Source organism: Carcharodon carcharias, chromosome 1, assembly GCF_017639515.1.
Source record: "Carcharodon carcharias isolate sCarCar2 chromosome 1, sCarCar2.pri, whole genome shotgun sequence".
NCBI lineage: Eukaryota > Metazoa > Chordata > Chondrichthyes > Lamniformes > Lamnidae > Carcharodon > Carcharodon carcharias.
This window is the reverse complement of record NC_054467.1, coordinates 101,483,554-102,060,269: the sequence shown is the minus strand read 5'-3', so window position 1 is coordinate 102,060,269 and position 576,716 is coordinate 101,483,554. Positions and strand designations below refer to the sequence as shown.

General features: G+C 42.3%; 1 protein-coding gene across 3 annotated transcripts; it reads left to right on the top strand.

Annotated features, from left to right (window-relative positions):
* The first annotated feature begins 152,988 nt into the window (after positions 1 to 152,988).
* wdfy3 (WD repeat and FYVE domain containing 3) lies at positions 152,989 to 560,856 on the top strand. 3 transcript variants are annotated; one of them, XM_041187492.1, is made up of 66 exons: positions 152,989 to 153,229; positions 211,944 to 212,153; positions 234,120 to 234,243; positions 258,401 to 258,510; positions 270,471 to 270,632; positions 274,572 to 274,764; positions 278,499 to 278,685; positions 284,572 to 284,738; positions 285,784 to 286,251; positions 291,826 to 291,927; positions 295,974 to 296,167; positions 296,558 to 297,012; positions 311,433 to 311,516; positions 318,291 to 318,468; positions 321,373 to 321,587; positions 326,744 to 326,856; positions 331,136 to 331,370; positions 333,390 to 333,493; positions 337,229 to 337,447; positions 344,373 to 344,554; positions 346,982 to 347,213; positions 352,075 to 352,238; positions 358,898 to 359,009; positions 360,745 to 360,935; positions 362,109 to 362,261; positions 362,871 to 362,944; positions 363,043 to 363,204; positions 364,723 to 364,814; positions 368,097 to 368,217; positions 368,992 to 369,209; positions 372,308 to 372,498; positions 379,065 to 379,199; positions 381,562 to 381,741; positions 385,837 to 386,070; positions 389,611 to 389,710; positions 390,906 to 391,066; positions 412,442 to 412,671; positions 429,021 to 429,130; positions 434,499 to 434,681; positions 448,585 to 448,745; positions 449,577 to 449,654; positions 453,360 to 453,590; positions 457,016 to 457,081; positions 457,826 to 457,994; positions 460,355 to 460,518; positions 468,482 to 468,630; positions 474,055 to 474,175; positions 474,263 to 474,348; positions 485,840 to 485,920; positions 488,123 to 488,177; positions 503,464 to 503,583; positions 504,697 to 504,814; positions 505,119 to 505,225; positions 505,363 to 505,516; positions 507,764 to 507,855; positions 508,629 to 508,841; positions 514,765 to 514,912; positions 518,882 to 519,036; positions 525,769 to 525,927; positions 528,435 to 528,614; positions 529,155 to 529,337; positions 537,223 to 537,325; positions 540,420 to 540,773; positions 553,932 to 554,043; positions 557,451 to 557,648; positions 559,797 to 560,856. In XM_041187492.1, exons 2-66 carry the CDS (start codon positions 211,974 to 211,976, stop codon positions 559,915 to 559,917), a joined length of 10,593 nt encoding a protein of 3,530 aa, XP_041043426.1. In that variant the 5' UTR covers positions 152,989 to 153,229; positions 211,944 to 211,973; the 3' UTR covers positions 559,918 to 560,856. The 3 variants fall into 3 exon arrangements, with proteins under 3 accessions (XP_041043426.1, XP_041043440.1, XP_041043433.1); XM_041187506.1 differs by lacking the exon at positions 457,016 to 457,081 and having other exon boundaries at positions 453,360 to 453,518; XM_041187499.1 differs by lacking the exon at positions 457,016 to 457,081.
* Positions 560,857 to 576,716: the final 15,860 nt, after the last annotated feature.

Below are 576,716 nucleotides of genomic sequence, written 5' to 3'. Positions count from 1 at the left end.
TACATTATGATCAGTACTTTTCAAGGTAACTACATGCAGCATTTCCCTAGTCAGGACATAGCTTCACAATTACTGTTACGTATAAAAATGTTTGAAAAGTAATACATATTGGCCAAATCTCAAAACATAACCTTTCCGGGGAAGTGTAGTTGAAACATCAATAATAAACACAGTATGGAAAAGGTCACTGGCTAATATTGTGACTTTATTATCTACTGTGTTCTTGAAACAAAAAATGCATATAGATTTCCTGAAAATTATAAGTTTTGAGTGATTCTCTGTGAAAGACATTTCAAAGGTATTGGAATTTGTGAAACTTCTGTGCGGTTTGGCAAGTGTAATAGTATTCTCTTTCTTTAAAGATGGGGTGACCTTTTCAGAATTCTCTGTACGAGTGGAGACTGTTTCAGGATTACTGGGCCACATGCTTACTGTGATAAGCTGATTGTGTGCTTTTCAGTCAGCTTGTGACAACTATTCTGATCATTCTTCTTATGCACTAACGTGGCAAACTTGTTGAGCATGAAAGGATCCATGAGCCTGAATTTTACCTTTGTTAGGCCCCCTCCGATCAACAGGCCAGGGAGGGGTAGGGAAACTGCAATCAGCCCTCGACCGCGATTTCACGCTGGCTGGCCAATTAACGGCCAGCCAGCGAGAAACACGTGCTGAAATGCTCAAAGCTGCCAGGGTGGGGGCAGGAAGAGGGCGGGCGTTAACGTTTCTGCGGGCATGGGTGAGCACTGTGAGAAAGCTCCCTGGAGGCAGACAGCTGCCTCAGGGAGCTGCAGAACTGAAAAAGCTGAAATAAAGGCTTTAAAAGCTGAAAAAAGTGGCCATGCGTCATAATCAATCGCCTGAAAATATAGCTGATAAAGCTGCTGTCCACAGAAATTTCATTCCACCCTTGGATGAGGTTTAATAAAAAATGTAAAGGCTGCCTGGCTGATTCACCCGTCTGCCAACCATAAGGTTGGATGGGCAATGAAAAATCAGAGTCAATTGCACCATTAATGGTGAGCACAATGACACTGATCAGGTTGGGTACTTAAAATTCTGCCCATGCAATTTTTGATTCAGTCTGTTCTGATAAAGCATTAATATCAGTTTTCTAATGATTTTTCTAAGGATAGCCTTGATTAGCTTCCACTGCTTCAAAAATCTATTGTCTAACTTCAGCTTTGTCCAGGAGGTCAAGATATAAAAGGCCAAAGAGGATTGACAGTCTGTGTGAAGTTCTTGGGAAGAAACAGAGAGATTCAGCAAGGAGGATTCAGAATCAGAACTACACATTCTGTTAAAACTTGGATTTATTCATTCTCCTTTTAGACTCCTTCTGCTGGTATATGGGTATATCTATGTGTATTGCCTGAAGTGCACAAAATACACAATGCAATTTTCAATACACTGCATCCCTCCCCTTCTTAGTAAATAAGGAACATAGCATGTTTTATTGCATTGTTTCTAAAAACGTGAGCAATAAACTTAAGCATAACTTAACCATACTATTTCACAAATAACATACTGTAGCTGGCACAGACACAATGGACTGAATGACGTCTTTCTGCACTGTAACTTGTCTATGGATCTGTGGTTCTATATTCTAACCTTTGTATTAATTTAACAATGCACTCAGTCATATGCAATAAGTAAAAGATTAGTTCAACAACTAAAAATAGTTCACTTCGTAATCCAATCATTTAAGTATGGTGGACATCTCTAATGAGTAGGATATTGTCTGACATCACGTGTGATCTCATTTAACTTATGTTCTTCATCTGAAATGCTGCTGTCAGAATTGGATTCAATGTTTACAAATTATGTTTTCAGTGCTTTCAAGAATTACATGTTTTGTGTGATGCTTTGTGAACCGTGCTTAGAAGTGATCATTGATCCTTTTGTGATGCTCACAACAAATGGTTGGATGTCACAGGAGTTGTTTGCTTTTCAACATGACCATCACATTTCACAAGCACTTGATCTCCTGGCTTTAGCAGTGTAGCTCTAAATTTCATGTTTTGCTCTGCATTTACTTGCTTTCATTTGAACCTTCTGTTCTCGATTAGATTCACATGCATGTTGCTCATTAGCTCCATGGGGTAGAGTCATAGAGTCATAGAGGTCTACAGCACAGTAAAAGACCCTTCAGCCCATCGAAGAAGCATCTGTCAAACAAGTACCTAACGATTCTAATCCCATTTTCCAGCACTAGGCCTATGGCATGGCATTGTATGCCATGGCATCGCAAGTGCACATCCAAATACTTCTTAAATGTTATCAGAGTTTCTGCCTCTACCACCCTTTCAGGCAGTGAGTTCTAGATTCCCACCACCATCTGGGTGAAAAAAATTCTTCCTCACATTCCCTCTAAACCTCCTGCCCCTTACCTTAAATTTATGCCCCCGGTTATTAATCCTTCCACCAAGGGGAAAAGTTCCTTTCTGTCTACCCTATCTATGCCCTTCACAATTTTATACACCTCAAGCATGTGCCCCCTCAATCTCCTCTGCTCCAAGGAAAATAACCCCAGCCTATCCAGTTTCGCCTCATAACTAAAACTGTCCCGCCCCGGCAACACCCTGGTAAATCTCCTCGCACTCTCTCTAGTGCAATCACATCCTTCCTATAATGCAGATTCCAGAACTGCATGCAATACTCTAGCTGTGGCCTAACCAGTGTTTTAAACAGTTCCAGCATAACATCCCTGCTGTTAGATTCTATGCCTCAGCTAATAAAGGGAAGTATCCCATATGCCTTCTTAACCATCTTATCTACCTGTCCCACTACCTTAAGGGACCGGTGGACATGCACACCAAGGTCCCTCTGATCCTTGGTACTTCCCACAGTCCTACCATTCATCGTCTATTCCCATGCCTTGTTGTCTTGCCCAAGTGCATCAGCTCACACTTATCCGGGTTAAATTCCATTTGCCACTGATCAGCCTGCCTGACCAGCCCATCTATATCCTCCTGTAATCTAAGGCTATCCTCCTCACTATTTACCACCCAGCCAATTTTCATGTCATCCGCGAACTTACTGATCAACCCTCCTAGGTTCAAGTCTAAATTGTTTATATATACCACAAACAGCAAGGGACCCAACACTGATCCCTATGGAACCCCACTGGGCACATGCATCCAGTCACAAAAACACCCCTCGACCATCACCCTCTGCTTCTTGCCACACAGCCAATTCTGGATCCAATTTGCCAAATTGCCTTGGGTCCCATGAGCTCCTATCTTCATTATCAGTCTCCCATGCGGGACCTTATCAAAAGCCTTGCTGAAGTCCAAGTAGACTACGCAAAATGCATTGCCCTCATCTACACAGCTGGTCACTTCTTCAAAAAATTCAATCAAATTGGTCAGGCATGACCTCCCCTTAACAAAACCATGCTGAATGTCCTTGATCAATCCCTGCCTCTCCAAGTGTAGATTAATTCTCTCCCTCAGAATTACTTCCGATAGTTTCCCCACCACTGAGGTTAGACTGACTGGTCTGTAGTTCCCTGGTTTATCCCTTCCTCCCTTCTTGAATAACAGTACCACATTGGCCGTCCTCCAGTCCTCTGACACCTCTCCTGTGGCCAGAGAGGTATTGAAAATTATGTCCAGCGCCCCCATCTCCTCCCTTGCCTCAATCAACAGCCTGGGATACATTTCATCCAGGCCTGGAAATTTATCTACTTTTAAGGCTGCTGGACCACTTAGAACCTCCTCCCTTTCTATACTAATTTCATTAATTATATCACAGTCCTTCTGCCTGATTTCCAAACCCATGTTGTCCCTCTCACTTGTGCACACCGACACAAAGTATTCATTTTGAACCCTACCTATGTCTTCCGGCTCCACACACAAATTACTACTATGGTCCTTAATGGTCCCTACTCTTTCCATGGCTTTTCTCTTACTCTTAAAGTACTTATAAAATAACTTTGGATTTTCCTTTATTTTACCTGCCAATGATTTTTCATGCCCCCTTTTTGCTCTCCTAATTTCCTTTTTAAGTTCCCCCCTACACAATCTATACTCCTCTAGGGCTTCCGCTGTTTTGAGCCCTCGGTATCTGCCATAAGCCTCTCTTCTTCTCTTTATCCAATCCTGTATAACCTTCGATATAACCATCCATGGTTCCCCAGATTTGTTGGTCCCACTCTTTGTCTTTACTGGAATATGTTGCCCTGTCCTCTCCCTATTTCCTTCTTGAATGAGTCCCACTGCTCTGATGTGGATTTACCTAAAAGTAGCTGCTCCCAGTCTACTCTAGCCAAATCATATCTGATCCTATTAAAATCGGCCTTCCCCCAATTTAGAACTCTGATTTCTGGCCCATGCTTGTCCTTTTCCATAACAACCTTGAATCTAACAGATTTATGATCACTATCTGCAAAATGCTCCCCCACTGATACCTTTACCTTCATCCTAGAGTCTAAAAAGAACCATGGAACCATAGAACCATTGAAAAGTTGCAGCCCAGACGGAGGCCATTCAGCCCATCTTATCCATGCCAGCCCGAGGACACCCAGGAGCCCTTACTAATCCCACCTTCCTGCACCCAGCCCAGAGCCCTGCAGCTTATAGCACTTAAGGTGCAGATCCAGGTACTTTTTAAAAGAGTTTAGAGTTTCTGCCTCTACCACCACCTTGGACAGTGAATTCCAGATATCCACTACCCTCTGCATAAAAAAGTTCTTCCTCATGTCCCCCCTACACCTTCTGCCACTTATCTTGAATCTATGCCCCCTGGTTCTAGAATTCTCCATCAAGGGAAACAATTTTATCCTGTCCACTCTATCTATTCCCCCCTAGCTTTTTTACACCTCAATCAAGTCACCTCTCAGCCTTCTTTGTTCTAAGGAAAATAACCCCAACCTATCCAATCTCTCCCCATAGCTACACTTTTCTAACCCTGGCAACATTCTTGTAAACCTCCTCTGTACTTTCTCCAGATCTATTACATCCTTCCCGTAATGTGGTGACCAGAGCTGCACACAATACTCCAGTTGTGGCCTCACCAGTGTTTTATACAATTCCAACATTATATCCTTACTTTTATATTCTACACCTCTGCCAGTGAAGGAGAGTATTGCATATGCCTTCTTTACAACCTTGTCTACTTGAACTGCTGCCTTCAGGGACCTGTTTACTTGTACACCAAGATCTCTCACTTCATCTACCCCTCTTAGTATATTCCCATTTATTGTGTAATCCTTGTAACTGTTTGACCTCCCTAAATATATGACCTCACACCTCTCTATGTTAAAATCCATCTGCCACTTTACCGCCCACTCCACCAACCCGTCTATATTGTTTTGGAGATTATGGCTATCCTCTACACTATCCACTACTTGACCAATCTTTGTGTCATCTGCAAATTTCCCAATCATGCCACCCACGTTCACATCCAAATCGTTAATATATAACACAAACAGCAAGGGTCCCAACACCGAGTCCCGTGGAACACCACTTGAGACAACTTTCCATTCGCAAGGGCATTCATCGACCATTACCCCTTGTTTCCTGTTACAAAGCCAACCTTTTATCCAGTTTGCCACAATACCCTAGAAGTGGCTAGTGAGATAGTTGATGCATTGGTTTTAATTTTTCAAAACTCCATAGATTCGGGAAAGATTGCATTAGATTAGAAGTTAGCAAATATAATTCCATTATTCAAAAGGGAGGGAGACAGAAAGCATGAAACCACAGGCCAGTTAGCTTAACATCCATCATAGGGAAAACGTTAGAAACTATCATTAAAGAAGCTATAGCAAGGTACTTTGATCAGTTCATGATAATCAGGCAGAGTCAACATTGGTTTTGTGAAAGGGAAATCATGTTTAACCAACTTGTTGGAGTTCTTTGAGAAAGTAACATGTGCTGTGGATAAAAGGTAGGATAAAGGGGATAAAGGAAATTAAAGGGGAGCTGGTGGATGTACTGTACTTGAATTTCCAGAAGGCATATATAAAGTGCCACATCAAAGGTTATTGCAGAAAATAAAAGCTCATGTAGTATGCAGGTAGACCAAGTAATTAGGAAAGCTAATAAAATGTTATTATTTATTGTAAGGGTAAGTGAATACAAAAATAGAGAGGTTCTGCTTCAGTTATACAGAGGACTAATGAGAACACATCTAAAGATGTGTACAGTATTGGTCACCTTATTTAAGGAAAGATATTAATGCATTGGAAGCAGTTCAGAGAAGGTTTACCAGACCTTACCTGGAATGGGCGGGTTGTCTTATAAGGAAATATTGGACCAGCTAGGCTTGTATCTGCTGGAATTTAGAAGAGTAAGAGACAACGAGATTGAAGCATACGAGAACCTGAGGGGTCTTGATAGGGAGGATGTGGAGAGGATGTTTCCTCTTGTGGGAGAATCTAGAACTAGGGTTCATGGCTTAAAAATAACTGCTGGCCCATTTAAAACAGAGAGAGTCATGAGCCTTTGGAACTTTCTTCCTGATAAGGTGGTGGAAGCAGAGTCTTTGAATATTTTTAAGGCAGAGGTAGATAGGCTTTTGGTAAGTAAGGGAGTTATAGGTTATCGGGGGTAGGCGGTATGCTGATTTGAGGTTACTCTCAGATCAGCCATGATCTTATTAAGTTGAGGAGCAGGCTCCAATGGCTGAATGGCCTACTCCTGCTCCTTGTTCGTATGTTCATACTATTTACCAAGGTCTCATGGAGAGTACATTGTTCTCTGGACACAGACTGTTCTGTTCACAGAATTGCCCTCTTGGAGCATCTTGACCATCTGACACTTGATATCATGCTTACATCATCATTAACATCATTGTATAATTAACATCACCATTAACTCTTTACTCTACACATGTAAATTCAGGAGGGAGAACACCTGTCCTTTTACCTCGTCTCTCCTCACTGTCCAATGCCCTAAAAGCTCCTTCCCGGTGAAGCAACAATTTACGTGTACTTCTTTCAATCTAGTCTACTATATTTGCTGCTCACAATTTAGTCTCCTCTACACTGGGGACATAAAACTGAGACTGGGTGCCCATTTGTGGAACACTTTCATTCTGTCTGATTTTGTTTCCTTTACTTTGTTTGCTTCGGGTTTTTTCTTTTAGTTAGCTGCACCCCTTGCTCTAGGCACATCTTTTGTTTCTTTATTTATTTTCTTGCCCCATCACCATTTCCTTTGGCCCTGTAAGACCAACTCTTCTGTCATTTAGTCCCTCCTGCCTACCACCCTATCATAGGCCTACCTTTTGCCCTTGTTGCTGAAAACCTATTACACCTCTAACTTCTCCCAGTTCTGATGAAACGTTACAGATCTGAAACACTGGCTGGGGTTTTCTGGTCCCACCATGGCAGGACCCGTCACAGGAGATTCGGCGGTCCAGCCAAAAGCTTGACTTTTGGTGGGACCAGACGGCCCTGGTAGCGGGTGGGGTCAGAAAATCACACCCACTAATTTGGTTTCTCTCCCTACATAGATGCTGTCTAACTTGCAGAGTTTTTTTTCAGCATTTTCTGTTTTAATTTCAGGTTTCTAGTATCTGCAGTATTCTACTTTTTGATTATAACCTCAAAGTGTTCCCTAAATCAGCAACTTAAAATGTTGTCTGCAGAAAGTGGACAAAAACCTTCCAAAGGTTTTATAGCTGAAAACAATGTTTCATATTTTCACCCTCTTTGTCACTGTTGTGAACATCTTGAGAATAAACAGTAAGGTTCAGCAAGGAGCATTCAGAATTAGAATGACATATGCTGTTAAAAAATTGTTTCCTTTATTCTCCTGCTAGACTACTCCTGCTGGTATATGTGTATGATGGCCTTAAGTGGACAAAATGCACAATGCAATTTTCAATACACTACAGCCAGAATGAACAATTGGGAGTGATGAATTCTTTGGATAGGTCTTCCTGCAGCTCTAAAGGTCCCAAGGCCATACCACCTTCCAGCAGGTATAATGGGAGGGCACCACTGAAGCACACTTAAAGGCGCTATGCATCCAACTAGCCATGCAAATGATTGCATTCAAAGATTTGGGATGAAGCCTGTGGTTTCAGGTGAAGTTGAACAGTGTTTTACTTTACTGCTTCTGAACAGACCCCCACAAATTTCAGGCATAACTGGGTCAACAGGCAAATTATATATGGCCAATAACCTAAGCAACAATTGCACTTTTTTAATGGATTCACATAATAACTATCAATGAAGTCAAACAGGCTGACCCATTAAAATGTAAGCATGTAGGGAAAGTCACCAATCATAAATCAACAACTCACATAAACAAGCTAATGACAATACTCACTTTTTTTTGACAATCAAATGCTTTCTCATATTTAGCTAAATAAAACACTTAAAACATACCAAGTAGGTAAAACGTGAAAGCATTCACAAGATAATCTTCAAATTTATAGGTGTTCTCTTTAAAATTCATCCAATAGACTTCGCCAAAAGGTTTCTCGAGAGGCTTCAGTTTTGCCCTTTCCTGGAGCTTGCTTTTTCCCACTGGATCTTCCATGCCCTATAAGACCATAAGACTATAAGACATAGGAGCAGAAATTAGGCCATTTGGCCCATCGAGTCTGATCCGCCATTCAATCGTGGCTGATAAGTTTTTCAACCCCATTCTCCCGCCTTCTCCCCGTAACCTTTGATCCCCTTACTAATCAAGAACCTATCTATCTCGGTCTTAAATACATTCAATGACCTGGCCTCCACAGCCTTCTGTGGCAATGAATTCCATAGATTCACCACTCTCTGGCTAAAGAAGTTTTTCCTCATCTCTGTTCTAAAAGGTCTTCCCTTTATCTGAGACTGTGCCCTCGGATCCTAGTCTCTCCTACTAATGGAAACATCTTCCCCACATCCACTCTATCCAGGCCTTTCAGTGTTCTGTAAGTTTCAATCAGATCCCCCCTCATCCTTCTAAACTCCATCGAATATGGACCCAGAGTCCTCAAACGTTCCTCATATGTTAAGCCTTTCATTCCTGGGATCGTTCTCATGAACTTCCTCTGGACCCTCTCCAGGGCCAGAACATCCTTCCTGAGATACAGGGCCCAAAATTGCTCACAATATTCTAAAAGTGGTCTGACCAGAGCCTTATAAAGCCTCAGCAGCACATCCCTGCTTTTATATTCTAGTCCTCTCGCAAGAAATGCCAACATTGCATTTGCCTTCCTAACTACCGACTCAGCCTGCAAGTTAACCTTAAGAGAATCCTGGACTAGGACTCTCAAGTCCCTTTGCACTCCAGATTTCTGAATTCTCTCCCCCATTTAGAAAACAGTCTATGCCTCTATTCTTCCTACCAAAGTGCATGACCTCACACTTCCCCACGTTGTATTCCATCTGCAACTTCTTTGCCCATTCTCCTAACCTGTCCAAATCCTTCTGCAGCCTCCCCGCCTCCTCAATACTACCTGTCCCTCCACCTATCTTTGTATCATCTGCAAACTTAGCCAGGATGCTCTCAGTTCCTTCATCTAGATCATTAATGTATAAAGTGAAAAGTTGTGGTGTCAACACTGAGCCCTGCAGAACTCCACTAGTCACCGGCCACCATCCTGAGAAGGACCCCCTTATCCCCACTCTCCGCCTCCTGTCAGACAGCCAATCTTCTATCCATGCTAGTACCTTGCCTCTAACAGCATGGGCTCTTATCTTACTGAGCAGCCTCCTGTGCTGCACCTTGTCAAAGGCTTTCTGGAAGTCCAAGTGGATAACATCCATTGGTTCTCCTTTGTCTAACCTACTCCTTACCTCCTCAAAGAATTCTAACAGATTTGTCAGGCATGACCTCCCCTTGATGAAACCATGCTGATTTTGCCCTATTTTATCATGCACTTCCAAGTATTCTGAAATCTCATCCTTAATAATGGACTCTAAAATCTTACCAACGACCAAGGTCAGGCCAATCGGCTTGTCATTTCCTGTCTTTTGCCTCACTCCCTTCTTAAACGGGGGGTTACATTAGCGATTTTCCAGTCCTCTGGGACCCTCACTGACTCCAGTGATTCCTGAAAGATCACCACTAATGCCTCCACTATCTCTTCAGCTATATCCTTCAGAACTCATGGGTGTAATCCATCTGGCCGGGGTGATTTATCCACCTTCAGACCTTTCAGTTTTCCTAGCACCTTCTCCTTGGTAATGGTCAACATACTCACCTCTGCCCCCCGACTCTCTTGAACTTTGGGGACGTCACTCGTGTCTTCCACCGTGAAGACTGATGCAAAGTACCTATTCAGTTCCTCCGCCATTTCTTTGTTCCCCACTACTACTTCTCCAGCGTCATTTTCCAGCGGCCCAATGTCCACTTTTGCCTCTATCTTACCCTTTATATATCTAAAAAAACTCTTGCAATCTTCTTTTATATTACTGGCTAGTTTACCCTCATATTTAATCTTCTCCCTCCTTATTTCTTTTTTAGTTGTCCTCTGTTGGTCTTTGTAGGCTTCCCAATCCCCTGGTTTCCCACTGCTCTTCACGGCATTATATGCTTTCTCTTTAGCTTGTATGTTGTCCCTGACTTCCCTTGTGAGCTATGGTTGCCTCGTCCTCCCTTTAGTATGCTTCTTCTTCCTAGGGATGAATTTTTGCTGTGTCTCCAAAATTACTCCCAGAAACTCCTGCCATTGCTGTTCCACTGTCTTTCTTGATAGGCTCATCTCCCAGTCAACTCTGGCCAGCTCCTTCCTCATGCCTCTGTAGTTGCTGTTATTCAACCGTAATACCATTACATCTGATTCCAGCTTTTTCCTCTCAAATTGCAGGCTAAATTCTATCATATTATGGTCATTTCCTCCTAAGGGTTCCTTCACCTTAAGCTCCCTTATCAAATCTGCCTCATTACACATCACTAAATCTAAAATTGCCTGTTCCCTAGTGGGCTCCACCACAAACTGCTCCAAAAAGCCATCTCGTAGACATTCCACAAATTCCTTTTCTTGCAATCCACTACCAACCTGATTTTCCCAGTCTACCTGCATATTGAAATCCCCCATGATCACTGTAACCTTGCCTTTCTTACACGCCTTTTCTATCTCCTGGTGTATTGTGTGCCCCACATCCTGACTACTATTCGGAGGCCTGTACATAACTCCCATTATGGTTTGTTTACCTTTGCAGTTCCTCAACTCTACCCACACCGATTCTACATCATCTGACCCTATGTCGTTTCTTGCTATCGATTCAATTTCATTTCTTACTAACAAAGCAACCCCACCCCCTCCTCCGACCTGCCTATCTTTTTGATAGGATGTACATCCTTGGATATTTAGCTCCCAGTCCTGATTCCCTTGCAGCCATGTCTCAGTGATGCCCACCACATCATACCTGCCAATTTCAATCTGCGCCACAAGCTCATTTACCTTATTTCGTATACTGCGTGCATTCAGATACAACACCTTCAGTCCTGTATTTCCTGTCCCCTTTCTCATTGTTGTCCCTTTATCTGATGTGCTTGAAATTAGATTCCTAGCCCTTTCCAAACACTCTGTCCTATTTTGTATTCTGGGGACTTTAATAGCCTCTCCTGGGCTCTCCTTTCTTTTCAGTTTTTTCATAATTTTCCATGAAGTTGAATCCACCGCCCCCCCCCCCGCCCCCACCTCACCCAACATGCTAACCTGCTGGTTTGTTTCCCATTAGTCATACTTCTTGGAGTTTTACCCTTCCCTCCCTCCCCACTTTCTAGTTTAAAGTCCTGTTGACCACCCTATTTACCCTTTTCGCTAGAACATTGGTCCCAGATCCCAGATGTCCTTTTGGGGGCTCTCCATGTGTGCATGACCTTAGTGCACAGCTACACCTGGCTAATATGACTTTGAATTGATTGAGACATCAATGTCGCACAAAACTATGGTCCAGCTGTTAACTCCAGGCATGTTTTGGGAAGATGGGCAACAAGTTAAAAACTCACCCACTGCCCCAGAGAAAGGCCTGGCCAATTTTACTTCAAGGTTTCATTAAGATGCTAGTGGCCCACTTCCTGTCCGGAATGATTGACAGCCCCTGGAAAATCAGGTGACCACTGGCTATCACTGTATACGATTAATGTGAGGAATGGGGTTTCAAGAGTTTTAAAGTAGGAATAAGGGACAGAGTAAAAGCTAGGGGAGGCCTAAACTATTCTTACAAGGATGGGAGGAGCACTACAGTTCCTCCTGGTTTTATAAATAAAGAGCAAAATATACCTTTTGTGATCTTTTCTTCTTTCAGGCAAGTGTTGACTGAGGTAATTGGACACAATCTGCACATTTAATGAAGAAGCTCCGTGCCCTGAACACACAGTTTAGCCACCATCCAGAAGCCTGAATGAAAGCCATGATTGACGGGATCTGGGAGCATTTCCACCAGGTGTATGTAACCCGGACTATTTCAATTGCCAAGCTGCCTTGCTACTTCACTCCATATATCCCTGACATTTTGTGAATTGCACGTCCAATTTTCCCATTCTTTTGATCTGTTAACCCTGTGGGTGTTTTTTCAACTCTATGCATGTGTTAATAAACTTCAATTTTGTCCTTGTTCTTCATGTTCAGCAGAAGAATAAAGAAATGTCATCAACAGTAATGTACACAAAATGACAAAGGTGCTAATATTACATTCCTCCAGTGCTCGAAGACTATTATCCAATTTCATAGGCTGAAGTCATAACGGCAGCAAAACTAAATGAAAGTGAGTGTGTGTTTCGGATTTAATGGCAGCAATTAAGACCTGATTATAACCAGGGCTGAGAGGTGAGATCTTAGGACTGTCTTTTCATACGGGAGGAATCTATTGTATTACATAGTTACTGCAGTCTCCAGATCCTGTAGTCACAACCTGTCAGAATTCATGGAATAAATGCTGATAATAGTAGACGTAAGGCAACAGAGTCCTATGCATTGCTAGCACATCAAAGACTTGACCTGACTGATGGGAAGTTACAGTTCTTCATTTATTTATTTATTTCCATCTCATCAACAACTCCACCCCTCATTTATCTGATTTCTAAGAGCAAAACAGCAGCCTCAAAAAAATGCACTGCTTTCTTTTTTTTATTGCATCTTTTTTTAATTTGCTTGAGAGATGTGGGCATCACTTGCTTGGCCAGCATTTATTACCCATCCCTAATTGCCCAGAGGGCATTTTTAAGAGTCAACCATATTTCTGTGGATCTGGAGTCACACATAGGCCAGACCATGTGAGGACAGCAGATTTCTTTCCCTACCAGATCAGTTTTTATGACAACCAACAATAGTTTCATGGTCATCATTAGATTTTTAATTCGAGGTATTTATTGAATTCAAATTCTACCATCTGCTGTGGTGGGATTTGAACCCAGGTACCCAGAGATTTACCTTGGGTCTCTAGATTACCAGGCCAGTGACAATACCACTACACCACCACCTTATTTTATGAGAACTTTCTCACCCCCTTAAAATGATTGTACCCTTTAAATGATGAATTTGTACCCTTGCTCTGTCTCCTTTCCAAGTTGATCTGTTGCTCTGTGCCCCCATCCTCAGCATATCAGACCAGAATTATACTCACTTCCCATCTAGCATTATGTAAATCATTTGATCAGCAGTCTGGAATTTTAGGACCTTTGACCAATTTTGCACTTTAAAAAAATATACAAGTCCTTGTTCCTTGTTCTCAATTTTCAAAACAAAAACTTGAAGCCCAAGGTAAAGTTCTGGACATTTTGCCAAATATCAGTGCAGAAACTGCAAGCAGGGGTGCAAATTGATTCTATCCCATCTACACCCGCACTTTTGTCCACCAGGTTTTCTATCCACTAATTGCAGGATGTGCTGCTGAGGCTTGCCACAAACTTGGTGCTGGTTCAATAATGAGTGGGATGACAGGTTTCTTATTATCTGGCCCTGCCATACACTGTTGATAAGGTCTGGCAGTATAGAATATGTGGGCCCAGCTGTCAAGTTATAGATTTTAGTGAAGATTGTTGAAGATTGGAAAATGCTAAAATTAAACTTTTGTTTCAGCTCAGTGATATTTTGATTCCTTGTTGGAAGAGCATTTGTATCAGGGGAGCATTTATTGTCACTGTCAGTTCAGGTTTTGAATTTATGAGCACTTAATAAGGTCTGTGATGCTGACCTTGCCGCAACATTTGTGTGTGTGGCCTTCCTTAATGAGATGAAAGAGAAGGAGCAAATGAACTGAGAAAGGTGTGACTGATTTAAAGGAGGATGTGGAGGATCAGGAGTTATGTAATTACTACAGTATGTGCTCTTGCATACCCAAAATAATGCCTTTAAGTTACTAGTCTCCTGAGACATCTTACTATTTTCTTCCTGTTCACTATCCACATCCCGCAGTTGTACACACTGGTGTTGAAAATCAACTGCCTGTACTTCTAGGTAGCTGCAGCTTGCTGCCATCTTTTTTTTCTTGTTTCTTTTCTCTTCTGATAGTCCTTTCATCAATCTCGCTATTACTGCATCTTTTTCCTGCAGTCTTTCATCCTTCTCCTGCAATCTTTCTTCATATCGCCAGTCTCCTGAGCTAACTGTTGTGTTTTTCACCTATATGCCAACAGCCACATACAGTGCACCCATTTTGTCTTTCTCTTGGCTATGTGAGTTTCCTTCCACCCCTCAGCTTCTTTCGGAGGGTCTGGCACAGCCACGATAACTTGTATCCATCCCTCTTTCAAAAGGTAATTTCTTACCCATATATTGCTCTACCCTCTCTTCCATTTTTCCCCTATCAGGTCCCACGTTGGGTACCACTAAATTTGTAGGCAGGTGAATCCACACCTTCCTTCTTACACTCTATTTCCAGAGTCCAACCTGAACCTGAATGGGTGGAGGCAAAATGGTCACTGCTCACAACTCAGTACAACTCAGTATTCTTTTAACTGTTTATTGTACCACTGATAACATACAAACATTAGTACCCCGTTCTCTTCATTTTCAATCAATACCCACGAATGCTGTTCCCCTTCATTCTCCTTAATGTTCGAACTATACTCACCCTGACAATTACTCAAGGAAGTATGTGGCCATCTGCACAAATGATCAATCCCACCTGAAGGTATCCTTGCAAGTCGCATCCTTGTCCCTGATAATGAATATTAGTTGATTAGGTCCATCTCCGACTCTTCCCTTCCCCTCCTTGACTTCTCAGTCTCCATTGTTGATGTTAGATTATCAACTAATATTCATTATAGTCCCACTGATACCCATGGCTACCTGCACTAGACTTCCTTGCACCCTACAACATGTAAGAATTCCAGTCCATTCTCCCAGTTCCCCCATCTCCTCGCATCTGTTCTAATGATGCAACCTTCCACAAGGGCACTTCTGAAATATCTACTTTTATCCTCAGCTGACAATTCCCCCAAACATGGTTGACAGGGCCCTTGACCATGTCTTCCACATTTCCCGCACTTCTGCTCCCACCCCTTTCCCTCGCTCCCAGAACCAAGGTAAGGTTCCCCTTGCCCTCCGTTCCACTCCACCACTTTCTGTCATTTCTGTGATCTCCAGCATGATTCCACCACCAAACACATCTTCCCCTCCAACATTCCAAAGGGACTATTCCCTCCACGACACCCTGGTTCACTCCTCAATCACCCCAGCATCTGTCCCTTCCCACAACCCCTTTTCATGCTCATGCAGGAAATAGAACACCCACCTTCCTTTTTACCTCCTCTCTTCCCACCGCCAAAGGCCCCAAACACTCCCTCCTAGTGCAACAGTGATTTGCAAGTACTTCTCTCAATTTAGCCTACTCACAAGTCGCTACTCACAATGTAGTCTTCTCTACATTGGGCAGACCAAACACAGATTGGGTTACCGCTTTGCAGAATATTTCCATTCAGTACCCAAGCATGATACCAAACTTAGAACAATAGAACCATAGAAAAGTTACAGCACATTTGGCCCATTTTGTCCATGCCAGCCCAAGGATACCCAGTTGGCCTTTCTAATCCCACCTTCCTGCACCGGTCCATAGCCCTGCAGCTTACAGCACTTAAGGTGCAGATCCAGGTACTTTTTAAAAGAGTTCCGGTGGCCTGTTATTTTATAGCTCTCACATTGACATCTCTGTCCTTGGCCTACTGCACTGTTCCAGTGAAGCCCAATGTAAGCTCAAGGAATAGCCCCTCATCTTTTGGTTAGGCACTTTACAGCCTTCTGGATTTAACTTGGGCCTTAATTTTACACCAGCGGGATTTTACAGTCCCGCCAAAGTCAATGGAGCTTAGAATGGCTCTGCACATTTTAGGCCCTGCCCCCGCTGAGATGGGGCCATAGAAATTTGGAGTTCAACGATTTCAGACTGTAAACTCTGTTCCCCCTTTTGTTTCCTTTCCTATGCATGTTTTAAATTTTCTCTTATATTATCTTTCAGATAATAGACACCTGCTCTGGGCACACCTTTTGTTTTTTTGTCCCTTTTCCTGCCCAGTCTCCATTCCCATTGGCCCAGGAGGACTCACTCTTCTGTCATTCAACCTCTCCTGTCTTCTACCCTATCACAGAGCTTCCTTCTGAATTCGGCCCACCCAACCCTTGCTCAAAATCTGTTATGTTTCTAACTTTTCCTGATTCTGATAAAAGTCATTGATCTGAAACATCAGCTCGATTTCTCTCTCCATACATGCTGCCTGACCTGTCGTGTATTTCCTGCAATTTTCATTTTTATTTATCATTTTACAGGCGTCTGATTTTAAAATGCAATTCTAAAGTGGACTGTTGCTTTAAATCTTCTGCTATTATCACATTCTGCTTTCTCACCTTTATGCCACTATCAGCACCTGTTTTAGCACTAACCATTACCATTAATAGTCCCTTTGTCCTTTAGTTCATGATATCTTTGTCAATCCCTCCTTTGTCCCCACCTATCGCTGGCCTTCTATCCAGCTTTACCTGCTCCACCCCCCCTTAAACAGTAGAAATTTAATCACATTTCCACTTCTCTTCAGCTCTGAAGAAGGGTCATATGGACTCGAAACGTTAATTGTCTTTCTCTCTCCACAGATGCTGCTAGACCTGCTGAAGTTTTTCCAGTATTTTCTGTTTTTGTTTTTTTCAGGACTCTTTGGTGTCTCCAAGGTGTCTCCAAGGAGGATTCAGGCCGTGTGGATCCTTCCAGGTATCAGATAGCCTTCAGTTATCCTGGTAATGGAGATTGTGGTCTCTGCTGGTGGCACCTTCTCTGAGGAGGAAGAGAGGGGCAGAAGGGGGAAGAGGCCAGATGTCCCAGTGCAGATTCCAGGGGAGCGCCCTGTGGGAGGAAAGGTGCAGGCACAGGGAGAGCAGAGCCAGCAGGAAGTCCAAGGTGGAAGGGGCTGCAGAAGATGCCACTATCCTGCTGCCAGAGTTTACAGGCGGCGATGCAGCTACCTCAATATGTCTGAGGTACAATGCTGAAGGAGGCTCCGCCTCTCAAGGGAGACCATGACGTCTATTTGTCAGATAACTGGGCCTGAGATCAGCTCTGATTGTATGAGAGGACACCCCATGCCAGTGGCTCTGAAGTCACAATGGTCCTCAACCTCTGTGCCTCCAGCTCTTTCCAGGGGTCAGTGGGTGATCTGTGTGGAGTCTTGCAGTTGTGCCAAGCTGGTGACGGAAGCTCTGTTCAGGCAGGTCCTGACCTTTATTCTTTACCGTATGGATGAGGCCAACCAGGCTGAGCAAGCCAGAGGCTTTGCAGTGATTGCTGGGTTCCCCCACGCCCAAGTAGCCATCGACTGCGCACATGTGGCCATCAAGGAGACAGCAGGTCAGCCGGGTGCCTTCGTCAACAGGAAATGATTCCACTCCATGAATGTGCAGATAGGTACACTTGCAGTTCCCATGACGCTTACATCCTGAGACACTCCTGGGTACCGAGGTTCTTCAGCGCTCCAGCCCAACTGGATCTGCACATTCTGGATGACATGGGCTTTCCATTGAAAAGGTGGCTTATGTTAACTCTCCACCACCCAAGAACAGAGGCAGAGCAGCATTACAATAGGAGTAATGCCTCAACAAGGGCAGTGGTAGAGAGGACAATTGGTCTTCTCAAGATGCGCTTCCAATGCCTGGACCATTCAAGGGATGCATTACAATATGCCCCAGAGCCAGAGCAGGTGTCACTGATAGTGGTTGCATGCTGCGCTCTCCACAATCTGGCACTGGCAAGGGGGGACCCAGTGGAAGAAGAGGATCTTGATACAGCTGCACAGACCACAGGTGATGAATCCAGTAGTGAGTCAGAAGAGGAGCACGGTCAGGAGAAAGCCGAGGGCGTGGGGGCAGACCTGGGTAACCTCCATTAAGGCAGGGACACCAGGGAGGCCTTGATCCAATGGTCCTTCAGCTAGGCTGCTAAAGGTCTGCTTTCACCTCATGCCAGGGCTGCCGTCTCCACCCTGGATGTTTGAAATGACCCTTTCATTTGCACCCAAAGTCCATTCAATGCCTGTGCAATAAAGTATCCGGCCACTTGTGTCCAGCATTACGTCTGGCATACCCTGAAAGGAAAAAGATGAAGCATACTCAGGCCATCAGAACCAAAGCAAATTTAATGTTATTATCAAATTGAATATATAATGACACTGCCATTACTGGTGTTGATGTCCAAACCAGCAGACATTTAAACCAAACATAAAGGAACAGAAAAACACCTGTGAACCCTCCCTCTTGTGCTCATGATACCTTTAACTTCCATTTCCAAGTGCTATGTCTTGGTGCCACCCCAACAACATCCCCCCCCCCCCCCCCCCACCCCCACCCCTCCCCCCACCCTCACCCCCTCACCCCTCACTGGCACTGGCATTGGAGGCAGCCTGTTGACTCTGGTGTCTTGTTGGTGTTGATGACCTTGCCCGATGTCCTCCAGCTAGTGGAGCCTGCGCTGGCCCCGCCTGGGACGGAGCGGCCAGTGCCACGGCTGGCATCTCCCCAGTCACCAAAGCCTCCGGATGCCATAGTCACTGACAGAGGGGTGGAGGAGCTGCTGCCATCATCCAGAGCACCCTGACAGGAGCCCACAGAGACGCCAAGCAACTCATGCACCAATGTGAGTACACGCAGACCTCCCTGCTAATCATTGATGGACGGGCACCTAGCTGGGATATTGGGTGCCTCATCCATCTCCCACACTGGCACTGACCACCTGAGGTCTTTTCCTGTGTGAGAGTCCAAGCACAACCCCAGGAATCCCTCATTCTGTCCCTGGAACTGCCTCTTCATGAGAGTCACCACTCTCTCCATGGAGGAGGCAGTGTGCTTGGCCACGAGGGTCAACGTGGACTCCTCCACAATGGACACCATGGCACACAGACCCTCATGGGTTTCTGCCATCCTCCCGCACATCCCACTGGACTTCAAGCATCTGCTGCCTAATGGACGACTCCAGAGGTTCAGCATCAGCCTTCGACTAAGCATCGTCCTGGTCCCCAGCAGTCTTCTGACTGCTGACACACTGGGCACTCTCTGCTTCTGCATGCACCTCAAGCGAGTATGAAGTGCCCTCACCAATGCGCACTGACAGTCTGGTCGCTGATGTAATGCCCACTGAGGTGTTAGCATCTGCTCTGGTGCCTGGTTCACAGAGCAGGTGTGACACAGGTGCAAATGAAGCCTGATGGTCCTCTGGCATCAGGGGTGGCCCTTCATGGTCCACAGAGTGAGTGCGTGCTGGCAAATCTATGGGTGAATGAGGACATGTCATTAGTTAAAGTCATCACAATGTCACTGTACATGCCAGGCACCCTGGTGAGAAAATGGAGATCAGCAGCATGGTGCCATTGTCTTTCAGTGACCAATGGAGACTCCAGGTTTGAGGCTCCATTCAATGAAGAGACTACACCAGAATGGTTGAGCAATCTGAAACTCTCACCTCTGTGCACTGCACTCTTACTGGCACTGCACCCATGCGCGCCGCACCACGTCATGGCTGCTAACCAGTGCTGCAACATCCTCCCACAAGGCACTCATCCTAAAAATGGGGGGTCAAGTGCCCACCCGACCTGTCCTCCCGCCTGCCATGTCCAGCCGCACTCAACTCCATAACTTGAATATTGAAAACTCAGAAGAGACGTTCTTCTCTGGCAGCCTTCAAGATGCTGTTTTTAAACCAGGTCACCATTGCACCCAGCGGCCAACAAGCACCTGCCTCCGCCCGCCCCTTCCCGACCATTGGGGAGCCACGTTCCACACTGGTCAGGCCTTAATTGGCCCACCAGCATGAAATCAGAGTAGTGGGCCGATTGCAGGCATTGGCTTGTTTCCCAGGCCTGACAATCACACCCGCCCGCCGACCTGAAAATTCTGCCCAATGTATGAAATATTACAACAGATGAACACCTAGGCCTGGGCTTGCTGTAGTTCTGTCACATTGGCAGAAGTTCAGAAGGCATGCACTTCCACCTGCTCCTTGACTATGCTGCTGATCCTGGACAATTTCCCAGCATCAGCGTATGCATATTTGTTGGCAGGTTCCCTAAGCTCCCACCGGGGATTGGCAGCATTCACATGTGTGGGACTGAAACTGCTAGAGAATGTAAAATCCTGCAGCAACTATAAAAGGAAGTACCTGTACCTGGAACAGGGTTGAAACTATGGTTAGAATTTTCTGTGCCTACTAGCATTGGAAATGTTCGGCGGCGTGAGTGGACAATATGGTGAGGAGGCCAAAAATCGGCTTCATGATGTCATGAGACCAGTTTGCAATTGTTCACTCTGACTATCAATGGCATTTCCTGCCGTCAGACATCAGGAACCCTATTGTAATACATTTGCATATTATTATAAGGCCAGGATGCCGGACTCACCCCTCCACACTGGACCGTCTAAGCATGTCGGTGCGATTGCACGCTGACGTGTTTCACAACCGCGTATATAAGGTGTGTACTTGGCGAGCTGCACTTTGAGGGAAATCCGGTGGTGAGTGCACAGTAACATTTGACTTCAAGGTTGAGGCGAGTTCGGGAGTGGCAAGAACTGCCGTGCAGTTGGTGGTAGTGCACAAGCACGTGCAGGATGGGGGGAGGGAAGCAGCCATGCACCAGGGAAACCTTGTATAAAGTGACCATTCCTCCACAGCTGAGACAGTTCAGACGCAGACACATTGGTATGATTGGATAAAAGCAAAAAACTGCGGATACTGGAAATCCAAAACAAAAACAAAAATACCTGGAAAAACTCGGCAGGTCTGGCAGCATCTGCGGAGAGGAACATAGTTAACGTTTCGAGTCCATATGACTCTTCAACAGAACTAAGGAAAAATAGAAAAGAGGTGAAATATAAGCTGTTTTAAAGGGGGGGTGGGACAGGTATAGCTGGATAGAGGGCCAGTGATAGGTGGAGATAACCAAAAGATGTCATAGACAAAAGGACAAAGAGGTGTTGAAGGAGGTGATATTATCTAAGGAATGTGATAATAAAGGTACAGATAGCCCTAGTGGGGGTGGGGTGGGGGGAAGGGATCGAAATAGGCTAAAAGGCAAAGATAAAACAATAATTTAAAAATAATGGAAATAGGTGGGAAAAGAAAAATCTATATAAATTATTGGAAAAAAGGGGAATCGGAAAGGGGGTGGGGATGGAGGAAAGAGTTCATGATCTAAAATTGTTGAACTCAATATTCAGTCCGGAAGGCTGTAAAGTGCCTTGTTGGAAGATGAGGTGCTGTTCCTCCAGTTTGCGTTGAGCTTCACTGGAACAATATAGCAGGCCAAGGACGGACATGTGAGCGTGAGAGCAGGGTGGAGTGTTGAAATGGCAAGCGACAGGGAGACCGAAGGTGTTCCGCAAAGCAGTCACCCAGTCTGCGTTTGGTCTCTCCAATGTAGAGGAAACCGCATCGGGAACAGCGAATGCAGTAGACTAAATTGAGGGAAATGCAAGTAAAATGCTGCTTCACTTGAAAGGAGTGTTTGGGCCCTTGGACAGTGAGGAGAGAGGAAGTGAAGGGCCAGGTGGTGCACCTTCTGCGGTTGCATGGGAAGGTGCCGTGGGAGGGGTTTGAAGTGTAGGGGGTGATGGAGGAGTGGACCAGGGTGTCCCGGAGGGAACGATCCCTGTGGAATGCCACCAGGGGTGTGAAGGGAACTTGTGTTTGGTGGTGACATCATGCTGGAGTTGGCGGAAATGGCAGAGGATGATCCTTTGAATGCGAAGGCTGGTGGGGTGATAAGTGAGGACAAGGGTGACCCTAACATGGTTCTGGGAGGAAGAGGAAGACGTGAGGGCATATGCGTGGGAGATGGGCCGGACAAAGTGGAGGGCCCTGTCACCACCGTGGGTGGAAAACTACCCCACCTCCACTAGGGCTATCGGTACCTTGATTATCACATTTCTTGGATAATATCACCAGCTTCAACACCTCTTTGTCTTTTTGTTTATGACATCTTTTGGTTATCTCCACCTATCACTGGCCCTCTATCCACCTCTACCTGTCCCACCGCACCACCCCCCCCACCCTTAAACCAGTTTATATTTCACCTCTTTTCTATTTTTCCTTAGTTCTGTTGAAGAGTCATATGGACTCGAAACGTTAACTGTATTCCTCTCCGCAGATGCTGTCAGACCTGCTGAGTTTTTCCAGGTCTTTTTGTTTTTGTTTTGATATGATTGGAGTCGGGTCTCTAACTTATCTGCCAACTCAAGCAATGCAGAGGCATGAAAGTTCCATCAAGTGCTCCAGAGCTTTTCTTTCCTTTTCTTTTTTTCTTTTTTTCCTTTTTTTTATTAAAGGCGGCTGGGCCACTGATGGTCCAGAGCTTTTCACCCCTTGGGCACAGGCTGCAAACTAATGAGCATTTTGGTGACCTGCAGAACAGTTGTACAATCTCCTTGCTAAAACTAGCCATGGAGCAGTCACTGGTGCAGGTGCTCACAGACCCTTGCAATGTCATCCCGGTTTGGACCAGTCTCCCCCCCACATGGTTCAAGCTAACAGTGCAGCTTGCAGTGCTGGTTAGGAGAATGCCTGCGCCTGAGCTGAGAGCACAGCATGCAGTCCAGTGGGCAAAGCTGCTGCCAATTGATCAGGTGGAGTGCAGTGGAGGAGGATGGGGTTTCAGGCAGCCACGCAGCACACTCAATTCTGACCGTCCAAGTTGTGGCCTCTGTGGGATATGGCAAGCCTCCAACCACAACTGCATCCGTGAGGTCATGGACACAATATTCGCGAAGGCATACAACTTTGTGCAGTTCGCCCTTCACCAGGAAAGCCAGGATGTAAGAGCGATTTCATTTGGTGCAAGTGCAGGGTGCCATCGACTACACTCATGTGGCACTCAGATATCTATTGCAACAAGCCATCAACTCAGTCAACCGCAAGGGCTTCCATTCGCTGAATGCTCAGCTGGTGTGCAACCACTACAAGCACATCCTGTAGGTCGGGGCATGGTTTCCAGGAAGTGTCCACAACTCCTACATCCTCAGTCAGTCACAGATCCCTTAAGCCTTCCAGGGTCCACAGGAGCTGCAGGGTTGACTCCTTGGGGACAAGGGTTACCCACAGAGGATGTGGCTGATAACACCATGCGGTGGCCTCAGACTGCACCAGATATAATGAGACTCATGCTGCAGTTCACACCTTGGTGAAGCAAACAGTCGGGATGCTGAAAATGAGGTTCCAGTGCCTGGACTGGTCTGGTGGAGCCCTGCAATACTGTCAGCAGAGGGTGTCACGCATCATCGTCGTCTGCTGCGCCCTTTACAACCTGGTGCTGCAACGGGGAGAGGAGCTGGAGGTCACTTCCAATGAGGAGAACATCGACAGGGATGAGGGTGAGGAGGTCTTCGAAGGCGACGATGATGGCGATAAGGCCATCGCACTGCCAAATGAGGCAGGAGTGCTCAGGAGGCCCCCAGAGAGAGCTTCTAGTTTTGTGGAGGATGACGATGACATAAGGTGAGGAGACGCCATAAATCCTCATATCGCATCTGTGAATGTTTGACTCCAGTCCGGCTTATGAAAGTGCACATACCCTGTGTGATAATTCTCCTGTCATGGAGATGCACCAGAGGCCCTAATATTTGCTCAATTCCAGGAGGATGATGACGACATGCAATGAAGACACTCCATAAATCTTCACACTGCCTCTGTGAATGTCTGACCCTTGTTTGGCCGAGGGCACCTCACTTGTGCTCTGTGATCAGGGTCATATCATGGAGACTCAGCCGTGACATAGTAAATCCTTTGTCAGCCTTCAGCACCTGACCCCTTCAGGAGCACAGCATCACTGGTCACAGATGCTGAAGCAATGGAGTCCAGCCCCAGCTTAAAGGTGCTGAGAGCACACAGAGAGAATGACGGAACCCTGTGATGCCTGCCCACGACATTCTGGCAGCAACAACAAGCACATCGATGTGCAGGCATCAGTAATGTGCCCAGGGAGTGTGGGGCCGGACCATCACTTTGCTCTGAGGGCTTCACAAAGCACAGAGAAGAGGACCTGGAGTGAGACAGCTGCCTTTATCTTGTGCAGAGAGGTTTCACATCTGACATAAACACTGCTCATCGGAACAAGGAGCCACAGGCAGGGAGACATTCTTGGGAGTTTATTTACAATAGCAAACAGTATGGAGAATTAATTTGCACCCCTACCCAGGCTGTGCAACTTGTCAGCTGTGGCTGAATGGGCAACATGCTTGAGCCTGAGTTATAAGGTTTGGGATTCAAATCCAACTCCAGGATTTACGAAAAAATTTCTGCACTAATGCTCCAGTGTAGGACAGAGAGTGTTTTGCACTGTCAGAGTTGTTACTCGAGAGTTACATCCTCTTGATTAGAAACAAGTGTGTGTTGTTGCTAAAAGAATCAAGAATGCCTTGTCTTCAAGGAGAAAAAGAAGAAGAAAGAAAAAAAAGACCTGGTAGAGAAGACTTTCAGAACCTTGTCTGCTACAGCTGAGCTCACCTACCCCATGATTACAATTGAGGCCTGCACCAAGGTCATGGCCGGGGTTGTCGGTCGCTTGGCCATCAGTTTGCAGCCTCAAAAATATTTGACAGTGCCATATTTTTTTCTGAAGGCTGAGTGGGCAATACAGCTTGCCCTCGAAAAGGGGCTCACGGTGGGCGGGATGTTTCTGGCAGTGGACCCCCTGGAGGTCACTGCCCAGATATTTACACTATCAAACGTCCTGCCATTCATCCCCAGTGGGCACCTCCTCCCCCACCTCTGTCACCTTGGGGAAGAGAGGTCAGGGGTGACCTGAGGGAGAATAGCCTTCACCATGTGTACTCCTTCCAGCACCAGGTTTTCATTCGCCTGGCCTGGGAGGTGTGAACAGTGGGGGGCTGCGACGTTGACTATGAGGGACCACTCATTTTTTCTGGGTGGATGGCAGAAAATGGTATGTCCAGGGGGACATGGATAAGGCACCAGAGGCCTCACAGCTGGAGATCTTTCCAGCTCCCAGCCTGCCCCGGAAGAGGCACCTTTCCCCCTGGCCGATCAGGTCAGGGGTGTCTCCCCTCCTGTTGGTGTGGGGGAGCTGGCATCTCCACCAGAAAAGACCTCATTTTGGCCACAGGGAGGAAAACAATGATAGCGAAATACGACTACAGTCCCCTGAACAGGGCCACTCAGGGGTAGATGAGGATGATACCCCACCCCAATCCACCTAAAAACTCCAGAATACCATCTGGCCTGTCAGGGGACTGCGAAAGCCCACTGACTACCCCAGATGCTGGGTCATCGGGCAGCAGCGGCGAGGGAGGCCATCCCGTTCCCTCTCAGCCTTTGGCACTGGGTGCCACTGTTCTGGGTCTAGAGATCTTTCCGGACTTGCCAGGGGGCTGTGGGGTTCTGAGCCACCACATCCCTGTGACCCAGCACCACAACAGGAGACCAGAGAGGACCCTCTGGCCTCAGTCTGGGGGGTAAGATTGAGGAAGAGGTACAGCTGGCTGATGGCTCTAAATCAGCTCCCCCGCTCAATGTGGAGGGAGGGGTCGCATGCCGGAGATGACATCCCGGAAGAGGATGTGCAGTCAACGATGAGCACCACCAACGGCCTTGAGTCGTTGAAGCCGGGTGAGGTGATTTGGGCTCTGGTGCCCGCTGTCGACCTCCCCCTCATCCACGTCAGGGAACTCCGTGATTTTCTTGCAAGCAATCGTGGTCACTGAGACAGGGTCCAGTCGGCCTTGGACCGGCGGCATTCTTTTCCACTAGCATTCTAGTCCACCCGCAAGGCCCTCAAGGCCCCTGGGCTGGACTGGAACACCAAGCGGAGGGTCCACACGTTTCTCGCTCAGCTGCTGGAAGACAGGAAGGTTTAATACTCCTCCCCTTCCTGTACTTCCTAGGGTGTTGGTGATGAGTACAATGCTCTTGAGAATGTAAACTACCATATCTAGCCACAACATTAATGGCAGCAGAGAAGCACAGCACAGATTCCAGAACTTCTCGGTCCTCTGGGATGGGAAGTATGCAGTGTGCTTCCTGCAGGAAACCCACACCGTTCCGGGAGACAAAGCTACGTGGCTCCTGGAGTGGAAAGGGGGGGTCTACATGAGTCACCTTGCCTCCAATTCTGGCAGGATGGCTATCTTATTGGCCCCACATTTTCAGCCAGAGATCATGGGGGTCAAGGAGCCGGTGCCAGACCGGTTGATGCACCTCACTGTGTGCCTAGGGGGCGCGGTGCTTCACTTTGTGAATATGTACGTCCTCATGTCCAAACAGCAGCAAGCGAACTTCTTTGAGGAAGTGTCCACTTGTCCTGCCTCTATCAACGTGGGCGAGTTCATTGTCCTTGGGGGGAGTGGTTTTTAACTGTACCCTCAGGTCAGGGGCCATCTTCGTACCCAACACCACTCGCTAGGTGTGAGTAAGTTGCGGGACCTGGTCAGGCCCTTTGACTTGGTGGACGCCTGGCGACATCTCCATCCCAACTCCAACATTTTCGTGTCACCTGGAGTCAAAGTGTCCAGACTTGACCACATAAATGTGTTCAAGGTATTTGTGTCCCGCGTTCCGTCAGCTTCTGTGCAGCAGGTGCTGTGCACGGAACACCGTCTGGTGTGGGCGGAGCTCACTTCGTTCTGCGCTCGGATGGGATCCATGTACTGGCACTTTAACAACCTGCTGCTGGAGGACGAGCAGTTCCTGGACTCATTTCGTCGTTTCTGGGCCGGCTGGAGAAGGAAGCGGAGAGGCTTCCCCTCCTTGAGGCTATGGTGGGACACAGGCAAGAATCACATCCACGTCTTCTGTCAGGAATACGCGAGGGGGTTGACAATGAGGCGGAAATCCAGGGTCAAGGAGTTGGAAAAGGAGGTCCTCGACCTGGAGAGGCGTCTCACTCAGCCCGACAAGGACCTGGCAGTCGGTGTACGAAGGGAAGAGGGGTGCGCTGCAGGACCAGCAACTCATCGGGTTCCATGGCATGTATGTGAGGTCGCAAGTCTAGTTCCTCAAGGCACAGGGTCCATCAGCAGCTCGCTATGCTGCTGGCCAACAAAGAGTCCCTTTTCTTGGATCCGGAGATTATCAGGGACATTGCCAGAGCATACTACACTGCTCTGTTCTCTCCAGATCCCTCCAGCAAGGATGTTCACAGGGTTCTGTGGGAGGACCTACCATAGGTCAGCCCAGAAAGCGCAGGAAAGCTTGACTTCCTTATAAGTCTGGGGAAGCTGACTGGTGCACTTGACAGCCTCTTCAAAGGCAAGTCCCCAGGGCTGGACGGGCTGACCATGAAGTTCTTCAGGGCATTCTGGGACATCCTGGGGAATCACTATGCAGGATCTTGGGGGTGAGTATCGCAACCTGGGAGATGCCCCTCTCGTGGTGCAAAGCCGTCATTGTTGTGTTGCCTAAGAGGAGTAATCTCTGCCATCTTAAGAACTGGTGCCCAGTCTCCCGCTTCAGCACGGATTACAAGATATTTGCCAGGGCAATATCTTTTTCCCTTGGCACCCTGATGAACCACATGATCCACCCTGACTAGACCTATATGGTCCTGGGCCAGACAATTTTTGACAACATTCAGCTGGCCCAGGATATAATCATCTGTCCCAGAGGACTGCTGTGTCGAGTGCCTTCCTGTCGCTTCACCAGTAGAAGGCGATCAACAGGGTGGATCACAAATATTTATTCGGGACTCTGCGAGCATTTGGGTTCGGGATACATTTTGTTGCCCAGTTCCAACTTCTGTACACTGCCACAGAGTGTCTAGTTAAGGTTAACGGGTCCCTGATGGCACCTCTTTGCTTTGGGAGAGGGGTATGTCAGGACTGCCCTCTGTCTGGCCAATTGAATTCTATCTGCATGGAGCCTTTCCTGTGCCTCTTGCGGAGGAGGTTGTCAGGATTGGTTCTGCATGGGCTGGGAATCAGGGTGGTCCTTTCGGCTTACATTGATGATGTGCTCCTCATGTTCACAGAACCAGCTGACCTGTGGAGGATGCGCAAGCACCAGGAGGTCTACTCTGCTGCATCCTCTGCCAAAATCAACTGGGACAAGTGTTCTGGGTTCCTGGTCGGCCAGGTAGATTCCCTACCCAAGGAACTCAGGCCTTTCACCTGGAGCAGGACAAGTCTCCTCTACCTGGGGGTCCATCTCTGCCCTACTGAGGAATCCTGGCAGGCGAACTGGCAGGAGCTGGAGCCCAAAGTCACCATTCGCCTGCAGCGCTGGACAGGAATGCTCCGAGTGCTGTCTTACCAGGGTCGACTGCTGGTCATAAACCAACTGATTGTTGCCATGTTGTGGTATTGTCTGGTCACTTTGACCCCTCCCCCAGAATTTGTCACAAAAATCCAGAGAATGCTAGTCAACTTCTTCTGGGATAAAAGGCTGCACTGGGTCGCTGCTGAGGTTCTGAGTCTCCCGCTTAGGGAGGGCGGTCAGGCACTAGTGTGCCTACACGCCCAGGTGGTGACTTTCTGCCTTCAGACCCTGCAGCGATACCTTTACAGCGAGCCCCCTCCGAGATGGTGTGCCTTGGTGACGTATTTCTTCCGCCAGGTGCACGGCCTGAATTATGATGTGCAGCTCCTGTTTATAGAGCAGAGGGGCCTCGGTGTCTCCTTGCAGGTGTTGCCTGTCTTTTACCAGGACCTGATCAAAGTCTGAAACATGGTTGTCTCACGCCGCAGCTCTCCATTGTCAGGAGTAGAGGCTATCATCAGAGAGCCGCTGCTCAGGAACCCACAACTCCGTCCTTTTCAGTGGTTGGAGGAGAGGAGGGCTGTGGCTACTGGATGACCAGGATCGGGGACGCACTGGGTGGTGGAGGGATGGGCTGGATGTTTCCATAAGATTGGCACAGCGTGCATTGGTGGACACAGCACAATTGCTCAATCCTACAATTACTTTGTTTGTCAGACTTTGAAAAGTTGCAGGTTCATTTATCATAGCAAACAGTATGACTTTAAACTGATATAGCTCATCTGGCATCACAGAAGTCGATATCTCCTTTTTTCTCTCCAAATACGATAATTGCCAATATCGCCTTAGCAAGTCAATCTCTGTGATAAATTTTGATTGTCCCACTTTCTCAATATATTCTTCTAATCGTGGTATAGGATATGAATCCACTTTTGTCACTGTATTCACTTTTCGATAGTCCACACACAGAATTTGTGTTCCATCCAGTTTTGATACCAGCACAATAGGTGAACTCTATTTATTGCAACCAGACTAAACAATATCATTTTGAAGCATGAAGTCAATTTCTTTCTATACTTGTGATAACTTTGCCGGATTTACTCTATAAGGATGTTGCCTTGTCGAAGATGAAACCTCTATGTATACATACATCATGTATATAAATTTGCCCTTCCCAGCTTATTCCCACAAACATCTTTGTGTGACCACAATAACTTCTCCAAATCACTTTGATTCTTATCTGTAACTTGCGCATTTGCAAATTCACTTTTACCAAGTTCATCACCAAATTGGCTTCTTGTAATTGACAAAATCATTATTCCGGATGTTATAAATGTTCCTCCCACATTTGACTAAAAGTAATCAAGTTATCAATATAAGCAGCACAAATGTTCAGTCCTGTAATTACTTTAGATAAAAACAAAAAAACTGCGGATGCTGGAAATCCAAAACAAAAACAGAATTACCTGGAAAAACTCAGCAGGTCTGGCAGCATCGGCGGAGAAGAAAAGAGTTGACGTTTCGAGTCCTTTTCGAAGCGTCATGAGGACTCGAAACGTCAACTCTTTTCTTCTCCGCCGATGCTGCCAGACCTGCTGAGTTTTTCCAGGTAATTCTGTTTTTGTCCTGCAATTACTTTGTTTGTCAGTCTTTGAAATGTTGGAGGTGCATTTTTCATACCAAACGATATGACTTTAAACTGATATTGTCCATCTAGCGTCACAAAAACCAATATCTCCTTTGCCCTTTCCAATAATGGTACTTGCAAATATCCTCTTAGTAAGTCAATTTTTGTAATAAATTTTGATTGTCCCACTTTCTCAATACGATTTTCCAACCATTGTATAGGATATGAATCCGCTTTTGTCACCACATTCACCTTCCAATAGTCCATACACAGTCCTTGTGTTCCATCCAATGGACACATATTTTTCAATACCAGCACAATTTGCGAACTCCAGTTACTGCAACTAGACTCAATGATATAATTCTGAAGCATGACTTTAATTTCTTCCTGTACTTGTGATAAATTTGCTGAATTAAATCTATACGGATGTTGCTTTATTGAAGATGAAACTTCTACAAACACATCATGTATAACTAAATTTGTCTTCCCCAGCTTATTCCCACAAATAGTTTTGTATGACTGCAATAGCTTCTCCAAATCACTTTGACACTTGTCTGGAAGGTAACTCAATATCACTTCTAAATTTTCAAGTACCCCCTTATTATCCAATTTGATTAGAGGAAAATCAATTTCAGAATCCTTAATTTCTACCTCTTTCTCTTTATTTACCACCACTAATACCTCCTTCCCTGTCAAAGTACTTTTTAAGCATATTTACATGACACACACTCTGCTTCTTTCTTCTATCTGGAATATTCATTAAATAATTTATTTCACTCAGTTTCTTTTCAATCCTATTAGGCCCACTAAACCTTGCCTTTAATGAGTCGCCCAGTACTGGTAACAGAACTAGCACTTTCTCCCCAGCAACAAAATGTTGAGCTATAGCTTTCCTGCCTGCCTTAACTTTTATCACTTGCTGTGATATCTTTAAATGTTCCCTAGCCAACTCACATGCTCTATCCAATCTTTCTCTGAAGCTTAATACATAATCCAGGAGAGTAATTTCCAAATTTTGACCCTCCAATTTCTTATGAATCAATTTCAGTCCTCTTACCTCATGACCATAGATTAGTTCGAAAGGACTAAAACCAGTTGATGCATTAGGAGCATCACTAATAGTAAACAACAAGAAAGTAATTCCCCTGCCCCTATCCTGTGGATAATCCTGACTATGCACCCTCATTATAGATCTTAAAGTTTGATGTCATCTTTTCAAAGCCCCTTGTGACTCAGGATGATAAGCTGTTGACTTAAACTGTTTTATCCCCAAACTATTCATTACTTAATTAAACAGCTGTGACATGAAATTTGAACCCTGATCTGATTGTATTTCTTTAGGTAGACATATCTTGTAAAAAATTCAGTCAGTTCTTCCACAATCTTCTTTGTTGTAATATTTCTCAAAAGTATTGCTTCAGGAAACCTGGGAGGCACATCCATTATTGTCAGTATGTACTGATTTCCACTTTCAGTCCTAGGAAGGGGTCCTACACAATCAGTAAGTAAAAGGTTCTTCAAATACTGGAATAGGAATTAAGGGGAGGCAATGGTGTAATGGTATTGTCACTGGGCAAGTACTAATGGGTACCTGGGTTCAAATCCCATCATGGCAGATGGTGGAATTTGAATTCAATAAATATCTGGACTTAAAAGTCTAATGATGGCCATGAAACCATTGTCAATTGTTGTAAAAACCCAGTTTGTTCACTAATACCTTTAGGGAAGGAAATCTGCCACCCTTACCTGGTCTGGCCTACATGTGACTCCAGACCCACAGCCATGTGGTTGACTCTTAAATGCAAGGGCAATTTGGCATGCCCACATCCTGTGAATAAATGAAATTAAAGGTACTGGCTTATTCACTGCTTGTGGTTTCCCTATCCCATGACATGTTCTACAGAATTTGACTACATCTGGTTTACATACTATGCAATCAAGGCCAATAAAAATTTTGAAAAAGCAATATTATCTTTACCTGTGCTTTTCTAATTCCTAAATGTCTCCCCATTGCAGTTGCATGAGCTATCCTCAGTATCTAATTTCTATACCCAAATTGCTTTATAATCTGATGCACCTCCTCCAGTTTTCATTTGCTGAAGCATGGGCTCATTTTTTTCATTAAAACAAGTAATAACATTCTGGAATACATTTTGCCTCTGTTTCTGAGTAAGTTGTCTGATAAAACTGTTTTATTTGCAAATCCTTTTTTTGTAACTCCACTTACTGCCTTGAGTTAAACAGTTCAGCTGCATTGTTTTCCAGTCTTTCTTCCTGAATTACCTTATCAAATACAGTGTCAACTAATTGGATTTCCACCCCTTCTCTCTGCCTTTGAAATTCCTATTCTTCTTGTTTCAACCTATGACCCTATGATCTTGTTATCACAGAATCTGGAAACAATCCAGATGCTCTCTCTGTAAAACTTCTGTTGAAAACACTTCTACAGGCTGCTCAACTACCACAGGCATAACCTACATCTGTGATCTAGCTATATCCTTACCCAAAATAAATTAAACCCCTGCAATGGGTTTCTCCAACAATCACCTCACCTTTTTTCTACTGACTCTTTAAATTTATCTTCCACAAGGGAATGGGTTTAGCATCTCTATGAACTCCATTTATTATTAACTGTTCCTGCAACTCTCCCTCTAAACAACATTAAGGATTGACTAGCCACGAATCTTAAAATTTTAACATCTTTACCTACTCCACCCTGTACACATGGAAAGGCTTTCCCTTCACACATGAGGGGCTGAATTTTCCCCCAGTCAGGGGGGGAGTTGATAGGTGGGCGCGTACAAGTGCACTTCTGATCGGCGCCCCCGATCAGAGGCACGCACCATTTTACATGGGCGGGCCAATTTAGGCCCACCCAGCATGACATCCGCACAGAAATGCTATGGGCTCCTTGTGCGGGTCGAGGGGGATTCCTAAACCCAAGAGTGCACTCTTTCACGCATGCGCACAAAAGAGCCTCAGGGAGATCGCCTCTACTTTCAAAAATATTAAAAATAGAAATAAAAAAATTCCCTTACACGTCCCCTTATGAGACAATGTCACATGAGTTGGGACCTGTCCATAATTTTTACAAAATCTTTATAAAACTTTTTTAAACCCTACATGAAACCTCATCCCGCTGGTGGATGAGGTTTCATGTTTCTTCTACTTCCCGCCAGGGCTCCTGGCCTCTCGCCAACCTTAAGGTTGGATGGGCAGGTCCTTTAATTGCTTATAAAAACCAAAAACTGCGGATGCTGGAAATCCAAAACAAAAACAGAAATACCTGGAAAAACTCAGCAGGTCTGGCAGCATCGGCGGAGAAGAGTACAATTGATGTTTCGAGTCCTCATGACCCTTCAGCAGAGCTGTTGATGGGTCATGAGGACTCGAAACATCAACTGTACTCTTCTCTGCCGATGCTGCCAGACCTGCTGAGTTTTTCCAGGTATTTCTGCTTTTGTTTTCCTTTAATTGCTTATTTGACCCTATCAATGGCCTCGATTGGCCAGTGACAGGTCGGCGGCTGCGCACCTGATTTTGCTAAGCTCTCGCCTTCCTGAAAATTTAAATTGGGCGAAGTAACGTCGGGAGTTGCCCCCGACATCACTGCACATCATTTTACGCATCGGCGAGCGGGCCCCATCCCCTGCTCACCGACTCATAAAATTCTGCCCAAGATCTTTAAACATTTCTGCAACCTGCTCTTCAGAATTCTCTTGAGTAAATTGTGAACACATTCTAGCTTCTTTCCCTATCACTGATTCTTCCTGTTCTACCTGTACACAAATCACGGTTTTATCCTGTGCCTGAACCTCAGAACCCACAGTACTTTTACTTCCCATACTTTTCTCCACCCCTATAATTCCAACATATTTTCCCTGCGATTTCCAACATACTGGCCTTGAGTGTCCCACTTTATTACAATGAAAACACCTCAATTTTCAAATGTCACTTCTACCCTCAGCACCTTCCTTTTTATTCTGAAAAAAAAACTTCCACCTACTACTTCTCTTTGCTGACTACCCACCTCCCTTTCACGTTCCCATTTTTCTATCCTTCTCTGATCAAAAATAGGTTTAGCGCTATGAACTAACTCATAATCATCAGCTATTTCTGCTGCTTGTCTTGCTATTTCAATCCTTTGTTCCTCCACATGAGTTCTCACTACCGAAGAAATTGAATCTTTAAATTATTCCAGAATAATTACCTCTCTAAGAGCTACATATGTTGTCTCTATCTTTAATGCCCATATCCACCGGTCAAAATAACTTTATTTGTCCAGGCTGTTTTCTCATATTCCTAAATTTCTGCCCATATGCCTCAGGAACCAACTCGTATGCACTCAGAATAGCCCCTTTTTACCACATCATAGTGCACTGACATTTCTTCTGACGGTGAAGCGTAAATCTCACGTGCTCTACCCACCAACCTGGATTGTAACAACAATGTCCAGTTCTCCTGTGGCCTCATCATCTCTTTAGCTATCTTCTCAAATGAAATAAAGAATACTTCAACATCTCTTTCCTTGAACTTTGGAAAAGCTTGTACAAATTTAAATATCTCCCCATTGGGTTCAGGTTAAAGGTTTTTCATCATCAAAACTTTCCTCAGAACCTGAGATCTCTTTTTTAACTTCCAGCCTTTTAAGCTGGTATTTCCTTTCTCATTCCTTTCCTCTTTCCCTTGCTTCTCTTTCGTTATCCTTCTCTCTTGTCTGGAATTTTAGTTCCAACCTCCTTTCTTTCTCCTGCCTCTCTGTTTGCTCCCTTTGAAATGCCTTTTCTTTTTCTGCCCTTTCTTTTTCTGCTGCCTCTAGTTTCAATTGTTTCATTTTTTTTGCTTGTTCAAGTTCAAGCTTCTTCATTTCTAACTGAAGTCTCAATACCTCCAGCTGTGACTCACTAGTGCCATGTATCACTTCCAACTTTAAATGCTGTGCTATACTTTCAATTGTCTGCTTTCTTTGCCCCTGCAGGTAATTGTAAATTATCTGCTAATTCCATTAACTTAACTTTATTTATCTTTTGTAAACCAGCCAAAGTTATAACTTCACCTTCCAGACAAGTATTAGCAGCTGCCAAAGCCATACTGCAGACTCACCACTTACAATCCTTCACACCAACTTCTGAATTCAAAGTGCTCCTCGTACTCATAACCTTGAGATTGAACAACTCCAAACCAATCCAGGAATCTCTAATATATCCCACAAAGTGCCCCCAATTTCTGTCATGGCAGGCAGATGGTAAATGCCAAGCTGCCCAAATCCCAGAGGCAAACTTGAAGCAGCTGCCACAACTATTTTTGCAATTTGTATTTATTTTGAGACACAGGCTTTGAATTCAGCAAAAGAAGACCACCAAGTCTTATAGGTTTCTTACAAAGCCAAATTAAACCTTTATTAATAGAATAAATGATTTTAAGCACATACATAGGTCTACAAATTACCACTATGATAACCTCTAAATGGCCTAATTAATCTAAACCCCAGCCACACCTCCGTTAAGGTAACAGTGAAATATATAGATTTTGAAAGAACCAGGCAAAGTAACACACAATAGCCTGTACAGTCAAATTCAAAATTAGTTTTCTTACCTTTAGTTTCTTTAGACAGTAGCTTGAGGCTTAGATGCTGGAGGCTTTTCACACTTGTTAGATCTTAGAATTCCTGCCCTTACACAGAACCTTCATTCCTTTATACATATTTTCCACTTCAAATCCAAATTCCCATTGTTTCACTATGTCTTTGGACTTTTAACTCTCTAATAATAAAATGTATCACAGTACCAACTTTACCAGTAATCTTTGGGAAAAATAAACACACTGTTTCTTAACTTCACCTGGCTAGGTGTAATATTTCACTCTCTCTCTTGAATTCATTCTAGTCTGGTTTATTTAAAATGCAAATGTTCCCTTTACACCTTACATCCTAAAACGTCCCCCATGTTTACCTACTTAACATTTCAAACCTAGTTTATCTTCTGTTACATTAAAGCCTTCAGACCAGTTGCCTTTAATTCAATTAAGTCCCACGTACAGAGACACAGACCCAGACCCATAGACACAGACTTCACTTTTATTCTAATTTACAATAAATTTCAATAACATTATGAAAATTATTATATTTTCCTGACAAGGAGATTGTCGGGATTGGTTCTGCATAGGCCGGGCATTGGGGAGGTCCTCTTGGCTTACGCTGATGATGTCTCCTCTTGTTCAGTGACCCAGCTGACCTGCAGAGGAAGCGCGAGTGCCTGTAGGTACACTATGCTGCGTCCTCTGCCAGGATCAACTGGGGCAAGTGCTGGTCAGTGGCAGATGGATCCCCTACCCGAGGACCTCAGGCTTTTCACAAGTCTCCTCCAGCTGGGGGTCCACCTCTGCTCTGCTGAGGAGTCCTGGCCAGCGAATTGGCAGGAGCTGGAGACAAAAGTCACCATTCGCCTGCAGCACTGGACAGGACTGCTCCGAGTGCTGTCTTACCGGGGTCGAGTTCTGGTCATAAACCAGCTGATTGCCGCCATGTTGTGGTACCAGCTGGTCACTTTGACTCCATCCCCAGAGTTTGTCACAAAAATCCAGAGAATGCTCATAGGTTTCTTCTACAACAAAAGGCAGCACTGGGTCAGTGCTGAGGCTCTGAGTCTTCCGCTTAGGGAGGGCAGTCAGGCTCTGGTGTGCCTATGCACCCAGGTGGCGACTTTCCACCTTCAGGCCCTGCAACGATACCTTTACATCAAGCCTCCTCTGAGATGGTGTGTCCTGGTGATATATTTCATCCACCAGGTTCATGGCTTGAATTATGACATACAGTTCCTGTTTGTCAGCCTGAGGGGCCTTTGTGGCTCCTTGCAGGCATTGCCTGTCTTTTACCAGGACCTGTTCAAATTCTGGAACATGGTCACCTTGCACCAAAGCTCTCTGCCTTCTGCGGTAGTGACTATCATCAGAGAGCCGCTACTCAGGAATCTGCACCTCCACCACTTTTGAGGGCTGGCGGAGAGGAGGGCTTGGCTACCAGGGTGACCATGATTGGGGACGCACTGGGTAGCAGAGGAGTGGGCTGGATGATTCCGCTAGAGTTGGCACATTGTGCGTTGGTGGACGTCTGACTCGCGGCCAATGCCATCTAGAACTTTAGGGAAGTCATGCTCGGGCCCAACTTCATACTGAGTCTCAAGGTGACGCAGGTGCGTGATAGTCTTCTGACCCAGCGTATCCCTGTTCGGACAGAATTCCACATTGTCCCCAAGCTTCAAACCCTCCCTCAGGAGCTGGAGTCCCGCAACCTGAGTTGCCTCCTGGAAATGCCCTCTGTGCCCTTCAGCACGGCGCGGAGGAGTTTCCCGTATGGGCATCAGCTGATCACACTTCACCTCCTTGCCCTCCTCCATTGCCGGACATGCCCTGGTGTGCCAAGCTGCTGTCCGGCGGCGGAGGTCCTCAGTGGGGGGGCCTCTATGGATGTGTCCTCCCTCTTACCATTGGAGACCTGGGGTGGAGGGTGCTGCACGTGGCAGTCCCACATAATCGTAGGATGTGTCAGTTCACGGACTCCCAAGATGCCTGCATTTTCTGCGGCCTTATGGAGTCCATGGATCATGTATAAATAGGATGTTACAGGCTGCACTTTTTTTTCAGTTTTTTGAAAAACCATTTGCTTTCATTTTGTTTGCACTGCATCCCCAGGGTCTTGATCTGCGGGCACCTGGTGCAGAGGGGAGCGGGGAAGGACGACCTACTCATGAACCTACTCCTGGGCCTGGCCAAGTTGGTCCAGGCAGCGGGCAAACGAGGGGGTTGTCCAGCCCAACTGTCTGTCACCCTTCCCCAGCTATGTTTGTGGCCGGTATTCCTGGAGAGGGAGCATGCGGTGTCCGCTGGCACCATCAAGGCCTTCTGTGCACGGTGGGCACTCCTGGGCTGGGGTGCTTTATTGACCCCTTTAATCCCACTTTGATTTAATGTTTGCAAGTTCTCTTTAAGGTTTTTGTTTTCTTTTTGCAGCATCCCTTTAAGGGGCTGCCTTTTTAATTTGTCCCCTACTTTGTTAATTTAGTTTATTTGGTTTGTAACAAAAAGAATTACATCTTCTTAACCTTCCTAACTCTGCTGCTATATCTTGGTGCCCCCCCCCGCCCCGGCCATCCACAGCAGAGGTGGAGGCAGCCTGCTGACTGTGACGCCCTGTCTGTGATGACTTTGGCAGATGACCTCTGGAGAGCCGAGACCTGGAGGGCTCCGGCCTGCTTTTGGGGTCCTGTTGTGTGTCAGTGGCACCCTCCTTGGCCTGTGGAGCTGGAGCTGCTGAGGTCACAGGAAGAGGGGATTCGGATGAACCGGACACTCCCGGGGTTATCTGTGTGATTGGCCCCAGGGTGTGCAGCTGCTGATCCTTATCCCTATGGGTACCCGAGGGCCCCTGGCTGACTCCTTGAGGAGAAAGGGAAGCTGGAGTGAGTTCGATTTGACTTGCACCCCCCTCAGGTACACACTGTTGGAAGCCAACTATGACATCAGCAATGGAGTTCAGCCCGCGCAGCAGTGTAGGAGCGATGTCTTGGACCAAGGTCTCCATGATGGCCGCCATTCAACCAGCGTTCGGTTTGATGTGTTGGCATGCTGGTGCTATAACCTCAGCTTGAAGGCAGGTGGACTCCTTCATCGTGCCTTGCAATCTGAGGAGTTCAGCAGACATCCCTTCCTGATGTTCCCGAGCTTGCCTTTACAGCTCCAGCAACTGTGACATGACCAACTCCAGAGGCTCGTCAGCTGACTCAGATTCAGCAGATTTCTGGCCCCCAGCAGTCCTCTGAGTGCCGGGCACCTGGGAAGTCCCTGCCTCCGCCTGCTGTGGATCAGACAGTGCGATGTGCTCACCAGATGGTGAGCCCAAGGCTATTCTAAAACTAGGTCCCATCAAGGTGTGTGTCTCTGCGCTGGTGGAGGGTGTGGGTGAGCGCTGTGATGGGTCTTCAATGAAAGTGCCTCCAGATTTGTCTTCAGAGGTTTCTTCAGCACTTGATTGGAGGCCCTGGGTCATGGACTCCATCAGCTGTTTCCCAAATGTGCCTGCGAAAGCAAGGGAAGATAGCTGGTGCGTGGCAGTGACCTGTGAAACATGACACACCATTCGCAGCATGATTTTCTGATGGATGTTGCACTGCCGGATCCTCACTTGGTACATCAGTGCCGACACACCAAGTTCAGTAGGTAATAGGGAAGGCAAATGGAATGTTGGCCTTTATTTCAAAGGAAATGGAGTTCAAAAATAGGGAAGTCTTGCTAAAACTATACAAGGCACTAGTTAGACAACCTAGAATACTCTGAACAATTTCGGCTCCCTTATCTAAGGAAAGATATATTGACATTGGAGGCAGTCCAGAGAAGGTTCACTAGGTTGATCCCAGGTATGGAGGGATTTTCTTCTGAGGAGAGATTGAGTAGGTTGGGCCTGTACTCATTGGAGTTTCGAAGAATGAGACCTTATTGAAACATATAAGATTCTTAGGGGGCTTGACAGGCTGAAAGGTTGTTTCCCCTTGTGGGAGAGTCTAGGACCATAGGGCATAATCTCAGAGTAAGGGGGCGCCCATTTAAAACAGAGATGAGGAGGAATTTGTTCTCTGTGTCAATCTGTGGAATTCTTTACCGCAGAGGGCTGTAGCAGTTGGGTCATTAAGTATATTCAAGGCTGAGATAGACATTTTTAATCAGTAAGGGAATCAAAGGTTATGGGGACAAGGTAGGAAAATTGAGTTGAGGATTATCAGATCAGATCTCATTGAATGTTAGAGCATTGTTGATGGGCCGAATGGCCTACTTCTGCTCCTACATCTTATGGTCTTATGGCCTTATCAAAAATATGATGCAAGAAAATGTTTAATGATTTGACCAGAATAGGAAAGGTGAATGCACTCTTCGCTGCACCAATGTTCTCACTGACATCACCTTACCTGTCACCCTTCTGGCAAAATCAATGAGCATAATCACCCAGTCTGTGCCAAAGTTCCGTGGTGGGGCTGGGAAGCAAGAGTGTTCTTCACCACGGAGCCCTGCAGGAAATTATGCTGAACCACATGACACTCATTGGTTATGCAGCCGGGCATTTCCCGACATTTCTTATGGCAGGCAGGATGTCACATGACCTACTGTCATATCCGGGCGCCATATTTAAAAGGCATCAGACAGCTATTGTCATGTTGCTCTTTACAACAGGCCAGGGCATGGCACACAGAGGCCAAAGAGCACAGGCCCCCAGATGCAGCAACGCATCGCTGGAAGTACTGCTGAATGCAGTGGAGGAAAGGAAGGGTGTCCTTTACCCGCGGGATGGGAGGAGGAGGCCCACCTGGCTCACCACTCCTGCATGGAGGCAGCCGCCAGGTTAGAGAGTGCCAATGCCACTCACAGGAGGATCGCCCTGCAGTGAAGGAAAAGGATGAATGACCTCATCCACACTGCCAGGTAAGTGAACTCTCTACTGCCCATACTCACATCACTGAATGGGAACTGACATGGGCCTCAGTGGCAAGGCCACCATCTGCGCTGCCCATGCATAAAAGTGAGTCTCAGCATGCTGCGGTGATGCCTCATCGCCCCACTGTGGTCCATGTAGTCTTCAGGTAGGGAGGCAACTGCAGGTCTCTGCCCCTGCCACACCAAAAGCTCAGATTTTGGGGGAGACAGTGTTGGCGTAGGGGGCAACAGCGTTCGCTGCTGATGCTATGCCTCTATTGGCCTTGTCTTCGAGCTGCAGAAGCTCACCACTCTGGAGGGTGATGCCAAAGAACCCTTGTGGATTAGCTGCAGTGCATTTTTCACATGGCACATAGTTGCCAGTGGGTTGGTGATGGAGATTGGCAGCATGCGAATGCTACCAGCTACCCAATTGCTCTCGAAGAATTTTTTCTTCTTGCACAGGACAGGTTAACGCACAACAGGCGAGAGAGAAGACAGGAGGGGGCATGCCCAATCTCCACCCCCTCACACCATTCAAGGAGCGGGCTTCTGAGCTGGCGGAGGCTCGAGATGTGGAGATGGCAAGGCCGGCCTCCCCCAGCCATCCAGTGAGGAACCATGCTTAATGTCTTCACATAGAAACCTAAGGGTAATGCTCAGTGCGATGTTGGAGGCAGGCCATGCAGTCACTCATTTTCTCCTCTTTCCATTGCAAGTGCCAGCAAGAAGAGGGTTAGGCCAAAGCCCAAACCCCAGTCTAACTCCAGCTCCAGCCCACAGAGGAGCAAAGAGGATGACGACAATAATGACATTGCACCTGTTGAACCATCACAGAAGCCACCTGCACCCTCCACCAGCCCAAAGATAAATACACCTCAGCGAGGACAAGAACTAGTTCAGGCAGGATCTTGCATTCTGGTGTCACCACACAAACAGCGTCTGCAGTAGGAGGAGGCAGTGACAGCCAAGGCCATTGGCACTCGGAGGTTTGCTGGGAAAGAGGCCTTTGCGAGGTCCAAGTTAAATGACAAGCCTCAGGAAGTGGTCCTAGAAAAGATGCTGGGGATGTAGCGAAAGGTGGACGATCATCAAGCAAAGGTGCCTGAGGCCCTCAACAGAGTGGCACATGAGGAGGAATTTATCCGCCTGCTGGCTGATGAAGTGGCACCAACATGTGCGTGCATCAAGGTCTCCATGGGGAGGGTGGCAGATGCCATGGAATTCCTGGTCCAGCAGGATGCCCAGATTCTGCCGGAGATGTGTGCGGACCTGCACTCCATCGCTGTCACCATGGGAGAGCTTTTTGCAATGGCTATGCAAGAGGTAGACAGGGCACCTCGACTTCCCTCCAGGTGTCCCTTCCCCTCAAGGAGTCAGGGAGGGGCCCTCAGGCACCCAAACGGAGGACCATCAGGCAGATACCCCTGGGACCTCCACTCAGGACACCTTGAGAGTGACCGACCTTTCTGAATTCCCTTTCTCTGTGATCCCACCAGCTCCAGCCTCTGAGACCGCAGAGGGTGTAGCTGCCCCAGAGCAAGAGACCCAAAGTAACTGGGGGCCTTCCAGGCCTCAAAGATCCAGAGGACACCCAACAAAGTCATCAAAGACAACAGGCACAATGGTCAGCAATTGTGCCTCACCCCTGCTGTGGATGCCAGAGAAAAACCTAGATGCGGTGGCAGGCAACAAAAAGTTAAGAAGTTCTGATTTCATAATGGTAGCACGGGTGCACTCTCATTATTCATTGCCGATTCACAGTTGTTAATATATGTACACTTGCACTTTAAGGAGGTCTGATGTGCTTTTATTGCATCTGTTAGTTTTAAACCCTGCGTGCACCCACTTTATTTAAGGGGATAACCCAGGCAGGGTCTATGTTTAAATGAACTTCTTGCAGGGAGGCATCGATCTTTGCCAGTGCCTTTGCAAGCCATGTGTGAGAAGCCTCCCACGCATGCTGGACCTTAGCCTTTCACACCCTCTTAGAATCAAAGAACTTAGCACAGTCAGAACTATATGCTGGGGTTCTATTCATTGTACACTTGAGCTGACCTGCAGCTGTGCCCACCTGATGATCCAACTCCCATCTAGAATTTTGATATCTGGACTTCAAGTTTGCAGCAGCCATGGTGCATGTGTCTTTTGAAACTTGCTCCAAAGCCTTATACCCTCCACTGGTTACCCTCATCACAATTAACTACCACTACCCTCCAGTGTCACAGTCAACCTCCCCATGGTCACCCTTGAAATTCAGCACCATTAACCTTCGGCCCATCACAGTCACTGTTCACATACCCTACCTCCCCAAAGAGCCCACCACTGTCACCGTGGAAATACCCACCCTCGCCCTTCCCACCCCGAAGATCCACGTTTCATTTTGTGACCCCTCCAACAATCCTAGCCGTCCCTTCATCCATTATCACAAGACATTCACCCTCCCACCCTCCCACATACCTTTGGCCCCTTTAACAGTCACAATTCTATCCTACAACCAATTCCCTCTCTTTGCCCTCCAGGATTCATCAATCAAGTCCACAGACACCTCCCTCTGAACCCTACCCTCCACAATGATCCCTCTCTCCACCTGCACCCCCCACTCATGCTCCTCTTCTCCACCTGCACCCCGATACTCACAGTCCCCACCCCCAGCTGCACATCCCGCCATCCCTGTCGCGATCTCCTTCTCCAACTGCACCCCCACACTCATGGTCCATTCTTCACCTACACCCCCACACTTACGATCCCCTTCTATACCTACACCCCGTACTCACGATCTCCTTCTCCACCTGCACCCCCACACTTACAGTCCCATTCTCCACCTGCACCCCCACACTCACAGACCCCTTCTTCCACCATTCTCTCTACTGCTCCATTCCCCCAGTGCACCCATCCAAGGCCCCCGCAAGACTTCAATCTCTCCCTCCCTCACTTTGAGCCTCCACACACTCCCCACCTCTTTGAACCTCTCCTCCCCACCTTCTTTCACCCACCCACCACAAAGACCATCGACACGCTCCATTAACTGCTGCAGCTGTACACCTGCTGCTCGATGGTCCAGCTGCTCGATGGTCCAGCTGCTCGATGGTCCAGTTGCTCGATGGTCCAGTTGCTCGATGGTCCAGTTGCTCAATGGTCCACTTGCTCAATGGTCCAGCTGCTCAATGGTCCAGCTGCTCAATGGTCCAGCTGCTCAATGGTCCAGCTGCTCAATGGTCCAGCTGCTCGATGGTTGACTTTCTCAATGGTCCACCTGCTCAATGGTCCACTTGCTCAATGGTCCAGCTGCTCAATGGTCCACTTGCTCAATGGTCCAGCTGCTCAATGGTCCAGCTGCTCAATGGTCCAGCTGCTCAATGGTCCAGCTGCTCGATGGTCCAGCTGCTCAATGGTCCAGCTGCTCGATGGTTGACTTTCTCAATGGTCCACCTGCTCAATGGTCCACCTGCTCGATGGTCCACCTGCTCGATGGTCCACCTGCTCGATGGTCCGCCATCAGTTCCAGGGTCCACAAGCTGCTTCAGGCCTCCATCAAGATAAGCCCGGCACATAATTGCCACGTTGTTGTAGACATGTTCTGGACCGTGTGAAATCCCGCTGGCAGAGCGGGGTGGGGAGGGGAAACAATTCCGGTCAGATGCTCATTTGAATCCTGACAATGAGATTCTAAACGGCACCTGGAGATCTCTGGAGGGAATGGCAACCCACCATGACGGCCAAGACTGCAAGTTCTCACCATCATTTCCCGCCATATTGTCCACCACCCTCCCACCACAAACGCTTCTGCTGATGGGAGGGGTTGATTCCACTCAATGTCTCAGGGCTTGTAAGCTGTATAATGGAAAGCATCAATATTCAGGCACAGAGTTGTCAATCAAACAATACCTGGCAAGGGATTTTATCACCATCAACCCTTTGGTCTCTGCTGAAACTTTTGCTATCAGCCCTTAGTGTCATAGTGCCAGTTTGCATGAAGCCACTCAATCCTCTACCAAATTCTCACTGAAGCAGAAAGAATCAGACAGCTAACTTCAACAATATCCGCTATGACGTGACAAGTATAATGCTTTGAAGCTAATTTGTTATGATCCCTGTAGAGACCGATAACTTTTAAAAGAAATAAATCCCCACAATGCCAACTGAAGAAAACTGTGGACAATTTTTTAAAACTTATACCATGACAAACCAACTAACTCAACATAATTCAAGCATTAATTAACAAGCAATGGATATTTCAAATAAAAAAGTAAATTTCACTGTAAATAGCTGATACAACAAAGATACACTTCTCATATTTACAGTCATTTCTGGACTGCAGCTGACAAACTGAGTGAAGGCTTAGGGTTTGTTAAGAGGAGGGTTTTAAGTGTTAATTTTGTTCTTAAATTTTCTTTTTAAAATCTAATCTTGTCTGTAATTAGCAGAACTGGAAAGTACTGTGTAAGCCAGCTAAGTTCTTTCTTTCTTGCAGTTCAGGCAGGGTTAACTCACTATCAGCTGTAGGATCTGAGAGTTAAGTAGTTAACATTCGCCAAGGTGCATGAGATCAGCTAAACAGCAGAGAAGGACAAAAGCTGACCCTGGAGGAGGGATCACACAGACTGGCAGCTGGCTGCAGTCTTTCTTGTGGGACCAGAGGAGTTATAAACTTTCTGGGCCTTTTGTGGAAGAGCCACTAATGGTCCCTTTAAGGACCACTCCTCACGATTTGGTGCAAAGGTGCAGAGCATGCGCTGTGCATTTGTATCTGAAAGTTGCAAATGGAACCTGACCACCTGTCCAGGTAAGTAATTTGCATATAGGGTTTCCAACCCCTGCAGGCTTTTCCTGGAGTGCCCAGGCATTAAAGATTCATCTTCTGCATGTTGCTCTGAGCAGTACAGGGGAAAAATTAAAGTGATATTTTTTAAAATATGATCTCATTTGCTTTGAACACCTTTGTGCATTAGTTTTAGAAATGTTGGAGTTGGGAAACAGTTGTTCGAGATGGTTGGCATTCAAGATAACGTGATGAAACTTTCAGGAACACATACTGAAAAGGTTTGCAAACTTATCTGCATATGCGTCCTGTTAGGGGGAAATTAAAAATGCTAAAAGAGAAGACAGGATTGACTGAAAAACCTTTAAAATCTCCAGGCAGACATGGCTGCTAAACATATTAAGAGTTGAAGGTTACCAGATGAGCATTGCTCAGCCTTAAGAGTCAGACTGGAGACAAAAGTATGACATAAATTAGATTAAGTGCACTCCCCTCTCACATAGGGAAGGGGCTGATGGTTTTAGCGGAAGGCGAGAGAACATCACGCAGAGGTGTTGGGAGCCCTCAACAGAGCAGCACGCAAGTCAGAAGAGTGTGTCCACCTGCTCTCTGATGAAGTGGTGCCCATATGTGTGCGTATGGAGGTCTCATATGGAGGTCTTTATGGGAAGAATGGCAGACAACATGGAGATCCTTGTGCAACAGAACTTGGAGATATGTGCAGACTGCACTCCATCAAGGTAGCCATGTGTGAGTTCTTCCAGGTGCTCCTTCCCCTCAAGGAGTCAGGCCAGGGCCCTCGGATACCTGAAGGGAGGAGGAGCGGCAGCTGGACACCCCTGAGTTATCCACTCAGGAATCTCATAATTTGTCCTCTCCCGCCGAGTCCACGTTGCTTGTGACCCTCTCAATCTCGCCCCCTGTCACCACAAAGGGAGCAGCTGGCCCACAGGAGGACAGCCAAAGCAAGGCAGGGCCCCCAAGGCCTCAGATCTCCAGAGGACACACAACTCTGTCATCAGAGGCAACACAGCCAACCATTGCACAGACTGTCTCCATCCCTCCTGCAGAGTCGGGGCAGCAACAAGAAGTGATAAGCCGAGAAAAATTAAGAATTTCTGATCACAAGTGGTTGCACAGGTGAACACATTTTGTCACTGTATAATCTGAAAGAATGTTGACGTTCACTGAATGTTGTGTAATGGTTCATTTACAGGCTTCACACGTCTCCCCCTGCATACTCCCTTCCCCCTCCACTAGCAGTCCAGCTGCATGCAGCCAGCCCACGAGTGATTCTAGAGGGAGAAGTGTGTGTGTGGTAAGGCCTTTTGGACCCTCAAGCAAGCACTTTCCCATGCAAGTGGATCCTTCCTACATCTCATTCATCACAATGTCCTGAGCGTTTTCAATGCTGCCTGCGGGGGTTTCTCTTTCAGTTTTCCATCTGAGCTGACCGGTGTCTCCGCCCACACACTGATCACGCTCCCATGCAGCACCTGTTCTCGCCCAAGCCAAGGGTCCGCCCACTTGTGATTTCATATTTCAACTCTTTCTTGGACTCAAACTCAAGTTCCGTCGAAGGGTCATGAGGACTCGAAACGTCAACTCTTTTCTTCTCCGCCGATGCTGCCAGACCTGCTGAGTTTTTCCAGGTAATTCTGTTTTTGTTTTTGTTTTGTGATTTTAGAAGTATGGTACAGTTAAAGTTTGTCTTCAGCTCCCCATCCTTTCCCCTCCCCCTTACACCCATGTCCTTTCACCCATCACTGTCCACCCCCCAACACCACCTTGTACCTCCCCACCAACACCTACCAGCCAAAGCCCTTTTCTTTCCAGGATATCCCCATCCTCACTGTCGTCTCCAACCTCCCCCTTGCCACACCCAGGGTATGTGTCTGCCTCCGAGTCCCTACTGACCACCCTCACTGTCTCTTCTACTGCTACCATCCCACCCTCACCGTCCCACCCTACTGGCTCACTCTGCCCCTCTCACGCTTATCATTCCCTCCTAACACGTCCACCCTCATTTCGCTCCCCAGGAGGCAGTTATCAACTCGACAGATCCCTCCCTTGTATGTGCACGCGGATATCTCTCCCCCGGACTCCCTCCTCCACCCTTACTCCCTCTTCCCCCCTGAAATCCTTTCCCCCGCGAACTCCTTCCTCCGCCTGGACTCCTTCCACCCTCTGAACTCCTTCCCTTACGACATCCTCTCCTTGTACTGTCTCCCCTCCAAGCTCAACCCCCAACACCATAGCTGCCCCTTGTCTCAGCCTCACCTCCACCCCCTCAGTACAACTTTCTCTCCCAGTCAAACCTACTCTTCCCTCTCCAGCCCCTTGACGATCATTCATAGCCGACCACGGCCAAGATACCGATGTCTCGAAATAAATCCTCAACAGTGACTCTCCACCTTCTGTGAGCTGCTTCGCGGCCGAGCCATGTCCATGAGAATCCACCCAGCATGCAATGCACCTTCCTCCAGGATCCTGTTGCTGTTGGGCTCCAGCATCTTCTGCTCCTCGGATGTCCATGATGTGAGCAAGGCCCTGATGGTAAGTCCCGACTACTGCACGTCACAGTTGTCAAGACGTGCTCTGCACTGGTGAGTTTTTACGCCAACATGGGCGGTAATTTGACGTGAGGGGATGATTCCAGCACGCAGGGCTTATAATGATATGCAGATGTACTAAAGTGAAGTTCCTGACATGCGGTGATGGGAAATGCGGCCCGCCATTGGTGGGCGGAGTGGACGATTGCAAACTGGAGTCATGGCAGCGTGAAACCGATTTTTGGCCTTACCACTGTATTGTTTGCTCACATCCACCATGATGCCTGATGCCAATGGGCACGGAAATTCCCATGGAATCATAGAATTATCATAGCACAGAAAGAGGCCATTCGGCCTGTTGTGTCCATGCTGGCTCTGTGTAAAAGCAACTCAGCTAGTCCCACTCCCCCACATTTCCCCTGTAGCCATGCAAATTTTTTCTCTTCAGATATTTATCCATATAATTCTCTTTTGAAATTGTACCTGCATCCATCATACTCCCATGTAGTGCATTCCAGATCTCAACCACTTGCAGTCTAAATAAAGCTTTTCCTCATGTTGCCTCTGGTGTTTTTGCCAATTATCTTAAATTAGTTTCTTCTGGTTCTCTGCCAATGCGAGCAGTTTCTCCCTATCTTCTCCGTCCAAACCCTTTATGATTTTGAACAACTCTACTAAATCTCCTCTCATCCTCCTCTTCTTTAATGAGAACATTCCCAGCTTCACCAATCTATCCATGTAACTGAACTCTCTCATCCCCAGATGTGTGCATAACATAAAAGCAAAATACTGTGGATGCTGGAAATCTGAAACAAAAACAAAAATTGCTGGAAAAACTCAGCAGGTCTGACAGCATCTGTGGAGAGGAAGACAGAGTTAATGTTTCAAGTCCGTATAACTCTTCCCTGGCCCCAACCGCTTCCTCTTCACCATGGACGCCCAATCCCTCTACACCTCCACCCCCCACTGGAATGGTCTGAGGGCTCTCTGCTTCTTCCTGAAATAGAGACCCGAACAATCCCCATCCACCACCACTCTCCTCCATCTGGCTGAACTTGTTCTCTCACTGAACAATTTCTCCAAAAACTCGTCTCACTTCCTCCAAATAAAAGGTGTGGCTATGGGTACCCGCATGGGCCCCAGTTATGCCTGTCTCTTTATGGGGTATGTGGAACATTCCTTGTTCCAGTCCTACTCAGGCCCCCTCCCACAATTCTTTTTCCGGTACATCGATGACTGCTTCGGTGTTACTTCATGCTCTCGTCTGGACCTGGAAAAATTTATTAATTTTGCTTCCAATTTTCACCCCTCCATCATTTTCACATGGTCCATCAATGACACTTCCCTTCCTTTCCTTGACCTCTCTGTCTCAATTTTTGGTGATAGACTGTCCACCAATATTCATTACAAGCCCACCAACTCCCACAGCTACCTTGACTACAACTCCTCACACCCTGCTTCCTTTAAGGACTCCATCCCATTCTCTCAGTTCCTTCACCTCCGTCGCATCTGTTCCAATGATGCCATTTTCCAGAACAGTTCTTCTGACACGTCTTCCTTCTTCCTTAACTGAGGTTTTCCACCCATGGTGGTTGACAGGACCCTCAACCGTGTCCAGCCCATCTCCCACGCATCCGCCCTCACATCTTTCTCTCCCTCCCGGAACAATGTTGGGTCCCCCTTGTCCTCACTTATCACCCCACCAGCCTCCACATTCAAAGGATCATCCTCCGCCATTTCCACCAACTCCAGCATGATGCCACCACCAAACACATCCTCCCTTCACCCCCCCTGGCAGCATTCCATAGGGACCATTCCCTCCAGGACACCCTGGTCCACTCCTCCATCACCCCCTACATCTCAAGCCCCTCCCATGGCACCTTCCCATGCGACCGCAGAAAGCACAACACCTGCCCCTTTACTTCCCCACTCCTCACCTCCAAGGGCCCAAACACACCTTTCAAGTGAAGCAGCATTTCACTTGCACTTCCCTCAGCTTAGTCTACTGCATTCGCTGCTCCCAATGCGGTCCCCTCTACATTGGAGAGACAAAACGCAGACTGGGTGACTGCTTTGCGGAACACCTTCGGTCTGTCCGCAAGCATGACCCAGACCTTGCTGTCGCTTGCGATTTCAACACACCACCCTGCTCTCATGCCCATATGTTCATCCTTGGTCTGCTGCAATGTTCCAGTGAAGCTCAACACAAACGGGAGGAACAGCACCTCATCTTCTGACTAGGCACTTTACAGCCTTCCGGACTTAACATTGAGTTCAACGACTTCAGATCACGAACTCTCTCCTCCATCCTCACCACTTTTTGATCCCCTTTATTCTGATAATTATTATATATGTTTTAATATATATATTTTTCTTTTCCCACCTATTTCTACTATTATTTTAAAAATGTATTTCCATCCATTGTTTTGTCTCCACCTTTTAACCTATTTCGATCCCTTCCCCCCACCCCCACTAGGGCTATCTGTCACTTGCTCATCCTGCTTGCTACCCTTCATGTCATCATTAGCACATCCTTTAGCTAATATCACCACCGTCAACACCCCTTTGTCCTTTTGTTTATGACATCTTTGGCAATCTCTCCTTTGCCTCCACCTATCACTGGCCCTCTATCCAGCTCTATCTGTCCCATCCTCCTTAAACGCCAGGGGCAGAATTTTCTGGCTGTCATGCTGGTGGCGGAGCCCACACAACAGCACTTAGGATGTCGTGCGCTAACATCGCATGAGCGTCCCGACGTCAGCGCGCGGCATCGCAATATTTTGGTCGGCAAGCGTGCACAGCAGCAGGACGTGCACCCGCCATTAATTGAAGGCCTCATTAAGGCCCTTAACTTGCCAATTGTCGATGATTTTGAGGGGCTCGTGCAAACTTCGGCTCAGCGCACAGGCCCAACGTACAGGCGGGTAGGAGATTTTTTATTAAAATTCATGCGCTGGTGAGATATGTGGACTCAGAGGGGTTATTCATGTTTTTCATGAAGTATTTAATGTAGAAAGTGTTTTAAACTTGCCTGTGTAATTGTTAGCAGTTCATACTGATTTCCAAGAGCTTTTAGTGTACTCTGAAACCAGTCTGCAGACAGTTATCTTTATCGGGCCTGCAGTTTTCCGGAGTCCTCCATTTAGCCTGGGTATGAGTTCTGACATCTCCACTGGAGGTAGCTCCTCTGAGGAGGAAGGGAGGGATAGAATATGGAGGAGGCCAGGAGTGGACATTCAGCCTCCAGGGGAACCAACTTTGGGAGACCAGGCGCAGGCACAAGGGGCGCAGGGCTGAGAGGTTGTCCAGGGTGGAAGGGGCCACAGAAGATGCCACTATCCTGCTGCCAGGGTAAACAGGCGGCAAAGCAGCTACTTCAATATGACTGAGGTGCAGTGCCGAAGGAGGCTCTGCCTCTCAAGGGAAACAGTCAACTATATCTGTCAGATGATTGGCCCTGAATTCTCCCTTAACTGTGTTGGTGGACACTCCATGCCAGCAGCTCTGAAGGTCACAGTTGCCCTCCACTTCTACTCCTCTGGCTCCTTCCAGGGCTGTCGGGGGATCTTTGCAGTGTCTCCCAATCAGTTTGTTACACTTGTGTCAAGCAGGTTACAGACGCTCTATTCAGATGGGCATTGACCTTCATCCACTTCTGCTGCAATCAGGCAAGTCAGGCACAGCGAGCCAGAGGCTTCACGGCCATTGCTGGCTTCCCCTGCATCCAGGGTGCTTTAGTCTGTACACAGGTGGCCATCAAGGCACTAGCAGGTGAGCCCGGTGCCTTCGTCAACAGGAAGGGCTTCCACTCCATGAACGTGCAGATAGTGTGTGATCACAGGATGCTGATTCTACAAGTCTGTGCAAGGTACTCAGGCAGCTCCCACGATGCCTACATCCTCAGACACTCCCAGGCGCCAGGGCTCTTCAGTGCTCTGGCTCAGCTGGATGGTTGACTGCTGGGTGACAAGGGCTATCCCCTCAGAAGGTGGCTCATGACGCCTCTCCGCCATCCAAGAACAGAAGCTGAGCAGCATTACAATAGGAGCCACACCTCCACAAGGGCTGTGGTGGAGAGAACCATTGGTCTTCTCAAGATGTGCTTCTGTTGCCTGGACCGCTCAGGGGGCGCACTCCAGAACCGCAGATCGCGTCTCTGCGATAGTGGTAGCATGCTGCACTCTGCACAATCTTGCGCTGGAAAGGGGGGATGCAGTTGACGATGAAGATCTTGATGCAGTGGATGAGGCTGCACATGATGAATCCAGCAGTGGCTCAGAGGATGAGGAAGCACAGAGCAATGATGAGGGGCAGTACACCGACCCGCTACTACACCAAGGAGGCAGGGACATCTGGGACAGTTTAATCCAACAAACCTTCAGCTAGCTCCACACACATGGATCTACAGGACCAGCATTGCCTGGCGCTTCCACACATGGCACTTAGATGCTACATTTTCCACCTCATCAGCTGCAACTAAGAGCTTAGTACAGAAACATCAATGTCCACTCAAACACTCATAAGATGTCTGTGAAAAATACAAATGCAGCACAAAGGAAACACCCTCAGCCATGGTCAGAAAAGTGGACTTTATTCAGTCCAACATAAAATAGAAACGTCTCTATGACAAAAATAAGTATTCGTTCCCTAATCTAAGGCCAACACAAAATCACCAGTGACAAACCCGTGGATTGCCTGACGTGCCTTAAGCTTATGTTTGCGGGTGCTACGTCTAGATGCCGCCCCATCGCTCGGAGTGGCTTGTGAGACAGCCTGCTGACTCTGCTGTCCTGATGGCGTCGATGACCTTGCCGGCTGTCCTTTGGCCCATGGAGCCTGTGCTGGCCCTGCCTGGGAGGGAGTGGCCAGTTCCAGAACTGACACCTCCCCAGTTGTTGCAGCCTCAATCGATGCAACAGTCACTGGCAGAGGGGCGGAGGAGCTGCTGCCCTCATCCGGAGCATCCTGAGAGGAGCCCGCAGAGACAACAGGCAGCTGCTGTGCCAACGTGAGGTCACATTCGATCTCCCTGCTCACAGCAGATGCATGGGTACCGAGCGCCGATGCTTGGTGCCCACAATATCTCCCACATTGGGAATTACCACGGTGAGGGCTTGCAGGTCAGAGCATAACCCAATCATAAGATTTTCCATCCGATCGAACTCTCTCTCCATGAGAGTCACCAATCTCTCAGTGGAGGAAACCTGAAGCTCTGTCCTGAGGTTCATGCCTTCACTTGCACTCTACCTAGACTCCTCCATCGCAGAAACCAACTGAAGCATTCTCTCATGCAACCCTGCCAGATGCTCCCACGAATCCTGCCGCTTGTCCTGCAGCAGCTGCATTGGTGACAACTCAGACGCACATCATCAATGCCGGACTCAGCATGTGCCTGATCCCCTGCAGCCCTCCGGCTGCTGGTGCCACCGGCACTCTCTGTCCCTGCCATCTCCTCCAGCGATTGTGAAGTGCCCGCTCCACTGTGACCCGGGACACTAGCCCACGTTAAATTGCCCACCGAAGTGTTTGTATCTGCGCTGGTGCCTGGCTAGCTGAAATGATGTGCCGCAAGTTGCATGTCTTGGGCCTCATATGCGGAGGGGGGGCTGCAATGACTTTGAGTGCGGCCATGTGGTGGTGATGCTGAAATTAACAACAAGGACAGTGCATCAGTTAGCGTTCAGTCAGTTAAACCTTTCATCCCTTACCCCCCCACCCCCCACCCCCCCCAGGCTCCTTCAAGACCCGAAGGAGACGAACATTGGTGGGGTGGAAAAGAGTCAAGAGGAGGCCCAAACATTAGATGCACATACAGACAGGCTGGTCAGATGGCCTTAGGAATGCCACATGGAATGTTATGTGCCGTTAGAGTGGGGAGAGTGCAGAGGTACCTGACCTGGATGCATTGTGGCCTGGAGAATTGCGGGGCTGAGGAAACATCGCAAACACTTGCGACATTTGCCGTGGAGCACAGGAGATTGACAGGTCACATTATTGACCTTCATATCATTATGAAGGGCATAGAATGGGTGGACAGAAGGCAACATTTCCCCTTGGCGCAGGGATAAGTAACGTGGTGGCATTTATTTAAGTCGAGTGCCATGAGGTTGACAGGTGAGGTGCTGAGGACCTTTTGGACAGAGTAATGTGGGGCGCACTGGCTGAAAGGGTGGTGGAGGTTCCAACCCTCCTAAGATGCAAAACGTCTTTGGCTGTGCAGCAGCGATGCCATGGCATGTTAGGCCATGGGGATATTGGCCACAAATGGGATAAGGCAACTTTGGAAGGTGCTGGAGATGCACATCCTCAAGGGGACGAGGGACCTTTATGTATGACCCACACATCAGTGTCTCAGTCTGTGAATGAGCAGTGTTGCAGCATTAATGATTGCAGCAACCATCAGTGGTTTGAATGGTGGGGAGACAGAGTGGATGGGACTGTGGATCTTAAATACCTGGCCGCTGCACCCCAGCCTCGCTGCCACCTGCCGCCCTGGCCGCCTGCCTCCTCCCCAGCTCCATGGCCTGCTCTACGAAGGTGGTGAGGCACTGGAGCAGGGCATGCCCACCACCAGTCCTCTGGCACTCCCTTTGATTGTGCTCAGTTTTTGCCTGCAGAACAGAGAAGAAGATTTATTGGGGTTGATCGCTCATGTACTCTGCATGCGCACGCGGCACCCCAACCACAGCGGCCCACCTGAGGTCTCCAGCGGCTCCTGTCCACACTCCTGGTGATCAGTCCCCATAAGATAGTACGGCTGGTTGGGACCTCTTCCCCAAATGGCCACCTTGGACACATTTGACATCCATCACTTTGAATAGCACACGGGTCTTAGCGCCCATGGCAAGGAGGTGCAACTAGGTGCGGCACCGAGGCCAGCAGATGGCTCTTGGCCATGACACCTTGAGGCTCCCCTTCCACCATCTCATCACTATCAATATGACATGTATTGGCGTTCTGAGTATGTGTCCAGCAGCCTCCCCTGAAGGTTGAGCCCAGAGTACTCAAATGCAACAAACTCCAACATATGCTGCGGGGAGAACCCATCTTCTCCTCAACACTGAGGCTGATGTAAGCATGGTCATTATCTGTTTGCCCACCCAGCATGCGCCAAATTCCCAATGCAGTAACAACAGTAAGATGTTGGCGGGGGCGGGGGGGGCGGGGGGTCTCAAATGCTAAGGCTGCCTGCTGGGTAAAATGGCTAAGGCTGGCATGGTACTCACCCTTCCAGATCGCAGCAAATCATTGAATCGCTTGCGGCACTGGGTTCCTGTGTGCCGCACATCATCACGTTTGCTTACAGCGTCACCCACCTCCTCCCATGCCTGCCTGATGACATGGGGGACCCTCCTCCTCCCATCCTCCGGATACAAAATACCCCGACGACTGGATTCCTCTTGGAGGAGGACAGCAAGGCATGCATCAGAGAAGCGAGGAACACACTGGCACCGCCCCCCCCTCTGGCCTCTCCTGCAGCCTGCCCCCCTCCTCCTGCTCCGGCTCCTGTCCTGTGACAGCTGCCCCTCTCTCTCTTCGAGTGACCACGGAGTATTGCCTCAACGAGGCTGCCTGGCCACTCTTTATACATTGGAACTGGCGGTCTGAGCACACCTGCCATATTGACTATTTTCTCATTCTCCACGGGAGTTGCTAACCCACTGGGCTTAATTGGCCCGCCCATGCAAAAGATCTGCGCGGCCCGCTTCGGCGGCGGCAATCAGTTGCCCGCCCGCCCGTCAAGGGCAAAATCCTGCCCCTTATATTTCACCTCATTTCTATTTCTCTTTAGTTCTGATGAAGAGTCATGCGGACTCGAAATGTTAACTCTGTCTTCCTCTCCACAGATGCTGTCAGACCTGCTGAGTTTTTCCAGCAATTTTTGTGTTTGTGTGCACGGCATGATTTGCTCAAACTGAAAATGATTGACGTTAAGCAGGCCTGAATCTTTTACTGATTGTAAGAAGTTTAGTTTTAAATATTTATGTTCATATATCACATAGCTTTAAAGCTTGGTCCAAAACCATAGATATCTTACTTCTTTTCTCTGCACATGCATCTTATACTTGTGTCATTGTTTGCTGAGCTATCAGGATGCAAAGCATTTAAATGACTGCAGGCACTGTCATTCTTAAAAGGCAGAACCTCACATGACCATTTTGTCTGATTAGCTAATAGTCCTTTGGGCTTTTGATGAAAGCATGCATGTTCAGGATATTAATATTCTATTTCCACTGGTGATTCTTCATCACATTTTGAATAAATTAGTTTGCATAAATTCATAATAAATTGCCTATTTCCAAAAATAAGCCTGCCAGAAATTTAACATTCAATGTAAATGCATTGGAGTCACTGAGGTTATCTTAGGGGGTTATGTGTTTTGTCTTTCTATTCATGATATTTTGCTGTTGTTATGATTATAGGGTTTTGTGGTGGAAATGATGCAAGACTTTGCTGCACAATGAGAGATTATTGAGAAAATGGACATATATATGGGATGGAGACTTTATATGGAGCAAACATTTTCTAGGAGACTAGGGGCAGGGCTTTTCTGTCTCCGCCTGCACCAGGATCGTCCGGTCCCTCCAAAAGTCAATGGACTTTTGGCTGGGCTGTCAAATCCCCCGTGGTGGGTCCCACTTCGATGAGGCTGGAAAATCCCAGCCCAGGATGGCAAATTTGGAAGAGAAAGGGCATGATGAGCTGAGATAGAAAAAATAAATCACCAATGATGAGGAGACACCTCATCCCCTGATCAGACGGCACAGATATAAATAAATTACATTTTTAAAAAACATGTAGATAAAAATAATGAATTGGTCCAGTTCCTCAAGCCTTCTGCCTTGCTCATTCCTCGAGGCCCTTTAGCTTTTCCTTTGCGCCGCCTCCCTCATCTAAATTGATGCCTTGGATTTATACTTCACTCCTGCCCTGGAATGCAGTCTTCACTGATCTTGGTCCCTGAGTTTCACTTTTACTGCTTCTTGCTCTTCTACTGGTCCCACTGCCAACATCTGAGGCACCTCTGCTGGACCCCAAGATAGGAACATAGGAAAAGGCATAGGCCATTCAGCCCCTCCACCATTCAGTTAGATCATGGATCTAATGGGTCATGGCCAGGATTTTACAGCCCCGATGTGACACGTCTCCTCCCAGCAGATGCAGCGAGCCATTTAAATCTCCAATTCGGCGGGACTGTAAAAGCCTGCCGGGCAGGAGGGGGCCATAAAATCTTAGCCCATGATTTAATGATCATCTTTGTTGACGTTTGGTCAACTTTCTGCTCCTCCTCAACTCTCTGCATCCACTGGACTTCAATTGATACTCTGGTCCACTAATGTCTCTTGGATCATCCTCTCTCCACTGATGAACATCAACTCCTCCAAGCTAGCTTCGTGCTGTCTACAAGTGATCATCAACCCACCATAACTTCCAGGTTACTCCAGACTTTAACACTGGATTGTTTCAGATCAACTGCTCCCTATAGTCTACTTACAATCACAAATTGAGCACCTAATCTCCCCAGAATTCACTCTGTGTCTATTTGCATGTGCATTTTGGTTCAAGAACTTTCTACCTCCCTTCTTTCATTCTCCTCCCCTTCCTTCAGTCATGCCACATGTCATTTATCTCCTCTTCAGTACTTTGGCCCTCACCTCAGCTCTACAACCATCACAAATTCTCGGGCATGCTTTCTCCTGCTACCATCCCTGACCTAAATCCTGTTTGAATAATCTTCCAGTTACCATCTGTGGCTTTCTTGACATTCTTCAATGAGCCAATTGAGGCATCCTTCACTGCCTCCTTAAAAGCAGAATTCCAAGTAATCCCATTCTCACCTCTCATTGAGTTACAGGGTTTGTCTACCCATCTTGCCTTTAGGGGCGAATCTTATCAACCTATTCCCTGCACCACTCACCCTTACCCCACCATCACCCTCCTGGACCCTGACTATGGATTAATAATCAACACCCCTCTCTATATTTCTCTCCAGAATATCTTGCAAACAAGGCCCTCAGCACACCTTACTGTGGATGTTTGCATTGACATCCTAATTTTGACTAAAACTTGGCTTGAGGGTGGTAGCACCAACCCTTTACCAAAACCTCCTTCCATGGTTTTATTATTCACCACCTGTCCTCTTCAAGCTGCCAAGTTAGAGCAACCCTTGTCACCAAGTCTCATCTTGGTTTTTCTTCCTATTCCTTTGACACCTTGTCCTTGTTTTTTACCTTTGACCTCTAAATAGTTGTCTAAAGACATAAGCCCCACCCCAAGTTTTTACCTGAGCTAACCTCCCTTAGCCTCTTCACTAAGTGCCTCCTCATCATCGGTGATTTCTTTTTTCTATCTCAGCTCACCATGCCCTTTCTCATCCAAATTTGCCACTCCTGGGCTGGGATTTTCCGGCCTCACCATAGTGGGACCCGCCATGGGGGATGAGGCAGCCCAGCCAAAAGTCCATTGACTTTCAGTGGGACCGGAGAATCCTGGTGCAGGTGGAGTCAGAAAAATCCTGCCCCTGGCCTCCTAGAAAACGTTTGCTCCATATAAAGATTCCGTCCTATATCTATGGCCATTCTCTCAATCATCTCTCATTATGCTCCTTTGGTTTCAAGTAGTGACAAAGCTATCGCTGACCATTCCTTGTATCCCTCACTATCCACATCTCTCTAACCACTTTCAACCCCACTTTCTGGACATCTGCTCCAGAAAGAAATCTTTGCCCAAGTCACTTACAACAAACTCTGACTCCCAATTCCCTAGCAAGAATACCTTTAGAACTAATGATTTGCTCGCCCTTCTGCTTTACCAACAGGATCTTCACTGTCTCGCATCCCAGTATTATTTCTGATATAGCTCCACCTTTAATCCCTCAAGCCCAAATGGTGCAACCTTAGATGTATCTAATACATTTTCTATGTCTATCCATCAACAGGTCTGGCTCAGCCACATCAAGCTCAACTGCACCTTGCTGTTCGCCATAAGAACATCCTGGATGGGAAAAGTACTTACTTTTGCTTTATTTTTTGCTAATATCAACTGCTTTCTTAATTTTACTCTCCTTTAAAGGAAGCACTCAATTGTGCCCTTGTGAGGCCAGGCATTCCTGGTCCTACATTTAGACTGGTCTTATTGAAAAATAGGACAAGGGACAGAATGACTTCCATTGATAACAACAACTTTTCCCCTTCTTCGAACATGAGTTAAGAAGCTTGCCATTGTAACCTCACATGTGATGCTTCGGTGTTAAAGGGGAAGACTAGTACTTTTAGGACAGAGTGATTCCTACTTTTATCTTTTATTATCTCAGACAGTTTATTGTGCAAAAAAACAAGTCTCCCCTTTACCAACAACTTTTAAGGGCAGGTATCATCCTGACCACTCATGCCAGCAGCACTGGCTGGATTTGGAGCTTCTGTTATTTATTCCTCAAATCTATCCCAGACATGTACAGTTATGTTTGGAACCCCGTCCTGTTTGTGTCAGAAGGGTTATGAATTAAAATGAAAACAAAAGCAACAAAGAACTTGTCTGCCTGTGGTGCTCTGGCTCTGCTGTGTTTTCTCATGGATGTTTCTTGATAACCACAGAGTCCTTGAAAATAGTAGAAATACTATAATGCCTGAACTCATCTACTTCTTGGCATTGTAGGATGGAAATCCTTAATTAGCCCTAATAGGGGGAATTTAATTTGCAAACTGCAATATAGCATCAGCAACACAAATTGTAAACAAGTGGAAAAGGCTATGCTCTGGACATTAAGCCTGCTCCATAAGGAGCTAAAACATCAATTTTGAGAAAACAAAGGAACCGTCTGATGGAAACAAAAGTTGTGCATACATCAGTTGTTTCATTGTAAGGAAAACTTGCCAGGTCCACAGGTTATTCTGCTTATCAAACTAGAACGCTATGGAATAATATTTATACTGGGCTAAAAATTATTTTATCACAATGCAAGCGATCTCCATCATTCTATTCAAGTTATATTAAGGTGATATGCAATCTTCTGTAACCAAGACAGTTAGTTTTTATTTCTATCTAAATCTCCCGCTGTTCAATCCAATATTAATTTAGGAGCATGTGAGAAAGTACACGGAATGATCCGATTATGTTTTTTTTGAAATGTATAAATAATCTTAATTTTATTTTCTCCTCCTAGCCCCAAGTTAGCCTTTCATCCATCCAATCCTGAGTTTATTATCCTGTAAGGAGATCTGGAAAATCCAGGCACAGAGATATCTATATGTTTGGTGACAGCATTTCCTTGAATGAATTATTGGGAGGAATTGTTGATAGGCTTTAAGAGGAACCTTGCTCTTCTTCTCCCTTTCCCATGGTTTTCTATTGTCCTGTGAAGAGCCTAAAATAAATCAGCTAGATCTATCCAATGGGGAAAGATGAAATGCAGTTGTTAGTAGAAAAAAGTCTAAAAAAAATGAAGTCAATAAAAGTAAGTGCCTTGTTTTTATTGTGGGGGTAAAAGGCTAACCTGAACACTTGAATATGCAAATACTGGCAATACAAAGAAAAATATCAAAAGAAAGACTAGAAAATATTTTAAAGTGTGCTAATTCAGAGTTAGGTCTATTTTAATTTTGATTTTTTTCTATTGATATATCAATTCAATTCTTGTATTTTATTTATTATATGAAAATTATGCATTCTACCAGAGACACGTGGTAATTGGCGATGTATTTGGTTTAGAAATGTTGAGTTTTTGTCTTGTGGCTCTCAATAGTTTTTATTTTAGGCAATATTTTTGATAAAGGCTCTTCAGGTTAAAAAGGTTGCCTACCCCTTGCTGGTCTGGAGATTGAAGTTGTTCTCTCTAACATCTGCTAGCCTATCTCAGTCGTTAATAAACATCTCACACCCATTGTGCTGGGAGTGCCTTGGTCCCAGACTCTCAGCAGGGGTAGCTTAACAGGTCTCCCATTCTGCTTGCGAACACAGGGAGATTTAAAAAATCGACAGGGACTCAAGTATTTGGTATAATTTTTGTCATCAGAAGCCCATAAGGATAAGCTTTTTCTGGGTTCAGAAGGAAGGTGTATGAGAGCATTTAGGAGTTGCTTTAAATCAAGGATGATGACAGACTGCTGTGGGCAAGTATAGCATATTCATTACTTTTGCATTCTTACTTAAAAATAAGTTGCCCTGATTTAAATAAAATTAGTAAAATCATAGTCGTCAAATGAGAGAGAGAGAGAGACAGGGATTGGGGGCTTGGGTGGGGAAGCCTGGCTTTAGGTTAGGCTTGGCAGGCAAGAGGAATATGAGAGAGCAGCAGAGGCAATTGAATGGATGGTCTCTACCTTGATGAAAAATAAATCTATAAATGCCTCATATTAGTTGTTAAATGTGGAGGTGAAGATGGCGGAGAAGTATATGGAGGTCAGTAGGAAAAAAAAGTTGGCGTTACTTCTTTCTTCCACAATATTACCTATAACGGATGGTTTTAGCAGAGGAAAGTTATACACAACAGAGCTTAATATCAAGCAACCGGATCTGAGGATTGATTCATAAGTCAGGTTGGTATCAGATAAGCTCAAGTTTTCACTCTTTGAACTTGAAGAATTGAAGGTAGTTGACATACCAAAGGGAATTACCAGGATGGGAGACAGTGAAGATTTTGTCAGGAACAAGGGAATCAATGGTGGAAATGAGGGAGTTTAGAGCAAATTAGCAGCTTAAAAACTCTTGTGGCAAGTGGAATGTCAAAGGCTAGGTAGTTAGGAGTATGAATGCAGACTTGTAAATGACTTGAAGGAGAGCCTTTTTCCAAGGAAAGATACAGAGGAAGTGGGGCATATATGTGGTGAGGATTATAAGGAAGTGGTCAGAGACAGTCTTGTCAGTAGTCAAGATCCAGGAGCAGAGAAGCCATGAGAGATGCGAATCTGAGGAAGTGGCCATAAATATGGACAGTACAGCGAGAGGTTTAGGGAAGCAGGAAGTTAGTGAATACAGAGGAGGGGAGGCAAGGTGAGCTGAGAATGAAACTGAAATGACTGAAGCTGAGTCGCTTAGTGCAGAGGCTGAAGGACAAAACTTTGGGTGGAGCTGGGAGCTGGGGGGAGGTTGGTGTGCAACAGACACAAGGATTTTAAAGAACAGGTAGGAGGAATGGAATATGATGAGATATGGGAAGAAGGGGACAAGGGGGAGGCCAAGGTGTGACTGCTGATAAGGGCTGTACCATCATCATCATCACATTTTGGGCAGGGGATGTCATGGAAATCACAGCCAGATGGGAAGGCATCATCCATGGGCAGGATGAGGTTTCCACAATTAAATAAAAAATAAATATAAATTATTGGGCAGAATTTTTATTCTGTTGGTGTTATTGTGAGTGAGTCCCATGTTGGGAGATTTTTTTCAGGTTTTAAGAGTCTTTATTTTTTATCTTAATGTTGTTCAGCCGCCTGAGGCAGCTCCCTGACTTCTGGGTGCTTTCAGTGCGTTCTCCCCACACATGCGCAGACTTTATACTCACACTCTTCCAGCCCCCACCCCAGCAGCGCTGAGCTTCTCAGAGTGCCTTTCATGCTGGCTGGCCGTTAATTGGCCAGGCAGCGTGAAATCGCAGTCGGGGGACGATCGCGGACAGCGGGCTACTTCTCGGCTGCCCCCAGGCCTGCCTGCCGCCCCAAAAATCCTGCCCTAAGCTTCAGTCAAAGCTGGATGTTAATAAGGGATGTTCACAATAAATTATGAATGACAAGGGCCTTTTCACAAATTAATAGATATTTTGGAGAGAATCGCAGAGATGGGCTGTGATTGTTTACCCAGCAGAGACCTAGACCTAAATTTTCCAGTCCTGCCCACCATGAGAATCGTCACAGGCAGGATGGATATTGGGACAGACCAGCAAAAGGCCTGTTGGCCTTGGGCGGGAATTCCTGCCCGGTGGCAGGCAGGACTGGAAAATCCCACCCTTAGAGCATTTGGTTAATAGACTGAAGGGGCAGGAAGGCCGTCCCATGGCAGGTATGGTGTGTAAGAAGGTTGGGGAGAAGAGAGGTTGGAACAGTTGTGGTTGCTGTTCATAAGGAAACGGGAATGCATGCCTCAATGGGCCCTTCATTATTGGAAGGGGATTATGAAAAAGTTAGTGGTGATCAGAATATTTTAAGTATGACTGGCATTGCCAGAACATCAGCTCCCCTGAGATTTCATTGTAGGTTGTAGCTCTTTGAAAGCCAGCCAAATAAACCAAATTAACAAAATGAGGGACAAAATAAAACGCAGCCCTTAAGTGAGGGTCACTGCAAAACCAAAGACAAAAGTTAAAGGAAACTTACAACATCAAACCAAAATGTGATTAAATGGATCAATAAAGCACCCCAACCCCCGTGGTGCCCACCAGGCACAGAAGGCCTCGATGGTGCCGGCACACACCACGTGCTCCCTCTCCAGGGACACCCGGCCGCGAATGTAGCCGCGGAAGAGGGGCAAACAATCGGGCGGGACGACCCCCTCGATCGCCCGCTGCCTGGACCTGTTAATGGCCAACTTGGCCAGGCCCTGGAGCAGGTTCACGAGGAGGTCCTCCTCCTTCCCGACCCCCTTCCGCACCGGGTGCCCATAGATCAGGAGCGTGGGGCTAAAGTGCAAACAAAACAGTAATAAAAGGTTTTTTAAATAACTGAAAAGGGAGTGCAGCCTACAACACCCGATATAAACGTGGTCCACGGACTCCACAAGACCGCAAAAGGGGCAGGTATCTTGGGAGCCCATGAACCGACACATCCTACGAGTATAGGGGACTGCTGCGTGCAACATCCTCCACCCCAGGTCCCCGATGGAAAGCGAGAGGACACCTCCGTAGAGGGCCTCCCAACAGGGAGGCAACAAGGCACGGCAGGGTGTGTCCGGGCGGGGGCGAGGGCAAGGAAGTGAAGGGTGTGCAGCAGCAGCCCATACAGGAAACCCCTCCGCGCCGTGCTAAATGTCACGGAGGGCATTTCCCCGAGGCGGCTCATATTTGTGCAGGGCACCGGCACCCAAGGGAGGGTTCGGGGCTTGGGTCCAATGTGGAATTCCATCCGACCAGGGGAACTCATTGTAGACTGATCTTTCATTTCCTTTTTGAAATCAGTAAATTCCTTTCAATTTGTTCAAAGTGTACTCAATGACAATAAGAAAATTTAGGTTATAAAAAGTCCTTCCGAGTTTAGTTAGGTGCTGCTACCACATCAAAAACAGAAAATGCTGGAAAAATTCAGCAGGTCTAACAGCATCTGTATAGAGAAAAACAGAATCACAGAATCTCACAGTGCAGAAGAGGCCATTCAGCCCATCGAGTCTGCACCGACACGTGAGAAACACCTGACCTACCTACCTAATCCCATTTCCCAGCACTTGGCCCATAGCCTTGAATGTTATGACGTGCCAAGTGTTCATCCAGGTACTTTTTAAAGGATGTGAGGCAACCCGCTTCCACCACCCTCCCAGGCAGCACATTCCAGACCATCACCACCATCTGGATCAAAAAGTTTTTCCTCACATCCCCCCTAAATCTCCTGCCCCTCACCTTGAACTTATGTCCCCTCATAACTGACCCTTCAACCAAGGGGAACAGCTGCTCCCTATTCATCCTGTCCATGCCCCTCATAATCTTGTACACCTCAATCAGGTCGCCCTCAGTCTTCTCTGCTCCAATGAAAACAACCCAAGTCTATCCGACTTCTCTTCATAACTTAAATGTTTTATCCCAGGCAACATCCTGGTGCATCTCCTCTGCACTCCCTCCAGTGCAATCACATCCTTCCTATATTGTGGCGACCAGAACTGCACACAGTACTCCAGCTGTGGCCTCACTAAGGTTCTGTACAATTCCAGCATGACCTCCCTACTTTTGTAATCTATGCCTCGATTGGTAAAGGCAAGTGTCCCATATGCCTTTTTCACCTCCCCATTAACATGCCCCTCTGCCTTCAGAGATCAATGGACACACATGCCAAGGTCACTTTGATCCTCAGAACTTCCTAGTGTCATGTCATTCATTGAATACTTCCTTGTCAAATTACACCTTCCAAAGTATATCACCTCACACTTTTCAGGGTTAAATTCCATCTGCCACTTATCTGTCCATTTGACCATCCTGTCTATATCTTCCTGTAGCCCAAGACACTCAACCTCACTGTTAACCATCCGGCCAATCTTTGTGTCATCAGCAAACTTGCTAATCCTACCCCCACATAGTCATCTATGTCCTTTATATAAACGACAAATAATAGGGGATTGAGCACAGATCCCTGTGGTACGCCACTGGACACTGGCTTCCAGTCACTAAAGCATCCTTCTGTCATCACCCTCTGCCTCCTACAGCTAAGCCAATTTGAATCCACCTTATCAAATTACCCTGTATCCCATGTGCATTTGCCTTCTTAATAAGTCTCCCATGTGGGATCTTGTCAAAGGCTTTGCTGAAATCCATATAAACTATATCAACTGCACTACACACCTTGTCACCTCCTCAAAAAATTCAATCAAATTTGTTGGGCATGACCTCCCTCTGACAAAGCTATGCTGACTAACCCTGATCAAACCTTGCCTCTCCAAGTGGAGATAGATAATCTCCTTCAGAACTTTCCCCAATAGTTTCCCTACCACTGACGTGAGACTCACTGGCCTGTAGTTCCCTGGCTTATCTCTACAACCCTTCTTAAATAGCAGAATCACATTAGCTGTTCTCCAGTCCTCTGGCACCTCCCCCGTGGCCAGAGAGGAATTAAAAATTTGGATCAGAGCCCCTGCGATCTCCTCCCTTGCCTCCCTCAGCAGTCTGGGACACAGATCATCTGGCCCTCGAGATCTGTCCACCTTTAAGCCTTCCAACACCTCCAATACCTTGTCACTCCCTATATCAATTTGCTTAAGAATCTCGCAGTCTCTCTCCCCGAGTTCGATACCTTCATCCTCATTCTCTTGGGTGAAGACGGATATGAAGTTTTCATTCAACACTCTAGCAATGTCCTCTGGCTCCACCCATATATTGCCCCCTTGTTCCCTTATGGGCCCTATTCTTTCCCTGGTTATCCTCATCCCATTGATATACTTATAGCATATCTTGGGATTTTCCCTACCTATGTATGACCCTTCTTCAACTCTGAAGAAGAATCATACAGACTCAAAACGTTAGCCTGTCTTTCCCTCCACAGATGCTGTTAGACCTGCTGAGTTTTACCAGCATTTTCAGTTTTTGTTTCAGATTTCCAGCATCCGCAGCATTTTGCTTTCATCTAAATGCAGCTACTGTTGGCCCAATCTACAGCAGGCTCTTGAATGGTCCTCAGCAGTAAAGGCATATGTTTTGCCAAAATATAGGCATAGGTGTTGCCAAAATATAGGCATAGGTGTTGCCAAAGCAGAAACCCCCAGGAAAGAGTCACATAAATCTCCATAGTTGCTCAGGTAATTCCCAACAATGACCCCAATTGAAGTTTCACAGATAATTATATAAACAATTCTTCTCATTAATATTTAATTTAACAGTAATTATATACATAGTAAAGACAATGATATAGTCATAGAATCATAAAAGGGTAACAGCACAAAGGGACGCCGTTCGGCCTGTTGTGTCTGTGCCGGCTCTCTGAATGGGCATTTCACTGAGAGCCATTCTCCTATCTTTTCCCCATAGCCCAGTAAATCTTTCCAAATCACATATACTTATAGGATTCTTTTGCTTTTCATGTATGAGGGACAATATATCTGTCAATACAAAGATAGGAAAATCACCATTAAAGAAAATGATTTCATATATGCATTTAATGGGCAATTTTTAATTGAACTGTCACACTTGAAAGGTGATAGCTTTCAAGAAAATATAAAGCCCCTGTAATTGTTTAGACTTTATGGAGGATATTATGCAATGTATCAAAGAAGTTTGATATGGTGAATGGGTTTGATATTCTCAGAAACAATAGTACAGACTTGTTTTGACCTATCAGGGATGGATTCTGTGTATCTTCCCATATATCCTCTCCAAGTTCATCTTCTTCATGTGACCAACTACCAGTTACATCAATCTTATTCCCACTAAACTGTGATCACCTAAATTCCCTTCCTGGCCCCCATGTTAGCTGTTAACAGTTCTCTCTTCTTATCTCACCTCCTTCAAATCAGCTTTATCAATCCCCTCCTCAAAAAAAACATTTAACTTTTCTGTCCTTGCAAACTACTGCCTCATCTCAAACCTCCCTTTCCTCTCCAAAATCTTTGAATGTACTTTAAACTTCCAATTTCATGCCCAGCTGGAACTACATTTGAACCGTTTCAATTAGGTTGCACCATAGTGCTGAAGCGGCTCTTAACAAACTCACAATCGACATGACTGTGGCCATGGGAAACTGTCAGCCTGCATCCTTTTCAACTCTTCTGAGTACAAATCTGTTTCCATCTGTTTCAGATGAAGTTACATTGTTTCATAGTTTGCCATTGTGAGATTTGAACTCTTGATACTCTTTTGAGTAAACCTGTTTCCATCTGTTTCAGATGAAGTTACATTGTTTCATAGTTTGCCATTGTGAGATTTGAACTCTTGATCATGGGGTTACAAACCCAGTACCATAACCACTTGGCTATTTAGGCCAAGCCTACATCCTTTGCAACCTGTCTGCATCCTTTGACTCAGTTGATCACATCATCCTCCTGAAATGCCTTTCAGCTGGGTGGGACTGCTCTCACTTCGTTCCATTTTTATCTATCCAGAGAATCACCTGCAATGGTTTCTCTCTCTGCTCTCACGCCACTCCCTCTGGTGTCCCACAAGGATCTATCCTTGGCTCCTTCCATACTCATCTACATGCTACTCCTCGGCAACATCACCAGAAAACATATCAGATTTCATAAGTGGGCTAAAAACACTCAGTTCTGTCTCACCACCACCTTTCATGAATCCTCCACGCTCTATAAATTGTCAGACTGCTTGTCTAACATCCAGTTACATAGCAGAATGTCAAAAATGATCCACTTCCCTTTATACTTGACAGGTACCTTGACGTTAATACTTGATCACCCTCAACTTAAAATTATCAGAAAGAAAAGCATGATTTTTTTTTAAATTTTAAGTTCAGGAATAAGCAGAAAATTTCCCTAAACCCCACTATTTAAAAAGGGAAGTAGAGAGAAAACAGGTAATTATAGACCAGTCAGCCCGACATCGGTAGTGGGGAAAATTCTAGAATCCATTATAAAAGATTTAATATCTGAGCAATTGGAAAACAGTGGCAGAATCGGACAGAGCCAGCATGGATTTACGAAAGGGAAATCATGCTTGACAAATCTACTGGGATTTTTCGAGGATGTAACTAGTAGAGTTGATAAGGGGGAGCCGGTGGATGTGGTTTATTTGGACTTTCAGAAGGCTTTCGACAAAGTCCCACATAAGAGATTAGCGTGTAAAATTAAAGCGCATGGGATTCGGGGTAGTGTATTGAGATGGAAAGAAAGCTGGTTGGCAGACAGGAAACAAAGAGTAGGAATAAACAGGTCTTTTTCCGAATGGCAGGCAGTGACTAGTGGGGTACCGCAGGGATTGGTGCTGGAACCCCAATTATTTACAATATATATTAATGATTTAGATGAGGTAACTAAATGTAATATCTCCAAATTTGCAGATGACACAAAACTGGGTGGGAGGGTGAGCTGTGAGGAGGATGCAGAGATGCTTCAGTGTGATTTGGACAAGCTGAGTGAGTGGGCAAATGCATGGCAGATGCAGGATAATGTGGATAAATGTGAAGTTATCCACTTTGGTAGCAAAAACAGGAAGGCAGATTATTAACTGAATGGCTATAAATTGAGAGAGGGGAATGCGCAATGAGATCTGGGTGGGCTTGTATACCAGTCGCTGAAGGTAAGCATGCAGGTGCAGCAGGCAGTAAAGAAGGCAAATGGTATGTTGGCCTTCATAGCCAGAGGATTCGAGTATAGGAGCAGGGATGTCTTGCTGCAATTATACAGGACCTTGGTGAGGGCACACCTGGAATATTGTGTGCATTTTGGTCTACTTATCTGAGGAAGGATGTTCTTGCTATAGAGGGAGTGCAGCAAAGGTTTACCAGGCTGATTTCTGGGATGGCAGGACTGACATATGAGGAGGGATGGAGTCAGTTGGGATTATATTCACTGGAGTTCAGAAGAATGAGAGGGGATCTCATAGAAACCTATAAAATTCCAGCAGGACTAGACAGGGTAGATGCAGGAAGGATGTTCCCGATGGTGGGGGAGTCCAGAACCAGGAGTCACAGTCTGAGGATACAGGATAGACCATTTAGGGCTGAGGTGAGGAGAAATTTCTTCACCCAGAGAGTGGTGAGCCTATGGAATTCGCTGCCACAGAAAGTAGTTGAGGCTAAAACATTGTGTGTTTTCAAGAAGGAGTTAGATATAGCTTTTGGGGCAAAAGGGATCAGGGGATACGGGGAAAAAGCTGGGGCAGGCTATTGAGTTGGATGATCAGTCATGATCATAATGAATGGCGGAGCAGACTCAAAGGGCTGAATGGCCTACTCCTGCTCCTATATTCTATGTTTCTATGTTTCTAATTAGCGGAAAGACCAAAGCCATTGTCTTTAGTCTTTACCACAAACCCTGTACCATCACCATCCCTTTCCCGGGCCACTGTCTGAGGCTGAGCCTGACTTTGCAACCTTGGCATATTATTTAAAGACATAAGACATAAGAAATAAGAGCAAGATAGGCCTTTTGGCCCCTGAAGCCTACTCCGCCATTCAATAAGGTCATGGCTGATCTAATTGTGGCCACAAATCTTCTTTCCTGCCTGCTCCCCAATCTCCATAACCCTTGATCCCCTTGTAGTTCAAAAATCTGTCGAACTCAGCCTTGAATATTTTTAATGATCCAGTGTCCACTATTCTATGGGGAAGAGAATTCCAAAGATTAGTGAGCCTCTGAGAGAAGAAATTCTTCCTCATCTCCATCTTAAATGGGAGACCATTTATTTTGAAATTGTGCCCCCATGTACTAAATGAACCCCACAAGGGAAAAATCTTCTCAGCACCTATGTTGTCAAGCCTGCTCAGGATCTTATATATTTCAATAAGATCACCTCTCATTCTTCTAAACTCCAATGAGTATAGGCCTAACCTGCTCAACCTCTCCTCATAAAGCAACCACTTCAACCAGGAATTAATCTTGTGAACCTTCACTGAACTGCCTCCAACCCTTTCTTAAATAAGGAGACCAAAACTATATGCAATACTTAGGTGTGGTCCCATCAATGCACTATGCAATTGTAGCAAGACTTCCCTGCCTCTATACTCTATCCCTCTTTCGATAAGATCAACGCTTGATTTGCCTTCCTAGTTACTTGCTGTACCTGCATGCTAGCATTTTGTGATTCATGTACGAGGACACACAGATCATTCTCTACCACATCATTCTGCAGTCTCTTTCATTTAAATAATATTCTGCTTTTCTATTCTTCCTACCAAAATGGACAATCTCACAGTTCCCCACATTGTACTCCACCTGCCAAATTTTTGCCCACTCACTTAACTTATCTATATCCCTTTACACTTTTGTATCCTTCTCACAACTTGTTTTCTCACCTATTTTGTATCATCAGACCATCTGGCTACAATACATACTGTTCTTTCATCCAGGTCATTAATATAGATTGTAAATAGTTGAGACCCCAGCACTGATCCCTTGTGGCACCCATGATAAATGACCCATTTATCCCAACTCTTTGTTTTCCTGCTAGTGAGCTCATCCTCTATGAATTCTAATCCATTACCCCAAGCCAAACTTGTGACCACACATTCTTGGCAATTAAGAGCATCTATTTCCACCTCATAATATCACCCAACTCGGCCCCCGTCTCAGCTCATTTGCTGCTGAAGCCCTTGTCCATGCCTGTATTACCTCTAGACTTGACTCTTTCATTGCAGCATTGACTATAAACTCTGCTGTCCATATCATTAATTCTATCATTTCATTCCCCATCACGACTGTGTTCACTAACCTACACCGTCTGCCACTACACGATAGTAAAATTCTTATCCTTGTTTTCAAATCCCTCCATGGCCTTGCCCCTCCCTATCTCTGTTGTGTTCTCCAAACCAACAACCCTCCAAGATATCTGCACTCCCCCAATTCCAGACTCTTGAGCATCCCCAACATTAATTGCTCCACAACAAAACCAGAAACAGAAATACCTGGAAAAACTCAGCAGGTCTGGCAGCTTCGGCAGAGAAGAATACAGTTGACGTTTCGAGTCCTCATGATCCTTCAACATAACTAAGTAAAAATAGGAGAGGGGTGAAATTTAAGCTGGTTTAAGGATGGGGGGGGGGTGGTTGTTGGGACAAGCAAGCAGTGGTAGGAGCAGATAACCAAAAGATGTCACAGACAAAAGAACAAAGAGGTGTTGAATGTGGTGATATTATCTAAAAGAATGTGCTAATTAAGAGTGGAGGGCAGGACAAGCAAGGCACAGATAGTTCTAGTGGGGGGTGGGGTGAAATAAGACTGAAAGGGCATAAAAGGTATAGATTTAAAAATAATGGAAATAGTTGGGAAAAGAAAAATCTATATAAATTATTGGAAAAAACAAAAAGGAGGGGGAAGAAACGGAAAGGGGGTGGGGATGGAGGAGGGAGTTCAAGATCTAAAATTGTTGAACTCAATATTCAGTCCGGGAGGTTGTAAATTGCCTAGTCGGAAGAAGAGGTGTAGTTCCTCCAGTTTGCTGTGAGCTAATTGAGTTAATTGCTCCACCACTGGTGGCCGTGCTTTCAGTTCATGAGGCCCTAAGCTGTTGAATGCCTTCCCGAAACCTCTCTACCTCTTTTTCTCCTTTAAGATGCTCCTTAGAACCTGCCTCTTCCATCAAGCTTCTGGTTATCTGCCCTAATATTTCCTTATCCTGTTTGATAATGCTCTTGTGAATCTGCTTGGCATGTTTTATTAAGTTAAAAGCATTATTGTTGTCATTAGTCTTATTGGCTTGCAAATTGCACACACCACATTTGGGTCTGAAGTTATTGATTCTAGTTGGTTTGTTGCCAATGTATATAATATAATCCAACAGACTAGCAGAGATGGTCACTGCAGAGAATACTTTGCTGAGGATATAGGGTATTTTGGATTAAACTGTGAATAGCGTTAAATTGATGCATAATCAGAAGGGCTACTTGCAACAAACCAGCTGGATTCTACAAGCATCAGGCATTCACACTCTTCATTGATATTCAAAGGACAACTAAGAAAGCACAGTAATTCATTAACAATTAATTATCTTCAGTGTATTTATTAAGGTATTCAGCAGCATATACTTAACCCTGAAAAGTGTTTAAGCAGAAATTAAATTGAGCCAATGTGTATTTTTGGGTCACTTAAAAAAGCATTCAGAAATGGTGATCTTTGCTGCTGGCTTCTCCTAATGTTGAAGAGGAGTCAGAGGATTGCAGGCACCTGCTAATCTAAAGAGAGATTTCCTGAGGAGCCTAATTGTTGCTTGGTAATACAGAACTTGAGTATTGCTGCAAAGGAGACATGTTGTTGATGCTTTTCATCTTGCACTCATCAGGACATATTCACAAGGATACCAAATCTCAAAAGGGAACAACAGTCTTCCTCGCGCTCTTCCCCTTGCAATATCTGTCTGTGTTGCTACGCCAAGTTGTGCAGTGCATAGCAGACCACTACTATTCGTGAGACCCTCTAGGGTGCGTATTGCAGGGCCCCTCCAAACAAATCAAGGCAGTGGAAGCACATTTTAAGAAGGCCAATGGCGTGCTCTATGATAGTTCTGTGGAGGCATGAGCTTGATTGTAGTGCTAGCCTGCCTCGCTCTGGGGATGCTTCACTGGCTTCAGCAGCCATGTATGCAGGGGATAGCCCTTGTCATTGTGTATCCATCAACCAAGCTGGGGATTCAAAAAAGTTGCGCAAGACGTATGCGTCATGACAGCTCCCTGGGAAACGAGCACAGCCCACATTATTCTTTTCCTGTGGTCGCACACCAGTTACACATTCATGGAGTGAAATGCTTTATGATTTACAAATGCAGCTAGTTGTTCCCAGGGATCTTTTATAGCCACATGAGTGCAGTTGATGACATGCACTTGAGCAAGCCCAATGATGACACTGAATGTGCTTAACCTTGTCACCTGGCTGTCTTCATGGTGGTGAACTGGATAAAATCACTGGCACAAATAAATAGGGCATTAGTCATTTACTCACCTCTGTTTGGCAGACTGTGAGATGACACATATGTCCCCGGTCATGCCCTAGAAACCATTGCTGATGAGAATATTAAGTACCACTGTAACTTTGAAGGCCACCAAATTCACGTGGCTGCATGTCTTGACAAACAACCTGCCATATCTCAGTGACCATATCCCAGGACATCCTCAGGCATCTCTGGCATTGCCTTGCTGCTATCTGAAGGTAGTTAGTTCTTGTTCTCTGAGTATGTTGACATGACAGAGACAGTCTTCTCCAATGCCTTCCCTGGATGTCTGCGTCCAGATCAGCCTCCCCCTGTGGTGCCGCTTGCTGTTGGCCTTGAGGCCTCAGATGTTGCCCTCCTTCTTCACATTCTCTCCTCCTGCTCCAGAGGTTGCAGGAATATCAGGTGCTACGGCCAAGTGAGAAAGGGTAAAAATTGACTCCCCTAACTTATCACCCAGGTCTGGGTGTAAAAGTATTTTGTTGTGAATTTAGTGAGGATGTGCTTTGCTAATACTGTAGGAGTTCCACTATATATGCTTTCAAATTATGAAAAAAAAAATAATCAAACAGGTTTTCTGAGTTTAAGTCAAAGAATAGGATAAGTTGATTGACCCTGGCATCGGGTGCTGTTTGGTGATGTGACTGGACAATATGGCGAGAAGGCCAAAAATTAGTTTTGCGACGTTGTGAAATCAATTTGCAATTGTCTGTTCTGCCCATCAATAGCAGGCCGTGTTTCCCCTCGGTGGATATCGGGAACTTCATTGTAATACATCTGCATATCATTATAAACCCAGCCCACCGGAATCATCCCCTTCCACTCTGGAATGTCTGAGCACGTTGGCATGAAAACACGCTGACATCTTTCACAACAGCATATATAAGGCGTGCACTTGGTGGGCTGCACTTTGAGGGGAGCTCGGAGGTGAGTGCACAGTAACGTTGCAGAGTGCTCGTCCGTGTCGCATGTTGGACTTCAATGTTGAGGCGAGTTGTGGGATGAAAGGGGCAAGGGCTGCCCTGCAGTTGATAGTGATGCACAAGCACATGAGGAGTGAGGGGGAGGGAAGCGACTATGCATTAGGGAAATTTTGTATAAATTGACCATTCTGCCACAGCTGAGACAGTTCAGACGCAGCTACATTAATATGCTTGGAATTAGGCCTCTAGCTTATCTGCCCAATCAAGCAACACAGAGGCATGAAAGTGCCACCAAGTGTTCCAGAGCTTCTCGCCCCTTGGGCACAGACTGCAAACTAATGAGCATTTTAGTGGACTGCAGAACAGTTGAGCAACTGGGCATGTTGTACAATCTCCTTGCAAAAGCTGGCCATGGAGCAGCCACTGGTGGAGGCAGTCACAGCCCCTTGCAATGTCATCATTCTGTTTTGGACCAGTCTCCCCCGTGGTTCAAGCTAACAGCACAGCCTTGCATGCAGGTTAGGAGAATGTCTGCACTTGAGCTGAGAACACAGCATGCAGTCCAGTGGGCAAAGGTGCTGCCAATCGGTCAGGTGGAGTGGGGTGGAGGTGGGTGGAGTTTCGGGCAGTCAGTACACTAAACTCTGACCATTCAAGTGGCGGCCAGCGCTGTCCGGGATGCATTAAGGGGCCTTCAGACTTAACCAAGAGAGGTTCTTAGAACGCCCATGTTAACCCTAGTGCCCCTCTTTTTCATCCTGCAGAGGGAGTACATCAGGTTCATGGAGCCTGGTGAACTAGCTTATGCTTGTGGTGTACAGAGAGTGGAGAGACAGAGAAGAAAGTGACTGAAGCTCCTGGCTGCACAGAGGGAAGAGCAGGACCCTCAGGAAGAAAGGGCGGCTGGGGCTCCTGCACATGCCATTGAAGAGCCACAGAGAGCAGTCACTGGTTGGTCCCTATCTAGACCCAGGGTCGATTGACACTGTCTTCCATTCCTGCAGATGACCGAGAACCAGTATCGCTGAAGACTGCACATGCCCAGGGAACTAGCCGGTCACATCTGTCAGCTACTGCAGGATTTGGCACCACGTGGACATGGAGGGCATCCACTGCCAGTGGCCGTGAAAGTGACGGCAGTGCTCAATTTTTATGCCAGTGGCTCCTTTTAGGGCTCCACAGGTGACCTCTGTGAGATATCACAAGCCTTCACCCACAAATGCAACCATGAGGTCACAGAAGCCATTCTCATGAAAGCACACAATACTTTGCATTTCACCCGGGACCAGGACAGCCAGGATGCAAGAGCGATTGGATTTGCCCAGATCTCAGGGTTCCCACAGGTGCAGTGTGCCATCGACTGCACTCACATGGTGCTCAGATCACAGTCGCAATACGTGGTCAACTCTGTCAACCACAAGGGCTTCCAATCGCTGAATGTGCAGCTGGTGTGCAACCACCAGAAACACATCCTGCAGACGTGCACAAGGTTCCCAGGGAGTGTGCATGACTCCTACATTCTCAGTAGGTCTCAGATCCCTGACGTCTTCCGGGGTCTACAGAGACTGCAGGGTTGGCTCCTCGGGGATGAGTGCTACCTGCAGAGGCCATGGCTGATGATGCCCGTGTGACAGCCTCAGACTGCAGCAGAGCGACGCTATAATGAGGCTCATGCTGCAGCTCGCAACTTGGTGGAGCAAAGCATTAGGATGCTGGAAACGAGATTCCGGTGCCTGGACTGGTCTGGTGGAGCCCTGCAATATAGTCCATTGAGGGTGTCGTGCATCATCGTCACCTGCTGCGCCCTTTACAACCTGGCACTGCAATGGGGAGCTGGCTGGGGAGGCGATGGAGGAGCTGAACGCCTCCTTCGATGAGGCGTCAATGAGGATGAGGTTGAGGGGGAGCTTGGAGGCAAGGGTGACAGCGATGAGACCATTGCACTGGCCAGGCAAGGCAGGCATGCTTGGGATGCTCTCATATCTGCTAGATTTGTGGAGGATGATGACAACATGCAGTGAGGAAACACCATAGATCCTCACATTGCATCTATGAACATTTGACACCTCTCTGGCTGATGACAGTGCATATACGTTCTGTGATAATGCTCCTGTCATGGAGATGAAGTGAAGGCCCTAATAGTGACTTGATTCCAGGAGGATGATGATGACATGCAGTGAGGACACTCCATAGATCTTCACATTGTGCCTGTGAATGTCTAACTCCTGTCTGGCTGAGGGCAGCTCGCTTACACTCTGTGATCAGGGTCATATGATGGAGATGCAGCCGTGAAACTTTAAATGCACCTGATCCTTTGTCCACCTTCAGCATCTGACCCCTACAGGAGCACAGAGTCACCGGTCACAGATGCTGATGAGTTGGGATCCAGCCCCAGTTTAAAGGCGCTGTGAGCACACAGAGAGAATGACGGATCTCGATGACAACATTCTGGCAGCAATGACAAGCACCGGTGAGATGCAGGCATCACTAATGTGTCCAGTGAACGTGAGGCCAGGCCATCACTTTGCTCTGAAGTCTGCACAGAGTGTAGAAAAAAGGCTCTGGACTGAGACCCCTGCCTTTATCTTGTGCAGGAACCAATGTTACACAGCTGCATGACACAAATGCTGCTCATCAGAACAAGAATCCATAGGCTGAGAGACTTTCTTGGGAGTTTATTGACAATAGTGAACATTATGTACAAATGATAACACCCGTGTCCAGGCTGTGCTTCCTGAATGGTCTCAGCTGCAGCTTGTTACTGCTGAGCTGTGTGCAGCTACTATAGTTGAGCTCAGTGCCGACACTGGCTGTTCCTGCTCCTGTGGGACCTCCTGTGGCTGTTCCTGCTGCTGTGCGATTTCCTGTGGCTGTTCCTGCTGCTCCTATGGGACCTCCTATGGCTGTTCCTGCTGCTGTGGATTTCCTGTGGCTGTTTTTGCTGCTGCTGTTGGATTTCCTGTGGCTGTTCCTACTGCTGCTGTGGGATTTCCTGTGGCTGTTTCTGCCACTGTGGGATTTCCTCTGGCTGTTCCTATGTCTGCTGTATCCCTGTAGCTGATCCTGCTCCTGTAGGATCTCCTGTGGCTGTTCCTGCTGCTGTGGGATTTCCTGTGGCTGTTCCTGCTGCTGTGGGATCTCCTGTGGCTGTTCCTGCTGCTGTGGGATCTCCTGTGGCTGTTCCTGCTGCTGTGGGATTTCCCTTAGATTTTCCTGCTGCTGTGGGATTTCTTGTGGCTGTTCCTGCTGCTCTGGGATTTCCAGTGGATTTCCTACTCCTGTGGGATCTCCTGTAGCTGTTTCTGCCGCTGTAGGATTTCCTGTGGTTGTTCCTGCTGCTGTGGGATTTCCTGTGGCTGTTTCTGCTCCTGTAGGATTTCCTGTGGTTGTTCCTGCTGCTGTGGGATTTCCTGTGGTTGTTCCTGCTGCTATGGGATTTCATGTGGCTGTTTCTGCTCCTGTAGGATTTCCTGTGGCTGTTCCTGCTGCTCTGGGATTTCCAGTGTATTTCCTGATCCTGTGGGATCTCCTTTGGCTGTTTCTGCTGCTGTAGGATTTCCTGTAGTTGTTCCTGCTGCTGTGGGATCCTCAGTAGCTGTTCCTGATCCTGTGGGATCTCCGGAGGTTGTTCCTATTGCTGTGGGATCTCCTGTGGCTGTTCCAGCTGCAGTGGGATTTCCTGTGGCTGTTCCTGCTGCTGTGGGATTTCCTGTGGCTGTTCCAGCTGCAGTGGGGTCTCCTGTGGCTGTTCCTGCTGCTGTGGGATTTCCTGTGGCTGTTCCTGCTGCTGTGGGATTTCCTGTGGCTGTTCCAGTTGCTGTGGGGTTTCCTGTGGCTGTTCCTGCTGCTCTGGGATTTCCTGTGGCTGTTCCTACTGCTGTGGGATTTCCTGTGGCTGTCCCGGCTGCTGTGGGGTTTCCTATGGCTGTTCTTGTTGCTGTGGGTTTCCTGTGGCTGTTCCTACTGCTGTGGGATTTCCTGTAGCTGTCCCTGCTGCTGTGGGATTTTCTGTGGCTGTTCCTGCTGCTGTGGAGTTTCCTGTGGCTGTTCCTGCTGCTGTGGGATTTCCTGTGGCTGTTCCTGCTGCTGTGGGATTTCTTTCTAGTCATCAACTGGAGCAAGAAGAGTGCTGCCAACCAGGCTGCTGCCATTACAACCTGCTATTGCAGATCAGGGCCAGAAGAGCCTGGGAGTGGGAGTTTGGAGAGAGCTGGAGGGGAGAGGACCCGAATCCAGCTGGAGGGAGAGGACTTCTGCTGCAGGAGTTGGATGCCTGTGAGAGAAAATAACCGACTTTTGTTCATCTGGTTGTCTGCAGGGGGAGAAATAAAATATCCTGGCAGGGAGGACTGTAAGAGACTGAACTTTGAGAGGAAAGAGGCCTGTACCCTACTCTTCCCTCCGTTGCCTCTCCTGGGTTAGCTAGCACTGCCCAGAGCCAGCTGCATCCAAAGACATTCACCATCATTCCTGAACTGTGCATGGGCAGTGCTAGCTGCCCAGATGAAGGCTCCTCCTCCCCCTGCAGCGGAACATTGTAACCCTCCCAAACCTCAAGAAACCCCCCACACCTTTGTCCTCTCTGTCTCCCCATTGCCCCCCTTGCTCGCCCCCCCCCCTCCCCCTCTCTCTCCCCTACTCCTACTCCCCTTTGCTCTGTTTGTTGTGTAAATTTTACCTGTATCAGAGAGGGTGTAACACTCCCTGATGGTGGTGACAACATCTTCGCTGGTGGTGGTGCCCACTCAGGCCACCTACACAAGAGCAGTGGTCTCTTCAGCCCCTGCATCTCCAGCTGCCCCATCACCATTTAAATTGCTGACCCATCAGCTCGGGGTGAAGTGCTACACCCACCCCATAATGACCGTCGAGGCCTGCATAAAGGCTCTGGCCGGGTTTGTCGACCCCTCGGCCATAGTCACAGCCTCAAAAACGTACTGAAAGGCCGTATTCTTCCTGAAGGCTGAGCGGGCAGTGCACCTCACCCTCGAGCAGGGGCTCAGGGTGAGCGGGACAGTCCTGGTGGTGGACCCTCTGGAGGCCACCTCCCAGAGTCTAATATTATCAAACATCCCGCCCTTCATCCCCAGTGGGTTCCACCACCCCCCCCCCCCCGGCCGTTGTCATCTGGGGGAGGTGAGGTCGGGGGTGGCGCTGATCCCACTCAGCCTGAAGCCTCCATCACATGTACTCCTTCCGGTGCCAGGTTTTTGTTCACCTGGCCCAGGAGGAGCGCACCGAGGAGGGTTTGGATGTCGTCTATAAGGGGGTTGCTTACTGCATTTATTGGTGTGCGGTGCCCTGCCTGCAAGGGGGTGGGGCATGTAAAGAGGGACTGCCCTGCCTCCAAGGCTGCCAATAATATCCAGGCAACTGCAGCTGGCAGTGCCGCTCCTCCCCTCACCATCACTCCATCTCCCTTCCTGCAATGGGAGGAGCCGCCAGCAGCCATCGCCATCTTGGCCGCCAGCGAAGCGGGGGTACAGCCCCTGTGCTGTAAGAAGGTGCGGAGGAAGACCCACCCCCTGGAGGCAGCTCCCCAGGTTCCCCAGATCCCCAAACCCACCTGCTCCCCACACCCCTGAAAACACCGGCTCGGTGGTAAAAATATCATCCAGCCTTGGTGACATGTCTGCACGTGCTCCCAAGCCTGTGTGCGCCTCAGCGCCATGTGCTGAGCCCGGTGTCATCCCCGCGTGGGTTCCTGAGTCCAGTGGGGGTGGGGAACGTGACCCCGAGCCGGTCGTCCTATTAAAGAGGGTGGACCTGCCCAAACCCTAGAGGGCGGAGTGTCCGGAGGGGCTGGACGAGGCAGCAGGGGCCTTGCAGACGGAGGTCTTCCCTGCCCCAGTGTATCATGGAAGAGACACCGCCCCTCGGAGGGGAAGGACCTCGCAACTCTTGAGGTTAAATGTGTCCCCTCCCCCAGTGAATTGGTGGCAGCGTCTCTGCCCTGTAAGTCATTGCTCTGCCCCCTGGGAGGAGCCCAAATCCCTGTTCACCTTGCTGCGATCCCCTGTACCCACTTGTACCCCTGAAATGCCATCTGGCCCACCAGGGAACTGCGGCAGTGCCTTCATGGCCCTGACAACTGGGTCATCGGGCGGTAGTGGGGAGGAGGGCCTCCCAACTCCCTCCCAACTTTCAGCACTGGGCACCTCAGTCCTAAGTCTGGAGCATTTTCCAGACTTGCTGGGTAACCCGGTGCCTGGGGGAGAGCGGGGCTCTGAGCCGCCACCGCCCTTTGGCCCAGATCCCCAAGAGGAGCCTAGAGAGGACCCTCTGCCCTTGACCCTGGGGGTGGGATTGAGGTGGAGGTAGAGCCGACTGGCAGCTCCAAACCAGCCCCAGTACTCAATACAGGGGAGGGGTTGAAAGCTGGAGGTGATGACATGGAGGAGGACGGGTCTCGGTGGTGAGCATCGGGGACAACTTGGTGTCATTATCGAGTGAGGTGGTGGATTCCCTGGTGCCCCCTGCTGATTCTTCTCTCATCTCTTCATGGGAGCTCCAGGATTTTTTCGTGCGTAATCACAATCGCAGAGACAGGGTCCAGTCGGCCCTGGACCAGTGGCATTCTTTTCCTCTTGTAGAATCGACTGTCTTTACATTTCGAAAGCGTACGTGTCCTGTGTTCCAGCGGCTTCTATACAGCAGGTTCCGTGCATGTCTGGTGTGGGCGGAGCTCACTTCGTTCTGCGCTCGGACGTGGTCCGCGTACTGGCACTTTAACAACCTGTTGCTGGAGGACGAGCGGTTCCTGGACTCGTTCCGTCGTTTCTGGGCCGGCTGGAGAAGGAAGCAGGGAGGCTCCCCCTCCTTGAGGCTATGGTGGGACGTGGGCAAGACTCACGCACGAGTTTTCTGTCAGGAGTACGCGAAGGGGTCGACAAAGAGGCGGAAATCCAGGGTCGAGGAGTTGGAGAAGGAGGTGCTCGACCTGGAGGCACGTCTCCGTCAGCCCGACGCGGACCCAGCCCTGCGGTCGGTGTACGATGAGAAGAAGGGCGCGCTGCGGGACCTGCAACTGGTCGGGTCCTGGGGTGTGTACATGTGATCACGGATCCGGTTCCTCAAGGACCTGGAGCGTGGCTCCCCCTTCTTCTACTCGCTGGAAAAAAGGCACGGGATCTGTCAGCAGCTCTTTATGCTGCTGGCCGACGACGGATCCCTTGTCTCGGATCCGGAGGGTATCAGGGCCATTGCCCAAACTATTACACTGCCCTGTTCTCTCCGGATCCGTCCAGCGAGGATGCTCGCAGAGTTTTATGGAGGACCTGCCCGGAGGGAGCTGGGAAGCTTGACTCCCCTATAAGTCTGGGCGAGCTGACCGGCGCCCTCGACGGTCTCTCCAGGGGCAAGTCCCCGGGATCGGACGGGCTGACCGTGGAGTTCTTCAGGGTGTTCTGGGACGTCCTGGGGAATGACTACACAGGGGTCCTGGGGGAGAGTATCGCTACCGGGGAGATGCCCCTTTCATGGTGCAGGGCCGTGAATGACCTGCTGCCTCAAAAACTGGCGCCCGGTCTCCCTTCTCAGCACTGATTACAAGGTCATTACCAGGGCAATGTCTTGTCGCCTTGGCACTGTGCTGGACCGCTTGATCCACCCTGACCAGCCCTACACCATCCCGGACAGCACCATCATCGATAATATCTATCTGGCCCGGGACATCATTCATTATTCCCAGAGGGCTGCTCTGTCGAGCACCTTCCTGTCCCTTGATCAGGAGAAGGCTTTCGACAGGGTGGATCACGAATATTTACTGGGAACTCTGCGAGCATTCAGGTTCGGGACGCATTTTGTCGCCCGGATCTGACTTCTGTACACTGCCGCAGAGTGTCTAGTTAAGGTTAACAGGTCCCTGACGGCGACCCTTCGCTTTCAGAGAGGAATGCATCAAGACTGCCCCCTGTCAGGCCAATTGTATTCCATCTGTGTGGAGCCTTTCTTGTGGAGGAGGTTGTGAGGATTGGTTCTGCACAGGCCGGGCATCCGGGTGGTCTTCTTGGCTTTCGCCAATGACGTGCTCATGTTCACTGACCTGGCTGACCTGTGGAGGATGCGCAAGTGCCAGGAGGTCTACTCTGCCGCGTCCTCTGCCAGGATCAATGGGGGCAAGTATTCTGGACTCCTAATCGCTCAGTGGCAGATGGATCTCCTACCCAAGGAGCTCAGGCCTTTCACCTGGAGCAGGACAAGTCTCCTCTACCTGGGGGTCCACCTCTGCCCTACTGAGTACTCCTGCCGGCGAACTGGCAGGAGCTGGAGGCCAAAGTCACCGCTTGCCTGCGGCACTGGACAGGACTGCTCCGAGTGCTGTCTTACTGGGGTCGAGTTCTGGTCATAAACCAGCTGATTGTCGCCATGTTGTGGTATAAGCTGGTCACTTTGACCCCTACCCCGGACTTTGTCGCAAAAATCCAGAGAATGCTCGTCAACTTCTTTAGGACAAAAGGCAGCACTGGGTCGCTGCTGAGGTTCTGAGTCTCCCGCTTAGGGAGGGCGGTGAGGTGCTAGTGTGCTTACGCACACAGGTGGTGACCTTCCGCCTTCAGACCCTGCAGCGATACCTTCACGTTGAGCCTCCTCCGAGATGGTGTGCCCTGGCAACGTATTTCTTCCACCAGGTTCACGGCCTGAATTATGACGTGCAGCTCCTGTTTATAGAGCAGAGGGTCCTTCATGGCTCCTTGCAGGCGTTTTACCAGGACCTGATCAAAGTTTGGAACTTGGTCGTCTCGCAACACAGCTCTCCCCCGTCAGGAGTAGCGGCTATCATCAGAGAGCCGCTGCTCAGGAATCCGCCCCTCCGCACTTTTCAGTGACTGATTGAGTGGCTGCCGGGGTGACCAGGATCGGGGATGTGCTAGGTGGCAGAAGAGTGCATTGGATGCTACCACAGGAGTTAGCGCATTGCGTGTCCACGGACGTCCGGTGCGTGGCCAATGCCATTCAAGATTTTAGGCCAGTCGTAGCGGGCCCCAACATCATTTTGGGCCTCGAGGTGGCACAGGTGCGCAGTGGTCTTCCGTCTGAACGTACCCCTGTTTGGACAGAATTCCACATTGGCCCCAAGCCCCAAACCCTCCTTCGGGAGCCAATGCCCCACAATAAGAACTGCCTCGGGGAAATGCTCTCCATGTCCTTTAGCACGGCGCGAAGGGGCTTCCTGTATGGGCTGTTGCTGCACACCCTTCACTTCCTTGCACTTGCCTGCCACCAGGACATGCCCTGGCCTGCCTTGTTTCCGTCTGGTAGCAGAGGTCCCCAGTGAGGGATCCATAATACTCCCCCTACTGAATGTCATGAAATCGCTATATTTACATAGTATATCCAAATTAAACCTGCTGCTGATATTTAGAACCAGTAGCTAGTGTATGTCCCCTTCTAACAACATGATAATTGTTAATTATTGCCAATCAACCTGTCTGGCACTGAAAATTAGCTATTCCAATTTTGTGAAGTCTCATTCCTCAGGTATTCATTATTGTTGAAGATTTTAAAAAATGAAATATTTTATTTTAAAAAAAATTTTCCGGTTTCATTTTGCTTTCTATTAGTACAATCTTTCTTTCCCTCTGTTTTTCGCTTTGTACCTGCTTTGATCTTGAACTCACTTTCCTCCTCAGTCTTTCCTCTGTTTATTTCTCAATTCTTCAATCTGATTGGTTAAGGAGAATCACAGTCACTCAGGTCTCACATACTCTGTTTCCCCTATTGCACAATTGTCAGCTTGCATATCCAGCAACTTCTGATGCAAAATATTTTATAGCCTAAACTTGCACGGACATATCCAACTAATGGTAGTTGCCATTATATGCCCTGTTACAGGAAAATCTTGGCCTTTATATCCTCCAACTTACCTGGTGCAACAACTAAAAAGACATCTGGAAATATGATGGGAGCATCAGAGCACATATAACTTATACGTTTCAATGCACTAAAAATGTACAATTATTCTAATAAGTTTGCAGTCTTAAAAAGATTCACAGGTGGTTAAAAACTGAGTTACTATAACACCACCAACACTAAAAGCCAATAACAATTTGAGATCTCTGAAAGATTTTACACAGTGAATATGACGCTGTGCTAAAACAGCAAAAACCACATAGTTCAAAGCACTGATCAATGATTGTTACTTCAAAATGAGAGAAACATCTTCTAACCAAGATGTATAATTACAAACTGATTGTTGGATGTTGACTGATCTTTTATTGATAGTCAGCTGACATTTGAAACATTGTTTCTTTAATGGCTTACAACACTTTTTCCATTAAATCCATGAGCATTCTGCAATCAAAATGTGCCTATGATATTAAACATGCATAAAATGTGATCCTGTGAAGCCCCCTACTGTACAGAATTTGCAAGTACAGCTCTTTGCTCTTCAGTAATATAAAAACAAAAAAACTGCGGATGCTTGAAATCCAAAACAAAAACAGAATTACCTGGAAAAACTCAGCAGGTCTGGCAGCATCGGCGGAGAAGAAAAGAGTTGACGTTTCGAGTCCTCATGACCCTGAAGGGTCATGAGGACTCGAAACGTCAACTCTTTTCTTCTCCGCCGATGCTGCCAGACCTGCTGAGTTTTTCCAGGTAATTCTGTTTTTGTCTTTGCTCTTCAACTTTGGCGTAAATTTTAAAATGATTTTTAAATGAAGCTTTTTAAATGAATCATACAATTATTACCATGGAAGCTAGGGAACTTGAACTGAGTTAATTAAATAAACCTGGAATACAAAATTAGTCTCATTAATGGTGACCATGAAACTAGTGGGTTGTTGTTAAAACCCATTTGGTTCACAAATGTTCTTTTAGGAAGGAAATCTGCTGTCCTTACCTGGTCTGGTCTATGTGTGACCTCAGGCCCACAGTAATGTGATTGACTCTTAAATGCCCTATGAAATGATCTAGCAAGGAACTCAGTTATACCAGATGGCTACAAAAACTAGAATAAGAATAAAATCGGACAGACCAACCAGCAGCAACCTAGGCACGGGATCTGGACAAAATGAAGGTTCAGCTTGTTCAGTCAATCCTGAAAAGTCCTTCTCTAATATCTGAGGACTTGTATCAAAATTAGGAGAGCTGTTCCACAGACTAGACAAATAATAGTCTGACATAATCATACTCACTGAATCATACCTGGGCCATGGTCCCAGACACCTACATCACCATCCCTGAGAATGCCCTGTTCCTCTATCAGGATAGACCCACCAGAGGTTACACATACTGTTATACAGTCAAGTGAAAGTGACTCTGGGAGTCCTCACATTAACTCTGGACCCCATGAAGTCTCATGGCATCTGATCTAACATGGGCAAGGAAACTCCTCACTGATTACCATCAATCACCATCCCTCAACTGATGAATCAGTATTCCTCCATGTTGAACACCATTTGGAAGATGCACTGAGGGTAGCAAGGGAACAGGAAGCTGGGTGGGAGGGTGAGCTGTGAGGAGGATGCAGAGATGCATCAGTGTGATTTGGACAAGCTGAGTGAGTGGACAAATGCATGGCAGATGCAGGATAATGTGGATAAATGTGAGGTTATCCACTTTGGCAGAAAAAACAGGAAGGCAGATTATTATCGGAATAGCTATAAATTGAGAGAGGGGAATGTACAACGAGACCTGGGTGTCCTTGTACACCAGTCGCTGAAGGTAAGCATGCAGGTGCAACAGGCGGTAAAGAAAGCAAAAGGTATGTTGGCCTTCATGGCCAGAGGATTCAAGTACAGGAGCAGGGATGTTTTGCTGCAATTATACAGGACCTTGGTGAGACCACACCTGGAATATTGTGTGCAGTTTTGGTCTCCTTATCTGAGGAAGGATGTTTTTGCTGTAGAGGGAGTGCAGCGAAGGTTTACCCGACTGATTCTTGGGATGGCAGGACTGACAAATGAGGAGAAATTGAATCGGTTAGGATTATTTTCGCTGGAGTTCAAAAGAATTGCTGGGGGGGGGGGGGTGGAATCTCATAGAAACCTATAAAATTCTAACAGGACTAGACAGGGTAAATGCAAGAAGGATGTTCCGGATGGTAGGTGAGTCCAGAACCAGGGGTCACAGTCTGAGGATATGGGGTAGACCATTTAGGACTGAGATGAGGAGAAATTTCTTCACCCAGAGAGTGGTGAGCCTGTGGAATTCACTACCACAGAATGTAGTTGAGGCCAAAACATTGTGTGTTTTCAAGAAGGAACAGCTCTTGGGGTGAAAGGGATCAAAGGATATGGGGAAAAAGCGGGAGCAGGCTATTGAGTTGGATGATCAGCCATGATCATAATGAATGGTGGAGCAGGCTCGAAGGGCCAAATGGCCTACTCCTGCTCCTATTTTCTGTTTCTTTATTTCTATGAATGCACTCTGGGTGGTGAACTTCAATACCATCACCAAGACTATATTGGTAGCTCCACTACTGACCAAGCTGCTCGAGTCCTGAAGATCATATCTACCAGACTGGGTGTGCGGTAGGTGATGAGAGTACCAACAAGTGGGTAAAATCAACCTAAGCCCACCCTCACCAAGCTGGTTGTCGTAGATGTAATTGTCCATAACACTACTGGTAAGAGTGAACATCACACCATCCTTTTGGAGACCAAGTCCCATCTTCAACTGAGGATACCTTCCATCTTGTTGTGTGACACTACCAATGCGTTAAATGGGATGGATGCAGAAAAAATCTAGCAGTTCAAAACTGGGCATCCATGAGATTCTGTGGGCCATCAGCAGCGCAGAATTGCATTTCACCACACATTGTAATTTCATAGCTCAGGATATCCCTCACTACCATTATCACTAAGGCAGGGACCAACCCTGGTTCAATGAGGAGTATAGAAGAGCATGCCAGGAAGCAGCACCAGGCATACCTAAAAATGAAGTGCCAATCTGTGAAGCTAGAACACAGGACTACATGCCCATGCTAAACAGTGGAAGCAGCATGTTATAGACAGGGCTAAGCAATCCTACAATCAACAGATCAGATCAAAGCTCTGCAGTCCTGCCACATTCAGTTGCAAATGTAGAGGACAATTAAACAGCTAACAGGAGCAGGAACCTTCACAAATACCCCTGTCTTCAGTGATGGTGGAGCCCAGCCTGTGAGAGAAAAATACAAGGCAAAGCATTTACAATCATCTTCAGCCAGAGGTGCTGAGTGGATGATCATCTCAGTCTCCTCCTGAGGCCTAGCCCATCATAGATGCCAATCTTCAGCAAATTCAATTCATTCAATGTCTAATGGCTCAAGAAATGGCTGAGCACACTGGATACATCAAAGGTTATGGGCCTCGAAAACATACCAGCTGTAGTGCTGAAGACGTATGCTTTAGAACTAGCTGTGCTTTTAGCCAACCTCTTTCAGTACAACCCAACAAAGTGGAAAATTGACCAAGTATGTCTTATCCACAACAGCAGGAGAAAACTAACCTGGCCAATTACTATCCCATAACCCTGCTCACAATCATCAGCAAAGTGAAGGAAAGTTTTTTTCACAGCGATATAAAATGATACTTGCTTACCAATTACCTGTTCACTGATGCACAATTTGGGTTCTGCCAGGACTACTGGAGTCCAGAAATCATTACAATCTTGGTCCAAAAATGAACAAAAGAGCTGAATTCTAGAAGCGAAGTGAGAGTGACTGCCCATGACATTAAAACAGTTTTTGACTAAGAGTAGAATCAACGATACCTGATAAAATTGATCAGGGTGAAGCAACAACTTATATTTATATAGCAGCTTTTACATAACAAAACATCCCAAGTCACTTCAAAAAGCATTATAAAACAAAGCATGACACTGACCCACATAAGGAAATGTTGGCCAAACCAAAAGCAGGTGGGTTCTCAGGAGTGCCTTAAAAGAGGAAAGTGAGATAGAGAGGTGGAGAAGAGTAAGGGAGGAATTCTAGAGCTGGGGACCAAGGCAACTGAAGGCAAGGCCACCAATGATAGAGCGATTAAAAATCGGGGATACCTAAGAGGCAAGAATTAGGTGAACAAGGATATCTTGGGGTTTTGTGGGGCTGGAGTAGATTACGTAAAAAAGGAAGCATGAGAACATGCACAGATGTGAAAACAAGGATGAGAATTTTAAATTTCTCACTGCTTGGCCAGAAGTCAATGTAGGTCAGCTAGCACAAGGGTGATAGGTGAAGGGTACTTGGTTCAAGTTATGACACAGGCAGCAGAGTTTTGTATGACCTCAAGTTTAAGAGAATGTAGGACATCAGCCAGAAATACATTGGAACAATCGAGCCTAAAGTTAACAAAGGCATGAATGAAAGTTTAAAAGAGAAGAAGAGCTGAGACAGGGGTAACGTCAGATGATAGAAACATAAGTTACGGCTCAGAAAGAGGCCATTCAGTCCATTGTGTCTCCGCCAGCTGAAAAAACTAGATGCCCATTCTAATCCCACCTTCCAGCACCTGGTCCATAGCCTTTCAGGTTACAGCACTTCAGGTGCAGATCCAGGTACCTTTTAAATGAGTTGAGGGTTCCTGCCTCAACCACCAATCTGGCAGCGAATTTCAGACACCTACATCTTACCACATTCCCCTGTATCCCATGGGCTTTTACTTTTCTGCCCAATCTGCCAGATGGGACCTTGTCAAATGCCTTACTAAAATCCATGTAGACCACATCCACTGCACTACACCCATCAATCCTCCTTGTTACTTCCTCAAAAACTTCAATTAAGGTAGTAAGATATGACTTTCACTTAACAAAACCATGCTGACTATCCCAGATAAATTTGTGCCTTTCTAAGTGACAGTTTATCCTGTCTCTCAGAATTGATTCCAATCATTTTCCCACTACCAAAGTCAGACTGACCAGCCTATAATTATTTGTCCTATTCCTTGGACCCTTTTTAAAAATGTTACAACAATTGCAGACCTCCAATACACTGGTACCTTGCCAGTATCCAGTAAGCATTGGAAAATGACCCTCAGAGCATCCGTTATTTCCCCCCCCCCCCCGGCTTCATTTAACAACCTGGGATACAATTTATCTGGCCCTGGTGATTTATGCACCTTCAAGGATGTCAGTCGCTCCAGTACTTCCTCTCTCATTATACTTATTGTATCTAATGTTGCACACTCCTCCTCATTAACTAGAATGTCAGCATCATCCCTCTCCTTTGTGAAGACAGAGACAAAGTACTCATTGAGAACCCTGTCCACATTTTCTGCATTAACGTGTAAGTTACCTTGTACATCCCTGATAGACTCTACCTTTTCCTTAGTTATCCTCTTGTTCTTAACCTTTGGGTTTTGCTTGATTTTACCTGCTAATATTTTTTCATATCCTCTCTTTGTTTTCCTGATTTCCTTTCTTACTTCACCCCAGCATTTTCTATACTCCTTTCTAACGTATTAATTTTTTTGTGACTGTCATAAGCTTTCTTTTCTGCTTTATCCTTACCCTGTATGCTTCTAGATAACCAGCGGGCTCTAGGTTTGGTAGTACCATCCATTTTCTTTGTGGGGACATGTCTACACTGTGCCCATAGAGTCTCGCTTTTGAATGCCTCCCCCTGGTCTGTCACTGGTTTCCCTTCAAGTAGCTGTAACCAGTCCACTTTTGCCAGATCACCTCTCAGCTTCATAAAATTTGTCTTTCCTCAATTTAGAACTTATACTCCTGTCCTATCGGTATCCTTTTCCATAAAGATGCTACCTAATCATATTATGGTCACTATCTCCAAAACTGGTCACATACTGCTACTTCATCCACTTGCCCAGCTTCATTTCCTAAAGCTAAATTTAGAATTGTACTCCCTCTCATTGGGCTTATTACGTGCTGGCTAAAAAAGCTCTCTTGAATGCAGTTCAAAAATGTTGTGCCCTCTGTGCCCTTCACAGTGTTTGTATCCCAGTTGATATTAGGGTAGTTGAAGTCCCCAACTATTATTGCCCTATTGTTTCTGCACTCCGAAATTTGCCTACATATTTGTTTTTCTATCTCCCTCTCACTATTTGGGAGTCTGTAGTACACTTCTAGCAACGTGGCTGCCCTTTGTTTATTTCTGAGCTCAACCCAAATGGCATTAATTGATGATTTACTTAGTATGTCATCCCATCTTACTGTTATAATTGATTTTTTTTTAACCAACAATGCTACACCCCCACCTTTTCTAACCTCTTCTCTATCCTGCCCGAAAACCGTATATCCAGTGATGTTGAGCTGCCATTTTTTCCCCTTTCTATGAAAAGTTTCCACTTATGCAATGATATCATGCTGTCATGTTAACTGTGCTCTCAGCTGATCTGCTTTGCTTGCTATACTCCTTACATTTAAATATATACCTTTTAATGCTGCCAAATTCCTGTGCTGTACACATTTTAACCTTTGCTTCTTCTGTCTTTCTGAGACACTCGTTAATTTTCTGTCTCCCACACCCTGCTCTGTATTTGTCCTATCTGAATCTGCCCTCAGGTTCCAATCCCCCTGCCAAATTAGTTTAAACCCTCCCCAACAACACTAGCAAATCTTCCTGCAAGGACATATGTCCCAGTCCTGTTCTGGTGTTGACCGTCAGGCTTGTACAGATCCCACCTTCCCCAGAATCACTTCCAATGCCCCAGAAATCTGAAGCCCTCCCTCCTGCACCATCTCTCTGGCCCTATATTCATCTAGTGTCTCCTGCTATTTCCATGCTCACTAGCATGCAATCCAGAGATTACTACCCTTGAGGTCCTACTTGCTAATCTCTTTCCTAACTCCCTAAACTCAACCTGCAGGATCTCATTCCTTTTTCTACCTATATCGTTGGTGCCATTGTGGATCACGACCTCTGTCTGTGCACCCAGAATGATTTGTAGTCGCTTGGTGATATCCATGACCTTTGCATCAGGGAGGCAACATATCATCCTGTAATCACGTCGGCAACCACAGAAGCACCTGTCTGCTCCCCTAACTATAGAATCCCCTACCACTATTGCTCTCCTGTTTTTTCCTCCTCCCTTCCTGCACAGCTGAGGCACCCACTGTGCTCTGGTCATGACTCTCACTGCTGTCTCCAGAGAGAGATACTTTCTTCCATCGGTACTCACAACTGAAACATGCTATGCATGTAGCTCTCACCATTGCGAAAGCACCTCAGTGACAGCAGCTGCTCCTTGAATTCCAAGATACAGCGCTCGAGTTTTTGCAGTTGGTGGCACTTTCTACACATGCAGTTTCCAGGACATGGGTAGCATCCTGGAGTCCCCACATGGTACAGGATGTGCATTCGACAGGTATGAGCAGCCCTGCCATGTCTTGAATTATTTATTTGCAGCACTAAAATTGGAAGTTAAGTAAACACAATAATAAGTTAGTTAATAAACTACTTTTAATTAGTTAATTTATAATTGAGAACCCCTACAACTTGCAATAAGTTTTATTACTGCCAATAAACCTTACCAGTGGTAATAAACTGTGCAGTTACCAATAAATTACCTGAGTCATGAAGTTTAAAGTTTTACTTTTTCTTTCTTATCTACATATTTATAGACCTTAAATTAAAATAGTGAACTAATCGAGTTATTTATACATAGTCCCTTGCCCTAAGAACTTCCTGACCAATCAATTTATGAATTTCTTGTGACGTCACATCTTGTTGTTCTTTCACTGTTTCTTCAATCCCAGCAGCTGTGTGAAGTGAAGTGCTTCTTCGGTCCCCGACTGCAGGTAAGTATAGGCCCTGAGCATAGGCATCGATTTACAGCCCTTCTCCAATCAGCTTACATCCAGATCCACTGTCCTTGGCTTCTCCAGGCCCCAACTTAGGTAAGTGAAGGCCTGAGCATTGGCATCGATTTATAACCCTTCTCCCAGGTCCATCATCTTCCGCTTCTCCGGCCCTTGACTGCAAGTAAGTGAAGGACCTGAGCCTTGGTATCGATTTATAGCCCTCCTCTGATCAGGTTACACCCAGGTCTGCTGTTCTCTACTTCTCCGGTCCCTGACTGCAAGCAAGTCATATGTTACAGAGAGGGAAAGAGGTTGTCTTAGTGAAAGTGTGAATATATAATCAGAAGCTCATCTCAAGGTCAAATATGACACTAAGGGTGCGAACAGTCGGGTTTAGTCTCAGATTTCTGTGGCGAGTAACTCACTCCTGACTGCCCAAATCCTATCCATCATCTACAAAGCACAAGTCAGGAATGTGTTGGAATATTCTCCACTTCCCTGGATAAGTCCAGCTCCAACAACATTCAAGAAGCTCCACTCCATCAGGACAAAGCAGCCCACTTGACTGGCAACTTATCTTAAACATTCAATCCATCGACCACCAACACACAGTGAAAGCAGTGTGTAACATCTACAAGATGCACTGCAGCAACTTGTCAAGTCTCTTTCCTAACTTGAGACCTCAACCACCTGGAAGGACAAGGTCAACAGACACATGGGAACATCACCACTTGCAAGTGCCCCTTCAACTCACACAATCCTGACTTGGAACCATGGCCGGAATTTTGCTGCTCCCTGGTATAAGGATGGCAGGAAGGGCAGGCCATAAAATTGGGCACCATTGCAGTGGCACCATGCCCATTGCCTACCTGCTTTTGTTCATCCTGGCTGCAACTTTACCAGTGGCAGGGGAGGCATTGGGAATCCCGCTTATCTATACGCCAATTATGGTGCTTAACTGGCCAATTAATGGCTACTTACAGGTGTCCTCCTGCCGCTGCTGGGATTTTATCTCTGGCGGGGAAGGCCGGCGTCATATCCATCTGGTCAGGTGAAACCTGGTGGACTGGTGGCTGGGCAAGGGGTGGGTGCCCCTTTTTCAGGCCCCTTCTGCCCAAATGAGGCCCCCACAAGTTATTTATCCATCTCATTTCCTGTACACCCCTGTACTGTCCACCACGACCAGCATATCCCTGGCTAGATGCTGAACTTACCTTCATCCAGACTCCATCGGCACCTTCACTCCAGGGAACAGGCACAAAAAGAGCTGCTGGCCATTTGATTGATTGGTAGTTCTCAGAAGTGGGACTTCCTCAGAGATGGGGGTGGAAGTCCAACTTTAAGCCAATTAAAGGCCCAACTACCGTAAAAGGGCTGTGGAATGAGCTGACTAAGCAGAGCCTGACTTACTCCTGATTTTAACTCTGATGGTGACTTGGAACTCATGCCAGGTGTAAAATTTAGCCCTATATTGCTGTTCCTTCACTGTCACTGGGTGAAAGTTCTGGAACGCCCGTCCCAACAGCATTGTGGTGTATCTGCACCAGCTGGACTGCAGCGGTTCAAGGAGGGTCACCACCACCTTCTCAGGGCAGTTAGAGATAAACAATAATCCTGGCCTAGCCAGGGATGTTCATGTCCCTTGAATGAATTAAAGAAAGACCCTAACTGCTAGGCTTGTTCTGTACTTCTGGTGTGTAATGCCTCATTCTTCACAGCAACTGCAAAGAAAACATATTGGCCCATAACTTCCATCGAGTTGCAAACAGAATTGGATTGCCACTCTGCACCCGCTTACGTACTAGGAAATGAAGTCACTCATTTTTCGCCCGAACTGCCAACTCAGGCCAGCCAAGAACAGTGTAGCGCAGCAGGTTCTCAAAGCCTTGTGTCGAGGGCAGCTGGGTCGGAGGTAAGGAAGCCACGCCCCCTTTTTTACAGCACTAGCTGCCATAAAGCAGATAAGTTTAAAGGTCCAGCCACTTTGAGAAGCCAAGGAGAAGATAAGTTTGTAAGGTATGTGGGCAGAATTGGGGGCTTGGGGGGGTGGTGGGGGTTGATTGTTCAGTGGGTGGGGGACTGAGGTGGTCAGTGGAGGGTGTCGGTTAGTCAGGGTTGTAGTCAGTGGCAGGGGTGGTCAGTTGGGGGGGTAGGTGGTCAATGTGGGATCAGGTGGTGGTCAGTGAGGGTTGTAGTCAGTGGGGGAGGGTTGAGAGGGTAGTTGGGGGGAGGGGACGGCAGTTGTGGGGGTCCAATGGGGCATCGGAGGTGATATTTAGGGGTCCTGTGGGTGATCAGGGGTGTGGGAGGAGTCCCGTGCGGGATTAGTGGGATAGTTGATGGGTCCCATGGGGTGTTAGGGAGTAGTTGGGAGGTGGAGGGGTTAGTGGGTGTCCCGTGGAGGGGGGGTTGCCATGGGAGGTAGTGTGTAGGGGGTGGGGAGGCGATCAGTACTATAACTACCCAGAGGTTATAAGTGGTTTTACATCTTCTAACTTTTCCTGGGTAATTATTACTGCAAGACAGTTGGAACCATCCAAAGTTTGGGATTTAAATCATACTTTCAGATGGTTCTGATTGAGGGGCAATTGCCCAACAGAAGTTTGAACTTCCTGGGCAAATGCCATAAACTCCTTACCTGGAGATTTTAGGCAGTGTTCTGGTACTGATACTCTTTGGCATATTCTTTTCGTTGCTGCTGTTGTATGCCTTCAGGTCATCTACAAAGGGTATCCAATTACATACCAGAACTGACAGAAAGCTGCTCAGCCTTGCCCGCCAGAGAACCAACACAAAGGTGTGATAAGTCCTCACCAGAGCTCTCAATGCTGCACTAACATTCCATACTGAGGAACACCTTCAGAAAAAAATGGACAGACTCTCCCCTGCCTGTAAAGAGTTTGGTTTGACCATCAGTATCAGGAAGATAAATGTCACGCTCCAGGATGTTGTCATACTGCCGTCTATCAGCATTGACAACGGCTCAGAACTTTTGTGGAGTGGTAATGACTGTCAGATTGCCACTCCACTCCTTTCCACTTACCCAGGTCAGGAACTGCACACTTCTGACCCAATCTTCCAACCTGCGGCTGGTGAGAAATGTTCGGCACAGCAGATCCAGAGCCCTCCCCGTGCAGGGCTGCAGCGTCGGAGGAAGTGAAGCCACACCCCTTTTTATGGGACTAGCTGCTATAAAGCAGTACATTTAAAGTTCCAGCCACTTTAAGAAGCCAAGTGTGTAAGATAAGTGGGTGAGGGGTAGGGTGGTCCAGGGGGTAAGAGTGGATGGTTGATAGGGAGTCAGGTGATCGGGGGAGTTCTGTTGTTGGGATGGGGGTGGGGGTCGGGTGATGGAGGGGGTGGTCGGATGAGTGGGGTCAGGTGGTTAGAGGGGGATTGGGTGGTCAGGGTGTGGGGAGGGTAGTCGGGGAATATGGGGGGTTGTCAAGGAGTCCAGTGGGGACTTGGGGGTGTCAAAAACATAGTTACCCAGGAGTTAGAAATGTTTTTAATCTTTCTATCTGCTTAACTATTCTGCTAAAAGAGTCAGAATCATATGAAGTCTTTGATTTAAATCGGACCATTGGATGGTTCCAGTTGTAGGATAATTGCCCAATGGAGGTTTCCAGGCAATTCCTAAACAGTTGTTTCCAGGGGACTTTTGGGGGTCTCCCACCACATAGAAACATAGAAAAAAGGAACAGGAATAGGTAATTCAGCCCTTCGAGCCTTCTCTGCCATTCAATATGATCATGGCTGATCCTTTATCTCAACGCCATACTCCCACTCTCTCCCCATAACTCTTGATGCCTTTAGAGTATAGAAATCTATCTACTTCTTTCCTAAATATATTCAGTGACTTGGCCTCCACAGCTCTCTGTGGTAGAGAATTCCACAGGCTCACCACCCTCTGAGTGAAGAAGTTTCTCCTCAGCTCAGGCCAGAATGGCCTATCCCATACCCTGAGACTATGATCCTTTGTTCTCGAACCCCAGCCAGAGGAAATATCATCTCTGCATCCAGTCTGTTCATCCCTGTCAGAATTTTATACGTTTAAATGATATCCCCTCTCATTCTTCTAAACCCCACTGAATACAGGTCTAGTCCACCCAATCTCTCCTCATACGACAATCCTGCCATCCCAGGAGTCAGTCTGGTGAACCTTCGCTGCACTTTCTCCATACAAGTATATCCTGTCTTTGGTAAGGAGAGCAAAACTGCACACAATATTTCAGGTATGATCTCACCAAGGCCCTGTACAGCTGCAGTAAGACATCCTTGCTCCTGTACTCAAGTCCTCTAACAATGAAGGCCAACATACCATTTGCCTTCTTAACTGCTTGCTGCAACTGCATGCTTGCATTCAGTGATTGGTGTACAAGGATGCCCAGGTCCCTTTGTACATCAACATTTCCCAATCTATTACTATTTAAATAATACTCTGCCATTCTGTTTTTCCAACTGAAGTGGACAACTTCACACTTATCCATGTTATACTGCATCTGCCATATATTTAACCATTCACTCAACTTGCCTAAATTGACCTGAAGCCTCTTAACCTCCTTCTCACCACTCACATTCCCACCAAGTTTCGAGTCATCAGCAAACTTGAATATGTGACATTTAGTTCCAAGTTATTGACATATATTGTGAATAGCTGGGGCCCAAGCACTGATCCCTGTGGTACCACACTAGTCACCACCTACCACTCCAAAAAAGACCCATTTATTCCTACTTTCTGTTTCCTGTGTGCGAACCAATTTTCAATCCATGCTAATATATTACCCACAATCCCATGTGCTTTAATTTTGCACACTAATCTCTTATGTGGGACTTTATCAAAAGCTTTATGAAAATCCAAATACACCACATCCACTGGTTCTCCCTTATCTATTCTGGCAGTTACATCCTTAAAAAACTCCAGTAGGTTTGTCAAACGTGATTTCCTTTTCTTAAATCCATGTTGACTTTGCCTAATCCTGTTGATATTTTCTTACTATCCTGTTATCACATTCTTTGCAATAGACTGTAGTATTTTCCCTACTACTGATGTCAGGCTAACGGGTCTGTAATTCCCTGTTTTCTCCCACCCTCCTTTTTTAAATAGTGGGGTTACATTTACCACCCTCCAATCTGCCAGGAGTGTTCCAGAACCTACAGAATTTTGCAAGATCACAACCAATGCATCCATTATTTCCATGGCCACCTCCTTTAGTACCCTGGGATGTCAATTGTCAGGCCCCAGGGAATCATTGGCTTTCAGTCCCATTAATTTCACCAGCACTATTGTTTTAATAATAATAATTTCCTTCAATTCCTCCTTCTTACTAGTTCTTGGTTCCCTAGTATTTCTGGGAAGTTATTTATGTTTTCATCCATGAAGACATAACTAAAGTAGTTGTTAAATTGCTCTGCCATTTCCTTGTTCTCTATTATAAATTCTCCCATTTCAGTCTGTAAGGGACCTACATTTGTCTTCATTAATCTTTTTTTTACATACTTATAGAAGCTTTAACAGTCCACTTTTATGTTGCTTGCAAGTTTACTCTCACACGCTATTTTTCCCCTCTTAATCGTTCTTTTGGTCCTCCTCTGCTGAATTCTAAACTGCTCCCAATCCACAGGCTTGCCACTTTTTCTAGCAACTTAATATGACTCCTCTTTGGATCTAATACTATCCTTAATTTCTTTTGTTAGCCATGGTTGGGCCATTTTTCCTGTTGTGTTTTTGCACAAGAAAGGAATGTATAACTGTTGCAGTCCATACATTGGTTCCTTAAATATTAGCCATTGCCTATCCACCATCATGCCTTTTTAGAAAGTTCCCCAATCTATCTTAGCCATCTCACGCCCCATAACTTTGTATTTTTCTTTGTTAAGGCTTAGAACCCTAGTTTCAGATCGGACTGCTTCACTTTCTACCCAAATAAAGAATTCTCTAATACTATAGCCACCATTCCCTAAAGGACCCCGCACAACAAGATTATTAATTAAACCCTTCTCATTGCACAATACCAAATCTAAGATAGCCTGTTCCCTAGTTAGTTCCTTGACGTACTGGTCTAAAAAAACAATCTCGTACATACTCCACAAATTCATCCACTACAGTATTATTGCTAATTTGGTTTGCCCAGCCTATATGTTGATTAAAATCACCCATGATTACTGTAGCCTCCTTGTTATATGCATCTCCAATTCCCTGTTTAATGCCATCCACTACCTTACCACTACTGTTTGGAGGCCTATAGACAGCTCCCACTAATAGTTTCCGCCCCTAGTTGCTTCTTAGCTCCACCCAGGCTGACTCTACATCTAGATTTTCTGATCCAATATCTTCTCTCACTATTGCACTGATTTCATCCTTAACTAACAACGCCCTCCCATCTCCTTTTCCTTTTTGCCTGTCCTTCCTAAATATCAAGTACCCTTGGATATTCAGTTCCTTGGTCACCCTGCAGCCATGTCTCCATAATCACAATCATGTCATAGCCGTTTACGTCTATTTGTCCTGTTAATTCATCCACCTTATTGTGGATGCTCTGTGCATTCTGATACAGTGCCTTTAGACTTGTCTTATTAGCATTTTCATACATCCATTTTTGTACTATGGCCCTATATGCTGCTAGCCGTTGTTTCCTCTACCTTCCACTTTTACTTTCTACTTTTCTGACTTTCATTCCAATCTTTGTTTCCCCCTCTTGTGTCTCCCTGTTCAGGTTCCCATCCTGCTTCCACTCGAGTTCCTCCCCCACAATACTAGCGAATACCCCTGCAAGGATATTGGTCCCGGTTCTGCTGGGGTGCAACCCGTCCAGCTTGTACATGTCCCATCTTCCTCAGAATCGGTCCCAATGCCTCAGGAATCTAAATCCTCCATTCTACACCGTCTTTCCAGCCGCACATTCATCTGCTCTATTCTCCTGTTCCTGATCTTGCTAGCATGTGGCACTGGGGAGTAATCCTGAGATTATTACCTTTGAGGTCCTGCTTTTTAATTGATCTCCTAGCTCCCTATATTCTGCTTTCCAGACCTCATCCCTCTTTTTAACTACATTGTCGGTACCAATATAGATCACAACCTCTGGCTGTTCACCCTCCCCCTTCAGAGTGCCCTGCAGCCGCTCAGTGACATCCTTGACCCTGGCACCAGGGAGGCAACATATCATTCTGATCTCACATCTGTGGCCACAGAAACATTTATCTGTTCTCCTTATAATGGAATCCGCTATCATTATTGCTCTCCCACTCTTTTATATCACTGCAGCCACCCCCCCACCACCCCGCCAACCGTGCACCCCCCCCCAACCCACAGACTTAGCACTTGCTGCATTCCCCTGAGAAACCATCTTCCCCAGCAGTATCCAAAACAGAACATTTGTTGGAGAGGAAGATGGATCCAGGGGCATCCTGCAATATCTGCCTAGTGCTTTTACTCTGTCTGATGGTCACCCATTCCCTTTGTGCCTGTGTACTCTTTACCTGCGGTCTGACTACCTCACTGTACATGCTATCCACAAAGGTCTCATCCTTGTGGATGCTCCACAGTGACTCCAGTGACTAGCAGCAGCTCCAAAACGCAGATTTTGAGTATCTACAGTTGGAGAAACTTCCTGCACACTTAGTCGCCCTGAATGCTGGAAGTGTCCCTGACTTCCCACATCGCCCAGGAGGAACATTTCAAGTGGCTAAGCTGCCCTGCCACGACTTACCCTGAAATTATTCCCTTTACTTCTAATTCCTCTAGTTTAGAGAACATTAAGGACAATAGAAATATTCACCTAGTCCTACTTACCAAGGCTGCCACTCTTCTTTCTGAGAAAACGTAAAAAATGAATTGTTCATCTCCTTCCCTCTTCATAAAACTTCCTCACTCACCAAACTCCAACCTAAGCACTCTAATGCAGCCCAAAGCAACACTCCAGTGCAGAAAAAGCAGAAATAAAGGTGGCCTGTTTTTATGCTCTCTGAATCTAGCTTCTGAAAACCTGTTTAAGCCAGTTATGTAATTAATTAGCTGCAGCTGCAAGCAGAGGCTGTATGACCCCTGTTTTAAAGCTGGACTAAAACTCACCTTCTCCCAACCCAAAGAACAACTTTTAGTTACTTGCTTAATTAAAGAAATACTAGACTTTAGATAGAAATTAATCCTTAAATTAACCCTTATAAGTCCTCACTCACTAAACTCCAACTTAAACACTCAAATGCAGTCTAAAGAAGCACTCCAATGTAACTTCTAGGGTATCTCCAATGTATGAATCCGCCGGGAATGGAAATTCTGGGCCAATATGTTGCTGGAGGTTGTTGATAACTTCACATATCTAGCCTCCAAAATCAACAGAAATCTGTCATTTGATGCTGAAATCAACACATGCACTGCAAAAGCTGCAACTGTTATGTCCAAGCTGAGTAGGAGAGTGTGGAATAACGGCAACCTGATTGAGAACACCAAACTGCAAGTCTACAAAGCTGCATCCTCACAGCACTCCTCTACAGTAGTGAGATCTGGACAACATATGCTAGGCAGGGGAAAAGGCTGAACAGTTTCCATCTTCCGCTGTCTCAGCTGTATCCTCAGCATTTCTTGGCCAGACAAGATCACCAACTCAAAGGTCCTGGAGTGTGCTAATTCCATCAGCATTCGCCCATTGCTAAGCCAATGACATGTGCTTTGGTTCGGCCATATTCATCGGATGAGGGCCGTATACCCAAAGACATTCTGTACAGTGAATTTCCCATTGGGTCACAACTTCCTGGATGTCCATTCCTGTGTTACAAGTACACCAGCAAGTGTGATATTAAGATGGTGGATATTGACACTGAAAACTGGGAGACATTGATGGCCATGACCTCTGGAAGCTGACTGTTTGAAAGGGCCTTGAAAAGCCGGGCAGAAACAAGATGCTCAGCTGTCCAAGAAGAGGGCCCAGAGAAAACAGAGGCCGATGAATCATGAACCTTCTCAGCTCACTGCCTTCCTCTGCAGCAATTGCACAGAGACTGCCATGCCAGTGTACGGCTCCTGAGTCACACCAGGCGATGTTTAGCACAGAGTTGACCACTATAGTCAGACCATTGTCTTATGAGATGTAAGGCTTCCACACCTGTTGATATTTGGAGAACTTAAACTTTCAAATGTATGTCACAATATTTGTTGTACAAATTTTGTACAGCTTCCATACAGGTTAACATATAATGAAACATTTTCAAAATTAAATATACTTGCTATTATAATATAATCCCAAGGATTTGCTTGTTTGAGTTACCAAATGACAGTTTAATGTGATGTAGAATAGGAAAACGCTGCACACCTAAAGCTGCTATATACTTGGTGAAATTATAAGGCAACAGCATAATTTTGGTTGCTTAGAAAATTAATAATGAAAAACTGCTTTAAAAGCAAAATGACCTCAGGACTAACTTCCAAGCCTTTTCTCAATGTTGAGATGGTGTGGCATTATTCACTTGTTATAAACACTGAAGTGTCATTTAAAATGCTTTTGTAGATTTAAATCAAACAGATTTTAAAAGGTTGCAATCAAGGAAAGAAGCTTGTGGGATGGCACATCAAAGAGTGATATGCTGCTGAATTGGCAAGCATTCATGGCTTGCTCTCATGTACCTTCTAGGAACTAATTCAAGGCAATATTTACTGAAGACTTTGGAGAAGGTTGAACACCCATCTTCTGGTCCATCTGATGCACAACCTAAAGTGATCCCAACTGAGAGGAGAAAATAATCTGGAAGAGCCCCAGAGGTTTTGAACCTCACCAAAGCACAAGAAAACGTGTTGATCGTAATTCAATATGTTTATCTTCATTTGTAGTGCAATGATATTGGGCCAGGTTTTTTCTGGAATGTCCATCCTATTGCATGCCCCATTAGCCACAGTTGCTCATGCTTGCTTTAGATTTTAAGATTTCTTGCCCACAAAGTTGCTGCAAATGCAAGCTGATAACAGTACAATGAAAGCAATAGTACATCCAGGACAGGGAAAGAATGATAGGACCAAGACAGGGTTAGAAGTCAGGAAGAAAATGTAAGAAAAACAAGGGCCAGGAATTTCCCCCAGTTTGGGGGGGTGTGTGGGGGGAGGCGAGGGCGGGTGCAAACCCGATCAGCGCCCCCGATCGGGGACATGCCGCCAATTTACGTGGGCAGGCCAATTAAGGCTCGCCCAGTGTGACGCTTGCCCGGGAGCACTGAACGCTCCCTGTGTGGGTGGGGGGGTGCAGAATTCCCTGAGTGGTTCCCTGTGCTCTTTTATGCACGTGCGTGAAAGAGCACAGAGATCTGCCTGAGGCAAGGAAGTACCCAAGGGAGATTTGTTTCAGTGCTAAAGTTTTAAATAAAGGTTAACACTTTTAAAACATGTCCCCTCATGTGACACTATCATATGAGCTGTGACATGTCAAAGAATAAATGTGTAAATTTTTATCAGATTTTAAAACACTTCATGAAACCTCTTCCCGCCCGTGGATGAGGTTTCATGAAAAACGTGAAGGATGCCTGGGTCCTTCGCCTGCTCGTCAACCTTAAGGTTGGATGGGCAGATCATTAAATTGAATTAATTAGCAGGGCCCACTCGCCGATGTGTAAAATGATGCGTGATGAGGTCAGGCGGGTGCCCCGACTTCACCGCGTGTCATTTAGATTTTCAGTTCAGCGGGCACGCAGCCAAGTCAGCTGTGTGTCCGCTGAACTATCAAAGGCCTATTAAGGCCATTTAAAACTTAATTAATTCAATTTAATGAGCTGCCCGTCCAACCTGAGCGCAGGGAATCTCTCAGGGAATCGTCCCCCCCCCCCCCCCCCCCCCCCACCCCCCACCCCACCCGCACAGTGAGCACTCAGTGCTTCTGGGCGAGCGTCACACTGGGTGGGCCTTAATTGGCGTAAAATGGCGGCGTGTCCCCGATCAGGGGCGCGGTTCAGGTTTGCGCCCGCCCCTGCACAACCCTCCCAAGGGGGGGAAGTTTCTGGCCTAGGTTTAAAATGTCCTTAATAGGCCTTGGACAGTTGTAAATTGGTTGTTAGTGTAATTTTTGGCACACTGAGGCTTATTTAGCAAATATTGTTCAATCGCAAGATCACATCTAAAGTTAGGCACTGTGTTATGAGTTTTGCAAGCACAGGCTGGTTGGATATGGTCTGTACCTTGCCCAATGCAAACAGCGGGAGGGACATGCTGTTTGATATGATCCGCCATTTGTGAGATAGACAGAATGTCTTTTTGTCTTGATGGCAGCATCCTGAATTTCAGTGCCAGTGTGATGCTCAGTATGTAGGCCATATGTCCCAAAGACCAGCGGATTGTATCAAACAGCATGTCCCTTCCGCTGTTCACAATGGCAAGGTATAGACCACACCCAACCAGCCTGTGCTTGCAAAACTCAAAACACATGTCCAACATTAGCTGTGATTTTGTGATTGGGAAACATTGTCTAAATAATCTTCAGTGTGCTAAAAGTTACGTCAACAACCAATTTACAATTGTCAATCGGGCTCGCTGTATAATGCATTTGCATCTACTGGAAGCTACATATATTATACACAGGGTCCTGTTCATTGCAGAAAGCAAAAACATGTACACACATTATTCCAGTTACAGCTAAACAAAATAGGTGACAGCCATTTGCTGGTTCATTCCTTAGGGCAATGCGTTGACCAATCAGAGTCAAGCTGCCTGGTTGAAATTTCAAACAGTGCTTGGCAGTTAACTGTCAGTAACCATTAACTGATACATTCACCATGGCAATGCCTCTACCAATCAGAGTCCATTTACTAACCAATCAGCATTCTCTTCTCATACAGTATAAAGTTGTTGCTTCCCCTGACATTGGTATTCTTGTGATTGTCCTGATGAGTGCAAGATGTTTTTTTTCAGCAGTACTCAAGTTCTGTACTACCAAATGACTAATTCAGTACTGCAAAAAGCCGAGAGTATAGAAATAGGAGGGGTGAAATCAGAAAGGAACTCAGGAAAGCAAAGAGAGGGCATGAAAGAATGTTAGCAAGCAAAATCAAAGAGCACCCAAAGATGTTTTATCAATACCTACAGAGTAAGAGGATAATTAAGGGAAAAGTAGGGCCCATAAATGACCAAAAAGGTAACCTATGTGTGGAAGTGGAGGATGTGGCTATGCTTCTTAATGAACACTTTGTGTCTGTGTTCACAAAAAAAAGGACAATGCAGACTTTGTAGTTAAAGAGGAGGAATGTGAAATACTGGATGTGATAAACATAGGGAAAGAGGAAGGATTAAGGGGATTAGGATGTTAAAAGAAGCTAGGGAGGAAATTGCGGAGGGTCTGAACATCATTTTCCAATGCTTACTGGATACAGGTGATGTGCCAGAAGATTGGAGGTTTGCTAACGCTTGTACCTTTGTTTAAAAAGGGAGCGAGAGTTAGATCAAATAATTACAGGCCGGTCAGTTTGACCTTGGTAGTGGGAAAATTATTGATATCAATCCTGAGGGACAGATATATTGTCACTCAGAAAGGCATGGGTTAATCAAAGACAGTCAGCATGGATTTGTTAAGGGAAAGTCTGACTAATTTGATTGAATTTTTTGAGGAACTAACAAGGAGGTTTTATGATCCCAGCTGATGTTAATACCGGACAAGAGAGGTCCTAGAGTGATACCTGGCTTGATAGATCCTAACTTTTATTTTTTTCAGAAACCATGGCATTAAGTTAAGAAGAAATTCATAGGAATCTGTTGATGAACTTTTAATTCAAAGAATAAAATATTTATAAAAACAAGAAAACTGAACTATATTACATCAGGCAAAAAGGTTGGAAAGATCTCAAAACAAGCACAAAAAAATAATTCAAATATTCACGATTCCTTCACCCAATATATCTTTACAGACACATAAAAATTCAGAAAAATAAAACAATTTACCACATCTATCTTAAACTTTAATATTCAGAGTAAGTATGCATGAGATGTGAATTAACAGGCAAACTGTGGTCAGACATATCACATTCCAAAGTAAATGACAGATACCACCCAAGTAGATTCCATAAATTTCTCAACAACCCTCCCAGACGCTTGTCACACTGTGAGCCACCTGGTCTCACAGAAACTCTGTCTTTCTCACAAGGGTCTCCACTCTCTGCATTTGAAGAACTCACCTTGGAATTCTCTTCAAACATCGCTCCTACTTGGATGACTCCAACAAGGATCCACCTCCAGAGTTTCAATCTTGCTTCCTGAGATTCCTTTTCTCTGGATCTCTAAGTACACTCACGCTTCACCTTCCAAGCACATTTTCAGATCTTCGGCCGTGCCAAGCAGAACACCACTGCTCCAAAAGGGTACCTTTGCCCTTACAGCCTGCAGCACAGAGTCACCAACCTTTGGCTGCCCTCTCGGATCTCTGGACTTCCCTCAGGTTCACTTTGCTTCAAGTCTGCTCCCTGCAGCTTTCTTTAACTTGGAGCCTTTTTCTCTGCTCCTGCCGTTTATCTTGACTCAATGGGATCCATCTCTGATCCCTGTCTTTGTCCCTGCCTGGGACCTTCTTCTTGGTTTGGATCTTCTCCCTGTCCCCTGCTCTTGTTCAGGTCACCTGACCTCCAGTTTTGCACCATTTCACTTCCTCACTTCCTTTTCTTCAGCGTGTGTATGCAGGCCAATTCCTGGCCTAAAGAATTAAAAATGGACGAACTGTGCATTTGCGGCTCTTTCCCAGCCAACACATGCAGAAGTCCCAAGGCCCGACAGGATCTGTAGTTCCTGAGCTACAACTTCAATTTAAATTCAAGATAAGTATCAGAGTTCTTTACTGAGGATTGATGAGGGTAGTGCAGTTGTTGCAGTCTATATGAACTTTAGCAAGACTTTTGACAACGTCCCACATGGCAGACTGGTTAATGAAATAAAAGCCCAAGGGATCCAGGGAAATGTAGCAAGCTGGATACAAAATTGGCAGGAAGGAAAGGGTAATTGTTGATGGGTGTTTTTGTGACTGGAAGGCTGTTTCCAGTGGAGTTCTGCAGTGCCCCCTGCTTTTTGTGATATATATTAATGATTTGTATGTAAATGTAGGGGAATGATCAAGAAGTTTGCATATGACCAAAAAATTGGCTGCATGGTAGATAGTTAAGAGGATTGCTGTAGACCACAGAAAGATATCAATGTCAGGCGGGCAGAAAAGTGGCAAATGGAATTCAACCCAGAGAAGTGTGAGGTGATGCATTTGGGGAGGTCAAACAAGGCAAAGAATTACACAATAAATGAGAGGATACTGAGAGGTGTAAAGGAGGTGTGGGACCTTGGAGTGAATGTCCATAGATCTTTGAAGGTAGCAGGACAGGTTGATAAGGTAGTTAAGAATGCATATGGAATCCTTTTGGTTATTAGCCTAGGCATAGAATATAAAAGTAGGGAGGTTATGCTAGAACTATATAAAACTCTACTGAGGCCACAACTTGAGTACAGTGGGCAGTTCTGGTCACCCCGTTACAGGAAGGATGTAATTGTATTATGGGTACAGAGAAGATTTTGCGAGCTATGAGGAAAGATTGGATAGGCTTCAGTTGTACTCCTTGGAACAGAGGAGGCTGAGAGGAAATTTGATTGATATGTACAACATTGTAAGAGGCTTGCTTAGAGTGGATGGGAAGGGCCTACTTGCTTTAGCAGAGAGGTCAGTGACCAGGGGACATAGATTTAAAGTGATTGATAGAAAGTTTAGAGGGGTGATGGGGAATATTTTTTCCAGCGGGTTGTGGAGGTCTGGCAGTCACTGCCTGAAAGGGTAGTAGAGGCAGAAACCCTCAACTTACTTAAAAGGTGTGTGGATGTGTACCTCAAGTGCCTTAACCTGCAGGGCTACAGACCAAATGCTGGAAAGTGGGATTAGGCCGGGTGGCTCGTTTTTCAGCACAGACATGATGGGCCAAGTGGCCTCTTTCAGTGCCTTAAATTTTCTATGATTCTATCTGTTGGCCCTTCCCTTTACATCCTACCCCATAAATGTGCCTTGGCGCAATTTATGTATGAAGCCAGCATCTTTCATTCCAAATCAAAGTATACAGACAAAAGTAAATTGATCTACATATCTGAATTACTGAGTACTTATTTTGAAATAAGTACTTAAATGTTGATTAAGGTACTTCAACAGGCCATTGACTGTTGCCCAGGCTATAATAAGGTGAGTGTTTGGGAAGACAGCACATTTTTTTCAGTGACTGATGAAAAGGTGGATATAAAGTCTGGGGGTGGATCCATGCCAGACATTAACAGGAGAGGCTGCTGAGAGTTAGTTGGTTGTGAGATTTTTGCTGTTTGTTCACCCCTGATCAGATTCCGGACTATTCCTCAGGGCAGGGTCCAAAAGTTGGTGCTCCAGTCATTTTTGAGCACTGCACCATTTGTGGTGTGAAAAGGTGTTCTCTATGGGCACTGTACGTTCTGTAGTAGGCACCTCCTTCAATGAGGATGAGAGGAGGAGGAGAAGGAAGAGAAAGAAGAGGCCAGCTAGTCAGGATCAGGTGCGACATGAGTTGCAGGTAGATGGACAAGCTGCTGAGGAGCAATGGATAGCAGAGGGGAGGCAGCAGCAGGCACACAGATGTCGGCGGAGGCCGTACCCTGCCAACCAAGTTTGGAGGGTCCAAATGTCCTACCTGCAGATTCCGGAGTGACAGTGTCTCTGATGACTTCACCTTCCACGAGAGACAGTCACATTCCTATGTAACATGCCGGCGGCTGCCATTACCTTAACTCTGTGGGTGGCCACCCGATGCTTGTGGTCTTAAAAGTTACTGTCACCTTGAACTTCTTCACCTCCAGCTCATTCTAGGCCACCTGTAGAGATCAGTGAGATCTCCCAGCCTGCAGCATATCACTGCATAAAGGTCTTCACTGATAACATGTTTCTGCGTGCATGTCAATATATTTCTTTTACTACAGAAAACAACAGTCAAAAGGAAAGGGCCAGAGGCTTTGCAGACATGGTTAGTTTCCCATAGGTAGAAGGGGTCACTGATTGTACCCATATAGCATCAAAGCACCAGCAGGGCAACAAAGGGCTTTCATCAACCGCAAGGATACCACCCCATAAATGTGTGCAAGCACAATCAAAGCATCATGCAGGTTTGTGCAAGGTACTTGGGAAGCAACCATGACTCATATATCCTCAGATACTCCCAGGTACCAGGGATGTTTACAGGCCTGCATGGTTTGGATGTTTGGCTGCTTGGGGACAAATACCCTGCAGAAATGGCTGATGACTCCAGTATGAAGGACGGAGCCTGAGTATTGTTACACTGAAAGCTGCTCAACAACAAGGTCCATTATTGAGCAGACCATTGCCACCAGCCAGAGCCTCTCTCATGTGACTGATGCTATGCACAACCTGGCTGGCTATGCACATCCTGGCTGTCTGGAGAGGGGAAAGCCTGTAAGAGGAGGAATTGAAGGAGACAGCCCGGACCTCTGATGAGGAGTCAGAAGAAGAGGAGGGTGAGCCAGAGAAGGCAGTCCAAGGGAGGGTCTGGATGCTTGTAAGACACGGGAAGCTCTGAAAACAGAAGATTCCAGTAGCTGAGTTTCTCCAACTCAATATCATCATCATGGCCATTGGCACCTTCTCCGTGCAGCTTTATGACATGAACACAAGTGCCACGTATGGGCAATGTTACTCAGCAAAATAATATCAAGGCAAAGGACACACATAATCAAAGAATCGCATAAGGGCATCAAATAAATCCATATCCAGACATTCACATAGAAATAATGAATGCATGTAGCCACATTCAATTTGAGGGAGAGATGAGTGGGTCCAAGACTAGTGTCTTAAACTTAAATAAAGGCAATTATAAGGGTAATAGGATAGAGCTGGCTGAAGTGAACTGGGAAACTAGGTTAAGGGTGGGTCAGTAGAAGTATAATAATTGGCATTTAAGGAAGTATTTCATAACAGATAGCGAAGATACATTCCAGTGAGAAAGAAAGACTCTAGGAAAAGGATGCATTATTTGTGACTAACTAAAGAAGTTGAAGATAGTATCAAACTTAAAGAAAAAGTGTACAATTCTGTGAAGTTTAGTGGCAGGTCAGAAGATTAGACAGAATATAAAAACCAGCAAAGAATGACTAAAAAAAAGGAAATAAATAATAAGAAATTAGATTATGAGAGAAAGCTAGCTAGAAATATAAAAACTGACATTAAGAGTTTCTTTTTTTAATTCATTCATGGGATGTGGGCATCGCTGCCTAGGCCAGCATTTATTGCCCATCCCTAATTGTCCTAGAGAAGGTGGTGGTGAGCTGCCTTCTTGATCCAATGCAATCCATGTGATGTAGGTATATCCACAATGCGATTAGGAAGGGAGTTCCAGGATTTTGACCCAGCGACAGTGAAGGAATGGTGATATATTTCCAAGCCAGGATGATGAGTAGCTTGGAGGGGAACTTCCAGGTGGTGGTGTTCCCACGTGTCTGCTGCCCTTGTACTTCCAGATGGTAGCAGTCGTAGGTTAGAAGATATTGTCTAAGAAGTCTTGCTGATTTTCTGCAATGCATCTTGTAGATGGTACACACTGCTGCTCCTGTGCGCCAGTGGTGGAGGGAGTGAATGTTTGTGGTTGTGGTTCCAATCAAGTGGGCTGCTTTGTCCTGGATGATGTCAAGCTTCTTGAGTGTTGTAGAAGCTGCACTCATCCATGCAAGTGGAGAGTATTCCATCACACTCCTGACTTGTGCCTTGTACTTGGACAGGTTTTGGAGAGTCAGGAGGTGAGTTTTTTGCCACAGGATTCCTAACCTCTGACCTACTCTTGTAGCCACAATATTTCTATGGCTAGTCCAGTTCAGTTTCTGGTGAATGGTAACCCCCAAGATGTTGATAGTGAGGTTTCAGCAATGGTAATGCCATTTAACCTCTACAGTATTTAAAAAGGAATAGAGGAACTAGAGTGAGTATTAGTCCTCTAGAGTGTGGGACAGGGGAATTAATAATGGGAAATATGGAAATAGCAGGTGCATTCAATAGATATTTTGTATCTGTTTTCACTATAAAAGATACAAATGACATACCAGATACAATTGTAAATCAAGAGGTGAAAGGGGGAGAGGAACTTAAAATAATTACAAATACCAGAGAACCTTAGAAAGGTTACAGCGCAGGAAGTGGCCTTTCAGCCCATCGTGTCTGTGCCAGCCAAATTTAGAAAAAAAAAGAAACTAGCCGCTCATTTTTAATCCCACTTTCCAGCAACTGGTCCATAGCCTTGCTGGTTACAACACTTCAGGTGAATATCCAGGTACCTTTCAAATGAGTTGAACGTTTCAGCCTCAACCACCAGTTTAGGCTGTGAATTGCAGATGCCCACCATTCTCTGAGTGAAAAAGTTTTTCCTCATGTCCCCTCTAATCATTCCACCAATCACCTTAAATTTATGCCTCTGTACTCTCTCCAAAGCAATTATGTCCTTCCTGTAATGTGATGACCAGAACTATACACAAAATTCCAGCTGTGGCCTAACCAGCATTTTATGGGACATGTTTTTAATTCCAAAATAAAGTTTTTATTTAATGTTTATTTGCTTTAGGAAACCTCATCCCTTTCATGGATAAAAAATGTAAAGGCCGCTTGGCCTTTTCGCTTGCCTGCCAACTGCAAGGTTGGACGGGCAGCATAGATTTGACTTTAATTCGATTATTAATGGTCTTAATAGGCCTTTTAATTATCGGTGGGTGCGCAGTCAACTCCAGCTTGCATCCACTGACCGAAATATTGTGCAAGTGTGCGATGACATTGGGACGCATGCCTGCCGTCATTGCATGTCATTTAACGCCGGCACGCTGAGCGTAATATTCTGCCCAGTATCTCACAATTTTCTGGACTGAATTCCATTTGCCACTTCTCCGTCCACTCAACCAAACCACTGATATATTTCTGGAGACAACAGCCATTATCTTAACTATGAACTACAATGCCAATTTTTGTGTGACCTGCAAATTTTGCAATCATGCCTCCCACATTTAAGTCCAAATCATTAATATATAGCACAAACAGCAAGGGGCCCAACATTGAGTCCTGTGGAATGCTACTGGAACCCACTTTCCATCCACAAAAACATCTATCGACCATTACACTTTGTTTCCTGTTGCTGAGCCAATCTTGGATCCAGCTCACCACTCTCCCCTGTATTCCTTGGGACGTTACCTTTCTGACCAGTGTGCCATGTGGGAGCTTGTCAAATGCCTTAACTAAAATCCATGTGGACAACATCCATTGCAATACCCTCATCAATCCTTGTTACTTCCTCAAAAAATTCTATTAACTTAGTAAGACACAATCTTCCCCTAACAAAATCATGCTGACTATTCCTGATCAACCTGTGCCTTTCAAAGTGACAGTTTATCCTGTCTCTCAGAATTGTTTCCAATAATTTGCCCACCACCGAAGTCAGGCTGACTGGCCTATAATTTTCTAGCCTATCCCTCACACCCTTTGTAAATATTGATACAACTTTCGCAGACCTCCAATCCTCTGGTATCTCACCTGTATCAAGTGAGGATTGGAAAATGATCCTCAGGGCATCTGTTATTTCCTCCCTGGCTTCCTTTAACAACCTGGGATACATTCTGATGATTTATCCAACTTCAAGGATATCAGTCCCTCCTGTACTTTCTCTCTTATTATGCTTATTTTATCTAATATTGCCTCCTTAACTAGAATATCTGCATTGTCCTTCTCTCTAGTGAAGACAGAGACAAGGTACTCATTGAGAACACTGCCCACATCTTCAACAACAACAGATAAGTTACCATGTACATCTCTGATAAGCTGTACCCTTTCTTTAGCTATTCTCTTGCTTTTAATATACTGGTAAAACATCATTGGGTTTTCTTCACTAGAGAAACGGTCCTTATCAGAGAAAAGGTACTGAGAAAATTATTGGAACTAAAGGTTCACAAGTCCTAAGGTCCTGATGGACATCATCATAGTGTCTTAAAAGAAATGGTTGCTGAGATAGTAGATATATTGGTTTTAACTTTCCAAAATTCACTAGATTCTAGAAAGGCCCAGTCAGATTGGAATAATGAGTCGAACTCCTCTATTCAAGAAAGGAGGGAGACAGAAATCAGGAAACTACAGGTTACAGCAGGGCACTTAGAAAATATTAATGCAATCAGGCAGAGCCAATGAGATTTTGTGAAAGGGAAATCATGCCTGACTAATTTATTAGAGTTCTTTGAGTAAGCAACAAGCAGTGTGGTTAAAGGCAAACCTGTAGACGTGTGTACTTGGATTTCCCAAAGGTATTTGACAAGGTGCCACATGAAGGGTTACGACACAGGCCAAGAGCTCATGGTGTAGAGGATAACATTTTAGCATAGAAAGAGGATTGATTAGCTAACAGGAAGCAGAGAATAGGGATGAATGGGTCATTTTCAGGTTGGCAAGTTGTAACCAGTGGAGTGCCACAGGGGTCAGTGCTGGGGCCTCAACTATTTGCAATTTATATCAATGACTTGACTGAAATAACTGGAAAGACAGTGATGTAGTGGTAATGTCACTGGACTAGTAATCCAAAGGCCCAGGCTAATTCTCTGGGGACATGGGTACAAATCCCACCATGGCAGCTGGTGGAATTTAAATTCATTAATAAAAATCTGGAATTCAAAGTTAGTCTCAGTAATGGTGACCATGAAACTATCATTGATTGCTGTAAAAACCCATCTAATTTACTAATGTCCTACAGGGAAGGAAACCTGCCATCTTTACCTGGTCTGGCCTACATGTGACTCCAGACCCACAGCAATGTGGTTGATTCTTAACTACCCCTTGAAATGGCCCAGCAAGCCCCTCAGTACAAGATCAATTAGAGACGGGTAACAAATGCCGGCCTTGCCAGTGACATCTCATGAAAGAATGATAAAAAAATGTATGGTTGCTAAATTTGCTAATGACATAAAGTTAGGCACTGAACTATCATAAATATAGTGATGGAAACTCTCAATCCAGATACTAAGTGCCATGCCCAGAAGACTTGTGTGTGTGTATATATATATATATATATATATGTATATATGTATGTTTATATAATCCTGGCTACTTTATAAAATAATTATGTTTTTTAAAATGGACAAAGGCTTTACACTGACTGAAGCCTGACTAGCTATGGCTCACACAAAAGGAATTCCTAGCCTTCAAAAAGAAGTGCTAATGCACCTAGTGATTGCAGAAATCAAATTCCAAGGAAATGCACAAAGTCCCTTTACATTTCTGAGGCAGAGCTCTGGCCAATGGAGACGATACATCTGCGAGGACAAAGGGGCCCAGGAACCGCTGAAACATATTAATGGTTGCAATGCAATATTAACCATTTCAAGAATCCAGACCAGGAATATATATCCCTTGTCCAAAATAAGATGAAGAAGTGGGAGTTATGTTACATGACACCACCTCCCCATCCCCGCCCCCCACCCCCCACCCCCCCACTAAGTTGCTACAACTTGTAATATTGCCTGTGAGGCTGAATCCAGGCAATCTGCAGCAGCAGAAACAGAGTTATGTCCAGGTTTAAATTGCCTAATCCTCATCTACACTGTTTATTACTGGAACATCTGAACTTTGGTACCAGTGCCTACTGCAAGACTGATTCATCTCTACATGCTTCACCCATCACGGAGAAGCTACTGGAAAAGTGGATCACCCCGCATCAGTTTCAGCCGACTAAGGTCTCTGAAGGAATACACCATTGGACTTGTGATTCTGGACTCTGGATTCACATGAAACAATAATTCTTATTTGTCTGTGGTCTTTGCCCTGTACCCCTTTCTTTCCCTTTTCCCTCTTTTATTATGTGACTGTATCAGGGGCTATGTTGTGAACCCCCTTCCCATGTTTTTTAGTGTATGCAAAATAAACTAACCCTCTAATTTTACCCTATCTCGGGTTTGCTGTGGGGTTACTAATGGAGGATTGGATCACTCCAAAAAAACTGAAGGGTTGGGGAAAATACACCATCACTTATAAAGGGGGAAATCAAAAAATCAAAAACACCTTTCTGTTTATTGACAGGTGTTAAGAGGAGAAATCAGGGCTGTTTTAAACGAAACCTGCTCCTGTCCATAACACAAGTCTAACCGTTTCTTCAATGTGCCTCCAAGTGATCTACATTACTGATATATACAACTAACTATTCCCACCAGATTGTTGTGCTTATGATGTTTGCCAGCTGGTTGAGTTGGTTAAATTACTTGGTGGTGGATATAGGGCCAATTCCTTTTTGTGTACTCAATATCATTTCCTTCAAGGGCTGACAATCACTGAACTTTATCTCTATGCAAGGTTTACTATTGTGATCACGGGTAGTATTTTTTTCAATTTTTAACCTTCATTATACATCAGTATATCATCAGCTATGGCCTTTTCCTGACAGGTCCTCATATGCTTGATCCTGCTTGTGTGAAAATTTTTCTGGCATATTGGTCACACTGCTCAAAAAGGGCAAATACAACCATCTGTACTTGACAAAAGAAGTGTTGAATGTGGCAGAACAGAAGCTCTACAATCTGTAGTGGTTCAATTCCAATTCCTCTCTCTTCCTTGCATCTCCAGCTCTCTTCTCCTGAAAGGGACATAACATACTTATGCGTGTCTATAATGTGTGTCTGCATTTGATGGATGTAGTGCATTCAATGAGCGTGACCATCAGGCAGATGCATCATGACACAGGAATACAACTGGGGAACGTGTTTTAAGTGCCATTTGAGGATGTGTGCTGAGTATCGGGAGAGCTAACTGAGATGGGATGATATTATATAAGGATTGGGGTGAGTGGCAGTGGTGGATGCAGGGATAAAGGAACAATGGGCACTGGCAAAACGTAAGTGGGTGTGAAGAATGATGTTATGAAGCATGCTTGACAAGACAGGGTAAGGTGGGGGGAGATTGTGCCCTACAGGAAATAGGTGAATTTGCAACTTTGCTCATTTTACTGATCTGGTTAGGATACTAAAATGCTTTCTGCACTGGATCCACATCCACATCACCATCCTTCTGTTGCCCATTTTTTCACCTACTCCAACCATACCTTCGTTGTTGTGGTCTTTCCAATTCTAGAGAACAGTACTTCTTTCCTAGTATTTCCTGCATCCAGCACTATTTCAAGGAGGTTTATTGAATTGGGGCACAGCTTTTCCCCCTCCCTGATTTAATTTCTATTTCCACTTGACTTGAGAAAAGGAACCAAACTTCTCCAAATTGTTTTCGCGCAATGGTCCTGTAAATAGTGGTGGTGAAAATGTGCCGTGTGGGTTCACATCATACCGACTCACATGCATTGGAAATGCAGAAGCCAAAAGTAAAGTTATAATGAGGCATCCCCCTTAAAATTGGACATTCACACATATTCCACAACTTCCAAGTATTACAACCAGTATTGCCAGCCCCAACCCCCTGCTCAGATCCAGGCTTTGGGCTAATAACAGGGTCATTATCTCTGTAAAGGTGCAACCTTATAGGTGGATGTATGCTGAAATAGGTCTCTGCTTCAAGTATCGTTAGATACAAAAAGCACAAATTTAATTTTCTTATCTCTGACATTCATTTCAAGTTGACCTTTCCATTGTTCCAAAACAATGGCAAATTTATTTGCTTGCTTTTGAACTGTTTTGGTGATTTTAGGTGCTCCTTGACTATGGACTCCTTGTATCTCACTGTGTTTATCAAAAACTGCCCTCCTGCAACCTTTAGTGATTAGGAAATTAGTTCCAGGCACTCTTGTCTGTATTTTATGCAACTGTGAGTCATTAGGGATCACTGTCTTTAAAGTTCAAAACAAATTATTTTTTAGCTTGACTCCGCTGACAGGAAATCTGCTTCTTTCAGCCTTTCCTCAGATACCAGAGATTTCACAATCAGGATTGTGCAATTCACAATGCCAGACTTGTGACTGCATCCATGGGTTTCCTTCCCGTTCATATTTGTCTGTTTCTTCTTAGGCCTGGTCTCCTTCAACCTTAGTAAAGACTGCTCATGTGCTGAGATGCTTTTTAAACCTTTCCAAATGTTTTCAGATTTTAGATCCCCAACTTGACACGTTCTTTTAGATTGAATATTGATTTCACTGTGCCAACAATGAGTTGGAGTTGAGCCAGGCCTTATGGTTTATATTTATAGTCTCTGAGCACATGACCAAAGTTACAACAAAGTCCCCCGATCTAAATACAGAGATTGGAGGACAGTTACATAATACAAATGATGTAAAATAAATCGCTGCTTCTCGAGGGGAAGTTACCCAATCATCTCCAATTTGGCAGGAACATATGGTGTGACTATGTGTAGCCTTTGTTTAATTGTCTGCAACCCTTTAAATTTCATGTAGGAGCACTTTTCCATTGTCCCGACTATAATGCTCCCTTTACCTATTCAGATCTTCACATGAAAATATGTATAACTATAATAATGAGCTGGCCCCTGTAAATTTGCATTAGTGCAAAATCCATTTCTAACCATTTGAGTTCATTGTAAAATGGGCATCAGATTTTTTATTTTTTATTCTTTCTTGGGATATGAGCATCACTGGCTAGGCCATCATTTATCGCCCATCTTTAATTGCCCTTGAGAAGGTGAGCCCTCTTCTTGAACTGCTGCAGTCCATTGGTGTAGATACACTCCAGTGCTATTTTCTGTAGCCATTTGATGCAACTGAGTGGGCTGCCACACCATTTCAGAGGGCAGTTAAGCATCAGCCACATTGCCACATTTCTGTGGGCCTGGAGTCACAGGTGGCCAGATCTTGAAATGATGACAGATTTCCTTATATTTCACCCTTTCTTGGATTTACTCAGTTCGGTCGAAGGGTCATGAGGACTCGAAACGTCAACTCTTTTCTTCTCCACCGATCTGCCAGACCTGCTGAGTTTTTCCAGGTAATTCTGTTTTTGTTACAGATTTCCTTCCCTGAAGGACATTAGTGAACCAGATGAGTTTTTACGACAATCCACCAATTTCATAATCATTATCAATGAGATTAGCTTTTTATTCCTGATGAATTAATTGAATTTAAATTTCCCCGGTTGCCATGGTGGGATTTGAACTCATGGGCAGGATTTTTACCACATTGGGCAGTTGCGGTAGGTGGGCCCGGGAGCGGCCACAAAGCCAATTGCCGCCCACAATCGGGCCCCAACCACGATCCATACTGCCTGGCCAATTAAAAGCCAGCCAGCATGAATCGCGTGCTGAAACACTCAGCGCTACCTGGGGGGGTGGGGAGCGGGAGCAATTGTGGAACTCAGCACATGCGAGCAGGATGTGCTCAGTGAAAGCTCCCTGAAGGCACAGAGCTGCCTCAGGGAGCTGAAGATTTTTAACATGAAAAATAAAGAATGGGAAAATAAGGAAAACATGTCCCCTTATGTGACTCTGTCACATGAAAGGGACATGTTTAAAATAAGTTTGAAAAGCTTTTTTTTTTAAATCCTTGGTCAGGATGAGGTTTCGCAAAAATGCAAAGGCCACTTGTCTTATTCGCCCGCCCACCAACCAAATGATTGGATGGGCAGCAAAAAATTCAATTTCATTAATTGATTAAGTGCCTTAATAGGCCCCTTAATTGTCGGTGGGCACGCTACTATCCCTCGTGCACGCCCACCAAGCGAAATATTGCGAGAGTGCGTGATGACATCAGGGCACTTGCCCGACGTCATCGTGCAGTATTTTATTCCTGTTTGGGTAGGGCGCACGCCCGCCTGATGAGGGAAACATTCTGCCCCATGTCTCTGGAGCATTAGTCCGTGCCTATGGATTACTAGGTTAGGAACATTATCACCATGCTACTCTCCTTCTGATTCTTTATATATATCATCAAATCATCAAACAGACAATGGTGTAGATTTTCTTCTTCCAATTCTTAAAGGAACACCTGAATGCAGCACAAAGAAAAAAATCAAGCAGAAAGGATTACATGTATGAAGTGACGCCCTTAAGATTTTTTCCATTAACTCAAGTTGTCTTCTGCAGTAATTTGATAAATACTCGCAAGGTTTGGTAGCATTTGCAGAGAAGTCTGTTAGCTGCATCTGTGGAGTCATACATTTCAGTAACTTTTGCAGGAAGTTGCCATACTCAAGTGGTTGTTTGTTTAAAAAAAACATGTTGCATGGGAAAGTTTGCACCTTCCAGAATATATAAAAATTTTGAAATGCTGATATTTCAATGTGTTTAAATGGTTTGAAACAGTTGCATTTTTACTTATTGCTGAGAGAACTGAAAACGCAAAGAAAATGACAATTTGGAAGAATTGCAACGTTATTCAAGTTTGGAGGAAAGTTTGAAAATGAATCCCTTCATGTACGCATGTTTGATTATACCAGTACCAAGGCAGAGTATGTGGTAAAAAGGAGAGATGTAAAATTATCTTTTCAGTTTTCTATTTCTTCATTCTTACTACAAAAACTCACAATAAAAACACATGTCTATTTGATAATGAATCTAGAGACTGTTTCGAAACATTGCGTGGAATTTAATGCTGGCCAAGGAAGCAAGGAAAAGGGCATATGTTGAATAGGGCAGGAAGCAAAGTTTCAAGTTCCCAACTTCAGGATAGAAGTGCCAAATTCTCCCTGTGGTGGGTTGGAAGTGGGACAACAGTGCCAATGGCACGCAGCAGGAAGCTAATTGTAACAACTTTGCATGCAATGAATACTCATTAAAACACACGTTTAATACGTCCTTTGCGATTAGGTTAGAGGATCATGGGAAACACAGGCTTCCACTTTCACGAGGGGTTAAAGCTGGCATGGAACAGGTGAAGCAGTCTTCAAGGTGGAGGGTGAGCCAGTTGGAGCTGTCTGCCATTACTAGGAGAATTTTCTGGAAGACGGGAGAGGGGGCTGAGAAGCAATGCAGGATAGGATGAGGGTGATCAAAGGAAGGTCAAGGGTGGCCGAGGGAAGGTCCGAGGGTCACTGTGGAAAGGTCCGAGGGTCACTGAGGAAAGGTCAAGAGACATTGAGTGGAGGTTTAGGGTCACTTAGAGCAAGACCAGGGTGTGCTCAAAGAACATCAAGGCATGATCAAAGAAGCCATTCATCCATTGGTGCAAGGTTTTGGTTGAAGGCCAGGTCACCAATGGAGGACATAGCTTTCTCTGGCTTCTACTCAATTCAATTTCTGGAAGTAAAATGGACTCATTCACCCAGTGTTCATGAAGCCTCAGGCAAAGGAGAAACAGCACAGAGGAAACATGGCATTGGGTCCTGCACAACAGTGGTTAGTAGGCCAACAAGGGCAACACCAGGGGCTGAAGCCAGTTAGGATGGAAGCAGCCAAGGGCCACTGCGATGATGAGCAATGGCGCATTCTAGAGTCTACAGCTCCCGCCTCAACTACTTGCAAATAATTGAGAGGCAACGCCAACAGCAGCTGAAAATGTCTAGAGAGGCAGACGTTGACCTGTGTGCTCTACTCCTGGAAGACCTGTGGAACCCTTGAACAGGCAGGGAGCCCAATGCCAGTGGCTTTAAATGTCACTGCTGCATTAAATTTCTATGCCAGGGCTCCTTTCAGGATCCATGGGTGACATCCTATCAGCAGCAGAATATCACTGCGTCAAAAAGTCACAAATCTACTGTTTAAAAGGACCGGTGGCTTTGTGCACTTCAGTATGGATCCAGAGAGCCAGGCCGCAAGATCAGTGGGCTTTGGCACCATTGTGGGTTTCCTACAAGTGCAGGAGGTTATTGACTGTTTGCATGTGTTGATCAGAGCTCCCTGGGACCAGCCTGCAACCTTCATAAACAGAAAAGCATTCCACTCCATTAACGTGCAATTGGTCGGTGACTGCAAGAGATATATCTTCCAAGTGTGTGCTCAGTTCCCAAAGAACTCTCATGATTTCTATATTCTTCACAACCCCAGGTTCTACAGCTGTTAGAGGCCAGCAGTAAATAGTCATTTAATTTCTCACTTAACTGCCTCAATTAGAGAAAGGGTGGCCAGGCCAGCCGAGGCCCCACTTGTCCCACTGTAAAATTGAGGATAGGTCAGGGCAGATGGGAGGGCAGAGAGAAGGCCATCCAAGGAATTTTACAGCCAACCTCCTACCCGCAAACCTGCCAATTCTGCCTGTGGTGGGTTGGAAGCAGGACCTCAGTCTCAATGGCACACAGTGGGAAGCTAATTGTAATAGCTTTGCATGCAATGAATACTCATTAAAGTTTTTGTGATTAAATGCTACCGCTGCAATTAAGTTAGAGGCTTCCACGGCTGATTAAAGCTGTTTAATGTTTTTGGTTATCAGGTTCGCTTTGTCCGGTGAACACTAGCTGCACCCTTGATATTAACACATTAGTTGGTGCTTGAAACAATATAGGCAGAGAGACTGATAAACTGAACAAACACTGGTGGTTTATTGGAACTAAGAGCAGAGCACTAACACCATGTGTGCTCCTTCAATCACCTCCAGCTCTCGACTTACAGTTACCCAAGAAGCCTGCACTGTGTAGTGATTGGTCAATATAGTCACATGGGCCAGAATTATCCTGTTGGTGTGTGGGGGCGGGCCCCACATGCCGACACATTAAATGACACTCGGTGATGCTGAGAGAGCACCCCGATGTCACCGTGTGCCCTCACAATATTTAGCTGGGCGGGCACGTGATGTTCCCGGATGCGCGCCCGCCATTAATTAATCACCCTTGAGGCAGCAATTGAATGCAATTTTTTGGGGCCCATGCGATCTTCAGGATGTTGCACAGGCACAACGGGCAGGCAGGTAGGAGACATTTGAATAAACCTTATCCATGGGCGGGATAAGAGGGGTGAGTGGGGTTGCGAATATGATCTTTCAGTTATTTAAGTATGAAAGTAACTGATACTTGCCTGTGTGAGCAGGAATACTTCAAAACTCATACCAGCTGCTTGGACAGGAGTAAAAGCCTTAAGGTCAGGACCCTACAGTAAAGATCATTTTTGGGGCCTGCAGGTTTCAGGAAGCCTTCCCTTAGTCTGGGAATGGGAGTTGTGCTCTCCACTGGAGGCACCTGCCCTGAGGAGGAAGGGAGGGCCAGAAGGCGGAGGAGGCCAGGAGTCCACATTCAGCCTCCAGGGCAGCCACCTTTGGGAGGAGAGGCGCAGGCACAAGGGGTGCAGGGCCAACAAGAAGTCCAAAGCAGAAGAGGCCGTAGAAGATACCACTATCCTGCTGCAAGATTTTACAGGCGGCGAAGCTCAATATGTCAGTGGTGCAGTGCCAAAGGAGGCTCAGTCTCTCAAGGGAGACAGTCACCTTCAACTGTCAGATGATCAGCCCTGAGATCTCCGCAAACTGTGTTGGTGGGCACCCCATGCCAGTGGCTCTAAAGGTCACAGCTGCCTCAACTTCTATGCCTCAGGCTCTTTCCAGGGGTCGGCAGGTGATCCCTGCAGTGTCTCCCAATCAGCTGTCCACACTTATGTCAAGCAGGTGACAGACACTCTGTTCAGGCGTGCATTAACTTTCATCCATTATCGGTGGAACGAGGCCAGCCAGACACAGCGAGCCAGAGGCTTCACAGCAATTACTGGCTTCTCCCACGTCGAGGGTGCAATTAGCTGCACACATGTGGACAGTGGGTGAGCCGGGTGCCTTCATCAACAGGAAGGGATTCCACTCTTTGAACGTGCAGATAGTGTGTGATCACAGGATGCTGATTCTACAAGTCTGTGCAAGGTACCCAGGCAGCTCCCACAACGCCTACATCCTCAGACACTCCCAGGCGCTGGGACTCTTCCGTGCTCCAGCCCGGCTGGATGGATGGCTGCTGGGTGACAAGGGCTATCCCCTCAGAAGGTGGCTCATGACGCCTCTCCGCCATCCAAGAACAGAAGCTGAGCAGCGCTTCAATAGGAGCCACGCCTCCACAAGGGCTGCGGTGGAGAGAAACATCAGTCTTCTCAAGATGCACTTCAGATGCCTGGACCAGTCAGGGGGTGCACTCCAGTACCCCCCAGGTCGTGTGTCACTAATAGTGGTTGCATGCTGTGCTCTACACAATCTTGCACTGGAAAGGGGCGATGCAGTGGATGAGGAAGATGTAGACATAGTTGCTCCGGATGCACTCGATGAGTCCAGCAGTGAGTCCGAGGACGAGCACGTACAGGAGAACGCTGAGGGGGTAGACGCTAACCCGGGCATACTCCAGGGAGGCAGGGACACCCGGGAGGCTTTAATCCAAAGAACCTTCAGCAAGCACAACACAGATGGACCTTCAATGCATGCCAGGGCTGCAGGCTCCATACTCAATACCTGAGTGCTAAATCTGCCTGGATAGTAACATTAACTAAGGCCCTTGTCAATAAAGCTCAATGTTGAACAACTCACTCATAACATCATTGGTTCCTGTTCACTTGCAGAAGTAAGGAATCACCCTGAGGCATGGCAACATATCAAAATTTATTGAGAGATCAAATGTAACTCCATAAACCAAAACAAAAGATGTTGGACATCACACCCAAGTCTTCAGTAAACTACTATGGGCCAACCTCAAAGCACCAGTGTGAAACCCATGGTGTCCCTAAGGTGCCTTAAATTTACGCTTACTGGTGCTATGTCTAGGTGCTGACCCCTTGCTGGCACTGGCATCTGAGACAACCTGCTCACTGTGCTGTCCTGTTGGCCTTGATGACCTTGGCGGATGTCCTCTGCCTGTGGAGCCTTTGATGGCCCCGCCTGGGAGGGAGCAGCCAGTTCCACAGCTGGCTTCTCCCTAGTCGCCGCATCCTCATCGGATGCCACAGTCACTGGCAGAGGGACGGAGGAGTTGCTGCCCTCATCCGGAGCGCCCTGAGAGGAGCCCGCAGAGATGAGAGGCAGCTGCTGCGCTGACATGAGGTGGCTTCGGACTTCCCTGTTCACCATTGATGGATGTGCACCGAGCTGGGATACATGGTGCCCAAACCATGTCCCACACAGGCAATGACCAGCTGAGGTCAATGCCGCTGTGAGGGCTTGCAGATCCGTGCGCAACCCCAGGAGGCCCTGATTGTTTTCCTGGAGGAGTCTCTCCATGAGAGTTGCCACTCTCTCCATGAAGGAAGCATGGTACTCGTTTATGAGGCTCAATGCATCGGTAATGCTCTGCGTGGACTCCTCAGGCACGAGCACCATAGCCTTATGTATCTCTGCCAGATCGTCCCGCACAGCCTGCTGCACTTCCAGCATTTGCTGCCTCACGGATGACTCCAGAGACACATCTTCAGCCACCGAACGAGCATGTACCTGGTCCCCAGCAGTCCTCTGGCACCCTGGGCACTCTCTGTCTCTGCCTGCACCTCAGGTGAGTGTGAAATGGCTCACCGCCATGCCCTAGGACACTAGCCGAAGATCTGATTCCCACCGAGGTGTTAATATCTGCGCTGGTGCCTGCCTGGCAGAGATGGTGTGATGCTGGTGAGTGGATTTCCTCTGAGCCCTCAGGGGAGAGGGGTGGCCCTCTGCCTCCTCCTCCTGACCCTGCTCCGGTGATGCTGAAAGGAAGAAAAAGGACATTTGATTAGTTACAGTGCAGACAATGTCAATTTGCATGCCGCTCCCCCGGATCATTATGCGCTCATCCTTCCATAATCAATAGTCAACCCAGGTTGCTAACTTCAATCACGGAGCATTCAGCAGTGCCACAGCTTTTGGGACACACATGGTGACCTGAGTGCTTGCCAAACATAACTCTCCATGGCACCCCAGACTCAACGCCACTGGTGGACCTGGGGGCATGGTGCCTCTCCAAATCCATGGCCTGCTGCTCGTAAGGTGTTAGGATCACCTCCGTCAGTCCAGCTCAGCGGAATTGTGTGCATTCTTCTCCTGAAAAGGAGAGAAGAGCATTGATTAGTCCAGCCTGCACCTGAATTCCCATCGCATCCCTGCCAACCCAGCCAGAATGGGATATTGCAGGTCTCCAGTTCTTCATCACCCCGCAGCTGCCGCACAATCACGTAAAGAAGCCAGGCTGACCCCACCCTTCCCATTGCCCAAATGCTGCCTCCTTCACATGTGGCACCACAAGGTGTTACTTTGCTAAGCAAAAAGGCACAAGAATGTGGAGCGCATAAACCAGCAGATGGATTGGTGCCCCACCACCTGGAAGCACCCCTCCCAGCATGTTAGCACCCTGACTTTGACATGCTTCCCAGTTCCAGCACTGCGCCTAGGTGCAGACCCTTGACTTTCACCCCCATTCTATACTCTGGGTGTCAGTGTCACACATGCTGCGGATGCAGAACCCAACCTAGCACAATCCTCTCAGGGTGAACTAGGCATGGGCAATATCTGCTGGCACACCCAGTGAGGGAGACATGCCATGAGGGATTCAATGCCATTACTGTACTCAGAGTTGCCGGGAGCAGGGGTGGGGAGGCGGGGGAGGGTGGCTGGAAGGAAAGGGAGATGGCTTTCTTAAGTGACCTAAGTCAACATGATACTCACCCTTTCTGAGCGCAGGAGGTCGTTGAATCTTTCGCAGCACTGGACCCATGTGCGCCGCACCACATCATGGGAGCTCACACTCTCAGCCACCTACTCCCACACAGATTTGGTCAGGTGGGGAGGCCTCCGCTTCCCATCCCTCGGAGGAAGGACCTCCCACCGAGCTGCCACCTCCTCCAGGAAGGCAGCTAGGCACTGTCGGAAAAACAAGAGTCACTGCCCCACTGCCCTACCTTCCAGTCTGGCCTGCCCTGATGGCCTAACCTCCGGACTTGCATCAGACACATTGCCCTCCTGATTTGCTCCTCTCCCAGCCATTGTGAGCAGCCTTGCCGGAGCCCACCCATTCCCGCTATCCTCGGGAGTCGTGAAATACGCTAGGCAGGTCTTTATTGATCCACCTGCCTAAAATGGTGGCATGGACCCAATCGTGGGCAGCAATCGGGTCCACGCCTGCCTGCGCCTGCTCCCACACGGCTCGCCCGACATGGGAAAATTCTCCCCATGATCAACTAACTACATCGTCTTAGAGGTACATAGCACTCCACCTTACCACATACATCCCCCTTTACTTGAAAGTACAATTGACAAGCATCACAACATCCCAATTATTTACATGAATAACAATTTATAAGTCAAGTTTCTCAGGAGGCTTCCTCAGATGTGTCAAGTGTCGTAGCTCAAGGGCCTCAGCTAGTTTTTCAGAGACCCCCGTCTCAGGGGTCAACTGTCCACCAGGCTCTTTGGTGGAAGTGGGCAACTTTGTGTCTTCGACCCTCTCATGTCTAACAGGCCCCATTGCTACTTCCAAATCGTGTGACATTTCTTCCAAATGTGGTGCAGACTCAAGCGCAAATGATGATGGCATTCCTTCTTGTGGGAGTGTCTCTCTTCTCCAGAGATGATCCACGTGTCGTCTAATTATTCAGCCGTTTACAGATACATTATAGGAGAGAAGTCCTGTCACGGCACTCACTTCACCAAAAAGCCAAATTGGCCAGTCTCTAAAGTTCTTTGCGACAACTGTGTCGCCCACCGTGAAATTTCTTTCATGATTTTGGCCATCTTTTCTAGCCTTCTGGGCCTCTTGGCTTCTCTGCACCCTCCCTCTTAAATTCAGTCTGATGAGAGTTAGACAGGTGCAGAGACAGCTCTTCATTAGTAATTCAGCGGGGGCAATACCGATGGTCGTATGTGGTATCGTCCGGTATGTGAACAGGAACCATGACAATCTGGTGCCGATGGATTTCCCACCTAGTTTTTTCATACCAGACTTAAAAGTTTGCACCACCTGCTCAGCCAAACCATTAGAGGCGAGGCGGTAAGGCGAGGTTTTGATATGAGTTATTCCATTGCAGGTTGTAAACCTGTGGAACTTCCCGCTGATAAACACAGTCCCGTTGTCAGACATGAGCACCTCTGGTAACCCGTGCATTGCAAAACTCTGTCACAAATGATCTATGACGGCAGCAGACGTGGTTGACCTGACTTTGTAGACACCCATCCACTTGGAGTGGGCATCTATTAGTAAAAGGAGCATCAAGCCCAAGAAGGGCCCCATGTAGTCAACATGGAGAAGCACCCATGGCCACCCCGGCCATTCCCAGGAGTGTAATGGAGCTAAGTGGGGTAGCTTTTGTACTTGCTGGCATTGAAGACAACTTTTGACTAGGGTTTTGATGTCCGCATCCAGCCTTGGCTACTACAAGTAGCTGCGTGTGAGTATCTTCATCCTACCAATGCCGGAGTGAGCGCTGTGTAATTGGGCCAGTAATGGCCTTTTCCCTCTCAGGGGCAGATAACCCTTGCTCCCCAGAGCAATATGCCGCCCTGGCAGGTGAGCTCATTACCTGCAATTGAAATAGGGCTTCATGTTATCAGACTTTGGCTCGCCTGACCATCCATTCAAGACCTGCTCCTGGACATGGGATAAAAGTGGATCTCAGCTTGTCCACTCACAGGTTTGTTTGGCTTGGACAGGGAAGGAATCCAAAAATTTTAGTACAAGGAGAAGTTCCTGGGGAATTGGAATGTTCATTTTGTTACCTGGCAGGGGGAGATGGCTCAGCTCGTCAGCATATGCGATCTGGCTTCCTGATCTTTGAATAAAAGTGTATTCGTAAGCAGCCAATATAAGTGCCTACCTCTGAATGCGAGCGGATGCGATGGAAGGTATTGCCTTCCCCTCTCTGAATAATCCCAGCAAAGGCTTGTGGTCGGATATAGTGTGAAAATGATGCCCATGGAGGTATCGATGGAATTTCCGAACACCAAAAACAACAGACAAACCTTCCTTCTCAATTTGAGGATATCGTCGCTCTGCAGCACTGAGTGTGCGAGATGTATAACCAATGGGTTGCTCGGTGCCACCTGCCATCTGATGTGAAAGTACAGCCCCTACTCTGCCACTTAAAATCAATTCTTTCTTTGGGTCAAAGTGGACCAGTAGGGCCGATGATTTTAACAATTGCTTTACCTTCAGAAACGCATCCAGGTGCGGAGCTTGCCAAATCCATTTATGGTTTTTCTTAAGCAAAGCGTATAACGGAGCCAGTACAGTTAATAGATTTGGGAGAAATAGTCCATAGTAGTTTATCATCCCTAAGAAAACCTTTAGTTCTGTCGTGTTTCTCGGTGCAGGTGCCTCACGAATAGCCTTGACCTTTTCTCCCACGGGATGCAGGACCTGCGCGTCGACATTATGGCCCAAGTAAACTACCTCTTTGGCTTGGAAAAGACATTTTTCTCGCTTCAAGCACACCCCCGCTTGTGAGGAGCGTTTCAACACCTCCTCCAAATTAGCTAAGTGTTCTTCGTCAGTTCGTCCAGTGACTCAGGCATCATCCAGATAAACAATGACATGGGGCAATCCCTGAAGCAGATTTTCCGTGGTACGCTGGAAAATAATACACGTCGATGAGGCACCAAAGGATAGTTGAGTATATTGATACCATCCTCAATGTGTATTGATAGTCACAGATTCCCTAGAGTCTTCTTCCAACTCTACCTGCTGGTAGGCGTGGCTCAAATCAAGTTTTGAATATGTGATGCCCCCTGCCAATTTCGAATATAATTCATCAATCTTTGGTATTGGGTGTCTATCAAGTTTGGCCACGTTCTTTACAGTTAACTTGTAGTCACCGCATAAGTGAACAGTTTGGTCTGGCTTCAGTATGGTTACTATAGGTGCCATCCACTTGGAAAATTGCACCGGTTGTAAGATACCCAACTTTTTCAGCCTGTTTATCTCGGTCTCGACCTTGTCCAGTAGAGCATAAGGGACTGGTCGGGCTCTGATAAATCTGAGGTTTGCGTTAGGGTCTATGTGGATTTTGGCTTGTAGCCCACAAATCCTTCCTAGATTGTCACTGAAAATGGAAGCATACTTTTGTAACAATTCCTGTAAGATTCTCATTCTGAATTAAAAATCTCAACCCATTGCAATTTAATCTCTTTGAGCCAGTTGTGACCAATTAAACTGCGGCCTGCCCCAGCTACGACTATAAGGGATAAATTTGCAAACTGATCCCCTGACTGCACCAGGACTTGACATATTCCTTTCACTCTTATTTCTTTACCTGTATATGCTTTTAATTTAATGTCCGACTGTTCCAAACTTAAAGAATGGACTCCTTTATTCAAGTGTCTTAACGTATATTCTACTATGACAGACATTGATGCCCCAGTATTGACCTCCATCTTGATGGGTTATTCATTGACATGAATGACTACCTGGATTGGCTCAGTTCTACCCACTTTCAGGTTGTATAATGAATATGTGTCAGATTCTGCTTCCTCTGATTCTTCAATGAGTCAGATTTTGCGATTTCTACCTTTGTTTTAAAATGCAGTCTCAGCTTATCTTGTCGGTGCCACACTATGTGACCATTGCGGTGGCAGAAAAAGAATTCAATATTTCCAAACTGTTGATCGCCCGCAGGCTGCCTGGATGCATTTCTCTCATTAATGTTGTGGGTTTTAACTGTAGTAGTTGTTCTTCAATGGTCTGTACATAGTGGGCGTTTTTGCCTTTCTGTGGAGTCCGATGTTTTTGCGCCTTTTGTTAACGGCCCTTTCCACCCTACAAGATGGACGGCGCCATTTAGTGTAACTTTTATTGCCTCCGAGTCTCTAACAGCGCTTTCCATGGCTGTTGCCAATTCTAATGCCTTACTGAAGTCTGGATTAGTTTCAGGTAGCAATCGCTTTTGAATAGCATCGTCCCCGATTCTGCATATCAATCATTCTCTCAACATGTCATTAATTGACGTTCCGAACTCACAATATTCCGTTAATTCCTTTAAAGCAGCTACATACCCAGCGATTGTCTCTCCTGGAAGCCTGTTCCTCGAATTGAATTTAAAACGCTGCATAGTGACTGAGGGCTTTGGCTTCAGGTGTTTTTTTACAATGTTTACTAACTTGTTGAAAGTCTTCCTATCGGGGGTCTTAGGTGAAATGAGGCTACAGATCAGCCCATACATTTTGCTCCCACGTGAGGACAAAAGAATTGCCCTCTTCTTGTCCTCCCCCATAATGTCATTGGCGGTAAAGAAAAACGCTAGGTGTTCGACGTAATGAGACCAGTCACCAGAAACAGGATCGAATGGTTCAAGATGCCCAAATTGCGGCATACTCGATGACTAAGGCGACTGCGCTTTCAAACAGCTTTCAAGGTGGTGGTGAAGTAACATAGCTGGTTTACTGCGGCTTTCTTGATTGCTGTCAATTGATGCAGTTTATCCTCGTCGTCAGTTTTGTTTTTGGTTATCAGGTTCACTTTGTCCGGCGAACACTAACTGCGCCCTAGATATTAGGTGGTGCTTGAAACAATATAGTCAGAGAGACTGATTAACTGAACAAACGTTGGCAATTTATTAGAACTAAGAACAGAGCACTAATACCATGTGTGATTCTTCAATCACCTCCAGCTCTAGACTTACAGTTACCCAAAAAGCCTGTGCTGTGTAGCGATTGGTCAACACAGTCATATAGTCAGCTAACTACATTCTCTTAAAGGTACATAGCGCTCCACTTTACCACAAGCAGGCAAGGAGCAGGCAAGGCATGCTTCGAGCTTGACCTTTGGACCTCTTCAAGGTCCAAAATGGATGCCTCATATTTTACCACAAATCCATTGTTTTGCCCATAATTATTAAAGCCAGACATACCTGAACATCAAGAGCGAAGGTCAGGAACACCAAGTCCCAGCAGACCTTGGAATTTCTGCACATGGGCAGGGTGGGAGCAGGCTGAACATGTGCAATTCAGCATTTTAAATTTGTTGTGCCAAGGACGGGCCCAGCCCAGCTGCGCAAAAATGGAAAGATGATGCAAGAACTCGGGTCATGTGACTGGGAGTGGGGCCCTATTACAGACAAGAATCTCAGGCAGGGGTCAGGGAAAGGGGGCAGAAAGAGGTGCCAGAGGGAGAGGGGACAGGGAGAGGTCCCAAAAGAGAAGTACCAGACAGGGGACAGAGACAGGAAGAGGTCCCAGTTAAGTTGAAAATAGAGGAGCAGAGAAAGAGGCTCCTAGCAGGAAAAGGGCTGCAGTTAGCAGGCTTTAAGTGAAAAGTGCTCAGGAAAAACCCTGGCAATCAAAGAGGGCAGCAGAAGGTACGTGAATCTGTGTGGTGGGCCGTTGGGGTGAAACTACACCTTTGGAGCAGTCGTGTTCTGCTTGGTGCGGCCGAAGAATTGAAGATGTGATTATGAGTGGTGCTTGAATGTATACTCCGGAATCCAGGGGAATGGAATCTCGGGAGCAGGATTAAAACCCTGGGAGGTGGGCCATTTTTGAGGCCATCTGAGTTGGAGTGACTTTTGGAGAGAATTCTAAGGAGAGGTCTTTGAAGGTGAAAACTGGAATCCCTTGTGTGAGATACAGAGTTTCAGTGAAATTGGTTGACTCACAGTGTTACTAATGTCCGGGTGGGCTGTTCAGAAATCTATGGACTCTGTCTTGCTCTCACCCACCAGTTATTCTACAGTGTGATGTGTTCAACCACAGTTTGCCTGTTAATTCACATGTACTTCACAATTACCGTGTTTGTTAGAATATAAGATAGATACTGTAAATTGTTTTATCTTTCTGACCTTGTATAATAAAGTTTATTTATGCTTATTCAAAACCCATGGAATCTTGTGGCTTTATTCTCTTAGCAGTTGTCTTGAATCTCAAACTTTGTCTACTTTAAACAAAACGTGATTGGTCCCCAACGAATCTTACCAAAAATTTGGGGGCCTGGTCAAGGATCATAACACCATTCATTTAATCTATCAATATCTCTTTGTAATTTTATATTCCATTTGCACTGCTTATAATGCCATCCATCTTTGGCAAATTTGGATATGTGACTCATCATCCAAGAATTTAATAAATAAAAAGTGAATAGTTTATGCCCCAATGTCTCCAGTTCATGTGATGTGTCAAGTGTGTCGGAGTGGGCGGTGCATAGTGGGGGGGGGGGTAGTCTGCTTGTCAACTTTTGCTTTCAGCTCTCATCACTGCAACTATTGCAAATAAAGAGTCGATTGTGTAAGCCTTTCCCTGCTAGTACATAGCGTCTCCTTCAACAAGCCCTCTATAGTGCCGTCCCATGGTGGCATATGTAAACTGGGTACTCCACAGTCCCACTACAGGAGACTCAGAGGAGGCCTGGCCCTCAGTCTGGTGGCATGCAGGACCACCAGCATGTGGCATTTCCTGGTGCTGATGAACCAGATCCCCAGCTATGGGTGAATAGCCCCACTTTTTTGTGGGCGTCTCAGGAAAGATGAAGGCTAAGGGAGTAAATAAACCCTGACAGAATATCTGGAGTTGAATCCCATAGGTGATAATCTGTTATCTTTCAGGCAGGTTTCTGGCAACTCCTGCAGCAAAGCTGGCACCAAACAGTATTGGTCTCATCCTTTTCTTTAGACAATATTATTCAAAAGAAAAATGTCTTGTAGTCATATCAAAGTGTAAAGTATAAGATGACATGACAACGGCAGCTGGTTTCAAGAGTGTACATTAAACCACTTAGAAATGAAATGGATGTATCTGGAACTAATCTCATTGGGATGTCTGCAAAATTTCAACTGAGCAGGGCACAGGTGTTGTAGATTTGTAAAACCTTGCAGAAAAGCTGAAATAAATCTATTTTGATTTGATTTAAGGACCAGAATACCAACTGGGAGAATAAAATCTAGCTGAAATTAATATACATGTTATAAGTTTTATTAAGGCAATGTGCCAAATTTTTCATAATATCGATGGCAAATTTCACATCATAATGGCACCATTGCAGCTACAAAAATGTTTTAGTGTGTATTTTAAATGACATACGTGCCATCATTGCCCTTAAATATTTGTGTTTGAACTTGATACTAACCTATAGATCAACAGTTCCATGAGAAAACTCTACTGGAGTTACATAAATTTAATGTATAATTCAAGCTAGAGCACAAGTTTTTCTCAATATTTGGAGCATTTGTAAACATGCTGGGAAATGTGTCACAAACATTTTACAATATACATATCACAATAAGTGCAGTTACTGTTTAAAGTTAGCTTATTCTTAGTCTTTTCAATTGTGTTGTGAAAAGAAAGGACTATCTCTGAATATCTTTAATTCAGTCTATCCAAAGAGTCAAGGGGGAACATATCCCTGCTGCCTGCTGCTCCACAGCATTTTCATGTTAGATAGCTAGAGGTGAGATTTCTGCCTCTCTCTCATTGGCCCATAGCACTGTAGTCCCAGCAACACCACTGGGGAGAGGGTGTGGGTGACCTGATGGCAAGGCCAGGTGGGGAGGGGAGGGAGCACTCCAGTGGTGGGAAGCATGGGTGTGCAGACCTTGGGCACAGGTGCCCATTATGGAAAGGGGACCAGTGAGGAAGGCGCCCTCAATCCTTTGCCCGGAGGCCCAAGCAGGGTGATCTGCTAGTCTTCAGCCCATCCCTTAACTCCTCTTGCCAGCCTTGAAATTATGGCCAAGTGGGGAGAGGCCCTGAAATGGCCATTAATTGGCCACTTCTGGGCCTTAATTGGATGAGGGCAGGAGGGCTGCCCTGGACCTTGCCTGCCTTGAATAAAATTGAGGACAGATTGGGGGCAGACAGCCTGGACGTCAGCAGGAAGGCCACCTAGATGCATAGTTTTTTAAATTAAAAAAGGGCAGTAGTAATAAAATCTAAATATGAAAAAAAAAGATGTTCTGGGTAAGTCAAAATCAAATAAGTACAGATTCAGCTGTCTGCGCCAATGCAGAGAACGTATACATGATTCACTTAAATCCTTGTAAGATCTAATACCAATCCATTGGACCTGTGGCTTCTAAATTTAGTGGACATTTATTAAAGATTTCTTAAATTACAATGTAAATACAATTGAAACATTAATATCATTGCCTTCTTTGGATGTAGGCTTGTGTTTTGCTACAAGTTTAAACCATCTGTGTAACAATCTTCTGTGCTATTCTGAACATTTGAATATTTGTGTACATCATTTCATATGAATCATTATTACTTTTTGAGCTGAAGGAGTCTCCTGTTTTAACAGTACAAAGAACAAAGAAAAGTACAGCACAGGATCAGGCCCTTCGGCCCTCCAAGCCTGCGCCGATCATAATGCCCGTCAACTAAAACATTTTGCACTTCCGGGCTCCGTATCCCTCTATTCCCATTCTATTCATGTCTTTGGCAAGCTGCCTCTTAAACACCACTATCATACCTGCTTCCACCACCCCCTCTGGCAGCGAATTCCGGACACTCACTACCCTCTGCGTAAAAAACTTGCCCCGCACATCTCCTCTATAATTTTCTCCTCTCACCTTAAATCTATGTGCCCTAGTAATTGACTCTTCCACCCTGGGAAAAAGCTTCTGACTATCTACTCTGTCCATGCCACTCATAATTTTGTAAACTTCTATCAAGTCGCCCCTCAATATCCGTCGCTCTAGTGAGAACAATCCGAGTTTCTCCAACCTCTCCTCATAGCTAGTAACCTCCAGACCAGGCAGCATCCCAGTAAACCTCCTCTGCACCCTCTCCAACACCTCCATATCCTTCTGGTAATGTGGCGACCAGAATTGCACGCAATATTCCAAGTGTGGCCTAATCAAGGTTCTATACAGCTGCAGCATGACTTCCCAGCTTTTATACTCAATAGCCCTGCCAATGAAGGCAAGCATGCCATATGCCTTCCTGACTACCTTATCCACCTGCATTGCCACTTTCAATGACCTGTGGACCTGTACACCCAGATCCCTCTGCCCATCAATGCACTTAAGGGTTCTGCCATTTACTGTATAATTCCTGCCTGTATTGGACCTTCCAAAATGCATTAACCTGCATTTTTCTGGATTAAACTCCATCTGCCATTTCTCTGCCCAAGTCTCCAACTGATCTATATCCCGTTGTATCCTTTGACAATCCTCTTCACTATCTGCAACTCCTCCAACCTTAGTGTCATCTGCAAACTTACTAATTAGCCCAGTTACATTTTCCTCCAAATCATTTATGTATAATACAAACAGCAAAGGTCCCAACACTGATCCCTGCAGAACTCCACTAGTCACAGCTCTCCATTCAGAAAAGTACTCTTCCACTGCTACCCTCTGTCTTCTATAATCAAGTCAATTCTGGATCCATCTTGCCAGCTCACCTCTGATCCTGTGCGACTTTACCTTCTGTACTAGTCTGCCATGAGGGACCTTGTCAAAGGCCTTACTGAAATCCATGTATATAACATCCACTGCTCTTCCATCGTCGATCACCTTTGTCACTTCCTCAAAAAACTCGATCAAGTTAGTGAGACACGACCTCCCCTTCACAAAACCATGCTGCCTCTCACTAATACACCCATTTGCTTCCAAATGGTAGTAAATCCAATAATTTCCCTACCACTGACGTAAGGCTCACCGGTCTGTAATTTCCTGGATTATCCCTGCTACCCTTCTTAAACAATGGAACAACATTGGCCATGCTCCAGTCCTCTGGGACCTCACCCGTAGCCAGTGAGGATACAAAGATTTCTGTCAAGGCCCCAGCAATCTCCTCCCTTGCCTCCCTCAGTACTCTAGGGTAGATCCCATCTGGCCCTGGGGACTTATCCACCTTAATATTCTTCAAGATGCCTAACACCTCCTCTTTTTTGATCTCAACATGATCCAGGCTATCTACACACTCTTCCCCAGACAAATCGACTGCTAAGTCCTTTGGTGAATACTGATGAAAAGTATTCATTCAGCATCTCTCCCATTTCTTCTGGCTCCACACACAGATTCCCACCTCTGTCCCTGAGTGGGCCTACCCTTTCCCTGGCTACCCTCTTGCTTTTTACATATGTATAAAAGGCCTTGGGATTTTCCTTAATCCTGGTTGCCAGTGACTTTTTATCACAGCTTTATGCCATTGTTCTGATTTCTACATTCAAAGCTGAACTGGAATGGTTTCCATGGTAGAAGCTAGTCTGTGTTTTGTTAATTATTTTTCATACACTATTGTGCATCTCCAAATTTTCCTTCTGTGACCTCAAGTTATTAATGGCTCAGATTTTGCAGCAGTAATGATGACAAAACTGTTAGCATTCACTGTCGTCACTGCATTGAGACTGACAGCAATTTCTGGACTCCACACAGAGACAGTCAAACATGGAAATCCAGACATTTGCTGTCAGTGATTCTGCATTTCTCCACATTGTACAATGTTGATATATCGCACTAGAGATATCACAAATCTGGTGGGAACTTTCCCTTTAAAGATACAACATTGCTGTCAAAATCCCTGGCAAAGTTATGCCCAATGAGGTTTAACTAGATCTTTGAAAGCAGATTGAATCTCTGACCTGGAAAACTAATCTTATATTTGTATAACATCAATTTTTTAAATTCTGACAAAAATTCCAAGTTGTTAAAAACTGATAATTTTTTAAACTTTGTTTGTGATATTTCAGCTTCTGATGCGTATATCCCAAAGATTTATTTCACTCTCTTCAAAACATATAAAAAAAAGCAGGGTATTCACTATGTTTTACTTCCTGGTTTGTTGTTTGTGAGAACAGGGGAGGCAGTGGTATAGTGACATTGTCACTGGATTAGTATTCCAGAGGCCCAGGTTAATGCTCTGGAAAACCAGGTTTGAATCCCACCATGGCAGATGGTGAAATTTAAATTCAATAAAAATCTAGAATTAAAAATCTGATGATGACCCCAAAACCATTGCCAATTGTCAAAAAAACCCATCTGGTTCACTAATATCCTTTAGGAAAGAAAATCTACCATCCTTACCTGTTCTGGTCGACATGTGACTCCAGACCCACAGCAAAGTAATTGACTCTTACCTGCCTTCTGAACCAAGGACAATTAGGGTGATCAATAAATGCTGGCCAAGCCAGCAGTGCTCACATCACGTCACATCAACAAATAAAAAAAGAACAATTAAATGTAGTTGGCTGTTTACCTCATTTGATAAAATCAATATGACTGGATACCTGGAGATCCCATTGACTTGGTACCAGATTTAAATTAACGTAGGGAAATTCAGAATAATAGAATGGTTACAGCACAGAAGGAGGCCATTTGGCATGTGTTTGTGCTGGCTCTCCAAAGGAACAATTTATCTAGTACCACTTCCCAGTCTTCCCCCGTAACCCTGCACATTCTTCCTTTTCAAATAATAATCCAATTCACTCTTAATTGCCTCAACTGAACGTGCCTCCACCACACTCAAAAGGCAGTGCATTCCAGATCCTAACCACTTGCTGAGTGAAAAACATTTTCTTCATGTCTCCATTGCTTCTTACGCCAATTATCTTAAGTCTGTGTCCTCTTATTCTTGATCCTTCCGACAATGGGAACAACTTTTCCCTATCCAGAAACCTTGTGATTTTGAATACCTCTATCAAATCTCCTCTCAACTTTCTCTTCTCCAAGGAAAACAGTCCTAACCTCTTCAATCTATCAATGTGACTGGAGTTCTTCATCCCTGGAACTACTTTTGTGAATCTTTTCTACACCCTCTCTAATGCCTTCACTCTTCCCTAAAGTGTGGCACCCAGAACAATACAAAATACTCCAATTAAGGCCAAACCAGTGTTTTATTCAAGTTTAACATAATCTCTTTGCTTTTGTACTCCATGCCCTTATTAATAAAGCGTAGGATATTTACAGAAACCACTAGATCTTTGTGGACAGCTTTCGTCAAGGTTAAAGCACCCTGAATTTCTCACTTGGTAAAGGCAGCTTTTAATTGAACCACATGGATTAGAAGGAGCTTGTTTTGATGCCGAATTGATTGAACTCAGCTGGGGTGGTGGTTTTGTACTAAATCTGCCTCAGCTGCTGAGTTACTGAGAGAAGTTTAGCTGGAATAACAATCCTGATTGTTCTTTATTTCATTCTTTCACAGGATATGGGCATCACTGGCTAAGCCAGCATTTATTGCCCATCCCTAATTGCCCTTGAGAAGGTGGTAGTGAGCTGCCTTCTTGAACCACAGCAGTCCCTGTTGTGTAGGTACACCCACAGCACTGTTAGGGAGAGAGTTCCAGGATTTTGACACAGCGACAGTGAAGGAACGGCAATATATTTCCAAGTCAGGATGGTGAGTGGCTTGGAGGGGAACTTACAGGCGGTGTTGTCATGCCTCTGCTACTCTTGTCATTCTAGGTGGTACAGGTAGAGGTTGTGGGTTTGGAAAGTGCTGTCGAAAGAGTCATGGTGAGTTACTGCAGTGGATCTTGTAGATCAGCTTTGTCCAACATATGGCTCACGGGCCGCATGCCCCTCTATGGGGCCCTTGGAGCTAGTTTCCAAAATGCCAGTAAACAGGTAAGTTGAAATGAAAGATTCTGCAAGGAGCTGCTCCTCTAAGCACAGGCTCACTCGTGAGCCTATCAGCAGCAAATGTGGGAGAGAAACAATCTGTGATTGGATGAGTAGCGAACACCAGCGGCGGTGAATTTGGAGCCCAGGAGCAGAGGCGCTAGCGAGTGAGGCCAAGGGAGAAAAGGTGCCGGGGAGCGAGGCCCAGGGAGCGGAGATACCAGGGGATGAGGCCCAGGGAGTGGAGGCTTAGGGAGCAGAGGGCTAGGGAGTGAAGCCCAGCGAATAGAGGTGATGGGGAATGAGGCCCAGGGAGCAGACGTGCCGGGGGGCTGAGATGCCAGGCAGTGGGTCCCAGGGAGTGACGATGCTGGGGCTCTGGCGAGAAGAGGCTGGCTGCGACACCTGGGAGTGAGATGTTGCAGAGACCTAGGTTGGAGGGAGTTGGGGGAAGGGAGGCTGACTGCCGTGAGTGAGAGTGAGTGTGTGTTTGTGGGAATGAGAGAGAGTGAGTGAGTGAATGTGTGTGTGCGGGAGTGAGAGAGAGAGTGTGTGGGGATGAGAGAGAGTGAGAGCATGTGTGGGAGTGAGATAAGGTTCATGTGTGTGTGGGGGTGAGATAGAGTGACAGTGTGTTTGAGTGGGAGTGAGAGAGAGAGAAAATGTATGTATGGGAGTGAAAGAGAATGAGAGTGTGTATGTGGGAGTGAGAGAAAGTGAGAGTAAGTGTATGGGAGTGAGAGTGTGTGGGAGAGAGAGAGAGAGAGAGAGTGAGAGTTGATGGAGGGAGTGAATGTTTGTGGATAGGGTGCCAATTAAGTGCGCTGCTTTGTCCTGGATGGTGTCAAGCTTCTTGAGTGTTGCTGGAGTTGCACTCATCCAGGCAAGTGGAGAGTATTCCATCACACTCCTGACTTGTGCCTTGTAGGCAGTGGACAGGCTTTGGGGAGTCAGGAGGTCTATTACTCACCACAGGATTCTTAGCCTCTGACCTGCTCTTGTAGCCACAGTATTTATGGCTAGTCCAGTTCAGTTTCTGGTCTATGGTAACCCCCATGATGTTGATAGTGGTGGAATCAGCAATGGTAATGCCATTGAATGTCAAGGGGCAGTGGTTAGATTCTCTCTTGTTGGAGATGGTCATTGCTTGGCACTTGTGTGGAGTGAATGTTATTTGCCACTGTCAGCCTAAACCTGGATATTGTCCAGGCCTTGCTGCATTTGGATATGGACTGCTTCAATATCTGAGGAGTTACAAATGGTGCTGAACATTGTGTAATCATCAGCAAACATCCCCACTTGTCACCTAATGATGGAAGGAAAGTCATTGATGAAGTAGCTGAAGATGGTTAGGCCTAGGAGAGAGAGTAAGAGAATGTGTGTGGAAGTTAGAGAGGGTGTGAGTGTGTGTGTTGGAGCAAGAGAGAGTGAGAGTATGTTTGTGGGAGTGAGAGAGAGTGTATGTATGTGTGTGAGAGAGTGAGTGTGTGTGTGTGTGTGGGAGAGTGAGAGTATGCCCAAGCAGGAGTGAGAGAAATTGAAAGTCTGTGCGTGGGAGTGAGTGTGAGTATGTGTTTGTATATGTGTATGTGTGTGTGGAAGTGTGAGAGAGTGAGAAACATAGAAAAATAGGAGCAGGAGTAGGCCATTCGGCCCTTTGAGCCTGCTCCACCATTCATTGTGATCATGGCTGATCATCCAACTCAATAGCCTGCTCCCACTTTCTCCCCATATCCTTTTATCCCTTTCGCCCCAAGAGCTATATCTAATTCCTTCTCGAAAACATACAACGTTTTGGCCTCAACTACTTTCTGTGGTAGCGAATTCAACAGGCTCACTACTCTCTGGGTGAAGAAATTTCTCTTCATTTCAGTCCTAAATGGTCTACCCCGTATCCTCAGACTGTGACCCCTGGTTCTGGACTCCCCTACCACCGGGAACATCCTTCCTGCATCTACCCTGTCTAGTCCTGTTAGAATTTTATAGGTTTCTATGAGAACCCTCCTCATTCTTCTGATTATGTGTAGGGAGGAAGAGAGAGTGAGAGTGTGTGTGTCGGACTGTTATGGCATGACAGATGCTACATGAGGAGCTGCTCAAATCCCAGAGGGAAACTTGAAACAGCCGCCACAGCTGTTTTGCAATTTGTATTTTATTTTAAGATGCGTGCTGTGAATTCAGTAGTAGTAAGTGCACCGAGACTTAGAGGTTTTTTTTTAACAAAACTAAATTAAGCACTTACTAATAAAAGAAAAGATTTTTAGTACATAGATAGGTCTACAAATTGCTACTATAATAACTCCTAAATCCCCTAATTAATCTAGCTCCCAGTTACACCTCTGTTAAGGCAACAGTAAAACAATTAGAATTAAACAGACCCAGGCAAAGCGCACAATACCCTGGACAGTGATATTCAAAGTAAGTTTTCTTGCCTTCGGTTCCTATAGACAGCAATTTGATGCACAGAGGCTAGATCTAACTTGTGTTAGGTCTTAAAATGCCTTTCCCCCTTATGCATAAATTCATCTCCTTTATACATGTTTCTCCCTTTTTAATATAAATTGTTCCAATATATCTTTGCAACTTTATTTTTCTCATAATATAAATCTTTCATAGTACTCATATTATCAGTAACCTTTGGGAAAAATAAACACACTGTTTGGCATAGCCTCTTATGGCTAGGTATAATATCTTACCATCTCTTTGAAATTCAAACTAACCTAATTTATTTAAAAGTGCAAATTTTCCTCACACCTCACATTCTAAAGCTTCAGACATGTTTACATATTTAGAATTTCAAACTTAGCTTCCCTTTTGACAACTCAAAAGCTCCACACCAGCTGTCTCCAATTCAACTAATTCCGTCCCTGACACACACATCCAAACAGAGAAACTAATCCAAACCCCACTATTAATCTACCTTTACAATAAATCACAATAATATTATGAAAATTATTATATTTGCATGACACCCCTGTCCTTACTGGAAAATGAACCATCATAGTTTAAAAAGACAGCTTCTTTTTCTTAACCCATCTTACATTACCTCCTGCACTTATCTATATACTCACACTATTACATTACCAGATGCATGCATTAACATAATGTATATACAAATCCTTCATGTCAACAAAAATCATTCCAGTCTAATGTCCAGATTTTTAAATGTCCAATTTTCTGTTTTGAGCTTCAAACTCTTGACAATGCATCTGCAATTAGATTTTCCCGTCCTGCCACATGCATATTCTGTAGAATAAATGGTTGTAATAATAAACTCCATCTGAATAGCCTTGCACTGCTGTCTCGAAATTTGTCCAGAAACTTTAAAGGATTGTGGGCTGTATAAACTGTTTCTGATGAATTGTTTGCAACATAAATCTCAAAATGCTGCAATGCTAATACCAGACCCAGAGTCTCCTTTTCGATCATTCAATATCTTCTGTTGTACCTTTAACTTCCGTGAAAAATATCCTATTGGTTACTTAATTCCAGTGTCATCTTCTTGTAACAATAAAATCCCAATGCTTATGTCACTTGCGTCAATGGCCAACTTAAATTGCTTGGCATAATTGGGTACTGCCAAAACTGGTGTCGAAGTCAATACAGTTTTCAAGGTATCAAATGCCTTCTGACACTCCTGTGGCCATTGAAACTTCTTGTTCTTTATTAATAGTTCAGGCAATGAAGCAATCACACTGCTGCAATTTGGTACAACTTTCCGGTAAAATCCACTCATGTCCAGAAATCTCAAAACTTTTCGTTTTGTTGTAGGCACAGGGAAATCCACGATAGCCTTGACTTTCACATCTCTCGGAGCCATCTTACCATGTCCGATGGTATGGCCTAGATATGTAACTTGCGCTTTTGCAAATTCACTTTTAGCCAAGTTCATCGCCAAATTAGCTTCTTGTAATTGACAAAACAATTATTCCAGAGGTTATAAATGCTCCTCCCACATTTGACTGAAAAATACCAAATTATCAATATAAGCAACACAAATGCTCAGTCCTGCACTTACTTTGTTTGTCAGTCTTTGAAATGTTGCAGGTGCATTTTTCATACCAAATGGTATGACTTTAAACTGATATAGTCCTTCTGGTGTCACAAAAACCAATATCTCCTTTGCCCTTTCCAGTAATGGTACTTGCCAATATCCTCTTCGTAAGTCAATTTTTGTAATAAATTTTGATTGTCCCACTTTCTCAATACGATCTTCCAACCATGGTACAGGATATGAATCCACTTTTGTCACCACATTCACTTCCGATAGTCCACACACAGTTTTTGTGTTCCACCCAATGAACATATATTTTTCGATACTAGCACAATATGCGAACTCCAGTTACTGCAAGTAACCTCTATGATATAATTATGAAGCATGACTTAAACTTTTTCCTGTACTTGTGATAAATTTGTTGGATTTAATCTATAAGGATGTTTCCTTATCGAAGATGAAACTTCTACAAACACATCATGTTTAGCTAAATTTGTCCTCCCCAGCTTATTCCTACAAATAGTTTTGTGACTGCAATAGCTTCTCCAAATCACTTTGACACTTGTCTGGAAGGTAACTCAATATCACTTTTAAATTTTCAAGTACCCTCTTATTATTCAATTTGATTAGAGGAAAATCAATTTCAGAATCCTTCATTTCTACCTCTTTCTCTTTATCTACCACCATTAATACCTCCTTTTGGCTGTCTTCCCTGTCAAAGTACTTTTTAAGCATATTTACATGACATACCCTCTGCTTCTTTCTTCTATCTGGAGTATTCATTTAATAGTTTACCTCACTCAGCTTCTTTTCAATCCTGTAAGGCCCACTAAACCTTGCCTTTAACAAGTCACCCAGTACTGGTAACAGAACTAGCACTTTTTCCTCAGCAACAAAACTATGAGCTGTCGCTTTCCTGCCTGCCTTACTTTTTTCACTTACTGTGATATCTTTAAATGTTCCCTAGCATTCACATGCTCTATCCAATCTTTTTCTGAAGTTTAATGCATAATTCAGGAGAGTAGTTTCCAAATTTTGACCCACCAATTTCTCATGAATCAATTTCTGTGGTCCTCTTACCTCATGGCCATAGATTAGTTTGAAAGGACTAAAGCCAGTTGATGCATTAGAAGCATCCCTAATAGCAAATAACAAGAATGGATTTCCCCTATCAATCCTGTGGATAGTCCTGACTATACTCCCTCATCATAGTTTTTAACGTTTGACGCCATCTTTCTGAAGCCCCTTGTGACTCAGGATGATAAGCTGTTGACTTCAACTGTTTTATACCCAAACTGTTCATTACTTCCTTAACCAGCTGTGACATGAAATTTGAACCCTGATCTGATTGTATTTCTTTAGGTAAACTCTTCCACAATGGAATAGGTTTAGCATCTCCATGGACCCCATTTATTATCACCTGTTACTGCAATACTCCCTCTGAACAACAAATATCACTATCACACAACATTAAGGATTGACTAGCCCCTGTGTCTCTTAAAATTGTAACATCTTTTATTTATTCCACCCTGTACATAAAGGGCTTTCCCTTCACATGCAAAATCTTTAAACATTTCTTCAGCCTGCTCTCAGAACTCCCTTGGGTAAATTGTGAACACATTCCCACTTCTTTACCTATCACTAATTCTTCCTGTACACAAACCATTGGTTTTTTCCTCTGCATGAACCTCAGAACCCACAGTAGTTTTACTTCCAGAACTTTTCTGCACCCCAATAATCCCAACAGATTTTCCCTGTAATTTCCAACACACTGAAAATACCTCAATTTTTGAGTGTCACTTCTACTCTCAGCACCTTCCTTTTTATTCTGAGAAAAAAAACTTCCTTGGAATTTCCAGCTACTCCTCCCCTTCCCTGACTATCCAACTTCCTTTCAGCTTCCCACTTTCTATCTTTCTCAGATTTAAAAGGATGACAAAAGAAAGGTTTAGCTCTATGAACTAACTCATAATCATCAGCTATCTCTGCTGCTTGTCTTACCATTTGAACTCTCTGTTCCTCCACATGAGTTCTCACTACCAAAGGAATTGAATCTTTAAATTCTTCCAAAGAATTACCTCTCTGAGAGCTGCATATGTTGTCTCTATCTTTAATGCTCATATCCACCATTCAAAATTACTTTGTTTTACTCTCTCAAACGCAATATAAATTTGCCCAGACTGTTTTCTCACATTCCAAAATTTCTGCCTGTGTGCCTCAGGACCTAATTCACATGCATACAAAATAGTCTTTTTTAACCACATCATAATTCACCGAAACCTCTTCTGACAGCGAAGCATAAACCTCATGTGCTCTACCTACCAACCTGGATTATAGCAACAATGTCCATTTTTCCTGTGGTCATTTTACCTGTTTAGCTATCTTCTCAAATGAAATAAAGAATGTTTCAACATCTCTTTCTTCAAACCTTGGAATACCTGTACAAATTTATAAATCTCCCCAAAGCGTTCTGATCTGGAAATAAGTCCTTCCGCATCTTTTGGTGTGTCTTTTTTAACCTCCAGCATTTTAAGGTGAAATTCTCTGTCTCTCTCTTTTTATCTTTCCTGCCTTTCTAACCTCGCCATTTCTAACTCCTTTTGAAATGCGCATTCTCTTTCGTTTTCTTTTTCTGCTGCCTCAAGTTCAAGTTTTCTCATATGCAACAGAATTTGAGCCCATTCCAACGACCCACCCCTTGGAGAACTCGGTCTCTCGGGTATTCCTTCCAATTTCAAATGCTGTGCTATACCTTCAATTATGTCTGATTTCCTTACCCCTGCAGCTAATCCTAATTGTAACTTATCTGACAATTCCATTAACTAAGCTTTATTTGCCTTTTGTAAACCAACCAAAGTTATAACTTCAACTCCCAGACAAGTTTGACAACTGCCAAAGCCATATTACAATCTCACCACTTTAAAAAATAAAATACCTCACACCAACTCCTGAATTCAAAATACTCCTCTTACTCATAACCTTAAGATTCACCAACTCAAAACAATGAAGGAATTTCAAATATATCCCACAAAGAGCCCCCAATTTTGTTATGGCACAGCACATGATAAATACCGAATGTCAGGGAGATATATTAATGTCAATAATATTATTGGAATTTATTGTAAAATAGAGTCTGTTTCAATATGTGCCTGTGTGTGTGTGAGACTTAATTGAATTAGAGGCAGCTGGCCTGGGTGCTTTGATGTAAGAAGAGAAGTTAGGTTTGGAAAGTTAATTAGGTATCCTGGGGAAGTTTTAGAATCTGAAGTGTAAAGGGGGCAATTTTCATTTTTAAATGAACTAGTGTAGCTTGTATTCAAATGTGGGGATGTAATGTATACATAGCCAGCAGAAGAAGTAAGAAATAGTGTGTTTATTTATTTTTCCCAAAGATTACTGGTAAAACTTAGTGCTATGAGAGCTTTTTATTATCAGGAAGGTAAATTCCAAAGACATAGTGAAACAATGGGTATCTGCATTCATAGGGGAAAATATGTATAAAGAAGCGAAGGCTGTGTGTAAGGGAAGGCAGTCTAAGATTCAACAGGTGTGAAACGCCTTCAGCCTGTATGTACCAAGCTGCTGCCTTCAGGGACTGAAGTTAAGAGAACTCTGAATTTGACTGTTCAGGGTATGGTTTACTTTGCCTGGGTCTTTTAAAAAATATGTGTCTTAATGTTGCCTTAACGAAAGTGTAACTGGGAGTCAGATTAAGTAGGGGATTTCAAAGTTATCATAGTAATTTGTAGATCTATGTATGTATTTAAAGTCATTTCTTCTATTAATAAATCTTTAATCTAGTTTAGTAAAAACCTATTTGTCTTTGTGATCTTATTACTACTGAATTCAAGGCACACATCTCAAAATTTATACAAATTGCAAACCAAGTTGTGGTGGTTGTTTCAAGTTTCCCTTTGGGATTTGAACAACTCAACATTTATCATCTGCTGTGCCAAACATACACTGCTTAAGTCCCAGAGGGAAACTTGAAACAGCTGCCACAACTGTTTTGCAATTTGTATTTTATTTTGAGATGCGTGCCTTGAATTCAGTAGTAATAAGTCCACCAAGACTTAGAGGCTTTTTAGAAAGCTACATTAAACATTCATTAAAAAAGATTGTAAGCACATACATAGGTCTACAAATTACTACTATAATAACTCCTAAATCCCCTAATTATTCTGGCTCTCAGTTACAACTCTGTTAAGGCAACAGTAAAACAACTAGAATTAAACAGACCCGGGCAAAGCACACAATACCTTGCACAGTGATATTCAAAATAAGTTTTCTTAGCTTCAGTTCCTGTGGACAGCAACTTGATGCATAGAGGCTGGAGACTTTTCACACCTGTGTTAGTTCTTAGAATGTCTTCCCACTTACACATAGCCTCATCTCCTTTATACATGTTTCTCCCTTTTTAATGTAAATTCCATTGTTCCAATATGTCTTTACAACTTTACTTTTCTCATAACATAAATCTTTCATAGTACTCATATTATCAGTAACCTTTGGGAAAATTAAACACATTGTTTGGCTTAGCCTCTTAAGGCTAGGTGTAACATCTTACCATCTCTTTGAAATTCAAACTAACCTAATTTATTTAAAAATGTCCTCACACCTCATTCTAAAACGTCAGCCATTTACATACTTATCATTTCAAACATAGCTTCCCCTTTGATAACTCAAAAGCTCCAGGCTGGCTGTCTCCAATCTAATTGAACATCACACACACACATCCACACAGAGGAACTAATCCAAAACCCCACTATCAACCCACCTTTATAATAATTAACAATAATATTCTAAAAATTATTATATTTTCATGACAGGGAGTGAGAGAGAGAGTGAGTGTGTCTATGTGTGGGAATGAGAGAGAATGAGTGTGTGTGTGTGTGTATGTGTGGGAGTGAGAGAGAATGTGTGTGGTAGTGAGAAAGGGTGAGAGTGTGTTTGTGGAGTGAGAGATATTGAGAGTGTGACTGTGTGTCCACCTTACTCCCAGTCTCAGTTTTCTCACTCTCACCACCACACACCAACACATACACACACTCACTCACAGTGGCTGAAAGTGAGTGAAGAGACTGGGAGTGAGCCTGCTACACACTCTGACCCTCTCACATTTTGGCCATTTTTGTTAATTACTCTTTTTTAAACTTAACAACTTATTGCTATGACATTGCTTAATTTTTGTGCAGCAATTGTTTTTTTTCTTAATTCAGTTTAAAGCTGTGCCGAAACTTATCTTTCTGAAACTTGCTCATCGGCCCCTTGAGGGAGCAAAAAATGGAAATGCGCCTCCTGGCCAAGCGAAGAGGTTCGACAAGCCTGTTGTAGATGGTAAACACTGCGTCAGAGGTGAAGGGAGGGGGTGCTGAAGGTGGTTCATGTGGTGCCAATCAAGCGGGCTGCTTTGTCCTGGATGGTGTCAAGCTTCTTGAGTGTTGTTGGCACTGCACTCATCTAGGCAAGTGGAAAATATTCTATCTCATTCATGACTCGTGCCTTGTAGATGATGGACAGGATTTGGGAGTCAGGGGGTGAGTTACTTTTTGCAGAATTCCCACCCTCTGACCTGCTCTCGTAGCCACAGTATTTATGTGTCTGGTCCAGTTCAGTTTCTGGTCAATAGTAACCCAGGAAGTTACTAATGGGGGGATTCAATGATGGTAATACCATTGGATGTCAATGGGAGATGGTTGGATTCTCTCTTGCTGGCACTTGTGTGGTGCAAATGTCACTTGCCACTTATCAGTCCAAGCCTGGCTGTTGTCCAGGTCTTGCTGCATATGGGTAAAGACTGCTTCAGAGTCCATGCTTTGGACTGCTTCTTCAAAGACCTCTACAGGAAAGTGCATGTATGAAAGAATTAACAAAGAATGATCCATTGGGAAATGGTGCAATTTTCCATGGAACCACATTCCAGCTGACGTCAAAGCCTCCAGGACAGAATCAGGCAGTCAATATTTTGCTGCTATATATTTTTCTTCAGTTTAGGATTTTGTATCATCTGCTGGCCTGTACCAAGCAGAAAACAATTTCAACTTTCTTCATGCTCATATTAACAAAGGTAACAATTATGGCCTAATTTTCGCAAGGAGGTGGATATTTTGGCAAGTGGAGTTCATCTCATACATAAGCATCATTAGCAAGAGCAATAGGAAGCTATCACATGAGATCATGGTCAGAATCAGATAGGAAAGGAATCTGAACAGAATAGGTATTTAACAGGAAATATATAATGATCTTGAAGTGGGTGAAGCTCAGCTTCGCCAGAATAATAGCAGGGTTGAAAGAGCTAAACTATAAAGACAAGTTGCATAGATGTAGCTTGTCTTTCCTTGACTTTAGATGTTGAGGGGTAATCTCACTGATTCATTTAAAATGATTAAGACACTCAGTACTGTAGATACATAGAAAGTATTTCCTCTGGTTGGGTAATCCAGAACAAGATGGATTAACCTTAAAATTAGAGAATGGTCATTAAGAGTGAAATCAGGAAGCACTCTTCCACAAAGGCAGTGGAAATCTGGGACTTTTTCCCCTATGTGGCTATGGGCACTGAGGCAACTGAAAGTTTGAAGAATTAGATTATCTTTATAACTATTAATTCATAGGATGTGGGTGTCACTGAAGAGGTCAGTGCTATTGTCCGTCCCTAACTGCCCTTGCAAAAGTGATTAGCTACTCCCTTAATGACTACAGTCCATCGTGGTAGTTTGGATACAACTGAGTGTCTTGCTAGTCCATTTCAGAGGCAGTTAAGAATCATCTACAGTACTATGGGTTTGGTGTCACAGACAGGCCAGAGGGGAATAAGGATGGCAGATTTCCTTCTCCAAAGGACATTAGCAAACCAGTTAGATTTTTACAACAATCCTATAGTTTCATTATCGCCATTACTGATATTAGCTTTTTATTCCAAATTTATTTAATTAATTGAGTTTATATTTCTCAACTTCTGTGGTGGGATTTAAACTCACAGCTTCAGATTAATAGTTCAGTCCTCTAGATTATTAGTCCACGAACATAACTACTATGCTACTACACCTGAAATTGATAGATTTTTGTTAGGTGAGGGTATTGAGGTATGAAAAAAGGGGAAAAATCAGAAGTGAAGAGGGGAGAGAGAAGAACTGAAATGAAGGAAAGAGAGAGAAAAACAGACGTGAAGGAGAGAATCAGAAGTCAAAGATAGACAAGCAAATGGGTTAAGAGAATAAATGTTGCATGTTTGTGAATTTCCAATTAGCCAAACTAATAAAAACTTACATACAGTGTATGTTTTTATAGTATCACCATCACTGCTATTTTCAGCAGTCAAACACAAGATCTGCATTTTGTGTGTCTGCTGTCTGATATGACACCTGTTTTGTATTTCAAAGAAGAGAAAGCTTGCACTGCAGCTGTCCTTGTGCAAAAAATGCTTTGTGAGTCAGTGGTCTAATGAATGTCTTGTTCCCAGCTGATGTTGATTATATATTCATTCAGACCCACTCAACTACCCTAAACAAACATAAACAAACATGAACAAACTATAAACTTAAAGGGCGGAATCTTGTGCCCTTCCCCATGGCGAGTTTGGTAATGGGCTCATTTAATCATTCAAGAGGATGGCGGGTAGGGACCATGCCACCTTCCCGCCTCCACCCCAATTAAGTCTTAGGCAGGTAGGCTTATGGATGACCTTTCCACCCTGCACCAATTAAGGCCCTTAATTGGGCAATTAATGCCCACTTAAGGTCTCATCCCACTGCAGCTGGTATTAACCCAGTGGTGGGTGTGGGGCTTGCTATGCAGGGAGCACAACAAGCAAACCTTGGCGTGTTTGTTTACAGGCTCCCCAGGGGGTTCCTCGTTCAAAGACACTCAGTGGCTGATCATGGGACCTGGCATCAGGAAAGGGGTTTCCACTGAGAGCTACCCCCTCTGCCCTTGCTGCCAACACCCTTAGCCCTGTGACCCCCTTCCCGCAATCCCATTTCTGCCTTCACTCAGCTGTGCCTGGGTCTCTCCTCGATCCAAGGTCTTGGGTGGATGTTGTGCTGGCAGAAGCTATGCCTCCCTGGTGACACTGCTGAGTATAGAAGTGCTGCTGGCCTCTGATTGGCAGGCCTCTGCCCTTTTTGTCTTTGATCTCAGGGAAAGGCCCACTGGTGGCCTGTCAAGCACCTGAGTTTCACAAGATGTGGTGCGACTGCCTGTAAAAATGAGATGGAGGGAGAAAGCATTGAGAGAAAACATTGCTTGATTGACAGCTCTCGTTCTCTGATCTCTGCTGTCAATGGCCAAATGTTTATTTACACAGGGTTAAGAGGTTTTAAGTGCTTGCAGTTCTAGCTATCGAACCTTTAAATGGTCTGAATGATTGACACTGTTATTGCCCTGTGGTAAAAAGACTTTTTTAACATAGTGGACAGTTATGAAGGGTTCATTGATTTGATACAGTGTATAATGGGGCAATGGCCTTGTAAGTGCCACAGCTTGGCATAGGTTCATGGGGTGGCTGTAGGGGCATAGCTTTGCATAGCGGGAAAGGCCATGGGGTTGTGGGTGAGGGGCATACCTGGGCATTGGAGGCCATAGGAGGTGGGCAGGGGACATAGCTTGGCATAGGGGGCTATCACAGAATCACAGAGGGCAGAAGAGGCCCTTCGGCCCATTGAGTCTGCACCGACACGTGAGAAACACCTGACCTACCTACCTAATCCCATTTACCAGCACTTGGTCCATAGCCTTGAATGTTTTGACATGCCAAATGCTCATCCAGATACTTTTTAAAGGATGTGAGGCAACCCGCCTCCACCATCCTCCCAGACAGCGCATTCCAGACCATCACCACCCTCTGGGTAAAAATGTTTTTCTTCACATGCCCCCTGAACCTCCTGCCCCTTACCTTGAATTTATATCCCCTTGTGAGTGACCCTTCAACTAGGGGGAACAGCTGCTCCCTATTCACCCTGTTCATGGAGGATTGGTGGAGGGGACATGAGGTAGCATGGAAAGGGCATGGGCAGTGTGTGGGAGGTGAGGACTGGAGGGAGTTTCTGTTTTTTTTTAACCAGGATAAAGGCCCACAGCACTAAGGTGGGCCTTTTAAACGGCCTACCTCAGCACCCGGCAGCCCGTGGATGCCTCCGGACCTTTTCCCAGGTTGGCTGGCCTGACTCCAGTCTGCATCCCTGCAACAAAAATCCTGTCCTTACAGGCAGTTTCTCTCCAGGTGGGCGGGCTGAGTAGGAATTTTCCCTAACTTTCACCTGAAGAATGAAAATCCAGGCCCTGGTCTCCAAGACTGTAAAATTAAGATGGAAAGGAGGCTAAAAAAGAGGGGCAATAGAAAGTCTGTCCACCTCTGAAAGTCATGCAGGCAACAGTTTTAAATGTTGATAAAGAAGAAGGCAGCAGGTGCACGTAATCTTTCATCCAATAGGTCTGGCCGCACCAATAGATCAATCAAATTACTGCAAGGGTACTATATGAGGTTCCTACATTACAACACTTCAAAGTACTTCCATTAGCTGTAAAATGCTTTGGGCAATCTGTGATAATGAAAGGCATTCTATAAATGCAAGGCTTTTATACATAGTCACATAATTGCCACAGACCAGTCAGATTACTGAAAGATGACATAGCCTGAGTAGACCAAAGAGTTGGGCAGCAAAAGAGCCAAATTCATTTTAATAATATACATAAATACCAATAAAATTTATGACAGCAATAAATTGGGTTGGAACTGGCTGTTGGTTGTTCAGTGCCATTTCACCTCAGCAACCAAGATTCAAATCTAGCCCAGACAACTAAACAAAAGTCTCCTCATCTGTAAAGGTCCAATGAGAGATGAGTTTGGGCAGTGTCTATTCAGTTTGTCATAGGCATAAGCCTACATTACAAAACTATCTTTAGTCCAGCACTAATTAGCAATCTCAATATGAAGAGCATGGAATTTGGGGGTGTGGAGAATGGGAAGTGGTTGCAGGGATATGGGGGAGAGGATCCCTCTCTCCAGGATTTTTAGGATGATGCCACCTTCCTGCCATCTGGAGAGTAGGTGGCCAACACATTGCCACCGATACTGGCTGTCTGCTGCCATTTAACGCTCCAAGGAATGATAATTGTCTGGAAGCGGGACTTCCGCCCCTCAGTTGGGAGGAAGTCCTGCCTCAGACAGCTGCTGGACAATCTGACTGAAGCTGCAGTGGACAGGACTGGGGCTGCAGATAGTCCCAGAGTCTAAGTCCTGGTGTTCCAGGACCAGGAAAGTGTGGGGGTCTCAGGGCAGGGAGGGAAAGTGAGACCGGTGAGGAGGGGAGTGTTGTTGGTGGAAAGGCCGAGGGGAGGGATCTGCAGGGACCAGACTTTGAGGAGAGGTGCCAGAAGTTGAAAAGAGGATTTTGATGGAGGTGTCCCCAACCCTTCCAGCCCTGAGCAGGGTGACTTTCTGGGCTTCCCCATGAATTTGAACTCCTCCCCCCCCAGCCTGAAAATTGTGGCTAGGTGGGAAACAACCTTTAAGTGGTTATTAATTGACACTAAAGGGCCTCAGTTAGAGCAAGGATGGGCAGGTGGGCCTAGGCCTTGCCGGTCCCACCATAAAATTGCAGAGTGATTGGCTTAGGCAGAAACCCCGTGGGAAGGCGACCCAAGAATTTTACAGACCCATCCCGCCTGTAAACCTGCCTGTGGGGGAATGTAAAATTCTGCAGTAAGGGTAAGAGATGGAAATCCATCTAATGGATCTCCACTTGGACCCTGACCCATAAACCCCCACTGGTCAAGGAATAAAGATACTGAGACTTCCAAGAAAGACCTTCATAGATGGGAGTAGGTTTGACAGCAGGGCATACCAATTTTCCTGAGGGGTCCTCAGTCAGGTATTATGCCTATAATTTGTCTTTGCAAACAGCCAAACATCTTTCTTAGACAGCCACTCTGGATGCCTGAAAAATTGCCTGACCATCTAAGGTTGGAAATTTATCAGGTGTCCTTGGGACACAGCATATTGGTCCCTGAAAATCAGCCTCAGAACATCCAAGGTGAGATAGTAGTATTGTTTTTGTAAACATCTCTAACCCATTAGGCTAAATAAGCCTCCAATGAGATTTATGATCCAATTGTCAATTTATATTAAGTTAAAAGCAAAATTCTGCAGATGTTGGAAATCTGAAATAAAAACAAAAAAAGCTGGAAAAACTAAGCAGGTCTGACAGCATCTGTGGAGAGAGAAACAGAGTTAACTTGTCGAGTTGGTATGGCCATTCTTTAGAGCTGCGGAGCTTTTCCAATTTTCTGTCAATCTATGTTAGTTTATTTTTTAAAAAATTCATTAGTTTTGGGCCAAATTTCTTGATTTTTGAGATTGTCTTCTGATTTATGAGATGGTGGGGTTGGAAATGCTGCTGTAAAGGATTGAAGTTTCAAGCTCGAATGTAAAACGATTTTGAAGTTTAGAAAATGTCAATTGCATATGGCTTTGAAAATCATTCCCTACAATTCCGAGAAATAGATGCCATAATCATAATTATTATAGTCGCGTGCAACTTGTTGTGGTTGTCCTGCAAGAATGCTTAAAGCTGCCAGTAGATGGCGTATGCTTCTGCCGCGCCCCCCCCCCCCCGCCGCCGCCGCCGCCGCCTCCTCCTCCGATTTGAGTGCGCGCGCAGGCAGTGCCTGCCCCTGGGCCGAGGGCTTGCAGTGAGCGGTCGCTGGCGGAGAGGGCGCTGGAAGTCCCACGGCGAAGACGCAGGTGGGTGGGTACTCATGCGCAGTGGCTGCTCTTGGGCAGGGGAATTGCAGTGAGCCGTCGGTGGCTAAGGCATCCAGCGAGGACAGAGGGATGGTGCGCATGCGCACTAGCTGTTCCTGGGTTGGGGAATTGCAGTGAGCGGTCGCTGGCGGAGGGGGCGCTGTATGTGGCACCCGGTGGTGGAGCCCGGCGCTTGTGAGGAGGGAGCGGAGAGGAGCGAGGAGCGGAGCCAGCGATGTTTCCCACTGTCACTCTCAGGGTTCTTCAGTTCAGTCTCGGGTGAAAATGGCCACCAGGAGAAAGAGCAGCAGCGGCACAATCCTCCCGACTGCTCTGTCGGCCTCTTTCGCCATCGTCTTGCGGCGCTTCACAGGATAAATTTCAATAATAAAAAGAGGAGGAGGGGAGAAAAAGCACCAACCTTCATCTCTCCTTCGTCCGCTCGAGACATTTTTTTGTGGTGAGTTGATCTAAAAGGCATTTTAACTTTATATATAAATAAAACCTTGCATTGAAAATAGTGAGAAGGGATGTCCTGTAATGTTGCCCATTTGATGCTGGGCTGAGATTTACCCAGCTTTATTTATTTTCCCTTCCCCTGGTTGATTGCTGGCTCTTTCCGGCCGGGTGTGTTTCCGGTTGTGGGGTTTAAAAGGAGCCGACATTCGGGTCGCTAACGGCCCCGGGCTGCCCCTCACCCCGGGGGACGGACACCTGGTTCCCTCCCACACCACCCCCCCGCCCCCTCCCTCCCTCCCTTCCTTTTTCATTTTGCCTCTCACTTGGCTTTGGTTTCAGTCGGGTTTAGGCCGTTCTCATTCCCCACTGGAAAACAATCCCGACTCGTTGCAAAATACGTTTCAACATTAGCAGAACCGATTTCCCCAAGAGGTTCAACGATTACAAGAAAGCTGGTTTATTTTCGGGCGAGAGGCAACTGTACTAACTTCATGTAATATTGATTTCATGAAATCTCCGTCCTGCTGGATACGTTGCAATGTTAGCAGCAGGGTTGTAATCATTAAAATGTACCACCAGGTTGCTTAACAGATTATGTAATTTGTCGTTAAATTCAGTATTTTTACAACTGTTGTGAATGGAAGGGGTGGCGTATGAACTCCGATTATTCATCCGATGTGAAGTATTTGCCGTTCCATAGGTGCCAACGTATGTAGTTGCAGATGTTGGCCTTCCAAGATTTCTGAGTCAGTAAATAAAACCAAATGAAAGATGTAAATGCAAGAAAGCAGGCTGTTACATCCTAGTGTAACAAATTCTGCCGTTCTCCATAAATAAATGGCTTACTAAAGGAAGACCAATCATGCAACAAAGTGTATTTTCCACCAAGATGAAAGCAAAATACTATGGATGTTGGAAATCTGAAATAAAGCCAGAAAAGCTCGGCAGGTCTGGCAGCATCTATGGAGAGAGTTGACGTTTGGAACCCATATGACACTTCTTCAGCGCTAAAGAGTAGAAATGGAAATAGAAGTAGAGAAGTGCATTTCCTATTGTTTACACTCAATTGAAAACTGGTAATTTATAATGTATGTGTACTTTTGAAACTAGCATCAATAAATAATTCTGGCACTGCCAGTAAAACATCATTTGATTTAACCTGCACCATATTGAAATCAGATCTTGATTTGGCAGTTGTGAACCAAATGGGAACTCAATAGTTTATCAGCTACCTTAGCTATCAACCTTGTGTTCTATTTTCTATTGCTATAACTCACATTCCTGCAGCCATCTTTATTTTCTCCCTGTTTGACTTCTTATAATAAATACCCTTGTAAAAGACAGGAGCACAGACAATAACAGAAAAGAAGACGGGCTGAGATCAATGTTGGATAAAACGTGTCATTTGGAAAATGAGGAATGCCATTGTGTTGAAATTATTCTGTTCCTTTTGTTACTGGTTCTGTAATAAGATAATTTTGTGTTTGTGATGTTAAAAGAATTGGACTGCATTTGTGACATTTCCAAGCTGATGATGTGACTAGCCTAAATTAGACAAGTTTCTTTTATGTTTTGAGATCCAAACAGTAATTGTTTACAAACGCATGGATGGCTTTTTAGGTAATAATTCTTCCAATTACCTGATTGGACACTGGCTGAAGACATTCCACAATATGAACTGCTTTACTGGAATGCTTTTTTTTGTCTTTGGAATGAGGTTTACCTACTAGGGGTTTGCAATAATAATTCATTTTTTAAGCCATCTGGTAATCCCCATTACCAGTGAAATGTGTTCTTATTAGAGCTCAAGAATGTAAAAAGTCATTGCTCTGCCTTTCTTGGGCGAAGAGGATTTAGTGGCCATTTCTGTCATAAACTTAAGAAATTATAAAATGATCTTGAGTGAGAAATCTTGAATGTGGATAATTAAAGGCAACACGGCTTCCAAATGAACATCTTTAAGTGCCCATTGTAGACTGATAATAGTTGAAAATGCCAGAAATATTGCAAATTAATCTTTTGAAATTGTGCATTTCCATTTTAGAATTGTGTAATGTCTTTGTCAGTTGCATGCTTCATACTACATTTATTTCAATTGGTTCATTGTTTATTATTTGAGACTTGGGGTGATCTGCTCAGATCTGTCACACCTTCAAATAATGTCGCCTAGTGTTGATTGCAAAATTGTATCTTTGTTGTTAGATAGGCTCTTGTTTGTTTGGGGAAACATTGGACCCACTAGCATTTAAACTGACAAGTCCACCCCTTTGAAGCCCAAGATATGCAAATTCTCCTTCACAACTTGCCAATGCATACTTCTGTGGGAAGTAGACTACTGCATTTGTCTGGAAAACCATTCTTCCTTGTGGTGTGGTCTGTTGCAAGATGCTAATATTGAAGATTCCAAAGCTTCACAACCCCATAGTGGTCAAGTAATTTAAAAGCTGAATGGGCTTGGTTAAACATTAAAATAATGGTGCAAGTGCAGACTGAGAAAATTCCATACCTCTTCCTGTCCAATAATTGGAAATTCTTTTGTAGGTAAGAGAGTTTCTGCTAATCATTACTTGTAAAAGGTAGAAGATGAACATGAAATTTATTTGAATATGCATATTAAATATTAATGAAGATATATGTTTTGTGAAATAAGGGCTAAATGCACTGCTTATGAGAATCACTTTTTAAAAAGTTGGGAACCCTAATTTTTTATTCTTTAATTTTCTACCCTCTTGTGGCTGGGGTATTGTATCTCAGGTGACTATTCATATGTAAGCTTTGATGCATATCAACATGTTAGTTGACAGAGAATTAATAGAATTGACACAGCTGAACCTGTCGATATCCTGGGTGAAATCAGATAAATGACCATAGTTTGAAGTTGGGGTCTTGGTTTGTACATTGGAACCACTCACTGAACCATTGGGAGAGGGAGGGAAGAAATTGAGATTTAGATGTCATGTGTTAAAGATCTTCCAGAATTTGCCACTCAATTCTGAAGTTATTTGGTGGGATAAGTCCTGCTCAAATGAACAATATACAAAATAGATGAAGACAGCTATGTATTTCTTGTAAAATAGGTTCAGATATCCACTGAGTTGAAAAGCTTTTCGCTTTTTTGAATAATACTAGACTGAACAATTGGATCATTGCATTTTACTTTCACTTCATTCTGTTGAACCCAAAGATTGAGCTTGGAAACGTGTTATTGGAGTGATTCTGCTGGTAACCTGGAAACAGTGTGAAAGCAAAACATCTGGAGTAATTTAAGTAGTGGGATGGTGGGTTATAGATTTTTGAGGAAGAATAAACTAGATGGGCTGAATAACCTCCTTAATTTGTACTTACCTGGTTGTTACTTTTCCCCGTTGTTGCTGTCTGTGCATTCCGGTGTCTCCAGCTCCAAGTTTCCTCCTTAAATCTCTCTTGTCTTTCCATTTTCCTTTCCACCTTTCTCTCTTCCTTCAAGATCATTTTTGATAGGTCTCACCACATTTTTAGTCACCTTTCGTCATCTCTTTGCTTTTGGCTCAGTGTCCACTTTTTATATGTTGTGCTTCTCTTAAATATATTTCTGCATTAAATGTGCTTTATAAATGCAAGTTGTCTTTATGATGCCATAAATCATGAGAAGTAACACTGCAAATGGCCTTTGAACTTCTAATGCTTTTGCAGCTTTAAATGTATTTTATTTTATATTATACAGTATGCAGGTTCCCTTTAGAATAAATGTTATGGTCAACATAGTGGTATCAAGTGAAGAAGAATTAGCAGAAACCTGTCAGACATAATGAATTGACTCTACTTGTATTTGGCCTAAGTTAAATCGAGATACCACATCACTAAGATGCACATTTTTGGCAGTTTTCTGCAGAAGCGCTGAGAATCATAACATGCTTATAATTTTGAAAAGATGATCACTTCAGATAAGTTCACAAGGAGTTTTTGGAATGTCAAATTAATTAATTAGGGCTTTTCCTCCTTGTGTTGAGAGGGCAGGTGATCTGCTTCCATGCTTCCATTAATGTTGCATTGAAGTTGGCAGTTAGTTCCACGTTTAATGTTTGTTGACGACATGTATCGAAGCAAATATGGAGTTGCAGTCTCTCGAGGTTCTGAGAATAAGTAAAAGAGATGACATCCATAGATATATCTTGAGATAGCACTGCTCTCAGTGGCAACGTAAACATAATCTTGGTTTTTGGAGGTGGAACCAATCATGTTTACTGTCTGCTTGGGGGTGTATGACGACACCTGCTAAAATAAATTGGCAGATCCATTTTGTGCTCTCTAGTGTGCACGAAGCTCTCCCCAGCCAAGATTGAGCAATTGTTTTTCTTTTCCAGCTGCTGTAAAATCTGCTATGTAATATAAATATGGCAGATAGTATAGCAGTAAAGAGCTGAGGTATTGTTTCAGAACCGCCTCCTGAAGATTTTTGAAGTGCATAAAAGAGGATATGAAAGACCAGTCAGGGATGAACTGGGTAAGTATCTTTGTTCCATTTGCCATTTCTCTGGAGGTTGGACCACAGTGTGGAAAAGTGTTCCCATCAACATCATTCACATTCCCTTTTGTACTAGTTACCATTGAATAGCCCTCAGTTTTATTTTCCTCTGAAAATGGCATTTACTTAATGTAATTGGAGGCTAATTATTGATATTTATTCCAGTGAGGTCAATAATGCTGTTCAACTGGAAGGTATCTGGCCCAGTGTAACCTGATAAAAATGGATTTAAAAACTCAATTTTCACACAGTTAATCCTCTAAGAAGTTATTATAACGTGAGTATTGCTGCTTTACTCTGGTATGAATGTGCTAAATCTGTTGCAGCTGCTTTTTTGGGGAATCAAACCCAAAATACCCTAAGTTTAAGAAGAGAACTGGATTAATTTCTGGCTAAACTTGGTATGAGAATATTATCTTTTGACAAGCACAGTCTCTGAATACCATCAATAAGCTTCTGTTTGCAAGCTTCATCCAATTTGGAATTCATTTGCCTAATTGTACAAATTACCTTTAACTCCAGGTGGCTATCTAACCCATTGCGCTGATGTCCTCCGATTTAATGATCAGATTGCCTTCACAAGTCTCCAGTGTTTCTTCTCCTTTTAAATTGGACTCTTTGTCCTTGATCTACTGATGGTTTAACATGCTTAATATTTCTATGTTGGCACACTGCTGCTCTTGTACAGAATTGCTTCAAGGCCTATAACTATATAGTTGGTTTTACAAAATTAAAAGGGAAATATTAAAATTGTAATTTACAATGGTAAATATTGACAGAAGCAAAAAAGTGAACATTTTATGCACCATTCGTGCATCTTACACACTGTTTGAGGCTTTTTCATTCAACAGGAATATTAAAATATTTATCTTGCATTTGTCATAAGATCAGCCCATTTCTTTAAAGATTTCAAATTATTTTACAAAAGCATAACCTCAATCTTTTCTGTGGGCTCTCTAATATTGTACAATGATTACTTTGAATGTTACTATAATACGTTTGTTTTCTTAAATTTTGCTTGAATTTATGATCAAAATATTTTGGGGAATGGGGGACTACAAATGAACTACAAATATAAGTAGGTGACTTGTATTTTAAAAAGTGGAAACAGCTGTTTCAATGTATGGAATATATTTTATTTGAATGTGACCTCTTGTTCTTTAAACTACTAGTATTTTTTGAATTGTTACTGTATTTTACTGGTAGATGGTGGGTTTGCCCTGAACTACAGCCTAGACTGACAGTCCAGTAATAAGAGAAAGCTGTCCTGTTTGCCAACATAACAGTGGTCATTGTGCTTCAGATGTTTATGAAACATTTTGATATGATGAATGCAAGTATAAATAGTGACTTGCACTTTCTCTGAGCTGGCGAATGTATTCTTGTGTGGTTAAATGAGTATAATTACTATGCTGAATTTGCTGTGGTGTAGTAACTGCTAGTCCAACCCAGCAGATAAGTGATTACTTATTTTGTTTACAATCTAATTTCTTACAATATAAGTTGCAAGGTTGGCTCTCATAATTTTATTTGCAACTACCGTCAAATTAAGCTTTCATAGAAGTATGCTGTGATTATGGCATTATTTCTAAATATTAATTGTGGTCCTTTGCGATCTTGTCTGTAGCTTTGGATACATTTGGTGAATTAAGTGCCACGCATATTCACCTCTAGGTCATCTGGTCAACCTTTTACTGCTGTTTTTGCACGATATTAACACACATTGTAACCCTGTTGGCATCAAGGCATTACCAGTGTATTTGATGGACAGCTTTGTGTTCTAAGTAAAGAACTTAGAAAATGTAATTTCTCCTATCTTTTGTACATGGGACCAAGTTGGCAAATATTAGAAGTAAAATATGCATTAATGTATTTTTAAATAAAAGTATCTCATGTGACTTGGCTTTGGTAGTAGTTAATCAGTGTTGAGTTTACAAACTATTAGCAAGGGAAAGCCGTTGAACCACACACAGATAATAGTCATCCCTTTGAATTAAATAAGAAAGTGAGCATGACTCTCCAACATTGTGTCAACGATCATCCACTACATCTGATGAAGGTAGACATAAGAGGAAGTGCATCTGATCAAGTGTTACAATCTGTGTGAATGTTGTACAAAAACAATAGTGAAGAATGAATGACCAGACTGCCTGGAGGTGAATATGTATGGCACTTATTTGCCAAATATATCCGAATCAGAAACAAGATTGCAAAAGACCACGTTTACAATTGATACTTAGAATGTTAAAAGCATTAATCAATTATACAAAAATCTTTAGAAAGAATATTGTAAATTGAAATACCAAGAATTTCAGAGACGTTTTAAACTAAAAATCTGCATCACAATGTTTTTTCAAATATAAATGTTTTCTTCCCTATTTTACTTTTAGCCCAAAATTACAAATGGGCATTGCATGTGAAATACTGTAGTCAGGCTGTTCGATTTGATAAAGAATTTGCGTGCATTAGAAATATGAAGAACAAGCATTTTCAACAACAAAGTAAAACTGGTATGAAGAATACTTTACCACTATTCTTACAGTAATTTTAACAGGGAACTTACCTCATCATACAATACTATTCCAGTGGTCTCTTGACCAGCTTTCACACTTTGTAACCTTCAACTCATCTAATTCTCTAATGCCCGTACCCTGACTTGTAACAAGTTCTGTTCACCCATCATTCCAGTGTATTTACTGAGCTACGTTGACTACTGGTCCAACAATGTCTCAGGTTTTTGATTTTCAATTCTTGTGTTTGAATCCCTCCATTGTTTTGCCTATCCCTATTTTTGTAACCTCCTTCAGAGCTATGTGTTCCTCCAATTCTAGCCTCTTGTACATACCCAAATTCCTTCATCTCTTCCCCTTGGTGGCTTTAGCTGTCTAGGCCCTAAGCTCTGGAATTACTTCCCTAAACCTTTTGGCCTCTTTACACTTCTCTTTAAGACATCCTTAAAATAAAGATTTCAGCCTCCTGTCCTAATATTCCTACATGTTCTGTTAGTTTTTTTTCCTAATATTACTACTTTGAATCACCTTAGCTTGCTTTACTATGTTAAAGACTCTATATAAATACCAGTTGTTATTAAATGGCCTGATAGGCAAGCTTTCACACTCTATATACCACATTTACAGGTAAGCCAAGTCCCTCTACCGCCATCATAAAAATGGGCACGGTTTGGTCACAGCTGTTTGGCTAAGAATTGTGGTATGAAATTCAGTGTTAAGTTTACATGTTTTTGAAAAATGTTCTCTCCACCTCTCAAGTCCACCACTACCCCCTCCCCCACCCCATCCCCTCAGGCCGAACACAATTTCTGGGCCTTTAAGGCAAGTAAGTCACCCCTTGTCAGAGAAAAAAATAATTACCTACTGCAACACTGAAAAGTGGACAACCTTTACTCCCTCCCTATCCTTTTCTGACAATATAAGCAAGATCAGAATCTTACCAAATAGGTCAAGAATAGTAGGAATGAAATTTTGGTTAATTGCCAAAATATTTAAGTTTTCTGAAATACACAACTGTGAGACAGGCATTGGAACTGTCACTTGGATTTGGGGTTTTATAGACAATTAAGAGTTATTGAAGGGTGAAAGAAGTTTTTGTTTCCAAACTGAAGTTAGCTTTGGCAATTAGGATTACGGTAATAGAACCTCTGGAGCAATGGATCAGTATTTAGCACTGGGAAGAATAGTTTTCTCAGTTTAATAACTGCCAAACAATAATGAAACCACTGAATATCCAGTCTTAACAGGTCAGAAGGCTTGATTATTTGTTCTAGATCTGGTGTTTTGTTAAGGGAGTACACTTCAGATTGGAAGTTTCTCATCAAGCTGGATGTTGTAATGTTGAAGAACGGAACACTTTAATTTTGACCACCAAGTGTTAGCATCAATAACTGTCAGGTCACATACGGCTTAATTTGTGCTCTCACCTCTAATTTCACTGCCCTCACCTTGCCCTTTTACTTCTGATTTCATTGTACTTTTGTCCTTAAACATTTTCATCCATTGAAGTACTGCTTTTCACAGAAACTTGTTTGCCCTTGTCAGCTGCATAGCTTCTCTATTCCCATAGTCTCTATCACAGATTAGATCATCTCTGACAACTTTCTTGTCTCCTTGACCACAGATATCCCTGTGCCGTCTTTCAAAATTATTTCCTTCGGCACCCATCCCAAGGGAAAAAATGGTCTGTTCAACCAAGTCACTTACAATTGCACTTTCAAGCTGCCAACTGCATAGCTTTTGGCCTCCACGCAACAGGTTATTTTTGCAGCTGGCAATCTCAACCATTCCCTCTTCTCCATCTTTGCCTGCTCTTCAAAATATTTACTCTTTCCCAGATTGGTCATTTGCTCTGGTGTGGCCCTTATCTTCACTTCAAGTGCATGGGGTATAGACTTGAGTGAATCTAGTCCACAGCGAGTATAGCTATTCATCCCAAATTTGGCTTGATCACATCAAGCATAATTGGGTCTTGATTCCTTCTGCTAAACCTATCTACTATTGCAGGATTATCCTGGAATTCAAAGATAACCCTGTCGTCTTAATGGTGCTTGCCATTATTAACTTATTAAAAATGGAGCAAGTTGTGGCATGAAAAGATATACCATAGGTTATAATTCTCCACAAATTGCTGGGCAATTGCTAACTTTGCTGTTAGCCTTCCCAAAGCTGATGAAGGTAACTTGTTGCTGTGAGGCTCCCCATTGAAGTTAATGCCAATCATGAAGTTGTTGGATATACACATGAATACAAATTATTCCCATTGCAGCCATTTAGGGCAAGTAATTAATGTTGTGGAGAGCCTCGTTATTGACATGTGGACTCTCTGTATTTTGGTAAAAGCAAAATATTGTGGATGCTGAAAATCTGAAACAAAAATAGAAAATGCTGGAAAAACTCAGCAGATCTGACAGCATCTATGGAACTAGAAACAGAGTTTATGGGGAGAAGGCAGGAGAATGGGGTTGAGAAACTTATCAGCCATGATTGAATGGCGGAGCAGACTCGGTGGGCCGAATGGCCTAATTTCTGCTCCTATGTCTTATGGTCCTATATTCATTTAAACATGGAAATCTGGCAGTTACTGTCCCTTTGCCTTGCTCTGCACAAGCTGCACTATACTAGCATCTTGCTGAGAGACTCTGCATTAAATAAAGGGAATGAAGATAAAGGCTCTAAACTCACCAGAAAATGTTAAGCATGTTCAGGTGTATGTGAATTTTTAATGGCATGATAACCCTTAATTACAGGTAAATAACCTCTCTGGTTCTGAAAAATTACTTTTTTTTAAACTAGTGTGGTATCTTATTCCATCAGATCTTGATTATTATTTGAGATTTTAGTTATATTTTTGTATATAATTTGGCATTGACCTAAGAAGTATTCTAATTTATACTTCCTAATTTTGACTGAGTATCCATCAGAGCTCTTTAGCTTGGTTGAAAAGACATGTTGTTGCTCGCCCTGTTCCCAAGCCACAGATCCCCTGTAGATGGTGCCAAGCTTTATGAATCACCCAGTGACAACATGTTACAGATTAAAATCCTGCATAAAGTCAGTGAACTGCTTGAAAGCAATGAATGTCCAGTGTTGTTACTTGACTAACTGTAAAATCCAGGCCATTCTATCTGTTACTCTATACGAATAAAACATTTTCTGGCGTGATAGCTGGCATTGTCATATAGAGATTAGCATATGGATTCCTGAGGCTCTGGTATTTTTAGTAGATTGTAAGTCTTCAGAGATTTTGCTAAGATGTTATGCGTTGAGTCCATTCTGCAGTTCACACCACAAAAAGATATGCCTACATTGAGAGAGGCTCAGAGAATAGCAACAAAATTGATTTCAATTCTAAAGTGGGCTTGATGACATAATGGAAGATTTAAAAAGTAGGTGGTTACGGGAGGGATCTCATTAAAGTATATAAATATCAATCTCCTGCTGAATCTGTGATTTATGACTGGTTATACTGGTTTTTCTGGTTCTGTATGTTGCTGGCCAGAAAAGCACTCATCTGGACCAAAGAACAAAATCTCTGCTGCATTTTCTGATCCTGCACCTGACTCTGTGCCCCCCTGTATCTCAGTTCCCTTGAAAATATTTCCCACAGTGCACCTTCTGATACTCTACCCTCACATTTCTGAATTTGACTTGCTCTCCTTGTCTCTGAATTCAGACAATGGTTTGTTGATCCTCCATGCTGACTCCACCCAGCTACATCAATGTTACCCCACCACTGGTCTTCCAGCTTGAACTCTGGACTCCTTATTATCTCCTATCTTTTTCTTGTTTTCAGCTTGCTATCGGGTTTTTATGTATTTTTTTTTACACCTCTTTGACTGCTCTCTTCTATCATTATGCCTCCTTTAATATCATCCTTCTCAGTACTCTGAACTCTCAATTCTCTACCAAACCCCTCAGTACATCTATGCACTGCTCTCTTGCTGTTGTTTGTAGCTTGACTCCCTCTTAGATAACATGGCTTTCATCTGTGCCTCTCTTGGCATCTTCCATTGAGCTCATTGAAGCACTTGTTACTGGCTCACTATGAGCAGCAACCCTAATTGCCCAATCCCACATTTGTGTTGGCCTGTTTGCCCTATGTGCCAGCTGGGGACTAATTTTGCCAATGTCCTTCCCATCCAATTCACCCCTCCCACTATTGATCCAGTGGATCAGCTCTCACCACTCCTCTAAGCATCACCCTTCAGAGTGTCTGTTCACCTGCCAAGCATGAACTTCCTTGAACAATTGCATTGACAGCATGACCTTAAGAGAAACCTGACTGAGGAGTAATTACACCATTTCCTCTTAATGAAACCTCCCTGCCTGACCCTATCTTCCACCAAGTGCCCCACTAAGTCTGTCATGGTGGCAATTCGGTTCTTATCACCAGATCACACTTTGGCCTGTCCTCCTACTCCTCTGGCACTATCTCTGCCTTTGAGCATCTCACTTTGGTCCACCCCTCACACTTCTTATTCAAAACTCTCTTTCTCTACAGATCTCCAAAATACAACAGATATTTGATCGCTGAGACATTACCACTGCTTTTCTCTGTCAGCTTCTGCACTTGACAGTGTAAAGAACCTATTCTTTTATTTTTCTTGAACTGTAGCTTTAAAATTGTACTGTGGCTTTAAAAACATCACCATGGCTACAGTTGAAAGATATGTTCACTGGAGCAGGATAAGGAATATCTACAATGTTGCTATCCTGGAACATACGGTGCCATAAGAGAACGGGATGGTGCCGGAAAGGGGTTCCAGACAAAGGGGAACTGCCTGGCGACAGCATTTTAATTGATTCCTGACCAGGTGACCAGGGTTTTTGGTAACAGTAAGGCAGAATGGCTTCTAGCCTGCAAAGAGGGAAGACCTGAAACCTCTCCTGTGTTTGTAAGATTCCAGCAATTCTGCCATAATAACTAGCTGGCTACCCCTCACGTCTCTGTAACCTGCTTTCTCTGAAAACCACTGCCAAGAGGAAAAGGAGAAAAATCACCAGTAGAGATATTGAAAAGCAAGTCTTTCAACTAGTTAACCACAGACTGAAAGTGCTGGGAGACCACCTTGTGTCATCAACAATAAACTGCAAGGAATTTGGAAGACATCAATCAAAATCAACCCATCTAACCCTGTACTCTGGATTGGTGCTGTTGAACTGTTTTACACCCTTAACAAGGCACACAAAACGTGTATAAGTGTGTGTATGCATAGGGGTTTAAGTTATTGAGTTAGAAGGTAGCATTTCATATTTATTTCTTTTGCCATCAGTTAAAGGCAACTTGTTCAATAAACAGTTATTTACTTAAGTTTGCAATCCTGGTGCTCGTATTCTGTTAACCTAAATTAAACAGGTAGAATTGGGGCAATCTGGTGGTTTGGTCAAACTTTTCACGGCTCAGGGAACAGTGGGGCTTGATATTACAGTGCATTATCCCCACTGAGTTGTGACAACAGCCTCTCATCTTGGTAATTTCAATCTCCACCTCAACTCATCATGCCCTCTGTCCTCTGTTCACTGCCCTCTTATCCTCCATCAATCTCTCCCTCCATGTAAACTCCCCAATCCATATTCAGATCATAACACTTGACCTTGCTATCTCCCTCGCCTGATTGGATCAGTCACAGATGAGGCCATCTCTGATCACTTCCCTGGAGGACTCACTACTCGCATCCCCCTCCTACACCTCAACCGTACCTTCTCCTGTACTTGCCTCTGGAAAATAATTATACAACAGAGGGCCATTTGCCACACATCTGCATCTACTGTCTTGCTCAACTGCATCCTCACCTCCACCTTTGCCCAATAAAATCATTACTCTCATGCAAGCCATCCTTCAGGCATCACTGTCATCTCCACTCCCTAAGTCCAACTGACACAAACTTGAAAGGATATGGTAGACAACTAGTCTAACTGTTCACCGCCAGATCTGGCTGGACTCCATAAAACAAAATCTAGTTCTGCCCTCATCTGCTAAAACTGCTCACGAATCCATGATCATCTTGGAGTGCAAAGATAACCTTTCTCTACTGTGAACAGTTGTCTTAAACTTGGTACGAAGAAGTGAACTGCCTCCCCTCTATTTAACCTTCACATTTGGTCACAGCAAAAGTTTAAGTTTATTTTTCACGAGGAAATGCCTTTTCCAAATCAGAATGTATTTAATTACTTAAGCTGTGACCAATATGAAGCCAATCAAACAAGGTTTTCTTGAGTCAAAGAACAAATTTATTAACTACTAAACCCAAGGAAAATAATAAAAACACAACATCAAGAATTTGACCCTCATGCAATCATTTGGGCGTGTACACGCGCGCGCGCACACACACCTATCAAAAATAAGGGGAATTAGTCCAATTTTTAAAAAAATGCAAGAATGCATGGTTACGTGCCCTTTGATTGTCCTTGAGATGTAGATTTTAAACACTGACCGATTTAGGTTAGCTGGTTTCTTGGATGTGGTCAGATGTAGAGAATGTTGCAGTTATTACGGGATTTTAGTTCGCTGGTAGGTTTCAGGTAGAGTTGGCTTCTCAAACCAGGTGGCACACTTATTCCAAAATAGGAGGGACAGAGAGCAGTCTTCAGCCTGCTTCCTCTGCTGAAGACTTTCTTGACACTGTGTGTCACTTGCACTCTCTCTCTCTCTAGTGGCTGGGCAACCTTGCCTTGAAATACTTCACCCATTGTGTATTTCCAAGAGGTTTTGGGTGTATTGGTCTGTTACAGCCATTGTTTCAGTATCCAGTACTTTGCATTTTTAATGTCTCTTCCTTAGACAGTTATGAGTTTTGATGGGTGCCTGGGTTATAAGAAAAATCTACCTTCACACTACCCGGAGGATGATTTGTTGGTTTCTCATCTTCACCTCAGAATGTGGCCTTGCATTTTAAGCAGTTTGCTCTGTCTCAGTTCAAATTGCAAAATTTCCAGTCAATTGAAAATTGAAAACTCATATCTTCAAAAATTAAAGGGGCATAGCCTTGTGACAAACTCCTCTCCCTTGTCTTCTCGACCCTTGCTTCCAACAATGTGTGAGGAGCTCATGGATTCTTTTTGTTAACAAGGACAAGACCATCCTATCAGCTGCCTCTGCAATGTTGCTCCCTTACACTAGCCCTCCAGGTCAAACTCCCTGTAAAGTATCCCCCTTCCCTATCCCTGAACTTGCATATTTCTTTTGTTTCTCTCCTATTTTCCCTTGTGCCCTCTCTGAGCACACCTTGTCCTGAGATCCACTTCTTGCTCCAATGACCCTATTGCCACTAATCTGCTGGCCATCCAACATCACCACCTGGTCCCCATGTTAGCTGATGTTAATTGTTCTTTCTCTTCCCATGTTGTTCCTCTCTCCTTTAAATCTGTCGTCATTACCCTTTCCTCAAAGAGCAATCCTTAAACCCTTTGTCCTTACAAACTACTGCTCCATTTCCAACCTTCCTTTCCTTTCCAAAGTCCTTGTGTTTGTCTTTGCTGGAGCTCTAAGCGTGAATCCATCCGATGGCTTCTGTTCCTGCCATGGTGTCAAAGCACCTGTTAAAGTCACACATGGCATCCACATGACTGTGACAAAGACAAACTATTCCTCCTTATCTTTGATCTGTCTGCAGCCTTTGACATGGTTGACCACAATATCCTCCTCCAATACCCCTCCACTGTCGTTGAGCTGGGTGGTACTGCTCTTGCCTGGTTCCGTTCAGATCTATCTATTTAATAGTAGCCAGAGTGTTGCCTTGCAATGGTTTCTCTTTCTGCTTCTGCACTATTACCTCTGGTATCCTCCAAAGATCAATCCTTGGCCTCTCTTCTATTTCTCATCCACATGCTGCTCCTCAGTAACATCTGAAAGCACAGGGTTAGTTTTCACATGTACACTGACAACACCCAGTTCTACCTTATCCCCACCTCTCTCGCTTCCTCCATTGTTGCTAAATTATTCGACTGCTTATCTGATATTCAGTGCTGTAGATTGTACACAATCATTGTCCTTTTGCATAGGCTATTTCCCCTGTCAAAGCTGCATGGTATGCATTCCTGGAAGTTGAAAGTGACAGGTAAGGAGCAGCAAACGGACATTGAAGCTCCCAGTGTGCAATTCTTCTCTGTAATTGGGGGAGTGGGTGGCTGTTTCTGTGTTCAACAGCAAGGCAAAGAATATTATTCTCTTACTGTTCTAAAAGCCACTCACACAGTCAGAGATATAAAGAAAAAGATTTTTTTAAATGAGAAGGAGAAAAAATGAAAATGCTTGCAATATATTTTTAAGGCTTCAACAGACCAGTTCTTGTTTGCCATTAGATATCACACCCAATACTAGCTATCTTGCACTGAGCTCTGAGTTAGACTTTTACATGCTATCTGTCAATGTGGTGTTGCCTAAGAATCAAACAGAAACCCCTGGTTATTGTCATCAGCCGCTGGAGCTCCCCTCGGTCCCAGAGCTCCCAGATTTTTAATTGCAGAAGAATATATATGCTATCAGGTCATGTGATTTGGACTCCAATATAGAAAGGAAAACTGCAAATTCTAGAAATCTGAAATAAAGTGAAATACACGCAATCATCATAAATTGTCTTTCCTTTAAAGGATGCAAACTCGCCTACTGAATTTTAATACTGTGAATTTTAAGCTTTTTCTGTTTTTCTATTTTGTGATTAGATTATTAAATGTAGCCATTAAGCAGTAGGGAAAAATAATTCTGGCAGATTTCACTTGATTACAGAGCTTGTAACTTACACTTCCTCAGATATAAAGTTAATAAATACTTTATGCAACATTTTGCAATTCTATTCGTAAACCTGGAACAAAATTCTGCAGCTTTGGAATGTGACACAGTTGTATACTGCTACTATAAGTTGCCCTGGAAATTGAGGACAGGTATAGGAGAGTCAGTTGATTGATTTTGCTTTTTTGGATGTGATGGCACATTTTCTGTGTTCTTCTCTGAAAATGGCAGCCTTGCTTTACATATAATGTTTTTGACAGATTTTGTTTTATAAAAAGCTATTGCAGTAATTTTGTGATTAAATAGGCACCTTATATGTCTAGATTTGACTCCAAGCTCTGTGACTACACCCAATAGTTGGAAGACACAGAAGAAGTGGCATAATGAGACTCATTTGTTTAAAATAGAAATCAACTCGCAGCCCTGTATGAGTTTTTTTTATTCATTCACGGGATGTGGGCTTTGCTAGCTGGGCTGGCATTTATTGCCTCCCCCTAGTTGCCCTTGAGAAGGCGGTGGTGAGCTGCCTCTGGAACTGTTGCAGTCCATGTGGTGTAGGTACACCCTCAGTGCTGTTAGGAGGGGAGTGCCAGGATTTTGACACAGTGACAATGAAGGAACGGCAATATATTTCCAAGTCAGGATGGTGAGTGACTTGGAGGGGAACTTCCAGGTGGTAGTGTTCTCATCTATCTGCTGCCCTTGTACTTCTAGATGGTAGTGGTTGTGGGTTTGGAAAGTGCTGTCTAAGGAGCCTTGTTGAATTCCTGCAGTGCATCTTGCAGATGATGCACATTGCTGCTACTGTGCGTTGGTGGCGGAGGGAGTGAATGTTTGTGGATGTGGTGCCAGTCAGGCGGCTACTTTGTCCTGGATGGTGTCAAGCTTCTTGAGTGTTGCGGGAGCTGCACTCATCCAGGCAAGTGGGGAGTATTCCATCACACTCCTGACTTGTGCCTTGTAGATGGTGGTCAGGCTTTGGGGAGTCAGGAGGTGAGATACTCATTGCTGGATTCCTAGCCTCTGACCTGCTCTTGTAGCCGCAGTATTTATATGGCTAGTCCAGTTCAGTTTCTGTAAATTGGTAACCTCCAGGATGTTGATATTGGGAGATTCAGTGATGGTAATACCATTGAACAGGACGATGGTTGGATTCTCTCTTGTTGGAGATGGTCATTGCCTGGCACTTGTGTGGCGCAAATGTGATTTGCCACTTGTCAGCCCAAGCCTGGATATTGTCAAGGTCTTGTTGTGTTTGGCATGGATCCAAGTTACTCCATTTCAAATGACCAACAAAGTTGCTCTATACTTGCTACAGATAATCAGATGCAAGTCACTTTGATAATTCTTGAAAGGCAAGAGATGTACATATAGTAGTAACAAATTTAACCCCTTCATTTACTCTTCTATAGGATTTTAGTGAAGCATTTCTAAATGTATAATAACCCCGAATCACATTTTTGATGTGTTGTTTCGTGTTTGGTCATCCTGGCTGGTATTCTGCTGCACATATTTATCAGCCATTCACTGTAGAGGCCTCTTGATCGCCCCATTTTCTTTTGCAACTATGGACTTTTGACTTGGACTTCTTGCACTGTGGTAAAACTTTATTTATATCCAAGCAACTTCACCTCACGCACCCACTCCCATGATATGCCTTTGATCAAATCATTCCTGACATTTTTCAAGATCAAAATAGTGCAGGCAAGACATCTTAACATAGCTCTGTCTTAATTCTGGAAAAACATTTTTGCCTTCCTTTGCATTTCTCCCAATAAGCTTGACTTTTTAAATAAGGAGTCTAAAACTGCTTGCAGTACTCCAGATGTAGTCTCAAAAAGTCCTGATTAAATTTTATTTTCTTTCTTCAGTTGTAAGTTGTACTTCAGCTATACTTCAGAATTGTTTTCCTCTCTATGAACCTGCAACATTAATCATAGGAAAAGACCAGCTGGTCCTTCAAAACTGCCCCACTCCCCATGATGGTTGGAGCATCATCAATAGACTACACCAATGATATGTTTTCTCTCCCCCTCTCTTTGACACAAAGAGAGCACAAGGAAAGAAACACTGTTGATAAGGGAAAAAAAATTTCTGAAAAATTTGTCTCCCATCCCCTCAAGTGATTAAAGCTGATTCAGAAGATCACATAAATCAAGTGTCATTTATAAATACTTCTTTATGATGGGATCTCTGTAATAGTCAAAAACCAGTCCATTTTCCTTGTGACATGCAAAATCAAGACCCATCATACCAAGTGACAAAGTGATCCAGAAATCTAGGGAAAAGAGCAACATAACAGCCAGTATATTCCTGCTCTTGCATAATTTAAACTCATGTCCCTTGGTCCTCCCCAACCTGTTAAATTGGAATAATCTCTCAACAGGCATGTTGTCCAGACGTTATAGACCTCTTATCAGCTCAACTACCTGTATATACCTGTGCTGCTGTAAATAGACCAAAGTCCCTAAGCCTGTCAAAGTAACTTGGGTTAGCTTAGCTAGGAATTATTCTTTTTACCTCATAGATCTTTCTCAAGTCTGCTATATTACCCACCTTGTGGATGAACCAAAGTGGACATAGTACTCCACGTGCTGCTTGACCCACAATATTTCACCCTTTAATTTCTACTGAATAGTCCTATTGAATAGAACAAAATAACCTGTTAGCTTTACCTACAGCTTCTCTGCATTAATCATGAACCTTCAGTGAATTTTTATGGAACAGATCTTTTTCTCTCTCAACCTCTTTTGGTATTGTTCCCTGCAAATAATACCTATATTCTATATTGCTTGTAAATAATTTTGCATTTCATTACACTCCTTGACAGTTTTAATCCTTGCAAATAATTTGGTATCATCTGCAAACTTAGTAAACATTCGCACAACACTGCCCTCCAGGTCATCAGTAAAGGTAATATAATTAAAAGCAAAAAACTGCGGATGCTGGAAATCCGAAACAAAAATACCTGGAAAACTCAGCGGGTCTGACAGCATCTGCAGAGAGGAATACAGTTAACGTTTCGAGTCCGTATGACTCTCCGCCAGAAATATAATTATTAGGCTGAGGGCTGACCTCTGGGGAACACCACTAGTATTGTTCCTCCAGGCTGATTCACATCTGTTAACTACAACTCTTTGGCTGAGATTAGGGCCAATTGTTAATCCAGTGTATCAAATTCTTATTGATTACATAAGATTCTATCTTGTGAAGTAACCTAGTGTGACATCTTGCCAAAGGCTTTCTGAAAGTACTGTACTGTTTATGTGCACAATGCCAATGTTTTGCTGACTCGCCCATCAAAACTCAAAGCTCTTTCTTTTTGTGATGCTGCAACAGTTTCCATTTCGAAAACTATTCACTCTCCTTCCCTGTCCTGAATTTGATAGCTTTAAAATTTCTCCCTAATAAATTACACTTGTCATTTTTCCATCTATAAATTTAATTTCTCTTTCTTTTTGGAATTGTGTATAATGCTGTCATTTTTGAATTTGGAAGTTTGGACACCATGGCTACAGTTCCATCTTTCACATAATTTATTGAAAAACCTGTAAGCTGTTGTGTTCCCACCACTGCCCTGTGCCTCAGCACCAAGACATGGCTGATATCTAGATACCTCTTCATGCACCACAATGCCATCTACTAGCCAATTGCTAATCTGTCTAATCCATTGCTGTGTATCCCGTGGCCTAAATTTATATAGTAACCTGAAATTTTAAAAAAGCAAATTCTGGAAACAATCAGCAGGCCAAACAGCATCTGTGGGGAAGATTAGAGTTCATGTTTCATGTTGATGACCCTTCATCTGATGAATCTAGACTGAGTAGATAAGGAGAAAACGTACCCATTGACAGAAGGGCCAAGAACCAGAGGACACCGATTTAAGGTGATTGGCAAAGGAACCAATGGTGACATGAGAAAAACCTTACTCAGAGAGTAGTTAGGATTTGGAATGCATTACCTGTGAGTACAGTGGAGGCAAATGCAATCAGGACTTCCAAAAGGGATTTGAATAAGCACCTGAAGAGAGGAAATTTGCAGAACTATGGGAGAAAGAAATAGGGGAGTGAGACTAGCTAAGTTGGTCCTGGCACAACAGACCATTTGGTCTCCTCCTGTGCAATAATTCTATGATTTTATATTGATACCCACTTCCAACCACTAAGCAATTACCGTTAACTCCTACTCTCTGTTTATTCTGTATGCAATTCAGTTCGCTATCTGCCCTTAATTGCATATCCCTTAATTTTCTTGAGTAGTCTCCTGTATAAAACTTCTTTAAGGAAGTTATATAAGTTGACAAGTACGCCATAGCTGCCCATTTTCCCCCTTCATCTACAGTATCTGTCACTTCACAGAACTCTTTCATAAGATCATAAATAGATGTAGGAGTAGGCCAATCAGCCCCTTGAGCCTGCTCCACCGTTCAGTGCAATCATAACTGATCTGATTATGGCCTTAACTCCGCTTTTCTACCTTCCCACCCATTGATTCCCTTGTAGATCAAGAATCTGTCCAACTCAGCCTTGAATATATTCAATGACCCAGCCTCCACTGCTCTCTGTGGAAGAGAATTCCATACACTAATGACCCTCAGAGAAGAAATTACTCCTCATCTCTGTCTTAAGTGGGAGGCCCCTTATTTTGGCCCTAGTTCTAGATTCCCCACAAGGGGAAGCATCTTCCACAAAGGGAAGCATCCTCCCAGCATCTACCCTGTCTCCACCCAAACTGATTCCACCTTTTGACCCTCTGAACCAAGATCACTTCTCACTACTGTACTGATCTCATCCTTTTATTAGCAGAGCCACCCAATTTTTCCATACCTCCTGTCCTTCCAAAACATCAAATGCCCTTGAATATTCAGGTCCCTGCCATGTTCACTTTGCAGCCATGTATCTGTAACATATCAAACTCATTTTGTTTTGAGCTATCAATTCAGTCATCTTGTTATGAATGTTATTTGCATTCAGATAAAGAGCTTTTATTTCTGTCCTTTAACCATTTTTCCCTCCTCTGACATGAGTTGTTGGTGTTTGTATGCTCTGTCCCTTCCTGTCATGTGCTGGTTATCATTACCTGCATAGCTACCCTGCACTTGGCCTTTCTCTTTAAATTTCCAAATGTCCCCTCATGTGAACTCTACCCTGTCCCCCACCCCCACTGTTTAGTTTAAAGCCTTTTGTACAGCCCTAGTTATATGATTTGCTAGTAGACTGGTCCCAGCAGTTCAGCTGAAGGCTGTCCCAATGGTAAAGCTCCCTCTTTCTTAAGTACTGGTGCAAATGCCCCATGAATTGAAACCCATTTCTCCCACACTTGGCTTTGAGGCCTGTATTCAACTCTCAAATCTTATTTGCCCTATGCCAATTTGCTTATGGCTCAGGTAGTAATCCAGCCATTATTACCTTTATGGTTCTGCTTTTTAATTTAATCCCTAGGTACCTCAGCAGGGCCTCGCTCAGCAGAACCTCTTCCCTAATCCTATCTACATTGCTGGTACCTACGGGGACCATGAAAACTGGATCTTTCCAGTTCTTCTCCAGCCCTGAGCAGATGCCCTGAACCCTGGCATCAGGTAGGCAACACAGCCTTTGGGACTCATGCTCTCATCTGCAGAGAACATTATCTATCTTCCTAACTGTACTGCCTCCTACTGCAACTACATTCCTTTTTAACTCAGCCCACTTAAATACTCTCTGCACTGTGGTGCAATGGTTAGTTTGCTCATCCTTCCTGTAGTCCCTGTTCTTTCCACACACATTGCAAGAATCACAAACCTGTTGGACAAAAGCAAGGGCTGAAGCTCCTCCGTTGCTACTTTTTGGATCCCTGCCTCACTCACAGTTACACCCTCCTGTCCCTGACCACGGACCAAATGTGAAGTACCTAGCTTAAGGGGTGTGACTGCCTCCTGGAACAAATAGTCCAGGCAACTTTGCCCCTCCCTAATGCATCTCAGTGTTTGAAATTCTGACTCCAGCTCATCAACTTGGAGCTGAAGTTCCTGGAGCTGCAGACACTTAGTGCACATGTGGTTGCTGTAGATCAAACTGGTTAGGACAAGCATAGTAATGTCATAAATCAGGAGGTAAACTCAAGAATTGATTTAAAAGAAGTTGCTATCTTTTCAAAAATAAACATATAAAGAATGACAGTTGGTTTATGAATCCATTAGTGTCTTATTTAATCTCAACAGATCAAAGCTCTTTATGAAAACCATGTTACTCCTGCCCGGGTGTAACAAGGCCTAACGTCAGGGACTGACAAATAGCACCCCGAGGATGTTTGAACGTTTGACCGAAAATCAAGTCAGACCACTTTAAATGGGTCTGTAGTAGTTGCCTAAGACATGCATTGGATTCCCTGCATATGGTTTCCTGCATAGACTAATAGCAAGCATAAGACCTGATTTAGAACCCCTTGTGGTACAAATTGATCTGCCCAGATCAAAAACAGAATTACCTGGAAAAACTCAGCAGGTCTGGCAGCATCGGTGGAGAAGAAAAGAGTTGATGTTTCGAGTCCTCATGACCCTTCGACCATGAGGACTCGAAACATCAACTCTTTTCTTCTCCGCCAATGCTGCCAGACCTGCTGAGTTTTTCCAGGTAATTCTGTTTTTGTTTTGGATTTCCAGCATCTGCAGTTTTTTTTGTTTTGATCTGCCCAGATGTTAGGTTTATTCATATCAGTGTGGGTCTCTCTTGCATGGCTCAGCCTTTTCTCTTCATTAGGGTCTTCCTTCAGTGGGAGTCTATGGAAAGTTTCTCATTGAAGACTCAATAGTCTCCTTCTCTCCATCCTTCCAATGGGGTACAAGGGACTTTCCACCCCATCTCCCAGCAAAATCCCAAGATTCAAGGAGTGGCACATGGCTGCTTGGTACTTGGATTTCCTTTGTTTGAACAAGCCTGGGATTTTGAGCCCCTCCTCCACCTCGAGGACTTTTAGGAGGTTCTGTGTGGCAAAGCTGAGCGTCTTGAGGTTCACTAACAAACCCTTTCTCACTAGCTCCAAGATAAACTTTGTGGCCATGTGCAGTGTCATCTTGTAACCCTCAAAAAAAGCCTCAGCATGTAACACAAAGTACTTCATTATCATTTGCTCCAGGCTCATTGAAGCAGTGTGCTCCTGCAGGCCCACTTCTGCCTTCCTCTCCATTTAGGCACTCTGGGGTCAGGTGCATACGCAACATGATTGATTGATTGATTGTATTGCGCACTGGAGAAGGTGAGTTCGAGAACCTGAGTTTTAAGAATCCTCTCACATGATCATAAGGGGCCAAATTTGATTGAGAAATCAGGTCTTGTGTGATCGATTCACGAGAGTTGGCTTGTCTGTGAGCATGAATGCTTCCCTGGGCCCTGCCAGATTGCTTGGGCTTCCTCAGTCCTAACCTTGCTTTCCCCTTCCAGGGTTGGTATTATGTACTAATCCCCTTCCTCAGCATTAACTTTGTGATAGGGACCAAAACTTTATGTCCAAAGCATTCTTGGGCTCCTGACCCTATTTTGTTTTGCCTACATACCCGAATATCACTCCCACATGTTTTAGTTAGGAGACTGTCCTGCTTTATTGAAATGAGAACAGGAGTTAAAATGGCCTGAGCCTCATGCTGGAAACCTCAACCTCATCATTTCTCAGGCCTCTGCTAATTTTTCCCTAGTAACCTTAATGCTCTTTGATGTATCCTGTTGGATATTTTGTTGTTCTTCTTTAGCTTAACCATCTTCATTATTACTTTAATTTATTACATTATTTATCATTTCATTTCCACTAATCCATTAAGGGTTTATCCCCTACCCAATATCCTTTGCTTGTGTAAACACTGATTAAAAAGTACATCAAATATCTCTGCCAAATTCTGCATATCTGCTACATACTATCCTTTCTTTTCAGCAGTGCCATCTCACATTTGATAATTCTCATTTTACAATACTTCACTGTTTTTATAAATATTTAAGTTTCTCAGCTTCTGTTCTTTATGTGCTTTTCTTATGCTCTTTTAACCTCTTTTCTTGCTTTCATACCCTCCCTCATTTTTATCATATGTAGAGGCCTCAGTTGTCCTCTTAAATTTCAGTTTTGTTCTAACTTCTTCCTTTATGTACAGCATCTTAAAACTTGGAGCCATCTTTTTTAATGGTATTTATTTATTCTGCAAATTAGCAATTAAAAAAAAATCCTATTGTTAGCTTTTAATAATTTGTTCACTAAATGTGGGCATCATTGCCAGGTCTAGCAGTTATTGTGCACTGCTGATTGCTTTTGAGAAAGTGCTCTGCTGCAGTCCTCTGTGCTTCTAAGGAGGGAATTGCAGGATTTTGACTCAGTGACAGTGAAGGACGGCAATATATTTCCAAGTCAGGATGGTAAGTGATTTGAAGGGGAACTTGCATCTGCTTGCTGCCCTTGTGTTTCTAGGTGCTGAGGTCATTTGGAAGGTGCTGTCAAAGGACCTTGGGAAGTTGCTGCAGTGCATCTTGTTAATGATATACGTTGTTGCCACTATGCACCGTTGGTGGAGGGGGCTGGTGTTAGAATCATATCTCTCAAGACTGAAGTTTTCTTTCACAAGATGGAAGAATTTGGCATGATCTGGACATGTGGATACTAACCTGGGATTTTTTTTCCCCAAAGAAGATCATAAGTTCACCTTGGAACTGTAAACAAGCAGGCCTCTTCCAAGAAATCACCTGACCTATTTGGTACTTGAGAAGGAGTTGCTTGTTTGTGTTGAACTGCAAAGCACTTTAATTAATGAAAAGCTGGGAGGCAAAAAGGCAATCAGATGGGAGAGAAGGAAAAACTGAATTTGTGAACCTGCTTGTTTTGAAGGCAGTCTTGTTGGAGAACTGACTTTCTGCATTTGGACCTGCAAAGTTGGGACCAATGGTGAAAACTTCCAGGAATCCACTGGGACCAGCAGCCCATCTTCACACGAGAGAACTCCAGGTCGACACCATCAAGATAAAGGACTTTATCATTTTATTTTATATCGACCATCCTCCAAAGCCCGTCTCTGTAGAGAGACTCTGTTTGTCTGTGTGCGCTGGGGGAATTCTTTAGGAAGAGAGAGATAGTTATACTTCCCGATTACAATTGTGTGTTAGCCAGTATATGCAACTTGTTAAGAGGTTTTTAAAATAAATTAACCATTGTTTTTGAAAGAAGCCTGGTCAGAGTCTCTTTTCTTCTGGGTACTAGAGGTATAGGTGCACATCTGGCCATTTCGGTGAGAAAATTAAACATTTAAATTAATGGTACGACCTGTGAATTGTGGGGCTTGATAATTCGCACACTGCTCCCATCCTGGTCATAACACTGGTATATGTTTAAGGTGGTAGATAGGGTGCCAATCAATTAGGCTGCTTTGTTCTGGAAGAAGGTGTTGGAGCTATGCTCATCCAAGTAAGTGGGCAGTATACCATCACACTCCTGACTTGTGTTTTGTGGATGGTAGACAGGATTTGTGGAATCGGGAAGTGAGTTACTTACTGTAGAATTCCCAGCCTCATGCCCGGTATGTAGCCACATGTGGTATTCATGTGGCTGATCCAGTTAAGTTTCTGGTCATGATGAGTCCCAGGATGTTAATGGTGGGGGTTTCAGTGATGGTAGTGCCATTGAATTTCATGGGGAAATGGTTAGATTATCTCTTGTTGGAGATGGTCATTGCCTGGCACTTGAATGGCACAAATGTTAACAGCCACTTATCAGCTCACACCTGAATATTGTTCAGGTTTTGCTGCTTGTGGGAACAGCCCACTTCATTATCTGAGGAGATGCAAATGGTACTGAGCAGTGTGCTATCGGCAGTGAACATATCTCATTTATGGCCTTATGATGGAGGGAATGTCATTGATGAAGCAGCTGAAAATGTTGGGCCTAGGACATATTGTCCTGAGAATCCTGTGCAGTGATGTGCCTGGAGCTAAAATGGTTGGCCTTCAACAACCATAGCCATCTTCCCTTTTGCTGGGCATGACTCCAGCCAGTGAAGAGTTCCTTCCCTGATTCCCATTGACATCAATTTTACTGGAGTTTCTTGATGCAACACTAAGTCAAGAGCAGTCACTCTCACCTCACCTGCAGAATTCAGCTATTTTGCCCATGTTTGGACCAGTGCTGTAATGAGGTCTGGAATTTAGTGGTCCTGATGGAATCCAAACTGAGCATCAATGAGCAGGCTGTTACTGAGTAAGCTTTTTAAAAATTAATTTGTGCGCTGTGAGCATCGCTCGCAGCCAGGATTTAATGTCTGTTGGTAATTGTCCTTGAGAAGGTGGTGTTGAGCTCCATTCTTGAACCGTTGCGGTCATATGATGTAGGACACCTACAGTGTCAATGATACCTTCCATCATTTTTGAGAGTAGACTGATGGACTGGAAAATGGCCAGATGGATTTGTTCTGCTTTTTGTGGACAAATTGAACATTTTCCGTATTGTTCTTTTAGATGCCAGGACTGCAGCTATACAAGAACAGTTTGACCAGGGCTGCGGCTAGTTCTGAAAACAGGTCTTTAGCATACAGCCAGGATGTTTTTGGGGCCCGTAGCCTTTGTCCCATTCACCTGTTTCTTGATATCATGTGGAGTAAGTTTAATTGACTGTGATGCTGGGGACCTCAGAAGAAGGCCGAGATGGATCATCCACTCGGCACTTCTACCTGAAGGTGGTTGCAAACAATTCAGCCTTGTCTTTATGCTGACATGCTGTCGTTATCAGGATGGGGATGTTTGTGGAGCCCTTCTTCTCCCCCCCTTCCCCCATTTGTTGTCAAATTGCTTAATACTGTTCTGGGCTAGTATCTTTCTTCATCGCACCTTTGTCAGCCTGCTCTTTGTCTTTCTCAAATTTGCCCAATTCCAATCTAGGGCTTTTCTTTTTTTAAATGATTTTCATCCTTTCTATTAGGACCTCTATCATATGGTGGCTACTTGCCAGACCAAATTCATTTACCTGATCCATTTCATCACTCATAACTTGACCCCTTTATAAGCTTACAAAGCTACAGCTTGTGGAAGGAATGCTGCTCAAATTTAAGGATTTTGTTCCCTGTTTCCATTTGCTGCATTGTTATCCCAATCAAAAGATTAGGTAATTAAAATATCTGAGAGCAATAATTTTGTTATTCCCACTTATTTCCCTGATCTGTCAGCAGAGTTCCTATTCAATTTGGGGTCTGTAGTTGAAGCTCTGGCAGAATGAGCATTTTTTTTTAGCTTTGCTGTCTAACCAATTTGATTTTGTCTTATCTGGCTTTCTGGCATCTGTAGCATGTACGCCTTCCTTCACCAATATTGCCACCCCTTTCTCTTTCTTTCTTATTCACTCCACCTTAAAACTGTTATAACCTAGCAAAATGAACTACTGATGTTAGCTGTCAGGGAGATCAGGTAAACATTTCAATGTAAACATAGAAATCAGGATTGTAAAACTAACTGGGGCCCATGGGGGTTTGGATAATTAAAAGCTAATTGGAAAAACTATATTTACAGGTTTTTCCATTGTTGCTGTATAACTCGTGCATTTTAAATATAATGCTCCTTTGAGAAATGGAGGCAACAGGTTCGATTGGCTAGATTTAGTTTATTTTTAATAAACCACTAAGCTTCATACACAAAATTAAATCAAATGGCACGTGGTATAAATAAGATAATGGCAAGTGAGAGAAAATACGTGCATATATAGTTATTCATCAAGTTTCAGGCACAGTATTTTATTGGAAGAATACTGAAAATCATTCAAGTCCAGCATTACTGGTCTCTTCATAGGGCAATATTTAACTCCCTCAAAGTAAGAGAAAATCTAACTTTGGACACTTGCTTCCACATGTTCTTTTAGGGTGGAGCATAATTCTTGCTTTTGGTGTGCAGCTAAACATTGGCAAGCCATATTCTTCTCTCTCATATCCTGTTTCTTTATATGGAACAGGAAAAGGAAAACAGCTTATGTATTTAGAAAGTTTTATTTGTAAGCTATTTTGAATTCTCGTATCCTGTTGTGATGGAGTGAGCAAGTTGTAGCAACAATGTATATATTTCAGTAACCTCTCTGGCAGGATGTTGCTCAGGAGGAGCCCTGGTAAGCTATTTAAGTGACTCTGAAATCCCTTTTTATTTTTCCCTGAGCACTCCTATCAATTTGGACACTTCCCATTTTAAACCAGACATCTGAAAGGTCTACTCTTCATTGAATGACAACTCAGCAGGAGGCCCCTGACCTTGTCCCCATTTGACAGTCTGGCCTCTGCTTGGAACATCCCTATAACAGCGTAGCTGGCAATCAGTAAGAGTGGGAAAATTGAGTCTGTACCCTCTTCACCCTGAGACATTGAATTCCACTTCAGTTCCTATTGTTTCCACTTCACAATATTTGTTAAATCTTATTCATAAAATGATATATTAATTATATCTTTTTTAAACAACCACAATGAAGAGTTGTTTTCAATGCCTTTGGCTGTTATGGTCCTTTTTGTCTAATCTCCCTGACATTCATCTTTTGTTCTAACTCGATCAGATTAGCCTTTATAACAGTGTCCTATGTACAAGTAAGGTCTTTTACAATCTGCATGTATTATGTGGGGTAGCATTAATGCTGGAATTTTAAGGAATGGTTCAAGCCTTGTTACTCTGGCATTCTCAGTTGGTGAGAGCTACAATTTTTAAAAAGCAAGCACAAACCCTTCCACAATGTTGCTGTAGCATGATGAAAACTTAATGTTTCAAACCTACAACTATTGACCTGAAATGTTATTTCTGTTTCTCTCTCCAGAGATGCTGCATAACCTATTGAGTATTTGTAGCATTTTCTGTTTTTATTTCAGATTTTCAGCATCTGCAATACTTTACATTTGGTCTGTAGCATTAAGGGTTGAGATCTCATACATGTTGCACTTGCTTCAAATATCATCAGTTTCAATGATTGCTTACTTCTCCACCATAGGCATAGGATTAAATGTCTAGGACAGGACTAGATGAATGACATATTTGTGTTGTATTTTAGGATGGAAGGACATGATTTTTTATTCAATTAAAAATGGATACTAATATTGTAATTAACAAAGCAATCAGTGCAGAAGATGCTGGGCAGTTGAAGTCTGCTTTTTAAAGCTAAATTTAAATGATCTTTATAAATAACTGTATTTACATGACTTGGACCTTGCTGTTTTACTCGGCATATCAGTGGGATGTTGTCAGACTCATTTTGACATGAAGTGCAAATATTACTGGGGAGAAGAAGAGAAAACATCATACAGATTGTTTTGACAACTTTATTTCTGGAATTTCAACTCCAAAGTTCTGATCTTATTCAGAGAAGTTGCAATGTTTTGTCCCCAGAACTGTTGTGTAGAGACTTTAGCTATGTCATGATGACCGTGTGGTGCTATGAGTGTTGAGTAATTGGAAGCAAGCAGGATGCAGTTGAACCTGTTTTATGCTTTAACATTTCAGCAGTTTTTTCTCAATTGGATTATGTTTTCATGTTGTACTGTTCTGTAATCACGTTTTCTGGCTCAGTTTATTTTTTTCTTTATTCTTTCATGGGATTGCTAGGAAGACTAGCGTTTGTTGCACATCCCTAAGTATCCTTGAACTGAGTGGCTTGGTAGGCCATTTCAGAGGGCAGTTAAGAGTCAACCATATTGCTGTGGATCTGGAGTCATATGTAGGTCAGGTAAGGATGGCAGATTTTCTTCCCTAAGGGACATTAGTGGGCCAGATGGGTTTTTACAATCTTCAGTGGCCACCATTACTAACAGTGGCTTACAATTCCAGGTTAAGTTAAATTCTACCAGCTGCCATGATGAAATTTGAATCAGTATTCCAAAGCATTAGCCTGGGTTTCTGGATTAAGTGTCCAGTGACGTTACGACTATGCGACCGTCTCTATTTGGTGCGTGCATTACTTAATTTCAGATAAATTTTGTAAATCAGTGTAAGTTTGATCATCAAAATGCAAATTTGAATCTGTTCCGATGATGCAACCTTCCACACCAGCGCTCCTCATATGCAGACAGGTGAGTAGTCTGGTCGGCCGGGAGGGGGGTAATCTTGGGCAGCCAGTGGTGTAGTAGGGTCGGGAAGGATAGTTGGGTGGTTGGGGGGATAGGGATTGTTGTTTATTGGGGTGTGGTTGGGTGGTCAGGGGGAGTGATGGGGTAGGGGGGCACTCTGATTGTAGAGTTACTAGGTTTTAAACTGTCTGACATTTTCCTGGTAACTACCCAGGTAAGCACCACAGATCTCTCCCAAGTCTCCAATTCTAACTCAGAGTCTGAGATACTCATGGAGGATCCCGGGTAGCAGGGGAATTGCCAAATGGAAGTTTAAACTTCCTGGGCAATTACCACGTAGATCCACGCTTCAGACCTTGATACACGTTTTTAGTCTCATATTCGGTCTCTGACAATCCGGGGACCAGAAGATTTGGGCCATTGGTTAAACAACACTGAGGTTTCAAAGAGTTGAGGCAGATGGTAGATTTGGATGTTGCTCACATACATGTGAAAGCTAATGCTATGAACTGTCACCAAGGGGAAAAATGAATGAGGAAAAGGAGGAGCTTGTGGATGGACCATTAGGGCACACCAAAGTTGATTTTGTAGGCTGGGCAAAAGAGGCCATTGCAGAAGATGTGCTGACTTTGTAGGGACAAATTGGAGCAGAATCAAGCTAAAGCAATGCCCTGGAACTGAACCACAGAGCAAGGAAGTTTGGCAAAGGATGAATTAGCTGAGCATTGTGCAGAGTTCAAGAAGAATGAAGATGCTTAGTGTATTGTCGGCGCACTTTGAAGAGATGACTAACTGTAGTATTCTTGTTCTGTGGGAAGGTCAATAACAGATTAAAGGATTTTGAATAGGGAGTTATTGGAAAGGTGTGCATGGAATTAGATGGCAGCAATCATTAGTGGATAATCAGGCTTGTGATGTGCTCCAACCAGTGACTCTGCCCAAAAATTTTAAGATTGCACAGATATCAAGTACATAAAAAAGGCTTAGAGAAAACATTTAAGTGAATGATAAGCACATGTAAATTTGCCTTGACACTACATTGGAGTTGCTTACTATGCTTTCAAGAGTTGAGACTGCCTTCTCCAGGGACTGTCAGTTTCTTTCTCGAATCAGCTTGAATTCTGACTCTTAACCATGCTGCAATGTTATTGTTGGTGAAAATTACGAACTGCTTTGCAAAAGCATTAAATTTACAGTCATAAATCAACCTTAGGACTTGTATCCATAAGTCAGATCTGGAGCTGATTGCACAATGTGTCATTCGTCATGTTGTTAGCCAAGCTACTGTACATTGTGTCTCCATTTTTACTTTTTTTCTTCTTTTTTCACTTACTTGCTTGGCAGCCATCCTGATGCCAAAGAAGCTCACATGGGATGAGAAGAGGTGCATTTGAACTTGGTGATTGAATTGGACCAAGTCTTGTCTTAGTTGGCCAGACCAGCTCAGCTTAAGTTGTGCAGTCAAGAAGTGCATATAATGGTGATTTTTTTTTTCCATTAGCAATATCTGATGTGTTCTATGTTTTCAGCAAATGTACATTTAGAGGTACTGAAAGTTTTTGACGATGTCTTCCTGACAAAATGCTTCAACAGAAACACTTGAAAATGTATATGCCATATAAACATTTCCAACAATAAATCTGCAAATAATCCAATCAGAAAGACAGAGTGAGAGCAGCTGAGTGGAAATGCAGCGCAGAAACTAAGGACACCTGACCAGATTTTGTTATATCAAATGCTTTGCATTGCAGTGTCACTTACAAGGAAAATAAATTGAGATTGCTACTGGTATGAGTTCAAAGATGTTTACATTATATTCAGGGTGATTGGAGTTCACTAAGTTCTCTGCATTATTGTTCAGAAATTGAATTAAGAACCTTGGATGCTATGTCAATCCCAGAATGTCCAGGTACAACTACATTAATGGCTGCTAATTAGGTTGTAGTTACTCAGCACTAAATTTCATTTCCAATTTTAGTAAAAGATGAACTCTGGATGTTGATTTCGGTGTCTACCAAGCTAAATCCGGGTTTTTAAAAAACTTTGTTGTATGGAGGATGTATGATTTCAACTTAAGTTGAATATCGGAACCTCAGGCAAAGTTAAGAAGGAATACATTAAATCTACGTTAGACCTATAAATAAGATGCTTTTATTATAGATGGTTATTATTGTTTTTCCTGGAAGTACATCATGGGTTTTAAAAATTACCATTAAAAAATTAATGGGAGACTATATTTGTATTACAAATGTAATTCTGAATACCTCTGAGAGGAAATGCATTTGATCAAATTGATGCATAATATTAAATGATATAAATAGATATATCTGTAGATTTATCGGCCTGGATTTTGCAGTGGCAATGATGGCAAAACTCTCAGCATTTGCTGTCATTACCAAAACTGACGACAACATCAGGAGCCCACACATGCAGAATAATGTGGTAATCCATAAGTCACTGCCAGTAACTTGATTTAGCTACAAACAAAAACAGAAAATGCTGGAAAAATTCAGCAAGTCTAACAGCATGTGTGGAGAGAAAAACAGAAGTTAACGTTTCGAGTTCGTATGACTCTTCAGAGCTAAAGGGAAGTAAAAATGTGATGAAATTTATACTATTTGTGGGGTGGGGGGTGGTTAGAGCAGGTGAAGCTGGATAGAAGGCCAGCGTTAGGTGTGGGCAAAGGATAGATTGACAAAGATGTCATGAAGAAAAAGACAAAGGGGGTGTTAATGGCAGTGGTACGGGACAAAGGAAGTACTGATGATGGCATTAAGGTAAGAAAGCAAAATGTGATAATAGCAGGACGCGGGTAAGCATTCTGGAAAGAACAACAGGAATAAGTGACAGAGGGCCCTTGTGGGGGTGGAACGGTGGTGGGAAAAAAAGATTGAAAATAAGACAAAAGGTGGGGATAAAACAATGAATAAAAGTAATTGGAGAAAAAAATACAAATGGATATTGAAAAAAGGGATAAAAATGGGTGAGGATGGAGGAGAGAGTTCATGGTCTAAATTTGTTGAATTCAATGTTAAGTCCAGAAAGCTGAATTGTGCCTAATCAGGAAATGAGGTGCTGTTCCTACAGTTTGTGTTGAGCTTCACTGAAACATTGCAGCAGGCCAAGGATGGACATGTGGGCATGAGAACAGGATGGTGTGTTGAAATGGCAAGGGACAGGAAGGTCTAGGTTATGCATGCGGACGGACCAAAGGTGTTCCGCAAAGCGGTCACCCAGTCTGCGTTTGGGGTCTCTGCTGTAGAGGAAGACCGCATTGGGAGCAATGAATGCAGTAGACCAAATTGAAGGAGATGCAATTGAAGTGCTGCTTCACCTGAAAGGAGTGTTTGGGCCCTTGGACAGTGAGGAGATAAAGGGGAAGGTGTTGCACCTTCTGTGAATGCATGGGACGGTGCTGTGGGAAGGGGATGAGGTTTTGGGGGTAATGGAGGAGTGGACTAGGGTGCCCTGAAGGGAATGGCCCTCAGGGAATGCTGACAGGGGTGGGTGAAGGGGAGATGGAGGGAAGAAATGACAAAGAGAAGAAGAAACTGATGGGAATAGTCTATAGGCCCCCTAACAGCTATACTGCAGGACAGAGAATAAATCAGGAGATAATGAGGCAATGTGAAAAAGGCAGAACATTAATCATGGGTGACTTTAGTCTTCATGTAGATTGGGAAAATGAAATTGGCAGAGGTAGAGCAAGAATTTATAGTGTATTTGGGGCAGTTTCCTTGAACAATATGTTGTGGTTCCAACCAGGATCAGGCTATTTTGGATCTGGTAATGGGGAAGGTTTAATAAATGATCTGAGTAAATGATCCCCTAGGAAACAGTGACCATTACATGGTAGAATTTAACATTCTGTTTGCGAGTGAGAAACTTGGGCCAGAAGTAACTGTGCTAAACTTAAATAAGGGTAATTACAAAGGAATGAGGGCAGAGTTGGCTGGAGTGGACTGGGAAAGGAGTTTAGCAGAAAAGACAGTTGTTGAATAAAGGCAAATGTTAAAGAAAATAGTTCATGACTCACAGCAAAGATATATCCCAGTGTGGGGGAAGGATTCTAGAAAGGGGATAAACCAACCATGGTTAACCAACGAAGTTAAGGTTAGTATCAAATTGAAAGAAAAAAAAACATACAACGTGGCAAAGATTAGTGGTAAGCCAGAGGTTTGAGAAAGTTTAAAACCAACAAAAGATGACAAAAAAAGGGAGAAAATAAACTTTGAGGGTAAACTAGCAAATAATATAAAAGCGGACAGTAAAAGCTTCTTTAAATATTTAAAAAAGAGAGAGAGGCCAAAGTGAGCATAGGCCCCTGACAAAATGAGGGTGAGGAAATATTGGGGAACCAGGAAATGGCAGAGGAGTTGAATAAATACTTTGCATCAGTCTTCACAGTAGAAGACACTAATAGCGTTCCGAAATTACGAAATAATCAAGGGACAAAAGGGGTGGAGGAAATAAATCTAATAACTATCACTAGAGAAAAAGTGCTAGAGAAACTAATGGGGCTCAAGGCTGATAAATCTCTTAGACCTGATGGGTTGCATCCTTGGATATTAAGGGAAGCAGCTACAGAGATAGTGGATGCACTGGTAGTAATCTTCCAAGAATCCTGAGATTCTGGAAAACTCCCAGGGGATTGGAAAACTGCCAGTGTAACACCCTTATTCAAAAAGGCAGGGAGACAAAAAATAAGTAACTATAGGCCAGTTAGCTTAATATCTGTCATTGAAAAAATGTTAGTGTGTAATAAAGGATGTAATAGCAGAGCATTTAGAAATGCATAATATAATCAAGCAGAGTCAGCATGGCTTCAAAAAGAGGAAATCATGCCTGACAAATTTATTATAATTCTTTGAGGAGGTAACAAGCAGCACCGGTAGATGTAATATATTTGGATTTCCAAAAGGCTTTTGATAAGGTACCGCATGTATGGCTACTTAATCAGGTAAGAGCCCATGGTGTTGGGGGTAGTATATTAGCATGGATTGAGGATTGGCTAACTAATAGAAGACAGAGTTGGGATAAGGGGGACATTTGCAGGATGGCAACCTGTAATTCGTGGAGTGCCACAGGGATCAGAGCTGGGGCCACTATTATTTGCAATATATATTAATGACTTGGATGAGGGAAGTGAATGTACTATCGCCAAGTTTGCCAATGACACAAAAATAGCAGGGAAGGCAAGTTGTGAGGATGATACAAGGAGTCTACAGAGGTGTATAGGCAGGATAAGTGAGTGGGCAAAAACTTGGCAGATGGAATATAATGTGGGATATTGTGAAGTTATGTGCTTTGGCAGGAAGAACAGAGGAGCTGAATATTGCTTAACTGGAGAAAGACTACAGAAACCTACAAAGGGGGGTCCTCATGCATGAATCACAGAAAGCTAGCATACAAGTTCAGCAGGTATTCAGGAAGACAAATGGAACGTTGGCCTTTATTTCAAATAGAATGGAGTATAAAAATAGGGATAAAAACAAAAAAACTGCGGATGCTGGAAATCCAAAACAAAAACAGAACTACCTGGAAAAACTCAGCAGGTCTGGCAGCATCGGCGGAGAAGAAAAGAGTTGACGTTTCGAGTCCTCATGACCCTTCGACAGAACTTGAGTGAGTTCAAGAAACGGGTGAAATATAAGCTGGTTTAAGGTGTGGTGGGGGGGTGGGTTGGTGTGGTTGTAGGGACAAACAAGCAGTAATAGAAGCAGATCATCAAAAGATGTCACAAACAACAGAACAAAAGAACACATAGGTGTTAAAGTTGGTGATATTATCTAAACGAATGTGCTAATTAAGAATGGATGGTAGGGCACTCAAGGTATAGCTCTAGTGGGGGTGGCGGGAGCATAAAAGATATAAAAATATTTAAAAATAATGGAAATAGGTTGGAAAAGAAAAACCTATATAATTTATTGGAAAAAAACAAAAGGAAGGGGGAAACAGAAAGGGGGTGGGGATGGAGGAGGGAGCTCAAGACCTAAAGTTGTTGAATTCAATATTCAGTCCGGAAGGCTGTAAAGTGCCTAGTCGGAAGATGAGGTATTGTTCGGTTATCGGTCTCTACAGAAGTTATAACAGTTAATGTCCGATTGTGGCCGAGTTGAGAACTGAATTCTGACTGACCAGAACAAAACATGGCGAGGGTGTGGGGAGCAAGTGGATGGATGTGCCGTTAAGGCGGGGGAGGCACCATTCGTTGCTGAACTGTATTTCAGTGTCACTACAGGCACTGCTATCATTTATATAGCAGCATGAGTATGAGTTGTGTCCTAGGGCCTCGATAATAAATGCAGTTTTGAGTCCAAATTTGAGGAGGATGCTTCACAATCTCCCTTGGTTTATGGTCGAAGGCCTTTGTGAGGCGAAAGAAGGCCATTACTTAAACCAATATTTTGCATCGGCCTTCACAGCGGAGGACACTCTAAACACCCCAAAGCTATCAGATAAGCAAGGAGCTAATGGGAGGAAAGATCTTTTAACTGTCTCTATCACGAAGGACAAGGTATTTGACAAACTAATGGGACTAAAGGCAAACAAGTCGCCAGGACTGATGGCCTGCATGCAAGGGTTTTAAAGGAAGCGGCTGCAGAGATATTGGAGGCATTGGTTGAAATATTCCTGAACTCACTGGATTCCGACAAGGTCCCAGTGGATTGGAAAACCGCTAATGTGATTGTAATTGTTCAAGAAGGGAGGGAGACAAAAAGCAAGAAACCATAGGTCAGTCAGCCTAACATCTGTCGTTGGGAAAATGCTAGAATCCGTTATTAAGGAAGAAGTAGCACATTTAGAAAAGCTTAATGCAATCAAACAGAGTCAACATAGTTTTGTGAAAGGGAAATCATGTTTGACAAATTTGCTAGCGTTCTTTGTGGATATAACAAGCAGAGTTGATGAGGGGATCTGGTAGATGTAGTGTATTTGGATTCCCAGAAAGCATTCAATAAGGTACCACATAAAAGGAGCTCTCGGTATTCGGGGTAATGCATTAGCATGGATTGAGTATTGGTTAACACAGAGTCGAGATTAATGAGCCTTTTTCAGGTTGGAAAGACGTAACTAGTGGAGCGCCACAAGGATTAGTCCTAGGACCTCAATTATTTACTATCTGTATTAATGACTTGGAGGAGGGGGCATAGTGTAACGTATCCAAATTTGCTGATGATACAAAAATAGGCAGGAAGGCATGTTGTAAGGAGGACATAAGGAATCTGCAAAGGGATATAGAGAGGTTGAGTGAGTGGGCAGATGGAGTTTAATGCAGGAAAGTGTGAGGTCATGCAATTTGGTAGGAAGAATCAAAAGGCAAACTATTATTTAAATGGAGAGAGACTCCAAAAAATGCAGCACAGTGTCAAGAAGCTCTTAATGTATATAATATTGGAAAATATTTTTCTTTTAAAAAAGAGGTTTAGCCTGTGGGTGTGTCTTAATAGGATTAAAGCCAGCTAGCCTGGGTGCTTTGATGTGTACTAGTTTTGATATGTAAGAGAGATAGCGTGCCTTTGCATTTTTTGAATAGACCATTTAAGAAGTGGGGTGAAAACTACCGCCTAGCTAGTAGATACAAAGCAATATGTTTATATTAATAAAATTGGTACTATGAAAGGGGTTTTATTGTTAAAAGATGGAGTTCAAAGCGGCTGGTCATACAATGAGAATTTACATTCAATGAGCCGTGTTAAGTATAACTTTAGTAGTTTTGTGTGTGCAGTGCAGAGGCAATGTAAGATCAAAGCAGCTGTAAGCCTCCAACTGACTCCACAAGAACCAAAGTGAAAGGAACCTCATTTTGAATTTGCAAGGTGAAAATGCTTTGCGTGGTGTCTGGTTGAGTTTATGGATTGCTGCTGCCTTAATGGAGATTAGTTTGAGAATTTGTTAAGAGTTATGTTAGTAGTCATTTGTAGCCATGTGTACATATATTTTAACCTGTGTAAATTAATAAAATATTTCATTTAGTTTAAAATAAAACCTCTCGAGAGCTAGTGGTCTGATTCCTGAATTTAGATCTCTTTCGAGTCAACCAAATAAACTAAATTAACAAAATCAGGGACAAAGTAAAGAGCAGTCCCTTAAAGGGAAACTGCAAAAACAGAGAAAATTTAAAGGAAACTTACAAACGTTAAACCAAAATGTGATTAACAGGATTGAATCTCAAACATAATGCTTAAAATTATAGCTTATGACAGTTGTTTAAAGTTTCCCTCTGGGATTTTTAAATAACTCCGCTTTACCAACTGCACCAGTCATAACACAGAGAGATCTGGGTGTTCTTGTGCATGAAACACAAAGTTAGCATGCAGGTGCAGCAAATAATTAAGAAGGCAAATGGAATTTTGACCTATATTGCAATGGGGTTGGACTTTAAAAATAGGGAAGTCTTATTAGAACTATACAGGGTGCTGGTGAGTCCGCACCTGGAGTACTGTGTACAATTTTGGTCCCCGTATTTAAAAAAGGATATGCTAGTTTTGGAGGCTGTGCAAAAGAGATTCACTCGTCTGATTCCTGGGATGAAAGGGTTGACAGGTTAGGCCTGTATTTATTAGAGTCTAGAAGAATGAGAGGTGACCTTATTGAAACATGCAAGATTCTGAGGGGGCTTGACAGGGTAGAAGTTGAGAAGATGTTTCCACTTGTGGGGAATTTCGAACTAGGGGACATAGTTACAGAATAAGGGGACACTCGGTTAAACCTGAGATGCGAAGGAATTTCTTCTCTGAGGGTAATGAATGTCTGGAATTCTCAACCCCAGAGATTTGTGAAGGCTAGATCACTGAAAGCATTTAAAGAGGAGGTAGACAGATTTTTGAAATATCGGAGGGTTGAGGGCTATGAGGAGCTGGCACGAAACAGGAGTTGAGTCCTTGGACAGATCAGTCGTGATCTTATTGAATGGTGGAGCAGGCTTGAGGGGCCAAATGGCCTACTCCTGCTCCTATTTCTTATGTTCTTATTAGTAGAGGTTGCTGCTGTTCTCTGCATTCTTTTGGACTTGTCTTGTGAAGATCATGTCCACTCTGCTTATTGATGGATAGAATCCATTTTGTGACTCTGGTAGGAACGCTTCAGCTATGGGGGGAAGGCGATTGAGAAGGACTCTTGCAATGACCTTCCCTATGGTGAGCAGCAGTGATATGCCTCTGTAGTTGCTGCAGTCAGTTTTGACTCCTTTCTTTGAAGAATGTCATGATTATGGTGTCTCGGAGATCTTCTGGCATGGATTCCTCCTTGGAGATGAGGTAGTATATTTGTGCGAAGAGTACTTCTCCACTGTGGAGGGGAGTGTGAATTGTGGAGTCGTGTCTTCGAATTTATTTAGCTGCCTGCCTAAATTTGTCACCTTCCTCCGCCTACTGCATGATGGCATCCAAACCGTGATCCTTACCAACGGATCTGCCACAGACCCATTATGTTTGGAAACTGTGGTCGCACAAGCCTGGGTCATCGTACCACTACTCGTTTCCACCTTACTCGCCACAACACTCCACCCCGTCTCCGTGGAACTCCCTGCTGGAGTGGAGTTACTCTGTAGGACGAGCAAGAAACTATTCAACCTATGCTGCCTCCAGTCCTGGACCAAGATCACCCCAACCTTTGCCATCAAACTGCAGTATGCTGACAACGCTTGTATATGCACACACTAGGGCCAAGCTCCAATCTATCGTTGACACATTCACAGAGGCATATGAAAGAATGGGCCTTAGGCTAAACATCCGGAAGACAAGACCATAAGATGTAGCAGCAGAAGTAGACCATTTGATGCATCAAATCTGCTCCGCCATTCAATGAGATCATGGCTGATACGATAATCCTCAACTCTACTTTCCTGCCTTTTCCCCATAATCCTTGATTCCCTTACTGATTAAAAATCTGTCTATCCCAGCCTTGAACATGCACGACCCAGCCTCTATAGCCATCTATAGTAATGAATTCCACAGATTCACTGAGAGAAGAAATTCCTCCTCATCTCTGTCTTAAATGGGCGACCCCTTACTCTGAGATTATGCCCTTTGGTCCTAGATTCTCCCACAAGGGGAAACAGCCTCTCAGCATCTACCCTGTCAAGCCCCCTAAGAATCTTACATGTTTCAATAAGGTTGCCTCTCATTCTTCTAAACTCCAATGAGTACAGGCCCAACCTACTCAACTTCTCCTCGTAAGAAAATCCCTCCATACCCAGGATCAACCTAGTGAACCTTCTCTGGACTGCCTCCAATGCTAGTACATCTTTCCTTTGGTAAGGGGACCAAAACTGTTCACAGTATTCAAGGTGTGTTCTAACTAGTGCCTTGTATAGTTTTAGCAAAACTTCCCTATTTTTATACTCCATTCTCTTTGAAATAAAAGCCAACATTCCATTTGCCTTCCCGAATACCTGCAGAACTTGTATGCTAGCTTTTTGTGATTCATGCACGAGGACCCCTAAATCCCTCTGTGCTGCAGCTTTCTGCAGCCTTTCTCCATTTAAGTACTATTTAGCTCCTCTATTCTCCCTGCCAGAGTGCATAACCTCACATTTCCCCACATTATATTGTCATCCTCACCGCTTGTCTTCCCACCTATTCTTGTGTCATCTGCAAATTTGGCGATAATACATTCACTTCCCTCATACAAGTCATTGATATATATTGTAAATAATTGTGGCCCCAGCACTGATCCCTGTGGCACTCCACTAGTTACAGATTGCTATCCTGCAAATGATCCCCTTATCCCAACTCTGTCTTCTATTAGTTAGCCAATCCACAATCCATGCTAGTATAGTATCCCAACACCACGGGCTCTTACCTGATTAAGTAGCCTTATATGTGGTACCTTATCGAACGCCTTTTGGAAATCCAAATATATTACATTTACTGGTTCCCCTTTGGCTATCCTGCTTGTTACCTCCTCAAAGAATTCTCATAAATTTGTCAGGCATGATTTCCCCTTCATGAAGCCATGTTGACCCTGCTTGGTTATATTATGCATTTCTAAATGCTCTGCTATTACATCCTTTTTAATAGACTCCAACATTTTTCCGATGGTGGATGTTAAGCTAAACGGCCTATAGTTACCTATTTTTTGTCTCCCTGCCTTTTTAAATAAGGGTGTTACATTGGCAGTTTTCCAATCCCCTGGGACTTTTCCAGAATCTCAGGATTCTTGGAAGATTACTACCAATGCATCCACTATCTCTGTAGCTACTTCTTTTAATATCCTAGGATGCAACCCATCAGGCCCAGGGGACTTGTCAGCCTTTAGCCCCATTAGTATCCCTAGTAACATTTCCCTAGTGATAGTTATTGTATTTATTTCCACCCCCCTTTTTGCCCCTTGATTATTTCACATTTTTGGAATGCTATTAGTGTCTTCTACCATGAAGACTGATGCAAAGTATTTATTCAACTTCTCTGTCGTTTCCTGGTTCCCCATTATTATTCCCCCAGCCTCATTCTGTAAGGGGCCTATGTTCACTTTGGCCTCTCACTTCCTTTTTATATATTTAAAGAAGCTCTTCCTGTTTTTATATTACTTGCTAGTTTAGCCCCAAAGCTTATTTTCTCCCTCTTTATTTTTTTGGTCATCTTTTGTTGGTTTTTAAACTTTCCCAACCCTCTGGCATACCACTAATCTTTGCCATGTATGTTTTTTCTTTCGATTTGATGCCATCCTTAACTTCCTTGGTTAACCATGGTTGGTTGATCCCCTTACTCAAATCCTTCTTCCTCACTAGAATATATCCCAGACATCCTCTACCAGCCTGTAACTGCTGCACAACACTAGCCCCCAGATATCAAGCTTCACAACGAACCATTGGGCAACATGGATCATATGTTGTACCTTGGGAGCGTCCTCTCAATGAGGGTGGACATTGATGATTAAACTCAACATCACCTCCAGTATGCCAGCGCACTAATAATTGACTCTTAGGGTGAGGTACCAGAAGGTAGCATGGTGCTGGTGGAACTATACCCGAGAGAGCAGTCAGCACCTTTCACAATAAATTAGATAAAACCCTCCTGTTTATTTAAGAAGTAATAATATAGCTTTATGGTTCTCATACCTAAATACTCTTATTTATAATCTCTTTTTAAAACAATGTTTTTGAGTAAATACTGTGTGTCTGTGTGGGGAAGTGGTATGATTAATGGTATGTCTCAACCCACAAATTTTTTTTTCATTATTCATTCATGGGATGTGGGTGTCACTGGCTACACCAGCATTTATTGCCTATCCCAAATTGCCCTTGCTCAGAGTACATTTAAGAGTCAACCACATTGCTGTGGGGTCTGGAGTCACATGTAGGCCAGACCAGGTAAGGACGGCAGATTTCCTTCCCCTAAAAGGCATTAGTGAACCAGATGAGATTTTATAACAATCGACAATGGTTTCATGGTCATCATTAGACTTTTAATTCCAAATTTTTATTGAATTCAAATTCCACCCTCTGCCCTGGCAGGATTTGAACCCTGGGTCCCCAGAACATTACCCTGGGTCTCTGGATTACTAATCCAGCGAGAATACCATTACACCTTTGCCTCCCCCAAAGTCTTGCAATAAAACTGATAAAATTGCTTTGTTTTGTATATGACAACTCTGAAACACCCGCTCTCTTGCTGTAGTTTTGGCAAAAGCCTAGTGGAAAACTTAAAACGGCATAAATGGTGACTGTTTTGGGAATGTCAGAACTGGCGTTTTCTTTAAGCAAATAGTTTGCTTTTTGTAGTTCATTAAACGTTCAAGCATTGCCTATTTGCCATAAATTAACTTTGTTTGCTTTTTAAAATGATTTTCTAAGATGTCTGAATCAACACATTTTAGAAAAGTTTTTTTGTTTTCTTATAATTCTGATGTGCTGAATTCGGTGTTCTGCATAAAAGAAATAGAAAGGAAAACAATGTACATTTAAGAAATGTAAACTGGTGTAGTACAGGTTTAAACATTACTTCAGTTTGTGAAATAATTGTAATACATTTGCTGTAAGTTTTGAATATTTAAAAATTCCTGTTTAACAATGGCATAACTGTACTACTGATTTTGGTTTTAGTGCAGTGGTAGTGGAAGTGAATTCAGAACATCTTGAAGGAGGCAAAAGAAGCATTAACTAATAGCCAAACAAAAATGATTAGTGAAGTGGTTAACTAAATTCTCATCATGTAATAAAGCTGTGCTTCTCCCTGCCTGAAGTGCAAATAGATTCTTCCTTACTCTGGTGTGACAGAGCAAACCTTGCACTGACTGATGAGACAGCTGTGTCCTGATTATAAACCAAACGGATTGGTGGCCATTCAGCATCTCCCCACAGACTGTAAGGTGCTGACTTTTGTCTGCTATTGGAACAGGATGTGAGAGCAGGCTCTTATTTACTCTTAGCAGTGGTTGGTGCCGGATAGTGAAGAGAAATCTTATGTGCCTTGTTTGTAGAGCAGGGTGCTGTCTTCCATTATTGGCTTCACACATATAGAACTGTTTACAAATGTGAGGTGCATGTGGTCCACTTGAATAGCATAGGTACAAGTTACTTGGTTTCATTGTAGTGATTACAGTAATTAAACCTGTGCCACTTATTTTTTAAAAATGACAAAAGCTTTAACAGTAATTCTAGAACAATAAAACTACATGGATCTTTTCTGCCATAGTACTAGGTTAATTCAAATAATTTGAATATGAATTTAGAGTTTTCAGTGTAAAATGTTTTGTGTGTATATTCTCGTGTTTTCCATCCAGTACCTCTTAAAAATACAATTGAAATTAATATTAAAGGACCTGTTTTATCTTTCGTTATGGTATGGACATTCATTATCCTTAATGCTATGGTTTTATTTTTAATCTAACTTAATTCATTATGTACTATCATGATATTCACCAGTTTTACAAGAATCACGGTATTGTCAGTTTGTGTCTGAAGGATACATTCTGTAATGTTCAGGGGACTCAAATGTGAAAGCTTGGGAGAAAGATGCCATGGTAATTTTTCATTAAAGCTCTGCAGCATGCCTAACTAAAATCTCAGGAGGCTTATTAAAGAATTCAGACATGCGGTGTAAGAGAAGATGTAGTAGCATGGGTAGAAAATTGGTTGATGGATAGGGAAAAAAATGGTTTGGGTTAATTGATGCTCCTTGGATTAGAAAACATTTGAAATGTAATTAGAAAGGGAGCAGTGTTGGGTCAAGTTTTGTCCTCTGGTCGCTGGGAGTGTAATATTGAAATTTGTTGATGACGCAAAAGTGGGGTATTTGGAAAACATCAAAGACTATAAATGGAGGATATTAGCAGGTTAGTAGAATGGTAGATTGGTGACCGATGCAACTAAATGCTGAGAAATGTGAGGTTATGCATTTTCATACAGAAAGTAGGAAATGGAATGGGCACTCCGTGCAAAGTTGCTGAAAGGTATGCAACAGCAGAGACCTTGGGGTTCACATTCACAAAGGAATATTTTATATTCCTGCACTTGGAGCTATCAGATTTCCTCGGCACACTGCATACAGGAAAATCGGACTGGGCAGTGTTATTCCACAACAGAGCCACTTAATTTTCTACTCATTGTAAACTAGTTCACTGAAAATTATTGGGAGGACTCTAATAGGGACAGGCACTAATCCTCACCACATTTTTCTGTATTCCCTATGCTCAAAGAATCAGATAACCCCAGCAGGAACAGGGAGATCTGTCCCATAGAGTCTTGCAAAACATTTGAATGCTAACATTTCTATAGTCAGTATGTCCATACCGTGGAGACAGCAGAATCTAAATGATGAATAATTTTTTTTCTGGCTTCTGGATGTCACTTGAAAGTATATCTATGGATATACAATCTTCCTGCACCTCTATCCATCGTGAAGGTGGATTGTGTGTCCTCTCTGTTTCTTCCTTGAACAGCAGCTCAACGAATCCCCTATACTACCAACCTGGCTGAACTTTTTTCCCACTTTGTACAACCTTACTCACTCCAGCCAGATAAAAGATATTGCTGTGGGAATACATTTGAGATCCTACAGCTCACCATCTTTTTTGTAGGATATGTTGGACACTTTGATTCAGTACTACTCAGCCTTCCCTCCCTGTTCTTTTTCTGTCACATTGATGACTGTGTTGGTGCGGTTTCTTCAGCTGTCCCTGATCTAGAGAATTTCATGAAGTATATTCAAATTTCCATTCACCCTGTACCTCTGATTCTTCCTTTCCTGGACTTTATTCCTAATGCTGGAAATAGAGGTTGATGCCCATTGATACCTATTGCAAATCCATTGACTCCCACAACTGCCTAGATTACACTAAATTCTCCCATCTCTTGTAAGGATTTCATACTTTCCTCCCAGTTTCTCTGTCACATCTGTTTTGATGCCACCTCCACACCAGAGCTTCTGAAACGTTCTCTCTTTTTCACAGTTAATAATTCCCTCTGTCTTGGCAGATGGTAGGCAATCGGGCCTGCTTCATTTCCAGTGCTTCTACTCCACCCCTCCCCTGCCTCACGTTCACAGCTGTGAATCTCCTTTTTCTTCAACCTACATCCCCCCATTCCCTGCCATCAAACCTCTGCATGTGCCTGCCAGTACATCTTCGCCATTTCCACCAACATACAATCTTTCCCTCACCCCTCTGCTTTCCAAAGTACTCATTCCTACAATTACACTCTTCCGCCATCTCTCGCAAGTTTCCATGCAAGTGCAGGAAATGCAATGCTGATCTATTTCCCTCCTCTCACATCTTTGTCCAGGGACATGCACTCCTTCCCATTGAGAGACAGCAATTTGTGTATTCCCTCCAACTTACTGTGTCCTCTACTCATGAAGTGCTGTCTCCTGCAGTGGGGACACCAAATACTGCTTTGTTGAATGCCTGCATTCAGAGTGTGTGACTCCAAGTTATTAACTTAATTTCTCTGTTCCATTCTTTTTTTGCCTTTTCCTTCCTAAACTATTTCAATGAAACTCACTGTAAGCTTGAGGAATAGCATATTTCTGTTAAGCCTTAATATTGCATTTAATAACTTCAAATTCTCACTTTCTTTGCAGCAGCAGTTGGTGGCAGTGTGGGAGGGATGTATTATTGTTTCTTAGAGGCACACAGGTGAGTGGGGACCCTGTCTGCATTTTTATTTTCTGTTTCACTCTTACCAGTGCTGCCCACTCACTACCATCTCAGGTCTCCCTTACTACCCCTTCCACTCTGCTTTCATATATTACTTGCATTTTTAATTTATTATGCTGCTTTCTATTTTTTCATGATAATATCAACCACTTAAAATCTTGCTTTTCTTTTACACACTTCAGAAATCTTCCAATTCTTTTTTGTGTCCTCTCTTTATCTGCTCCTTTATTCTGTTCATTTTTAAAATACTGTCCAAGTGTAATTTTTTTTCCAGTTTGGCTGAAGGATTATACTTTGAACATTAACTTGTCTGTTGACTTCACAGGCATTGACTGAATATTTCCAGCATTTAAAGTTCCTTGATTTTTATTTAGATAAAAACTATTCTGTTTAAGGCAAACAAGGCGATCCGCTAATTAAAAAAAACTTGTAATTTGCGTAGCACCTTTCACTTCCTCAGGATTTCCCAAAGCATATAACAACAATGCAGTGTTTGCAAAATGTAGTCCCAATTTTTATGTAGGCATACACATTGGCCAAATTGCTCACAGCAAGGCTGCACAAACAACAGAGATACAATGATCAGATAATCGGATTTAGTGGTGTTGATTAAAGGATAAATGTTGGCCTTGACATTGGGAGAGCTCCCTGATACTCTTCAAATAGTGCCTCAGATCTTTTACATTCACTTCAGTTCAACGTTTCATTCAACAGATGGCACCTTTGACTGTATAGCGCACTCTGAGTATTGCACTGAAGTGTCAGCCTGAACTATGTATTCAGGTGTCTGAACCTGCCTCAAAAGCCAAGTACTAATGCTGACACTGGCGTGGGAAAGTATACTGTGTTGATTATTCTATATTATTGGGCAAAGATGAGTTGTATTGATTAAATTAATTAATTCATAATTGTTTTTGTATGCTTATTTACAGTTAATTTAGGTAAATGTTATGAAGCTTTGTTTGATAGGCTCTATGGACAAGATGATTGAGGTTGATTTTGAGGCATTGTGTAAAGGGAATACTTCAGATCACAGAATATGTGGTCTCACAGCTGAGGTCATATGAATTGTCACTTTACCACTGGAAGCAATTACGAAGTTATCTTGAACCAGTACCTGTATACTGCATTAATTTATACTTTAATTTATGTTTTAATGTAAAAAATTTTAATGTTAAAGATTAGAAGTAAAAAGAATATTGTTCTTTACTTCCTGAGTACTTTCCATTAGTTCATGCTAAAAGAATTGCACTGTATTCAATGGTTAATGGAACTCTGATAACTGGCATTTTTGATTGGCACCACCCATTCCCTATGCATGCCAGATAATAAAGATTTTACTGCATTTTGTTAGTCCTTATTGTACATAGCTAATTTCAGCTGTAGTAGGATTTTCAACAAAGTTTTGGTGTTCTATCCATAACAAGATGGAAAAAAAGATGACTCATTTGTTGCTGCACAAGAAGTTAATGAATAGTTGCAGACTTGGACTTCACATCTATTGCCAAGTATATTAGAGGATTGTGATTAAAGCTATAGATCTCCCCATTAAAGTTTCTAGGCCTTTGTGAATGAGTTTTCATAGTTACAAGATTGGATTTTTGATCGCTGTGTCTAAATTTAGCAAGCCTAAAACATCAACCATAATAGTAACCATTGCAGCTATATTTCTGCCCACTTGCTCCAAATTTTGATCTAATATCCTTAATTGTTTTGTTCTGCATTGAGACCAAAATGTGAAAATTTCTTTGCATGCTTCTTGAATTAAAAATTTATCTTAAGTTAGAGATCAATTCTCAATTTTTTCCATTTTCAAACTTTCACGGGCCTTCTTGCTGCACTCCTGCCTCCCCTGGACCTGTCCACAATTTTACGAGAGCCAGGGGTGGGGGATGGTGGGGGGTGATGGGCAAGGATGTCCCACCTTCGTTCCAATTGAAATTTGACCAGCCACAATTTCTGGCCAGTGGGAGGAGTTCAGGGACTGATGGTGGGTGGGGGAAGCCCAGCAGATCACCCTGCTCACGCATTGGATGGGCAGTGGGGTGGGGGGGCACCCCCAGTGCCCCCTCCTCGCCTGACCTTGTCATGACAACCTCACATGCCTCTGCCCTCACCCTTTGAGGTCTCCCTTTCCATCCCTGCTGCGGGACTCTAATTGTTAGGGTTAGACTGGTGAGACTGCTTGTGAAGCAGTCTGGGATGACAGAGCTGCCAGCCAATCAGAGAGCAGCTCTCTGAGGAGTGACTTCATCCTGGAAGTCCTGCCTCCATCCAATAAATGACTGTGGGGCTGCCAGTATTGGCATTGGTGTGTTCCCCTCTGACTCTTCAGATGGTGGGTTGGGGAACCCCACCATCCAAAAAATCCTGCTCTGTGTTCCTGCTCCATTCCTGGAGACTCCTGGGCAAGTCTAATTGTTTCTCAACCCTTGCTAAGGATGCACCAGACCTGCCCTCAATACTTCTGTGTTTAGAATAGCACTTCTTACAAGAAATCTTCTATCTCCACCTCAAGCGGGCTACTTTTAGTTTGAAGGTTCACATTCCTTCCGGACCACTGTACTGTAAAATCTATCAAACTGTTTTTTTCTTTTATGCCATGCCATACTTAAAAAAAAACTAGGTTGGAGTGAGAAGTGCTATTCGAAATAGAGTTTTTTTTAAGTTGTAGAGGGTATTGGCACTTTTGTGTTGTTACAAATCACATCCCAACTTGAATGGTATGAAACCCTCTGGGAGAGGCTGTATCAAATTGTTTTGGCTTCATTACATGGAGTGCTATATTGAGCTTAATTTAAAATAAACGTTCAGAGCTTCGTGCGCCTCCGGGCTGCTTTATTAACTTGGATGGTAAATGATATGTCCATCTGGGCTCCCATTATATTTAAAATATATCAGTAAGCATAAAGTTCTGCAAATACTTGTAAGTGCAGAGATTTTCCTGGCTAGGAAACTTGCATTTATAGTCTGGCAATGCAACTAGATGCTGTTAATTATGACTCAGTGTTAATCTTCTGATCTGAGATTGGCACATATTATAAGCATTACTTTATATTATTAAAAGATGCTGTATACAATATGTTAGATATTCAGACATTTTAGGCTTTTAGTGAGGGCAGTGTACTAAGATCAGATTTGAGATTTGGTGCTTGTTTTGTTTCATCAATACACATACGTAAAATATTTTGTTTGATTTAAGCAAAATATCTTGGTCGCCACTTAGTATTTTGCTAGAAAAATACAATGAAGTCATTTGCTTTACTTGAAATATACATTAATATTGGTTTCTTGAATAGTACTCAATTAGCCTTGTGATTGCAGAGAAATTGGGTGTTTATTTGCATTTTTGCTCCTCTAGTTTATTGTATATCATAGTAATAGAGGTCTACAGCACAGAAAAAGGCCCTTCAGCCCATTGAGTCTACACTGGTCAAACAAATACCTAACTATTCTAATCCCATTTTCCAACATTGGCCCATAGCCTTGTATGCCACAGCATTGCAAGTGCACATCCAAATGCTTCTTAAGTGTTATGAGGGTTTCGGCCACACCACCCTTTCAGTCAGTGAGTTCCAGATTCCCACCACTTTCTGGGTGAAAAAATTCTTCCTCACATCCCCTCTAGTGTTTACAGACTTTATTTACGCATCTCAGTAGAGCTTAAGCTTGTATGTCAGGAAATTTTAATGATCTTGCCCAACTTCATTTGCAAACTACACAACCTATTTTGTCCAAAAAAAAGTAGTGTAATAAACACTATCATAACTTATGGGTGACAGGGAACTGGAAGACAGCAATGTGAAACAGTAACATACTAAGCAGCAGCATATGTTGTCACAAAGAGGCAGCATGTTGATTTGTGGGTCTGATTTCCTATGCAGTGTCTTTAGGCTGCATCTGTATTGTCATGGGGTGAGCTTGGAGCTTCCCATTGGGAGGAAAAATGAAAAGGAAACCCCTCTCCCAGGCTGTGCTCATGCAGTGTGTCATGCCAAATATAGAGTAATATTGGCAATGCCTGTCGAGCAAGTCACCTTCCTGGTGTCTCAGCTGCAAGCAGGGCATCAGAAGTGATTTTAACAAATCTTTGTGTTTTTTGTGACTAATTCAATGGAAAGTCATCTCTGTTTACTGCACACGTTTTACAGGACCCGATTTTCCTATTAATTGGAATACGCTTTCTCGTAATCAGGAAAGATTTTCTGACAAAATACTAGCTCATATTGCAATGTATTTGAGGAATCCCTGTCCATTATTGTCTCGCATGAATTGTTCATCATAGAATATTTCTCTTCTAAGCGATCTGCTCTTACTTGGAGGAAACTGTTGTCTCCTGAGAAGTACCTTTTCCTATTCTATGTCATCTTTGTGGTTTTGTTGGTCAGTTTTGAGAAAGAAAAGTCAGAATTTTAAAGCTGGTTCTGTTGTGGATATTCTGATCAAGTCAGAATTTTAAAGTTGGTACTGCTGTGGATATTCTGATCAAGTTCCCAATTTCTGACTCAAGGTCAGTACTTCCACAAAGACCATCATTCTGTAACTTTGAACTTTCTTTATATAAACTACTTTGTACTTTTGTGCACTATCACTATTTAAGTATAGTGTGCACAAGTGTTGAAGTCAAAATTAGGCTGTGATACCATTATTGAAATCTCAAAGCTTTGCAAAAAAAACTTTAGTCTTAAAGTATTATGCACAGCAATGTAACATTGAATATTTATGTGGCAGTTGTGTCAGATCGCACTTTGAGTTTGTTAACTTGAAACTGACTTTCTATTTATCTCAAAGTCCCGCTGAGTTTTCCCAACAATTTCTGTTTTTTGTTTATCAGCAGCATCTGCACACCAACATAATTGTGTGCAATATATGCAACTGAATGTTCACTTGGAAGTGGGAATTTTTGTTCCTTGTTCAACTTTTATTATGACAGAAGGGGTCAACAGTGGTAAATGTTACACCATGATAAGATAAGATGATTTGAAATAAAATACCATTGTTCTACTTGATTTGCATTGGAATTGTAGTGCATTCTGGATTGTTTTATGCTCTGAGTGCATTTTAACTTGGTACCTTTAGCTTTCAAAGTTATGGTATACTGAGGTGGCAGATTGACACTGATTAAAAATACTTATTTTGGGATAAACCTATAATCAGTTGTATTAAACAAACTAAAATAAGTTGCTGCTCTTAAATATATTAAGCAATGTTTTTAAAGAAAAGTTATTGTTATTTCTAAATTGTGTTTTAAAATGCTACCTGATTGCATTGGTTAGTGGCAGATTTTGAGTTTGATATGCAAATGAGTTTGAACAGAAACTCTGAGGGAGGAAAAATAATTGTCAAGATGGACACTCAAAGTGGAAACTTTACCTCATTATTTCAGCAAGGAAGTTGCAATATCTGTGTGCTCATTGGTCAACAATACTTTCATTGAAATGCATTGGACCAATCAGCAAGTGAGTAATCGATGCATGGCCACAAATGATATAATTTCCATAGCATAAAAGTTGTACACATAAATGCTGCATATTTGGGCTGTAGCCTCCAAGCTCCAGGGCAGTGCAACTGGGGGGTACACCAGAGGTGTGCTGGGGAACACTCCCCAGAGGTTCCCAGGTAAGGATTGCACGGCAATTGCCTGAAAGTGCAAACTTCTGTACGGAAATTGCCCTGCATTGTGAACCATCCGAAAATGTGATTGAAATCACAAAATTCAGATGGTTCCAACTGACCCAGCAGAAGATTTAAAGCTACTTTTAGCTTCTGGGTAACTATTGTGCAGTCCAACACCAGCCACCCACGGACTCAAACCACCCCGCCAAACCACCAGGTGGTGCGGAGTACTATGAAGGGTCTGGAGGGTTTTAGGGGTTTTGGGAGAGTTCCCTGGGGGTTCGGGAGGGGTGGTGGGCCTCTCTTTCCCTCCGCATCCCTCCATCCTTTCCCCCACAGAGCCTGGCCAACAACTGCCAAACTCCCCACTCAGACCCAAGCTAACCACTTCCACTCCCCCAACCCCCCACCCCGTCAAATCCTACCCACTTATCTTGTACCCATACCTTCTCCCTGGCTTGTCTTTTAAACCTGGATTGACCTTTAAACTTAGTTGGCTTAAGGCAGCTAGTGCCGTTTTAAAAAAAAGGGGAGGGGTGGTTCCTGGCTTACTTACCTGCCACTAAGCTGCATTCAACAGTAGGCCCCAGGAGCGAGCTGCGCTACATAGATCTCACCCGCCTGAGTTGAAAGATGTGGCGAGAAAGGATTGCCTTGATTTACAGGCAAGTACTTTCTAGAGGAGTGGTGATCCGCCTTAATTGCCGCTCCATCGGAAGTTATGGCCTGTCACATAAAGAATAGCGCTAAGAGTGATTGCAAGAAAATGTGTTCTCATCAGGGAGTTTGTGTAACATCATAACCCAGGAGAGTGCAACTTAGGCAATTTGTCATCTGGATCCCATATCGACTGCAGTTTTAAAAAAATTCTTGAGATTTGCTGCTGATCTTCCATCGCCAATCTGGGATCTTAACCTTGCTTCTCAATGGAGAAGTGAGCATTTTATTGAAGTGCACGCCACTGCTACCATCCCTTAAAGGCCTGCACTGACAATGATTAAAAAAATCAATACAATTTTAAAAGCTGTTACTGTTCTGGATTATATAATCAATTGTGTTATGTCCTTGTAATATGCACCTGTTTACAGGTCAAACAAAACAAAAATACGGAAGTCTAAGGGACTACTTTAGGGAACTTTTTAAATTAACGTACCTGAGGCAGGGGTGGGATGGTAGGTGGAAATTTCGAGTGTCATATTGGCACATAGGAACTCTTGCATAAGGCCTTGTTTTAATAGTTGTGTGAAACTATAGCAGTAAAACTCTGGTTTCCCAAAAGAGCATTGCAGTTTAAACGTACAGTTTAATGCGTCAAACTAGTTTCTGTTTTGAAAGGTGAAAACTCTGCAGCAGTTCATCGGGAGAGAGCTGAGAAGGATTAGATTTCCTTGGCCATCTTGTTTTAGAGCTGTAGCTAAATCTCCCTTTCTCAGCTGGCAATGTTGGGACATCTAGGGAAGCCCACTAAGAGGGTACAACAAATTTTATTCGCTTTATGGAAGGGTGGAGTTGGAGGGATAAAGTTGGAATTATATTAAAAGTTTGCCTTGTGTTTTATATCATTGATGCACTTTTTGGGCTGAATGTCACCTTATATTTATAATGATTTCATAAATATTGGCTGGTTCTCAAATCTGAATATCTTATTTCCCAAAAAAAGTATTTGTGTTGTACTGTAATCTGTACACTGTCAGATTCTGTCTAAATATAGTATGATGCTTCAGAAGCCTCTCTGCGCAGTGTATTTTTTGTTTTCTTTTATGGGTTGTGAGCATTGCTGGCAAAGCTAACATTTGTTGTCCACCCCTAATGTAATGTGCTACTAATCAGTCTTGATTTTGATTATGCCTCTGAAGAGCATTGGGGCAATATTTGACACTAAAGGGGCTACATAAATGCACTTGCTGCTGTTGTACTGTAGCAATTAAATTTTATTTTCAAATCAGCCATCTATTTGGCTAGGTAGAATAATAACTTTGCTTATCACTGAAAAAACAGTCATCACTGATTAGTGCCCTGGTTCTTCAGGTGTGGCTCAGTATGCTTGCTATGAGTACAAGGAATGTTTTCTATATTCTCTCACCCAAAAAGAAATACCGAAATGCATGTTGTGAAGGGCAACTGTTTTAATTGTAGGAGTTATTTTACTGCCTTGTTCGCAAGTGTGCTTTTGAGTCAAGTTGGATCATTGGTTGCTGGAGTTGCCGTGTTGACACTGATGTAATTTGCTAGGTGTGGTTTTAAAAAAAAAGGTTGTAGTGATGGCGAAACTGTCTGCATTTGACATCATCCTGCGAAACTGATGGCAATTCTGGTGTTAAATGTGGAAATACCAAAAATTATTGATGACTCCCTGCTTCTCTATAGGGTGCGCTGTTGCAGCCCTGTAGACTGCAGTCTTTAAGAACTAATGAGGAAGCTGAAAGCTACTCCTTTATGCTGTAATTTCACTGTTAAAGACCCCTGAAAAGTTGCACTTTGATGAATTGTAACTGGGCTTTTAATATGTACTAAATCATAATTACTGTTGAACAATCTCTTGGCCCTGTTATCTGATTTTTAAATTTGTGTAATGTCAATTTTTCATCATGATAATTCCAAACTTTTTAAGCGCAGTTGTTAAAAATAGTATTTCAGCTGCTAATGAGTGTGTCCCAATCTTTATTTCACTCTCTGCAACAGTTTATAAAATGTGATGGATAATTGGCACTTTTACTTACTCGTTTGCTGTGATTACCCTGCTTAATGACATCACTTGCTGGATGCCTGGAGCTCTCCTTGATTTGTTGTTTGATTTACACTAACTTTGGGGAAAGTGAAATCCATGCCACGATTGCCAGATCTCATCGGCAACTTCTTTTGAGGTCAGCGGGGTGTGCAGTTGCTTCGACGCTGATTGCAAATTGGAAGCCGAAGTTGTTGAGTATTTTTTGCACGAGTATAAATTTAATGTAGCACAGAGATGGATGTTTTTTAAATCATAATAAAAGCTTTTGCAGATCTGTGTACTCTATTGGATGGAAATTATTTTTCTTTCTATACAGTAAACTATGCTTAGAGTATCAAATCCTCCTCTTGAAATGTGCAACTTGTATTACCTTTTTAAATATAAAATTGGACCAAATTTTTTGTTGCATCCTAAAATATGTTTTTGTACATTAACTTCCAAGAAAATGCAGGTACTCAACATTGGAGTGTGCAAGCTATTTGCTGAAAAGCTTTTCAGCTTATGCAGTTGATTAAGTACACCAGGTGATTTTTCAAAAGAAGATGCTTCTTGATTATTCATGAGAAATGAAGGTTCAGTTGTTTCAGTGAAAATCAACTTTAAGCTCACTGAGGACTAAATTTTCTGAAGTAGAACAGTAATCACCTTTTACGGCACCAAACCAAACTGGGATAATGCTGAAACAAAAACAACAATGCTGGCAATATATAGCAGATCTGGCAGCATCTGTGGAGAGAGAAACAGTTAACGATTCAGGTCTATGACTTTATATCTGAACCGTTCTGACTTGATCTCGTAATTTGGGAGCTTTGTAACATTGATCACTTATTGTTCGTAATAAGAAAACATACGATGTCTGTTTCTGTGCTTCATTATTCAATTATTTAAGTTTCATCAAGGTCAAAATATCTACCACTTCAATACATACTCCCAGATTCAAAATATTACTTTCTGTGCTTTATTGAAGGGTATTGATTATGAGAAACTTCTGTTACTGAGCACATTTGATCTTTGGAGCACTTTTTAACCTTAATTTCTATGGTATTAAATTCTGTTGAGGAAACTTAGACGAGATAATGTAATGTACTCAAGTCAGATGTTCTTTTGTATGTTGGTCTGCACCATTAACCACCTGTTCACTCACTATGGCAAAAATATTTGAAAATATTTGTGCAGTAGTGGAACCCAGATGTGGGGGGGAAAAAAGTTAGTGTCATTGAATAGTTGGGACAATAGCTTAGCCGTAATATTACTGGGCTAGTATCCAGGTGGCTGAACTAGTGAACTGGAGATGAGTTCAGATCCTGGCAAATCATCTGCAGAATTTAAATTAAATTAATTAATAAATCTGCAATAGAAAACTAGTTTCAGTAATGATTATCTTGAAGTTACTGTAAAAACCCATCTGGTTCAGCACTGTCCAGTCTGGCTTGCTTGCGAGTCCAGACCCACAGCAATGTGATTGACTCTTAAGTGCCTTTTACCATTTACAACTTCCGGTCTCCCGTGTGGCAGGCCTGTGATTTTTTTAAAAATGGATTTGATGAGTTGAAGTAAGAGTCTTGTAAAGCGAAGGGGTCACAGCAGGTTGTGAGGTTTCCTGTGGCCAAATATCCAGGATGCTAGTTCTCAGGTGAACTTTGAAACTGGAACAGGTTAAATACTTTGGCTGCTGGATGGCATGCAGCTAGTTTCAAATTCTGGTTCTCAGATTGGCTGATGACTGGTTCTGATGGATCTGCTGGGTCCTGGGGTAATTGGTGAAATCCCTGAAACCAGATTCAATCCCATGACAGCTGGGTTAACACTTCTGAGGCCCATCAAGTCTAATTTGGATGGGTAAAAGCAAAAAAACTGTGGATGCTGGAAATCCAAAACAAAAATACCCGGAAAAACTCAGCAGGTCTGACAGCATTTGCAGAGAGGAACACAGTCAATGTTTCGAGTTCGTATGACTCCTCAACAGAACTAATTTGGATAGGGGAGGCCACCTTAATACAATGGGAAGTTGATAGTGGACATTGAGTTTGTCTAGTATGAATTATGGAGGCAGGCAGTCTGGAAGCTTCACAGTGTTTAGATGTTGGCCCATCCATAAACGATGGGATGTGTGACTTTCACAAATGGCTGTGAGGCACCCTCACCTATGTCCATATTTAATTAGGTATTCGCTGGAAATTTAGTCCAAATGCCAAAAGTCTCATGGCTGGTGGCAGCCACTTAACAGCATTTTGTGTCCCAATTTTTAAAAATATTGACTGCAAGTTCATAATGTGACATACCTGTACTAGACATGACATTAGATTAATATATGCTGCTGCTATTTTATAGAGTTATTGATTTTGGACACAATTTATTCACTTTTAGCTAGAAGGGGAAATGTGTGAGCAAGAAAGGGTTAGGAAACATGCAGGGAAATAGAATTAAGCACAGGGAGTTGAATGAGGGTTGATTTTGAATCGACTGGGTGAGGGGTGGAAAATGGAGGGTGTTGAGGGAGTCGGCTTTGGGTTAAATCTGTTGAGGATGCCTCCTTTGGTGTGCTCCAGGTTTCTTTGTGGGGATTTTGGTGGTGAGGGGTCATGGGGTGGCATGCAGGGAGTGTGGGCGGTGCAGCCAGTTGGGATGCTGAAGAGTGGGGGCGGCGGCCGCTGTGTTGTTTGGAAGAGGGGAGTTCGTGGCCTGATTGCTGAAGAGCTGGGATTTAAAGATTTTTAATAATTATTTCTAAATGTTTATCTAATACGTGAACTTTAATAATTATATACTGAATGCTGTTTTGCTTTTGTTGGCATCAGGGATTGTGTTATTTTTCAAGTGTGAAAATGAGGTCACATTGGAAAATAGTTTGGGAAGCACTGATTTAGATTGAGGTCAGTTAGGAGAACATTAGAGAATTCGAACCTTGAGCTTCTGCAAGATGAGGGCTAAATCAAGTCTAGAGGTAACAAAGGCCTGAGTGACGGTTTCAGTGGCAGATGAAAAAGCAGGGGTGGAGACCAACAATATAATGGAAGTGTAAATGGGTGATGGAGCAGATACAGTGTTGGAAGTTCATGTGAGGGTCAAGTACAAAACCAAAGTTATGAAAGGTCTGGCTCAGCTTCGGACAGTGACCAGGGAGACGGATGGAGTTCGTGGCTAGAGAACAGAATTTGTGGTTGGGACTGAAGACGATGGCTTTGTTCTTCCCAATATTTACAATAACAATAAGTTGCACTTATATGACCCTTAGCATAATAAAATGCCCTCAGGTGCTTTACCAAACTAAGCTTGACGCTGAGCCACATAAAGATATATCAGACAAGTGGCCAAAAGCTTAACCAAACTGGTAGGTTTTAAGGAGTATCTTAATAGAAGAGGGAGAGGAAGAGGCGTGGTGAGGTTTAGGGAGGGAATTCCAGAATTTAGGGTCCAAACAGTTGAAGACCTGGCCATCAAAAATGGAGTAGTTAAAACTGGGGATACACAAGAAGTCAAAATTGGAGGAGCGTAGAGAACTGTGTTGTAGGGCTGGGGGAGGAGTGACACGGATCAGAGTAAATTACTGCTCATCCACTACTGGGTGTCAAACAGCAGAACAAATTGGGCAAATAGCAAAAGAGGGGTTGGTGTGGTAGAACTGGGTGATACAGCACACATGCAGAACTTGGCATTATGTTTTGGTATTGTGCCGCTAAAAGGTAGGATGTAGATGCGATATGGGAGTGGGATGAGAATAGATCCTTGGGGTCTCCAGAGGTTACGATGCAGAAATGGGAAGGGAGTTAGCTGGCGCTAGTTTTTGGCCACAACTGGATAAATAGAATTGGAACCAGAGGGTGCACTCACCCAGTTGGATGATTGGGGTGGGGGCTGGTGGTGGAGGCATTGGAGAAGGATGATGTGGTCAACCCTGTCGAAAGCTGCAGATGATCCAAGCAGGATGAGTGTACTTTCCAGTCACATAGGATATCATTTAGGACTGCTTGTGTTTTGACAGGGATGGAAACCTGATTGGAGGGGTTCAAACATTTAGTTACATGAAAGGTGGACATGGATTTGAGAAATGAGAATGAGGTCAACTTTGGAGAGGGATGGGGCGGTAATTTGTTAAATGAGAGGGCTCAAGCATGTGTGTTTTGGGGGTGGGGGTGGGTGGTGGGTGATGTCAGAAGATTTGAAGGGGAGGAGGACTGTACCTGATAAAGGAGAACTGTTAACAGTTCACTTGGGAGCCAGGAATTGAAGTTCTATGATCAGCTATTTAGTGAGAACTTGGTCAGAATAATGAAGCTGGCAAATTTTCTACAATGTCCTGTTGCGTATTAGATATTTTAATTGATTATTTTGAGTATATTTTGTGTTGGGAGGGGGAAGTCTAATAAGCATGTTGCAAGGTAATTTTTTAACTTAATTTTGAGTGAGCTTTCTCAAACCCCCATCCCCATCATATAATAAAACTATTTAAATGTTATGCTTGTTCTGATGCAAACACTAACACTAAAACTGTTATCTAACAGGGTTGGCTGTGTTTTCAGGAAGCTGAGAAAATGAACATGGTGAAGAGGATCATGGGCCGTCCACGGCAGGAAGAATGTAGTCCTCAGGATAATGCACTTGGCCTTATGCATTTGCGTCGCCTCTTCATGGAACTGTGTCATTCACCACGGCACATGACACAGAAGGAACAGGAGGAAAAGCTGTACATGATGTTGCCCGTTTTCAACAGGGTGAGTACAGGTATCCAGTTAGCACTGGTAGAGGGAAGTAGTGGTAGCTGCTGGTCAGGTAAAACCTTGATCTTTAGGCAAGAGCAGCCTGGCCTTCAGCAATTGTAACCGGGGCAGAATTGAAAGAAAGATTAATAACTAAGGAATTTTATGTTAAAATAAAAACAAAATGCTGGAGATCTGGAATAAAAACAAAGTGCACAAAAAACTCAGCATGTCTGGCAGCATCTGTGGAGAGAAATAGAGTTAACGTTTCAAGTCTAACATGACTCTTTGTAACTGTTCAATTTTATAATTGTTGATTGTTTCTGCCCACGAATGTGATGAGCTCCTTAAGCCTTGGTTGATTCTCTTAGACATGCCTGCACACCATTAACATAGCTTGTAATCTGTAAGGGATGATTAGAGAGTGTACTGAGGTTCGGCTTGCTTTCAGGGTTATTTACTTTTCCCAGGCAGTACTAGAAACATACAAACATAGAAAATAGGAGCAGGAGTAGGCCACTCGGTCCTTCGAGCCTGCTCTGCCATTCATTATGATCATGGCTGCTCATCCAACTCAATAGCCTGCTCCCGTTTTCTCCCCATATCCTTTGATCCCTTTCGCCCCAAGAGCTATATCTAACACCTTTCTGAAAACATTCATTGTTTTGGCCTCAACTACTTTCTGTGGTAGCAAATTCCACAGGCTCACAGCTCTCTGGGTGAAGAAATTTTTCCTCATCTCAGTCCTAAATGGTCTACCCCATAACCTCAGATTGTGACCTCTGGTTCTGGACTCCCCCACCATCAGGAACAATCTTCCTGCATCTACCCTGTCTAGTCCTGTTAGGATTTCATAGGTTTCTATGAGATCCCCCCACATTCTTCTGAACTCCAGTGAATATAATCCTAACCAACTCAATCTCTCCTCATATGTCGGTCCCGCCATCCCAGGAATTAGTCTGGTAAACCTTTGCTGCACTCCTTCTTTAGCAAGAACATCCTTCTTCAAATAAGGAGACCAAAACTGCACACACTATTCCAGGTGTGGTCTCACCAAGGCTCTGTATAATTGCAGCAAGACATCCCTGCTCCTGTACTCGAATCCTCTGGCTATGAAGGCCACCATACCATTTGCCTTCTTTACTGCCTGCTGTACCTGCATGCTTACTCTTAGCGACTGGTGTACGAGGACACCCAGGTCTCGTTGCACATTCCCCTCTCTCAATTTATAGCCATTCAGATAATCTGCCTTCCTGTTTTTGCTACCAAAGTGGATAACCTCGCATTTATCCACATTATCCTGCATCTGCCATGCATTTGCCCACTCACTCAGCTTGTCCAAATCACACTGAAACATCTCTGCATCCCCCTCACAGCTCACCACCCCCACCCAGCTTTGTGTCATCTGCAAATTTGGAGATATATTTAATTCCCTCATCTAAATCATTTATATTGTGAATAGCTGGGGTCCCAGCACCGATCCCTGCGGTATCCCACTAGTGACTGCCTGCCATTTGGAAAAAGACCCGTTTATTCCTACTCTTTGTTTCCTGTCTGCCAACCAGTTTTCTATCCATCTCAATACACTACCCCCAATTCCATGCACTTTAATTTTACACACTAATCTCTTTGTCGAAAGCCTTCTGAAAGTCCAAATAAACCACATCCACTGGCTCAACTCTACTTGTTACATCCTCAAAAAATTCCAGCAGATTTGTCAAGTATGGTTTCCCTTTTGTAAATCCATGCTGGCTCTGTCCGATTCTGCCACTGTTTTCCAAGTGCTCAGCTGTTAAATCTTTTATAATGGACTCTAGAGTTTTCCCCACTACTGATGTCGGCTGACTGGTCTATAATTCTCTGTTTTCTCTCAACCTCCTTTTTTAAATAGTGGGGTTACATTAGCTACCCTGCAATCTGTTGGAACTGTTCCAGAGTTTAGAGAATCTCGGAAGATGACCACTAATGCATTCACTATTTCTAGGGCCATTCTGGGATATAGATTATCAGGCCCTGGGGATTTATCGGCCTTCAATCCCATGAATTTCCCCAACACCATTTCCTTACTAATACTGATTTCTTTCAATTCCTCCCTCTCACTAAGCCCTGTGTTCCCCAACATTTCTGGCATGTTATTTGTGTTCTCCTTTGTGAAGACAGAACCAAAATATCTATTTAGTTGGTCAGCCATTTCTTTGTTCCCCATTATAAATTCCCCTGTTTCTAACTGTAAGGGACCTACATTTGTCTTACCAATCTTTTTCTCTTTACATACCTATAGAAATTTTTAGTTTGGTTGACGTTACCGCAGGCAGCACCTATGTTCACAGACTGCCTCATGAATAGATTACATTGATAAATTTATGCTGAATTGTGTGTCACTGTCCTCTTGTGTACTATCTGTTTCATTTTCTTTCTCTTATGAATGCTAGAAGAAAATTTGCTTCATCTTAACAGAATTTGTGCATCATAATGTTTTAGGATTCTGAAAACATTTTGTCATGTTGCATGTTTTTGTAGATTGTTCGTTTATTCTAAAGTATTGGAACTACGGGCCTGTCATTTTAACCTGAGTGTTGGGAAAGCCTTTGGAAACGATAATCTGAGGCAAAATTAACATCGCTCAGACAAGTGTGGATTAACTAACAAAAGCTGGCACCGACTTGTTAAAGGCAAATCATGTTTATCCAACTTAACTGAGTTTTTTGATGAGGTACCAGAGAGGGTTGATGATGGTAATGTAGTTGATGTTCGTATGGTGTTTGATAAAGTGCTACACAAGACACAACAAAGTTGGAAACCCGTAGAATAAAATGAAAAGTGGCAGTATGGTACAAAGTTGGCTGAGTGACAGGAAACAATAGCGGTGAAGGATTGTTTTTTGGATTGGAGGAAGTTACACAGGTTCCCTGGGGTCATTTTCTTGAGATATATATTAAGGACCTAGACTTAGGTGTACAGAGCACAATTTCAAATTTTACAGATGACATAAAACTTGGAAGTATTGTGAACTGTGGGGAGGATAGTGATAGACTTAAGAGAACGTAGATAGGCTGGTGAAATGGGCAGTCACATGGTCAATGAAATTTAATACAGAGAAGTGTAAGTGAAATATTTTGGTAGGAAAATTGAGGAGAGGTAATGTAAAATAAAGTTTCCAATTCTAAAGGGGGTGCAGGAATAAAGACCTATACCTAAGGGTTTGTGTGCACACATCATTGAAGGTGGCAGGGTAGCTTTGAGAAAGTGGTTAAAAAGGGAGAGGGGATCCTGGGCTTTTTAAGAGGCATAGGGTACAAAAGTAAGGTTGTTATGATGAGCCTTCATATATTTAAAAAAAACTGGTTCAGGCTTAGCTGGAGTATTGTATATGATTCTGGCAACCCACTTTCTGAGGGGTATGAAGGCTTTAGAGAGGGTACAGAAAAGTTTTATGAGAATGGTTCCAGGGTTGAAAGACTTCAGTTATGTGGGTAGATTGGAGAAGCTGGAGTTGTACTCCTTAGGGAAGGGAAGATTGAGGGGTGATTTGATAGCTTTTCAAAATCATGAGGGGTCCAGGCAGTAGATAGGGGAAAATTTGTTCCCATTGGTGAAAGGATTGAGAACCAGAGGATACTGATTTAAGGTGATTGGCGAAAGATTGGCAACATGAATGGCAATATATTTACACAGTGAGTGATTAGGATATGGAATGCACTGCCTAAGATTGTATTGGAGGCAGATTCAGTTGATGTTTTCAAAAGGGAATTGGATTAGCACCTGGAAGAGAGAAAATTTGCAGGGCTGGCTATCGGGCTAGCTGAGTTGCTCCTGCTAAGAGCCTTCACGGATGTAGCAGACCAAATGTCAACTTCCTGTGCTGTAACCATTCTGTGATTATATGATAGCCTTGAGATACCAAGAATAAAAAGAAAGCACAAACTTGCATTTATATAATGCGTTTCCGGTATTCAGGATATTCAAAAGCCCTTGTTGTCAATGAATCACTTTGAAATGTTTCCACTACTACATAAGTTAATGGGGCCATAAGTTTGTTTACAACAAGATCTCATAAATAGCAATAAGATGAATGACCAGTTAATCCATTTTTTGTTATGTTTCTTGAGGGATAACTCTTGCCCAGGGCCCTGTGAGAAACTTCTTCTCTTCAAACGGCACCATGGAGTCTTTTATGCCCATCTGACTGGGCAGATATGGCGTCAATTCAACAGCATAGTGAAAGTACAGCACCTTCAACAATATGGCACCCCTCAATTCTGTACTGAAGTGTTACCCTCGGTTATATTATCAAGACCTGAAACAATTCTTGAATTCATGACTTTGACTCAGAAGCAATCATTCTATCACTAAGCCTAGGCTGTCATAGAATGAAAAACGTTTTTAATTTTTATCTTCAAAGCAGTTAGATAGGAGTGGGGGTCTCATGCCAGTGTCTCTTGTCCATTGAGCACAAAAACAAAGAAAGCCCCAGGGATGATCATCTGTATGTGTCAAGTTAGCTGATCTTAATCTGGGGAACAATTGGCTTGCTGTAATGAGTTACAGCATAAAAACAAAAAAACTGCAGATGCTGGAAATCCAAAACAAAAACAGAATTATCTGGAAAAACTCAGCAGGTCTGGCAGCATCGGCGGAGAAGAAAAGAGTTGACGTTTCAAGTCCTCATGACCCTTCGACAGAACTTGCGTTCGAGTCCAAGAAAGAGCTGAAATATAAGCTGGTTAAGGTGTGTGTGTGGGGGGCGGAGAGATAGAGAGACAAAGAGGTGGGGGGGGGGGTGTGGTTGTAGGGACAAACAAGCAGTGATAGAAGCAGATCATCAAAAGATGTCAACGACAATAGTACAATAGAACACATAGGTGTTAAAATTAAAGTTGGTGATATTATCTAAACGAATGTGCTAATTAAGAATGGATGGTAGGGCACTCAAGGTATAGCTCTAGTGGGTTTTTTTTATATAATGGAAATAGGTGGGAAAAGGAAAATCTTTATAATTTATTGGAAAAAAAAGGGAAGGGGGAAACAGAAAGGGGGTGGGGATGGGGGAGGGAGCTTACGACCTAAAGTTGTTGAATTCAATATTCAGTCCGGAAGGCTGTAAAGTCCCTAGTCGGAAGATGAGGTGTTGAGTGAAGCCCAACGCAAACTGGAGGAACAACACCTCATCTTCCGACTAGGGACTTTACAGCCTTCCGGACTGAATATTGAATTCAACAACTTTAGGTCGTAAGCTCCCTCCCCCATCCCCACCCCCTTTCTGTTTCCCCCTTCCCTTTTTTTTCCAATAAATTATGAAGATTTTCCTTTTCCCACCTATTTCCATTATATAAAAAAAAAACCCCACTAGAGCTATACCTTGAGTGCCCTACCATCCATTCTTAATTAGCACATTCGTTTAGATAATATCACCAACTTTAATTTTAACACCTATGTGTTCTATTGTACTATTGTCGTTGACATCTTTTGATGATCTGCTTCTATCACTGCTTGTTTGTCCCTACAACCACACCCCCCCCCCCCACGTCTTTGTCTCTCTATCTCTCCGCCCCCCACACACACACCTTAAACCAGCTTATATTTCAACTCTTTCTTGGACTCGAACGCAAGTTCTGTCGAAGGGTCATGAGGACTAGAAACGTCAACTCTTTTCTTCTCCGCCGATGCTGCCAGACCTGCTGAGTTTTTCCAGGTAATTCTGTTTTTGTTATGAGTTACAGCATGCCTGGTTTGCACAAGTAAAATATGCCTAGGATTCCCACTGCTGATTGCTACCCCTTTGCCTGTAAATGTGAATATGTGGCTGTTAGCTGACCCCATGATTTGCAGTGCTGATCTCCGCTGTCAAATACTCTGTATGCACTAATTGTCAAGGCTCACATGTGAATGGTGGCCACTTAGGTAAGGATATTGGATGTTGACTGCTAGCTGGAACCATAACCTCTGCAAGGAAACCAAAGTCAATGAGAAAAGCTATATTAGGATAAATTGTTGCCCTTGTAGTCTACATAACGGTTTGTACGTGCATAATCACATGATTTATGCCTCAGGATATTGTTGAACCTTCCTGCAGCCAGTTCCTACTCTCAATTATCCTAATCCAGCTGGATTTGGGCGATGAGTATTAATAACTGAAACAACAATCCTATTTTGGTAAAATAGCCTTGCAACTAATTTGGTTTATTAGTTATGTGATAATCACAAACAAGGGAAGAAAGTGTATAAATAATTCTTGAACTTGTATGTTGTGGGTGACTACTGTATCATAATGCAATGCACAAATGTTTCATAATGATTGACTCTGCAATGTGAAAGGGAATACAGTTGCTTTGATATGATTTGTTTAGATTACGTGAATATTTGGCAGAATTGTGCTTAATGCAGCAAAGGTATTCTGGCTAAAAATTATTGTGGCTTACTTGCCTAAAGTATATTGCAATGCTTGGATTTATATCTGATTGAATTAATTTGAAGGCGTTGCCTGAAAACAGTGGCGCCTCAGCCGTTGGCTGAAGAACTGGCTAGCTCCTGCATCACCTTTTTTAGGGAAGGCCTGCAGCATACCATTTCACTCAGGCACTTGACAGGCCAGCAGTTGGCCTTCTCCTGGGATTAAGGACCTGGGAGCGGAAGTCCCACCTGTCGACAGCTGCCGGCCAGTTGGAGGCTGGCAGCTCTATTGAATTGCAGTGCCGTCGAGGAGGCCGTGGCTGCTGCTGGTACGGTGCCGGCCTGAGCCCAAGGATCAAGCCTGGATTCCATGCCACAGGTGAGTAATGGTAGGAGGGGGTGCTGTTGGCAGCAAAGGTAGGTGATGTCTCAGTGGGCCCCCCCAACTTTCTGATTCCTTGGTCAGGCACTGAGGGAAGCCTGCAAGCATGGGCTTGCTTGTCGTGCTCACAGCATGACAAATCCCCTGCCCGCCACTGGGTTAATACCAGTGGCGGCAGCATGGGGCCCTTAAGTGGGTATTAATTGCCACCACAGACTTAATCGGGGCAGAAGTAGGAAGGTGGAGAAGTCCCCATCTGCCACCATCCTGCCTGATTAAATGCTTTCCTGTCACCAAGCTTGTCACGGGGGAGGGCAAAAGGTTCCACGCAGCATGTGTTTCAGTATAACACATTGAGATTCATTCTGTCTTCTAATATAGGAAGTATAATGTCATTGTTTCTTCAGCAATATATATATGCTGAAATTGGAAAGGAAAAGAAAGATTGCATTTATATGGCACTTTTCATTACCTCAGAGCATCCCACAGCACTTCGAGTCATTCAAGGACTTTTGAAGTGTAGTCACTGCTGTAATGTAGGAAACAATACACAGGGTAGCATAAGAAAAGTACATTCAGCATTAATTCAGTTAAATCAAAAGGATTGCTAGTTGTTTAAAAACAACAAACCTTCTGACTGTTTCTCTGCCAAGTAAGCAAAATTTCTGTTGGGTTATTAAAATTAATGACTGAAATGGACATTAAATTATAAGAATGTAGTGAAGAAACTTAAACCGAGGAAAAAGGTGACTAAAAAGAAATCTGGTAATATAAATAAACTAGCTAACTAACAGTGTAGAACAGATAATCCAAATAATACAAGTTAAGTTGTGGCAGGGGCTATGGTGTTCAAATTTGCAAAAGACTAATTTAGGATTGAAGTCAGAGAGTTCTTGCAAATAGTAATCAGCACTTCTCTCTGGGTTACTAGGGGCAAACATCTGATAGTTTAATAAACAAAAGATTTTTTTTTCTGGTTGGGTAACTGATGATTCGATGCAGGACATTCTGCATCCATATCTACCTTATCAACTCTGGGAGCTTGAAAACCCACCAGAAATGTTTTAAATTTGGTGTGCAAGTTTCCGACCAATGATTGTATTTGTTGTTTTGGAAATATAAAATTAGCCTTTTGAACCACTGATGAAGCGCAAACAACCAGTAAATAGAAGAGTTCAAATAAATTTTATGCCTATAAATTATTTTTCATGGAAATAAATTACTTTCTAATATCAAAGTATGGAACATAAGGAAGAACCTTCAGATTGCAATACATTTATTCATGAAAATTGAAAGCTTTCTTTCAAGGAGTAGACTAAATGCTTTGACAGCAGAACAATATTTTGTACATTTTAGAATGGTGTGATTATATCAAAAAATACATCTTTGAATCTTCCAAAGAGTCTATTTTATTCCTAAAATTGCATATTAAGAATGGTGAGTGATTGCAACATACCTTCAGTCTTGTGCCTGTAGCTGCCACTGTTAGGGTATGTTTTGTAGCTTAAGTATGCTGAGACTCAACTGACATAATGTGACAGACTCAGTGTATTTTTCAATAGCTTACTATCTCATTTTGTTAAAAAAAAACTGTTACTGCCTTATAGCTTAATTGTTAGATAATTCATCATCTCCCACATATTTGTAGGGTTTTTCATTCTCTGTGCAACATCGGATGTCCTGTCATTCTGATTGCCATTTTGATAGCTCTTTTAAGTTAATACAGGATAGGATACACCAGTGATGTACTCATGTCGGCATGACTGTTATGAGCTTTGAAGTCTGGACAGCAGTCTGCTACTTGATGTGAAACTTGGCCCCCACAGCTTGTACCAGGAAGAATAGTAGTGACATTGGAAAGTCAGCAACAAACTTCCAATCGATTCGTGAAATTTTATCAGTTCAACTCATACCCAAAAACTAAGCAACAATCTTACCTGGCACAGCTCACGCCAGCTGAGGAATAATGGGACCTAGTATATATCAGCCAACCTTCACTGAGCATCAAAATGTTATCTAGCATAGAAATCACTAATTCCCCACTGCTACCCTCATATGCTCTCACATACTGTTTTACAAGGAGAGAATAAGGAAACTGGGCCTGTATTCCCTAGAGTTTTGAAGAGTGAAAGGCGATCTCAATGAAACTTACAAAATCCTTACAGAACATGACAGGTAGATGTGAATAGGATGTTTCGCCTGGCTGGTGAGTCTAGAACCAGAGACACAGAGTAAAGGGCAAGACCATTTAAGACTGAGATGAGGAATTTCTTCACTCAGAGGGTGATGAACCTTTGGAATTCTCTACCCCAGAGGCCTATCGAAGCTCAATCATTGAGCATATTCAAAACCAAAATCGATGGATTTCTGGAGACATTAAGGGATATAGGGATAGTGGGGAAAAATGATATAGAAATGGATGATCAGCAATGATCTGTTTGAATGGCAGAACAGGCTCGACGGACTGAATGGCCTACTCCTCTTATTTCTTTTGTTGCTATGAGTACCAAAATGGGATCTTGTGCAATTCAAATCCCCTCTCAATACAAAGCAGTAAAATAGGCCCACCTCCACCCCACGAACCACTCTGAACAATTAAATGGGAGTTGACATAGTTAACCAACACATCTCTCCCACTTGATTTGTCACCCCCCACCCACACCAACAGTAATGGGTGAGTATTGCTGAAAAAGAGGCATTTTTTGTCAAAGCTTTTCATCTTGTACTCATCAGGATGATTTGCAAGAATACCAAATGTAAAGGGAACAACACTTTCAGCACACTTTTCTCATACAGCGTAAATTGCAGCTCAAAGACATGGTATGCTTCATGTGGGAAGCTGGGAACATTTCCAGTGCTCGGGACCAGCATGTGTGCAGGGAGTGTGTCCAGCTGCAGCTCCTGGAAGCTCAGGTTTCAGAGCTGGAACGGCGGCTGGGGACACTGTGGGGCATCTGTGAGTCTGAGAGCATCGTGGATAGCACGTTTGGAGAGGTGTCACACCGCAGCTGAAGGGAATGGGTGACCACCAGGCAGTCCAAGAGAAACAGGCAGGTAGTTCAGGAGTCCCCTGGGGTCCCGCTTGCAAATCAGTAGGACCTGTACTAATGGGACGGTCTACATCTGAACCAGAGTGGGACGAACATCCTTGCAGGCGGGTTTGCTAGTGCTTTTGGGAGGAGTTCAAACTAATTTGGCAGGGGGAGGGGACACAATGTTAGCAGAATAGGGACACATCATAATACAGTAAAACAATCAATTCAGAGGGAGTACAGCTGCATTAAGTTTCAAGAGAGTAAGGTAAGGCTGGATGGCCTCTACTTTAATGCCAGGAGTATTACAGGTAAAGTGGATGAGTTAAGGGTGAGGATTGACACGTGGAATTATGATAGTAGCCGTCACAGAGACGTGGTTGAGGGAGGGGCAGGATTGGCAGCTCAACATTCAGGGATATAGAATCTTCAGGCGAGACAGGGGAGGGGGTAAAAGAGGAGGATGCATTTAGTTAAGGAGTCAGGTACTGCAGTCAGGAGAGATGATATCTTGGGGGTGGCATCGAATGAAGCTTTGTGAGTGGAGTTTATGAATAAAAAGGGGGAAGCCACATTGTTAGGTGTTTAATATCAACCCCCCCCCCCCCCCAGATAGTCAGTGCGAAATTGAGGAGCAAATATGTGCACAATTCACGGAGGTGTGTAAAAACAACAACAATAGGGTAATTATATTAGGTGATTTCAACTTTCCCAACATTAATTGAATAGACATAGTGTTAAGGGCTTGGATGGAGTGGATTTCTTGAAATGTGTACAGGAGAACTTTTTAGGTCAATATGTAGAGGGTCCAACAAGGGACGGCACAATGCTGGACCTAATTCTGGGGAATGAAGCCAGACAGGTGGCTGAGGTGTTGGGGGAGCATTTTAGTAATAGCGACCACAACATGGTACAATTTAAGCTTGTTATGGACAAAGAAATAGACAAGTTGCAAAAAAATGTTTTGGATTAGGGGAGAGCAGATTTTAATAAAATAAGGCAGGATCTGGCCAAGTTGGATTGGGAACAGCTATTTGTGGGGAAATCTACAGAAGAGCAGTGGGGGGGGGGGCGTTCAAAAAGGAAATGGGGGAGAGTACAGGCTCAACATGTTCCCTCTAGGGTAATAAGAAGGAGTAACAAGCCCAGAGAACCATGGATGACCAGAGATATTCAGGATATGATGAGAAGAAAAAGAGAGGCTTTTAGCAGGTACAAGGGGAGCAAATCAGTGGAGGCATTAGTGGAGTACAGAAAGTGCATGGTGGAGCTTAAGAAAGCAATTAGGAGAGCAAGGAGGAGATATGAGAAAGCTTTGGCTGGTAAAGGTAGGGAAAACCCCAAGATTTTCTTCAAGTCTATCAATGGGAAGAGGATAACCAGGGAAAGAGTAAGGGCCCATTAGGGACCAAGTGGGTATTCAGTGGAGCCAGAGGACATTGGTAGAGTTTTGAATGAATACTTCACATCCGTCTTCAACCAAGCGAATGGGGATGAAGGTATGGAACTCGGAGAGAGGGACTGTAAGGCTCTTGAGCAAATTAATATAGGGAGTGACAAGGTATTGGAGGTGCTGGCAGGCTTAAAAGTGGACAAATCTACAGGTCCCAGGCTGCTGAGGGAGGCAAGGGAGGAGATCGTACGGGCTCTGACGCAAATTTTTAATTCCTCTCTGGCCACGGGGGAGGGACTAGAGGACTGGAGAACAGCTAATGTGGTTCCGCTATTTACAAGGGTTGTAGAGATAATCCAGGGAACTACAGACCAGTGAGAGTCACATCAGCGGTAGGGAAGCTATTGGAGAAAATTCTGAAGGAGTGTATCTCCACTTGGAGAGGCAAGGTTTGATCAGGGATAGTCAGCATGGCTTTGTCAGAGGGAGGTCATGCCTAACAAATTTGATTGAATTCTTTGAGGAGGTGACCAGATGTGTAGATGAGGGTAGTGCACTTAATGTAGTTTATATGGATTTCAGCAAAGCCTTTGACAAGGTCACACATGGGAGACTTATAAAGAAGGCAAATGCACATGGGATACAGAATAATTTGATAAGGTGCATTCAAAATTGGCTTAGTTGTAGGAGACAGAGGGTGATGACAGAAGGCTGTTCTAGTGACTGGAAGCCCGTGTCCAGTGGCGTACCACAGGGATCTGTGCTGGGCCCCCTATTATTTGTCATTTATTTAAACGACATAGATGACTATGTGGGGGATATGATTAGTAAGTTTGCGGATGACACAAAGATTGGCCGGGTGGTTAACAGTGAGGTTGAGTGTCTTGGGCTACAGGAAGATATAGATGGGATGGTCAAATGGCAGATAAGTGGCAGATGGAATTTAACCCTGAAAAATGTGAGGTGATAGACTTTGGAAGGAGTAATTTGACATGGAAGTATTCAATGAATGGCATGACACTAGGAAGTTTTGAGGGACCTTGGCATGTGTGTCCATTGATCTCTGAAGGCTGGAGAGGCATGTTAGTGGGGTGGTGAAAAAGGCATATGGGACACTTGCCTTTATCAATCGAGGCATAGATTGCAAAAGTAGGGAGGCCATGTTGGAGTTGTATAGAGCCTTGGTGAGGCCACAGCTGGAGTACTGTGTGCAGTTCTGGTCACCACATTATAGGAAGGATGTGATTCCACTGGAGTGGGTGCAGAGGAGATTCACCAGGATGTTGCCTGGGATGTTACATTTAAGTTATGAAGAGAGGTTGGATAGACTTGGGGGTTGTTTTCGTTGAACAGAGAAGACTGAGAGGCGACCTGAACGAGGTATACAAGGTTATGAGGGGCATGGACAGGGTGGATAGAGAGCAGCTGTTCCCCTTAGTTGAAGGGTCAGTCACGTGGGGACATAAGTTCAAGGTGAGGGGCAGGAGGTTTAGCGAGGATGTGAGGAAAAGCTTTTTTACGCAGAGGGTGGTGACGGTCTGGAATGCGCTGCCTAGGCGGGTGATGTAGGCGGTTTGCCTCACATCCTTAAAAAGTACCTGGATGAGCACTTGGCAAGGCTATGGGCCGAGTGCTGGTAATTGGTAGGTCAGGTGTTCCTCATGTGTCAGTGCAGACTTGATGGGCCGAAGGACCTCTTCTGCACTGTGATTCTGTGATACAAGGACCAGACACACACAGATTTAAAGTTTCCGGAAAGAAGAACTTTTTAATATAATTATTGGACATGACCTTGAGCTCGCTGCCTACGAGGGTAGAGGAACCTGAGACCAGTGAACAATTTGGATGGACACTCGAAGGAAATAATCTTTCATGTTTACGGGGAGAGAGCAGGGTAGTGGGACTGACTGGATTGCCCTCCAGAGAACTGGAATAGATTTGATGGCCTGCATGTGGTGCCCCCCTGTGCTGTAATGACTCTCCCCCAGCTCCTTATCTTCCTTCTGTTCCTTTACCTCTCTCTTCTCTCCAGCCCCCCCACCCCCCAAGCTTTTTGTTCCCCCACCACTCTTGGGCAAGTTATCCTTCACCCTCAAACTCTTTCACCCAAAAATTGTTTTTTGCCATGACTGCCTATTTATAACATCATGGGAGATCATCTTGGAAATATAAAAATATTGCTATACAAAGCACAAAAACATATGCATTTTAGAGGTACAGTATTAAAGAGAAAAATATTGAGCAACCGTTTTAAAATTCAGAATGTAAGAAATGAAGGCTTATGAAGGAATGAACGCACACTTCATAAGACTTTTATAGGATGCAAATTTTTCCAAAGGCTGTGTTGAAGCCAGTTCAACACTTTTCTTGTATGCCCGCATTTATCAATGTGGAAGGCAACCTCACCTTGGAGCATGCTCAGTGTATGGGTGCACTACACACAAAATTACGATGGCATTTCATATCAGCCTTGGATAGGAAGTTAATATTCAGACTTTACAAAATAACAAAATTAGTTCTCACCATCCAAATGAGAAATGATCCTTGAAGATGAAAGTGATTTATTTGTACTTCTTTCGATTTAGTATACTGTATTCACTACTCTCAACATGGTCCCCTCCACACTGGGGGTACCGAACGCAGCTGGGATAATTGCTTTGCAGGATGTCTCCATTCAGTCCCTAAATGTGACCTCATACTTGCGGTCACCTGCCATTTTAATTCTCTGCTTTCCTCCCACTCTGACTTTGGTCTCCATCGTTGTTCCAGTAAAACTCAAAGTAAGCTTGAGGAACAGCATGTACACTTTTGATTATGCAGTTTACAGACACATTGAATTCAACAATTTCAGATCATAACTCTGCCCACATTTTTTCAGACTGCAGCTGTTGGTGTTTTCCCATTTACACCTCTTTTAGACCCATCTTTTGTGTCTTGTCCCATTACCATCCTGTTTTACCTTGCAGCAACATCCATTTTGTCATTTAATCTCTCCTGCCTTCCACTGTAGCACAGACCTTCCCTTTTGTTCATTTCTTATCTCTCCTCTTTCCCCACCTTTGTACTTGTTTACAACCCATTGCATCTAAAGATTTTTCCAGCTCTGATGAAAGGTCAGCAACCTGAATGTGTTTCACTTCACATATGCTGCCTGACCTGCTGAGTACTCCTCGCGTTTTTTACGGGGTTGGGGGAAGGGGTGAGTCAGGGTGGGGGGGTGTGGCATGTTGAGATGGGGCAGGAGCAGGGTGGGTGGGTGAATCGGGGTAGGGGATTGTCGGGGTGCAGGGGTTTTTGGGGGCTGGGGGAGTCATGGGGGGTAGTTGGTGGGATAGTCAGGGGAGTGTGGTGGGTGGTCAGTACCATAGTTACCCAGGTGTTAGAATTGGTTTTAATTCTTCTCATTTTTTTCCTGGGTAACTATTCTGCTAAGAGAGTTGGAACCATCTGAAATTTCCGATTTAAATCAGAGTTCCGGATGGTTCCAGGTGCAGGGTAATTGCCCATCGTAAGTTTAAACTTACCGGGCAATTCCTGTGCAGTCTTGGCCTGGGAAATTCTGGGAGGTCTCTCAGTGCATCCTCTGGGTTATGTTTCCCCCCTGGGGAATGGAAGTTCTGGGCCAAAGTATATTGAAACAAATAGAGCTTTGTGTCTGTAAGTTAAAAGCAAAATACTGCATACTTCAGTAACGCAAACTGGAGGAACAGCACCTCATCTTCTGATTAGGCACTTTACAGCCTTATGGAATTAACAACTTCAGATCATGAACTCCTTCCTCCATCCCCACCCCCTTTCTGATCCCCCTTTTTTCTAATAATTTATATATTTTTAAAATATATTTTTCTTTTCCCACCTATTTATTATTATTTTAAAATTTATTCCCACCCATTGTTTTATCTCCACCTTTTAGCCTACTTCGTCCCTTCCCCCTACCCCACCCCCACTAGGGCCATCTGTCACTCGCTCGTCCTGCTTTCTACCCTTAATGTCACCATTGGCTAATATCACCACTGTCAACACCCCTTTATCCATTTGTCTATGACATCTTTGTCAATCTCTTCTTTGCCTCCACCTATCACTGGCCCTCTATCCATCTCAACCTGTCTCACCCCCCCTTAAACAGCTTATATTTCACCTCATTTCTATTTTTCTTTAGTTCTGATGAAGAGTCATACGGACTCGAAACGTTAACTGCAGATGCTGTCAGACCTGCTTTCCAGCTATTTTTGTTTTTCCTTTCCTGTAAGTGATTGGTAAACCAATTCCACCTGTATACTTATGGTCTCCATCTGCTACATTTGTCTTGTATTGTAGACTCTTTTTGGACAAAAGGATTCAAGAAGATAGAGGCTAATTTAGCACCCTTCCCTTGACAATGTGCCATGGAACTAAAGAGCAGACTACATACCTTCTTGAACAAAATTATTAATAACTTGGTGGAATCATCAAGATTCTTTCTTCATCTGAAATGAAAATTCATGGAATATACCCACCTACTTAGAAGTAACTGAAAATTGGACTTTCACAAGGAGGGGGGAAATAATTTTTTGAGGTTGCCTTGTTTGTCCAACACCTCAACTACAGAAACTGCAAGTCTTAACGTAATAACTCTGAGTATCCAGAGTTCACTGAGATTCATGGTACATTTATGGTGCACACTAATTGCACATTGCAATTATATTTCAGCTCCTCTTCCTGCATGGCAAGTTCCACCATGTAAAAGATCAGTTCTACGATTTCTGGGTACTATAAATTCACATGTCATAGAACCATAGAAAAGTTACAGCGCAGAAGGAGGCCATTCAGCCCATCTTGTCCGTGCCAGCCCGAGGACACCCAGGTGCCCTTTCTAATCCCACCTTCCTGCACCCGGCCCATAGCCCTGCAGTTTACAGCACTTTAGGTGCAAATCCAGGTACTTTTAAAAAGAGTTTATAGTTTCTGCCTCTACCACCAACTTGGGTAGCGAATTCCAGATACCCACTACCCTCTGCTTAAAAAAGGTCTTCCTCATGTCCCCCATACACCTTCTGCCACTTATCCTGAATCTATGTCTCCTGGTTCTAGAATTCTCCATCAAGGGAAACAATTTTATCCTGTCCACTCTATCTATTCCCCTCATAATTTTGTACACCTCAATCAAGTCATCTCTCAGCCTTCTTTGTTCTAAGGAAAATAACCCCAACTTATCCAATCTCTCCTCGTAGCTACAGTTTTCTAACCCTGACAACATTCTTGTAAACCTCCTCTGCACTCTCTCCAGAGCCGTTACGTCCTTCCTGTAATGTGGTGACCAGAACTGCATACAATACCCCAGTTGTGGCCTCACCAGTGTTTTATACAATTCCAACATTATATCCTTAGTTTTATATTCTATGCCTCTGCCAATGAAAGAGAGCATTCCATATGCCTTCTTTATAACCTTGTCTACTTGAACTGCTGCCTTCAGGGGCCTGTATACTTGTACGCCAAGATCTCTCACTTCATCTACCTCTCTTAGTATATTCCCATTTATTTTGTAATTCCTGTAACTGTTTGACCTCCCTAAATGTATGACCTCACACTTCTCTGTTAAAATCCATCTGCCACTTTACCGCCCACTCCACCAATCCATCTATCTAGCTCTTGATTTATATTTGCAATCAGACTCTCTCACCAGGCATTCTCACATTGGTGCGGACCACTCAGGCTCACTTAATTTATTCACCAGTTAGTCCACTTCCATCTGTGACCAAGGTAGGGTGCAGTGTATACAAGTTTGGTGTATGGAGATACACGGATGTCTGGAGCCATCAAAGACAATGGTTCTTCCTGTTCTGTGAGCACCTTTCTGAGATTTCCATGGAACAATGACCCATTATGACTGCAACATCTGAGGTAGAAAAATTACTAAAAACTGGAAAAAGGATATTGTCAAAGGATATTTCTGTGATAAACTAATTTCCTTTTCTAGTCAGCTCTATAATATTGATTACAATTTACCAACAAAGAGAAGAAGGGAAGGTGTTCTGATTTGTTTAAAGCTTGAGGTGTAATTCCTGTGCCTTAATATGAGGGTTAGGTAAACATTAATTGGCTGTAAATATCAGCCTCTTTTAATTACAGTATTTTAGCATTTTTAATTACGCAGGGATGGTAAGTAGCATTTATGTAGTATAAAAATAGTACTGCCTGTATCTTTCAAATCTCAATTGTGTAAATAATTGCATCTCCCCAAAATAGGGAAAGCACATATTTTTTGAACTTGTCTTTTTTTTATTGATCAACATAGTTTTTAATATCAAAATGTGTGTAATTTTTTTTGCTGTATGTTGTCAAAGTATGCACATTTGAAAACCTGCGGCTATAAGAAAACCTAGCTGGTTTTAGTATAAGTCCACTGTGAATAGAGACCCACCATACTTCACTATATTCCCACTAAACTGCTTCCCCTTCTGGCCCCCAAGTCAGCCGATCATTGTTACTGGTTCTCCCTCTTCGGGTGTTGCCCCTTTCTATCAACCATCATCACCTCCTCTGAAAAAAACAATCATTGACACCCTGTCAGTTTGGCACTTTGCAACTATAGGTTTGTTACTGTGGTTACAACAAAAAACATGTCAATAATCAGCTATTCCAACAGAGGGGAGGAGGTCAAGTACAATAGAGATTATCTGCCAGGATGCCATATTCTGTGTGATCCATGAAAAACAGCAATTGCACTTTTGGAGGGTGATTTACACCTTAGGTTTAAACATGTTTAAGAATGTACTTCCTTTTGTAAACAGAAAATTGCCCATTTATTGTTTTAAATCTGTACAATTCATTTGCTGCTGTTTGGTTTTAAGGTCATCATTCTTTTCCCCCTGTTACATGAGATTCAAGCACATGGACTCAATGGAGATTATAAAATGGGGGTTCTTTATTCCACTAGCATCAAATCTTTATAAACATTAATGGAAAAGCTTAATGCCGAGAAACGAACTATTTGCAATGCACATTCGAGGTTGATATTCCAGATCCACCAAGATACCATTGAGAGCTTAACTCCTGAACTGGGTAGCAGAATTCAGTTGGCGGAGATCCTTTTGCTAATTTCCTGTGATCACATGAACCAGATTACTTTGCCTTGCAGACATGAAGGGAATTTTTCTGTGTTCATGGCATCTTGGACTTAGGTGCTGCCAGATGGTCAGCTTAGGTCCCCAATAGCCGTATACCTGCCTCAGTTCCCCTTCCTGGTTCTCTCGTCACTGTCAGAGGCTTTGGGTTGCCTTGTTTGTGGTCTTGGCTGTTACTACACTGCAACTCAGAAGTCCTGGGTTTCTGTTTCTTCTCCCTGTTGCAGCTTTTTCCCTCTCTTCATGGCATCTGGCTCCACTACTGCAAACCACCCCCCAGCCCCTGCCAAAGACACTTCATCCTGCACATAGGCACCCACAGGGGCTCACCAGTTTTCCGGTCTGACCATCTCCCCCACCATCGCCACCTGCTGGCAGAGGTCCCACTACACCCACCCTATTGCAAAATTCTCTTCTGAATGGTTAACTTGTTAATTATTTCTGTTGGTGAAATTTTTTAAAAATGTTCAAAAGTAAATTCTTTACTATTCTGTGCTGTTGTAAAAACCCATCTGGTTCACTAATATCCTTTAGGGAAGAAAATCTGTTCTTACCTGGTTTGGCCGACCTGTGAACACAGCAATGTGGTTGGCTCTTAAATGCCCCCTGAAATCACCTTCTCAAGGGCAATTAGGAATGGGCAATAAATGCTGGCCTAGCCAGCAACGCGCGCACAAATGAATAAAAAAATGTTTTTCAGTTGTGGGATCTTTCAAAATAACCAATATATAATGTGAACTGAACTTAGAGGAGCTCCTTTTCTCCTGAGATAGTTCCTTGGGTTCAATGGATTCTGAAATGGCACAATCTGCAGACTGCCACACGCAGGACATGTGTTTCTTAAAAGATTGGGTAGATGAGGTAAAACAAAAGCAGACAGTGCCGGAAAAGCTCAGCCGATCTGACAGCATCTGTGGGGAGATTAACAGAGTTGATGTTTCAAGGCTGTATGACTCTTCAGAGCACTCTGAGAAAGTCATGCAGACTTGAAACGTCAACTCTGTTTCTCCACAAATGCTGTCAGACCTGCTGAGTTTTTCCAGCATTTTCTGTTTTTTGTTTCAGATTTCCAGCATCTGCAGTATTTTGCTTTTATCTGGGTAGTTGAGGTGTTTGGAGATTTGTGTGCTCCCTTCAACGTTATGACTTTGCTTCTATTTGTTCCTGATGAAGTCTCTTGATGTGTTTGGTGCCTTTCTGAATAAAACTCCATTTTGTTTGGGCACAAGCCAGGGACTCCTATGAGTTTGCAGGGATGTTTGATCTCTTTGAGGATGCTGAGCGGTCTCTGCGACTGAGTAGAGTAGTTACTTTAGGAGCCTGGTGTCAGATATATGTACAACATGTTCCACGCAGCGGAGCTCATTTTGAATGATAAGCAGCTCAATGCTGTGCATGTTGCCTTGGGAAAGGATGCTGCTGTTGGACCGCCTTTCTTGCCTCCAGATTTAGAGGATCTTGCAAAGGCATTGCTGATGGTACTTCTCCAGTGTTTTGACACAAGCTTCATCTGCATACTGAAGCTCTAGACTGAGGTTGGAGTGATTTTGTTTTTGGATTGAAGATGACATAGGTTGAACAGTTTTATATCTGTTCTGTGGTTTTAATGCCTGTGGGTAGTTTGCTGGAGGCGAGGTGTAGTATTGCAGTGAGGTAAATGGAGAAGAGGGTTGGTGCGATGACACATTAGATGGCATAGATAAAGAAAGTTCAGTGGATGTGGTTCATATCAATTATTAGAAGGTTTTTAATAAGATACCAACAAAACTTAGTTCCATATACCATTGAGGATATTGTGACCAGATGGATGGAGGGCAGGGTAGGAGACAAAATAAAGTTTTGCATAAAAGATGAGATTAGTGGTGTCTGTATTGAAACCACTCTTATTTACAATATACAGAAATGATCTCAACACTTGGAATTGAAGGAACAATATTGAGATTTTACCAAATTTGGTGTGTAGAAAATGTGAAAGATTAAAAGGGAACACAGGTAATAGATTGTGTAGATAGTTAGCAGATACAATTCAATGTAAAAAAAAAAAATGTGGAAATCCATTTGGAGTAAGAATAGAGACAAATATATATTTTAAATGATGCAACTGGGATAGAAGGGCAGAGGGACTTTGGTGTTCAAGTGCACAGATAATTTAAGGTTTCATGGTAATTTTATAAGGCTATAAAAGACAGATGTAATGAGCCTGTATCTAATGACTTAGATACAAAAGAGTCTGCAATTGGATCCTTGTATATAGCTTTAAGTATATAGAATATAAAAGTAATGAAAAATTTTACATTATGAATTGCTAATGTTTTACAATTAGAAGGAGAAACTTGAGAATTTGAGACCTTTTTATCGAATCTGAGAAGGTTATGCAGTAACCTCAGTCTTCAAGATTATGAAGATTTATGATGACCTAATGATTGTTTTCATTGGTTGGAAAGGTAACAAGCGATCAGACAACTGAATTATCCAGTTCTTGCAGTGAAAATAAATTCTTTAAAGTGCAGGTGATTGGAACTTAGAATTCTGTAACACAAATCATTATTGAAGCAGAGTTCATAAATTATTTTTTAAAAAAGCAGAATGTACAGAGTATTGGAATTGTTTGAAAAAGGAGAACATTACTGCTCGCAGTCTGTAATCTTTAAAGTGGAATTAGGCAAGATTCCTGAGGTGGTGGCAACACTGCCATCTGATGGTCTGTTTCTGTGCTGTAAACATTCTGTGGTCAATATCCCATGATCCCTCCTGGAAAGTACATCTGTGCAGTCAGGCTCATAATACCTTAGTGAAATAACTGGCTGGCACTTCCTAGATCATACATTAAGAATAGACAGTTGGGCACAATCCCACTGTAAAGGTACTTTGTTCATCATCTATTGATTTATCTATCCTCTTAAATGCTTTTAAGTTCCACTATCCTTTCCTTCTAACTTTTTTTACTTTCTTCATACTTTTAACATTCTGGATCAGAGGCTATTTTCTGCTCTGTTGCCAGTGCTTTGTTTAATTTGTATTTTGGAAACCAAAACTGGGCACATTATTTATGGTACAAAAGTAAAATACTGGGGACGCTAGAAATCTGAAAACCAGAAAATGCTGAAAATACTCAGCAGGTCAGGCAGCATCTGTGGAGAGAAACAGAGCTGATCTTTAAAAGACTATTAAAAAGACTTTTCAGCTGGAATTCAAAGGGAAGAGCATAATGTCTGACTGCCCATCCTTAGAAACATACACAGGTGCAGGAATAGTGTTTAGTAACGATTTATGTTTATCGCTTTTTTTATACTGCTCCACTGGCATAGCATGCTTGCATATGATCAGGGTAAATGAATGATGTTGAAACATGTTGAAACACTAGGGAGTGAGGCGATTAAAAGGCTGTTGGCATAAGACAAAAGCATGATGCAGAAACTGCTACAGAATAATTTAAGATGGACTTTAAAGGTGCAGGTGGTTGAAGTCCTGTATTTAATTTTTAAAAATGTACTGTAGATTGCATAAGCCACAATATAGGTAAATTATGGTTTTGCCAAGTGATATCTGGGGGGAAAAAATACTAATAAATGTTGAATGAAATTAAGGATAGAGACTCAACAAAAAATAATCATGCCAATTCTTGCACATTGTGCACCTGCTTTGTTTTTATTTGTAAAATTATTTTTGTTCACCTTTCAGGTATTTGGAAATGCTCCTCCTGGCACCATGATGGAGAAATTTTCAGATCTCTTGCAGTTTGCTGCCCAGGTATCGCGCTTAATGGTGACTGAAATCAGGAGAAGAGCCTCAAATAAATCCACAGGTATGGGATATTTGAATTTTGGATGGAAGATGACATACCAAGGTTTCATAATGTTCAGAAAGGAATACTATTAGGTTACGTGTAACAGCAAGTATCAGCTTTAACTCATTCATCAACAGCTACCTGCAATAAAATGCTAATGTTTCAACTTTTCCCAACTTTGAATTATACCTGCAATGAATTCTTAACTATTTCCTGAATGAAAATAATACCTGCAATATACTACTTAATTGCTAACCTGTTTTTAAGGTAATGTGCGAGATAAAGGTACTTGCATTAGAACTATTTTAGTTGCTCTTGGGTTGACAATCACTACACGTCTAGAACTGTAGCAGAATTAGATTGGGACACTGGTACACCTAGTTTCAGCCAGGGGAGTGGACTACCAGGCTTAATGTTTCCTGGGTCATAGCCTGGAAATGCACGGCAGACTGGCGTGTAAAATAAGCATAAAATTGCTGCAGTCATGCACTTTGGTTGGAAAAATCAAAAAGCAGACTATTATTTAAATAGAGAGACTCCAAAAAAGTGCAGCACAAAGGGATCTGGGTGTTCTTGTGCATGAAACACAAAGTTATCATGCAGGTGTAGCAAGTAATTAAGCAGGCAAATGGAATTTTGGTATATATTGCTAGGAGGTTGGAGTTTAAAAATAGGGAAGTCTTGTTATAACTGTACAGGGTGTTGGTGACGCCACATCTGGAGTACTGTGTATAGCTTTGGTTTCCGCATTTAAGAAAGGATATACTGGCATTGGGGGCAGTTCAAAAGAGATTCACTAGGGAGATTCCTGGGATGAAGGGGTTGACTTATCAAGAATGGCTAAAGTTAGGCATTTATTCATTAACGTTTAGAAGAATGAGGGATGATCCAAGTGAAATACGCAAGATTCTGAGGGGGCTTGACAGGGTAGATGTTGAGAAGATGTTTCCACTTGTGGAGGAATCTGGAACTAGGGGACATAGTTACAGAATAAGAGGCACTCATTTAAAACTGAGATGCGAAGGAATTTTTTCTCTGAGGGTGGTGAATGTCTGGAATTCTCAACCCCAGAGTGTTGTGGAGGCTAGATCACAAAAGTATTTAAAGAGGAAGTATAGATTTTTTTAAATATTGGGGAGTTGAGGGCTATGAGGAGCTGGCACGAAAGAAGAATTGAGACCTGGGGCAGATCAACCCTGATCCTATTGAATGGCAGGGCAGGCTTGAGAGGCCGAATGGCCTGCTTCTGCTCCTATTTCTTATGTTCTTATGAAAAATCCACTTCAGTCCAGGCCTGGAACTGAGGATGTTGAGAAGTTTTGTGTTTTTTTTTAGCATTCTCAAAGAGAACTTATTTGGTACATGGAACATGTTTATGCCTGTTCTCTGGCTGCCAGGCACAAAAGATGCACCCCAGTGGCACAGGGAACCATCAGAATTATTTAAATCAGGAAACTTCCTCTCTGCCTATAGAGGCTGGACCTAGCAGTTTAAATTGGATCAAAGGCACCTCAATTTAAATTGTTGTTTAGTTAAGAAGCCTTGCAGATTGGAATGCACTTACCAGTGTGTTTGTAACTCAGAAGGTTTACAACTATTTTTACATTGTTTTGCACCTGTGGAAAAATTGCAGGTGTGAAATATGATGGTAAAAAGTAAACATTCCACCACCACCACCGCTGCCCCCCCCCCCCCCCCACCCCGCCACCAACCCCCACCCCAAAACCCCCTTAATCCACTGTTGTCTATATTGCATGTCAAGATCATTATGATCATCAAACTTAACTTGTGATAATTTTTTGCATGTTAAAGACCTCTAAAGTAGAGCAAGAAACATTGAATGCTGTGCACCAGTATGATACTTCTGCACTCTCAGCTGTGCTGAACACTGTCTGGAAACCAAGTTCATATTAGTGATACCCTGACCTATTAAATAGCTTTTTTACATTTTCATTTTCATGCCAAAATTCTTATAAGCCTTGCTTGGAGCATTCTGTTAATCAATAGGCATGAAATCTTCAATTTCTCTCTTACTCCCTTCATGGGTTCTTTCTCTTTCAGTTGATTCTCTCTGACCCTTGTTTTGCACATGGGGCACCTCAACAAACTGACAGTTAATTATCTGAGCTAAATATAAGGTATTGCATATTAGGAGAGTTCCAGGAATTTGCTGTCATGAAAGGACTGTAGAAACATTCTGTACTTCATGCTAAATTCCTAAAGTGTACTTGTAATGGTCAATTATGCAATAATTATGTAGAATTTGTAAGAATAATTTTAATTGTTATTTTTAATGTCTTGTATGAGTGCATTGCATACACCAGATCCATGATTGGACAGTTATGCAAACTAATAAATCATGCTGACTGCAAGAATGAGCTACACTCTGAATGGACCAGGATGTTTCCGCCAGGCCACTATCTTGGTCCATAATGATTATTTGCTCACCTCCCCTCTGCTCACTGACCTACATTAGTTCTGGCCTAGTAATACCTCAATTTTAAAATTCTCATCCTTGTTTTCAAATGCTTCCATGCCTTTCTCTATCTTTGTAACCTGCTTCAGTCTTAGAATCCTCCGAGATCCCCAGTGCTTCTCCAAATCTAGTTTCTTGAGCATCACCAATTTTAATTCCTCCATCATTGGTGCCTGTGCCTTCAACTGCCAAAGCCCTAAGCTTTGGAATTCCCTCCCTAAACTTCTTTGCCTCTCTACCTCTCTTTCCTCCTTTAAGACACCCCTTTAAATCAATCCTTTTGACCTAGATTTTGGTCATCTGCCCCAATACCTCCTTTTGTAGCTTATTGTCATTTTTTTATAATGATCCTCTGAAACGCTTTGTGATATTTTATTATGTTGAAACTGCCATATAAATATAAGTTGTTGTAGAAGCACAGAAAATAGCTGCAGGAGTAGGTCATTCGGCCCTTGGAGCCTGCTCCGCCATTCAATATGATCATGGCTGATCCTGTATCTCAATGCCTTACTCCCGCTCTTTCCCCATTTCCCCCATTTCCCCATTACTGTCTTTAAATACCAAAACAAAAATATTGGATAAAAATTTTAAAAGTCAGATGTACGTGTTATGAAATTATGTTGGGACAGGGCATTAAGTCAACAATTTATAGCAGGCAAGCTGATATTCAACAAAAAATATCAGCCCCGAAGATTTGATCTGCAGGCAAGATGAAAAGCAAATAATTGCCCATGGCTATGACAAATCTCTGTCCTGAGGAAATGTGTGGTTTTTTAATTCATTCATGGGATGTGTATGTCACTTTCAATGTCTGCATTTATATCCACCCTAAATTGCCCTCGAGAAGATGGTGGTGTGTCGCTGCCTCAAACTGCTACATTCTGTTTGGTTTAGGTACACCACAGCGGTCTTAGGAAGGCAGTTCTGGGATTGCGACCCAATGACAATGGAAGAACGGTGATATGTTTCTAAGTCAGGATGGTGTGCTACTTGGGAGGGAGCTTGCAGGTGGTGGTGTTCCCAAGCACCAGCTGTCCTTATTCTTCTAGATGGTATAGGTCATGAGTTTGGAAGGTGCTGCTGTAGGATCCTTGGCAAGGTGCTGCATTTATTCTTGTAGGTGGTACACTCTGCTGCCACTGTGGAATGAGTGAATGTTTAAGGTGGTGGATGGGATGCTGATTTATCCTGGATGGTGCTGAGCTTCTTGAGTGTTGGAACTGCACTCATCCAGGCAAGTGGAGAGTGTTCCATCACACTCCTGACTTGTGCCTTGTAGATGTTAGACAGGCATTTGTTGGGATTGGGGGGATAGGGTTGGTTATGGGGGTGGTTGGTGGTGTTTAGTGGAGGGCTGGGTGATGGATGTATGGGTCAGGAGATGAGTTGTCGATCATGTGCTGGGAACTCAAAGTTTAAATAAAAAATGCAAAATTTAAACTTATATGCTATAATGACTAGTAACTTGATTGGTACAGTTGTAATTTTTCTACAATGAATTGTGTTCAACTTGAAATCTACCATCTTGTCCCTCATAAAGACTGCTAAGACTCCTGGACTGTCACCTGCATACACTTATGTCTTACTCCCACGATGTTCTTTGTCCACTGCTCTCACTGATGGTCTCTTTAGCCTTGCACTATACAAACACAAACTAATTGCTCTTGGCCTCTGTGACCTTTGCTCGTTCCCAGGTTAGTTTCAAAATTGTCATCAATTATATCATGACCTTTCTTATTCAGCTGCTGTAATATTCCCTAGCCCACTCCCTCTGCATTTTCTTCATCACCTTTGCTTTTGCTCTATCATTAGTAGCACTCAGTCATCATTATTCTATGCTGTGGAATTCTTTCTAAACCTCTTCTGTTCCTTGATTGATGCTTGTTAGCCGCAGGCCATTTTTCAACCTAACCTGAGAAACCAGATTGGCCATGTGTTGAATGGTGGAAATCCTGACTATATAGTGACATATAAAAAGTTTCTCTGAGCATTACTTTATAACATTGCATTGCCATCATAATTGAGTATTTCTTTAGCCTAGCGTGTTACGCTGACATAATACTTTACTATTTACTCCCTTCTCCATCCACCAGCCAGATTTGTACTGAGTACCCTAGTTCTACTCCATGCTCTTTCACTCAAACCTGGGCCTGCCTGAGTGCTGCAGATCTAGTCGTAGAGTCATTACAGCACCTCCGCAAGGCATATCCCTCAAATAGCCATCCAATCTCCTTTTGAAATCATTGATTGTTGACCGCCCTCATAGACAGTGAATTCTAGGTCATTACCACTCGCTATGTAAAATAGTTTTTTTTTTTCATATCACCCCAACACATCTTGCTCAGAACCTTAAATCTGTGTTCCCACCTTCCTTGTGCCATCAGCTAATGGGAACAGCTGTTCTTTGTCTGCCTTAATCTAAGCCTGTCATTATCTTACACACATCCATTGAATCTCCTCTCAATCTTCTTTGATCCAAGGAGAACAAACCCAGCTCCTCCAACTTAACCTTGTAGCTAAACTTCCTCATCCCTAGAACTATTTTAGTAAATTTCCCCTGCACCCTCACATCTTTTCCAAAGTGTGGTGATCAGAACTGGATGCAATAACCAAGTTGTAGGCTAACCAGAGGTTTGTAACGGTGCAGCATAACTTCCCTGCTTTTGTACTCAGTACCTCTATTTATGAAATCCAAGATCCTATATGCTTTGCTAATTGCTTTCTCAATAGGCCCTGATATATGCACACAAACCCCCAGGTCCTTCTGTCCCTGCACACTCTTTAGAACTGTGCCATTAAGTCCATATTGCTTTTCCTTTATCTATTATGCCAAAATGCATCACCTCACACTTCTCAATATTAAATTGCATGTGCCACTTGTCTTCACATCCTGCTATGTCCTATTGCAATTGTTTGGCATCATCCTCATTGCTTGCCATACTTCCAAGTTTATTTTGATTGGCAAGTTTTGAGGTTTTACTCTGTATTCCAATAACCAAGTCAAAAACTCAGTGATCTGAGCATTGACCCTTGGGGAACACCACTGTTAACCATGTCTGAAAAACCACCATTTACCATGACTCGCCATTTTCTGTCCTTGAGCTAATTTTTATGCCCAAGCTGACACTGACCATCTTATTCCATGAACCTCAATTTTGTTAACCAGCCTTTTATGGAGTATTATGCTAAATGCTTCCTTAAAATCCATATAAACAACATCCATTGCATTCCCATCATCAGTCTTGTCTGTTACTTCATAAGAAATCAATTAGATTTGTCAAGCGCAGCCTTCCTTTTATGAATCCATGCTGGTTCTCCTTAATTAACTTGAGCCTCTCCAAGTGCCTGATGACTTTTTTCCCCCTTTTTTAAAATTATTTTTCATGGTTATGTGCCTTGGGTTGAGTGTATTGCTGGCAAACCCAGCATTTGTTGCACTTCCCTAATTGCCCTTGAGAAGGTGGTGGTGAGCCACTGCCTTGCACTGTGCAATCCACCTAGTGTAGGCTCATTCTCAGTACTGTTAGGATGGAAGTTCCAGGTTTTTGACCCAATGGCAGTGAAGGAATGGTGATATTGTTCCTAGTCAGAAAGCTGTGTGGCTTGGAGAGGAACTTATCATTGGCAGTGTTCCCATGTGTATGCCCCCCTTTTCCTTCTAGCTGGTAGAGGATGTAGCTTTGGAAGGAGGATTGACAAGTTAGTTCAGTGCGTCTTGCACATGGTACACATTGCTGCCATTGTGCGCTATTGGTGGAGAGAGTGAATGTTTAAGGTAATGGTTGGGGTTCCTAACAAGAGGGCTACTTTGTCCTGTCTGGTGTCAGGCTTATTGAGTGTTGTTGGAGCAGCATTCATCCAGGCAGTTGGAGACTATTCCATCATAATCCACACTTGTGCCTTGTAGATGATGGACAGGCTTTGGTGAGTTAGGAAATGAGTTACTCACTGCAGAATTCCCAGCCTCTGGCCTGCTCTTACATGCCGGTCTGTGCCTGAACCAGTTTAGGGTCTGGTGAATGATAATCCCCAGGATGTGGATGGTAAGGGATTTAGCAATGATAATGCAGCTGAATGTCAAGGGTAGATGGTTAGATTCAATCTTAGGAGATGGTCATTACCTAGCATTTGTTATTTGCCACTTAATAGCCTGAATTTTGTCCAGGTCTTCCTGAAAATGGACACAGACTGCTTTAGTGCTAATAATTGATTTTAAAACCATACCCCTCCTCTTCCTCTTCCTCTTCACCTGCTGATTCAAACCACTCACTGCATGATAAAGTTTCTCCTCATGTCTCCATTGCTTCTTTTGCCAGTTATTTTAAATCTGTAACAAAAACAGAATTACCTGGAAAAACTCAGCAGGTCTGGCAGCATTGGCGGATCTGTGCCCTCTTGTGCTTGCCTGATCCTTCCACCAATGGGAACAGTTTTTCCTTATCTACCCTGCCCAGACTCCTTGTTACCCTCCAGTTTGGTTCCAAATCAGAGCACTTTTTACATTTGTAACCCACTTGACCACATATTGTTTCCCTGTCCCCCCCAGGTTGCCTGGTAGTTTCCTGGCCATTATCTTTAAGAGGATTTGAATTAGGTTTAAACCACTTATTTTGCAAGCTCCTGTTGGCATGTTTTTTTATATATATTCATTTGTGGGATGTGGGTGTCGCTGTCCTGACCAGCATTTATTGCCCATCCCTAATTGCCCTTGAGAAGGTGCTGGTGAGTTACCTTGAACCACTACAATCCCTGTTGTGTAGGTATATCCACAGTGTTGTTAGGGAGGGTGTTCCAGGATTTTAGCCCAGTGACAGTCAAGGGATGGTGATATATTTCCAAGTCAGGATGGTGAGTGGCTTGGAAGGAAGCTTCCAGGTGATGGTGTTTGCATGTATCTGCTGCCCTGGTCCTTGTAGATGGTAGCGGTCGTGAGTTTTGAAGATGCTGCCTAAGGAGCCTTGGTGAGTTCTGCAATGCATCTTGTAGATTGCACACACTGCAGCCATTGTTCATTGGTGCAGGGAGTGAATGCTTCTGGAAGAAAGCGGACTGCTTTGTCCTGGATGTTGTCAAGCTTCTTGAGTGTTGTTGGAGCTGCACTCATCCAGGCAAGCGGAGAGCATTCCATCACACTCCTGACTTGTGCCTTGTAGATGGTGGACAGGCTTTGGGGAGTCGAGAGGTGAGTTACTGGCCGCAGGATTCCTAGCCCCTGACCTCTAGTAGCCACAGTATTTACATGGCTAGTTCAGTTCAGTTTAGTTTCTGGTCAATGGTAACCCCCCAGGATGTTGATAGTGGGGGATTTAATCAGCAATGGTAATGTCATTGAATGTCAAGGGCCGATGGTTAGATTCTCTCTTGTTGGCAATGGTCGTTGCCTGGCACTTGTGTGGCACGAATGGTACTTGCCACTGTCAGCCCAAGCCTGGATTTTGTCCAGGTCTTGCTGCATTTGGACAGTGACGGCTTCAGTATCTAAGGAGTCACAAATGGTGCTGAACATTGTGCAATCATCAGCGAGCATCCCCACTTCTCACCTTATGATGAAGGGAAGGTCATTGATGAAGGAGCTGAGGATGTTTGGGCCTAGGGCACTACGCTTAGGAACACTTGCAGTGATGTCCTGGAACTGAGATGATTGACCTCCAACAAGCACAACCATCTTCCTTTGTGCTGGGTATGATTTCAAGCAGCAGAGATCTTTCTCCCTGATTCCCATTGACTCCAGTTTTGCTAGGGCTCTTTGATGCTACACTTGGCCAAGTGCTGCCTTGACGTCAAGGACAGTCACTCTCACCTCACCTCTGGAGTTCAACTCTTTTGTCCACGTTTGGACCAAGGCTGTAATGAGGTCAGAAGCTGAGCGATCCTGGCGGAACCCAAACTGAGCGTCAGTGAGCAGGTTTTTGCTAAGCAAATGTGTGATAACTATTTCAATTTAAAACGTTTTGCTCAATTTGAGTTCCAGCATATAAATATACCCATATGCCATGAAGAGTGTGGTTTTTAAAAAAATCTTTCACAAGATGTGGGCGTCACTGGCTAGACCAGCATTTATTGCCCAATCACCCAACCCTAATTCCCCTCGAGAAGGTGGTGGTGAGCTGCATCCCTGAACCACTGCAGTCCATGTGGTGTAGGTATACCCACAGTGCTGTTCAGGAAGGAGTTCCAGGAATTTGACCCAGCATCAATGAAGGAACGGTGATTTATTTCCAAGTCAGTATGCTGTGTCAATCATAGACATATATATATATATATATATAAGCATTGTCATAAAATACAACACCGATTGATGATTGTCTTGCCAGAAAGCCACAGTGTATGTATAATATAAATTTATGATTAGTATGCCAAATTGCTGTGCTTCTCTGCACACTAATGTTAAGATATGTAATGATAAAATATGCAAATTTTGCTAACAATATACCAAGTGGATAGTTAAAATCACTTTACGTATTTATTCTTCAATCAGTCTGCATTATAATTTATTATTCTGAAGCAAAGAACTTTTTTTGATTATGAAGAGACAGATGTAGACAATTCAATACACTTCACAGGATTTCATTATCTAGAGGAGCAACTTACTTACAATTCTTTCTGTTCCTCTCTATAATTCTTTCTCTCTCTCCTTCTGCCCACCCCATCTCTGTTACCTGTATTTCTGTACACCTGCAAGTCAAATTATGTTAAGGAGCTTGTAACCTTGTTGATTAGCCTGTGGTCTTGCATGGCTAACATCAATTCTTTTCAACCTAATCTGAGAAAACCGAACGGTTGTACCTGGGAAAACTGTAGAAACGCTTAACATTGAAGGACGCATGAGTCAGTGATAAGTGTCCAGGCACATTCATTTTTGACAATGAGCTACCGCCATTCTATCGTATTTAGGAACATCAGAACAGAAGTAGGCCTTTTAGCCTCTTGAACCTGCTCTGTCATTCAATGAATCAAGGCTGAACTACAACCTAACTCCACATATGTCTTTACCTCATATCCCTTCATACCTTTCATTAACAAAAATCTAAAAATCTCAGTTTTAAGGGTCTAGTATTAATTGCTATTTGCAGAAGAGTTCCGATCTTCTACTCTTTATGTGAACAAGTGTTTCCTAATTTGTATTAGAATAACTTGAAGTCCTTCATTATCATGATTCTATAGTTCTTGCAACTCTGTAATTTCCCTGTAAATTTGCTCCTCTGTCTTTCCTACTAGTTGGTGGTTTATAGAATACATTCTTAATGGTAGTTTAATGGTACCTCTGTTTCTTAACTCTAACCAAATAAATTCTGTCCTTGAACCATCCAGGACATCCTCTTTCTCCAGCACTGTAAAAGCCGCCTTACTCTGTACCATCACCCCTCCCCCTATCTTTCCCTAATGTTCCTGGGATTAGCTAAGTTGCTCTTGCGGAGAGCCAGGAAGAACATGACGAGCTGAATGGTCTCCTTCTGCACTCTGAATCACAGAAGGCGGCCATTTGGCCCTTTGTGTCTACACCAGATCTGTGAATGAGCAACTCACTTAGTACCATTCCTCTGCCTTTTCCCCATAAACTTGCACATTCTTGCTTTTCACATAACAGCCCAATTCCCTCTTGAATGCTTCAATTGAACCTACCTCCACCACACTCACAGGCAGTGCGTCCCAAACCCTAACCGCTTGTGCGTTCAAAAAAAAATTCTCTTCATATCACTTTTTTGCTTCTTTTACTTATTACTTCAAATCTGTGCCCTCTCATTCTCAATCCTTTCACAAGTGGGAACATCTTCCCCCTATGTACTCTGCCCTCATTATTTTGAATACTTCTATCAAATCTCCTCTCAACCTTATTTTCACTAAGGAAACCAATCCTAACTTCCCCAATCTATCTTCATAATTGAAGTTGCACATCTCTGGAACCATTCTCGTGAATCTTCTTCACCCTCTCTAATGTTTTCACTTTCTTCCGTTATGAAACTCGAATACTTACCCCTGAGGTCAGAATCTCCAGTTCCCAGTGGGCCTCGGGCCTTCTGCACGTGCACTGGCCAGGAAATGGCTGCACATGCACAGTTGGTGTCTTTTAGTGTCTTTAGGTTGGGACCTGGCCTTTTGTGCCTGCACAGGAACAAAGTAGTAAAAATGGCACGGAATGTAGGTCAGATGACCTGAATCTGAGCGGCATTACCAAGGAAGGTGCCCAGGGAGCAGGACAGGGAGGGGGACATGGAGACATCCCAGAAGAAAGTCGCAAACAGAGATAAAGACAGGGATCAAAGGGAGGTCTCTGAAGTCAAGTTGAAAGAAAGGAGCAGAGCAATAAGCCTGAGTTAAAATGAGAGTTGCAAGGAGCAGGCTTGAAGTGAAGTGGGCTTGAGAGAAGCCCTGAAGATCCACGGAGGCGGCTGAAGTTTGATGACCCCTTATTGCAGACTTTGTGAAGCAGTGGTTTTCTGCGTGGCATGGCCAAGGATCTGAAGTCGTGCTTGGAATGTGAAGTTTGTGTACTTGGAGATCCAGGGGAAAATGAATCACAGAAGGCGAGATTGAAACCCTGGAGGTGGATCCTTGTTGAAGCCGCCTGAGTGGGAGCAACGTTGGAGAGAGAATTCCAAGGCGAGGTCTTCAAATGTTTGGAAACCGAATGTTTAAATTGAGATTGGAAACCCTAGTGTGTAAGACAATTTCTGTGATAATGGTTGGCTCAAAATGTGACAAACGTCTGGGTGGATTGTTGAGAAATCTATGGAATCTCTTTTGGTCGCATTAGTCATTTACTTTGGAGTACGGTGTGTCTGACCACAGTTTGCCTGTAATTCACGTGTACCTCCTACTTACCATGAATATTAAAGTATAATATAGATATTGTAAATTGTTTTATCTTTCTGATTTTCATATGTCAGTAAAGATATTGCTGGGATAAAAGATAGTGTGAGTTTGAATCATTTTCTTGTGTTCATTTTGAGATTTTTCCAAACTTTTTGTCTGGTGTAATATAGTTCACTTTTTTCCCTTATTTAATAAATATTTTGTTCTTTGTGTGAAAAGTTCATCAGACTCCTATGAATTTGTACAGTAATTTTCCTCCACAGTTTTTGAAAAAAAGTTAGGATCTATCAAGCCAGGTTTCATTATGCGATCTGACTTGCCCAGTGTTAACATCAGCTGGGATCGTAACACTTCCTAAAGTGCGGTGCCTAGAACTAGATGCAAAACTCTAGCTGAGTCTGAGCTAATTCAACATAACCTTTAAGATAAAGGCAAAATACTGTAGATGCTGGAAATCTGAAACAAAATCAAAAAAAGGCTGGAAAAGCTCATCAGGTCTGACAGCATCTGTGGAGAGAAAGACAGAGTTAATGTTTTGAGTCCGTATGACTCTTCTACTGAATACTGGTTTCGAAACGTTAACTCTGTCTTTCTCTCCGCAGATGCTGTCAGACCTGCTGAGTTTTCCAGCATTTTTTGTTTTTGTTTCAACATAACCTCCTTGCTCTTGTACTCGATGCCCCTGTTAATAAAACCCAGGGTACTGTATGCTTTATTAACTGTTCTCTCAACCTGTCCTGCCACATTCAATGATTTATGCACAAACACACCTAAGTCCCTCTGCTCCTCCACCCCCTTTTAGAGTTGTACCCATTATTTCATAATGTCTCTTCATGTTCTTCCTGCCAAAATGAATCACCTCACACTTCTCTGCATTGAACTTCATCTGCAGCCTGTCTACCCATTCCACCAACTTGTCAGTGCCCTTTTGAAGTTGTCCACTGTCCTACTCATAGTTCACAATGTTTCCAAGTTTTGTATCATCTGCAAGCTTTGAAACTGTGCCCTGTACACCAAGGTCTAGGTTGTGAATATATATCAAGAAGAATAAGGGTCCCAATACTGATCCCTGGGGAACTCCACTACAAATCTTCCTCCAGCATAAAAAACATTTTTTAATTCATTCATGGGATGTGGTTGTCACTGGTTAGGCCAGCATCAGATGGGTTTTTACCATGGTTTCATGGTCATCAGCAGATTTTTAATTCCAGATTTTTATTGAATTCAAATTCCACATCTGCCGTGGTGGGATTCGAAACCAGGTCCCCAGAGCATTACCCCTGGGTCTCTGGATTGCTAGTCCAGTGACAATAGCACAATGCCACTACCTCCCCACTCCATTAACCATTACTCTTTATTTCCTGTCACTCAGCCAATTCCATATCTATGTTGCTACTGTCCCTTTAATTCCATGACTCCACGAGCTATAACTTTGCTCACAAGTCTGTTGTGCGGCACTGTATCAAACATCTTTTAGAAGTCCATGTACACCACATAAACAGCATTGCCCTCATCAATGCTTAACCTTTTCAAAAAGCTCCAAGTTAGTTAAACATGATTTCCCCTTAAAAAATCCATGCTGACTTTCCTTAATAAACTTGCATTTGTCCATGTGACTATTAATTTTGTCTGATTATTGTTTCTAGAAGTTTGCCCACTGCCTAAGAACTGGCTGTAGTTGCTGGGCTTATCTTTACACTTTTTTGAACAGGGGTGTAATTGCTGAAAAACAAGACATGTTGAAGCTTTTCATCTTGCATTCATCAGGACACTTCAAGAATACCAATATACGGGGAACAGTTTATGCTAATTGGTAGAGGCATTGCCATGGAGAATGCACCAGTGATGGTGATTAGCAGCTAACTGCCATGCATTGTTTGAAATTTAAACCAGGCAACTTGACCCTAATTGGTTGTGGCATTGCCCTGAGGAATAAGTCAGCAAATGGTTGTCACTTATTTTGTTTAGCTGAAACTGGCGCAATGCTTGTACATGTTCTTTCTGTCTGCAAAGAACAGGACCTGTGTATTAATATGCATAGCTTTGAGTTCACACAAATGCGCCACACTGCGAGCCCAACTGATAATCTAAAATTGGCTGTCAACACAATTCTTCACACACTGAAGATCATTTAGCAAATGTTGTCCAATTGCAGAATCACATCGAATGTTGGACGCTGTTTTGAGTTTTGCAAGCACGTGCTGGTTGGGTACAGTCTGTACCGTGCCCGGTGTGAACAGCGGCTGGGACATGCTGTTTAATACAATCCACCAGTCTTTGGGACGTATGGCCTACATAATTAGCATTACACTAGCACTAAAATTCTACCACATTGCTCATTTGTGTGATAGGCAGACCATCTTCTTGGCTTGATGGCACCATACTGTTAGTGGTGAGTGTTACTCAAATTGCTACTGCATAGTAGCAGTGTGAAACAGCTAGCTTTATCTGTTGTTCAAATTTTTGAGATAACTTGCCCTTCCAGGGTAATCTGAAGTAGACTAGGCGCTTTTCATGGTTGGAAGTGACAGCCTTAGGCCTTTTCATGAGTTTGTGTGATACACAGTGCAAAATGATCTGATCAGGGTAGCCATTATCCCACAGGATGCCTTTGATGCGCCCTATTTCAGCATCAAGCTTGCATGGTGAGCAAATGGCTCGGGACCTATTTACAAGGTTGCCAATAAGCCCATCTTGGAACTGTAAGAATCTTAACGTGTATATTGACCAGTGAAGGTAGGTTTTTGGTAGATCGTGGTAGAGAACCCCCTGCCAGATTTCTCAACTAGTACATCAAGGAAGGGGTGTAATGTTTGCAAATATCCAGTCCTCTGGGACCACCCCTGAGCCTAAGGAAGCCTGAAAATTTATAGCCCGTGCTTATGCAATGTCCACACTCACTTCCCTCAGTACCCTTGGATGAATCTCATCCAGTCCCGGTGCATTATTGACTTTAAGTACAGATAATCTATCCAATACCACCACTGTTTCAATTTTAAATCCATCTATTTTCAGAATTATCTCACCTTCTACCATGGCCTGGATCACATCGTCTTCCTTTGTATAAAGCTAAGCCCCAGGCCTCCATGTGTAAATCTCATTTTTGGTCCCTAATAAGCCCTACTCCTCCTTTTCCCACCACCTAACTATTTATGTGCCTACAGAAGACTTCAGGATTTCCTTTTTATGCTATCTGCCAGTTTCTTTTCATTACCCCTCTTTGCTTCTCTTATTTGCTTCTTCACCTCTCCCCTGAACCTTCTGAATTTAGCTTGGTTTTCAGTTGTATTTTCTACCTGACACCTGTCATAAGCATACTTTTTTTTCTTATTTTCTATCTCCTTTGTCATCCAAGGAGTTCTGGATGTATTTGCCCTACTTTTTCCCTTTTAAGAGAATCTACCTTGACTGTAGCTGAATCATCTCTTTTAAGGTAGCCCATTGATTAGCTACAGTTTTTCCTGCCAGCCTTTGACTCCAATTTATTTGGCCCAGATCCATTCTTATCCCATTGAAGTTGGCTTTCCCCTAGTTAATTTTTTTTACTCTGGACTGTTCTTTGTCCTTTTCTATAGGCAGCCTCAAACATCTGATACGATGATCACTGTCCCCTAAATGTTCTCCTCATGACACTTCATCTACTTGGCCTATCTTACTTCCAAGAAACAGGCATAGCAGTGCCTCCTTCCTCATTGGACTGGAAACATACTGCTGAGTAAGATTTTCCTGAATAAGCTCTCGGAGCTTTTGCCCGTCTCTGCCTTTACATTACTACTATCCCAATCAATATTTGGATAATTAAAGTCTGCCATTATAAGTACAATTTTTGCACCTTTCTGGTAATACCTTTGCAAACTTCTTCCGACTAGGCACTTTACAGCCTTCCGGACTGAATATTGAGATCAACAACTTTAGATCTTGAACTCCCTCCTCCATCCCCACCCCCTTTCTGTTCCTTCCCCCTTCCTTTTGTTTTTTCCAATAATTTATTTAGATTTTTCTTTTCCCACCTATTTCCATTATTTTTAAATCTTTTATGCCCTGGTAGCCTTTCCACCCCAGCCCCACTAGGGCTGTACCTTGAGTGCCCTACCATCCATTCTTAATTAGCACATTCATTTAGATAATATCACTACCTTCAACGCCTCTGTGTTCTTTTGTCTGTGACATCTTTTGATTATCTGCTCCTATCACTGCTTGCTTGTCCCTACAACCACCCCCCCCCCACCCCACTTCTCTTCCACCAATGCCCCCCCCCCCCCCCCCCACCCCACCCCCCAACCACCTTAAACCAGCTTATATTTCACCTAAGATTCACTCAGTTCTGTTGAAGGGTCATGAGGACTCGAAATGTCAACTCTTTTCTTCTTCGCCGATGCTGCCAGACCTGCTGAGTTTTTCCAGGTAGTTCTGTTTTTGTTTTCCTTTGCAAACTTGATCCTCTACATCCTTCCCATTAATTGGTGGCCTTTTGACCACACCAAACAATGTAATTGCGCCTTTTTTGTCCCTGAGTTCTAGCCAACTAGATTCCGTACTTGATCTCCCTGGGACATCCTCATTCTCCAGGATTGCAACATACTGTATTGTAGCAATTTTTATGATTCTGTTGCTCTCATGCTACTCCTGGAAGATCTATCTTGAATTTTTTTAGACTGCTTCCTCATCCTAGACTCCTCAACTAGTGGAAATAGTTTCTCCCTATCTATCCTATCAGTTTCCCTTAAAATCTTAAAAATTTAAATCAGGTCACCCTTAATCTTCTAAATTCCAGGGAATACAACCCTGGTTTGTTTAATCTATCCTCGTGGCTTAGCCTTGCAGTTCAGTTGTCATTCTAGTAAAACTACATTGCACTCTCTCCAAGGCCAATACTATCCTTCCTAAGGTGTGGTGACCATAACTGTTCATTGTGCTCCAGATATTACTAACCAGGGATTTGTCTAGCTGAAGCATGACTTTTACCCCGCTTGTCCTTTAAATGTAAAGGCCTGCATTCCATCAGCCTTTTTGATTATTTTCTGTACCTGTCTGACATTTTAATGAACTATGTACCTGGACCCTCAAGCCCCTTTGGATCTCCGCTGTTTTTACCATTTAGAAAATTCCCTATTCTATCATTTTTAGGTTCAAAGTGGACAACCTCACATCTGCCTACATTGAAATTCATTTGCCTCATTTTTGTCCATTCACTTAATCTATCAATATTTTATTGTGGTTTTCTGCTTATAATGGCACCTTTTTTTGTGTCATCACCAAATTTGGATATGTTGCTTTCTGTCCCATTGATAACCTATTGAACAAGTTACAGCATAAATGGAACAAAGAGAAGAAAATATGTACCTGAAAACAAGTTCATGCTAATGGAGGCTTTAAAAATGTATTTTTTCTTGATACTTCCATTCAGCCTACCCTTGCTATGAAAAGAAAGGCTGGCGCGCATCATAATCCTAGGCCCCTACTAGTCAGTGTTGTTGTTTAACCAACTTTGAGGTACTATTCTTTGAGGTTTCCTTTCCTTTTGGGAGTTTGTTATGACTGGGATGGGAGGAGTGAGCAGTTGATCTAGCCTCTCTACACCACAGGTCGTACCATTAGTTTAAAAATTTAATTTGCTCACCAAAGTGGCCAATTGGTTACCTTCACTACTGGTACCCAGAATAAAAAAGATTTTAATCAGGCTTCTTTTAATAAGCAATAAACTTCTTAGTTTATTATAAAACCAGTCTTACCAAGTAGGAAAGCAAAGCTTATCAACATGCAGTGTGGAATGTGAAATTATATTAATGACTCTTTTAAGATACCCTAAGAGTTTCTCTCGCTTGCTCGCACACACTCACTCACACTCTCTCTCTCTCTCTCTCTCTCTCACACACTCTCTCTCTCTCTCTCTCACACACACACACACACACACACACACACACACACACACACACACACACACACACACACACACAAAACAATGAAATAAAAATAGAAATGGAGGAATGTGGCCGAAGGTTGTAAGTCAGTGGTCCAAAGGCAAAGGATAGATGGTGGAATTCTTGAAATGGCACCGGGGTTATATGGTTGGCGTCTCAGCACAGATCCGCAAAACAATCAATGACTTTGGCACTGCTTTTTAGGTGGACTCATGGGTACTCTATCCCAGCATGTAGACCACCTCAGGAGCAGCTTACATTCACTTCTGGCTGTGGACAGGCTCTGGGCTGTAAAAGGCTGCTGCCTTCTTTCTCAGGCAGTTGGTCTTTCTCTTCACAAAGCAACACCTAGACCCACTTTTAAAGCACAGTCTTCCAGGCATGTTTGTTTCCAGAGGCATAAAACCCATGTGACCCCCCTTGTACACAGTCCACCTGGCTCAAGAGTTTCACAGCTTTTTTCAACTGCTTAATTACTCTTTCTTGTAAAAGGATGCTTCTTCCAGGAATAGCAGTCGGAATCCTGCATCTTGAATGTTTAAGGGACAGGTGTCTTCTAAAACACACATTCACCCAGAATGCCCTTAGTCCATGAAGATGACCCATTTTCTATGATTACAGTGTTCGTATCACTTCTCGCCTTGGAGAAATGAAATGCCATATTTATATACGTTCATTACAAAATGTAATAAAACTTAAACAAAAAGCACTAAAATGTGCCCACACTCTCATTCATTCACTTTTTATACAAAGCTGATGCAGTTACTCTTTGTATCATTTAAGCCTTTAGCAAATTTTAGGTAAAGTTAAATGCTAGACAAAGCATCAGCAATTATATTGCTTTTCTCTGCAATGTGGACAATCTTTAAATAAGGCTGTAATAATAAACTCCATTGAAATAGTCTGGTATTCTGGTTTTTAAATTTGTCCACAAAGGCTAAGGGGTTATGATCAGCATATACCAGTGTCTCTCTGTATCCATGGCAGACATGTACATCAAAATGTTTAAGAGCTAATAGAAATCCCAAGATTTTCTTCTCCATCGTAGAGTATCTTTTTTGGTGTTGATTCAGATTTTTGGAAAAAAAATGGGCCTTTCTATGCACAATTTATCTTGTAGCAGGACTGCGTCTACCCTCAGGTCGCTAGCACCAATTGCTACTTTGAAGGGTTTAGTGAAATTTGGAGCAGTCAGTACTGGTTCTTTAATCAAAATTACTTTCAGCCTTTCAAAAGATGTTTGGCACACTCATCTGCACTACTATGGCTTTCTTTAGCTTTGGCAAGTCCATCAGTGGAGCAGCTATAGTACTGAAACTTGATATAAATTTTCAGTAAAACCCCCACATCCCCAAAAACTTCATGATCTCCGATTTAGTTTTAGGGATGGGAACTCCACCAATGCCTGTATTTTCACTGTTCTTGGCAACACTTGTCCTTGCCCTGCGATATGCCCTAGATAGGTTACTCGTGCTTTTGTGAATTCACTTTTGGCTAGATTTATTACCAAATCAGCTGACTGTTTTTAATCAGGGCTTCTAGTTTTCTGGGTTGTGTTTCCAAGTGTCATTATATATTAATGCATCTTCAGTTAGGAACACCAGCCACCACTTGGTTTATTAACCCCTGAAAAGTTGCTGGGGCGATTTCTAGCCCAAATGGCATCACTCAGCATTGGAAAAGACTGTCTAGTGTTACAAAAGCTGATATTTCTTTAGCTCGGGGTGTTAAAGGAACCAGCCAATAGAACAGATCTATTTTGGTAAGAAACATAGCACTGCCAACTCTGTCAATACAGCCTTCCAAGCGAGAAATTGGGTAAGAATTTGCTTTTGTTACTACATTGACCTTTATAAAGTCTATACAGAATCTGGTTGAACCATCTGGTTTAGGCACTAACACAACAGGGGAACTCCAGCTGTTTTGGCTGGGTTCAGTGAGGTGATTAACAGCGTGTACTGGATCTCTGCTTTCCCCTGAGCCTGTTTCTCTGTTCTAAAGCGATAAGGATGCTGTTTTATTGGAGGGAATTCTCCTACTTCGACATCTTGTAAGGCTAAGGTTGTACACACTGTTTTATCCATACAGATCCCTTTAAATTCTTTAAGTAATCTCACTAGTTCCTCTCATTGTCCTGCCTCTTAAGTATGAAAATATAGTGTTTAACTGTCCTAATATTTCGATGTTAGCTAACTGGGTAGTAGTAGAAGGTTCAATTTGGGAACTGTCTAAGTCTCCTGCAGCCTCACTCTCACTGTCTCTTCAGTCCTCCGCTGTGCTTACTACTTGACATACCTGCTGCATCTTCTCTTCCCCCTCCCCCCGGCCCAAATGGTATTGTTTCAACATATTGATATGACACAGCTGACTCTTTTTCCTATGATCTGAGATGTCTATCAAATAATTTACTTCACCAGTTTTTCTAATTGCCTTGCATGGACCACTGAATCGTGCTTTCAGAGGTTCCACCTGTAAAGGCAATAACACTAACACTTCATCCCCTGTTTGTAATGTTCGGATCATAGCTTGCTTATCATCCCATTCCTTCATTTTTGTGTGAGAAATTTTAAGATGTTCTTGAGCCACTTTGCAGGTTCCTGTGACCTGTTTCTGGAATATGGATACGTAATCTAACATGGAGGATTTGTCCTTCTGCCCTAAAAACTTTTCTCTGATTAATTTCAGAGGACCTCTTACCTCATGTCCATAAATTAATTCAAAAGGGCTAAAACCAGTGGATTCAATCAGTGAATCTCGAGTAGCAGATAAAAGAAAATCCAGTCCTTTGTCCTAATCATGGGTTTGATGGCATGTCTCTAAAGCTCCCTGTGTCTGTGAATGATATGTTGTGGACTTTAACTGTTTTAAACCCAAGCTACTCATTATGTTTTAAAAAGTTTTAGACAGAATTAGAACCTCGATCTTACTGGATCGCCACCAGTAATCCATATCGAATAAAGTGGGCTAGCTTCTTTACTACTACTTTAGCTGTAATGGTTCTTAAAGGGATGGCCTTTGAAAATTGAGTTGTCATATCCATAACAATAAGGATATGCTGGTATCCTGCTTTTGTTTTTGGTAACGTTCTCACACAGTCTATTAACACCCTACTAAGCGGCTCTTCAAAAACTGGTATGGGAATTAAGGGTGCCAGTCTGATCGTATGTTGTGGCTTCCCCACCATCTGGCATGTATGCACATTTGACAAAACTACACCGCGTCCTTATGAAGACCTCGCCAGTAAAAATGCTGGTTTATCTGCTTCTGAGTTTTCCGTACCTCTACATGTCCTGCGATAGGAATTTCATGTGCTATTCTTAATATCTCTTTACAATATTTGGGCTGTACCACTATCTGATGTACAACTGTCCATTCTTCACCTGCAGGCCAGTGAGGAGGTCTCCATTTCCTCATTGGAATTCTGTTTTTAATATAACATTCTAGAACTTCCGCAGCGTCAGTTTGGGCTGATTCTGCTATCTTACTTAACTCCAGATTAGACACTCGACATAAGATGATTTACTAAATATCTCTTTTGGATCGTTTAAGTCTTCAAAGGAAGTTTCAGCTAGCCAAACATTTATCTGTGGCATCACTTTGACTTCCGGTGATGGACTTTGCTTAGCTATTGCTTGGGTCATCATGTTGGAAGGAAAATTTTTTCCTGTAATGGCTCCATCTCTTTAACCTCATTTGGGCTTTCTGTAATTATGGGAGAAGCTACTACCTTTACTCCGTCTAAATGATTTCCCAGGAGTAAATGAACTCCTCCTACGGGTAACTTCTGAACAACCCCTACAATCACTGCTCCAGACATTAGGTCACACTCTAAGTGCACCCTGTACAAAGGTATAGCTATATACTCCATGCCAATACCATTTATTAAAACTTTGGCATGCTTTCTGGTGGAAATGTTATGCCTTTCCCCAGCAAAAGTGTTTGAGTGGCTCCCGTATCTCTCAATACGATTTGAGATTTAGCTGTCCCATTTGAGGGATAAGGGGTTACATTCCCTTTCGATAAGAACTCTTTATAACTCCCATGTATCTCATTCACTTCTCCTGTACTCACAACAGGGTTTACTCTTGGCTTCACAGCTACAACTTGATCTGATGTATATTCAGTGAGGGCTCCTTTCCCTGAATCGCCCTTACATACCCCAATAAGTCCCATGAATTTCCTGTGCAACTTGCAGCAATCTGCACGAACGTGCCCCACTTTGTTACAATGGAAAAACTTAGGCCTGCGAATATCGCTTCCACCCTCAGTACCTTCCTTTCTGGGCTGAGGACGAGTTTCTGGGGAGTTCCCAGCTGTCCCTTCTCTTCCCTGGCTACTTGCCTTCCTTTCACCTTTCCACCTTCTATGCTCCTTGGGTTTGTGGGGGTGATGGAAAAAGGGTTTAGATTCATGGACCAGCTCGATCGTCAGCCATCTCCACTGCCTGTCCAGCTGTTGCGACCCTTTGGTCTTCAACATGGATTCTAACTGCTGGAGGAAGTAAAGTTTTAAATTCTTCCAGGAGAATTATTTCCCTAAGAGTTTCATCCGTTGTTTCTAACATATACGATGGTCATTTTTTTTTTTTGCTTTGCCCTCTCAAATTCAATATAGGTCTGACCAGGCTGCTTCCTTGCATTTCAAAATCTCTGTCTGTACGCCTCAGGGACCAACTCATGCGCACTAAGAATAATCTTTTTTACTGCATCCACAGAAATCTCTTTTGAAAGTGATGCATAAACCTCATGGGCTCTACTCTGTAAGAGCAATGTCCAGATTTCTTTTGGCTGCTTCGTTTGCTTAGCTACCTTTTCAAACAAAATAAAGAATTCCTCTACAATTCTTTCCTCAAACTTTAGGAGGGCTTGTACAAATTTAACATCTCCCCACTGGTCTTTGGATTGGAGGTGATTTTCCATCATCATAACCTTCCTCAACATTTGAGGCCTCTCTTTTTAATTCCAGCCTTTTAAGCTGGCATCCTCTTTTCCGTTCCTTCCCTCTTTCCTGCATTGCTAATGTTTCTCTCTGGAGGTCAAGTTTTCGCATTTCCAATTCGCTTTCTCTTTTCTTTTCTAATTCAAATTTTTTCACCTCTTTTTCTTTTGCCACCAATTCAAGTTTTTACATTTGCAACTGAATCTTAGCCAATTCAATTGACTTAGCCCCTGGAGAACGTGTTCTCTCTGGTATCCCTTCCAAATTTCAAATGCTGCACTATTACCTCAACCATGACCACTTTCCTCGCTCTTACGGTTAATTGTAGCTCCAACTTATATGCCAATTCCAATTGTTTAGTCTTGGCTACCAGTCAGGGTTAAATCTTCCATATCTGGAAAAATCTTAGCAAATTCCATTGCCATTTTGGTTCACTAATGTATAAGAAACCTGGTATCTGCCCTTTTATCCTTTTTTACCAATTATTAGCCCGTGTGCAATCACCCGTTGTCCGCCTTTCAAACCCTGTAAGAGCCCCCCCAATCTATGTTATGAGTGGGATAGGAGGAGTGCGTAGTTGATCTGGTTCCACTATTCCATAGGTCGTATACCATTAGTTTAAAATTTAATTTACTCACCAGTGTGGCCAATTGTTTACCTTAACTACTGGTACTCAAAAAGAAAGAGACTTTAACTAGGCTTCTTTCAATAAACAACAAACTTCTTAGTTTATTATAAAACCAGTCTTGTCAAGTAGAAAGGCAAAGCTTATCAGCACTATGAAATATGAAATTATACTGATTACACTTTTGAGATACCCGTAAGTGTCTCATACACACAAAAACAATGAAATTAAAATAGAAATGGAGGAATTCAGCCAAAGGTTAAAAGTCAATGAGTGGTTCAAAGGCAAGGGATAGACGACCGCGTTCTTGAAATGGCGTTCGGGCTATATGTTTGGGCTCGGCACTGATCCGCGAAACAATCAATGACTCTGGTTCTGCTTTTCAGGCAGATTCATGGAATACTCACAAGTACTCTATTCCAGCATGTGGACCATCTCAGGAGCAGCTTATATTCACTTCTGGCTGTGGACTGGCTCTGGATTGCTGTCTTCCTTCTCAAGCAGTTGGTCCTTCTCTTAAAGCTAAAACCTAAAACCACTTAGAAAGCATAGTCTTCCAGGCATGTTTTTCTCCCAGTGTCATAAAACCCATGTGACCCCTCTTTCCACACTGTCCACCTGGCTCAAGAGGTTGAGATTACCCTTTCTTGTAAAAAGATGCCTTTTCCAGGAATAGCAATCAGAATCCTGCATATTAAACATTTAAGGGGCAGTGCCTTATAAAACACATATTCTTCCAGAGTGTCCTAAGTCCTTGAAGATTAACCATTTTCTGTGATTAGAGTGTTCATGACAGTCTATAAAAGAATTCACCACCTAGGATATCACACCTTAAATCTTTGTCCTATCACATTATGATGCAGATCAATGTACCATGCCATTCAGCTCTTGACATTTCTTTTAAATGTTTCATGTTGGAATAGGGAAAAGAGCATAAGGTTCAGACGGGCCTTTTACTTTGTCCTAACATCAAAACCAGGTATGTGGACGAAAAGAGGTATTGTAACTTAGAAAAATAGAAAATGCAACCTCAGTGGACCTGTTGAGTACTGGTAGCTGTTCAACGCTATAGTGTAATGTAACAACAAAAAAAAGTCCACTGTATTTGTTCCCACGAAGGCTCAACCTTTTTATTCTATGTTGCTTCAAAATCTCATACTGTAATTATTTGCATCATTTTATGTGCAGCAAAGTGCTTGGATAGGTCAATTCATTTCTAGAATTAGCAATTGTGATGTTTTGTGACATTAGCATTCCATTTTTGTGCTAAGTATAAATATCAAATGGTGGGACATCCTGTGTACAGTTTTCATATGAAACTTCAGCTACCCCTTGAGCAAGCTTTTTCTTATTGCTACAGTAGTTATTTATGTCTACTTATGGTTCCTCTTCTGTCAATAGAGGCAGCCAGTCGTGCCATTGTCCAATTTCTGGAGATTAATCAAAGTGAAGAGTCAAGTAGAGGCTGGATGCTTCTCACTACAATCAACTTGCTGGCATCTTCTGGACAGGTTAGTTGAAACCTAATCTTAAACAGGGTTGGATTATTCATCATTATGGCTGGACCTATCCAAGGTTGTTCAAGTAAGTATAAATCTTGCAGAATTGTCTTCAAAGTTTGCTAAATCATAAATGTGTACAGTGTTCTGGTTTGGTTGACAGAACAGAAATGTGGAGCCAGCTATATCTCTATGCTCTTTTATTCAACATCTGTTTTTTATATTGATAGTTGCAGACCCTGTGTGCATCCATTAGTCTCTTGAAACAGGTGCACACAAGGAATAACGTTGCTGGATTGATAGCTTTTTTCTTCAATCTAGTTTGTCAGTGGCTCTGTTTATTTACACAAGAAAAAGAGGTGTCATGCCCTTGTAGTTTCTGCTATTGATACTTTAAAGGTTTGGGTTGATTGACATTTCTATAGTCTTGTAGTAACATCAGTTTTTCAAAGAAAGTTATCAATGCCTTTTTTTAAGCTTGTCCACACGTGCCATTGTTACTGTAGGGTTCATTAGTTCTGTCCAGAGTGTATATTGGGTGAATTGGCTATGAGTTGGCATGGAGGGGTTGAGGGGCCAGTGGGGGTGGGTGGAGGGGTATTGATTGGCAGAAAGTGTGAAGGCCAGTGGGATGGTATGGAGGGCATGAGGGACCATTTGGGGGTGGTTGGTGGGTATTGGTTGACATGGGTTGGTATGGATGGACCATAGGGAGTGAGGAGATGTGAGGGGTGAAGGCTGGAGGACCTAATATTGAATAAAGTATCTGGAATTAAGTCCCCGAGAACTGGGGCAGGTCTTTAAACCAGCCTGTCTAGACACTTGGCGGCCTGTGTGGCCATCTTTGAACTGTTTCCAGCAGAGGCAGGCCTGACTCCTGTATGCATGCCCCAGAAAGAAAATTGTGTCTTTTGAGGTACATTTCTCAAGGTGGGTGACTCCCACTCCCACTACCCACCTCTTAACATGAAAATCCTGCCCATTAGATCTGTTGAGGTGAGAATGACTGCCCTGGACATCAAGGCAACATTTGACCGAGTATGGCATCAAGGAGCCCTACCAAAGCTGGAGTCAATGGGAACCAGGGTGAACACTCTCCACAAAGGAAGATGGTTCAGGGTGTTGGAGGCCAGAGACCCCAGCCCCAGGACATTGCTGCAGGTGTTCCTCAGGGTAGTGTCCTAGGTCCAACCATCTTCAGCTATTTCATCAGTGACCCTCCCTCCATCATAGGGTCAGAAGTGGGGATGTTTGCTGCTGATTGCACAGTGTTCAGACCACTCATGACTTTCAAGATACTGAAGTTGATATGCAGCAAAACCTGGACAACATTCAGGCTTGGGCTACTAAGTGACAACTAATGTTTGTGCCATGCAAGTGCCAGGCAATGATCAACTCCAACAAGTAAGAAACTAACCATCTCCCCATGACATTCAATGGCATTACTACTGCTAAATGCCCCACTGTCAACATCCTGGGGATTGCCGTTAACCAGAAACAGAACTGGACCAGCCATATAAATACTGTGGCTATAAGATCAGGTCAGAGGCTGGGAGTTCTGTGGTGACTAACTCACCACCTGACTTCCCAATGCCTGTCCACCATCTACAAAGCACAAGTCAGGAATGTGATGGAATACTCTCCACTTGCCAGGATGAATGCAGCTCCAACAATACTCAAGAAGCTCAACACTAATCCAAGACAAAGCAGCAAACGTGATTGCCACCCCATCCGTCACCTTAAACATTTATTCCCTTCACCGCCGATGCACAGTGGCAGCAATGTGTATTCTATGCACCATGCTCTGCAGCAATTCACCAAGACTCCTTCACCAGCACCTTCCAAACCTGCTGCCTCTATCAGCTAGAAGGACAAGGATGGCAGACACAAGGTAACACTGCCACCTGCAAGTTCCCCTCCAAGCTGCACACAGGCCTGACTTAAATATCAGTTTCTTCACTGTCACTGGGTCAGAATTCTGGAACTCCCTAACAGCACTCTGGGTATACCAACATCACATGGACTGCAGAGATTCAAGAAGGCGATTTGGGGAATTTGGGATGAGCAACAAATGCTGGCCTTGGCAGTGATGCTCATATCCCATGAAGTAATAAAAAGGTGTAGGGGGAACAAAGTGAACTTTACATACCAGGGGACAGTAATTCTAAAGGGTTCTAAAATTTTCAGTGAATTAAAATTTGAGGCATATGGATGAGTTAAGTAAAAACATTTACCTTAACCTCCCTATAAAATAACATGATGTCAGCATTAGGACAGCTTATTGGTGAGTAGCTGGTAAGTCTTCAGCTTAATATTCCTAATAAATAGAAATATAGCAGGGCATTTTAGTTCAGTGGAGCGCACATGCTTTTCTGTGTGGAAATTCCAGGACACTTGTCTTGTCCTGAATAACCACATGTGCAGGAGGCGCCTTTAGCTGGAGCAGTTTGAGTTCTCAGTTTCAGAGCGTTAGGAATAGCTGGCATCACTGCAACGCAGCTGTGACTCTGCGACTTTATAGATCTGGTCACCCTGCGGCTTGAGGTATGCAGGAAGAGAGAATGGGTGACCATCAGGCAGTCAATGTGGACCAAGCAGGCAAAGCAGACATTCCTTGAGTTCACCCCTCTCTGCAACCAGAGAGAGTACTGACTAGAGTAATCGTTCCCCTGGGGAGTGCAGCCAGAGCCAAATCCATGGCACCACGGCTGACTTAGCTGTACAAGGGCGTAGGAGGAAGATTGGGAAAGTAATAGTGATCTGGGATTCAATAGTTAGGGGAACAGCTTCTGTTGCCGCAGACACAAATCTAAGATTGTCGTCTTGGTGCCAGGGTCAAGGATGTCACTGATTGGCTGCAGAGCACTCTGAGGGGGCAGAGTGACCTGTCAGTGATCGTGGTCCATATTGGGTGGGTGGGGGATATGGGAGCCAGGATGTAACGTTAGAGAGAAAAAGCAAGGTGTACAAGAATTGGGAGTGACAGAGCCGCACTCATTCAGGCAAGTGAAGAGTATTCCATGACACTCCTGACTTGTGCCTTGTAGATACCACTATGTAAGAAATAGTATAAGGTATTAGGAAAGGACAGTGGAAAAGGATATGTAATAGGGTCTAAACTATGTCTACTGAGCATGGCTGTAACAAACTGAGTGTGGTAAATAAGATTGGTAAGCTGCAGGCACAGATAGCACATGGGAATATAATGTTGTGGCGATAATAGAGATCTGGCTCAAGCAAAGCTAGGACTGGACACTAAGTATTCCTGCATACAAGGTGGTCAGGCAAAATAGGTAAGGAAAGAATGGAGGAGGGGTAGCAGTATTGGTTAAGGAGAACATTACATTGCTGTTGAGGGAGTATGTCAAGGACTGAAACTATTTGATTACAGCTAAGTAGTAATAGAGGTACCATTACACTAGGTATATTCTATAGGCTTCCTACTAGTGGGAAAGATATAAAGGAACAGTGTAAGGAAATTAAGGCGAGGTGCAAGAATTATAGAATAGTTATAATGGGGTGTTTTAATTATCCTGATATAGAGTGGAATAATTGTAGTGTAATGGAAAGTGAAGGGGGAGAGTTAATGAAGCGTTCAGGAAAATTTTCTAGATCAGCATTTTTCTACCTTGAGGAAGGAGGCTTGCTGGATCTGATTCTTGGGAATGAGGTGGGTTAAGTGTCAGTAGGGGATATCTAGGGGACAGTGATCATAGCCAACCTAAATCTTATGATACTATGGAAAAGGGCAAAGGACGCAATCCAGAATAAAAATAACTAATTGGGGAACTTCAGTGTGGTGAGAATGGCTCTGGTCCAGGAAAATTGGCATCAAAGTTGGTGGACAAAAGTTTAACAGAGCAATAGGCTGCCTTTAAAGAGGGGATAGTTAGGGTATAATTGAGGTACATTCCTATGAGGGTAAAAGATAAGACAAACAAAGTCAGAGCTCCCTGGATGACAAAAGAGATCGAGGGTAAGATGGGGCATGTTACAGATGTCAGTTTAATAATGCAAGTGAGAACCAGCCTGATTATGAAAAGTTTGGAGCGGAAGCAAAAAAAGAAATAAGACTAGCAAAGACAGTGTATGAGAAGATGAGGTAGGTAGCATAAAAGGAAACCCTTCTATAGACATATAAATGGTTAAAAAACAATGATAAAAGGAGGAGTTGGGGCCAAAGAGTGCTCAAGAAAGGGATTTACTTATGGAGGCAAAGGGTGTGGCTGAGGTACTCAATGAGTACTTTGTATCTGTCTTTACCAAAGAAGATGCTCCTGCCCAGGTTATACAGAAAGAGGAAGTAGTTGAGATACTGGATGGGCAAAAATTTGATAAAGAGGAGATATTAGATAGGTTGGCTAAGTTTAAAGGTGCTAAGCCACCAGGACCAGATGAGATGTATCTAAGAATACTAAGGAAAGTAAAGGTGGAAATTGGAGAGGCACTGGTCATAATCTTACAATCCTCCTTTGATACAGGGGTGGTGCCAGAGAATTACAAATGTTATGCCCTTGTTCACATAAGGATTCAAGGTTAAGCACAGCAACTATAGATAGGCCAGTCAGTTTAACATTGTTGGTGGGAAATCTTTTAAAAATGATAATCTGGGACAAAATTAAGAGTCACTTGGGCAAATGCAGATTAATTAAGAAAAGCCAGCACAGATTTGTTAAATCCAAATTGTGTTTAACTAAATTGATTAATTTTTTTGATGAGGTAACAGAGAGAATAATATGGTTGATGCAATGCACGTGGACTTCCAAAAGGTTATTTGATTAAGTGCCACATAACAGACTTGTCAGCAAAGTTAAAACACATGAAATAAAAGGGACAGTAGCAGTGTGGTTATAAAGTCGGCTGAGTGACAGGAAACAGAGTAATGGTGAACGGTTGTCCCTCAGACCGGAAGAGGCTATGTTGTGTGGTATCCCAGAGGCCAGTATTAGGACCACTGCTTTTCTTGATATAAATTACTGATCCAGACTTGGAATTGAGGTCACCTCTCAAAATTTCAAAATTTGCAGATGACAAAACATGGAAGTGTTGTGAATTGTGAGGACGATAATGATAGACATACATTATAAGAGGAAATAAGCTAGTGGAATGGGCAGACATGTGGCACATGAAATTTAATGCAATAAGTTTGAAGTGATACATTTTAGCAGGAGGAATGAGGAGAGACAATATAAAATAAATGCTACAATTTTAAAGATGGCGCAAGAGCAAGGGACCTGGGTGTATATGTGCACAAATCGTTAAAGATGGCAGGGCAGATTGGGAAAGCAGGGTTAATAAAGCACACAGGATCCTGGGGTTTATAAGTAGGAGCATGGTGTGCAAAAGCAAGGATGTTATGGTCAGCCTGCAAAAGGGATTGATGTGGTCTCAACGGCAGTATTGTGTGCTATTCTGGGCATCACACTTTTGGATGGATGTGAAGGCATTAGGGAGAGTGCAGAAAAGATTTATGAGAATGGTTCCAGGGATGAGGTGGTACTTGTGAGTAGATTGGAGAAGCTGGATGCTCTCCTGAGAGGGAAGGCGGATGAGTGGAGATTTGGTATCAGTATTCAAAATCATAAGGTGACTGGACAGAGTGGATTGGGAGAAATGTTTCCTGCTGGCAGTAGGTCGAGAACAATAGGACACCGACTTAAGGTAGTTGACAAAAGAAGCATTGGCAACATGACAAAAAAATCATTTTTACACATTGAATGCTTAGAATCTGGAATGCACTGCTTGACAATGTTATGGAGGCATATTCAAGCATGGCTTTCAAAAAAGAATTGGATAATGATCTGAATAGAATAGGGCATTATTGGCAATGGTGGGTTTGTGTGATTAGTTGAGTTTGGAACAGACAGGTGTTTCTGTGGCCGTAGACGTGACTCCAGGATGGTATGTTGCCTCCCTGGTGCCAGGGTCAAGGATATCACTCAACGACTGCAGGGCATTCTAAAGGGGGAGGGCAAACAGACAGAGATCGTGGTACATATTGGTACCAAAGACATAAGTAAAAAGAGGGATGAGATCCTGCAAGCAGAATTTAGGAGGCTAGGAAGCAGATTAAAAAACAGGATCTCAATGGTAGTAACCTCTGTATTACTTCCAGTGCCACACGCTAGTGAGTATAGAAATAGGTTAGTCCAGATGAATAGGTGACTAGAGAGATGGTGCAGGAGGGAGGGCTTTAGATTTCGGGGACATTAGGATCGTTTCTGGGGGTGGTGGGACCAGTACAAGGCAGATGGGTTGCACCTGAACTGGAATGGGACCAACATCCTTGCGGGGAGGTTTGCTAGTGCTTTTGGGGAGGGTTTTAACTAATTTGGCAGGGGGATGGGATCCTGAGACAGGTTCAGCAGGGCGAGATGCCACAGCCAAAATTAGAAGAGAGAGCAAGTGAGTCTGGAAGGCATAGAAATTATAGTCTAGTTAAGGCACAAGGGAGTTTGGCAAAGTTGGATGGTATTTATTTTAATGCAAGGAGTCTGACGAATAAGGCGGATGAGTTGAGGGCACAAATTAATACATGGAAGTATGATGTTGCTGTTACAGAGATATGGTTGAGAGAGGGACAGGATTGGCAGCTCAATATTCCAAGATATAGGGTCTTCAGGTGAGACAGGGAAGGATGTAAAAGAGGAGGGGGTATTGCAATATTGATCAAGGGATCAATTACAGCAGTAAGGAGGGATGACATCTTAGAAGGCTCTTCAAATTAAGCCATATGGGTAGAATTTAAAAACTAAAAAGAAGCAATCACATTGCTGGGAGTGTACTATAGGCCCCCTAAAAGTAGATAAATCTCCAGGCCCAGATGAAATGTACCCAGGCTGTTGAGTGAGGCAAGGGAGGAGATAGGGGCGCTGGTAATAATTTTCATAGGAGAGGTGCCAGAGGACTGGAGGACAGCCAATGTGGTACAGTTATTCAAGAAGGGAGGAAGGGATAAAAGCCATAGAGAAATAGAAGAGCAAATATGTAGGCAAAGAGAAGTGTAAAAATAATAGGGTAGTAATAGTGGGGGATTTCAACTTCCCCAACATTAACTGGGTTAGTCATAGTGTGATAGGTTTAGAGGGAGTGGAATTTTTAAAATGCATCCAGGAGAACTTTTCAAATCAGTACGTAGAAGGTCCTAAAAGAGAGGTCCCGGACTTAATTTTAGGGAATAAAGCCGGGCAAGTGGTAGAGGTATCAGTGGGGGAACATTTTGCAGATAGTGATCATAACTCCATTAGATTCAACGTTGTTATGGAAAAGGACAAGGGTGGGACAGAAATCAGAGTTCTAAATTAGGGAAAGGCCCATTTTAATAAGATCAGATATGATTTGGCCAGAGTGGACTGAGGGCAGCTACTTTTAAGTAAATCTGTGTCAGAGCAGTGGGAATCATTCAAGAAGGAAATAGGGAGAGTACAGGGCCAACATATTCCAGTAAAGACAAAGGGTGGGGCCAACAAATTCAGGGAACCCTGGATGTCGAGGGATATGCAGGATTGGATAAAGAGAAGAAGGGAGGCTTCCAGCAGATACTGAGGGCTCAAAACAGCAGAAGCTCTAGAGGAGTACAGAATGTGTAGGGGGGAACTTAAAAAGGAAATTAGGAGAGCAAAAAGGGGGTATGAAAAATCATTGGCAGGTAAAATAAAGGAAAATCCAAAGCCATTTTACAAGTACATTAAGAGCAAGAGGATAACTAGGGAAAGAGACTAGGCAAGACAAGTCATGGGAATAGACGATGAAAGGTAGGACCCTGGGAAGTACCGAGGATCAGAGGAACCTGAAGGCAGCAGGACAGGCAGATAAGGTGGTTAAGAAGGCATATGGGATACTTGCCTTTATTAGCTGAGGCATAGAATATAAGAGCAGGGAGGTTATGCTGAAACTGTATAAAATGCTGCTTAGGCCACAGCTTGAGTATTGCGTGCAGTTCTGGAATCCGCATTATAGGAAGGATGTGATTGCACGAGAGAGTGCAGAGGAGATTTACCAGGATGTTGCCTGGGCTGGAGGGTTTTAGTTATGAAGAGAGATTGGATAGACTGGTGTTATTTTCCTTGGAGCAGAGGAGATTGAGGGGGGACATGATTGAGGCATATAAAATTATGAGGGGCACAGCTAGAGTGGACAGGAAGGAATTTTTCCCCTTGGTGGAGGGATCGATAACCAGGGAGCATAGATTTAAGGTAAGGGATAGGAGGTTTAGAGGGGATGTGTGGAAGAATTTTTTCACCCAGAGGGTGGTGGGAATCTGTAACTCACTGCCTGAAAGGGTGGTAGAGGCAGAAACCCTCATAACATTTAAGAAGTATTTGGATGTGCACTTGCAATGCCATGGCATATAAAGCTATGGGCCTAGTGCTGGAAAATGGGATTAGAATAGTTAGGTACTTGTTTGACTGGCGCAGACTCGTTGGGCTGAAGGGCCTTTTTCTGTGCTGTAGTCCTCTATGACTCTATGTTCTTGCCAGCATGGGCATGATGGGCTTCCTGTGCCATTTTATGATTCTATATTGGTCTAGAGTTGGCCAAAAAAACCCATGGTAGTTCCAGAGTTGGCTAAGGAGTAAATGCAAGCATGTTGCTTTCCCTGTTGTTGGGTGAAGCATTTCCCACTCAAAATCAATTTTTCTTTTTTAATAACATGGATGGTTTCCCTATACAAAATACTTACCTTATTTGGCTTTGCTACAATCAAAGCGATTAGTATGCTTGTGATTGTGCTTTCCACCTGCCATTTCATGGCAATACACACCAATTACAACTTGCAGAAATGTATGTACCAAAGTCTCCCCTTGTGATACTTGTGCATTTATATGTCTTCAGTCCCTCTGGTGCCAGGCCAAATTATCAAGAATTAGATTTGGCAAGGCTTTATTTGAATTTATTATGCTGCTTCATTCTCATTGGGTAAAAATGCAGAGCTATAATTAAAATTGAGTGCACTTCTTTCCACCAACACTTGTCTTTGTGCAATGACATAAACAAAATGAACATGCTTCGTAGTTCACTTGACTTAAACAGAATACACTATTAAAGATACCAAAACTGCACACAGTTTATCTAAGGAAGGTTAGAGACCAGTGCAATGAAGGTTCATCAGACTGATTCCTGGGATGCAGGGATTGTTCTAGGAGGAGAGATTGAGTTGACTAGGTGTATTTTGAATGAGAGGTGATCTCATTGAAACATATAGGGGAAAATCCCCCCCCCCCCCCACCACCCCGTTGCGGGGGGAAGTGCAGGAGCAGGCATGGGCAGGCACACCTACGATTGACGCCCCCAATTGGGAGCGCGCTCCCATTTTATGTGGGCGAGCCAATTAAGGCCTGCCCAGCATGAAATCCACCAGAAAGTGTAATGCGCTCCCTACGTGGGCGTGGGGGGGATTCCCTCAGCCGGGAGTGCACTCTTTCGCACGTGTGCGCGACAGAGCGCACAGATCTCCCTGAGGCAATGTGCTGCCTCAGGGAGATCGGCTCCAAATTTAAAAGTGGTAAGCAAATGATAACATTTCCCTGACATGTCCCCTCATGTGACACTGTCGCATGAATTGGGACATTTCCATCACTTTTACTGAAACCTTTATTAAATTTTTTAAAACCCTCACGGACCCTGCCCGTGGATGAGGCTTCATGTTTTTCTTAAACTCACTGGGGCTCCCGTCCTGCCCGCCAACCCTAAGGTTGGACGGGCAGGTCCATTAATGAGGTTAATTACTTTTCAAATGTCCTCAATAGGCCGTTGACAGGTCGGCAGGCGCACAGCTGACTCGGCTGCCCCCCCCCGCCGCCGACCTGAAAATGGAAATGATGAGTTCCACCCGACGTCATCCCACGTCATTTTATACGTTGGTGAGCGGAAGATCCTCCCCATAAAATTCATAAGCTTGACAGTGTAGATGCTGGGTGGATGTTTGCCCTGGCTGGGGAATATAAAACCAGGAGTTACAGTTTCATAAGGGTTTGGCCTTTTGGGACTGGGATGAGAAAAAAATACTTCACTCAAAGGATTGTGAACCTTTGGAATTCTGTATCCTAGAGAACTATAGATGCATATTCAAACCAGAGAATGATCAAGTTTTGGATACTAACGGAATAAAGCGATATGGGAGTAGCACGGGAAAGTGTAGCTGGGTAGATCAGCAATGCTCTTAGTAAATGATGAAGCAGGCTCAGGGGGCCAAATGGTCTGTTCCTGCTCCTCCTACTTATGTTCTTATATTCTAATACCTTTTTGCACCCTCTTCTACAACCAAGAGCAGAGCTTCTTTCAGTTTCTTGCCTTTCAACCCTCTTGCAGGACTTTGCTCCTTGACTGCTTCACACTGGATGCCTGTTTCATGCATTCGCAGCTCGCTGATGTGACTCTTTATTTTACCCAAAATGTAATACCTCACATTTATAATTGGGAAATTAATTTCAACATAGATATGCCCCTCTCCAAGTTTATTAACATTTGCTTATAATTTGTTGCAGTTCTCCTCTCTCCAAATTTGGTGGTGTTTGCAAATTTAAAAGTTATGTTTCTGATCCAAAGTCTAACTTGTTAATATAAATTTGGGACAAAAGTGGTCCCAGCACTGATCTTTGTGGGACCCCACTTCCCAAATTGCTTCTCTAAATAGTTATCACTTACCCCCATCTCTCATTTTTAGCTTGCAGCCAACTATCCATTTTGCTGAAAAGATACAGTAACTGGATATTTTTAGGATTGGCTGGATGCAGGTGGTGGTGGTGCACCCCATTTTCATTTGTGTGAATGATTTTGAAATGGGCACAAAGGAAATTATATCAGGCTATTCTGGTTAAAGAAGGAAATATACTCTAAGTGATTAAACTCCTAAGTGGAGGTATAAAGATATCCAGGGGTGCAAGATGCACTGGCCCCTAAAGATGGAAATGGACATAAAAAGGCAACTGAGATTCTGGGTTTTATATACAAGAGCATTAAATATAAAAATAAGGTTAAAGGGTGGGGAGAGAGAAATCCAGGCCAAGTTTTTGAAAAAAAGCAATCAACACAAGCACAGCACTACTCATATCCTACCAATTATATAAAACACCCATTTACTGTTCATTTTTTCTTTCTATCTCTTGGCTGTCCCTCTGTTCATGTAGCTTTATTTACTTTGAATAAAACAAACTAAATTGAGAAAATCAAGGAAAGTATTGGAGTAGGGAAAAATTAGAATTTGGTTTGAATTGTTGCCTTTGGTTAGGTTTATTTCAATATGAGTTGCTTGGCTGGAGGGAGGATACTTCCCCACCAACAAAGAAAATTAAAGGACAAGCCAAGTTTCTTGTTCACTTACTATATAACAGGCCTTAGAGTTGTATTTACATGGGAAATTTTTCTCCCAACCTTTGAGTTAGTCAACATAAGGAATCTGAGACATTTTTGGGCAGAGGAACATATGTGTAATAAAGTTGCCTTAATACCAAGAGGGTGGATGCTGGGAGGCCGAAGTGAGTGCCAAAATTCTGTTTTCAACAGGTAACCTTGAAAATGAAGCATAGGTGGAAGCTCCGGTGTAGAAACCAATCAATAGCAAGTATGAGCTTTAATTTTGTTTTTGAAGTTCTTGCATTTGACAAATAGTGAATTGGTGAATGAGAACCACCCTCTGAGTGACCAGCATAAGACAATTTATCCATACGCAGTCATGTAGACCAATTTAGTTTTACTGCTTCTTAATATGGAATACTACTTTTTCATATGTGATGAACAACTTGATGTGATAATTGGGGAATGACAAGACTTCAATGAATGAGTTAATTTGATGAGACCTCAGACCTGTGACTTGGTTAGCTGCTATTTGCTTTATTGCTTGTGCTGCATGTTGAGTTGTGTTTTGAGGTGTGCTTGAATTTCTGGGACTGAAAGTGCCAGATAGAGGATCACCATGTTATTTAAATGTTGATTAAAAATAGTCTGATTTTCTTTTCTTTTGTTGAAAACAGAAAACTGTGGACTATATGACTACAATGTCTTTGCCTTCCACGCTGGTTAAATGCCTCTACTTATTCTTCGATCTTCCACATGTGCCTGATGTCCCTGGGGGAGCTCAGTCAGATTTACCACTTAGTGAACGACGGGCACTTTTGCAGAAAGTGTTTGTACAGGTAAAATACTGTTATGTTTGAACCTATGTAGCGTATGTCCCGAGATTCCTTAATGAATTTTCCAATGTGATGGTTTCACCCATAATCAGCTTTCTATTGACAGTGTTCACTTTTCAATAAGAGGGCACTCAGAGCATCTCCTCCATGCTGTGTGAACTCAATGTTATTACAGTTATGCAGCTCTTCCTTGAGTCTTTTCCCTATCTGGTTGATGATGTGTAACTACAAAGCTGAAAAGAGAAATCTTTTTATTTAGAGCTTCATCTCACTGAGGAGGCTTCAGGCCAATCCACATCCAACAACCTGCTCTGAAAATTCTGCTCACATTTTGACAGCTGTAACAAATTCCACCACTGCAGCTGAGACAACCTACAACATCCCAAAACAATCAATTTTCTAAATAAAACAACCTGCAACATTCTTTAGGAGATGGGCACATTTACTTTTTTTTAAATGTAAACGGATCTTTTAAAGAATTGAAGGATCTGGATCTTTGCCAAAAACTAATCAGTTATACAGGGCATTGATGAAATCACATCTGGGGTACTGTGTGCAATATTGGTCTCCTTATTTAAGGAAAGTTGTAAATGTCCTAGAAGCAGTTCAGAGAAGGTTTGCTAGATTAATAACCTGCAATGGGCAGGCTATCTTAATAAGGAAAGGCTGTACAACTAGGCTTGTATCTGCTGGAGTTTAGAAGAGTAAGAGGAAACTTGATTGAAACATATAAGATCCTGAGGAGACTTGACAGGGCGAATGTGGAAAGAATATTTCCTCTTGTGGGAGAACCTAGAACTAGGGGTCACTGTTTAAAAATAAGGGGTCACCCATTTAGGACAGAGATTAGGAAATTTGTTTTCTCTGAGGGTTGAGAGAGTTTGGAATTCTCTTCCTCAAAAGGTCGTTGAGGCAGAGCCTCTGAATATCTTTAAGGCAGAAGTAGTTAGATTCTTGATAAGCAAAGGGTAAAAGGTTATTGGGGGTAGGCAGGAATATGTGGTTAAAATCAGATCAGCCATGATCTTTTTGAATGGCAGAGCAGGCTTGAGGGGCCGAGTGGCCTACTCCTCCTAATTTGTATGTATGTGTTCGTATGTTCTTCACTGAGCCATACCCTATCTGCTGTCCATTAGTTTTTGAGGTATATTGTTTACAGACAGACTAACAATCAATGGCAGAGGTAATTATTAAACTGATTTGAGTTGAACAGTGATCCTTAATTAGTGGTTGTACTACAAGAACAACTTATGTTTATATAACACCTTTAATATAATGACACATTCCAGGACGCTTCACAGAAGCATGGTAAGGCACAAGAGAATATTAGGTACAATTTTTAAGATGGCAGCGTTTCCACCTTGCCACCAGAGAAGTCAATGGGGAATGTCTCCCCACCAATTGGGGCTGCCCCACAGTTATTTAAAGCTCTGAGGAATGTAAATTGGCTGGAGGCGAGACTTCTGCCTCTCATTTGGGAGGAAGCCCCACCTCACAGAGCTGCTGAGCAATCTGATTGACTGGCCACAAGCAGTCCCATGAATCAAAGTGCCGGAACTCTAATATACAGTGAAGGCTGGGGTATAACGACAGGGTGATGAGGCTGGAGGTTGGGGACGAGATTTGAAGCGCAGGCAGGATGGGAGCACCAAAGGGCCCCCATCTTTGGGGAGCAGATTCCAGAGGAAGCAAAATTGAGGCTGGGGTGGGAAACACCCCTTGAGTAGCTATTAGTTGGCCATTCTAGGCCTCGTCCCCATATCCCTATAAAATTATGGACAGGCTGGAGGTGGGTGGGAGGGCGACAGGAAAGCTAGTGACTAATGTCACCGCCCTGGCCTCCCGCAAACCTGCCCACAGTGGCCTGTTAAATTCTGTCCCTTAGGTCAGATGATCAAAAGCCTGGTCAAAGAGGCTGGTTTTAAAATGTGTCTTAAAGGAATGGTGAAGGTGTGTAAGGAGGAAATTCCAGAGCATGGGGCCTAGGTAACTGAAGCCACCAATGATGGAGCAGTTATAATTGGAAATGCACAAGATGCCAGAATTAGAGAAGCACAGATATCTCAGAGGATTTTGGGGTTGGAAGCAATTACAGAGATATGGAGTGACAAGACCATGGAGGAATTTGAAAACAATGATGAGAACCTTAAAATCAAGACATCGCTTGACTGGGAGCCAGTGTAGTTCAAGTGCAGGGCTAGTAGGGGAATGGGACTTTGTGCGAGTTAAGACAGAGGCAACAGAGTATTGGATGGCCTCAAGTTTAAGTGGGGTAAAATGTGCGAGACTATCCAGAACTGCATTGGAATAGTTGAGTCTAGAGGTAACAAAAGTATCAATGAGGGTTTCAGCAGCGGTTGAGCTGGGATGGGGAGAAATCGAATGATGTTACAGAGGTGGAAATAGACAGTCTTAGTGATGACATGAATATGAAGTCGAAGCTCATCTCGTGATCAAATGTGACACCAGTTATTGTGAATACACATAAGTTGCTGATTAAAAATGTATTTTAATGTCAACTGCATTCATTTCTTCTGCCCTTCCATTTCTGACAGTGTTTTAACAAGGCTAAATAGATTGACATAAAGATACAAAAATATCATAATTGTGTTGGTTCTGGTACCCCAAAAACTTCTTACAACTCTCCATTGTTTTAGCTTTTAATATATAAATGGTCTTCTCGCCATTTAAAATTTTGTAAGATATATAAAAACACCTATTTGTGAAACCAACATAGTTGCCAGCCAACCATTCAGAAAATATTGCAAAAGTGTGTCTGGAATGAGCAGGATCTTTGTTTAATTAACATTGAGACAGATGAAATTTTTATACCATCAGTTTGGTCTAGAAGTGGAAGTGCCAATATCTAACCTGCCACCCACACCCCCTCCCCCTCCCCAAGCTCCAACCTGTGATTTTTAATGCTTCAAAACACTATCCTCAGCAAGCTAAATCATTAAGCAATATGTGATTCATCCCCATATGGATTGGTTCCCAATGCCAGGTGCCATCCTCTCCCTTCTGTGGTTAAAATTAAAGGATAAGTTATGTCAGGTGAGCCTTGCATGCCTCATTTATAAACAGCTCAGAGTGGCATTGGTGGAATGTTGCAAACATGTTCTTGACTGGGGTGTGTAGATTGAGAGCCGGAGAATTGAAAAAAAAAATTCTTATCCTTCAAAAATGACAAACGAGTATATATCTTAAAGACACCCGGTTCATGCTTTTAGGGAAAATATACTTTCTATAAACTTAACATAAAAATTACAATATAGTTTATATGGATTTCGAATTGAAATTTAGATGCAACTATTTTCCTTGGGAAAACTTTGAAGAATTTGGATTCATCAATGTGTGGTCATATGATTCTGCCTAGATGGTGATCTTTTGAACTTATGAATATTACATTTGATTTAGCTTCTCCCACACAAAATAATTCAAAAGCAGCACTTTTTCATTTAACAGAACAATTTTTGCATTGAGAGTATACTGCCAAATATTGGATCTATTTATAACTTGAGATCTCCAGGGAGCAGTCATGGTAGAAATTAAGTACTGCTGGCTAGATTTATTTTGAAATCTTTTTAAATCAATTTGTTCCTGTTTTAGTCAAGTCTGTAATTTCAACACTGCTGCACCAGTGGGCTATTTTCAATCTTATGTCCAAAATGAATGCTGCTTTCATAGAAACAATTAGCGAATTGTGTTTTATTTACAATTGTAGTACTTTTTTGATAAAGCAGTAATTCAAAAATAATACCATTATTGTGAATGATATTTGTTGACCGTAGGATTACTCAGTTTTTTGCAAGCATTTATAAACCAGTTGTTCCGAAAAATTATCATAGTTGTCCGAAGGCTGATAAGTTCTCTAACATTATATAAAGTAAATATGGTCAGTGGGTTTGGCATTTTAGTTTATAATTCTTGTTTTATTTTTAGATCTTGGTGAAACTCTGCAAATATGTGTCACCAGCAGAAGAGCTAGCCCAGAAAGACGATCTCCAGCTTCTGTTCAGCGCCATAACCTCCTGGTGTCCACCCCATAATATTCTCTGGAGAAAGAGTGCAGGAGAGGTACTGATGACCATATCTCGGCATGGACTCAGTCTCAATGTTGTCAAGTACATTCATGGTAGGTACTTGTAGTTCCTTCCATCACCATTATCCTTTGCATTTGTTTTTGTACTGACAGCAGAGTGTTGACTGTCAAACAATCTTAAAATGTTCAGCACAGAAGAAGGCCATTCAATCAAGCCAATGCCACCTCCATATTGACTATCTACACTAATTGCATTTCGCTACTTTTTTTTCACTGACCTTTAATATTTTTCTTGAAGTTTTAACTTATTTTTTAAATATCATAATTTACTTAGTTTCAGTTACCACTTGTAAGTAATGCTTTCTACATGTAGATAACCCTTGCATATGAAAAGCCTTTTAACTTCTTCCTTAATGCTCCTAATACTAATTTTCCTTGTTCCCGATTACACTTACTCTTAGATCCCCTCTTTGCTCCAATAAATATTGAATGTTTAACTACTTAACATAAAAGACTGTTTTTATACCAGTCTTGACAAACATTAGGCACTGAATTAGTGATTTGTCTTCAAATATTACTGGCTACATTTATCATCAGATCTCCTTGAAATCATAGGATGCTACAACACTGAAAGAAATAATTTGGCCTATCATCTCTATAGAAAGAGCTGTCTAATTAGTCCAACTCCCCTGACATTTTCTTATAGCCTAGCATTTTTCCCCCATTAAATATTTATCTAATTCCCTTTTGAAAGTTATTATCGAATTTGTTTCCACCACCCTGTCAGTCAGTGCAGTTGAGATCATAATTCACTACATAAAAAGAAACTCTCATCTTGGTTCTGGTTGTTTTGCTAGTTATCTTTAATCTTGCTCATGATGCTAGTGTAAACAGTTTCTCCTTATTTACGCTATCAAAATGTTTCAAGATTTTGAATACCTTTACTAAATCTCCTCTTAACTTTCTTTGCTCTAAGGAGAACAAATTCAGTTTCTCTCTCTCCACATAATTGAAGACTTTGCATCGCTGGTGCCATTCTAGTAAATTTCCTCTGCACTCCAAGGCTTAGCATCCCTTCCTAAAGTGTGGTGCGCAGAATTGAACAATTTACTCCAGTTATGGTCTAACTAGTGACATATAAAGGCTCAGTATAACTTCCTTGCTTTGCTACTTGATGCTTCAATTTATAAAGTCAAGGATTCCATATACCATTTTAACATTGGGAACAGTAGCATAGTGATTATGTTCCTGGATTAGTAATCTAGGAGCCTGGATGAAGGATCCAGAGGCATGAGTTCAATTTCTACCATGGCAAGCGGGGTACTTAAACTTGAATAAAAAGCTGGCATCAGTAATGGTAACCACGTAACTACTGGATTCCTGTAAAAAAAAAAAAAAATCCATCTAGTTCACTGATGTCCTTTCGGAAAGGAAGCCTTGCTCGGTCTGGCCTATATGTGACTCCAGATTCTCAGCAACGTATTTGACTCTTAACGCACTGTGAAGTGACCTGACAAGCCACTTGGGTGTTAAGGCAGGTCACCATCACCTTCTTGAGGGCAGTTAGGGATGGGCTATGAATTCTAGCCTTGCCACAGATACTCTCATTCTGTGATGGAAGTAAAAAAAAATATAGCCTTCTCAACTTTCCCTAACATTTTCAAAGACTTGTGTACTTACAGCCCCAGGTCTCTCTGCTGCATAGTTGTAGAATAGTTTGTTTTTCCAAAAAATATACTTCATTCATAAAATATCTGAAAAAACATTACAAAACATTTCTAAATTGCCATCACAAAAGGTGCAATCAGATTCAACTTTTACACATGGGTCACGAGGTGCTTCAGTACAATCAATGAATATTACAATCATTTCAATATGGTTGTTACAAACAGACAGTGCAGTGGCATTGGAGTTATCAACATACATCATGTTGCACTCTGAGGTGCTACAAAACAATTATAATACAATTAGTATTCAATGCATACATTTATTGTGAGCCATACAGCCCAAGGGGTCTATACCTTTCCAGAGTTGTAGGATAGTTGCAGCACAGGAGGCTGCCAATTAGCCTATCATTTCCATGCTGGCTCACAATAAGAGCAAATTAGCTGGCCCCACACCACAGCCCAGTCCTAGTAACCATATCATGTAACTGAAGTCCCTCATTCCTGGAAACATGCTCCTAAATCTTTTAAAAACAAAAAAACTGCGGATGCTGGAAATCCAAAACAAAAACAGAATTACCTGGAAAAACTCAGCAGGTCTGGCAGCATCGGCGGAGAAGAAAAGAGTTGACGTTTCGAGTCCTCGGGTCATGAGGACTCGAAACGTCAACTCTTTTCTTCTCCGCCGATGCTGCCAGACCTGCTGAGTTTTTCCAGGTAATTCTGTTTTTGTTCTCCTAAATCTTTTCTCCACCCTCTCAAAAACCTTTCACATCCTTCCTATTTTTTACATTGACAGAAACTGTTGATGCAGATACTGAATGCTCATTCTTTTTACCTGCTAATGAGCTCATATCAGCATTAATCGCTGCAGTGTCACAGCCACAGATTATCCAGAATCACAGTGCAGAAGAGGCCCTTCGGCTCATCGAGTCTGCACCGACACGTGAGAAACACTTGACCTACCTACCTAATCCCATTTACCAGCACTTGGCCCATAGCCTTGAATGTTATGACGTACCAAGTGCTCATCCAGGCACTTTTTAAAGGATGTGACCCACCTCCACCACCCTCCCAGGCAGCGCATTCCAGACCGACACCCACTCTGGGTAAAAAAATTTTTCCTCATATCCCCCCTAAACCTCCTGCTCCTCACCCTGAACTTGTGTCCCCTCGTGACTGACCCTTCAACTAAGAGGAACAGCTACTCCCTATCCACCCTGTCCGTGCCCCTCGTAATCTTGTACCTCGATCAGGTCTTCTCTACTCCAACGAAAACAACCCAAGCCTTTCCAGCCTCTCTTCATCCCAGGCAACATCCTGGTGAATCTCCTCTGCACTCCCTCCAGTGCATCACATCCTTCCTATAATGTGGTGACCGGAACTGCACACAGTACTCCAGCTGTGGCCTCACCAAGGTTCTATACAACTCCAACATGACCTCCCTACTTTTGTAACCTATGACATAATCTACAGTTTATCATTTGGACAGTTTGCATCCAAGTTATTATGAATTACCCAATAGTGGATGCATTTTGCACTTCATGAAGAGTAAGTGAGTGCTGAAAATATGTATTCCATTTAACTTCAATAGTTTAGTATGAGTTATACCTTAAATGAAGGCATTTTTTACTAAACAATATCGCTAATGTTTGATAAGCAATTTAGTAATCCACGTGCTCTTGTCATAACTAGACGTCAAAGATATTTTTGTAACCCTAACTTATTTTTAAATTGGAAAATATTACGGAATTGAATTTGTAATGGAAGGTGGTGACTAATTTTATTGATCTTTCTGCAAAGAAGTGTATCTCATCTTGTTGAAAATTGATTTTATTCTTTGTAGTAAAGTTTGACTGAAAACATATTTTACAAAAAAACCTCAAGTGGAGGAAAACACCCAAGTCTATTGGGTTACTAGCTTAAAAGATTTTAAGATTGCCTGCATTAAATAAAAGGTCCAGATAATGGCAACCTATTTTTTAATTCTAAGAGTTATATTTTAATTTGAATTAGATTAATGCTGCTTGAAGAACCTGCATGAAGTTTAAACACAATTGTTCAGACCTGTATGCTTTTCTCCTTAAAGCTCCGAGAAAAGAATTTATAGAGGGAATGTACGATAGCAACTTTCCAAGCTGTTTATACTGATCTTTTTTATAGAAAAGGAATGTGTTGCCACTTGCATTCAGAACATGCAACAATCAGAAGATCTTTTACCCCTGGAAATTGTTGAAATGTTTGCTGGGCTGTCCTGCTTCCTTAAAGACTCCAGTGATATATCACAGGTTCTCTTAGATGATTTTAGGTCCTGCCAAGGTTACCAATTCCTCTGTGATCTTCTGCTCAGGTAAGTTCATGGCATAATTATTGTTTTTTGTCCTCGCATTGTCATTAGTTTTTGTACCACCATAGTTTTAAGAACACTACATCTGGTTAACTCTGTAATTGTGTACTGTGACCACTGTTTCTATTTTAAGCTATATGAGCATAAATGCCATTAAGTTTTAACAGGTATGCCCAGCTTTGTTTTTTGCGCTGGAGAGTAAAATATTTTGAACCAAAACTCAATTTTAAAGAATTCTGGGAGAGTAGGTATGGTAGATTTGAGAGAAGCAGTGGTTTACGTAGTACAAGGGTGTTTGAGCAGAGCAAAAGTTAATGTGGGACTGGAAATATTACCGCCCACGGTATGATGTAGAGAGTCACATGATAGACTATGTGTAGAGCCTGTAAGGAGACAGCACCCATGCAGGCCTGTACCTAGGAGATGTATATTGTTACGAGTTACCAATAAATGGTTTATGTTTAACTGTACAAGCCTCCACACCTCAATGAGAGACCAAACAACCTTACAACGTGGTGGCAGTGAAGGATGGACCCCAAAACCCTGGAGAAGGAGCACAGTATCTCAAAGCATGAAGAACTGAAGAAACTGAAGCCTGACCTGAGTGAAGAGTGCCTAAATTGAAGACAGTTGGAGATCGCCTAAAAAATAAGCTGCATTGCAGATGTGGAGGCTGAAGGACTCCTCCAAGGCAAGTGGAGGTCCATTGCCAGACCTGACTGAACAGAGTCAAGGGACCTAGCCAGATGAAAAAAGGCTGAGCAAAATTCAAAAAAGGAAAAAATGCTGAAAAGTTGAAGAATCCACTATACAGATAGTACAGCTATATTACCATGCTGATTTGGAAATATATCGCCGTTCCTTCACTGATCCTGGTTTAAAATCCTGGAACCCCCTTCCTAACAGCACTGTGGGTGTACCTACAACAAATGGACTGCAGCAGTTCAAGGTGGCAGCTCACCACTACCTTCTCAAGGGCAACTAGGGATGGACAATAAATGCTGGCCCAGCCAGCGAAGCCCACATCCTGTGGATGACTAAAAAAACGACTTTGGGCTGGCCCAAACGACTTGTTTTGACGTTAGCTGGAGAACCGATTAGTTTGATTTGGCAGATGGAGTTTAACGTGCATAAGTTTGAGGTTATCCATTTTGGTCGGAAGAATAAAAAGGCGACTCCATGGTAATGCTAAATCTAACTGAATTGTGATCACTGTCCCCGATATGGTCGCCAACTGTCACTTCACCCACTTGCCCTTCTTCTTTCCCCAAGAATAGGTCTAGAATTGCATCTCCTCTCATTGGGTTTGTCACTAATTGGTTGAAAAAGTTTTCCTGGACACACTGCATGAATTTTTCTCCCTCAGTGCCCCTTATATTGTTTGAACCCCAGTTGATATTAGGATAGTTGAAGTTTCCTACTATTATTGCCCTCTTGTTCTTAGAAGCAGAAATTTGCCTACATATTTGTTCTTCTATCTCCCTTTCACTATTTGGGGGTCTGTAGTATACTCCCAATAGTGTGACTGCCCCTTTTTTATTTCTAAGCTCATTCCATAAAGCCTCGTTTGTTGACCCATTTAGTATATCATCCTTTCTCACAACTGGAATTGATTCTTTAACCATTAGTGCTACCCCCCCCCCTCCTTTTTTATCTCCTACTCTATCGTGTCTGAAGACTCTATAACCAGGGATAATTAGCTGCCAGTTTTGTCCCTCCTTTAGCCAGGTCTCCGTTATAGCAATGACATCCTGCTGCCATGTGTCTACCTGTGCTCTTAACTAATTGTCACTAATTGGTTGAAAAAGTTTTCCTGGACACACGGCATGAATTTTTCTCCCTCAGTGCCCCTTATATTGTTTGAATCCCAGTTGATATTAGGATAGTTGAAGTTTCCTACTATTATTGCCCTCTTGTTCTTAGAAGCAGAAATTTGCCTACATATTTGTTCTTCTATCTCCCTTTCACTATTTGGGGGTCTGTAGTATACTCCCAGTAGTGCTCTTAACTCATCTACCTTGTTTGTAATAATCCTTGCATTGAAGTATAAACAGTTTAACCCTGTCAATTTCCCTTGCTGGACACTTTTTAAACTTTGCTTCTCCTGTAACTCCATGTCCATCACAACAACCCTAGCTAATGTTCTGCCTTCATTTTTCTGATCTGTATCTGACCTATCTGATCCTACTCCTGGGATCCCATCCCTCTGCCACACTAGTTTAAATACTCCCCAACAGAACTATCCCTCAATGAATATTTTGAGTTGGTCTTCACAATGGAAAAGGACGACGCAGGCATAGACATTAAGGTCGAGGACTGTGAAATATTAGAGGAAATTAGCATAGAGAGGAGGTACAAGCGGGTTTACCGGCCTTAAAAGTGGATAAATCTGCAGGTCCGGAAGAGATGTATCCCAGGCTGTTGAAGGAGGCAAGGGAAGTGATATCAGGGGCCCTAGCAGTAATTTTCAAATCCTCTCTGGCCACAGGTGAGGTGCCAGAGGACTGCTAATGTTGTCCCATTATTAAAAAAGGGAGGGAGGGATAGACCCGGAAATTATAGGCCAGTCAGGCTAACCTTGGTGGTGGGGAAGTTACTAGATAGAATCCTGAGGAACAGAATGTATCTGCACTTGGAGAGACGTAGATTAATCAGGGATAGTCAGCATGGATTTGTTAAGGGAAGGTCGTGTTTGACAAATTTGATTGAATTTTTTGAAGAGGTAACCAGGAGTGTTGATGAGGATAATGCATTGGTCTACATGGACTTTAGCAAGGCTTTTGATAAGGTCCTTCATGGCAGACTGGTCAAAAAAGCAAGAGCCCATGGGATCCAAGGCAAAGTGGCAAGTTGGATCCAAAATTGGCTGAAAGGCAGGAAGCAGCGGGTGATGGTAGAGGTAGGAAGGATGTGATTGCACTGGAGAGGGTGCAGAGGAGATTTAGCAGGATTTAGCAGGATGCTGCCTAGGCTGGAGGGTCTGAGCTATAAGGAAAGATTGGATAGGCTGGGGTTGTTTTCCTTGGAGCAGCGAAGTTTGAGAGGGACCTGATAGAGATGTACAAGATTATGAGTGGCATAGATAGGATGGATAGGAAGGCAGTTTTTCCATTAGTAGAGGGGTCAATAACCAGGGGGCATAGATTTAAGGTAAGAGGTAGAAGGCTAAGAGGGGAATTGAGGAGAAATTTTTTTCACCCAGAGGGTGGTGGGAGTCTGAAACTCTGCCTGAAAGGATAATTGAGTCAGAAACTCTTGTAATATTTAAGAAGTATCTAAATATTCACTTGCATTGCTATAGCCTCCAGTGCTATGGGCCAAGCGCTGGAGAATGGGATTAGTGTAGTCAGATCTTTGTTGACTGGTGTGGACACGATGGGCTGAATGGCCCCCTTCTGTGCTATAAATGTCTTGAGTAATCCTAAGGCAAGGTATAGATGAATTCTCAGCCACATTTGGTGAAGTATTAAAAGTCTTTGACCAGTATTTTAAACTCCATGTTGTAGAGAACACAGACTTTAAAAAAAGGTCTAGAACACCCCCAATAAAGCACCCAAGAGGGTGAGGAGACCACAGGCCCTAGACAGTGGGAGACAATACCTAAGCAACCACAAGATGGTGTAGACCATATCTGTGCAAAGAAGTGCACAAGCCAAAGAGATTTGTATAGGAGAATGAATCAGCTGAGAAGCAGTAGAAGGGCTTTAAAATGGTTTTTTGAAAATGCTGACACATGACCCAAACTGCAACAGCAGGTAGCAGTGTGCAGCGTGTAGCTGGCTATGAATGAAGGAAAGCTATCTGACGTAACCCAAAAGAAACAAAACTTGCAAAAAGATAATGAAGCTGTTGCACAGGAAAATGTTCATATCAAAGCTGAGTTGGAAGAACTCAATCAGAAATAAAGCCAAGTACAGCAGCAGGTGGAAAATGTACTCAAAGAAGTTGCTGCCTTGAAAGACTCTCTTTGAAGAATGAATATGTAGCCCTGAAAAAACATGAGCTAAGAAAGATGTGAATACTACTTCAGTAAAAGCTGCATTGGGAGTATCAGTAGCGACAAAGCAATGCACCGAAGTGCTTTTTTTTATTGTTTTCAAATATAGTTTCTGCAAACCTTTATCTCAGCAAGGCCTCTGAGCAGAGCTTTACCGTAATATATTCCTAAAGTGTATACACCTGTTTTAATAAATCCTGTTAAAAGTTATCATATGGTGATCTAGTTCTCCCTTTCTGATTTTGTGTTTTTAGATGTTGATAAATAATAATCTGCTACATGATGGGAATGACATTTCTTTACTCATGGCCGGTGATGTGGAATTTGGCATTTAATTAATGAATATTCATATTAACTCCTAACTAATGATTAATTTATATACAACTTTGATTTTTAATGCCTCCACTCATGCATTTCATGGGCATCTTTAAAATCTGATGGTCTTGCTACCAGATTTATGAGAAGCTGAAGGACTATATAGCACAGTGTTGGGATGAAAGTCTCTGCTGCTGATCCATTCTATTAGGCCACATTCATTATTGAAGCAGCATCAATCACTGAATAGTTAATTAATAAAAAGGGTCTTACCAATTTTTAAAAAATTATGTTAAAAGTTGGGCAACAGCAGTGGTCCAGAAGTTGGGAGGGGAGTGTGCAACCCCAATTTAGCTATCTGCAGGAGCCCTGACTCAATTCTATACCTAAAACCCAACTGCCTGGTGTCAGGGCTGCTGTCCCTTTCAGGGTGAACACCCTGCCTGCCCTCCCTCCATCCTCGGAGCCTGCAAGATGGTCCCCAAGTTTCACTGGGTGGTCTCTCCACATGGTGGAGCACCACCCCACCCTCGCTGCTGGTGGAATGCCAGTGACAGCAGGAAGAGGCCCTTTAGTTGCTCTTAATTGGCTTCACTTGCTTTCTGGACAGTAAGGCATTCCTCCACATTCCTACCACATAAGAGATTTCCATGGTGTCAGGTAGCCCCACCCTGTTGCCCAAACAACCCCCTCCCCCACATCTGCTTCTCTGAACCCCCCCCCCCACTTCCTACCCCACTCCATTAATTCCTGCCCTCAATTTCTGACTGTGATCCTGTCCTGAATAACTTTTTTTAATCTCTGCTATTTTGCATTATGGAAGCTCTGAATCTGTCCTCAAACAGGTAGGTAGAGCCTGTCTAGGTTGACCTTGCACAGCTATTATGTGGGCATATATATCTTCGGAGCTGATTGCCACCATCAACCCTCGCCACCCCCCCCACCCCTCCCCAAGGAGATAACGCATGACATGGAAGAACCAAAATGTGAGGGCTAAGTTTGTCTGAATGCTATGAAATGGTTCATTCCCCTCTACCTCAGCAATTGTAATTCCCATTAAAAATAACATTGTTTTTGGCAAAGACCGTTGATCATCTAATCTTCCCAAATGCCCCTTTGAGTTCCATACTTAATTTTAGAACTAATAACCATGGTCTTTCTTACTAGCCAAAGATCATCCAGACCGTGATTTTTTTTTCTCATTACTTCTTCTGGAAATCTATTTCACATTTCTACCATCCTCCCTTATGACTGGATTAGCTTCAAATTATGTCCTATGGTCCTTAAAGCTTGCCTAACAGAAGAACTTTCTTGTATTGTATTTTGCCTTACTTTATAAGATCCCTATCAAGTTCTTCCTCTTCTAGAGAATAAAGCCCCAGGAGAGCCAGCCTTTTGAAGACCAAATTTGGGCATTTTTTGTTTTGTAGAGATGTAAGGAAAAGTAGAAAGTTGTCCCTCCAAGCCTTTTCTTTTCCTGTGTCAACAGTCCCCCTCATCTATGTAATTATTTCTTAATAACATTTTATACAATGGTTGCCAGTAGAAACTAATGGTTATGTATATGTACATTTTAGATTGGAGCAAGCACAAGAGCCTGATGCCAAAGAGGCCCTGAAAGACTTGGTTCAATTGGTGACCTCATTGACAATATATGGGATCAATGAATTGAGGTCTACTGGCATAACTAGCGGAGCACCTTTTCTCCTGCCAGGATTTGCAGTACCACAACCTTCTGGCAAAGGTGATGCAATCAGTTGATTATCAGTATTGATTTAAAGAGTAATATCTTCATAAAAATCTTTAGCAAACAATTTTTTCATTATTTGCAAACGTGACACCATAACCTTTATTCATGTCAACCACATTACGTTGCATGCCACACCATTATGACAGAAATGAAAGTTTCTGTTGCTGTTCTTTATCACCAGGTAAGTTTTCTTAATACTTTTTAATGCAGACTGTCTGCCTTTAAATTAATATACTGTCTTTCATTAAATGTAATTGCATTAAGGTGATTACTTATGCTTTACATCAAAATAGTTTTCGGATAATATACTTAAAAAGTATAATGTGGCATAATTCATGTTTATTCATGTTTACCACTTGTGTTAGGCTCCTGCATGCATTATAAGACCTCATTTTAAATAATGACAAGATCTAAACTGGTACACATTATATTCCTCCTCCAACTTGAATATATGAAGGTAAATAAATAAACTGTGCATGCATGTAATTAAGCAACTATATTTGGCGACAGTGAAGCTGGTAACTCTAAATGCAATAATTGTCATAAAAAGTTGCCACAATAAGATGTAGGGAAATATTAAAATTAACTGGAGAAGTCAACATTAGGTATTTTCCTTCTCTTTACTGCTATACAGTATCAAAAGGGAAAACTGGAGTAGCTACCAGTAGTAGAAGAAAGCAAAGTAATAAAGCAAGAGAACTTGGCCATTTGAATTTGGGCATTAGTAGAAAAAGCTCACTGAGTTATTAAATATTGGAAAATAATTCCAAATTTAAGATGGCATGTAGGACTTGAACCAGTATTAAGAAGGAAATTGGTGACATGTTACTCGTGAAAACCATTAAATTCTGCAGTGACTCCATTTGTTATTTAACTGTATGGTGAAAATGTGCTGTTGTCTATTTTGATTTCCTTGAAATACAATTCGCTTTAAGTTATTTGGTAGTATAAATTTTGGATATGTTGAATGCATTTTGTGAATTTGGGAGGAAATTATTAAAATAGTGCATTAAATACTGTTATTCTTTTCTTAAACTAGGTCACACAGTAAAAAATATCCAAGCGTTCTCTGTTCTTCAGATTGCCTTTTTAAAAGCAAAATCAAGCCACCTTGCCAGAATCATCCTCGATGCCATTTCAGACCTCTACATCGCAGATAATGCTAATTACTTCATCCTAGAATCTCAGCACACACTTTCACAGTTTGCTGAGAAGATTTCCAAAGCACCTGAGGTGCAGCCCAAGTACTTTGAAATGTTGGAGTTTATTATCTTCAGCTTAAACTATATTCCATGTAAAGAATTGATAAGTATCAGCATCTTGTTAAAGTCTAGCGCCTCATACCAATGTAGCATCACTGCAATGAAGACACTTTTGAAATTTGCTCGCCATGATCCTATTTTTAGGGATGTATATCGAGAGGTTGGATTGCTTGAGGCGATGGTGAATCTTCTGCACAAATATGCTGCTCTATTAAAAGAGCCCATTCAGAGTTTTAATGAACCAGGTAAATTTATTTATTTATCTATATTAATGTGAATGCTGACTTTAAAAATTAAAGATCCAATATTGAGGTGGCCATTATCTGTGATGTGTGCTGTTGTCTAGGTTTTTTTTTCTGGCTTTGGGTTACTTTTTCTGTTGTTGTGCCTCTCCCAGGCGATTACTTGACTACTGGGGAGTAGCAAGTGTCTTGTCATGACACAACAGGCATCTCAGTGTGGGCCTGGCTTGATGGATTGGCTGGTCATTGCCACAAAAGTGTGGAAAACTCATTGGTATAACTTGAAATTTAACAAGCACTGTTTGTGACTCCTTCAATAATAGAGAATCCATATGAAAAAAAAACTAGCGAGTGATTCTACACTTTAACTAATGTTTTAGATTGGAGACTTAGCCTTCAAAATGCAATAAAGATGGCTCATACTGAATTAGCCCCTTTGCAAAAATGACACATTTGGAATTTGGCCCCATGCTCATGAGAATGTAAATCTATGTCACGATAGTTTGGGACTATTGCACCCCCCATTTCACTTGTTGCTAACAGTTGCGCAACTTTTGTTTAATATTTCCATCAATTGCCATTGTAGATGCATTATGTGCAGTAGTGATTCAGCAGAGAAGATCATTCATCACTATGAAATCATGACCACCACAATCACTGAATAACTCAAATTCCATTTTTATTCCATGGGATCTTTACCAATGTTTTGAAGGTTTCATTCTGTACTTCTATACCTATTTCAATGGAAAAGTGAAACTAATATTCTTTCCTATAATATTTTTGTTTTATTTGCTTCAGAATTCCGGTTGGAACTAATATAAAAATACTGTAATTTGGATCAATACCAACTTGCATTTGTATCTGACGCACCCCTGATCCCTAATGTGCAACTCATGTCCCAAGGTGTTTCAGAGGCACAAAGAAAAAGTGTAAACTGAGCCAAAAGAGAAGATTTTAGACTTGAGCAAAAGCCTGGCCACCATGAGGGGAGAAGCTGTGTGGTTTTGAGGACGGTCTTAAAGGAGAAGAAAGTTAAGTGACAGAGAAATTTAGGAAAACAATTCCATAGGCCCAATTGACAGAAGGCATGGCCAGCGATAGTGAACAAAAGAATGGGGAGGGGGCAACATGTAGGGGCAGTGGTGGGATTTCACATTCATGGTGGGTGTGGTGGCAAGGCTAGGTCACTATGCAGCTTTTCCAGGTTTTGAGAATCCATTGAGCATTATTACGGTGATAGTGATGGGGAATATATTTTAAATGATGAGTTCCTGTACTGCATTTGCTGCTCACTTCCAACTAAAGTTTTTATTCAAGAAAAAAATGTTAATGAGCATTCTCTTCTGATGGAGTTTTAACGATCTGATTTTTAAAAAGTTAATTCATGGGATGTGAGCGTCGCTGGCTAGGCCCGCATTTATTGCCCATCCCTAACTGCCCTTGAGAAGGTGGTGGTGAACTGCCCTCTTGAACTGCTGCAGGCTATGTGGTGTAGGTACATGCACGTTGCTGATAGGGAGGTTGTTCCAGGATTTTGACCCAATGACCATGAAGCAATGGCGATATATTTCCAAGTCAGGGTGGTGAGTGGCTTGGAGGGGAACTTTCAGGGGGTGTTGTTCCCATGTATCTACTGCCCTTGTCCTTCTAGATGGTAGCGGTTGTGGGTTTGAAAGGTGCTGTCTAAGGAGCCTTAGGGAATTCCTGCAGCACATCTTGTAGATGATACACACTGCTGCCACTCTGCGTCAGTGATGGAAGGAGTGAATGTTTGTGGATAGGGTGCCAATCAAATGGGCTCCTTTGTCCTGGATGGTGTCAAGCTTCTTGAGTGTTGTTGGAGCTGCACTCGTCCAGGCAAGTGGAGAGTAGTTCATCGCACTCCTGACTTGTATCTTGTAGATGGTGGACAGGCTTTGGGGAGTTAGGACATGAGTTACTTGTCGCAGGATTCCTAGCCTCTGACCTCTCTTGTAGCCACAGTATTTATATGGCTGGTCCAGTTCAGTTTTTGGTCAATGGTAACCTCCAGGATGTTGATAATGGGGGATTCAGTGATGGTGATGCCATTGAATATCAAGGGGCGATGGTCCGACTCTCTCTTCTTGGAGATGGTCATTGCCTGGCACTTGTGTGGCGCAAATGTTACCTGCCACTTGTCAGCGCAAGCCAAGATATTGTCCAGGGCTTGCTGCGTTTGGACATGGATTGCTTCAGTCTCTGAGGAGTTGCAAATGGTGCTGAACATTGTGTAAACATCAGCGAACATCTCCACTTCTGACCTTATGATAGAAGGAAGGTCATTGATGAAGCAGCTGAAGATGGTTGGACCTAGGACACTACCCTGAGGAACTCCTGCAGTGATGTCCTGGGACTGAAATGATTGACCTCCAACAATCACAACCATCTTCCTTTGTGCTAGGTATGACTCCAACCATTGGAGAATTTTCCCGATTCCCATCGACTTCAGCTTTGCTCGGGCTTCCTAATGCCACACTCGGTCAAATGCTGCCTTGATGTCGAGGGCAGTCACACTCACCTGCACTGTTATGTGCAAATAAAAGCTAAAGACTTTTTTTTCTATTTCAAAGCTATCTGTTATAATGACATACAAAATTTACAATTTTAGAAAGGATTTAACTGTATTTCAGCTTCAGATCTTTGCCAGAAAATTGGACAATTTGATTTGTCAGACCACATGAATGTGAAGCATTCTTTAGTGCCAATGCTGTAAGAGCTAATTTGCACTGTTCATTAGACTACAACAAATATCTTGTGATTTTAATTATTTTCTTACTAACCTCTGTGTTGACCATATTTCAATTGATTATTAAAACGGTGGGAGGTGAATTGTTTGCATTAGCCAGACAATGCATGTAAGTTGCAATTAGAGCTACCTCCTCTCAGTTATTTCACCTACACCAGACAAGAGTTATTTTTGTAATGGAGCTGCCAAAAGTTTGTCATGTGTGAAGTTGATCCATACAGATGAGGAAGGTTATAACTTTAAATTAGCTGATCTCAGTACAGGCAGAGTTAGAAGCTCTTCAGTGGGCTGCTCTTCTTTTGAACTGACCTTCGGTCCCAGCACTTGTGCACTATCCACTTATTCCTGCTGGAAGTACACTTACTGATGTTGTGCTCATTTTAGTCAAATATCCTATGATAGTCAAGGCTCTCTTTGGGTAACATACTAGAGGCCACTGCAAAGAAGTCTTACTGCAATTGCACAAGGCTTTGGTGAGACCACAAGTGGAATATGCTTTGGTGAAACCGCAGGTGGAATACTATGTGCAGCTTTTGTCACTGTATTTAAGAAAGGATACGCTTACGTTGGAGGCAGTTCAGCAAAGGTTCACTAGCTTGGTCCATGGGATGAGAATGTTGTCCTATGATGAAAGGCTGAGTAAATTAGGCCTACATTCTCTGAAAATTTAGAAAAATGAGAGATCTCATTGATAGATACAAGATTCTGAAAGGGCTTGACAGGGTAGACAATGAGAGGCTCTTCCCCCAGCTGAGGAATCTAGAACTCAGTGGCACAGTCTCAAGATGTGGGGTCAATCATTTAGGATTGAGATGAGAAATTTCTTCATTCAGAGGATTGTGAATTTTTGGAATATTCTACCCCAGAGGATTGTGAATTTTTGGAATATTCTACCCCAGAGAATTGTGGATGCTCCATCGCTGAAAATGTTTAAGGCTGTCATAGATAGATTTTTGGTGTCTCAAGGAATCAGGAGATAATGAGAGCGGGTAAGAAAATGGAGTTTTAAGTGGAAGATCAGCCATGATTATATTGAATGGGAGAGCAGGCTCAATGGGCCATATGAGCTATTCCTTTTGTTGCGAGTTACGTTTTTTGCAATTGTTTTGTGTAGTTTTATGAAAATAAATGAAGTGTTTAAACTTGCTGATAAAGTAGTTTATGTTAAATATTGTTACTCCTGCCAACGCAAGATGGCTGGTCTGCAAATGCGCACTGGCAGACACGTGTGGAACATCAATCACATAATTCCACTGTGCCCAGCATGCCAGTACACCTCTGCACATGCGTGGGTAGTGCCAAAGCTCCAGAGACTGTTAATAAACAAGAGGGAAACTGAGTGTAATTCAACCTTTGTGTTATTTTACAAAATGTACTCAAAACATGTTAGCCTAGATGGTCAGGAAGGGAAAGCAGCTGTTTTAAGGGTTATGTTTTCTCTATCTTTAGAGACGCTTTCTATATACAGATGTTATTGGGGCTCAGCGGCCGAACACAAACCAACTTTAAACCTTTCAAACATTAGTGAGTGTCTATACTCTATAATTGCACTACTTAATACCTTTGTTACAAAACAAAGGATGCTAGAAATACGTGTGCATCAACCCAGAGGTTAGAATACTTTAAAAAAAATACAATTATTCAGTAAATGCTCTTAAGGCTATTGCTATTCCCTGCCCACCTGAAAAAGGGAAATAATATTTAGAAAGTGTATTGTGAAATCTTGTCAGACACACAAGATTAGAGAAAAGTTAATAAGAAATGGATTTCCCGATGACCGGGTTGATGTTATAGCATCACTGATCTGTAAGAAGCAAAAATTGCTACTTGTAGCAATGAACTGAGACAGCAGCAAGAATGATTATTGTGGATTTGATTACTTATTGAACATGTTTGTTTCCACCCATGTGACTTTCCCATAACATATGCAGGCCTAGCTGTGACTATTTGAGCAGCGCTGTTTTTGGCCCTGGCAGCTGCCGCCTCCATCACTCTCCATGACATAAGGGGGCGACAGAATCGGCTGCACATGCCTGGCGTTGGCAGCAAACGCAGCCTATGTGAAATGAGATTATTTTTGTTTCTTTATAGCAATGATTACGTAGGATATATGGCACAGAATCAGGCCATTTGGTCCAATCAACCATTCTGGCATTTGCACTCCACTCGAGCTGCCTCCCTTATTTCCTTATTTAAATCTATCATAGGAACCAATGACACCCATGAAAGTATTAAGAAAAATAAACCCTCTATCCCCTTCTCCCTCATATATGCTCGTCTAACTTCTACTTAAATGCATTTATACTACACGCTTCAACCACTGCCTTTGGTAGAGAGTCTCACCATTCTTTGGGTAAAGAAGTTCCTCCTGAATTCCATATTGGATTTTTTTATGGCTATCTTATATTGATGACCTCTAGTTATGCTCTTCCCCACAAGAGGAAACATTCTGTTTCCACTCTATCAAAACCTTTCAGAATTTTAAAGACCTCTGTTAGATCACCCCTCAGCTGCCTTTTTCCAAGAGAAAAGAAACACAGCCTTTTCATCCTTTCATGAGAAGTATACCTATCCATTTCTGGTATCATCCTTGTAAATCTTCTCTGCTCCCTCTACACTACCTCTACATCCTTTTCATAATATGGTGACCAGAACTGCATGCAGTACTTTTAAATGTGCTCTAACCAATTTTCTGTATATCTTCCATGTATTTGTAGCAAGTAAGCAATGCAGCAACAATTTCATTTTAAAAATTGTAAACTTTTAACTTGAAGCTATTTTTAACTATAAGATTTGTTTTTTTTGAAAAGTGGAATCTAAAGCAAATTGTTCATTGGAGGACCGAAAACAGCTTGCCCTATTAGTGATGGAGACTCTGACAGTACTGCTGCAAGGATCAAACACAAATGCAGGTAATTAGAGGATCTGTTAATAAGTTCCACCTAATAGGCATAGACAGTCATGCACAACTTCTGTTTTTGAAGGAAATATTTAATCCTGCGCCAGTACATGGATGTTGGCACATTATGTAGCAGTGGCACAGAGTTTTATTCAACCAACTGATCCATGCCAGTCCATTCCAAGAACTCTTATGCAGAACAGTTTGATAGAGATTTTTAAAATACAAACATGGCAGAATTTCATTCAAAAGAGAACTTGTTCAAAAAAAAGTTCTTTAATGTCACTCTTAAGGTTGGAAATCTTGCTACTGCCCTTTTGCTGTTGATGAGGGAAATGTTTTTTAAAACAGGAAAAAATATCCCCAAACAGCAAATGGGATTGGACTTCTATACGTACTCAAGCTCCAAATTCCCTACTTTTTTCTTGGGGATGTGGGCATCAGTGGCAAGGCCAGCATGTACTGCCCATCCATCCCAAAATACCCTGAGAAGATATATAATGTTCTTGAGCCATTACAATCATGTGGTCAAGGAGCTCCCACAATATTGGCAAGGTAGCAAGGCTCAGGATTTTGACCCATGGACAATGAAGGAATTATGATATCATGTCCAAGTTGAGATGATGTTTGCTTTGGAGGGGAATTGGGATCGTGTTCCAATGCACTTTCTGCCCTTGCTCTTTTGGTTGGTGGGAGTCATGGGTTTGGGAAGTATTGCTGACAGAGCCTTGGTGATCTTTGTAGGTGGTACATGTGGTAGGTACATTGTTCCAGTGGATAAGGTACTGGTCAGGCAGACTGCTTCATCCAGAACAAAAACAAAAATACCTGGAAAAACTCAGCAGGTCTGGCAGCATCTGCGGAAAGGAGCACAGTTAATATTTTGGGTCCGAATGACCCTTCAACAGAAGTTTTTGCTTTTATCTGCTTTATCCTGAATTGTACTTGGGGTTCAGTAGTGAAACTGCACCCATCCAGGCAAATGGAGAATATTTTATCACCCTCCTGACCTGTCATAGGTAGGAAGGCTTTGGGGAGTCAGTGGGTTAGCATCTTGGCATAGAGCACCTAGCCTCTTAGTAGTCACAGTCTGTGCCACTTCTCTGGGGAGATCTGGCACTATTTTAGTGTCCTTGGGCACTGAACTAGCCAGCGTTGGGCTTTTCACTCAATCAAGCCCCCAGTGTAGTGGAACTCCTGCCCCTGGGAGCTGCCAGCCAATCAGAGGCTGACATCTGTCCATTGCCGGCAGTGCCACCATTCAGGTGGCTGCTGCCAGCCCTATTCCAAGTCCCAGCCCAAGGATAGCTGCTGGATCCCTGGGCATGGGCGAATGGGGTGAGATGTGATTTGTGGAGACAGGTTGCCATTGCCACAGTGGTGGCAGGTATGTGGGGGTGGCAGGGGGTGTCAGAGACAAGGGCAGAGAGTAGCTTTCAGAAATTCCCCACCCCCCCATTTTCTGATGCTGGGTCCCTCAACCGAGCACTGAGTGCCTGATAATGAGAACTTCCCCACTCTCCCAATCAGTCCGATTGCATGCAACCCCGATTGGGTTTACTGGGCGGCCTTTGGGAAGCACAAGGAAATCCTGTTAAATCCCTGAGCCACCATAACATTGCAGCAGCCAAAGACGGACATGTGGGCATGAGAGCAGGGTGGAGTGTTGAAATGGCAAGTGACAGGGAGGTCTGGGTTATGCTCGCGGACAGACCGAAGGTGTTCCGCAAAGCGGTCACCCAGTCTGCGTTTGGTCTCTCCAATGTAGAGAAAACCGCATTGGGAGCAGCGAATGCAGTAGTAACCCAAAGGCCTGGACTGGTAATCCAGAGGCTTGAACCAGTAATCCAGAAGCATGGAATAATGATCCAGAGGAATGGTCATGGAATTTAAATCAATTAGTTATATAAAAATCTGAAATAAAAAGCTAGAATCAAAATGGGAACCATGAAAGCATTGGATTGTTGTCAAAACCTACCTGGTTCACTAATACCTTTAGGCAAGATTTTTTTTCTTTTATTCATTAATGGGATGTGATCATTGCTGGCAAAACCAGCTTTTGTTGCCCATTTCAAATTGCCCTTGAGAAGGTGGTGGTGGACTGCCACCTTTAACCGCTGCCCTCTGTTTGGTGTAGGTGCTGTGAGGAAGGGAGTTTGAGGATTTTGACCTTTTGACAGTAAAGGGACAGTGATAGTTCCAAGCCAGGGTGGTATGTGGCTTTGAGGTGAACTTGCAGGTGGTGGTATTCTTGTGTATGCTGCCTTTCTAGTTGGTAGAGGTTGTGAGTTTGTAAGGTGCTGTAGAAGGAACCTTGGTCAGTTGCTGCATTTTATCTTGTAGATGGTACACACTGTTGCATCTGTACTGGTGGTGGAGGGAGTAAATGTTTAAGGTGGTGGAGGAGGTGTCAATCAAGTGTGCTGCTTTGACCTGTACGCTCTTGAGCTTCTTGAGTGTTGTTGGAACTGCAGGCAAATAGAAAGTATTCCATTACACTCCTCACTTGTGCCTAGTAAATGGTGGACAGACTTTGTGGAGGCAGAAGCTTGATTACTTGCCATAGAATTCCCAGGCTCTGCCCTTCTGTTGTAGCCACACTACTTATATGGCTGGTTCAGTTAAGCCATGATAACCCTCAGGATGTTGATGGTGGGGGATTCAGTAATGGTAAAGCTGTTGAATGTCAAGACCAATGGTTAGATTTATCTTTTGTTGGAGATGGTCATTGCCTGGCACTCTGTGGCACAGACGTTACTTGCCACTTACCAGCCTAAGCCTGAACATTGTCCAGGTCTTGCTGAATTTGGGCACAGACTTCTTCAGTATCTGAGGAGTTGAGAAGTCACAAATGGTACTGAACATTGTGCTATCATAAGTGAGCATCACCACTTCTGACCTTATGATGGAGGGAAGCTCATTGATGAAGCAGCTGAAGGTGGTTGGGCAAAGGACATTACCCTGAGGAATTCCTGCAGAGATGCCCTGGGGCTAATGTGATTGACCTGCAACGATCACAACTATCTTCCTTTGTGCAAGTTCTGACTCCAACCAGTAGAGGTCTCCCCCAGATTCCCATTGACTTCAATTTTGCTAGGGCTCCTTGATGTCACACTCTGTCAAATGCTGCCTTCATGTGAAGGGCAGACACTCATCTGACCTTAGTTATATCAAACCATTAGAAAAAAGTTGAGCATGAGTAAAACTGGAAGGAAACCTGGCATTGACCTGGGCACTGGAAATGATAAAAGGCATATCCTGCCCAGTCAATGCTACAAAGTTCTTCTTCCTTGCTAACTTCTGAGAACTTGTGCCAAAATTGTGAGAGCAATTGTCCCACAGCAGCAGCCTGAGCCAAATAATAGAGTTTGTTTAAATGTCAAGTTTACAAAGAGCAATATCTTTTCAATTGTTGTAAACCAAACCTACAAAGGAACAAAAACACTTGTGTAAACTGTGCAAAGATATCACTAAGCAAGACACATTGCAAGCAAAGTTTTTAAACAAAAGGACAAGTATGAAAATATTTAAAATCATTTGATTTTGAAAAGGATTATTTTACTATTCAGGTTGATGTATGTGCGTCTTAAACGTAATTGTTAAAGACACATTGTCTTCATGAAAGCACCTGATAAATTTCCGTTATTTGCCAGCATATAATGTAATGCAATAAATCAAGTTGCACATTTCATCAAGTCTTGCAACGCACAGCTCTTCTGGCTCATATCTCTTCCAACAAAGAAGGTTATCAAACATTTTACATGAGACTTTAAAATATAGAGTGATAGTTTGCATCACTAAATAGCCTTGCTCTTCTGAATTTTGAAAAAATGTTTGTAGTTTTTCTTTCCCTCAGGTTTCAAATTCCCCATGTCAAATCTCTGCAGGCACAACCTAGTTCCAGGTGTACAAATACGCCATTTTGTAACCAGTTTCTCGGAGTTGTACATAATTTTCAAAGTTTTTTAAAAAAAAAGGAAAAGTTTGTGAGAAAATAATGTGTGGTAGATATAGGGATTAAGTAATTTAAAACCAATTTTGTTCAACATCTTTTTTCAGGTGTTTTCCGGGAGTTTGGAGGAGCACGATGTGTACATAACATAGTTAAATATCCACAATGTCGGGAACCTGCACTGATGATTATACAGCAGTTAATTTTATCACCTAGTGGTGAAGATGATATGGGTACATTGTTAGGACTAATGCACACGGCATCCTCAACAGAATTGCAACTCAAAACCGACATTCTGACAGTAAGTATATTGTATTCATACTTTAGATTTTGTTTTCCACTACTGTTCCCTGTTTTAAACACACTCCCAGCTGCCTAAAACTACAATAGCACCTTTTTTAAGCCAGAATTTGGTTGAACTCACCATTTTATCAACCCAGATAAGAGCTGAGAACACCAAACACATTTGAATGCCAGCCAAAACATTCATCCTTGAGACTGCCTCAGGTGAGTATCCAGCGCTGCATTGTTAGTGCTAGCTGACTGCCCGTACTTATTCTTGGAATAAAAATATGAGGTCCAAGTAAATCTGTTTTATGAGCCCTAGCCATAATAATTTTGTTTCAGTTGACAACACTGAATATTATCCATGATCTGCATTTTTATTTTGTTGAAATGCATCTGTCCACAGGCTCTTCTTACTGTGCTGAGAGAAAGTCATCGCACACGAACAGTGTTCCGAAAAGTTGGGGGATTTGTTTATGTCACATCACTGTTGGTTGCCATGGAACGATCCTTGAGTTATGAACCTAAGGGATTGTGGGAAAAGGTGAACTCAGACCAAGTCTTTGAACTTGTGCATACACTCATTTGTACATTAACTGCAGCAATGCGTTATGAACCTGCTAATTCCCATTTTTTCAAAACTGAAATTCAGTATGAAAAACTTGCAGATGCTGTGCGTTTGCTTGGCTGCTTCTCAAATACACGACAATTAGGTTCCATTACTTCTTGTCCTTCAAATACCCAGATATTTCAGAGAATGCTTGAAGATGATGCATTGTTGGAATCTGTTTGTTCTACACTGAAATATTGTTGTAAGCTGTTCTCTTGTCTCTACAAAATGGCCACAGACTCTTTTGACAGGTAGGAACTTCATCAGTTTTATCTTTCCTATTTTTAATTTTTCAATGTAAACTTTTATTTTAAAAGTGACAATGTTCAAGGGAAAATGCATATGTTTCAGTATATTTGGTTAAAGTTTATTACAAATTTAATCGTGGATTAAATTCAAATACTTGGTAATTTCTATGTTTTGTATCAAATTGTGGTATATAGTTGAGTAAGCTAAATGTTAATTGATATGCTAATATTCCTTAGTCAATAAATCCCATTGGAATAGCCAGATAATTGTTATACAGTATATTGAATTCTTGGAGTGAGCACCTAGTTAAAAGCAGCTTAAATTCTATAATTATTCTTAGGATTGTGGTTCCCAAATACTTACAAACAATTGTGGTTTACCTCATGTATATATGCTATGAGAGGGCTAAATGTGAGCACAGTTGCCCTTGTTTAAAACTTCTGCATTTAAACATCCTAGAATTTACCTAATGACTGTTGGCAATTTTTCCTTTCACCTTCTCGTTTGTACTTGAGTCATTTGTAAAAGGTTTTTTTTCATCAAACTATTTGATTTTATTTCTCAATTTATTTGCCTTTCTGTATGGTTTCATTCAGTAAAAATATCAGTGAAAGTTTGATTTTTGTTAGCTCCAAAATATTTATTGGCAATTCATTGCTTTGGCCAAGGCAAATGTGATGCACGTCTTTAATCAAAATTTTCTTTGTACCAACTTTATTTTGCACACTTAAGTTTATTTGGATTGCCTGCACAAAGCTTCTCCAAAGCATTGCTGAGTTGAACTTCTCTTAAGGAGAACTTGCAAGGCCCTCTGCCATCTATAGAATTTGTACTTTGACCATGAGTAACACAATTTAAATGTATTTACTTGCCATGTCATATAAATACAGTTGTTATGGGCCCAAATATTCCGATGTAGAGAGGGGCCTCCGACACAACTTATGTCACTGTTGCGCAGCGGTACCTTGAGGAAGTCCTGACGTGCACACATTCCCGTGGTACTTACTTGGGAAGTTTAAACTTCTGCTGGAATTTTACCTTGCTCAGACTGCTCTGCAATTCCTATGATAGTGGGATCAGATGGCCAGAACCACAGGACTTAGGCTGTGTGCCCTATACTTCGCTTGATTTTTACACGGACTTAATTAGAACTTTTCACAGCAAGTATAAAGCCAGGGTAATTCTTAAGTAAACTAGCTGGACTGCAAATGCACTCCAACACCCTTGGTGATGTTCACCCTCCCCCAATGTTCACCTACCCCCCGGCAGTGCTCACACCTCCCAACTCCGGCAATGCTCATGCGGCAGCCCCCCCCACCCCCCCCCCCCCCCCCCCCCCCCCCGGCAGTGCTCACCCCTCTCCCAGCCATCTTCACCACCTCTCCTGGCACACCAGTACTGCCTGGGCAGTTGTCGCTCCCATCCTCCATCCCCCCATGCTGAGTCAGTGCTCACTCCCAACCCTCCGGACAGTGCTCACCCTTCCTGTACCCTCCTCTCCCAATTCACCTTCTAGAATCCCTTGATCCTCTCTGCCAATGTCAGAAGATTCAGCATTGTGAGAGGGTAGGTGGAGTTGAGCACTTTCAAGGGTGAGGGGAGGATGAGCATTGTCAGGGGTGAGGGATGGTTGTGAAGGGAGACTGTGCAGTGTTGGGGTTGACAGCTTCATTTAAAACAGTGCAAGTCAGTGAACTGAAGAAAGACCTCAAGGGGCGTATCTTTAGTTCATAACAAGGAAAGGGGCGTAACTGTACCAGAATTATGCTTGACAGTTGGCTGCCCAACTCTGTTTTTTTCTGCATCCTGCTGGAGCGGGCATTTGAAGATGCAAAGGCTCTAGTGTAAAATGGTAAGTGGGTAGAAAATCAATTGCAGTTAACATTGTATGCGCCCTCTCCAATGCTGCGTGGAAGATCTGAGTCATAATTTTTTTGCATCACAATGTAGTCAACACAGACCTCAGTGATTCTTCGTGTTTCTTTTTCATTCTGTTCATTTTCTGAACAATTATCTGGAAGTAGTGAACCATTCTGGTTTAGGGAAGGTTGTAATTTTTTGTTACTTTTAAATATTTTTATTTGCTTTTACATTCTTCAACAGTTCAGAAGATTTTTACATTTTAGCATTCAGCTATGTCTAGATATTCACATCCATTGCTGTACCCACAAATGTATACACACCTCCATAGATTTCTTTCAGGAACAGTTAATGCTTTTGCAATCTGCCAAAGTATTTTTATGAGAAAAAGCAGCCTGAGGGGAAAGATATGGAATAAAAGTAGATAAAGTTTGGAAATTCTACACACTGAATTCAGAGCAGATACATACCTCAAAAGAAGTTGGGTTAAAAAGGGGAAGAGACTGATCAGGGAAACAATAAAAATAACCTGAAGAATGAGAGCGAAAGCTACAGGTAGCATAATGGATTGAACAAATACAAAAACAAGGTCAAGAAGCTGGTAAAGAGAGCTAAATTAGGAAGTGGATTGCCTGTAATATTTAAAGAAATGTGAAGCATTTTGTTCACACACATTCACAGCAAATGATTAAAAAATGGTTTAAAAAATCAAGTGGTGGAGCCATTGAAACACCTCAAAGATGATTCACTATCAAGTAGCCAATGACAGTAGACAGTATATTTCTTCAAAAGAGAACATAGGCAGATTGTCCAACATGGAAGTTGAATTTCAGTTGGCAGAGTTAGGCTGGGAGGTAGAGGAAGTGAAATAGACATTTCAGATTAGACAGTCACTGCTAGGATGACACAGTTAAAGGAAGACGTGCATTTGATATTGTATAAGGGTATTAAAGAAGTGGCTAGTGAAATTGGCCACATACTTGTCACCATGTTTGAGGATTCATTAGAAATGGAAGGAATGCCTCTGGTTTGAAAAATGACTGAGATAGCATTAATTAGTTAAAGGGGGCATAGAAATGACCCATGAGTTATATGTCAGTAAACCTCCCATCCATTGTGAATAAAATGTTAGGAGACACCCTGAGATAATGAAACATTTAGATAAGATGATAAAAAGGTCAAGTTCAGAGGGAGACCTTGCCTGATAAGTTTGCTTTGAAGAAATGATACACCATGTCGTTCATATGAATTTTGTGGATGTGATGTACATAGCTTTTAGCACACCTTGACATTGTGCCATATCAACAAATAATACTCAAGGTAGGAAGACTTGAATTAGGATGCAAGCTTCTGAGGTCGATTGAAAATTGACTAAACCAGAGAAAGCAAGGATGTTTGTGAATGGAGCTGCATTGACATGGAGAAGAGTCAACAAGGAGTTGATGGTACTTAGGATATTATTGTCTATAAATTATTCCAACCTGGGGATAGAAAGCTGACGAGTTTGCACATAGTATCATGATTTCAGTGACAATTATTAGACAACAAGAAAACAAAGTTTTTTTAAATTAATTCATGGGATGTGGGCATCACTGGTAAGGCCAGCATTTATTGTGCTACTCTAATTGCCCTTGAGAAAGATGGTGGTAAGATAGTGCCTTAAACTGCTGCAGTCCATGTGGCGAAGGTGCTCCTGCAGAACTGTTAGAAATGGAGTTCCAGGGTTTTGACGCAGCAGCAACAGGGAAGAGCGATGTATTTCCAAGTCAAGATGATGTGTGACTTAGGGGAACTTGGAGGTAGTAATGTTCCATGCACCTGCTCTTGTTGTCCTTCCAGGTGGTAGATGTTGTTGGTTTGTATGGTGCTCTTGAAGAAGCCTTGACGAGTTACCACTGTGTATCTAGTTGATGGTACACACTGCGGCCATGGCGGTGGAGGTAGTGATTGGAATGAAAGGGACAGTGGCAGCATGGATGCAAAATTGACTGAGTGACAAGAAACAGAGTAGTGGTGCATGGTTGCATTTTGGACTTGAGAAAAGTATATTGTGGGGTTCCCTAGGGGTTGGTATTAGGACCACTTTTTTTCTTGACCTTTGTTAAGGATCTAGACTTGGATGTTCAGGGCACAATTTCAAAATTTGCAGATGACACAAAACTTTGAAGTATTGTGAACTATAAGGATAGTGATAGACCTCAAGAGGACATGGACAGGTTGGTGGAATAGTTGAACATGTGGCAGATGAAATTTATTGCAGAGAAGTGTGAAGTGATACATTTTGATGGGAAGAACTAGGGGAGGCAATACAAAGTAAAGGATAGAATTATAAAGGAAGTACAGGGGCAGAGGAACCTGGGTGTATATATACACAAATCATTGAAGGAGGAAGGACAGCTCAAGAAAACAGCTAATAAGGCATTAGGGATTCGGGATTTTATAAATACCAGCATAGAGTACAAAAGCAAGGAAGTTATGATGACCTTTTATAAAGCACTAGTTCGGCATCAGCTGAAATATTGTTGCCTATTCTGGGCACCACATCTCAGAAAGGATGCAGAAGCATTAGCGAGGGTACAGAAATGATTTATGAGGGACTTTGGTTACATGGATAGATTGGAGAAGCTTGGGTTGTTCTACTTGGAGAAGAGAAGGTTGAGAGGAGACTTGAAAAAGGTTTTTAAAATCGTAAGGGGCCTGGACAGAGCAGGTGAGCAGAAACTATTCCCATTTACAAGTGGGTCTAGAACCAGAGGACCCTATTATAAGATGAATGGCAAAAAATTCAAGGGTGGCATGAAAAACATTTTGTGCAGCGAGTGGCTAGCATCTGGAATACACTATCTGAGTATGGTGAAGGCAGATTCAACCATGGCTTTCAAAAGGGAATTGGTTATACATCTGAAAAGAGAGAATTTGTAGAGCTACAGGGACAGGCTGGGGAGTTGGACTAGTTTATTTGCTCTTGCAGAGAGCCAGCACACACACAAGAAGTATGATAGGCCGCCTCCTATGCTGTAACTACTTTTTGATTCAATGAATAAGTTAGTGAATGGGGTGCCATTTAAGTAGGCTGTTTTTTTTCTGGATGGTGTAGAGCTTCTTAAGTGTTGTTGGAACTGCACTCCTCCACACAGGAGGAGAGTATTCCTTTAGACCCCTGATTTGTGCCTTGTCGATGTTGGAAAAGCTGCGTGGAGTCAGGAGGTAAAACACTTGCCATGGAAAACCCAGCCTTTGACCTGCTCTTGTAGCCATAATGTTCATGGGACTGGTCCAGTTAAGTTGATAGTAGTTGATGGTGGTGGATTCAGCAATGGTAGTGCTGTTGAAATGACATGGGGAGGTGGTTAGACTCTTTCTTGTCGGAGATAATCATTGCCTATTGGCACGCGTGTGGTGTGAATGTTAGTTGTCGATTACCAATCCATGCCTGAAAGTTGTTCAGGTCTTTCTGCATGCGAGCACTAGCTGCTTCACTAACTGATAAGTTGTGAATGTATTACACAGGATATAGGGCACAGAAGGAGGCCATTTGGCTCAACCAGTCCATGCCAATGTTTATGTGCCACTCGAGCGTCATCCCATCTTTTCTCATCTAAATCTACTATTGCAGCCGTCTATTCGCTCTTCTCTCATATGCTTGCCTAGCCCCCCCTTATGTATCAATCTACACTATTCACTTCAACCACTCCCTGTGGTAGCGAGTTCCACATTTTGAAGACTCTGGCTGAGTTTCTTCTGAATTCTCTATTGGATTTCTTGGTGATTATCTGATATTGATGGCTTTCAGTTAAGCTCTTCCACTCAAGAGGAAACATTCTCTCCATGTCCACTCTATCAAAACCTTTCATGATTTTAAAGACCTACATTAGGTCACTCAGCCTTTTTTCAAGAGAGGAGAGATCCAGCCTCTCAAGCCTTTGCTGAAATGTATAACCATGCATTTCTAGTATCATCCTTGTAATTCTTTCTGCACCCTCTCCAGTACTTCTATATCCTTTTAAAAATATTGTGATCCCAGCTGATACTGCTGGACAAGTCAGATCCCAATGTGTAATCTGACTTGATGGATCCTAACTTTTATTTTTTGTTCAGAAATGTGGAGGGTGGCTACTGAACAGTGTTAGAGCCTGCTGATAAACTTTTAACGAAAGAATAAAACATTTATTAAACAAGAAAAAATGAACTATATTACACTACTCCTTCACCCACAACAATACTTTTTATACAGATATATACAGGTTCATAAGGATAAGTTACAAAATCTATCTTATACTCTAATGTTCACAATAAGTATACAGTCCATATAATAGGTGACCTATGGCTGGGTACCCCACACTTTGAAACTGACAGATGCCACCCAAAACAGATGCTATGGAATTCTCATCAACTCCACCCCCCCAGACGCTGTCATACTTAGACAGCCAGTCTCATTGAACTCTGTCTTTCAACTGAGAATTTCCAATCTCAAAGCTAGAAGTACTTGCCTTGGAATCTTCTCCCAAATGACACTTTCACTTGGATGTCTTCAACAAGGGTTCACCTCCAAGGGTTTGAACTCGCCTTCCGATGTTCCTCCCCTGGATCTCTACATGAATTCAGGCTTCACCTTCCACGCACTATCTCAAATACTCAGTTTTGCCAACAGAACACCACTGCTTCACAGGTCCGTAGAACAGAGTCACCAACCTTTGGCTGTCTCCTCAGATCTTCTGGCCTCTCACAAGCTCACTTTGCCTCTATTATGCTCCCCGCAACTTTCTCTCTTTAATTCAGAGCCTTTTCCTCTGCTCTTTACTTTAACTTCACTGAACAGGATCTTGTTCCAGATTCCTGTCCTTGTCCTTTGACTTAACTTAAAGGTCTTCTTGAGCCCTTTCTCCTTTTCTTTTAGGACCTGCTCCCTGCAGTTCCCTCTCCCAGTAGATTGCTGACAATTTGGTATCTTCCTTGAGATCCAAAACTCACTTGACATTCACTGTTACTTTAACCTTAGAGCAACTCATCTAAGAATCTTAGACTTAGTTTCTTGTAAGTTTCAATAAGATCACCCCTCATTCTTCTAAATTCTAGTGAATAAAGGCCTAACCTGTTTAGCCGTTCCTGATAAGTCAACCCCTTCATCCCAGGAATCAGCCTAGTGAATCTCTTTTGAACTGCCTCCAATGCCAGTATATCCTTTAACTATGGGGACCAGAACTGTAAATAGTGCTCCAGCTGCGGCCTCACCGATACCGTGTACAGTTGTAACAAGACTTCCTTATTTTTAAACTCCAACCCCCTAGCAATATAGGCCAAAATTCCATTTGCCTTCTTAATTACTTGTTACACCTGCATGCTAACCTTTTGTGTTTCGTGCACAAGAACACCCTCTGTGCTGCACTTTGGAGTCTCTTTCCATTTAAATAATAGTCTGCCTTTTGATTCTGAGGGGGCTTGACAGGGTAGATGTTGAGAAGATCTTTCCACTTGTGGGGGAATCTCGAACTAGGGGACTTAGTTACAGAATAAGGGGGCACTCATTTAAAACTGAGATGTGAATGAATTTCTTCTCTCAGAGGGTAGTGAATGTCTGGAATTCTCTAACCCAGAGATTTGTGGAGGCTAAAAGAGGAGGTAGATAGATTTTTGAAATATCGGGGAGCTGTGGGCTATGAGGAGCTGGCACGAAAGGGGAGTTGAGGCCTGGGGCAAATCAGCCATGACATTATTGAATGGCGAAGCAGGCTTGAGGGGTTGACTGGCCTACTTCTGCTCCTAATTCTTAAATGCGGTAGTAATAGGGGGGTCTATAATAAGGAAGATAGAAAGCGTCCTCTGCAAACAAGAACAAGTTCATGACCTCACACATGCCTATATTAAACTCCACCTGCCAAGTTTTTGCCCACTCACTCAACCTATCTTTTCCCCTTGCAGATTCCTTATGTCCTTATCACAACATGCCTTCCCACCTATTTTTGTATCATCAGCAAATCTGGATACAGTTCACTCTGCCCCCTCCTCCAAGTCATTAATATAGTTCTTAAACAATTGAGGCCCTGGGACTAATCCTTGTGGCACTCCACTAGTTACGTCTTTCCAACCTGAGAAAGACCCATTAATCCCGAATCTGTCTTCTGTAAGTTAACCGAACCTCAATCCATGCTAATAAATTACCCCCAATACCACGAGCTCCTATCTTGTGCAATAACCTTTTATGTGGCACCTCATTGAATGTTTTCTGGAAATCCAAATACACTACATCTACTAGTTCCCCTTTATTAACTCTACATGTCAAATCTTCACAGAACTCTAGCAAATTTGTCAAACATGATTTCCCTTTCACAAAACCATGCTGATTGTGTTAAGCTTTTCTAAATGTCGTGCTATTTCTTCCTTAATAATGGACTCTAACATTTTTCCAATGACAGATATTAGGCTGACTGGCCTATAGTTGCCTCCTTTTTGTCTCCCTTCCTTCTTGAACAGGGGCGTCACTTTAGTGGTTTTCCAATCTGCTGGGACCCTCCTGGAATCCAGTGAGTTCTTGACTATTTCGACCAATACCTCCACTATCTCTGCAGCCACTTCATTTAAAACCCTTGGAAGCAGGCCTTCAGGTCCTGGTGGATTGCCTGCCTTTAGTCCCATTAGCTTGTCAAATACTTTGTCCCTTGTGATAGAGACTGTTACAAGATCTTTCCTCCCATTAGCTCCTTGTTTATCTGATATCTTTGGGATGTTTATAGTGTCCTCCACTGTGAAGACTGGTACAAAATATTGTTTTAAATTATCTTCCATTTCCCCGTTACCCGTTTTCAATTCTCCATTTACATCCTCCAAGGGCGTCACACTCACTTTAGCCACTCTTTCTTTTTATATATCACAGAATCACAGTGCAGAAGAGGCCCTTCAGCCCATCGAGTCTGCACCGACACGTGAGAAACACCTGACCTAATCCTATTTACCAGCACTTGGCCCATAGCCTTGAATGTTATGACGTGCCAAGTACTCATCCAGGTACTTTTTAAAGGATGTGAGGCAACCCACCTCCACCACCCTCCCAGGCAGTGCAGTCCAGACTGTCACCACCCTCCGTGTAAAAAAGTTTTTCCTCACATCCCCCCTAAACCTCCTGCCCCTAGCGTTGAACTGATGCCCCCTTGTGACTGACCCTTCAACTAAGGGGAACAGCTGCTCCCTATCCACCCTGTCCATGCCCCTCATAATCTTGTATACCTCAATCAGGTTGCTCCTCAGTCTTCTCTGCTCCAATGAAAACAACCCAAGTCTATCCAGCCTCTCTTCCCGGGCAACATTCTGGTGAATCTCCTCTGCAGCCCCTCCAGTGCAACCACGTCCTTCCTAAAATGTGGCGACCAGAACTGCACACAGTACTCCAGCTGTGGCCTCACCAAGGTTCTGTACGACTCCAACATGACCTCCCTACTTCTGTAATCTATGCCTCGATTGATAAAGGCAAATGTCCCATATGCCTTTTTCACCACTCCACTGACGTGCCCCTCTGCCTTCAGAGATCTTTGGACACACACGCCAAGGTCCCTTTGTTTCTCAGAACTTCCTAGTGTCATGCTGTTCATTGAATACTTCCTTTTCAAATTACTCCTTCCAAAGTGTATGGCCTCATACTGTTCAGGGTTAAATTCCATCTGCCACTTAACTGCCCTTGTCTTAGAAGCCTTTGCTATTTGTTTTTATATTTCTTGCCAGTTTACTTCCATAATCAGTTTTCTCCCTCTTTACTAGCTTTTTAGTCATCCGCTGCTTGTTCCTATAAAAAAAATTCCCAGTCCTCTGCGCCACTACTTTTTCGCAGCTTTGTGTGCCTTAGTTTTTGATTGGATACTCTCCTTGACCACCTTTGTTAACCACAAATGGTTCATCCTTCTCATCGAGTCCTTCTTTTTGACCAGGATAAATCTTTGCTGAGTGTTTTGAAATATCTGTTTAAATGTCTGCCACTGGTTATTCACTGACCTTCCCCTTAATGTATTTTCTCAGCCCGCTTTAGGCAACTCTTTCTTCATACCTCTGTAATTGCCATTATTTAAGTTGAGGACACTAGTTTGAGACCCGAGTTGCTCGCCATCAAACTAAGTTTGAAATTCTACCATGTTGTGATCGCTATCCCCTAACGGATCCTTAACAATGATATCTCTTATTAATCCCACCTCATTACACATTACTAGATCTAAAATAACCTGTTTCTCGGTAGGTTCTGCAGTGTGTAGCTCAAAGAAACAATCCCTGATGCACTCTACAAATTCGTCTTCCATGTTACCCCTCGCCAATCTGATTTGTCCAGTCATTGCTATTGTGCTTTGCTCCCCCATCCCACACCCTCCCACCAAAGACAGCATTTTGAGTCAAGGTGCTTTTGCCTGACTTGTGGCTTTCCTCCCTGTAGTCTTTCTCCTTGTCCTCACAGGTAGCAAGTAAGCGGAACCTATTGAACAGAATCTGCGTCTACGGGGTCTTCCTCCTTAACCCTGCTTACCTGACTCCCTGTTAGTCACACCCTCTTTCTTGAATCTTTGTTTCCCCCTGAGTTGTGATTATATCCTGGATAAAACTAACCAGGTAAGCGCACGTGTCCAAAGGGACCTGGGTGTTCTTGTTCATGAGTCACTAAAAGCTGGAATGCAGGTGCAGCAAGCAATTAGGAAGGCAAATGGTATGTTGGCCTTCATTGCGAGGGGACTTGAGTACAGGAGTAAGGATGTTTTGCTGCAGCTATATAAAGCCTTGGTGAGACCTCACCTGGAGTATTGTGCACGGTTTTATCTAAGGAAGGATATACTTTCCATAGAGCGAGTGCAATGGAGGTTCACCAGATTAATCCGTGGAATGGCAGGATTATTTTATGAGGAACGATTGAGAAGACTAGATGGTATTCCCTTGAATTTGGAAGAACAAAAGGTGACCTAATTGAAACTTACAAAATTCTTACAGAGCTTAATAGGCTGAATGTAGCCAACATGCTTCTTGTGGCTGGTGAGTTTAAAACCAGGGGACGTAATGTCAGTATAAGGGGTAAGCCATTTAAGACTGAGACGAGGAAGAATTTCTTCATTCAGAAGGTGGTGAATCTTTGGAATGCTCTACCCCAGAGCACCTTGGAAGCTCAATCATTGAGCATGTTCAAGACAGAAATCAATAGATTCCTGGAAACTAATGACATCAAGGGATATGGAGATAGTGTGGGAAAGTGGCATTGAGGTAGATGGTCAGCCATGATCTAATTGAATGGTGGAACAGGCTTGAGCATTTGAATGGCCTATGTTCCAAACTCCTCCCCCACACTTATGTGTCTGAGTCTCTCCAACTCTCAGTCTAGTTCAGTGACTCTGAGCCAGAGAGATTCAAAATGGAGATATTTCTGACAGATGGGTTTGCTTGGGACAATCTCGCCATCCACAAACTCCCACATTCTGCAACCCAGACACGCAACCGGCTCTGCCATATCTTAGATGGGCCTTATGTTATTTAAGTAATGTCTTTACTCAGTGATTATTTGTGGTTATGTCAAGTAGCTTAATTAAGCTATAAATTTAAAACAGTACTTATACTTTCCTGGTCCCAGTTTAAACTACTTGCCCTAGTTTAGAGAAAAAGGAAACCTTAAAACTCCCCAACCAATCACACATCTGCTCACTCAATTAATGCACCTGGACTTCAGCTCTCAGGCGTTGTGGTGTCTTCAAATTCCCCGTGTTAAGTGAGTACTCTGTCTAGCAATAGTCCGTCAAGCTGTACATCATGCTACTTCATTGAACTGAACACTATGCAGTCTTCAGTGAACATCTGCACTTCTGACCTTATGATGGAGGGAAGGTCATTGATGAAGCAGCTGAAGATGTTTGAGCCCAAGACACTACCCTGGGGAACACCTGCAGTGATGTTCTAGGCCTCAGATGATTGATCCCCCAACAACTACAATTATCGTCCTTTTTGCTAGGGATCTTCCCAGCCAGTGGAGAATTTTCCACCTAATGATCTTTGACTTCGATTTTACAAGGGCATTTGACCAAATGCTGCCTTGATGCCAAAGACAGTCATGCACAACTTGTTTCTGGAAGTCAACTCTTTTGTCCACAGTTGGACCAAGCCTGAATTGGGGTCTGGAGCCAAGTGTCCTAGTGGAGCCCCAACTGAGCATCAGTGAGCAGGTTATTGCTGAGTATACGCTGTTTAATAGAACGGTCATCAACATATTCCTAAACTTTTTTGATGATTTGAGAGTAGGCTAATGGGATAGTGAATGTCCATGTTGGATTTGTCCTGCTTTTTGTTGACAGGATATACTTGGACAATTTTCCACTTTGTCAGGTAAACGCTGGTGTTGTGGCTGTATTAGAACAGCCTGGTTAGGGATGTGGCTTGTTTTGGAGCACAATTCTTCGGTGCTACAACTAGGATGTAGTCAGGGCCTAATAGCCTTTTCTGTATCCAGTGCACTCAGCAGTTTTTTGACATCAGATGGAGTGAATCGGATTGACTGAAGGTTGCCTTCTATAATGGTGGAGATTATAATGACAGAAGGGGACGGAGACAGATCGTTCACTTGATACTTGTGGCTGAAGGTGGTTGTAAACCCTTCAGTCTTCTCTTTTGCATTGACGTGCTATTCTCTGCAAAGGAGATGGTTGTGGACAAGCCTTGAGGGTACAGATTGTGGTGGAATTCAATTCTGTTGATGTTGGTGGCTCATAGCACCTCATGATGCTCAGTTCTGAGCTGCTACATTTGTTCTGAATCTATCCAATTTAGCATGGTGGATGGTGTTCTTAGTGTGACGACAGGACTCAGTCTTCACGGGAACCACGTAGTGGTCACTGCTACCAATTTTGCCAAAGACAGACGCATCTGGGAGAAGTAGATTGATGCGGATGAGATCAAGTAGGTTTTTCCCTCGCATTGACTCTTTCACCACTTGCTGCTAGCCCTATCTGGCAGTAATGTCCTTCAGGACTTGTTTAACTTGGTCTGTAGTGTGCTAACTGAGACACTGTCAGGGAAGGACATTGAAGTCTCCCATCCAGAGTACATTTTGTACCCTTGCAGTTCATGGTGCTTCTTCGAAGGTGTGTTCAACATGTCAGAGTACTGATTCATCAGCTGCAGTAGGATCTTAGGTGGTAATCAGCCATAGGTTTGCTTGTCCATGTTTGACCTATGCAGTGAAGCTTCATGAGATCCAAAGTCAATGTTCAGACTCCCAGGGCCACTTGCTCCTGATTGTATAATAGTATGCTATTACCTCCAGTGAGTCTGGCCTGCCCATGGTACTTGACATACCCAGGGATTGAGATGGAGTAGTCTGACACGTTGGCTGAAAGATATAATTCTACAAGTATGACTATGTCAAGCAGTTGCCTTACCAGGATGGGGTGGACCAGTGGGCTGATGAATGTCAATGGCACCTCATATAGTTATTGTAACTAATGGAAGTAAGCAGTGAGAATATAAACAAAACAATGCAGGTTGTAGGATACAGTGCAACTTGAGAGTTATGGTAATTCACTGAAACCAGCAGTATTGTATGCAGCAGCAATGTTGAGGTCCATGAGGTTCAAAGTGGAAATGTTATAGTGGCTGGACTTACTCATAATGGAAGTTAGTTTATAGACCAATCATCACTGCAGGAGTTCCTCAGTGAAATGTCACGACACCTGCATAATCCCCATATCACTTACACTGGAGTGATTATTGCTTTGGCAATTGGTCCAAGTGTTTGTGTGGAAGACTCAGATGTTAAGAAATTCTGCTGCCCTAGCTTTCCCAGATTTCTGCGAAAAGAAGCCTTGAACACTTAAGTCCAATGTTGTCCATGCCTTTTGCTTCTTCTTGGCTGAATATAAGGTAGCAGAGGTGAGTGTGTTACTAATTTAGGAGTCATCAAACATGTTCAAGGAAGGAGCTTTTAAAGGCTGCCTGTCGTGGCTTCAACTAAAGGGAAAAAAGAAAGACTTGCATTTAATAGTGCTATTTATGACCACTTGGTCATGTGCTTTGAACTCAAACCTTGTGACTCAGAGACAAGTGTGCTACCAATTGAGCCAGACTAATAACTAATGGCAGGTAAGAGCATTTGGTAGACAATGTCTAAGTTTGTTTTATGTGAACTTGTGTTTTGAGATAAGATTGCTATAAGAAGTGAACTATATGCTTCAATTGAAAGAGCACATGAAAAAATGCATCATTTAAAAAAAGTACATTAATTAAATTCCTTTGCAATTAAAATCATTACCAATTGTTTTCAAAATGTACGTTTAATATAGTAATATGTATGTAGATATTTCTTCTAAACATTGAGTATGATTATAAACCTTGCCAACTTACCTAGAAACTTGGCTTGTTTCTTTTCTTAGCATCTTTTTTCTGTTTCCATTGGTTTTTCATCCACCAGTGTTGGCTTTAAAATACTGCTTCTTGTACTGCTTTTCATGTTGTTTTCTTAAACTAAATTGCAATCTTAGCAGTAATTGCACTAACCAACTTGTGCTTATTTCTTCCTAACAATCTTTGTCCAACAATGTTTGCTCTTTTTTGTCCATAGTCTTGCTGAACAAGTTCCGCCTTGCTTGACACATGAGACTTCCCTTCCCTCTCCTTGGGGTACTCCAGCTTTGTCCAGAAAAAGGTACTAGCCCAGTAGGAATAGTTTAGCCCAGTTTTTCTCATAGTGATACACCTCAGAATGTTCTTTAATTTTATTGTATAACTTTCACACTTATACCTTTCTTTGTCAGTGGATCAATAATGAATGTATATCCATCACTTTTTAACTTTCTACCTTGCCTTGTCCTATGCTAATGCGTTCCAACTAGGCCAAGATGATGTGGTTTGCAGGTTTCTTGATGGCTTCTCCATGTTGGGTGATATTCGTGAGATACACTGGATTTTTATATTAATATAAAATGTCGCGAATAATGAATGGTCACCTGGCTGCAAGGTGCCTGACCAGTCGATTGACCATGAACCTCACAAAGCTTGACCATTGGAGGATATTGCAGGTTTGGTCGACTGAATTTGGTGTCCTCAGTCTGGTTGCTGTTGTTCCATACACACTTTCTCAGCTGGACATAGCAGCTGCAGCTTTTGCGATGCATGTGTTGATTTTAATATCAAGTGACAAATTGCGAGTGATTGTAGAGCCTAGATTTGTGAAACAAACATTGTCAGTGCTGCTAGATAGCGGTATGGCAACATCCTGGACCATAACGTTAGTTTTCCTGATGCTGATGGTCAGACCAAACTCTTTACAGGTATGTGAGAGCCTGTCCATTTGCCACTGTAGATGCTTCTCAGTGTGGAATATTAGTGCGGAATTGTCAGTGTAGAGCAACTATCTGATGAGGACTTGGTGCACCTTTGCCTTGGATCTTAGGTGAGCAAGGCTGAATGACTTTTTGTCAGTTCTGGTTTCTGGTATTTAAGTAAACACCCTCTATAGGTGACCTGAAGACATATCACAACCGCAAAAGAACGCTATCCTGTTTGAGCCCACTGCAGAACTCGGAGGGTTCCGATGTTGCTCCATCGTAGGTGACCTCACCCATCATATTGTCATCGTAAGAGGAGACCACTTTGAGTAACTTCGGCAAGCAGCCAGTTTTCTCCAGCACCTTAAATAAACCGTTGGAGTACAACGTGGGGAAGTGTGAGGTCATGCACTTTGGTAGGAAGAATAGAGGCATAGACTATTTTCTAAATGGGGAGAGAATTCAGAAATCTGGAGTGCAAAGGGACTTGGGAGTCCTAGTCCAGGATTCTCTTAAGGTTAACTCGCAGGTTGAGTCGGTAGTTAGGAAGACAAATGCAATGTTGGCATTTATTTCGAGAGGACTAGAATATAAAAGCAGGGATGTGCTGCTGAGGCTTTATAAGGCTCTGGTCAGACCACATTTAGAATATTGTGAGCAATTTTGGGCCCTGTATCTCAGGAAGGATGTTCTGGCCCTGGAGAGGGTCCAGAGGAGGTTCACGAGAATGATCCCAGGAATGAAAGGCTTAACATATGAGGAACGTTTGAGGACTCTGGGTCTATACTCGATGGAGTTTAGAAGGATGAAGGGAGATCTGATTGAAACTTAGAGAATACCGAAAGGCCTGGATAGAGTGGACGTGGGGAAGATGTTTCCATTAGTAGGAGAGACTAGGACCCGAGGGCACAGCCTCAGTAGAGGGAAGACCTTTTAGAACAGAGATGAGGAGAAACTTCTTTAGCCAGAGAGTGCTGAATCTATGGAATTCATTGCCACAGAAAGTTGTGGAGGCCAGGTCATTGAGTGTATTTAAGACCGAGATAGATAGGTTCTTGATTGGTAAGGGGATCAAAGGTTATGGGGAGAAGGTGAGAGAAGGGGGTTGAGAAACTTATCAGCCATGATTGAATGGCGGAGCAGACTCGATAGGCCGAATGGCCTAATTTCTGCTCCTATGTCTTATGGTCTTACGGTCTTTGCTCCTACAGTCTATTGCCTTTCTGCGATCAATGAAGGCAATATATTATGGTCTGCTTTGTTCACGGCATTTCTCTTGCAGCTGCCAGACTGAGAAGATCATGTTAATTGTGCATCTAATCCTGAAACCACACTGAGATTGAGAGTAGTTTTATTCAGCCAGGATCTGCAATCTGAGAAGGGCAACTGGGGCAAATACTTTTCTCATGATGCTCAGCAGGGAGATGTGTCCTTAGTTGTTGCAATTGCTGTGGTCACTCTTGCCCTTGAGCAGTGACACGATCTTTGCATCATGCATATCCTGGGGCTCTGCCCCCTCCCTCCAGCAGAGACACAGAGGTTTGTGCAGATGCTGCAGGAGTGCCCGTTTCCCTCACTTGATGAATTCAAGTGGCATCGCATCAGTATCTGAAGCTCACCCCATGGCAAGTGAGTCAATAGCTTTGCTAAGCCACTCCACTGACGATTTGATATCCAGCACTGCCAAGACTGGTAGGCTTTTTATAATGTCTGGAGCTTCCTGTGATGGTGTTTGCCCAAGAGTATAACTCAAGGTATTGTTCCACTATTTTCTCCAACTGTTTGTTGCCGTCAGTGATGATTACTCCTGCCTTTGCCTTCAGTGGAGCTGATGTACCTGTTGCCTTTTTGATTCTTTCATATATGACCTGTCAGAGGACATCTGGATATTCTGGCAAGGTTGTAATGAGTAGTCATTGGCACACTTCCTATGGATTTTACTTTGAGTGGTTCTTAGTGCATTCAGAGTATTCCCATTCAGATCGCTCTTGTATTTAATGAGCAAGAGCTGCTTGGCTTCAATAGCAGGTTTCATCACAGTAATGTTAGCTTCGAACCAGTCAGCATTTTGTTTGCTCTTGCTACCCAAATGTCGTGAGTGTGGTATTATAAATGGCGTCTTGACGTGTGTTCCATTTCGCTTCTGTGCTCTTGTGTGCGAATGCTGAAGAGCACCTTGTCAATCGAGTCTAGGAACTGTTAGTTTTAAACTGGGTAGGCAGTATGGCTGACGATGCAAGGATGGCATTTCTGCTTTGAATGAAAAAAACTTCAAGCATTGCATCCTAACCCTGGTGCGTACCAGGGAGTGATCTGTATCACAGTAAGGGAGTAAAAGGGGAGAGAGAGTAAGAAGGAAAGTGGAGTTGAGGCCACAATCGGATCAACCATGATCTTATTGAATGGCGGAGTAGGCTTGAACAGCTGAATGGCTTACTCCTGGTCCTAATTTGTATATACGTATGTTTGTATGATTGTTACTAGCCACTTATCAGTCTAGGCCTGGATATTGCACAGGTCTTGCTGCATGTGGACATAGACTGCTTCAATATCCGAGGAGTTGCAGCGAACATCCCCATTTCTAACTGTATGATGGAGAGACTGTCATTGATGAAGCAGCTGAGGCTGGTTGGGCCTAGGACACTAACCTGAGGAACTCCTGCAATGCTGTCCCGGGCACTGAGATGATTGACCTCCAACAACCACAACCATCTCCCTTTGAGCTAAGTATGACTCCAACCAGTGGAGTGTTGTCTCCTGATTCCTATCAACTTCACATTTGCTAGGGCTCCTTGATGCCACACTTGGTCAAATGCTGCCTTGATATTAAGGGCAGTCACTCTCACTTTCATTTCTTGAATTAAGCTCTTTGTCCACGTTTCGATCAAAGCTGTATAAGTGCCATTTGCCAGCATTGTCGACGGCACCTTCCCTCACTTTGTGACTGATGGGAGGGTAATCAGCCAGCTTGGGTTTGTCCTGTTTTTGTGGACAGGACTTACCTGAGCAATTTTCCACATTGTTGGGTAGATGACAGTATTGTCGTTGAACTAGAACAACTTGGCTAAGGGCGCAGCTAGTTCTGGAGCAAAAGTCTTCAGTACTATTGGAATATTGTCAGGGCCCATAGCCTTTGCAGTATTCAGTGCCTTCATCTGTTTCATGATATCATGTGGAGTGAACCTAATTGGTTGAAGACTGGTATCTGTGATGCTGGAAATGGCAGGAGAAGGCTGAGATGCATCATCCACCCAGCGTTTCTAGCTGAAGATGATTGCAAATGCTTCAGCCTTATTTTTTGCATTGATGTGCTGGGCTCCCCCATCATTGAAGATGGGGGTATTTATGGAGCCTCTTCCTCCTGTTAGTTTAATTGTCCACCACTGTTCATGGCTGGATGTGGCAGAGCTTAGATCTGATCCACTGTAGTGTAGTCCAAACCAGGTTAAGAATAGCAGATTTTCTTTCCTCAACAATCAATGATAGTTTAATGGTCACCATTACTGATAGTAGTTAAATATTCCAGATTTATTTACTGAATTTAAATTCCACCAGCTGCCAGGTGGGATTTGAACCCATTCCCCCAGAGCATTAACCTGGGCCTCTGGATTACATAGTGACATTACCACTATGCCATCCCCTTATCAGCATACTGATCTGTTTGTCCTTATTCCAATGAATTTATGTGTAGGAATATCTCTAACTTGCACTCCAATTCAAAGGCTCTGAGCTTAGTATCTCAATACTGAGAACTTGTTTGTAGATTTTGCAACCCAGAGCAGTCTTGTTGTCCAGCACATAGACTGCATTATACGGGCCTCACTCTCAAATGCAAACACAGCCTTTAAGGTAGTTCTGTGGTTCCCTTTTCCTTTTAGGTTAAGTGAGTTGGCAGATGGAGTGTCCGTGGGAAAATGTGAACTGGTCCACTTTGAAAGGAAGAATAGAAAAGCAGTGTGTTTTTTAATGGAGAGGGATTGCAGAACTCTTTGGGACAGAGGGATCTGGGTGTCCGGGTACATGAATCACAAATAGTTAGTATACAGGTATAGCAAGTGATTAGGAAGGTGAGATCACATCTGGTGTACCATGTGCAGTTTTGGCCTCTTTACTTAAGGAGGAACACACATGCATTAATGGCAGTTCAGAGAAGGTTCACTTGACTGATTCCTAGGATATAGGGAAAGATTACCCAGGATGGGCTTGTGTTTAGAAGAATGAGAGGTGATCTTATTGAAACATATAAGATCCTGATGGAACTTGACAGAGTGTATGCTGCGAGGATATTTCCTCTTGTGGGTGAGATTAGAATTAGGAGACACAGTTTAAAAATTAGAGTTCTCCCATTTAAGACGTTGATGAGGAGAATTTTTTTTCAGCGGGTCTTAGTCTGTAGCATTCTCTTCCCCAAAGAGCAGTGGACGTAGGGTCATTGACCATTTTTAAGGCTGAGTTAGATAGATTCATGATTGACAAGGGAGTCAAAAGGTGTAAGGGGTAGAGTTGGAAAGTAGAGTTAAGGCCCAACCATCATCTTCTGCTTCATCAATGACCTTCTCTTCATCATAGCTCACAAGTGGGGATGTTTGCTGATAATTACAGTGTTCAGCACCATTCGCGATGACTCAGATACTAAAGTAGTCCATGTCTATATCCAGCAAGAGCTGGACAACATTGAGGCTTGGGGCTGATAAGTTGCAAGTAACATTTGTGCCACACAAGTGCCAGGCAATGGATAAAATGCCTGCTATTTCAAGAGCTTGCACCTGAAACTATTTGTCTCCTTTTCAAAATAAATCAAGGGGAAAGGTGTGCATGATTTGCACATCTTATTTTATACATTGCAATAGAAATGTGCATTATATTTTATGGAAATCCTACTTATATTATGCTGCAAAGAATACATGGGACAGATTTCTTTGTAGTTCACACCAACAGAGAATTTAACCATCTCCCCTTGACATTCAGTAGCGTTACCATCGCTGAATAAATGCTGGCCTAGCCACGACACCCACATCCAGTGAACAAATAAATTGGAAAAAAAAATCAGATCAGCTATTTTCTTACCAAATGGGGGAGCAGGCTCAAGGGACTGAATGGCCCACTCCTGCTCTGAATTAGTTTTTGTACGTACTTCCACTTCTTTTGCTGGATAAAATGCCTGCTATTTCAAAAGCTTGCACCTGGAACTATTTGTCTCCTTTTCAAAATAAATCAAGGGGAAAGGTGTGCATGATTTGCACATCTTATTTTATATGTTGCAATAGAAATGTGCATTATATTTTATGGAAATCCTACTTATATTATGCTGTGAAGGATACACGGGATAGATTTCTTTGCAGTCCACAGTCTTGGTGCTGTTGAGTGAAAGGGCACTCTTGTTTTAATCGATTGCACTTCAAGAAGAATTGGGCTTACCAGGTGCTATAATGTTGATATGTTCAGATTGACAGTTAGAACCATACAGATCTAAGTATGGCATCATTAATGCTGAAAGGAAAAAGTAAATCTCTCAGCTTTTAAGAATGAGATGTACATGTTTTAATGAATATTCTCACCTTTTGCACTTTAATTTGAAACCTCTGGCCATTGAGAAATCACAGCTAGTTAAACATTTAAAGATAGTTTTCTTTCCAATAGTTGTGTAAGATGTTAAGATATTAAAAAAAATAGATGTTGATGGTATATTATAGTAGGTAGACTTTTGTTTTTGGTGATTAAAATATATATGCATTAAAATGCATTCCTCCTTGTTTGTTAAGTAACATTTTCTCCTGAAATTTAATCATATAAGGAAGATGGATATACAACTGCCATTCTTTTTGAAGAATTGAAGCCATACATTCTGCAAATAGAAGCTTCTCTGTAAATATCTCACTGTTTATAACCTTTGAAAATAGCACTATTATGTGGCAAGTTACAGATGCCATGCAGCATTTTATTCTTCAGGGAAAACTGGATATTTGAAGAAAAAAGCTTGAATTTTGACTTCAGAATAGCTTACATGTATTGTCTGTAGAAATTTGTAAAAATTTGCACTCTAATTTTGAACACATTCAATAATATATGTGATTTTTGAAATGTTTTTATTTTGTTTTCATTTACTCTAACTTGACTACAGGGTGATGCATTTGATTTTATTTTTTGTGTAGGCCAGGCTATCACACCGTTTCAACACCACCTGTGTTTCCAGCTAAATCTGTCACAGAAGTGAAGCTGCACAATGCACTGACTTCCTTGCATTCTTCGGATCCAGTCATAATACACCCAGGAGCTGTACTTGCAATGTTAGACCTCTTGGCTTCAGTCAGTGCCAACGAACAATTTGAGGTAGATAAGATGGGATTCAAAAAGAGAACTATTACTGAAATATTAGAATTTTCACCATTGGCTAATTCAGATCTGTTATGGCTATATGTAAATGTAATCCCGTTCATAAGATTCAGCTAAACTAAAATGGGGAGAAGTTAAAAGAAAATAATTGAAATAAAATCCAATCCTATCTTTGTATTTTTGCTCAATATTAAATATTTTTCCACTAAATTTTTATTGAATACCTCTTACTTTTTATGATTGACTTGGCTTCAATAGCCACTTGTTGGAATGCCTTTCTCTGCATGAGAAAAAAATATCTCCTAAGTACTGTTCTCTACATGTGCTAATACTAAATTTATGATGGTTTGTGGGGGAGTCTTCAATTCTGCCTGAAACAAATATGAGTGGATGCACCATCTGTGCTGCCCACCTGAAGGAGGCCTGTGTCTTGTTATGTTGTGGTAATTATGATCAGAGGCACAGCAGGATAAAGTAGTTCCCTAAAATGTATTTTAACTTTTGATCTTTTTGCCAAATGATGAAATGTTGTTCAGTATTGGATGGGAAGTTACATAACTGCTGAATTTTCTCAATTTTTTTAAAGCAATTTCTTTAGACAGTAGAAAATTAATTCTGATTTACCATTTTAATTTCCCCCTTCTGTGATTTTCATCCTTCATCATCTTACAAAGATGAAGATTAGTTCCACAGGTGTTGGCCGTAAAATGAAGGGATTATCCTCTGGCCAGATCCAATCCTGTGCTTATCCAACATGAAGTTGTGTGCACTTTTTAGTTAGGGAATAACTCTATAGCAAAGTTAGTTTAATGCATGTTTCCTCAATCCCACCATCCTCCAAGCCAAGGATGTTGAATCTAATGTGCCATCTCCTTCATTTTCCTGACTGGGAACAACTAATTTAGCACAGACCAAGGTTACAGAACTTGCTATCTTGCCATCAGTATGGTACAGCCCTGTGCATCAAATTATACCTTTATATATTGAAACAGAGGATCGATCCCTGCTACTGTGTTGTGATCCATTTCCACCAGAAGTGGAAAGTAACAGAACTGCTGTAATTTCTGTGTCTCATGACACCCAGTACTTTTGATCACCAGTTTCTCATTTCTGTTTCTCATTTGTGTCCTGCATTTAATGCTTAATCGTACTTTATTTAAATATCTGAAATAATGTTAAATTGATAGCTAATCAACTATCTTATGTGTATGAGATTAGTTTGCATAAAGGACACTTCCAATGCCCTGGGATAAAATAATAATTCCTCATGCAAAATAGCATCCATTCAACATTGTAGTTATAAATTGTAGCTGCAAATTCAAATGAGACTAATTGCATAGAATCAGTACGTGCACAGAAATGTTACTAAAGTTTGCCACCTGCTGGATTATTAAGAAAACAATTCATTGACCATTTGAGATCATCACAATACAGTACCTTTCAAATTATGACTTTTTCATATATGAAAACATAATCCATACACAACTTTGCACACCATTCTCAATTTGAGTTAAAAAACTGATGGTTAATTCCTGCTCATCAATTCCATACGTACATGCGTTGATTTGAGAATGCAAATGACTTGACAATTGTTTTTAACAACTTGAAGTTCCCTTGCCACAACTTTGCTATTATTATTTATAAATCAACTATATAGTGTATGATTGAGCAAGCAAGAAGGTCCTCTTTTTCTCTCTTCACCCAATGAACAATTTTTTGAATGAGTGATTCACATTGACTCCCCCTGAGACCACTGCATCGGGAATAACTGAGGAAGGCAAAAGGTGCGATATATGTAGCCCTTTCCACAGCCGCTGAATGTGTTAAATTGTTTTACAGCTAATTAAATATTTTTGAAGTGTAGCCATAGTTAAAATGTGTGATAGTCAATTTGTACACAAGGTCTCGCAAACAGCAGTGGGATGCATAACCAGATGATTAGTTGAGTAATGTTAGTGGAGGGGTGATTATTGGCCACCACTCTGGGAGATCTGCCCTGTTATGTCTATCTGAAAGAGCAGGCTGATTAACCTGAAAGGTGGCACCACCAATGAAGCTAAAGGGCAGGATTTTCCAGCCCCACCCCTGCCGGGATCATCTGGTCCCACCCAAACTCATTGGACTTTTGGCTGGGTCGCCGCGTCTTCCACAGTGGGTCCTGTTACGACGGGGCTGGAAAATCCTGGCATGAGTCCTGCAATCTGTACTGAAGTAGTTGTAACCACCTTTGGTTATTTTATGATGTTTTTCTTTTTAAATGAGGTCTTAATGTAAATCGTGGTCAGTTTACATTGAATTCTATAGTCAGAGTTACTCACAAAGCACAGAGGTTCAAGCTGACATTTGGCAAAATTAAAAGTTTAAAAATATTTTGTTATAGAACTGGTCTGTTTTACAAATGAATATTTTAAAAAGTATTGTTAAATATATGCATTTACAAAATGTACCAGAGCTTCAGAAATAATTAAAGGAAGCATCATAACTGAAGTCAGTATTGAAAGAGTTTACTTAATAATTTAAAAATTAGGCAGATCGGAAATATGGAGATGTTGGAAATATTATTGTAAACTGCAGCAAGAAAATGATTCTAATTCCTGTTGAAAATTATTCCAGTGTTTTAAAAGATCATGTGGTGAGGGAGGCAAACTATTACAATTGGATTTGATCCTGTCTTTACTGAGACAACTGGTTAGTCATTACAACCAGTAATTTTTTCCCTTTTTCATCCTGTGTACAGTGGGGTCACTTGAAACTCTTCCACCTTGACTGAAAGCTAAAATATTACGAGAAATGGATTGATCCTGCTTTGTCTAAAGCTAAATTGTACTATAGCAAGGAGCTCATTTGATTGATTTCTCACCTGTATTTTCTTTCTAACCCTTTCTTTCTTGTCTGTCTTAGAATGCATTAGATCTTCAGCTTGCAGTGGCTAATATCTTGCAGTCACTCATCCATTCAGAAAGAAATCAACAAGTAATGTGTGAAGCAGGACTTCATGCACGGCTTCTACAAAGGTGTAGCTCTGCTCTGTCTGATGAAGACCATCCCCTACACCCACCACTGCAAAGGATGTTTGAGAGATTGGCTTCACAGTCATTAGAACCAATGGTCCTTAGGTAGGATGTATACATACTGTACTTGCAAAGATAGTATTTAATCTAGGATGTTTAAGTTGTTGATGTTTGGGGATCTATCACAACAATATTAGAAAAGTTGGACTGGATTTACTGTAACCTTCAGTTAAATGTTCTCCAAATTCAGATAGTAGCCGCTTGATGGCTCAACAACAGTCTTTATCTTCCACAGCTGTGTCAAGAATGTCAAATTACAGCTATTCTTTGGGTTTCAATCTCATGCTAAGAAAATGTTACTGAAAAGGCAAACCAGCTTCTGGCCCACCAACATCCTGCTTAGCCCAAATTTTACTGACTTGCAAACCAATCCTTTATTCTATTACTGATCCATTAGCTTCACAAGCAGAATGTATAAAACAGCAAGGTTCAGCACCACCTCCCTGAACAAATGTGCAAGCATGTTCCCCTGCTAAGACCAATTTCAGAGTCGATGGCAAATGTATATGTAGCTCAGCTCAACCTAGCCATCACCACCAGCCCCCCTCCCGAAATTTGAGGGCCAGCAGAAGGGAAGATTCAGCTAACCACAACCTCTTCTTCCTCCTCTCAGCAATTGAAGCATCGGTGGAAGCTAAGCAGTTTGTCATCCCCATTGATCAAATGAAAATTGAAGTTACCCCTGCTTGCCAAGAGAGTTTTCCTGACTCTTTTTGCCCTTTTTTTCTTTCTCCCTTCTTTTTCATTCCAATCACTCCCCGTCTTTCTGCCACCATATGTACTTGAGCATATCTGACAAACAATTGGTTTAACCCTCACCAAATCTGTCTCGACAAGAAAAAGAAAAACTTGAAAGAGAGATACGCCTCTCATAACCTCAGAATGTCCCAAAGTGCTTTATAGCCCATGAGGTATTTTTGAAGTATTGGTCACTGTTGTAGAAAACATAGCAGCCTATTTGTGCACAGCAATCTCCCACAAACAGAAATGTGACAGTGAACAGATAATTTGTTTTTAGTGACAATTGAAGGATGATTAATGGCCTGAGGACTAGGGCTAGCTCCTTTGCTCTTCAAAACGGTGCCAGGGGATCCGTTATGCTCACCTAAGAGAGCAGAAGGAACCTTGGTTTATTGTCTTATTCGAACGATGGCGCCTCTGATTGTGCAGCACTCTCTTAGTACTGTTTAGGGGTGAAAGTCTTGATTTTTGTGTTGGAGCAGGACGTGAAGCCACAATCTTCCGACTTGAGCGAGAGTTCTACCAACTGACCTCAGAGTCTCACTGCTCTTTGCCAAAGTTATCCTTTGCTCCAGTATTATCCTCAAATGCATGGACCTCTGACTTCATGTCTCCAGTACCAACCATTTCCTTAAATCTTTCTCCCCTTCTCCCTCACCTCTTAACAAGCATGAGGAGCTCATGAGCATCTTTGTCATCAAGATTTAGAACAAGCATTCCACTGCCACTCCTGTTAGTCCTCCCCTACTCCCACCACTTTCCCCTTTTATGTAAAACCCAACTTTTCTCAAGTTAACTCTTGCCATAATTCTGAACCCAGATCTCACTCTACTTGCAATTCCACCTCCCATCTTTAAGCTTATCAAATCCATGAGACTAACTGCTCACTCCTTTGACCTTATTCCCCTTAGACTGACCATCCAACTTCCCTTCCTTTTTCCATGCCAGCTGAGATTGGAAATGGTTTCTTGTTGAGCACCATCACCCAACTCTTCCACGACCAATTGCATCACCCCCTTCCTCAAAAAAAAATCCATGACTCTTCTGTTCTTTTAAGCAAACTGTCCTATTTCTGTTTCTTGTTACATTCTTTAGCAACTCATTGCCTCCTAAATCTTTGCCCCAGGTTTCTTGCAACTCCATTCTTGAATCTCCCCTTTCAAGGTAAACTTCCCTGCTGCAGCATGCAAATCAAATTCACAAGTGACATCTAATGTTACTGTGACCAGGATGCATCCACCCTTTTAATCCTATCTACAACATTTGACACAACCACATCACCCCGCTACCCCCCCCTTCAAACACTGGTCCGCCATTGTCCAGCTTAGTGGGACTATCAGAACTTGGTTTTATTCTTGATTTTTGCCTCTTTGTTGCATTCTCACCATAAACTTAGTCAAAGCATCTCCAGCTAGTGGCTTCTATTCTTGCCCTCTCACTAATACCACTAAAGCCCCTAAAATATCTATCTTTAATCTGCCCTCATTCTCATTTATAGTCTACCCCTTGGCAGCATCATCCACTGATGCAACGTTAACTTCCATATGTACACTGATGACATGTAGCTCTTGTTTTCACTGCCTTTACTTTGAAAAACAACTTGTCTGACATCCAGTCTGGACAAGCTGAAATTTCCTTCAGCTAATGTTTAGAAAACCCCAAGCCAACATTTCTAGCACGCTCATAAATTCTGTATCCTTGCCACCTGTTCCATCCACTTTCTGCCATTGTTTCAAACCGAAACAAACTTCGCAACAATGGTGTCTTATTTAAACCCAGCTGAACTCCCAACCCCATATCCTTTCCATCACACTGAACTCATATTCAAAAGTCCTCCTGGTTCGACTTTGTAGATGCTCATCCAAAAGTCTGCTGCATGTACCCTATACCCCTCTCTGTTGGTCCCTCAAAACCTCATTTATATTCTCATCCTTGTGTTTAAATCGCTCATAGAATCATAGAATGATTACAGCGCAGAAAGAGGCCATTCGGCTTGTTTTGTTTGTGTTGGCTGTTTGCAAGTGCAATTCACCCAACACCACTCCTCTATCTCTTCTCTATTGCCTTCAATTTTTTTTCTCTTCAGATAATGAACCAATTCTCTTTTGAAAACCATGATTGAATTTGCCTCCACCATGTTCTCAGGCAGTGCATTTCAAAACACAACCACTTGCTGTGTGAAAGAGTATTTTGTCATGTCCTTGTTGCTTCTTTTGCCAGCCACCTTAAATTGATGTCCTCTGGCCCTCAATCATTCCACTAATGGGTATAGTTTCTCAGTATTTACTATCTCCGGACCCCCCCATGATTTTGAACACTTCTATTAAATCTCCTCTCAACCTTCTCTTCTCCAAGAAGAACGGCCCCAGCTTCATCAATCTATCCATATAACTGAAGTTCCTCGTCTCTCAGACCATTTTTGTGAATCTTTTCTGCACACGCTTTAATGCTTTCACACCCTTCCTAAAGTATGATCCCAAAACTGGAAACACTACTCCAGTTGAGGCTGAATGAGTGGTTTATCCAGGTTTATCATAACTTCCTTGCTTTTGTACTTCATGCCCCTATTTGTGAAGTCTAGGATCCCATATGCTTTATTAACTTCTCTCTCAACTTGCCCTGCCACATTCATCAAAATGTTAACATATATCTCCAGGTCCCCCTCTGCATCCCCTTTAGAATTGTACCCTTTATTTTATATTGTCTCTCCTTGTTCTTTCTACCAAAATGAATCACTTCACACTTCTCTGTGTTAACTTTCATCTGTCACTTGTCCACCTGTTCCACCAACCTATGTCCTTTTGAAGTTTAATACCATCCTTCTCATAGTTCACAATACTTCCAAGTTTTGTGTCCCCTGCAAATTTTGAAATTATGCCCTATACATCAAGGTCTAGGTCATATTCTATATCAAGAAGATTTGTGGTCCTAACACTGACCCCTGGGGAACCCCACTATAAACCTTCCCCAGTCCTTAACAGACCTGTGTTGGCATTTCTTAATTCATCCAAATTTGGCCAAGAGACTGTTAGTTTTGTCTTGAATTATCATTCCAATAAAATTTCCTGCCACAGAGTTTAAACTTTGTAGTTGCTGAGCTTATCCTTGTGTCCCTTTTTGAACAAGGGTGCAACATTTGAATCCTCCAGCCTTCTGACACAGCCTGTATATAAGGAGAATTGGAAAATTATGGCCAGTGCCTCTGCAATTTCCACCCTTCCTTTCCTCGTATCCTCGGATGCATCCCATCCGGTCCTGGTGACTTATCAACTTTAAATACAGCAATCTATCTATACCTCCTCTTTGTCAATTTTTAACCCATCGAGAGTCTCAACTCCTTCCTCTTTCACTATGACTTGGGCAACTTCATGGACTTGCCTATCTCTACAACTTCCTGTAATCCAACAACCCCACCCCCCCCCCCCCCCCAAAATTCTTAAGTCTACCCTCTTGTGCATCCTTCACTCCACCATTGACAGCTCATCAGTGCCCTCAACCACTTAGGCTCAGGGATTGGAATTCCTTATTCAAACCTCTGTCTTGCCACCTCCCACTCCTCCTTTAAGACCCTTTTTAAATCTACCTCATTGGCAAAGTGTTTTGTCACCTGTTCCTAACATCTTTTTTTGGTGATTCAGCATCCATTTTCTTGATTATACCTTTGACTCCCCTTGGGGTGTTTTCCATGTTGTGTTTTTTAAATGCACTTTGTTATAGCTTTAATTTTTTTAAATTATACCACAATATGCGTAGTCCTTTTAAAAACGCATATATCATTCTGCTTTGATATTTAAATTGAGGTGCAATCCTTTGGGAAATTGGTACTTAGTGATTATTAAAATAAGCGACTGGATTAGTTAAAGTATATATGACATTTAGCCAGGAATATTATTGTTACCTGAACAGTATCAAGAGCAGAGGTGCAAGTCTGTAAGAACACTATTCTTGAAGGTGTTTAACAACTTGTCTCTCACATGCTCATCCTAGATATGCTACTGCTATATTCAGATACCTTTGTGACCACATTTGCCCATACTGAAGGTATATTGATATAGGAAATGTTGACTGAAACCCTGGTGACTCCTCAGAAAGCTGAGGAGAAATTAAAGGGACAGTTATCAAGTTCACGTTCATGCACTCAGTAGTCAAATATGACATTGGTGGAGGCAAGTTGGCTGTCATATTCTCTGGCCCTAATTAGCCTGAACCAGGACATAGTTCAACAATAGCCAGGTTTGTCCCTTAAAAATTTGTAGTATTTAATTGTTATTAATTTATGAAAACTGATGGAACTGGTTTGCTGGGGTGGGTTTGTTTGTAAGTAAACCAAAACTAGAAACAGTTATTCTATACCATGAAGAGGGGAAATGCAGTATTCCTTAAGTGATTGACTTAAAATGTTTAAAGATATTATTGTTTTGTTCTGTTGATATTGATTATATCTCATTGATTGTCTTCAGGGAGTTTCTCCGTCTTGGTAACCCATTGAATTGCGGAGCCTGGGATAAGAAGTTGATAAGTGTATATAGGGTCCACAAACCGAGCTCTTTAAGTTGTGAAACAGAAATGAGAGGTATGTAAGATATATCCTTATAAATTGTGCAATCTCTTTCTTGCTAAGCATTTACCTGGAACTTCATAGCTTTCAAATTTATTTTGAATAATATCTTAGAAATAAATGTATTAATTTTAAAAACAAATCTGTTCTCTGGATGTGGCTAACACTGGCAAGGCCACATTTATTGCCCATTTATAGTTGCTCTGAGCACATTAAGAGTCAACCGTGTCAGTGTGAGATTAAAATAACATGTAGGCCAGACCAGGTAGGGGTGGCAAGTTTCCTTCCCTGGAGTACATTTGTGAACCAATTAAGTTTTTACAGAAGTCTGGCAGCTTCTGTGATTATTACACCAAAATTTACTGCATTGAGTTTCCCAAGTTGTGATAGCAGGATTTGAACTCAGTAACATGCCCTCTGTGCTAGCAATCCAATTAAATGGTGGTTAAAATTATTTATTGTTAAAGTTAAATTTATAAAAAATATTTTTGCTTTTTCTGGCTGAATTTGCCTTGCAACCTTTTAACTATGTTGCTTTCACTGCGTACGTTATAACATTATTTCAATATATCAAAAGGGTACACCTAAAGAAACGGGAGCAAAACAGCTCACTATCTATTAATGTACAGAAAATAATGTGGGCCAAAAGTTAGTGCACTGTTTTCCATACCTGATATCCTGTTATGCAGTTCCATTCATTATAGCTCTGCACTGAGCACTTAATCATAATATTTACCACTATGCAAGTTGGACAAAATCATTTGATCTTGGAAGATGCAATGTGAACATTATCAGGCTGATTTTCCAAAAATTGAGTTCCTGGAGCAGAGCCCCACCTGGCAGGAGTCTGCATTTTGAAAATTGGTATTTCTGCCTTCCAACTGTATAATCTATTTTTAAAAAACTTGTGTCTCTGTGTAATTCTTGTCTACAAAAACATATTTCCTGTTGTCACATTTTTATGTCAACTGTTTTCTTCTGTAAAACTTGTTGATTTCTATCATGGAAACTGCCTGTGTAAACTTATCACATCATTACACTGTTCCATTGCTGTTGATGTTGTACTACTTCTGGTACCTCCTCTGTATCCAATGACTTCCTCATGATGATTGTCAGTGATTCAGATTGTTTTCCAGTGTCTCTGTTCTGGGATAGATGCTATCTGCCCTGGGAGTTCTTTTTATGAACCCATTTAGCCTTTCTACATCTTTCATCTAATTTATAACAGTCATTAGTTTTACTCGGGATATTTTTGTTGGTGAGCACACGTAGCTCATTTCATCCCTTGTGAGTACTTGGACGAAGTTTATTTACAAAACATTAGCTCTTTTTTGTGCTCATTCTAGGTTTTGAGCCTTTTTGCAATGTGCATAGTTTTATCCCTTTTCTGACTATCTTGTTGCTGCTGTGATACTGTAAACTTTGTGTTTAGTCTCAGCTGCTGTGCTTTTTCTTGGATGTTTTTCTTCACCTCTGATCACGCTTTTAATATGTTTCTGTATTTTTTTGTATTCCTCCCAATTATTCCATTCTCTTTATTCTCCTTGTAAGGTTTGTACAGGTTCTTTTCCCTCTATCTTGTAATTTATTTGTTAATCCATTTAGGGGCACATTTATTTAGTCTGAGTTTATCGGCTTTTGTATTTTTCCTGCATGCTCAGCATTATACAGTTAAAGATGTTCCATGTGTGCCCCCCCTGAAATTTTAAGCAACCGTTCCCATTCTAGTTGCTTTTGTTCGTTGAATTTGGTCTTATGAAAGTTACCTACCTGACTTCTGGTCTTGAGTATTTCTTCTCCCAAATTATGTCTAAGTTTTATCATCTTGTGGTTACTGTTCTCGTGTTGCTACAGTTTATATTTTCTGGGTCTGTAATGAATATCAGTCAAGATGAGCAATGCCTGTTGTGATGTACCAACTCTAAATCTAAACCTCATAATTTTCCCAGTTTATATTAGATTGAAGTCTCTTGTTAAAATAACTTTCCCTTTCACATATAGTCTTCCGATTTCTTCATCGGGCAAATCCTTTATGCTGACTTGGGTTAGATTGGAATTTTTTTGCAATAGAGATGCCTATCTGGAGTAGTTTATTTTGAAGATTTCTACATAACACAGGACCAACCACTACATCTCCTTTAGTTTTATCTACTCCACCCTATATAAATAATTCAAATCCTGAATTTTATGCTAATTTCCATCCCCTAGACTTCCCCATGATTTCGATATTCGCAGCATATTATAGGTCTCGACAAGTCAGGGCAGTCTCCAGTGTCACTATTGTATTTCTAATACTCCTGTGCATACGTCTTATATTAAATTTGCTTCCTCCCCTGCAATATCTTCATATTTGTTGTTTCCAGTTCATTTATATGTCCATACTTATCACCTAATGACCTGTATTAACTAGGATCCTGTTTTCTCACTGCCTTTCCCATCTATCTAGTTTAAATTATTCTCTATTGCTACCTTAATGTTTCTTGCAGGCCTTTTTATCCCCATTGGTTTAAGTTTAAACTGTCTCTTCTGTGCTATTTGTTTTGATTATGATTTTGTGGTGATTTAAGAAGGTAGTATTGTTATATACGAACATAGGAAATAGGAGCAGGGGTAAGCCATTCGGCCCCTCGAGCCTGTTCCACCATTCAGCTAGAACATGGCTGATCTTCTACCTCAATGCCATTTTCCCACACTATCCCCATATCCCTTGATATTTTTAGTCTTCTGGGGGATAGAATTCCAAAGACTCTCCACCCCTAGAGTGAAGAAAGCCCTCCTCGTCTCAGTCCTAAATGACTTACATCTTATACTGAGACTGTCCCCTCTGGTTCTAGACCCCTCCCCACCAGCCAGAGGGAACATCCTTTGCACCTACCCTGTTGTATGCTTCAGTGATATCATCTCTCATTCTTCTAAACTCTGGAGAACATAGGCCCAGTCTCCTCAATCTCTCCTCATAGGACAATCCTACCACCCCAAGGATCAGTCTGGTGAATCTTCATTGCACTCTCTCTATTGGCAAGTATATCCTTCCTTGGATAAGGAGACCAAAACTGTACACATTACTCCAGGTGTTACTCACAAATGCTGCAGTCATTTATTTGACGCCTCAGTTTTTGTTTTGAAGACCCCTCGCTTCCTAAACACTGGAAGTATATATGACAGTACTTTGCACCCTGTTTCTTTGAGTTTTAAGCCAGTCTTTATATATGTGACTTTTAAGGCCCTGTGTTATTTCCTTCATGTCATTTTCCCTATGTGGACCAATGTATGCTCAAGCTGCAGGTGGACAATTTATCACCCTGAACCATATTGTTCTTCCATGGATATCCATATTACTAAGCAAAAGGCCCCTTCCAACTAAAATTGCTGTTTGGACTTCGAACTGTGTCTTTGGCCAGAATGTCCCCTCAGATTTTTTAATTGCAATTTCTTCTGAGAATTATTACCTTTTGCAGTGCTGGACAGTGGTTAGTATCTGCTAATTTAATCTCCTGGGTAGCTTCACAGCATTTCTGCCTTGTTTCTTTTATCAACCTTAGTCCATCCAAAATCCCTATTGTTTCAGCTTCCTTCAGCGCTGGCGTGTCAGGACAATGCTGATCTCCAGCTCCAACCCCTACAAGTTCACTCGCAAAACCTGATGACCAAAACACTTTTCTGAGATGACTTACTTAATTTTATCCGCACATCCTCAAAGATCTGCTTTCCATCTGCCTTTTTAGACACCTGTATCTTGTTCTATTGGATCACATTATTCCGATTTAGCAGAGAAAAACTCCTTTGTTTGAACCAGTGCGACTTCCCTTCATCTGAAATTACTCTAGCTTTTGCTATGTATAAAAATATGACTACGTATCACTTTAAACTGAGGACCCAATCTACATGATCTCGTTCATTTATCCCTTATTCTTTAGCCTCACTTCACTTGAAAACTATATTTGCTCATAATTCTTTGAGTGTAATTTTCAACTTCACTATCCACATGGCACCTTGGCAGAAGCAGATCACCCACCCGTTTAGAGCACCCCCAATTCGTGTTCTGTTGAAATTAATAGAACTAAAATTAGACAGGTTTTGCAATGGACGATTGATCTGTTACAGCAGGTTACAGCCCAGGTGGAAAATATAAGAATAATTCCACTTGTGTGCATGACCTCTGTATGTGTTGTTTGTGTGACTACACGCTTTTAAAAAAAATTGGCATCAAAGAAAAAGAATCTAGTTATATCCCCTACTATTTGAATGTTCTTATCTAGTCTCTTTTCTTTTACATTGTACTGATGCACCTCAGGGAGTATGATCATGTCTCTGGATGGATTTGGCCCTGATATTGTATTTGGCTTGAATGAAGATAACACTCACTACAGGATTAGCAAAAGCTTGCTCAAAGGGGCAGAAGGAAGCACAGTACCCCTGACCAGGGTGAAGTGCTTAGTCTCCATGACAACGCCGCATGATATTAGGCTTCATGGTTCATCAGTCACCCCAGCATTTGTGGAGTTCGATACAGCCCTTGAAGGCTTTGGGTGAGTACTATGTTGCTTGCTAAACCTGAAGAAAAAAAAACTAGGCATTATTACAATCTCCTAATACTGATTTTTTGATGCTTTATATCTTAACATGCCTTATTTAAAATAAGGAATGCGGGATCAGTTTAATAGAAACATGCTTCAAATTCATCTGAATCTAGCAACAAGAGATTTCAGGTAGTTTAATTGTATCTGCACATTCAGAAATTTTTGCATTACAAATAAAGGCACCAAATATTTAAGCTTGGTAAATACTGTCGGGAAGTATTAATATTTTCAATTTTATGTCCATGGGTTCAGAATAAACCCTCATCATTTTCCATAACCACTGTGGATGCTTCTTTGTATGTTGAATTTGTATAAATTGTAAGCACACATTTTAATGACACAATCGTTAAAATAGACATTCACACTATAAATGTAGAATAGTAAAATCTTTATTATTTGTGCTCCACTTATCTGGTAGAACTTTTGTGTACAGAGCTTTGCATGAGGCATTGATGCGTTGTACAACTGAATATTGTCTGTTGGACATGAATCAGGTTTATTATTTGTATTGTACCTGCCTTCATTTCTGAATCTGATGTATTACTTTACCAATATGTAAGATCAAAATTTGAGGATGCTTGATCATCTTTTAAATCCCATTTGTCCACTAAGCGAGTTCTTCCTTTTTATGAAAAAAAACCCTGCCATCCAGCCAATTACAGCCCCATCAGTCCTTATCAGTGAAGTGATGGAAGGTGTTGTTGACAGCACCATCAAGTGACATTTACTCAGAAACAATCTACTTACCAATGCTCAGTTTGGGTTCTGTCAGGGGCCTTTCCATTCCAGACCTCATTACAGCTTTACTTCAAACATGACAAAATAACTGAATTCCAGAGATGAGGTGATTTCAGCATGAAATCAAGACAGCATTGGACAGAGTGTGGCATCAAGGAGTTCTAGCAAAATTGAAGTCAGTGGGAATCAGGTGAAAAATCTCTCCACTGGTTGGAGTCATACCTAGCTCTGGTTGTTGGAAGCCAATCATGTCACCCCCAGGGCATTGCTGCACAAGTTCCTCAGGGTAGTGTCCTGGGCCCAAACATCCTCATCTGCTTTCATTAACTACTTCATCAATGACCTTCCCTCAAACATAAGGTTAGAAGTGGGGATGTTAGCTGATGATTGCAGTGCTCAGTACCATTCAAAACTCCTCAAATACTGAAGCTGTCTGTGACTGCATCCAGCAAGACCTGGACTACATTCAGGCTTGGACTGGTAAGTGGCAAATAACATTTAACAATTGCCAGGCAATGACCACCTCCCCTTCACATTCAACAACATTATCATCGCTGAATCCCCCTGCATCAACATCCTGGGGGTTACCATTGACCAGGAATTTCACTGAACCAGCCTTATTAATACTGTGGCTACGCAGAGGCTGGGAATTCTCTGGTGTGTAACTAAACTCCTGACTCCCCAAAGCCTCTCCACCATCTACAAGGCACTATTTCGGTAATGTGATGGAATACTCCCCACTCGCCTGAATGCATAGTGCTCCAACATCATCCAGTGTTAGTGAACCAGATGGATTTCTACAACAGTCAATGATAGCTGTCATGGTAAAAATTACTGGCACTAGCTTTTAATTCTAGATTGGTGGGATTGAGCTCATGTCCCCAAAGCACCTGCATGGGCCTCTGGATTGCTAGTCCAATGACATTACCACCACGCCACCATTTCTCCAAAACCCATGAATCGCTGCAGTTCAAGAAGGCGGCTCCCCACAACAGGCTCAAAGGCAACTAATGATGGGAAATAAATGCTGGCCTTGCCAGCGATGCTCAAATCTGAAGAATGAATGAAAAATAGCACATCTCACATCAATTGAATATTCCAGATTATTTACAGTCAAAATGAAGTATTTTGAGTTGTACTCGCAGATGATATTGGTAATGGAGGTTCCACTGTAGATGTTGTTGTTTCTACTTACTGTGCATTCATATGTGCTCTGCTTTCTCCTCTTAGCTGCCTGTTCTTGCCTAGTTTGGCTCCCCACAATGCACCCAACAATGCTGCTACCACTGCAGGAAGTGTTAATGATGGAGCTGTTACCAGTGGACTTGGTACAGGTAAAAATAAATGTTTGCCACCAGCAATTATGTTTTAATGGTGGGTGAAAACACTTAAGTGTATGTTATAATTCATTTAAGTTTTTTAAAGCAAAATAGATACAAATGCGTACAACAACCATCAACCACAACAGCAACTCCAACTTTTATTTAAATAGTGCCTTGAACATAATGAAACATCCAAGGCACTTCACAGGAGCGTTATCAAATAAATTATCTGGGCCTTTAAGTATATTTAAGGCTGAGATAGACAGATTTTGAACCAGTAAGGGAATTGAGGCTTATGGAGAAAAGGCATGAATGTGGAGTTGAGGATTATCAGATCAGCCATTGTCTCATTGAATGGTGGAACAGACTCGATGGTCCGAATGGACTGCTTCTGCTCCTACGTCTTATGGTCTTAATATGACACAGCCACATAAGGAGAATTAGGTCAGAATGAACAAAAGCTTCGTCAAACAGTTAGTTTTTAAGGAGTGCCTTAAATGAGGAAACAAAGAAATGGAGAGGAGTAGGGAGGGTATTCCAGACTTGGGGTCTAAGCAAATAAAGCTGCGGTCACATATGATGGAGTGATAAAATTGGGAATGAACAGCTTGCAAGAATTAGGAGACCACAGATATCTCAGAGGGTTAGAGAAGATTACAGAGTTAGAGAGGGGCAAGGCTGTGGAGGGATTCAAAAACAAGGATGAAAATTTTAAAATCAGGACTTTGCTTAACTGAGAGCCAATGTAGGTCAGCGAGCACATGGGTGATAGGGAAACAGGATATGCACTGAATTCAGACATGGGCAGCACAGCTTTGGATGACCTCAAGTTTACAGTGGATGGAATGTGGGAGACCGGCCAGCAGTGCATTGGAAGAGTTGAGCCCAGAGGTAACCAGTGGCAGAAATGAGGGTTTCAGCAGCAGGTGAGCTGAGATAGGACAAAGTCAGCTGATGTTATTGGGATGGAAATAGATATCTTAGTGATAGCATGAATATGAGGTCAGAAACTCATTTTGTGATTGCGAACAGAGTGGCTTAATCTCAGACTGTTGCTAAGAAGAGGGATGGAATTTGGGGTGGGGATCATAATCAATTTTCAGTCTTCCCAATATTTTAGATGTTGGATAGGCAGTCTGATTTAGCAACAGTGGAGGAGTTGACAGAGCTAATGGTGGTGTGGTAGAGCGGGGTCACCAGCGTGCATGTGAAAACTAACACTGTGCCTTTGGATGATATCGGTGAGGAGCAGCATGTAGCTGAGAAATAGGAGGGGTCCAGGGATACGCCCATGGGGATCACCAAAGACGATAGTGTGAGAGCAGGAAGAGAAGCCATTGCAAGTGATTCTCTGGCTATAATTAGATAAGAATGGAACAAGGTAAGAGCAATCCCACCCAGCTGGACAACACTGTAGCGGCATCGGAGGAGAGTGATGTGGTCAGCTGTGTTAAAGGCTGCAGACAGGTTGAGAAGGACGGGGAGAGAAAATTAACCTTTGTCACAATCACGTAGGATGTCATTTGTGACTTTAAGAGCTGTTTCAGTATTCAGGAATGGAAACTTGATTAGAGGGATTCAAACATGGAGACCTGGGAAAGATGGGCACGGATTTGGAAGGCAACAGCACATTTAAATACTTGGAGAGGAAAGGGTGGCTGGAGGTAGGTTGGTAGTTTGCAAGGACATTTGGGTTATAGTTTGGTTTTTTGAGGAGAGGAATGATGATGGCAGATTTAAAGGAGGGAGAGAACTGTTTATAAATTCGACTAATATGGGGTCTGGGAAGGAAAGTTGGGTGATCAGCAGTTTAGTGGGAATTTGATCAAGGGAACAGGAGGTGGGTCTCATGGACAAGGTGAGCTCAGAGGAGACATGAGGGAAGATAGGAGAGAAACTAGGGAAGGATGTGATTTCAGGGCTAGGGCAGGGGAGAGCATTAAAGGAAGGAATGTATTAAGTTTCATGCAGTGTCCCCTTGGAGAAATAGCCTTGAAGATATTTTCCCTCATACCTGCCCTTCCTCTTGACAGATGGGGCTGTAAGAGGAAGATGGGCATACCGCTCATCACTCCACCTCAGCCACCAGAAGAAAAGTCTGTGCCAGACTGACCAACTTTAAACAAGGCCACCCTGCAATGATAATGCGCTGTGGGTGGCCTAAACCAGACCCAGGCTCTTTGTGCAAGGATGGATCGGGAGCCCTAGCAGGGACACAAAGGCGGTATGGTGGTGGGTTTTGGAGGCCAGATAGGGAGGTACAATGGGGAGGTAACATCTTGGGGAGTGGGTGCATAGGACACCCCCTGAATGATGTACCCCTCCCTTGTTCTTTCCCACCTTTTCATCAAATTTGTTTTAAAAGATGGCCTTCTCACTTTTGCCCACCTGACACTACTCAGCACATTATGGTAGTGGAGGCGGATTGAGGGCCTTAAATGGACAACAGTTGGCCACTCAAGAGGCCCTCAGTAAGCCTAAGAGTGGGCCAGTGGGCACCTTACTCCTCACCACCCAGGTAATACAGGGACTGTGTCATGGGTGGGCAGGAAGCGCTGGGCTAGCTGCCCAACATATTTTATCTGCCTCTCACTGAAAACATGCCTGGCGGAGGGCTGTAAAATCCTGCACATGATGTCTCTATATTCATCATGTATAATTTCCTGCACCAATTGTTGAGGCATGCCAACCACTGGCAACACTGAAGGGCTTATTAACAAATTTAAAGTGACTCTTCATTTTTATGCTTAATTTTGAACCCACTGATCATAGCATGACCTTTCTTATAATCTGGATGAGGCTGGGTGGCTGGACAGTTATATGGAAGGGAGTACACTTTCCACAACCAGCAGGCTCCTTGAGAGGTAGTTGATATTATCCATTGCTTCCTGCAAACTCATTATAACAGTACTTTGTAGCGGGTGGAGTTGTGGCAGTGGTTGTAATCTGGCACAAAACCCGGATTCACCCAGCTTCCACCTGTTCAAAAGAAAATCCTCAAGAAATTCTAAACTTGTGGGGCTAAACACCTATTGTGTCCCCCTTACTTATCCTTGCACAAGTCAGAACTCCTGGCAATTCCAGCAGATGCACCACAAATTATCCAGGCAAGACCTATATCTACTAAGAGCAGGCATCAGCCCCACTTTAGACCTACGGAAAGACCCAACAGTGCACTGACATTGGTAGCAGATCCTCAAAGATCATTTATCTTTATCAAGGGGCACTTGCATGCTCTCAAGAATTGGGAGTTTTGTTTTTAACCTGTTTTTTCAACCTACTCTTGGCACTAGCTCTTGCCTTCTTAGTAGAAGGCTACTGCTCTAATTTTCCACTGACAATGCGTGATGGGCACCTTGGAGTCAGCATAGACACATGTACCAACCCCCATTATTTAAATGACTCTGACCCCAAGATTTGGAATGGAATCTCCATTGGGTGAAAATGGCAGGCAGAGATTCTGTTTTGCTTCACTCCAGTGGAGGGCATCACTGTTATTGGATTTTTAAACTATTGTTTTTGCCAAATTACATCAATGTTTTAGCACTGGCTGTGTCTCATTAAAATATGTGTTCGTTGCACAAGGCTTGAAAGTCTAAATATTGTTTATAGCTTATAATGTAGATTATGGACATAACCTTGTGTGTTGCAATGTATATGTGAAAGAAAACCAGGTTTTTTGTTTGCATTTATGGTGCTAAATGACAGAATTTATATCCATATCCTTTTGAAATTTTTTTTTTCCAGGCGAACGGTTCTTTCCACCACCATCTGGGCTTACTTATTCAACCTGGTTTTGTATTGAGAGGCTCAGTACTCCTCTGAACAATCATCCAGTTAAGCTTCTGACCCTTGTGCGGAGATCAAATTCATCTGACCAGCACTTCATTTGCCTTGCCATTGTGTTTTCTGGGAAAGACAAGTCCCTGCTAGTTTCAACAAAGGAGGAGTTGCTGCAAAACTATGGTGAGTAACTGCACAAAAGTGCTATTAAACATATTTGGGAAATAATAGCTGTAAAATGCAGAAGTTAAAAAATGACATTGTCTATACCGCTCCAGTATAAATATAAAGATGCATTTATCTTTCTGACATTGAAGTTGTTATTGTGGGAAACATACCTTTTCATATTGTGCAGTTTTACTGGAAAATGGCAGTCTAACATTAGTTGTTGAAGCTGTCTGATTACATTGTTAAATTTCTCTGGAGTGGAGACATCTGTTAATTATTTGGTTATTTTTGCAATAAAAAGATATATGATGTGAGAGAATTAGATAACACTTGATTTCAGTACTTATTGAGAATTCATCTATATATCTTAAATATGGCCAGCAATTATTTGAAAAATGGGGATGAAGTGTCAAAGGAAAATAGCCTGAGAAAATATAGAAAAAAATATGCAATTTGTTCTAGAAAGGAAAGTTAATAACTTACTGCATAGTCGATTTTAAAAAATGTTTTTGATTATATACATGACCTGGGCTTAGGTATACAGAGCATAATTTCAAAGTTTGCAGATGACAAAATTTGGAAATGTAGGAAACAGACTTCAGAAGGACAAAAACAGACTGGTGAAATGGGCCAGCGCATGGCAGATGCAGTTTCACAGAGAAGCATGATGTAATGCATTTGGAAGCAGCTGGGACCTAACCACTGAGCTATAAAGATTTAGCATAATTTCTTAGCTTTTACACTCTATTCCTCTGTTTAATTGTGTCCAATTCTCGGTAGCATAATTTAAGAAGGGTGACAAGGCCTTAAAAAGAGTGTAGAGCAGTGTTACAAAAGTATAATAATTTTCATAATATTATTCAGGTTTATTGTTAAGTAGGTTTATAGATGTGAGTGTAGATAGTTCTGTCTGTGTGATTTAATTACATTTTGAGCCAGAGAGACTGCAAACTTGAAATTATCAAAAGAAGTTAGGTGTAGAAGTGTATGTGAAATGCTAATGAGTAAACATGGATATCTTAGCACATAAGGTATGATGAAAATTTGCATTTTTTAGATAAGTGAAGGAGTTGTTTGGATTTCAAAGGGATGTTAGGATGTTTACAACTAGCCAGATAAGCAAGGCCAAGCAGTGTGTTTATTTTTCCCAATGGTTACTGACAATATTGGCAACATGAAAGTTTTTATATTATGGAGAAAGTACATTTCAAAGACACATGGAGCAATGGAATTTACAGATTAAAGAGAGAGAAATATATTTAAGGGAGAATGAAAGGCTATGTCGGGGGGTGGGGGGGGCTATGTAAAATCCAACAGGAATGTGTGAACCAACCTTTGGGAAGCCTCCAGCCATTTGTGCATAAACCTGCTGTGTCCAGTAACTAAAGTTGGAGAAAAGCCTTTGGGAATTCCGTTGTCAAGTGGATACTGTGGTATCTTGCTGGCTTGAATTTAGAATCTAGTTTGGACTGTTGCCTTAAAGGGGGTGTGTAATTTGGAGTCAGGTTAATTAGGAATTAGGATTTGTTATAGTATTAAGCAATTGTAGTCTTATGTATGTGCTTGAAATCTTTTCTTTTGTTGATAAATATTTTAATTTAACTTTTAAAATCTCTAAAGGTCTTAGTGGACTCATTACTTCTGAATTCAGTGCACACATCTCATAATAAATATAAATACAAATTGCAAAATCATTGTGACCAACTGTTTCCCTTGTGGATTTGGCCTGTCTGGCTCACATCATCTGCCACATCAAAGCAAGGAGATTCACTAGAATGGTACCAAAGATATGGAACTTCAATTATGCGGAGGGACCAGAGAAGCTGGTGATCTTTAAGCAGAGGAGATAAAAAGCATTTTTAATGGATATGTTCAAAACCTTGAGGGCTTTTCATAGAGTAAGGAATAATTGTTTCCACTGGCAGAAAGGTCAGTAACCAAAGGACACAGCTTTAAGCTAATTGGCAAAAGAACAACAGGGGAAGATAAGGTTTTTTTTTATGCTGCATGTTGTTATAACCTGGAATGCACTGTCTTGAAGGGTGGTGGTATCAAATTCAGTAATAACTTTCAAAAGAGAACTGGATAAATACTTGAAGGGCAAAAAATCTGCAGGGGTAAGGGGAAATGGACTGGGGAATGGGACCAATTGGATTTTCAAAAAGCCAGCACAGACACGATGGGCTGATTAGCCTCCTTCTGTGCTGCATCAAATGATTTAATATTGAGTTATTCTTAGATGCAAGTGCAGCATTGTGTTAGGTATTGTTCTTTCATCTGTAGGGCCGCTGTTGAAATGCAGCTGAGTTCAGCATCAGAGGGAAATTCCCCCTTGTTCTGGTTAGGTACTACATTAGGTTTATCATATTGATATTCATTTTGCAGTAACATAGAATTGCCTTAAAATTTGCCACTATTCTGATTTCCTCTTGTTGGGAGAGGAGCAAAGGAACAGAAGTAGCCCATCCAATCCCTTGAGCCTGTTCCCATCATACAAATCAACCATTATCTCATTGTATTGTAACTTAATTCAGCTGTGTGACTTCATATCCTTTTACTTGGCAAACAAAAATCACTTGATCTAAGATTTTAAATTCTTAATTGGGTGAGCATCCACTTTTTTTTGTGGGTGAGAGTTCCACATTTCTGCCACCCTTTGAAGTGTTTTCCTAACTTTTCATTGCCCAGACCTGATTTTAAGATTGTCTCCTTGTCCTAGATTCTTCACCAGCAGAAAAAGTTTCTCTCTATCTACCGTAACAATTCCTTTCAAATGCCAAAATCACAGTCAAATTACCCATCCATTACCCTTCTATATTCTTGTGAATATCACTCCACTTTGTAATCTCCCCTTATAATGTAACCCTTGGGAGTCCTGTTAACATTCTGGTAATTGTCTTTGGTTAGCAGAGACAGCAAGAAGGTAAACTTAAAGAAAAATCGCTCTCGGACTGCCACATCCATTTACAGACTAACATCAGCAGATGTTCTTGTTTAAACCAATATAGCACAAGTATACACAAAAATAAAATCCTTGTTTTGCAATATAATTTTTGGCCCTGGAAAATTATTCTATTCATCTTGCATTAATTATTTTTATTTTGTTAATTAGCCTCTTACTTAAAGCCTCTTGATCAAAGTGCTTTCCGCAACTGAAAATGTTGATAGGTTGACAGGCTGCATGCATTTAAAAAAAATACACCTGAGATAAGAGTTCTGAATGCTGATTCTCCCTTCACTTTGAGCAATTGTCTTAACCAGCGCATCTTGGAGAATAGAGAAGTTTGGAAATTCACCATTTTCTTCCTGTGGTATGATGTAGCAGCACATTATTCTAACCTTTTAAAAATTATTTTGTTAGGTGAGCGTTGCTAGAAAGGCTACCATTTGTTGCCCATCTCTAATTACCCATGAGAAGGTGCATTGCAGACTAGCAGTTGTGTTTTTTTAATTATCCCTTTCTTCCTTTAAAGCCCACCTCTTTGACCAACATTTTGGTTACCTCTTCTAATATTTCTACCCCTGTCTTGGTGTCAGTTTTTGCCGGATTACACTGCTGAAGTGGGCTGTTTTTCTGTGTTAAAGACTATATGGAAAGGCAAGTTGTTACTTTGAGGGGAAAGTTTCCAGTTTAAGAAATTGATTGTAATAGATTCAAGCAGTTTATTTTTCCCAAGTTTATATCAGTAATAAAATTATTGAAACAAAAATTGCTGGAAACACTTAGCAAGCCTGGCAGCATCTGTGGAGAGAGAAAGAGAGTTAATATTTTGAGTCTGTATGACTCTTCAGAGCTAAAGAGAAGTAGAAATGTGAGGTATTTTATTCTGTTTAAGAGGAGGCAGAGCAGATGGAGCAAGAGAGAAGTTCTTTGATAGGTGGGAGCTAGGGAGAGATTGACAAAGGTTTCATGGACACAAGGCAAAGGGAGTGTTAATGGTAGTGGTAAAGACTAAAGAAGATGTTGATAGTGGCATAAAGGTAAGAGCAGAATTTGTTACTAGCAGAACAAGGGTCAGCATTCTCTGAAATCACAGCATAGAAACCAGTGACAGATGGTCCAGTTGGAAGGGAAGGGGGGGGGGGAAAGGTTTTAGAAAAAGGATGAAGAAAATGAATATATAAATAAATTTAAAATTAAAAATACAAAAAAAATTGGATTTAAAAAAAAGGGGTAAGGATGGAAGAGAGAGTTCATGGCCTGAAGTTGTTGAACTCAATGTTAAGTCTGGAAGGCTGTAAAGTGCCCAGTCGGAAAATGAGGTGCTGTTCCTTCAGTTTGTATTGGGCTTTACTGGAACATTGCATGGATATGTGGGCATGATAGCAAGATGGTGTGTTGAAATGACAAGCAACCGGCTGTGACCGAACACGTCTTCCCCTCACCCCACCACCAACACCCCCCTCTTCCATGGCACCTTCCCAAGCAGTCGCAGAAGGTGCGACACATACCCCTTTACCTCATCCTTCCTCATTGTCTAAGGCCTCAAACACTCCTTATAGGTGAAGCAGCACTTGACTTGCACCTCCTTCAATTTGGTACACTGTATTTGCTGCTCCCAATGTGGTCGCCTGTACAATGGGGAAATCAAACATAGATTGGGTGATTGCTTTGCACAACACCTTCGCTCAGTCTGCAAGCATGGCCCAGACCTTCCTGTCGCATGCCATTTCAACACACCATCTTGTTGTCATGCCCATATGTCTGTCCTTGGCCTGCTGCAATGTTCCAGTGAAGCCCAATGCAAACTGGAGGAACTGCACCTCATCTTCCGATGGGGCATTCTACAGCCTTCTGGACTTAACATTGAGTTCAGCAATTTACCATGAACTCTCTCCTCCATCTTTACCCCTTTTTTAATCCAATCGTTCTTTTTTTTTGCTTATTTAATTTTTTTAATTCATTTTTTTCACCCCTTTTCTCCAAAACCCCCCACCCGCCCCTCCATCTGTCACTGGTTTCTATGTTGTTCTTTCACAGAGCGCTGACCCTTGTTTTGCTGTTCACACATTCTGCTCTTACCTTCATGCCACTATCAGTACCTTCTTTAGTCTTTGCCACTGCCATTAACACTTGCTTTGTCTTATGTCAGACATTTTTGTCAATCCCTTCTTACCTATCTCTGACCTCCTTTCTTGCCCCGCCTGCCCTACCCACTTTTAAACAATATACAACCCATCACATTTCTACTTCTCTTTAGCTCTGAAGAGTCATATGGACTCAAACATTAACTGTTTCTCTCTCCACACATGCTACCAGACCTGCTGAGCTTTTCCAGCAACTTTTGTTTTTATTTCTGATTTCTAATATCCGCAGTATTTTGCTTTCATAAAATTATTGAACTTGAACTTGTTATCGCAAACTATTAAGTATTTTAGCAAACATTGTTCATGATCTCTCTCCTCAGGTTCTGCCCCTCTCCTTCAAATCTGCTGTCATCACCCTTCTCAAAAAAAATCTTGTTCCCTCTGCCCATACAAGCTTGTACCCCATCTCCAACCTCCCTTTCTTCTCCAAAATTCTTCAATGTACAAAATTGTAGGAATTTTGCCTCCAAAATTCATGCCCATCTTTCCTGGGACTCCATGTTTGAATCCCTCCCATCAGGTTTACTCCTCACCAGAGTACTGAAACAACTATTAAAATCACAGATGACATCCTATGTCACTGTGACAAAGGCAGACTATCTCCCCTTGTCTTTTTTAAACTGTATGCAACCTGTGATACAGTTAATTGCAACATCGTCCTCCACATCTCCACCATTATCTAGCTGGTTCCATTCTTATATATCTAATCAGAGCCAGCGAATGGTCATCAGTAGTTTCTCTTCCCATTCCTGCACAGTTACTTGTCCTTGGTCTCTTCCTATTTCTCATCTACATGCTGGCGACATCATCAGTAAACACAGCATCATTTTCCAAATATACACTGGTGACACCCAACTTTACTTCACCACCATCTATTACAGCCCCTCCATAATCTCTAAATTGTCAGAGCGCTTGTCTGACATACAGTACTGGACCAGCAAAATTTCGCCTCTTTAACAAATAGGAAGACCGAATCCATTGTCTTCGTTTCCCACCACAGACTCTGCTTCCTAGCTCCACATTCCATACCTCTGCCCGATAACTCCCTGAAATTGAACAATAGTGTTCAAATTCTGTGTGTCATATTTGATCCCTGGGTGAGCTTTTAACCATGTATCCACGCCATCACTAAGCCAACTATTTTCACCATCCTTTCCTCAGCTCATCTACTGCTGAAATCTTCATGCATATCTTTGTTATCTCCAGGCTTAGCTGTTATGCATTCCTAGCTGGTCTCCCACATTGTACCATACATAAACTTGGTGACTGAATACTCTGTGGCCTGTGTCCTAACTCTCACCAAATCTCATTCACCTGTCACCCACATGCTTGTTGATCTACATTGACCCCCCAGTTAAGCAACACCTTAATTTTAAAATTTTCACCCTTACTTTTGAATTCCCCCCTTTGTCTGCCTCTCCCTATCTCTAATCGCTAATCCCTGCAACCCTCAGATACATGTGTTCCTTTAATTCTGGCCTCTTTAGGATTCCTGATTTTAATCATACCACATCCAGCTGCATAGACCTGAAACTAAGGGGATTCCCTTCCAATATCTCTCCATATCTCTACTTCTCATTCTTCCTTTAAGACACTCCTTAAAACCTACCTCTTTGACCAAGCTTTGGTCATCTTTCCTTAATCCTTAAGTGACTCAGCTTTATATTTTGTTCTATAATGTCTATTTGAAGTGCCTTGGGATATTTTATTACATTAAAGGCACAATGTAAAATAAATTGTTGTAGTATCTAGAGTGCTGCTGTTGAAAGATATAGTACTGATATGAGGTACAGCAGTGAAGAGCAATGTCAACTGTAAAACTAGGGCTGAATTGTTTTTCCTCCTTTTTTAGTTGATGACTTCAGTGAAGAGTCATCTTTTTATGAAATTCTTCCTTGCTGTGCACGGTTTCGCTGCAGTGATCTGATTAACGAGGGACAGTGGCATCACCTAGTGCTTGTGATGAGTAAAGGCATGTTAAAGAACAGCACTGCTACGTTATATGTGGATGGTCAGCAAGTTAACACAGTAAAGGTATGGTGTTCTGCGAGCATATGGCTAAAGTTGGAATTATAAAACCATTTTAAATGCAGAAGTGTTATTTTTACCAAATCATTTTTGGTTCATATAGTCTTCTGCTGCTGCAGGTCAATGTGTTCTCTTTAAAGTGACATCGCAAATTCAGTGATTCCATACCCAAGATAGTTAATTCAAATGATGTATTGCCATAGCATCAGTTAGGCTTTGTATTGTTCAAGGAATGCAATTTGAAGTCTCTGTCAACAAGGTTATTTTGTGTAATGGTTTATTCATGGCTTTTGTCTTCACACTTCACCCTCTGGGAGATCTTTTGATCCTGTCCAGATATAACTTCTGTTAGCTAATCAAAACCAAGAAAGCAGATTGGTTGACCAGTGGATACCAATCCCCAGAAGAGCCTTTGTTTTGACCAGATAATTTAAATAAGGCAGTGATGATATGTCCCAAATGATTATTAATGACCAGGTGGTGCGAATGCACAGGTTCATCTGTGACCCCTTAACTTGTGATGGTAGTGTAGACCAGAAAAGGCTGAAGTAATCAAATTACAATGACTTAGTATTATTAAAATATGCCATTTTTATTTTGTTGCGAGTAGGAGCATCAAGATCAAATAAAATTTTGAGGGAATGAATTTTGATTTATTATCTGTTGAGCTTATTTTTTCTGCTGCCTTAATTTATTAAATTTAATCATTGTTCTAAAACTAAATTTTTACTTCAGATAATTATGCTTATAAATTCTTTGCAGTTTGTTAATGACAACATGCTACTTCATTTCAGAAATATTTTTTCCAGGCTTTGATAACTCAGTAATCAATTGTATAGTATTTGAATCAGTGAAGAGGTAGTACTTTAATTATATACAATGCATTAAATTTACTTCAAGGCTTCATTTGTCTGTCACAATTAATCTCTCAAAACTACATTTCCCTATAATTTTTAATTAAATCAACACTTCTCATTAAATAAACTAACTACAGAAATACCAATTAAATACCGTATTGCTTCAGTGGTCCTTAGTGTTCATGTTTTGTATATTGTACTTAATAAAATGCAAGCTTAAATTTCATTTTCAGTTGCTTCATTCACTGTGCAAAGTGATGAAGTCATCTTACCACACAACATAGAGATGGAAGTTTGTGACACAGGCTTTAAAAAATGGTCAGCAAAAATCCATGCAGAATTGTTTAGACTTCCATGTTTTCAAGAGCAAGTATTTGGGCTTACTGTGTTAAATGAAAACATGTTTGGACAATATTATTTGCTTTTGCAATTGATATAGCTTGTTCAAATCATTCTTTTTGGATTCTCCAGGAAAGATTGTTAATTCAAAACTGATGAAACATTCATTGGAACTAAAGAGCCTTCCATGATGTTGCGTATCAAGAGAGTTGCCTTGCCCTTTAAGCTAGAGATTGACTACAGTATGACACATCCCAGTGTAATAACCAGACTGTGTTCCAGTATTTATTCCATATAAATTAGATTAGCGATTATTTACATTTTTATAAAGACTAATATGAGTATCAAGTATACAATTTAATTTATTATAATTCCTGAATTTTATTTCATTTCTCACAGTTTCTTATTGCTAAGAGAATCAATCCCATTACAGATTTCCAGCATATAAACCTCAATTGATCAATATTTTTCTCTACTTTATGACGTTTTTAGTAGCAAACTTTGTGTTGTATTCAAACAATGACAACCTTCATAGACTGCTGCTCCAGCTGGCCAAAGAAACTACAAAAGAGCATAGTACCCAGTACTGATGTCAGCATGTTTGGACCAAACTCTGATTATGTAAATAGGATTGATTAATTGAACCTAGTGCCAACTTCCATAATGGAAAGGATGCGAATTGTCTTTTCAAAATGTTGTCAAGCTGTTTTCTCCTTCCCTCAAAAAAATTCAAAACAGAAGAGTTTTTGTAAAGTACAGCATTAATGGATTAATCCTGGACATCTATTATAAAGGATATGCAACAGTTGAACTGCTTTACTAATGCTATCATTGAGACTGTTTTTGTTGAAGAAATATAACTGAATAATTAATTTACAGACTTTAGTACCAGTCTCCTGACAATGTCTATGTTTCATGTGGTGAATATTTTAAACTACTGTATTCAGTGGGCAGTAGCACGTTTAATAAGTTAGCTTCCAAAGTTCCATTAATGGGACAAAATAGAGTTATAAAGATCGCCTTCACTGAAGCTCTTGTAATTGTTTAAAATGTGTGCATTACATACTCACAATGCTTGATCTGTAATTCTCTTTTAATTTGCACCAACAACCTTTGTTATGACATCAAGAAAATACAAATATTCATTTAAAAGCGTTATATGATTTAACTATAGTTTTTGTAGAGTGGATACACACAGACAACGATCAGCATTCTTACATTGTGTTTGCCTTTGTAGCTTCACTATATCCACAGTTCTCCTGGTGGATCAGGATCAACAAATCTGCCAGTTGTTAGCACGGTCTATGGCTACATTGGAACACCTCCAGCTCAGCGCCAGATCTCATCATTAGTATGGCGTCTCGGACCTACTCATTTCTTGGAGGAAGTTTTACCTGCTTCAAGTATCAGTATCATCTATGAATTAGGACCAAACTATGTTGGTAGCTTCCAAGCTGTGTGTGTTCCATGTAAGTAATATTTTTGATGTTAAATTGTAAAGTTCAAAATTAAGCTGAATAGGGTTTTAGTAGGTAAGAAAGAGCTTGTTAATTAGAGATAAAATACACGTATCAGTGTTATTACACATAACAGATTTACCCCAGCTTTTTGTATCTGTTGAAAAATCCTTCTCACTTTATTTTTTTGATTTGTCACATTGATTTAAGCATGATGTTCCAACACTTGTCCTTGGTGTTACTTTTTCAGTTATGGAATATGACTAAACCATTCTTCAGCATTGTTTAAAAAATGATGGAATAGAATTCTGCTTGGGTTCAGTAACTTAAGTCAGTAGCTGTAGTGTCCAAAATAGGAAGGTCCGATGTATAGTGATAAAAGCAAAAAGCTGCGGATGCTGGAAATCCAAAATAAAAATAAAGATACCTGGAAAAACTCAGCAGGTCTGACAACATCTGCAGAGAGGAATACAGTTAACGTTTCAAGTCCATATGACTCTTCAACAGAACGAAGGAAAGATAGAAAAGAGGTCAAATATAAGCTGGTTTAAGGGGGGGTGGGGGGGTGGGGTACAGGTGGAGCTGGATAGAGGGCCAGTGATAGGTGGAGATAGCCAAAAGATGTCATAGACAAAAGGACAAAGAGGTGTTGAAGGTGGTGATATTATCTAAGGAATGTGCTAATAGGTGACATTAAGGGTAGAAAGGACAAGCAAGGTACAGATAGCCCTAGTGGGGGTGGGGTGGGGGGAAGGGATCGAAATAGGCTAAAAGGGAGAGATAAAACAATGGATGGAAATACATTTAAAATAATGGAAATAGGTAGGAAAAGAAAAACCTATATAAATTATTGGAGGAAAGGGGGTGGGGATGGAGGAGAGAGTTCATAATCTAAAATTGTTGAACTCAATATTCAGTCCGGAAGGCTGTAAAGAGCCTAGTCGGAAGATGAGGTGCTGTTCCTGCAGTTTGCATTGAGCTTCACTGGAACAATGCAGCAGGCCAAAGATGGACATGTGAGCATGAGAGCAGGGAGGAGTGTTGAAATGGCAAGCAACAGGGAGGTCTGGGTCATGCTTGCAGACAGACCGAAGGTGTTTCACAAAGCGGTCACCCAATCTGCGTTTGGTCTCTCCAATGTAGAGGAAACTGCATTGGGAGCAGTGAATGCAGTAGACTAAATTGATGGAAGTGCAAGTGAAATGCTGCTTCACTTGAAAGGAGTGTTTGGGCCCTTGGATGGTGAGGAGAGGGGAAGTAAAGGGGCAGGTGTTGCACCTTCTGCGGTTACGTGGGAGGGGGTTGAGGTGTAGGGGGTGATGGAGGAGTGGACATGGGTGTCCCGGAGGGAAAGATCCCTACGGAATGCCAGGGGGGTTGGGGGGGGGTGGGGGGGAGAGAAAGGAAGATGTGTTTGGTGGTGGCATCGTGCTGGAGTTGGCGGAAATGATGGAGGATGATCCTTTGAACACGGAGGCTGGTGATAAGTGAGGACAAAGGGGACCCTATCACGGTTCTGGGAGGGAGAGGAAGGCGTGAGGGCGGATGCACGGGAGATGGGCCGGATATGGTTGAGGGTCCTATCAACCACCTTGGGTGGAAAATCTCGGTGAAGGAAGAAGGAAGACATGTTAGAGGAACTGTTTTTGAAAGTGGCATCATCAGAACAGATGCGACGGAGGCGAATGAACTGAGAGAAGGGAATGGAGTCCTTTCAGGAAGTGGGGTGTGAGGAGCTTTAGTCGAGGTAGCTGTGGGAGTTGGTAGGCTTGTAATGAATATTGGTGGACAGTCTATCACCAGAAATTGAGACAGAGAGGTCAAGGAAGGGAAGGGAAGTGTCAGAGATGGACCATGTGAAAATGACGGAGGGGTGGAAATTGGAAGCAAAATTAATCAATTTTTCCAGGTCCTGACGGGAGCATGAAGCAGCACCGAAGCAGTCATCGATGTACCGGAGAAAGAGTTGTGGGAGGGGGCCGGAGTAGGACTGGAACAAGGAATGTTCCACATACCCCATAAAGAGACAGGCATAACTGGGGCCCATGCAGGTATCCATAGCCACATCTTTTATTTGGAGGAAGTGAGAGGAGTTGAAGGAGAAATTGTTCAGTGAGAGTATTTCCTCTGACCCTACATCGTATCAGCAATTTCCAGTTCCCTGGCCCCAACTGCCTCCTCTTCACCATGGATGTCCAATCCCTCTACACCTCCATCCCCCACCGGGATGGTCTGATGGCTCTCTGCTTCTTCCTCGAACAGAGGCCCGAACAATCCCCATCCACCACTACTCTCTTCCGTCTGGCTGAACTTGTTCTCTTACTGAACATTTAAACTTGATTAGCTTATCAACTATCTCTGCCATTTCCATCACAATTGTGTTTATTTACTTTCTGGTTTCTGCTAATGCAATGTCCACTAAGGAAGAATAACATGGTGAGCATTGCATTAGCAGAAATCAGAAAGTAAATAAACACAATTACGATGGAAATGTCAGAGATAGTTGATAAGCTAATCAAGTTTAAAGATGGGATAATACCCATGGTCTGGATGGTTTCTGCTAATGCAATGCCCAGCATGTTATTCTTCATTAGTGGGCCTATTCCTATAGGAATATGTTATTTATTGATAACCAGGGGGGACGCAGTGGCGTAGTGGTATTGTCACTAGATTAGTAACCCAGAGACCCAAGGTAATGCTTTGGGGACATGGGTTCGAATCCCACAAATTCATTTAAAAAATCTGGAATTAAACCATTATGATAATTGTCGATTGTTGGAAAAACCCATCTGTGTTACTGATGTTCTTTAGGGAAGGAAACTTGCCGTCCTCTGGTCTGGCCTATATGTGACTTCAGACCCACAGCAATGTGGTTGACTCTTAAATGCCCTCTGAAATAGCCTAGCAAGTCACTCAGTTGTATCAAAACCACAAAAAAGTTGAAAAGTAATTAAACCAAACGGACCACCCAACATTAAGGAAACAACAACAGCAAATTCAGCTGTCGAACTTGCAAAGTCTCCTCAGAACATCCAGGGCCTTGTGCGTTCCCACAATTAGATCCAGAAGTGGTCCCACTTCTGTGGGCCTTTTTGTATACTGGATAAGAACACATTGCACACATCATAAAAACGCTATTCCCTGTACCCCTTTTGTTACCAATCGCCAGTCTATTTTGGGGTGGTTAAAGTCTCCCATTCTTATTGTTCTCCATCCTTTACTCATTAATATATTTCCTTACGTATTTCTCCTACCTCCATTCAACTATTTGGTGGACAGTATAAACTTTTCAATTGTAATTTTGCCCTCTAGCATGTGTTGCTGCGATGGTTCAGTTTTATGTCTCCAGCTTCTCAGCCTTGCTGTATCGAATTCATAAGTTCAAATTATCTTTACGACTCAGCTTCAGCAATATTTTTACTGGCAAAAAATACTGATAATTGTATTTGAACACATTAAGTACACACAGATTCTAATGTTGGAAATTAAGTACAGTACCCAAGTTTTTCTACAGAAACCGTAGCACGTATTGCAATATTCAACTAAGAATTGTTCTTTATATAATGTTTAATTTGTTTAGAATTATATCCTTTGGGCAAAATTTTACGGTGCCTGTTGCAGCGGGGGCGGGGCCATGAAATGCGACAAGCCATTCGAAAATCCATTGACTTCGGTGGGACCGCAAAATGCTGCCGGCAGGAGGGACTGTAAAATTCCACCCGTAGCTTTTTTTAACTGAACCAAAGGACATTTTGTTCCTTATATAGTTTTTACTTGAAACAGAAATACGAATTATGACATTGTAAGGATAGTGATAGCTTTACTGTAATGAAGACCTTATTGACACCTACATATTTGCACTTCTATTTCTGAGAGGTTTGGTCTGCAGTATTTGTGATATACTAATTTTGGATTTTTAACTTCAGTATTGTGCATTGACATCTCCATAGCTTTTAGAAATGAACGAGATGTCATTACAATATATACCCAAAACCTTTCTTTTAAAATAGACTTTTATTGTGTACAAGAATTGCATCGTGTGCGTTAATTATAATTTTTCATTGCATGCATGAAAAACCAATATACAAGTTAACACAATACGAATTATATGTTCTTAATTTTGAAGTTGGAGCCGGCATGTTTTGACACCAGGGTATTCATTGAAACATTTATAGGAATAATCCATAATTTCAAATTAATATTTTGAAAATTAGAAAACATGTTTATCACATTTGAAATTACATGTGACAATAAGTAGCACACAGAACAAATTTGAGATGCACTGGGATCACACTTGCCAATGTCTCAGTAAATGCACAGTGTGTAAAACTGACATTATTTCAATTCCTGCTCCTTGCTGAATTAATTAATGTCAGCTAAGATGGAGGCTTTACAAATGGAATCAGCATCCCTAAGCTAAAGAATATGAGATGACAACAACTTTGGGTACATGACAAGTGAGCATTTGGAGCAGTTGCTGGTGCACTGTTGTTGCCTGTTGAATGCAGTATGAGTCACAGCTTCAAAGTGAAGTGGGTTAAGAAGAAAAAAAAATCAGAGGGCAAGTTGCGTTTGGATCAGTTGTGGAAAGTGTATGCATGTGTTGTGTTGTAAAACTATTTCGAATTTCAGCCCTGTGTTTACTTAAAAAAATGCCAACTTAGTTAGAACTTTAAGCGCATAAGCATATTTACATGAGTGACATTGAGTAGATATACCAAGGTATCTTTGGTATGGTGATTGTTTTTTATTATTAAAAGTAGCCCCTGCATATGAACTTGGCATGGATGAGAATTCTGTTCTTCAAAGGTAATTGGTAATGGAAATTTTTCTAATTCACACAGTGCTAACCTGTTTTCTTCCTTTTATAAAGATTCAAAAGATTCAAAATCTGAAATAGCCATTCCATCTCCCATCAGCCTAATTCCTGAAGAGAAAGTATCTTTTGGGTTGTATGCTCTGTCAGTCTCGTCGCTTACAGTGGCCAGGATTAGGAAAAATTACAACAAAGTGGACAGCAAAACCATTGCAAAACAGGTGAGCAATCAATGTAATGTGTACATTTGGACAAAATGCAGAAACTAAAAATGTGATTTGATCTGTATGCAATCCATTTGTGTTTCATTTGCTGAAGATATGTAAGTTTTGGGTTCTTAGGTTTATAAGATAGAAAACAAGCAATTCAACTTCCTGAGTAACTATGCAACTAACACCTCCCCCTATCAATCACACTGATCTCGCTGACTCCCTCCTGATGAAACCCCCCCGCCCCCCCCCCCCTCCAACTGCACCCCCATGACTGTCCCATGACCCACCCAACCACCCCTTGAACCCCTACTCAATCCCGTCCCTGGACTACCCTGCCCCGGTTCCCTAACTCCTTGTTGCTGGCCCCCCTGATGCCAGGCTGTCCCTGGGTTGCCTCCCTCGTCCCCCACACCAACCAACCCTCAGACTCTCCCTCTTTCCCCCCCACTCCCTGACCCTCAGGCTCTCCCCCCACTATTTGACCCTCAGGCTCTCCCCGCACTCCCTAATCCTCAGGCTCTCCCCCAACTATTTGACCCTCAGGCTCTCCCCCCACTCCCTAATCCTCAGGCTGTCCCCCCACTCCCTGACCCTCAGGCCCTCCTCTCACTCCCTAAACCCTCAGACTCTTACATCCCCCCCCACCCCCACCACCGAACCCCAGTCTCTGCCCCCTTCCCTCTGGGTCCTCTCCCCCCAGAACCTCAGTCTCTCCCCGCCTCTCCGGACCTTCAGATTTCCCTGAATCCCTTACCCCCACCCCCAGCCTGACCTGACCCGATGATCTGCCTGCCAGCCTACCCATTTAAATGTCCCAAAGCTTTTCATTGTGTTAGTGAATGAAGACTTAAAATACAGCAGCTTGTGCCATGAAAATGGGATAAGGCTTAGCCTCCCTCGATGATCCTGCCCTCTGGAGAAGCAGTCCCAGGGCAGGTACACTCCGCATTTCTGAAGAAGTCTGATTCAGAGGTCCATCCAGAAATATGAAGCTCCATTGCAAGGCAAGAAGATAGGAGTGGTGTGGCAACCCCACAGTGATTTCCCCTCCTTGGAAATTTCAGCATTATGTTCTATTCCTCATTTTGAACAGCAGACTAATTCATGATATATGGTGATGGGTGCCTCAAATATGAAAGCTGTGGCCTCTGAGATATTGTTTGGAAAATACAAAGGTCATTTGTCAACACCATTTATCCCTAACAGTATTTGGTGATCCTGTTAGATGCCAGTTTTAATCGAAAATACAGCCCCTTTAGAATATGCTGCAAAATGGCTGAAAAGAACTTGAATCATCTTCAGTTACTTTCTTCAGTGACAACAATCCAAATTCATTTTACACATGTATATTATATCCAGAAAGTTCACCATCATATTTCAGAACTTTTAGGCATGCAATAAAAGAGCTTCCTTCAACTCCTGTTCAAGATGCAGGATCAGTCTAGAAGTTGTAGTTGTGGCAAAAAGGAGAGCCAGGTAGAGAAAGGAAGAGCTCTGATCTACATCACACCCTCACGATGAGCACTCCGTTGCTAAAGCCCTTCACATGATGATCTTGTTTATGTAGTTGCTGATGAATATGCCCAATATGCAGCATTAGACTTGGATGTCCATGGCATCAAAGTAGTTGACACAAAGCAAGTTGCTTCATAAAGGTCCTTCCACCACAGTTAACAATTCCTATCATATAGCCAATGAAGAAGCTCTGAAAATTAATGCTAGGAGACATTACCTGGAGATAAAAGCAAAATACTGCGAATGCTGGAAATCTGAAATAAAAACAAAATGCTGGATTTCTGTTTTTGACATTAACTAGAGGATATGCTCATGCAGCAAGGCTTGGTATCTGCCATGATTGGGTTGCAGTTGCTGCTGAAGCTCAGCATCTCTAACTGAATGGGGTGCAAAATATACTTCTGCTATAACCAGGAGATGCTGACAACATGCACCCTTTTAAATGAGTTATACCATTTCCTATACCTAATGTCGATTTAGCAAAGCTTAAAGGTTGTACCATGTCAGTTTGATAACTAATAACCATTCTTCTGGCGGAGGGAGGGAGCTTGGCTGCATTAGGATCAAGGTGATGCGAAGATTAAGCACTTGTGGGTTGAAACTTGAAACCAAGTCAATAATCTGTGCCAGAACTTGTAACCCAATACCTAACTATAAGAACTAGGAGCAGGAGTAGGCAATTCAGCCCCTCGAGCCTGCCCCGCCATTCATTACGATCATGGCTGATCTCATTTCGGCCTCAAATCCAATTTCCCACCCTCTCCCCATAACCTTTCAACCCATTATTAATTAAAAATCTGTCTATCTCATCCTTAAATTTATTCAGCGTCCCGGCATCCACTGCACTCTGAGGCAATGAATTCCACAGATTCACGACCCTTTGGGAAAAGTAATTCCTCCTCATCTCTGATTTAAATCTACCACCCCTTAGCCTAAAACTATGGCCTCTCGTTCTAGAATGCCCCACAAGGAGAAACATCCGCTCCACGTCTACTTTGTCTATCCCCTTTAGCATCTTATATACCTCAATTAGATCTCCTCTCATCCTTCTAAACTCTAGCGAGCATAGGCCTAAACTGCTTAATCTCTCCTCATAAGACAAGTCCTGCATCTCTGGAATCAATCTAGTGAAGCTCCTCTGAACTGCCTTGGGGGCCAAAACTGTGCACAGTACTCCAGGTGCAGTCTCACCAATGCCTTGCACAGTTGCAACAACACTTCCCTATTTTTGTACTCTCTTCCTTTAGCAATAAATGCCAAAATTCCATTTGCCTTCCTTATTACCTGCTGGACCTGCATACTAGCTTTCAGCGATTTATGCACGAGGACACCCAAATCCTTCCGCACTGAAGCATTCTGAAGTTTCTCTCCATTTAAATAATAAGTTGCCTTTTTATTCTTCCAACCAAAATGGATAACCTCACACTTATCCATGTTAAACTCCATCTGCCAAATTTTGGCCCAATCACCTAACCTGTCCATATCCATTTGTAAATTTCTTATTTCTTCATTGCAACTTACTTTCCCATCTATTTTGGTGTCATCTGCAAATTTAGCTATAGTACCTTCTATCCCTGAATCCAAGTTATTAATATAGATTGTAAATAGTTGGGGCCCAAGGACCAAACCTTGTGACACCCCACTAGTTCCAGCTTGCCATCCAGAAAAGACCCATTTATCCCGACTCTCTGCTTCCTGTTGGTTAGCCAATCCTCTAACCAAGCTAATATATTACCCCTAACTCCATGTGATCTTATCTTGTGTATTAATCTTTTGTGTGGCACCTTATCAAAAGCCTTCTGGAAGTCCAGATATACTACATCTACAGGATCCCCATTATCCACTTTGTTTGTCACATCTTCAATAAACTCTAGCAAATTAGTCAAACAAGATTTACTCTTCATAAAACCATGCTGACTCTGATAGATTGCATTTTTACTTTCCAAATGCCCCATTACTAGTTCCTTAATAATGGATTCCAACAATTTCCCAGCGACAGACATTAAACTAACTGCTCTATAGTTTCCTACTTTCTGCACCCCCCCCCCCTTTTTGAATAAGGGCATTATATTAGCATTTTTCCAATCCACTGGAACCTTTCCAGAATCTAGGGAATTTTGGAATATTATAGCCAATGCATCCACTATCTCTGCTGCCACTTCCTTTAAAACCCTGGGATGTACGCCATCAGGTCCTGGGGACTTGTCACCCTTTAATCCCAATAGTTTGCTCAGTACTTTTTCTCTAGTGATGGTGATTACTGCATAACATTGTTAATGATTGAAAGGCTAACTCGGCTCGCTAATGGATTTGGAAAGGTAGACGTCACCAAGACTTAGGCTTCTTCCTGAGCATCTGCATGCAAAACTGCAAATCAATAACCTAGTTGGGCACAGTAGTTGAAGATGGACTGTCAGAAGGAAGCATTAATAATGAGTTACATACTTATAGCTGATTCAACTTCAGAGGTACCACTGCACACACCTTGAAGCTCCCCAAGCCTTTTCTCTGCCAACCTGAACCTAGACTTTCTGGACTAAGGCAAGGGCTGGGATGGTGGCTTGGTGCTATTGTCACTGGACTAGTGATTCAGGGGCCCAGACCAATGCTCTGGGGACATGGGTTCAAATCCCACCAAAGCAGCTGGTGGAATTTAAATTCAACCAATAAAATCTGGAATTGAAATCTAGTCTCAGTATAATGGTGACCTTGAAACTTTACTGACTTTTGTTTAAAAAAAAACCCCACCTGGTTCACAAATGTTCTTTAAGGAAGGAAATCCATCCTCACCTGGTCTGGCCTACCTGCAAGTCCAGATCCATAGCAATGTGGGTTGACTCTTAACTGCCCTCTAAAATGGCCTTGTGAGCCACTCAGTTCAAGGGCAAATAGGGATGGGTGAAAAATGCTGGCTTTGCCAGCGACACCTACATCCCATCAAAGAATTACAAAAAAAATAGGATGTTCTCTGTGAGGACATGGACACTCCATATTAGGCAACCAGCAACCTGACAGGTGGAAGTAGATTTCCTCGTAGCTTGAAGTGGAAACTTAAGTATAGTGATGGATTTCATCTTTGAAAGCTAACCAAAAAATGGGAATATCTGACATAACCTCAATTAACATAGAAGGAAAAGGGTAATAGGATAGAAAGAAACTTCAGATAAGCAAAATGCAAACAACTAATACCCAGACAGAAGTAAAATGGAAGTAAATTTTAAGCTCAGATTTTAAATTGATAGCAAGACGGATAAAATTGGCTGCTATGCTACACAAACAAAGATGAGAAGTGTGCCAGGATATACAACAAAATAAAATTGAATACATTTGTTTGGTGAATCTTGGTGTGGAGTGTTCTATAGAGGCCAAAGGTACCAACTGGGAGCCTAGTAGCTGGAAATGCGAATGCCACTCTGTTGTAACTTGGCTGTAGCCAAGGAGATATACAAATGTCTTGCTTCTGATGCCATTCTGAGCTGGTTGCTAGAACGCATGCAATAGCACCTGTACTCCTCTCCCCTGTAGAATGAAGCTCATCTTCTGCAAGGCTCTTTACTGCAAAATGGCTGGTGGACTATCCTTGCCCTGATCCCATGGCCTTAAGGTTCCGATATTAACCAGTTCTTTTGAGCAGACAAGAGGAGCACCTACCAGAAGGCAATAGATGTAGATTGGTCACTGATGGCTCCATCAGCCCGAGTGCAGTTTTCACCAGTGACCCACACAGTGAAACTGTTGTGGCTTTCCTGGAGCCCCGCAAAGCAGTTTGGACATCTCCTGCCTGACTTCACTCCACTGACCATGATTCCTTACCAACCCCTCTTTCCAACTGCTTACTTGTGTGCTGGAAGCTGCTCTTCTGGGTCCACAGAGCTGGCCTTCTGCACACCAAAATCGAGTTCCTGCTTGCTGGCCAGCTGTGCTTTCTGCTGGATTCTGGTGGTAGACTGACTGGAACTCCTGCACTCCGTGCTGTGAGGGCTGAACAGTTTGCTCTCAGCTCTCATTGGGAGCTAAAATAGGGATTTGGCATTGTATTCACTGCACTATATGCATTTGGCTACCTCAGTGCTGCTCTCTGGAATTCCTTCCTAAATATACTTACTTTTCTCTGCTTTAAAACCCAGCTCAAAACTTTCTCAAAATCCATTTTTCAGTCAAGCTTTCGGTCTCCCCTTCTAACTCTTCCTGTCTGTTCCCATGCCCATTTCCATTTGGCAAGCATTTTTGGGCATGTTTTTAATGTTGAACACATGACTTATTGTTAAAGGGCTGTGACCTCAGTAAAGCTCACTTTTGGGGTGGCAGTTCATGTATTAATACCTGGTCTTTGCTCTTCTGCACCATCGTCCATTACCCATCCAGTTGATCCTGACTCTATGATTGACTGAACTCTGGGTCTAAAAGGTGAGTGTGGCAAGAATGCAATAAAGCATTGCTTTCTGAAATTAATTTCTACAGCAAAAACTTGGATCTCTTCAGATTGCCATTTGGGTAAATTTCTGTAGCATTTGACTACACCATTAGCGGGGTGGAAATAAAATGTCTTTGGGAAGAACCAAGGGACAGTTTAATGTTGCAACAAAAATTGCTACTTTGCACGTTACATTTTCCAAATAAAGTTCTGTCGAAGCAGGAGGTGCTGTCCATTCGCAATGCTAACGTTACCCATTTACTGGCTGTCAGGCTCAAGGTTGTCCTCCTTCCTTGTTTTTAATGAAAGAGAGGTTCCACTACAAATACAGTTAATACTGCAAATAATACTGTGAATGGTGAGGCAGTCAATGCTTTTAATGACTTTCTCTTGCTTCCTTGGATCAGCAACGGGAAGGGAGGGGAGACACGATGTGCAGGATGAATAGTTTGAAGAATAGAGGGCAGACCTTTTATTCGCTAAGGGACAAATAAAGGAAGGAATGTGGTTTCCTAGCATACATTGCAGAATTACTTGTGAATAACTTCTTTGCAATAAGGAAAAATGTATTGTAAATGTGACCTCTATACAGTGTAAGCAAGTTGGATGAATTGGCTTGTTTATATTTAGCATAATGATTGAAAATATTGTTGATGCTCTTAATATTTCAGACTTTAAAACAAATGCGTAAAATTGGAATTTCTTGGCCACTAATTTCAACATTCTTTGCGTTGTATAGATGGCTATTTCCTCACATGAAAATGCTACACCGGTAAAACTGTTACATAATGCTGCAGGACATTTAAATGGACCAGCGCGAACTATTGGTGCAGCTCTTATAGGATACCTAGGTAGGGTGTTAATCACAAGACTTATTGCTCTGTTTAAATGTTAGCCCAATGCTGGAAATTTCAAATCCAGTTTACTTATGGGTATACAATTCATTTTATCTTAACTAGAAATTTGCTTCCAATGCTATTTCACAGTAATATGTAAGAAGTAACTTATTGTAAAAATTGTGCTTTTTGTTTTATTTTTGTTCATCAGCCTCAATTTTAACCCCCTATGCCTGTCAAAATCAGGACATGTGGCGGAGGTGGGGTATTAAAATCTTTACAGCAGCCTGCTTGCCCGATCCTTGTGGTTCACACCATTTTAACATGTGCATTCTGACCCCTAACAGTGAGGCCTTCTCACCATGCAAGCAAGAGTCTCACTAAAAAAACGAAAGTCAATCTAGTGACAGTTCGTACCCTGATTGTTTTAACTCTGGCCAGCTACATTCAGCACTTGGCAATGGCCTAACCAAAAGCACTAGGTGTGAAATAGCAGCAGGCCCAGAAAAGGTAAGTTTATTTTAAATAAGTCCCTTTTTGGGACAGGAGGAGTAGGAATGCCTTTCCAGTCTGCACAGGTTACGTATCCTCCATCCCAACCCACCAATCCACCACTTATCTTTACTGCACTTAGTAGTAGAGCCTTTAGCTACTTCAGCACTACGCTCTAGCAATCTTTCCTAAATATATCTCTACTTTTCTCTCTTTTAAAATCCATCTCAAAACTTTCTTAAAATCCACTTTTCAACCAAGCATTCAGGATCCCCTCATAACTCTTGGTGTCTGTTCCTTCCATTTCCATTTGGCAAGCATTTTAGGACATTTTTAATGTTGAATGTTTTACTTGTTTTTTAAAGGGCTGTGACCGCAAAGATTTGAAATAAAATTTCAATAAATTTCACTTTTAGGAAGACAGTTTATGTGTTAATACCTGGTCTTTGCAGTTCTACACCATTCCTCATCTCCCCTACCCCCACCCCCCACCACCCTATTTGGGTCAAAAAGCTGAGTGCGACATGAATTCATAAAACATTACTCCTGAAGTTAATCTCTACAGCAAAAACTTGAATCTCTTCAGATTGCAATTTGGATGAATGTCTGCACTTATCTTGACAGCATCCCAGCAGTTCCAGGCTTCCTGCTGCCCTTGCTTAACACCCTCACATTGGCCTCACTTCATTGACAAGGTTAGAGTGAGAGTGGGTTCTTGTGTATTTAAATGGGGCCTGGGAGTTGAAATTACACTCACCATGGTGGCCCAAGCTTACCCAAAGCCCACAGTTAAAATTGGGCTTACATTTCCTTGCCTGAATGGTGAACTGATGTTGCAGGGCGTGTTGAAAAATTAGCATTTTCAGAATTTACCAATTGCATTTTGAATTGAATACCCAACTGTTTTCCTAGTATTAGCATTTTAAAAGAACACCATCCTTAACTGTGATACTTAGCAGTTTTCACCTTCACTCTCGTCCAAACATTGCCTCTATAATTAATTAGAATGTTATTAAATGATAATGCCTTTTCCATATTAGCTTCATACTGAGCTTCTGGCCACACTTCAGCCGTTCTTTTCTCAATTGCATTACTAAAAGTACCATAGCATGAAGTATTATAAAGCAAAACAAATTTTTTTCTTGTAATAATTTGCTTTTTGAAGTGTTTACTGGGAATGATTGTTCTTAATGGAAGGTTTTAGATTTTCTTATCTGTATCATTTTTTTTTTGAAGTGACACCGATTTCTTTTGCCAGGTGTGAGAACTTCTGTTCCGAGGCCCGTTGCCACTACATTGCAATACATTGGTGGAGCAGCTGCTATTTTAGGCTTGGTTGCAATGGCGTCAGATGTTGAAGGTCTCTACGCTGCTGTGAAGGCTCTAGTTTGTGTGGTAAAAAGTAATGCACTGGCCAGCAAAGAAATGGAGAGGATTAAGGGCTATCAAGTAAGAGCTTCTGCAACTCACGTTTAAGGGAATTGTTGCAATATCTGTAGATTAGGGTGGAGCAATTTGCAAGTGGTTTTGTCCTATGCTAATGCCAGTGAAGAAAAATGCTCTGAAAAACAGATATGTGGGCATTTTTGGGATAGTTTGCCTACGGATGAAGTGATAAATAAAACAAATCTTGGAAAAATTGGATAATTATGCATTTGGTAATTTAATATTTGTGTATACAAGACTATGGGCAGAAATGTTTACACTGTTCATTTGTTTTCTGTAGTTAGATTCCCTGTGGATTTTTTGACTGGAAGTTAGGGAAAGATAATAAAACTTCCACTGAGTGAAATGGGAAGGTTAATGTTGAATGTGTTTTTATTGGATATACTGGATTTTTAAAATTTGCTCAGATTACATCTGAAAATTGTTCAAATTTGGTCCTCATAAAACTAAAAGACATAGATATTGGGGAGGGTATAGAGAAAAGCAACAACATTGATCCCAAACGTACAGATGTTGAGCAGTAAAAAAAGGTGAGAGAAGTCCAAGCTCTTCAGGAGTATTACTCCTGAAATTAATCTCTTCGCCAAAAACTTGAATCTCTTCAGCTTGCAATTTGGAATGAATGTCTGCACTTGATAGCATTCCAGCAGTTCCAGGCTTCCTGCTGCCCTTGCTTAACACCCTCAATTGTCCTCACTTCATTGACAAGGTTGGAGTGAAAGTGGATTCTGGTGTATTTAAATGAGGCCTGGGAGTTGATGTTTAGGATTGAACCTCATCAAAGTTTTTAAAAAAAAATGCCAGATGGCATAGATAGAATTAGCCTTCAAGAATTGCTTCTGATTGAGCTAGGAGAGTAGGATTAGAGGGCATAAACTTAACTTCGAGAAAAGTAAATAGATATTATAAAGAACTTCTTTCCACATTTTATTAACAATTGAGTAAAATTCTGCTAGGTAGGGTAGTAGGGAAAAAGTATTAGAGACATTCAAAATGTAGTTGAATGCTCAAATAAAAGAACTAGTGTACCAGAGGGAAGATCTTTGATGAAGTGAATGTTTTTTCTTTCCCTTGATTTCTCTTCTCACTGTTACACTGTCGTTTCAAGTTTACCAATACCTGTTACCAAATAGAATTGATGGAATTTCTAGTTAAGGTGTTTTTTTTCTATTTTAGCTCTTGGCAATGCTGCTGAAGAAGAAACGGACTCTCTTGAACAGTCATATCCTCCATCTTACGTTTTCATTAGTGGGAACTGTTGACAGTGGCCATGAGACCAGTATCATTCCTAATTCTAATGGATTTCAGGATTTGCTTTGCGACTTTGAAGTAAGACACGAGTAAAAAGTAGTGCAACAATAACCTAGAATATAGAGGACAACATAGATTTGTACCTTACCAATTCTCCTTGACTTTTTTGACCCCAATTAAAAGTGTCAAGTCTCAGAATTCCGATGGGATGGGGGTGCTTCTCTCTACCCCATGTTTTAATGTCACTGCTCCTGGTGGAATGTAAGGCTCGCCTTAACATCCCTCCAACTTCTTTCGAGTGTACTTGCCATACAGCACCTGCAGATGGTGCTCACAATACCGAATCCCAATTGTAATTGTTCCTTGAGCGATCCATTAGAAACATAGTACATCTTTCAGCAAAGAAAATATATTTGGCAAGATGCAGCTCTGGAATTCCAGTACCTTCAATAAATGATCCAGATGGCACTTGTTTAATGCAAATGACTATCTTCCTTAAATTTGGGGCAGGATCATTGCGGGACTAGTTGGGACAGTGGTCCTGGTCGGTAACGGTTTCAGTCGTACAGCTCCTCACTCAAATTTTAATCTATGATATATATTTAAGTTACTTAAAATGGGCAAGGAATGTTCTTAAGGTTTATTTAAGTTCAATGATTTTTTTTTAACATGACCTTACTTTTACAGGTCTGGCTGAATGCACCATATGAACTTCACCTGTCATTATTTGAGCACTTTATTGAACTTCTTACTGAATCAAGGTATTATTAAATTATTTCAAAGTACTTATTTTTTTTAATATTTATACTTCAGTTGGCAATTATTAGGAATAAAGAGTTGCTTTGATTCTGTTTTACAGTGAGGCCTCTAGAAATGGCAAGCTAATGAGGGAATTCCAGTTGATACCAAAGCTACTGCTTACTCTGAGAGATACGTCCCTGTCACAGCCGACCATTGCAGCTATCAGTAATGTGCTCAGCCTTTTGCTACAAGGCTTTCCAAACAGCAATGATCTGCTCAGGTAGAGTCCAGGCATAGCAAAGAATGCTGAAATAATCAAGGAATTTAATTACAGCAAACCATTTGAGTACTGTGTATGCTTTCCAACTTTGCAAAAAAATTAAAAAGTGTCACCTGATAATGTCCGAAAGTATAGAATAGAGGTTAATCACTGAAAAAATTATGAAAGTTGCACAAATACAGTAGTGAGGTGCATTGTTGGTATTTCAGTTTAATGGAAAGGTATGCAACTGATGTTTCTCTCTGACATTTACTTTGTTGGCTTTAGAGTTTTGTGCTGCATCTTTAGAGATGTCAACAAGGATATCTTCATGTGAGTGTGAATTTCCTTGAGCAAGACAGAGAAAGATTGAAATCCAACTTCAGTAAAATACATAGCATTTTTGCTAATTTTTCAAACAATCCTGTGATAAAAGTTTCACATTAAAAAAAAAATGATTTGCTTTAAGGATTATTACACAAACAGTTTTTCAACCTTCCCTAATATCTTGAAGCTCTTTTAAGCTAACAATTTAATCTTTCTTTCTGTAAGCTGTATTCTAAATCTACAACTGGTCTCTTCCATTCCTAGGGTATTTGTCATAATTGTACATTCTCTTAAGTTCAGTGCTTATTTGAATGCAAGCAAAATGCAACTGAGACTGTGTTATATGCACATACTGTAGGGTTTCATGGTAAATCATTCTTGAGGGGCAGCATTTCATGAAATATCTAAATTGCTGGTTACTTTTCATTTCTTCTGCAATTCCTTTCCCCCACCCCTACCCAATTTTTGGGATGTTAATAAATGGAGGATTCTTCCCTCCTAATTACAGTAAGGAAGTTACATCTAGGAATGGAATCCAGGTTAGATTAACTACAGGGAGAAGCCTGACCAGTGACTTAAGTAGCATCTGGAATTCCAAAGGCATCAGCATGAAGCTGAAAACATATCTAGTACTGTCACTAGTGTGAAGTGTTGCACTCTATCAATACAAGAGTTGGACACCGAAGAAAGAGAATGAGAGGAGGATAACAGCTTTTGAAACGTTGGTATAGTGAAGGATCCTCAGAATCAGCTGGATGGACAGAAAGACAAATAACTGGGATAGATCAAGAGCCGAAGATTTTTTGTTCTTTTCGTTGGACTGAGTGGCTTGTAGGCCATTTCAGAGGGGAGTTGAGAGTTAACCATATTGTCCAGGAATCAAAAGGGTTACTAAGTACACTTAGAGAAAATAAGATAACCAAGTACGGATATTGGAGACAAAGACCCAACAGCATTATCCTGGGAACAATTGAAGGAAAAATTAAGAATAAAAACAGAAGAGGAAGAAGAAAAATCGCAAAAGTGGATTACATTGAGATGTGGACTGAGGGAGACCTGAAAAAAGCCAGAGAGGAAGAAAGACAATGCCAGTGGCCCCACTAAGGCTGTGGTGACAATGAACGAATTACAGTAAATGCTTAAAAGTGCCTCTGATATTCCTATATTGCAGATAAATATTTACTAACTTCCGGTTTCTTTGTTTGTGTCAAGGTTTGGTCAGTTTCTTTCTTCCACATTGCCCACTTTTGCAGTTTGTGAGAAGTTTATTGTCATGGAAGCTAATAGTGAGGAAAAGGAAGAAGGTGAGCAATATATCTGTGTATGTTTGTATCTTTCTTTATATAGAAGGCGCTGTTTGATTAACTTAGCCTCTTTTATTTGGCACACTATGGATCAACAGTATACTGCATAATGGATTGCAATAAAACCCCCAACTGTTGAGAACAACCTACAATTGCTAATGCTACAATTGTACTGCAACCACCAGAATTGCACTGGTACATTATCTGAGAATTGTATTACGCATTATATCAATGAATCTGCAGCATGCTCTGTTAAACAAACTGCATACATATAAGCATAATATAAGGAATTTCTCAGGGTAGCGGCCTCGGCCCAACCATCTTCAACTGCTTCATCAATGACGTTCCATCATAAGGTCAGAAGTGGAGATGTTCGCTGATGATTGCACAATGTTCAGCGCCAGATACTGAAGCGGTCCATGTCCAAGTGCAGCAAGACTTGGACAATATCCAGGCTTGGCTTGACAAGTGGCATGTAACAGTCATGCCACACAAATGCCAGGCAATGACCATCTTCAGCAAGAGAGAATCTAACCGTCGCCCCTTGACATTACCATCACTGAATCCCCCACCATCAACAACATGGGGGTTACCATTGTCCAGAAACTGAATTGACTACTACAAGAGCAGGTCAGAGGCTAGGAATCCTGTGCCGAGTAACCCACCTCCTGACTCCCCAAATCCTGTCCGCCATCTACAATGCACAAGTCAGGAGTGTGATGGAATACTCCACACTTGCCTGGATGAGTGCAGCTCCCACAACACTCAAGAAGCTTGACACCATCCAGGACAAAGCAGCCCGCTTGATTGGCACCTCATCCATGAACATTCACTCTCTCCATCACCGACGCACATTAGCAGCAGTGTGTACCATCTAGAAGATGCACTGCAGGAATTCACCCATGCTCCTTAGACAGTACCTTCCAAACCCATGACGACTACCATCTAGAAGGGCAAGAGCAGCAGGTAGCTGGGAACACCACTGCCTGGAAGCTCCCTTCCAAGTCACTCAACGTCCTGACTTGGAAATATATCACCATTCTTTCACTGTCACTGTCAAAGTCCTGGAGCTCTGTCCCTAAAAGCACTGTGGGTATACCTACACCACATAGACTGCAGTGATTCAAGAAGGCAGCTCACCACCACCTCAAGGGCAAGGAGGGATGGGCAATAAATGCTGGCCCAGCCAGCGAATCCTACATCCTGCAAATGAATTAAAAAAATGTAACCAGGCGCCTGCTCATTAGTCTCCAAATGCTGATTGAACTGTCTAACTCTTCTAATATTAGAAGCTTAAAGGTAGACCAGAGCTGCCAGGGTACTTTGTTTAAAGTAATTTATGCTTAGATCACTTGATACAAACTTAATTATATGACAGATACAACTTGAGAGGAATGTGAGAATAGCAGTGAATCGACATAAAAAGTGTAAGATGGAATGAGGGAAACTTTTTTGCTTGGACATTTTTGAAGAATGCTGAATTGTGTAGCCAAATTAATCAAATATATTTCAGCAGTCACATTATGGTACTGTGGTCAGACCACACACTAGTACTGTGTCCATTTTTGGGCACTGAACCGTAAGGTTCATTCGAACACTGGAGGTGGTCCAGAAAAGAGTCCGATCCCTGGCATCAGGAGCCTGAGAAATAAAGAAACACTTGAGAGAGTTAGAATTTTTAGCTTGGAATGGAGGAGTTGGAGCAGTGACCTCACAGAGGTATCTAAAATGGTAAACAATGTGGCAAAGATAAATCAGGGCTATTACTTCAAACTGTGGGAGTAGAACATGGAGCAGTAGGTTCAAAATAATGAACGGTAATTATAAGATAGACATCAAGAGATTCCTCACACAAAGCATTAATTAACAGATGGAATCAACTTCTAGATAGAGGGAAGGATGAATATCAAGAAACATTGAGGTGCTGTAATTGGGTGTGGTGCATGTACAGTAGTGTGCTTCTAAATGGATGAATTAAAATGCTCAGCCATAAGTATCTTGTCATTAGAGTTTTGGTGAAGGACGTATAAAGTCACTCATTATACCAATCTTCTGCATATCCTGACTTAATCTGAGACAGCAGCAAAGAAGTTACTGAAAGACCAAGACAACATAGAAATGATCATATTTCACTTCTTCCATCAATTCTTATGTTGCCTGCCTGAAGCTGGAGGAAGTTTCGGCTCAACTGGGCTTGGATGTTAGACCGGGCTTTTGAAGAGAGTAGGAATAAGCCTTTAATCAATAAATGGAGCAAAGAAGTAAAGCTGACTGTCATCAACATACATATGGAAACTGACAAATCTATGACTTTCTTAAACTTGGAATCCAAATTGGAGGTTGGGGATTTTGAAGTAGGCAGATCTAAGTGGGTAGTTAGGGTGGAAAAGAGAAATGTAGTGTTGTTTCTGTCCTTTGGGGTAGCCTTGGAGTAAGAAGCAGGCATTTCCACGTCGAATGCCGCTTCACATGGTCCAGCTAAATCAGGAGATTGGTAAGGACATTACCCTTTCATTTATGTAACCTGTTTTGAATCCAGCTCTGACTGATGAGAAGAAAACCTCTGCTAGCTGCAAGGATATCTTATGAAATAAGTTCAAGTAAGGCTCAATATTATACCCAGATTCTATGAACTGGCAACATGAAGCTGCTAGCAATTGAGGAAAATTTTACATTTTCATTGAGAGAACGTTTTCATTGAGAGAATTCATAAGGATGTCTAATAAAAAAAAAAATAGAACATTCACACACATGTTCAACTGAGGTTAGGCAAAGGTTTGGGAGTATGTGGAGAGAGCTATTTCCTGTATCTTGCTGTCATTATTTCAGACAATGCCACTATTATGTATCCTGTTCTGTTCCCATGCCTGTGATCCCCTACCTTGATTAAGTCATCAGCAATGAAACAAAAGCTTCATCCCTTGTCTTGCCTTTCTCTGACATTCCTCAATCTCTTTTTCCCTTGTTTTCTGTCTTTTATCTATTTCCTGATTTTCCTATTCTCATCTCCTTCACCATTATATTTCCCTTTGTAAGCCTCATCTATCATTGTCTCTTTGCAGTAACTTTTTAAAATGATTAAGAACAAAAAACATCAACACCCAAATTTGACCATTCATTATGGTAAGAGTTCCTTGTGAATGTTACTTAAAACTATTACAGGTATAGAAACAGTAGTTAGCTAGTCGATCCTTTCAAGCCTGCCAAAGTAAAAATATTATTTGTTAAAAGTCCATCCTACAGGTCAGTTTTGAAGATGTATGTATTTCACATGTTTACCAGGTGTCGATGATGATTTTGGTGGCCTTGTTTCAGCTAATACCATTCTACTGAGAAACAGACTTTTGGATATCTTGCTAAAGCTACTATATATTTCAAAAGAGAAAAACAGTGTTAATCCACAGTGAGTATTGCTTGAAGTGCATGAAAATTATTTGCTGTGATTTTTGATTATACATATATGATATATATGTTAAAAACTTTGTGTTGTATGCACTGCTCACTGTCTAATTTTATTACCATTGCACTGCATGCTAAGTACAAATCACGCATTAAGAGTTGCTTGATTTCTGTGTGTGGAATTAAATAGGGAGAGAATTTCAAATTTGAAGACAATTTTCACTGTAAATCACCTTTCAAAAATTTCTACTGGTCTTTTTAAAACATTCAAACAAGATTTTTTGTTTCATAATTTATCAGTTTAATTATCTTTAACATAGAAGTAAATAAAATTATAGATATAGTACTTCTTCATTAAATAAATGTTATGATGTGTTTTTGTTCTAAAAAACCTTAATTGGCAGTGGCTGCGACATTGACTTTCACTCTATTTTCCCAAATAACTTGTCATTTGGGCTGGCTGTTAATTGCTGCAACAGTGTTTTACCTCTTGGGTATGCATAAATACCAACAGCCAGCTTAACACAGAGAAACTGTGGCTTAGTGTGTTTGCAGCTGGCCACCTATTCTTCAGCCATGTCCAAGGTTCATGGCTAATAATTTTGGTATTGCTTAAAAATTTAAGTATAAATGCTGTACATCCAACTGGATTTCTATTATTTTAGTTAAATCAGATTTTTACCTACATTATGTACATTTCTTCAAGCTCGAGGTTTGAACCTACTTGGTCATTTTTTTTTTATTCCTTTCAAAACACACCTACGACATCAAACTGTAGAGCATGTGAAGAATTGGTGAAGATTTGGGGTTTTGACTGGCTTCTGATGTTCATGGAAGAGCATTTACATCCCACTACTGTCACTGCAGCAATGAGAATTCTTGTTGTACTGCTCAGCAACCAGTCAATCCTTGCCAAGTTTAAAGAAGGACTTTCTGGAGGAGGCTGGCTCGACCAGACTGACTCTGTTCTCACAAATAAAATTGGCACTGTATTAGGTATGTGTGAAATCTTTCTATTGCACAGTGTAGCTGATACATCTGGAATATTGCCTGTTTACTTTCTGCATTACATAGAGTATATTATATTTTGTGTAGTTTCTCTTAAAGGAATCAAATGCAGAGTACCATAGTGTAGTGTTTATGTTACTGGATGAGGAATCCAGAGGCCTTGACTAACCCAGATAACACAAGTTCAAATCTTGTCATGACCATTTAAGAATTTGAATTCTGCTCATAGAAAAAAAAAATTCTGGAATAAAAAGCTGATATCAGCAAAAGTGACGAAGTTGTATAAGTTGTTGTAAAAACCCAACTGGTTCACTAATGATTTTTTTGGGAAAGAAAACTTATCTTTACCTTGCCTGACCTGTATGTAACTCCAGTCCCAAACCAGTTTTGTTAACTCCATAGATGATCAATACAAACTTGCCATGCCAGAGACCCTCACATTATAAAAAATAAATAAATGTTTTGCTGCTTTATAAACATACCTCCTGAATATTTAGAACCCTGTTTTGTCACAAAAACTGATATTTTAAACTGGCTTAAATTGACAGCAAGTACAGCAGTATGTTCTGACTAGTTGGGATACCTTACAATTATTTTCCAACCTCAAATTGGTTTTGATTAAAGAGTTTGACATATAGTTAATAGATGGGTAGACAAGATAATAAATTAGCATTATCTTTCTTGCAGTGAAAATAAGTTGCAGAGCTACACACTTCATTTTTAATAGAAAGTAAGAAAATGTTTTAACATTTTCAAACATTTTGTGGTAAGGAAGAGTAAATTGTAACGCAAAAAGTAACCTTAATATTATACCTTATTTCCCATTCACCTGTAGTAAATTCTGTATGTTCAGAAAATGCACAGGAAAATTATTTTTGCTTTGAAATGATTATAGATGCAGTATCATTCAAAGTTTTAGCGCATAATTTACTCCCTCCCTGCACCACCATTCACTCTCTCCATCACTGACACACAGTGGCAGGACCGTGTACCATCTACAAGATGCACTGCAGGAACTCACCAAGCCTCCTTAGACAGCACCTTCCAAACCCACGATTACTACCATCTAGAAGGACAAGGGCAGCAGAGAGTTGGAAACACCACTGTTATGGCACAACCAAGTTGTTCAAATCCCAGAGGGAAACTTAAGACAACTGCCAGAACAATTTTTTCAACTTGTATATTTCAGGATGCGGGCTTTGAATTCAGTGGTAATAAGACCACCGAACCTTACAGGTTTTTACAAAAAAAGATTAAACATCTATTAATAAGAGAAATGATTTTAAGCACATGCATGCTTCTACAAATTACTATATAATAATTTCTAAATCCCCTAATTAATCTGACTCCCAGTAACACCTCCGTTAGCGCAGCAGTAAGACATGCAGATTTTAAAAGACCCAGGCAAAGAAATATGACACCCTGAACAATTCAATTCAAAATGAGTTTCCTTAACTTCAGTTCTTTGTAGACAGCTGCTTGAGGCATAGATGCTGAAGACACTTCACAGTTGTTAAATCTTAAAATGCCTGCCTTTACACATAGCCTTCTCTCCTTTATACATTTTTTCCCCTTTGAATGCAAAGTCCCATTGTTTCATGATGTCTTTGGACTTTACTTCCCTGATCATAGAAGTTTATCATAGTACCAATTTTACCAGTAATCCTTGGCAAAAATAAACACACTGTTTCTGCACTTCACCCTGACTAGGTGACACATTTCACCCCTCCTTTGAAAACAATCTAGTCTTGTTTATTTAAAAATGCAATGTTCTTTTACACCTTACATTCTAAACTTCCCCCATGTTTGCCTGCTTAACATTTCAAACCCAGCATATCTTCTGATACATAAAAGCCTTCAGACCAGCTGCCTTTAATCCAATTAAGTCTCCCCCACGCACAGACACACACACATATATATAGACACAGATATCACTATTTTACGATAAATTCCACTAACGTTATTAGATCTTCCTGACAACCACCACCTGGAAGTAGCCCTCCAAGTCAATCACCATCCTGACTTGGAAATATTTTGCCGTTCCTTCGCTGTCGCTGGGTTAAAAACCTGGAACTCTCTCCCTAACAGCACTGTGGGTACACCTATAGCATAGGGACTGCAGCGCTTCAAGACGGCAGCTCATCACCACCTTCTCAAGGGCAATTAGAGCTGGGCAATAAATGCTGGCCTAGCCAGCGATGCTCATATCCCACGAACAAATAAATGTAACCTAGTCTGACATTTCAGCTTAAAACTGAAAGGGTGGTGTATTGCAGGAAGTGCCATCTTTTGAATGATGCATTAAACCAAGCACCCTATCTGCATGTTTAGGCAGACATAAGGGGTTCCATAGCACTTTTTGAAGAGCAGGGAATTTCTCCAAGTACCCTGACCAACAGTTATCCCTTAACACCACCAAAAACATATTCATGTTTATCTCACTGCTATTGGTGGGCCTTGCTAAGAGCAAATCCCTGCAGCGTTTCTCTACAATACATTGGTGACTATACTTCAAAAACAATTAATTGACTGTGCAGCATTTGGTCCTGTCCTGAAGATATGAAAGGCGCTTTATAAAAGGATGTTCTTTGAAATATGCAGCAATTCTTCAAGAGTGCCTGCCAAATTTAAGAAAGGGGTACTGCATCCAGTTAAGTGTAGAAGCCCTATGTGACCAGAGAAAGAAATTAATCTGGTTCAACTCAGAGTAACAGTTTCTGTTAATTTGTAGTAATATCATTGTACTGATCAAAAGACTCATCTGAAGCAATTGAAATGTACTATGTGAAAGTGTAAGAAAATCAGTCTCAGTTAGCTTTGATATTTTTTAAGTTAAATGCTGAAGTTGGGATATGCATGTCCTGGATGCAGGTAGGAGCTGCACATCATGTTGGGATAAAATGTTTCATAGTAATTCACAGCAACTTAAATTTTCTGTTCGATGCTACATTGTCATGAAGAATTGAACAGAAGGCTGATGCTTCTCTCAAATGAGGAGAGATAATTTTGTATTAGAAAACAACATGTAGCAAAAGAAAAGTCACTGATCTTTATGTAAAAATATCTGTAAATTGTTTTTTTTTCAGGTTTCAATGTTGGCAGAATTGCTGGCGGTAGATCAACAGTGCGTGAAATAAACCGTGATGCTTGTCATGTCCCTGGTTTCTTTATTCTCCAGTCATTCTTACCCAAACACACCAATGTGCCTGAACTATATTTTCTGTTGATGGCCCTTTTCCTCCAGCAGCCAGTTACTGAACTGCCAGAAAACCTGCAGGTATGTAATTCATGTAATTATATGTAATTCATATAATTTTAATCACTACTCATTTTAAAATTTGTATTCCATTTGGTTTGTCCATTTAAGATTCTGTGTATGTGTTAAAGGGTTAGTTAACATAGTTAACATATTAACTAGTTAACATGGAATAATATGAAATTCCTATTCCATCTTGTCCTCAAATGATGAAATGGAGAGGGATCTGCAACTTATGCAATTATGAGACAAGTCATTTAAGGAATGGATTTAGCTTTTACATATGTAAAAAGCAAGAGGGTAGCCAGGGAAAGGGTAGGCCCACTCAGGGACAGAGGTGGGAATCTGTATGTGGAGCCAGAAGAAATAGGAGAGATACTAAATGAATACTTCTCATCAGTATTCACCAAAGAGAAGGATTTAGTGGTTGATTTGTCTAGGGAAGAGTGTGTGGATAGTCTGCATCATGTTGAGATCAAAAAAGAGGAGGTGTTAGGCATCTTGAAGAATATTAATGTGGATAAGTCCCCACGGCCAGATGGGATCTACCCCAGAGTACTGAGGGAGGCAAGGGAGGAGATTGCTGGGGCCTTGACAGAAAGAAATCTTTGTATCCTCACTGGCTACTGGAGAATGGCCAATGTTGTTCCATTGTTTAAGAAGGATAGCAGGTATAATCCAGGAAATTACAGGCTGGTGAGCCTTACGTCAATGGTAGGGAAATTATTGGAGAAGATTCTTCGTGACAGAATTTACTACCATTTGGAAGCAAATGGGCATATTAGTGAGAGGCAGCATGGTTTTGTGAAGGGGAGGTCGTGTCTCACTAACTTGATCGAGTTTTTCGAGGAAGTGACAAAGATGATCAACGATGGAAGGGCAGTGGATGTTATATACATGGATTTCAGTAAGGCCTTTGACAAGGTCCCTCATGGCAGACTGGTACAAAAGGTAAAGTCGCATGGGATCAGAGGTGAGCTGGAGAGATGGATACAGAATTGGCTTGGTCATAGAAGACAGAGGGTAGCAGTAGAAGGGTACTTTTCTGAATGGAGAGCTGTGACTAGTGGAGTTCTGCAGGGATCAGTGCTGGGACCTTTGCTGTTTGTAGTATACATGAATGATTTGGAGGAAAATGTGACTGGGCTAATTAGTAAGTTTGCAGACGACACTAAGGTTGGAGGAGTTGCAGATAGTGAAGAGGATTGTCAAAGGATACAACGGGATATAGATCGGTTGGAGACTCGAGTGGAGAAATGGCAGGTGGAGTTTAATCTGGACAAATGCGGGTATTGCATTTTGGAAGGTCCAATACAGGCAGGAATTATACAGTAAATGGCAGAACCCTTAAGTGCACCGACGGGCAGAGGGATCTGGGTGTACAGATCCACAGGTCACTGAAAGTGGCAATGCAGGTGGATAAGGTAGTCGGGAAGGCATATGGCATGCTTGCCTTCATTGGCAGGGGTATTGAGTATAAAAGCTGGGAAGTCATGCTGCAGCTGTATAGAACCTTGGTTAGGCCACACTTGGAATATTGCATGCAATTCTGGTCGCCACATTACCAGAAGGATATGGAGGCGTTGGAGAGGGTGCAGAGGAGGTTTACCAGCATGCTGCCTGGTCTGGAGGTTATTAGCTATGAGGAGAGGTTGGAGAAACTCGGATTGTTCTCACTAGACCGACAGAGATTGAGGGGCAACTTGATAGAAGTTTACAAAATTATGAGTGGCATGGACAGAGTAGATAGTCAGAAGCTTTTTCCCAGGGTGGAAGAGTCAATTACTAGGGGACATAGATTTAAGGTGAGAGGAGAAAACTCTAGAGGAGATGTGCGGGGCAAGTTTTTTACACAGAGGGTAGTGAGTGTCTGGAATTCGCTGCCAGAGGGGGTGGTGGAAGCAGGTATGATAGTGGTGTTTAAGAAGCAGCTTGCCAAATACATGAATAGAATGGGAATAGAGGGATACGGAGCCCGGAAGTGCAAAATGTTTTAGTTGACGGGCATTATGATCGGCACAGGTTTGGAGGGCCGAAGGGCCTGTTCCTGTGCTGTACTTTTCTTTGTTCTTTGTTCTTTTCTTTGTTCTAAAGGATGAAAATGATTTTATATGGCAATCAAATGGAATAGGAAATCACAAATTATTTTTCAATCCAATGCATTTAAGTGCTAAGTGCTTTGAACTGTGACTACATTTAATAATTTGCCTGCTTAACTTAAAGCCTAGATAGAAATTCTTACACCTCATTCATAATATGGCATCAATGACTAATTCTAATTTTATCTGAATTCTGCACTGATTGACATGGATCAGGAAACATTTTATCCTACATGCTACAGGAACACAAGTGACTCTCATTGTTTCAAGATCTATACATTTAATGTTAAAAGTCTACAGCAATCTTCTACTTATAACAGACCTAATCTTGTGGAGGAGATGGATGTTTCGGCTGCCGGCTAGAGAGGCAGGGGCATCCTGCGTTGCCTCTATATAGGAAGGTCCACTGAATCTTGTGCCACTCAGGCAATTAACAGGCCAGTGGCAAGGATCTCTGGGGGTGGAAGTCCTTCCTACCTTTGATTGGCTGGAAGCTCTTCTATACTCAGCACCTGAAGCTCCGGTCAAGGAAGGACCCAGGTACAGCTAAGTGATGGCAGGAAGGCGGTCGCAGGGTGGCGTTCATGGAGGAGGAGGAGGGAGAGGGGTCAGGAACAAGGATAGCTCTCACCAGGCTCCCCCCCACACCCTTCCCAATGCTGGGCCCCTCGATAAGGCACCAAGTGCCTTTCAACAAAGGCCCATCACCCCACAAACTACCCCGTCACCCCTCCAGAACGAAAAAAACAGTAAAACTGAGAAATAACAGGATTCCACGCAAATGTTAAAATCAAGATGTTTCACATTTGTGAACATTGGAATCTGGAAAATTAAAACCAACTTCTTTATTGTTGGTGGATTTAGACAAATCAACGGAAGCTTTTCAATTTCACCAACTAGGAAGAAGCTTTAGAGAATGCTCTAGGCCATGGTAGTTCAAATATTTGAAACCAAAAGAAGAAGATAAAAATAACTTGAGAGACCAGGCTGCAACGAGGATCACATAGGTTGTGTGACATTGGGTGGAGCAGATTGAGAAATGTGGCAGCAAACAGAAGTCAATATCAGAGCTGCTGGAATATTCTTGAAATCAAAACAAAAAAAGCTATTTATTTCTTTCAAGTTTTGTTTGTACTAAAAATTGGTCATTAGATCAATATAATATCTCCTTCAGGAAGTCCGGTTGCATTTTAGTGTTATTTCTTGTAGATAGTCAAGATAAGGCAGGTTAGTTCCAGTCAGCTGTTGCTGTTAACGCCAAGACTACTTGAACTCACAAATGAAGTTGACATATTTCCGGATGAAGCTGCTGGAACTCTGAGAAATAGTTCAGATATAACTGCAGATTAAACAAGCACCATCACAGAAAATTGCATGGCTATCTGCTCCATCTGTTTAACTTTTGTGCTTAAACATACAGCAGCATTCTTTAGGTTTAGGTAGAAGTAGCTACAGCCTAGTATTCTTCTAGACTTGACTATTCCAGCACTCTCCAGGCTCGTCTCCCGCATTCTATCCTATCTTGAGGTCATCCAGAACTGTCCTAACCTTGTCTTAACTCACCACAAACCCCGTTTCCCTATCTGATCTACATTGCCCTCTGCTTGCTGATGTCTCTTGACAGGGAGTCACTGTCCATCATGATTTTAAACTTTTCATCCTTGTTTTCAAATCCCTGCATGACCTTGTCCCTCCCTATCTCAGTAATTTCCAAATCCACACCATCTGTGATACCTACACTGCTATAATTCTGGTCTCTTGTGCATCCTCAATTTTAATTGCTCCATTGCTGTGCCTTCAGTTGCCTAGGTTTCAAGTTCTGGAATACCCTCACTATACCTCACCTCCTCTCTACCTCCTTTAAGACACTCATTAAAACCTACTTCTGTGACCAAACTTCAGTTCATCTTACCTAATATCTCCTTATGTTGCTTGGTATCATACTTTGTTTTATAATGCTCCTGTGAAGTGCCTTGGGATGTTTCACAGAATCACACAATGCAGAAGAGGCCCTTCGGCCCATCGAGTCTGCACCGACACATGCAAAACATCTGACCTACCTACCTAACCCCATTTACCAGCACTTGGCCCATAGCCTTGAATGTTATGACTTGCCAAGTGCTCATCCAGGCACTTTTTAAAGGATGTGAGGCAACCCGCCTCCATCACCTCCCAGGCAGCGCATTCCAGACCGTCACCACCCTCTGGCTAAAAAAAGTTTTTCCTCATATCCCCCCTAAACCTCCTGCCCCTCACCTTGAACTTATGTCCCCTTGTGACTGACCCTTCAACTAAGGAGAACAGCTGCTCCCTATCCACACTGTCCATGCCCCTCATTATCTTGTACACCTCGATCAGGTTGCCTCTCAGTCTTCTCTGCTCCAACAAAAACAACCCAAGTCTATCCAACCTCTTTTCATAACTTAAATGTTTCATCCCAGGCAACATCCTGGTGAATCTCGTCTGCACCCCATCCAGTGCAATCACATCCTTCCTGTAATGTGGTGACCAGAACTGCACACAGTACTCCAGCTGCGGCTACATCAAGGTTCTATACAACTCCAACATGACCTCCCTACTTTTGTAATCTATGCCTCAATTGATAAAGGCAAGTGTCCCATATGCCTTTTTCACCACCCCACTAACATACCCTTCTGCCTTAAGAGATCTATGGACACACATGCCAAGGTCCCTTTGTTCCTCAGAACTTCCGAGTGTCATGCCATTCATTGAATACTTCCTTGTCAAATTACTCCTTCCAAAGTGTATCACCTCACCCTTTTCAGGATCAAATTCCATCTGCCCATTTGACCATCCCATCTATATCTTCCTGTAGCCCAAGACACTCAACCTCACTGTTAATCACCCGGTCAATCTTTATGTCATCTGCAACTTTACTAATCCTACTCCCCCCCCCACCCCCCCACCACCACCACAGTCATCTATGTTGTTTATATAAATAATGAATAATAGGGGACCGAGCACAGATCCCTGGACACTGGCTTCCAGTCACTAAAGCATCCTTCTGTCATCACCCTCTGTCTCCTATAACTAAGCCAATTTTGAATCCACCTTATCACATTACCCTGTATCCCATGTGCATTTGACTTCTTTATAAGCCTCCCACGTGGGACCTTGTCAAAGGCTTTGCTGAAATCCATATAAACTACATCAACTACACTACCCTCATCTACACACCTGGTCACCTCCTCAAAAAATTCAATCAAGTTTGTTAGGCATGACCTCCCTCTGACAAAGCCATGCTGACTACCCCTGATCAAACCTTGCCTCTCCAAATGGAGATGGATTCTCTCCTTCAGGATTTTCTCCAATAGTTTCCCCACCACTGACGTGAGACTCACTGGTCTGTAGTTCCCTGGCTTATCTTTACAAACCTTCTTAAATAGCAGGAACACGTTAGCTGTTCTCCAGTCGTCTGGCACCTCCCACATGGCCAGAGAGGAATTAAAAATTTGGACCAGAGTCCCTGCGATCTCCTCCCTTGCCTCCCTCAGCAGTCTGGGATACAAATCATCTGGACCTGGAGATTTGTCCACTTTTAAGCCTGCCAACACCTCCAATACCTTGTCACTCCCTATATCAATTTGCTTAAGAACCTCGCAGTCTCTCTCCCCGAGTTCGATACCTTCATCCTCATTCTCTTGGGTGAAGATGGATGTGAAGTATCATTCAAAGCTCTAGCGATGTCCTCTGGCTCCACTCATAGATTGCCCCCTTGGTCTCTTATGGGCCCTACTCTTTCCCTGGTTATCCTCTTCCCCTTGATATACTTATAGAAAGAATATCTTGGGATTTTCCCTAATTTTACCAGCTTTCTCATATCCCCTCTTTGCCCTCCTAGTTGCTTTCTTAAGCTCCACCCTGCACTTTCTGTACTCATTACATTAAAGTTACTGTATAAATAGAAATTAATATTGTCCCTTCTGCCCATGTCACTTGTCTACCCAAAGAAAACAAGGTGAGCCAACTCGTTCCCTTTTTGAAACAACATGGATAGTACTTTTATTCTTTAAAATGTGAATATGAAAAGCTAATTTCTCGTGTCCACCATTGCATAAGATGGCTAGAATAATCTATAAGAACTAAATTTAACTATCAAACAGTGTGTGCATGCCCATACTAAACCAGCTGGTCCATATAAAAATGTCAATTTCCTGAGCTCTGAAGTTAGTTTCCTATCATTGGGACTTGAAAACAAAGTGGCTTGTGAATAGGTTATCGGGGGTAGGCGGGATGCAGATTTCAGGTTACTATCAGATCAGCCATGATCCTTTTAAATGGTGGAGCAGGCTCGAGGGGCTGAATGGCCTACTCCTGCTCCTTGTTCATTTGTCCTATGTTTGTATGTTTACTTGAAAAATAATGAAATTATTTTAATGCTAAATAGCATCATATTTAATCATAGATTTAAGAAGGAAGTGTTTGAAATGGTAACTAAATTTATTGCCGTGTGCTTTTTTAATACAGTTTGATCTGGATTCCATCTGGACATTTATCTTTGGTGTTCCTGCTTCGAGTGGGACAGTGGTTGCATCAGTTCACACTGTATGCTCAGAATCTGCTTTTTTATTGTTGGGAATGTTGAGGAGTATGCTCAATCTTGTAAGTATGTAAAAAACTAAATTGAGTTTATGAATCATAGAAAGACTTGGATAAAATTAATGACGATAGTGAAACCTTTTAAACTTTGATCGGTCAATATGAATTTGAAGATAAGTGCTCATTACCTTAGCCTAATCTGCCTCAACCCATATCACACTTTACCTTATTGCATCCATTGGCACTGGGATTTCCTCACTTCAGTTGATTGATGTAAAGCCGCAGTCCAAAATGTATAAGTACAGTTTCAAGCATTTGCATGAGGAAGCATCGAAAACTTTTTTAATCAACAATAGTTTCACTCTTGCCCTAATTAAAACATATATTCACTGAGTGAGGTTCTGACATGCATTATATGGTTTAGAATGTTGTTTCATCTAATATTGAGACTAGAATCGATACTGGTCTGTTAACATTAGCCTAGATTTTCTGTTGCTGCCCATTTTAGTGTGTAAATCAGGTGGCTGATACCTGAAAATGGGCATGGCTTATTTCCCACCAGTCCTCTATCCTTTTCACATTGTAGCTTTATTTCTTAGAGATAGGGTTGAGTAGCTTTGAGCACATGTTCATTTGGCAGTGTGTCTGTTTGTCCTCCATGCCCTGTTTTGATCAAGTAAAGAGGGCATAATTTCTAACTGCACAAGTTTGGAATAGGTATCCATCATTACTAGGGTCTTAGCTGTAATAGGAACTGATTTCAAGAGCCCAGGTAAATGTATTTAATCTTTAATATTTCAATCTTCTATTTGACTGCTTGTAGGTTTCTTTTCCTGCAGGCGCTGGAGCTCTTATGATCCTTTGTAAATTGGGGTTTTTTTTGCTATTAGTGGATTTTCCAATGGGAATTCCCTCAATCTGAGTTCTTTGGAAGATGATTATCTGGCGACCTATGACAGGCAGGTTTGGAGACATATAAGATGCCCTGTGCCCACCCACAACCCCATCTGCAGAAGGAGATAGTGAGACCTTACTTTGGGGGACAATGGCCAAAACACTCTTCAAGATGGACTTGGAGGCAGCAGGACTGGGAAAGTAGGGGAAAATCTCAGCGAGTTGGCTCCCTGACATGGCCCTGCCTCCAGAAGAGTTTCCCAAGGCAAGCTGCCATTGGAATCAGCAACATGCTCAATGGAGGCAGGCAGTCAAGGTGATTAAGGCCTCAATTAAGAGCCATTTTCTTGCTTTGTCAGAAACTTGGCACTGCTCCACACTGAGGACTCTCATAGTTCTGAGTGTTGTTTTATTATTAGTTCATCTGGACTCTTTTGTAACCAGTTCGATTTCAAGGAGCGTCCTAGGTCTCCCTGTTCCTCAGCAGTACTTACAACTCCCAGTGGGACTGCCAGCCATCCAGCCCTCTGTCAGGCTTTTTGACTGACTCACATCCATGTACAACCCATTGTCCCTAATTGAACAGCAAACGTGGAAACGACGTGTCAATTGTCCGCCTCCCATAAGATTGTGCAGGTTGGTAGATGGCTGACACAGGCCAGAAGATTCTGGCCAATTAGTGCATATGGGGCTCCTTTTTTCAAAGGAAAGTGGGATAGCAGACCTAATAGCACCACTATGTCTATGGCTACCAGCCATACTTCCTCAGAAGTACTATAATTTGGTGACAACCAAATGCCAAAATGCATCACCAAAATGCCAGCAATTCTATCTGCAGGCCCTGGTGCACTTATCTGGCAATGCCAATAGCGCACTGTCTCCACAGGTTCTGAATCAGCAAAGGATCAGATGCAGAGCCTTGCTATCTGCTACAAGGATAGCTGCAATGATCATTCAGCATAAGGCTGTCGCAGAAATAACCAGCAACAACCTGAAGCTTGCTTCCCCTCCTTATAAGGCATGCTGCATGGAGTTGCACAAAGAAAACCTTTCCTCATCCAGCACTATCTCCACTTAGAGACTGTAAAATAGGAATTGGGTATTTTACTCATTAGTGTGCAGCTGGAGTTTCATGTTAATTCAGTTTTACCTGCCATTATTTTGTGCCGTGCTTCTTCAGTATTGTCAAAGGTAGCTAGCAGATTTGTCTTCTAAAGCTGTAAGAATTTTTGTGACTATTTTAACATTTTTCTTTCATTAATTAATACTATTACTGGTATACTTCCTGTATCTGCTAAGATGCGCACCCTAAGTAACGAAAAATAAGCTAACCTTAGAAAATTGAATGCAAGCTGCACATTCCCACTTGAATTGGTCTGAAACCTACCAATAAACAATGTAATCTAAACTGCATCAAGATTGAAAAATCTAGGCATGTTTGATGAGAAAGACATTGAGAGCCAAATTATACAAAACATTAAATATTAAAGACTTATTTTTCCTTCTACTTATATGTTGTTTCTTTCTACAGCCCTGGCAGTCTGAAGAAGAAGGTTCTTGGCTTAGAGAATACCCAGTTACTTTGATGCAGTTTTTTCGATACTTATATCACAATGTTCCAGATCTTGCTCCTCTTTGGACAAGCCCAGAATTTCTTTGTGCTTTTGCAGCAACAGTCTTTCCCTTTAACATCAGGCCTTATTCGGAAATGGTGCGTGTTTAACTTATGTTAAGTGATCAAGTCATTGTCACAAAGTTCTGAAAAGTGAATGAAATGAAGACTTACTGACATTGTCAACAGTACATTGTTATTTTTGATTTGCCACATAATTAATTTCTGTCTCCTTCATACTGGTCCTGGTAATGAGATACATTGATAAAGAACTAAATGTGGATAAGGTGACCTGATTGGCTGGATGAAAATCAGAGTTATTAAACATGTTGGAAGAAGGGAGCTGTGTTTGGACCAGGGCCACAGTCCTTATTAAGATGTCAGTTAATGAAGTGGCCAAGAAAGAGATGTTTTAATGTGCGTTATAAAAATCACATGATAAAAACTTTGAATGTACTGTTCACAAATGAAATACTTTTATAATTACCTCCCCCTGTCACTCCCATTCAATTGATTACTTGAAACTGAGTACTTCGGATGGTTCGGTAAAGGCAGAGGGGCATATTGGCTGTCATTAGGGTAGCTATCCATGGTCTTATAACTGAGCACCATAATAGATTTTAGATGTTTGATTATTTGATTGTAATTATAAGTTACTTCAACTTGAAAAATCTCCCTATGCCTAATTGCACCTCTCTCCCAAAGTGGCACAGCTTGTAAATTATCATTGGCCTGAATGCCCTATTTTACCATGTAAAACTTAAATTGCCTTTAATCAGATGTTACATGTAATTGTTGTGATAAATATCCTGTTGACTTGTTAAAAAAATGTTGAACAAGCTTAAAGTAAGTTGATTTGCTGCAACTTTGTTTTTACTGTTTCAGGGGAATGAAACTTACATTAAATTTGATTTGCATAAACCCAGTTAGTAAATATTAATATTATTCAATCTCAGTTACACACTTGTAAGACATACAACTGTAAAATTTTAACACCGAGATATTTTCACTGCTTTCCTCCCTCAGCCTCTGCACCGAATGACCTCTCATCCTTGGTGATTTCAGCCTCCATCTCATCATGTTCTCTTTCCTCTTGAGTTCACTGCCGTCTTTTTCACTCCATGTAAACTCCTCAACCCATTTGCATGGTTGTCCCCATGACTTTGCCATTTCCCGTGATCTTGTTAGTCCCTTTGTATCAATCACAGATAAGGCTATCTTTAATAACTTCCCTGTATGACTCACCACCCACACCTCCCTTCCTTGCCTCAACTCTACCTGGAAAAGCTATCCCCCATTTCCAACTGCACTTTCAAAATCCCACTATCAAGCCTTTGGCTCTCTGTTTGCCACAACAATTCAGCAGTTGCTGATTTACTCAACTGTACCCTCACCTCTACCTTTGATGCCCTAGTCCCAGTAAAGCCATTACTCTCTGTTGCCTCAGTACGAAGGTTGCAAACCTGAAAGGATAAGCCACACAACTGATATAGCCATCCACCGTTACATCTGGCTGGATCACTTAAAACATTCGGGCCCTGCTCTCGCCTAAAACTGCTCGTTCTTCCAGGATCATCCTGGAGTACAAAAGGATTCTTTTCTCTGCTGCAGACTGTTTTCTTACACCCCCCACCTTCCCTGTCCCCTCCACCCTCACCCCCAACAGCAAAGGTGAGGAGCTCAAGGACTTCTTCGTCACTAAGATCGAGACAATCTGATCAACTGCCTCTGCTAAGTCCTTCCCTTCCACTAACTCATCTGGCTAAACTTACTTTAATGCTCCACCTGCCTAACCCTGAAATCTCTTTCTCTAGATTCTCTCCTATCTCCCCCAACCTTGCAAACTACTATCCCATCTTCAACCTCCTTTCTTCTCCAAAGTCCTTGAACGTGTTATTGCCTCCCATATCTCTCGTGGAACTCCATGTTTGAATCCCTACAATCAGGTTCTCATTCCACCACCATATTGAAACAGCTCTTAGCAAAGTCACAAATGAGAATCTATTGACTGTGACAAAAGATAAAACTTCCCCCTCACCCTACTCGACCTGTCTTCAGTCTTTGACATGGTCAACCACACTATACTCCTCCAAAGGCTTTTCACTGTCATCTGGGTCAGTGGGACTGCTCTCACATGGTTCCATTCTTATCTGTGCAACCCATAACCAGAGAATCACTTGCAATGACTGCTATTCCTGCTCCCACACTGTTACCTGTGGTGTCCCCCAAGGATCTATCCTTGGCCCCCTCCTATTTCTCATCTACATGCTGCCCTTGGCCACATCATCCGAAGGTACAGCATTGGTTTTCACGTGTATGCTAACAACACCCAGCTCCACCTCACCGCTACCTCTCTTGACTTTTTTTATTCATTCATGGGATGTGGGCATCGCTGGCTAGGCCTGCATTTATTGCCTATCCCTAATTGTCTTTGAGAAGGTGGTGGTGTACTGCCTTCCTGAATCGCTGCAGCCCATGTGTTATAGAAACACCCATGGTGCTGATGGGGAGGGAGTTCCAGGATTTTGACCCAGCAACAGTGAACAGCGATGTTGTTCCAAGTTAGGATAGTCTGTGATTTGGAGGGGAACTTGCAGGTGGTAGTGTTCCCACACAGATGCTGCCCTTATCCTTCTAGGTACTAGAGATCACGAGTTTGGACTCCTCCACTGTTGTTAAATTATCATACTGATTATCCAACATCCAGTACAGGATGTGCAGAAATTTCCTCCGATTAAATGTTGGGAAGACTGAAGCCAATGTTTTCAGTCTCCGCTCAAAACTCTGTTCATTGGACACTGACACCATCCCCCTCCCTTGCCATAGTCTGAGATTAAATCAGGATGTTTGCAATGTTGGTGTCACATTTGATCCTGAGATGCCCTTCTGATCTCCTAATCATGTCATCACTAAGACCTCTGTAATATCGCCCACCTTTGCTCCTGTCTCAACTCATCTGCTGCTGAAACCCTTATGCCTTCATTTGCACTCGACTCTTCCAAAGCAATTCTGGCAGGTCTCCCACATTCTACACTCCGTAAACTTGAGGTCATCCAAATCTCTGCTGCCCCTGTCTTAAGTCCTGTTCCCCATCACCCATTTGCTTGCTGCCTTGCATTGGCTCCCAGTCGAGCAACATCATGGCTGAAATTTAATGTAGGGGATGGGGGTCTCGCCCAACAGCTGGAGAGCCAGCTAGAGCTCTGTGTCACCTCTTTTTGAGAAGGCCTGCCTAAATAAGTGCCAATGACGCACTTAATTGGGCAGTGGTAGGTCTTCCCTGGTATCGCAGACCTTGGGGGCATAAGTCCCACCAGCCAAGAGCAGAGGCCAGCAGCTTTTCATTGCTCAGTAGCTGTTGCTGGTAATGCATCACCCAAGGCCCAGGATTGTCAAGAGATCCAGGTTGCAGGTTAAGTGGGGGATCACGGATCATGAGGGAGGGGTTGCCAGCAAGGGCAAGGGGTGGTTCTCAGTGGACCCCCCCCCCCCCCCCCACCTGCGCCTCTCCAACGCCAGGCCCCTAGATCAAGCACTGAGTGCTTTTGAATGAGGGACCTTCCTGAAGCCTGCAAGGGTTTGCTTTATAGGCTTCCCACATGGTGAATACCCCACGACATTAATTGCCCACTTAAGGGCCTCAATTGGTGGCAGGGTAGAAAAGCTGTCCACGAGCCTGCCTGCCACAAACTTAATCTGGGCAGACATAGGAAGATGGCGGGGTTCCCACCCACTACCTTCCTACCCGATTAAATAACCCCACCACCAAAATCGCCCCTTGATTTTAAAATTTTCTTCCTTGTTTTCAATTCCCGACATGGCTTCGTCCCTCCCCATCTCTATAATATCCTTTAGCCCCACAACCTTCTGAGATACCTGCGCTCCTCTAATTCTGGCCTCTTATGCATCCTCAATTTTAATTGCTCCACCACTGATAGCTGTGCCTTTAGTTGCCTAGGCCCCGTGCCCTTTACAACTTTCTGCCTATCTATCTCACTTTCCTCCTTTAAGGCACTTGTTAAAACCTACCTCTTTGACCAAGCTTTGTTCATTTGACCTAATATCTCCTTATGTTGTTCGGTGTGTCATACTTTGTTTTATAATGCTCCTGTGAACCTTGGGATGTTTCATTACGTTACAGATGCTTTATAAATAGAAGTTGTTGTTGTAAAATGATGTGACGTCTTTCTTCAGGTGAGTGATCTTGATGATGAAGTTGGCTCTCCTGCTGAAGAATTTAAGGCATTTGCAGGTGATACTGGCATGAACAGGAGTCAATCAGAATATTGTAATGTGGGCGCGAAGACTTTCCTCACCAACCATCCTGCCAGGAAGTTTGTGTTTGACTTCATGCGTGTCCTCGTGATAGAAAATCTGTGTCTTGCACCTGCTAGTAAACAAACTACTCTCATAGACCTGCTATTAGAGGTAAGTGTTGATAAATCTGAAACAGTAAATGTATTAATTTATCTTCTATATATTTAGCTTCTCTCCATTTTTCTGTTTCCTTGACCATTTTAGATGCTCATCTCATTTCACCTCCATCAACTTTGGAGTTTAAATAAGAAGTCAGATGACTTAATCAAAATACAATCTCTATTGTTTATAAACTAACTTCTGGTTCACAAAATTGAGGTTCAGTGAATGGGAAAGTCAGTGTCAGGCTGGATAAAGAAATTTGGTTAAGTACAGAAAGCTTTGTGTCATGATAAATCATTTTTCAGATTGGAGCATAGCAGATTGTAGTGTTCCCCAAAGTTCAGTGCTCGGACCATTGTTTTTTTTTTACATATGTTAATGACTTGGATATTGGAATTGTTACAGACAGGAGGGGGTTTAATTTAGAACAACCCTGATTTCACAAAAATACCTGGAAAAACTCAGCAAGTCTGAGGAGAGGAACACAGTTAACGTTTCGAGTCTGAATGACCCTTCAACAGAACTAAGTAAGAATAGAAGAGAGGTGAAATATAAGCTGGTTTAAGGGGGGTGGGACAAGTAGAGCCAGTGATAGGTGGAGAAAACCAAAAGATGTCACAGACAAAAGGACAAAGAGGTGTTGATGGTGGTGATATCTAAGGAATGTGCTAATTAAAGGTGGAAAGCAGGACAAGCAAGGTACAGATAGCCCTTGTGGGGGTGGGGTGGGGTGAAGGAATCGAGAAAGGCTAAAAGGTAGAGATAAAACAATGGATTGAAATACATTTAAAAATAATGGAAATAGGTGGGAAAAGAAAAATCGATATAAATTATTGGGGAAAAAAGGGGGGGATCGGAAAGGGGGTGGGGATGGAGGAGAGAGTTCATGATCTAAAATTGTTGAACTCAATATTCAGTTCGGAAGGCTGTAAAGTGCCTAGTCAGAAGTTTAAATGTATTTCCATCCATTGTTTTATCTCTACCTTTTTTGATTCCTTCACCCCATCCTACCCCCACTAGGGCTTGTCTGTACCTTCCTTGTCCTGCTTTCTACCCTTAATTAGCACATTCCTTAGATAATATCACCACCTTCAACACCTCGTTGTCCTTTTGTCTGTGACATCTTTTCGTTATCTACACCTATCACTGGCTCTACTTGTCCCACCCCCCCTTAAACCAGCTGATATTTCACCTCTTCTATTTTTACTTAGTTCTGTTGAGGGGTCATTCGGACTCGAAACGTTAACTGTGTTCCTCTCTGCAGATGCTGCCAGACTTGCTGAGTTTTTCCAGGTATTTTTGTTTTTGTTTTGGATTTCCAGCATCTGCAGTTTTTTGCTTTTAACCCTGATTTCACCACTCAATACCCATTCATAAACAGAAAAATGTTTTTGCATTTTGATTTCTCCCTTTTATAAGTGGTGGCTTATGTTCCCCAACCCTTCGGTTTGGAGTGATTAAATCCTCTATTAAACTCCACAGCAAACTTGAGATAAGGTAAAATAATAGGCTTGATTTATTTTATACATACACGTATTCACACACACACACACACACACGTACATGCACCAAACATGGGAAAAGGGGTTTCGTGATGTCCACCCTTTTTTGTATTCATGCAATAAAGGAGAGATAAGGGAAAGAAAGGGGTTCAGGGCAGAGACCACGATAAAAGTAAGAATTATGGTTTCATGAGAGTCTAAGGTCCAGAATCAAATTCCAATAAGGAATTCTTTCGCAGAGGTTAGCTGGCTGAAGACCATTGATGTAAGATTCGATTTTCCAGTAGTGTTGATGTCCCAGATGAAGTAAGCATGCAGATGTTGAATCAGTTCTGTAGGTGATGTTACAAAATAGCCCCAGCAGAGCCAGATTAGATGGGGGCCAGTTGTTCAACTTGGCCAGAGCTTACTTCTGTTTGGCCTACCCATCAGATGTTAAAGAGCAGACTGAAGATGGAATCCGAAAGTTGTATAATTAAAGCAATTCAAACATGTTTGATTTGATTCATGCCTCCGAGGGCATAAGACATAGGAGCAGAAGTAGGCCATTCAGCCCATCGAGTCTGCTCTGCCATTCAGTGAGATCATGGCTGATCTGATAATCCTCAACTCCACTCTCCTGCCTTTTTCCCCATAATCCTTGATTCCCATCTCCATGTTGAGGTGTCCTTGCAGTCCCCAACCTGCCTCAGCCATGCCCATCTTTCCTGGTGGTGCTGCCAAGGCTCCAGAGCTGCCAGTTCCTGATTGGACCTACAGCATCAGGAGCCTGTCTGCTGCCTTTAACAGTACAGGATGCCATTGGTTGAGAAAAAATATCAGATGACTGGTTGGAGTCCTAATTTCTAGATATTTCATAGTTACAAGCTTTCCAGAGCTCTATAAGTAATTAAGGTCAGGAAAAATGTATAGCCTGGCTGATGATGTTCCAGCTTCCTGAAACTTTCTTCACCTGGGCATGCCAGTTAGATATGGCCCTCGATTATGTCCGACCCATTTCCCACACTTCAACTCTCACCCCTTCCACTATAGGATTCCTCTTGTCCTCACTTTCTACCCTACCAGCCTTTGTATTCAAAAGATCATTCTCCACCAACCACATCTTCTCCCCATCTCTCTCAGCATCCTAAAGGGACTGTTCCGTCTGTGACACCCTGGTCCACTCCTCAATCATCTCCAACGCCTCGACCCTTCCTATGGCACCTTTCATTGTAAGTGCAGGCGATGTAATACCTGCCCTGTTACCTCCTCTCTCCTCACCATCTAAGGCCCCAAAAGGTGAAGCAGCAATTTACATGTACTACTTTCAGTTTAGCATATTGCATTTGCTCTATACTGGAGAGACCAAACGCAGATTGGGTGACTGCTTTAATTGCGGAACACCTCCACTCAGTCCACAAGCATAACTCCGAGCTTCTGGTTGCTTGCCATTTTAATTCCTCAACTTGCTTTCACGTCGCTGTCCTCTGCTTGCTGTAGTGTTCCAGTGACGCTCAACGCAGGCTCAAGAAACAGCACATCTTTCAATTAGGCACTTTGTAGCCTCTGGATTCAACACTGCGTTCAACAATTTTGGACCATAATTTCATCCCTCCCTCCACCCCACCTTTTTATATCCTTTTCTTTGCAGTTTTCATTCTTATTTTTGCTTTCGGACAACATTTATACCTCCCCTGGACCCATCCTCTGTTTCTTTATTGTTCCATTACCACTCCCTTTGGCTATTCCCATCAACTCCTTTGTTACATCATGTCTCCCGTCTTTTGCCCTATCACAGACCTTCCCTTTTTTTTTTCCATATTCCCCATTGCACCTCCTTAAAAGCTGTTACATTTCTAACTTTTTTCTGTACTGATGAAATGTCATGACCTGAAACATTAATTCTGTTTCTCTCTCCACAAATGCTGGATATTTCCATCATTTTCTGCTTTCCTCCAGTAAACATGTTCTATTGTCTAAGATTAAACAGTGATTTCCTTCTCAACCACAAATGTGGTGTGCATTTTACTGAAAATAAAAAGCTTAATATTGATCTTTTTTTTTCAAGGCATCACCTGATAGATCAACAAGAGCTCAACAAAAAGAATTCCAAACTTGCATCTTGGACAGTGTGATGGATCACTTACTAGCAGCAGACGTTTTGTTAGGTGGGTCTGAATAAAGTTCCTTCAGCCAGTGCTGAAGACAAACTCTAATTTGCATGAATTCCAACAAAATTAGTTTAATTAGAGAAAATGCTAAATGTGCATGAATCTATGCTTTCAGATTATTTTGCATCTTGTTTTTTTTTGGCTTTACTAATTATTAGATAGAGTTGCTTGCACTGTGTTACACCATTTGATTTTTTTAAAAGAGGTTTTGAACACAACAATACAAAGCTTACCAGTGAATGTCAGTAGCAAGTAGTATAAATGCACAGCTTAAGTCAGCGTGAGAAGCTGAGGTTTAGTGATTACAAGCATTCTAGTGCAGAATTAAAGACTAAGTACAAAAATAGATTTCCATTGTAACTAATGTGAGTGGCATTTGCTCAATTTACATTTTTAAATGCTGACGCTGTTTTTCAACAATTTGGAATATTTGCTCACAAGTTGAGACAGAATAACATTTAAATCTGTAGCTAGAGATCTGTCGGGTCAACTCAGAAGCTTCTGTTTTTCACAAGCTGATGCTCTTGGGTGATATTCTACGATTCCAGATTTTCTTAAAAATTGGTAGTTCTTTATGATTGTGATTTTTTTATTTTATGGTGTGCTGATTTCCACTATGAGCTCATGGCAGTTAGCCTTGAACTGTGATTTTAAGGCTTCTGAGTTACTGTTGCTGCAAAAATACTTTGTGTATTTGTGTTTTTATGTCTTTTGTTAATTTAGGACATCTGAAATGGATACTATAGCCCAGTTACTTGAAATTCTAGCTGGCCAGTGATCATGATCATGTTCAAATTATCACGCTGCAATTTTTAATGAGGCTAGTATAAATGCTGCCCCATTGATTAAAAAAAGAAATGCAAATGTTTAACAATGCCAAATGTCCTTACTATTAACCTGATATTTATATCAAAATGAACACCTAACCAGGACAACTTTTAACATGGCAAATAGATATTGTTTGAAATGTATTGATTGAAATTATAATTTTGATGCCCCAATCAGTCTCATCCTAGAAAGAAAAACTTGGCATTCTTTTAACATAAAATGTATAACTAAAAATTTAAATCTTAAATAGAAATGATGTTGAAATTAATACATTTATTATCTTTATGTAGTATCCTTCTGTGACTGTCATACACCATTCCGTAGTATAACAGAACATTTTTGATATTTCTTTCATAACTTTCAGGTGAAGATGCAACATTACCTATTACCAGTGGAGGAAGTTACAACATCTTAGTGAACAATGTATTTTACTTCACACAGCGACTTGTCGATAAGCTTTGGCAAGGCATATTTAGCAAGGAGTCCAAACTGGTGGTTGACTTTATTGTTCAATTGATAGGACAGGTAAGTTGATATCATGAATAAGTCTCAAGAAAAATTAAACTGACTTTTCAATATGTTAAAATGAAACTAGTTATACTTAAATGTAGAAAATGAAAAGGGGGAAATAGGAAATGCTGGACGTTCATTGGAAGCCATTGAGATGTGATAATGTCCAGATATTGTTGATAGAATAATGACAAGTTAAAGGCACATGATGTTATTCCAGTGTTTTTAAAAATCTTTGAGGCAAGGAAGAAATGCACCACAAGTTGCAAATCACTACAAATTTCTAGACAATTTGTGTGGCTTTACTGTGAACCTCCCAAAAACGAAGCTTGCTGTCAATCTCCCAACTAGTGTCTAGAAATTGCAGTGTTTGTACTGCAAATATGAATTACCTCACTGCAGAAAGTTAAAGTTACTATTCAGCAGCTTAAGGATCATGTTACTGGAGTAATTTATGCTTCCAGTGCCTTTTCACTTTGAAAGCTTTAGCAATTAAATGATAAATTGTTTTGTGCATGCCACATAAGCCATGCAACCAAGATGCTAGTTAAACTGATTTGTTTAAGTGATTAGGCTGATTTGTTGAAGCGATTTATTGAGGGTTCTGGCTGAGAGCACTAGTCGATGCTAAATTCATTTCAGCAGGATTTAATTCACCACCCCCACCACTGCACCTCAACCCCACCACCTCAGTCTGATAATCATTATGTTGAATCCACAAATAACATCATGCTTTGAATTGCTATAAAATATATAGTTTCTGTGTGTAGGCAGCAGCTGCCTTAAATCCCTGAATTTCATGAATTAAAAAATAATAATCTGAACCCTGGGCAAGATTTGTTTCATGTTTATTTGTTTCCTTTATTCTTTCATGGGATGTGGCTGTCGTTGGCATGGCCAGCATTTGCTGCCTTCCTAATTGCCTTTGAACTGAGTGGCTTGTTAGGCCATTTTAGAGGACAGTTAAGAGTCAACCACATGGTGGGTCTGGAACATGGTAAGGGTGGCAGATTTCCTTCCATGTAAGGGCATTAGTGAACCAGGTGTTTTTTTTTAACAACAATCGATGATGGTTGCCATGGTAACCATTACTGGGACTAGCTTTCAGTTCCAGATTTGTTAAATGAATTCTACCATATGCCATGGTGGGATTTGAGCCCATGTCTCCTGAGCATTAGTCTTACTTGTCCAATGACATTACCATTGTGCCACTGCCTTGTCATGTTTCATGTTCCGTCGAGGAAAAATAAATAGAATTACGTATTTCCAAATATGTAATTCAGTGTTGATGTTCAAGCTGCCACTTCAGAGCTTTGCTAACCAATCAGACCTTTCATTGATTAAGGAGGAAGACTAGTGGTCTCATTATTCACTGAGTTTCCAGCTGGTCTGTTGTTCTCACTGCACCATTATCAGCTCTCACTTCAGCAATTAACAGTGCAAAATTAACTGGAGCTGAAGAATGATGAACACAATCCATCTCATTGTGCTCACTGTGAAATGCCAGATTCCAGTAAATTCTTAGCCAATATTTTGATGTGAGATAGGCTAATGTTTTGGCTGTAATGTTCTGCAAGACTTCTTCAAGTTTCAGTTCAAATGAAGGATCACACTTGAAATCTTAAGCTTTCTTTCTCTTTCAGATGCTGACTGAATTGTTATGCATTTCTTGAAGTTTTGATTTTACTTTTGATATTTAAAACACATTTTTACTTCAAATTATTTCACTGCTGTCATATTTTCAACTTGTCATTTATTTATTGATCTTTTGCTGACAATGTTGCCATTGGTGAGAAAACAAAAACTTGAGTATTTCTTGTGTTCAAATGAAAAATGAGCATGCATTGGACTTGAGTTACATTACTAAGTTTTTAGGAATGTAGTTTATGAATGCTAAGTTTTATGTTGTTGAAGGTTTAAGGAATGCATCACCATTACTTGGTAACATTCACCATGATGTAAATAGAACTCAAATGTGAAGAAAGACTTAAAGTTAACGTACCAGTCATTAAGGAGGGATGGGACCGCTCATGATCATTGTGAGTTTAAAAGTTAGGTGAGAAAATTACAGTTCCTTGTTGAATGTTTTACTTCTGTAGTTGCAAAAAAGACTGAAGGAAGGCCCATAAAATAAGAAATAGAAGATGACAAATAGCTATATACATTAATAAGGAAATGGTCACTTAAGGACAGTGTAGCAAAAATTGGTGTGCCAAGGCCAGATGTTATACCATCAAGAATATTGAAAGGGCTTAGTGAGAAAATACCTGAAGGGCTAACGTTGATTTTGCAAAATTTATTGGAACCAGGAATTATGCCAAATTAATGGGAGTAGAAAATGTTATATTCCTCCAAAAAGTTGTTATAAAGGGATAAACCAGACAATATCACTTGATTAGATACATGTCAGAGACCGTAACTGGCAATAAAGTACGAAATTTTTAAAAGGGAATTGATGGCTAAGAAATAGTCAGCAGGGATTTGTGAAGTGTACATCATGTTTGACTAGCCATGGATTTTTTGGAGAAAATAATGCTAAGTGTAGATTTTGGAGGGGAGGGGCAAGGGCAGAAATGGGGAACATGTGGTTTATATAGACTTCCAGAAAGCAATTGATAAAATGTATAAGAAATTGGTTGAGAAAATTAGAACCTATTGCATAAAAGGGGAAGTCGTGGTTTAACGTGACGGATAAAAGGCAAACAGCAAAACGGTTATGGTAAGTGGACGTATATCAGACTAGCAGAAAGTGGCTAATGAGGTACCCCAAGAATAGTTGTTAGGGTTACTCCAATTCTATTGATTATCTGAGTTTAGATGTAAAGGGAAGGGTGCCTAAGTTTTCTGTCGATGGCAAACCGAGAGATGTAACAAATTGCTATGAAGGGCGCAGAAGGGTTTCAGTCTCAGCAAGTGTGAGGTCATCCACTTTGGACCCAAAAAGGATAGATCAGAGTTCTTAATTGAGGACTAAAGAGATTTGGGAATCTATGTACATGGATGGTTAAACCAGTTTTGTACTACTATGTAGTTTTGGGGTGTTCACTATAGGAGGGGCATAATTTCTCTGGGTATCGCAAGCTTGCCAATATGACTTCAGAGGTGAAAAGTGAATCTCAAAGTGAGAGCACCTAACAATTCTTAAGCTGAGAAAATTGAGGGAAGTTTGATGGAGATGGTCAAATGACAAAAGAAATGCAGAAGGTAAAAGTGGATAGATCATTTCCTAATAAATATTGCTTAGACTGGTGTTTATTGCCCATACAGCACTTAGGTGCCTTGAGAAGGTGGTGGTGGGTCACCTTGAACCATTACTGTACATAAGGTAAAGATACTCCCGCGGTGCTGTTCAGAAGTGGATTTTGTGTGTCTTGGAGGGGAGTTAGATGTGATGTTTTTATGCATCTGATCTTGTCTTGAGTGGTGGAAATTGTGGATTTGGAAGATGCTGCCATAGAAACCTTGGTGACTTGCTGTAGTGCATCCAGCAGGAGGTACATACACTTTTGCAACTGTATGCCAATGGTGGAGTGAGTGGATATTTTAGCAGGTGAATGGGTTGCTGACTTGAATGGTATTGAGTGTTGTTGCAGCTGCATCTATCTAGACAAGCAACTTGTGCTGTGTAGGTGTTAGGCAGTCTGTGGGGAGTAAGGAGGTTTACCACTCACCACAGAATACCCAGCCTCTGACCTATTTCCATATCTACTGCATTTATATGGCTGTTGAGTTAACTTTCTGGTCGATGGTGATCTCCGGGATAATGTTAGGTAAGTCGATAATGGAAATACTATTGTAGGTTGAGGGAGATGCCTGCTACTTTTATGGTGTGAATGTCACTTTTCACATAATCAGCCTGGATGTTGGCCTGAGTGCTAACTTGGGAATTTGGTGCAGGTAGGAATCTCTCTGGTAAGTTTTTCTCCAAGCTATAATTTAGCTTAGTCATCAGACTCTGGCATAGAATTTTAAAATTGCAAGCGAGTTAAGGGGCTGAGTGAACAGAAATTGCCTGGCAGTGGAGTTATCTGTCAATCAACTGAAAGTGAATAGGTGTTAACCACTGTAGCAGGAAGCTGACCTAGCAGTTGCAACTTCGGTGTGAGTCATCAGCTCTCTATAAAAGTAGACAGGTTTTGCTATCTCAGTGTGGGAGCGATTAGTGTGATGAAACCTGTGTGTGACGAGGTACAAGCACCAACTTGGGTATTTGATGCAACAGGGGAAAAGGTGCTGCTGCTTTTTATATCTTTCTTTTCAGCCTTTAGAAGCTGGTGAGTGTTCAAGACTTTAATTCGGTGAGCAAGTAGGTGATTTGTGAGTTAAGATGTTATCCTTTGAAATGCGGGCACTAGTTTAAACCGGTATTGAGGAGATATATGTATTGCATTAAATTTATAGCTTAACTAGTTAAACTAAGTGGTATTACTACAAACAATCATTGAGTGACATAAACTTGAAACCTAATTAGTTAAATAAAACACAATAAACATGGCAGAGCAGGTGATGTGTTGTAGCTGCACCATGTGGGATTTAAGGACTTCATACTCAACTTTTCCATTAGCTCTTTTGAAGATTTTAATTTCTTTTTTTGCTGCAAATCCTGTTTAACCCTTGTTACTTCTTAGGTATAACTTTGCCCTTTTAGGTGTAACTTATAATTGATCTACTTTTCTTCCAGGAGAATATGAACTTGGGTTGGAAACATCTTTTGTCTATTTTTTTTTTTCATTCATTCATGGGATGTGGGTGTTGCTGGCTTGGGTGTAGTTGGCTAGCATTTATTGCCGTTGAGAAGGTGGTGGTGTGAAGATGGATTTTTTTTTAAATATTTTTAGGAATATGGTGATATTCTGTAAAGAAGGCTGTTTGTGTGTGTAAGTAGGTTGGGTTTGAAATCTGTATTATGAGTAGGAACTTGACTTTTCAGCTGTAAAGTATCAAAGGGAGTTTAGAAGTGACCAGGGACTTGTACAACTTACAAAGGTTTCATAGGTAAACAAGGGAAGATTATTAGATTTTATTTTATCCGAAAATGGAGACAATAGGAAAATGTGAAAGATTTTTTATATTTTGGAAAGATTGAGCTCAGAGGTGCTTAGAACAACGAAGTCTAAGATCAAAGGGGAAAAGCATGTTTAAGGAAATATGTTTAATTGCATTGTGTTGCCTGTGTGGGGAAGATGTCCCGAGACCAGCTCTGTGCTGAGAAAAGTTGAGAATTTGAAGCAGCCATCCAATTTCAAGCCAGAAAAGTCTTTGTTTTCAGAAAACAGTCCGTTTCTGATCTCCTTTGGTTCCACAGCAGAGTGGAAGAGAGAGAGAAGTCATGTGGTATACTTTACTAAAGTAGCAGCAGTTTTTGCCTTGGATATTACTGGAATTTTATGGTTAAAAATCTGAGGTGCCAAGTAGTTTATTTGTTTGTTTTGACCAAGTGGTTTTTTTGCAGGATTGTTTTGTAAGATTGTTTTAACTGTGTAATTTTAATCTTGTGTGCTTAAGTTTTTTTTTCTTGTTAATAAACCTTTTGATTTAAAAATCCTAAAAGCTTTACTGAGATTCTATGCTTATGGGATTAGTAGTTTTCTCCTCGTTTTCAAAATACAAAAAAAGTTATAATCAGTAAGACATATTTCGCTCTGGGATTTAGCCTGCTCAGTGAATAACATCAGCTGCGGACATAACAGGCGGTGACGAACTGCCTTCTTAAACCGCTGCATGCCACGTGGTGAAGGTATAAGCACAGTGCTATTCGGGAAGGAGTTCCAGGATTTTGCGACAGTGAAGGAACAGCGATATGTTTCCAAGCCAGGATAGTGATTGCTTAGAAGGGAGCTTCCAGGCGGTGGTGTTCCCATCTGTCTGCTGGCCTTGTCCTTCTAGATGGTAGCGGCCGTGGGTTTGGATGGTGTTGTCTAAGGAGCCTTGGTGAGTTCCTGAAATGCATTTCCTATATGGTACACAATGCTGCCATTGTGCGTCAGTGGCGGAGGGAGTGAATATTTGCAGATGGTGTGCCAATCAAATGGGCTGCTTTGTCCTGGATGGTGGCAAGCTTCTTGAGTGTTGTTGGAACTTCAAGAAAGTTACAATTTCCTATAAAGACCTAAATAGTTAGAATGAATGATTACACTACTTTTGGTTATGTCCTGGTATCGTATGATGCTTGCAAAAGCATTATCTATAACCGTAAGACTTACTTTCTATTTATTAGAAGCTTCTTGATTCTTATTAGAGCTGCACTCATCAGGCAAGTGGACAGTATTCCATCAGACTCCTGGTGTGTGCCTTGTAGATGGTGGACAGACTTTAGGGAGTTGGGAGATGAGTTACTCTCCACAGGATTCCTAGCCTCTGTCATGCTCTTGTAGCCACAGTATTTAAATGGCTAGTCCAGTTCAGTTTCTGGTCAATGGTAACCCCCAGAATGGTGACAGTGGGGGATTCAGTGATGGTAGTGCTATTGACTGTCAAGGAGCGATAGTTAGATTCTCTTTTGTTTGAGGTAATCATTGCCTGGCACTTGTGTGGCGTGTATGTTACTTGCCACTTGTCAGCCCAAGCCTGGACATTGTCCAGATTTTGCTGCCTTTGGACATGGACTGTTTCAATGTCTGATGATTCGCAAATGGTGTTGAACATTGTTCAATCATCAGCAAACATCCTCTCTTCTGACCTTATGATGGAAAGATGATCATTGATGAATCAGTTGAAGGTGGTTGGGCCAAGGATACTACCCTAAGGAACTCCTGCAGTGATGTCCTGGAACTGAGATAATTGACCTCCAACAACCACAACCATCTTCCTTTATGTATGACAAAAGAGTATGCTTTACCCTTTTATTCTACTGTACCCAGTGTTGCTATACTTCAGTTGCTGGTACCATTTTCAGAGAATTACAGATTAAAATACAGTCACATTGCACAGTTGGACCTTATACAGTAGTACACATCATAGAAATCACAGCATAGGTGGAGGCCATTGAGCCCATTGGGCTTGTCTGGATGCTTCAAATTTATCTCTGCTCTAATCCAATTTCCCTGTTCCTTCACCATACTCTTTTATGCTTTTCCTTTTCGAAATGATATTCAGTTCATATTTAAACTTTTACACACTGTCCCTCCATGACCATTTTATGATCTAATAACTGTTCAGAAAAAAACTTTCTGCTTACTGCTTCATATTTTATAAGCTTAAGTCCAATTGTTATTGACTTGTCAACCAGTGCAAAAATGTTTTACCATTTACCTTCGCAATCATGAACATCTCTATTAGATTCAGCCTTAATCCTTTCTGTTCTAGTAAAAATGTTCAATCGTGTGGGATGAATTTCTTCTGATTCCGCATCAACTGCAGTGATTATTCAACTAATGTGAAGGGCAGCTCGCCAGTCCTGGGAATAAGCACCCTTGCTCCTCCTATCCCCCACAATAAGTTTTTTAAGAAAAGGTTTAAACTTACCTTTAAGGATGTAGCCTTCAGCATGCTCTTTAGGCACTTAGTATGTTGGTTTGGTTTTCAAACATCTAAGAATACTGGTCGCAGCTTTCACATGTAGGCTGCAGTCAGTCGCTTATGAATTTTGTAATGGGAGCTTGAAACAAATGATAGGCCCCCTAATTACGTATACAACAATCTAGTTTCAGGCACAGGCCCTGGATGCCAATACAGGAGCCTTTACCAATATGGCAGGCGATACACTTCTGCTACAGATTATCACACATGTAGGCTTCCCACCATAGGGATGCTTACACGCCTGCTTTATGTCTGTAAAAAGGACATGGCACCAACAAATATCTAAACCATATTGTTTTATGTAAAATAAACTCCTTGGTGTTGCTTGATGACGGAGCATTTTTTAGCAGTAAAAATATAGACTCACATAAGAAATCAAACGCACTAGCCTCAGTATCAATAATAAATCCTAATGTTGCTGTGATTGATTTATAGTATGTGACCTTAAGGAAAAATGCAGCTCACTTATGTTGATCAATCTTCCTTCATCCAAATAATTGTACTTCACTGATACTGCCAACACATCCAATAGGATTTCACAGATTGTTTCCACCTTTTTTAGTTTAGTATTTTTACATTTTAAACACTTCTTGATAGGTGCAAGCTTCTGTGTAAGTTTCATATATCTATCAATGCACTTTTTACATATTTCCATGAACAAATAGCAGTAGCATGCACGTGCATGATCTCTGTAACTTGCCGCCCTGAGTCAAGCACTTTGCTTTTCTAGTTTTTATTTTTCTAATTTAGCAGTTGTATTATCATCTGTGTCTTACCTGTTATGTTTTATGTCACAGAGATATGCAGAGATGGCATCAGTTTCAATGTGTAAACTGGAGCTTTTTTTACAAGTGCTTCTAAAACATCTGCTCTCTGGTGTTTGCAGTTTCTTGTTTCAGTTTAGTTTCTGTACCTCAGTAACCACACCCAGGCTTGATTAATAGCATACTGAGAAGAGTCCACAGACACATAATCAAACTGAATAATTGAATACTACATCTTTTCCTCCATGAAAAACTAAACTTCAAATTAAACCATTATAAACAACAAACATCATTTCTTAAGAGATAAAAACAAAAAAACTGCGGATGCTGGAAATCCAAGACAAAAACAGAATTACCTGGAAAAACTCAGCAGGTCTGGCAGCATCGGCGGAGAAGAAAAGAGTTGACGTTTCGAGTCCTCATGACCCTTCGACAGAACTGTCGAAGGGTCATGAGGACTCGAAACATCAACTCTTTTCTTCTCCGCCGATGCTGCCAGACCTGCTGAGTTTTTCCAGGTAATTCTGTTTTTGTCTATCATTTCTTAAGAGTTCAGCTTGTCCATTTTCTCTAAGTCCAGAAATTGTCTTTGAGATGTGAAGGTTCTGGATGACAGCATTGAAATCTACAAACTTGAGGTTGTGGTTCTGTATAATCAGCTCAATGAAACAGATGATCAACATTGCAGTTGCTCATCGGGAAAGAAATTGTATCCTCAATCACTGTCCTCGAAATATCCTGGGTTTGCTCTCTATCAAATGCCTCGAGTTCCATTTTGTGTTGTCATCCAACAAATAAGTATTGGTACTGAGCAACCACCTAATCTGCATTGGTCCTGGTAGAGAGGATGCAATTTGTGGTCGCAATTTGGCCATTTGTTGTGAACCCAATTTCCAACTTCAAATCATGGTCTCCTTGAGTGTGTTCACTTGTCAAAGTATTCTTTTACTTTACCTTGTCGTTTTGTGATTTCTTCTGTTTTCGCTCTGTCATTCACGTTGGATTGTGGTGACAGCATAAGAATGGTCAGCATTATGCAAAAGTTATGACAAGTTGTATTTCAGAAATTTTCCCCTTGGAAGTACAGTTCCCAGACTGTCCTTTATCACCCTGTTGAATCGTTGAACACTAGCATACAGTTGAGGGTTGTATCATGATGTCAGCTGGTAGTGAATTCTGTAGCTTGCTAGGACCCCTGTGATCTGACTGGAAACAAACTGCACTCTATTGCCTCTAGTGATAGTCTCTGGCAAAGCCCATTTTGTAAACAAATTGTCTGAAGTGTCACCAACTCTAGTGGTGGTTATGGAATTTGTTGTGTTTTCCTGCCATTTACAATGTAGATCATGACCAAAGAGCAAAGATCATTGATTGCTAGGGACTGCTTGCTCTTCTCCAAAAATATCTACATGGAGTTGTTGCTGTAGTTTTGTTGGCCATGTATCGGTTGTAGAGGTGCGTGAGACTGTTTAACAGATTTTTCACTGAGTGTACATGCAACACGGTTTCTAATGAGCTCTTCTAAGCGGCAATCTATTACTGGTCACTAGATTGCTTCATGCAATCATTGTTTCATTTTAGCAATACTGGATGTCCTTCATGGGCAAGATGTAATACACGTTGCTGTGACGTTTTTGGGATAACCCCTTGAGTTCCATGTGCAATATAGTTGCTATCAAACGATGTGAGTTCATTTCACACTCTGGAGGACGGGACCAGTTCTTCCTCTGTTTTGCGAGGCCACTCGGTTTTTAGGTATTGGCTTACTTCAACTTCTGCAGTGCACTGTCTGTTGCTGATTGTGTCTTCAACTCCTCTCGCATAACCAGATTTGCGGTCACATGTAATCACCACTGTCACATAGTCTTCCATGCCGCAAGTTGTTTTGCTATCGCTAATGCTGTCTACAGTAGTATGGCTAAGCACATCAGCTGCTCAGTTGGCCTGAACCTGTGATATACTTAACCTCAAAGTTGTACTGAAGATGACGATCTGACCATCTGTGGATGCATACAGATTGATGACCAGATTCTGACATAGCTAACAATGTAGTAGTCAGTGCTAGGTGATCGAGTGGAAAGTGAACTTTCTATCATGGATATACATGTGCCAGTGTTCACAAGGGTAGATGCTTCCTGCTCTCCAGTACAGCATTTGTATTCAGTTTCCGACAACGTGAATGACACATAAGCAATTGGTCATTCGCTTCCCTCAATGTACTGTGAGAGTGCAGCATCTATTACATTTCCTGTTGCATCTGTTGTGACATACGTTTCTGCATCTTGGTTGAAATGTGCAAGGACTGGCAGAGGTGCTGTCTTTGCCTGAAATATGTTATGTGTTGTTTGCTGTGTAATTGTGCACTTCCATTGTGCATTTTTGTGCAAGAGATTTTGAAGAGGATCAAAATCAAAAAGAGGAACGAATTTGTTATCTGTACCGAGGAATGATGCGAACTTTTCCACGTTAAATGGGATCGGAAGTGCGTGAATGGCTTTGATGTTATATGTAGGCTTTGCAGCCCTGTACCCTAAAAAGTCAGTCTCAAATGCTACACTACAAATGTGCATTTATCCTTGTTGAGTATGAAGTTATGTTGTGCGAGTTGAGTGGCCACTGCTGATAACCGCTGATCGTGTTCTACTGTCCCTTCCATGGGCAGTGACGTTGTTGAATAGGTTGAGTGCCCCCATGCCATCTAACAAGACTGAAGAAACGACCTTCTGAAATGCACTAGATGCTGAACTTAGTCCGTAGGACGTTCTGCGGTACTGAAGCTCACCTTCGTGAGGAACAAAAGCAGTAAGATATTGGCTTTGCTTTATTGATGGTATCTGAAGGTGGCTGCATTGCATGTAGAACTCCATAAAGACGGTGAAGACAAGAAATTATGCTGATAGTTCTTAGATCATAGGAAGTAGATACTTGCCTGGAATTATTACCTGGTTGATCACCTTCAGGCCACACATAGTCTAAGTTCACAATTTTTTTGCATCTCACAATGACTCGTTTCGATATCCACAGTGATGAGTTGATTCGCTCAATGGTGCCATTTATTTCAAGTTGTTTCAGCTCCTCTGGTACTGAAACATGGATTGCAGACACTAGCTGTCTCAAATTTTGTGAAACTGGTGAAATTGATGTGTCGATACGAGGAACGTGGTAGCCCGTAATCTCCCCAAATCCGGTGAATAAGGAAGTATACTGTTGGGTATAACCAGTGTCACCGATCACGTTAATGTATTCACCAGTTGGGTCTTCAGATTTGAAGCCAAGCTCATTGAAAAGCTTTACCCCCATAAGACTTCTGCCTTTGGCTATGTAGAGCATGAACCTGGAGCACATTGGAACTGTGATCATTCCCAACACCGGAATAATAGAATCTTTATAAATTTAATCCCTGATTCCTGGGACGGCAGAATTGTCATATGAGGAGAGATTGGGCTGACTAGGCCTATATTCACTGGAGTTTAGAAGAATGAGTGGGGATCTCATTGAAACGTATAAAATTCTGATAGGGATGGACAGACTGGATGCAGGGATGATGTTTCCTCTGGCTTGAGGGGTCTAACACAAGGGGTTACAGTCTCAGGATATGGGCAGACCATTTAGGGCTGAGATGAGGAGAAATTTCTTCACTCGGGGAATTCTCTACCACGGAAGGCTGTGGAGGCCATCACTGAATATATTTAAAGAAATAGATTTCTAGACTCTAAAGGCATCAAGGGCTATGTAGAGAGAGCAGGAGTATGGTGTTGAGGTAGAGGATTAGCCATGATTATATTGAATGGCAGAGCAAGCTTGAAGGGCTGTTCCTGCTCCTATTTTCTATGTTTCTGTCTGTCAGAGGAGCAAGTGAAAGTTGTGCAAAATAATGATGATAGAGTTTGTTGCTCAGTATAGATAGTTTTGCGCCATTAACATTAAGAAGTGACACTGAGATGCCTGCAATCTCGACTGAGCATTCCTTGAAATGACCTGGTGCTTTATTCTCCATGATGGTATACATATACCATACCTTACCCTCAGGAATAGTTTCCTCTACATGTCAAATTGAAGAAGTCTTCTTCCATAGTGTGCACACCTTTGGGTTCCACTTTAAGCATGAGCTAAGCTTTTTCCCTTGAGCTGGACATGGCATTGAGAATCAATGAGCACTTGCACAATTTGGGCACAGGTTTGAGAGTATCTGACTCTGGGGCAAGTGATGAGACTGTTGAGGACCCTTTGTCAGTAACCTTTTCTTGTAAGCAGGCTGGGCAAGCTGTGCCTGCGACACTGAGTCTGAGGATGCATTTCTGCGTAACCTCTTCAAATCAAAATTGGAAGATTCAATTTGGACTGCCAAGTCTGTGGCTTTTTTCAGCATTAAATCATCATCCTTCATGAAGGAGGTGTGTTCTAATTTGTAGAATTGAAGTTTTTCCAATCAATTGGTCACAAAGCAGTTCATTACTTAGAGCGGCAAATTTATATGTAGAAGCCAACTGCTGCGTCGCAAATGCACATTGTTTTATGGGCTCGCCATTTCCCTGCCATCTCTGGCAAAACATGTATTGTTTGATCATCTCACTTTTTTTTTGACCTGAAGTATCTTTCAAGAGCATTTGCCATTGTACCAAACATGGATTTGTCTTCTGTGAGATGCTTGAATACTTGCTGGCCTTCAGTCCCAAGGCAACATATGAGTATCACCTCCTTGTGGGTAGCTGCTACCTGCGGACCATCCATATACGTCATGATCAAGTAGGTCTTGAATTCCAAAGTCTGTCGAACCCACAGCAGGCATGGATCACTCAGCGAAGAGGGGAAGAATGGCAGAGGAGTTGAATAAATACTTTGCTTCAGTTATCACAGTAGAAGACACGAATAGCATTCCAAAAATACTACATAATCAAGGGGAAAAAGGGGTGGGGGAAATAAATGCAATAACTATCACTAGAGAAAAAGCACCAGGGAAACTAATGGGGCTAAAGACCGATAAATCCCCTGGACCTGAATAGGATATTAAAGGAAGTAGCTTCACAAATAGTGGATGCACTGGTAATTTTCAAAGAATTCTTAGATTCTGGAAAAGTCTCACAGGATTGGAAAACTGCCGATGTAATGCCCTTATTCAGAAAGGGAGGGAGACATAAAAACTGGTAACTATAGGCCAATTAGCTTAACATCCGTCATTGGGAGGCTATTATAAAGGATGTAATAAAGCATTTAGAAATGCATAATATAATCAAGCAAAATTACAAGGCTTCATGAAGAAGAAATCATGCCTGACAAATTTATTAGAATCCATTGAGGAGGTAACAAACAGGTTGGATAATGGGGAACCAGTAGATGTAATATATTTAGATTTCCAAAAAGCATTCGATAAGGTATCACACATAAGGCTATTTAATAATTAAAGAGCCCATAGTGTTGGGGTAATATATTAGCATGGATAGAAGACTGGCTAACTGTTGGAAGACAGAGTTAAGGGGGGCATTTTCAGGATAGCAACCTATAACTAGCGGAGTGCCATTAATATAAATGACTTAGATGAGGGAAGTGAATGTACTATCGCCAAGTTTACGGATGACACAAAGGCAAATGATGACACAAAGAGTCCACATAGGGATATAGACAGGTTAAGTGCGTAGGCTATAATGTGGGAAAATGTGAGGTTTTGTACTTTGGCAGGAAGAGTAGAGGAGCTGAATATTATTTAAATGGAGAAAGACTGCAGAAAGCTGTAGCACAAAGGGATTTGGGAGTCCTCGTGCGTAAACCCCAAAAAGCTAATGTACAAGGTCAGCAGGTAACAAGCATGGCAAATGGAATGTTGCCTTTATTTCAAAGGGCATAGAGTATAAAAATAGAGAAAAAAAAACTGCGGATGCTGGAAATCCAAAACAAAAACAGAATTACCTGGAAAAACTCAGCAGGTCTGGCAGCATCGGCGGAGAAGAAAAGAGTTGACATTTCGAGTCCTCATAACCCTTCGACAGAAGTTCTGTCGAAGGGTCATGAGGAATTGAAGCGTCAACTCTTTTCTTCTCCGCCGATGCTGCCAGACCTGCTGAGTTTTTTCCAGATAATTCTGTTTTTGTTTTGATAAAAATAGAGAAGCCTTGCTAAAACTATACAAGGCACTAGTTAGACCACGCCCAGAATATTGTGAACAGTTTTAGTCCCCTTATCTAAGGAAAGATATACTTGCATTGGAGGCAGTCCACAGAAAGTTCGCTAGGTTGATCCCGGGTATGGAGGGATTTTCTTATGAGGAGAGGCTGAATAGGCTGGGTCTATGTTGGAGTTTAGAAGAACGAGAGGCGACCATATTGAAACGTATAAGATTCTTAAAGGTCTTGAGAGGGTGGATGCTGAGAGGTTGTTTTGTCTTGTTGAGAGAGTCTAGCACCAGAGGGCGTAATCTCAGTGTGAGGGATTGCCCATTTAAGATGGAGATGAGGGGGAATTTCTTCTCTGAGGGTAGTGAATCCGTGGAAGTTTTAATCGCAAAGGGCTGTAGAGGCTGGGTCTTTAAGTACATTGAAGGCTGAGATAGACAGATTTTTTAATCAGTAAGAGAATCAAAGGTTGTGGGGCAAAGGCAGGAAAGTGGAGTTGAGGAATAACAGATAACCATGATCTCATTGAATGGAGCAGACTCGATGGGCCGAATGGCCTACTTCTGCTCCTACGTCTTATGGTCTTATGCTGGAGCTAGTAAGTTTAAGCTCATCTTCATCTCATCACCAATTGTTGTGTTTTATGCCTCTGAGCTATGCAGAGATGACACACCAGTTTCTCTATCTAAACAGGATCTTGCCATGCTAACTCTTGCCTCTGATCGGCACCCCCCCAATTGGGGACGCGGGCCATTTTATGTGGGTGGGCCAATTAAGGCCCTCCCAGCATGATGTCCGCCAGGAAGCACTATGCATTCCCTGTGCAGGCAGGGAGGGATTCCCTCAGCCGAAAGTATGCTCTTTCACGCATGTGTGCGAAAAAGCGCTTTCATCTCCCTGAGGCTAAGTGCTGCCTTAGGGAGATCAGCTCCAAATGTAGAAATAGTAAAGGTACAAAAACAAAATTTCCCTGACATGTCCCCTCATGTGACACTGAAACATGAATTGGGACATGTCCATCACTCACTCAAACATTTATTAAATTTTTAAAAACCCTCATGAAACCTCATCCCGCCCATGGATATGGTTTCATGCTTTTTCTGAAGCCTGCCAGGGATCCCGGTCTGCCCGCCAGTCCTAAGGTTAGATGGGCAGGTCCATTAATGAGGTTAATGACTTTGCCAATCGCCTCAATAGGCTGTTGACAGACCGGCGGGTGCACAGCTGATTCGGCTGCACCCCTACTGACCTGAAAATTGAAATGATGCAGGGTGATGTTGGGAGTTCCGGAGGCCCCGCTTACTGACCTAAAGATCCTGGTCCATGTTTTTGCCAAATTTACCTGTTCTGATTTACGGCTAGCATTTACTCACATTTTCTTAATCTGTGTAAGAATGATGATTAAATTCTTATCCATTTAATCTGGTCAATGTATATTTACATTTGGACTGCTATATTTGAGCATAGAAATAAATATTATCTGCTTGGTTGTTCTGCTGCAATAACAATTTGCAATACAACGGAACCTCAGTTATCCACACAGTAGAGAAAAAGCCTGCCTTCTACACCATCTTGTGGATAATGTAAGTTGGTGTACAATTGAGAGCTTGGTTTAAAACTGATTTAAGCTCCTGATTTTATAATCCAATCAAATTTCCAGCCTGTGCAGATAAAAGCCATATAATTCCATTAAATAATATATATACGTATATATATCATAACTTTAAAATCAGACTCGAGCTATTCAAGAGTGAAGCTAGAAAGCATTTCTTCACACAGAGGGTGATAGAAATGTGGAACTCCCACCTACAAAAAGCAGTAAAATTCTATTTTAAATCGGAGATTTATAGAGTTTTACTAGACAAGAGTATAAAAGGATATGGCGTTAAGGTAGGTGGATAAAGTTCAGGCACAGATCAGCCATGATTGAATTCAATGGCAGGACAGGCGTGAGGGAATGAATGGACTACTCTTATTTCTATGAAATGCCCTGAATATTCACTGGCCTCTTTCTCTGATGTTCATTTTCAGAGAGCATGGGTAGTAACTTCGACATGGTACTGGACTCTATATAATTATATTTCTAGATCAAGAACAAATCTGCAACAAGTCAGGTTAAAAATATTCAGTTGCATTTTTGCTATTTAAAAAAAACATGCGACTTCTCCCAACTTGCATGGAAATAAATAATTAGGATCACAGGTAATGGGAGTGTGAGTAAACACTGTTCCATTGTAGTGAAGAAACATTATTGAAAATTGGAATTGCAATGAAGTTAATATGGGATAAGTGAGAGAGATTTAGGAATGGGATGCTGTAATTATGAGCCAGCAAAGAGAATAATATGGCAAAGAGCTGAGCACAATGGACTTGTATAAAATTTTTCTGCTGATAGTTGTGAAGAGTATTTTCATTGTTCAAAAATGGGACTTTAATTAATAGCACTTAAAAATATACAGGGAAAGAAACTAGCATGATTTTTGAGCTCGGAATTGAATTTTTTCATGCGTTTTATTTCAAAAATCTTGCTAATGTACACACTGTTCTGCTTGACTTCCTGATATGTTTTTAGCACTTTTTGTTTCAATTTCCCATTGCAGTTTTCTGTTTCCATGTTTTCCAGTCATTTGTGACTGTGGAGTAACTTGCCGCCCGTTGGGCAGTCGGCTATGATTTTCTTGTAGTAACCTGAAGAGCATTATTTCTCTTGAATCTACACAAATACACAGAATTTTGGTGCAATATACTTTTTATTTGGAATCTTAATATAATAAGAGAATTAGAATTGCTTTTGTTCATTTTTACCTTGTCCCCTCCTAGTCCCATTCTGCTTTTGGCTGCTCCTGCTGCCATTCTGTTTGTCCATTTTTGTCCCAGTAATCCTCACTCCACAGTTTTTCTCCATTATCCTGCTGGTTTACTAAAATCCTTGCTTTTGTGATAACCTGTACTTTGGTTGCTGTTCCACTGACTTGTTACGTCTCTAAATCTCAGGCAGCTCTGTCCCCAGCTAAAACTCATGTAAGTGCTTTAAGTAAGAACTTTTAACAGTTGTTAAACTGCTGGCAGAAATAATTGGAGTTGAAGAGCTTGAGCTGTCATTCTATGGTACTTCAGGAATATGTGTCTTTCTTTTTCTTCCCCATTTTCCATCTGTCACCTCCTCAACTCTTGGCCACACCTGTCTATACCCTCACCACCCTCTGATGATGAAAGGCTGCAATTACAACATGCCAAGTTTCCATTATATAACAAAGTTTAATATTTCCAATGAAATTTTTATGATTTTAAATTACAGTCTAAATATCCAAGTTCAATTATCCCCACCCTCTGAACCCACTTCATCAGATGGTAACAGACACTCTAGATACAATACCATCCACTGTATTTCCCATATTTCCCATTCAGCAAAGTCTTTGACAAAGTAGCATGTTGGAGAATACCAGAAAAGATCAAGAGGCATAGAATTAGGAGAGGATAGCAAACTGGATGAAAAATTGTTTCAGAGAAAGAAAACAGAGGAGGAATTGAGGGCCAATTTTATACAAGATACATATATATATATCTATATTGGTTCAGTTCTGGGGTCGCTTCCATTCACTGTGCACACTAATGAATTGAGTATAGGTCTCGCAGAAGTAAAGCTGAAATTTGCAGGTGATACAAAAATTAGAAATATTGTTAATTCTTTAAAGGAAACTGCAAAGTGGTATAATAACATGAGAGAATGGGCTAAAGGTTGGCAGTTAGGATTCAGTGTAATTGAGTCCGAAGTGATGTATTTTGGGAATCAAGAAAAAAAAGTCGTAATTGTATTCTGAATGGAAGTAGGCTTGGTGCTGTGGAAGAACTAAATGACTTGGTTGTACAGGACAACAGAACATTAAAGGTACCAACTAACTTTTATAGTTATGAAAAGTAATAGAATTTTAGATTTTATTTAAAGGAGTATAGAAATAAAGCCAATATGCAAAGATGAGCCAATATAAAACCTTAAGCCTTTGGATGGACTAGTGTGTCCAGTGTTGGCCTCCCCACTAGAGGAAGGATATTGAGCATTTAAGGAGGATACAATGCACCTAATTAGGATGCTGCCTGCTTTGAAAAAACACACATTAGAAGAAAGATTTGAAAAGTTGGAACTTTCTTCTTTAGAACTACACAGGAAAAAGGGCAATATAACAGATTTTTTTTAAATTGAGAAGATGGGACAGTTTAGCTGGAAATAATATGTTCTGATGAAAGATCATCAACCTGAAACGTAACTCTGTTTCTCTCCACAGATGCTGCCTGACCTGCTGAGTATTTCCAGCATTTTTTTGTTTTGTATTTCAGATTTCCAGCATACATAGTATTTTACCTTTGTATAGACAGTAGACAGTTCAAGGTTCAAGCAGAAGGGGCAAGAGATACAATTCATGGATAGAATGCAAGAGATTTGGACCAGAAATGCAGGAGAAATTTGTTCACAGAAGAGTTGGGGCTGTGCTCAGGGTTGCTGCTTAAGTAAAAACTATGTTGACATTCAAGATTAGATTGAATAGTTCGATGAAGGCAAAAGAATTATAGGGATATGAGAACAAAGTGGGTAAATGTGATTAGAACTATTTGCTCAGGTGGAACATTAACATCCATATAGATTAATTATGCCGAAACACTTATTTCTGTATTGTAAGCATGTATTTTTATAATTTCATGGGCTGGATTTTATGCAAACCGCCCCCCCCCCCCCCGCCATCCGTGGCAGTGGGTTTGCAGGCTGGGAGCCTTAAAATGCCAAGGCATCTCAAATTTGCCAGCGGTGGGGCAGGGGTGCAGGATGGCCTGCCCACCAGTTAATGCCCACTTAAGGGTGTCTCATCTTGCGCTGCTGGGATTTAACCAGTGACAGAAGAGGCCCATCCCAAGCTTCCAGCCCAGCAACTTTCACTGCATGGACTGGTGGCAAGCAAGTTGGGGGCTCGTCCTTAAGAGCTCCCCGGGGCAGGTCAGCAGACACTGTAGGTTTTCTCACCCCGCCCATCTCCTCCAGTTCCCCTCACCCTCTGAGCTGTTTAACCCATGCCTCCCCCATCCTCCCCACCCTCTCTCGACAGTTCCTTTCCCCCGTCCCAGCTTATGCCCCCTGATTACCACCCCCTGCTTACTCCCCCGCTTATCCCCCTTGCTTATCCCCCCACCGCTTACCGCCACCCCTGCCTCCCTATGCTTATCCTCACTTCAGCTCCAGCTGTGTGGAGTTGGAGACTGGATGCAGTCTCGGCATTGGCCATCGCCCTCAGTGGCAGTGCTAGGGCTGGAAAGCTGCTGACCATTTTATTGGTCAGCAGCTCAGAGCCAGGTTTTCCTCCCAGATGGGGGTGGAAGTCTTGCCTCAAGACAATTAATGCCCCTCCAAGCGTTATATCCCTCCAGTGTGAGCCACTGGACCAAGGGCTCACCCCAATGTTTTCGCAGGGCGGAGTGCATGATGGTGTTTCGCAAGGTCTCTGGTGCTTCATTAAACCCAACACCATGTGTGTAATGTCACAGCAGACTGATTATATTCAAGTATGTTTCCTTGCATTTTGTGCAAATAGGTCTATAAATTATTGGTACCCAGTAATAATGTAACTACACCATGGAGATGTTTGATTTGAACATGAGGAATGAGGTGACCAGTTTCACTGGAAATAATTACTTATTTTGGCCCCCAGGTTTTCCCTATTTGGAGGGATTTCTTTTAGCTTACCAACTTGCTAAGCCTAATTCCCTTGATTTATGACAGTGCATTGTATAGCAATTTTACATTTGAAATGTCTGCCTTACAGTATTTATTGCAGAAATAAATGCTTTGGTGAGCATGGAGGTATAGTTCACACTGTATTGTACTGTTAGCAGTAAAGAAGCCTGTGATCAAAAAGCCAAGCTTGAGAAAGCCAGAAATGGCTAGTTGCTTGTCACAGGAGTTCCTCACAGAAAAGTGAGAGATTTAGAGAAATTTAAAAGCTCCTAATTAAAAGTGAAGTGTTCAGCCTGTTTCTAAAGGCTGCACATTCAATCCTTCCTCAAAGGGAATAGTGAACACTTTGAGGCAGTTGAAGCATTTTACACTTGAAACAATTTATTGATTTTATTTGTTATTGTATCTTTTGATGTAGATTTGAGAAATTTATTCTTTTAGAAGAAATAAATTACCCTTGAGACTACATATATGTCACAGACAATAAGGGCACAACACACCTGCCTTCCTCAACCAACGAATTATTTTAATGACAGTATTTTCCTGTAACCTAGGGGAAACTTTTTTGAAATTCCCCTTTATTGTTGAAGTATGAAACCTGAAATCTCTTGCAATAACATATTATGGTGTTTAAGGAAAAATTGAATCAATGAAAATCTGTCCAAAGATATGAAGAAATTGCTTCTAATGAAAGATGAGAGTTTTGTTTGTAACAACATTGTTTCTAGAGACATGACTTTCAACCTAACATAAGGTGACTGCCAGCAGATATTTTAAAGCTAAGTAGCATGAAAGCTACTAAATATAAAAGACAAATCTGAAATACCTATATTGACACTTAACAAGCAAATGTGATTAAAATTTTCAAAAATTTGCTGATGTATGTTTAATATTTTCTTAGTTTATGTAGAATTTATATAGAATATGTTTTCAAATGCCTTTTAGGCTTTGTAGGTAGATTGCCTTGTGATTGTACAGCATAAGTGACCAGACAATCAGTGTATCACATGAAGCTCTATATATACATGTAACATGCATTGAATACACAAATGCACAACAGAAATGTCTATTAACCTTTTTTTAATTTTTAATGTTCTGTATACTTAATTGATTTCAATTTTGTAGAGCCATGTTTCAGTCAGAATCTACAGTGTGCTGACATACTGGTGATTTCTAGTTTCCATTTCCTTATAGCCACAGTAAAGTGAAAAAGAAATGTTGAAATGCTCCTATCATTAAAGATCTATAATCATTCATGTTAATCTTCTTTTCTGTCTAGTCTAAACGGAGGTCCCAAGGACTGTCTCTGGACCCTGTTTACCACTGTCTGAATCGGACAATACTCTACCAGTTATCGAGACCTCATAAGACTGTTCCCCAGCAAGTTGCTCTTTTAGACTCTTTACGGATCCTGACAGTCAACCGCACGCTTATACTAGGACCCGGCAATCATGATCAAGAATTCATTGGCTGCCTTGCCCATTGTTTAATTAGTCTCTATGTTGGAAGGTAAGTCTTCAGAAATTATTTTTGAAAACTTTCCCGCTAAATGCTAGCTAAGTCAAAGTAGCCAATATAATATTATCCTTGCACAAAAACTTATTTTTAATCATTCATAAAATTTCTCTTCCTTACTTTTATTTCCATGCCAAGCTTGTGGATTATTTTCTGCTAACATAGTATATGATGTATGAATGTCATCAAACCAAAACCATAATTTATTATGTTAGGAATTTTGATTTGTGTGATCATTTAAATATAATAGTTCTCTCATGTGAGGGTAGTTGGTTTTAAAATGTATTTCTGGTGAATTAGCAACTAGCATTGGTAGAGAGCTCATTATCTTGAAGCTTGTAGAATTAAAGGGGTAGTGCAGTGACAGCATGGATATGAAATTGGAGAGAGTATTGGTGAGCTCTTCACTATCAAACTGGGATACTGTGTGTAGTTGTATTCCCCGGAGGTCGGTATTAGGGCCACTGCTCTTTCTAACCTTGGCTTTGGTAATGGGATACAATTTACTGATGACATAAAAGTTGCAAATATAGAAAACAGCAAGGAGGATGCTAGCAGCCTTCAGCAGGATGTCGACAGAGTGGTGAAATGAAGGAGAAGCAATATAAACTAAATGGTACAATTTTAAAGGGGGAGCTGAATCAGAATAGAGACATGGGGATTCACATCTTCACATTTGAGCCACCCTGACAAACCAGGGGGTAATTACTGGGCGATGAGGGCTAATTATTAACCACTAAGCTCATGATTCCAATGTGCAGCTCACACTCAAGTGCAAAGCATGCATATAGTGAAAGCCATGCTGCCACACAAGATGTGATTGAGCAGACCAGTGGGGTGCTTAAATAATGTTTCACTGCCTCTCTGAAAGAATCCTGCAGTACCCGGCAGAACCTGTGTCCCATTATGTCATGGTCTGCTGTATTCTGCACAACCTCACCATCACACGCTCGTAGCCCTTGCCACCAGGAAATGACAAGCAGTGAGGAGGAAGTAAACAAAATATCCCCTTTCTGAAAGAAAAGCAGAAAATGCTGGAAATGCTCAGCATGTCCAGCAGCATCAAAGGAGAGAGAAACAGAGTTAATGTTTCAGGTTGATTAGAAAAGTTAGAAATGTAATTGACTTTTAGTTAGTACAGAGGCAATGAGAGGAAGAGGGTGTCAAAGAACAAAAGGAAAGGCCTCTGATAGGTTGGGAGGCAGGAGAGATTAAATGACAAAGGAATTGGTGGTACAAGGCAAAAGGAAGTTGGAGTGGGTCAATAAAGAAATAAAACATCCATCTGGAGGAGGTGTGAACAGCTGCCATCAAAAACAAAACAAAGCCATAAAACGGGAAAGATAAAAAATGGGGGCAGAAGTTACAATCAAAGGTTTCTGTGCAACTGTCTGTGGTTGGCTTGTCAGAGTGCAGTATCAGTGAAAGCAACTCCAATTCCTCATTCACCAAGAGTCCAACGCCTTTCTTTTCCTCTGTTATTGACCAGCACAGCGATTTCTTGACCACAAGACTGCAAAAAATGAGAGAGAGAAATTGCAAGTGGATGGCCCACCATCTATGGTTAACTAAAAATGTGAAAGAAGGTATCAAACTTAAAGAAAACACATATAATTACGCAAAGACAGGTGGCATGATAGAAGATTGGGAAGAATATAAAGAATGGCAAAAAGATTAATAAGGAGGGAAAAATTAGAGTGAGAGAGAAAGCTAGCCAGTAATATGAAGATGGATGGTCAGAGTTTCTGTAGATGTTTAATTAAGAAAAGAATTAACAAAGTGAGCGTTGGTCCTATAGGTAATGTGGCTGGGGAATTGATAATGGAAAGTAGGGAGATGGTGGACGAATTAAACAGGTATTTTGCTTCGGTCTTCACTGTGGTGGACACAAGTAACATCCTGGAAATAGCTGTAAATCAGGAAATGGAAGGGAGGGAGGAACTCAGGGAAAAATTACAATCACCAGGGAAGTGGTGTTAAAGAAATTGTTGGGGCTGCAGACTGACAAATCCTTAGATCTGGATGGACTTCACCCTAAGGTCTTGAAAGAAGTGATTAGTGATATCGTTGATGAACTGGTTTAAATTTTCCAACATTCCCTAGATTCGGGGAAGGCTCCATTAGATTGGAAACAGCAAATATAACTCCTTCATTCAAAAAAGGGAGGGAGACGGAAAGCAGGAAGTTACAAGCCAGATAGCCTAACATCTGTCATAGGGAAAATATTAGAAGCTATTATTAAAGATGTTATAGCAGGGCACTTAGAAAAATTCAAGGCAATCAGGCAGAGTCAGCATGGTTTTAGAGAAGGGAAATCATGTTTAACCAATTTATTGGAGTAATTTAAAGAAATCATGTGCTGTGGATAAAAGCAAACTGGTGGTTGTACTATACTAAGGTTTCTAGAAAGCATTTGATAAAGTGCCACATCAAAGATTATTGCAGAAAATAAAAGCTCATGGTAGAGGGGGTAACATATTTGCATGGAAGAAGATTGGCTAGATAACAGGAAGCAGAGAGTTAAGACCATAAGATGTAGGAGCAGAAGTAGGCCACTCAGCCCATCGAATCTGCTTCACCATTCAGTGAGATCAGTGAGTTTGCACACGAGCAAGGGGAGAGACCTCATCCTGAGTGAGACACAGGCAGAGTGAGTGTGGGTTTTGGCAATTTGGTGCACAGTGGGAATTGAACTGAGAGTGGTCTTGCCCTGCTGCAGCAGAAGAGGCTACAAGGGAGAGAAATGACTGGTAAGTAGTGGGTAAGGTCGGGTAAGCACTTACTACTTTTATCGCTTACAGTTTAAGGTTTCTTTGTTGTTTATAGTTTGTATATTCTGTGGTAACGAGGATCAGGATAGAAGGGCCCTAGAGTAATTGATTAAAAAGGTTTAATTTAAAGGGATAAGTCATGGCAGGAGAGCTCAAAGCCATGGTATGCTCCTCGTGCTCCATGTGGGAAGCCGGGAGCATTTCCAGTGCCCGGGACCAGCATGTGTGCAGGAAGTGTGTCCAGCTGCAGCTCCTGGAAACTCTGGTTTCAGAGCCAGAATGGCAGCTGGGGACACTTTGGAGCATCTGCAAGTCTGAGAGCATTGTGAATAGCACGTTTAGAGAGGTGGCCACACCACAGCTGAAGGGACTTGAGGAAGGAAGGGAATGGATGATCACCAGGCAGTCCAAGAGAAACAGGCAGTTAGTTCAGGAGTCCCCTGGGCCCCGCTTGCAAATCGGTATTCCATTTTGGAGGCTGATGAAAGCGCTGGTTCCTCCAGGGAGTGCAGACAAAGCCAAGCTTCTGGCACCACAAGCAGCCTGTCTGTACAGGAGAAGAGGACGAGCAGTAGCAATAGGGGATTCTATAGTCAGGGGAATGGATAGGTGCTACTGTGGCAGTCAATGTGACTCCAGGATGGTGTGTTGCCTCCTTGGTGCCAGGGTCTGGGATGTCACTGAATGGCTGGAGAGCATCCTGAAGGAGGAGGGTGATAAGGCAGAGGTCATGGTACATGTTGGTACCAGTGACATAGGTAGAAAGAGGGATGAGGTCTTGCATCAAGAATTCAGGGAGTTAGACAGTAGACTAAAAAACAGGACCTCTCGGGTTTTAATCTCTGGATTACTCCCAGTGCCACGTGCTAGCGAGCACAGAAATAGGAGGAGGCATTGCAATATTAGTTAGGGAGTCAGTTACTGCAGTAAGAAGAGTTGATATCTTGGAGGAGACATCGAATGAAGCTTTGTGGGTAGAGCTTAGGAATAAAAAAGGGGCAGCCACATTGTTAGGTGTTTATTATAGACCCCCCAGATAGTCAGCGGGAAATTGAGGAGTAAATATATACACAATTCCGAGGGGGGGGTGTAAAACCATAACAATAGGGTAATTATATTAGGTGATTTCAACTCTCTCAACATTAATTGGGATCGACATAGTGTTAAGAGCTTGGATGGAGTAGATTTCTTGAAATGTGTACAGGAGAACTTTTTAGGTTAATATGTAGAGGGTCCAACAAGGGATGGCGCAGTGCTGGACCTAATTCTGGGGATTGAAGCCAGATAGGTGGCTGAGGTGGTGAGGGAGCATTTTAGTGATAGCGACCACAACATGGTACAATTTAAGCTTGTTATGGACAAAGAAATAGACAAGTTGCAAAATAATGTTTAGGATTATTGGAGAGCGGATTTTAGTAAAATAAGGCAGGATCTGGCCAATGTAGACTGGGAACAGCTACTTGTGGGGAAATCTACAGAAGAGCAGTGGGGGGCATTCAAAAAGGAAATGGGGAGGGTACAGGCTCAACATGTTCCCCCTAGGGTGATAGGAAGGAGTAACAAGCCCAGAGAACCATGGATGACCAGAGATATTCAGGATATGATGAGAAGGAAAAGAGAGGCTTTTAGCAGGTACAAGGGGATCAAATCAGCAGAGGCATTAGTGGAGTACGAAAAGTGCAGGGTGGAGCTTAAGAAAGCAATTCGGAGAGCAAAGAGGAGATATGAGAAAGTTCTGGTTGGTAAAAGTAGGGAAAATCCGAAGATATTCTATAAGTATATCAACGAGAAAAGGATAACCAGGGAAAGAGTAGGGCCCATTAGGGACCAAAGGGGCAATCTATGGGTGGAGCCACAGGACATCAGTAGAGTGTTGAATGAATACTTCACGTCTGCCTTCACCCAAGAGAATGAGGATGAAACTATGGAACTCGGGGAGAGAGACTGCGAGGTTCTTGAGCAAATTGATTTAGGGAGTGACAAGGTATTGGAGGTGTTGGCAGGCTTAAAAGTGGACAAATCTCCAGGTCCGGATGATTTGTGTCCCAGACTACTGAGGGACGAGATCGCATGGGCTCTGACCCAAATTTTTAATTCCTCTCTGGCCACGGGGGAAGTGCCAGAGGACTGGAGAACAGCTAATGTGGTTCCGCTTTTTAAGAAGGGTTGTAGAGATAAGCCAGGGAACTACAGGCCGGTGAGTCTCACGTCAGTGGAAGGGAAACTATTGGAGAAAATTCTGAAGGAGAGAATCCATCTCCATTTAGAGAGGCAAGGTTTGATCAGGGTTAGTCAGCATGGCTTTGTCAGAGGGAGGTCATACCTAACAAATTTGATTGAATTTTTTGAGGAGATGACCAGATGTGTAGATGAGGGTAGTGCAGTTGATGTAGTTCATATGGATTTCAGCAAAGCCTTTGACAAGGTCCCACATGGGAGACTTATAAAGAAGGCAAATGCACATGGGATACATGTGGGTGGATTCAAAATTGGCTTAGTTGTAGGAGACAGAGGGTGATGACAGAAGGGTGCTTTAGTGACTGGAAGCCCATGTCCAGTGGCGTACCACAAGGATCTGTGCTGGGTCCCCTATTAGTAGTCATTTATATAAACAACATAGATGACTATGTGGGGGTTAGGATTAGTAAGTTTGCGGATGACACAAAGATTGGCCGGGTGATTAACAGTGAGGTTGAGTGTCTTGGGCTACAGAAAGATATAGACGGGATGGTCAAATGGGTAGAGAAGTGGCAGATAAAATTTAATCCTGAAAAGTGTGAGGCGATACACTTTGGAAAGAATAATTTGACAAGGAAGCATTTAATGAACGGCATGACACTCGGAAGTTCTGAAGAACAAAGGGACTTTGGCGTGTGTGTCCGTAGATCTCTGAAAGCAGAAGGGCATGTTAGTGGGGTGGTGAAAAAGGCATGTGGGACACTTGCATTTATCAATCGAGGCATAGATTACAAAAGTAGGGAGATCATGTTGGAGTTGAATAGAATCTTGGTTAGGCCACACTGGAATACTGTGTGCAGTTCTGGTCACCACATTATAGGAAGGATGTGATTGCACTGGAGGGTGTGCAGAGGACATTCACCAGGATGTCGCCTGGGATGAAACATTTAAGTTATGAAGAGAGGTTGGATAGACTTAGGTTGTTTTCATTGGAGCAGAGAAGACTGAGGGGCGACCTGATCAAGGTGTACAAGATTATGAGAGGCATGGACAGGGTGGATAGGGAGCAGCTGTTCCCCTTAGTTGAAGGGTCAGTCACAAGGGGACATAAGTTCAAGGTGAGGAGCAGGAGGTTTGGAGGGGATGTGAGGAAAAACTTTTTTACGCAGAGGGTGGTGACGGCCTGGAATGCGCTGCCTGGGAAGATGGTGGAGGTGGGTTGCCTCACATCCTTTAAAAAGTACCTGGATGAGCACTTGGCACATCATAACATTCAAAGCTATGGGCCAAGTGCTGGTAAATGGGATTCGGTAGGTACGTCAGGTGTTTCTTACATGAAGGTGCAGACTTGATGGGCCGAAGGACCTATTCTGCACTATGTGATTCTGTGATAGCTGATCTGATAATCCTCAACTCCACTTTCCTGCCTTTTCCCCATAATCCTTGATTCACTCACTGATTAAAAATCTGTTTATCTCCGCCATGAATATACTTAACGACCCAGCCTCTACAGCCCTCTGTGGTAAAGAGTTCCACTGATTAACTACCTCTGAGAGAATAAATTCCTCCTCATCTCTGTTTTAAATGAGTGCCCCTTACTCTAAGATTATGTCTTCTGGTTCTAGGCTCTCCCACAAGGGGAAACAACATCTCAGCATCTACCCTGTCAAGCCCCCTAAGAATTTTATATGTTTCAATAAGGTCGCCTCTCATTCTTCTAAACTCTAATGAGTACGTGCCCAACCTACTCAACCTCTCTTCATAAGAAAATCCCTCCATCCCCGGGATCAACCTAGTGAACTTTCTCTGGACTGCCTCCAATACCAGTATACCTTTCCTAGATAAGGGGTCCAAAACTGTTCACAGTATTCTCGGTGTGGTTGAACTAGTGCCTTGTATAGCTTTAACAAGACTTCCCTATTTTTATACTTCATTCCCTTTGAAATAAAGGCCAACATTCCATTTGCTTTACTTATTACCTGCTGACCTTGTATGCTACCTTTTTGTGATTCATGCACGAGGACCCACAAATCCCTCTGTGCTGCAGCTTTCTGCAGTCTTTCTCCATTTAAATAATATTCAACTCCTCTATTCTCCCTGCCAAAGTGCATAACCTCACACTTTCCCACATTATTTTCCATCTGCTACGCTTTTTCCCACTCACTAAACCTGCCTACATTCCTCGAGACTCTGTGTCATCCTCACCACTTGCCTCCCCACCTATTTCTGTGTCATCCACAAACTTGGCGATAGTACATTCAGTTCCCTCATCCAATCCATTAATATATATTGTCAATAATTGTGGCCCCAGCACTGATCCTTTTGACACTCCAGTAGTTACAGGTTGCCATCCTGAAAATACTCCACATATCCCAACTCTGTCTTCTATTAGTTAGCCAGTCCTCTATCCATGCTAATATACTACCCCAACATCATGCGCTCTTATCTTATTAAGTAGCCTTATGTGTCATACCTTATCGAACACCTTTTGGAAATCCAAATATATTACATCTACTGGTTCCCCTTTATCTATCTTGCTTGTTACCTCCTCAAAGAATTCTAATAAATTTGTCAGGCATAATTTCATAGAAACATACATAGAAACTAGGAGCAGGAGTAGGCCATTCAGACCTTCGAGCCTGCTCTGCCATTCCTTATGATCATGGCTGATCATCCAGCTCAATAGCCTGCTCCCGCTTTCTCCCCATATCTTTTGATCCCTTTCACCCCAAGAGCTATATCTAACTTCTTCTTGAAAACATACAGTGTTTTGGCCTCAACTTCTTTCTGTGGTAGCGAACTCCACAGGCTCACCACTCTCTGGGTGAAGAAATTTCTCCTCATCTCAGTCTTAAATGGTCTACCCTGTATCCTCAGACTGTGACCCCTGGTCCCCCACCATTGGGAACATCCTTCCTGCATCTGCCCTGTCTAGTCCTGTTAAAGTTTTATAGGTTTCTATGAGATTCCCCCCTCATTCTTCTGAACTGCAGCGAATATAACCCTAACCGACTCAATTTCTCCTTATATGTCAGTCCTGCCACCCCAGAGATCAGTTTGGTAAACCTTCGCTGCACTCCCTTTCTAGCAAGAACATCCTTCCTCAAATAAGGAGACCAAAACTGCACACAATATTCCAGGTGTGGTCTCACCAAGACTCTGTATAATTGCAGCAAGACATCCCTGCTCCTGTACTCGAATCCCCTCACTATGAAGGCCAATATACCATTTGCCTCCTTTACCACCTGCATGTTTACCTTCAGCAACTGGTATACGAGAACACCCAGGTCTCATTGCACATTCCCCTCTCTCAATTTATAACTATTCAGATAATCTGCCTCCCTGTTTTTGCTACCGAAGTGGATAACCTCACATTTATCCACATTATACTGCATCTACCATGCATTTGCCCTCCCACCCAGCTTTGTGTCATCTGCAAATTTGGAGATATTACATTTAGTTCCCTCATCTAAATCATTAATATATATTGTGAATAGCTGGGGTCCCAGCACCAATCCCTGAGGCACCCCACTAGTCACTGCCTGCCATTCGGAAAAAGATCTGTTTATTCCTACTCTTTGTTTCCTGTCTGCCGACCAGTTTTCTATCCATCTCAATACACTACCTCCAATCCCATGCGCTTTAATTTTGCACGCCAATCTCTTATGTGGGACTTTGTCAAAAGCCTTCTGAAAATCCAAATAAATCACATCCACTGGCTCCCCCTCATCAACTCTTCTAGTTACATCCTCCAAAAATTCCATTAGATTGTCAAGAATGATTTCCCTTTCCTAAATCTGTGCTGACTCCGTCCGTTTTCCAAGTACTCAGCTATTAAATCTTTTATAATGGACTCTAGAATTTTCCCCAGTACTGACGTCAGGCTGACTGGTCTATAATTCCCTGTTTTCTCTCCACCTCCCTTTTTAAATAGTGGGTTTACGTTAGCTACCCTCCCATCTGTTCCAGAGCCTATAGAATCTCAGAAGATGACCACCAATGCATCCACTATTTCTAGGGCCACTTCCTTAAGTAATCTGGGATGTAGATTATCAAGTCCTGGGGATTTATCGGTCTTCAATCCCATCAATTTCCCCAACACCATTTCCCTACTAATACTGACTTCTTTCAGTTCCTCCCTCTCATTAAACTCTGTGTTCCCCAACATTTCTGGTATGTTATTTGTGTCCTGCTTTGTGAAGACAGAACCAAAGTACGTATTTAGTTGGTCAGCCACTTCTTTATTCCTCATTATAATTCCTCTGTTTCTGACCGTAAGGGACATTTGTCTTCACCAATCTTTTTCTCTTCACATACCAATAGAAACTTCTACAGTCAGTTTTTATGTGCCCCGCAAGCTTACTCTCGTGCTCTATTTTCTCCTTCTTAATCAATCACTTGGTCCTCCTTTGCTGAATTCTAAAGTGCTCCCAATCCTCAGGTCTGTTGTTTTTTCTGGTCAATTTGTATGCCTCTTCCTTACATCTAATAATATCTCTAATTCCCCTTCTAAGCCATGGTTTGGCCACCTTTCCTGTTTTACATTTGCGCCGGTCTGGAATAAACAATTGTTGCAGTTCACCCATGCGCTCCTTGAATGTTTGCCTTGCCTATCCACCGTCCTCCCTTTAAGTAACATTTCCCAATCCATCATAGCCGACTCGTGCCTCATACCATAGTAGTTTCCTTTATTAAGATTTAGGACCCCAGTCTCAATCAACTACGTCAGTCTCCATCTTGATGAAGAATTCTATCACATTATAGTTGCTCATGGCCTCGCACAACTAGATTGCCAGTTATTTCTTTCTCATTACACAATACCCAGTCCGGGATGGCCTGTTCTCTAGTTGGTTCCTCAATGTATTGGTCCAGAAAACCATCCCGCATACACTCCAGGAATTCCTCCTCTACATTATTGTTACTAATTTGATTTGCTCAATCTATATGCAAATTAAAGTCACCCATAATTACAGATGTTCCTTTATTGCATGCGTCTCTAACTTCCTGTTTAATGCCATTCCCAACATCACCACTATAGCTTGGGGGTCTATATACAACCCCCAATAATGGTTTTTGCCCCTTCATGTTTCCCAACTCTACCCATACAGATTCCACATCGTCGGAGCTAATATCTTTCCTCACTATTGCATTAATTTCCTCTTTAACCAGCAGTGCAATTCCACCACCTTTTCCTTTTTGTCTGTCCTTCCTAAATACTGAATATCCCTGGATGTTCAGTTCCCATCCCTGGTCACCCTGCAACCATGTCTCCGTAATCCCGACTATATCATACTTGTTTACATCTATTTGCGCAGTTAATTCGTCCACTTAATTGCGAATGCTCCTCGCGTTAAGACGCAAAGCCTTAAGGCTTGTCTTTTTAACATCATTTGTCCCGTTCCCACTATTTTTCACTGAGGCCCTGTTTGATTCTTGTCCTTGATTTCTCTGCCTATCACTTTTCTTATTCCCCTTTCTGCCTTTTGTTCTTGTCCTTGATTCCCCTCCCTCTGACTCCTTGCATAGGTTCCCATCCCCCTGCCATTTTAGTTTAAACTCTCCCCAACCACTCTAGCAAATATTCCCCCTAGGATATCAGTCCCGGTCCTGCCCAACTGTAACCCATCCAGTTTGTACTGGTCCCACCTCCCCTAGAACCGATCCCAATGACTCAGGAATCTGAAACCCTCCCCCTCACACCATCTCTTCAGCCATGCATTCATCTGATTTTTCCTGCTATTTCTACTCTGACTAGCACGTGGCACTGGTAGTAATCCTGAGATCACTACCTTTGAGGTCCTAACTCCCTATATTCTGCTTTTAGAATCTCATCCCTTTTTTTAGCTATGTCGTTTGTACCAATGTCTACCATGACCACTGGCTGTTCACCCTCCTCCTTCAGAATGTCCTGTAGCCGCTCTGAGACACCCTTGACCCTTGCACCAGGGAAGCAACATACCATTCTGGAGTCTTGTTTGCGGCCACAGAAACACCTGTCTATTCCCCTTACAATTAAACCCCCTATAACTATTGCATTCCCACATTTTTTACTCCTCCCCTGTGCAGCAGCGCCAACCATGATACAACAAATTTGGCTGTTGCAGCTTTCCCCTGAGAGGCCATTCCTCCCAGCAGTATCCAAAGCGGTATATCTGATTTGCTGGAGAATAGCCACAGGAAATTCCTGCACTGCCTGCCTAGTCCTCTTGCTCTGCCTGGTAGTCACCCATTCCCATGCTGCCTATGGACTCTTAGCTTGCGGTGTGACCACCTCTCTATACGTGCTATCTACGATACTCTCCACCTAGCGGATGCTCCACAGTGTCCCCAGCTGCCGCTCCAGCTCTGAAATCTGGGCTTCCAAGAGCTGCAGCTGGAGACACTTCCCACACACACGTTGGCCCCGGGCACTGGAAATGTTCCCAGCTTCCCACATAGAGCAGCAGGAGCACACCGCAGCTTTGAGCTCTCCTGCCATGACTTACCCCTTTAAATTAAATTAAACCTTTTGGAAGATACTTAATATCAAATAATATCATTTACTCTAGGGCCCTTCTCTGCTCCTCGTTGTTATAGAATATAGCCCTTACAAACGGTGAACTACGAAATAAGACCTTAAAAACTATAAGCGATAAAAGCAGTCAATGCTTACCCGACCGTACTTAAAAGATCACCTCGTTCCTTCCTCACCAAGCTCCCTCAGTCACCTCTGCTGTCCCAGCGCCTTTTCAACTCCTGGCTCCTCTTGCGCTCCTTTTCAATTCCCGACCCCCCTCGCGCTTCTCTTCAACTCCCAGCTCTTCTTGCATGCCTCCTCAACTCCCGGCTCCTCCCGCGCTCCTTTTCAACTCCCAACTCCTTTTGTGCTCCTTTTCCCCTTCATAAAGCCATGCTGACTGCTTGATTATATTATGCATTTCTAAATGCTCTGCTATTACATTCTTTTTAATAGACCCCAACATTTTCCCAATGCCAGATGTTAAGCTAACTGGCCTATAGCTACCCGTTTTTGCCTCCCTCCCATTTTGAATAAGGGTGTTACATTGGCAGTTTTCCAATCCTCTGGGACTTTTCCAGAATCTAAGGATTCTTGGAAGATTACTACCAGTGCATCCACTATCTCTGCAGCTCTTTCCTTTAATATCCTAGGATCCAACCCATCAGGTCCAGGTGACTTATCAGCCTTTAGCCCCATTAGTTTCCCTAGTACTTTTTCTCTAGTGGTTATTGTATTTATTTCCCTTTCCCCCCCCCCCTTTTTGCCCCATGATTATTTAGTATTTTTGGTATTATTTGGGATTATTTTTGTCGTGAGCCATGAACTATTTTTTTTAAAAGTCTGCCATTGTTCATCAGCTGTTTTTTCTGCTAAACTCCTTTCCCAGTCCACTCTAGCCAACTTTACCCTCATTCCTTTGTAATTACCCTTATTTAAGTTTAACACAGTTGTTTCCGAACCAAGTTTCTCACTCTCAAACTGAATGCTAAATTCCTCCATGTTATGGTCACTGTTTCCTAGGGGATCTTTTACTCTGAGATCATTTAGTAAACCCGCCTCATTACACATTACACAGTTTGCATAAATGGGTCTTTTTCTGTTTGGCAGGACGTGACGAGTGGTGTGCCGCAGGGGATCAGTGTTGGGGCTGCAACATTTTACAATTTATTTAAATAATTTGGATGAAGGTACTGAGGAATGGTTGCTAAATTTGCTGATGACACAAAGATAGGTAGGAAAGTAAATTGTGAAGAAGACATAAGGAGGCTACAAAGTGACATAGATTCAGTGAGTGGCAAAGATCTGGCAAATGGAGTATAATGTGGGCAAATATGAAATCATTCATTTTGGCAGAGAGAGTAATGAAGAAGTTTACTAACTAAATGGTGAGAGATTGCAGAGCTCTGAGATTCAGAGGGATCTTGGTCCATGAATCACAAAAGGTTAGTAGAAAGTAGGCAGGTTATGCTTCAGGTGTACAGGGCATTGGCGAGACCACATCTGGAGTATTATGTACAGTACTGATCTCCTTATTTAAAGAAAAATGTAAATGTATTAGAAGCAGTTCACAGAAGGTTTACTAAACTAATACCAGGAATGAGCAGGCTGTCTTATGAGGAAAGGCTGGACAGCTTCGGCTTGTATCCACTGGAATTTGGAAGAGCAAGAGCAACTTAATTGAAACCTTTAAGATCCTGAGTGGCCTTGAAAGGACGGATGTGGAGAGGATGTTTACCCTTGTGGAGAATCTAGAACCAGGGTTCACTGTTTAAAAATATGGGGTCGTTCATTTAAGAGAGAGATGAGGAGAGTTTTTTTTTCTCAGAAGGTTGAGTGTCTTTGGAACTGCCTTCCTCAAAAGGCAGTGGAAGCAGAATCTTTGAATATTTTTAAAGCAGACCTAAGATAGATTTGTGATTAACAAGGGGGTGAAAGGTTATTGGAGATAGGCAGGAATGTGTAGACCATCTAATATTCCATACAAAAGTCAACTACTCACCCTTGTGCATTCTCATAGTTTCTGTCTTCCATATGCCTTAGCTTGTCTTAGTGCTCACCCATGGCTGCAGCATGTCTACTGGAAGGCTGATGCCTTGTGGGCGGAGCCAGCTACCAACACTTTTTTTAAACTAGGACAAAAGAATGAATGCATAATTCAGATTTATTTTTATGTTGCTGCTGTTGCTCTGCTATTGCAGAAATTCATCCTACAAAGTAAATTTATTCAGTTTTTTTGTTGCAAATAAAAAAAACTTTTTTTTTTATTTGTGAGCCTCATCGACATATGATTGTGGTGTTCTAATGCCATTGACATCATTGGACCAAAATGATGACTGCTGTAGGATATATGAAGAGGGCTGGGAAGTGGTTGTGAGCTAAAATGGAATTTCAGAATAATGTTTTTGATCAAATGATAATTAACAGTGCTTCTTAATAGTAAATAGTAAGTCTTGCAGCTATAGATAATGCTTTTTCAAGTATCTCATACATACCATACCAGAACATAATTAAAAGTATTGTAATCATTCAATCTAACTATTTAGGTCTTTATATGAAGTTGTAATTTTCTTGCAGCTCCAACAACACTCAAGAAGTTTGACACCATCCAGGATAAAGCAGTCCACTTGATTGGCACTCTATCCGCAAACATTCACTCCCTTCACCACCAACAAACGGTGGCAGCAGCATATACCATCTACAAGATGCACAGCAGGAGCTCATAAGCCTCCTTAGGCAGCACCTTCCAAACCCACGACCACTACCATTTAGAAGGACAAGAGCAGCTGACACATAGGAACACCACCACCTACAAGTTCCCCTCCAAGTCACTCACCACCCTGACTTGAAAATATATCACCATTCCTTCACTGTAGTTGGGTCTAAATCGTGGAACTCCCTTCCTAACAGCACTGTGGATGTACCTATACCACATGGACTGCAGTGGTTCAAGAAGACAGCTCCCCACCACCTTCTCAAGGGCACTTAGGGATAAGCCAATAAATGCTGGTCTAGCCAACGATGCCCACAGCCCATGAACAGATAATAAAAAGAACTACATGGAATAAATGAGCTAAGAACAACAATGCAGACATAAATGTAGTGGATTAATTAATATTCTGACCAAAACATGTGATTTCTTTTTGGAATTTTCAACTTTATGAAGTGTTCAAAGCCAATCCAGAGACGTGCATCCCATTTTGAAATCACTTTGTTGCCTCTAAGCCAAGGAACAAATGGTGATGCTGTACAGCTTTTACTAATCATTCATCCGTTTAGGTGGCCATTGTCTGAGGTTGAGCCAGCCCATGTGCATCTTGCCTTCTTGCTTGACTGTGCTGAGCATTTGACTCCATATCCTCTCCATTATAAGGTCGCCAGCTTCCACTTCTATAACATCATCTACCTTCACTCATCTGCTGCTTAAACCTTCATCCCTGCCTTTTTTATCCCTGGACCTATATCCTCCATATACCAAAGCTCATGCAAAAATATGCTGCCAGTCTCCTAACTCACACCAATTCCCTTTATTTTATTACATTTTTATCTCTTATCCCTGTGCTCAATGACTTACATAGACTTCTGGTCCAGCAGTATCTTGATTTTAAAATTCCTAACCTCTATAATTTCCTACAACCTTCTGAGATCTCTGTGCTCCTCCAACCCTGGTCTGTCCTGCATATCCAATTTTCCATTGCTCCACCATTGATGGCTGTGACTTGAACTGCCTAGGTCCTAAACTGTGAAATACCCTCCTGGAACCTCTCCACCTCTCTACCTCTCTCTTTTAAGACATTCCTTAAAACCTACCTCTTTAATCAAGCCTTCTGTCCTGCCCCAATATCTCTTTATGTAGCTCAGTGTTAAATTTTGTTTGATATCATTCTTGTGAAGTGCCTTGGGGCATTTTACTATATTATAGGTACAATTTAAATGCACATTGCTGCTGTTGTCATTCGTAGGTTTAACAGGCTAGCCAGGCTGTAAGGTGATGAAAATTATGGCCAGAATTTAGAGGGGACAGCAGGTCTCCCACTGATAGGCCTGAAAATGTGGGCAACCTTGCTTTGGCAGTCAGCAGGACCTTGGGCTCCATTTGAATTGACTGCCATTATGGTGGCTGTCCCTGTTGAGGACAGCTGCCCGTGTACCCCAAGAGCTGCCAGCCAATCTGAAGGCCGTAGCTCAGCAGTGCCCTCCAGAGTGGTGGCCACTGCTGGGGCTGCACCTGGAGGAGGATGGACATTGGACATGTGCCATCACAACCAGGTAAAGGAGTTCTGGGAGCATCAAGGCTGTTGAACAGGCCACGGTAATGGGTTGGGGTTGGAGAGGGCAGGTAGCACCATTGCCGTGTAAGGTTGGCCATTGCTGCTGGATGCACCAACTTGTGTCAAAGGGTGCCCAGATAGGAGTTTTCCCCTCCCCCCCCGCCCCCACCTTCGAGCCTGCCAGGAGGTTGGCAGGGTTTATCTGGCAGTCTCCCCACTTAGCAGAGGTCTCATCAGCCCCCAGCAGCTGCTGGCTAAGTGCACGTGGATGTGGACTAAAGCCCTTATTTTCCCACTTAAATGGCTCAGCGGGAAGATGAAGGGCATATCACTATTTTACAGGCCCCCTAACTCCCAGAATGTCCACAGAAGGCAGATAATATCCTGCCCACTGTGTGGGCCTTGAAGAGGTTTAACCATCTGCATGAATTAGATAGGATTAGAAAAGTTACTTAGACCTATCTTTTGCCCTTATCACAGCTTACTCAGTAGTTTATGATAATCGACAGATTTGTGTATTATATATTCATCCACAGTAAAAAAAAAAATCAAACAATAAAAATGTGTCTTTTATTTACATATTTGGCATAGCAATGTTTATATTGTGCATATTTTTAATCCTTGCAGTAACCTTGAGGGGTTTGGCCTGGAAGCAGAAGCCAGAATGACAACATGGCACATCATGATACCTTCTGATCTTGAACCAGATGGAAATCATAACCAAGATATTAGTGAAGGTAAAATATAATGTTAATAATCAGTGAACTCTTCAGTCAGTAACTTTTACAAAAGTCATCATTTAATTCAATTCAATATTACTTTTTGACTGACCCAACTGTTTGTGTAATCCAAGAAGATGAGACTCATACTCAGCCAGGTAATTCTTAAATATTTGACAAAATGGAACAAAAAGGATATTCTATAATGTAAGTATGCAGATCATCACTACTTTAGAGAAAAAATATTTTTTACAAAGGATAATTAATACTAATAAAAATGTAATAAAATAAAAAATTCCTGACCCTGACACTTTGATGTAAATGACTTATCTGTTCTTCACTGATGCATTACATCCAGCTTTAGCTACATTCATAGTTATTTCCTTTTTGTAGAATTATACAAATTTCAAAATAGAAGGAAGGCATGTAGACCATTAGAGTTCCTAACCCTCCTGGAATGATCAGGAATTTCCTGGAATTGGGGGTACTCTCCCATGCTGTGCCTTGAACAGCCCAGAAGGTCAGCTATTTAAATTTCCCTCTGCAGCGCACACACTCTGTAACATCACTAGCCCATGTTAAAGCCTCAGGCTCAGTGACATCACCCGACCGCCAACACAGAGCCGCAATCCCATGGAATGCAGTCAGCAGGAAGCTTGAGAGTTAGGAATCTGCATTTGTAGAGTCTCTAAACATGCAAGGGCTCTGAAATCAGGGACGGAGTGGTGGCCAGAAATCAGTGGGAGCCTGAATTTTGGGGGGGATGTCTAAAATCAGAGGGGCTTTGGTTAGAGTGAGGAAGAAGCAGACTAGAAGATTAAAGAGAGACTGGGGAGTGATGATCAGGGGAAAGATGCAGACTGGGGAGTGAGGCTCTGGGAGAGACATGGAGAATGGTGGATCCGTGTGAAAGAAGGAGAATGGGAGAACAGGAACATACAACACCCAAATATAGGCCATTTAGATTGGGCTCTCAATTCAGAATTGTTGCTGTCACACAAATCCAGCACACAGGGAGAGACCAGGCCTGTTATAAGTGATATCAACAGGGGAGTCTGACTGCACATGGTTCAGTGCAGGATGATTCGAGTTACTGTTTCATGCTGCATATCAGCAGATTATAAGATTTATCAGTGACGTTATTGTTAATTATGAAGGGAGACGGATTGTTACCATTTTACTATTAGTTATGAGTACAATTTAAGTGAGTTACCATTAGTTACTGGGGGATTCAAAGTTTCTTCCTCCTGTTTCCTCTCAGTGAATCACTCCGTTCCTGCCCCTGTCCCCTCCCTTCCCGGTTTCCCCTCTTGTCCTGCTCCTAGTTTCTCCTCTTCTGCACCCCCCACCCAAATGTTTCTTCTCTCTCTGCCCCAACACCCCATCGCAGGCTCCCTCTCAAAATTCTTAGTCATTATTTGGAGACAATTTTTAAAATATTTATCCAAAGTGTGATGCCCCAATCTCTGAAGGACACTATCTATGCATTTTATTTCTACACAACTTTTATATATAAAAATCACAGAGGATATCAGCATGCATCACGATTCATATACTCAGGAACTGTCTATGTTTGCCACTTATATAAGGAAATCCATCTATGGATATATATATTTGCCGCTTTTGTATACAATATATTTAGTTCCTGAGGTATCCAAATATGAACTCTTATTTTTAGTAGTGATATCAATCTTCAAGTAACATTATGTCAGGATTACAATGTGGGGCTTTACCAAAGACTCACTGAATTTCCTCAGTAAATAGCTAAGCGATGCACACCAAAAAAAGGAGAAATTTAGTCAGAGCTCCTATTTATGGTACCCATCAATCACAACTAGAAGCCTGCATATCTAGACATCACACAAACTTGGCTGTTATGTCTCCGTAGTCAAATAACTTGCCAACACTGTTGAGCTTTACATATGAAATGGTAAAGATACAATATGCTAACCACCACCTATAAAACTGTGCAACAACAAAGAGTCATTGCGTTCAAGAAGGGAGGAGAGAAAATAAGGGTAATAGTTACTGCAGAACATCTCACTAAGAAGGGTCTTACAACTTACTGATAGTTGGTTCGTAGTGAAAGGCTCAAATCATTCTTATTCTCTCACCAAATTGCTTCCTTGTCTGTTGTTCACAGTCCTCACACCTATTTGTTTCCAGATATTAAATGTGAATGAGTTATTGAGGACATCAATCAAAGTTAGAGCAATAGCTTGCCTTTAACGTATGAAAACATTCCAAGGCTCTTTGTAGTAGTTCAATCAAACAAGTACTGACACCTAGCCAAAGAAGGAGATAATAGGAAGGATGGCTAAGTTCTTGGCCAAAGAGATTTTAAGGAAAGCCTTAAAGGAGGAGAAAGAGAGCAGTTTAGAGGTAGGAAATTCCGGAGCTTGAGACCTAGATAGTTGAACCACGGTCACCAATGGTGGCACAAAGTGAGTGGGAAATTCATTAGAGGATAGAGTTGGAGGGAGGAACACAGAGATCTCGATGTGTTGCTGGGCTGGAAGGGTTACAGAGGATTGGGAATAGGGAAGACCATTCAGGATTTGATCACAAAGATAATTTTAGATTTGAGTTGTTACTGGACTGGGAGCCAATGTAGGTCAGGAGAGACAGGCAATGTTACAGATTGTGTAAGTAGGTGTTATTGTGAGGTTGGGAGCTCAGCTTTGGTCAAACCAAGTACTTATGTTCTGACCAGTTTGGTTCAGCCAGTGATGGTTTCCAGGGTGGAGGATAGAAATTGAGGCGAGCAACCAAATCTGTACCTGGGGCTCTGGTTTCCTAAGTATTTAATTGGAGGCATTGTGATGCATCCCGGATGAGATGTCAGATAAGCAACCTGACAATATAGAGGCAGTGGAGGGGACGAGAGAGATAGTGGTAAGGTAGAACTGCGTGTCATTAGGGCATATATGAAACCCGTGCCTTGTCTTTGGATGATGTCAGAAGAGGCAGCATGCAGATAAGAAATAGGAGGAGGCCAAGGATATGTATTTTAGAGCACTCCCTTTATTCCCTACCTGTAAGATCATCTTAAAATCTATCTCTTTAACTGAGCTTTTAGTCACCTATCCAAATATCTCCTTTGGTTTGTTAACTTTTCTCAGATTAGCTTCTGTGATTTGAGGAGGTTACAGTGGCATACATAGTGGCAATGCCATTGGACGAATAATCAGGAGGTCCAGGCTAATGCCCTGGTTCAAATCCCACCATTGCAGCTGGTGGAATTTAAATTCAATTAATTAATAAATCTGGAATTGAAAGCTAGTCTGGTAATGGTAACTGTGAATCTATCATCAGTTGTCATAAAAACCCATCTGGTTCACTAATGCCCTTTAGAGGAGGAAGTCTGCCATCCTTACCTGGTCTGGCCTAGACATGGTTCCAGATCCACAACATTGTGATTGACTCTTGACTCTGAAATGGCCTGGCAAGCCAAGTCAGTTCAAGGGCAATTAAGGATGGGCAACAAATGCTGGCCTCTGCAGTGATGCCCACAGCCCGTGAAAGAATTTTAAAAAAACATCTTGGAACATTTTCCTAAGCTAAAGGCAATTCTGAGAAATTCTGTTTACTACTGGATAGGTAAAAGTGGAACCAGGCAAGGCCAGATCCAGTGAGCTCGATAGTGGAGGAGAGGTGCTGATTGAGTATGTGTGAAGGCTGAAGATAGATCAGAAAGGATGAGCATGGATGATGCAACATGGTCACAGTTACAGAGGAAGTCATTTGTGTCTTTGATTAGGGCCATTTACACTAAGACACGTGTGGAAACCTAACTGGAGAGTTTCAAAAATGATGATGTGGGGAATGTGGCTACAGATATGGGTTGTGTCAGCATAGTTAAGGACTTTGGAGTAGAAAGAGAGGTTAGAGATAAGGTTTGCAAGGATAGGGGACTCACGGGTGAGTTGTTGAAGAGGGGGATGATGACAGCAGAGTTGAAGGGGAGCAGGACTGTATCTGAAGAGGGAGAATCATTATCAGTGTCAGCTAGAAAGGGGCCATGAAGGGATATTGGGTGGCCAGCAGTGTACAAGAGTCAAGAAAGCAGATGTTGGTTCTCATGGACAAGATGGACTCAAAGAGGGCATGAAGGGCAATGCAAGAGAAACTAGAGAAAGTTTCAGGTTAACGACATGGGCAGATGGAGCATTTGGAAAAGGCTAGCTTGCTAAGCAAGGGGAAGGGAAGAAAAGAATGCAGCAAGGGCTGTTAAATGGAAGTTCTCAATGTCCATGACAGAGCAGTCCAGTGATCTCACTTGCTGGAGATGAGGATGGATATGGTAAGGGAGAGGAGTTTAAAATGAGGATTGGTAATAGAGAAAGGAAGCCAGGAGTTTTCGTTACATTCCATAATGATCCTTGAGCCATCAGTTTTGGCAGAAAACAGAGCCCAATAGTGCTTGATCTGGTTCAGTCAGATCTGGTGGTGAATAACTAAACTTGATGAGTTTGAGTCTGCCCCCATTGGATTTGAGTGAGTGAAGATGGGGACTGTATCGAGGGTTATGACCCGGATGGGAAAAAGTAAGGTTTTATTTGTGAAGAATGAATTTCAACTGATATACTAGAAAGAATTTTCGTACTCAAATGATGATGAAAGTAATCTTCCAGGTGATTCAAGAAGGCATGAATATGAGAGAAGTTCAAATTGCAGTTGGATGCTAAACAGTTTACCTTGGCACCCGTAGCCTGGAGAGGAATAAAATCAGCAAAAAATTTCAACTGCTGGCTGCTATCCAGCAACATAAATGAAACTCTATGCTATTAGTATTTGTGAAGATGTCAGATGAGGGCAATGTTGACTGCCTCTAATGGCTTCTGCTTTCTCATAATTTATCAACACTTAGTGTCCAAACTAGCATATAAAGCTTGATTGAGATATTGGACTGTTAACACTCCATGATAAATACTAGATAGAATCCTGCTATTACTATTGATTGTTGCTTTCAGGAGAGAAAGAGTGAAGTGAGAAAATCCTGGGTTGTATGTGGAATTTAGTACTCTTCCACTTCCAAATTGGTAACCAGTTACACTTTGAACTTCCCTCATGCCCTTGACCTTTTAACTAGTGTAACAAATTATTCCAATAAAGTATAATTTGGGTAAAAAAAATCCTAATATACCTGTTTTTAAATCTAATTTCCACTCATTAAATTCAATGTATTCATCTAATTTGTTGACATCTGATTTGTATAAATAAGTAGGCATAGGGACAGGATGTTTAAGGAAAATGGATAGACATTTTTTGTCAGAGGCAAACTTGTATTTCAGCCCATTTAGTATTACATATGTAGCATTTCAGAAAATGTAAACATTTGAGAATAATTGTTTAACTTCTTTAAGCTTGGAACTTCCATTTTTAGGTCGACAACTTCTCCTCAAAGCTGTGAATCGGGTTTGGACTGAACTAATTGTCAACAAGAAACAAGCTTTGGAGGAGATTTTTAAAGTAACACTACCTACAAATGAACGTGGACTGGTGGATTTGTCAACTGCACGCCCATTTATTGAGGATGCTGCTTCAAAATGCTGGCAAAATCATATGGGTAGGAACTACTGCAAAGTTTTAATTGGAATTTATTATAGGAATTCTATGAATTGTCAGAGTTGTTAAAAAAAAAATGGTGTTGAAGTAAAATAAGTAGCCACAGCTGTGACCGACAAATGAGATATTTTCGATAAGTAATTATATTTAGTTACGGGGAAAATTGCTTGAAATAGTGAAAACAAAATGGCATTAATATGAATGTATTTCAAATTGAGCTGTTCTTGTTGTCTGGATTAGACTAGTAACTGAGTGAAGGGATAAAAAGTATTGCCAATAAATAAGTTATTTCTTGTTGTATGACTTTCAAATTAACTTCTGCATGTTAACGGGTGATGAAGAGGAGCAACAAAAACAACTTGTGTCTATATAGCACCTTTAACATCAGAAGCAGGCAGTCAGAATTGAATAGACTATTTTAAAGATGCAACTTATTTTTATCTGGCATTTAATATAGTAAAACGTCTTAAGGGGCATCACAGGGGCATTATAAAAGAAAATATTCCACAGAACCCGATAAGGAGATATTAAGGCAGATGGCCAAAAGAGCAGGGTTTTAAGGAGTGTCTTAAAGGAGGTAAGTGAGGCAGAGAGGTGAAAAGGTTTAGGGAGGCAATTTCTCAACCTTGGGTCCAGACAGCTGAAGGCATAGCAACAATTAGTGGAGAGATTAAATCAGGGATTCTCAAAAAGCCAGAATTAGAGGACTGCAGCTATCTCATGGATGTTGTTGGGCTGGAGGAAATTATTATAGAGACCTGGAGGGTGAAGTTAATGAGGAATTTGTAAACATGGGAGAGAATTTTAAAAGCAAAATGTTACTTAACCAGGAGCTAGTGTAGGTCAGAAAGTGGGGAGGCATTAGTGTAATGGTATTGTCACTGAGTAGTAAGCCAGAAGACCCAGCTTCTGTGGGCCTGGGCTTGAATCCAACCATGGCAGATGGTGGAATTTGAATTCAATAAAAATCTGGAATTAAGAGTCTAATGATGACCATGAAACCCATCTGTAAAACCCATCTGGTTCACTAATGTCCTGTAGGGAGGGAAATCTGCAGTCCTTCCCTAGCCTGGCCTACATGTGAGTCCAGAACCACAGCAATGTAGTCGACCCTTAAACGCCCTCTGAAATGGCCGAGCAAGCCACTCAGTTGTATCATACCGCTAGAAAGTCAAAAAGGAATGAACCGGATGGACCACCCGGTATCGACCTAGGTACTGGAAACACCAACAGCAAATTCAGTTCTGTCAACCTTGCAAAGTCCTCCATGCCTACACCTGGGGGCTTGTGCCAAAATTAGGAGAGCTGCCTCACAGGCCAGTGAAGCAACAACCTGATATAGTCATATTCACGGAATTATACATTACAGATAATGTCCCAGATACCGCCATCATGTCCCATGATTTTTCATGACATCAGGTCAAAAATAGGCAAGGAAACGTCCCCCTGATTACCACGTATTGCACTCCCCACCCCAGCTGATGAATCTGTACTCCTCCATGGAGGATGGAGTACACCACTTGGAGGAAGCAATGGTGGCAAGGGCACGAAATGTACTCTGGATAGGGGACTTCAATGTCCATTGCCAAAAGTGGCTCAATAGGGCAGTACAGACTGAGCTGCCCGAGTCCTAAAGGACATGACTGTTAGATTGGGTCTGCGGCAGGTGTTGAAGGGACCAACAAGAGGGAAAAACATACTTGACCAATCTGCCTGCTGCAGATGCATCTGCCCATGACAGTATCGGTAGGAGTGACCACGCACCGTTCTTGTGGAGATGAAGTCCCATCTTCACATTAAGGATACCCTCCATCGTGTTGTGTGGCACTACCACCGTGCTAAATGGAATGGATTTCTAACAGTTCTAGATACTTGAGACTGGGTAAGTTGTGGGCCATAAACAGCAGAATTGTACTCAACCACAATCTGTAATCTCATAGCCCAGAATCACCCCCACTCTATCTTTACCACCAAGCCAGGGGATCAACCCTGATTCAGTGACGTGCAGGAGGGAATGGCAGGAGCAGTACCAAGCATAACTAGAAATGAGGTGTCAACCTGGTGAAACTATAACACAGGACTACTTGCATGCCAAACAGCACCAATGGATCGGATCTAAGTTCTGCAATTCTACCACGTCCAGTCGTGAATGGTGGTGGACAACTAAACAGCTTACTGGAGGAGTAGGCTACACAAATATCCCCATCCTCAGTGATGGAGGAGCCCAATAATGTTGAAGAATTTTCAGCCAGAAGTGCCAAGTGGATGAGGCCCTCAGCATCACAGATGCAGAATTCAGCCAATTCAGTTCCCTCCACGTAATATCAAGAAACGACTGAAGACACTGGACGCTGCAAAGGCTATGGGCCCTGACAATATTCCTACAATAGTACCGAAGACTTATGCTCCAGAACTTGCCACGCCCCAAGCCAAGCTGTTCCAGTATAGCTGGCCTAGCCAGCATATACCTGGCAATGTGGAAAATTGCCCAGTATGTCCTGTGCACAAAAACCAGGACAAATCCAATCCAGCCAATTACCATCCCATCAGTTTACTCTCAATCATCAATAAGTGACGGCAGGGATCATCAACAGTGCTATCAAGCAACACTTGCTTAACAATAACCTGTTCACTGGCACTCAGTTTGGGCTCCACCAGAGTCACTCACCTCCTGACCTCATTACAGCCTTGATTCAAACATGGGCAAAAGAGCTGAACTCCAGAGGTGAGGTGATAGTGACTGCCCTTGACATCAAGCAGCATTTGACCACGTGTGGAAGCAAGGAACCCGAACAAAACAGGAGTCATTAGGAATCGGGGGGTAAACTCTTCACTCGTTGGAGTCATACCTAGCACAAAGGAAGATGGTTGCAGTTGTTGGGGGTCAGTCATCTCAGTTCCAGGACATCACTGCAGGAGTTCCTCAGAGTAGTGTCCTAGGCCCAGCCACCTTCAGCTGCTTCATCAGTGACCTTCCTTCCATCATCAGGTCAGAAGTGGGGATGTTCATTGATTGCACAATGTTCAACACCAGTCATGACTCCTCAGATACTGAAGCAGTCCATGTCCAAATGCACAATATCCAGGTTTGGGCTGACAAGTACCAAGTAACATTCGTGCCACACATGTTCCAGGCAATGACCATCTTCAACAAGAGAGAATCTAACGATCAGCCCTTGTCATTCAATGGAATTACCATTGCTGAACCCCCTACTATCAATGTCCTGGGTTTTACCATTGACCAGAAGCTGAACTGGACTAGTCATATAAATACTGTGGCTACAAGGGCAGGTCAGAGGCTGGGAATCCTGCACGGAGTAACTCACCTCCTGACTCCCCAAAGTCTGTCCACCATCTACAAGGCACAAGTCAGGAGTTTGATGGAATACTTCCCACTTGTCTGGATGAGTGCAGCTCCCACAACACTCAAGAAGCTTGACACCATCCAGGACAAAGCAGCTACTTGATGGGCACCCCATCCACAAACATTCACTCCTTCCACCACCAACGCACAGTGGCAGCTGTGTGTACCATCTACAAGATGCATTTGAAGATGGTACACCCTCCAATCCCGCAACGACCACAGACTCAGGCTTCCTTTTAACTGGTTTTATTCAAGCATGTGCAAGGGAGCCGCAATCATTCCTAAGAATGAAGACCCAGCTCCCAGATTGATTATATTTCATTACTTCTGTACTTTTTTCTTATAATACATTTGAGTACATTTGAATGGGTAACCGACATACCAGCTCCATGCTAACTCTATCCTATTGAGTACATAAACATGTGATTTTGCTAACTAATTATTCTAAAGGTTGTATACATAATTATATTATCCATCAAAATTAAAACACGTATGCAAAGACCTTGGTTCTCACAGCTCAAGACTGTTTGCGTTTCATCAAAGCCCCCTCTTTGTCTATTGTATGTCTTCCCATATCTAAGCTAAAACCATCTGCCCCTTCCCTACGTGAGAGGAGAGTACACTTAATCTAATTTATGTCCTGCTTGTGTCTCCCATTTGACTCTCAAGGCTGTGCAATTCTCATGTGATAATTTTCAACTCTTAGCCATGTCTGCCTGGAGATTTTAGGGGTTTTTCAGTAAATTCTTACTATATTCTCTTTTAGCATTTTTAATTTCCCTCTTAACACGCTGCAGGCATTCACCAAGGCTCCTTACACAGCTCCTTCCAAAGCCACGACCACTGGCATCTAGAAGGACAAGGACAAGGGCAACGGATAGATGGAAACACCGCCACCTGGAAGTTCCCCCCCCCCCCCCCCCAAAGTCATTCACCATCCTGACATGGAACTATATTGCCATTCTTTTACTGTTGCTGGATCAAAATCCTGGAACTTCTTCCCTAACTATGGGTGTACCTACAGCACATGGACTGCAGCAGTTCAAAAAGGCAGCTCACTACCACCTTCTCAAAGGCAATTAATGATGGGCAATAAGTGCTGACCAAGCCAATGATGCTCACATCCCATGAATGAATTAAAAAAAATAAAGTGTGATGGGTGACAGTACTTGTGCAAGTTAGGACACAGGCAGCAGAATTTGGATGACAAAATTGAATTATATTCAGTATATGGTATTAGTTATTTGCTTTTCAAGAGATGGAACCAAAGAACTACAGAAGTCTATCTTACAGATAGAAGCTAGTCAGTTTATAGTGTTTAATAAAAGCAAATAGATTTTCCCTATTTATTCTATCAAAATCCACCATAACTTAAATAACGGTTTTTTTGGATGAGACGTTAAAGTCTACCTTCTCAGATGGACATAAAAGATCGCATGGAACTATTTCAAAGAAGAAAGGAGGAGTGATCCCCAGAGTTCTGGCCAATGTTTATCACTCAATTAACCCCAAAAAAGCAAATCGGTCATTATCGTAATGCAGTTTGTGGGAGCCTGCTGTGCGCAAATTGACTGCCGTGCTTCCTATGTTACAACAGTCACACTTCAAGTTAGACAGCGAGGGAAACTAGAAGGTCACACTGTTCAGGCCTTAGGTGGGAAAAAGGGGAGTGGAAGTTGCCCCCTTTCCAGATTGGGTGCTCCCTCCCAGTGTGACCTTGCCATTACGAGCCTTACCCCCAGACCTCCCCTCCTGTTACTGCTGCAAGAGCCCACACTTACCTGGTCTTGTGGATTGCGGCATTAGACTGCTGGGAGACATCTCATCCCAGCTGTGGCCACCACGCCCCATAAAGCTGCAGGGACTAGAGTTGCCAGCCAGCCAGATGATCCGCACCTCTCTGATGCAGAACTTCCAAGTAAGGGGCGGAAATCGCACATCCAGCCGGTTAAATGGCTGCAGAGCAGCTGGCCATGCATTCCCTGCCGCCTCTTCGTGATGCGGGGCAGAAACCTGCCATCTGAAAAATTCTACCCAAGTAGTATATTACCTGTAGCACAGCTGAAATACATCTTCATTTCAGAATTAAAGCAAAATATGAGTGCAGAATTACTTGGAGCATACTTAACCTTATTATTGCAACTTAAAATAAGAATTTGGATACATTTCCTGCCTGAGACCTGAGCAGAGTGATCCGTCGGTACAATCTCTGCACAAAGGGGAATATCATGCCTGTCAATGAAACAAAAAGACAATATTAAAGAAAATTGAATTTTAAGAGTCTAGGGTAAGCGAGCTTCTCATAGAATGCCAGGGTTTTTGTCTCCAATTTTATTTTAGCCATGGCACAAAAGATGGAAGTGTTATAAAGAGTGAGGAAGATTACAGCAGACTTCAAGAGGACATAGACTAATGGAATGAGCTCACATGGCAGATGAAATTTAATGTAGGGATGTGTGAAGTGATGCATTTTAGGCGGAAGAATGTGGAAAGGCAGTATAACTAAGCGATTTATAAACTAAAACATTAAAGTAGGTGCAGGAACATATACACATGTATATCAATCTTTTGAAGTCACTGGGCAAGTAAACAAACAATTTTTAAAAAAGCATATTGAGCCCGTTGGTTTTATAAATGGTGGGAAAGAGTAAATTAGAAGGAATTAATGCTAAACATTTGTAAATCACTGCTAAACATGTATAAATTATTGATTAGACCTCAGCTAGAGTATTGTGTCCAATTCTGATATTTACCAAAACAAAAACAAAAATACCTGGAAAAACTCAGCAAGTCTGGCAGCATCTGTGGAGCGGAGCACAGTTAATGTTTCGAGTCTGAATGACCCTTCAACAGAACTAAGTAAAAATAGAAAAGAGGTGAAATATAAGCTGGTTTAAGGGAGGGTGGGGGGGTAGAGCTGGATAGAGGGCCAGTGATAGGTGGAGATAACCAAAAGGTGTCACAGACAAAAGGACAAAGGGGTGTTGCAGGTGGTGATATTATCTGAGGAATGTGCTAATTAAGGGTAGAAAGCAGGACAAGCAAGGTACAGATAGCCCTAGTGGGGCTGGGGTGGGGTGAAGGAATCAAAAAAGGCTAAAAGGTAGAGATAAAACAATGGATGGAAATCCATTTAAAAATAATGGAAATAGGTGGGAAAAGAAAAATTTATATAAATTATTGGAAAAAAAAAGGGGGGAATCGGAAAGGGGGTGGGGATGGATATTTACCAGAATGATACAAGAGTTTTCAGCTATGTAAAGACATACAAATGCTGGGATTGTTCTTCAAGCAGAGAAGATTAAGGGGAGATTTAATAGAGGCATTCAGTATTATAAGGGATTTTGATGGGGTGAATAAGGAGGAAGTTTTCCCATTAGTGGGTGGATTGCTAACTGAAAGACACAACTTTAAGATAATCAGCAAAGTGAGTTGTGATGATCTAGAATGCACTTCCTGAAAAGATAATGGTAGCAGATTCAGTTGCAACTTTCAAAAGGGAATTGCTTATGTACTTGAAAAGGAAAAATTTGTAGGACTATGGGGAAATAAAATGGGAGTGGGACTGATTGGACAGATGTTTCACAACATTTTTGGCACATTAAGTCAAACTGCTTCCTTCTGTGCTATATAATTCTCTCTGTTGTGTGGAACTATTAAAACTACAGCTCAGTGTCTTCTTAGCATTTACAAGGATGTCACAGAATGGCTGCAGGGCATTCTTAAGGGGGAGGGTGAACAGCCGGAGGTTGTGGTCCGTGTTGCGACCAATGATATAGGAAGAAAGAGAAATGAGGTTCTGCAAGCAGACTTTAGGGAGTTAGGTAGGAAATTGAAAAGCAAGACTTCAAAGGTAGTAATCTCCGGATTACTCCCAGTGCCATGCCAATCCACGACCGCTACCATCGAGAAGGACAAGTGCAGCAGATAGATGGAAACACCACCACCTGGAAGTTCTCCTCCAAGTCACTCACCATCCTGACTTGGAAATATATGGCTGTTCCTTCACTGTCACTGGGTCAAAATCCTGGAACTCCCTTCCTAACAGCACTGTGGGTGTACCTCCAACACATGGACTGCAGCAGTTCAAAGTGGCAGCTCATCACCACCTTCTCGAGGGCAACTAGGGATGGGCAATAAATGCTGGCCCAGCCAGCGAAGCCCACATCCCATGAATGACTAAAAAAAAAGACTATTAAAAAGTGCCAAGAAGCAGAGTTAGAGAAGGACTGACTAAGCCCCAGGTTCTGGTCACCAGGGAATGGGAGTGGACTGGGGTTGAGCTAAGGAGTTGGGGTTTAACCTTGTGTTTGCCTCTGGTGGCAGGCACTCTGATCTGGCCTTGCTAGAATTCATTCGAAAATGGGTTGCCTTTCAGCTTGAGTTCTCCCCCTGTCCAAGCCAATGTGTGCACGTGTGTTCAGCTCACTCCAAGTCTCAGGATTCTCACACTCTCACTCTCTCTCTGTCACGCTCACTTTCTCTCACTCAGGTTTACACTTGCTCACTCTCACGCCACACCATCGAGAATCAGGTGGTCAGGTCAGGAAGGACCCTGTCCAGGGCCACACACCAATGAGAGTCAATTTATTTTTGATTTTGTTTTATTTTTGTTTTGAAATAGTGTGCATATGACCATTTCAAATGAAAAAGTAATTTAGGAAGGAGTTAGATAATTGAACTGGAGGCATAGTTCTTCATGTATATCACACATATATAGCAATGGTATTTGATTTTGGTAGTTAAAACAGAGAAAATTATTTAATTGTATAAAAAGCTAGTAGTTAAGAAATATAAAGACCTAATGAAGAAATTCATAGTACAGAGATTAGTAACATGAAATATGGTTGTAATTGAGATACTGGCCAATCAGCAATTAATCAAAGAAATTAAGTGAGAGGGATAGAGAAAAAAACTTAACGGTCCAACCATAAAAGTCCACTAGCTCTGTGTAACCTGTCATGCATGAATAAAACAACTAGAACAATGCCAAAACCATTGTAACAAACCAGTAGAAGTTGTACAGGTGGGAAAACTCAAGACTTACCTGCATTTTCTCTCTACTAAGCTTAGGTGAAGATATTTTAATCGCCAATGGGGGAGAGCATGGTCTGAAAATAGCACATGCAGTCCTTTAATGGGCCAGTGCCTACACGGGAGGGTGAGAGGGCAGCCATGGACTACATCACTCAGGAAATGCACTCTAGCTGTTGAAACAAATGGCCACACAGGCTTGGGCTCTCAGAATCACAAAATTGTTATGGCGCAGAAGGAGACCAAATCGGCCTATCGTGTCTGCACCAGCTCTCCAGCTGAGCATTATGACTCAGTACCATTCACCATCCTTTTCCCTGTATCCTTGCACATTCTTTCTATTCAAATAATCATCTAATGCCCTCTTGAATGCCTCGATTGAACCTGCCTCCACCACACTTACGGGCAGTGCATTCCAGACCCGAACCACTCGCTGTGTGAATAAGTTTTTTCTCACATCACATTTGCTTCTTTTGCAAATCACTTTAAATCTGTGTCCTCTCGTTCTCGATCCTTTTACAGGCAGGAACATTTTCTCCCTATCTACTCTGTCCAGCCCCCTTATGATTTTGAACACCTCTATCAAACCTCTACTTAGCCTTCTCTTCTCCATGGAGAACAGCCCTAATTTCTCCAATCTATCTCCATAACTGAAGTTTCTCATCCCTGAAACCATTCTTGTAAACCTGTTTTGCACTCTCTCCAATGCGTTTATATCCTTACTATAGTATGGTGCCCAGAACTGTACACACTACTCCAGCTGAGGTCTAATTAGTGTCTTATATAAGCTCAGCTTAACCTCCTTGCTCTTGTACTCTGTGCCTCTATTAAAGCCCAGGATGCTGAGTGCTTTATTAACTGCTCTCTCCACCTATCCTGTCACCTTCAATTATCTATGCGCATATACACCCAGGTCTCTCTGCTCCTGCACCCCCTTAAGAATTGTACCCCTTATTTTATACTGTCTCTCCATGTTCTTCTGACCAAAATGCATCACCTCGCACTTCTCTGCATTGAATTCATCTGCCACCTATCTGTCCACTCTACCAACTTGTCTATGTCTTTTTGAAGTTTTACACTGTCGTCACAGTTTACAATGCTTCCAAGTTTTGTATCATCCACAAACTTTGAAATTGTCCCCTGCACACGAAGATCTAGATGATTAATGTATATCTCGCTCCAGAACAATCAGGTCTTGAGTGCTGGAACCTTGTCCTGGTGCGGAGCGCCCACTACGTGCTTGTTTGCGAGCACATTGAGGTGAGGTAGCCACTTGACAGAGGTACAGTTCTGTCTGAGCCCAAGATCTGGTGATTAGCAGCATGTGCACACCCCTCTTCCAGGTCCAACCCGCTTCCTGGAAAGTCTGAATCTAGAATCTCTCAAGGTCACTCATGCAAAGTCATCTGACAGCCATCCAAGGTTCTGTGTGCCCGTGTGTTCAGCTCACTCCCAGTCTCAGGATTCTCTCACTCTCACTCTCTCTCTCTGGCACGCTCACTTTCTCTCACTCAGGCTCACACTTGCTCACTCTCACACCACACCATCGAGAAGCAAGTGGTCAGGTCAGGAAGGGCCCTGCCCAGGGCCATAGACCAATGAGAGTCAATTTATTTTAGATATTGATTTTTTTTTTTTGTTTAGAAATAGTGTGCATATGACCATTCAAATGAAAAAGGAATTTAGAAAGAAGTTAGATAATTGAACGCCATTAGATTGTAGTCGAGAAAAGCCAGCTGTCCCATCCCCTCAATTTCACAAGGCTTGTTAATGGTTGGTCCTGCAAAATGGTGAGGTTCATTCAGGATGGCACTGAACACATCGAGAGAGTTCATCGGGAACACAAAGAGACAAATTCGAGGGGTTGGAGAGTGCGCACAAATCTCCCAACAACTCAACTGACCTTGCAGGCACCACCTGCCTCGCATGTGGCAGAATCCGCACATGCCACATTGGACTTATCAGCCATCTCAGAACTGATTGAACTGGAGTGGAAGCAAGTCACCTTTGATTCTGAGGGTTTACGTATGAAGAAGAATGGTTAATGGTTAAACTAAGTGTCAGAGAACCGTATTGAATTACAACATTGAAGCTGCCTATGTGGACCAACCAGGCCATGTTGGAGTTTATGCTCCATAAGGAGTCTGAATCCCATGTACCGACCATGGTATCTTTATCCCCCTTTACTTCAACCACCTATCTAGCCTATTCTTCAATATTGTTATGGTCTCTGCTTGATTCAGTGGGCTGAATTTTATGCTTCCCCGGGTTTGAAGGTTGTTTGGGGGGGGGGGGGTGGGGGGCAGCATGTAAAACCAAGCAGGTAGGGACTTCCTTTACAGGCTGTCTCAATGCATTGGAGGAGTCCCCTCCCCTTTAACCTGCTCCACTGGCTTCTTCAACTAGGCGTCCACCCCCGTTGCCCCCCTTGCTGAGACTGGACCGGGATCTTACCTGGGCTTCTCAGTGTGGTAAGACTGCCTGTAATCCCAGGAATGGCCACCGTACCCATCTAGAGCTGTTGGGACTACCGAGCTGCTGGTCACCCAATTGGCCGACAGCCCTCTAAGGTGGGTCTTCCTCCTGATAACCTCACTTTAAAGCAGGTGCTTCTCCCAGTTAAATTGCTGCGGGGTAGCCATCAGCATTGTGAGCAGGCTCTCTTTCCCCCCCCCTCCCCCCCCGCCTCGACTTTTTAGCTGGAGAGGTTTTGGAACTGTGGCAGTCTGTAAATCCAGCCCAGTTACTCTAGTTGTGCATTCCATAACCTCAGTTTCTCCTACCTGCTGTTATAAATTCTTTACATTTAATGTTGTATATCCATTCCCTTACTTCAGACCTCCCAAACAATGTAAGCTATTTGTTTCTAGCTACTGTGTCTCGTCCATTCATAATTTTCAACGACTCTATATTTTATCACGTCATAACCACCTCTGTCCTGAGCAGTGAACAACATTAATAAACTGTTCAAAATATCTCTGTTCTAACAAAAATTGCCCTTTTTTTTTAACTCAGATATCTAAGACAGTACCTGTGTGCCTTCTATTGCCTCATAGCCCTTCTATAATGTGGCACTCAAAAATGTCACTGTATTCCAAATGTGGCCATTACACCTCAACATTTATATTCTATACTTCTTGTTCTGATACCTAGTATTCCATATGTTTTTTAAAATAAACTTATCCACTTGAGTACTAGTTAAGTTTTGTGAACCTGAACTCTCAAGCCTTTCCATTCTTCACATTAACCAACTTTCACCCACTAGAAATATAAACTGTTTTTAACTGAAATGTACCACCTCACAATTACTAATATAGCATTGCATCTAATGCATTTTTTGCCCAGCTAGCTCACTCTTCACCTTTCTAAAATCTGCCCTATTTCAATCTAGTGCCTGTATTTTTAATGTAAATTTGCAATTTCCATTGGGACCTCAAACCTCCCCCATCTGGTAGTCAGTACTCCTCTGGTTCACATGTGACATAGGACTAAGGAGCAGGATTAGGCCATTCAGCCCATTGAGCCTGTTCTGCCATTTGATAAGATCATGGCTGATCTGGTTGTAGGCTCAACTCCATTTTGCTACCTGCGCCTCATAACTCTTGATTCCCTTGTCTATCAAAAATCTATCTAACTCAATCTTGAATAAATTCAATGATCTAGCCTCAACTGCTTTCTGTTGAACAGAATTCCACACACAAACGACCCTCTGTGAGAAGAAATTTCTCCTCATCTTCATTTTAAAAGGGAGACCTCTTATTCTTAAGCCCCCTAGTTCTGGTCTCTACAAGAAGAAATACCCTCCCGGCATCCACCCTATCAAGTCCCCTCAAGATCTTATGTTTCAATAAGATCATCTCTCATTCTTCTAAACTCCAATGGATATAGGCCCAACCTGTTCAACCTTTCTTCTTAAGATAAGCCTGTAAAGGGCAAGAGTCGCTTTGGAGTCTCACTTCATTCCAATAAAATAAGAACTCAATCTCCTTCCAGCAGTACCCAACGTCACTTAATATCCGCACTGCATTCAAGCAATTGGAGAGTATTCTATCACACTCCTGACTTGTGTCTTGTAGATGGTGAAAAGTTTCTGGGGAGTTGAAAAGTGAGTTATCCACCTCCGATATTTTATTATAGTTATGGCATGCAAATGAGAGAATTTCCCCCATAGAAATTACATTCCCCAATTTTGAAAACCAAGAATAAAAATATAACCTTGTCAATTTTTTGTTCTTTAATGGGATGATTTTTCTATTGGCTACGTTTTAATGTGAACCCGTCCTTGTTAGATATTCACAGTAGCTCCCGCATGTGAATTTGCCTGTCACTGACAGTTTGCTGATTTGGTGCTGCAGCACCTTCACAGAGCCCGACCTGTTGCAGCTGCACTATTTATATGGCTGATCCGGTTAAATTTGAGGTTAATGGTCACCCTCCAAGATGTAGATGGTGGGATATTCAGTGATGATAATGCCATTAAATATCGAAGGACCTGATTCCCAGACTTCAGTGTTTTTTTTCCTTTGATTCTCTCTTTTTGGAAATAGTCATTGCCCGGCATTTGCGTGTTGCTTGCCACTTATAAGCCCAAGCTTGAATGTTCTCCAGGTGGTGTTGGATGTGTGCGTGGACTGATTCACTATCTGAGGAGTTACAAATGGAATTGAGCACTGCAATCATTAACGAGCATCCCCACTTCTGACCTTTTAATAGATGGAAGTTCTGATAAAGCTTAGGACACTATTTCAAAGAACTCCTGTAGCAATGCCCTGGGTTGAGATCTTTTGTGCTAGTGGAGGTCATCCGTGCCCCTCCCCCAACATGATTCCCAGACTTCTGTTTTTTCTTCTTTGAACACAGCTTTTAAGGGAAATTTTCAAGAAACCTTCCTTGGCAATCCTGTATGCCTCACCTGTTGCCAGGATTATATCAACCTTAGAAGTGTACTGTATCACTGCCACACTGGTGTAACAGTTCTCCTTCGCTTACCAGCCCTCCTTCAGGCCTCTGAGTGAAATTTCCATGTCATGTGTAGTTTGGTGCTGTTGACTGTTGCCAACTAGGACTTTCTAAAGTAATTTTATGATGGGGCTCTTGCATCTAATGGAGAAAGATTATCTTTATCTAGTTCTGACAAATAGCTGTAGACCTGAAACATTAACTGTGATTCTCTCCACAGATGCTGTTTGCCTTGTTGAGCATTTGCAGCATTTTCTGTTTTTATTTCAGATTTCCAGCATTCACAGTATTTTGCTTTTCCATCTGTATCTAGATCGTGCCATATTTTTACATGAATTGCTTACTGTTGGATAAACTGTAAATATTGTTTTGTCCTATCTCCTGCGATAATAGGAACGATTATCAAGATAATGTGGCTTGATATTTATGGACTCTATGTTCTTATTTCTACATTTATTCGGAACATTGTATGTTTAGGTACTGTTGAAAATCCTGAAATATAATTTGGAAATTTATTATGTTTTTGCTTTGTTTCTCTCTTGGATAGCCCATGAAAAGAAGTATATTAGTAGAGGAGAAACAACCATAGCTCCTGTAACACAGTCAAAGCTGTCACGTGTGAGCAGTGGGTTTGGCCTGTCGAAGTTGACTGGATCCAGGCGAAATAGAAAGGAAAGTGGAATCAGCAAAAATAACCTCACGTCACAGGTAGACTTTCTCTCTTTAACGTCATCATTTCAGTCAGCAGCCCCTATGTTTGCCATTGAGATAATGGCAGTAATCTGTTGCCAATTTTTGGTACAATTTGGTGAACTAAGAAATCCAGAAGAATAACCAATAAAATAAGAACTCAATCTCCTTCCAGCAGTACCCAACGTCACTTAATATCCGCAGCAATAATGCTCAAAAGGAAAAAAAGGAAACTTTCAAGGAATCTTGCTTGGCAATCTTGTAGGCCTCAACTGATGCCAAAGTTATATGGTGTTTTAGAGGTCAAAATAAGTAGACTCAAACAGATTGTATTTGAAGCTTCATTCTATTTAATCTAGTTTACTCCTGAATTGTGACAGTTTATACCAGACCTACCCCAGGGGGTTGCTTCTGATTTAGGTGCATGCCAGTGGACTATAAAAGTCGTCATCTTGCCAAGCACACTTGATCCACTGTTACCTATTCACTTGGTACATTTGCACATGCCGACATGCATTCATGCACTGTGACCTTCCAATATAACTAGTTAGCTTCGTTCATTTACCTGGATGGATTTAATATAGCAAGCGCTATGAATTAAAATGATAATACTAAATGAAATAGGTGTAACTATTAGTGATTTATGGCATAGGGTTTTTGTTTATTTTGCAATGCTATGTTCCCCTCGCTTACAGGCCGAAGAATTGGGGCTCAATATTGTATCCAGTCGCCTGCTCTGATCCCTGTGATGCAGGCATGGCTTTTAGGAGCGTAGCATTTCTGTAACCTTATAAAATGTTGGCACTTGTTCCATAAATATTGCTATTAATTTGTTTTCCTTCCCCTAAGGAAATCTCCCAGTGGATGTTCACTCATATTGCTGTTGTGCGGGATTTAGTGGATATGCAATATAAAGAATATCAGGAGGTAAAAATGCTATATATTTTTCAAAAGGTAGTTTCTTAATTTTTTTAATCTGATAAACTAAGGGTTCTTTGAATCTGATGCTTTTCATGGTCTAGGTATTCAAACGTTTAGTTGTTTATTGTGTTTAATCCAAGAAATTATTCAAAGTTTTGCTTTTTTTTTATTCTTTCACGGGATGTGGATGTCACTGGCTGGGCCAGCATTTGTTGCCCAACCTTAATTGCACTTGAAGGTGGTTGTGAACCGCCTTCTTGAACTGCTGCAGTCAATGTGGTTTAGGTACATGAAAGCGCTGTCAGGAAGGGAGTTCCAGGATTTTAACCCAACAACAGTGAAGGAATGGTGATATAGCTCTAAATCAGGATGATGTATGACTTGGAGGGGATCTTGCTGATAAGGTGTTCCCATGCACTTGCTGCCTTTATCCTTCAAAGTGGTGGAGGTTGTGGGTTTGAAGGGTGCTGTCTCAGGAGTCTTGGTAAGTTGCTGCAGTGCACCTTGTGTATGGTAAATATTGCTGACACTGTATGTCACTGGTGGAGGCAGTGAATTTTTAAGTGGTGGATGGGGTGCCAAATAAGCGGGCTGCTTTGTCCTGGGTCATGTCAAGCTTCTTGAGTGTTATTGGAGCTGCACACATCCAGGCAAATGGAGCATATTCCATCACACTCCTGATTTGTGCCTTGCAAGTATGGACAAGCTTTGAGGAATAAGGAGGTGAGTTACTTTCCGCAGAGCTTCCAGTCTCTGACCTTCTCTTAAAGGCACAGTATTTAAGTGGCTGGTCCAGTTCATTCATCGTCAGTGATAACCCCTAGGGTGTTGATAGTGGAGGATTCAGCAATGGTAATACGATTGAATTTCAAGGGGAGATAGTTAGATTCTTCCTTGTTGAAGATGGTTATTGCCTGGCATTTGTGTGACATGAATGTTATTTGCCACTTATCAGCCCAAGCCTGAATGTTGTCTGGATCTTGCTGCATATGGACACGGACTGCTTCAATATCTGAATAGTTATGAATGATACTGAATGCTGTAATCACCAGTGAAATCCCCATTTTTGACCTTATGATGGAGGGATGGTCATTGATAAAGCAGCTGAAGATGCTTGGGCCTAGAACATGACCCTGCGGAACTCATGCAGCAATGCTCAGGAACTGAGATGATTGACCTCCAACAGCCACAGCCATTTTCCTTTGTGCATGACTTCAGATTTGCTAGGGCTCCTTGATGCCACACTCCATCAAATGCTGCCTTGATGTCAAGGGCATCCTCACACTCCTCGCCTCTTGAATTCAGCTCTTTTTTTTTCCATGGCCTGATCAAGGCTGTAATGAGCCCAGGAGCTGAGTGGCCCTGGCAGAATCCAAACTGAGCATCAGTGAGCAAGTTATTGATGAGTAGTACTGTTGATGACCCTTCCATCACTTTGCTGATGATCAAGATTAGACTGATGGGGTGATAATTGGCCCATTTAGATTTGTCCTGCTTTTTCTGGACTGGGCATACCTGGGCAGTTTTCCATATTGTCAGGTAGATGGCAGTGTTGTAGATGTACTGGAACAGCTTGACCAGGGGGCGAATAGTTCTGGAGCACAAGTCTTCAGTACGATTGCCAGAATGTTCTCAGGGCCCATCGTCCTTGCAATATCCAGTGCCTTCAGCCATTTCTTTATCATGTGGAGTGAACTGAATTGACTAAAGACTGGCATCTGTGATGCTCTGGACCTCAGGAGGAGGCCGAGATGGATCATCCACTTAGCACTTCTGGCTGAAGATGGTTTCAAGAGCGTCAACCTTGTAATTTACACTGATGTGCTGGGCTTCCCAACATTGAGGATGGGGGTTTTTGTGGAGCCGCCTCCTCCTGTTGGTTGTTTGATTGCCTACTGGCATTCATGACTGGATATGGCAAGATTGCCAAATTTTGATCTGATCCATTGGTGGTTAGATCGCTTAGCTTTGTCTATTGCTTGCTGCTTCAGCATAGTGACCCAGTGATGGGAGAGCGCATAGTATGGTACATACACATCATGGATAGTCCCTTAAAATGTATTTATAGATTTGTTGCACAAATGTGAAAAATATCTTCACCGTGCAGCATAACTTTTAGGTTACAGATATATTTTTTTAAATATGGAAACCAATAAAAAAACTTTTTGCATAATTATTTGTTAGAATTAAACTGTTTTGTCTCATGAAACATTCAGGAGAATAAAAGGAGAGCCAGCATTCCGACCACTGATGTGCTGGGCATCCCCAACATTGAGGATGGGGGCATTTGTGGAGCCTCCTCCTCCTGTTGGTAGCAGTTCAAAAAGGCAGCTCACCACCACCTTCTCAAGGGCAAATATGGATTGGCAATAAATGCTGGCCCAGCCAGCGAAGCCCACATCCCGAGAATGAATAAAAAATAATTATGCCTGGTGCCAGGGACTTCAGTTATACACTAATGCTCTGTTGAATTCTTAAAAAATATAAATTTTTATCTAAAGTACATAGAGAAGGCACATTGTCAATTATAAGGAAGTCTGTTTTATATCAAATTGTGCCTGTTGCATTTTCATTTTAGTTTCCTACATATGTTATTACCTGCTGTAATGCTCATGTTTTGGTCAGGGAGAGCATGGTAACAGTGTACTTAACTCTAGATCGTATTAAACGGATTTTTGTGTGGGTCAGATCCTTATTGAATGTACATTTAGCAGAGATTTATGTGTGGGGGAGCAAGGGTTAGGGTTACATTGGAAAGAGGGTAGAAGAGAGAAAAGACTGCTGTAATATCAGTAACTGACAGCTGATGTAAATACTTTCCTTTAATATTTCTGGCCTCACCCTTTAAATTTCTCTTTTCAATAAAGAGGATATAGTTCTGGGCTGAGTTAGCTAGCTTAGCTGCATGCAGCAGCAGAAGGAGCATTAAAATTGACAGCAGTACCCCTGGGTAAGAAGGGAGAAATCTGCCAGGGCTCCTCATCAATAACTAGTGACCTTGTTGGAGAATGATGATGCTAGGAGGAAGGATTGAACTCAATGATGATGCACTCCCCCCATTTGGATTATCTACCACCACTCCCTATCAAGATTGACACTCAGACAATGTTATTTGAGAATGATGCCAAAGGATAATAAACAACTGTGAAATCATATCATAATCTTCAAATAACATTTTTAAGAAGAAAGGTGAGGAGAAAATCAGCAAGAAAAGGAAGTACAATTTTTCTCCTAGAAAACTTGCCCATCAGAAGTACCCTATGTCATTGTGAGTTAGCAGCTTATTATACAATGAAAACACCAGCAGTGACGTGATTAAAAATCATTATTGTATACTAATGATCTGTAACTGAAACATTTGATTTACTACCTATAACAATTAGGTCTTAGCAGCTGTATTAGGCATGTAGCTTTTAATTTTCCCTTTGACTGAGTTAATTGAAGTTGTTTATGATCAATTCTTTAAATTGCAGATCTCATGATTTTCTTTTGAATGGAATTTAAAGAATTATGCTGTCAAGCTTAGATTATCATGGGCAGGACATTTTGAAAAATAATTATTATTGAGCTGAAATTTTATATTACTACTTTGTGTTGATGTATATAGTAACTATCAATATGTTAAAATATATGTATATGTATGACAATATACCGTTTATAGTTTACTCTCCCCTCTTCACTGCAGTTAACAATTAATTTCCTCATTTGTAGCGTCAGCAAAATGCCCTGAAGTACGTAACTGAAGAATGGGCTCAGATAGAGTATGAGCTATTGCGAGAGAGGGGCTTATGGGGGCCTCCAATTGGATCACATCTCGATAAATGGATGTTAGAAATGCCAGAGGGACCCTGCCGAATGAGAAAGAAGATGGTGCGGAATGACATGTTTTATATACATTACCCATATGTGCCAGAAAATGAGCAGGACTCTACCAGTCTGCTGGTGAGTCTTGAGAAGCTGGTGCTGAAATGGAACAAATATTTTTTGCATGGCTTCATAAATTATTAAAAATTGTCCTGTAAACCATAGCTGTTTATCATTGAAAGAATATTTTCTCATTAATGGAATTTAGCATTTCTTTGCCAGTGACATTTGAGCATCAATTTACATTTTTTGTTTATTTTTAAATATCAAGATTTGAGAAACATTGTGAAAAACTCAAGACTATAGTGTTTTATTCTTCTGAGATTAATTTGCTAAATTAGTGTCAAACACAAAACCAGTCTCTTAGTATGATAGCGAAAGTCTGCCCTATTCAAGAGCAATGTCAACTACAAATCTTAGGACACTTTTCCAAAAATAATTTTCATGAATGGGGTAATGAAGACCTTGTATAGGTTAATATCTTCAAGTATGCATCTTTACATAAGGCATTATGCCAAGATAATTAAAATGCACAGTATTTAACATTCTTGTGTATGTCCGTAAGAATTCTAGTTCCCTAAACATGTTATAAATCAAATTTTAATTATTACTTGGAATTCAAATTACGGTGCTCTGCAACTGACACTCTTTTTCTCATTTCACAAGGCTATATCGCAGTTAATGATGTTTAACTATCAATTTTTTTTTAGATCACAGCTGATTTTTAAGGTTGTATGTTTTACTTTACCATAGCTGTGGCCAGAAGCAATACATGCATATACAAATAATGTTTACATCTGCTCTTTGGCTCTAGGACCTGGTTATATGGTTACGGCAATAGTGAGGAGGTCTGTGTTATTTGTACAAGGAAGGACTGGCTCTAATCTTGTTTCCCTTTTTTTATTGTACCTTGTGATGGAAGTTCTTTTCTAGTTCTCTGAATTTGTAGATCACATTATAATTTAATACATGGAGCCAGAATCAGAATTGATTCTGATCATTAGTTTAGCTGCCTAACCAATTCAATCAGACTTTCATGATCTTGGTAACAGTTTTATAAAAATGATTTATTTTACTTACATGAACAAGGTAAGCACAATTATTTACTGTTGCATCTTAAACACTTTGGACTGGATTTTGCGGTCAGCGGCGAAGTGCGTGTACTCCTCTGACTGCATGTAAAGCTAAGTTGCTACTTTCTTGTCAACAGCAGTGGGAATTTTGTATGCTTTAAAAGAGGATGCTTTGATAATTTAGACTGATGTAATTTAGTTGCAGGCAGCCCAATTACTGGATCCCAAATTAACCCTTTAAACCCTTCAGTTTGACAGAGGTATAACCATCAGACAAAGACTCTCACTCTGAATTAGCAAATAACACCTAAGTTTATTTAATAAAGGATAAAATAAAATAATACACCTATCAATTAACTAAAGTAGCAAAAGAACAAAAAGGTATACTTATGATTTATACACTACAGACTCCTTGACTTCAAATGGATGGCCACTCCAGAAGTGGAAAACACCCTCAACCCTTCTCACCGACAGGACTTTTGCCTCTGTCTCAGAAGGAAACCGAATTATCCAGGGTCCATGCCAGCAGGAATTCTGTCTCTGTCCCTGGGCCCAGTGCTGCACTAACCATTCTTGTGCTGACAGGAATTCTACCTCTGCCCTCGCGAGAACGTAAGAACATAGGCTTTAGAAGCAGGAGTAAGCCTTTCAGCCTTTTGAGCCTGCTCCCCCATTCAATGAGATCATAGCTGATCTGATTGTGATCTCAACTTCACTTTGCTGTCTGCCCTCATAACCCTTGATTCCCTTGTTTATCAAAAACCTAACTCAGCCTTGAATAAATTCAATGATCCAGCCTCCACTGCTTTCTGGAGAAGAGAATTCCACATACAAGCAACCCCTGCATAGTTTGGTAGCAAGTTTTCAAATCACAAAATGGTTTCTTTTAGGTAAGGTGTTGGTATAAAATTGTCAGGTGAAGTAGGCAGACTAAATCCTACCACAATAAAATCTTAAACTCAGACCTGCTTACAGTTTGCTCTCCCAGCTGCAGGATGGATCCATCAGCGAAAGGACAGGAGAGGCCTAGTGGAGTGGTGCATTCCTGGCAGAGTGCACCCCCATTGATGTCACGGGTTGAAGACATGCCTCTTGAGGTCTGCCTTCGTCTCAATGACAGTCTCTGAAGTAATGGTCCATCTGCATACCTTTGGTGTTATGACACAGCAGTTTGTGAAGGCTGAGTTATTTAAAATCCCAGAGGGAAACTTTAAATAACTGTCATAACCTATATTTTCAATTGGTATGTTTGAGATGCAGCTCTGAATTCAGGAATAAAACCCACCAAGCCTCAAGAAGGTTTTTTTTATATAAAATAAGGTCAACATTTATTAAGTTAACAACAAATTTAAACGCTTACATGTCTACAAATTACTACGATAATAACTTTTAAACAAAATCCCAAATTAATCACTCCCAGGCAACAATAACCCATAGACTTAAACAGACCCCAGGCCAAGCACATTTTACCATACCAGTTCAAAATGAGGTTCCTTTCAATTTGGTTCCTTCGCACAGTTGTGGGCTTACAGGTGACATCCCTCTGACTCACACACAAAACTCCTTTCTGTGAATACCTAGCCTTCCCCTTGAAAGTAAATTCTCGTTGTATCACCAGGCCCTTTGAACTCCACCTCTTCTAACAATAAAACCTCTTTCATAGTACTAATAAAACTATAAACATATTGCTTGGTGTCTCCTAGCTAGGTGCAAGATTTCACCCCCTGTCTTTAAATGGTTTATTCAACAAAATGCAAATACATCCTTTACCTTGCTATTTAACATCTCAAAGCTACTATACATCAAAGCACCCAGACTAGCCGGCTTTAATCCAATTAAGCTACACACACACACGCGCACATACACACACACGCACACCCACAGACACAAACTCTACTACAAGTCCAAATTAAAATAATTTCCAATAACATATTGTGCATTAAAATCTTCATGTGGTTTTTAATCATTTTCAATCCTTATTTCATTTAGTTTTAATTGCAGCTCCTCCTCTGGCTCCAAAGTGGGCTCCCTCTGGCCCTTAAGTCGGCTTCCTGGAAGTTGCAGTGCCAATGTTCACCACTATTGGGATCGCAATGTCTGGGCCAATATGTTAGAATATAGCTCTTTTGCACTTGAAGTTGATTATGATTTTCTAGTGTTCACTTTGGGCAAGTTCAGTATTGTCAATGAAATCTAATAACTCCATTATTACAAGTTGTAAATGTGTGGCACATATGTTTCAGGTACTGTGCTGCATATGAAACCTGCTCATCTTTTGAGTTCACATAATAAATTTTCAAAAGTAATTTCTAAACTGCACTGCCATCTACTTGTAATATTAACTGTGTATATCTGTACTTAATATAGTTACTTAATTGTGCTGAAATTCTGATGAGTATTTCCCATATTATTTTCAATACCTTGTTTTAGTCGGTCACCGCTAGTAAACTGCCTGAGGTGCCTTGGTTTGATGATGACAGTATGGTTTCTGAGAAGGTAATCGAGAAAAAAATATCAAGAGCAATGGTTGCTATGCCCATTAAGAAATGAAAGTGAATGAACCTGCATGATGGGCATTGTGACATAGCTTTCTGATTGGCTTCTCCTGATGCATCTTTTTGAGCTATAAGATGATGATTCACTCTTCACGACAGGATTTGTTATTTCTTTGCACTTGTCACCAAAAAAGATCTTTGTAGACTGTTTTATACTGCACACTAACAGGCATTCTTGGGCTGGAGTCTCACCCTAGCACTTTAAATAACACTATTGCTATTTTTGTGGCCTCGTGATTTAAGCTGCATTGTTTCAAACCAAGTGTCAGCAGAAATATGTAACGTCTGAGTTGAGTCAGCCCTTTTTTTCTTCCTCTCTCTTTCTCCCCTACCCCTCTCCAAAAAGATAAAATATAACAACATTTTTCTAACTTCTACACAATTTTTAAGCAGTTTTTATATTATATCTCTTAACTTCAGTTTTTATTATTGTTTCACACAAAGGCACAAAATTTACTCAAGCATGTTACCAAAATAATATTCAGCATAAAGCACTTGTGAATATTCATGTGTTTGGCAGTTGATTGTCTTCCTCACACATCATAAGCCTATGGCTGACTACTGCAAACACGTTTTATGTCTGTCATTTGATATGTTGTGATATCTCATTAGCTGGGCTCAGGACTTTTTGTTTAAAAAAAATCAGATCTAGTACATAGAAACATTATGTATTTTGATTTTATAGAAACCTGCTCGCTACCGTAGAGCTATAAGCTATGACAGTAAAGAATACTACATGCGACTGTCTGCTGGAAATCCTACCATGTATCCAGATACAATTGAAGAGAGCTCGGAGGGTGAAACCACCCAGCATGAACCTGAGCATGGAGAAGATACAATTGCAAGAGTCAAAGGTTAATTAATGCACTATATTATCTGCAACCTATAGATATGTATGTAGCTTCCTTAGCAGCAGGACTGGGACTATGTTCCAGCCTTTTCATAACGTAAAAAATAACATTGCTGTAATTTCACAAAGTTATGTATTGTTTGTAATATAACCAAATGATGAATGTGTGTTTTTTCGTGACATACTCCACCATCTCAAATTGGGCTAGGACATGTCTCTGTAATTACAGTTACCACACTACAAAGGCAATTCTGTGAAGCGTCTTAAGCTAGTCCAATGACACAGTGCATTGATAAATGCAAACATTCCATTTGCCAGAATGGAAATAATTTGTAACTCAATAGAAAGTGATCTTCAGTATTTAATTTTGTTAATTATATATTTAAAATTTGCAATCAATTGTCAGAAGGTATGACTAATTTGGAATTTACTAAAACATGAGGACAGGAGTAGGTCATTCATATCCTTGAGCCTATTGTGCCATTCAGTTAAATCATGGCTGATCTGTGTTTGTGAGAATAGATTTTATTAAAAATATTTTGGGGGAATGTCATGTTGTTCTGTAAAGAAAGCTGGGTGTCTGTGTGTGTGTGTGATTTAATTAAGTTGGAAAGAGGTTGATAAGAATCAGGCTGTCTGGGGTTTGGAAACATGAAAAGATTAAAGGTGTTAAGTTTGAGGTACAAGTAAATAGGTTAGATCTAACATTTGCATTTTTAGATAAGTTGAGAGGTTGTTTGAATTTCAAAGGAGAATCGGAGGTAACAAGGAAAATGCATCTTGCAGAATTCCATAGGTAAATAGTAGCGGGGGTATTATATTTTCATTGACCCAAAAGCAAAGACAAGATGGAAACATGAAAGATCTTATATTTGGAAGGGTTTGAGTTTCAAAGGGGTATGATAACAATGGGACTTGAGATGAAAGGGAAGATGGTATATTAGAGTTACTGTGGGTAGCTGACTTTTAGCTATTGAGCTGGATAGCTCTTGAGCCGTTAAGCTGGAGATGGCTGTAGCTGTTTGAGCTGTTGAGAAGCCTTGGGTTGCAGCAAGCGGTTTTATTCTGAAGTGAATTCCATAGCAAAGTGGAGGAGGGTACAGGTCTTGTGGTGCACCTTTATTGAAGGTACAACAGTCTGCCTTGTGTGATATGACTGGATTTCATATTTAAATAACTATAAGGAGTTTTGCCTCCTTAGTGTTCACTTGTGGGTTTGACCAAGTAGAGTCTTTTGGGGGAATGTTTTGTAAGACTAACCTTAATTGTGTAACTGTGCTTTTGTGTGTTTAAGTTTTCTTGTTAATGAAACTTTAACTTTATATTTTTAAAAACCCAAAAGTGTTACTGGACCTCTTATACCTGAGATTGGTACATCATCATCCTGTTATTAGCATACAAAAAAACGGTTGTGGCCTGTAAGCCAGGTTTCCCTTTGGGATTTGGTTTGCGCAGCAATTAGCACTGGCTGTGGTCATAACATACTTCAACTCCATTTACTCACCTTTGCTTCATATTCCTTGATATCCTTGCCTATTCAAATGTATTGATCTCAGCTTTGAAAATATCAGGAGGCCTGGCATCTCCAGTCTTTTGCTGCGTTGGGAGGAAAGCTCTAGATGTTAAATAACATTGTGAAAAGATGCATCCTTAAATGGCCTAGCTCTAATTTTAAAATTATTGCCCCTTCTGGATTTCCCTGTCAGAGAAATGTTTTCACTTTATCAGCTCTATTGAATCACCTCATCATTTTAAGGGCTTTATTTAGGTCCTTCAATCTGAACCCTCAACCTTCTAAACTTAAGGGAATAAAAGCTAAGTGTATGAAACTTGCCATTGCTTTAACCCTTTAAAACTAGGTTCTAATGCTCTATGCATCCAGGATAAATTTAATCAGGCAATTCTTATCAGTAGCTCTTAAGCTAAAGGCAAAAGTCTACCCAAATGTGTTTATATCGTGAAACTGCATCACCTACTGACCTGTCAGGAAGACACCCATGAAGCCCCTGTAGTTTAATACACTTCTATAGCTGTTAAAGTAGATTTATGAAGCTGATAGTAGCCTGGATGATTAACAAAGACTTACCTACAATTGTGAAAAGTGACCCAGGGACATTCTATGGAAGAATACAAAAATTACAGAAAGGATAGCTGTTAAATTATTAACCAAATATATGAATGAGGGTGTTCACGTAGCCTGCACTGCAGCAATAAATATTTTTACAGCAATGTTCTAATTATGTTTACAAAATAGGATTTATTTAAAAGTAAAATTGGGTTTGGACATTCTTTTCAGAGGTTACCTGTTCAGATCAAGTGTATTTTCATTAAACTTATAGATTAATATAAAATGTAATTGTTTAGGAATTGTAAAACCTCCACTGAAGCGTTCACGTTCTGCCCCTGATGGTGGTGATGAAGACAACACAGAACCTTTCCTTGACCAGATCTCTGAGGGAAGTTCAATGGATGAAGAAGAGAAGACAGACAACCAAACTCTCTTACGATTACTAGAGGAGGGGGAAAAGGTACAGTGCCTTGATCCATTTGTCTCATAAACTAAGATGGTTAAATTCTTGTGTTAAAATAAAAAGTTTTTTGAAAGATGACTCAAGATTCTGGGAGCTCTGAGTAAAGCACCAAGTAACTCAGTAAATAGAAAAGTTAAGTACGATCAAAAATTAGAATTTCAGCCCTTTCTTGTCCAGATCAATGTAACTGCAGTCCCGTGACCCTAATACCTAGAAAGTAATGTGTACCACTGTTAGAATAGATATCATTAATATCTAATGATTAGTGAAACGAAAGACTTCAAATGGCAGCTGTGTTATTACTGAGGCCCTGAGGAAGAAATTACATTTTTTTCTGGCGTCACAAGACAGGAGAGAAATATTTTATAGCAGTTCAAAGGAGCAATTTTCACTTTTGGTTGTAAAGCTTGTAGTAGTGGATCAGCTGGCTGTTACACACTCCACAAGGTTTTCTTTTCGATTGACTTCAGTGAAAATAACCTCCTCTGACTTTAGGCTAGAATTGTAATCAAATCAGCAGTGACAGTATGGAAAACATTTTTTTAAAAAACAATACCCTGTTTTATACAAGCAAGTATTCCCCAAAGCCTACCACCACCTACAAGTCGCAAGCCAGGTGTGTGATGGAATACTCAGGTTTGCCTGGATGAGTGCAGCTCCAACAACACTCAAGAAGCTCAATACCATCCAGGATAAAGTAGCCTGCTTAATTGACATCCTATCCACCAGCTTAAACATTCATTCCCTGCACCACCGGCGCAGCATACAGTATGTACCATGCAGCACCTTCCAAACTCACATCTTCTACCATCTAGAAGAATAAGGGCAGCAAACGCATAGAACATCACCACCTGCAAGCTCCCTTCCAAGGCACACACAATCCTGATTGGAAATTTATCATCGATTCTTCATTGTCACGGAGTCAAAATCTTGGTGCTCACGCCCTAACGGTTCCTGCACCACCTGGACTGCATCAGCTCAAGAAGACAGTTCCCCACTTTTCAAGGAAAGTTAGGAATGGGCAATAAATGTTAGCTTTATTGGGGTTGCTCACATCCCATGAACAAAGGAAAAAACTATAAATACTCTGTGATCTACTTATAACAAATGCACTTTGTATGCACAGTCAGCATAATGGAATCAGTTTTGGCTGGATTTAATGCATTAAGAATAAGCATCATCAGTTCATCTAGGGAAGATTATTGGCTTTTCTGAGCAGACGTTGATATATCGATTATGTTTCTTCACACAAAGCGGCATCCTTTCTTGACCCTCCCCAACATTGCCTGCTCAGCCTTCCCCAGCTTCACTTTTAATATTGTATTCTCTGGGTTTCTTGACTTCCCAATCTTTTCTGACTCCATAACAGTATAATACCACAGTGGCTACTAAAGCTCTCAACTTGAAAATATTGTTCAGTGTTGTTGAATTTGCTCCTGTGTGATGCTTAGGGATGCAGCAATACTACAGATACCAATCTGCAGCTAGCAAACCTAAGTTGCACTGTTAGCAGTGGCCCACTACACATTGCACTCTGGCCACTCTAACCAGAAGGTTCTGGAAATGTGCCCTTAGATGGATGTGTTTTGCAGTAAACCTTGGTCAATTAATTTTTAAGATTGAGAATGAATTGGTGGGATAACGTGAATCAAAAATACATTGCTAAACAAGTCTAATGTTCCAATTGACTACATTTGCATGTCCTAGAGCTTCACTCCAGCCTTGCCTAGAGCTGTGTGAGACCATCTCCTACTTTACTTTAGAACACTCAGGAGTGTTCACACCAATATGCAGCCAAAAGCGTATGGCATTTGTGAAAATAGTAATGATGTAATGACATATTCAGATTCTTCCATGTTTCCTTTATAGGGGACCGAAAGTGATGCTCAATTGTTATACAGGCTATAGTCAGTGTTTTAAATGTTGACTATAACATGTAATTTCTTCAAAATTACAAGAGTTTTAAAAAAAAAACACTTTTGTTTTTAACAAGTCAGATCTGGTTATTATTTTTATTTCTTTCTCTTCACCTATCTTTTGATATGCAGTTTCCTGTTGGAAAAAGTTCTAAATTGATAGAGACAATCATCCTTTATGTGCAAGAGGCAAGACTGGAGAAAGCATGAACGGCACAATTTTGATGGAATGAATGAAGATAGCCCAGTCCTGATCTAAAATTTATATTAAAACATTACTGACAATAAATGCAGCCTTGGAATTCTTAAAACAGCAACAACAACTTGCATTTATACACCACCTTTAATGTAGGAAAAACTCTCAATCCAGGAGCAGAAACAGACAAAAATTGACGCCAAGCCAAAAAAAAGAGATATTAGGAAAGATGACCAAATACTTGATTAGAGAAGTCGGGTTTTAAGCACCGTCTTAAAGTAGAATAGAGATGGAGTGGCAGAGAGTTACGGTAAGGGAATGCCAGCTTAACCACCAGTGGTGTGCTGAAGGGAACAGGGGATGCATAAGACCCTTGTGTTCGAGAACCGCAGGGTTCTTGGAGGGCTGCAGGGCTGGCGGAGGTTACAGCAATAGGGAAGAGCAAGGGCTTGAGTAATTTGAACATAAAAGATCACTTTAAACTTGAGGCATTGATCGACCAGGGGACTGTTAGGTCAGTGAACACAGAGTGATGGATGAACAGTACTTGTTGCAATTGGCACACTGGCAGCAGGATTTTGTAGGAGCTCATGTATCAGGAGACCATTGGTATACCATGGATAAGGTTTCAACAGCAGATGGATTGAGATGGGGATGAAGACAGGGAATGTTATGGAGGTGCAAGCAGCCTGCATTTTTGTTTGACAGATTATAGGGTCTGAAGCTATATTCAGAGTCAAATAGCACACTGAAGTTTCAAATAGTATTTTTCAAGCTGAGACACTGGCATGGAGACGATGGAATCGGTGGCTAGGGAATAGAGTTTGTGGAAGGGGCCAAAAATAATGGCTTTGGTCTTCCTAAAGTTTAATTGGAGAAAATTGCAGCTCATGCAGGTCTTGTCTGACAACACAGACACAGTGGAGGGGTCGGGGTACAGCTGGCTGCCATCAGCATACATGTTGAAACTGATGTTACATTTTCACTGATGTTTGCCTAGGGCGGAATATCAGTGAGAAATAGGAGAGGTCTAAAGAGAGAATCACTTTGGACACCAGAAATAATGGCATAGGGAGAGAAACCATTGCAGGATATTTTTTGGTGTGATAAAAGAACACAGACATGTTGAGAAGGGTTAGGAAGGATCTTGCAAAATGGTCACAGCCATGGAGGCTCTCATTTGTGATTTTGATTAGGGCTGCTTTTGTGCTGAATTTGCTGGTCACGGATAGGCCTGACTAGCCACCAGTCGGCCTGCAACCGATGAGAAAAAAAAATAGAACTTTCTAAATAAAATTTCATCTGTGAAGAAATGCCAAGAGGGTGAGCTTTTGTGCTGTTCAAGGGCAGAAACCTGATTGAAGAGGTTCAAACATAGAGTTACAAGAAAGATGGGTATAGATTTGGGATGAGATAACACTTCAAAGAATTTTGGAGAGAAAAGGGAGTTTGGAGATGGGGCTATAATTTGCAAGAAAAGAGGAGTCAAGGCTGGTTTTGTAGAGGAGTTGATGCCAGCAGATTGGGAATGGGAGGAGGACTGGACTGAGAAGAGGAAACTGATACCAAAACTTACAGGGTTAAATTATGAGCACAGATAGCATTAGCCTTGTTTTTATTCCCTTTAGTATAAGAGATTAAGGGCTGATCTGAGCGAGGTGTTCAGTTCAGTATTGGGTAAATATGGCAAAATTATTCCTCAGGTTGGAAAATTAAAAACAAGGAAACATAATCTTAACATTTGAGGTAGGCTATTTGGGCGCAAAATCAGGACGCACTTATTCACAGTGTAGTAAAAATCTGAGCCCTTCTACAAAAAGGTGGCGGATATGATAAGAATAGGAGATTCCAGGACAGAGCTGGATAGACTTCATGAACAAAAGAACAAAGGAAGTGTCACTGATAGTGGTACGGGCTTAAAAAAAGGTCTTGATAGTGACATTAAGGTAAGAAAGCAGAATGTGATAATAGCAGGGCAAGGGTAAGCACGCTGAGATGAACAACATGAACAAGTAACAAATGGCCCTTGCTTTCTTACCTTAATGCCAGCATCTTTTTTAGCCCTTACCACTACCATTAACATTCCCTTTGTCCTTTTGTTCATGACAACTTTGTCAATCTCTCCTTTGCTCCCACCTATCACTGGCCTTCTATCCAGCTTCACCTGCTCCACCTCCACTTAAACAGTATAAATTTAATCACATTTCTACTTCTCTGTAGCTCTGAAGAAGAGTCATATGGACACAAAACATCAACTCTGTTTCTCTCTCCACGGATGCTGTCAGATCTGAGTTTTTACAGCATTTTCTGTTTTTGTTTCAAATTTCCAGCATCCGCTTTTATGGATAGACTTCTGTTTGGCAAGGATATCAAGGGAAATGAAGCAAAGGTGGGAAAATTAATTTGAGGTGCAGATGACATATGATCCAATTAAACAGCAGAGCAAAGTTGAAAGCTGGATGGCCTACTACTGCTCATAGTGTTCCTAGCTGTTTACAATATCATTAGACCAAGAGGGAAGTTGGGTATTCAGTTTAATGGGTAAAAGGGTCAAGAGAGCAGAAGATGGGCTTTATGGACAAGCTGAGCTCAGTGAGGGCATAAGAAGAGATAGAAAGGAGGCAGTGGCATAGTGGTATTATCACTGGACTAGTATTCCAGAGACCCAGGGTAATGCTCTGGGGACCCGGGTTTGAATCCCACCATTTGAATTCCATAAAAACTGGAATTAAAAGTCTGATGTTAACCTTGAAACCATTGCAGATTGTCGTAAAAACCCATCTGGTTCACTAATGTCCTTTAGGGAAGGAAATCTGTTGTTCTGGCCTTGCCAGAGCCACAACAATATGGTTGACTTTTAAATATCCTCTGCAATTGGGGATGGGCAATACATGCTGGCCTAGCCAGCAACATCCACATCCCATGAAGGAATAATAAAAATAAAGAAGCTAAACTAAATAAGAATAAAAATTAAAGACTAGGGCCCGTAGAGCTGCTGCATCCTTCCCCTTGACCTAGGCCAAGGCAGCTGAATGAATAGTTTTAATTTTATTAACAAAGTAGTCCATGAACTTCTAGCAATTATCTTTGGAGGTGATTGGGGAGGATGTTAAAGGAAGTGGGGGAGTTTTCTCTGCATTCCAGGATGACTCTGGAGTAGTAAGCAGTTTTGGTGGAGGACGCAAGATCCAATTGTGCTTGACTTAGTTAAGCCAGATCTGGCAATGAATGGCCAAGCTATTTATGCATCATTATTTAAGGGATTGAAGGTGGGAGGGTGCCAGGGCTATACAGATGGAAGTTTGAAAGTCAGACATGGAAGAAATGTACAGTTGGAAGGGAGGAGTAGTGAGGGATACAAGGAAGCGATCAGAGATGCCCTTGCCTGTGTCTGTGATTGAGACAATGGGAATAGAGAGGACATGTAAGATAGTTGAAGGATTAGTCATCAATATGTGTGCCAGTGTTTAAAACAGAGGAAGAGGTTAAGGGAGGTCAGGAGGACAGTGAGCTCAGAGGAAAAGGAGCAAAATAAGTTGAGATGGAGGTTTAAATCACAACAGAAAGTTGTTTGATGCTGTAGGAAGAAAGTAGTGAGGATATCTTGGTGAGAAACAGCACATGACTTAGGTGGATGATAGAGCAAGAAGGGTGGCTAATAGAGAAGGTACAGAGGAGTAAAGTGACAGATCAAGCGGAGTTTAGGTGATGAGGGCCACATTTGGACAAGGCAGACAGTGGAAGATCTAGCCTGATGGAACGACTAGTAAGGGGCATAGTATAATCACCTGTGGGCCAAGTTTCCGCCAAGGCCATGATGTCACAATCTTTCACAATAAGGCCATGGATAGAAAAGACCTCATCCACAAGTGAACAAACATTTTGGAGGGAAATGCAAGAGGCCGTGATTATTGACCCTCTGGCAAAGTCCACAGAGGGAGTTGGCAGGTGAGTGGGACAAGAAGGAAGTTGGCAAGATTAGCTGTTCTTTGCCCTCCCCACCCCCGCACCCCTCACCCCAAAAAAACAGGTACAGTGGATGGTGAGATTGGAGAAAGAACAGGCTCATCATCAGGATATCATCAGCTCAGGATCAAAGTTTAAGTGATTTCTTGGCTCCTTGAGAACCATGAAACTGTTACTGAACACTCCGCACACTTTACAAAACAAAATCAGGGTGTTTATTTCTCACCACCTTCTTCGTCAAGGAAACGCATGTCAGATGATCTGCTATCGCTAACTTTTTAACCTTCTATTTCTTATCACAAGAAACAGCTTAAAGTACGTAAACAGAAATGTGACAGGAAGTAAGAATTTTTCAAAAGCATGAGCAGTCCTATTACCAGGATTTTCACTATCAAGATTCTTAAGAAATACTGCATTTCATGAAGTTCTAAAATTCATTTGAAAAATTAAATTAACTACTTTCTGTCTTCATATATAGCGTTGTTAATGTCAAAATTGTTTTAGTGGAAAGTGGATCAGCAGGCCAAAGTAAACATATTTTGCTCTAGGTGTACCAATATGAATAACCCTGATCTTTAATCACACTCAAATTGATTTTATTTTATTCCTCTCTTTCTCCAATATATTCTCCAGTATTTTGCTTTTCTTTTTTAAGTGCTTTGTTTTATTTGCAGTTTATTTGTAAAGGGTCTGTAGATTGTGTGCAGTTGTACTCATTTGTCAAATACTGCAGTGGAATGTCATAATTTTAAAGGAAGTTTTGCACAAATTAAGGACAATAGAAAATGCTGCAAATGCAAAGCTAAAAAAAATGCTGAAAGTATACAAATTAGCTAACATCTCAAAGAGAAGTATATTTGGTGACTTCTTGTTATGACTATTAATGTCTAATGAGAGCCCTTTTTATAGAACTGACCAACACAGAGAGAATGGAAAAACAACATTGGAGGTCAAAAGTAAAGATATGACATCAAAGACAGTTGAATGTAGAATTTATCTATGTATGAATGGACTTTGAAATGTAGCAAGCAAATATAAAGGATAGGAATAGAAAATAATCTTTCAAGCTACCCCTAATTAGTAGTTGTAAAACAGAAAACAGGGTAATAAGGGATAGCTGAGTGACTGGGAAAGATATCTCCTCTTAATGTATTTACAACTTTTAGCAAATTTCGCTTTAACCTCATGACCTCATAAGTAATCAAATTTGCCAATTTGAGCTCCAAGTGTAAAGCCTTACTCACTAAAAGTATATATCAAGAAATTTTTTTTTAAAAACTACAAATGGATGGAAAATCTTGGTCTTCTGTGTCCGCCATTTCCCAGATTACATTCTCAGCAGGCACAGGGAGCTTACAATTTATTTTATGAACATAGTCACTTCTACAATGGGATAAGTGAATTACCAGGATGGGTAGATTAATCAGGCAGCGTTAAAAGCGTTCATCAGGATTGTGATCTGGAGCACTTCTTGTAATTCCAGCTAAAAGTCACAGCGTTGTTCGTTACTCAAATGTGCCAGCACCCATAATGATGATTCATCAAATAATTTATAAATTCCATTAATTGAAATTTTAGCTGTGTAAGTATCTATATTCCCCGAGAGCATTAACTTTTCCATTTTATTTCTGGAATATTTTATTGCAAAAGGCAAATCACTGCTGGTGCTGGATATCTGAAATAAAAAGAGAAAATGCTGGAATCATGCAGGCAGCATTTGTAGAAAAAGGAAAATATTGAATTTGGTTAAATATCAATTTTAAAAGCTTTAATGTAATAATGATGCACAATGGTGACTGGTGCTTGTTTAATGGCAAATTTATGAAATGACTTTTTGCTGTCAGATAATTAAGAACACTAATGTGTATCTGATCTGTTATAGATTCAGCACATGTACAGATGTGCTCGAGTACAGGGGCTGGATACCAGTGAAGGACTCCTCTTGTTTGGCAAAGAGCATTTCTATGTGATTGATGGCTTCACAATGACTGCCACTAGGGAGATCCGTGACATTGAGACACTACCTCTGAAGTGAGTATATTTCTTTTATTTGGCTGCCGTATTGACTAACTGTTTACTGTAATCTCTAATTTGTATATTTATTACTCCATTTTCCAATTGTGTATACGCCTATTAAAAGGACACTGCCTACATTCATTTTCATTTATTTATCTGAGTAAGTAGCTAGCATTACAGCGCCTTTTATCTATGATTTGTAAAACTGACTTGTTATCTTAAACTACTTGAATTTATTGTCACGATCCCCATAGAGTCTGATAACTTATAAAAAGAGGTTTGAGTTACCAATGACCAACTTAAAAGAATCACACAAGATTTCAAGTTTTAAGATTTTTACTGTAATAAACAAACTAAAATCAAACATGATTGAATATTACTTAGGCAACCAATACTCTAAATTACAGAATAGGTATTCCTTCTTAGTTTCTTAACATGACAACTTCACGTTTATACATCACACTGTACTCTCTGCAGAATTTTAGCCTTTACAGGACGCAGTCCAAAGTTACTCCCAGTTTCCAGGTCTTGCCTCTCCCCATTTCATGGTCATAATGTCCAGTGCCTGTGAACGTCATTTCCCACTGTCTTCTGAGAATCCCTGAACTGACTTCCAGCATCAAGGCCCACTCCAGTGATGGCTTCTCCCAGCCAAGCTAGGGTGAATCTTCCAATGTCTATAAATTTCTATGGGTTCTGTCTCTTTGACCAGAGAACGTGCTCTTAACTGCCTGGTAGCTAATGCAGAATAGCGTTTTCCCCTGAAGACTGCAACAACTGCTGTTTCCCTGTTCCTCCCTCTGGGATTCTCTCTTTTGTGCTCTCTCGCTCTCTCTCTGTTCATAGTTTCTGAGTGAGACTACCTGAGAGTCTATAAGTCTGCAATAGCAAGAACAGCGCCTTTCCCTTTATGTTCAGGTATTAAATCTATCACTTGAGTTTCAATAAGGCTTTACCTGGGCCCCCTGTCCTTATTGCAACCAGTTCACATCATCTTATCACTGGGCAGAACTAGTAGGAAGTCACATGCTCCATTTAACCTTGAATTAAAAGAGATGGTTTAAAACATAACCATCTTATAAGGTGTCACAGTCAATGTCATAAACATAGAGATGGCACTAACGACCAAAAAAGGTGTTATAGGTTTCATGTTGGCCATTCACTAGGATTGTCCGCTCTGGTTGTGTATATTTCTGGAGGTTTTACCATATGACCGCTAACTGCCCAGCACAGTCATGAAGCTTTCCCCAGCTCCAATATTTTTAATTAATAAAAGTGCTCAAAGGAACACAAAAAAAATACAACTTTAATGCTTTAATGACTTCTTCATCTGTTCTTTGTAGTAGTGTCTAGAATATTATTCTTTGATTCCTGGAAAATGCAGGACAATCATGGAGATTTGACAACCCTACTGTTCACTAAAGTTATGCCACTGCCATTTTACCACAACTCTTTATTTACTAGCAGTAAGTTATTCTGCTTTCTGTAAAAGTTCAAAAACATTCACTAAAATTATGGATTGGGGACATCCTTGTTTAAGAGTATTAGATTAATGTTCTATACATGCTAAACCCTAGTTACATTCTCTGATCTCTTATTTATTCCACTTCATGATTTTATGCTGTCGTAAAAGAGGAAAGCACTAATGCTGATCTGTAGTGAGATGGTGGTGCTAAAGTGTCAATGTTGGTAACTAGCTTCAATGTGCATTCTCCCTTTAGTCATCCTATAGGATCTCTGGTTATATGACTGTTGCAAAACAATTTTTGTTACTTTAAAAAAAATTACTTTTTCTCTACAAAGTAAAGCAAAACAATTCTTCATTTTTAAAAAAACGTCCAGTTTCAATGCTGTTTTCCTAACACTTATCAATAAATGATGGATGTAACTGTAGGGAAGAATTTAATGGCATTTATAATTTCCAAAAATCCATGCACATACGTGTCAACCATCAACATTTCATGCTGACAGTCAATGTTAGTAATTGGATCCACGCCAGATGGTGAAGTCAAAACTAAAACACAGAATCTTTCCTTGCTGAGAGAACTTATTGACTTTGTTCAGTGTCAACACTCCACACATCTCCCCAGTGTTCCAGCTTTCCCCTATTTGTGTGTTCCCTGTTTCACCTTAAGAATGTAATTGACATTAATAAACCTTAACAATGTAATTGATAAGACATTGACAAATGTTTTGAGGGCCAGTATTGCAATGTTTGCTGACAAAACTCAGCATGATCTAGCCCTTCTTAGCTCAGCCCTGTCCGTAGTCTATTCTTGCTGTGAGCACACTGCGGAAGTCCATCTTCTAACAACACTGCTCCTAACTTAAGTTACAAGCGCTGTGAAATAATTTGTTTTCTCATGTTATCTCAGGGCTTATCTCAGGGCTGTTCTGGCATTGTAAGCTTTATGGCACTTGTGTCTTATGAAAAGTCCTCCAGCGAGGTTCCCCCAATTTATGAGGTACCCCAAATTGTTATGCTCCTGGATGAGGAGGGATGAACTGGCTCCCTTTTTTTATTTAACCTCCTTGGTTGGTCACAACAAGGTTAATTTAAAAAGGATCCCTTCCCTCGTGGATACCTTTTCCCAGTCCAAATATATTTATGTTTTAAAAGGAGCCAATTTAACCAGGCTTTCTTGAGTTAAAGAAAGGGTGAGTTTAATAGATACTAAAACTCAAGAGAAAAAAAAATTAAAATGCAACACACGTACATACAGATTAGAAATGAGAAGTGAGTCCAGAAATAAAAGTTAAAAAGATATACGAGTCAGCCTCAGGCTAGTCCATGAGGAGTGGAAGATGAAACGTTGGATGATTCCAGTAGAGCTGACTTTGGGCAGTTGGTTTTGAGGTTCTTTGTTCTGCAGGTTAGCTGAAAGAAGTTGTCCTGTTTCTTTTTCGACTCTGGCTTTGCTGACTTGTGACTTGCTTCCAGCAATCAGAGAGAAACTTTTTTACCTGCAAGACAGGGATGCTGAGTTGATGTTCTTCAGCTGTGACCGTCACAGCACACCCTCGCACACCAGGCCTGGAGCACCAAAACTCTCACACACACACCAGGGTTGCAATTGGCTTTTTAACCCCTGGAAGGGAAAAAACAAACATACCTATCACCAAGATCTGCTTTCCTTTCAACTCACTTATTAACAGTCTGGGATATAACTCACAGGAGATGGTTTCTGCTGAGATGGTAATCAGCCTTCATTATCTCCACAACCACAGGAAATTACAGTTCAATTTTTGCATTGCATTTTTTCCTTTGAAGTGTCTCTGTCTGAAGTAGGTCTTGGCACCTTCTTAGTTGTGACATCCCATTCTCTGGGTTAGTTGGTCAAGTATAATCCACATTGGAATTTTCCAGCAAGTGGTTACTTTACAGTCTCAGCCAGTGTTTGCTTTTACGTCTTTCTTTATACATTTCTTATTTAATAGTTCAATATGTATGTAACATTCTGGGCTATGATCTGTCTGTTCTTCTCAAGCAGTTGGTCAATTTTGCAGGTTTCCTAGAATGGTATGTATGAGATGACATTGTGAATTGAAAAGAAATGTGCTGATTTACACTATACCTCACTTATACTTCTCTTGGTCTCCATCACCTTCTGGAATTCATCCAGTTTTAATCTCTACTTCCATCCAGGCCCCTCATAATTTTAGACACCTCAAATAAGTCTCCACTCCGCATCCTGTGTTCTAAAGAAAACAAGCCCGATCTCTAGTCTTTCCTTGTGGTGAAATCTCTCCATTCCTGGCAACTTGTTCATAAATCTTCACTGTACCCTCTCTAGTACAATCACATCCTTCCTGGAATGCGGTGACCAGACCTTATTCAGTATTCTAGCTGTGGCCTATGCAATTCAAGCATAACTTCCCTGCTCTTTTACTCTATGCCTTAGCTAATAAAGAAAAAAAATGCCATATACCACCTCAACCACCTTATCTAGTTGCCCTGTTCCTTCAAGGATCCGTGGGCATGCACTCCAAGATCCCTCTGCTCCTCCACACTATCATAGCACTTACTATGTACTTGGCCTTGTTTGCCCTCCCCAAATGCATTACCTCTTACTTCCCTGTATTGAATTCCGTTTGTCACTTTTCTGCCCACCCGACCAGTCCATTAATATCTTCCTGCAGTCTACAGCTTTCTTCCTCAAGATCAACCAATTTTTGTATGAACTGAAAACTTGTTAAATATGGCTGCCTCCACATTGCATCATTAATATGTACGTGAAAACCAAGATACAGTAAAATTTTTGTTATCCAGCACTCTGCAAACCAGAATTCTGGGGTCAGATCTGTTTTTTTTTCACTGGACATTTCAAACTTACCTGTAATAGTTCTTGATGGCCTGTCCTAGCGTCAATCTCAGCCTTCCGCTGTTCTGCAGCACCATCTCCCCTCGTCACCACTGACTCTATTTGCACGTACCTACAGTTCTCATGAGACCTCAATACCTGTGAGATCATCTTGGAGCTTTCTCATTGGATGAAAATGCAGAACTCACTTTACATCTCAGTTAACTGGCATATTTGATACAAAAACAGAATTACCTGGAAAAACTCAGCAGGTCTGGCAGCATCGGCGGAGAAGAAAAGAGTTGACGTTTCGAGTCCTCATGACCCTTCGACAGAACTAGTTCTGTCGAAGGGTCATGAGGACTCGAAACGTCAACTCTTTTCTTCTCCGCCGATGCTGCCAGACCTGCTGAGTTTTTCCAGGTAATTCTGTTTTTGTTTTGGATTTCCAGCATCCGCAGTTTTTTTGTTTTTATCTCGGCATATTTGATTAACTGACACCTCCCATTTCTGAAGCACGCTACATAACAAAACTTTTTCTGTACTGAGCACTCAGCTTTGCAAAACCCCACTGGAAATAGCCTTCCAGTCACCAAACACCTGGTGACCATTACACTTGGCTTCCTGTCCCTGAGCTAATTTTGGATCCATCTTGCCCTAGGATCCCATGGGCTCTTTCTTTTCTTACAAGTCTGCCACGTGAAGCCCTGTCAAAAGCCTTGCTGAAATCCTTATAGTTCACTCACGCACTTTCCAGCAGGATTTACTGGATAAAAACTGGAACAGGAACCCTAGGTGCTTTTCTGCTTTGTAAGCCAGGGATGCTGAGGCTAATTAAAATGTCTTCTGTCGTGATCAGTAACTCAACAGAAACTGAGATTTGGTTGAGTTACCAAGTGTGGCTAATGAAGTCTTTCACTAATTTAAATTAATTAATAAAACAACGTCTTCAGGAATCATTCTTTGCACCACAGTGAAACATTCTGTTTGTGAGGTATTACACATGGAATTTTTACTGGGGTCAACACCACTCTTGAAGGAGGGAAGGGTGTGATTTATAAATTCAGCAGATCTGGTTCAAGAAGAAGCAAACTCTGTCACACCTAGTTTTAGTTTATTTTTTCTCTGACTTTTCTAGCATGCATGAGCCTATTATACCCAGAGGAGCACGGCAAGGACAGAGTCAGCTGAAGAGGACTTGCAGTAAATTTGCCTATGAGGACATCAAAGAAGTGCATAAGAGACGTTATCTGCTACAGGTTGGAATCATGTCCTTTTTGATCAATCTATTATTTGCTTATTTAGATAAATTGTTATACTCTCTCACAAATGAATCCCTCCTTCAGCCTATTGCAGTTGAAGTTTTCTCTGGTGATGGGCGAAACTATCTCTTGGCCTTCCAAAAAGGTGTTCGAAATAAAGTGTATCAAAGGTAGGAAAAATAATTTTTGTTCTCCTTTTGCTCTATTATTTTTTTTAAAAACCCAGCAAGTAAGAGTTTAAACAATGCAGTATTTGACAAGTTGATTCAGGTATGAGTACACAACATTTGAAATTTAAAGGCTTATTTTGATCTTTTGATCTAAATTCTGCAATAGTTTGTTATCTTTCAATTAATAATTGAATGATTTTTATTTCTTTGCCTTGGTGCTGAATGTCCATAACTTTTTAGATGGATATAATTTCCATTTAACATTCACAGAAAACATAATGACATAGAGTATAATTAATGAAATTGCAAGGCACTATAACTTCATTTCCATTACACCCAACAAGTGCAAGGAACTCTTGGATTTCTTTGGATGATCCCAATCTTAGTGAAAATTAGCTGCCTTTGCTACTTTCCTCCCTTTCCCTAATAACACATTGGCCCAAACTTCCTTTCAGGTTCCCTTCTGCCCTCATCCTGAATTTGCATCTTTCTCTCTTCGTTCCCACTCTGAACTCATTTTGACTGTGACAGCCAACTCCTTCTCCATCAACCCTATTCCCACTAAATTGTTAACCAGCCCATTTTCTTTCCTGGCTCCTGTGTTAGCTGATGATGTTTCCTCTTCTCAGATGATGTTCCCCTCTCCTTCAAATTCCCATCATTGAACCTCTCCTCAAAAAGTCAACCCTGGACTCCTCTGTCTTTGCAAACTACCACCCAACTCCAACCTGTCTTTTGTCACCAACGTCTTTGAGTATGCTGTTGCCTCCGAAATTCATGTTCACCTTTCCCAGAACCTTCCAATTGGGTTTCTGCCCGTGTACCGGTGGCTCTTACCAAAGTCACAAATGACAGCCTATGTGACAGTGACAAAGGTAAATTAACCCCCCATATCTTTCTTTCTTCTGTAGCCTTTGACATTATCCTCCTCCAAGGGCTCTCCACTATCATCCCGCTGGGTAGGACCGCACTCACCTGATTCCGTTTTTATCTATGCAGCCATAGCCAGAGAATCACCAATAATGGTTGCTCTTCCCATTCCAGCACCCTTGGCCTCCTGTTATTTCTCATTTACAAGCTGCCCCTCATCTGAAAGCGCAGAGTCAGATTCCACATGTATGCTGATAATACCCAGCTCTACCTCACCACTACCTCTATTGATCACTGTGTCTAAATTGTAGACTGTTCATTCCACATCCAGAACTGGATGAGCTGAAATTTCATCCAACTAAATATTGGGAATGCCAAAGGCGTTTCCTTTGGCTACTGCCACAATCTCTATCCCCTTGCCACTGATTCTATCTCTCTCCCTTCCAATTGTCTGAGACTGAACAAAACCTTTCAGAACCTTTTATGGGCATAACTTCAAGGTTTACAGCTGATACAAAGCCTGGAAGTATGGTTAAAAACAAGTGATAGATATCAGGAGGACCTGGATGGGGTGATGAGATGGGCAGTCACATGTGGATGAAATTCGGAGCTCTGTATGTGTGTGAGGTGATGCATTTTACTGGGAAGAATGAGGAGAGACAATATGGGCTAAATGGTGCAATTTTTTGTGAGGTGCATTGAGAGGAGGGAGATGAGGGTGGTTAGTACATAGGGTTGGAGGGTGCAGGACAGGTCAACATAGCAGTTAGCAGATCTTGGGCTTTGTGGATAGAGGCCTCGAGTACAGGTCTCGTGAGGTTGTGTTGAACCTGTGTAGAACACTGGTTCCCTCTCACCTGGAGTTTTTTTTTTATCCATTTCTGGGTGCCACCTTTGGGAAGGACATGAACACTTTGCAGAGATTTACAGGTATGCTGCCAGGGATGAGGCATTATAGTGAGGTAGATAGACAGATAAGCTGAGATTGCCCCCCTCAGAGTAGAGATGACTAAGAGGAATTTTGATATAGATATTTAAAATCATGAAGAGTTTAGATAAAGAAAGATAAACTGTTTACAATGGCTGAAGAGTCAATAGCCAAAGAATACAGATTGAAGGTGATTGAAAAAAGAACCAGAAGCGACATCAGAAAAAGCATTTTTAGACATGTTTACGATTTGGGATGCACTGCCTGACACATTGGTGGATATTGATTTAATGGCAGCCTTCAAAAGGGTAATTGGATAAGTTCTTGAAGGGGAAAAATATTGCAGGAAGATGGGGAAAGCGCAGGGAGTTGAACTAGCTGGATTGCTTATGGAAAGAACTGGCACCGACTGAATGGCCACATCTGTGCTGTAGTATTCTGTGATTAACCCTAAGGTGAGCTTCTGATCATACATTTGTGCCATCGTTAAGACTACCTATTTCTACCTCCATAATGTAGCCTGACTTGGACTATGTCTCAGCTCAGCTCATTTGCTGTTGAAACCACGCTCATGCCTTGTTACCTCCTAGACTTATTATTCCAATACACTCTGAGGTGGCCTCCCACATTCTATACCCCATAAACTTGAGGTCATCCAAAACTTAATTGCCTGTGTCTTGCAAGAGGGGAAATCCTACTTAACTTGCTGCATATGTTTGTCCATGACAGTATTGATAGGAGTGACCACTGCACAGTCCATGCAGAGAACAAGCCCGACTTCACACTGAAGGCGACTCTGTTGTATTGTGTGGCACTATCACCGTGCTAAATGGGATAGATTTAGAACACAACAGCTCAAAACCGGGCATCTCTGAAGCATTGTGGGCCATCAGCAGCAATAGAAATGTATTCAATCACAAATTGTAATTTCATGGCCCAGCATATCTCTGACTCTATCATTGCGCTCACACCAAGGGACCAATCCTGTTTCAATGAGAAGTTGAGGAGAGCATGCCTGGATCAGCACCAGGCATACCTAAAAATAAGATGCCAACCTGATGAAGCTACAGCGTGTAACTACATGCTTGTTAAACAGAGGAAACAGCATACAATAGACTGAGCTAAGCGAACCCACAACTAATGGATCAGCTTGAAGCTCTGCAGTCCTTCCAGGTTCATTCTTAAATGGTGGCAGACAATTAAACAACTAATTAGAGGAGGCGTCTCCACAAACATGCACTGCTTAAGGGTGGGAGAGCTCTGCAAGTAAGTGGAACGGACAAGGCTAAAGCATTTGCAACCATCTCCAGTCAAAGGTGCTTTGGATGATCCATCTACGTCTCCTGAAATTCCCACCATCATAGCTGCCAGTCTTCAGCTAATTCAATTCACTCCATGTGATGTCAAGAAATGCTCAATTGCACTGGAAACAGCAAAGAGAGGCTATGGGCCCTGACAACATCCCAGCAATAGTAGTAAATATTTGTGCTTTGGGGAACTAGCCAGGCCCCTAGCCAAGCTGTTCCAGCTACAACATTGGCATCTGCCAGGTAATTTGGAAAATTGTCCAGGTTTGTCCTGTCCATGGATAGCAGGACAAATCCAATCCAGCCAATTACCACCCCATTAGCCTACTCTCAAACATCAGCAGTGATGGAAGTTGTCGTCGACAGTGCCATCAAGTGGCATTTACTTGGACCAACCTGCTAACCGATGTTCAGTTTGGGTTTAAGACTTCATTCAGGGATGAGAAATTTCCGCTGTCAAATTTCCAACATTGGTGTCTCAGAAATTTGCTATTTTGAATATATGTTCCTCCTTCGGGGCAAGCTCAAGGTGTGGGACTTAAATAAAATTAATAACTCTGCTGTCGGCCAGAGAGCGGAAACTGGCTACAGAGTTGTGATTGGAGGAGCAGCGAGCATGGAACAGACAGAGGTGCTCTTCCACTCTCAGATTCTGTTTCTCCAAAGCTCGCTGTTCCAGCTCCTCCAATCACAGGGTCCCTTCCTTCTACCCTTGCTGCTCCTCCAGAGAATCTATGATTGGAGGAGCAGCAAGGACAGCAGGGAGGGAACCTGTGATTGGAGGTTGAGGAACTGGCTTGTCGCACTGCAGCCATTTAGCAGACTTTTGGTTGCACTGTCACTAATCACCAGCTGCTGTACCATGAGGTCACGGAGAAGAAGCCGAGCAAGAGGAGGGAGCCTCAGCCTGGAAAATTTCCGCCAATAACAAGGCCGAGAGCAGGTTCGGGGGAGCCATCTCTCAGCCTTGTGTCAGCCTGGAACTAGTTGCCATGCCCTAGTCCATCTTTTTAAAGCTGCTTCCTATGATTTACACAGAACCAGAGGGATGATCCTGATTTGATGGTCAGCACCCTGCTTCTATGCTAACTGGATTCTTGAAATACTTAAAATAAAAGTGGAAAATCGAATCACACGCAGTTTCCTTTAGGCATAGGTGATGCCAGGAGCTTGTGTCTTTTGAGGAGGCTGGGCTGGTTTCGGTGTTACCAGCTCTGAGCGACTCCAGCACGCTGCAATTCCCCACTTGGCATCATCCGTCTGTGAGCTGACTCCTCAAATTCTCAACTAATGGTACTGAAACTGGCCATTTTCACATCATGAATGTCATTCCCATGCCTCAGCAGCATCACTGGAAATGTTTGAGAGATGTTCTGAGAATGCCTCTGCATCATTAAGGGCTCTGCTGCATTAGCCAAATGGTGAATTGGAGAGCAAGACAAACTCCTGTTTCATACCCACTAATCATGTTGATGATGGACCTATTTGGCCAGCTTGTGGGATCCCCGACTTCAGCCACATTGCCTCTTGTTCGTGTAGCTTTTGAAAGCTATCCCCATGAGTTTTGAATCTTGTAATTTAGCAGGTAATTCATGGCCTCCAGCTACTGAGTGCACCCATCACTGTACTCCAATCATGCCTCTTATTCAGACACAATCCATTTCTCAATGCTCTGATTCCTCTACTGGTTATCAGTGACCTCTGACCCCCTCTCCCCCCCAGCTAAATTGTCAGGGGGGAGCATGCCCAGGGGATTTAATGGCTAATTGGCCACTTCTACTAATACTATGTTAAGCCACCAGTCAGTTACTGTTAACCAGGTGCAGGGATGTTAAGCAAGGTGAGTGCTGTGTAGTTTGTGGGGCACTCACGGCTAAGGTACAGGGTTGGTTATGCAGACTTTGCTGGGGTGGGGGTGGTGCGATTAGGGAGGGAGGGAGAGGGGAGATTTTGTTCCCAACTTAATACATACCTACTCCCAAAATTCCAAACCTGGCTATCCTCCCTCGTTGGGCTGAACATGGCATTCACCTGGAGACATGCTGTGATGCTCACACTTTAGTTTACATACATGACCACAGGAAACTAAGCCTCCCTCCTCCTCTCCTCTCCCCCCCCTTTACTTGCCCATCCGCCCCATGCTCGCTCACCCGCAACCCTGCCTTGCCCTGTCCCTCCTTCAGCCCATCTCCTCTCTCCTCTCTCCCCCCCCCCGCCCCCGCATCTTCTCCAAAACCAGGAAAACTAAGGTGGAGTAGCTTGTTTATTCAAGATGGTATAATTGCTGCAGAGAAAAATGACCCAGCTATCGGCAAGGCAAAAATAGAATTCATTAAATTAGAGATAAAAGAAATAAAGGATCAATCACAGTAATAGGTGTGATTGTCTGCAGGCCACCTAATAGTGGAAGGGTGGTGGAAGAAATATGCAGACAGCTTAGTAAATTGAGTAAAAAACATAGCATAGTCATGAAGGATATCAGCTATCCTGATATTAATTGGACAGAAGAGGTGGGTAAAGGGGATAAGGGAATGGAGTTCTACAATATAGACAGGACTCTATTCTAACTCAATATGTAAAATGCCCAATAAGGAATGATTTGCTATTGGATCTAGCACTGGGGAATAAACCAGAGCAAATGTGAAAAGTAAAAGTGGACAACACCTAGTTAATAGTGACTATAATATAATATGCTTTAAATCTTTAAAACAGTCATAGAGAAGGACAAAAAGATGAAAACCAAGTTGTTGGATTGGAGAAAAGATAATTTTTGAGGGGCTGAGAACAGAACTTAGGAAAATAAAATGGGCAATAACATCAGCAAATAATAATGTAGAGCAGCAACGGGAAACATTTATAAGTGTTCAACAGAGTGCAAAAAAAAAATTCCTCTAGGAGGAAAAAACGAACTGAACTCCAAGACTCCATGATTGGAAAAAGACATAAGGGACTGAATTTTACATTTGAAATGTGGGACTGCTGTAGCCACGTGGATGTGTAAACTCTGATGCCATGACATTGGGTCGCAAACCCAATGTCATCATGCCGGTTTGCATAATACAGTAGGCAGGTGAGTGCCGAATTCGACAGCCCACCCACCATTTTTTAAATCCTAATTAATAAGCAATTAAACTTGTTTACAATCCAACTGACTGGAATAAACTGATGCCCATGCCATAAAGCGGTAGATGCACAGGAAATATGGTCGGTGGGAGTTACGTTTTTTTTCTGAGGGAAAAGGTGGATATAACCGCTGCAAGTGGGTCTGTGCCTGACTTCAGCTGTGAGCCTTAGCCAGTGTTGAAAATTTTGGCTTTCATAACATTTGTATCTGCATTAGGGGGATTCCTCAGGGAAAGGGGCAAAAAAGAAGTGCTCTCATCAACATTGAGCATGGCACATTGTGCACTGCACCATTTGTGCTCTAAATCAGAGTCTGATATGGGAATTATCCATTCTGTTGGAGCCACCTCCTCCAGCAAGGAGAGCAGAGAAGGAGGAAGCCAGCTGGCCAGAACAGATGCACCATCAGGTGCAAGGAAGTGGGCAACCTGCCAAGGGGTTGAGAGGTTGCGAAGGGGAAGCAGCAGCAGTAGGCAGGCAGAGGTAGGTGAATGCCCTACCCTGCCAACCAAATGTACAGGGGCAGGATGTCTTACCTGCAGAAGACAGAGCGACAGTGCCTCCAAAGACTTTGCCTATCAAGAGAGATGGTCACATCTCTCTGTGACAAACGTTCCAGTGAGGTAGCCTCAAATTGTATGGGTGGCCACTGGAAACCTGTGGCCTTAAAAGTCACAGTGGCATTCAAATTCACCTCCAGTTCATTCCAATCAGCATGTGAAGACCTTTGTGGCATCGTCCAACTTGAAGCCCAACACTGCATGTTTAGGCATGCCTATCATTATGTCTCTTTTACATTTGACAATGCAAGTCAAGTGGAAATAGCCAGCAGCCTTGCATCCATAACAAAAACAGAATTACCTGGAAAAACTCAGCAGGTTTGGCAGCATCGGAGGCGAAGAAAAGAGTTGATGTTTCGAGTCCTCATGGCCCTTCAGCAGAACTGGGTGAATCCAAGGAGAGGGGTGAAATATAAGCTGGTTTAAGGTGGGGGGGTGGGGGGAGAGAAGTGGAGGGGGGTGGTGTGGTTGTAGAGACAAGCAAGCAGTGATAGGAGCAGATAATCAAAAGATGTCACAGACAAAAGAACACAGAGGTGTTGAAGTTGGTGATATTATCTAAATGAATGTGCTAATTAAGAATGGATGGTAGGGCACTCAAGGTATAGCTCTAGTGGGGGTGTGGGAAGCATAAAAGATTTAAAAATAATGGAAATAGGTGAGAAAAGAAAAATCTATATAAATTATTGGAAAAAACAAAAGGAAGGGGGAAGAAATAGAAAGGGGGTGGGGATGGAGGAGGGAGTTCAAGATCTAAAGTTGTTGAATTCAATATTCAGTCCGGAAGGCTGTAAAGTGCCTAGTCGGAAGATGAGGTGCTGTTCCTCCAGTTTGCGTTGGGCTTCACTGGAACAATGCAGCATGCCAAGGACAGACATGTGGGCAAGGGAGCAGGGTGGAGTGTTAAAATGGCAAGCGACAGGGAGGTTTGGGTCATTCTTGCGGACAGGCCACAGGTGTTCTGCAAAGCGGTCGCCCAGTTTACGTTTGGTCTCTCCGATGTAGAGGAGACCGCATTGGGAGCAACGAATGCAGTAGACTAAGTTGGGGGAAATGCAAGTGAAATGCTGCTTCACTTGAAAGGAGTGTTTGGGCCCTTGGACGGTGAGGAGAGAGAGGAAGTGAAGGGGCAGATGTTGCATCTTTTGTGTGGGCATGGGGAGGTGCCATAGGTGGGGGTTGAGGAGTAGGGAGTGATGGAGGAGTGGACCAGGGTGTCCCGGAGGGAACGATCCCTACAGAATGCCGCCGGGGGGTGGGGGGGGGGGGGGGTGGTGGGGTTGTGAAGGGAAGATGTGTTTGGTGGTGGCATCATGCTGGAATTGGCGGAAATGGAGGATGATCCTTTAAATGCGGGGGCTGGTGGGGTGATAAGTGAGGACAAGGGGGATCCTATCGTGTTTCTGGGAGGGAGGAGAAGGCATGAGGGCAGATGTGCGGGAAATGGGTCAGAAACCGTTGAGGGCCCTGTCAACGACCATGGGTGGAAAACCTCGGTTAAGGAAGAAGAAGGACATGTCAGAGGAACTGTTTTTGAAGATAGCATCATCAGAACAGTTGCGACAGAGGCGAAGGAACTGAGAGAATGGGATGGAGTCCTTACAGGAAGCGGGGTGTGAGGAGCTGTAGTCGAGGTAGCTGTGGGAGTCGGTAGGCTTGTAATGGATATTGGTGGACAGTCTATTACCAGAGATTGAGACAGAGAGGTCAAGGAAGGGAAGGAAAGTGTCAGAGATGGACCACATGCAAATGATGGAGGGGTGGAGATTGGAAGCAAAATTAATAAATTTTTCCAAGTCCCGATGAGAGCATGAAGCAGCACCGAAGTAATCGTCGATGTACCGGAGAAAGAGTTGTGGAAGGGGGCCAGAGTAGGACTGGAACAAGGAATGTTCCACATACCCCATAAAGAGACAGGCATAGCTGGGGCCCATGCGGGTACCCATAGCCACACCTTTTATTTGGAGGAAGTGAGAGGAGTTGAAGGAGAAATTGCTCAGTGTGAGAACAAGTTCAGCCAGACGGAGGAGAGTAGTGATGGATGGGAATTGTTCGGGCCTCTGTTCGATGAAGAAGCTAAGGTCCCTCAGACCATCCTGGTGGGGGATGGAGTTGTAGAGGGATTGGACGTCCATGGTGAAGAGGAAGTGGTTGGGGCCAGGGAACTGGAAATTGTTGATGTGACGTAAGGTGTCAGAGGAATCACGGATATAGGTGGGAAGGGACTGGACAAGGGAAGAGAGAAGGGAGTCAAGATAACGAGAAATGAGTTCCATGCGGCAGGAGCAAGCTGACACGATCGGTCTACCGGGACAGTTCTGTTTGTGGATTTTGGGTAGGAGGTAGAAGCGGGCCGTCCGAGGTTGGGCGACTGTCAGGTTGGAAGCTGTGGGAGGAGGATCTCCAGAGGAGATGAGGTCAGTGACAGTCCTGGAAACAATGGCTTGATGTTCAGTGGTGGGGTCATGGTCCAGGGAGAGGTAGGAGGAAGTGTCTGCGAGTTGGTGTTCAGCCTCCGCGAGGTAGAGTTCAGTGCGCCTTGCATCCATGTCTGGTTTCCCACGGCTACAAGAGGTAATTGACTGCACCCATGTAGCCGTAAAAGCAACAGCTGGATTGCCTGGGGCATTCATAAACAGAAAAGGATACCACGAAATAAATATTCAGATAGTGTATGATTATAATCAAAGAGTAATGCTGCTGTATACACGTTGCAAGATATCCTGGAAGTAGCCATGGCACATACATCCTTAGACACGCCAAGGTACCTGCAATGTTTACTGGCCCCGATGCTTTAGATGGCAGGCTGTTCGAAGAGAAAGGATACCCTCTAAAGAGATGGCCGATGACTCCAGTAGGGAATCAGTGGTCTGCCCAAGATACAATTCAGATGTCTGGACCAGTCAGGTGGTGCTCTCCAATATGCACCAGCCAGAGTGTCCCTTATGGTAGTCATTTGCTGTGTGTTGCCCTCCAGAGAAGGTAAGCCCTGTCAAGAGGAGGAATTGATGGAGACAATCTGGTCTTCTGATGAGGAGTCCGATGAGGAGTAGGGTAAGCCGCACCAGGCAGCTGTGCAAGTCAGTCCATGAGAGGGTCTGGATACTCTTGAGACAAGAAATGCTCTGATACTTAAAAGTTTCCAGTAGTGCAGTATCTCCAGCTCAGTAACACCTCCCTGACCTTTGGCACTTTTCTCCTGTTAGCTCCCCGTCATGAACACCAGGACCATGTAAGGGCAATGTGATTCACCAACTAATGTCAAGCAGAGGGAGCCACATGATCACAAACTCCCATAAAAGCAGCTAACAAATCCAAATCAAAACCATCACATCACACAGAGCTGATACACAATTGAAGCCTGTTGGCTGGAATGTTAAAAATGCACCCTTGTAACTTTACGGCCCTGTGGCCTTCCTCCCACCTTGCCTCTACCTATTAACCTGCTCCCTTCATTGGCAACCAACTCCAGGACCACCACGTCAGTGGTTGTCAAGGTAGTACAGCAACCTGGTCCTGTTCCTCTGTCTGGCATTGTGCACCCTTTTCTCCTGTAATTAAAGAGGGAAATTATTATGGTGATGCTGTGCTACTATTAGGCCTTCAAATGTATGGCCAATATGTACTCTGCCGGCAGAATACTTCTCCCAGTGCTCTTTGCCAGCTAACAGGTGTTGCAGTTCCAGCCCCTCCCCCATAACCCCTATTGGCATGCAGAGTGGCATGACTGCATCATGCCGCCTTACTTGGGCAGTACTTGACAATCCCTTAATTGACCCCGTCACTCCCTTCCATATGTGTTCATCTCCAGAATGATGACTCACTCACCCTTGCAGATCTCAAAAGGCCATTGAGCCTTTTCCAGCTCTGCAGGCAGGTTCACTGGGTGATCCCAAGGATGCTAACCTCCACTGCGACCTCTGTCCAGGCTGCTATTGCCTGGCGGGGAGGTTGCCCCTTCCTGTCAGCATTCATGAGGATCTCCTGTCTACCACAGGCAGCCTGGAGGAGGACCCACAAGGAGTCACTGTCAAACCTTGGGGTCTTCTTTGGCCCTTCCTTAAAGCCTACCTCTTTGACTAAGCTTTTGGTGAACTGCACTAATATCTTTTTATTTGGCTTGGTGTCATATTTTTATTTAATAATGCTCCTGTAACATACCTTGAGACATTTTACTACTTTAAAAGCTTTTTATAAATACAAATTGTTGTACCATGTTTAAAGCGTAACATGTTTAGTCTTGTTATATTTTATTTCGGTGCAGAAGCAGCTGCAGATCACAAGGCTAACTCTCACGCAAAGTACTAAGTCAGATTTTTGTCTCCTTTAAATTCTCCTTTAAAAAAAATGCTAACCTAAACCTGCTAGTTGTTTATATATCTATGCTGACCTTGAAATTAAAGTAGTTGTTTAACAAAAGCCATGTGAAGACTGACTTCGTGAACTGATTTTCTTTTAAATCTTACTGTGACGGTAACAAGAATGGTTACATAATACATATAGTGATTCAGTTCCATGTGTTACCACAATAAGAATAAGAAATTATTATATAAAATTGATTTATTTTTCAGTTTAATTTTCCTTTCTTACCTCCCTTCTATTACCCGGTTGTTATATTTTTCAGTAAAGCTCAGTAATTTAATTACTTGAAGCTAATTATTATGCAAAGGTAATCACTTCAATTTACTGAATTTGTGTTCCAGATTTTTAGCTGTGGTTCCCTCTTTAACTGACAGTTCTGAGTCTGTTTCTGGCCAAAGGCCCAATACAAGTGTGGAACAAGGGTAAGTAAAGCTTACCATAGTATCCTGGGGTTTTCTCAGTGTTTTACAGGTTGTTTCTCGAATGTTTTGTAAGATTGAGTTATAAATTAATAGAATGGAAATTAGTCGTTTGGTAGTACAGAACTTGAGTATTGCTGGAAAAAGAGACATTTTGTTTAAATAAGTGACAGCCATTCACTGACTCATTCCTCAGGGCAATACCTTGACCAATCAGGGTCAAGCTACCTGGTTTAAATTTCAACCAATGCTTGGCAGCTGTCAGTCACCATCATTGGTGCATTCTCCATAGCAATGCCTCAACCAATCAGAATGCACTTGCCAACCAATCAGAACTCTCTTCACATACAGTATAAATTGTTGTCTTCCACCTATACTGGTATTCTTGCAAAGTGTCCTGAAGAGTGCAAGGCGGAAAGCTTCGACATATCTCTTTTTTTTCAACAATGATCAAGGATAGAAATTGTTTGGTTATATTTACATAAAGATATGAGATCTGTTGCCTGATTTCCCTCAGCTACTAGTGAAAGTTTAGAATTGTTGAGTGCCATTGGAGGATAACTCTTTATATTCAGCAGTATTATGTAGAAATTACAATGGTGGCAACTGCGTTTGTTGTCATAGAGATAAACCATATTTTTAAATCTTTTTACCCATCCACCCTCCCCCCTTTTCCCCCCATTTAGATTATTCTTGCCTTCATAATTTAAATTTACTTTATCACACGCTTGGCAATCTCCATACTGTTGAGAAGATAGACATCTCGCTCTATTACTCCAAACCACAACAATATTTGGCTTCTCTTTTTGTAAAGTATATTTGCTCTCCTATCTTGGATCTTTTAGATGGATATATTGTAGTTGGTGTACCTTGTAAAATTTAATACATGTAGTTTAAAGAAGACAGTGCAGTGTTGGAAAGAGATGCACTGTAGGTTTATTAAGAAGATAACATGAGTGAAATGTACGAGGGTAAATTTTCTACTTTTGCAGTCTTTACACATTTAAATTAATGTGCAAAAGATCTGGCTGGCTACAAAAATGGCACACCCAAAATTCAATGAAGTGTTGCTAGGTGCACAAAATCAATAAATTGTCCTTTAATTAATGATACAAGCCTGAAAAACCAGAGATTTTCTAAAGCAGAGATTAAGGAATAATGAAATAGAAGTATCCAAAATTGCAAAAAGGATTGAGGGGACTAAGTAGCGAATGGCTATTTAAAAGAAAAAGTATTTGTGCTGGCTAATAAATCAGTAACATTGAGATATAAACTTAAGCTCCAATTTTATCTCCTCAGTGCGAGTCAAGTGCTAGATGGTGAACTGACCCTGTGCATTATAAGGCTGGAGCGATTTCTGCTCCTGGGCCTCATTTGCATAGGCTTTGTCATTCTTCCCTGTTCCAAACCAGGTAGAAAGCATGAGCTGACCAACATGTTCGAGCAGCATTTTAGGCAACAGAATCCAAAGGAGCAGTCCCCCACACTTGGGTGAATGGTTAGTTGTGAGGAGGATGATGTCTGGGGTAGGGGAGGCTCAGATTTCTTTGTGGGACCCAAAGGAGCATTCTAGACCTCATTGTCCAGAAGGGGAAAAAATAAAATTCGCAACAAGTTGCTGCAGCCATTTTAACTGTCCAGTCACAGCAGGTGAGCATGGTTAAAAGCAGCCCTTTAGGATTAGTCCAGAATTGTAAAATGGGAGGTTAGAAGAAATGTTATGACCCTGAGCAGAGATGCCCAATTTTTTTTTGTTTGGCCATTCAGTTATCGTGGATCCCATGTGTTCAGTATAAAAAGCTGAGCACTACCACTGCCTCCTTAGGATTTCTTATCCTTTTCACATCCTTATGATGTTTTGGCAGTCTCTGCCACCTCTGGAAGAAGTCAACAGTTGTGTTCAATATATGTGTACCTTATATCACAAAATTAGATACAGATTAAGTGAATTTCATGTGTTCATGTAACCAAAAACAGAACAAAATATTAAGCATGTATTCTTTTTGTTATTGTGTCCTGCTAAAAGTATGGGAAAGAATGCTACTAATAATAAATTAAGTTACTGAAGCTTTTCATGCAGAAAGCAAGTAACTTAATTTAAGCCAACCATGGTCAAGACATCTTGAGGTATTTTGATTTGTGTTTTTGTATTTTTTTAATGAATCTGAGTACAAGGTAAAAACATTGTGTGTTATCTGTTCCCAGGTCCGGTTTGCTCAGTACATTGGTTGGAGAGAAGTCTGTAACACAAAGATGGGAGGCAAGTAAAAATGAAATGGATGGCAGAGCAGAAAGTTAAACAAGATGGCCTAACATTTGTCACAGTGTCTATGGTGTGAAATAAATGTACAAGATAATCTTAATTCATGCAAAAAAAAACTTGGTATCTCCCAATTGCAGCATCATGTTGTTTCTTAAATGTTTCCAAAGCTTTTGCCTCCACTATTTATCTGAAAGCCTCTTGTAAATGTTGATCATTCTTTGTCTGAAGTAAAACCTCCTGATTTTTTTTACCAGGTTGAATTTCTGTCCCCTTGGCTTACTCTCAATTTAACTTGGCACAATATTATTGATTTACCTTTACAATCTTGTACACCTCTAAGATCCCCTCTCTACCATCTCCATTCCAGGCTGAAAAGCCCAAGTTTCTCTCGCCTGACTCTTAACACTAGGGTCAACCCCATGACTCCTTTTTACACAACCTCCAGCACTTGAATTTTTCCCTTGTGTCTGTGCCCAGACTGGACAAAGTACACAAGGTGTCATCTGAACAGCCTAGCCTGTACAATTTGACTATGATTTCTTATTAGCCTGCTACAGTTTCATTTATGGAGTTCAATATTCTTTGACTATTTGTTGCCTCTCATTGGTTGGACATAAATACGAGAGGTTTAACTGCCCTGTCACAGAGTGCACTGTTACAGAGTGGAATTGCTGCGAGTTTGCCTGCAGGAGACCAGGAGTTGAAAAGCTGCATTAGAGGGCTGAGTTATGAAAACATCCAAGAGTAACATCGAACACAAGTTCATCAGTTGGTGAGAAACTGCTGTTGGGGGGGGATCCTCAAGTAGCTGAAAATTAGAAAAATACATTCTTGTTAAAAGTAAATTGAAGAAATGGCAAGACAGCTCAGTCATGTGGAATGTGTGTCCCGTAATATGTGGGAAGTTGTGAACACTACCTGTGTACTAGACGACCACATGTGCAGGAAGTGTCACCAGCTGTAGAACCTTGACATCCGGGTTTTGGAGCTTGGTGGCTAGAGTCACTGTGGTGTATCCGCAAGGCTGAGAGCTACATGGCTAGCACATTCAGAGAGGTGGTCACACCACAACTTAGGAGCCTGGAGGCAGAAAGGGAATGGGTGACATCCAGGCAGTCCAAGAGAACCAGGCAGGTAGTGCAAGAGTCCCCTGGGGTCCCACTTGCCTATCAGTTTTCCATCTTGGATACTGATGAGGATGGTGGTTACTCAGGGAAGTGCAGTCAGAGCCAGGTTTGTGGCATCACGGGTGGCTCTGCTATATAGGAGGGGAGGAGGAAGAGGGGAAGAGCAATAACGATAGGAGATTCATTAGTTAGGGGAACAAATGGGTGTTTCTGTGGCCATAGACGTGACTCCAGAATGGCATGTTACCTCTCTGGTGCCAAGGTCAAGGATGTCACGGAACGGCTGTAGTACATTCTTCTGATGCAGGGTGATCAGCCAGAGGTTGGTTCGCATTGGTACCAATGACTTAGGTAGGAAAGGGGATGAGGTCCTGAAAGTGGATTTCAGAAAGCTAGAAAAGAGATTGAAAAGCAGGACCTCTAAAGCAGTAACTTCAGGATTGCTTCCAGTCCCACATGCAAGTGAGTATAAAATTAGGAGAATTGAGCGATTGAACATGTGAATGGAAACTGGTGTAGGAGGGAGTGCATCAGATTCCTGAGGCGTTGGGATCGGTTCTGGGGCAGGTGGGACCTGTACAAACCGGACACCTGAACAGCACTGGGATGAATATCCTCGCAGGGAGATTTGCTAGTGCTGTTGGGGGTTTAGTCTAGATCGCCAGGGAGCTGAAAATCTGAAGGTAAATTCAGAATAGGAAACGGAAGATGGAGAATTATTGAGTGACTCTGAAATCACAAGTTAAAAAGTGTACATCACAGGAATTTGGCAGTGTTAAAAGGTGTATATGTAAATGCAAGAAGTTTTGCAAATAAAGCCGATGAGCTGAGGGCATGATAGACACAGAACAGCATGACATCATTGCCATAACGGAAATTTGGCTTAAAGAGGAGTAAAATGGAAGTTCAACATCCTTGGATATAGAGTTTTCAGGCAGGATAGTGAGAGGAGTGAAAAATATCAAGGTATAGCATTATTGGTTAGAGAAAAAATCACAGCTTTGAGGAGGGATAATATACTAAATTGAAGCATCAAATGAGGCCAAATGGCTTGAGTTAAAAAAATAAAAGGGGCATTGCTAGGAGTGCACTATAGACCCACAAATAGTGGAAGGGAGTTAGTAGAGCAAATATGTAGGCAAATTTCTGAGTGCAAAAACAATAGGGCAATGGTTGAAGACTTTAACTACCCTAATATCAGTTGGGATACGAACAGTGTGAAGGGCATAGAGAGCACACATTCTTGAACTGCATTCTAGAAAACTTTTTCAGCCAGCATGTAACAAGCCCAACGAGGTGGGGTGCAATTCCAGATTTAGTCTTAGGAAGTGAAGTAGGGCAAGTGGATGAAGTAGCAGTGGGTGACCATTTTGGAGATAGTGACCGTAATACAGTTAGATTTAGCATCACTATGGAAAAGGGCAAAGATAGAACAAGAGTAAAAGTTCTAAAATGGGGAAGACAAATTTTACAAAGCTAAGAGGTGAACTGGTGAAAATGGACTGGATACAGCTACTAGAAGGGAAAACAGTGTTAAATCAGTGGGAGGTATTCAAAAGTGAGATTCTATGGGCACAGTGTAGACATCACAAAACCCATCCTCGACCTCTGCTCTTGTGAACTACCACCCCATATCCAACTTTCCTTTCCAAACTCCTCAAACCCGTATTCATCTTCCCTGCAATTCCATGTTTGAATCCCTCCACTCAGGTTTCCAGCCCTGCCATAATACAGAAACTGCCCTTATCAAAGCCACAAACGAAATCCTATGTGACTGACTGCAGTAAACTATCTTCCTCATCCTTCTTTACTACCTGCAGCCTTCAATGCAGTTGACTACACCATGCTCCTCTTAGCTCTCTCTTCTATCAGCCAGCTGGGTAGAAATGCCTTGGCCTGGTTCCATTCTTACCTGTTGAATCATAGTCAAAGAAGCATTCTGCAGTGGCTTCCCATTCTGCTCTTGCACCATGAACCTCTGGAGTCCCCCAAGGATCTTTTTTGTCCCCCTTCTGTTTTTCATTTACATGTAATCTGAAAACTCGTCAAGATCCACATGCAAGCGGGCAATGCTCAGCTGTATCTTATAACCACCTCTCTTGACTCCAGTGTTTCTGATTGGTTGCATTACTTTTCCAGTATTGGATAAACAGAAATTTTCCCTAAACTAGATATTGGCAAAACTGCAGCCATTGTCTTTTGTCCCGACCGCAAACTCTGTTCCTTGACGACGCTTTTAAACCAGACAACTTCCTGAAGTTGAGCCAAACTGTTAGCAGCTTTGGCGTTGCATTTGTGTGAAACCTCGTCTTGAAATCATAGCTGCTCCCATTACCAAGACTACCTACTTCCATCTCTGTGACATCACCCGATTCCAATCCTGTCTCAGCTCAACTGCTGCTGGGGAAGGTGTCAGGCTGATCCTCTTATCCATGCCTTTGTTACCTCGAGCCTTGATTATTCCTGCGCTCTCTTGGCCGACCTCCTATCTTCCATCCTACGTAATTTTGTACACATCCAAAACTCAGCTGCCCATATTTTAACCCATTTACCCATCACCCCAGTGCTTGGTGACCTGCACTGGCTTCTGGTTCGAGAACTCAATTTTAAAATCCTCATCCTGGTTTACAAATTCTCCATGGCTTCACTGCTGCTTATCCCAGTAATTTCCATCAGCCCCACAACCCTCCAAGATCTCTGTGCTCCTCCACTTCTGGCCTCATGCACATCCCCAGTTTTAAGCTCTGCATCATTGGCTTTCAATTGCCTTGGTCCTAAGCTCTCCTCCTAAAACCCCTTTGTCTCTAGCTCTCCTCCAGGAGAAAGAAAACCAAGCTTTTGATTATCTGTTCTGATGTTGCATCCTGTTGCTAGTGCCAATTTGTTTTATTGAAAATGCTCTTATTAAGCATCTTGTGATATTTTGCTACATTAAAGGCACAGAATAAATGCAAGTTATGTTACTGTCATAGTTTAGATCGAAATGGTGTTATGGGTTTAACTTCTCCATACTGTTTATGTTCTGTACCCGAGGTACAGCATCTCGGGGCATTTTTTTACGTACACGGCACTCTGAATACAGTTTGTTGAATACCTTTTTAAGGCCATCTTTCAGTTGTTTCCTTTCAAAATGGCTGCCAAATTTGCCTATCCAAAAATTTGTTACTTCAGTGTTGCCTTGCAGGATGTGATGAGCCTTTATATGAATGCATTTTATTTGGGGAAAAAAGTATCCATGTTGACAATTGGGCGCTGCTGGTTAATTTCCTGTCCTGCCACACATCATTCTCTCTTTAGGATATGGCTGCTGGCGTTTTATGAAGCTATTATCCACCTCATTGTTGAACCTTCTGCTTGGAGGTGTGAAGAGTAGCCTGCCTTATTGACTTGTTACTCATCCATACAAGATCTTGAGATTCAGAACACAAGTATGATTTGCATGACAGAGTGTACTGTGTGGTGAATTAATGGGCAGAGCCACGTGACTACTTCATGGCATAATGCTTTGACATATGCTGTCAGTACATGTTCACTTTTAATTCTTCACAGTTAGTATTTTTTGTGTGGAAGATGTTTTTAGGTCTGCTGATGAACTAGATAAGGTTTGGGAAAACTACTTTTTTCTGAGAAAATAAAGGGACAATATCAATATGGTTGATATGTAACCTAGGTATAGCATTACAGTCTTCACCGGCTTCAGTATGTTACATATTAAAGGCATAAGAATGAAGTGTGTGGGTGTACCCATTAGTGTGGGAGTTGATATACATAGTTACATAGAGTCTACAGCACTAGAAACAGGTCAGTTGACCCAACTGGTCTATGTTGGCATATATGCTCCACACAAGCACACCACCTGACTTGACCTAATCCTGTCCAGTACCTGAATACAGTTACTATGAATGAAGTGTTGGCATTATAATCTGAACTTGTTGTGTATCTTTTTTTGTTTAAAACTGGATAGAACTCTGCTGTACATCTGGCTGCATTATTTTTAATTGGATGCCTTTTGAGTGAACTGATTGTTTTATGCCCTATCTCACAGACCATTAACCAAGCCAAGAATTGGGTCTAGTTCACACATTTTGCCAAAGCAGATTTTCACCAAAAGTTAATTTATAAAGTTGTAAATAGAATCAGTTAAACCACTAGTGTATCATTACTGTTCACACTTTCTCAGTCTAGAAAGACTTCAGTTTCTAGATCCCTGAAAAGATGTATTATTGGACATAGTTTGCCAAAAATTATCCCTACCACTTTAACTCCTTGCTATCCAGTACCACATTCATTATGATTCCAGGATACCCTATTCCTTTTTGATACAGTGATGGGTTACAATTAGTGACTGTTCTAATTCAAACTACTTAAACATATAAAATTGCAAATGGAAAACACAGAAAAATCATGCATTGCTGGCTCCTGAGAAAAGAGGCTTGGCTCCTTTGCAATCTTTCAGCATACTATTTACCTTGCTTGCCAACACGTGGGATCAGATTTTTAACCCCTGTCTCAGGTTACTTATTTTCCACTGAAAAGTAATAGCAAAGTTAAAAGAAAAATGTGAGCTGCTCCATTGGGTATGTTGTCAGAAAACTCTCCGGTGTGACTGATAGGGATATTTGGCAATGAAAGGAACTAACCTGTTGTTCCTGGATCTATGTGTACATACAGTACAACTGGAAGAAAACTCCTAGAAATGGTTGCAAACTGTCGTGTAAAGGCCCAAACAATGCCAGGTGAAATTAATACACACCAGAGTGAAATACTGCATGAGGGAAGAAACAATGAGCAACATAGGTAGTCAATGAGTCGTGCTGAAATAACTTAATGAAGTCATAATTCTACATGTGTAGTCACTGCAGAACTGACTTGGAAACATATTGTCATACTTTCACTATTGCTGGGTCAAAAACCTGGAATTCACTCCTAACTGTTGGTGTACCTATGACAGTGAAGTAGTTCATGAAGGTGGCTGACCAGCACCTTCTCAAGAACAATTAGGAATAGGCAATGAATCCTGGCCTTGCCAACGATGCTCACATCCCATGAATGTTTTTTGGTAAAAAGCATTGAATAATCAAATAGAAAGCTGAACCAAAGATCTAACACAAACATACAAGTTGGAAGAAGCCTTGTTGAATTCATACAGTGCCCTGAGCATTGTGCCCATTTTTTGGTCACTCAGTCACTAGGACAGCCAACCTCAGGAGACATTTTACAGAAAAGCCACAGGGCTGATTAGAGGACTCAGTTATGAGGGGAGAAAATGGAGAAACATGGGCATTTCAACATTGACAGGAGGTGATTTTGAATGTAAAATAGTGCTCAGTATAAAAAAAGCTAAGTCCAGAAGAATACTGGCCTTTATATTTAGATGACTAGTATAAAAGAGGGTAAAAGTCATGTTTCAACTAATTAAAGCCCTGGTTAGATCACAACTGGAGTGCTGTGAGCAGTTTTGAGCACCACATCTTAGAAAGGATATATTGGCCTTGGATGGAATGCAGACTAGATTTACTAGAATGGTACATGGACTCCAAGAGGTAAATTACAAGAGATTACACAAATTAGTGTTGTATTCCTTGGAATTTAGAATGGGTGATCCATCCGAAGTTTTCTGGTAATTAAGGAGAATAGATAGAAACTGGTTAGGGAGTCTTGGACTAGGAGGCATAATCTAAAATCTATAGCCTGACCTTTCAGGAGTGAAATTAAGAAACATTTCTTCATGCATAGGAATGTAGGAGTATGGAACTCTCTTCTGCAAATGGCAACTGATACTAGATGAATTGTAAATTTTAAATCTGAGGTTGCTAGATTTTTGTTAACCAAATGTATTAAGGGATATGGAATTGGGTCGCAGATCAGCTGTGATCTCATTGAATGGTGGAACAGGCTCGAAGGGTTAAATGGCTAACTGTGTCCTATGTTATCATACCACAAACTGAACCGTGACAGTAACACAAGGAGATTTGGCTTCAAAATAGTGAAAAGTAAATTTAGGACTGATGTCAGGAAGTTCTTCTGCACACATTGTGTGGCCTACACATGGAATGGACCTCTGGGTGGAATAGTGGAAATGAAAGCTCAGGAAATCTTTAAGAAAATTAGATTCTATGCTATGTTATGTATGCTATATGTATTATGAGGGTTTTCCAGAAGGATTGGCCTAGTAACATTCCTTATTGATGCGTATCTTGTGAATTCTAATGGATCACATCAAAGTCATATAAAGTTAAGGAGGATTGGTTGTTTAATTTGGTTCCAGAAAATAGGAGGGGGGAATGAAAGAAAAAGCCATTGAGAGAATGAGAGAGCCATGAAAAATACACAATTGGAGGAACCAAATCTTTTAACGTTACCTTTCTCTGAAGCTACCTACTGAAGGATAAAGAGTTTCAAGTAAAAATTACCCAGTTTTGCCCATGCCAATCAACTTTCTTTATGACAAAATGTCAAAATTTTCAAGTAACTGTGGTTTTTATCCAAAATACTATCTGAAGCACCTAATAGCATGCAAATGACTCTGATTTTCATTGAAAACAACGTAGCTGGTTTACAATCCCTTTTCAGCTGTGATGACATTTGCATGGAAGATGTTAATTCTATTTGGTTGCTTATATTTAAACATGTAACAGTCCTTTGCCCATTCATGTTTGAAACTTTGAGTCAAAACCGCTAAAACCATCTCCAGACTTGACTAACAAGACAAGGGAGTATACGGTGAATGGTAGGACCCTAGGAAGTACAGATGATCAGAGGGACCTTGGTGTGCATGTCCATAGATCCTTGAAGGCAGTAGGACAGGTAAATTAAGTGGTTAAAAGGCATATGGGATACTTGCCTTTATTAGCTGAGGCATTGAATACAAGAGCAGGGAGGTTACGATGGAGCTGTATAAAATGTTAGGCCACAGCTGGAACACTGTGTACAGCTCTGGTTGCCCACTATAGGAACGATGTGATTGCACTAGAACGAGTGCAGAGGAGATTCACCAGGATGTTGCCTGGACAGGAGCATTTCAGCTTTGAAGAGAGACTAGATAGGCTGGGGTTGTTTTCCTTAGAGCAGAGAAGGCTGAGGGGGTCCTGATTGTGATGTACAAAATTATGAGGGGCATAGATAGAGTAGATAGGAAGAAACTTTTCCTCTTAGTGGAGGGTCCAATAACCATGATGCATCGAATTAGGGTAAGAGGCAGGAGGTTTAGAGGGGATTTGAGGAAAATATTTTTTCACTGAGAGGCTGGGGGGTATCTGGAACTTACTGCCTGAAAGGGTGGCAGAGACGGGAACCCTCACAACATTTAAGGAGTATTTAGATGAACACTTGAAATGCCATAGCATACGAGGCCAAGTGCTGGAAAATGGGATTAAAGTTGATAGGAACTTGATGACCAGTGCAGACATGATGGGTCAAAGGGCCTCTTTCCATGCTATAAAACTCTATGACCCGATGCCCCCACAAAGAAAAAAGGTGGTTCTGCCAAATCTAAAACCCCCCTGGTTATCCAAACGCATACAGTGTAAGATAAAGCAGAAAAAGAGACCTATGACAGTCACAAAAAGCTTAACACTAGAAAGCCTAGAGGAGTATAGAAAGTACAGGAGTTAAGTGATAAAGGAAATTAGGAAGGCAAAGCGAGAGGATGCGAAAAAGTATTGACAAGTAAAATCAAAGAAAATCCAAAGATGTTTTACCAGTACATTAAGAGCAAGGGGATAACTAAGGTAAGGGTAGGGCCTGTCAGAGATGTACATGGTAACTTGTGCGTTGATGCTGAAGATGTGGGCAGGGTTCTAAATGAGTATCTTGTCTCTGTCTTCACGAAAAGAGATGATGCTGACATTCTAGTTAAAGAGGAAAAGTGTGAAATATTAAATACAATAAGCATAATGAGAGAGGAAGTAGTGGAGGAACTGGCATCTTTGGAGGCGGATAAATCACCAGGGCCAGATGGATTATATCCCAGGTTGTTAAAGGAAGCCAAGGAGGAAACAGCGAATGCTTTGAGGATCATATACCAATCTTCAGTAGATACAGGCAAGGTACCAGAGGATTGATGGTCTGCGAATGTTGTACCAATATTTTAAAAAGTATGAGGGATAGGCCAGAAAATTGTAGGCTGGTCAGCCTGATTTCAGCGGTGGGCAAATTATTGGAATCAATTCTGAGAGACACGATAAACTGTCACTTAGAATAGCACAGGTTGCTCAGGGATAGTCAGCATGGTTTTATTAGGGGAAGATCGTATCTTACTAAGTTAATAGAATTTTTTGAGGAAGTACAAGGAGGATTGATGAGGGTATTGCAGTGGATGTTATCTACATGGATTTCAGTAAGGCATTTGATAAGGTCCCACACAGCAAACTGCTCAGAAAAGTGAGATTCGATGTAATACAGGGAAGGTGGTGAGTTGGATCCAAAATTGGCTCAGTGACAGGAAACAAAGGATAATGGTCGGTGGATGTTTTTGCGAGTGGAAAGTGGTTTCCAGTGGCGTTCCACAGGGCTCGGTGTTGGGTCCCTTGGTGTTTGTTGTATATGTTATGATTTGGACTTAAAATACAGGAGGCATGATTGGGAAATTTGTGGATGAAACAAAAATTGGCCGTGTAGTTGATAGTGAAGAGGATAGCTGTTACCTCCAGAATTATATCAATGGTTTGGTTGAGTGGGTTGATAAGTAGCAAATGGAATTCAATCCAGAGAAGTGTGAAGTAATGCATTTGAGGAGGGAAAACAAAGCTGAGGAATACTCAATAAATGGGGGGATATTGAGAGGGGTAGAAGAAGTGAGAGACTTGGATTGTATGTCCACAGATCCCTGTGGCCACAGCTGGAATTTTGTGTACAGTTCTGGTCACCACATTACAGAAAGCACATAGTTACTCTAGAGAGAGTACAGAGGAGATTGGCAGGGCTTGAAGAAGGCTAAGGGTGACCGAACTGAGGTGTACAAAATTATGAGGGGCCTAGATAGGGTAGACAGTAAAGATAAAAACAAAAAAACTGCGGATGCTGGAAATCCAAAACAAAAACAGAATTACCTAGAAAAACTCAGCAGGTCTGGCAGCATCGGCGGAGAAGAAAATTTCAACTCTTTCTTGGACTCGAACGCAAGTTCTGTCGAAGGGTCATGAGGACTCGAAACGTCAACTCTTTTCTTCTCCGCCGATGCTGCCAGACCTGCTGAGTTTTTCCAGGTAATTCTGTTTTTGTTTTAGACAGTAAAGAACTGTTTCCCCTAGCTGAGGGGTCAATTACCAGGGGGCATAGATTTAAGGTGATTGGTAGATGGATTAGAGGGCACATGAGGAAAAACGTTTTCATCCAGAAGGTGGAGGGTGTCTGGAATGTACTGCCTAAATTATTGGTTGAGGCTGAAACATTCACCTGGATCTGTATCTGAAGTGCTATAACCTGCAAGGCTACAGACCAGGTGCTGGAAAGTGGAATTAAAAATGAGCGGCCAGTTTTTTTTTCTCTCATGGCCGGCACAGACACAGTGGGCTGAATGGCCTCTTTCTGCGCCATAACTTTTCTATGTTTTTATTTCTTAGAGTCAATTCTACTAAGATTCCTAGGTCTCTTTCAGTTCCATGCTTGGCTATTCACAGTTGTTCAACGCCATTCATAGTGTGCGTCACACTTATTTCTTTTCCTTCTTTTGTGACGTATACATCATTGTCTCCATTAAATTTCACCTGCCCACACCCATATTTTGTCCCAACTCATTGTGAATTTTCTGACTGCCTCCACTGATTGCATTGCCTCTCCCACTTTGCATGTAAATATAACAGAATATGCAGCAAAAGTTTTGCAACGCGATCATTCAATCAGTGTCATGTTAGGCAGCATCATTGAATCTGTAGTCAAATTAATCAGCATCTAAATTGCATATTAGACCTAGTTTTTGTTGTTCTTGACTATTTGCCAAATATTTGTGATGAGGAACATGACTTATATTCCATTCTTAGTGATGACTTTCATTTGTTGCTTATTTTTGTGTGTCCACTTATGTAAAGCCTGTACCCCATAGCTCCTGATCATGTTTCCCCTTTTGCATGTTGATGTACATTGGTTTATGACATTCCTTAAATGTGGTTTTTAAAACAAAAACTGAATCAATTAAGCATGATGGAATACTTTCCACATGCCTGGATGAGTGCAGTTCTAACAACACTCAAGAAGCTTGACACCATCCAGGACAAAGCAGCCCACTTGATTGGCACTCCACCACCAACGGACAGTGGCAGCAGTGTGTTCCATCCACAAGTTGCACTGCGGGAACTCACTGAGGCTCCTTTGGCATCACCTTCCAAACCACAACCTTTAGCACCTAGAGAGACAAGGGCAGCAGATGCATAGGAACACCACTATCTGCAAGTTCCCCTCCAAGCCACACATCATCATGACTTGGAACTATATCACTGTTCCTTAATTGTCGCTAGGTCAAAATCATGGAACTCCCTTCCTAACAGCACTGTCGGTATAACAACACCAGTTGGACTGCAGTGATTTGAGAAGGTGGCTTACCATCACCTTCTCAAGGGCAATTAGGTATGGGCAATAAATGCTGGCCTAGCCAGTGAAGCCCACATCCTGTGAAAGCATAAATTTAAAAAGTTGTCTCACTAGATAAATTTGTTTAAGGCAGATTGTCCAGCATTTGACTTGCAAAGTTTTTGTAAGTTCTTTCTTTGCACATTTATTTGAGTTTTATCCCTCTAAATTTCCTTGGCCTGGAGAATTAGAGAATGTTGCCCACCAATTCACTGATTAAGCCTGCAGCCTCAGCTCGTGGTCCTCAATTGGGCAACGGACCTGGAGGAGGCATCTTAATGGGTTATCTCCAGGAAGATCTCCCGGGCAACACCCTGACGTTCAGAGTGGTGTTGAGACCTGCAAATGGTCCCTATTCATGCTCATAGCCGGAGAGCAGAAGATTCTGCCCCTTCAGAGCTGAACTATCCAAGCTTCGGAGAGGGACAGGAGTGGGAATATCAGGTATGTTCAAGAGTGCAGAGAGTTCAGTTCCAATTCACTATCAAGCAGTGTTACATAATATTTGTTTCGCAGACCTCCTCCCACCTTTCTTGATCTAACCCCATCAATATGTCATTGTAGTCCTTTTTCCCCGATTTGTTTATACAACTTTGCTAGTCATGTCAACTATTCTTTATAATAGATTGGTTACAACTCAGAAGGAGGCCATTGGGCCCAATTGCAAGAACAATCAAGCTAGTCCCCTACTCTTCCATTAGCCTTTCATATAATTCCTTTTTGAAAGCCATGATTGAATGAATATGTTCTGGATCGTAATCACTTTCTGCATAAAAAAGTTTTTCCTTCTGTCGCCTTTGATATTTTTTTATAATTCTTAAATCTGTGTTCTCTAGTTCTAGACTCTGCCACGAATGGGAACAGTTTTTCTCTATCTACTCTGTCTAGAACCCTCAAGATTTTGAACCCCTCCAACAAATCTCTTCTTAACCTTCTCTTCTCTAAGGAGAACAGCCCTAACTTTACCAATCTATCCACAACTGAGGTCCCTCATCCCTGGAACTATTGTAGTAAATGTTTTCTGCACCATCTCTAAGGTCTTCTCGTCCTTCCTGAAGTGCAGTGGCCAGGATTGGGCACAACACTCCAGTTTTGAATAAATCAGTGCTTTACAGTAGCAATTTTCAAAACCTAACCACTGTCTAGATAAAGAAGTTTCTCATTAATTCCTTATTGGATTTATTAATCACCATCTTCTGTATATGGCCTCTAGTTCTGGCATCCGCTGCAAGTGGAAACATCGCCACATCTACCCAATCAAACCCCTGCATGATTTCAAAATAATTCAATCGGATCACCCTTAGTCTTCTCATTTTTAAGAGAAAAGAGCCCCAGCCAGTGCAATATTTCCTGATGCGTATAACCTCCCAGCTCCAGTATCATCATCTCGAGAGCATCTATATCCTTTTCATAATATGGCGACCAGAATTACTCCCAAAGTTTTCGATACGTACGTAAATAGTGAAAGGGTGGTAAAGATAGGAGTAGGGCTGATTAGGTACCAAAAAGGGGATTTACACATGGAGGAGGGGGCATGGCTCAGGTGTTAAATGAGCACTTTGCATTTGTCTTTACCAAGGAAGCAGATGCTACCCAGGCCACAGTGACAGAGGAGGAAACTCTGTCACTGGAAGGGACCAAAATTGATAAGGTGGTGGTATTGGATAAACTGTCGGTACTTAAAGTTTACAAGGGACTGGATGAGATGCATCCAAGGATATTGAAGGAAGTGAGAGTGGAAATTACAGGGGCACAGGCCATAATCAGTGCCGGAGGACTAGAGAATTGCAAACATTACACCCTTGTTCAAAAAAGGTTGTAAGGATAAGCCCAGCAATTACAGATCAGTCAGTTTAACCTCAGTGGTGGGGAGGCTTCTAGAAACAAATATTCAGGATAGACCTAGTCGTCACGTGGAAAAATGTTGATTTATTAGGAAGAGCCAGCATGGATTTCTTAAGGGAAAATCGTGTTTAACTTGCTGGAGCTTTTTTTGAAGAGCTAACATAGAGGGTTGATGAGAGTAATGCTGTTGATGTGGAGTACATGGACTTCCAAAAGGCATTCAATACAGTGCTGCACAACAGACTTGAGAAAAGTTTATAGCTTATGGAATAAAAGGGACAGTAGCAATGTTGATGCAAAATTGACTGAGTAATAGAAAACAGCGAGTAATGGTTAATGGGTATTTTTTGGACTGGAGGAAGGTTTGTAGTGGAGTTCCCCAGGAGTCGGTATTGGGACCCTTTCCTTTCCTGATATACATTAATGATCTCGATCTTGGTGTGCAGAGGACAATTTCAAAGTTTGGGTGTGATACATAACTTAAAAGCATTGTAAACTGTTAGGAGGACAGTTTAGAACTTCAGAAGGACATGGACAAGTTGGTCAAGTGGGCAGATGAAGTTCAATATAGAGAAGTATGAGGTGATTAATTTTGGTAGGAAGAACATGGAGAGACGATGTAAAATAAGGGGTGCAACTCTTAAGGGTGTACAGAAGCAGAGGGACCTTAGGAAGGACGTGAACACATTGGAGACAGTGCAGAAGAGGTTTACAAAAAACTTCAGTTATGAAAATAGAGAAGTTAGGACTGTTCTCCTTGGAGAAGGGAAGGCTAAGAGATTTGATAGAGATGTTCAAAATTGTGAGGGAGCTGGACAGAGTAGATAGGGAGAAACTGTTCCTGCTCATAAAAGGATCGAGAACAAGAGGGCACAGATTTAAAGTGATTTGCAAAAGAAGCAAATGCGATGTGAGAAAAATTTCTTTCACACAGCAAATGGTTCAGGTCTGGAATGCACTGCCTGGGAGGGTGGTGGAGGCAGGTTCAATCAAGGCTTTGATGATGACGAGATGTTTCTATTTAAATAATCAAAGTGCAGGGTACAGGGAAAAGGCAGGCGAATGGCACTGATTCATAATGCTCATTTGGAGAGCTGGTGCAGACACGATGGGCTAAATAGCTTCCTTCTGCACCGTAACAATTCTGTGATTCTGTGACAGCCTTATTGATCCTTTCCGCTTATACACTGGTCCCACTCCTGTTCGGGTGGAGCTTGTCCCAGCACCACAGCTTCTTCCTGTCCAGTACTGGTGGAAGTGTCCCATGAAATGGAGCTTCTCCTTCCCACATGAGTCTTTCAGCCACACATTCTCTTTCCTTTCATGTGAGCCACCCAACACCAAACCTTGGCTTCTATTAACCTAAACTTCACCACACTTCTTCCCACTTTTCCCGCAAGGTTTCTTTGCACAAGTGATTAAACCCATGGCAATACTTTAATTAAACCAAGAGACTTTTCATTTTAGAGTGAGATGGGGAAAAGGAATGCTTCATTTTATTCTCTATGTAGAAGGTTTCAAATATCAAGTTTTTGCGATAAAGTGGGTCCTCCCATTTTTAGTGTATGGAGGTCTTGCTGATAAGCTGCCCACTCACTAGCTTTGACTTGTAGAACATGTGACCCCAGAAAGTTGGATATCCTTGATCTATCTAATGCTTATGAATAAAATTATTTTAAGTTTGTTGCTTTGTGTGTGTAACAAAAGAAACAAGATCATTACATTCTTTGTTGCCTTTCTTCTAGAGAGGAGAAATCAGTAATTTCCAATATCTCATGCATCTAAACACATTAGCAGGCAGATCCTACAATGACTTGATGCAGTATCCAGTATTTCCATGGATCCTTGCAGATTATGATTCTGAGGTATGAAAGCTTTTGAAATCAATTATCTAAAAGTGTCTATGAAGGAACATTGATTTATACCTTATTGTGTTTTATTAAATAGTTGTTTACAACTACATTGTAATTTTGTTTCATTTTGGAAATGTGGGCTTCTCTAACAACGCCCATTCCTAGTTGCCCACATGGCTTGATACAGCTGAGTTTCTTTCTAAGTCACTTCAAATATAGTTAAGTGTTAATCTCATTAATTGGCAGGTTTCATTCCCTAATGTTTTCAAATCTCCCTCCATAGCTTTGTCTATCTCTGTCTCTTTGTAATATCCTAGAACCCTCCAAGATACCTGCAGTTCTCCAATTGTGGCCTCTTGTGCATCCTTGATTTTAATCTCCTCCATTGTTGGTCATGCCTTCAGCTGCTAAGGCCCTAACCTCTGAAACTGTCTCCATAAATCTCTTCAGCTTGACCTCACTTTCCTCCTTCAAGACATTGTTTTAAACCATTGTTTTAAACCAAGCTTATGGTTATCTGCCTTAATGTCTACTTGCCTCGGAGTCAAATTTTGTTTGATAACACTCCTGTGAAGCGCCTGGGAACATTGTACCACAATAAAGGCACTATATAAATTCAAACTATTGTTGTAATGGATCAGTTGTTTTTTTTCAACAACCCAGTAGCTGCTTCTTGATACCATTTCTTTATTTACAGATTTTTTTTACTAATTTGATCCTTATTCTTGAACTGCCATGATGGCTTGAACTCAGGTTCTCTGGCTTGTTAATTCAATGTAATCGTTACTGAACCCTGAGAATACTAGGAATATTTAGAAATATTTTCTAACTTCCCCGAATATCAGCATTTCATGCACGTCCATTTAAAGATATAATTTAAAAGCAGCCCTTAGTGAACAATATTGATATATCAGTTAACAGTTGGTTAGATCCAGACTTCACAAGCAAAGTGTATGTGAGATTGAATTGTAATAATAGAAGACTGAACTGCTGAATATTGATATATTTTAAACCTTTAGTAATTTCTTTTTCATGTGACTCACCAAAACTATAATTTTACTTCTGATTTATCTGCTAAAAAACCCAAAAGCAAGTGTTTGTGAGTAATTCCTTTTCTTTATATAGGAACTTGATCTTACAAATCCCAAAACGTTTAGGAACCTGGCTAAACCAATGGGGGCTCAGACCGATGAGAGATTAGCTCAGTATAAGAAACGCTATAAGGACTGGGAAGACCCAAATGGTAAAGAAATTTACAGAGATGGAAGTATAATTCTACTTGCATGCAATATAAGTAGTACCTTTTCTATGCAGAACTATCACTGTTTGCAGTTTTTCTGATTGCTGCCACTCAGATTTTCATGAGCAGTTTCGTTACAAATTTTGATATTAGAAATGAAATGTTAAACTGGATGAAATGCTTCTTTAACAGTATAATTTAAAATATTAGTGGTGTGTACATTTTATTTTTATTTGGAACAAGCTATTTATTTTGAAAATAATGTAATGTGATTGTGGTTAATTTGTGTCCTGTTCTTGATTTCTAGGTGAAACACCAGCATATCATTATGGTACACACTATTCTTCTGCCATGATTGTAGCTTCATATTTAGTAAGAATGGAGCCATTCACTCAAATATTTCTCCGGCTTCAGGTAACTCGTGCAATTGCATGTGTAATTATTTCAGCACCAACTTCAAGCTAACGTATCTAGTTTTAAATTCAAGGAAAGAACATTTTTTCATTGTTGAACCTTCATCATGTTATTTGCTTGTCATTCTCCTTTCCCAGGGTGGTCATTTTGATCTAGCTGACCGTATGTTTCACAGTGTGCGAGAGGCCTGGTATTCGGCATCCAAACACAACATGGCTGACGTAAAAGAACTCATCCCAGAATTCTTTTACCTTCCAGAGTTTCTCCTAAACTCCAACAACTTTGACCTAGGTAGGACTGTGCATGTGAGCATAGAGATTATAGAAAAGATTCACTGACCCACACTACTAACATTAAGCTGTATTTGAAGGGACTGCAGTTTGGAAATAAGGCTGATATATACTACATACAATTGTCCAGCCTCTAATCCGTTTGAGCAAAGTTCCTTTTAAAAAATGTAAGATTATGAATTTACCATTTATAAATGTTGAATTTTATCATATAATAAAAGAAAAAAACTTGCATTTATATAAAGCCGTTCACAGCCCAAAGAGCTCTATAGCCAATTAAGTATTTTTGAAATGTGGTCACTGTTGCAATGTAGGTATATATGGCAATCAGTTTGCACTTGGCATTAATTTGTTTTAATACTGTTGGTTGGGAAATAAATATTGAAAAGGACACCAGGGCTCTTCATGGAATAGTGATATGAAATATTTTACACCCACCTGAATGGGCAGTTGGAGCCATGGTTTAATGTCTCTCCTGAAATTTTGCAGCGTCCCTAAAAAAAATAGTTAATTTTCTGGATTGAAAATTCATCTTTATGTTTCAAAATAGGTTGAGTTCATCCACAGGGATTCTCAGCTAAGTAAAAATTAATCTAAATCAGTGGTTCTCAAAGTTTGGTATGTGTACACTTGGGGAACAGCAGATGTCTCTAGGGGGTACTTTTCTCTAATTGTGTGATTGGACAGATTCAAACATGTAATTCTGGAAAAGCTGGGCTCATTCGGAAGTGACAAGATGTCAAGGACTTGGAGTAGAAAGGGAGGTTGGAGATTGGATGATAGTTTGCAAAAATGGAGGAATCTGGTTGGCATTTTAGGAGAGGAATGATGACGGCAGATTTGAAAGGGAGGGGAACAATACCTGAGGAGAAAGAATAGTTAACAATATCAACTAAAATGGGACCCAGGAGGGAATATTGGACGATCAGTAGTTTAGTGGAAATAGAGTCGAGTGCAGAAGTGAATGTCATGGACAAGCTGACCTCTGAGAGGAAACAAGAAGATGGAGGAGAAACTAGAGAAATATGCAAGTTCAGGACTCGTGCAGAAGGGAACTAAGAGGAAATTTGGCCTGGTGGGCTCGGAGGAGGGAGGGCAGTGGCAGAAGCAGCTGATTGGATGATTTCAATCTTAGTGACAAAGCAATCATGAGCTCCTTACACATGTTGGAGATGAGGTTGGAGGAGATAGGGGAGAGAGGAATTCAAGATGACAGTTTGCAGAGAAAAGAGGCTGGAGATATGTTTGCATTCTTGGGTGATCCTGGAATAGTGGGAAGTTTTTGCAGGCGAGAACAGGGCCTGATAGTACTTCATGTGGTCCAGCCATTTCTTGTGGTAGTAAGGATCTATAAAAGAAGCATATTGTGCTACATAGATGAAAAGCCTTAAATGAACCAATTTAGTGAAAATTAATGCCACACCTTGGCACCTAGTTGATTATGGAGCAACAGATATGCAAATATTTAGCTGAATGTGTAAAAACTTGCTGGTAGGAGAGCAGGAGCAGATCAATCCCAAAAATCAACAACCCACATTGAAGCTATACGTTTGCGGCTGGAAAATCTATGTAAGGTACAGACAACACGCCACCCCCCAACTGCTATTGGTAATATTAAGTGGCTCTTTGGACTTTGTCACATGCATGCCTGATGCTTTGGAAGCCTGCAGAATAATTAGACAGCAATAGTTGGATCACGTAAGGAATACCTAAGACAGGAAATGAATTTCTACAAAGTTGTGCAGCGTAGTAAGGATCATGGAGCCCCATCAATTTTCACAACATTTTCGACCTTGTGACCTTCATGGTTGTGATGGGAGAAATTTGAAATGATGACTTTAGACTTCTCATGAAAGAAGCATTTTACATACTATGGAAATTGTTGTGCTTAAGTAAAATTCGCAAGCGTATTGGTGTTGATGATGCCGAGTGCCAACGTTATTTGCATTTCACCTCTGCCAGAACAGCCTTTTAGGGTTGATTCCTAAATCCAGTGCTCCCAGTGAGGAGATGTGCTTGCAAGGATCATGTCAGAGAAATTGCAGGTGGGCAACCTATAAATTTCCAGTTTTAATTTGCGTGAAATATTTGCCATGTGCCCAGGATTTCGCAAGGTGCACATAGACCAACTCCCTGCTGGAGCCCTTGATCATGGCATGTGGTTCTCTATCTGGATGAGCAAACATAGTGAATGTAAATTGGGTATGCTTTTTAATCGTGTTTACAATAATCATTAATCTATATCTAGGTTATAAGCAGAATGGTACAAAATTGGGTGATGTATTGCTGCCACCATGGGCTAAAGGGGACCCAAGAGAATTCATCAGAGTTCATCGTAAGGTAATATTACTGCCACTAATATTTTTCTTTGACTATTTATGTTATGTATTACTTAGCACTGAGATTCTTGAGTTCAAAATATTTATATGCATTTATCTTGTATTAATTTTAAATGTTTGAGCTTCAGGATGAAGGGTGTTCAATATTCTATTTTAAACAACATTGATCAAGTTTGTATATTTAGGTAATTTGTCATTACAGCAAATAGAATATTTAAGTAGCATGGTTGCTAAATTATTGTAGCACTGGCTTTCCAATCACATGATGCTAAATAATCAGAATGACTGCCACATCTGGAGGTTTCACTTATTCCCTGGAATGCTAGATAAAATCCCCTCCAATTGCAGATTGCAGGAGTCTGGCATTCTGTTTTTAATTCCAGTACAGTAGAAGTGTCTGTGTAGTCTGCAGTTCCATTACAGTGTTTTAGCTGGTCCACTAAATATGACTTCTCATCAAATGGAAAACTGACCCACCTCGCATTAAGTACTCCTCCTATTGGCACTGGCAGTATTGGCATGCAGGATTGTATAGGTTGGTGGTATTTTTGCTGTTATCCCAAATTCAAAGAATAAACATTTTGAACAATTGTACAAAAATATATAATGTTATTGTACTTTGAATATACTAGTTATCTTTAGTGTTAAGTAAAAGTCATCACTTCTCTCATATAAAGAGACAGATGTTTACATTTGAAATAAATGTTGATTTTACATCACCCTATTTGATCGGTTAAATTTTTGCTGTATCTTTAATTTATGTCTTTGTTTCAGGCACTGGAATGCGACTATGTCAGTTCACACTTACATGAATGGATCGACTTGATCTTTGGCTACAAACAGCAAGGTGCACCTGCAGTAGAAGCAGTCAATGTCTTTCACCATCTCTTTTATGAAGGGCAAGTGGACATTTATAATATCAATGATCCACTCAAGGAAACTGCAACTATCGGCTTCATAAATAATTTTGGACAAATTCCAAAACAGGTAAGAAATCTCCTGCATTTTACTTATATAGTACATGCATTCTGTTTTATACATGATACATATTTTGCTTTATGCATTGCAGATAATCTACATTAAAGCACACAAGTTGAGATTTTTATTCCTTTTTTATGAGGGTATGTGCCTCTCATTCTTTTCCATATATTCTCTCCCTCTCTTATTGAAATCTCCCAAAGTAATCTTCCTCCATGACATTTTCCAAAGCTACTCCAGAACCAACCAGTATTACGTGCTTCCTCCTTTGTGGTAAAGTTTCAGGCCTGTGTTTGAACCACACCACATTAGCAACTCAACATATTGACGGTAGGCATTTGCAGTCTGGCACCACATAATGGAGCACCCACGTAAAGAGGATAGATTGCATAACGCACAATTCTGGCCCTTATTTGTGCACTTTGTTACTTCTAGCCTTGATTATTCCATTGCTGTCCTGGCCACCTTTCCATCCTCTACCCTCCATAAACTTGAGCTCATCTAAAACTGTGCTGTCAATATCTTAACCTGCATCAACTCAAGTTCCATCATTTCTGCTTGCTGACCTATATTAGGTTCCTGTTTTAGAACAGTTGATTTTAAGATTCTCATTCTTATGTTCAAATCACTTTTTGACCTATCCCCCTCTATCTTTGTAATCTCCTACAGCCCTCTAAGAACATTGCATTCTTCCACCTATTGTGCATTCTGCATTCCCTTCATCCCATCATCGCTGACCATGCCTTCATTCGTCTCTGTCCAAAGCTTTTTGAATTCCCACACCAAACCTTTCCACATTTGTATTTCTCCTTTTTATTGACCGCCCATAAAACCTATGGGCAGAATTTCATGTTTTCCTGCTGGTGGCTTTGTAGATGATGAGATGCTGATATATTCTTGATGGCCTTCCCACTGGACTCCCACCTGCCCCAACCTCTGTGATTTTATGGTGGGATAGGTGAAGCCCATGCCCGCCCACCTTCCCTTGCCCCAATTGAGGACTTTAAGTAGCCAATTAATGAACATTTAAGGGCCATTTCTTGCCCGGCTTCAATTTTCGGGCTGGTGGGAGGAGTTCAGGGGCAGGGTAAGCTCAGAAAGTGACCCTGCTCAGGCCTCAGGTGGGAAGGGGGAGTGGAGATGCCTCCATCAATGACCCCATTTCTACATCAGGCATCCCTCCCACAAGGTCTGGCCCCTACGGGTGCTCCCTCCCCAGCTCAGCCCTTCCACTAACACTCCCACCCCCTCCTGCCCACCATTCCCCCGGCCATGCCTCCGTGAGACCCTCAGGACCTAGACTCTGGCAACTGCTGGCAGACCCACTCCTGTCCACTGCAGCTCCTGGAGCTGCTTGGACTAAAGATTGACCAGCAGATTTCTGAGGTGGGACTTAGAGTCATAGAGGTCTACAGCACAGAAAAAGGCCCTTCGGCCCATCGAGTCTGTACCAGTCAAACAAGTACATAATTATTCTAACCCCATTTTCCAGCACCAGGCCCATAGCCTTGTCTGCCATGGCATTGCAAGTGCACATCCAAATACTTCTTAAATGTTTTGAGGGCTACTGCCTCTACCACCCTTTCAAGCAGTGAGTTCGAGATTCCTACCACCCTCTGGGTGAAAACAATTCTTCCTCACATCCCCTCTAAATCTCCTAACACTTACATTAAATCTATGTCCCCTGGTTATTGATCCCTCCACCAAGGGGAAAAGTTCCTTCCTGGCTACTCTATCTCTGCCCCTCACAATTTTATACACCTCAATCATGTCCCCCTCAATCTCCTCTGCTCCATGGAAAATAACCCCAGCCTATCCAATCTCTCCACATAACTAAAACTCTCCAGCCCAGGCCAGATCCAGGTAAATCTGCTCTGTGCAATCTCTCTAGTGCAATCACATCATTCCTATAATGCGGATTCCAGAACTGCAGGCAATACTCTGGCTGTGGCCTAACCAACATTTTATACAGTTCCAGCATAACCTCCTTGCTCTTATATTCTATGCCTTAGCTAACAAAGGCAAGTATCCCATATGCCTTCTTAGCCACCTTATCTACCTGTCCTGCTACCTTAAGGGACTGGTGGACATGCACACCAAGGTTCCTCTGATCCTCTGTACTTCTCAGGGTCCTACCATTCATCGTGTATTCCTGTGCCTTGTTTGTCCTGCCCAAGTGCATCACCTCACATTTATCCAGATTAAATTCCATTTGCCACTGATCAGCCCATCTGACCAGCCCATCTATATTCTCCTGTAATCTAAGGCTATCCTCCTCACTATTTACCACCCCACCAATTTCCGTATCATTCGCGAATTTACGAACTTACTGATCAATCCTCCTACATTCAAGTCTAGTTGCTTATATATACCACAAACAGCAAGGAACCCAACATCGATCCCTGTGGAACCCCACTGGAAACAGGCATCCAGTCACAAAAACACTCCACGACAATCACCCTTTGCTTCCTGCCACTCAGCCAATTTTGGATCCAATTTGCCAAATTATCTCGGATCCCTTGAGCTCTTACCTTGGTTATCAGTCTCTCATGAGGGAACTTATCAAAGGCCTTGCTGAAGTCTAAGTATACTATGCCAAATGTAGGCTTGGCCTAAATAGCCAGATGGTTATGGTACTGGGTTTGTAATCCCAAGATCAAGAGTTCAAATCTCACAATGGCAAACTATGAAACAATGTAACTTCATCTGAATAGGAACAGATGGAAATGTGTTTGTACTCGAAAGACTTGAAAGAGTTACTATGCCAAATGCATTGCCCTCATCTACACACCTGGTCACCACTTCAACAAATTTAATCAAATTGGTCAAACATGACCTCTCCTTAACAAAACCATGCTGACTGACCTTGATTAATCCCTGCCACTCCAAGTGTGGATTAATTCTGTCCCTCAGAACTGTTTCCAATAGTTTCCCCACCATATCACAATCCTTCTGCCTGATTTCCATACCCATGTCATCCCTCTCGCTTGTGAACATCGACACAAAGTATTCATTTAGAACCCTACCTACGTCTTCCGGCTCCACACACAAATTATCACTATGGTCCTTAATGGGCCCGACTCTTTCCCTAATTATCCTCTTACTCTTAATGTACTTGTAAAATAACTTTAGATTTTCCTGTCAATGTGTTTTCCTGTCCTCTTTTTGTTCTCCGAATTTACTTTTTAAGTTCTTCCCCTACACGTTCTATACCCCTCTAGGGCTTCCGCTGTTTTGAGCCCTGCCATAAGCCTCCTTTTTCTCTTAGTCCAATCCTGTATATCCCTCGACATCCAGGGATCCCTGGATTTGTTAGTCTACCCTTTGTCTTTACTGGAATATGTTGGCCCTGTACTCTCTCTATTTCCTTCTTGAATGAGCCCCACTGTTCTGACCTAAAAGGAGCTGCTCCCTGTCCACTCTGACCAAATCATATCTAATCTTATTAAAATCAGCCTTCCCCCAATTTAGAACTCTGATTTCTGGCCCATCCTTGCCCCTTTTCCATAACAACCTTGAATCTAACGGAGCAAAATGCTCCCTCACTTATACCTCTACCACTTGCCAGGCTTCATTCCCTAAAATTAAGACCAGGACCACCCCATCTCTTGTAGGACCTTTTACGTACTGGCTTAAAAAGCTCTTCTGAATGCATTTTAAGAATTCTGCTCCCCCTAAACCTATCACACTATGACTAACCCAATTAATGTTGGGGAAGTTGAAATCCCCCAGTATTACTACCCTATTATTTTTACACTTCCCTGAAATTTGCCTATCTATCTGTTCTTCTCTTTTCTCTGACTGTTTGGGGGCCTATTGTACACTCCCAGCAATGTGGTTGCTCCTTTTTTTGTTTTTCAGTTCTACCCATATGGCTTCATATTAGGAGCCTTCTAAGATGTCATCTCTACTTACTGCTGTAATTGATTCCTTGATCAATATTGCGATACCCCCTCCTCTTTTACCTCCTTCCCTGTCTCGCCTGAAGACCCTATATCCTGAAATATTGAGCTGCCAATCCTGCCCCTTTCTCAACCATGTCTCTGTGACAGCAATGACATCATATTTCCATGTGTTAATTTGCGCCCTCAACTCATCTGCCTTATTCGTCACACTCCTTGCATTAAAATAAATGCCATCCAACCTTGCCAAACTCCCTTGTGCCTTAACTAGCCTATAATTTATATGCCTTCCAGACTCGCTTGCTCTCTCTCCTAATTTTGGCTGTGCATCTCCCCCTGCTGAACCTCCTTTCAGGATCCCATCCCCCTACCAAGTTAGTTTAAACCCTCCTCAACAGCACTAGCAAACCTCCCCGCAAGAATGTTGATCCCATTCTGGTTCAGGTGCAACCCGTCCACCTTGTACTGGTCCCACCGCCCCCGGAAACGGTCCCAATGCCCCATAAATCTAAAGCTTTCTCTCCTGCACCATCTCTGCAGCTATGCATTCATCTGGACTAACCTCCCATTTCTATACTCACTAACACGGGGCACAAACCTCCCAACTGATGGGCGGTGGTCCCACTTCCAGCCAATTAACGCTCCTAAATGGCTGCGGGCAGCCAGTGTTGGTGGCAATGCGTTGGCCACCCACTCTTCCGCTGGCAGGAAGGGAAATCCCACCATCCTAAAAATCCCGGTCTATGCCTTTGATCAAGCTGTAATTCACCCGTCCTAATAGTATCATCTATGGCTTGGTGTCAAATTTTGTCTGATTTTGTTTCTTTGAAGTGCTTTGGTGCATTTTCCTTTGTTAAAAGCACTGTATAAATACAAAGTTGTTGTTTTGGTTCCCTTGTTTTACAGCAAGACCAGCTATAAATGTCAATCATTTTTTCTTTTTAAAAAAGTGCTTATGTTGTTGTTTGGAATTCCCTAGACTGGAACTCTACATGAGGCCAGTGTACACCATCTTATGATCTCCAAACATATGCTGAATCACTTTGAAGTCATAAGCATGGGGCCTTCGGTGGAGCAAGTCTTGGCCCTTGGCACTATCTCCAAACAAGATTGGAAACTGGAGCTAATCTGGGAACCAGTGGAATTTGTGGTCATTCCATGGAATCCACTGGAGTTATAGCATGAATCTGCCACAACAGCCAAGCATCGTCTGCCCCATTCTTTTTTTTTTGTTTGGCTTAGTGACTGTTCCAGTAGATCTAAACATAATACTTGAGAAGGTTAAAAATAGCTGCAGTTCCAAACCTGCATACACGTGCCCAGCTTAGTTCATTGAATTGACCTTACAGCATTTACAAAGTGTTTTTTTAAATTTAGGTCTGAGATGAGGAAATGGAATAATGTTGAACAAACTCAGACTGAGATCAATTATTTTTGAATCAGTGTCAATGATGAAAATTCAGACAAGTAACCAATGAAAAATATGTGGTTAGACCTGTGCAATGGGGAAACTCAAAATATAGTCAAATTGATTGAAAGTATCATAGAAAAATGCAAGATAGACTTGCCAGTTCTCCTAGTCAGAAAAAAATTACAAGAACTAGACATATTATCTGTATATAGAAAATTAGTTTTGCTTTAGATTCCAGCTCTTTTATTGTTTGTTTTTCACCAACAATAGATAAACTTTCTAATGTAAACTCTGTTAATTTATTTACTGGTTGATATTTAATTAAATTCAATAAAAAGTCTGATACGCTTGACTGCTTTTGAACAGAAATAAATTCCAATAGTTCAAAAATAATTAACAGAAGGGGTTTCCTGTTCTGTTATGATGGACACATTGCCGAAAGCTTTCCTGGATCTCAACCAGTATGTCCGCTCTTGAAGCTGTGGAAGTAGGGAATCACCCACCAGTCTTCTAATATTTGAGTCCTAAAATAATCTGCAGCATTAAGTGCAGGAATGGCAGAAAACATTGCACTAATGGAATTATATGTAGTTTATTGTACTCTGATTACTCCTTACAGCTGTTTAAAAAACCTCATCCACCAAAACGAACCCGAAGCCGGAATAATGGGGAATCTTCTGGTGTGCCAACCTCTCTGAGCTGCGCCACTGACAAGATCTTCTTTCATCATTTGGATAATCTCAGACCATCTTTGACACCTGTTAAAGGTGATAGCTGATAGAATTGTCTGTTAAGAATAGCTAGTAATGTATTTCTGTTTGAAAGAGACTCTAATTGTATTTTAAAATGACAAATATAACTTTTACATTCTTTTTCATAGCCAGATTTAAAATTATCCAGAATCTAGCCTATTTATGCTGTTGTCCAGCATTGTCCTTTGCAAAATTTCCAATTTATTTTGGAATGTTTGAGCCCAACTGCATCAGTAATGATCTGTTCTGTTGTCATTACTCTGATGTGTACTGCTTAGGCACCATGAAGCAGTCTTGTTGAAGTTACAAAGAAGTCCTTATTGATATTATGGAACCATGTACATATTTATAGTTGAAGCTAAAGGTATGGAACGGATCCCAAACTAGGACCTTCCATGTTGCTACCTATCTCTAAACTGGTCTTAGCTCTAGGCCTTGTGCCTTCTTACATCATAGTGTGGGCGGTACTGTACTTAGTCCTATGTCAACCATTTAGGTTCCAAATCGTTCTTCTACACCTCCCCCGGATATAGACTGACATTAGATTACATGCAGTTTGCTTCAAGCCTTACATCACTATAAGTCTTGTGTACTTAACTTTAGTGTTGAAACTGTAAACTATCCTAACTCTAACCTACTTCATGATTAACATTACCACATTAACAGCACGCTTTAACAATTTTCTTACTGCCCTATCCCTGCTCCAAGTCTTTGAAATTGGAGATTCGGGCAGTCTGGACGTCCTGTACCCCTGCCATGTCTCATTTGCTGTCCAGTTGGGAGAGTTCTAGAGGTTCTAGATCTTAGTGGTAATTTGGAGGTTATATCTGGATATAGGCATGGCTTCATACACTTCTTCTATCGATGGATGCTGCACCATGCCTGGATGGTCTGGTTGATTTTTTGTAGTGAGTGGTGATCATTTTTTTCTGGATGGACAAAAACGGTATTTGTCAGGTTGTACTTTTTCTGGCATCTGGAAGCTCTCTGCGGTTGAGGGAGACCAGTCCTATGGTTGGAAGAAGATTAGGGAGGTAGCTCACCTCTGTGTAGTTGTGTTTGCGTGAGACTGCTACCTGCTTCCAGCTGATGCTGTGGTTTCGGCATGGTGGCTCGTAATTGTTGGGGCTGTGTTGGTCGGCGTCTCTACCATCTGCACCATGGTTGTTGGTGGAGGCAAAGGCTTCTCTGGAGGTTGTTCCAGCTTCAGCATTACCTCCGCCAGAGCTGCTGTGGTAACCTCCTGCACTGTGGGTTAGTCCGGCCATTGGGTAGGTTTGAGGATCTGAAATGAAGAGCAGACCTGCTCAACAGATAAGAGAGGTTACAAATAAAGTCAACATTTGAGTGGTGTGTAGTGGTTGGGCCTTCAGGTGGATGCCTTTCAGACTGGGTGGGAACCATAGTGGTCTTCACATCTTCTGTTAGTTGAAGGAGATCGAGAGCTATGCAGATGTCTCTGCTGAGGAGTGAAAAATCTGTTTATTCCCATATCTCAATGGCTCCTGAATCATACCAATGATTGGGAGTTGGGCACCCCCTGCACTGTAGAGTGGAGTGTCCGTCGTTTGAACCCAGCAGCCTTGGAGCCATGGTTCCTTGTCTGACAGCGCAGGAATCTAACCTAGAGTTAGTTAGATGGCTGTTCATTGAGATGCCTGCATTCCAGAAGGAAGAGTCGCTTTGTCTCATGTTGCCCAGGAATAAAGGCTATGTGTTGTCTGAGTCGACAGCCACAGCATTTTTTGATGGCTCTCAGGTTCTCTGTGTGGTGCTAAGGTCATGACTGGTACAGCTTACTGAAGTGTCCCTGTGGCAGTAGAAGCATTTGGCAGCATTCACAGGACATTGTCCCTTCCTGTGAGTGCGCTTGACACTGCGGCGCTGGTGTGGTTTTTGCTGGATGGTTGGGGGTTGGTTTACCCTGGCTCAGAGTGTCCCTGCACTCATATGGCTTGGCATGGTGGACAGCCGCCTGCACGCATGTGGCTTGATGTGGTGGACAGAGGTGTGACTTCTGACCCAATAAGCGCATTCCCCTCTAAGAATGGTCCTATGTTGACTTCACAACGCGATCCGCCGAACTAGCAGATTAGCCTCATCGAGAGTAAGGTCATCTTTGGCTTGGAGAAGGTCAGAGAGCGAATCATCAACGACACCCACCGCAATTCTGTCTCGGATGAGTTTGGATTTCAGATCACCATATTTGCATCCTTCTGCCATGCAATAAAGATCATTGATGAAGGAATCATCAGGCTTCCTAGGCTGCTGGACTCTCCTGTTAAATTTGTGCGTTCCAAGATCTTGTTAGATCTCAGGTTGAAGAAACAGTTGAAAGATTTTAAAACATCGCCAAATTTAGCAGATGATTCATCTATGGCTTGGAATAAAGTAATGTGCTAACTTGTTCTGCCTCCGACTTCTTATTTAACCTTGCAGCAATGCTATATCTCAGGAACCTTTTCCTCCAATCACTACAATTGTGAGATTGGTCAGGGCCATATGAGAGGCCCGTTGGTGGTGTTAGTGAAGAATTGTGTTCTATCTTTAAAATATTTTAATGTGTGGGTGTCCCTTTAAGAGTGCTGGGGATTTCAAGACGGCATCACTGGTATTGATGAAGACAGGATTTTCGCGCACGTGCTTCATAATTTCGGTGCAAAATTCAAAATGAAGGCATTGGTCCACTCGGGAAGAAGAAGCCTAAAAATGGCTGTGGGTTGGATTGCTGTTGAGGATTGTTTTAGTCACAACAGCCTGCTGTAGGTTGGGGATGGTTCAGGAGGGCAGAATACTCGCTGGCTGGGAGGCCGAAGAATCACAAGGGCCAATTTGTTTCCTTTTTTTAAAAAAACTCCGTATTCGATCTTTCCTTTTTTGTCTTAATTCATGACATTCCGGACTCGGAGTGCCATGTGGGGAGGGCGCCAAGTCAGCGTTCAGGCTCATGACGAAATGCACAATTGAGTTTCCGTCTGACTAGATTTTAAGAAAATGATTCACAGGACTGGCTTGCCTGGAACTTTGAAAGGACTTTATCTCACCCTGCAGGTTGTTGGCTCTGCTTTGTTGAAGCTGATCTTCCACAGGGATTCAGTGGAGACTTTTGCTTGAGCTTAACTTCTGCCTTTTTTTTTTGCTGCCAGGCTCTCATGTCTCTGAAGCTTCTCAGGTGAGTTTTCTCAGCATCTTGCTTCTTGAGTAAGGTTGTTTCAGGGCAGAATCAATGCTGGTACCCTTTTGTTGAGAGCTCTTCAGTCTTTTAGCGAGGATGTGGATTTTTACCCCCTTGCTGCCACCATGATCTGCTGTGTTGTCACTACCTGTGAGGTACACTGCTTGGACACCACGAAGCAGCCTTGTTGAAGTTACAAAGAAGTCTTTGTTGGCATTACGGAACTACATATATATTTACAGTAGAGGTGTAAAGGTATGGAGAGGATCCCATACATGGGTCCTTACATGTTGCTACCTATCTCTAGACTGGCCTTAGCTCTAGGTCGTGGGCCTCCTTTACATCAGCGTGTGGGTGGCACTGTACTCAGTCCCATGTTGGCCCTTTTGGTACCAGATTCTTCTTCTACAAGTACAACATTTCCCATTTGCCTGTGGTAACTCTAAGTGAGATTTGTGCCTATGTGAAACTTTATTGAGACAGCATAAACCCTAGAGCACAAAGGACTCATTGGTCTCAGAGATTAAATGCCAGTTTGTTTACCACGACAAAATTTGCAGTTAATTATGTTCCTTGGGGGATCCAACAAGAAGTACAGTAGAACATGACCCATTCCATCAAATAAGACTGTATACAAATGTTGTGCCTGACAGATTTTGTGCCCTGGTCTCCCAGCTGAAAGTGCAGTGATGTGCCTTTGTATGAACTGTAAAACATGCCTTTCCTTTTCATGTATTTTACAACTTGCCCTTCTCTGTCTGTAATGCCAAATAAGAATACATTATGCTGACTATAAGCTTTTTCTACAGAACTCAAGGAACCAGTAGGGCAGATCATTTTCACAGATAAAGGTGTTCTAGCAGTAGAACAAAACAAAGTGCTGATTCCTCCCAGTTGGAACAAAACATTTGCCTGGGGATATGCAGACCTCAGTTGCAGAGTTGCAAATTACGAATCTGACAAGGTATGTAACTGGAACTTTATTAACTACAGCACTCTTTCCCACTTAACACCGTTCTCCAGGATATGGGAAAAATAGTTGTATTGGACAAAACCTATATGAAATGGGTTATTCTCTTCCAAGTGTTTTTGGCTTTGTTATCATTTCAATCTAGGTGAATTCTTTAAACATTCTTAATTTTTTTTTGAGCATATTTCTGAATTTTAAAATTTACAGAAAATAAACTTGTGATCATAATGCCACAAATGTCTAAACATAAAATTAAACTGCTGCACACGATAATGAGTGTAGCCTCAAAGCTCAAACTCTTTGGATCTTGGACGAAGTGATTTTCCTGATGTGCATGTGTAATTAAAATTGATTTTTTCTTCTCTAGATATCTATACAGAGGGGAGTGATTCTCCTTCTTTCTTGCTATACTCCACTTAAACCTACTCAGCACTTTAATTTCGAAAGCTTAGCCTAAGCCCAAAAAAAGCGCTGTTTCCAAAATGAAGTTATGGAAAAGTTTGTGGTATTGAGTGTTTCACATATTGCATTTGAGCACAGGCACTGGCTGTATAAGCAGCACCATACAATGTCACTGCTATTATTTATGGGCAACGTAAAAGAAATATTGCAATGGAAATTATCAGCATTGGGTATGCGTTTTTGAGAGCCACCAGTGAGCAATTTTCAAGCATGGTGAAATTATACAATGAGGCTGATAGTACATAAAAGACTGGTGCTGGAAATTCGGGTAAAGGATCACCCCACCTCAGTGAGTGCAAAGATGTGTGAAAGCCTGTGTAAAAGCTTTGTGCTTGACTCGTTAGGCCCCTGACCTTGATGCAAATTGAGGCACTAAAGGGAAGATCAACATTATTATTGGCTATCTCTCGCTAGAGAGGATGATTATCTTTCATGAGTCCAAAGTTGGCTGATGAGGCCGATTCTAGATCTGCAGACTTTATAGCACATAGGGGGTTTGTTGTCACAAGGTACATCTAGTTGTTCAAGTCATGGCATGTTCTTTTTGCTGCTTTTGCTTTACCTCTTCATTTGTCGTCTCAAAATGCTGGGATCCTTCCCACAGACACTGCCACCATATGGTTCAGTCCAAGGTCATGGTCTCCCAGGAATTAATGTCGATGTTGAATTTCTACATGTTGGCTTTCAGCACATCCTTGAAGTGCTTATTCTGTCCTCCTCTGGTGCATCTGCCCTGACTGAGCTGGGAGAAGATAACCTGCTTTGGGAGCCTGGTACCTGACATGCGAATTATATGAGCAACCCAATGAAGCTAATGGCAGATGATCATAGCATCGATGCTTGTGGTGCCTGCTTGTGAGAGAACATTGATATTGGTGCATCTGTCCTTCCAATTAAAGTGTAAAATTTTCTGCAGGCAGCATTGGGTATATGGTCCCAGTGCTTTGAGGTGCCTCCTATATGCTGTCCACGTTTCAGCCCCGCACGATAAGGAAGGGATCACGAAGGCTTGGTAGACCATGAGCTTAGTTTCAGTTTTGATGTCACGATCTTCAAACACTCACTTCCTCAGATGGTGAAAGGCTATACCAGCAGATTTCAGGCAATACTGGATTTCTTTGTCAATGTCAGCCTTCAGTGAAAGATAACTTGCGAGGTACTGGAAGTGTTCCACATTTTCTAGGCACTCGTCATGAGTTCTATTCAGTGGGGCTGGGGTGTGTGCATTTGGAGCTTGCTGTTGGAGGACTTTGGTTTTCTGAATGTTGAGTGTAAGTCCCATCCTCACTCTGGAGATCCATTTCAGACACAGCCCTTACTGCCGCATCATCAGCGTATTGGGGCTCAATGACTGAGGTCCGTGTGGTCTTGGTTTTTGATTGGAGTCGTCTGAGATTAAATAGTTTACTGTCCATTCGATAAATAAACAGCATTCCAGCAGGGAGCTTGTCTCTATCAGGCGGAGCATGGCAGTAAGGATGATCGAGAAAAAGAGTTGGAACAATGCCACAACCTTGTTTTACTCCTGCCTTAACCTCAAAAGAGGCCATAATGGATCCATATTGAGGATCAGCGCTTGCATATCATCAAGAAGCAGGCAAAGGATGGTAATAAATTTTGGACATCCATACTCAGCAGAACCTTCCAGAGTGCCTCACGATCTACAGAGTCTCGAAGGCCTTTGTCAAGTTAAAGAACGCTGTGTAAAGAGATTGATGTTGTTTGCGACATTTTTCTTGTGTTCGGTGAGCTGTAAAAATCATGTCGTTCGTACCTCTTGATGGCCTAAACTCGCATTGAGATTTGGGGAATAGCTCTTCAGCAAGTGCAATAAGTCAATTCGTAAGGGTCCTTGAAATGACCTTTCCTGCAATGGAAACAGGGAGATGGCTTGGTAATTTCTGCAGTTGGATTTGTCTCATTTCTTGAAGATTGTCGCAATCATGGTGTCCATAAGATCATTTGGGACTACCTCTTCATTCCAGATCTGTAGGATAAGGACATGGCACTGCAACGTTAGTTCCCCTCTTCTATGCTTAAAGATTTCAGTGGGGATTCCATCACCTCCTGCTACTTTGTTGTTGTTCATTTGTGTGGTGGCTTCCAACTCCTTCCCTACCAGTTGTTCCATTCCAGATTGGAGACTCTTTCAACTCTAGCATTGAAGTCTCCATCTTGTTACTGCCGTCTCCATGCCAGATCATGACTAGGAGCTTCCAGACAACACAGCCCTGCTCCCGTCACCGTTTGCTGGTCAATGATGTGCTTGGAAAGAAAGATGTCTGTGTATGACATCTTTTAGCATGGAGAACCCGTTGCACACCAACTTCTGCATGTGTCTTGTCAGTATGAAACCTTGATCCAATGGCAAGGAAGCCAAGATGATTGGTGGTTTTGTTAGGCTGCAGCCTTTGTCCACCAGAACAGCCGTTAAGATATTCTCCTGCCTGTTCTGAGGTTGAGGACTTGTTGGCCAGAGATCCATCCGCTGAGTATTTCTAGGGTTCCTAAACAGGCCTTCATGGTAACCGAAGTAACTAGGGCATAAGGAGGCCCACTGTCTTCACCCTGTTGTAGATCAACATTATAACTTAAGAGGAATAACTTTGCAGATTTTGTTCCCTCCACCCAATAAATGAATTGCCTGACACACAATAGGCAACCGGCAGGTCTTCATTGACTAAAGTGTCACAAAATTATGCAAGAGGGCTAATCTTGCTTATCAAGTAACTTCATCTCATTTGTGTTTTGGTAGCATGCTACACATTGAGCCCTACTACCACATGATCATTAGCTTCATTTAATTGTGTTTCAAATGCATTGTTTTGAAATTGTTTTCCAAGCAATGGTCTGATGTGGCACTGTAGAGTGTTGAACCCTTGTCAGAAAACCTACGTTTAAATGCTTCAATTTGAAATGTATAGTTTAAAAACCTTGTTTGTTACAAGCTTACTTTGATCCTCTCCCTCTCCTATTTTTCTGCTTTGTGGATGATTGCATTAATACCATTTCCTGCTCTCACTCATGGAAAATTTCATCAGATTTGTTTCCAATTTCCACTTATTTCCTCTCCTTCTCATGGTCCACTTCTGACTTTTCTTTTCCCTTCCTCAACTTCGTTATTTTCATTTCTAGGAATAGGCTGCCAAACAATATCAACTATAACCCCACTGACTCCCACAGCTACATTTATTACAGCAGCTCTTATCACTAGCACGTCTCCTCCCCACCCCTTCACGTTCACCAGCACCCCTCTCGCCCACCGCGCGCGCACACACACACACATCCCACCCCCCACCCCCCCAACCTGGTCCCAGGTCCCATGGTCAAAAATGTCTCTTATCTTGTTTCATAAGAGTTGGTCATCCTGCAACTTCTAAGCCAGTACTACCGATGTGTGAGTAACAGGGCCCGTCACCTTGCCAGTTCCATTTCCTCACTGCCTTCACCTCATCTTCCTCACCATGATAGAGTTCCCTTTGCTTCATCTTTCACCCACCACCATCCACGTTCAAGGGATCTTCTGCCATTTCTACCACCTCCAATGTGATGCCACCACCAAAAACATCTTGCCCTCCGATGCCTTTGTTTTTCCAAAGGGACCGTTTCTTCCACGACACGTTAGTCCACTCTTAAATCAGCCTAATTATCCCTCCCCATCCCATGGCACCTTTCTGTGCAAGGGCAGGAGAATGCAACATCTGCCCTTTTATCTCCACCCCACCGTCCAGGCCTCCCCTCCTCGGTGAAACAGCGATTTATATGTAACACTTTTAGTTTGGCTTAATGTGCTTGCCGCATATGGTGTGGCCTCATTGAGTGATCACTTTGTGAAACACCTCCATTCAGGTTGCAGGCATGGCTCATGTCCTTCCAGTTACTTGTCATTTTAATTCTCTGTCTCACTCCCACACTGACCTCTCTGTCCTAGGCCTTTTAGACTATTCCAATAAAGTTCAACATCAGCTTGAGGAACAGCATCTCATCTTTTGATTACACACTTTACAACTTTCTGTGCTCAACACCTAACTTCAACAATTTCAGATTAAAAGTTCTTCGCCCATTTTTTTTTGGATAGCTTTTGATAATTATTTTTCTTTTATCATTTGCAGCTTTTCTAGACACATTTCTTTGTTTCTTTGTTTGCCCCGTTAGCATCCCCTTTTTCTTGGACCAACATCTCCTTCCTCATTTAGTCACACCTGCCTTCCACCCTTTTGCAGATCTTCCTTTTTGTTCTTGCCTTACCTCCCCACTTTCCTTTCTCCTGTATTTGCGTAAGACCTGTTAAATCTCATTGCTGACAAAGGTCAACAACCTGAAATCTCAACTCTGTTTCTGTCTCTACTAATGGTGCCTGACCTGCTGAGTATTTCTGTTTTTCAAATTTCCAGCATTCGCAGGTTGTTGGTTAACAATATGGTTATTTTTCTCTGTGCTATTCACTGCAGTGAGCTGCTTCACTTTAGTTTTAAGATACAGCAAAAATAACGAGAGATACTAACTATTATTGGTTTATTATTATTAACCACTATTGGTTAAAATGATGTAAAGCAAAACATATTAAATGTGTTCCCTAAAGGACAAAAGTGCATTTATTATAGCATCTTTCATGACCTCAGGATATCCTAAATCATTTTTCAGCCAATGAAGCACTTTTGAAGTATAGTCAATGTTGTAATGCAGGGAAATATTGCAACCAATTTGCATACAGCAAGATCCAACAAATAGCAATAAGGCAAGTGATTTGTTTTAGTGATGTTTAGTTTTGTAAGGGGTAAAGTATTAGCATGGATAAAAGATTGGTTAGCTAACAGGAGGCAGATGGTAGGGATAAATGGGTCTTTTTCAGATTGGCAATGGAGTGCCACAGGGATCAGCGCTTGGTCCTCAACTATTTACAATTTATATCAATGACTTGGATGAAGGGTCCAAATGTATGGTAGCTAAATTTGCTGATGACACCAAGATAGGTAGAAAAGTATGTTGTCAAGAGGAGGTAGAGAGTCCGCAAAGGGCTGTAGACAGGTTAAGTGAGTGGGCAGAAATTTGGCAGATGGAATATAATGTGGGTAAATGCGAACTACTTCACTTCAGCAAGAGGAATAGAAAAGCAGTATATTATTTAAATGGGGAAAAATTGCAGAACTCTCTAGGACAGAGAGATGTAGGTGAGCTAGAAAATGAATCACAAAGTTTGTATGCAGGTACAAGTGATTAGGAAGGCAAATGGAATATTGGTATTTATTGCAAGAGGAATGGATTATAAAAGTAGGGAAGTTTTGCTACAGCTTTACAGGGCCTTGGTGAGATCACATCTGGATTACTGTGTACAGTTTGGGTCTCCTTATTTGCAAAAAGATGTAACTGCTTTAGAAGTAGTTCAGAAAAAGTTCACTCAATTCATTCCTGGAATGAAGGTCTTATCCCATTAAGAAAGGTTGAATAGGTTTGGCCTATACCCATTGGAGTTTAGAAGAATAAGAGGCGATCTTATTGAAATATATATTATCCTGAGGGGACTTGATAGGGTGACTACCCGGAGGATATTTCCTTTTGTCAGGGAGACTAAAACAAGGGGATGTAGCTTAAGCATAAGAGGTCTCCCTTTTAAGACAGAGATGAGAATTTTTTCTTTGAGGGCTGTTTGGAACTCTCTTCCCGGGAAAGTAGTGGAGGCTGGGTGTTTAAGTTTATTCAAGGCTGAGTTAGATGGATTTTTGTTAGACAAGGGAGTCAAGAGTTATGTGGGGCAGACAGGAAAGTGGAGCTGAAATCACAGCCAGATCAGCCATGATCAAAATTATGGCGGTGCAGGCTCAAAGGGCCTAAGTTCTATGTTCCTATGTTTTAGTGATGTTGAATGAGGGATAAAGTCTGGCTAGGACACTGGAAGAACTTGTCTGCTCTTTAAAAAGTGCCTTGGGATATTCTGGAGGGCACGAAGCCCTCAGTTTGATGTCTCATCCACAAGACCACACCTACACTGTGCAGCACCCCCTCAGTACTGCACTGAAATAGCAGCCTAGGTTATGTGCTTAAGCTCTGAATTGGGGCTTGAAGTCAAAACCTTCTTACTCTGAGATGAAAGTGCTGTTACTGCACCAAAGATGGCTGCTGTTCTGTGTGTAATGATACTGCCCAGATTGAGAGTTTTTTTAATACTTGGAATCAAAATGTTTTAATTTGAGATTTGCATTAGTATTTAAAATATGGAGTGGTATGCTTTTACCTACTGTCATATAATTCCTATTTTCTTTGTAGGCTTTGATAGTATATGAATGCCTGAGTGAATGGGGACAGATTTTCTGCACAATTTGTCCAAACCCTAAGTTGGTTGTAACTGGAGGAACAAGTACTACGATCTGTGTTTGGGAGATGGGTGCCTCCAAGGAAAAAGCTAAAGCTCTGACCCTTAAACAGGTGACTCAGTTAATAAAGTATTGTGTGTTTTGGTCTTGTGAAAGTCAGTAAGTCAATACCATAGACTGTGTCTATGATGTGTTAAAGTGGTATATTACTTGGTGAGAATTCCCTTCCAGTACATTCTGCACATGGCAGTTGGGTTGGTTTTTAAAGTCTCTTCAGATACATCATGGGGTAATGATGGTTTCTGTTGGTTCGTCAATCAATGTCTCATCAATGTTAGCAATTGCCCACTGGGAACTGAAGGGAAAACAATGAGCCTCAAAGAGATGTAGACCAGGATCTTCTGGCCTCTGGATGGCCAGAGACCGGATGTACCCCAGAAGATGCGCTACTGGACCCCTCGAAAGTCCCAATGCAAGGACTCTGCAGGAATTGCCCATGAATTTCAACTTCTGCTGGGCAATTCCCCTGCATCCGAAACCCTACGAGAAAATCTCCATCTCTGAGTTAAAGTCAGAGTCTTCGAGGAGTTCTGACTCACTTACCTGGTTAGTTAACCAGGAAATGTTAGAAAGAGAAGAATGTTTAACTCCTGGGTAACTATGCAACTCCCCATTGATACTCCCCCAACTCCTGACTCCACCACCTCCCACACCCAATTCTCCGACTCCCCACCCACTTCCCCCCTGCCCCCCGCCTCACCACCCTACCCAGCTGACACCCTGCCATGTCACCCATCCTGCCACCTGCCATCATGCAGATGTGATTGAGTACCTATTTCAAAGTTATATAATCAAAAGTTGTTTTGTATTTCCCTTATAAATCCCTGTGTTTAATGGAAATTACCTGTACAAGTTGTCAGTGCAACCTCTAACGCCACTGGTGAGAGTCTCATTACATTGCAACAAGTTTACATAGGCAGTTTCCATTAAACATATGAACATAGGAATTTGTAATGAGAAAAGTTGATGAGAAGGGTGTGCAGTTATAAGATTTTTAACAGAACAAGTTCACGTTACAAATGTGGCCATAAGAATTTATAATTGCCACAGTTGGCACAAAAATGTGACAAGCATAACAATAGAAAACAATTCATGCACAGCAAGGGCACCAGAAGTGTATGATTTTTAATATATATTATAAATGGTTTATTTCTATGGCTTTCCGACCAGCTGCATTACTTGTGAGACAAATGGAGTTGTATATATGAAATTGGCAGCATTTCAAATATCTTGTGCCAGGTTATTTAACTCCATAAATTTTTTTTGTAATATACACTGGTTTTACTAGCCACTGGAAATTGTGAAGAATTGTCCTGGCTTTGTACATTCTCTAATTTTCTGTTCCTCCTGATGGGAATATGTCCTCCATATAGAACTACAGAGCATGGGTTCTCAACCAGTTCATGTCCCCTAGAAGGTTTCAAGGTTTCAAATAATACACAGAAATTTTCATTTCATCCGTGTCTCAATCTGCCACCCTCTTGATCAATAATCTATGCCTAACTCGCATTTCTGGATTAAGTGTGCCGTATTTAGTTGTTTGGTTTAATTCAATGTTTTAGACTAGTGGAGTAAAGCCAACAAGCGCAGTGATTGCAGGCGGAAGTGAGTTAGGAGTACTTCTTGTACTTTAAACATGGTGAACAAGGTAATCATGTGGAGAGAGAAATACACCAGGGTTGGCCCAACAAGGATTACATTGAGGTTTCACCACCAACATCAATGAGAAACCAGATTTCCTCCAGTAAGTAAGGAGCAGCAGTCAGTGAATAATAAATAACCAGCAGTAACAACGGAGTCAGGAGAGCTTCCTCTTTACTCACTCCAGTGGGTCTATTAATGTTGGAGTTTAAGGCTTGGCTCAGGTCGTACCTAGTGTTTGCCTTGGACTTGATGGTAATGGAAAAATAAAATTGCATTTAATTTCCAGTCTTCGATTAATGGGGTTGAGTGAACACAATTGGGTTTAAAATCATCTGTGTAATAGATTTAGCAACCCTGTAAATATTAAAGATAGCTTTACTCTTTCAAAAATATATCTCTAAACATTGCAATCATTCTGAAATTCTTTAACATTCAGGAAAGAACTTGTTGAATGCCTCAACATTGATGCTTTATCTTGGTTATTCCCAAATTGCCTGCTACTTTAAGTTAATCTGGCCCTAATCACCAAACTGAGTATAATTTTATACAGAATTGTGGGTTTCGGGGTCTGTGGAATTTTTACAGCATGGGAGAGGAGGCCTCAGAAGCAGATGTTCAGAACCTGTCTGTAGAACTCTCACCCTATGTCACTGCATCACAGACAATGACCTTAGCTACCTTATTTGTGAGCTTTTCAAAAATTTCAGCTACATTTAATCAGATAACAGTTCTGATGAAAGGTTGATGAGTTGAAACATTGCTGTTTCTCTCTACAAATGCAGCCTAACCTGCTGAGTGTTTCCAGCATTTTCAAATTTCCAGAATCCGTAGTATTTTGCTTTTGTTATGAATCTTTACAATTCAGTTGTAATAAGTTATATAATACCAATGATGTCCAATTTTGCTCTATTTTAGGCACTCCATGGGCACACGGATGCAGTCACTTGTTTGACTGCTTCATCAGCCTATCACATAATTGTTAGTGGGTCACGAGATCGGACATGTATCATTTGGGATTTGAATAAGCTAACTTTTGTCACACAGCTTCGAGGCCACAGGGCACCAGTGTCTGCTTTGTGCATTAATGAATTAACGGTAAGTACTGGATTACATCCCAACCTTCTTTGGTAGTAAGCAACTTCAAGTTTAATGTAAAATTGCCATCTTTATGCAATGTTTTCTGATTTTATAATAAAATGAACACCTTAAATATTAATAATGGCTAAGGCAAAGAAGATCAATAAACTCACACCAAAACAACATGCCTGAGATTTTTTTTGTAATTCCTATTCAAAGCAGTGATCTTGTGCCGGCACAACTGGAATCCACTCATATTTCAAAATTTAGAGATTTGTCTCCATGAATGAAAGATATTCATAATACTAATCTCAGTGAAGAAATTTTCTAAAGTATTTTGTCTGAAATGTTTTAAATTCATTCTCGGGATATGGCATTATTGGTATTGCCGACATTTATTGACCATCCCTAATTAACCTTGAGAAGGTAATGTAATAAATGATGAGTATTTACTGTTACTTTAAAGCATTTGACTCTTCCTATTTTTCTATTTTCTAGTTAAAATGTAATATGTCTCTTCACTTTTACTAAAGTCTTTTTGTACATAATTTTCAATAGGGAGATATTGTCTCTTGTGCTGGCACGTACATTCATATCTGGAACATCAATGGAAACCCAGTGGTGAATGTAAATACATTTACAGGACGCAGTCAGCAGATTTTGTGCTGCTGTGTGTCTGAGATGAATGAGTGGGACACACAGAATGTTATAGTCACAGGACATTCGGATGGTGTGGTCAGGGTAAGTACTCTATCCTGCTGTGCTCCAGAACAGAAAAAATGTTGATAATCATTAGATCTGCCTTACAAGAGTATCTAAGAGAGAGGACACATGGAAACTTACCTAGCTTTAAAATTCTGCTCTAAATTTAAAATGTGTTCTGCAGTGTTTATTATTTTAGTCCCTATCTGAAATTGAAAAGGCTAATGGAATGCTGACCTTAAATGTAGAGGATTTGAATACAAAGGGGTAGAGCGCATACTACATTTATCCAAAACTCTAGTTAGACTACACCTGGAGTACTGTGTTTAGCTCTGGGCACCACACCTTAGGCAGAATATATTGGCCTTGGAAGGAGTGCAGCGTAAACTTACCAGAATGTTACCTGGACTCCAAAGATAAACTTACAACAATAACTTATAGCACCTTTAACACAGTAAAAGTCAGAAGGTGCTTCACAGGAATATTATAATGTAAAATTAGACAATTAGCAAAATCATGAGGAGAGAGTAAAGGGGAACGTGCAAATCCTTGACCTGGTGCAGAGAAGATTCTCAGGCCTATCTTTGGGTGGGGATGGTCAAAGGATGGAGCTACAGGATAAAGCTAGATAATCTGGAGCTCTCCAGGCTTGAAAATAGCTGACCGAGAAGGGACCTTTTTAAAAAAAAAAGGGGCATCAAATGAGCAGGGTAAACCCAGAAAACTATTTCAAGGCATACAAGGTGACATAAATTAAAATTGATAAAAGAACAATTTAGGACAGATGCAATAGGAATTTCTTCAAGCAAAGATTGATCAGTGGCTGTAATGATATTCTGGGTAGTCATTTGGCAAATATAATAAACCTTATTAATCTTCAAACAATTCTCAGGTTTTCATCTCCACTATCCAGGTAAGTGACATAATGGGAGAACTGAACTGAGATGGGATAGATGACCTTCCTCATTTATGTTAATCTTGTGCTAGAAGACATGATATTTACTCACTTGTTTAGTGGTATCAACCATGGCTTAGTGGATAGCTCTCTTGACATTGAGTCACAGAAGCTTCTGGGTTCAAGTCCCATTCCAGCGACTTAAACACAGAAATCTAGTCTGACACTTCAGTGCAACACTGAGGAAGTGCTACATTGCTGGAGGTGCTGTCTTTCAGATAAGAGGTTTAGCTGAGGCCCTGTCTGCTCCCTCAGGTGATCGCAAAAGATCCTATGGCACTACTTCGAAGAAGAGTGGATTAGTTTACACCAGTGTCTAAGCCAATATTTATCCTTCAACCACCATTACTGAAACAGATGTTCTGGTTATTATCAAATTGCTGTTTGTGGGAGTTAGTTATGTACAAATTAGCAACTGTTTCCTATATCAGTGAATATACTTCACAAATACTTATAGTTGTAAAGTGTTCTGGGACATGCTGAGGTCTTGAAAGGAACTATATGAATGCAAGTTTTATTTTATAGGGTCAGTGTGCGGATGGCTATTCCCTTTTTGAGATGGTAAAGCCTATACTCTTTCAAACTGGTGCCACATTCTCTTTATAATAGCCTTTAAAGTTAAGAAAAGGTGTTTGATGTGAAATCATGTGTGATGACACTGATGTCATGACCAAGGTCAACTTTTGGTGCCATCCTCCAAATTGGATGAATTATAACAAGTCTGTTGAGGATTGCTTCTTCGATCTTACTGAAGGTTTCTTTCCCTATATTCTTTGTCAAGCGTTCAGAGCTCCTTGCAAATATTTTTTTCAGGGTTTTTCTTAAAGCAGTTTCCTAAAGTGTGCGTTTCCTTGCCCCTGCACTACATTCAAGACTCAGAAAATGTCATTTGGATTCTCCAAAGGTGCTTTTCACTGCTGTCTCTGCATTGTGTGCTTTTATTTTCTCAGCTACGCTCCATACCTCGCACCAGGTTGCATTCCCTGTTGGACTCCATTTCATTTCGTTTTCTTTCTTTACAACTGCTCCTTTTATTTCTCTCTCTTCCCCCACACATTGTATTCCAGCTATCTCCAACCTTCTAATCGATTCCTGACTTTAGATGTGTGAGTTCTTATCTTGCCAGCTTTTGATGTTCAAAGAGTCATGTACGGTTGCTACCATGCAGAGTCATTGGGCGGAATTTTCCATGCCCATTGGTGTCGGGCATCATAAGCAGACAATATGGCGGGAAGGCCAGAAATTGGTTTCACCGCGTTGTGAAGCCAATTTTGGATCATCCGCTCCACCCGTCAATGGTGGAGTGACTTTCCCGCCGCCAGATGTCAGGAACTTCATTTCCATACATCTGCATATCATTATAAGCCCTGTTCATTGGAATCACGCCTCCCAACGTCAAATTTACCGCCCGTGCCGGCAGGAAAACATGCCAGTGTAGAACATGTCTTGACAAGTATGACGTGCAGAGGCTGGGACTTACCATCAGGTCCTTGCTCACGTCACAGACATCCAAGGAGCAAAAGATGCTGAAGCCCAACAGCAGCTGGATCCTGGAGGAACATGTGCATCACATGCTGGGTGCATTTATATGGACATGGTTCTGCTGTGAAGCAACTCACGGAAGGCCACTGTTGAGGATCTTCTTCAGGACATCAGTGATTTGGCTATAGATGATCATTGATGGGGTGGAGAGGAAGGTCGAGGTGTGAGTGGTAGAGGAAGCGGTACTGGGAGGATTGGGAGAGGAAGGTCTACCGGTGGGGTGTGAGGTTGAGTGAGGGGGACCGATGGTGTCAGGGCAGCGGGTGGTGGCGGGTGAGGTTGATGGTGGGGAGGAGACAATGGTGTTGGGGTGATGTTGGGAAGGAGGAATGATGGGTGGAGGGAGTACGGGGAGAGAAGGGTGTAAAGGGGAATATGCAGCAACTGTGGAGGTAGATGTAAGGAGGGGGGGAGGAAAGTATAAGGGAAGGAGCTCGGAGGGGAGGAAGGAGTCCAAAGGGAGGTAAGGTTAAGAGGAGCCTGCGGGGAGGGTAATGAAGTTAGTTAGGGTTGTGGGCAGGGAGAAGGAGTTCAGGTGCTGGAGGGGTGTCTGTGGAGTTGATGACTGTCTCCTGGGGAGCAGAATGAGGGTGCATATGTTAGAAGGGAATGGTGAGAATCAGAGAGGGCAGAGTGAGCCAATAGGATGAGGGTGAGACAGTAGCGGTAGAAGCGACAGTGAGGGTGGTTGGTGGGTCTCGGAGGCAGACACAGACCCTGGGGGTGGGAAGGAGGAGATCGGGGACTTCAATGTGGATGGGGATGGGATTCTTAAGAAGGTAGGGAACATGCATGTTCACCTGGACATCCTGGAAATAAAAGGGGTCTGACTGATGGTTGAAAGCAGGGAGGTGGAAGATGATCCTGGGGGGGAGGTGATCAACAGTGATGGGAGAAAGGACATGGGTTACTGGGGGAAGGGAAAAGATGGGGGGGATCTAAAGCCATATTTCAGCAGTACCAATTTGCAAAATCAAGAGTGAGTTGAATCTTGTGTTGGGTGGGGACAGCTGCTGCATGAGAGTGTGATCAGTGGGTGGGTGGAGACACAGGTCAGCTCAAATGAACAACTGAAAGGGAACCCCAGCAGGCAGCATTGAACATTGAGATGAGTGTGATGGAGGAAAGTTCCTCATGCGCTGGAGAGTGCTTGCACGAGGCTCCAAAAGGCCCAGACGTGCACACACTTCTCCCTCCAAAATCACTCGTGGGCTGGCTGCGGACAGCTGAACTACTAGTGGGGTTGGTGGGGAGGTGGTGGTTGCAGGGGGCGCACTCATGAAGCCTAAAAATGAAACTGAAAGACACCATTGCACATTATTCAGTGAAAGTGAATATATTTTCAGATTTTAAAGTGACAAAATGTATTCACCCATGCAGCCACTTGTGATCAGAAATTCTTAACTTTTCTAGGCCTATCACTCCTAGGTGCTGCCTTGACATCCACAGCAGCGGTGAAGACAGCCTGTGCAATGGTTGGCCCTGTTGGCTCTGATGATATCAGCGTGCGTCCTCTGCAGAGCTGAGGCCTTGGGGGCCCTGGCTTTCCTTGGCTGCCCTCCTGTGGGCCAGCTGCTCCCTCTGCGGTGACAGAGGATAAGATTGAGGGGGTCACAGGCAAAGGAGACTTGGAAAGAGAGAGCTGCCTTTGAGATTCCTCAGTGGACAATCCAGGGGTGTACAGCTGCCGTTCCTCCTCCCTTCAGGTGCCCGAGGGCCCCAGCCTGACTCCATGAGGGAAAGGAGCACATGGTGGGACATTGAGGTACCCAGTTTCCCCCTCGCATTGCTACTGCAGGAACTCACCCATGGCTACCACGATGGTGTGCAGATCTGTGCACATCTCTGCGTTCTGCTGGACCAGCGTCTCCAAGGCATCCGCCATCCTCCCCTTGGAAACCTCACACGTGCACATTTGGGCACCACTTCATCAGAAAGCAGGTGGAAGCACTCCTCCGACTCGCATGCCACTCTACTGAGGGCTTCCAACCGCTCTGCATGGCATTCCCATCTTCTGCTGACTCCCCATGATGAGTTGGAAGGCCAAATCCATAGGCTCGTCATCTGACCTGGACCTCAGAGATGCCTCTTCCCCAGCAGTCCTCTGAGTCCCACCGTGTGTCTCTGCGCTATTGGAGTGTGTGGGTAAGTGCTGTGATGGGTCTTCCAGGCTGCTTATTTCCAGCTCTTCATGGAGGAGGTGTCCTCTTGGCTGGAGGTAAAGACCTGAATGGAGCTGAGGGCGTCGGTCCTTTAGCAGAGCTCCTTGTGAACCAAAGTGGAGACAAATAGTGCATGGCACAAGAGTCAAAAGCAGGAGAGAGAACACTCTCAATTGCATTGGTGCAGGATCTTCACATGGCTGTTCTTCACGGACTTTACTGTCACCATAGGCATGGTCCACATCCTCATAGTCGGCGTGATGGCATGCTCCTCAAAGTGAATGAGGGGCCTAATGTGGGCCACTCCAACCCCCATTGTGGGACCTCTTCCTGCTGCTGTGAGCCGGATTCTCTGCATGAAAACAGATGAGAAAGTGCAAGCCGGACACATGGCACTGCTTGGAATGTTTGTGTGGCAAATGGAGATATGAACGGGATGAGGATGTGAACTGGAGAGGATATGAGCCTGATGGAGATGTGAGGGTTTGTGTGAGAATTAGTGGTGTTGTCCCTTGAGGTGTGAGGTCCCTGTGGGTTTGTGAGCGTGTGAGTTTGAAAGTGATGGGAGGAGTGACTTCCCCTGGTGGAACAGAGGAGATCATTCATCCTCTTCCTGCACTGGGTGGCCGTCCTGTTTTGCAGGGTGTTGGTGCTGACCATCATTGCCGCTGCCTTCCATGCTGGATTGGTGAATTTGCTTGCTGGCCTTCTCCCAGAGCGGGGGTAGAGGACATTGCGACAGGTCCCCAAGGGTCCAAAAAGCATTCCAGGGATGTGTCACTGAATTGGGGGAGGGGGGTGCTGCAGTTTTCTTGCCTTGTGAGACCATGTCTTCTGTGCAGCAGTCCTACACTGAAAGCACTGAGGTGTGCACATGGCTGCACTTTAAATATGGTGCCCCAGCATGAGGAAGCAGCGAGGTGACAGCATGACAGGCAAATCAGAGGCCATCCACCAGTGAAGTGGCCATTTCCTGGGAATGCATGATTAATGAGGCGGGATTGGGACAATACAATGCGAAAACCTGCCATTGCTGCTAGTGGGCAAAATATTCTTTTTCCCACCCACTACTGCACTTAGTGCAAACCTGGGATGATTCTGCCCATTGTTAAAATGTAAGAACCAGAATGACATGCCGACTCTTCATTTTTCTCTTGTCTCATAGTCACAATTCCGCTCCGAATGACAGTAAGTTATGTAGAATTCCAGCAGTCTCAAAACAGGAAGAGACTGTTTGGCCCAAAGTGCCTATACCAATGCCACCACAACATCTGTACTATCCACTGTAATCTCATGTACCTCCTCTTTCTCCATTTCCCTTTCCTTTTCAAGCAATTATCGTCACTGGACATTTGCCATAATACTTTCCATATTGTAATAACTCTTGCCTGAAAAAATTCATCCAACCTTTCACTGTACCCTTTTGCTACTAATCCTATATTTTATGTCCCCTTATGACTGATGTACTGACCAGGCCAATATTTATCCTTCAAACCATTCCACTTTTTTTGGAAGGTGTCCTTAACTTTCTCTGCAAAGCTTTGAATACTTCTATTAAATCTCCCTGTAATCACATTTGATCTAATTAACGCAGCCTTCGTTTTTAAAGTCTCTTATCATAATTAGATTGTCTCATCTCTGACATCATCTAGCATCTTATCCAGAGCTCCAATATTTTTCCCGTAATGGTGTGCCCAAAACTGCAACTGTGCTCTAATCAATGCCTTGCGCAAATTCTTTGTCATCTCTTTACTTTTGTATTTAATGCCCCAAGCATCAGGCCTCAGCCTGGAATTTCCACTGAATTCGCACACACAGAGACATGTTACCTGGGCTTAAACCAATTACGTGGCTTAAAAGATGGCAGAATTTTAGATGTGACTACAATATGCCTAGGTCTCAATCTTTTAGATTATCCATCTGACCCTTTGCCTGAATGAATCCACGCCCACAAAACTCACCACACCCCAACTCTCAAAAAGTGATATTCTCCATCTGTGCTTGTTTGGAGGATTGCTGCCATATTTTCGGTGGCAACGAAAGAAAATCATTCTTTTGATGTGTAATGACAATTTAAATTTTTTTTTAATTTATTCTTTTTGAGACATATTATGTTTCTTTGAATGTAATTTTATGGCACAAGCGCAAGTCGTTATAAAAATTGCAAAGCTTTCCCAGTTGCACATGCTTAAGTATGCTGTGTTTGATGTGCATGAATGATGGTTAAATTAGAGGAAGCTTAAATTTTCACTTGAAAAATATATGGCGTGGGTTAAGTATTTTCTGATGAGAGTAGGAGAATACTTGAACATTACTTGATATCGTCAAAGTTGGCATAATATGGGCTGTATTGTCAGGTGTAAAATGGGACTTATACCCAAAGAGGAAACTCCAGGCCCTGCAATTCTATTGAAGGGATTAAGACGTTTTCCCCCCCAATAATTTGCTTTTAAAGATCTGTCTGCGTGTTCTACAAATTCTGTGTTCCTCCACTCCATGGTCAATATTACTATACAAGTTACATTTCCCTTTTCCGTCACCTTTTCCTAACTATAATATTTCACATTTACCTAATAAATTGCTTATGCTATATATCTGCTCACTCCACTAACCTGTATGAGTCTTGCCATCTCCTGGATTCTTATTCACAGTTTGCCATGTTCACTAATTTGGTATCATAAGGAAATTTGACATTCCCTCTGTGTCAAAATTATTTACATAAATATAGAAACAAGAGATGTCCCAACACACATTCCTGAGATGTGCCATGAGCTACATCTTCTTGCAGTGTATGCAATCTAAAAGATTCATCACAGCAAATAACCAAGGTCACTTTGATAGTGTTTCCCTTTTCTCTGCAAATCTGTTCAAGGATTTCAATAAAAAAATCAATGATAAATAGCTATTTGATCCATTGAACTTCCTCCATCTAGGATCCTAATTCTCTCTCAGTAATATTAAGCTGCATTTGAACACATTTTTATTTCTACTCCTACCTGCAGATCATTCAAAATGAGATTTTCTATGTCCGAGGCAATGATTTAAATTGTTTGCTATGAGGATTGCAGGTGGCCTATATTTTCAGTACATAGAATATCATTAGAAATTCATTATAAATATTTGCTCAAGATTTATTTCCTTATATATTTTAGATTTTTAACTCGGTGGGGGGGGGGTGTGAAAAATAAGGCTTTTTAATGAACTGTTTACTGCTATTTTATTTTCTTATAGGCCTTTGTTAATCTACATATTCTTATTTCCTCAGTTTTGGAGAATGGAGTTTCTGCAGGTTCCAGAAACCCCAGCTCCAGAAGAGACTATCAAACTTCCAGAAAACATGCATGAACCTTCTGCAGATGCACAAATAGGTGAGAGCACCATGTGGCACAAAGCTATAGGGATGATTCGCTTCTTTGACATTTTACTCGATAAGGAATGGAATAAAACCTGTGACATTGTTGGGAATCCTGACTGCATTTTTCATTGGCTTACTTTAGATTTTTTGCATTGAGACAGAAATTAAAGATTAGCTACTAAAGAATGATGCATGTATTCTTCCTGATTTATTCAACATCCACAGGCAATCAGGGTTTACCACTATCCACAGGAGGGGTAGAAAATTTACCATCATGCTACTGTTCTGGTCAAGTGACCTTTCCCAATATTCACACTTGGTTCTAATACTCCTATCATCAGGAGCAACCTTAGCTGTCATACGTATGCACAAGTAAAGTACTTTGAGATTCAAAAAGGATAGCAGCACAGACATAGGCGGGAGATATGGTAAATGTCATTGACATGAACTTCCAGAAAGCTGTGCAAGAAATCTGTTAAACTGGGGCCTTTGTTTACTGTATGTTCTCTAGACAAGTCAAAATTACTTGCTTTTTAATACCTGAAGCAATACCACTAGAAGAAAGCAGAGCAATTACCTGTCATAAAGCGGGAAAAAATTGGGTAATTGTTGACCAGTTAGCCTTATATTAGTTGTAGAAAAGTTACTTAAGACACCATAATAGGCGATCAGAGATGGTGAATTTGGTTTTGCGATGGGTAGGCAATGTTTGCTAAAAAAGTTCCTTTTCCGAAAGAATGGAAGATGTAGGTTGGAGTTATGGTAGATGTCATTGGCACAAACTTCCAGGAAGCTGTGCAAGCAATGTGTTAAATTGGGGCCTATGAAATAGAGTGATGATAAACAGATGACTGAAAGGCAGGCAGTAAAGAATGCTGAAAAAGAATAGTTTCCAAACTTGCATGTGGTCGCAAAGTGGGCCCCATTTATGTTAAATTTATGTCACATTTTATTGCAACATTAAACCAGATTGATCTGGTCTTAAGTCCAGATTCTAGATATCCTTAATAAAGACTCAGGCAAAATACTCTGAAGCTGGCTTTTTAGCAGCAGAACAGGAGCAATTGAGGTGATGCCTTAGGAGAGAAAGCCATGAAGACATTTTGGAATGGAATGGGGATCTGGTGGCCAGATGAGTCTTCAAAAAAGAAGAGGGGCAGCAACTGGTATCCAAGGTGAAATCAGTGGGCTCTTAAGTTCAAACAAGGAAAGCCTCAGTTTCTGTTTCTATCGACAGAAGAGTTTTATTGAAGCAGTGATATTAATGACAATACATAAGAGGAGAGAACAGTGTTAGCCATGGTCAGGTTTGAACAACTCTTAAGCACTTAACTTGAGAGGATAAAACTCAAAAGCTGATTTTGGATGTAAAGTTTTTGAAAACCTGAGCAATAGGTTGTGTTATTAAAGTTTAATTAGGCAGTGACTTGTTAACCTAAACTTTGCATTTAAACTTAGACTTAGAGTAGTGTGTGTCAGCATCCATTTCCTATGCAATTCCAGAGGCACCACTAATATTCTGATAGTGCTGTCCACTCAGCCCTATTAGCAACTCTGTAATGATTAATTCTTATCTTTTTGAGTGGAAGATATTGCTAATTTTAATGGATATAAGATCCCATATGTTCTGCTAACTACTCTCTCTTGTCCTGCCAGCTTCAAAGATCTATGCCCATGAACCCCAACATCCTCAGTCCCTGCACACTCTTTAGAACTGTGCTATTTCACCTATATTGCCTCTCTTTATTCCTCCTGCCAAAGTTTTGTCTAAGGTGACAATGTGTTGTTGATGTGTAAATCTGTCTCATTTGTTGATTGAATTGGAAACTGAAAATGTGTGCACTTAAATGGAACACATTTTAAACCATTGTATAGTTAACCACAGTGGGCTCAAAAATCCTTAGCTGTTTCAGTGTGCTTCCACTGTCCTGCTAAAAACCAGTTGTGACAAACTTTCCTGGATCACCTTGTGGAGGCAGACACAAAAACTTCCTACAACAAGGAGATTCCACAACCTCAGCCCTCAAAGGGGTTCAGCATATGGTTGACCTAGGTAACAGGTGCAAGCTAACTCATAAAGGGCTGAGAGAACCACCTCATATCCAGGCCATGACCTTGTTCTGGACCCCCTGATGATGTTTCTGGCCCCACCGTTATGCCAGATGTCTGGCTTGATTTTATGGTGGCTGCCCCAGAATGCTTATCATTTGCAGGCAATTGAGAGAGTTTCTGCCTGACCCTGGAACATTTGCCAGGGTCTGCGGTGGAGGGTCCTAGTGAGTTGTCCCATCATAAATTCGCCAGCCTGTGAATTCTCAGGGCTGATGTAGTTAATACTGAATTAATAGCAAAAAATATTGGATTTCTAATGAAATGTTAATATAATTAGTATATTTGTTTGTATGCTTGATTGTAAGAACTCTGAGGAAGAACTTACACTTTTTTTGTTCAGGATGCAAGATGAATCAAAATTTCTACACCTTATAATGCATTTTTATAAATTGATTGGGAACGTTGTTCCAGGCTTTCTGGGCTTGAACATTGTTTTGGTCATCTTCAAACTTGAATGGTTTAAAAATTTGTATGAAGGAATGAACTGTCTTTATATATGAGTAATTCTTCAGAAAAACCTCAACTTCCTATTTGGTAACTGTTGTAAGCTTGGTCTGGCAACACATCTCCATTCAATTACATAATACACAGTTGTACCATGGCATTTTTATAATTATGACAGATTGATGGTTGCGATCAAAGCTGTGCACCTCAGCAAATGTTGAACAGCAAAGTTCAAAATGAATGAAAAATAGAATTATATACATTGTAAGGGGAAAGAAATGCTGGGATTCCACCGTCAACTGAAATGATAACTCTAGCTTCCCTCTTCTGGCTATTGATAAAATCAAAGCCCCTTGTTGGTTAAAACGGTTCCAAATTTATTTGATAAGTGCGCTAGCCATGGAAGTAATATTAAAAACAAATTGCAGCCATTGTCAAATTAGATATACTGCTTACAAATCTCATAGAGCATTATGGATTCTGATTTTCTTCCTGTTGCTGTAATTGTGCAAAATGAGGTATTGAATATTTAATTTATATTTGTAATTTAGATGGGGATGCCCAAGATGAGGAAAGCAGTGATTCGGAGCTGGAGGATCAGAGCAGCATCCAGGATCCAAAATCCAAGCAAGCTTTATCCGGCTGTGCAACTAATAAAGCAAAGGGCATGTCAGGGCGAGCAGCATGGTGTGTAGATGGAGATGAATCAAAACGCTGGGCAGATCAACTCAGCCTGGATGAGAAGGATGGGTTTGTTTTTGTTAATTATTCAGAAGGCGAGCCTAAGCTGCAGTCACAAACTCAACAGCACCCTCAAGTTCAAAGTCATATGCAACATCAACATCACCAACTCCATCAACAGTCAATGCAGAATGAAATAAAACGCCATAACCAACTAAGACAAGGTAACTGCTTTTACAATGTACTCCATTTAGTAGATTATTTCCGTAAGTAGCTGTTGGTCTTAATTTTTGTTTCATTTTATGACCTGTTCTGCTAAGGATAGGGTTTCTTTTATTCAATCAAGTATTAGTATAAATGATCTTTAACATATCCAAAATTAATCAGTAAACTTGTGTTTCTACATTTAAAGTAGTTAGTTTTTGATACATTTTCTTCCTATTTCCCTCAGCAAATGCCTGTCAAGGCTACAAGACAGCTGCAAAATTTGTCTTCAAGTTTTCCTTTAGTTATGGCTATGGGTGAATAAATACCAATGTTAACTTTTTCTTTCTGTTTGAGTCATTTACCCAACATGAAAGACTGTATAACAAATGTATTTGTTATTTTATTTCATATATTAATATAGCAAGCCAAAAACATGGTTTGCTTAAAGAGTGCAAATACAGTATATGGTGCTAATATTTAAATGCAATTTAAAATAAAAGGCAATTTAATTGTAAAGTCAAATTTTAAAATAAATAACGATTACTTTTGTAGTTTCAAATGCTTGTCTTCACAGCTTCCACTGTTAACGATTAATAATGTGCTGACATTTGCTGCTCTGAGACTATTGATATATAATTTTGAAACTGAAAACTTGCCACTATTCTGTCAAGTGAACATTGATGATGTGTATTTCATCAGAAGTTGGAACTGTATAGATCATCAATTGGAGCCACACAGATTTCTAGGAGTTGCCAACTGCATTTACTCTGAGACAAAGTAGTTCTTTAAATAGACAGATGGTGCCCATGTTCAACTTGAATAAACAGATGGCATTGTTTTCCAAAAGATGCTTCATTGTTCCATCAAATGATTATCTGGTAGCTAAAATATTGCACTTTGCTGCAGCTCGTTATAGGAAAAAGCCCATCCTTATGAATGGATTCTCAACACTAGCCCTCAGATCAATATTCTAAGCCTTTTGAAATGCAGAGCTGCTTAAATCTTTTTATTTCTTTATAGAATTGCTGTCATAAGAACACAAAGCATGAGGCAAGAAAGAGCCATTCAGCACATAAAGATAGCTTCTTCCAATGGGAATTTCAGCTGTTAACTAAATCTAGGCTAGGGTGAATCATGTAATTGATACACTAAATTTTATCCTGGAGATTTTGCTTGTTTTACCAAGTTAATCTGTCTTCAACTGAGACTTTTGTGACCTTTCAGCATGGACTAAGTATCTTATGCCCTGTTTTGTGAAAGATGTTCACTTATGACTTGCTGTATGATACAGTATTTCAGTTGATTTCTATCGCTTGTAATTTTAAGCTTCTATGATAGAAAACATATTGGCAACAAATGTTTAATGAGCTGCAGATTCATCTTTAGTTTTTAAATTGCGGAAATTCTTGATAATTAGGTGGGTTATACCCTTTACACCCCATTTTATTATGACCAGTTCTGCACAACATGAATTGGCTAAATGGTTGGGTGAATGGTTACAACCAGCTTTGACCAAGTTTTCCACATACACTGTGAAGGACTCCTTCACGTTTGCGAAGGCCATACAGGACTTGCATATCAATAGCAATGCTGTGTCCATGTGCTTATTTGACATTGCTAGCCTGTTCACCAATGTTCAACTTAAGGGAGCCATAGACATTTGCGCTGCGGTACTATATCATGGCGATCTAGGCCCACTACCATAGCATGAATCAGTATTCATTGAATTTGTGAATTCGGCAACTCACGCAGTTGAGTCCGGTTTTAATCACAGCATGTATGCCCAAATTGATGTTGTAGTCATGGGATCACCTCTAGTCCCAGCTCTCACAAGGATCTTTGTTAGGTTCCATGAGAAACGTGTCTTTGATGGAATGACACATAACTTCCTACCCCTCGCACATTTACGATATGTTATATTGCTATATTTAAATCCGCAGCCTGCATGTAACAATTTCCTTACATGCTTAATGGACTCCATCCTGCACTCATATTCACCTTTGAAATGGAACAGTCAAATGAAGTCCCCTTCCTTGACCTACTAGTTAAAAAATTTGCCCGGGGTTTCTTTACCACAGTCTATCGCAAGCCCACCTTCACTAGCCAATATACACATTGAGATTCTTACAGTTCCACACACTATAAGATTGGTCTTATCGGCAAACTTGTAAATAGAGCCTGAACCATTTGCTCACCATACAATTTTGATGCTGAAATAGGGCACATCAATGGCATCCTGCAGGATTATGGCTACCCTGATCAGATCATTTCACGCAAACTCATGCACGGGCATAAGGCCGTCATTTCCTGCCCTGAAAAGTGCCCAGTCTACCTCAGATTACTCTGGAAGGGCAAGGTATCTCAAGAATTTGAGCAACAGGTAAAGCTAGCTAGTTTCACACTGCTACTATGCAGTTATAACACGAGTGGTTTTTGCCACTAATCAGATGCTGCCATCAAGCCAAAAAGACGTTCTGCTTATCACACAAATGAGTAATATATTATATGAATTTCATTGCCAGTGTGATGCTAGGTATGTAAGCCGTACATCCCAAAGACTGGCGGATCATATCAAACAGCGTGTCCTAGCCACTGTTCGCAATGGGCAGGGTACAGACCATACCCAACCGGCCCATGCTTCCAAAACTCAAAACAGTGTCCAACATCAGATGTGATGTTGTGATTGGACAATATTTGCTAAATAATCCTCAGTGTGCTAAGAATTAGGCTGACAATCAATTTAATACTGTTTAATACTGTTGGTCGGGCACACAGTGAAGCATTTGCAGGTACTGGAAGCTACATATATTAATACACAGGGCCCTGTTCTTTGCAGACATAAAGAACGTGTACATGCTTTGCACCTGTTTCAACTAAACAAAATAAGTAACAGCCATTCGCTGACTCATTCCTCAGGGCAATGCTTTGACCAATCAGGGTCAAGCTGCCTGGTTCAAATTTAAAACAATGCTTGGCAATTAACTGTCAGTCATCATCACTGGTACATTCTCCATGGCAACACCTCTTGCCAACCAATCAGCACTCTCTTTGCATGCATTATAAATTGTTGTTTTCCCCTTTTATTGTATTCTTGCGAAGTGTCCTGATGAGTGCAAGACAAAAAGCTTGGACATGTCTTTTTTTTTATTCAGCAATACTCAATTAGGTGATTCTTTGGCAAAGCCCTAAGAATGTCTGTAACTTCTTTCTGAATCCATAATGCAGCAAGTTTCTGTCCTCAAACTCTGTAGAGAAGTTTGTAGCAAGGCTTGACGTTTGACAAGAGGAAAGTTGTTTATGTATGCTCCAAACTGCATTGCCAGAAATCAGAAAGGGCAGCATGATGGAGATGTTACTAGGCTTTTAATCCAGAGGCCAGAATCATTCTTCACAAATTCAAATCCCACCATGACAGCTGCTAGAATTTAAATTCAATTAATTAATAAATATGGAATCATAAAGCTGGTCTCATGAACAGCATCATGAAACTACCGATTGTCATAAACACCCATTTTGTTCACTAACGTCCTTTGGGGAAAGATTTTACCAGTCTGGCCTACCTGTGACTCCAGACCCACAACAAAGTTGTTGACTCGTAACTGCTCTCTGAAATGGCCTAGCAAGCCACTCAGTTGTATCAAATTGTTGCAGAAAAGTTAAAAGGGAATAAAACCAGAAGGGACACCTGACATCAACCTCGGCACCAGAAACAACAGTTGACGCTGCAAAGCCCTCCTCACTAACACCTGGGGACTTCTACCAAAGTTGCAAAAGGTGACCTACAGACTAGTCGAGCAACAGCGTAACATAGTCATACTCATCAAATTTTACCTTACAGCCAACATAGAGGTCTACAGCACAGAAAAAGGCCCTTCGGCCCATCGAGTCTGCACCGGTAAAACAATACCTAACTATGCTAATCCTATTTTCCAGCAATAGGCCCATAGCTTTGTACGCCATGGCATTGCAAGTGCACATCCAAATACTTCTTAAATGTTATGAGGGTTTCTGCCTCTACCACCCTTTCAGCCAGTGAGTTCCAGACTCCCACCACTCTCTGGCTGAAAAGATTCTTCCTCACATCCCCTCTAAACCTCCTGCCCCTTACCTTAAATCTATGCCCCCTGGTTATTGATCCCTCCACCAAGGGGAAAAGTCCCTTCCTGTCTACCCTATCCATGCCCCTCATAATTTTATACACCTCAATCATGTTCCCCCTCAATCTCCTCTGCTCCAGGGAAAATAACCCCAGTCTATCCAATCTCTCCTCATAATTAAAAATCTCCAGCCCAAGCAACATCCTGGTAAATCTCCTCTGCACTCTCTCCAGTGTGATCACATCCTTCCTATAATACGGATTCCAGAACTGCTCGCAACACTCGAGCTGTGGCCCAACCAGCATTTTATACAATTCCAGCATAACCTCCCAGCTCTTGTCTTTATTAGCCGAGGCATAGAATATAAGTATCCCATATGCCTTCTTAACCACCTTATCTACCTGTCTCGCTACCTTAAGGGACCAGTGGACATGCACACCAAGGTCCCTCTGCACCTTGGTACTTCTCAGGGTCCTACCATTCATCGTGTATTCCCGTGCCTTGTTTGTCTTGCCCAATTGCATCACCTCACACTTATCCGGATTAAATTCCATTTGCCACTGATCAGCCCTTCTGACCAGCCCGTCTATATCCACCTGTAATCTAAGGCTATCCTCCTTACTATTTACCACACCACCAATTTTCGTGTCATCAGCGAACTTACTGTTCAATCCTCCTACATTCAAGTCTAAATCATCTATATATACCACAAACAGCAAAGGACCCAACACCGATCCCTGTGGAACCCCACTGGACACAGGCATCCAGTCACAAAAACAGCCCTCGACCATCACCCTCTGCTTCCTGCCACTCAGCCAATTCTGGATCCAATTTTCCAAATTGCCTTGGATCCCATGGGCTCTTACCTTCGTTATCAGTCTCCCATGTGGGACCTTATCAAAAACCTTGCTGAAGTCTAAGTGGACTACATCAAATGCATTGCCCTCATTTACACACCTGGTCACCTCTTCAAAAAATTCAATCAAATTGGTCAGACATGACCTTCCCTTAACAAAACCATTCTAATTGTCCTTGATTAATTCCTGCCCCTCCAAATGTAGATTAACTCTGTCCCTCAGAATTGCTTCCAATAGTTTCACCATGACTGAGGTTAGACTGACTGCCCAGTACCCCTGGTTTATCCCTTCCTCCCTTCTTGAATAACAGTACCACATTGCCTGTCCTCCAGTCCCCTGGCACCTCTCCTGTGGCCAGAGAGGTATTGAAAATTATTGCCAGGCCCCTGCTATCTCCTCCCTTGCCTCACTCAACAGCCTGGGATACATTTCATCCGGGCCTGGAGATTTATCTACTTTTAAGCTTGCCGGACCACTTAGAACCTCCTCTCTTTATATGCTAATTTCTTTAATTATATCACAGTCCTTCTGTCCGATTTCCATACACACGTCGTCCCTCTCACTTGTGAACACCGACACAAAGTATTCATTTAGAACCCTACCTACGTCTTCTGGCTCCACACACAAAGTACCACTATGGTCCTTAACGGGCCCTACTCTTTCCCAAGTTATTCTCTTACACTTAATGTACTTGTAAAATAACTTTGGATTTTCCTTTATTTTACCTGCCAATGTTTTTTCATGCCCCTTTTTACTCTCCTAATTTCCTTTTTAAGTCTCCTCCCACCCCCCACCCCCACTCCCACTTATTCTATTCTCCTCTAGGGCTTCTGCCATAAGCCTCCCTTTTTCTCTTTATCCAATCCTGTATACCCCTCGACATCCAGGGTTCCCTAGATTTGTTGGTCCCACTCTTTATCTTTACTGGAATATGTTGGCCCTGTACTCTTCCTATTTCCTTCTTGAATGAGTCCCACTGCACTGACGCAGGTTTACCTAAAAGGAGCTGCTCCCAGCCCACTCTGGCCAAATCATATCTGATCTTATTAAAATTGGCCTTCCCCCTAATTTAGAACTCTGATTTCTGACCCATCCTTGTCCTTTTCCATAACAACCTTGAATCTGTGATCACTATCTGCAAAATGCTCCCCCACTTACACCTCTACCACTTGCCAGGCTTCATTCCCTAAAATTAAGTCCAGGACCGCCCCCTCTTTTGTAGGACCTTCTACCTACTGGCTTAAAAAGCTCACCTGGAGGCATATTAAGAATTCCGCTCCCTCTAAATATATCACACTATGACTAACCCAGTTAATGTTGGAGAAGTTGAAATCCCCCACTGTTACTAGCCTATTATTTTTACACTTCCCTAAAATTTGCCTATCTATCTGCTCTTCTATTTCTCTCTGACTGTTTGTTTGGGGGCCTATTGTACACTCCCAGCAATGTGATTGATCCTTTTTTGTTCTTAAGTTCTACCCATATGGCTTCATTTGAGGAGCCTTCTCAGATGTCATCCCTCCTTACTGCTATAATTGATTCCTTGATCAATATTGTGATACCCCCTCCTCTTTTACCTCCTTCCCTGTCTCGCCTGAAGACCCTATATCCTGGAATATAGAGCTGCTAATCCTGACCCCCTCTCAACCATGTCTCTGTGACAGCAATGACATCATATTCCATTTGTTAATTTGTGTCCTCAACTCATCTGTCTTATTCGTCACACTCCTTGCATTAAAATAAATGCCATCTAACCTTGCCAAACTCCCTTGTGCCTTAACTGGCCTATAATTTCGATGCCTTCCAGACTCACTTGCTCTCTCTTCTAATTTTGACTGCATCTCCCCCTGCTGAACCTCCTCTCAGGATCCCATTCCCCTACCAAGTTAGTTTAAACCCTCCCCAACAGCACTAGCAAACCTCCCCACAAGGATGTTGGTCCCATTCCGGTTCAGGTGCAACCTATCCACCTTGTACTGGTCCCACCACCCCCAGAAACGGTCCCAATGTCCCAAAAATCTAAAGCCCCCCCCTCCTGCACTGTCTCTCCAGCCACGGAGTCATCTGGATTAACCACCTATTTCTATACCCACTAGCACGTGGCACCGGAAACTGCCCTACCATGTCTCTAGTTGGTTAAAAAAAACCTTACTTTAAGTTAAATACAATTTTAAAAATGTTAAATTATTTATATACTTTAAATAAAAACTAGAACCCTTACCTTTCCTTAGGTTAATCTATTTTGAACTGGAGAAAAAACACTTACCTACTGCTCACTAATCAGCTCTCACCGTTGTGCTGATATCACTGTTTGAAGCTTCCCCGCACTCGCGCTGGTTCTGATCTCTCCACCGCTGTCTTGTGATGCCATTCTTGTTATTTTCAACAAGAACTGACTGCAGGACACTCTTCCCAGATGGCTTCACCGTGATGCTGATTGCATAACCTTCCCAGCAATATCCCAGACTCCTCTCTTACTATCACTGGTTGCGTCCTGACCCAGTGCTGGCAATGGTTTATGGGAGGGACTGACTCTGGGAGACTTCAACATTACCTTTGGTGTCTTAGAGCATCAGCTCAAACATGGGCAAAGAAACCTCCTGTAGATTACCATCTATTGCCCTTTCTCACCTGATAAATTAGTATTCCTCCATGTTGAACATCACTTGAAAGAAGCACTGTGGGTAGCAAAGGCACAGAATATATTCTGGATGGGGACTTCAATGTCACCAAGAATCACTCAGCAGCACTACTATTGGCCAAGCTGGCTGAGTCCTGAAGGACATATCTGCCAGACTGGGTCTCCATAAGATGTGGAGGGAACCAACAAGATGGAAAAACCTACTTGATCTCATCCACCTGTCACAGACACATCTGTCCATGACACTAGTGCTTGGAGTAACCACTGCCGAGTCTTTGTGGAGACAAAGCCTCACCTTCACATTGAGGACACCCTTCATTATGTTGTGTGGCACAACCATCGTACTAAATGAGGTAGATTCAGAACAGATCTAGCAGCTCAAAACTGAGTAACCATGAGGCACTGGCTATCAACAAAAGCAGAATTTGTGTTCAACCATGATCTGTAACCACATAGCCAGGCATAACTTTCACTCTACCATTCCATCAACCATCTTCAGCTGCTTCATCAATGACTTTCTATCCATCATTAGGTCAGACAAGGAGGTGTTTGCTGATAATTGCACAGTGTTCAGAACCATTCGCGGCATCTCCTCAGTTACTAAAGCAGAGAATGGAACACTACTCCATTTTTACCTGCATGCAGCAAAATCTGGATAACATTCAACAAGAGAGAATATAACCATATACCTAAGTATAAATCCAACCTTGTAAGAGTCAATTAGTAAGTTTCCACGATTGAAAATTGCCCATAATTTGGCTCTGGGTTCTTATTCTTTAATTCACCGACCACAACTATAGCACTGTAGCAAAAGAATGTCACAGGTTACTGTGACTCTCCTGAGGTGTTAACTGTGTACTGTGAAGGATGCTTTACTCTGGATCTAGCTCCTAAGTACTTGAATAATACTGAATAAGCCAAAAATAGAGTAGTGCTCCATTTCTTTGTTCATTTTGTTGAAAGCAGAAGTTTCCATGAAGGTTAGATTTATACTTAGGCTCCATAAATGAAACAAAATACAGTTTTACTATGCCTGCTGCCCTGTCATATCTATGACCGCCTCCTTCAATATCATTTAAGCAGCAAGCTTTTTTTCTTTTTCTTTTAATGTGTTTATGAAATGTGGGCATCATTGCCAAGGGCAGGATTTGTTGCCCATCCCTAATTTCCCTTGAGAAAGTGATGGGGAGCTGCCTTCTTGAACCGCTGCAGTCCATGTGGACTGAAGGTCTGTGTCAGTATACACACAAACACATTGTATGAAACAGTCAGTCTGAGGGATGAAACGCTCATTTTTGTAACTCCAATTTCCCCAAAGATTGAGCCTATCCATCCTTTTGTTCCTTTTTGTTTAATTCATTCATGGGATGTGGGTTTCGCTGGCTGGGCCGCCATTTATCGCCCATGCCTAGTTGTCCTTGAGAAGGTGGTGGTGAGCTGCCTTCTTGAACCACTGCACTCCATGTGCTGTAGGTACACCCACAGTGCATTAGGAAGGGAGTTCCAGGATTTTCACCCAGCGACAGTGAAGGAACAACAATATATTTCCAAGTCAGGATGGTGAGTGACTTGGAGGGGAACTTCCAGATGGTGGCGTTCCCATCTATCTGCTGCCTTTGTCCTTCTAGGTGATAGTGATTATGGATTTGGAAGGTGCTGTCTAAGGAACCTTGGAGAATTCCTGCAGTGCATCTTGTAGATGGTACACACTGCTGCTACTGTGCGTCAGTGCTGGAGGGAGTGAATGTTGGTGGACGTGGTGCCAATCAAGCAGACGGATTTGTCCTGGATGATGTCCAGCTTCTTTGGTGTTCTAGGAGTTGCACTCATCCAGGCAAGTGGAGAGTATTCCATCACACTCCTGTCTTGTGCCTTGTAAATGTGGTCAGGCTTTGGGGAGTCAGGAGGCGAGTTACTCATCGCACGATTCCTAGCCTCTGACCTGCTCTTATAGCCACAGTGTTTATATGGCTAGTCCAGTTCAGTTTCTGGTCAATGGTAACCCCCAGGATGTCGATAGTGGGGGATTCAGTGACGGTAATGCCATTGAACATCAAGGGTCAACAGTTGGATTCTCTCTTGTTGGAGATGTTCGTTGCCTGACACTTGTGTGGCGTGAATGCTCCTTGCCACTTGTCAGACCAAGTCTGGATATTGTCCAGGTCTTGCTGCATTTGGACATGGACTGCTTCAATATCTGAGGAGTCGCGAATGGTTCTGAACATTGTGCAATCATCAGGGAACATCCCCACTTCTGACCTTATGATGGAAGAAAGGTCATTGATGAAGCAGCTGAAGATGGCTGGGCCTAAGAAACCTCCCTGAGGAACTCCTGCAGTGATGCCCTGGAGCTGAGATGACTGACCTCCAACAACCACAACCATCTTCCTTTGTGCTAGGTATGACTCCAACCAGTGGAGAGTTTTCCCCCGATTCACATAGACTCCAGTTTTGCTAGGGCTCCTTGGTGCCACACTCGGTCAAATGCTGCCTTGATGTTGAGGGCAGTCACTCTCGTCTCACCTCGGGAGTTCAGCCCTTTTGTCCATGTTTGAACCAAGGAGGTCAGTAGCTGATTGGCACTGGCGGAACCCAAACTGGGCATCAGTGAGCAGGTCATTGCTAAGCAAGTGTCACTTGATAGCACTGTTGATGACTCCTTCCATTACTTTACTAATTATGGAGAGTAGACTGATGGGATGGTAATTGGCCGGGTTGGATTTGTCCTGCTTTTTGTGAACAAGACATACCTGGGCAGTTTTCCACATAGCCGGGTAGATGCCAGAGTTGTAGCTGAACTGGAACAGCTTGGCTAGGGGCGCGCCAAGCTCTGGAGCACAAGTCTTCAGTACTGTTGCCAGAATGTTGTCAGGGCCCATAGACTTTGCAATATCCAGTGCCTTCGACCGTTTCTTGATATCATGTGGAGTGAATCGAATTGGCTGAAGACTGGCATTTGTGATGCTGGGGACTTCCAGAGGAGGCCGAGATGGATCATCCACTCGGCACTTCTGGCTGAAGATTGTTGCGAATGCTTCATCCCCATCTTTTGCACTGATGAGCTGGATTCCTCCATCATTGAGGATGTGGATATTTGTGGAGCCTCTTCCTCCAGTGAGTTGTTTAATTGTCCACCACCATTCACGACTGGATGTGGCAGGACTGCATGGCTTAGTTCTGATACGTTGGTTGTGAGATCGCTTAGCTCTGTCTATCACTTGCTGCTTATACTGTTTGGCACACAAGTAGTCCTGTTTTATAGCTTCACCAGGTTGACACCTCATTTTTAGGTATGCCTGGCACTGCTCCTGACATGCCCTCCTGCACTCTTCATTGAACCAGGATTGATCCCCTGGCTTGATGGAAATGGCAGAGTGGGGGATATACCAAACCATGAGGTTACAAATTGGTTTCGCGTACAATTCTGCTGCTGCTGTTGGCCCACAGCGCCTCATGGATGCCCAGTCTTGAGCTGTTAGATCTGTTTGAAATCTATCCAGTTTAGCGTGGTGGTAGTGCCACACAACACAACACAATGGGGGGTGTCCTCAATGTGAAGGCGGGACTTCGTCTCCACAATAACTGTGACTGTGCGGTGGTCACTCCCACCAATACTTGCATCTGCGGCAGACAGCTTGGTGAGGATGAGGTCAAGTATGTTTTTCCCTCTTGGTTCCCTCACCACCTGCCGCAGACCCAGTCTAGCAGCTATGTCACTATGGACTTGGCTAGCTCGGTCAGTAGTGGTGCTACCCAGCCACTCTTGGTGATGGACATTGAAGTCCCCCACCCAGAGAACATTCTGCACCATTGCCACCTTCAGTGCTTCCTGCAAGTGGTGTTCAACATGGAGGAACACTGATTACTCGCTGTGAAAGAGCGGTACGTGGTAATTAGCTGGAGATTTCCTTGCCCATGTTTGACCTGATGCCATGAGACTTCATGGAATCCAGAGTCGATGTTGAGGATTCCCAGGGTAGCTCCCTCCTGACTGTATATCATTGTGCTGCCACCTCTGCTGGGTCTGTCCTGCTGGTAGGACAAGATATACCCAGGGATGGTGATGGTGGAGTCTGAGACATTATCTGTAAGATATGATTCCACGAGGATGACTATGTCAGGCTGTTGCTTGACTAGCCTGTGAGACAGTTCCCCCAATTTTTACACTAGCCCCCAGATGTTAGAAAGGTGGACTTTGCAGGTTCGACAGAGCTTCCTCTGACCACCTTATTCTTGAAGTTTTTGTTCTTAGTGTAAGCAATATCCTCTTAGGCAGCAAAAACAAAAATAGCTGAAAAAACTCAGCATGTCTGACAACATCTGCAGAAAGGAAGACAGTTAATGTTTCGAGTCCATATGACTCTTCATCAGAACTAAAGAAAAAATAGAAATGAGGTGAAATTAAAGCTGTTTGAGGGGGGTGGGACAGGTGGAGCTGGATAGAGGGCCAGTGATAGGTGGAGGCAAAGAAGAAATTGCCAGAGAAGTCATTGACAAAAGGACAAAGGGGTGTTGACAGTGGTGATATTAGCTAAAGGATGTGCTAATGGTAGAATTAAGAGTAGAAAGCAGGACAAGCAAGTGACAGATGTTTCAGATTTCCAGCATCCGCAGTATTTTGCTTTTATCTTCTTAGGCAGGGTGTTCTTTTTTATGAAATGCATTGATTCACTGTGTAGTATAACTGACCGTAAAATAATTGTTCAATTCCAAATGGAAGCACCCGTTTCTATGCACCTGTATGAACATTTCCAGGGGCTAAGTAATGCACTTATGTTCAGTTAAGGGTAGAGATTGGAGAAACTGGAATTGTTATTCTTAGAGCAGAGACGATTATGGGAGATTTTATAGAGGCATTTAAAATAATGAAAATTTTGATGGAGCAGATGGGGAGAAACCATTTCCTCTGGCAAATAGGTCAGTAACCAGAGATTTAAAATACTTGACAAAAGCACTATAGGGTAAGTTTTTTTCACACAGATGGTTACTAGGAACTGGAACACAGTACCTGAAAGAGTGATGGAAGCAAATTCTATCGGAACTTTCAAAAAGCAATTGGACATGTCCCTGAAGAGGACTAATGCACAGGATTATGGAGTAAAAGATGTGGCGTGGGGATAAATTGGCCAGCTCTTTCACAGAGCCAGCATAGCTACAATGGGCCAAATGGCAGCATCCTGTGCTTTAGATTTCTATCATTTTAAACCTTAGGTTTCACTATAACTGAAAGTAATAACACTACTGTTTAAGTGAACTGGGGCATTTAAAATAGCTTAACTGCAACAGTTTGCTGTAAAAACCCATCTGGTTCACTGATGCCCTTTAGAGAAGGAAATCTGCTGTCCTTACCTGGTCTAGCCTATATGTGACTCCAGACCCAAAATGGTTGACTCTTTTAAAAAAAAAATTAGGGATGGGAAATAAATGCTGGCCTAGCCAGTGATGCCCTGCATGCCATGAACGAATAATAAAAAAAGATTTACATCGTCATAAATACTGCTTATACTCTGACCTACAAATAACAGGTTATATTTTCTATTGTGAGTCCATGAATGCAAGTGATATTCTTTTTGGTTTCAGGATACAGATGGGAGCGACAGTTGGTGTTTCGAAGCAAGTTAACTATGCATACTGCGTTTGATCGAAAAGACAATTGTCACCCTGCAGAAATCACTGCATTAGGCATTTCAAAGTGAGTATTGTTAGTAAATCAAATCCATTTAAAGCAAGTTCTATTTAAATTCTGAATTTGGTCCACCATTCCAGACCTTATAATGAGAAGTCTTCCTTCCATATGACCCCAGTCAGCCAAAGCCAAAATTATAGGCTAGACCTTTAATCTGGAACTGTAGATCTTTCCTCAACCTCTGCCAACAGTGTCTCTTGGTGGATGGTGAACTTGTAGTGTGGCAAGGTCAGCCTGAAGAAACCCTTTTCATAGGGCTATAAAGGACAGCTCTCATACCATATAGTATTGTACATAGACTGACTGTTTATTTATTTTCATTTTTATTTTAAGATTTCCAGCATTTACATTTTTATTTTCTGTGAGCAGTATCTCTGTTTTCCCCTTCAGTAGAAGGCTTTTTATTGTAGCAAGACCTGTCCATTGGCAGATTCTTTATTTGCAGTTTGTTCCGTTAATTTCTGGGTTTCTTTTGGAAGATGGGACTCATGCAAAGCTCCCTCATGGTTCAGACAATATTAAGCAGGGAGGCTGCTCATCTACTACATGGCTGTCTTTATTTAGGTACAAATCCAATTGATGATGAAGTGATTTCTTCTCAATGGTCAGGCGAGCAAGATTTTAGCTATTTTGAACGCTTGAGCGGATAAGATATGAACTGTAATCCCTGGGTTTCTGATGGTCCACTTAGATTCATAGAATGGTTGCAGCACAGGAGGCCATTTGGCCCATTATCTTTGTGCTGGCTTTCTGCAAGACCAAATCAGCTAGTCCCGCTTTCTAGACCTTTGTGCTGCAAATCCATATCCAATTCCCTTTTGAAAGCCACAGTTAAACCTGCCTTCACCATAGTGTCAGGCAGTGCATTTCAAATCCTAACCACTCGTTTCGTAAAAAGATTTTCCTCATGTCGCTGCTGGTTCTTCAGTCATTCATCTTAAATCGGTGTCCTCTGCTTCTCGACCCCTTGGCCAATTGTAACAGTTTCTCTCTATCCACTCTGTCTAGACCCCTCATGATTTTGAACACTTCTATCAAATCTTCTCTCAGCCTTTTCTTCTATAAAGAGAACAGCCCCAGTTGCTCCAATACATCCACACAGCTGAAATCCCTCATCCCTGGAACTATTGTCGTAGTTTTTTTCTCTAAAGCCTTGATATCATAAAGTGTAGTGCCAAGAATTGGACACAATACCCCAGTTGAGGCCCAGCCAGCCTTTTATAAAGAATCAATGTAACTTCCTTGCTTTTGTACTCTGTCTTTATATATAAAACTCTGCATTTTGTATGCCTTTATGCTTTTTCAACCTGCCTTGCCACTTTCAACAACTTGTGCACATATGGTCCCAGGTCTCTGTTCCCACACCGTCTTTAAAATTGCACCTTTATTTCATATTGCCTCTTTTCATTCTTCCTACCAAAATATGTCACTTCACAGCATTAGGTTTAATCTGCCCATTCAACCAGCCTGTCTATAGCCTCCTGAAGTCATTCACTATTGACCTCACAGTTCACAATTCTTACAAGTTTTGTGTCCCCTTTCAAGTTGTGTCCTGTATACCCAAATCTAGGTCATTAATATATATATATCCTGAAGGAGTGTGTGAATTGGAGAAACAATGTCATGGTCTTGATTCTCTAACTGGATTACTGGAGGAACAAGATGACAGAATTCACCCTGTAATATACTTAGCCCTTCAGAGGATCGGGAATTTGATGAGCTTGAATTCAAAGGCTATCAGAGCTTCATCCAGATAACCTAGCTGCAGTCCTTATGCTACTGATACACTTAGCTTCCCTTAGAAATGCAATTGTTTGAAGCTAGTTTTCAAAACTATTTTCACTATGTAAACTCGCATAAAAATATAATACAGAAATCATACATCTTGACACAGTGGACACACAAGGATTTGTATGGATTGGTTTGCATGTTCATAATCATCCTGATAACTGAAGTTTTTATCTTAAATATTTCTGTCTTCTGATATTTTTTCATCTCCTGAAAGCACTCTAGGGTAAAGTTATGGAGACCCTCCATTACCTTTGCCAGGTGATCATTCATTAGGTTCATATGTTATCAGTGGGGAAAGAATGCAGAACGCTGCATTCATTGTATCCAAGCCCAAAATCCATGCTTCTTTCTGTAGGATTACTGGATCATGATCATGACAGGGAGCCCTGATTGCTGGATTTCCCTCTCTGAGGCCACTCATGGCTAATGTTTATTTTTTTGCACTCAAGATATAGTCAGTGTGACATCTACTGCACATTTCTTTTCTTCAGAAGATGATGCTAGGCATTCTGCAGTGATTGTTTTTCCAACTGGCCACTTCAGAGACAGCCACATATTGTGGGGTTGGAGTTACTTGTAGTCCAGACCGCAAACAGGTGCGGCTTTGTTCCCAGTTAGGTTTTTACAATAACCCAGCAGCTTTCGGGCTTCCCCCAGAGCAGCCTGCAAAGCACCAGATTTATTAAAGGTGACTTCACAATTCAGTTTTGAACTAACAATCTCAGCTTGCAAATCCAGAACCACCATGTTACTGTACCTGTATTACCAACTTATTGCCATCAGGGCTGAGATTAGCTAAATATCTGAAGTTTAAAAGTAACTTCCTTCCATTAGATATTGGATTCCATTTGAACATTTGAAGTACTGATTTTATTTTGGTGGTAAAATCTATTCTGAGTACACAGAAACCCAATCCCTGTTTGCAGCTATAGGTAATTCATTTTGGTCATTCCTTCTATTGCTGATAGGTTAACTTGTCCTGTGTTTTTTTTACTTCATGGAGTTTGATGAATTATCCATAATACACCTGGCTATCACTCTAATGATATGATCAAGTGAAATTTTACTCTTCCATCTACTGATTGGGCAAAAGAACACAGCTTCATTATCAACCAGAGACAGATTTTAAGCCACATGGCCCATAATCTCTCAAAAGTGGCCATATAGACTTAGAGAACTAAAGTCAAGGGGAGAAATTAAAAAGAAAGAAATAATACGTAGAAGAAAAAATAAGGAAAAAGTGATTTTAAAACAATTTGCATTTACTTAGTGTGAATATTTTTGTATAATAGTTGTGCTCAGTAGTATTATTCTTAATTGTCTCTTGAGCCTTACAGTAGCAGTTAAGACAAGGAGCAGTGGTAAAAAGATCAGATAAAGAATTCCCTCCTAAATCTCACTTTATACATGTAGCTTTCAGTTCATTTTCATGTTATTTACAATTACAATCTACTGTTGAATGAAAAGCTTTATTGAATAGGTTAAAATGGCCATTGAAATTATGCCTAATTGAAAATGTTTCAGATTTTCAAAACACTTTTTATAATTTAGCATGTTAATTGGACCAATAACTCGATTAATGCAGTCATTTTGGTCACCCCATTTTGTTTCTTTTCCTGCAGGGATCACAGTAAAGTTCTGATAGGTGATGCACGAGGGCGGGTGTTTAGCTGGTCAGTGAGTGACCAGCCAGGGAGGGCAGTTGCTGACCACTGGATTAAAGATGATGGAGGCGACTGTTGTTTAGGATGTTCAGTGCGCTTCTCCCTGACTGAGAGACGGCATCACTGCAGAAACTGTGGGCAGCTCTTCTGTCAAAAGTAAGAGATAATAAGTTTTGCATAAATTTAGGATGTTCTATTTGATGTCTGTTCCATCATGAGCCATTTACTGTCTTTAAATCTGATGAAGTACAGTTACAGCTGAGCTTTAATATGTTACATTATCAGCACCAACACCTCGACATTAAGTCTAGATTTAGATTGCTGTGTGGTAATTGAGTAATAAAATACTAAAGGTTTCTGATGATTCTGTGGGATAACAATATAAAGCGCAAATTTTGTCAGCTTTTCCACCATTGGACATCCAAATGTAGGAGTACCTGTAGAAACTTGATGCAAAAATTGGTGCAGGTCAGAGTGTCTTATCAGATCCTGGGGGCAGCCCAGTGACTGAAGACAACCTGTTAGGATGCATCTTAAAGGTAATTTCCCCCTTCCCTACTCCCCAAGACAGTAGACTTGTACTGGTATTTACATCTAGTTGTGTTCACCACAATAAATTGGTTACACATATCAGATAATCTGATTTCCTTCTAAATTTTTAACATTACTGCTCTTATTTAAACCCAAACACATAAGGTGGAATGTTATGGCCCCCTATGGATAGGTTTGCTGGAGTGGGGTGGTACCTTTAAAATTCTGTCGCTATCTTTCTCATCACTACCCACCTGCCCCTGACCTGTCTGTGCTTTAGCAGGTGGTGGGTGAGGTAGGGGGCAGCCTGTCTGCCCTCACACCAATTGAGGCCTTTAATTGGCCAATTAATGTACTCTGCCACAATTTTTTGGCTGCGGGAGGAGGTTGGCAACAGGTGGAAATCCTACTTGGACCTCAGGTGGGGAAATTGGGGGGTGGGGGTGGCAGAGTGCTTCATACGCAAGGCCCCCCCTTTCCGATCATAGGCCTCCTCAATGTCTGCCTACCCGTTTTGCCAGGGGCCTGCTCCCCTGAACTCCTACAACTTACCTGTCATTCAGCTCCTGGTTTTTCTTCTTTTAGGACTGAGTGCAGTCGCAGCAGTGACCACCTCTCCCTGTGCTGGTGGCGCTGCCGAGACCAGAGAGCTGTCAACCAATCAGTTGGCCAGCAACTCTCGGAGGGGGATCTTGCTTCCCAGAGGGGGATGGGAGGCCTGTCTCAAATAATTTAACATTCCTCAGAGGAACCGCACCACCTGTAAAATCCTGTCTGTAATGTTTTGCTTGTGTAGATTGTAATTCCAAGTTTGAGAAAGCTGTTGAGTTTGGTGGGGTTATTCAAAGCATGTCATTTGTAGAAGTGCCTAGCATTCGAGGCGATTCAAGTTAGCTTGCAGTTACCTTGTGCGTCATCATGCAAGATTAGAAGCTAGCTGTATGGAACATCTTTACCAGTTGAGCACTGTTATCTTGATGAATGTGTTCTGAATTTCTAGACTGGTTTTAATAACTCTAATCCAGAGAATTCTGCTTCCAACTTTCATCACACTTCTTTGAGATATTTTAATATATACGGAAGTTGAATAAAATGAGCGGACTATAAGTTTATTTCTCCTAGGTATGGTTTTCTAGCACTAGCACTGCAAGGTGGTGAATTGCTTCCTCCTGTACCAACATTTCTATGGTTCTTCATTCGACCATCATGTATAAAATTCCCTCCTTCCTGCTTCTGTGTTCTCTTCTAACTAAACAAAACCTGTTGTTTCCTGATAAACTTCTTGCCTGGAATGTTACATTCTCACATTATTTGATCCTACTTTCTCTTCCTGGGGAAAACTTAAAATGTAATTCAAGACAAGGCCTTTTATAAAAAGGGAATTAGAAAGACCACCTGAGATTGTTGCATTTAAGAGCAAAACTGTTAAAGATCCTTAACTGTTCTTCTGTTGCATGAAGGGGTGTTCATTTAATGTATGTGAGTTGAACTGTGTTCAAAATATATGAAAAACTACTTTTCAGTGGTAATCTAATATTGGTTACAGTCAATAAAAGAGATCATTGACAGGTAACTCTTTGTCTTTTGTCAAGAATGCAAGGATTGATTTTCAGGCCCTCATTTTGTTAAGTAATCCAATGCCAACTCAGATCCATCTTTTGCTCTGCATACCCTAAAGATGATCTTTGAATGTTTGTAACACTAATTTTTGGACAATTTTTTTTTAAGAACTGGTTGCATTAGCTACAGATTCTACTTTATTTTATATTACAGGTGTAGTCGATTTCAGTCTGAGATCAGGCGCTTGAAAATCTCCTCACCAGTCCGTGTCTGTCAGAATTGTTATTACAACCTGCAGCAGGAGAAGGGAGCTGAGGAGTACTCCAGGAACTAGCAAGTCATTGATTTATCAGTGACCAGACAAGCAGAATCATTGTTACTCCCAGCTATTTCAAATGATTTTATGCAAAAAGAAGTCTTGTGGGGAGAAAAAAAGAGTTTACATAAATTTCTTTGTACTGTGTTGAAGCACTGTAATATACTGAATAGAAAGGGATCACTTGCCTTGCAGTTATGTGCTCATCTCTCTATCTAACTCATAGATGGTTTGAATGTTCTGCAATATGCTGAGAGTATGATTTTGGTAGTTCTGGACTTAAACCATCCTTCAAACATCTTGATAATGTCGCCCATATTCATGGAACTAGTGGCTTGTAAGATTTTAGATGTAAATCTGCCACCTTCGCAAGAATCCTATTTGTTTATAGTGTAAATAGTTGTAATGGCCTTTTTAACGAGAGGAACTTCTGAAATGCCTGTTACAAGATGTCCTACTATAACCACTAATTGTGTGATTTAAGAAATCAATAGTTGTGTCCAGCATCACTCAGTAACTATTTTAGGAGTTAATGAAAATGTGCAAACGCTAATCATTATAAATTGCATTCATACCTTGCATTGTGTATTTTTCCATTTTAGTTATTGTTAGATTGAAACAATAATGGATTTGTGAGTTTATTTGTTTACTCCATTACATAAGCTCACAGTATTGAGGAAAAAGGGGCATGCAGCAGTTTCAAACCAGTCATTCTGCCCATCTGTTTTCAGAATAACAGCTTCCTTGATGTTCATGCTTTCTTGAAAATACTAAAATTTATCTGGGGATATTCACCTGCTATAACATTAGTAAATGTGTTCTAACAAACACTTATTCAACCCTATTCTTTTTAGGAGCAATAGGACACTTGCAATGCTTGAAATGCAAGTGGTACTTTCACCATTGCACTACTACGATGCAAGACTTTGTTTTCGCATGTGTGCTTTGAGGTGTGTGTGGGGTGGGGTAGGGCTGGGAGAAGAGGGGTGGGTGGGGAAGCAAGAAAATAAACCTGGTGACTTCCTTACCATTAAATTCTGTTCCACCAAGCTCAGTACACTGCAAACAGGGTAAAGTGAAATCTGAAATAAATTAAAAGTCATACTATTCTAATTTGAGTAGATGCATTTCTACCTTATTCAAGCTGTTTACAAAATGTTGATGTATTCTAGACCAGCAAGTATAAAAGCAGTATTTTCTCTGTACACCAATATATGGCGCATTAGTTCATAATACAGTCAAGCAGCATCATTTAAAACCATATGTTATTTAAGAATATATCCAGTGTCATATGGTGGTAAAGCAAGGAGACATGTTAGGCTGCAGTCATTGAATGAACCCTGCGATAGAATCTTCACTGCAGAGTGTAAAACACGCCATTTTAAATTCCTAGATCTTTCTCAACTTATTAAAATTACAGCACAATGTGTCACAGCAATTCAGTGATCTTGTTTGTCCAGCTGACCTTTAATAGCCATGCAGTGAATTTATTTCAGAAAATGGTTTCTACATGTTTTGTTGATCAAATTGCTAATAAATGTTGTACCAGTCAGTTCAGTGTTTATGGACTCTGACAGCTGGCATGATGCTCCAGGTAGTAATTTCTTGAAAAAAACATGACATACAAAAAGGAAAATACTACAGTCAGTTCCATTTACAGAGCACATTTATAATGGACCTCAGTATTTTATATTAGCTGTCAAAAAATGTTGCTGTTAAATAACAGCCAATGTCTGTAAGCACATTGACTGGAGCAATGAAGCAACTACTGGTAGTTGTTAATGTGTTAGGTATAGTGAGGGTCTCTGGGAATCAGATTAGATTGTGGATTCATTGGCTGTTAAAGGCCACTTGCCCTATTGCAGTGGTACTGTGGGCAGTAAACGTTTCTTTTCCCGTTAAATGCTGCTACCAATGCAAGGATCACCTCTTAGGAGGGTAACTCATCTTCATGTTTATTTGAAATGAACCTTTTTGTGTGTTAAAATTGTGATGAGCATATCAACATGTACGATATCATAATCTGTAGAAAGCACTTAGAGCAATCCATGTTGTAGCAAATATACTCTTTGTGCATAACTAACATATTCATCTTCCCTTTTCCCCTTCTTGTAAAACACATTATTCATGTGTACTTATCTGTATAATGTATTGTGCAATTTGTACTGTCATGCTTACAATAGTAGAACCTGCTGCTAAAGGGCAACACTTGTCTACATCGATACTAAAAGTTACAAAAAATGATTTTGCACCTTGCTATTGTGTATAAAACTGGTAGAAATCATTTTATGATATACATTTTCTCAATCATTTTAAAACAGCATTTCTTTACAGTAAATGAACTGTATAATATTTATGCAATTATACTGTTTTTGAAGTATTTTTAATTTCAGCAAGTTTTGTTACTTGTTGCATGATTAACACAGCTGACTTTTTGTGTCAGTAAAATGTATATTGTTTTCCACTTCTTTTGTTGTGTTTAATATATTAATCAATTATCTGTACCCCTCCCTCCCCAGATGACCATTATCTGTACAGTAATGAATCTGAAATGAAGAAAACTGGCTGAACTGGAGTGGGATTTTTGTACTATATATGAGAACTGAAATCCTTGTTTTGGTGGTTCCTGTGCTAGACTGATGCATTATATTAGTGTGTAAACTGTGGTATCTGAATGTTCATTGTATATTTGTCTTTAATGCAAAAGAGCTACAGTCACACAAATGCATATGTAACTAATGCAATAGAGACAAGTTCTGGTACTAAACTTTTTCATTTAAATAAATACCTGCTATTTACCACCAAACGTTGTTTAATGCTTTAAGATCACAGCAAACATTAGTAGTTTGTTACTTCGTCATTTGTTATTTTTGCTTTCATGAATGTGAGATCCATTTTGGAAACATCTTTATCTGTGGTATAAATTACTAAAGTTCTAATATTATTGTCTGATCATTACACAATCTACTTGAGGTACAACAGAGTACAATGCTGTACCTCCAAGGTGAAGAGTATCAGTGGAAGCACATGTAACATGTCCTATTCATATTCTCTTTTAATTATTAAGAAAAACGTCGGAGAGTGCACAATATGCAAGTATTGTAAGAATCTTGTAGCAAATACTGAGGACTCTGAGCTCAATTAAACAAACATTGTGTGTAACTGTTGAGGAATTTCACAGTTACTAGACATTTATCAGTAGAAGGTTCTAGACACCCAGGATCTGGCTTCAGATGTGAAACTGAATGAAGCAGCTCATGATTGGATTACTGGCTTAAATTAACCAAGGGCCTATTTGGTATAATAATAGGTGTATAATGAATAGTGAATTATGCAGTATTACCAGGTAAGTTTACCCATAGGGCAGCATCTTCTGCTCGGCGTGCAGGGGGCCGTCCCCTGCATGCCGACACGTAAAATGACACCCAGAGATGTCGGGTGTATGTCCCGACGTCACCACGCATCATTCTGATCTTTCATTCGGTGGGCACACACCAGAGTCAACTGTGCGCCCGCCGAACTGTCAAAGGCCTGTTAAGGCCATTAATAAAATAATTAAGCAATTTGACAGGGCTGCCCATCTATCCTTAAGGTTGGTGGCAGGCAAAGAGCCCAGTCGGCCTTCGCGTTTTTCATGAAACCTCATCCACAGGCAGGATGAAGTTTCATGAAGGGCCTATTAAATTAATAAATACTTTTTATACATTTCATAAACATGTCCCAGCTCATGTGACACTGTCACATGAGGGGACATGTGTAAATTATTTTTTATCTTTATTAAAAATTCTCATTTTGGATTTAATCTCCCTGAGGCAGCTCTGTGCCTCAGGGAGATTTCTGCGCCATTTCACATGCATGGGCAAAAGAGCGCAGGCTCCAATTCTCCATCTTCCCCCCCCCCATCCACACAGGTAGCGCTTAATTGACCCGCCCATGTAAAATGGCAGCACACAGTTGATCGTGGGTGCCGATCGGCCCCGTGCCCACGCCCGACCCGCTTGCCTAGTGAGAAGAAAATTCTCCCCATAGATATTTTGAGTACTTTGTCAATAAAGGAGTTTCTTTTTATTGTGTAGGTTTGGTATTTATGTTCTTTGTTGCTAATTTTCTGCAATATTCGTTTATCTTTTATCCACCACCAACTGAATTTGTAGCTTGTGTGAAATTTATGTTTAGCCCCATTCCTAAAAAACATGCGACCTTTAACAAATGACTACTAACTGTTCTAAAAACAAAGTACTGAATAAGATGAAATATTTTGTACATGTTTCAATCAGTAAACTTCAGTGATTTGATGTTCAACCCCTCCCCATGGTAACTGCAATATGTGATTCAATATTGAGATGGAGACTAGGTAAGTCATCCCAAAGCAAACGAATATTGGTCAATAGATTATGTTGAAGGATATTCATTATTTCTTTCACTGTAGAGATGCTGATCATCTGTTCGGTTTCTCCTTGCGAATAGGAATGTGAAATCATAAGCATAAATTCATTTTAAATTTGATTCCTGCCAGAAACAATTCAAATCCTTCCTTTCTACCTAGGAAAATTAACCACTTGTGTCCCAGACTGCTGGGTGAGGCAAGGAAGGAGATCGCAGGGGCTCTGACCCAAATTTTTAATTCCTCCCTGGCCACTGGAGAGGTGCCAGATGACTGGAGAACAGCTAATGTGGTTCCACTATTTAAGAAGGGTTGTAGAGATAAACCAGGGACCTACAGGCCAGTGAGTCTCACATCAGTGGTAGAGAAACTATTGGAGAAAATTCTGAAGGAGAGAATCTATCTCTACTTGGAGAGGCAAGGTTTGATCAGGGATAGTCAGCATGGCTTTGTCAGAGGGAGGTCATGCCTAACAAATTTGATTGAATTTTTTGAGGAGGTGACCAGTTGTGTAGATGAGGGTAGTGCAGTTGATGTAGTTTATATGGATTTCAGCAAAGCCTTTGATAAGGTCCCACATGGGAAACTTATAAAGAAGGCAAATGCACATGGGATACAGGGTAATTTGATAAAGTGGATTCAAAATTGGCTTAGTTGTAGGAGACAGAGGGTGATGCTTTAGTGACTGGAAGCCAGTGGCATACCACAGGGACCTGTGCTGGGTCCCCAATTATTCGTCATTTATATAAACAACATAGATTACTTTGTTGGGGGTAGGATTACTAAATTTGCAGATGACACCAAGATTGGCTGGGTGGTTAACAGTGAGGCTGTGTCTTGGGCTACAGGAAGATATAGTATGGTCAAACAGGCAGATAAGTGGCAGAATTTAACCTGAAAAGTGTGAGGTGATACACATTGGAAGGAGTAATTTGACAAGGAGGTATTCAATGAACGGCATGAAACTAGGAAGTTCTGAGGAACAAAGGGACCTTGGTGTATGTGTCCACAGATCTCTGAAGGCAGAGGGGCATGTTAGTGGGGTGGTGAAAAAGGCAAATGGGACACTTGCCTTTATCAATCGAGGCATAGATTACAAAAGTAGGGAGGTCATGATGGAGTTGTATAGAACCTTGGTGAGGCCACAGCTGGAGTACTGTGTGCAGTTCTGGTCACCACTTACAGGAAGGATGTGATTGCACTGGAGGGGATGCAGAGGAGATTCACCAGGATGTTGCCTGGGATGAAACATTTAAGTTATGAAGAGAGGTTGGATAGACTTGGATTGTTTTCGCTAGGGCAGAGAAGACTGAGGGGCAACCTGATCGAGGTGTACAAGATTATGAGGGGCATGGACAGGGTGGATAGGGAGCAGCTGTTCCCCTTAGTTGAAGAGTCAGTCACGAGGGGACGTAAGTTCAAGGTGAGGGCAGGAGGTTTAGGGGGGATGTGGGGAAAAACCTTTTTACCCAGAGGGTGGTGACAGTCTGGAATCCACTGCCTGTGAGGGTGGTGGAGGCGGGTTGCCTCACATCCTTTAAAAAGCACCTGGACGAGCACTTGGCACAACATAACATTCAAGGCTATGGGCCAAGTGCTGGTAAATGGGATTAGGTAGCTAGGTCAAGTGTTTCTCATGTGTTGGTGCAGACTCGATGGGCTGAAGGGCCTCTTCTGTACTCTGATTCTGTGACTTTAAGGTGCCATAATTTTAGCAGTGACTTTTGTTCAAATGGAATTCCTTCACTCCCTTTCTGTTTCCCAAAGCACAAAACACAAGTTTTCTTTGTAACTGCATCTCAGCTCTTTTTTTCCATATCAATTGCTGTCATATTGCTCAGTAGAAGAGATTCTTGTTTTTTTCCCATGAATTCCCTTATGATGGGGCCAAGAATGAGGAGAGCACAGCCCTAATGTTAGAACTAGACCATTTAGGAGCATAATCAAGAAAGGTAATAAAGAAAAAGCTACCAGAAACCTGGAATTCTCTTTCCAGGAAATTCTTTTAGTGGGAGGGATGAGACTTTCAAGACAAAGATTGATAATTTTGTGTTGGGTGAGGATGTCACAGGTTACAGAATGAGCAAATGGACTTTGAGCAACGTTCCCTCTAAACTGCGTGGTTGCACAGCCATGCAACAATTGTGAATGTGCCGCATAGGGAACAATAGGCTGTGCACAAGCAACATTTATTTTTAAAATGCTTAGCCGCACACAGCAAACGAATTAGACGCACTTGAGAGACTGTCCAGCTATGATTTAATTGAATGGCGGAGTTGGCTGGTCCACTCCTTTTCCTAATGTTTAAGGGGTTTTTTAACACCCTGATTAGTCCCCCCTCAATTTTATATAGATTTCTATTAATTTCAGGCAATGGACATCTAATATCATCATCATCACATGATAATGAAGGACCCCCCCCCCCAACAGCCCAGTTCCCAGGACTCCACTGGCAAATTTGCTGGATAACCCTCCAAATGTGCAGGAAAACCGTGTCGCTCCATTAACTCCCAGAGGTACCATGAAATAGCAGTGGCTGCAGGGATAAGAGATGTCAATTGGCTTATTCCATGTGGCCAGAAATTCCACATGTGCCCTTCCTGCCCTCTGACTTAATCGGGGGTGGGGGGGGGGGGGTTCTCCTGCCACCAGGACAATGACGTGGGACCTTTCTCACAGTTAAGTGGGCCCGGCCATCATGATTCCTACTGTAATGGGCTGCAATTAATCCAGCCCAATATGGCGCTGTGGAGCAAAGAATTATAATGGGAAGTGTGACACAGGCAGTCTATAAGGGATCCTTGGCGATTTTATTTTTGCAGATGTAATTAGGAATCCAAATTATGTGTTGCCTACAACAGAAACAAAAATTGCTGGGAAAGCTCAGCAGGCCTGACAGCATCTGTGGAGAGGAAGACAGAGTTAACGTTTCGAGTCTGTATGACTCCAACAGAGCTGTGAATTATGTGTTGCCTCCTTGGCTGGTGGGTGAAGGAGACAGTTAATGAGTGGAAAGAGTTCTGAAAAGATGGGACTGTAGCCAAACATTATGTTGGATCCAGTGACATGGGTAGAAGTATTGTAGAGGTTATGCAGAGGGAATTCAAGGTACTGGGCACTAAATTGAAAAATAAAACCTCTGTTATCTTCAGATTTTTTTCTGATCTATCTGCTAAGACTAGGAAGGTCAACTCATCAGGAGGACAAAGTTCATAATGGTCTTCGAGCACTGGAGTGAGTTGTGACAAAAGAGAAGGTTACACTGAAGGAATTCTTCATCTGAATCAAAATGGCAGGGTGTGAGGTAAGTGTACAGTTGAGCGAGGAGAGGAAGTAGGATTAATAATACCACTGTAATAAAACCAGAAGGCCTGGTTGAAGTATTGAGAATATTATCAAAGGGAGAAAGGGCAGGAAAGAAACTTTTGAGACATTAAGAGAGAAAAAAATTATATTTGACACAAAGCATATTAAAAACTGTAATTAGGGAAAACAGTGAAGATTAACATTCCAAAAAACCTGGAATGTTTTATTTGTTCATTCACAGGATGTGGGCTTCACTGTCTGGGCCAGCTTTTATTGACCATCCCTAGTTGCCCTTGAGAAGGTGGTGGTGAGCTGCCTTCCTGAACCACTGCAATCCATGTGGTGTAGATACACCCAAAATGCTGTTAGGGAGGGAGTTCCAGGATTTTGACCCAGTGAAGGAATGGCAATATATTTCCAAGTCAGGATGGTGAGTGACTTGGAGAGGAACTTCCAGGTAGTGGTGTTCCCATTTATCTGCTGCCCTTGTCCTCCTAGATGGTAGTGGGTCATGGGTTTGGAAGGTGCTGTCTCAGCAGCCTTTGTGAATTCCTGCAGTTCATCTTATAGATGGTACACACTGCTGCTACTGTGCATCGGTGGTGGAGGGAGTGAATGTTTGTGCATGTGGTTCCAATCAAGTGGGCTGCTCTATCCTTGACAGTGTCGAGCTTCTTGAGTGTTGTGGGAGCTATACTCATCCAGACAAGTGGGGAGTTTCCATCACACTCCTGACTTGTGCCTTGTAGATGGTGGACAAGCTTTGGAGAGTCAGGAGGTGAGTTACTCGTTGCAGGATTCCTAGCCTCTGACCTGCTCTTGTAGGCATGGTATTTAAATGGCTAGTTCAGTTCAGTTTCTGGACAATGGGAGCCCCCAGGATGTTGATAGTGGGGGATTCAGTGATGGTAATGCTATTGAACATCAAGGGGCAGTGGTTAGATTCTCTCTTGTTGGAGATGGGCATTGCCCAGCACTTGTGTGGCATGAATGTTACTTGCCACTTGTCAGCCCAAACCTGGATATTGTCCAGGTCTTGCTGCATTTGGACATGAACTGCTTCAGTATCTGAGCAGTCGCAAATGGTGCTGAACATTTTGCAATCATCAGCAAACATCCCCACTTCTGACCTTATGATGGAAGGAAGGTCATTGATGAAGCAGCTGAAGATGGTTGGGCCGAGGACACTATCCTGAGGAACTCCTGCAGTGATGTCCTGGAGCTGAGGTGACTGACTTCCAACAACCACAACCATCTTCCCTCCTGCTATGTATGACTCCAACCAGCGAAGAGGTTTCCCCCAATTCCCATTGACTCCAGATTTGCTAGGGCTCCCTGACACCACACTTGGTCAAATGCAGCCATGGTGTCAAGGGCAGTCACCCTCACCTCACCTCAGGAGCTCAGCTCTTTTGACCATGTTTGAACCAATGAGATCAGGAGCTGAGCGGCCCTGGCGGAACCCAAACTGGGCATCAGTGAGCAGTTGTTGCTAAGTAAGTGCCGCTTGATAGCATTGTTGATGACCCTTTCTGTTACTTTATTGATGATTGACAGTAGACCGATGGGGCGATAATTGGCCAGGTTCGATTTGTCCTGTTTTTTGTGTACCGGACAATTTTTCACATAGCCGGGTAGATGCCAGTGTGGTAGCTGTACTGGAACAGCTTGGCTAGGGGCGCAGCAAGTCCTGGAGCACAAGCCTTCGATACTAATGCTGGAATATTGTCAAGGCCCATAGCCTTTGGGTTATCCAGTGCCTTCAGCCGTTTCTTGATATCACGTGGGGCGAATTGAAACGGGCTGAACATTGGCATCCGAGATGCTTGGGACCTCCCGAGGAGGCCTAGATGGATTATCCACTCAGCACATTTGGTTGACGATTGCCGGAATGTTGTCAGGGCCCATAGGTTTGCAGTATCCAGTACCTTCAGCCATTATCTTGATATCATGTGGAGTGAGTCAAATTGGCTGGAGACAGGCTTCTGTGACAATGAGGTCCTAGGGAGCAGGCTGAGGTGAATCATCTACCTGGCACTTCTGGCTGAAGGTTGTAGCAAATGCTTCAGCTTTATCTTTTGTACCACTGTGCTGGGCCTCTCCATCATTGAGGATGGGGATATTTGTGGAGCCACTTCCTCCAGTGAGTTATTTAATTGTCCACCACCATTCACGACTGGATGTGGCAAGACTGCAGAGCTTAGATCTGATCCATTGGTTGTGGAATTGCTTAGCTCTGTGACACATGCTGCTTATGCTGTTTGGCACGCAGTCTTCACCAGGGTGACACCTTATTTTTAGGCATGCCTGGTGCTGCTCCTGCACTCTTCATTGAACCAGGGTTGATTCCCTGGCTTGATGGTAATGGTAGTGCAGGATATGCTGGGCCGTGAGGTTACAGATTGTGTTAGAGTACAATTCTGCTACTGCTGATGGCCCACAGCACTTCATGGTTTCCCAGTCTTGAGTTGCCAGATCTTTTCAAAATCTACCCCATTTAGCACAACGGTAGTGCCACACAACACGATGGAGGATATCCTCAATGTGAAGGCAGGACTTCATCTCCACAACAACTGTGCGGTGATCACATCTACTGATACTGTCATGGACAGATGCATCTGTGGCATCAAGTTGATGAGGATGAGTTCAAGCATGTTTTTCCCCACACAGAGTTGCAGACCCAGTCTAGCTGCTATGTACTTTAGGACTCGGGCAGTAGTGGTGCTGGTGAGCCACTCTTTGTGCTGGACATTGAATGAGGGACTTCAGAATACATTCTGCACCCTTGCCACCCTCAGTGCTTCCTCCAATTGCTGTTCCGCAAGGAGGAGCACTGATTCATCAGCTGAGGGAGGGCAGTTTGTGGTAATCAGCAGGAGGCTTCCTTGCCCATGAGGCCAGGAGTTGAAGTTGAGGGCTCCCAGGGCAACTCCCTCCCAACTGTGCCACCACATCTGCTGGGACTGTCCTGCCAGTAGGAGATGATGGTGGTGTCTGGGACATTAGGATTGACGATATCAGGCTGTTGTTTATTGAATTCAAATATCACCATCTGTCATGGCGGGATTTGAACCCGGGGAATTACCCTGGGTCTCTGGATTAGTCAAGCGACAATACCACTATGCTATTGCTTCCCCGCTTTGCATGGAGTGGTATATATGTGGATGAGTCAAAATAAAATGGAAAGTTAGATGCATTAATAATTACTGAAGAGTGTTATATAGGAACAGTAACAAAGGTATAAGTTTGGACAGGATTAGGAATTTAATATTCTTGGCTCTCATATTTTTAGGAAAGACAACAAGGGGAAAAGGCAGTGGGTTGGCAGTGTTAGTAAAGGATTCTACCCCAGCAATAGAATCCATACGGTTAGAGTTAGGAAATAGGCAAAATAATGATTAAATTCTCAATGTGCATTACAGGCCACCAAAGAGTGGAGTTTGAGATAGTGATGGAGATCTGATAGTTCAGAGAGAAATGTAAGAACAAGACAATATGATGGTTTTGACTGTCCTGAAATGGACTTCAGGGTAATTCCTGTGATCCAAGTGGGGAATGCTTTTTAGAATGAATCCACGACTGTTTCTCAAATCAGTTTCTAGTACAAGAAGGAAAGAAGTATGACATGATTTAGTTCTGGAAAACAAAATGGGGCAAGCAGCTGATGACAGGTGGTAAATTGTGACCACAAGTTAGGTTCAGTGATGCAGAAAAGAATAACAGTCAAAGGTAAGAGTGTTAGACTGAAGAAAGGCAAGGTCCAACATGACAAAAACGGACCAAGCACAAACAACTAGACCGAAATGCTAGCACATTCATAGGTCAGCAATGTAAAATTGTCAAGTGAAATGAAGAGAGTCCAACATATGCATTCATCCTATCAGATAAAAGAATGCACCAAAAATTTTAATTTATTTAATAAATTAAAATTGTACTGAAATTTTAAAAGGTGGCATATGGTAAGGTTATGATTTGCAATATGAAAGAAAATTATTGTGGGAAGGTGAAGAGGAAGATTAGAATGGTTGAAAGAGGTTATGCAAAAAGGCTAGCAATAATAAAATAAATTCTAAGGAATTTTAGGTATATAAAATCAAAAGAACAGTTTTGGAGATACGGACCAGTCAGATGAAAGAGAGTCTAATGTATCTATGTATGGCGGGGATGTTAGCCCAAATTCTGCAGTGGTAGGCCAATGAACAGTGCCTGCAGATAGTTGGACCTGCCCTTGCCCATTTAATGTTGACCATATTAGTGCTGCAAATTGCTGGAAGTGCAAGATGGAAATGTTGCAGGGTCATGCACAGGAAATCTGGTTTCTGAGTGAACAAGGCAGCAATTGTATATCTCCTCAACCAATCATGTTAAAGCAGTGTGAAATGAATAGTGCAGGATCTGAACAGGAAAGTGGAAGGGTGGGTGAACTCACTGTCAATTCTGATGCAGAAAGAAATAATGGGAGAGAAATAATGACAGAAAGTGGGCCAAGAAAATGGACAAAAATATCTTTTAATCTCCATTTAAAATTTAAAAGAATGGGGAGGTGGTGCTGTAGTGGTATTGTCACTAGGCTGGTAATCCAGAGACCCAGGTTAATTCTCTGGGGACCTGGGTTCAAATCCTACCACAGCAGATGGTGGAAAATAGAATTCAATAAATATCTGGAACTGTAAGTCTAATTATGACCATGAAACCATTGTCAATTGTCATAAAAACCCATCTGGTTCACTAATGTCCTTTAGGGAAGGAGACCTGCTGTCCTTACCTGGTCTGGCCCACATGTGACTCCAGACCCACAGCAATGTGGTTGACTCTTAAAATTGCTCTGAACAAAGACAATTAGGGATGGACAATAAATGCTGGCCTAGCCAGTGATGCCCACATCCCATGAACGAATAAAAAAACCTCCACATTTATTTTCAATAACAGAGGGATTGTTTGACAGTGATTAGCACTTGCCCTGCTGTTAATCAATTGTCTAGGCTGAAATTGACGATCCTAGCGTTATGTGATGAATTTACTATTCGTGTCTGCTAGTACAGAAACTTCATGCCACTCAAATCATTTGAATAAGGAGCCAGACAATGAGATGCCATTTTCACAGAGCTGGTGACAATGATGCATCTCCAAAGTGACTTTTAGATTTATGTGTTTAAGCAAACATCTGCCCTCACCTGAGGTTACACACAAATATTGGTGAGTACTATTGGCCTGTCATTTTGACAGCAATTTTTGGGCCAATGAATAAATATTTGGCATCAGTTTTATAAATGATGCCGTGTAAGGAACATATATTTTTATTTCTGTTGGACTGTGGGTTAAGATTAAAAAGGTGAAGTTTGAAAGACATGTCCGCTGGAAAAGGATGAGAGATGTGAACAATGTTGCAGTCCTGGAACAGTGTGCCATGAAAGACAGGATGGTGCCAGAAAGGAGTCCTGGATCAAGGGAGCTGCCTGACAACAGCATTTTAATTGGCTCCTGACCAGGTGACCAGATTTTGTATAAGGATGGTGCAGCAGAGTAGCTCCTAGCCTAAAGGAACAAGACCTAAAACTTCTTTCTCCTATGTGTGGAAGATTCCAGTAATTCCACAAGAACAGCTAGCTGACTTTTTCTTCTCATATCTCTATAACCTGCTATCTCTGAAAACCCCTGTCAAGAGGCAAAGCGGACAATCACTGTTAGAGACATTAAAAGGCAAGTACTCAATCAGTGAACTAAATACTGAAAGTGCTGGAAGATCATCTTGTGTCATCAACAAAAACTGAAAGGAATTTGGAAGGCATCAATCAAAATCAACCCATTGAATCCTGTATTCTGATATTGGTGCTATTGAACTGTTTTACCCCCGTTAAAATCCATGTTTTGTGTGCCTTATGTGTCTTGTGTGTGTGTAAGGATTTAAGGGGGTAGAGTCTAAGTTATAGTGTTAGAGGTTAGCAGTTCATATTCCTTTCTTTTGCTACTAGTTAAAAACAATTTGTTCAATAAGCAGTTATTTATTTATTAAGTTTACAAAGCTGGTGACCATATTCTGTTAACCTAAATTAAACAGTTAGGTAGAGTTGGGCAATCTGGTGGTTTGGTCAAATTTTTCATAGCTCGGGAACAGCGGGGCTTGATATTACAGTGCACTATCCCCGCTGAGTCATGACAGGTGTGATAAATAGGGGTGCTAAAGCTGTAGAAAATGAATTGGCAGAGATCAAGTTGGATAGGTTACTGGTTCCTGTTGGAAAACACACTTCACTGCTGAAAGAAGAGATAGTAGAGGTTTTGAATACAATCTCTCAATTCTTAATTTTACCATGGCTGTTCTCCATGTAACACCTCTCTTTTTGTGTTTGTGTTGTTATTTTATTTTTTATTCATTCATGGGATGTGGGCTTCATTGGCTGGGCCAACATTTATTGCCCATCCCTAGTTGCCCTTGAGAAGATGATGGTGAGCTGCCTTCTTAAACCGCTGCAGTCCATGTGGTATAGGTATACCCACAATGCTGTTAGGAAGGGAGTTCCAGGATTTTGACCCAGCAACAGTAAGGGAACTGTGATATATTTCCAAGTCAGGATGTTGAGTGATTTGGAGGCGAAATTCCAGGTTATGGTGTTCCCATCTGTCTGTTGCCTTTGTTCTTCTAGATGATAGTGGTTGTGGGTTTGGAAAGTGCTTATAATGGAGGCTTGTTGAGTTCCTGCAGTGCATCTTGTAGATGGTACACACTGCTACTACTGTGCGTCAGTGGTGGAGGAAGTAAATGTTTGTGGATGAGGTGCCAATCAAGTGGCTGCTTTGACTTGGATAGTGTCAAGCTTCTTGAGTGTTGTGGGAGCAGCACTCACATAGGCAAGTGGAGAGTATTCCATCACACTCATGACATGTGCCTTGTAGATGGTGGACAGGCTTTGGGAAGCCAGGAGATGAGTTACTCACCACAGGATTCCAGGCCTCTGACCTGCTGTTATAGCCACAGTATTTATATGGCTAATCCAGTTCAGTTTCTGGTCAATGGTAACCTCCAGGATGTTGATAATGAGGGATTCCGCGATGGTAATGCCAAAAGGCAATGGTTAGATTCTCTCTTGTTGAAGATAGTCATTGCCTAGCACTTGTGTACTGCGAATGTTATTTGTAACTTGTCAGCTCAAGCCTGGATATTGTTCAGGTCTTGCTGCATTTGGACATAGACTGATTCAGTACCTGATCTTGAATGGTGTTGAGCATTGTGCTATTATCAGCACACATCACCAGTTCTGACTTTGTGATGGAAGGAAGGTGAAGCAGCTGAAGATGGTTGGGCTGAGGATACTACCTCGAGGAACTTCTGCAGTGATGTCCTGGAGCTGAGATGATTGACCTCTAACAACCACAACCAACTTCCTTTGTGTTGGGTCTGACTCCAACCAACGGAGAGTTTCCCCCCCCCCCACCTCCGATTCCCACTCATCCCAGTTTTGCTAGGGCTCCTTGATGCCACACTCAGTCAAAAGTGGCCTTGATGTCAAGGGCAGTCACTCTCCCCTCACCTCGGGAGTTCAGCTCTTTTGTCCATGTTTGAACCAAGGCTGTAATGAGATCTGAACCTGAACTGAGCATCAGTGAGCAGGTTATTTCTAAGCAAGTGCTGCTTGATAGCACTGTTAATGACCCCTTTCATCACTTTACTGATGATGGAGAGTAGATTGATGGGACAGTAATTGACCAGGTTGGATTTGTCCTGCTTTTTGCATACAGGACATACCTGGGCAATTTTCTACATTGCTGGGTTAGATGCCAGTGTTGTAGCTGTACTGGAACAGTTTGGCTAGGGGTGCATTGTTATGCCCAAGGGGGTCACTGCTGGGTGTACTGTTGTCCTCTTTATATTTAGAGATTTGGCATAGGCTTTTTTCAAATGTGCTGCTAACACAGAAGTAGAAGGTTGTCAAACAGTGACAGAAACCTGACTAAATAATACAAACAGATGGCAGATTTAACTCATTGTAATAAATATGAGGCAGTAGATTTTGGGAGAAAAAAAGCAAGAAATGAGATTTTATTCAATGGAAGATCCTGAAAGGTATGGAACAATAGATCGAGAAGTTAAAATACACAATTCCCTGAAAGGCTAACTGCAGTTTGAAAAAGCCAATAAAAATTGGTTCCAATAGCATTTTAGGTTTTATAAATAGAGCTTAGTGTACAGGTGTAAAGAAAGGATAAATATGTACATTTCATTGGGTTGGCCACATTTACCATACTAGTGTGAGAATTGTGACATCCTAATATAGAAAGAATACTGAAAGCAGAGAGAGCACGCAGCATAGATATGCCAGGGATGGAATACTATCGTTATCTGAAGAGTTTTGAGGCACTGGTACTGTGCCCACTGGAGCAGAGAAGACTAAAGGAAGAATTATTTCAAAGTTGCTTGAAAAAAAATGCATAATTGTGACAGAGTATAGCAGGAAAAAGATTATTTCCTCTGGTTGGGAAGTTAGTGATGAAGGGTCCTCAGTTAAAATTCTTGCTAATAGTGAGGAGAGAGATTAGGAGTAATAACTTTACCTAGAGGGTCAGAGGGTAGAATGTTTTGCCAGATAGGTGCAGTTGAGGCAGTGACTATTCTCTTAAGAGAAAATGGAATAAATATATGCAGTGGGGGAAGATATAGTGTAAAAAGGCCTACAGTGGAAAAACCAAGCACCAGCACAACGGCTAAATAACTGCCCCCTGTCCGGTAAACCTGTTTAGTTATAACAAGATTTTAAATAGATAGCTAAGGAGTCCATCCTAAGCATAGTTGTGTAAAATGAAGATGTGTGCGCATGCATCTTAACCAGATTTGGTACAATTGTGGATATTGGTAGCCTATGAATACCCATTGCAAGCAAGTTTTTAAAATTTATTTGTTCATGGGATGTGGGCATCACTGGCTAGGCCAGCATTTATTGCCCATCCCTACTTGTCATTGAGAAAGTGATGGTGAGCTGTCTATTTGAACAGCTCCAGTCCATGTGTTGTAGGAACACCCACAATGCTATTAGGAAGAGACTTGCAGGATTTTGACCCAGCAACAGTGAAGAAACAGCGATATATTTCCAAGTCAGGATGGTGTGTGACTTGGAGGGGAACTTGCACGTAA

What these genes read in the sequence shown, in the direction of transcription:
- wdfy3 (XM_041187492.1), top strand. Translation starts at nt 211,974, where the DNA reads ATGAACATGGTGAAGAGGATCATGGGCCGTCCACGGCAGGAAGAATGT. An exon ending in TACAATTGCAAGAGTCAAAG is followed by an intron (nt 457,995 to 460,354) that starts GTTAATTAATGC and finishes GTAATTGTTTAG; the next exon opens with GAATTGTAAAACCTCCACTG. An exon ending in AAGCTCTGACCCTTAAACAG is followed by an intron (nt 525,928 to 528,434) that starts GTGACTCAGTTA and finishes GCTCTATTTTAG; the next exon opens with GCACTCCATGGGCACACGGA.